The sequence below is a fragment of the Manacus candei genome, unplaced genomic scaffold (assembly GCF_025592945.1).
Source record: "Manacus candei isolate 608988 ecotype Guabito, Panama unplaced genomic scaffold, ASM2559294v1 h1tg000041l, whole genome shotgun sequence".
In the NCBI taxonomy this organism is placed as follows: Eukaryota; Metazoa; Chordata; class Aves; order Passeriformes; family Pipridae; genus Manacus; species Manacus candei.
The window spans coordinates 4092641-4669356 of NW_026138089.1; the positions used below are offsets into that span (position 1 = coordinate 4092641).

A 576716-nucleotide genomic window follows, 5' to 3' on the forward strand; every position below is an offset into this window, starting at 1 on the left:
TAACTTGTACAGAAGCAAGCTGGTTCAAATTTCCTAATTAGCAAAGAGCACGTAACATCCCCCATGCTAAGAAGTTTGCCATTTTCACGTTGTATTTTGCATTATCAGAACATGCTATGTAAATCTTTGCTGATATAAAAAAAATCTCATAAAAAACAAAGCAGAACAGTGATAATAATGATGGAATTTTTCTGGCAATTTTCATGTAAAAGATACATATAACATTTCTGAATATTAGACATTACTTTTTCCATCTGATACAGATTTAAAATGCATAGTATATACATAAATAGTAGTAGCCATCCAATCTTTAGGAGTGCTCTGTTCTATAGTCCAGTCAATATGCCATATAATTACATTGATGGATTTTGTACTGAAGATTCTGAGGGGCTAATTAGAATAAGAAGTGGAAAGATTTCATTTTAAGGAAAGGCTTCCTTTCTATTTTTACAAACACAAAGAAACATCACAAATACTCCAGAGTAAAAATCCAACACACAGAAATCACTGTGTCCTTTTGTGCTAAATAAACAACCAAAACCCCAGGAAAAATCCTCCCAATAACTGTATGCATGGCACATGCTTATGAGAATGTAATCCCTATGTTAGGATTACAGGAGAATGAAATGGGTCCACTGAACAACTTTTTCTCCAGACAGAGGTCCAACTTAAGTACTACCTTTGTCTACAGGTAATTTAAGATGTGCTGGGTCACCATTCATGCCCAGTTTGCTTGAAGTCTTGATTCAAAGCACCTAAATCGACCCTTATTCAGTAGAGTTCCAGATTGTGGAGAAATGGACTCATGAATTATTTTTAAACACTTCCAGTAGTCTCTCTTCCAGCATACCAGTGTGTCTGTTTTGCTAAAACCATGACCAATGTCTTCTCCACCCTCTTCTTGATCTTGAGGGCAGACACAGACTGAAGTTCTACTTTACATAATCACCGAAAGTCACAGTTATACTAAGTAAACTGGATTTAATTTCCTTTGATAAGACTTCATGGTTTTGGTGGCACACTAAATAACCAGGAACAACCTGCTGGCCTCATTATAGCAGATGTAATTTGTGTATGTTAATTCAGAAACTTTTTTTAAAATCTGTTGCCTACATCTGCATGAGAAGCACTATGCTAAAAGATTGTCACAAGCCATTGTAGTCATACATATAAAGTATCAAACGTCACGTTTTGAAAGTAAATATCCTGTCTTACTAAATTCCATTAAAACTCCTAAGTGCAAATTAATTTTTTGCACTGTAGCTTGGACAAGACACAGAGCCACTGAAAGGAAGAGCTCAGATCAGTAAGCAGTCACTTATGTGAGAGAGCAGGCCTCTAGAACAGAACCTCAGAGCCAGGCTTTGTGCAAAGACCAGGCTGCTCCTATTCTGTTCATGGAGAGAAATGGCAGAGTGGCCCATCAGAACTGCTCCCCTGAAACCTCTGTATGTTTCCAGGAGTGATTACAAGTTAGACTTTCAGGGCATAGTTTGTTTTACCCTTTCTTGCACTTTGTGTGACTTTTAACAGTCCCCCCAAAGGGACCAACTCACACTGGATTGACTGGAGGATTTACTCTTTCTTACCAGGATCTGTGCCTATATGCCTGGGCTGAAATGATTGAAAATGGGCAGCACAGGCCTGCCACCCCACAGAGGTGAACTTCAAGAGGTCCACTCAGCCTGTGACAGCGCTGGAGAGGTGAGTAAACTAGCCAGCAACAAATAAACACATAGGGTCTCACTACTCCTTCTATCATCTTAAGAAAGGAGTACATCTTAATTAAGTGTGAAAGGAACTGTGCAAAAATACACATCGGTGGGCAAATGCAAACATCAGTGATGAATCCAAGCAGTAGCACCTGGAACTGGGCTCAGCCCCATTCATAAAATTACCCAGGCTTTTACCTCTAGTGCCAAAAAAATGTATTTGACCTGGTCATGAACGTTTCAGTACTCCCTGCAGGCCAGTATCCATGAGCTTGTGTTCCACTTCAGTTGGTGAAGGAAGGGCCATTTCTGTAAAGGAAGTCTGGGCTGCAGCAGCTCCTACGGGGAGCACTGTACGAGGCAGAAGTTGCAGCATATTTTTCAAAAACTTCATATTTCAAATATTTAGGCTCCCAAACTGGAGCATTTTTGTTTAAATATCAGCCTATATTGAGACAAGCCTCTGACTGAACCTGATTTATAGACTAGGTAATATATCATAAGAGGACATGACAGTCAATATATAATCCTACTGGGTACAAAATATTACAGACTTAAAGAGCTTCAAAGTATGTCAGACATACTTCAATCAGCAAAATACTAACTGTTCTTCCACTGTTCATTTAAGAACAAGGATATTTCATGTATTCATTTCATTTCATGTATTCATTTCAGAAAGCAAAGCAAAATGTTTAAATTGTTCAATTCACAATCATATTCTTCCTCTAAATAATTCTGATCCAAGACCAGCTTCAACTAAATATCTTTGTTAACTATTTTTGAACAGAATGAATCCTACCAAAGGAAAACAACCCTTTGAAATAGAGAAAGCCATCAGTGAGTTACTGTACATATTACATGCATAGCATCAGAAGATAGACATCATAAAAACAACAGGTTTCACTTTTAACTGTAAACAGGTAGAATACAGGATTCTTTTCTGAGTAAAACAACACAAACATTACATATCACTTAGGAAAAATTGTGCACAGTATACTTCAGCACTCAGAAACTAAATTTCTGTTATCTTGTAGCTATTGCTGACAAATATTGCCTTTAAAAAAACTTCAGCTGAACTGAATGTGTTAAGAAACAGATGTGTGGCTTTGTTATCCTCCCACATGCTTCATTTTTAGCAGACACTGGAACTTCTCATCTACATCCTGAGGACAACATTCCTCCAGTCATTTTGGCCAGCTGAAAAGGAAAGCCACTAACCCATATTGCCACTGTCTCCCCATTAACACATGGTAAGCATTTGCTTAGCTTTTCACCATTTTGAGATCAGACTTTAGGGCTTCTTAGAATCCAGTCTGGTAGAATATCAGATTAAAAAAAAACCAAAACAAGACAGTCAAGACTACACTGACTGACAAATGATCAGAGCCCACAGAGATTTTCTGACAATTATTCAAATTATAAAGCTGGAATTTTTTTTTTCTCCCACTTTACAAATGTTTGAGGCCAAATAATTCCCTTATTTTGAGACCTAAATTAATGAAGTCTAACTTTTTCCTGTGAAACTTTACAATTTCTCCAAAATTATTACAGTTTTTAAAGAGGAAATAAAAAGGTTCTTAGTTCTATTAGATTTCTCATGACCACAGGCAGGATGTTGTACAGTTTTAAATTAAAACAGCAGCCACCAGTGAGTGTTCTTTCTGTATCATTTTAAGGGAATTATTTCAGTCTCAGTACAGGACAAGTTTTAAAAGGCAATGGATTCATTATTTCTGTGTACTTTGAGAACTGATGGAATTGTATCCAATGTTCTATCGTGCTGTCACCATCCAAAGTCCCAGTGCAACATTGGCAGCCAAAAGTGCACTACCAGCAAGCAAAATTAAAAAACCAACAAGTTCTCTGTTTTGTTTTTCTACAATGAGGGAACTCAGTGTGGCTTCCAAGAACGAATTTAATATCCACTGACCATCCAAAGCGAAGCAGGGTACAGCATTGATAACTGCCAGTGCTCCTGATAGTGAAATTAGATATCTGGTTGACTTTAGTTAAGGTTCATGAATAATATTCAAGCAAATGTAAAAAAAATATAAATATATATATATATAAAGCATATATAACCATATTATTTCTAGTATGCAGAGAGAAACATATGAGGGTTATTTTTTTTAGCTGCCATTCCGTTTCACAGAAATTATATGAGTAAAATATGAGCTTTACACCATAACATACCTGCTCAGAGAATTGCCTCTGCAGATCTTTATTTTTTTTAAGTGCTAGGTTGGCATATTTAGACAACCTGCACTCTTCACAACTTGAATAAAAACAGGAGACAGTGAAACCACACTTGATGTTGCCCATCTTCCTCCCTTGCTTTATGTGGTTTTGGAGGAAGATTACAGCTCTGACACCATGCCTGAAGTAAGAAGGTATTCTAGACCTATGACCCAAGTATGAAATCATGATTAGGAATATTTTCCAAAACACTCCCTAGTAAATGACTAGAATATAATTGGAAATCTGGCCTATCTCTCCTACTTACCTGTTAGCCAGAAAAGCTGAGTGGATTTCTGTACGTGTGTGTGCACGTGAGAATGAGGCACGGGTAGACAATTTTTATTGTTGGTAAAGGCTTCCTAACTGCAATACCCACCTTCATCTTAAATGGCCAGGCAAGAAGACATATGATTCAGAAAGCATCTGGGGCAGCGTGAACCTTGTATGTTCCCAGAAAAGGGGAGATTATGTTTATCTTTACTCTAGTTCTATGGACTACACTGAACTATACAGTTTAATTATTCTATAGTCATGTATAAACATTTCAGTTTCTAAGGTAAGAGTTCTTAGATTAGCTATATTCAAACCTACTAAGCTTTGTACATGTGTATATGTATCCTCTCGTTCATTAACAAGAATGTATAAACTGAACTATCCTGCTTTTTGAATATGCTTTGTTTTTCTGTTGAAGAAAAAATTAAAAAGAACCATACCCTGTTATTTAGTTCAGTCTAATGACACAAAAATGGTAAAACTCTGACATACCAAAGCTAGCAAGAACATCTTATTTGTCCTGCTGTAAATTCAGACTTACTTTCACCTTCTGGTCACATTTGTTAAGGCTCACCCTCAAGAGTTAAAAAAAGCACTGACGAGAAATATATTGTTAAGCGCAGCAAAGTGAGAGATTTCATTTTGAGCTTGGCACATGGACAATAATCAATGGAGAGATGAGATAAAGATGTCAAAACTCTACAGAAATATTTCAGAGCATCCTGTCTAAAATGATATCCAACTGAAATTTTGCTAGGTCACTAAATTCTGAACAATTCTCTTCTTGCCTTAAAAGAACAAACATACTTTAAAGGATACTTGCAAAACGTCTCTATCACCACAGGCAGATCGATGCTTAGAAAGTTTTGTCGTGGTACAAAACTGCTGAGACTTACTGAAATGAAAATATAAAGACACACAAAGCATGAAAAGTAATTCCAGGGTTATAACATTACGAATTTTAGCTTATAATTTTGCAGACACATCAGATGTGAAATGACCTTCTTCAAAGAGGAATAACCAGTCTAAATATGGGTTTGGTTGTTTTTTTTTTTGTTTTCACAAGAGTGCAGCCATTAAATCTTTCTTAAACATATCATAGTAAAGTCATAGTAAAGTCACTATCATAGTAAAGTCACTCCACAAAATACAATTAGTATTTCAGCAAAACTAGATCTAAAATACATATTTTCAGAGGCAACTGTACATCTATAGTCATAAAGACTCCTTTGTGTAATTTCAGTTCTTTTCAAAGAAAGATATTATAGCTACCAGACTTTTTCAACATATGCAGTACACATGTATACTGCGGGTGCACATGTGTATTTTCTCTAAAGGCCAGAAAATTCTTCTCTTGCAGTACCTGGAGAAGCTCCCCCTGACCTGAGGTTGAGCTCATGGTATACAGGAGCGGGGCAGATGGGGAGCAGAATTCTGGAGTCCCTCTGAGAAAGCCAAGGCTACGAGGTGAAGCACAGCTGTACTGCACAACACCAGTTAGCCAGTACATAAGTAGCTTATCTTCTGTGCTCAGATGATAAGTGACTCCAAGATATAACTTAATGCAACTTAAACACCCGAGACATGGAACTCGGCATCCTTCCTATAAACAGTGATGTGAAAATTGCAACGTCAAGCACAACATGATCTTGAAATACTTTGTTACTGTACACACTGTTCTTTGAAGGTGTACGTGAACCTTCAGTTTACTGTATGTCAAATGTTTCTTGAGAGGTTCTTCAAAGAAAAGTGAGGTAACTTGAGACCTGCCAGAGTACACCTTGTTAGTACAGGGATGCTCCATTCAGGTTCTCTCATAAAAAGTCTTGTTACAGTCTTTCAAAGTAAACAGCAGTCTGAGTCTGTCAGCATCAGGGATCATTTAGAAACCTTAGTTCTATGACAGCTGGAAGTAAGACACCTTTCCTATACAAGGAAAGTAGAACGGAGTCTTATCCCCAGAAGGAAGGGTTTAAGGTAAATTAAGGCAGAGAGAAAATCACCTTGAGAATAAACTTGAACAGTACCAACAATAGTCCTTCTGTCCCTAAGGAACGACTTTGGATGTGAATTTTCCCTACCTACTTGGGAAAAAGTTATAGCCATAAGAAATACCACCTCCACAGAGATATGCAAAAGCAAGAGTTCAAATCCCAAACAATACAAACATCCCTTGGGAAAGAAACAATTTAACCCACCCTTACAGAAATTTTAAAAGCATAGGCTAAGAGAAAACTGGGAACATAACATACCAAAAATGTTATTCAAACTCAGAAATGTTGCTAACTATATCTTAGTTAAGAGTAGATCAGATTTCTTCAAGTTCAATAAAGAATTCAAGGACACAGAAACAAAGGTGAGGGAAAGTAGTTCCAAAGGCACATAAGGCAGAGAACTGGTCCATTCAGTCACATAAAGACATTTTCTTCTTTTAACAGATGCCCTTGTAAATCCAGCCAGCAAGCATACTATGGGGATGGAGAGATATATATAACAAGGAGTCCCAAAAAAAGAATGGTTTGGTGTGGCAACAAGCAGAGAACTTTCCATTACCAAAACTGCCGCTGTGCTTAAAAGTCATGTTGCCTCTTCCAGCTTAAGACCAATCTTTGATTTAGAGAAAATAAATCTGTTGGACTACTGAGGAGAGAACAAAACAGACAGAAATCCAGGACACCACCCAGCTCAGAAAGTCAGAGGCATCCAAGTCAATCACAGTATCATAGAATGGTTTGGGTTGGAAGGGAGCTTAAAAGATCACCTAGTTCCAACCTCCCTGGCATAGGCAGAAACACCTTCACTAGACCAGGCTGCTGAAAGCCCCATCCAACCTGGCCTTGAATATTACCAAGGATGGGGCATCCACCACTTCAATGGGCAACCTATGTTCCAGTGCCTTCCTTCTTCCTTGTATCTAATCATTTCTAGAAGAAAACCTGTATGACAAGCCACTGATTATCAGAGATACCGCTAAGAAGTTCTTTGAAACATTCTGTATTTAGTATCAGCCACTACAGTAAAAAAAACAGCTGAACAACAAAAAAAAAAAAAAAAAAAAAAAAAAGAAAAAAAAAGAAAAAAAAAATTTTCCTTGACATCTAGTCTACACACAAATTAACTCAACTAAATGCAAGATTTTATTAAAATACTTATTTAGCCTTATTTTAAAAGTTACACTTGTTAACCAGGAAGACACTATAACCTTCTGCAGCTTGATACTGGAGGTTGCCCTGAAGCAGGTGCAGGACCTTGTAGTGGGTCTTATTGAACCTCATGAGGTTCCCATGGGTTCTCCTTCTTGAACTTGTCCAGGTCCCTCTGGATGGCTTCCCATCCTTTGGGTGTGTCAACTGCACCACTCAGCTTGACATTGTCTGCAAACCTGTTGAAGGTGTAATTAATCCTGCTGTGCGGGGCCTGCATCTCAGCCCTTGGACAGAGCTGCCCTATGGGATGTGTTCCCCTAGCTGGGAGGGCAGCTCCCCACACAGCCCTGCCCCAGCTCTGCGGTCATTCTAGGGCCATGAGGTCACAGAGCCCCACGGTGCTGCACTGGGACAAAGAAACGACTGCTCAGCCCCTTTCTTGACAGCAGCAGCAGCGACAGCAACAGCAGTAGCAGCGGGTGTGAGGGGGACCATGGTCCTTGTCCACCACCTCCTCCTCCTCATCCTCCTGACTACTCTGCATGCCAGGGCTGCTCAGGCTGCTACAGGGCAACTGCAGGAAGCAGGTCAGCTGGTGGCACCAGTGCAGCCTTTCATGGGCCAGTGAGGTCTTCTTACCAAGGAACATGGATGTTGGGTTTTTCTTCCAGTGCTTTACTGAGGGTTTTCTCTGTGTGAGCACTCTCCTGGTAAGAGAGTCTCAAGGGTCCATCTGCTCCTCCAGGGTGTTGCACATCGCCTTAAAGGAGTATTGCACTGCCAGCTCAGAGGTCGCCAGGTCCTCCTCTGCAGCTTTGGCAATCTAATGACATCAGGCTCTCACATTTTTACCTGACCCCCTTCCAGTGCTTCTGTTCACAAAGGCAGAAGACCCTAATATGCAATGGAAACATTTCTTTGTGCTTGCTCCTAGCTGATTCTCTAAAAGAGTCTCTGGAAGCTTGGCAGAAAGATGGTTTGGAGCCCTTAGAGCCTGCAGGTAGATTCTCAATGTCCCTTTCTTTGAAAGAATAATGATCAGCAATGTGTCAAGAGTTTATTAATGAGCAATTTTCCTTAAGATGCCGAGGTTGGTGGTTTGCTGAAATCTTTGCCAGTTCGAGTCCTTAAGCAAAAGCGTGAGCCCACAGGTAAGTTAGTTGGAGGAAGTAGCATTTACCTTTTAATCTTCCTTCCATGTGAAATGCAAGTTGCTCCTTCCATAGCCAATGCCAGCCACTGGCATGGCCAGGTACTTGCTGTCCTGTGGTCAGCTGGTGTCAGCCATCAGGATGGCTGTGCAGCAGGCCCTTCCCCCAGTGCCTGCTCTTGCACATCACATCAGCAGCCAAGCTAAAAAGTGTGTTGGTTTCAAGACATCTGGATCAAATTCCACAAAAGATGAAAAACGGGACTCTTGCACAAATGTGGCTCCCACTGTAGCTTCATCCCAGAGCTTGCCCTGAGTAACGAGAGGCCCAAGGCAAAACAGCAGTTCAGAGAAGGATCCCTCTCGTGAGCTGAGGTCCAGAGCAATATTCTGGCTCACACACTGGGCAGGGAACCTAGAGGGAACCTTCCCATCCTCCTGTATCCTGAGCCATGCTGAGGCTTTAACTGTCTCTGCTTTTTGGCAGTGCTGTCCAAATCTGGAGAAGAACGCAATGGAAATGCCAAAAAATCTCCTAAAACAGGCTCAGAGCACTCAGGTACTGAGCAGTCCTGCTGAGGTCCCTAAGTGAGAGGCACAGCCTGAAACCTGGGAGCGGCTGCAAGGGGTGCCCAAGCTGGAGAAAAGGCAGATGGGGGGGAGCAAGGCTCAAGTGTCTCCTGAGAGGGCCTGACTCCATCCCCTTGTGGTATGGGAGTCAGATCAGGGAGGGAGAGTTGCGGGTGGCACTGCCTGCTGCAGGGATGGTTTTTGTCCATGTCCCTCGAAAGAGTGACTGGTCAAGCAGTGATGCTCCCCCCTGTGCTCTCCTCCTGACCATCTGAGTTTCATTCGGAGGGACAACCTGTCCCAAAGGATGGGAGTGTGCCTCCAGGCACCAGCACTGGGGGGAAACAGAGAATGTCCTGGTGGTATCAAACATACTGCAAGCTTACAAGTGGTGCAGAGGATGTGCTAACATTTGAATTTCTCCTGCAGAAGTGACTGTAGCAATGACCACACGTGTTCCCAAAGCCGAGCAGCACATTGAAAGTATTTTCTGTCGTGGAGTAGGCTGTATGATAGGCATAGTGATAGTCCTGGTTGCTGTGCCAGTTGGGATACTGTTGTGTACTGCTGCAATCTGCTGGTGGTGTGATAGAAAACGGTGAGTCATCAATCCCCCCACATCCCTGCTTCCTTCAAAGGCTGCTCACAGCCACAAAGCATTTTTAGTCAGGCTGCTGTGCAGCAGTGAGTTAGTGGCTAGCCATAAAACTCTGCTGAGTTTTCTGCTGTTGTCAGAGGCTTTAACTTGCCTTTTAATTCCTGGGTCTTCTCCTGGGGAGCCTGCTTGCACTGGAGCCAGTGTTTGTTCAAACTGAGCCTGCCTGGACAAGAGTAGCCTCCATGACCAACAGGCAGAGGCAAAGCAAGGTCAGGATGAGAAAGAGTGAGAGATAATACTGCTCTAAAAAGCAAGACATGCACTGGCACTTGCTGCTGACCAGTGAACCTGTCTGGAGGAATCCCCCTACTTAGTGGTGCCTTGAGGTGCAGGTATTCACCTTGACAGCTCCACCCATGGTGGTGAGCTTTGTCAGCTCTGGGCCCTGCTGTGGAGGAGAGTCCCTGTGTCCCACCTGCAACTTAGCCACCTCCTCTCTCCACAGGCGTCTCTCTGGAGACCGGCAGGAACGTGTTGGTCTGATCTCCCGCCCAGAAAGCCTGAACAGTTTATCTGAACCTGACCCACCACTGTAGCAGCCCTAAGAAACTGGCACATCTGATCCCTGAGCTGTCCTTGTTCCCCAGCCCTTCCTCAGCTGCACTGCAGCAGCAGCAGAAACTACCCAGCCCCAGCCACAACAGGAACAGCCTCGTCCACCCCCAAGCCTGCTGGCCCAGCCCTCCGGACAGAGCTGAGGGTGGGCTCATCAGGGAAGGGGTTGGGCTGACAGAAACATGACCCACAGCTTCAGGGATTGGCTCTTTTTGTCTGAATAAAAGGAACAGAATCATCACACAAGTGTCTCGGTAGCATCAGAATATCCCGAGTTGGAAGGGACTCACAAGGATCATCAAGTCCAACTCCTGGTCCTGCACACGACCACCCAAGAATCACACCATGTGCCTGACAGTATCATCCAAATGCTTCTTGAACTCTGTCAGGCTTGGTACTGTGCCCTGAGGAGCCTGTTCCAGTGCCCAAGCACCCTCTGGGCGAAGAACCTTTACCTGATATCCAACCTAAACCTCCCCTGACACAACTTCAGTCCATTCCCTCAAGTTCTGTCACTGGTCACCACAGAGAATAGATCAGTGCCTGGCCCTCCTGTTCCACTCATGAGGAAGTTGTAGACCATGATGAGGTCTCCTCCAGGCTGAACAAGACAAGTGACCTCAGCCACTCCTCAAATGGTTTCCTCTCCGGGCCCTTCACCATCTTTGTTGCCCTCCTCTGGACACCCTCTAAGAGCTTCACATCTTTTCTATATTGTAGTGCCCAAACCTGCACACAATGTTCAAGGTGAGGCCGCCCCAGAGCAGAGCAGAGCAGGACAATCCTCTCCCTTGACCAGCTGGTGATGCTTTGCCTGATGTCCCCCAGGACACGGTTTGCCCTCCTGGCTGTCAGGGCACTGCTGACTCATATTCAACTTGCCATTGGCCAAGACACTCAGATCTCTTTCTGTGGGGCTGCTCTCCAGCCTCCCATTACCCAGTCTGTGTGTACATCCCGGTCAAGTGATATCCAAACTCGTCATGCTGAAGGCTGGTATCAGAACATCGGATCTGACCTCTTGTTCATGAGCCAAAATAGCAAAATGGCTGAGGCATCCAGTATATTCAAAGGCTTCAAAAGACACACACTCCAATATACTGTAATTTCAAAACCCTAATTGCTGCTTGACTAATGGCCACTAAGTCACCACCCTGAATCTGAAGCTGTGCCTACACTAAGAATGGATCACTAATCATCTTCTCTTGTTGTTACAACAAATTGTTGTCACCAACAGCCACTAGACATGGATCTAAACTCCAAACTTTGCTACCAAAGCAAACTCCAAACACAAAGAAACTCTTCAGGAAGTTGGTGGACTGAGCTCTAGTCACTGTAATATGAGGCAATGAATTTAGTGGTTGTAACGGATTAAACCTAATGGCAATACGCAAATTTGTCCTCCTAGGAATAACAAAAGGCTTGTCTTGAAAAAGACACTGCTGGGAAGAGGTGAACAGCAATGATCCTGGGTGAGAGAAAACACTCATTGTTTTCCCACTCTAATTAAACAATTCTTTGACCTGGAAATAACATTTCTTTTGTTGGTTAATGCTAGATGGTGTTGGCAAATATCAAGAAGAATGCACAACAGATACAATTTTAATTAGAAGTGACTGGGAGACTAGGTTGACCAAAGAGCTTTTCAAAACTTCTTCATGGGGGAAAGGGCATGTATGCTATAGAGGAGATGGACAGCATGGCATGAGATATTTCTGTGTGGTCTCCAGAAGAACTATACATGCAATTCTTTAAGTATGGGTTAAAAGCAAAGAAGGACCATCCTCAGTGGTAAGGGTGAACAAGCATGGATATACTGAGAAAACAGGCTGGACCACAAAGACCTTCATCATGGATTATGGCTGTTGTTACTGATAAACATGCCCAAAGCCAGGAAGTGGTTTTTTTTCTCTTTTTTCAAGAAGACTCAAATACAACAGAAGTAGGAGTCCAGTTCAGGGAAATTATCAGGAAGTTATCTCCTAAGTAAGTTCCATCTTCTTTTCTTGAAGGAAATCTCACAGTTTTTGATCCCTGATGGGCAACAGTAACATTAAGGGACATGATGTTTCCTCAAGTAGTGTGAATTCCAAATACGAACCTTAGTCACCAGATTCTTTCCAACCAACAAGGGCCAGAGAAAGAAGCAAAAATTTTGCAGTATCAGAAATCACATGAGGGAATAAAAACCTTCACACATAATAAAGAAGAAACAGTGCAAAGTTACATGGCAGTACTGACAGGGCCCTCCATTTCAGTCTTACATATCATCTGTCCAACACAGGGAGAGCCTCTAGAGTATAACCGCCTGCAATAAGAAAAGTTTAAAAGTCTTGAGTAATACCACATGTATTAAACTGACAGTATGAATTATATTGGACTATATTCGATACTTTTTACAGAAGGAATGCTAATTAAAAGGATTAATCAATGTGTCTGTCCCAAACAACATGCATTCCTAATCATTCCTTCTGTTTTAGTTTTGGACAAATCTCCAGTGCTTTAGGTTCATTTAGGATTATGATTCCTTCCAGAGATTTTTTTTAAATACTGGAAATAAGTGCTATATATAGCATCCAAACCAACAAAAAATATTTTTGCTAGGATATTTTAATTTGAGGAAACAAATATTTAATAGAAATAAGCTGTAGAGTCTATTTCTTCTAAGTAGCTATTATGGATACACATTTTTAAAAATACATTATCTGGAAGTTACCTTCAAATGGAAATATGAAATAACTACTGCTTCACCATAAATCAGGACTATCATGACAACATTACAAGCCTAAGTAAAAAATAATAAATGCATAACCTTAGAAGGTTATTCAAACATTACTGGCATTTCTAGAGAAAGTAAAGACATAATACACCCTAGTGCAACTCTCATGTCATGTTGCATGTTAAATGTAGCACCACTCTAAAAAGTAATGTTCCCTGCAGGCAGAAAGATCACACTAAAGAATAAGGCATTTCTCTAAAACACATTCCAATTTCAAAACTCACGCAGTAGAGGAGGAAGTTATTTTTCTTTCTTAACCATAAAGAAATGGTTACCACTAACCATACCAATGGTTAGTCACATCTGATAAAAAAAAAAAACAAACAGAAACGCACCAGACCTGTTGGCCCCAGCCAGTATTGTACAGTGCAAAACTAAGTTTGAAATATTTAGAAGCTGTTTCATTGGGATGCATGAAACTCTGTGATGGTACAGTAGATTATCTGCTGCCCAAGCCAGGATTTTAGAATTTTAGCTCAGATGTTTTTCCAAGGGGAACACAAAGCATAGGTTGCATTTTCAGCAAAGTTTGTAATAAAGTCAAGCTTTTAGCTTTCAAATTAATACATTCAATGCACAATTCCCAGGGACAATAAATCATTTTAGAATTATATTCCTACATGTGTATGCAAATGGTATTTTCACACAGTAACTTCTTAAAGTAGAACTACCTCTTTAGATGCAATAACATTCTTTTCTGACTTCTGGCCAACTGATAGGTTCAATTCTTTTGCAGAATTGTTGTTCAGCAGGAAACACTGACCAAAACTCCAGAGCTCCAACATATTGGAAAAGAGAATAACATCAATTGTTCTACAATACTGATAATTTGTATTGTTAGAGACCAAGAAAATTAATTCTATATAGTTATAAAACTCTCATCTTAAAATACGTTGCTCCACTTGGAATAGATGTCAACAAATATAGAACTGTGTGCTGATATCACACATGTGAACAATGTTTTCTTCTTAAATGGCAAGAGGCCAGAAATAAACAAAAAGACCATCTTTGGGGCTTAAATGATGGTATATTGTAAAAAAAGTTGAAATAAATACCTCTTCACACAGTATCAAGTTACCAGCACAGAAAGATAAAGACTGATAGATTAATTAAAAATACGTTATGCAAGAATGTTAATGGCTTTACACTACCAGATTTCATCACTGTTTATAAAGCTCTTTTGTACCTAATTCCAGTGTTTATTCAGAAAAGTATAGTCCCTTGCTAAGGAGATACTTCCAGATGTCTGAAGTAAAATCACCCTGAGAGGTACAGCTGACTATGAGGAACAGGTAGGTTCCTCACAGGAAGGGACAGTAGTTTAACACTTAAAACCTTTTAAAACCCATCCGAAGCTAAATTTCACCGTGTCACTCACGCTACTAAGTACGACATTCATAAGTTTGTTCATTCTTTCCATACTCTCTCCAGCAGCAGAATTACTGTTTACTTATATACCTGGCTCAAGTACATAAGCTTGCCTAAAGAAGAGCCACAGTGAATTTCAAAGTAAGGAACTAAAGTGTTATATGTTATTTAATTTAGGGCAATCAAATGAAAAAAGAATAAATCAGGAAAAGACTATGTTGTGATAATACTTGTGGCTCTGTAGTCATGGGAATCTGCCACTGATACTTGCATATTAGGTGTGATTCAAGCAGTCATGCTAATATTTCAAGCAGTCATGCTAATATTTCAAGCAAGGTGCTAGAGCAAGATGCCTACAGATTTTACAGTAGCCTCTTGAGAGGTTTGTGTGCTAGGAAAATGCAGGTATCTGATTCCTATGACTAACCTGAGTAAGATCTGTTCTAGAAATAGCCCTTTCACACTTTTCTAAAAAAACAACCATCTCATATCACATATGGTTTCTATTACCTTCATAACTCATTGCACTGTGCACATTTCATTTTAGGCCTGAGTAGTCCATGTCTCTCCACTGGCTGTAACAAGAAATGGATTCTGCATTAAACAATTTAACTGACAAGCATTCCAAGACCTTGTTCAAGCAGCCAGGCAAAGGAAACCATATTGGAGATTGTTTTTGCTAAACTGCTTCAATAAATAATACCAACCTGTGTACTGAAGATGCATGGGGTGTCCTACATATAGCATGTCAATATGGGGTGGATGCTTTACCCTGATTAGCCTTGTTTGGTTCTCCAAAGAAGGAGTCACACAAAAGCTCGGAACAAAGTCCTTCTGGCAGTCCATGTTGGTTCGACAAACTTTGCTGGCTTCAATAACTTTTCGTGCTGGCAGACAGGCATGCTGCAAAGGGCATTTGAAATGATTATGAAAGTTAAAGGTATTTACCAAGGATCAGAATAAAAGAACTAAATATTCCTTTCTAGAGAAAAGATATGGTTCACTGATATCAGCCCATGAAGAGTTGAAATCTGATTTTTTTTTTAGTTTTTTTTTTTTTCAAATCCTGAAGAACCTCTACCTGATACATATTCAACCTTTCACTCCATATTTAGGAAGAAAGGGTGTGCACATACACCAAAATCAAAGCAAAGTATTTTTAGAAAGGTACACACCTGCATAACAAAAAACGAAGGCATCTAAACATAAGTCAGTGGTTTCTAATGGATGAAGTTTGCATCAACATACTTGTGACTTACCTGTATTAGAAGTTGTAGTCCTCATTGATCTAAAATCTCGTTTGGCCGAACAAAAGCTTATGTTCAGTAAATAAAACAACAAACCTACCAGGTATGTGATAGTTAAGAAACTATTCTCAACTAAGATGAACACGGGACTTAATGCAGTGCTGTGTCCTTATAACTCCTACCTATAACCCTACCACTCTACAGTCTGAAAGATCAGATCTTTCTTACTCCCGACAGGCCGAAGACAGTACAGCAGAAGGGAACAGGAAATTGGTTTTCCCCCTCATGTCTCTCATAAAAGCTCAGTGACACTTTTCCTTTTGTTCTTAAAACACAAGCAAGGAAAGTTCTTAATCTACTGTTAACCTTAGGACAAAAAAAAAAAAAAGTGATTTCTGACTTTTTAGCTTGATCATTACACTCGCCAGAAATGCCTGAGTGTCAGACACTCGCCATTAAGCTTGATACAAGCCCTTCCTATTCCAATGACAGGGAGAGGTCATGCACACTTTCAAATAGTCTGCATAGCACTGCAAAGACTATGTAAAATAATTGTTAAAAAACTCACAGCCAGTCTAAGGACACTTGAAAGTCACAAGGTCACAGGCTTCTGGATGCTTTTATTTCTTCTCTGTTCATAAGTAGCAGCTATGAGCTTAAAAATGTCAAGGTTCAGTGGGATAGTGATTTATCAAATCTTGCTGAACTCCAGGATGTTACCACTTACTGACATATTTCAAATGAACCGCTGGAATGTGCTCAATTCTTAGTGGTTAAATACCACAGAAACACCCTGGAGTGGGAAGCTTACCATCACAGAAACTGTAAACATAGCAGATTTGGAACAGACTTACTTGAATTTCTTTGAGTATTTATCACTAGAGATCAGAAAAATAACAAACTGGTATGTGTAAAAAAGTTTACACAGTTGATACTTGTGCTCTTTTTCTTGTAAAGAGAACCAATAGAAATATTCCATCACTGTCAATATGAAACATATTTTAACAAACATCTCTGTATTTTCATAGAGTCATAGAAGGGTTTGGGTTGGAACGGACCATAAAGGTCATCTTGATCCAATCCCACTGCCATGGGCAGGGATACTTTCCATTAGACCAAGTCACTCAGAGCTCCACCCAACCTGGCCTTGAACACCTTCAGGGATGGGGCATCAATTTATTCCTCATATCTAATCTAAACCTGCCCTCTTTCAGCTTAAAGCCATTCCCCCTTGTCCTATCACTACATGCCCTTGTAAAAAGTCCCTCCCCAGCTCTCTTGTAGCCCCTTTAGACACTGGAAGGCTGTTGTATTCTCTTTTGAAGGAAGTAAGTCAAAATCCTGCTGAGAAACTTTCACATGGCAAGAAAATGAACATGGTGAAAAAGGAATCAAATAGTGGCCCTCATTTTGAGAAACTGGGCAACTTCTAGGACTTTCTCCTGCATGTTTTTTGTTTAACTTAGGAAGCAGCACTACTGACTTCAAACAAAATAACTGAACAGGTAGTCCAGTGCTTTGCTCTGCCTGTGGTGCTCAATACCTTCAAAGACTGAAGCACTAAAATAAGCCAATTTCACCTTCTTCTCAAAAGCTGTTTTTTTCTCACCAGTTCTGCATCCAGGATACTGAAAATCAGTTAGGTGTCTTTTTGCCTGAAGGAATGAGGGCTCTTAAGATTTTTTATGATTCTTCCAGAGACTCTCTGATTGATCATGGGAAAAATCATAATTAATATTTTGTGGGGTTTTAAGCTGTAAATGGGGAGAATAATATACATATATACCTTTATTACAAACTGTAGATATTTTTAAGCACATGAGCATGCTGCATAAATGTTGGTAAATATTACTAATTAATTTAAATAATTTTAGATTTACCAAAGAGAATTAGCAGTTGAAGCAACTTACCAGATGGCTGTCCAACTTATTGCTATATGAAAAGCAAATGTCTGTGAGGCTGCTGTTATTACAACATTCAACTGTGCCATCGAGTCTTCTGTAGACTAAAGAACATAGGGATAGAGCAAATAGTTGATATTATAGTAACATCCTGAAAAAAAATTAATCTCTGAATAAAGCAAAACAACCATCCTGTAGCCTTTGAGAATTATAGTAATTCACACAGCATAGCTGACATTCACTCACAACTATAAAGAAGTTTTACCACCAATGTGTGTGAATGTTACATACTGATTTTTTCATCTTAATAAATCTCCTGGAGATACTGGGCATCTACCACTGCAGGGTTTTGAGCATTGTGAGTTACAAAAACCATTTTATTCATTGCCCCCAACTTGCATCAAGGTTTGGCATAGTAGCCACTACTGTACTGATGTCACTGGTTGGCTATGGAAATGACAAGGCCCAAAATATACTCTGTAAAATGTGAAAGCCTTTACAAGATTCAAATTCTGAAGGCTTTTCAAACCTTGAGGGTTGCAGCAGTGAATAAACAATGTTTTAAACCATGATTTAACTAGTTTGGAATCTTTGCACAGATGCTCTTTAAATGAAAGCAGCCTAACTAACTGTGCAACAACTGCTTAAAAACACACACACTAAACAATGCTCACTATAAGAACCTGTATAATAGCAACTGTAGTACCTTCTTTAGGAGAGCAGTAACATGGAGCTTTATGCCTGGGGCTTACAGGTGCAAGCACTGTACCATACAAACCTTTCTTCAAGTACCCTGAGGCTAAGAAACCACATAGATTTTTGAACAGTGAATGACCATGAAATTAGTTTCCTTATAAACTACATTGAAAACACTTTAATTTCAGGAAGGTCCTTGGAGATTGTTTTCTGTCTAGCTTCATACTCAGATAGTTTACTCTCCATTTGTTTTATGATCAAGTAGATGGGGTCCATTTGCTATATACATTTTTATTGATACTCTGTATTTATGTCAAGTTGTGAACTGTCAAGGTTTTGATAAATGACAGCTGCTAGAGACCAAACAGAGTTCATTTAATTTCAGAGGAATATTTCTCACTGCTGGAGGCTTATGACTCCAAAAATGCAGACAGACTAGTCTGATTAGAAGGCAGCAGTGGGGACAAAGGGCTGCTAACACAATAAAGCAACCAAGCTTGGAAGCAATACCAAGCCTCCAGTATTAAGCCTCTAGTATTTCAATCTAAATAGGACTGGTTCAACTGCAGAATATGCAGTTTTATTACCCATTACTCTGAAATTGCATTTCAGAGAACAGCAGAACCTTATCATACATATACCTACAGTGCCTGAGAATTGGTTCTTACCAGCCCTGCCCAGCTGAAAGCATGTGCCAAAGTTGCCCTCCTCTTCAGAGACATAATCCAAACTGTCAGGTTTCTAAAAGCAGGTTCTTACCCATACTCCACTAGTTTCCAGTTTAAATATTTATCTTAGTTCCAGCTGTAAGATTATTTTCCTTACATACTAAAAAAAAAAATTACCTTTTCAGTCTCACAAAAGTACTACAATGCATCAAACAAGGGTAGTCGAGTTGCCTGACCTCCTGTTTATTTCCAGTATGATGGAAAAATGCAGTGAAAATTCTAAAGCTCTGAATAGCATCATACAGGTTTTGCTCAGCAGTAGCCCCTTACCTTTGGAATTCAGTTTCCATGGATGCTTGCATGTAAGAAAGTCTAGAGAGCTTTAGGGCATGTCATGAGACATTCAGCCAATTTAACTTGACTGTTCTTTTTTGTTCTACTTAACTTTTGTTTATTGTTCTGGTTTAGTTCAGTTCACATTTCTTTTTTTTTTTTGTTTCTCAGGGGTAAGCCCTTATAGCAACAAGCACTCTAATGTATAAATGGAAACAGACTGACTTCCAGAAGCAATATGTGCAATCCAGACAAAACTGAGTTTATGGGCAATGACACAAAACCAGTCTAGTGAGACACATCAGAAGAAGTGACCATAATAAAGCACATCATTGGGTTAAGCCATACAATTTGCAATGTCACACTGATCAAAGCTGTAAGGTAATGCGTGGAGTTTACATCTGCAAAAGATCACGGAGTGATTTTAAGTTAACGGAACTTAAAATAGAGGAGATAATTGCATTACTGATAATAACCAAGTTTTGCAATATCCTGAAAAGGCAAATTTTATTATTCAGATCATACAGGGTATTTGTACAGGATGACTGAAAAACAAGAGAAATTCTTCTGTCTACCTTGTCCTCACTTTCAGATTTCACAAAACAGCACTGGTAACTGCTTAAGATGGGATAGCAGACTTGACTCATGAGAAATCTGACTCCAACAACAAATCCTAAATCCAAAACAGTCTTTTAAACATGATAAAATTAAAATATAAATTAATTAATACATAAAATAATGAGGAGAGCACCTAAAGTCATACCTCTAGTTGGAAAGCTTAATTGCTGTAGGGTGGCTGCACTTACACAGTAGCCGACCTGTGACTTCTCTGAAATGTCTCCCAGACAGGAATTCCAGTCTTCCACATTATAAACTGGGCAGTCTTGTAGGTTAGTGACAAGGTCTCCCACAAAAAGACCTCTTGGTCCATTGGCAGGAGAATCCTGAGAAAAACAGTGAAGTCAGCCATCTTATTGTAGTTAAAACTATACAGATTAGTTTACAGTTCTACTGAATAACTACAAAATCTTTAGGTTAAGATACTATTTCCCTTGAAACAAAATTCCTGACTCCACTAGAACCGATTATTTCAATTTATGATAAAAGCATTACAAAAAATACCATTCTTTACAAATAATGACTATTTAGTGCAAAGAAGGAAAAGGAAGAAAGGGAAGAAAGGAGGACCTCCAAGTGTCCCTAAGACCTCTTCAAATTTGAGTAATTGTTTTCATACAAGTTAAAATGGTAAGAAGCCCCACAACATATTAAGTTCAAGCAACTTAAATGAATACCCTGAAACTTTCAAGAAAGTGGTGTGTACCTATACTTTAAAAGGTAATAAAGCATTATAAATGTCACTCTCTCCCTCAGTTATATCAGTTAACTCTCAGATCGAAGAAAGGCTGAATCCTTTCAGCTGTGCTGTTCAACTATGCTGTATTTGATTAAGTCAGAAAAAAAATCAGGCCTTTCCAGAATCTCAGAAGTCTATCTCTACTTTGCTTCCAGCTGACTAAACAAGGAACTCAGCTCAAAATAATCTTTAACATTAAAACCAGACAACAGTAACTAGAGTGATAATGCAGTTTCCAGTAGATTTGCTTTGTGCCAATACTGAAAAAAAGTTAACCCCCCCAGAAATAAGCTGCAAACTCATCTCAAACACCTACACAGTTTTATAGTATGCTGAATAGTCTATAATTATTCACACTATGTTCTTTTATTTACTAATATTAAAATACATGAGACTAAGAAGAAAACTTTAAGCAAAAAGTTCAATATATTTGATTCTGCAGAGTGCTGCACTGACTAAATCTGATTGTGCTAATAAGAGAGAGAGATACATTTCAGGTCACAAAGCATATAATATGAAAACAGCAAAGACCTTTTCTTACCTCTGCAACCTCAGTGACAAGTGCCCCGACACCCGTGTAATAAAAAGGGAAAAGAATGGCTGGCAGCAGAAACAAAACCAAGAAACTGGCAACACCAAGAACAAAATTATGCCACACCCCTAAAAAGAAGCAAAAAAAAGATTCTAAATAAAAACTAATAACAAAGTTGGTTTTGAAATTTTTCTACAGCCACCTTCTAATTAACTTTCCTGAAATTGTTACTGTAAGAATGGATAAAAAGTTAATTAGTGTTGAACATAGGCATAAAAAAAGAATACATACATTATTACTTTACCAACTTTCGTTTCTATGATGCCACTTTGTAAGGAAGTTTTAGACAAACCTCTGAGCCCCTGAGAATTATACTATCAGAAAAGACAGGCAAGCAGTAAGTCCACTTCTAAGGTGTCATTCTACCACAGGGAGATTTCATCATGTACCATTACTTTTCTAAGTATGCAGTGAGCAGAACACCCAGAAGAAAAACTGGGCTTCTGAATCAATTATTAAAATACAGTTTCTATCTATAGAGTTGTCTTCAATCATAAATATAAAAAAAAAAGGAATGAAATGTAGTACTTGTCACCTTCTATCACAATAAACTGCTGAATTTATGAATAATGGGCTTATTTTTTTAATAAATGCTGTTTGCCCTAGTCAGCAAGATGTCTGAAATTTAGTGGCAATTCAGGATTTGTCATGGTTATCTCCATTATTTCAATTGAAATTATTACATGTATATGTGCCAAACGAGTTTAGAAAATTATTTGAAAAAAAGGCTTCTCTGACAAGAAAATCTGGACCTAAAACCACATCAAGAAATTAAGTTGTGCAATCAGTATTTCCTGACACATTATTCTGGGGAACATATTTGCAATTGCAATCTTTATAGTATATTGTTCTCCATAGGAGGAAATGAACGACTATCATAAGACACAGTTGGTTTTCATTATCAAAGCTTTATGGTTTTCCACATTCAGTACTGTTCCAATTTTCTCACTGAGTTTGTGTTCTTGCACAAACATTTTGTATGAACAATGCAGGAACACTGCAATGTTAAAGACTTCTTATTTCCTCCTTACAGTGCTTATTACGAGGAGTTTGATTCAATTCTGTATTTACAGTGCAGTTACAGGACAGGAATTCCAAAGCACAGGAATTGAAGTAAATATATCTAAAAATATATTTAACCTATCTTTCTTGAAGCATATATAACACAGGAATGGGAACATATGGCAGACTCTTATCTCCCCTCTCTATCTCTACATCTCACCTGGTCTTCTTTTACACTTCTAATTCTGCAGAAATGAGAGACATTTTTGAAGTACTTGAAGTAAGGGTTTGTTGCCATTTCCACTAGCAGACACTCCTCAAAGTAATTTCTCTTTCTATAGTTTTTAATTGCATCTCACTGAAAGGCAATCAGATAGAGGAAATGTTTCTGCAATCAGTACTCCTTATCCCACATACACACACATATGCGCGAACAGACACACAAGTGCAACAAATCCAAAAGCAGTAAGTAAATATTTTAACTTTATTGTTTTAACCTTTTTATCTTAAAAATATTTTTTCAGTTTAACACCTTAACAAAAGATAAAAATGAAAAATGGAAACAAAATTCCTTTGCAAGAGAGTGGCTGCTACAGAGAGAAAACTGAAAAAAAACAACCTCGTATTAATAAATAAGAAAGAGGTGATGGAATTGCTAGAGTGTGACAAGGAATACTTTCAAACAGCTGGAAAACATGAGCCTTACTGCCATAAATGACAGTTAGCTGTGTGGAATACAGCAGAAAAGTCTAAAATAGAAAGGTTTTAAACTCATCCCAGGTGATCCACAGAAAAATAAACATGCTCAAAATGAGAATACCTGTAGAGGCACACTGCTCAGTATACCTTCAACTTCATCTTGCTAAAACAGCCTCATCCTCAGATACTTAATTCCTTATATTTAAAATGGGACACTTTACACAACTCTTAAACCACCTTAAAATAATTTACGAATTATTAAATTTTTAAAAGATAATTACTTAAAAAAATATTTAACTCCTGTTTAAGATGAGACAAAATGTATTAAAATTATCTTAAAAAGTAATATAAATAATTGAACTAATTGCAAGAAAGTTCTGCACAGAAGCACTTTTCCTCTAGCAGGCATGAAATGATGTTCTAAATACTACAAGTCTTGCAGGAATGCTCATTTCCTTGAAGTCATGATGCCATCTGCTGTACAACAAATATACTGCTTAATCTCCAAAGTATAGGTGGAGTATTTAGTGTTGTCCTCTACTCTAGCTCTGTTACTTGGCTGCCATACAAAAATCTGAAAGCATGTCTCTGTAAATTCAAATCTTCTGAACACTGAGAATAGGCTCATTCAAATGTTCTGACAATTAAAACAAATTAGTCGTTTACTGAGTAACACATTTTATCATTATCAAATATCCTAGTTCTGAAACATATCAATCATTAACTGTAAAAAAAGGCATGTATTAGTTATAACTAAACTGAAAACAAGCTGTTCATGCTAGCCAGTCTTGCAATGTGCTTGCTCCTTACCTTGTATTACCCTATTTCAGGTTTCCCAAGAAACATGACAAATTACTATAAGTGTTTGCTTGCCATCAAAACATGCAAACAATTATTTTCTATTACAGCTTAGCATCTAATTTTTCTAGATAATTTCTCAGGAATCTATGTAAGGAACCATTTTGAAAATCAATGTCTTTTCTTTCGGTTCTGTTCACTGAAGCTGAAAATGGAAATTGATTAATTTGATAAATTTGGCTTCATAAAAATTAGCTTATTGCAGTGAATTATTTTTGTTGATTAGAATTTTGGAATATAGATATATTAACTTACCTAACATTTGTAATTATTTACTTGATTTATGAAAGCTTGAAAACAAGTTTGCTAAAGGCTTCTGTATGTCTACACCCTATATGATGTTTTAGATACAATATTCAAGAAACAATGCTAGAAACTAAACATTAGAACAAGCTGGCTGCTAGCCTACTGTCCCCTGCAATAGAAAATCATCAGTATCAAGAACTAAACCAAGATAATAACTTCTCTATCTCCGTTTAAGTTGTTTGGGAACCACTTTTGCCTATAGGAATAATCATACAAGTGGTTCAGGCAGAATAACGCAGTCTCAGTTTGACTTTCCAGAGCAACAGGGTTCTACTTCCCAGCAGCCAGAGACTTCAAAAAACATCAAGTCAAAACTATCTGTAGGTTATTTGGAGCCATAACCTATGATTCATTTTGGACAATTGTGTTTTAACCTTTATTTCTTCCTGATGGTAACATCAAAACACAGTGACCGGTATAATAACACAACTCACAGGTCAATGAAAATCACTTACAATACTACTGAAAAATAGATTGCTCCTATTGCAGAAAATGGTACTGAATTGCTCAAGGATGTTCACCTGTGACAGCAAGTTGTGTTCTTACACCACATCTTCTGACTGAGTATTTTCCAGCTCGTGTGCTCCAAGGTTTTGTTACTTAGGCCATATGACATGCAAAAAAACCCCACACAACAAACAAACAAAAAAGACAAAAAGGTGCTTCTGCACCTGAGCTGGTGTAAGAGCTTTTTCTAATGAGAGGAAGGTCAGAAACTACATTTTTTCCCCAACCACACAACTGGAATTTGTTATGCACAACTATTCTGAATCAGATCTAGAATATAATGTTTTTCAGGACAGGAAATTGGTACTTATTTAAGACACTAGAAACAGACATCTCTAGCCCAGAAAGCAGCACAATATGGACAGTGATCAAATGATTTTCTGAAATGACAATGTAGGTTCAGAACAGAAGGATCATCTTTAGGTAAAGAGAAGCTTGGGTACTTCTTCATTCTAAACCTTAAATGCTCTATCAAAGATTCAGAAATGATGCCTGTAGAATAAGTAACAGTGCTAAGCAAAGATTTAATTAAAAAGCACAAACTATTACCTGCACAAAATATCCTTAATTGCTGGACAGGAGATATCAGTTGCAAGTGAGTTGTGAAAAGGTCAACAAATGCTCCAGGATAGACAATGAAGATAAAAATCCCAAATCCATTAAATCGTACTTGTTCTCTTAAAAAGAAGAAAAGAAAAATGTAGTGGTGTTACTGCAAATAAACAAAAGAAAAACTGAGAGATTCTACATAGCACATGTATTTTTGACAACAAAAATAATTAAAATATAATTATAAATGAAATTATTTTTCATAATACCAAAAACTGAAAGATAATTAAACTACAGAATGTTTTCTGCAGTAGTTGCCATGTTGAAGCAGCACTCATCTGTGAGTCTGGTAAAAAATAAAGGATAAGGTCAGCTTCCTTTCTCCCAGTAATACATGAAATACTTTTTTTTAAAAAACCACCTACTTTCAAGTTAAAATATATTTTAACATTTGGGGTATTTTTTTTCTTTTAAGTAAAAAAAAGGCAGCCTGTAGGAAGCAGTTTCAAAGTCATCTATGAAAAATTATCTGCAAGAAGCAATTGCTTCCCTTTTAAAGAAACATTTATAGATTTCTGGAATTTACAATTTCTTTGTTTCTCCTAAACCAAATTTAGAATAAATTGTAAACTAATAAAAATGAGGGAAATGTAATCTGAAAAAATGAAAACAATTCGAGAGGTTAAAAGGACAAATGCTAATGACCTTCCAACGCTTAATATTCTACGATTCTATGATTCTATTTAAATATATTAGTAGCTGACAATATCATACAGATAATATTTTTTTTCGCAGGTTTTACAATTGCTTTTAAGTGGAATGTTTTGGAACAAATACATTAAGTTTTTCTGAAGCTAGAAATTTCGTTAGGCATGAGACAATCATGTAACAAGACAAACCAGGCACAGATCAGCTAATACCATATCTTTACTGAGACAGTATACTGGATATAACATTTTATTTATTCACATTTATTTGCTTACTGTGTATATATAAAGAACAGAAGTACAAAAAATTTTTCAGAATGAAGTCATACACTAATTCTGTGGAGCTAACTCACCAGACTCACCCATGCTACCAATTAGTAACAGCCACTCTAACACCTATACATGATTTCATGACTTGGGTAGAAGGCACAGAGTGAAGAAGAAGATGACATTTTTTTTGGTAAAAGCCTCGACTAAGCTAAGGATCAAATATTTCAAGCTCTTGTAGTTCACTGCTAATGTTACCTTGCACTGAAGTTGCCAAAAGTTTATTAGATTTCAGGAAGGCTAAGTGACTTGCCAGAATAATGAAATTTGCCCACAGCTATTTAGTAAAGCCTAGACCCTGAGGATTTACAGTAACAGCACTATAGACCCAACTGGTCTAGGAAGAAAATAAAGTCAAGCAGAAAACAGCAGTAGCAACATTGGCTGCCAAGGTATACACTGGACAAACTAATTTCTCTCCTGGAAACAGCTGGGAAACAATTTTTTGACAAAAACATAACCCAAAATTGAATATTCAGAACGTTTGCTCTAGATCTTGAATAAAGATATCAGACATAAGCATTGTTCTTTCTATTTGAAAAGAGCTCTGTAGTTACTCCTAGCTTCTCTGCAGTCAGTCAGCAAAATGTAAGAAAATTTTGTTGTTTCTTCCTGTGGTGGGATGAGCAAGAGCAAGAGCTTCATCTTCTATGGAAAAATCCCTGTGACTATTTGGGGGAATAAAGCTGAAAGACAAACAGAGCATACGAAACACAGAGTCCCAAGCCACCCCTTTAATTGAGAACTTTTGAGGTTATAAAAAAAGGGAGTAATGGGGGAAAATGAAGTTGTTTGCTCAAGAACATCAGAGAAACAACTTAGGGCTTCATGCTCATAGGACAGATAATGATGCTGTCCAGGAGAAACAAGGAAGACACCTGAATATCAGTCCCAGTAATCACCATTCAGCCTTCTTCTGCTGGAGTGGCATTTAACAGTAATGACTAAACTTGTCAAATAAGTTTTGTGAAGTAATCATCATAGTTAAGGACATTAAAAAGACAATTTGATCAGAATTAATAAATCCCTGACATTAACGGGCAAATCACATTTGACTGAGTTATTGCTTCAACTCGTTCATATGCTACTTCACAAGCCATGTTTAAACAAACAATTTAAGATCCATTTTAAAGTATCGTGCAACAGTACATGGGTCCTCTTCAACTGCCACAGGTGCAGAAATGAAATTGCTCTGTGAAAAACAGGACCGCTTAAAAGAAGTATGATTTTAAACCCAATGCAGCACTGTATATTTGCAAAGCAGAAGTCCTTTCTCATTATCTGTAGACACTGCATTAAAACGCTATCCTTAATTGTACATCCTTCCAAACTTAAAATGTAAGGAAGCTATGAAATACAGACTGAACAGTCTCTCCAGATAAACCAAAACAGTGCTAACAGCATTCTCGGGTAACTGCTCTGGAATATTAGGCTTTGTTGATAGAGAGTAGGAGAAAAGCAATTTGTGTTTACCGAATAGCTGCCACCCCATGGCCGACTTCATGTATCACACCGCTGATGAGGATTGTAGAGAAGAAATAGGTCAGCTGGCTGACAGGCAAATTGACACCAGGCACCTGTTGATGTGGGCATGACAACAAAACAAAACACAGGAGGAAACCAAGAGGTACAAAGACGAATCCTTTTACCTCTAAAATTCCTGCTCTCAGCTTCCTCAGATCCACAACAGCACAGGGGTTGTTCTCATGCAACAGTATCACTTTGTACCTCTTTTCTCAACTTATCCAATGTATTGTAACATATATTAAATATATATCCTTTTGTTGAATGTTAAATAGCTCTCCAGGCACAAAAGCCTTCTCCCTGCTCTATTTATTCCCCACAGCCCTGACCAAATGTGTCCTACACTATATTAAGCTTGAGTTCATAAAAACGTACGCAGAATTCCACTCAAATGAAACAGGCTTGGCAATTCTGAGCTTACTAAAATTCTTAGTTCACAATTTCCCGCAGCCTGTCATGTAGCTATAGAGAAGATCCACCCCCTAAAAGAAAATAATAAAAATTGTATGGCACTTAAAACACTATGAGCTGTAAAAGTTAAAAAGTGACTGAACAGTCTCCCTTCTCTCTCCCCATACAAATTACAAGATTATCCCAAGTTTACAGGGTCAAAATAAAGGTAATTTTCACCGATTGTTTTCATCTATGTAGTTTTGGTTGTCTACATATGGCAATTTAACCTTAAAAAAACCCACTTGAAACGAGCATAGTATTTTAATTTACATAAGACAAAATATGCAGGCCCCTCATATTCTTCCTGTTGGTGGATTCCCACCACTCACCAGGTCCCTCATTGCACTAGTTACGAGACACCAGCTGCTTCCAGACAGGCTTCAGTGCAGTCACTTCTCAAAGAATTAGGAACCAACCCCTCTTTCCTGCTGATGGACCTTCATCCTGCTCAGTTCCACCTCCCCTCAGGGCCATGCTGCAGTGGCACAACAAGGCCACTCCTGCTGCTTCTCTGGGGCAGTTCTCTTGTCTGCTCCACAGCTTTTTCCACTGGAGGCAGGGTGCAGTCCACTGCAGTCACTAACAGCTGATGTGAACACAACTTGAATTGCAATCCAGTGTCACAAAAGAGATACTATAGTCAAAAATTTCTGGCCTGTTTATAGGACTCTATAAAAACCACCCCTGTGGCAACCCAAAGGGTGCAGATCCAACTGCAGATCCAGAGCAGGTTTGATTCTACCTCCATTCAGTTCTGCACATTCCACACTTACATGCATTCACCTACCCATGCAGTAGAACTCTACAATAGGCTGAAATAGCTAAAATAAATCCTTCAAAAGACTGTTTTCATTAATGTTAATAATTCCACAAATTCTGTCCAGAGTGTGATCATGACTAAGATATTTATCTTAACTGGTACGACTGTGGTACCTCACTGGATAAAGACACCTGCTCTCCATTCTTTGAGCATCCCTTGGTTGTATTGCAGCATCAGCTGCTGGCACTAAAGCATTTCCAAGTGGTGTTGCCAGTGGCCATCTGCAACGAGAGGACAGACAGCCATAGCAAGAGTTGCCATCTCAATACCACCAGGAATATGGCCTGCTAGAACACAGCACCCTGCTTTCAGACTTCACATCAAAAAAGCTATTTTCAGATTCACCTAAAACAGAAGCTACCTCTCATGAAGGGTTCTGAAACCAATAGCAGTATTTTGTAAAAAAGCATGTCATCTTATATTTTATAGTCTTCTGGAAATGCCTTTAATAAAAGAAGATCTTTTGCTAGTAACTGATCTGCCTCCTTCCTATTTGTGTCAATAGGCAACCAACATGGGGGAAGCTGAAGAAAAACAGCCCAGTTACCTATAGTTAAGTATTTTAAACAAAGTACATGACTGACCAAAAGAGAAAGGGTACAAAAATCTTAATAAAACATAAGCAGAATTGTTCCTCCCTCTCTCCATAGCCAAAGGTTAAATGGTTAAACAGATTTATGCCACAGGCTAAAGTTAAGTTAAAAAAGAAAAAGTGGTGTGTTTTGTTGTTTGTTTTTTTTTAACTAACTCATTCTCCTCCAGGCAGTCAAATACAAGTAAATAATTAAAATGAGAAGGTCATCCTCAGTTGTTCTTCACCTCTTAACAACCATAAATGAGTCACTGTTTTGTGTCAACTTATGCTAGCTCATTCCCCTTAAAAAGAATACTGAAACTCATTAAAAGCAGAATTATACAACTGTGACCATTCAGGAACAAAAGAATGAGGTAGGAAAGGAAGAGTTAAGTTAGAAGTAACTATATCCCCATACATGACATTACATTATCCCTATATAGTAAATTGTTCTCAGTGCCAGTCAATGCTCGGTTTGAATACAGTCATATTGCCACAGGCAGTCACTAAGGAATCAATTCCACATTGAATTGCAAACATTGCCCTACTTTTCTTCTTTCATTGTTTCAATTCACACCAGATTAATTCCAAAGGCTCATCTTTACTTTGGCTGTCTCTACGTTATTTTCTCCAAAGAGCAATATATCGACAAAGACCACTTTACTCTGGTGTCACAGAAGTGGATAGATTCATATAATGATTTCAGGAAATGAAGATGTAAGGGAGGCTTTTCTTACTCCAGAATGTAATAGACACACATGGTTAGGAGAGACCCCGTTGGCACGTAAATTAAAAATTTTCTGTCTCAAGTTCCACTTGTGCTCTATGGGATGCACATTCCTGTCTGTTTCTGGAAATAATTCAGGAGCAGGCTGTGGAGTGGGTGATGGCAGTGGCAGTGCCAGCAGTTGTCTCTCAGATCTCACTGCCTGTTTTTGCCAACACATTCTGCATTCGCTATATTCACCTGCATGTGTGAAACAGACCGAGCCATCCAAAGGCACCAGGTTTATGGCACATGCTAATAATAATCAGGCTTCCTGCACTCATGTAATTTTTTAAGTCTAGCTCCATGCAGTTGGTTTAACATTTACAGGACGGTCTATTATGGCGACAGAAAAATCTCAACTTCTGTTCACCGGAAAAGCTGAGTACTTAGAGTAAAATGCCTGGGCACCCCTGCTCTAAGCCATGTAGCAGAAGGCAGAGAAATCTCACAGGACCTTCCGCAGTTCTGGAAAATGACCACACATTTTGGCCAGATAACACTCCTGGGGTACAAAAGGTGGGTAGGAAGCCTTCCAGATTAAAACTGTTGTAAGGCAATGCCAGTTCTTCCATTACTGCCTTACGTAGATATAAGAAAGACAGAATGTGAAATACATTCTGTTCTAAAACCATACAATATATTGTCCAGCATCAGAAATCCTTAAAAGAATTAAATACATTGTTATTAGGCCTTTAACTAGATACTGCTGGAAACAGCACTTTAAATTTCAGATTGTAAATTAGGTCATAAGTCGTTGAACAATCAAAAAAAATGCCACCTCCTCACTAATAAATCTTTGCTTCTACCATCACAAAAGGCTCTTTGCACTTCTTCTCCACTGATGTTTTCTATTGTAGTAGATGAAACAGACTTGTCTGTTCCTGTGAACTCTACACTGCACAGCTCACAGGAGGCAAATTCTAAGCTCTGTTTTATATTCTTAGTACTATAATTTAGGGTTTTTCAAAATGACTAGCCAATTCCCACTCCTGAGAATTTTTAATATAAACTCTTCCGTGTTTGCCTTCATCTGCCCTCTGTTACTTTACCCACTCCCCATTTTTAAGGCCGATAACAAACCAGGACATTTTCATGTAGATGAACATCAAGAGTTTGGTTATTCTTGCATGGGAATATTTAAGCATCACATACCCCATTAAGAAGCTGCTTTATATCACAGTTCTCACATAAAGACCTGAGGAGAGCACACTTACCACGACCTGCAGCATACGATCGTTCTGGGCCCTCGGTGCCTCTGTGAGCATCTGTGTCAGTGTCTGCATCAGTGTCTTCCCGAGGAGAATAACAGAGCCAAACATGGCAACTATTCCAAACACCATTCCTACGCTGAACCTACAAAGAGAAGCAATTAGTTTAGCAATCCACAGCCACAAGAAGATGGGGTGTATATAGCTGCTTTATAGCACAACTTAGCACACAAAACACAGGGCAACACTTTGCTGCTACTACTATTCATGTATCAGCAATCCAGTACAAAAATATTACCTAAAAGAAACAAATAACAATAATTATATAGTAATATATAGTGTATATATATATATAACACTAATAACATACAATATTTTCCATGGTTAATAAATGTTTTACATCAGACCACATCTTGATAAATTTTCTAATATTTTTATTCTCTTCTTACACATTCTAAATTGTATTCTGCTACCCTGTAACCTGCCTTTAGCTATAATTTATAAACATAACTAACAATGTATAATTGACCAAGCTGCACCACACCATCACACATTTAGAGACCTGGACCAAATGATGGGGTAGCTTACAAAATTATAAGCTTTTTCAATACATTTTGCATCTTTCTTATAAACAGTAAGAAGTGCTAAATGGGACTCAAATCTTTTTTAAAGAACAACTAAAAGGTACAACTGCAAGATCAGATTAACATCAATTATTTAAACAACATTGTTTTTCTCATCAATTTAGTTTTCATTAAAATCAGTGTTGAAAATAATTTCAATTCATGTCACTCCATCTAGTGGCAAACTTTTATTCAGCATTATTATTTTACACTGTACCATAGCTGAAGGATGTGATAACATTTATTTTCTAACTAAAACACTTCTCCAGCAGTCCTCCTTCTTCTCACAATAGCATAGCTATTCTCTTACCATCCTTAATGAAGCTCACTGGGAATTAGTAGATTTATTTTAAGCAACATGTACTTGTAATGTTAATTAAAGAGACCAGGGAAAACACTATACTGTAATAAGTTATATGCATTACAAATTGTAATTGATACAGAACTATTTCAGACTGATTATTACAAAATCATTACATACCAGAGAAACCAAAATGAAGCAGAGCTTCTCTTTTATTACTATCTCACTGAGGGTAGCAATAAGGGAAATGAAAAGAAATTCAAACCTTACTCATTTTATATTTTCAGAGCAGATACAAAGTAATGCTAGGAAGGCAACTGAGCAATAGTTTCCTAAACCAGTTCAGGAGCACCCACACTAAACCACCCTACTTACCTACCCATTCCCAGCACTGTGCAACCTCAGCAGGGAAAGGTGAAGGCAGATAAAAGACAGAAGGTGAGCAGTGTGCTTCTGAGCAGGTATCATTACTGAATGTCTGCCCAATGATTGACTACAGGGACACAGCTGAGTACCTGGTAAACTCTAGAGACTGGGGAGAGCTCAGGGTCCAGTGATGGAAGTGATGGACAGATGAAGAACATGAGAAGCTGCTTTCAGACCTATTTCTGTATGCAGTAGTGCATGCAATAGCTGTACTCTTAAGAACTTCAAACCACAGGTTTAGAGATTTCTAGTTCTATAGCATCTCAATATGCAACCTGTATTACAATTATGTATTGCTTTAGTAGAGGAGAAAGACTTAAACTGGCACAGTACAATTATAGCAGCCACTCTAATCTGGTTTTATCATTAGCCTACTGAAATAACCATGTCTACCCATTGCATTTTTAAGGCAGAAAGGCACAGATATGGTTCAACTGTTGACTGTATTTGACAGAATAAAAAAAAATCTGGAATTTATACCATAAATACAGAAATTTGGGCTTCCATCTCCCCCAGCTGTAGAACTGGCGGTTGAACAGAGCTGTTTGCCATCGCATGTGAAAGGGAGAGATACTCAGGCCATATGTCAGCAGCCAGTCTTCATATGATGCCTTCAGAGAGCTGGATGACTGCAAAACAATGGAAAATCAGTTGGACCAAAAATTCCAGGAAGATTCTGTAACGTGACCAAGCAGTAAATGTGATCTATTAATAGAAAAACAGATGTAACCCTTCAGGTAAATGTCCTACACATTCTTTATATTTTGACCCATAGGTAGGTATGACACGTAATATGAAAAAGTTATGCCACTGTTTTGATGTCATTTGTAACAGTTCTAGGTTTGTGAGAGTGATCCAGTGTTATTTGACAAACATGATCTTATGTCATCTTTCCCAGTGTTAAATCACTTCTAGTTCTACTGTCCAGGTAGAAGGCTAAAGACTGTTGATGGTATTCTTTGAATGAGCAATTATATTCCAATCAACATTTTAAAGACTACAATAATGGAAAACACTTATTTTGTCTTCAGCTGAAAAACCTGTTTCTAATACTGGTGAGATATGGCTCAGTATTGCAGATATCCATTAGTAAGGGTAAAAATGAAGTCTACTTTCCAAACACAGAGACTCTGAAATATTTGATCATGCTAAAAAAAACCCACAAGGAATTATCAACTGGTATTGCAATGGTGATTCACTATGGTAACTTCTCAGCATTTCAATACACTTCTAGTAGTTCCAAAGATGTCTCTTGATGAGAAATGTGACCTCTAAACTATACAATTAATACTTACCTGCAGTATTAGCTGCTCTTATAAGAGCAATAGACATGTTGTTTTGCAATTGCTACTTCATACTATATGACACTTGCATTCTCAACAAACTTTAGTCACCTGCTTCATGGAAGCTACTGTCAGAAATCCTGCAGAAGGAATGCTTTACTCAGAGGTGAAAGAGGAACTCATAGCTCAGGAAAAGCACACAAGAGGCTTGAGCCTCCTGACTTTGGGCAGTTCCCAAGGCAGAAGTGTCTCTGACATAATCCAGACAAATCCTTGGAGCTGTCTGAACTGGAACATCGTTCCCAGGGTTCCCTAAAAGTAGCAGCACCTACTGAAGACATCTGGAATGTGTAGTTCACAACAGGCTTCCTTCTCCTCCCCCAAGAGGAACTTCACAAGTTTCTGGCTGTTGTGGTTCTTTAAACAAATTTAGAACTTGCCAGGTTTCTTGCTTTCCTCCTGCCCCGCCACAGTGGTGGGGGAATCAGGATCTCATTTTGCAGAACTATGTTAACAGCTTTTCTCATTTCGTCAAATTAATTAAAATTTGAACACTAAAAGTTTATTTCAAGCAACAAATTTCCTAGGATGTGAGATTCCTTTACCCAGGTCACTGTTCATGTATCACCTACTACACCATTTATCCTTTCTGCCTATATATTGCTGTGTCATTTCCTTCTTCTTCATCCTATTGATTTCAGCCACATTTTTGTTCAGCCAACTGAGGGCACCAACAGAAATTTTCATTGTAATGCTTTCCCCAATCAACACTGCTCACTCCCTGTGACACCATTACATTTAGTGTCCACAATCAGATCAGCATTTGGTAACCCAGCTTTTTAAACTTTAATGGAAGAGATCACAAAAATGATTACACTTGTACTACATAAGCCAAAGAAACAAAGAAAAAGACCTCCTTGCATAATCTACCAGATAATTAAAACAGAAATACATATGTCATTAAGTACCTCTGATATGAGAAACTCTCTTCTGGGAATTAAGAAAACACATCCTATTCGTTCACATAGAGTCCAAAAAACCCCCAAAACAATCTAAAACATTATTATAATAGAGGCAGTCAGATACATTAATTTGGAACTTGAAAATGTTTTCCTTTTATCACATGCAAACCCCACTTTTTTCCCTAGAAATGCCACAAATCCTTCCCTTTGAATTCATTCCAACAACATCACAGGCTCACTGTAGTACCAAGACATAAATAAGTATGAAGTTGTCCATGAGAAATATGGAGTCACTGACCAATGAGGAAAATGGGGGAAAAAAAAGGTGCCAAAAATTTTTGTTTCACATTTTCCTCACAAGTTGTGTAAGCAGTATTTATGATCACTAAAAGACTGCATCCCCTTGCAAAATATATTAAAAAGCTCTATGCAAACTTTTGCTCCCTCTGTGCTGATCACAGTAGGACCCCCACATTCCTCACTCAGCCTCGTGCCCTGGTGTGTTTTATTTCAAACTCTCTTTGCTTCTCCAAGTCAAGATCTAAGTGTTCTTTGTTATACTAATTTTACTATAAAAGCAATACCTTTTTTATTTATGCAAACCTTCAAAATAATGAATGTCTGCTAAATACTCCAGGAGCTCCATAAATATCTGCCAGCAAGCAGGAGTCCTTAACATTCTTCTTTGCTGACAAAATCTGTTCAAGAGCTTTGAATCATTTCAGCTTCCTGACCTTAAAAGCTGAGAGCTAACCTTGGCTCAATGTGTCTAATGCATCCTTTATTTCTCATAGCAGAAGGAGGGACAACCTTTTACCCTTCACTCATTCCTGATCCTTCAGGCAGAATGAAATATGATAATTTAGGATGTTGGGGAGAAAGAAATTAGGGATCTGTCTGATTCCCTTTTGTAGGATCCAAGCTTCAGTGAAAACTTTGCTGACAGTGCTCCAATAAGGAGCAACAAGAGGGACTTAACACTCCAAATTCAGCTTGATTTAGCATAGCTTTAGTTTGCTAACACAAATGTATCTCATAATGTAACTTTAGCAATATGATAATGTGAAATTCTTTGTGCAAAAATACATTTATACTTCCTATACTGTAGTCTTTCTAAAAGGCAGACTGCCCAATAAAATGATTGAAATCTGAACAACACCAGTAAGGGAAGAAACTGAGGAAAAGGCATTGCACATGGAACAAGTTCACAGAATAAAATAATCAACAAGATCATGCAAGGTAAAGTGCTCCTGTATTACTTTTCACTCATGCTCTGTATGCCCTTTTGCTGTAATTAAATTGTAAGTGATTTGAGGTTTAAGCACCTTTGCTACAGTTGCTATCAGCCTTGTGAGGTTGTGAATGTGGCAGATTTACAGTACCAGCAGTAAAACAAGCAACCCGGAGCTTCCTAATTATATAAATCTGGTTATTTAACCCAAATTCTATTTTGATTATGGTGCTCACAGTGAAGCTTATCACTGAGATGCCCACACATGTGATTTGCCAGCACGTTCACTAAAACCCAATAGCTTCCACACACTTCTGACTTTAAATAACCTTTGTCAACTCTTAGTTAAAAGACCAAAGTTAAAATTTACCCCCTGGACTTTCACGCTGACTATAGAATTCCAGGCATTCCCCCTTCTTTTTGCAATATAAATCAGGCACTAAGTTGGCCCCAGGTGTTTTTTTTTTTCCCCTCCCTCTACCAGAAGCTGTAACAAGAAAAACAGTGTCACTCCTTCATTACAAAAGAGAATGATTTTACGGTCTAATGTAGAAAGAAATTTTCAGAACTCTGAGATGCAAATGGTCTCAGCATCTCAGCACAACAAGTCCTACCTGAGCACAGTTCTTGCTTTATACCCTAAATTCTTCACCAGACACAAAGTTGCTGCCAAAAGAAAAGCAGCCTCCTGGCTGACCTTCCTGCTGTGAGTCAAAGCATGTTCTTCTGGCACCTGGCCAATGCCACATTTTTTTTCAAATACCTAATATAGAACTTCTGTAATAAAATTTTAAAAATCTTCAGGTAGATGACTGTATTTGTAATTGTCATTATGTACATACTGATATTTTGCAATTAACAGCTCTCATCATTTACTGAGCTACACTTGCTTTCCAATTTGCTGCAGGGGGAGCCACTTACTTTTCAAAGTTTTCTCTGCACCTAAAATTTCTTCTTCCTATACTTTACAGGAGTGACAACATGAATATTTTGTACTTTGATATCACTAGGCTCTTTCTGCCTTGGCAGAAACAGATGCAGCTCCTGGACCGTAACATTCAGAACGAGAATTCCAGATCAAACCTTTCTTTTCATTTTCCCTCATATTTAACCAGTAAACAGCCTACTTTGCAATTTCAATCATCTCTTAGAAACCATACCTCCGGAGCTTTAAAAAAACACCCCACAACACTTTATGAAACTTGTGCAATGCACAAACACATCCTAGATAAAATGAATACCGTCTTGTCGGTGTATTTTCCTTTCAAGCCTTTCCCTCCTCCCTCAGGAGGAAAAGGACAAGTCTTGTAATACTCTCTGAAGATTAAAGTTTATTTATTTTAAAGTTATTTGCATCGAGCTCTGTCTCAACTTATTTTTTTCAATAAAACTACGGACATTAAAAAAAATGATGTATTAATTTTTACATTTTTTTAGAAAAATCATTATTATAAAACACATCCTCTACACATGTAAAGCACGTACTCTGCAAAGCAAATTTCTAAATTAAGGTTGCATTTTTACTAATACATTAAACTCCAGAGAGCACACTGAAACGGCCACAGAACTGTTTAAGCAGTAGATTAAAAGCTGGGTCCTTTAACGCGGACCGAAGCCTCCGTAGCTGCCGTGGAGGCGTTTTCAACCGAGCGATGGGCGGAAGCAAAGCCCGGCCTCCCTGGGCCCGGCTTTGGAGCAAGGAGGCCCCTCGGGGGGGAAGGAAGCCCTCAGCAGCCCGGGAAAGCGCGGCAAGCCCGAGCGGGGTGGCGGGTCCTGCGCTCAGGGGAGCGGGGCCCACGGGCCGCCCGGGGGTGTCGGAAGGGGGGGAAGGCGGGCCGGGGCACGGGCCTGCCGCTACGTCCTCCCGGCCCTGCGCCCCCAACCCTCACCTTGAGCAGCGTGTCCGCCAGGTACACGGCGCACCAGCCGCCCAGCACGCACACGACCACCGGGATCGGGATCATCGCCGCGGCCGCGCCTCATGCGGGCGGCCCGCGGAACCAAAACCGCCCGGAACTTTTCTCCAGCCAGCTGCGGTGCCCGGGCGGACGTTTCCGGGTGGCGCGTCGAGTCGAGGGCAGGTGGCGGAGTGACGTCACGGCCCGGGGGAGCGCTGGGGGTCGTCAGGGCGGGGCGCGTGCGCAGTGAGGGGCGGGGCGGGACATGGGCGGGGCTTGGCGGGCTGAGGGGCGGGGCAGGGGCTGAGGGCGGGCTGAGAGTGGAGCGCTTTCACCGCCGTTTGCGGTATTTGCGTCATGTGTCTACTCCTGTAAGTGATGTCGTGCAGGAGAGTAAAAGTGATTTGCGGTGGCGAGATTAAAGCGAGTTGTGTAAGCGCTTCAGTGACGAGGGAGCAATAGGATTCCCTTTAAGCCCTGACGTTCTTCCAGAAATTTAACACTGACGTCATGGCACGGGAAGATGGTTCCATGAGGCTCGCTGTAAGACTGACTTTCAGGCATTCTGGCCACGGTGTGTCCTTACCAACCCGCTGCCAGTATCGGTTCTCCGGCTGTGCCTCGGTCGGTCCCGCCCCTCCTCCCGGGCGGGTTTTGTTGTTCCCAGAGCTGGGATGTGTTGTGAGGTCACTGAGTTTAAGAGTTAATTTCTCAGGGTTTATCTTAGTTTAAAAATTTCCACTTACAGCTTGAACACTAATAGCGAGCAATTACAAGATTTGGCAAAGGTTAAAGGAAAGTATTTATTTGCCTACGCAAACTATGCAAATTGAACTGCCCCTTCCCCCTCCCGTCCCCTTCCCTTCTCCCCGTGAAAAAAATGCGCTATGATGTCCTCGGTTTTCTCGTAAGATTCTTTAGCAATCGGGACAGCAGCAGTGGGAGACCTCTCTACAGTTTGAATCAAGAGAGCAGAGGGAGAGCCCTTCTGCAGTTTATGGATTCCAGTCCACCTTTTCCTACGTGCTTCAGATAAACTTTGTTCTTTCATTGGCTTGTGAGAAATGACTCAGAAGGTCATCTGTCTCCTGAAGAGGCTTATTCCATCCATCCTTTATCTCTGATCAGTCTGTGGGTTCACGGACCATTCTGTGAAAACCTGGGACTGTCAATAGGAGAAGGGTTCATAAAACCAACCACAGCCTTTCTTTTTTGCACAGAAAGCTTTGTAAAGTTGTGTTTGTGTTTTTAAAGGAGATGTACAAGCTCCTGTCCCTTGAATAAAAAACTGCATCAATACTTCCCCTTCCTAGAATTTAAGTGTTTTTCATGCTGTTTTTCAGCCACTTTTACAGATTTGTGAGCTCGCTCTTTGTTCCGTATATGCTGCTTCATCCTGTTCTTCCCAGAATGGGTGCTGTGAGTTTTACCTTATGCTACCAGCAGGAAGAACTTCTCAGCTTTGAACACTTTGGGTCCTTTCAGCTACCTCTCTTTTCACTGACCACATGGCACTGCTGAGGGGTACAAGGATCTGTAGCCCCGGTTAGATCAGCAAGTGAGGGGAGATAGCACTGGCCAATCTCTCATCATTGGCACTTGTGGACATAGAGGGGGAAGTGAACTGGTAATGCAGGCTGGGCTGGCTTTCACTTGTTCTCTGTTTGCTTAATTCTTTTGTCTTTCCTATCAATTCAGGGATGGTTTCCCCCCTCCCCCCCTTTAGATTTTCCATCATCCTTACATCCCTTCCCTTTGATGGGAGCTATTCGTGTTGATCGATGCCTTTGGAGAACTTTGGAAAGAATACCATTCTGACATAAAACTGGAGAATTACAGGAAGTTTATCCAACCCTGCATGCAACCAAATTTGAGTTTGTGCACTGACATATACAACTTTGAGATGTCCCCAGCATTTAAAAGGAATCATAAACAGAGTCCCAGAATAATCAGATCTGATAATGATATTTCTGCAGTGGTTCCCAATCTAGGAAGTTCAATTGCAAATAATTGAAAAATTATACAAATATGGCTTATTCTACACCTTATTAGTTGAAAACTGAAGTTGTTCCATTTACCAAAATGCATTTAATATAAATATACAGAATTTAAACTGTGGTCGTCTTTGGAAGGAATGGAGGCAAATTGTATTCAAACAGTTGAGAACACGAATACTTTTACTAATGGTGAAATAAAGCAAACTAAAATGGGCATGTTTAAATGAACAAGTTGATAAACAGGTTTTGTAATGTTATTGTATTTTTACTTATATATTCACTTAGTATACCATAAAAATACAGACTTGGATTTTACTGAGTTGTCATAGAAATTGGAAGTACAACTAAAAAGGAATAAAAATGAAAATGAAAATATAGTCTGTACTTTATTGTTCGAAAGTTTATCACAAGAAAACAAGAACAAAAATAAAAGGTTTCTAGAATACAGAAGATAGACATTCTGAGTGAACTGCCAACCCCACTGCTCTGACTTGTGTAACTTGAGCAGGTGTTTTGCCCCTGGCAGAAAGGCAGAGTTTATCCTTGTTCCCATGGAATTAAACTGTTGAAGTGTTACAGGGAGTGATTGCATTTTGAAAGTTACATTATTCAGAATTAAAGATTTCCACTTCAAAATCGTTCAGGAGGTAGTACAGGTACTGATACATGTTTTACCACGTCTTGGTTTTACTTACCATCAGATATTAAGCTAAGGTAGTGGCCAAAGCAAAATGCCATGCAGTAATCCAGTCAGTGCCCAGTACCCACGCACTGTTACAGAGCAGTGTAACTATCAGAGTTTTAGGAGTCACACCTGGGGTGTGTGTTAAGGGGAGGACATGAGTGGACCTCAAAAATATCAAAGAATGTTAGAAAATGATAAACATCGATCATCATGCAAGAGTATATAAGTCCATGCAAAAAGTTTAGACAGAAAAAAATGCTCTCATAAACATAATACTACTGAATAAATATAATTTATCAACTGAATACCAAACAGAATCTGTTAATACATTAAGATATTAATTCAGTTAGAGATTTAATATCATAGGCATCTTTTTTTAGACAAATATGTTTATCTTAAGATTAATTATCAATGTGTCTAGTATTTAATCTCTTCAACTTTGATCTATTATTAAAGTAGATATGTGAGTATTCAGACATTACCATAGCATACACATTGCAAAATAAAAGTAAAACTAGTCTTAACGACATTTTCAAAACCTCTGATGTTAGAGGACTTTGCAGGGCTTCAGGGAAATTGTACAGAATTGCAGTTTATCACAATCTCAGACCTAAAATCAGCTAAGATGTTGATTTTGATGAGGAAAGGTTGTAAATTTTGCCAGTTCAAAGACGCTACAATCAGAACATGACTTGATTGAATAAGTGTTTAAGCCTTGGGGAAACCAAATGGCTTTTCAGATATGTTCTGAGTAGTCTTCATCACTAGATTGCTGGGCACAGAGATGAGCTAAGCAGAGGAAAGGAGGGATGGAATAAAATGTGATTCTGCAAATGTTTATGTGCCAGTGTAACTTAAAACGAAGGGGTGCTCTAATGGAATATGTGAATATTTATAGAATGAGCCTTCAAGCCTAGCTGAGGATTTAAGTAGGATGCATGAAAGAAGAAATTGATGGGTAAAGATGAAATGGATGGTCCATTAAGCACTTCTGCAGGTTAGGAGATTGCTTCTGGAGGGAATAAAAAGATCAGAGTAAAGAAGAAATCGAGAAACAAGGGGAGACGTACAGAGACTGGCATACTACAGAGGTGTGTATAGCATTGGTTGTAAAGGTCTGAAGGACAAATATGTTTTCATTACCTTACTAATATTATATAAAACATCCCAGCATAGGGGACCAATTCAGATACTGGGAATTATGGAGACACATGTGTGTCATTTAAAATGAACCCAAACAAGAAAATTAAAAAAAACCCCTTTCATCCTTGCTGTGCCTAAAAAAGAAAAGAGCAGAATGTTACACAGTTTTATTGTTTTGGGGTTTTTTATGTTCCAATTACAGTACAAAAGAGTCTTGCTTTATTTAAACAGAAATGAGGTCAAAATATTCTGCGAAGGTTCAGAGTTTGTTTGCAGTATTTAACCTCGTTACCAAAAATACTTGCTGGAAAGATGGGATTTTGATTCTTAAAACAAATTAAATTTGTTCTTAAGTCACTGTTCATTGAAAATTTAAAGAAAAAGCACGTGTTCATAGAAACATGCCTTTACTACATGCCTTTACTACATTATTCTGCAACAAATAGTAGTTGTATGTGCTTTTTCACCAATTGTTTCACAGTGTTGACCTATTACAAAACAAATTACAGGTTTTTCTTAATTGCTACCAATTTGCAGCATTTACCCATCTGTCATAATTCTGGTAGGCCCATCATGATTGGAATTACACCTAAAAGAATGGCCTCCGAAGCTGTTGCACTCCAAGGAGAACTGAGTGTCAAACTTTAAAGAAAAGCAAAGGAAATGGAGAAACTTGAGAGAGATGTGTCTTGAATACTAATTCTAGAATACAGTTCCATAAGAATATTAGTTTCAGGTTTCACCCATTTTAGATGATAGTCTTGCTTGCTTATCTGTTGGGCTTGAGGAAAAACATGGAATATCTACTCCCAGACAGCTATTCAGCATTATTTCCTATGTTGGGATCACTTTATAACTTTAAAAGTCTGTCCATGAAAAAGAGTTCACCTAAACTCCAGTTAAAAAAGGGATCGATCCGTGAAGGAGAAGAGGACACAAGGAAAGCTAATGCTGCACAATTTTGCTGGTTTGTTGTGTTTGGGTTTTTTTTTAATTTAAATTACCTGTGAAGTCCCTCTGTATATGATATCTTATTTTACAGCAGAATGCAAAAATACAGAATAGTTTAAGTCTAACAGGTATTGTTTTATGCTTACTATAACCTGAAGTAAATGCACATGATAGCACTAGACCTGTCAAGTTTAAACCCCAAAACTTGTAAGGCAGCCTTGAACGCTAGGGAAAGAAATGCACTTAACCTGAGTAAGTCAAAGTGAGGTAACAGTTTGGAGGGGACAAAGTAGTCTGTAGCTCATTATTTAATGGCTGTTAAAGCCCAAAGCATTTCCATTCACAGAATCATAGAATGAGTTGGATTGGAAGGGACATTAAAGATCATTTAGTTCCTGCCCGATGGGCAGGGACACCTTTCACTAGACCAGGATGCTCAGGGCCCCTTCCAACCTGGATTGCCTATGCATATTTGGTATTTGGCTCTTCTGAGCAATTGGAATGTCTTGCACAGGATGAACTATTGAGGATGTCACTGTAACTGTCTGCCTGGACTGTACAGATGGCTGAAGCAGCTCTTGAATTGCTCCTGAATTGCTTCATCATGCAGCATAGCAGTCAGTTAAGCCAGCACTGGTTTTGTTCTGCCTCAAGGACAAGGGAGAGCAGCTTCATGATTGCATAGCCCCTCCATGCAGTAGATAAACTAATTTTAACTGGTGTCCCAGTACTACAAATCTCCTCTGCCCCTTGTCAGCCAGTGCACCTGTGAACTATCCGTGACAAAACAGCAGTTCTGCCTTACATAGATCACTTTATGTTAGGAGCCTGAGCTAAGAACATTTCCTTTCTTTCTAATAAAAATAAATAATCAGTTTATCTTTATACTTGTCAGAGTATGAAGATAATGGCCAGCATCTCACTGATGGTGGGCACAGGAAACGCAGCACAGCCTGCAGTTCTCAAAAGTCATTTCCAAGACAGATGATTTTCAAGCACCACTTTTAGCTCCAGATCTCAAGAACTGAACTGCACTTCAAAGGGACTGTGTTGCACAGCCAGAGGAGACAGAGTGAAACAGCTTAATATAGTTTCTTTTTCCAGACTTGTTATTATTCCCGTATAGAAGATGTTGCCTGTCCACAACTGTAATTCATATAGGTGTAAGCTGTGAAGATTTTAAAAACTACTTTGTATAATTTCCGAAGATAAACTGTTTATATACTTTTTGATCCTTAAGGTTTGATACTGTATCAGAAAACATCATTTCCTGATGGAACAGCTGGAGGATTTTACTGGTCTTCCTGTGCCAACACTGAATTCTTTTGGCAATTTCTCTCTGAACATCTACAATATTTGCATGGCAGGAGACCACAGATGATTGAAAAATGTTCCTGTAGCAGATATGATTCAATAAAAATAAGGTTTGACATGGATCATGTTTGACTACTGGATAGATAAATATGACTAGTAGATTTATTCATATCTTCACCGTGGAAAGCATTCATTCTTAATTGCCTTGTTTTTCACAGCATTGGAGGTATGAGAAGATAAATATTTTTTTCCTTATGACTCATGGGAACTAAGATAAGTGTCCTGATATTGATTCAAATTTTAAAAATCTTTGCACCAATGGTTTAACAATCTTCATCTTTTATTTTCTGTACAGCAGATACAAACCAAAGATAGCAACTGATCGATCTCACATGATTCAGCAGATCGGTGCAGCTGTCCTTGAGTTTGGTCATTTTTTCTCTTAAGGCGTTCATTTCTTCATAAAGTCCTTGAAATTCTGCTTCCTCCATTGCCTCATCTCCCTTGTTCTGGATGCAGCTTTCTACCACAGATGCTTCATGTCTCAACCATGTCTTTCTTTCCCGTTAATATGCCATTTAGATGAGGAATCAGCTGAATTTAGTCATTGTTCTCTTAGTTACAGATCAGATGATTGTGCTCACAGCAGGACCATAGCTGCATGTGAGCTGACTACCTGCACAACTGCAGTTTTGTTTCAAGCTTTATTACAAGAGAGAAATAAATTACTTTCTGTGGTGCTGAGTCCCCAAGTCCTCTGGTATGTCTGTACTTAGTTCTCGTGCATCTTTGGGTCAGATTGATACAACAGCAAAATTCCTCACTGCATACCAGGTAAGGTCTTAATCTGAAGTCAAGAGCTAATAGTGTGCAGCTGATGTGATCAATTGATAGGGATGGCCACCATCAAAATAAAAGTGTGGTGGAATTGAAAAAGATTGTAGACACTTGTTTGAACTATCCTGATTTGTGAAAACAATGAGTAGCCTTTCTGCTCAAAATTTTACCAATGATTTAGTCAGTTCCTATTTTGTTGAACTTGTTTGCCAAGAACAATATCAGATGATACAGTGTCATGTTTTTTGTATCTTTTCCAAACAATGCTGAATCATTATAGCAGATAGGATGTTTACAGAATTCAACATGTCATTTAAATTTCACATTCTCTTGTAAATCTGCTGCTACCCTTACTCTTTCTTATAGTGTCACCTCTGCCAGGTATACTGGTCAAAATTTACCAGGAAAAAGGAAAAAAATTCGTTGCTTGTACAACATCATCACATTACAGTTTCCGAGAACATTTTGGTAACTAAGAATTTTACACAATAGAAAGCAACAGAGAATATGGCTTTTGGGTAATAGTGGTCAAAGCTATGATGTTCTAGCATTTATATGGATTACATTCATAATGCAGGTTTCAGAACTTAATACAAAATCTTAGATGATGCTAACAACACTATTAATGTTGCTGTAACTCTGAAATTTAGAACAAGGTCACTGGCAGCCTCTAATGAGACCATCTCCTTAATACAAGGCTAATTATTTCTCTATGGAACAGCCTGTGATAATAATCATGATGCTTTTCCATGGAAAGGAAAGGGAGCATGCAGGAGTTGAATTAATATTTAGAAGCCCAGAAATGTCACAGAAACAAAATCAACTAATTCAGATATGTTTGTTTATTTCCTGTCCACTAGATAACAGCAAACATTTTTGCATGCTATTTTATGTCACTCATTATTTAAATGGCTTGATGTCACTGTTGTTGGCATAACTGTACAAATAGAAACTCAAGAGAAAGTCCTTGGTTTTTTCTTGATATTAAGAAATAAAGATTGGACAAAATGTGGAGAAACAATTAAACACTAAATAATACTTCCTCAAAAAATTTTCCTTTGACAAAATTGCTGAGGTTTGATATTGTTTCTGCAATCCATGATTCAAAATTATTTTCAATTTAAAGCAAGAATAAGAATGGACTATGATGACTGGTAAAATTGGTAGCTCCACTGTATTTTAAATTTCTGTAGTTCTGTCTAACCTCATGTGACTGGGAACCATTGCTAAAAGTCTCTGCCTTTCATCAAGCCTATGTGCCAAGTAATTGTTACATGAAGTAGACACATCTTTACTAAGGGAAAACAGCCAAAAGTACAAATAAAACCTGAGTGAGTGAGAAAATGGATGTGGGGTTTGTTTGGGTTTTTTCAGGATTCTCTGTGTTAGCCCTCCGATATATCCATCTGATAGCAGGTTTCTTGTTTTTAAATCTTAGTCAATAATTTAGGTCTGTTGAATGAAGAGAATAGTTACACTAGTTACCTACAAATTAAGTTTTCATGTTCTTCATTAAAAATATAAATGAAGATAGAGATAGGAAGAAATTAATAAAATACTTAATTTTGTGGACCCATTATTCTTAACTGTAATTTACAGAGCTAAAATTAAGACAGCAAAATATCATACTCGATAATTTAAAGCAAAACTCCAGAAATGTATTTTTTAACTTTTTACTTCAAAAAAATCTTATTTCAAGTGAGCTGAGGTTGTGACTGCTCCTGTGTTAACTTGCATTTTCAATTGTTTGCATTAAACAAAAAAATTTTTGACTATAATATAAAAAATATTTTTCTTTTGGGATACTCAGGGAATTTTTATCTGCACTCATGAGGCTTCTCCAAAAGCAAAACATTTAATAAGCATATTAAGTAGTGACAGCTTTAGAAAAACAATTCTGACATTATGCAGTGAAATATCTGTCAAGAAGTAAGATACATACACATTTCTGTTAACCATCAACTTCACTTTCAAAACTAATAAGCTGTTCCAGGAAGTGTGTTAATTAGACAAGCCTCTAGGAATGAAACAAAAGTCTGTTTTTAACTATATTGGGATATCATACTTCAAATAAATATATTGGATTTCTGTACACAAGACATAATAATTCTATGCTATGTGTGACAATGTACGTGGCCCTAACTTGCCAGATGAATCCATCCTCTGAAATGCACATATGCCTCATTATTTACTTACTAAATCATCTGCTGCATGTATTAACAGATGAATCTGCAAGTCATTAGGCTGTGCATCCCAGAGGTTATTCAAAGGTAATGGTATGCTGCAAAATAATGCTGAGTGGCTTTTTTTCCCTTCAAAATCTACTCAGATCTATATTTTCTAATATTATTGATAAAATTTGAGTTTTCTCCTTTTATCCCCACAGTTTAATACAGTTCAGGTGTGATAGTTTATGGGTGTTAGATATGTGACAGAGGTAGATTGTCTTCCTGTGTACACATCACTAAGACTGTCTATTAAATTACTTGTCACTGCTATGAAAATTTACTGAGGGAAACAGCATTGAGCTGGTATTTCTTAGGCATATTTGCAAAATTATTTTCAAATCTAAACAATGGCCTACCTTTGCTAAATTAATGACATGTGGAAGAAAGAACTGTGTATTCCAGAGCTAGTTTGTAATATAATTGTTGTAATATAAATTGAAATAAGTTCATGTACAAGACCACGTTACAAGTCATCAGCTTTATTGGCTTCCAGATGACAATATTTTTGGAAAAGAAGGGAACAGAGAGTGAGTCACAGGCTTAATGAAGCAGTCTGATTGGTCATATTCATCTTTGAGACACTTGAAATGAAAAGACTCTTTGGTCAAATAAGTTAAAGTCAAGTGAGATCCTCTCTGAAATCACTATCCCAACCACTAGTTGTTATGAGTAGTTGCCATCCTGAGGGACCTTGACAGGCCTGAAAGATGAGCCTGTGAGAACCTACTGAGGTTCAACAAGGCCAAGTGCAAAGTAGTGACCCTGGTTCAGGGCAACCCCCAGCACAAGTACAGGCTGGGTAGAGAATGGATTGAGAGCAGCCCAGAGGAGAAGGACTTGGTGGTGTTTGTGAACAAAATGCTCAATACGATGTGACAATGTGCACTTGCAGCCCAGAAGGAAACTGCATCATGAGCTACATAAAAAGAGGTGTGACCAGCAGATCAAGGGGGGTGATTCTCCCTCTCTACTCCACCCTTGTGAGACCCCACCTGAAGAACTGTGTTTAACTCTGAGGTCCCCAGCACAAGACAGATGTGGACCTGTCGGAACAAGTCTAGAGGAGAGCCACTAAGTTGGTCAGAGGGCTGGATCACGTCTTCTTTGAAGACAGATTGCGAGAGTTGGGGTTGCTCAGCCTGGAGAAGAAAAGGCTCCAGAGAGACCTTATAACACCTTCCAGTACCTAAAGGGGGCTACAGAAAAGCTGGAGAGGGACTTTTCACAAGGGCATGTAGTGATGGGACAGGGAGGAATGGCTTTAAACTGAAGGATGATAGGTTTAGATTAGATATTATGCAGAAATTCTTTGCTGTGAGGGTGGTGAAGCACTGGAATGGGTTGCCCAGAGAGTTTGTGGACTCCCTATCCCTGGAGGTGTTCAAGACCAGGCTGGATGGGGCTCTGAGTAATCTGGTATAGTGGAAGGTTCCCTTTCTATGGCCAGGGAGTTGGTCCCTCCCAGCACAAACCATTCTATGATTCTGTGATTCTATGATAAATGTCTTTGGCACTAATTTTGAAAGTTTTTGATCTTCTCCTAAAAGTGGCAAAGAGTAGCAGCAAGTGGCCAGTACAGTGTTGCCCATAATGACACTGTTCTTGTCACCATTAGTGTTGTGGGTCCGGTGGAAAACAGGTACGTCAGAGGAGTGATGGAGAGGGAAGTTCACTCTTGTGAAGATACAATGAACAGGAGTCTGCACTTCTGCGATTGGAAACATGAGGATATGCCCCACGCACAACTTGCTGTGACAGATCTCCATCAGTAGCCTTCACTGAAGACAGCCCTCCAGCCGTATGAGCATGACTGTAATAATGTTTCAGTTCCCTCATGAGCTATAGCAACTCACTCACACACACACACACACGCTCTTCCTTTACCTTTTCTTCATCCCCATGCCCAAAAGCTCAGCAGCTGGCCACTATGGCCTTGTACACTCAGAAGCCTTCCTCCCCCCCATGACTGTCCTGCGCAGAGGAAGGCTGTGCTGAGACCCCAGGGCAGCTGCTGTGCGAGTTTGCTCCCAAGGCGGCAGCAATACAGTCACGTTGGTGTGTCATTCACCTCCCCTAGACAGTTCCTCTGAGTTGAGTTCTTCATAATTACGTCTCCATAATTATTTCCTTCCCCGGTGTGGCAGCATGGAGGCACATGCTGCCCCAAATGCCCTGGGAGGAGTTATGCGTTACCTACTGCCACTGTATGCCTGGCACTTGGGAAAAGCCCAGAATGACAGGGAGAGGGAGGGCAGGAAAAGGACCCAAAGGTGTGCTCCTTCAACACCTCCTGCTTGACAGTTGAGCCCTGGTTTTACCATGGTCAAGTGTCACAGGGGACCAAGTTACAGAGTGAATCAAACTCTATATTTAGGAAGAACAACTGGAAGCTATGACAGGAATTCCCTTTTACACTTTGCTTCTCTGCTGAGTCCCACTCCAGGCTGGAGCAGCTCTGAGTGCCGTCCAGGCTGAAAGCATCGAAGCTATTTCAGACACATTAAAAGGGTCACAGTCAATACCTCAGCTGGTGGAAGAAGGTACCTCTTTCAGCATCAAAAGAAGGTGTGCATACTCACTTGACGGTTTGGAACTTTTCTTATATAAGTAAATAAGTAAGCTAATATTGAAGGGGTCAATTAAAAACTTGGAAGACCCTTATGAAAACTCTTTTATAACTGCTGTGAGTTGACTACAATAGTTGTATGTTTCTGCTTATTTTAATGTCTCGTGCAGCGTATCAGCATATTCAGAGCAGATTGCTATTGCTTCTTAGTCTGTGGGGATCTTTAAAGATTTAAAATAGAAAGTCACTTAAATACCTAGTGACTCATAAGAAGTGTAACTGTGAATAAGATTGAATACTGTATTACATAGGTAGATGGTTATTGTTTTCTCTGTGTTTGTTAGTGAAATATTACGTGGGGGTTTGGATGGTAAGAGTAGTTTCTTTCACTGTAAGCTTAACAGGTAACTATAGCAGAGATTATTATGTATGTATTACAGAAAATGTGACCACGTCTGCCTAGAGCATGTAGTAAGTTTTTGTGTAACAGGCTGAAAACTGTGAAGTGGGGGTTTCTCTTATTTCACTGTACTCACTGGGTCTCACAGTAGTGTAGTTCCTGTCAAAGCCTTTTAATAAGATAATACACTGCAGTTCTGTGTCCAAAATACCCGTAGTGCTTGATGCCGTGCGTGCGATGGGGGGAGAGGACAGCTTCCAGCTGGGGCAGGGGGAGGGCTCTTTCTGTTGTCTGTGTGTTACTGTACATCTCTTGTGTGGATTACACAAGATGGCATTATGATATCTCATCGTATTTAAAGCAAATTGAACAAGTCAGCTTATTATCTTGCTGCAGCCCTGTCAGAAATTATTTTTAGCAGAAAGACAGAAGATAGGTCCTTTGTTTTACAAAGTCTCACTTCAAAACACTGATTTATTTCACTGTAATAGTCCTGTATTTCACAAGTAGTTCTGCTCAAGTACTTTCACTGTGAAGCAAGGGAATTTGCAAGGGAAGCCTAGCATTACCCAACTCCAGACTGAACCAACGTTGCCATTGCTTTCTAAGTTTGGCTCAGCATGCAGCCCATAAAAGGTAAAAGGTAAGGTGTGGGGAGGCCAAAAAGACACCGGGGAATAGAGGCTCCATGTGTCTGCGTTTCTCTGCCTGCTTACATGTGAAATCCGCCCGTGGAAATGAGGGTGAAGTGGGATTTTTTTTCAAGTTTGCAGAGCTGATCAGAATGCCAGGAATAACTTAATACAATCAGTGCAGCACTCTTGACTCTCTCTCTGAGACACGTGGCAAAAGAACAAAGGAATTTATAAAAATTAAATAATCATTTCTGTAACAGCTGCTGTTAAAAAACATAAGGTTTATTTTCCTGTGACTGATGGTCAGTATCACTCTGTAAGGGAACTCAGGGAAGGTAGAGAAGGGGAAAGAGCCAGAGAAGTTGATCTATTTTTACTCAGTAGTTTGCTGTTGTCCTGATTTCTCTGGTGGTAATGAGGACAGCAGGATCTGGTAGGAAAATCACCTCCTCCAAAAGCAGTCCTACACAATTGTATCATGCATCCCTCTTTAGGAACCGGTGTCTGATTGCAGTAATTTTGAACGCTGACTGCTTGTGAACCCAGAGCACCTCACTGAGGAGCACTGACACTGTGCTTGTTTTAAAGCTGAGATTCAGTGCAAATCCTTCCTGTTGATCTCTAGGTGGCCCAAGAGCTGTGTAGCAATGTTTTTTGCAATGCACAGGCATTCAAGATGAAGAAATAAATCTTAGCTTGAATTCCTTTTTGACAGTGGTTGGGAATTAGATCCACTTTGGTTTAAAATGTTTTATGTCATTTTTCTGTGCTTTTGTTTCCATTTGCCATTTTGATTAGAAAGAGGAGAGGATGATAAGAAAAATTAATTAAGCTTTCTGTATTATGAGTCCTATCTTCCCAATAAACTGGGGGATTACTCAGTGTTTCTTTTGGAATACAGTCACTGGTTAACAGAACAGTTATTTCTATGCATAGTAAAGATTTTTAAAAAGGAAGGAGAGAGAGTGTAGTAAATTCTTTTGTGTTTTTGAAATCTACTCGAATTTTGTCATGAACTTTAGTGGCCAAGATTGCATCCATAAAGTGAATTCTGAAGTTTTAAAAACTACCTCTGATTTTAAGATTGTGTACGTAAAACCACAATCTAAAACTCACTGGAAGAGTGACTAAAATAAAAACAGTGCTGTTTTTATTTTGCACAGTGGGATTTTTTTCTGATTTATTAGTTCAGTCGAAGCAATTTCAACCCAAAGCCATTTATGAAGATGACACCCTCTAACTGAACACCCTATTGGCTTGGACGGCGCTCTTTGCATCTGAGAATGTGACCAGAGGGAGACCTCTAATGGCAGGTCGTTTTTACATTTAATTCTGCTCGGCATCATACACAGATTTAAAGCTGATATGAGAATATGCAATAGCAAGTCTTCCATGCTACCCCAGTGATACAATTTAAGGCTGAGATTCCAAGTTGAAGCCAACCTATCTATAATTTTTTTTGATACTGCCTCACACGACATTTATACTCTTTGGAGTAGCCAAGTCTTTGACACTTTTAATTTCTCAGTATGTTTCTACTATCTCTCCTACATCATTTATCACTATTCTCATTACTTCTCTTCCTGTCTCAGGTTAAATATAGTATGAAAAAATGATGTAATTTGGTTGTGATCAATGAGTTTTCTGATTAATTTCTCAGCTTTTAGTATTACTATCTTACTTTGTATTATAATGCTTAAATAACCAGACTTTGATGAAGGTCTAGTCCAGTTAAAATCTTAGTTCTCAGTGAAAGAATAAAAGGCTGAGATGATGTTTCAAATATTCTGCTAATAAAAGTTATTGTTTTTTACTTCGCTGTATCTCCTTTTGTTATTGTATAGTAATAGTGTAACAGTCCATATTTCTCCACCTGCATAAAAGTGTATGGAAAAATCTGTTATTTTTTATCTTATTGCTATAGAAAATTTGTGAATCTGTAGGATCTAAAACTTTGAAGACAGGCCACTTTGTGCACTAGCAATTGTCAAAAAAAACTTTTCAGTTTGACCATCTTGATAATTTTCAGTCTACAGGCATTAAAGGATTTGAGAGTCAGAAAATGGTTATGTCTGCATTTGTAAATGTTTTCTAGCAAGTTATGCTTTATTTGAAAGAAGGCTTAAGCTGAAAGTTTTAGTAATTCCCACATACATACTGTGACAGAGATGATCATACATTGTTTATCCTCAAATGCTTCCTGTAGTTCTTACTCATTTTACAATGCTGTTAAGGTTTGAGAGATTCCTTATCTCTACTCATTATTGTTTTTAATGTGAAAGAGATACCTTCATTTGTGGCTATGAAAGATTAATTGGAGAAGCTCAGGTGTTCTGTCTCCTTCTGATATTCAGAAGGAATAACTAAGCAACTTGGAAAGTGAGATGGAAACAGGAGATGGGCAGATGAAATGGATGCCTGTCAAGAGGCAGCATGGGTTAAATTCTAGCTTATCTCCCTTAGCTATCAGAATGTCAGAGCCTGTAACACTTTCCCATTTTGCTTGCAGGGATAAGCCTCTGTCTTAAAAATGTCAAAACAACCAGCGTCACATGTCAAAGCCATTCAGGTAAGAGACAGTATTTATGTTTCTAATATAATAAAATAATAACTCAACCTCCATTGCTTTGGAAACTGCATTTTTACTCAGACAAAGCACTATAGATGTGCTAACTGGGGATTATTCTGTTAAAGTAAAAAGCTTAGTAGATATGAATACAGTGGAAAAGTGTGACCTGAAGAGTATCTTTTGATCTGAGTTCATAAAAAACTGGATCAGGTAGGTTCATTGATCACTTGTGTGCATAGTCTTTCCAATGTTAGGTTATGCCTGTTGGGGGATCAGCTAAGCAAAACACAGTGATACATGTGTGTAATTGATCAGCATTATAAGTAAAAATAATTCTTGCAGCTATTAGATTTTCCACAAAGTTAATACAATGCTGGAAAAATTATAGGCTAAGAAGATGGCATAGGTACTGTACAGTTTTTCATGTCTGCATTCCTTTAGGAAAAAACCCCACAACTTCCAATATTTGTTTAAGAAGCATTTTTTTTAAAAGCTAGAGTAAAATGAGAGAAAAGTTTATCTTTTAATTTAAAAGATTCTTGTCTACCACATGCCTCTTCAAATGGTATATGCTTATAAGGATGGAATGCTTATAAGGTTGTTCCATACTTGTAAAAGAAACAGCTGGAGAACTATCCCATCATCACAAAGTAGCATCGTGAAAAATGTATTTAGCTCAAGCTGTCAATGATTCTTGTCAAAAGGCCAAAATATTTCCTGAACTGAAGAACCTTACAGAATTTTCATGTATTTTGTAAAATGCATTTCCAATGAAATTTTACAAGTTCAGGTTCCCTTACATAAGAAACACAAAATGGAATTTCTAAAGTCTGATCTGTCCTCTATTTCCTTGAGATAATATTAATTCAATGGATTGGAGTATCAAGATTAATTATCCAGTGGCTAAGCTGCATACTGAAGTTGCAAGATACCTTAAAAATGCAGATTCTCTTTATCATCATCAACTGTACTGAAACAGACATGCAAATTACTGTACTCTAATTCAGTTGAAGTTAGCAGAATTTTGCCATTTTGTCAGAATTTTGATTTCACTCAGTTCAAATTTTCATCCCTCTTCTACCCTGACTATAGAAATGTTTGTATGATTAATGAAAAAATACAAATATTTTATAGCTCAAAAGTATTTACATTTTATGTTTAAATTCCATAGGCACATACAAACATTTTTAAGGAATGAATTTGGTTTACTTTTTTCTTAAAGAAGTAGTGCTAGATTGCTTTTTCTTTTTATGATGACTTGTAAACAATGCTTCTAACTTGTTAATTTAAAAACTGCATTAAGTTTAAATACTAAGTTCAATGTTTTAAGAAACTTTAATTTTGGCAAAGGTAATTTAAATCATGAGGAAAACTACAGCACAAACTTTAAAATATAGCTATTAAACATTGTGTCAAAGGTGGCTCCAGTAGAGACACTTGCACTTGAATCGATGCCTAATACATTTTGAGCACTGTAAGAACCATGACTCAAAATGTCACATTACTTTTATACATTGTGATTCATAGATTATGATCCTTTGTTATTGTGTGCTATTATAATAGGAATGACATGCTCTGGAGAATATAAATCATGCTTCAGTGATGGAAATATAATGGCACCTTACTAACTGAAGTATTTCATGGTACTCTGGCTTCTGTCTGACTGTACGAGATTTACACAAAAATCGTCTCTTGCCAAAAGCCACTAAATAGACGTGTGAGAGCTAAAGGCAGCAACTGGTTCCCAAGTTTGGGGCAATAATGGACCAAAGTACTATTAATTCCTGGTTACATTAATTGCTGGTCTCCCCCTCTCAGTGTGTAAAAGGCTGTGTACAGCTCTGGCTGGAAATTATTCTGTCTTCAAATACCACTCTTTGTTTTCCCCAGAAGTAAGGCTGGGGGGGTTTCCTGGTTTTTCTGGTGGTTTTGGTTTTTTTTCTTGAATTCCATTAAATTTTATCTGCAGTTCCTCTCCTCCTTTTTTATTTTTTTAATTAAAAGTATTTATACTGAAGTGTCTTTCCAGCTTATTTAATCATCCACCTGGACACTAGGAGTGGCTGTGATGCTGTGAAGAACTTATCCATTACAATCCTCAACTCATGCATGGCTGCATGAGTTGTATCCTAATCTGAATACCCTGTCTCTCTTAAACAGAAAGAAGAACAACAAAAAAAAATCTCTAAATATCAGTTCAATTGATTCAAAGCAGCAATATATGTTGTATTTCATGCTTGCAGATATTTTTCCTTTGGTCTGTTCAGAAAGGCCTCAGTAGAGGACACAAGTACACATACCTACTCATTACAAAAACTGCAATGACATCCAGAATATGGTAGGCACTTTCCAAAAAAAAGGAAGAGGCAAACCCAATAGTTTTCCTAATTAGTATGGTTAAAAATAAGAATCACACCTAGAAGGTCTATCTAAAGCAATTATAATTCAGGATTTCAGGAGTTTGGAACAGAAAATTTCCTGTTTAGCTCTTTACTGGATGAGAAGCAGGCAAAGAAGAGATTCCTGAGGTTCGTATCTCCATCCCAGATGACAGGTGACAAAAGCCTTGAAATGTGTTTTGAAAACAAAACTGCAAACTTGTGCTGATTGCAGCACAACACAGTCCTTGCAGAACTACACTGGTGTACTGAATTTGGCCCACCCATTACACCGCTGTGGGACAGGACTGGCATTGGATTAACAGGGAAATTTACAGCTTAGGACCTTGGTACCTCTGGTCAGGAAGGGCTTGGAAATAAGTCACACTTTCATTTCATACTAGAAATATTTCAGTTTATAGTATGTGTTATCAGACCCAGACAGTGTTTAATTATGTCTTAAAGGATGCTCATTTTTCCAAGTTAATACGTCATAACTGCATACATCTTGCCCAAACTCCTATTTGAGTGCTCTTATTGCAGATGAAATAGTACAAACTGCTTTTGTGTGACACAGATTACTGTGAAAGTGCTGAAGCAGACCAAAGAGTGGTTTATTTAATCTAATTAGCAGCCTGGGACTTAGTGGTTCATTTTTGTTTCCTGAACCATTTTTAGTCACAGTTGGTCTGTCAGTCACAGTAGGAAATGCAAGGGCTGTGATGTGCCGGGGGAGTCTGGCTTCTGCTTTGATTGACTCCAAGGGGAAGGAATGTCCAAGTTGAGGATGAGCTCCAAAAGGAGACAGCTCTAAAAGTTTCAACTCTGCAAACTTGTATGACCATGCAAGCTGTAAAGTGCAGAGAAGTTTCACATTCCAAAAAAAGAAGCTGCCTGGAGGTACCAGAGCTTGGCGAAGGAGATGCTTGAAATTAAAAATAGCAAAGCTGGTTTTTTCTACCTGTAAATGAAATAATAGGTTGAGAACTGTGAGGCTGAAAATGCTCTGTCCCCTGGGAAGTTACAAAGTGCAGGTGAAAGGTTTCACAATATCTAAACTGATGCTCAGTGAGAAAGCTTTATGAAACAAATACCCAGTTGTCTATAAACTATATGACCCTGTAGAGTTGGCAGCCCCACTGAAATGACAGCATCACCTTGCCTAAATACGATAATGGGAAACAGGTAAGTAGAATACAGGGAAAGGTGCTTATTTCTTGGCAAGTGGATTCTTAATTCACTTGGTATTTGATTACAGCTGTCAGAACAGTTGTTGTTACTGGAAACAGTGGGCTGCTTTCCTGTGGTTGACCAACTGGGGCATGATCTGCAAGACCATGTTTTGGGCAGAAGGATGGGATTATTTATCTTCATTTAGTGCAAATCAGTCAGATGGTGAACTACAAGAACACAGCTCACTGTTAGAAGGTTCTCCATTTCTGCTCTGTAACATTACTGATTCACCCCCTGGTTTTACCAGTGGGAGTCATGATATTTTGATGACATTTCCTAGGAGCAACTTCTCTTCTGAGATCACGAGATAAGACTAGGTATAGATTGTGCATTTAGTTGATCATGCCATTTGACTTTTAAAATAATCTGGGCTGGGTCACACCAGGAAATGGATACGTTTCAGCTGCTCTTTCCTAAGCAGTGTTTCATGCCATTCTTTTCTCAAAAATCTTTACTTTTAAGGTATCTATTTATCAGTACCAATTATGTTATAGCTACTGGCTTTCTGCTCCAGACAAAAAATCAGATTGATGCAGTTATGTGAGCATCATTCTGGAGGGAGTTTGCTAAAGCTGGGGACTAATGGTCTGCCCGGTGTTGGAGCTGGTTCAACCATTTGCAGTTCGTAGCACCCTCGGTAAATTTTGTTGGTAAAATCACATTTTAAACACTCACAGCTTAAGCTGATTCAGGGCAGGCTTTACTTCCAAATTACCTATGGTTAATTGTGGTGTAAACTGGTGTCACTGGGGAAGGGAGAATGGTCCAGTGATTTGGGTGGTATTAGGATTTGGGTGATTTGCACTTAAGTGTTGCTTTTAGCACTCGCTTTCTGTTTGACCTTGACCAAATAGAAGCAGACCCAGGTGCCTAAAGACACTTTGGTGTCTACTGCTCATTTAAAGTCCAATAAAATCAGGAAGCGTTAGTCTAAAATGCAGAATTTCAAAAGCTTTCTAGGTAGCTTTGTTTTTTCATTTTCTGCCTTTAAAATGGAGATGAAAGCACTTGTCTTTCCCACAGGAGTGGTGTGATGATGCATGCATTGAAGACATAAGTGCTCAGAAACCACAAAAGTGTCTATACACTTGTCCCAATCTTTTGGAGTTTTACCATTTACCAGCTGTATATTTATTTATCAGTCACCATTATAGGCATCTCAATTTCCTTCTCACAGGCTAATATTAACATCCCAATGGGTGCATTTCGACCTGGTGCAGGCCACCCTCATAAAAGAAAAGAACTTACACCTGAAGAAGTGGACGAAGTAAGTACGAAAGGTTTTCTGACTTGGCTTTTTGGTTGTTTTTTTTTGGTTTTGTTTTTGTTTTTTTTTCCCAGAAGAATCCCTGCCATAAAATGAAAGAAAACCTTTTAATCAATCTTATATCTCTGCATACCAATCTTAGATACCACAGCTGAACTTGGACTGATCATTCATGGAAATAAATGGCCACTTGCTAAACACTTCATATATAATAGTTCTGCTTTTGGTGCCAAGGCCCCTATAGGAATTTAAACTGTTTCAAAGGTGTGTAGCTGTGCTTCAACAGCAGGATGACATCTGTTGTCAGGAAAGAGAGCTAGGATTTCACCGGAGGTATTTGTCTAGATGAGATTTGATGGGATACAGCAGGAAAAGTTATAGCAAGGCTTTGGAAGGATATGCTACTACCTGCTGCCCCACAGTGTGATTGATTGTTACAACTTAGCAATAGTGGAACAGGTTTTCAAACATGATGCTTTTTGAAATGTTTATCAACAAGGAAAAATTGAATGTGAAGACACTTGCAAGTTAAAACAGAAATTGAGAACCCATTTATCTGCATAGTGGTGAAAATACTCCATTTTAGGCTGAATTCTGTGTTTGCATGCTTATATTTTACAGGGAGTATTTAACACCGAGTTTTGAATATAAAATCCAATTTATACATTAACTGGCATTGGTTATGATTAAACACAGATATCATATTTTTTGGATGCTATTAAAGCATTTTATTTACCATTAACTTTTTTTATAAATGCAAACTAAAACCAATAGAGGAAAAAAAGGTAATGGTAGATACTCCAAACAAGGAAAAAAATCAGTTAAATGTGGGTACTTCTGCCTTCCTGGACAGTTGGCTTAATTTGGATTTATACCCCTCATCTGAGAACTGGTCCTGCTAGGCCAGAGCTGCCGATGCTCCTCAGAGGCAAGGGCAGGAAAGGCTCTGATCAACTCCGTACATCCAGGCTGTTTCTGGCAGGACTTGGGTGGGTGGACTTGCTGCCATGCAGGGAAAGCAAAGCTATTGTGGCAGGAGGGAGCCCTGTCCTCATGCAGAGCAGAGCTGGGATGGTCAGGAGGGAGGGGAAAGCCACTGCTCCCCAGGCATTCTGTGGCACTGCTGGTGATTCAGCCCCAACCAAGAAGCAGCCAGATTAGTTTTGAACCAATCATCGGCCCCATCTGACTTGGAGCAGGCACTTCAAATGGTCAGGTTTAGTTGTGTAAGAGCAAATTCTTCCTTTTCTGTCTCAAACAGACAGATTAGGGTTTTTTTCTGAATTTCACCATATTTTGATATAAATAGTACTCTGTTTACAGAGAACTTTCCTGAAGTAATCAAACCCAAGCTGACTTAGCTCTTAAGAAGATTTAAAAGAAACAAACATACAAAATGACCTTGAACACGTATTGTGGCTTTCTCCACTTGAAAGAAATGAAAGCATATTCTCTCTGAAGTAATTAAGCTGATGAAGGAGTGCATGTTATCAAGCAGAAACTAATATAGCATGTATGAATTCTGGTAGTGTTTGGGAAATAAAATAAATGACTGATGCTGATAATTAGATTTGGTTGGGTAATTGAATGTTACTTTGCTTCTCAGGTACATGAATACTATATATGAGACAGACCTTACAGAATGAAAGTTCTTGGCACAGGTTTTATAGGCAATATTCAACCAAATCAATGGTAGTAAAGACTACAGAAACAGATCTTTTAATGGGAATAGAATAAAAATACTACTACTGGACTTGTCTTTTCAGTTTTCTCATCTTGTGAAGTTTTGCAATACAGCTCATGATTTTTCAAAGCAGTTTTAGACAAATATGTCTTTTGCTAACAGTGCATAGGATTTTTCACTATTTTTAAAGGCTTGGCAAAGTAGATGAGGGGATTATGAGTCTTACTCAAAGGGACAGTGGAGTCAGATGTGAACATGTACTTTTGAAGGTCAGTGGAGCAGGCATGTTTAACGTGGAAAGAAATGGAGGGTGGGAATTTTAGAAAATAACTTCTTCAGTCAGAGCATTCATTAACTCTCGTGTATCTGAGTCACTCTTTAAAATTCCTTCCATAGAACTGGAGACCAAAGTCTAATCTCAGCTATGCATTGCACATGGAGTGGGTGATACAGGGAGGGGTGCAGTCATAGGTAGCACACACCTGAGGTTAGAGGAGAAAGCTGACAGCAACTTATGGAGCACAAAGTCTCCGAAACACAGTCAAAGCTCGTGCCATTTGTTCTACAGGAGGAAGGGAATTGAACGTGACTAGAAATGGTATTTTTAACATAGTATCTGCTATTTATAATAAGAACTAAGGGGTTGAGGGAATGGTAGTTTCCCCTGATTATTCAGATTAGCTAGTTGTGCAAGCAAACTGTGAAAGTAAACAATACAAGCTCTTGGCAACTTTGACTACTGATACAATTTTGTGCATCCTTCCAAACAGCTCTGTATCAATTTACTTATTCTCCTGCTGTGCTTTGCTACTCTTTCAGAATGTTAGACCATTAAGCTAGATGTCAGACAGTACATGTCCTCACTGGGGCTGAATTACTGGCTGGGATTTGAAATGCACGAGAAGAAACATGTATAATGATATTAGTATTATCTTGTATTAGCTAATAGTGTATTGGCTAAAATGTGAGAAAAGACAATACAAGTTTAACAAGCCAAGCAATGTAATTGTTGCTTCACTTTTCTTATATATATAGTGATGTTAAGAAAGTTCTTGAAGATCAGATAGGAAGAAAATGTCAGTTTTCTAGAATACCTTGTTTATTTGCTATTTGATGTTGCAAAAAGTCTTCTTCCTAATTAGCCTATAGTCTATTAGTCAACAGAAAAAAAGAGGCCAATAATATTTGACAGATAACTTTGGAATTTTAAAAATTAAATTAAATATTAAGAATTGACTGCTCACAGTCAATACACATTTTCAAAAAGTGTAGCTAATAAGTCTAAATAGTGATTTAACTTGAAAAGGCCAATCCCAGTAGGACATTCATAGAGTAATCAAAAAAGAAAAAAATAATTTCATCATGAAATTATTTGCAGTAAAATATAAATTAATTTCTAAGTCTACATGATTCTCCCCATATGCCAGCTTTACAAAATATGCAACAGGCTGCAACAACCTTAACTCCGTACTGGAAAGCTACTACTTCATTTTTCCATCTAAAATAGAAATTGTCTAAAATACACGCTTTACTCACCTAGAAGCAAAAGTACAACCAAGGAAGTACCGAGGGCTAAAATACTGTGGTTCATCAGGAAATTAGCTGAGTTGCTCACTATTTTGAAAGTGCTGTTATTTAACCTTTATTTTTACAGTGTCAGCAAAATAGCCATGAGGCTATTCAAACATAATTCAAACATAAAATAACAAAAACCCTCCTGGTTTTGCAACTGAGGTTAAGAAAAATTAAACTTCAACTCATGCTGAGCTTGCATGTAGCTTTTGATGTCCATAACCTATTATCTTAGATCTTTTCCAGAGCTGCAGAAGTGCATGATGGTTTTCCTCTCCAGCTATCTGGCCACTATGAAACTCCCAAAGAAATTAGATTATAAAAACATTTCTTCTGCTTCCCCCCTCCCTAAAATATGAAGGACTTGGAATTGCCTTTAATGCTCCACTCAGTTGTTTTCCACTAATAGTCTGACACTGTAAATTCTTACCCATCTACCAAAAGATCCATGTTCCTCTACACTGAGCACCCTCTATCCTTTCTAGAATGATTTTAGACAACAACCAACTAAATAACCTATCTTTTCCTCCCCACTCCCCCTCCTTTCTCCCCTCACCAGTTTTCACTGGGATTTCCTTTAGTATAAAAATATCCTTTCCTGGTTTCTCAAATAACTGATCTATGCTCATGCTCAAGAGATTGCTATTGCAGCAGTGAAGTCACTGGTATCCTTTTGTGCAGAGTGTTCCTGCTTCGACAGAGGAGGAGAAAGACAAGAAACATCTCCCAGGAGCTAGGAAACTTCCAGGTCCTGCTGTCAACTTGTCAGAGATTCAGAACATAAAGAGTGAGCTGAAGTATGTTCCCAAAGCTGAGCAGTAGCTGGAACAAGCAGGTGAGTGAAAGAGGGTTCTTTACATGGCTTTAGGAGAAGCGAGCTGATCCAGAAACCTCTTACGTAGAAAGATGGCTTTCCAATTACTTCAGTGGACCTGTAGTCACACCTCGTATTTCAATGACAAAATAGAAGAAGCCATAATCCTTGATATTCTTTGTTATTTTAAACATAGATCATATTGGAGACTATATCCAATGATCTATGTCACCTATCAACTGGCCTAACAAATAGTTTATTTAGCATATTAGGAATATTGAAGACAGCTGAAAAAATAGCATCTTGCTTCAGAAGCACAAGTTCCAGTTTTGCAAAATATATGACTTATATTTGTACAGTCTAACTACAAATAGATCTTTTACAATGCAAATAAATTTATTGCAGTGATGGACAAGTAGGTCAGCATTTTCAACCTCCTTTGGAATATTAGTTATTTGATATTCATTTATTTATATTATTCAAAATTGACATGCTAATGGCTCCATGTATTTGATCATACAAACATACCACTGTTTGTGGCACCTGAGGACTCGCTATATAGGTATATCAGGCTTGGAAATATGAGATTGGACCTTGGGGACATCTGTGCTCTTCTGAAGTAGCAGATGAACTCCAGGTAGGGATCCCCAGGCACTGCAGACAGCACCAGATACCTATGGATTGAGCCACTGATCTACAACTAGAACCACAGCTCATACTTATTTTGCTCAGTGTCTGGATGGAGTTCAGGGATGAGTGATCTCTCTCAGGTGTAAGTGCTGGGACCAGGACCCTTCAGTGTCTTCTTCAGTGGGCACAGACAGTGGGATAAAGTGCACCCTCAGCAAATTTGCAGGTGACACCAAGTGGAGCAGTGCAGTTGACACACGTGAAGGATAGAATGGCACATGGGGGGGCTGGTCAAGCTCAAGAAGTGGGCCCATGACACCTCATGAAGTTCAACAAGGCCAAGTGCAAGGTCCTGTACGTGGGTCAAAGCAACTGCCTGGAATCAATGTAGGCTGAGCACGGAACGGATTAAGAGCAGCCCTGAGGAGAAGGACTTGGGGTGTTGGATGAGAAGTTGGATATGACCTGGCAATGTGCACTTGAAGCCCAGAAAACCAACCATGTCCTGGGCTGCATCCATAGCAGTGTGGCAAGAATCTCAAGGAAGGGGATTCTCTGCTCTGGAGAGACCCCACCTGGAGTACTGCATCCAGCTCTGGGGCCTCTGCCATAGGAAGGAGTTAACCTCGTTGGATTGAGTCCAGAGGAGGGCTGCAAAGTCAATCAGAGGGATGAGTATCTCTCCAATGAAAACAGGTTGAGAGTTGGGTTGTTCAACCTGGAGAACAGAAGGCTCTGGGGAGACCTCACTGTGGCCTTTCAGTACTGAAAGGGGGCTTATAAAAAAGATGGGGACAGAGTTTTTAGTAGACCCTATTGTGATACGACAAAGGGTAATGGTTTTAAACTTAAGGGCATTAGAGTCAGACTAGATATAAGGATAACTTAGATGTAAAAAACTAGATGTTTATTACAATGAGAGTGGTGGAACACTGGACCAGGTTGCCCAGAGAGGTGGCGGATGCACCATCCCTGGAAACATTCAAGGTCAGGCTGAACAAGGCTCTGAGCAACCTGGTCTAGTGGAAGACATCCCTGCTCATTGCTGGGGGGTTGGACTAGATGATCTTCAGAGGTCTCTTCCAGCCCAAACCATTCTATAATTCTGTGATTATTTTATTTAAAAGGAAATATTCAGCACTTCAACACCGATTTCAGAATAATTTCCATTTGATTTCAAACAAGGTCCATAAGTGTCTGTTCTACATTCTGAGCCTGATAGAAATTAATAATTTCTGTCTATGAAATTATCTTTGATTTTCCTTGAAAAGCTTGAGTCAGTAAAGATGCATCAGGCAGTTACAAAGAATACTCAGATGTACAAAGAAGTTTCAATACAAAAAATCTCACCCTGGCTACAGTAAGAAAAAGAGAATTGCATCACATAGTAGTCACCTGAATTGCCAGTTTTGCATATTGACTAATAAATCCTTTCTATTGTGAAGAGAGGCAGAGGAGCTAAGCTGAGTAGAAGAACGTCATCTCCAATTTGCTGCGTGGAAACATAAATGAAGAACAGAGGAAAACAGAAAGCAGTGCAAAAGGGTTCTGGGAATGCAGAAGTGCTAAGGATCAGGAATCTTAAAAGAAATGGCATATAATCTGAGTGAATTGCTCGAATGTGCAGTGCATCATTAACTTATATTTTATGCACAGCATAAATACGCCATTTGGAAACAAGAGTGCCTAGCTGTTTCTTGCTTTTACCCTGCTGTGTCATAATGTTCCTGTTATTTTAAAGAAACAATGGAGTCTTCCTCTTCAGAAAATTTGGTAAAAGAAAAATTAATATTTTGTAAAATATAACATTGTAGTCACTGCACTAAAGCACTGCCCAGAGAAATATGAATTTTTAATGTGAGACTTTAAAGAGGTTTTTTCTGTAACAGATATTTGAACATAAATTTAACCCCATGTTTATTCTCAGATGATTGCTATTTTCAACATTTAAAACAGTTTTTTAGCAATTAGCTTACTGAGAATCCAGCAAACATTTGGGGCATGCACAGAGGTTCACTCTAAGGAGAAGATTTCTACAGGAAGGTCAGCAAACCAAAGGGCATCTTGAAAGAGGAGAGGTTATTATGATGTCATTTCTGTCTCCATCCTTCTTTTGATGTACTGTGTATCAGGTTTGGACAGTGATACAGATTTCTAGATTTTGGGTAGTGCAGTCACAGATCACATGTGAAAACTTATTTTCTTAAAGAGTTGCAGACACAGTAGTCACTGGAGCCTGGAAGTTTGGATTTGGATGCTGTGCAGAACTAAGCAGGTGAATGAGTTCTACATGAAACTGAAATGTAAATCAATCATGGGCCGCATTCAGCAGCCTTGAATGGTACTAAATCTAAGGATCATCCCCTACAAGGATATTCATCAGTTCAGGTGTTTTAGTCATGACCTTGCATAAAATGTGATAAAGTCAGTGCATTGTTTTATGACTGAACATGTCAATCCAGTGAAAATTATCTTTATTTGCAAGAAATCCACACTCACATCTGCCTGATGCTTTGCTCCAAGGAAAGGTTACAGATTATCCTTTGAATGTGATGCTCTCTAAAGAATAGTAAACAGACTGATCAATAGAATATGACTGTACAGAGTGTGTACTGATCAATGAGAGTGTTCTTTGGTTTTCACAGTTTGGAAATTAAGTCTCTCTCACATCAGTAGTATAATCTCAGATATTCACTATTGAGGGATTTCCCTTTGGTATTATTTTTATATTTCTTATGGTACTCCATAGGTTATAACTACTTGAAATGGTTAGAATAACTCCAAATACTCTGGATAATTTCCGTTATTCTATTATCCTATAATGTGATACCATAAAAAAATACCAAAAGTATACATTAACATTCAAAAATGCCAAAGCTTTTACAATTACAGCAGTTACTTCCAACTTTACCTCCTAGTATTGTCATATATCATGGGATAGTTTCAGTAAATTGCAAGTCAAATTGCAAGATGATTAATTTTTTAAAATTTTGATCCATACATTCTTGCTCAGTTTAACAGAGTGCAAAACCAGCAGCAAAAATAAGAAACCTACAAAGCAGTAGGTTGGTTCATTATTTACAAACCCATTCCTACATGATTCACACTTTAGAGTAACTTCTGTTAAGTATCTTTGGTATTGCTCTTCACCAAATTAGGGAGCATGAATAGACTTACTAAGATCATAGTTGTAAGTCTAACAGTTTGTGGGAGGGATATAATTAGTGAGATGTCAGGAAACTGGATCCCTTGAAGGTCATCGAGTGCTCCTCACTTAAGATATTCCTGTAGTCATCCCCTGATGCTGGTCTGTCATCTATAATTAACTAATTAGCATACTCTGCTTTGTCATAAAGATTTTTTTCTTCCACAGACCTGTAGCTGATGTGTTAGATTGAGCTAGTTTTAATATACAACCTGAGTTGTGATTCACTTCCCTTTTCTCCAACTACAGGTTTTTTTTTGCTGCTCCCTTCACACCTGCTCATTTCTACATGCACAGGGGTGAAGCATATGCAAAATAAAATAGTAACAAAATATCGCATGCTAAAAATATATGTCCTATTGAATAAGTAATGGTAGGAAGCATTTAATTTGTGAGAAATGGAGCCTGCTATGGCTGAGATTTTTTACTGTTTATTGTGATATCTCATGTGATAACTAGTATGGTAACTGTACTTGAAAATGGGCCTAAGCACAAACTGACATTTCACCTGAGAATATATATAAATTCAGCCAGTTACTTCTGCAACTCATGTTCATTCCTCATTCTGTAACCCTTCACATTTTGTGTCCTGAGGTGTGGGGGGCTGTGGAATAAGACTTTTTACTGTGCACCCTGAAGGGCCACAGAGTCCTTCAGAGAATGCTGGACTTTGGTCTCAGAGGACCTAAACCTTCAGCTAAAGTAGTCTGGTCTTTTCCTCCTGAGTGAGACTTTTGTACTTACTGGAGGACCTTCTTGAAAGGCAAAAAGGGAAATTTACTACCTTGAAGTTACAAAACAGTCTGTCATGGACATGTGGGCAGCACTGTGTTTTGGTTGTGTTTTGAGAAAGGGATTGTCAGGATCCCTATCACAACATTGATGAGATGATTTCCCACATGCAGCTGGTACTTGTAGATAAACTGTTGTTTTTACCTGGAAGTCTACTGAGGAAGGGTGGTTTGATTGCAGAAGTAGTTCTATTGTCAAGTACAGAAGCAAGGGAGTTGTATTTTGAGGGCTGAAGACTATACATCCAGCAAAAGCCTCCCAGAACAGCTTAGGCTTTGTATTTCTTGCAGCATTACCTCCTCTATAACATATTGGGAATTCTGCCTGGCACAAAATGAGAAAACTTATCAGTAGAGCAGCCTCTGAGATTGGTGTCACTTGGTGAAGAAAATGAGTCCCTTAGGGAATAAAGCCCTTATATCCATACACACAAAGTGTTCCTTGGTGGTGTTGTTAATTACTTACAAAAAAATTTGTCAATAACCCTGGGCTAAAAATGTGCATTATAGCTTTGTCTCCTAAGTACTGAGGATTCTAATTACAGTTTCATGCTATATACTGCTCTGAAGCCACATCTCAGTTAACAGTTATTTACCTTTCCCAGTGTCACTCTCTGACACACAGTTTAGTGATTGCCTCTTATTCCTGTGCTCATATGGACCTGAAGGATACAGTTAAACTTCTGTACAGTTATGAGCAAGGGTATTGCCTTTTTCTCCAGAAACACAACAGTGTTTGGCTGGTAGAGGAACTCTGACATGCTGTGAGCTCTTGTAAGAGCCTCAGAGTTTTAGGAAAATGTGTTCATTTGATTAAGTCTAAGCCAGACATTGTGTGAAAGGAGGGAATCCAGAGGATGCCAAGGTAGGTCAGGAGCAAACATCTCCTTAGCTGGACTGGGAACTGTGGAGTAAAGAAAGAGGCTGTGTTGCAAGAATTTCTACAGGACCCTTCTGCCAAAGTCAAAGGTTCCTTGAGGAGATCTCATCAGTGTATAAAGTACCTAAAGGCAGAGTGCAAAGAGAGCAGAACCAGGCTCTGTTCAGTGGTGCCCAGTGACGGGACATCCCTGGACCTACTCACTGTGTGGTCTTTGTTAATTTATAAGTACCTCTTGTCTTTTTCTATCCATGGTTTCCTACTATCCTGCTGACTTTGGTTCAGAACTCCCAGATTAGCAGCACTTGGTGATTTCATGGCCAGCCATCAATTTTGTCAGATCACTTCTGTTTGTAAAAATCTCCTAAGAAACTAGGTAGTTGTGGTTATATAGGATTTTTTTAACAGCATGTTTAAGATTGTTTGGTTTTCCTTCCAGGTTTTTTGCATCTACTTATGACATGCTTTCAGACTTTAAAACAGAAGAGATAGAAATTTCTTTTCAAGGAGAAAATTGGAATCTCCAAGACGTAATTTAGGAATTTAATTCAGAGGATCCTTTGGAATTCTGTTATCTCCTTGAGCAAAAATAGTTATTCATGTTCTGTTTCCCAGAGTTTCTGTGTTCAGAAGAAAAAATTTACTTGTGATGGTTTAACCCCAGCCAGCCACCAAGTACCACATAGGTACTCGTTCATTCCCCCACCCGTGTGGGGGGAAGAGAATCAAAAGTGAGAAAACTTGTGGGTTGAGATAAGGACAGAATAATAGGGAAAGCAAAAGTCATGCACATAAGCAAAAAACCCCATAGAATGAAATAATGGTGGCTGGGAAAGACAAACGCCATCACTCCAAATATCCCCCCACTTCCTTCTTCTTCCCCTCACTTTATATACTGAGCTGATGTCACATGGTCTGGAATATCCCTTTGGTCAGTTGGGGTCAGCAGTCCTGGCTGTGTCAGCTCCCAATTTCCCATTCATCTCCAACTTCCTTGCCAGAGTGGCAGTAAGAAAAGCAAAAAAGGCCTTGGCTCTGTTTAAGCACTGCTCAGCAATAGCAAAACCATCTCTATCTTATCAACACAGTTTTCAGCAGAAATCCAAAATTTAGTCCCATACCAGCCACTGTGAAGAAAATTAACTCCACACCAGCCAAAACCAGCACAATTGTCTCTAACGTGGCCTGCATCTGTCCATTGTGAGCTGGGAGTCTCTACCATTGACACAATGCTATGTTAGCCCCCAGCACATCATTCCTCAGGCCTTTGCAAGTCAAGGAGAGATTTCATTTTCATTCTCTTGTTGAATGGTGGAAATGACAAAGAAAACAGACCAGAGAGAGTCTGCTTTTTAGATGCCTAAGAAAGTTTAAGTGTATGTGTTTGGAGATGGATTTTGCTAAGGAAAGAAGAGGATGTACTCTTAAGAACAACAAATGCTTCTACATAAACTAGTTAGGAAAAGTTTTTGCTTTGTGGTTTTGAAAACTGACTAATAACTTCAAAACAAACACTGAAAAATCAAAGCAAACTACAAGAACAGATGCTTGTATTTTTTCAAAATATTTCTAAACTGTATCTTCAAGCAGAAGTTTTTAATTAATGGAGGAGACAAGCACAAAGTATTAACTCAAAGAAGTCTACTAATTTTTAGGACATGAGCATGTTACTTACTGCTCTACCCTCACCATATGCAAGAGAGTTTTCAGATATGTGGAGATGAACAGGCCTGTACACACAGACAGGAGAAATATCTTCACTGAGCCTCTCCCTTTGAAACATTAACACACTTACAGTAACAAAATACTTCCCATGCTTGCAATGTGGTCCCACAAACCTCTGCTCCCTTCTCAAGTGAGAACCGTTTCTGGAAGAAACTTCCAAGATTCTTATTTGAAAGCTGGGAATTATCATTAAAAAAAAAAAATCACTACTATTTAGTAACTGCTTCCCTGTGATCATTCTGTTGATTACATGGTCCTGAACTTTTGTTGTCAGGCCCTTTTATACAATAACCCCTATGTTCCCATCAGTGCTGTTCATCACAGATTTTTGTAAAAACTAAACTTTTCAGTCAATTCCCTCAGTTTCTGGGGTTACATCCCTCAAAAGAAACTCAGAAAGGCAAGTGGCCTCCTGAAGATACCAGGTGTGGAGGGATCAGTGAAGTGTGAAGATGGAATACAGTCAGCAGGCCTATTCTTGCTTGTCTCTGCTAGATGCGTTAGGAGTTAGTGTGAATGAACTTCAGCATCAAACTACAAGTACCACTGGAATGTGCTCCTCTTGGAATTCTCAGAACAGGATATCAGGAATCCCTAAAATTTCAGTTATTTGCTGTGTGAACAGCAAATAACAGCAGGTCCAGGTATTTAGAGAAGATCCTGTGGCTTAAGGGACATTTACCCTGAAGCACATGCATATAAACCCATGCAGAACTAATTGTAACCAGGGAACTGTCAGCATTAGGAAATGTTTGGAGAGCAGGAACGAGATCATACTCACTGTAAAGAGTTATGACTGGGATGAGAGTGATGCTGTTTCTGTGTTCCTGGGAATTCTCCCGCCAGTGTTAGGTATGCCTGGAACATTGTAATGACAGGCATCATCAGAAACCCAAAATAATAAGCAATTGCAATCATTCTAACCTTACACAGTTCAAAATGTGTTCAGCACAAAGGTTTTCAAGTGCCTACATCAGAGTGAAAAGGCTAACTGCTTTTGCATACATAAAGTGTGACTTCCCACGTTAGTAACAGCTCAGATAGTTTTATCAAATCTACATAAATTGTAGCCAATTAAGCTGACAGTATGATCCGAAATATCACAGCTCTGATGTGATAATCAAACAAATTTTCTTCTAAATTTAGTGCCTCATCATTTTGTTTTATACTTTTTATTCATTTCATTTGATAGAAGACTACCTAATTATGTTTTCACAGCCTTGTGCTCAAGAACCACATAAATTTCTGTACCTCTGTACTATGCCATCTCTTGCAGAGCTGGCTAATGTGGCACAAGCCTTGTGACTCCTGTCTGGGAGCAGGCCATCTACAAGTGTCATGAGCCCTGCTTTGTACTTAGGATTACACCTGCTTCAGCCATCAAATTGCTCCCTGTGTGCCTTGTTTTGAAAAAGTCACTCTTTTAGTGCCAAAGCTACCTCTATTTCCCACTTTTTTGCAAATTTCTTCTGAGAATAGTATAATATAATGGTAGATCTCACCATATGTAGGTAGAACTTTGTATGTAGGTGAGCTCACCATGGTAGTGATCCTGATGTCAATCACCCCATTGACAACACTACTGAGGAAATATTATGCTGCAGATGTTATTGGTTTTTGCTGTCCCTATCTGCTGCTGTTTTAACATCCTAATCCCCCTTTGATTTGCCACAGCAGTCTCAAATACACTGTATTTCCATGTACTAAGAGAACAAAGGATACAGCATAAACGAGCATTTCCTGCAGGAATATGTATTAGTTTTACTCTCAGTGTTGCTCATAATTTGTTTTTCAAATTTTATTTGCTGCAAGTTGGAGCTACTTGAAAGGAAACTCAGCTGAACTAACCTTTATTTGAACTTGGGAACAAGTACAGTGCCTGGTTTTCTCTCCTGCAATTTAGTGGTATGGCTGTATTTGTTTCTGACCACAAATGACTGAGATCCATGTACAGACATGGATTCAATAAAAGCAGAATAAAACCCTCAGTACTGGTGTTCAAAACTTACTCCCCCACTTTGGTAAAATTGATGTAATATTGCTTTTAATTTAATAATTCGGTTATTCAACTGATAAAAAAAATAAATCGAGTCCTTCAGCTTTTACCTCTCCTGGGTCTTTGTTCGTGTTTGTTGCCTTGGAGCGAACCTTGTCTTAAAATTGCTGTTACTCCCACACGGCCTTACAGAGCCTTTCAGGGCACAGAAATGTAATCTCAGAGCAAATAATAGCTGTGGCTGTCAATGCACTTAGGGGAAAAGAGGGCGATGGCTGTACTTGCCCTGCTTCCAAGCAAATGAACCCCGGGAGAAGCAGCCTGACCGGTCAGTGCCCGCTGCCCTGGCAGTGCATTTTAACAGCAGTGGTAGCAGAAACACTGCTGTGTGCAAAGGGAGAGAGCAGGGACTGGCAAAATTGCTTTTACTGAGGAAACATCAAAGAACAAAAAGCTTCCCCCAAAGCCAAACTGCTCCTTTACTGAGGGAGGGATGATGACAATAACTAGATGGTGCTATTTCAAAGCTTTCGAAGGTTCTGCCTTTATAGATGAAACCAACACAAAGTATGTACTGAAATGGAAGAAAATGCATATCCAAAGACTTGAAACCAAATATTTGAGCTGAAATAGGCAGAATACAGAGAAAAGCAAACCTCCAGTTTTTATGTGTTTGCAAATCATGCTTTTCTTGAGTGTAGTATCCTTCCCAAAGATTGTTAAAGGCAAGGATAGAGTATGTTCTCTGTTAATGAAGGATCTCAAACATTTTACTTTTTCATTTCACGATTTCTTTGGTTTTGTGGGTTTGTCTGAAAATAGTTGAATTGATCTGTCTCTTTAGGCTTTGAATGGAGGCATTTCTTTTGGGAAAAAAATGTAATCTTTCTCCCTTTTAGTTCTCAAAACAAGAAGAGGTCTCTGTGAAAACAAGAGGCATATTTTCAGTTTTTCAGTACATTTTGCTAAAGGGCAAGTGAGCTCAGATGGGTATATCATGCATGTACCTTTTTTTTGGTTTAAGCCCTTCACTAAAAAAAATAACAAATCAGGCAATGATGTAGTATTGCATCCCTTTCTGCTTTTTATATGCTTTTAAAGTTTTTATTCTGGCACAGCATAGATTTGCTATCATATATTTGAACAATTACTTCTGGGGCAGGTCAGTTCTACAGCTAAGCATTTTCTGTCCAGTTACTACAATTTAACACATAAGTAGACAATACCTGAGCCACTGCTGAGCATGTGCATGCTTCAAAGTCTATGACTAATCATGGAAACCTCAGTGAAGATGTTCCTATTCTGCTTCACAGGTGTAGAGAACAAGAGACCAAACCTGGCTGAACATCACAGCTCAGTTGACAAGCAGTAGCTTGCTGGGTCGTGTCCAAGTGTGAAGTTATTTGCAGTTTGGTTGAAATTAAAGAAAACTGTTTCTCTAAGGCAGGATGACAAATAGAGCAATCAGCTCCAACTTCTTCAATGCCTTACTTTAATAGACACCTTAGAGGTGAGTGGAGACTGGCTGTCAGAGATGCTTGTGCTGACCTGAGGCTAAAAGACTCATTTTTAGAGCTAGAGGCTGACCATCCTTCAGCAAAGTAAACGCTTTGGTACCCCACCTGCAGTGAGTTTTGGCATCTAACCATTTTCATCAAGGCAAGCCCATGGTATGACGGTTATGTGCAATAGCATTAGAGTACCTTGACCCAATGGAGCATTCCTTCACATCCCTCAGCAGTGTCTGGAATTTTATTAACAGCACAGGGATTAGATACATGTTGGAGGGAATAATGCAGGCAGCTTCAGGTAGCTGTTATGGCACTGCTGTGTTCTCGCCTGCATCAGAGAAGCACTGCATCTCTGTGTCTCCCAGTGCTTCTCTTTACCATGGAGGTGTCCTCTTGCATGATGTACCAGTGGGTACAACTGCCTGGGCTCTACCTTCTGCCAAACACCTACTGGCTGTTTGGCTTCACCATTAAAGAGGGGAGTTGAAGTGCCTCAAACCTTGAGGGCGGGCAGACAGGAGTGGAGAATAGATGGCCCACAGCCTATGGCACTACCTTCTGCTTTGATTGCTGTGTCCCAAGGGCTGGATGAAGGCCAGCATTGTCTTCCCCTTCCAGGGTGCTCTTGGTTTCTCCCAAGAGAAAATTGGTTGTAAAGAGACATACAAAGTTACAGAGAGAGGAAAATGGAGATAGGGAGAGCCCTGTCTCACCTGTAGTCCTCTGAGTCTCTGATCAGATGAGTCCCTTCAGAAACCTTCTGCCTTGCAGAAACTCATACTTCTGCCATCTTAGGAAGATGGTGCTGCATATGCTGTTAAGAACCTTTGAGCCACTTCTGCAGGCAGCATGGTGAAACTTGTGTGGAGAGCTGTTTAGATACAGCTAACAAAACCAAATTGAAAACAATTAGATTTTCTTCCCTGGGGCTTTGTCAATGTCCTAAGTAAAGCCAGGAGACATTTCCCCTCATACTGGATTTACAGTGTGAACTGTCTCCTCCAGATTCACTCCTAGGTTTTTTAAAAAACAAGTAAAAAAATTTGCAAACATGCAAGAGAAGGAATGTGCTGGTGGCCCCTCCCTTCTGCCTTGGCTCTGTGATTATCACACATACCCAGCCAGGAAGCATGAATAAAGCTGGTCAGGTCCTTCTTTGCCTGAAAAGGATTAAAACCCACAATTCTTGCTTCCCTGGAGGCTGCAGACTACCTTGGCAGGGGGGCCCTTTGTAGACTTTGAGCTAAAGCTCAGCTGCTGTGCAGAAATGAATTAAAATTATTCTGTAGACAAGTGAACCTGATGGCAATTTAGCACTGTAGAGCTCAGCTGGCAATAAGGAAACTTGCTTCCGTGTGCTTTATACTGTGGATTGTGGTGTACCATGTCTAAAGGCTAATTTGTGTAGCAACAGTTTTCTCAAGCTGTGCTTTGAAAGAAACCAGGATGGCTTTTGCTGTGTTCTTGTACAAAGTCTGATGCAATTAGGTAGGTGCTGCCGAGAAAGGTCTCTGCGGAAACCTACCAAGTTTCTGGGTGCTGCTCAGGGTTACATGCCTTCCTGGTATTCAGGTGAGCAGGGTTATCTAAACTCGGGTATTTGCAGATGAGCATGGGCACAGTTTGAGGTTATGGTGAAACTGGACCATGGTTTTGAGGATCACAGTTTTGGACTTAAGCACTTGCGTCCCATTTGCACCTTAGGCATCTAAATTGCTGGGACTCTGTCCCTGGTACTGAGCATAACCCCAATGCCACTCGGTGCCAACTATGCTCCTAAATCACTTAAGTGCATCTCAAAATCCCACCCCAAATTTGAATATTCAAATTGCACATTGTTCTTTGTTAAGACTGCATGGACCTCTGTGTCCTTCTGCAGTCAGATCCAGGATTTATGCTAATAGAACTGTGCAAGTGCTCCAAAAGGAGTTGCTACATGCATGTTCTGAGACAAGCCTTTCTGCAGAGCTGAGCAAAAGAAATCTTTTTCACAGAATCTGTAGATTGTGTTGGTGCAAATTTAACAGCAAAGTATAATTGGTCTTGGGTGCCTAGTTTTTAACAGCTGGTGATTTCTCTCACCTTTTCCTTCTATTTCTCAGTGAAAACATATTTATTTCTTTTCAGTTTGTTTGGTGAAAACACATTTTTGTGTTTTGAAACAGGGTGCCATGGGAATATTTAGTTCTCCCATATGTCTTCTACTCAATTCTAATAACTCGTTTAAAATACTTGCTTGTCACAGATTGCAAATCAAGTATTAACAGTACAATCTTGTACAGGCAATATGCTGTAACACCTTCATTTATGGTTTTGAAGAAGTCTATCTATTCCATGGGAAAAGAAGGGCTTATGTTTGAAACTCTAATAAATGACAAAATCCTATAAACACAACATACATGCATATATATGAACATATATATGTATGTATATACACATAATGTATATGGTATGTGTATATATACACACATACATATATACATATATGAACATATATATGTATGTATATACACGTATATATATATTCTGGTTGCTGATGTGAAAGAACCTCATGTGCACTGTAGCTGTATGTATCAAGTCTTAAACTACTCAACAACAGGCAGAGACAAACTACCACACTACCTGAGTAGCTTTGAAGAAGCAAGATAATGCAAGGAATTAAGCATATCCTGCATGGACCAGATGTCAGAATATACAGTTTTCTAGTACAGTCAGTTACATGTCAAGTTAAATTAGCAGCCTGCATACGATGTCTTGCCTTCATGCTTTTCCATCTCTGAAGAGATCCCTGGGTTATGTACAAGATGGCTGTCAAATTTCCCAAGCTGATTAAGACCTCTTACTTTTCCATGGCAAAGAGGCCACAAAATCAAGGACGAGAGTGTTAAATATGCAGAAGAGGCCGCAGAGAATGTGAGCTATGGAAAGACTACACTGGGTTTTGAGTTGGCAATCACTTTATTACCGCCCTTCCTTTTCCTCCATTTGCTATATTTTTTCAAGGTATTTTGCTTCATATGAAGTGCTAAGTATTTCAGGAAAAGTATTTGCAAAGTGCACAGAGACCTCTCAGTCTTGATTTGAATAGACTGAAAATAAAACAATAGCCAACTTCCACCTCATCTGTAACTATATTTGCAGGGATGTGAGCACTGTCGCAGGACCTCTCTTTTTATTGCACATGCCAGAGTCATATTGAAAGAAAACAGGTGGGTGAATAGTACCAAGATTAATCACGGTTCAATTGTGCTGTGATATTATCTGTAGGCATATCAGATGTACACTATATTTATATGGAACAACACTCACTCATACATTATGAATTCTGTTGAGAAGAAGCCATATGACCAGGAGAAAGTAGCATTTTTAGAAACCATAACTAGCACAGAGAGTCAAATGTGGGCTATTTGCAGTACAGACTGGGTAGGGTGGCAGAAGAGGCAGAATTCATGATGAATAAATTGGATATTGCTGCCCAAATAGAAACAGCTGAGATTTCTGTTTTCTTGCTTGGAAAGGAGCCCTTTCTCAGTGTCTCCAAGATCACAGAGCTTTCTACTAATGCATGAAGAGCAAAGAAATGCATCTGGGAGAGCTTAGGGAAAGGTTCAGGTTCAGCAGCATTTGGCTTGTCCCAACCCCAACACCCCCATACTGCCCACTCTTGCCCCTGTAGTGGAGCCACATGGCTCCACACCAGCCTCACAGTTGAGTAAAAATAACCTCCCCTGCGTTTGCAGCCCCATGAGAACCATTAAATGTCACTTCAGCTGACTGGGATCTCTGGACACCTCTTTACTTTTAGTTGTAGAGCAGCACAGAGCAGTGCTGGCTGCTCAGAGAGCTTTGAGCTGCCTGAGTGCCCGAGAAATCCCTGACAAAACCTGAAAGTGCAAAAATTACAGCAGAGCAACATCCCTTTGCTGAGGCTTCCAAACAAACCCAGATCCTGGCAAAGTCCTCATTAGTAGCAAAGTGGGATGATTCTCTTTGTAACTCTAATTGCAGTTCAGTTGTAAAGTGAGGACCACATGAGGTAGCAGCAGGGGAGCGTCTGCAGGACAATCCCCCTTCCCTGACTACTGTGGCAGTGGGTCGAGGGGCAGGAGATCCTCTGTACAAAAAGGATTTGTAGAAATTACACTGCCACATTTTTTCCTTTTCACTCTAACAGCAGAAACAGTTAGGCCGTGCTGCTGCCCTTCTGGGTTTCCCGGGCTACCACAGAAATGTTCTTTTTCACTTTCCCCAGCCTCTTCTCAATAGTAACATATGTCATGCAGCTTCTTCAGCTATCTGAAGTGCTAAAAATGCAAAAGACTCTTTTCTGGCAGTCATTTGTCTTGTTTTGACCACGGAGTTTGCCATTAATGCAGACTATTTTTTTTCCAAAGCAGTAGTTTTCAAATTAAATCAAGGGGTTTTTGTCAACCCTACTTATATTATGGTTCTAGTACAGAACACTGTCCAAAGGGTTAATGATGAACCTAGTTTATTTACACTGTGAATCGTTGCTAGAGTCGGGGGGGATTGGTTTTGAGATTTTATTTTATCTTTTTTTCTTCGTGGAAAAAAAGGGGGAAATAACTGTTACAGAGAGAGAAATCCCAGTCAAAACATATCAGTAAATACTGCATCGTGGCAGTAACTCTTAGGGGAAACTAGAGGGCAGGCTTCTAAAATACTTTAAGCTCTGCAAAGCTGCAGTTTGGTATCTCATCGGCTTCCCAAAGAAACATTAAGTACCTAACTCCTAGGGGGTTTGCATGTTTAATCAGCTAAACGCTTTCAAAATACTGCCCTGAGAGGGCTCAGGAAACCTGCTGCATAAAAATAATAGCCGTTGTCTTGTGTCAGCAGCCAAGCAGCTCCTATTGCAAGTCTATTGATTATTTTACCCAATATAACTGAGTTGTCATTTCCCTATTCCTCCCTTTGTCTCAAATTTTTGTGTCATGAATTGTGTCTTCTTGTGTACTAGGAATCACTGTGGGTTTAATAGGGTTTTTTTATTATTATTATTATTTTTGTTATGTGTGCGAGTAGTGCATGACATCTGCATGAGGCTTGCTTCCTCACCCCTTCATTGTGAGATATTTAAAAATACATTTGCAGGGGCAGACAAACAGTGGAAAGCAGTGAACCCTCGTCGTCAAATCACCAAAAAGAACATAAAATTAATAGAAAATTTATTTGAATTTTTTTAAAAATAATTTTTAACTTCTTATGGGCCAGTCTTTGAGTCTGGGGGAGATCAGGTTTACAGTATAATTTTTAGAGCTTGTAGTTTTCAAAGTCAATCTTGAAGGGCAGCGCTGAAGTGTTTGGCATCACACACCTGAATGAAGGTGCAGGCCAACGCAGCAGGAGGCTGAGACGAGGCAGAGGTTGTGAAACCAGTTTGGACACACCAATTTTATGTCACACTGCAGAGATGGGCCCTGCCTTCAGCTGAACCACAAAGGAGCAGGAATGGCTGGGGTTAAACCACACTATTTATGGTTTAAAAAATAGAATATTTCTCCACTGACTTGAGAAACTATCTCCAGCAAGTTCTGGTAGGAGTGTTGGGCAGGGATTAGGGTTTCCAAGTCAAGCAGACCTGAAGCTGTTGACCCTTGGAAGCCCCCAGAGTCAAAGAGCTGTCCCAGCCTCCTGGCCAGCTGCTGCAGAGCCAGTGCAGGGGCTGATAAGAAACTGGCCAGATCACCGTGTTCAATGTTCCATTTTGCATCACTGAAAGCAAAATGTTTCCATAAAAAGTTATTCTTTCAAAGCACAAAACTTTCCCAGTGGAGAAATGTTCCATCAGAAAAATGTTGGACCAGTTTGACTCTTGGCATACTCTAAGGTACAAAAGCTCATTGCATTTTAAATAAATTTCAGCAGCCTCAGCCCATGCCAGCTTTCAAGCAACATATCAAGCAAACTCGGCTTTTTCTCCCGCAATTATCCAACCTGATAATTCTCTTGTCATTTCACCCTTTTGCTTCACTGAAGGAAGAAAGGTCATGTTTGCAGCACACTAAGATGCTGTTTGCTTATGATTTCATTGCCCTGGAATTTGAAATTCATAAGCAGTCATGATATAAATACATATAGTTTTAATCCTATATTGTGTATGTACAAACAACCCCAAAAATCAATTATCTTCAGGATACACATAATCAGACTTTGTTTTATAAAACATTTTTTTTTAACATAGTCCTTTCTAAAGCCAGCATGAAATGTGCCTTTTTTTGTTTTTTTTTCTGGGACAAATGAAAGGCAACAGTCTGCCTTTCCAGGGTTTGAACTCATGGCTTTTGAAAGGCTAACCAGTCAACACCTAAGGCATCAACTTTTCTCCTCAGCCATTAAAGTTACATGAGAAACAGGAAATATTTACAATAAAAAATGAATGGCAGAACTGGCATCCTGAATACTATGTGAATTCTTAAGGATAATGAAATAAAAATCTTCAGACAATATGAGTCTGATAGGAAGTAAAAAATCAGGCAGCATGGAAGCTAAGAGTGAGTGTTTATGTGTTTGTCATTGCATATGAATTAACATACTGCACAATCTGCTTTATATTGTGTTCCCTGAATGTTATGATTTATAACAATTTATAAATAATTAATAAACAATTTATACCATCTCATATTTGCAAAATTATGTGTGGTTACAAAACTAACACAGCAATGCTGAATCATCTTTTCTACATATCAGTAAGTTTCTGAAATAGCCTATCTCACTTTAAGTATAGGGAAAGGAAAACTTTGTACCAATATCTTAATTTTTGAATATGAGTAACCACTATTAGACTTCATGCTTGGTCTTGACTGATTAATTGATGCTTATGTGGGTCATTATCAACTCAATATTATTTTAATATGTACTTTTTATCAGTTCCTCAACTTTCTTGAAAAGAAGAAAGCCATTGACTCCACAAATGTCAACTGGCAATAAAGACCAATGGCACTTTAGAAATGCCATTAGTGAGGGCACATATTTGAGGACTTCATAGGAATCAGCAGCATGCCAGATATTTCACTTTCCTCAGCTTTTGTCCTTGAAGGTCTATCATCAGCTACAAAATAAAAATTCTTAATCTTTTGCTGACCATTTTTAATTTAAAAAATACAAATAATTTTTAAACCCTTCTCTGTATGTGAAAGTCAGGCAGATACCAAGCAGTGTTGCTTAGTGTTGGGTGTGTGTCTCTGGAGAAAATGGCAGCTTGTCAGGAGTTTTAAGTGGCAGCAGCATGACAATAGCAAAAGACATGAGCATTCAGGTGTGAAATCATAGAGCCTTTCCAGCAGCAGCATTTTGCTGTGTGCTGTGTTGCATTCAGATTTGTGAGAAAGTTTTGTACATAATTTAGAGTAAAGCTTTAATATTTGATTAGAGAGCTAACTCAAATTAAGTGCCAGTGTAAAAGAAGTCCAAGGTCAGTGCCTTCCTCCAGGATCTTTTTTGTATACTAAAACAACTTGAAAATCATTGTTTGTAATTTAATTATGTAGCATGCTTATGCAATTTAGAGTTTATAAGGCATGAGGCAGCACAATCTTAAGGGTGATAGCCCACTCCTACACTGGCTTTTATTGCACTGTTTGAAGGACTACAATAAGACTGCTGAAAGATTTCAACTGGAAGAATCTTTACCCTACCATAAAAATGTCAATAAAGATAACATCATCTTTCTCCAAACTTCAGTCTCCCCGAATCAAATATTTTTATAGAAAAATAAAACCGAGGGGCCTGAATTTTCACAGAAAAGCACAAGACATCTGGGGATTTTCAATCTCCTGAGAATGTATGAAAATTTTTAAACTAAACTAGGTACTTTTGTCAAGAAGCTTTGTTTTGTTGTATTTCCAGCTTCTTGTCCACCCCAAATAATTTTCTAAGTAATTCCAAGACCCGTCGTTCAGCAGCTTCAAACCCTTGATGCTATGGGTCTGGTGCAGAATCTGGCCATTAAGATCATTACAAAATTTTATAGTCCAAGCTGTTGACTGAGGATTTGCAAGGCTGTGAGATGGCTCACGAGATGTCCTCCTTCACTGCCGGGCACAGCTCCTGGTGTTGGCTGGCCCATGCAGCTGTTTGTGGCTCTCTCTCAGCTGGGTGCCCTTCCAAGGCACATGTAAGGCTGGTGGGCTGAAGTTTCTGCTGGAGTGAATGGAGCTGCCACGAGAGCAGCAAGGTTTTGAGAAGTGCAAAATGCCTTTGGTCCCCCTGCTTTTACTGCCCTATGTGGGACACAAAAGGGTTTGACTTTTTGGAGCTACAATGTTAGTGGTGGGTTACCTCATGATCAAATGCAAAGGCTGTGACCCCCACACTCATAAGTTACTTTTGAAACAGTCCAGGAATTCTGTATTTTAGCTTTATAATAATTTGACCATGTTTAATCCAAGTTACACAGTGCAGTACCAGTCATTGTGTTCTTGTCTCTTGTACTTTAGCTGCAGACACAAATGAATTTTCTCCAAGTCATCTCTGTGGTGGGCTACCAAGTGCTGACTACAGGGAGTCTCTGCAGCAAGAGCACTCACCACCATATACATTTTCTCCTAGCTGGAAGCTTTGTTTTCGGAGACACATCCTGGCTGAGAAACCCCAGTCATGCAATTAACTCTCAGCAGGTGCATTTCATATTGCATCAATGAATGCCTCCTTACAGAGCCTTCACCACTCTCAGTACAACAAAGATGTCCCATTGTGTTAAATGTCACAGCTTTTTTTGACTTTCTTGTTTAGTAATAGATTTTTATTGCTTTTTTTTTATTTTACCAATCACTTTTCTTTTATTTCTAATAGTGCCTAGCCTGGTCCCTTCTGTATATACCTTTGTCCTGTAGACATCACAATTACCAGTCCATAAGGGGACTTTTCATTTTCACAGTGCACCTCCACCCCGGTGCATTTCTACTGGCTATTTTTCATCCTGTGCCTGCAAGCTGCTAAGTGGTTTTGGTTATCATTGGAGAAATCAATGGGATTTATAGCACCTCAAAAGAGGTAATAGGCACTTTGCAGGATCAGCGATTAGGTCTTGGCTTCCTTACTGATGAATTTGCTACAACCATAATTCCTGAAGTTTTACTGTCTGCTGTTATAGGGAATGAAAATGAAATACAACTAAACTGTCCAAGAAATTCTTTTCAAATCTCAGTGCCATAAATTTTTTGCTAATTAAGCTCTTTAAGTCTTCTGGCTTCATTAACAGATGTTAATGAAGTGTTATTTGAGTGTTCTTGTTAATATGGTCAGGACAATACCTTAAAAAGGGGACCAAGTCCTTGACTAATGCATACCGTGGAAATCAGATGCTTTTTAAGCAGAGGTGCTGTAGGTGAATGAGAATGGCTTGACATAAACTCCGAAAGCAATTTTCCGCCTATATTGATAAATTATTGCAAAGAATAATAATTACAGACACACACATAAACTTAGCAGGGCTTAGTAAAATGCTACAAAGGAAAAGCCTTTTTTTCCTTCAGAAGGCACTAATTTAAAAAGTGCTGCAGCATAGTTCTCATTAGTAGAGGTAAAAAAAACCTCTGCAGCTCCTCATCAACAACTTTAATTACAGCATAGGTATATATTGCTTAATCTTTGTTTCCTATTATGAATCACAAGTGGCCTCATACAGTCCCAAAACAACTGAAGATGGGTCTGCAAAACCTTTTTATAGGGATGACACTTTAATTTATGAGAATTTGTAAGGAAAATGTTAATGAAAAGCAGAACATTGAAATGAAAACTTGAATTTAATGTGAGGTAAGCATATGTTACAGCCACTGTGCTTCAAGACATGTAAACTGTGGAGAGAAAAGTTAAGGGTAGCTCCAGAAAGCATCACTGCAGCAGTAGTAATACCATTAACAGAAAGTATATCAGAATTTATATAGGTTTTCTTTGTAATACATTTTGAAGTGTTATGCATAATCAGTACTTAAAAATTCAGTCTCTTTATGAACTGTTTGGATAGGATAAACTTCTTCTGATGCTTTCCCACCTTTAAGAAATTGTTGATTTTTATCAGTGTCTACAGTGAATCCATAAGCTAAAAAATCCATGCTCATCAAGGTGCTACTTCATCTAAATGACAACTAGCAGCTCACCACATGATGTTTTAGGCAGCTTTCTCATCTCAGGCAAGAGATGCCCAAACAAAAGTAAAACTATGACTGGTAAAGCTAAAGAGATAAAAGTTCAGAACACATTTCCATGCTCTAGAGATTGTAGTGTTTGTAACACATGATAAATCTCAAACCTTTGAAGTAGTACTAGTCAAGAAGTAAGGATATTTGTTTACGGGAAGAAGTTCTTTATTTTTCACTGAAAATGCTGAAGTGGGAAGGGTTTTTTCACATTTGAAACTGCTACTAATTGCAACATTTTAGACTGTTAGGAGCCACATACATTAGCATTGGGGTCATCAACATCTAGGTTCCACTTACCAAAAAAAAAAAAGGCAGTATAACCTATGACAAGTATCATGACTTTCCTGACATTAGGTCTTTCAGAGAAAAAAATTTAGAATTCATATTGTTCTGAAAGATTTCAGTTCGACAGCTGTCATTTCAGAGCTACTGGGCTAAATTTTCTCTCTTTTGCAAGTTCCTTTGCTGACAAAGCTTTGTGTCAGTGCAGGTAACAAGACATTTTGACAACAGTATAACACAAGGAACGTTTTCACTTGACTGTTTTTCTGTCTTAAATGAAAGGGTCTATTGTGGTTGACTAGACATGCTGTTACACAGTACTTGGCTCGTGTGTGCATTACTGAGCTGCAAACAGTTCAAAGGGTCAAAACTGTCCTTAACTCCCCATGTCATACTATCTGAACCCAGATGTAAATTAGAGGAACAACATATGTATGAGAAAGGGAGTATAGGGCTTTCAATAATTTCTTCATTGTGAAGATAAGCAAAATTCGTTGTCAAAAGTATTATTTTTGCATTTTGGTGGAAAATATAAATATATTTTCTCTATTATTCTTTGTCAGACAATTTGAAAGAATAGAATTATGTCCTGTTTTGTTTTGAAACTCTGTGTGTATGTGTATGTGTAACCTACATCTCCATTTTCATTGCTTCCCCACATATTTCAATGGATTGTAGGTAAAGAGCAAAAAAAAAAAAAAAGGCATAGATTATTTAATCATTCCAGCATTTCACAGGGACACAGAACAGTTGAGATTGGAAGGGACCTCTGGAAGTCATCTGGTCCAGCCTCACTGCTCAATAGGGCCACCTTGTGCTGCCTGCCCAGGACCCTGCCCAGAAAATATACAGGAGAGAAAATATATTTTAAAAGACATATGATAGATGCTCAGATATATGAGAATTGTTCTTATTATCCTGACAGAAACATAACAAATGTGTTGAAATAGTTTACAGAAAACATACAAGAAAGCACAGTTTAATTTAAAGTGGGCTCTTCCATTTGGTTGACCAGTTACCGTTGCAAAGGAGTCAAGGGATGAACTCCCCTTTGCAAATTAAACCTCTCTCTGGCATCCCCTCACAGTATTAATGTGTTAACCTGGAGCACATTTGACTTCCTACTCTTCTTCTGCCATCTGTGTGCATGGTGATCCCAACGATATAAATATCAAAGTAGTTTCATGGGAGATGATCATAACAAGTGGTGCCCAATGAAGGGAAGTGAGGGCAGAGGAATTAAAGCAGATCCCTTGGCACTTCAGGTTACTGTCTCAGAAAGGTCAAGGCTTTTACCAGATGTGTAGGAGAATTAGAGTCTAAGGAGATAGTCTGGCTTTATTTCACATTGACAATTCACTGGAGCAATCAAAGAAGACATGTCCCTGGATTTACCTTTTGCCCAGGTTTTTCCTTCTGAAGATCAGTGTGTTTGTAATTCTAGGCTAATTCTGCTCCAGACTAACAGAAGTTCATGACCTCTATCCCCTTCTTACCTTACTGTAACCGATACCCTTTTCATTCCCAGTGTGCTATTTGCTAGGAATGGCCAGATGTCTTTTAAATGACATCATGGGAACAAAACTCTTTCCTGGGTCTACAAACTCCATAAGAAGTCATTACCTTCATTTCTCACTTGCGCTTTTGAAGGGGCTTTCTTTAACCCTTTTTATAAATTTTTCCAAACGGTGCAAAATTTTATTCAAGCAGCCATACCTGTCATCTGTGTGCAACTCACATGATATGTAAAGAACACTTTCAGGTGATTGGAATCTTTGGAGTTTGGATGATTTAAACCATATTTCACAACCTGGTTAATTGGTATTGTAAAGACAAGAAAAAGTTCTCCAACTGTAACCTCCCTATCTGCTCCCAGAGTGCTTCTTGCTGCCTCTTTTTAAGTGTTGCATGTATGACTGTGAGAGTGGTGAGTAAGAGATCTATAAATGGGTTCTAATGAGGAGTAAACATCATGTGGTCGTTCAGTTTGGAAGCTTGTTGAGTGGGAGGCATTTACTGAACCTTGGTGCACTTGCTACAATCACTGATCTTCTATGAAGTGCTGATGTCTGTTTTCTCCTTTGTAAAGTTATTTCTTATAAAAGAGGATGCCTTAACAGAATCTTAGCGTTAAATATATAAGGCTGGAAACTGTTGAAATAAATAAAGAAAAAATGTATTTATTGCCCAGGTGATTCGTGCCTTGTCTATTAGCACCAAATGTGGTCATTTTACTGCATTTATGAAAGGCAAAATATGGATTCATTTCATATTTCTTCTTTCAGCTAGTATGCTCTATAAGAACAGAAAACACTGACAGTTGGAATCATTGTTGCTTTTTTAAGAATAAATCTTTTATCTGCTTACTGTTAACAAGTTGGGTATATTTTCAGAGAATAAAAGTGAGATGCAGCATTAAAAACTGTGATTTTGAAAAAGAAAAAAGTGAGATTTTGCAATTCATTTATTTATTTACATTTATTTTTGAAGTTGAATAGCACATAAATTAAATAATTTCTTACATAAATGTAGCCATTGCTTTTTCCTCTGGCTAGAAACCTCAGGCATCCAGTCTTTTTTGTTCCTGAAGGTAACACTGGCATCCTACCAACTGCAATCATAGCACTTCAGATTCTCACTCAAGGAATGGAAAAGGTCTTAAGGGCTGAAAACCCCTCTAATTCCATGATTCAAAAGTGCTTCTAAGCATGTGCTTATATCCATCCTTAATCAGGACAACATTTAAGCAGTTACTCTCAAGTATATTCTTTTCTGCTTTCTTTAAAATGGCCGAGGGTTGTTTGGTATAAGATGATTGGAGTGGCAAGGGAGGCTGGTAGGTAAGAACTGCAGCAGCTGAAAGAACCAGCAGAGAACATAACTGTGAGGATTATTAATGTACCATAAGCAACCTATTTTTGAGTTTATGGACTCCCATTGATCTCTGGAGGAGCTTGCACTCTAAAAATAACCTGCTTTTGGGAGCTGGGACAGAAAGAATTGGAGCCGGCCAGTGGGAGGTCTGAGTGGGTTGGAGCATCACAGGGAGATAATAGAGGGTCCGGTGACTGCAAAGGGAGTTCAGGTAGCAATTATAAGCAACCAGAGAGTATACCTGAGAGAAAGATAATATTATTACCAGGTGTTAAAATAGCACTGCTTGCAAGCAGCATGCTTTAGACAAAATTTGAAACAGTGGGCTTGATTTTCCTCAGCCCCTGAGCACTGGGGCAACGTTTATCATCATGGCAATTTGATTTCTTCTGCATTTGGATGGCAAGTAGCAGAGTTCTAGGGAGCTATAGGTATTTTGGGTTTTTTTTTTTTTTACTCCCTCTGCTAACTAACTAGTCCTGTAGGCACATGGCCTCCTGGAAGACCAAAAGTCCTTTGGCTAGAGCTGCTATGACTGAGTTGAGGCTGGAAGAACTGGACACACATCACACAGCAGATCTTTTGAGGGGTTCAATGCCTAGTGAGAGACCTGTGTCATGGGATGGGGAAACAAGAGAGGTGCTTGCTCCACTGGCTGGGATGTGATGCCAGTTGAGACCTTTCAGCTCTGAGGTCATAAAGGTATTCAGTGATATTAATATTAATTTCACTGGGATTTGGGTGCAAAAAGTTTGGGAACTATGAGGCAACAAAGGAGGGACAAAGGAATATTTGAAGAAAGGGAGCATGTAGCTGAAAGTAATTCCAGCAGCCAGATTACTTGGATTGTTAGCAACACGGTAAGACATTGTATAACACCTTGTTGTTTTAGTTTGTAAACTCTCTGGCAGTTCCACAGCTAAGCAGGGGCAAGCAGGGACCTTGTACCTGGCCCACGAATCTTCCATGGCCCTTGTGAGTGGAGGATAGCTTCCCCTGGAACAGACAAAGGCTCTTCCCAGACTTACAGACTGCCTGAGCCTTGAGAGAACCTCTGGAGACCATTCCGTCCAACTCCCTGCTCAGGACAGAGTCTTTACTCAGAGCCATGTCCAGTTGGGTTTTTAATATCTCTAAGGGTGCAGTCTCCACAACATTTCTGGGCAACCTGTGCCAGTGTTTGACCACTCTGATGGTAAAAAAAGTTTTGTTTACTATTTAGATGAAATTCCCTGTATTTCACTTTGTGCCTGTTGTCTCCTGCCCTGTCACTGGGCACCAGTGAGCAAAGTCTGTCTCTATCTTCTTTCTACCCAAGGGCTTTGTACTCTTCTTTGCATTACTGAGATCCTTGGGGGCTTGATGTGCACAGCACAGGACAGTTGGCATTAGGAACTCAGGAAATAAGGAAAGGCTAAACTGCTTGGAGAAGATAAGCATGGAGCTCCCCTGCAGGGCAGATGCCTTATCCAGGAGGACGTCAGCAGAAAACACAGCCTTACCATCTAAAATGCTGAATCTTTTAGAAAGGTATAAAAAAAAAATAAATCATGTAATCCTAAAAACCAGAATGCGAAATTACAGCTGCCCATCATGACACAAAACTGCCCACAATGTATTTGGAGGCAGAAACTACCAGTGGCCTATTTCAGCAGAAGGATCAGAAAACACTTGTGACAACAAGGACCCCACTGTGCTCAGATGAGCCTGCTGTGCCCTGAACACTCTTTCTCCCAATCCCAGGCTTGAGCACTTGAGTTCAATTATAGCCAACAATGTTTTATCCACACACCACTTGAAAACAGCCGCCCTGTTTTATTCAGGAACAGGCACAGAACAGTTTGAAAGAGAAAGGAGAATAATCCTGAATGCTGAAGCACTTGGAGGATGTGTGTAGGCAGGCAGTAATTACATAGGACAGGATTACACGTGCATGCATATCCCAGGGAGCCATCAAACACAGCCTTAAAGTTGGATTTTGTTACCTAGGATTACCTGATTGGAAGGAAATTTCAGCTGAAACAGAAGAGTGCACTGCCTTACTGAATCTGGCTATGAGACAACCACATTGTTTGATTGCCAATGCCCACAGAGTGTGCTAGTAGCTCTACATGGGGTTTTATGACTTCTTCACTGCAGACAATGACACCCCTTCACTTTTTTTCAGGACAAGTTAATTAACTTTTGACTTCTTTATTCAAAAGTTGACAACACATTCAAGCAGTCAGTGTAAGTAATGCAAGGTTTCTGTTAATAGCACCTCTCTTCTCCAAGGAAGTGTTTCTTCTGAAAACTAAGAAATCTCAGCCTTCTGAATGTCCCTCCAGCATTTGTTCAGATGTGCAGAGCCTACACATATTCAGGAGCACAACAAAAGCTCACTTTATGTAACACATCACGAGATATAGAATTTTGTCATTTTTTTCTCTGTCCTGTGACTTTTTCCTCTATTTTCTAAGCATATGTTAAAAGTTCATGAGTTCAATAAAATTTACCAAAAATAGAGATATTCCTCCACCTCAAATACTTACATCTTAGCTGATTAAACATATATGCTGACCTTTTGAAAGTTAATTGCAAAACCTATTTTACTCAATATTGCACTGTCTGGAACCACCAATATCGACAGCAACCACTGGTATCTCTTAACTTCAAAGAGAACAGATATAGGCCCTATTCTTGGCTTCAGATTAGCTGTGACTATGCAGGAAAGAGTCACTGTAGATAGGTCAAAGGAGATTGCTGATCATTCCCCAGACAGCAGCTAAGCAGTCCCCCCATCCTGCCCTCAACCTTGCTTTAAATAAATAAATACAGTAACTCTAGTGGTATTTATGCAAACGACACATAAAATACTTTGCTACTATGTCTAGAATACTGTCCTCAGTGCAGTTCGGTCATGAGAATTAAAGTAGAAATAGGGGAGGAATGGAGCTGGGACAAAAGTAATTACAGGAACATATAAACTACCAAAAGAAGAGAGACTGAAAACCCCCAAGACTGTTCAGTTTGGACAGTAGACAAAGACTGAGCCTTACTTACCAATAAGGACTCAAATGGGCAGAAAGAGAAGGCAAGAGAAGAGGATAACCAAAGCAGTTAAAAAACCTCCCATATACATATATGCTTATCAGTGAAGAGAATTTACAGGTAAAATTTTGATTTTTATAAATTGATGCTTTAAAGGCCTGAGCTCTTAACAGAGTGATGAAGTTTCATCAGATTTGGAGAGTAGGTGGAAAAATCTATTGGATCACAAAGATTTGTATTCCCTGAGCTTGGTTGTAAACAAGTACAGTCAACGAGAGCAAAATTGCAGGTATGGGGAGTGTACTCCCCTTCACAACTTACAGGTGCTTTTCTGCATGGTCTGAAAATACACGTGAATGCTTGGATAATGATTAATTTCTGGTTTTGTGTTTGTCACACAGGTCTGACAAGTGAAATCGAATGGATTCCAAGGAACGGAAATAATTTGAAATTTTTTATATATTTGTATGAAGACTATGAACTTCCTAACTGTTCAGTATCCCATAGGAAGCATCCTCTTTGTACATTTATATCAACACTTTCTTGTTGTCCATTTTGTTTAACATAGGAAAGTACTGCTGAAATAAAACAGACCACAGCAACTAGCAATGAATGTGTATATGTACAGGAATGATTTTGACCTGAGAACAGGGAATAGTGTAACTTGAAGTTGTAACAAAAGTAGAATAAATACTTTCTAGAAATATAATACTATTTGCAATTAATTTGGTTTCTTTCTTTTTGAAAAATGTCAATGTGGACAGAGTTTTAAAATTATTTGACAAAATGCAGAATGACTGAGGAGTGTAACATCTCATTTCCTGTTGTGTACTCCTGGTTATAGAAGAGGAATCATGTATCATGTGTAATAAAGGAAATGAAAATATTAAAAGGGATGGTCTTTCTGGTGAGTTTAGCAAAATTCTTTTTTTTGTTGTAGAGCCAAAGTGTTTCTTTTTCTTGAGAATCTAAAATGCACTGATGTTCTGATACTTACGCATCACCTTTACTTTATACAATGAAAATACAAGATGGAGTTAGCTGAGAGAAAACCTGCAACATTTATTCAAATAAACAAGTCATCTAGCTTTGATGGAATATGCTCATGAATATAGGTTGAAGGATCATTATCTTGAAAAGCCCAAATACAAAGAGGACACTGGAATATTCATGTGTTATCACAGCAATTCTTACATAGAATAATTAATCCTTGACTCTTGTTTTATATGGACTGTAAATAAAAAAAGACTGTTCAATGCATATTCTATTTTTGGAAATAAGATCTTATTGTTAGAGAAATTTAATACACTGTGTCTCCTTGGTCTCTCATGTTATTTGCTGCAAAGGGATATAAGGAGCTGGTTTTTAATAATATTCTTCTAATGTTGATTGAAACTATTCTACATGCTCTGAAACTCTCTGCCTGGCTCTTGTTTATTCAAATAAAATAAAGATAATCATTCTGGTTAGAAAACAGATTTCAAGGTGAATGTTACTTACGGCATCAATTTAAGTTTTGTTGCCTCATCAGTAACACAAAAGCAAACGGATAATATTTTTGAATTTTAAGTTTTCACATATTTTCAATCTTTTGTACAGGAAATTAGAGAGGAGTTCTACTCATTGCAGCTCAATTAAAAGGACATTCTTGTATTTTTTTTACTTTGAATATGCAATACCAACACTGGTTACTCTCCTACTTCATCGTTATGTGCTCATGGTTGATTTCCCTTAATGCATTCCTTGGAGGTGAACATCCCTGAAAGACAGGTTGAAATGGAAGTGTGAAGAGATGGAATGCATCAGGAGCATCTTTCATTTATATACCAATAAGATTAACATTCAATTATTTATTCAATTAATTATTCAATCAAAAACTAACAACTTCCCCCAACACTGCATTATCAGTCACTGATATTGAACCACATTGGTCCTGCCAGCATGGAAATGATAAAAAGGAGAAAACACACAATCCCTTTATCCAAAAGCATGAGTCAAGGCCTCAGCTTTTATTATTCTTTAGTCATTTTAAAAATTATCATTTCAGAGAACAGCTGAAAGGTAAAGCCTCATTTCCCCCCTCCTTTCATAGATAGGAAACTTCATGATGTAAATCCCAGGAGATGGGGAGAGCTGGGAACACATCCCAGTCATCACATCTGAATGTGTAGGTGAAAGAAAAAAAAAAACATCCCTGACAGAGAAGTGTTCTTTTGCCAGGTTTCAACTTCTTGTTCCCAAATGGAGAGGCACCACCAGGGGCCACTGAAACATTTTAATACTGGGGAGGGACCAGGCAGAGACAAAGAATATTTTTTCTGAACTTCGTCTTTGTTTTAAATGAAAATTCAAAATATAAAATAATTTTAGACTCTCTTGAAGCTGACAGCTAATGGGGAGTGGAAATCAGTGAGAACCCTGAGTTAGATATTAGGACTATAAGAAATCCTTAATAAAACAAGAAATTAGCAATTAAGTACTAGAGAAAATGGAGGCTATGAGGGCTCTTTGTGTCTCAGCTAGCAAATTGTTTACAACTGGTCTGAACCATCATGTGATAGTGATGTTATTTTTTATTTAAGCCTTATTAAAGGGTCTGACTGTAGGGCATACACAGACCAACAAAAGATGGCCCAAGTAACTCTGCATATTACTTCTAGCATGGGAAATTCTGTCTCCCAGATGTTAGATTTTGGCACACATTTAGGGAAGGATTGAGGTCTTACAATGAAGCATGAGCACAGAAACATATAACATCAGATTATGCTAAAATCATGCATATTTCATGTGGTTACATGGCAACTTTTATCAGTTTGAGCCAAACTCACTGACAGGTGTGTACTAACACCTCAATAATGAGATGATACATGACCACCCCCAGACAGTGGAGCCCGGTGAATGGTTGTATCAAAATAAATAGTTATCACAACTGAACCAGAGAGAGAGAAACTCCCCTCCATCCCATAACCCCTAACCTGCTTAATGGGGAACCCATGAAATAAAGCTGGATTTCACCATCACCCCTGTGCTCTGGTCTCCATATGGTGCTGATGTCACAGTAAATCAAAGGGACAGTACTGTCCCTGTGTCATCAAGCACTGTGAACATAAGGTGTGTGCATATAACACACCCAGTTGTGGGTTCTTTTTGTGCTAATGCCAAAAAAGAGATTTCTTTAATCAAGAGAAACGGATCAACTGTGTGGTGGCAACATGTTCTGTTAGAAAAACAGAAATAGTTGTCATGCGGTGCCCACAGCAAAGGGTTTAGTCTGATGAGATAGCAAGATCCTAACACATTTGGGAAGAGGCTTTTAATTGTTTGCCAATGAACAAAAACACACTCTAATGATTTTTCTGATCATCCGCACAGAAATAATCCAAACACATTTAGCTCAGAGGTAAAGGTATAATAAAAATTACTGGTACCTACAAATTTCAGTGAGTTTGAATGAATTTCCATTGGTTATTCTGGTTTAATCACTTTCAATTAAAAGATTATATTGCTTCTGCATTTCTAAGACAAATAATGTCGCCTTAAAACTCTGGAGGCTTGGATTTATGCATTAACTTGAATTATAGAACTAAACTGGCAATTCTGCCTTTTCTCTGGTGGTGTAAGCTAGTAATAAAAGCAAGTAGTAAAAAAACCACAAACTAGTAAAAGTGAGGTCCTACTGTATTGCTTTACTTACCGTATGAGTAAAATATCTGCAGCTACATGCAACTGTGTTCATGCATCTGAATACCCAAAATCAAAGTCTGGAGGCACAGTTCATTGAGTTCAATGGTATCTCACCAGGACTGTGCTCAGTGCAATCACAAGGGTGATAAAGAAGGTCCTTTTATTTATCTCTTGTTTCGTGCAGTCAATAAATTATTTATGAGAAGACGTAATGAAATTCTGGCTGGTTTTTATTATAAGAAATTGATGTTGAGAGAAGAGAATCACAGAAGGCTTTCCAAGGAAAAGAGCTGTATCTTTTCTTTAGCTTCAGGGGCAAAATATTGAAACAGTTTTCTTTTGCCCTTGTGACTAAGTTTCAGTTTCTCTAATGTGTGCATATTTAATTTGAGTTTTTGCAGATTAAATAATACGCTTGGCAAAAAAAATCCTGATTTTGGTATATGAGCTGCCTAGTTCTACTGGTGCATGAATAACTAGAAAGAAAACTCCCTCTAAATCCAGCTCTTCAGTCCTCAAAAAGTACTGCAGTCCCAAGATAAAATGTTTTCTAGAGACAAAAAACTAAGGGTTGGATATAAGGTTAGTTGAACCCGGCAAAATCCAGTTTTCCTGTGTCTTCGGAAGCAGTCTGAAGCCACTAATAAAATAAGCACACCTATTCATATATTGTGCTTCCCACTATGTTACTTTGCAGTAATCTATGAGGTGAATGTTTTCAAAGACATCCTACAGAAGACTGGTGACTAACTGCAAGTGCAATAGCGAAGTGAGAATGTTCTGGCCCTGATACCAACTGTGGGTTTCATAAGCACTGGAGGATGGTAAATCTTGTCTGGTAACTAATTAAATTTGATTCTGTCTGGATGCCATGCTGTGAAAAGTGATCTAACCTTTTGCTGTATTTTTAGTGAAACTGGAATTAGATTTGTCTTTCTTACAGATGCTGCATCCATAGTAAATGTTTTTTACAGGTACTGCAATAGTTTCTATTGAGAGTAATCTTCATCTAATACAGTGGTTCATCATCTTCATTTAACACTTTCCTAGTTGATCATTTGCGGGGTTGTAATTGGTCATAACAGATCTCTCTTCTAAAAGGAGACTGACAATCCAAGCCCTGACACGAGCAGGCTGGTGAAAGGTACGTGATGGACTGAACCATGACAGACAAATGCTTAGAGAAGGCCAAAGACTTGAGGACAAACCTTAAGGCCCTTTGTATCCTTATTGTTACTGAACTTAGGAAAACCATCTTGCTCCTTGCTCCCCACCAACAGTCCTGGTGTGTGCTGAAGTGCTGATTTGGAGATGTTGGATGAGTGATGGAAGAAGCAGTGGGGTTTGAATAAATAGGGCTCTACTTCACAGTGTTGCTGGTTGCTGTCACAGTTGCTGACAAGTCTGGCCCTGGTCTGGTGGCTGTACCTAGAATTAGGAGGGTCTGGAGAATATCCAGATTTGTGCTTTCCTACAGAAACTAGTAAAGGAGCACAAATCCTTAAATGTCTTGTTGCACAGACAAGTAGCAAATGCACTCACACAAAAAAGCAAATAAAGCCCTCTGCCCTGTGAAACACATAGTGTCCTCCTCCTCCCTCTTTCCATGACAGCCATGTGTCACTGGAGCTGGGGTATGGCTTACCAGCCATCTGGCTTTCACAATGTTCTTAGCACTTCTTGCATACTTCCTGCATGCACATCCGTGTGCTCATCCTCTGTTTTTATTGCCGAAGGTTAGTGAGGATAAATGAAGGCCTCCAATGCCACTTTTTATGGCCAGTTTAGGTCTCTCAGATAATCTCATATGAGGTCACCCACCTCTTCTAAATGTCATGAGCACATGTGATCCGAAAGCCTTCACAGTCTGTCCTCATGCCTGAATGGCATCCCAGTGACTCAGGCACTATCACCTCTAAATGAGGCCACCTCTTAATTCCCTGCTTTGACTGTTTCTCCAATAAAATGCTACTGACCAAAATAAGAGCAATCAAGTAAGTGCAATGGGTAAGAGCTTCGCAGAGATTGGGGAAATAACACACAGTTGAGAAAATTCATTCGGCATCAAATTCATATAGTCCTAATACAAATGGGACATCTGGGCTCTTCCCTAGCCCTTGGGTGGAGAGGAACATCCTCTGCCTATGCCACGTGTCCAGCAAGGCAGCTGAAATCAGTCACGTTCCTGATCAAAACCCAGTGGCCAAGTCATCTGCAGATGCAGATGAAGCTGTGCTGTTTCGCACCATGTATAAAGCTCATGGATCACCAACCTCCAACTGGAAAAGAGTCCCAGCACATCATGACCTCTAGAGGAGCTTGATTAATCCCCAGGCAGGCAGGGGGAGAGGACTGGGTGTCTCTCCTTCCCTCCCCTTACTTCCATCAGGGCCCAAGCTCTGACAGCCTGGTGTCTCCTGTGATTGCCCCCATCCAACCTGCTTGGTCAAGGCTTCCTGCCCTGCTGTCCTTCAGGGAGCTCCTCACACCTATGGGGAAAAAGCCCAGGATTTCTAGTCCTTCCCCACAAATCTAGGACTGTCCCACCCCTCTGAGGGCTTCTTTATTGTGACTGTGTCTTCTGCTGTGAAATAATTCTGTCCTGTTTGAGCAGCAAGTGAACCAGCACATTGAAGAGGTGATTTTGCGTTGCAGGATGGCATGGTTATTTCAGGAAATGCACATGTATATCCATGTGGAGGCATTATTCCTCTAGAATTTGGCTCATTGTGTCCCAGCAGTCACACTGGTGTGTCTGTCAAACCTTTACCAAGGGCAGCTTCCAGCTCCTCAAGGGGGTCTCCCTCCTGCACATCTATTGGCTTGGTATGGGACAGGATGAATCAGACAGAAGAATATGACTGCTGTTAGAGTCTTGCTTATTGATTTTTTTTTGCTTACTGATATTTTACATACCTTGCTCCATCTCTTCAAGGAAAAGCAACCAAAGGAAAGTGACATTCAGAAAAGCAAATTACTAATATTCAGAACGAGAACTATTTCTTCTCTACTAATTTAATCTCAGATAGAAAGCTACCCATTTTATTTATCTTTATGTCAGGCAGAGGAGAAAAAAAAAAAAGAAAAAACCAACTCTGACATCAGCAATGGTAGAGTTAATTTCCATACTACTCCAGTCAGTTGTAAAAAAATGCATTCTTTATGGATTGATCTCAGCAGAAGTGCTCAAGTCATGACATCCCTGGGACGGCAGCTTTTTAAACACCAGTGATGTTGGGCAATGACCTTCCAAAGGCTCTTCCTGTGAAGAGAGGCAGTGCTTTAACGCAGGCACTTTGCATGCCCTTAGTCCTGTACATTTTCATATTACTGACATACTTAGTAAATTTTGCAATCAGAGTAATTATGGCGGCTCCAAAGCATCACACACTACCATGCATCCCAAGCTTTTTCCTGTTTAAGGCTTTTGTTTTTCAGCAAAGCACCTCCATTTAGAAAATCACTTGTGTGAATCACCAAGCCCTGAGGACTTTGTTCAGAAGACTTTGTGATTGAATACTTGTTAGGAGCAGAAGATCCTTGAGTACAGCCCTCAGGGAGATTCAAAACACCATTTAATTCATCTTCTTGCCTCCAAGCCTAATTCCAGGCAGATTCGTAAGGAATATACTCTTCACAGCACACTTTAATGATGATGTCATAACTGATGGCAACCTCACAATCTCCCTAGGCAACCTATCCTAGCCTTTTGTTATCTTTACTGTCAGAAACTCTTTCTCAATTTAAAGTTGTTATTATTGACCTGCATAAATGTAGTATATATCTATTCAGGAAACATACGACACTCACTAGAGCAGTCACATGAGAAAATTAGGCCAACTCTATCAATTTCCATCCCAGAGGTGAGAAAGCAAACCCTATATTTCGCAGGACATGACTGACCTACATGAAAGGGGCTCTGAAGTGGGGACCTTGGTCTGTTGTGATTTTTCTAGGTCAGATGACAAAAATAATGAGTCTTGAAAGAAAGTGAGCTGGTTCTTGCTGAACCCAAGCAAGAGCTAAAGGATCCCAGTCAGAAGAACTAGTAGTTTCCAGTCATGTGAAGCTTCACCTTCTGCACTGGAGAACAGACCAAAATCAAAACAAGGGAAAAAAGGAAGAGGATAAATGACTAAAAGTTTAAAAGTCAAACCCAAAACCACTGCACCAGGCAGAAAGTGTAGGTCAGCATACATTTTACTATCTTCATAAGCTCATCTTCAAACAGATGAGTATGCAGGTGATTGGTGTAACTAGAAATTATGCCATTCAAATGAAAAGAGGATGAAAATAATCAAGGCACAAAATTGGATTATAGCTTCCCCAACAATTCTCCTGATTTGGAATTTCAGTCATGATGAAGTGAAGGGTAGGCATAAGAAATCATGACAAAGCATTTATTGTCTGATTAGTCTTAGGAAGTTGAGATGAGACTAGTAGCTGAGTTGAAGCTTTTCTGCAGCTACAGGTACGTGTAGTTGTGTAGGGGATGTTGAAGGACTATAGCAGTTTTGGAAAACCTGAAACTTTTTTATTCTTAGTACAAACTTTTACCACTAATAACAATTAAAAGAAAATCCTTTTCTCTTAACTCCATCTATACCTTTTAAATAAGAAAGTGATTAGCATCCAACACATCAAACCCTTCCAAAAGGATAAGCAGAATGAAGGTGTCTATATTCATCACTGAACACATAAGCTTTTATAAATAACATGCTGAAATGGGCCAAGTGGAGAAGAACTTTACCCCTCCATCCTTACACATAAGTCAGATAGTGATGCCTGCTTTTATGGCGCTGTAGGCTTGTGCAGGAAGCCAAGGTTAAATAGTTTAAAGTTGAATAGCTTGGCTCCCCTTGCAGATGGCACTTGTGACCTTTGGAAAACTGTGCAAATCAGAAGCTGGTAAATATTTGTTTCTAAGAGAAACCCAAACAATTAAGAGTAAAAAGATTTATTTACTGCAGTGATTGACAGCAGTGGCCTCATGGGACCGCAGTTTCCAGCACTTTCTGAGTGCTTCTAAAGTGCCCATTGTGCACAGCACTGTCCTGAGCCAGGTCGGACAGTTTGGTATCATCTTGATAACAGAACCACTGCATTTTAGTAAGCAGGAAGGACATTCTCGTGAGGAGCAATGGCCATTAGGATTGTTTAGCTGCCTGAAGGGACCCTGCCCTCTAACTGCGCTTTTTGACTTTGGAAATGCCCTGAACACTTTTGCTTCTGATGTCTTAGCTATGCCTATTTATTCTCTTGTCTGTCTTTGTAGATGAGAATTTCAATATATGGAAAAACACAAATGGCCTACGAGAACTTAAGTTCTCTGTAGTACTTCTTTTCTGGAGGTTGTGGTATATGTTGCAATTCCAGAAACTCTAGAAATGCATATTTTCTCCATGAATTCTTTTCTGAAAATATGAGAAAGGTCAGGAGAATGCCCTACCTGCCTAGCTGAAAAAAAAAAAAAAAAAAAGACCAAACTCTATCTTTTTATCATTTAATTAAACATTTCCAGAAGGTGAGACAGTGGGAAACAATCCCACTTCTGAAGTAACCCAGGTGAAATCAGCAGTAGTGACAGTGTGGGCAGCCACATAACACTGGTGTCTGAAGACTCTGCTCCTTAAAGCACCAGTGAAAACTGTAGAATGGGAGCATCCTAGCAGAGATTTTTGCTGCCCTTCCCCATCCTTGCTCAGCAGGGCCTGCTCATCCCATAGAGACCACTGATGTAATATATACACATCAAGAGTTAGCATATTAAAAATAATGTGCTGCATATAGAAACTCACCAGACTCTCCTCTATAGCAGATAAGGGGCTCAGTTGTAAAGGGTCTGATCTTTAAAATGACCTTTATTACCACAGAAGCATTGGGAGCTGAATATACCCCGCTTTTAGGAGAGAAAGCTGTTATATAAGGCTGAAAAATTAAGGTAAAACAGCTCCCCAAGCTTCTCCATGCTAAGAAAGTTGCATTTCTGCTTCTTCCAGAGTCAGTGACAAAATTCCTATTGGCTTCAAAAAAATCAAAACCAGCCTTTGCTTCCATATAACTCTCTAAACTTTGAACTGAAAAATACTTATTAGATCACAAAACTCATTTGAAGAAAATTGCAAAATATACCTTCCTGCAGAATATCTGTCAGAGTTCTAATAGCTATTTTATATTGTCAAGGGCAAATAAACCTGCTTGGGGAAAAACAGACAGGTGATTTATATGGTGATTGCTTTCATTTTCTTTTTATAATTTCAACTTACAGCATCTTATCCATAGTCAGGAGTAGTACAAATATCAGGGTGTGCAGTTTGTTTGCACAGATTGCTTTTTATTTTACACATAAGCTAGTGTGTCTGAAGTGAGTGGATATGGCTACTTCAGTGTACCTCCTGAACTGGAGTATTTTCTTTCCAGGTAGTGTAATTTCCAACCCCAGAAATGATGCTAGAGTGCTGATGTTGGGAAGTACGTGAGAATTTACTTAAAACAATCTATCTTTTTAAAAGCTTTGGCTTAGCTGCTGTAAAGTGCTATACTAGCAGTGCATAGTGTCTCCCCATGTAGTGATGGGCTGGAAGTGTGCCTTGGGTCTAGTTTTGAAGCTAATATTTTGACTTTTTTTTTTTTTTAACCAGGGTCATAGGCATATTCATATGTTATTGTGAGCTAAAGGTGTAGGCAGAGTGATTATCTGCAGCTCTACAAATATAAACCTACTTACCTTTTAAAATCAAGTTTTCTCTGATCAGAGTTGTCATTTTCACAGTGCAAATTAAGGAAATTTTCTTTGTGGTAACTTGCTTGTTGGGTCATATTTCAGCAAAGAGGAAGACCAGAACAGGCTGAAAGGTGGGAAGCGATGGTTGCACACTCTCAAGAGTGTCAACTTTGGCCTAAACTAGTGTATTGCTGTCATTGCATGACCTCAAAAAATATTAATAATGTCATTACTTGTAATTTTAAAGAATTTGAAGCATAAATATTTTTTTTTTAATCTCCTACCCCTTTCAATGGTAGGATATCAAATTTACACCATTGTAACCATGTCTCTCATTTAACTTCAGCTCTCATTAGCATCCTTCTCTTTGACATGACCACTGTTGTGATCAGAGGAGGTTCCTCAGTATCAGCACTGCTTCCTTGAGGGGAGGAGGAGGAGGCAACTGTACTAGTTTTGTGTTTGTGAGGACTCAGGATTTTCCGGAAGAAGCGTGGCATCCTGCTGAGGCATATTCCCCACCCTCACCCCCATAGCCACTGTCTCTTTACTGCAGTAGGAGTTTTACCAGTCCTCCTGAGCGGGCATTTCTGGCTGACCTGCATTACTCGGGAGGGTGTGTGCTTGCCCCAACTGCATTGCTTGGCACCTCGGCAAGGCTGGAGTGGTGCATCTAAGGGCTGCTGACTTCTAATGTGAGACAAGTCCCATGGTTCTGCTGAGACTTAGTGCCCTTTGAGGGATGGGCCACCTGTAAGACCAATGGATAGGTAAGTCTTGCAGTATTGGGAAGGTGTTTTGGTCTTAGACGTTTCACACTTCATGTTACCTCCCAAAGGGTTTCACATGTTTCAAGTCTGTCTTGTCCTCTTTGCTTGCTTTTCTCTTCACCTGTCTACAATTTAATTTCTTTGGTGTGACAGAAGAGCTGACATAGAACAATGACTTCTCTGCTTAAGGCAAAATCCAAAGGGCCCCTGAAAACTCTGCTATGGTAGCAGGAAAATGATGCTGCACTGTCATGCCAGGTGCACACTGCCAGGGCTCAGGGCATAATCACTTCCTTCGAGAGTCACTTATGTCAATCCTTATCTTAGACAGATGAGACCAAAATAAACTTGCTGAATACAGAAGTCAGTATCTCTACATCTTTCAAGCTGGTTTGTGCATGACTTTTTCTGGGCAGGCAGACTTTTGCACTTCTGTGAGGAAGTAAATATTTGTGTTATTGCTGGCATAAGAACTCTAAAAAGGAATAAAAATGAGTACATTAGCTCTTGGAGAGTGCCCTGGAGGTAAAAGGTTTGGCTCTCTGCTATCCACAGCTTCTATACATACCCAGTTTGCATCCAGATCACCAGGGAAAGAGGGGAGATGACTGAAGCCAGGGTCTGCTAAGACTGGCCTGGAGAAGAAAACCTGGCATATACAGCCCAGAAATTTCTTTCAGGAGTGGAATTTAAAGACTATATCTGATGTTCAGGGAGATGTCTCTCTTCCTATTTGGTGAGCAAGGCCACGAGTACCTTCTGCCATATGGTCTGGTTCTGAGATCAGCCTGACAAATGATTGCTAGTCACGCACCATTTAGTAATTCGTGAAGATTAGAACGAATAAAACACATCCCATCAATGCCTTTGACGCACTCCAGCATGGTTTTATTCAGTCAGAAGTCATAAAGAAAAAAAAGCCCTCTACAAACCTGGTGCTTTGTCATCCATCCTTTATCCTTCAGCACATGCCAACTCATTCCAGCTGCACTTCACTCAGTGCTAGGCCCTGAGTGCTCTCCCACTCTCAAACCTGAGAGCCTGTGAGCAAATGAAGAAGGACCAGCAGGTGCAGATGGAATCCTTTCAGTCCCAAGGATAAGCCTGAGAGTTACAGATCATGGCAGGACTGAGTCCAAGTCATTAGGTAACATGGTGCTGCTGCTAACAATGATGACAATGACGATGACATAGTATACAGACTCTAGGAACACTTTTAGTGATCAGCTGAGTGCCGACATCAGGCTGTCATCGTCTCAAAGAGTAACAGTGCTAACAGCAGCTAATTACACTGTAACCTTTACTTTGCTAACCAACAGTCTATGTCTTAGAGAGCATTTGCTTGAATGTGAATTACAGAATTGCAGAGGATGGTAGAGCTGAATCCTAACCAGCTTATGTGTAAACCACCTTGATTTCAGAGAGATCTCATCAGTCTGCAGCTATATAGTGTCCCAATAGAGAAAAATTTGTGTTTTCTCCTCTGTGGTCCCAGAGCACCTGTTGTTCCTCACCTCTCTGTACCCCATAAAAACGAATCCTCATTCTAGTTACAAGGAAATGCATTAAAAGACCATCGAACCATGGGGACCCAGCCCCCATTTCCTTATAATTTTCTTAGACCTGAGGTGTGTATCCCAGTTATAGTGGTTTTGTACTGGAAGCATGCATCACCACAGAAAACACGTCACAGTGGACTAGGTTACCTGCAGTGGGGACAGAGCTGGGAGCTGCTGTGAGTGGGTGTATCCAACTGCAGACAAAAAGTGAAAGCCCAGCCCTCCTGCCATTAGTGGTCATACAGCCTGAAGCTGCAGCTGTTGCCACTACATGTACTTAAGCAAATAAAGTTTGGAAATTCAGTTCAACCAGCCTCAAAGTCTTTGGGAGGCAGGAGTGTTGCATGGGGGTCAGAAATCTTGCTTTTGTAGCAGGAGGGCTTCTATGCATGCAGAAGTGACCCATGAGCAGAGCCACTTCAGTTAGGGCTGCACATGTCTTTGCTGAGCAAAGGCAGCAGCCACAGGTGGCTGTGGGTGCCCCTGAGCTGGATGCAGAGTGAAGGCACTCCTGGGCAGGGGCTGCAGGTCCCTCTCTGCCCCACCAGCAGCACAGGCAGCACTGGCTGCCCAGCAAGGGAATGCCAGGGCTCAATGTAGAGCATCTCTGGTGCCACCTGGCCATCACAGGAGCAGGCGAACCCCAAGCAGCCTTCCATCCTCAGCTGTGAAGTGCTGTGAAGGCCATTAGTACATCTGCTCTGAAATGGGCTCATTAAAATACACATTCTCCTTCATTATCCTGCAGCTACAGTGCCTGACTCATCCCACTGCAGTTGCTCTGAAACAGGAATCCAAGTTAAAAACTTTTCCAACTTGTTTTTTGTTCACCAGGGAAGCTCATGTCTAATCCATTGAGAGGACAATGGAAGCTGTAACATCTGTCTTCATGGGAGGCAGATGAAAGGAAACCTGAAAAAAAGGAAGAGGAAGCAAATGAGGCACCGGCCGATTGGAAGTCTTATTTCATGTTTCACAGTTTGACACAGGACACTTTCTCGCACAGGTGTAGTTAGTGCTAGAATAACCCAGCTGGGACATGGCCACCTCCAACCCAGGTGTGCCAATCGTATTTCCTCCTTTATTCCTCTTTTCCACTGAATCACAGAAAACTGCCATGCAGCCATGGCTTAGCAGATGTGGTCTTGCAGCAGGCTTTGGCTGGGATCCCTGCTCTGACTCCTGCTCACGCTAAACCTCTCTTCTACCCAGTGGCAGATGGAGGCTTGCACTCAGATAAAGCTCTTGTTGCCAGCAGTGTCCCCACACACAGACTCCTCTGAGGTGGCACATGGATGGATACAGTGTGTTGAGGGTTTGCAGACTTGTCTGGTGGGTTGGTGGGTGCACTGCCTCACGCTGATTTCCTGCTCCCTCAGCTCACAGGGACAGTGTCCTGGTGGGCACCACTCAGACAGTGCTTAAAGCCACATGCATCCCCAGCCTCCCTCTGCCAAAATGGAAACCCCACGGCCTAAACCCACCTCGTCCAAGCTGCTAACTTTCTTTTGCTTTTATAAACAGACATGATCTCACCAGATACTGCGTTTAGCTGCAAGAAAATTCCTCCCTCTTACTGTTTTGCTCTTAAGGACTGCTTTCCTCAGCTAAACATCCTTTGCTTTAAATAGATGGGCTGACCCAAATACTATTGTGAATGATTATTCAAGGATGAAGAACAGACTCTAGTCCAAAGATTTTTCCAAGACAATTTAAATCAATACGATCTTTCTGATTGGTAGTTTCTAGAAAACCTGTATGCTACATCATCCCTATTACATTCATCATTTGTCTCACTTTTGCTATATTTGTTCATGCGGTACATTATGGAGCATCCTAAGCATTTATTCTCTTGTCCTCCAGACTCCACTAATTTCTTTTGGAACAAAATGTAGCTTAGAAATCATCCTCTGTGGATTTTTGTAATGAATATTTTACAGTAAGCCACTTATTACTAATGAGTCTAATTTTACTTGTACAACTCCTTTTATAATTTTACTCTTAAAAAAAATGTTGGGAAATTTACAATAGTAGCTGAATTGTTTATTAACTGATGGCCTACTTGCAATATTAAACTGAACACATCATTGCAATTTGGGCCATTTTTCAGCTTCGTATAAGAAAAAAATAACTGCAAACATGGAAGACAACATTTTCCACAGCACACCTCTAAATATTCTTTTTTTTTGCAGACTGCCTACTGCAGTAGAGCAATGACTTGAACAGAAAATATACTGAAAGCCTGAAGTCTAAATCTAAAGTCTAAATGATACACATGATTAAAAATATATTATCTATTCCCAACAAATCAACATCATTGAAACACTAATATTTTCCTAATTTTAAGCACCATCTAATGAGTCAAACATTAGATCTGATCTTCCAAATTGCAGCTGAGGAGAATAAGAACATGGTTTGACTGCATCCCACCTTATGCTAGATCTCTTGCTGAGATCCATAAGTTAGCTGTTTAGTCACTGTCTGCTCTCTTACTAATGGACATTAAATATTCCTCCAAAGGTGCTGAAGAGCTGAGCTGCTGCCTGAAGATAATTTGTCTGTTGACAAAGGAGGGTCTTGGCTGAGCAGGCTCCCTAGTTAGACAAGGCTCACTGCCTAAAAATGGAGCAGGGAGAAAACTCATTTTGATAATGATAATCTTTTTTTTTGTCATTCTAGAGCAGGGGACTGGAAAGGATGTGGCTTTATTTCAATTATAAGCCAAAGAAAAAAAAATCTCCAGATAAATAAACAGCTTCATAAGGATCATGATTCTCACTACTCCTATTAGCCAGCTTCCCATGAAGATGAAGCAGGTCTGAGAGGGAATAGCACAACAAATCTGCATACAATTATAGGACCTGCTTATCCGGCATTGGTATTAAATCAGTTCAGTGAAATCAGTGCTGGCAACTGACCTGTATAAATGGCAGCCCATGTATGGAATTCATTTGGAAAGCAAGTGGTGCACGACAGGTTTGGTTAACACAGCATCACTCTGGGGACAGGAAGGGACGTTCAGATTGAGCATCGCTTGGCCTCACTGAAGTGACAGAGCTTGCAGTTGGAGCTGTGCTGGCACCTCACAAGTGCCAACAAAGTCAGTGTAAGGTTGATCAATGCCTGGCCTGGCCTTGCTGAGGGAGAGGAAAAGGCACATTGCCTGGGAGTGCATCACTTGGTGGGGGAGTTAATACTGGCTGCTGCTGGCAATACCCTCAGTTGGCCAAGCCATACTTCTGACTTCTTTCTGGTACACCTGGACCTAGGGGAAGCAGGATTTAATTACGTGTACTCAGTCCCAGCTACCTTGCAATACCAGCATACACGCTCTAGCACCTCTGGCGAGCTGTTGGACATTGCTCAAGAGTAGACCAGCCTGGTTTCTGTGCATCAGATGGGTGTCCTGTGGCAAGGGTCTCTCCCTTTGGTGGGTCCCCAGCCAACTGCTCAGACAGTGGGTCACCTCTGCTGCATTGTGGGTTGGGGCACTACATCTGCTTGGGAGGTCACACAGTGAGGGAGGCTGAGGGCCTGACCTGGGCCACAGAGACCTCTCTGCTGTTCTATTTTTGGATTTTCCTCATTCCTCTTTGTGCCTCACTTCCTGGCTGTGTCACCTCCCAGCCTTCCACCTCAGAGCAGTCGTGGCAGCACAAGTGAAGGGCTGATAGAGGATAAAGTCTGTTGGTGAGGAGGAGGTGATACCAGGAGATGTGTATGCCAGAACTGCTGCTGAAACACTCCTCCAACAGCCTGTGCTGTGGGTGCAGCCCCTGTGTTCCCCTGCCTCACCTCCAGGCTCCCAGGGAAACTGCGATGGCACAGCAGCTGCCTGCTGTTTGAAAACAGCAGAGGTTTATCTGCACCTCGTGTTATTGAAATCTAGTACCTTATGGGGTTAAACTGTGGAAAGCAATATCTCTAGGAATGGGAGCATTTAAGGCCTGGTCCCTCATCAGAGGACATATGACTGCTCAGGGGTGACAGAGGTACCTGGTCTCTGGTCTCTACCTCCCAAACAGGAAAGCGTCAAACATAAGCTTGTTTGCACAGCTTTGCTAACATCTGAAATATCTTAGCATCATCCCAACTTGGACATAGGCAAAACCACTGGGAAAAAGAAACAAGCATCCATTTTCTCCTTTATTACTACTGCCCGTACATGTCATTTTGCTAGCAAAGGGGAAGATCTTTTAACAAAATCCCCATTTATGGTCTATAATGTCATTATAGAAAGTAGATTCAAGCAGGAAATCAATTTTCAGAGCTATACAGCAATGAAGAACAATGTTTTTGTAGTCATTCCTGACAAACAGAGCAGATCATGTGCAAATATCAGTCTGCTTAGCAAGACAGTTCAAGCTCACTAGAACAGTCATACAGCATGCATGATCCACATTAGGATCCAGTCAGCTCTGAAACACCCCTTGATTACAGGGGTAAGCAAGAATTTCATGACACCACATAAAGAAATATAAGCAAATACAGTAAAAAGGTTTTACCTTGAGCTTGAGCAAACGATGGTATTTTTCAGTCCTGTGGGATCCTCTTTTTCCCCCAAGTCTGCTGGCTTACGATGCAGATAACTTATCTGGCATTTATCAACCCTGGCAAAGTTTGCAAGTCCTGAGGGTGTTTGATTTGGAAAGAAAGGTGTCAGGAGGAGATTCCTGAACATCTGCACTCAGAGTTATGCAGAGGAAAAAAAGAAAAAATAAAAGCAAGCTTTAAGAGGTCAGAATGTGTAGCCTGCCCAGAGCTGCTATTCCTGGTAGAAATTAGACCCTGAAGTACCCAGGTGAAAATCAGGGATAATCCTTGTGTAAGTGTTTCTAATTGGGACAAACTGAAAGTGAGAAAGCTGAGTGAGACAGCTCCAGTCCATCCCTGGGGGTTCCGGGTTTGTTCCCAGCTGTTAACTGAGAGCACAATTATGCAAAGCCTCCTCTATAAACAGATTTTGGTTTATTATGGCTGAACTGGGGCAATCTATTTTTGTCACCACTTTGTGCGAATGTGTTACCCTTGTGATTTCCAGCCAGGTCATTCCAAGTCAGCTGCCTTGGCTGTGGCTGTCAGTGGAAGCTCCTCCGTCCGCCCGCCCAGACCTGCCCAGGGTTGGCTCCTGGGCAAGGGGGATAAGGGAATGAGCCTGTGGCTATTCTGGTAGCTGTGAGTTATGGAGGTGTCACGTGAAGCAGAGAGCCCAGAAATGCATGTCAAATCGAACCAGTGACTAATCACGGTATTTTGGTTGTCTTATTGCCTGCCGGAGAGAGATTTATGGGCTTAGAAAATGCTGCCGTAATAATCCCTGGGCACTGATTTGATCTTCAGCTGAGGCTTCCCAAGACCCTGTGGAAAGAGAATGAAAAGGGGGCTCCTGTCCTAGGGGTGACGAGGTCTAAACTGGCTGGAGCTTGAAACACAAACAAGAGGAGAAAAGCCACCACTTCCTTCTCATCTGTGTCTGCTCAGAGCCACGTGCTGGCAGCCGGAGAGGATCAATTTGATCTGCCTGTGGAGCAAGAAGGGTCGGGGGCCACAGCTGAGCAGACACGAAGGGTCATTTATTGGGATTGTCATCTAACTCCCTCATCTGTCACCTGATGGCCAGCCAAGAAAGTGCTCAGCACAACCACGGACTCTTCATCCTTGCACAAGTTGTGGAGGCGAGAACAGTAAGCATCCTACAGCTGTTATAACATTCAGCTGTTTTTTTTATAAAGGAATGCATTGAATTCACTACAAATCTACTAACTGTCCCTCTATGCCAGGCAAGAGACTGAGTTTTTTGTTTTGTTTTGTTTGTTTGTTTTTTTTTTTTAAATTTGATTGGGCTTTTCTTTAACAGCTGGAGGTCTGCTGGGCATTCAAGCAATGGCTGTTGAGTAAGGCAGCTGCTTCAATATCTAATTGAATTTTAGCTTTAATAACTCAAGGGGAAAGCATTGCATTTTCTACCATGAGCTACTTCCTGTCCTACTGTAAAGCACACTGCACTGCCGTGCTTGCCCAGTACCAGAGCCTGAGATCAGAGGGCTTTCTGTGTGATATTTTGCTGAAAGTGAAAGAAAACGAGTTCCCTGCACACAAGTCCTTGTTGGCATGCTCCAGCGACTACTTCCGAGCCATGTTCAAAAGCTATACCCAAGAGTCTAAAGCCAGTGTCATTCATCTGCAAGTTGTCTCACCTACTGGTCTCCAGCACATCCTGGATTTCATCTACACATCCTTGCTACCCCTTTCCTTTGAAAGCCTGGAGGACACTTTGGAAGCTGCAAGCTACTTGCAAGTGACGGATGCTATCAGTTTGTGCAATCAGTACTTAATCAACAATCTTGCCTTGGAAAACTGCTGCTTCTCTGCCAATGTGGCCAGGAAGTTCTATCTGCCAGATGCCTTAGCAGCAACAGAAAAATACATTATCAATAATGTCTGGAAGCTGCTGGACTTGGATTTGTCAGGACTTCTTGAGCTGAACTTCAAGTCTTTACTAGCAGTGATTCAATCACCAGATCTCCCCATGGTGAAAGAAAGCCGCCTGTTGAATCTTGTGCTGCTGTGGCTGAAGCAGGATAAATCCAGGCTGGATCATGCAAGTAGCCTTTTAGAGCACATAAGATATGGTCTCATCCCAGTGGAAGAGCTGAGAAAAACCTACACGCAGTCAGAAGTGTCCCTCTCAGCAGGTATTAAGTGCTTGATCATTAAAGCAATAAATTATCACACATCTGTATTCAAACAGCCTGTCCTGCAGGATAAGTCCACTGCGCTGAGGAACCAGAAAACTCGGATCATTCTGTTGGGGGGAGGGACAGCAAGTGAGGGGCTTGTCACTGACGTGGTGGCCTTTGATGTTTACAATCACAAGTGGCGAACTCTCACACAGCTGCAGGACAGGGTGCAGAACCACAGTGTGTGCGTGGTGGGGAACTTCCTCTATATCTTGGGTGGGGAAATAGAAAGTGGTTCCCTGGGTGACACTAAAACTGAAAAGATCTTATTGGTAACGAACAAAGTCCATCGTTATGATCCAAGATTTAACACGTGGACTCAAATCACTGGCATGCTGGAAAAGAGATGCCAGTTTTCTTGTTGTGTCTTAGGCAAGGACATCTTTGCCATTGGTGGAAGGGGTGAAGATGGATCTCTGCATTCGTCTGTGGAAGTCTATGATATCAGCAGGGACAGGTGGACGAAGGCCAGGGAATTGCCATGCAAGATACATGGCCATGCCAGTGCTGTTTGCAAGAACACTATATACATCTCTGGGGGCAAGTACTCAGCCCCAGCCAGCACAAGCAATGATGTATATTCTCTGAGCTCACTTGAAGGGCAGTGGATGAAACGAGCCCCAATGAGCATTGCTCGGTTTGGGCATCAGATGGCAACAATCAGGGAATCCATATTCACCTTTTTAGGATTATATGAACCATTCTCTGAAATAGAAAGGTACGACCCTGACCAAAACCAATGGACCCGGTTAAGACCACTGGTCTATGATCGATTTTCCTATGGCCTGGCAGTGGTAGAGGAAACGGCTCTTCTTATTGGGGGAAAGAAATGGCAAAACTCACTGGAAGTCTCCACGCAGGACGTGGTCGGCTACGACATTGACAACGATGGCTGGGAGGAGATCTGCAAAGCCCCTCTGCCTTGGTGTGGGCTGCAGTGTGCCGTGCTCCAGCTCTCCGAGACGGCTGACGAGCGGGACAGTGACAGCCAGCACAAGAAGCTGCCCAACTGCTGAACTCACAACACTGAGGAACATCCATCCCAGGAGATGAGCAAGTGGGGCGGTCCTGGAGAAGAAAACTGCAGTGGCACTGAATGGGAGAAAGTGGAATTTTTGCTTGGATGAGCCGGTGGAAACAGGCAAGAAAATCTGGCTCCAGGACAGAAAACACTGCTAGGATTTATAGAGCCAGAAGTTGATCTCACTGAGCAGGGATGTAGCAAGCAGCGTATTTAAAGGCGATCAGTGAGAATCATAATCCTTGACTTTTGAAGAGTAATACCTAGATAGAAATTAGTAGGTGTTGCAAGTCATATTTTTAATATATTAAAAAATATAATCCAACTTTTCTCTTTTCTTAATCAGAGGTAATTTTCCCAGTTGGTAAAGTGCTATTGAGCTTTTATGCTATGGTTAAGCAAAACGAAAGCGAGCTGTATAAAGACTAGAAAATTGATGCCTACAAGAATTAGTAGCCAAGGAAAAGGTATTATTTGATATGCTACATAGTAGGCAAGAATGTCTTCGCTAACCAGCAGGAAATTACTAGACAGAAAGCATGGATTTTTTGCTATGTGGACTCAGTTACAGCCGTAAGTTAAAACAGTGTTTGTTTGATAGAATGCTTTCCAGATGCTTATTTTGTGTCATTTTAAAGATGCAATCTACTGGTACCGTACCTTTCATTTGTATCCAAACCCTATGTTAGTTTAGATGGCCAGAGCTGAATAAGTATAATTATTATCAGACTCTAAGAAGCTTGTTACAAGAGTAACAAGCTGTAACTAATGCCTTGGCACTTTACTGGGTAGCAAAGGGTGTTTTATCACACCTGCTCATAATGGTGAAATTGTTCGTTGCTGTTGAACTGGTACATGAGAGAATCCTGCAGTAAAAAATGTTTACTTTCATCAAACAGTAAAAAGGGGAGGGAGGTAACTGAAGGTTTTCAGAAGTCTTTATTCAGTGTCTGCCTACATATGAATCAGCAATAGCCCTTTTTGGCCATGCTGGCAGAGTTTGAACTCGGATAACAGAGGTACATAAAGGTACGTGGAGCTGTGAAATGCAGGTAGAATGGTCAGATACCACAAAATAACTCTGGCATGGAGTAAATTGAATATTGAGTCATAAACGTTCATTTAAAAGCTAAATTTATTGTACTTCATTTTACAGTGTTCCCTTTCTAGGCTGAGAGTTAATACAATAAAAATATATATATAGAAGAACATTTAATACTCTTAAAAGAAGGCAGCACAATGAAGAGGACACATGTTCTTTGTCACTAGACTAGCTTAAAAAACTGTAATGTTTAATTTTCACCTTTAAAGCAATCAAGCTAACTTTACTAATGTAAAGTGCAGGCAGAATGGCTGTTGCATAGCAACAGATCTAAGTCTTCTGAACTGCCTTGGTTTTGACAAGGAATCAACTACACAATGTGCATATACATCCATCAGATATAAAGAGTTTTTCATATTAATATATTTACTTTTGGTCCAGTAAAACAATAGCAAGAGGATCTAAATGCTTGGAACAATAGCACAATCCATTTCAAGTCAAGCATTTTTTAAGAGAAATTTACAAAAACCTCACAAATTTAATATACAAGTCAGTACCCATGCAGTAAATAAATGTTCAGTTTATACAAACAATATTCTTCTAATAGTACAAATCTTACACTGAATCCAGAACTCTATACAAATGTTAATACATGATTTGTCAGCCATATCGACTTGAATATAGGATTACTGAAAATGGGCTACAGAAAGGCCACTCTTCTGTACAGTTGTGCAAAATCTGCAGAACATTTGCAATCCAAATGCAATAACAAGATAGGAAAAGAGAAAGGGGGAGAAGGAGGAAAAGAAAGAAAAAGAGAAAAGGGGAGAGAGAGAGAAAAAGAAGACAGAAGGAGAGGAATAAAATAAATAAAGAAAGAAGGAGAGAGAAGATAAATCTGTCCATTCTTTCCTTCATCCCTTCATGGATATAACTGCCAGGAAATAACAGAGCTCATAAAGTTTAAAGTACATTCACTGAGCTGTACAGGCAATAGCCTAAAGTTGGTTAAGAGTACAACTCGCTGTAAAAAGTATAAAGGAGGCTTTTCCTTTTCACATGAGCATTATTAGATCATGTCATGAGTCCTAGCTTATGCAGCAAAATACTGAAGAGCAGCAGAAATATTTTATCATGCTCTGATGACTTTTCAAAAACAAGCCCATAAAAAGTAAATATGTGACTTAAGAGTTCCCTCCTAGTTTTATTCCAGGCATATGCCTGACTCTAAGGAGCCATTTCCACTCATATTCACTGGGTTGTCTCCAGCAGATCTCAAATCTCATGGAAGTTTAAAACATTTTAACTGGCTTGTGAACTCAGCAGAACCCAGAGACATCCCTTCCCCTTCAAAAGCAAACCAGAGGCTTTTTCACTCCTCAGTTATTTTTCAGGTTCTATGCTCAGCTCTGCTCTCATCACACATCTTCCCTGCATACAATACAGCTAAATTTCACAGCTCAGAAAACACATAGGAGACTACTTGAAAAATCCTATTCACTTCTTTTCTATTGTGGAAATCTTCAAAGCATCTCAGATTTGGAGCATTTCATTGGGAACCTTTTCCACTGTTGCTTTTCTGGGCAAAAGAAACGCTGCTACCAAGGATGTTCACAGGCTACATTTTCCCTTTTGCAAAATCTGCACATTATACTGATACCTTCAGTGCAAAAGCATCATCAATCACAGTATCTGGACTAATTTTTTCTTTTTAAATCAACCTAATGTGATCAAAAGACAACACACAATTTTCTTTTAATTATAATACAAACCATCATCCCTTTGCACTGATGGTAAACCTCAGCAACAGGCTTTAAAAAAGCACAAGGAAATAAGACCTAACCTTTTGATACTTAAATTCACATTAGTCCTTTTCTGTCTGCTGATTTTCACCCTTTTTTGTGCTAGACAAAACTGAAAAATATACACTGCATTACACTTTTTCCCTGTTAAGAAAACTCCTAGAGTTTCTCATTAAATATAAAAATTGGTTTTCTCCCACCACCAAAATAGTACCTGCACTCCAAAAATGCAATGCAATACTGGAATTATATAATATAAAATATCATTGTAAAATGACCAATAACAAAAGCTTTAGCACGTGGAACTTCCTGCATGAAGGCCACAGTCTTCCAAAAATGCTTTTAAATCCTTTTCTTTAATAGCTAAAGATCATGTTTGTTAATTCACAGAAAGTAAACACAAGCTGAGCATTGGTAGCATATAAAATATACAAATCTTCATTAAAGAAGTGGAATTGTTGACCATTGAAGGTTTACTTCACACAGCTGAGTAACATTAAAATATAATTTACTAGAGCTCTCACATATGGATATAAAAACTACTTTATGCACTTCAGTAAAGGGCTGGAGTGTAGCAAATGGGCAAAAAGAGAGACCTTTATACATGCGTTTCTATATAAGAGTGAGTGTGCGCTAAGGAGGCTATAAGGGCATCAGCCTCAGATGAGCCATTAACAGAGTCCCTCGGGGTGTTGCTTTGATAGATGTCCATGAAGAGATCGAGGTACATTTGTTTCCATTCTTGAAAGTCTCTAGATGTCAAAGCTGGATTATCCAGAACTTTATCTATAATGGCTACTTCTCCTTCCCTGGCCTGTGAGAGAAGAGGAAAAAGTAAAGAGTTAACACAAGTGATGAGTCACTGAAAATATCAATCACATGGGTGGAAGGAGAGAATGGAGGGGTGCAAATTCAAGCCACAGAGCCCCTAAAAGCACAAGGACTATGAGCCATATGACTGCTCACAAACAGGAGCCCTTTCTACAGGGTGTCACACCTCACCCTGTGAGGCCAGGGCTTCCCTCGCCTTTTCCAGCACCCTCAGAAACAGTCCCTATTCCCCCTCCTTGCCCCTTGTCCAGCCCAAGAAAAAGCAAACCCTGTACTGTTTACTATTACCTGCTTGCATTTCTCCAGATGGGTTTCACATAACAAAGTGCCATCTGTTTGCTCTTGATCAGCATCAGAAATACTGTGTGGGATGCAGACACATGGCCCCTCTGCCTGCCAGCACACCTAAGCCTTTTTACCAGGCTTCTCATGGGGGCATCTGAGAGCTACATTGCAAAGGCTTGTGCAAGGAATCCTGTGTTAATGACAACTCATCTCCACTAAAGATCTAGGGTATGTGATGGTGTGGCTGACTGCAACTGCCTCCTACCACTGCAGAGGTAAAGAGAAGGCAGAAAAAGGTAAAATATAGCATAGCTGTTGATATCTCCTTATGCATCATTGAGGCAGGGGATGTGACTGTATCATGATCACTCTCTGGTGATTACTTTATAAGAGAGTTGACAGGCAGCTAGTATGGATCAGAGTAAGCCTCAGATATACCCATGGCCATTTCCAGTTGTTGAAAGTGGTGGAAGCTGGATTCCACAGACAAAAGCCTTGGAAGCACAGCTAACACACAGGTTTCCAGCAGTACTACTCTGCACAGGAATGTTATGGTCACCAGAAATCTCCCCGCTAACCTCCCTGCCACCCAGGTTTCACACTCCTCATTTCTGACTCATATCTTCCATGTCCATACTATGTTAAATCTTTGTGGAGAGCGTGGTAAGGGGAAATATTAAGCCCACATTGATGGGACAGATCAGAAGCAGTACGTGGAAAAGTATTTTTCATGCTTTGCAAATAGCAGTTATTTAACACTACCTGCCAGAATATTAATTTTCAGAAACGGAGGAGCAAGCTGACAATGACCAGTGGAAATGAAATCATCTCTGCTTGAACTACCATAACCTGCTTCTCACAGGTTGTGTCTGGTCCCAAACTCCCGGACTACCATCCAGATAGCTTATACTCAGCAGCAGGAGAATGGTTTTGTGTTATCACAGGGAAGAGAGCAGAGGGGTCTTTCATTAAGGGCTTAGAAGATGGGACGAGCTAGAAGCAGTTTGGAGGGCTGTCTCAGGCTACTTTTATGTAGGATAAAATTCAAGGAGAGTTCAGAACATCAGCTCCAACAGGCCAGTGCAATTGCCTGCATTCAGGAAGGAGAAATCAAAGGCACTGATAAAAAGAATAACTGATTAGGTAACAGCAGGAGCTACTGGTAGATATGACTACCTGCAGTATGGCAGAGGTGGAGCTCTGGGCTATAATGGAGCTAGAAACTCATCATGAGTTACCATGATGTCATTGCAAAACAAGAATGTGCTACTCTACATTGTTGTTCTACACAAGAAACAGTAATTATCTGTCTTTGGCCCTTGTTGCTACTGTGTTTTCGATTATTGGTGTCATGTACTTAAGAATGAGTTGTGCAAATCATGGTATAAACAAGAATGCAGACAGGTTTAGAAAATATGGCTCATGGACAGAGAATGAACAAATTGTGTTTTCTTGGTCCAAAAGAAAGAAGTTCCAGAGAAGCACAAAACCAGGCATCCACAAGGTCAAGAGGTTATGCTGGTTTTGGACTTCCCTGGAGGAAGGGGCTGGTTTTGGACTTCCCTTTCATTTCCAGGAAGCCATTGGTGTAATGTATCTCAGGTACCAATAAATACCAACAAGACAGACAATTCAGCATGGCAGCAAGCTGCTGATGCTGAACCAGAGCTTTTGTACAAGTGAGCCCGCCAGGGTGCAAAAGCACAGCCACAGTGTGAATCTCCTGTCACCCCAACGTGTCTGAGAGTATTGTGATTTTATTTCAGTCTCACAGGCTTCTAGAAGTCATGTGAAAAGCCTCTGCATCTTGACTTTTTCTGCCAGCCTACAATCCTGCAAAGACTCACATACCCAGATAATAGTGCAAGGTACCTTCAATAAGATGATTTTCAATGAGATGATACAATACAGTACAGAAAGTTAAGCATATGTAAGATTATTTTCAGAATGGGGGCCCCACAGCATGAAAATAATATTGCTTAAATGCTTCTCTAGGTGATGGAAAACTAAATTAATTAATGTTGATAAAGCCCTCTTTGATGAAAGCTGTTACAAAATGCACTGTACAATTATCTGGTGACTTAAAACATGTTAATTTAATATAGTTAACACGGTCCCTGGGGAAATGCAGCATATTGTTTGCTGAAATCTCTATCAGGACAGAATTGAATGCTGTAACAAACAAAGGAATCTGACAAGGATGAGTTGTGGTACATTTAAAATAACCATAAAAATCTTCATATCTATCATTACCACTATTTATTTAATCAATTTTACTGATTAAATACAGTGATCCTACCAGCTTACACAGAAAGCAAGCACACAGTTTTGTCCTGGAACAAGCTCATCAAATAGAAAATAATCGAGTCTTGCAAGAGATACTGCTCCTTTCCAAAAGGCTGGCTTTGCTTAACTTTAGACTTCGGCAATTACAGAGTGAGTGCATTTTGGTAAATGAAAATATTCAGGGACAAAAACAGGATTAAGGTTTTCTCCAACAATTTGGTATCAAATTCTGTTAAACTAGCTAGAGGAGAAGCTGACTGAGATTTAACCTGTGCAGAAATAAAAACTGATCCCCTCACTTCGACTGTTCTCCCAGGAATATTTTTCTCTGCTTTTTAAGCAGTGCTCCCCTGTGTCTCCCTTGTTTCTCACACCAGGTTCAGCCTGGACTCCAGCTGCACACAATAATCTCTGCTTACAATACAGCCCAATCCAACCCTGGGGTAGGATTTTTCCTCCCTCTTTTATCTCACCTTTAAAGTGCTTTTCAGAATTCGCAGCTGGTGCAGTTTTTCATTGACTACTGGATCGCTACATCTCTTTACAAAAGATTTCTTATATTCCAGCTTAGTGGAAATCCGGTGTTCTCCTAAAGGAGACAGGCTGGCCTGCTCCAAGGCTCTGTACAAATCTTGCAAGGAGTCTGCTGTTTTTTCCTCTATAGTTTCAACTGTAATGAGACAAAGGGAAAAACAAAAAAGGAGGAAAAAATAGAGAAAGGAACAAGGCATCATTAATGTGATTATACGAAGACCTATCAAACCTTCACAAAATGTTTAACAGGTTTAACTAGACCATAAGGAGAATATTTAACACCTCCTAAGTTCCAGAAAAAAGTGCTGTGACTGCTCCTTCTTGCTATTGCCTTCAGGAGAAAGGGATAAAAAATTTCAAAAATGTAAAATCTTGACCCACAGAGAATGAAGGGAAAAAAGAGAAACAGTGCAAGGTGTGGTAATATTGGAGTGACTTGCTGCCAGAAATAAGGTCTCTGGTATTGCAGTTATATAGTGCTGGTGACTTCATTATTACAAGAAAAGGAAGCCCTGGAAGCATCCTGCTAAGGAAGCTATTAGGGATCAGATCTTGTCCCAAAAATGACAATAATGGCACTCAAGATTATGCTTGTGAAGGTGGTCTTGGAATGACACGTAATTTTCCTTTCTAGAAAAGTCCACTTATTTTTGATACTCTATAGTGTTGTTCAATAGTCAGTACTGTTGTCACTTGTGGTGGTTTTTAACTCTGCTATTACCTGAAGGTTTGGCAGCAGACTAGAGACTGGATATGATTGCGTGTTCATGACCTGGCAGCATGGCAAACCAAATCAGAGCTGTTTGCACCATAGTTTGGTTTTTAAAAATGAACAATATATTTACTGTACAAAATATGCAAAAATATATAAATGTAAGAAATATTTATTTATTCTAGGTTTAAAAATATTTTTTTCTAACTAGTACGGGAAGGATTTTAAAGGAAAAATAAAAAAGAAATGCTTTGCCTCTCTAAAAGCAAAACAAAGCAAAAGCTGGGGATGAAGTGTTACTCTGATATGAGCATCTGAAATGCTTAATTTAGAAAACATCAAACCACTTTAGCTTCTCATACACTGTTTCCCCTAGAGGAAACTGTTTGATAATTCCATACAAACTTTTCAAGTGCCAGGATTAGCAGAGTGGTGACTAGGAGAAGCCAGGGCAGCCTTGGGGAGCAACCAGCCAGTGGGACAGGTAGCTCTGTCCCTGCTGCCCCTTGCATGCTGACACAAGTGCTCATGTAACAGACACTGCCTGTGCATGGCCTTCTGGTTGTTTCCAGAGCCCTTGGGATCCTCTCACCCAGTCTTGGCTTTCACACTGCTGTACGTTTTTCTGGTTCAAGGTGCCTGTGTCCTCAGGATGCTTTCATGAAAGCTCTTGTAGGAAGGTTGTTTGATTTTAGCATTGGTTTTACCCTGTGACTGACCCTGCACCGAGACACAGTCATTTCCACTGGCTGAAAGTTTAGCACATACTGAAGTACGTTTAAGTAAAGAACCTCAGTATCCTCAGGTGATTAGAGGGTTTTTTTATCGATCACCAAAAGAGAAAACAATTCGTGTTTAGAAGTAACATTTCTAGCCCACCAGGAGCTACCTGAGGCAACATCCCATTTGAGCCCATACTCTGCAGTATGGTATAGTACACTATACTTCAGGCTCAGCAAGTCTAGAAACGCAGATCTCCTCACCCCATCACAAGAAGTGTTTGCATTTGTATAGATCTTTATACAATCCAAGAATTTTGTAATCAGCAACTGATCTAGCTGTATCTCTCATCAGTTTATTAATTTGGCAGTTGTTTTTAAAGAACTCATTTTAATTTTTTTTTTTTAGAAGAGATATAGAAGTGAAGAAAAGTTGGAGAATTTTTATCGATGGAAGTGTTGTGGGCCTGTACAGATCTCCCTAAATTCTCCCATTGTGTGCTACCCTGTGGGCAAGCTGTGTTCATCACTGTCAGTGGTGGCCAGGACTGAAAGAAAAAGAGAAATGATATGCATTTGTCTTTCTTGTCAACTTCTTTCTTATTAAAACATCTAATGTGCTAAAGGGCAAAACATTCAGTAGCTGAATACTTAAAGAGTGGTTAAAATCTCCTGTGGTCTTGATTTTTATGCTTTTTTAAAAAGTCCATGCAGCACTGGATCAGAAGTTTGGGATCTCTATCAGTTCATATCGCTGAACACTGATGTGATTTGCTAAAGGGCAATGGAAGAAAACCCTCCTCAGGGAGTATTTTACATCTGTTGCTCTCTCTCTCATCTTTTGTTATGCAAGCCAAAAGAGATCTTTCCTCAGGTGCCCCTTCCCCAGCAACATTGCAAAGGTTGTACACTCAGGGGGTTAGTACAGGGGTGGCTTGCTGAAGAAGCAAGCCAGCACTGACTCCATGCTATCTGCATTCACTTTGCTAGAGTGATATGGAGCCTGGAGTGGTAACCAGCCACCACATGCAGGCTTGCCATCAAAAACTCATGGCTTCCTAAAAAGGAAAAGGAAGGAAAAAGCTCTGCACCAAAGCAAGGGACAGCATTTGAGTTCATCCTTAAGGTTCAGTAATGAATGACAAGTACCTTTAATGAATCTGGATAGCAACATGGCCCTTGTGGGTCTAAACTCCTTGCTGGGGGGCTTATCCTGCCCTCACTCCCCATGTTGCTAGCCTGGGGATCTGCATGGCTGGTGCTCCTCAGGGCTCACCTCCTGGGGCAGGCAGCCACCACTCAACATGACCTCAGAGGGACTGCGGCAGCGACATCGTCCCAGATGAGAACAGCTCTGAAACTGCACAGGAAGAGGTACAGGACTGTGGGGGCAGGACACAGGCTGAGTTAGGCAGCAGAACACTGACAGAAGGTCTTTGGAATGCATCAGAACATCCACTCAGCTGGGGCTGCCACCCCAGACCCTGTCACTGCCTGGATCACGTAGCTATGAGCGGCAAGTCAAAAAGGGAACAGGATTTGCTAAAAAGGAAACAGGAGGGAAGAAAAACAGCAGATCCCTTAAATGCCTTGCTGCTGCTGAGGCTGGAGAAGCTTTAAAGAGGGCAAGACATTGCCTTGTTCCACCCATGGTGAGGGAGAGGGCAGTGGGCATCACGCAAAACACATCTCAAGCCCTTAATATTTTCCAGAGAAACACTGAAGGTGGTGGTGCTGCTGCTCTCAAAGGCTCTCAGTAGGCGGGAATGAGATTACAAGCACATCTCCCCTCCCTCAGCCTTCTGCTAGAGCCTTTGATTGATTTCCTGTAGGTGTTGGTGAAACCCTTGGCACCATAAAGCATCTGATGTATTCTGCTAGATATAGGGCTGAGCTTAAAACATGTTTTCTTTTTTTAAATTGGTGGGTTTGTATGCAAGCCATGCTATTATAGCAGGGCTGTCTCGTTAAGGAAGAATAAGGCCTCTGTTAATGGCTTGTTTAAGTAGAAAATGTGGCCTGATAGGATTTGCAGATGACCTCAGAACAGCAGCCAACACAGCAGTTGTTTTTCACCCTCACTTGGCTGCTGAGTCACAAGTTGCATCTTTCCTGTTCCTCAGAATACACTGCTGGGTTGCTGTTTCCACACACTGCTGAAAAGAAAGGTCTCTTCTCTGAAGCAGTAATTTTGTCCCCAGTCCCACCCAAACCTGAACAACTCTAACTCTGGAGCAGAAATAAAGCTGCACAAACTCTGCAACACACAGGATCTAAATTCAGAACCATATCTCCCAAATGCAAGAATACACTGGCACTACACTTGGTAACAATGAAGCTCCTGCTGTCTTCAAGTAAATGCGAAGACATTTGCATTAAATTCAGGAGATAAAGAATACATGTAAATGTCATTATATTCCATTATTCTGCTTTCCACAGGAGAAGTTTCTGAACTTTTTGTACTTTGCCCTCACTTAGAATGCAGTAAATATTTGTATCTACTTTTACATTTTCTCAGGAGAGAGAGATGGAGATTATGGCTGAGTGGGTGAAACTCAGTGGGTTTGGGTTCTTGGCCTTCAGGAAAAACTGGTGGGATTTCTTACAGTGCGTTGTCATTTGTTGTTGAAAAGAGCATGCACTGAGCTCTGTGATGTACTAAGTGTTAGCACCTCCTGGCTCCATTTTTCCATTATTTCCCTCTTATAAACCAAGATCTTAAGAGCAACAAATAAGAGCACCAGATACTTGACAGAAAAGGGACCAGAGAGAAACAGTTAACATTGGTATTTACATGGATCAAGGGATGGCTGCTCTGTATAAAATTATGATTCAGGAAGATGGTACTGAATTAGAACCATGCAGAAGGTCACCGCTGCAACCCAGCTGGCCAACACATTGCTCTCTGGACTTAGAGAATCTCTAGGCACACAGTTCTCATAAATCTGCTCTCTATATATGGAATAACCTCTAACAATTTTCAGAGGAGGTCCTTGCGCTCCAAGCCACCAAAATCTTGCATAGTTTTCCTCTTTCAGTGAGGCACCAGAGGAGCCAGCGATTTCACCGGGGGCTATGAGCACACAGAACCGCCCATGCAAGGATAGTGCCACGCAGTTAATCATAAATTTTGTCACCTGCTCTGCTGACAAGGTCATATTTTTCAAGGATCAAAGCTTTCCATTGGGGGCCCTTTGGACTTTGCCGGTGCTTCCAGACACCTCCCAGGCTCAATCCTGTTGCCTTTAGACTTCTCACCCTGACTGGTGGACACCACTGCCACCCTGATGGCATTCTCCATTTTCCTGCTATCCTCTTTTCTGCTTGATACCTTTACAGCTTAGTGACGCACTTTCCTTCACAGCTCCTCTCACGCACGCCCACTCCTCTCCTCACAATTAGCCCTGCATTTGAACAAAAGTACCACCCTCGGCAAATCCCCAGAAAGCCAAGCTGCTGCGAAGTCTGTGACAGGGAGTGAACAAGGCATAGTCAGACTGAAATCCCCATGCTCCACTGAAATTTAAACACCCACTTTCACTCCTTTCAGTGAGCTCACTCTGTCTGGCAAACAAACCAGCTAAGCTCAGCTTTCCCAGATCTTAGAGAGGCAATTTTGTTAGACTATCTAAAGAATCACTAATTACATTAATTAACAGCTACCATGTTATTTCCCCCCTTCATATCCCAAAGATTTCCTTCCAGTTTGAGAGCTACACCTTTATGCTTCACCTTTCATGCAGGGGAGATATCTACATGAAATGTCCCAGAAACTTTCTGCAAGTGGCTGTAAATGTTCCACCAAAGCAAAGAGCATTTCAGGCCTCTGGGAAATGGTCTCAAACTAGATAAACCACTGTGCTGGAATGCACAAATATCTGTATTTTTCTTTTTTTCTTTGCCTTCTTTACCTTGATGTGTCTGTGTTGGGAACAGAGAAGTTGGTCTGCCACAAATTAACTAATAATTGATATAATCCAACAAAGCATTTTGTAATCTTCCTATGCCATAGAATGTCATCTCTGCCATAGAATGTCATCTCTGCCATGTTTAACAAAAGGGTCTGTGAAAACTTGCCTGGTTTTACTGGTAGGTGGGTAGAGCAGCAGACACGTGTCTGCTGACCCTTTGGGAAGGGGGGAGCCTCCTGCGACAAGCTTTCCATCCCAAACTCAGGATATGCCTGAGGGGGGAGGGCAGGAGATGTAACATGGACACAGAATGCAACAGCCTGGCTGGGCCTGTAAGCCCCAGGGTACAGTTAGGAGAGAGACAGAAGGAATCTCCCTATATTTAAGGTGAAAGAGTAGAAGGATGGAAGGAGAGTGGATGTGGATTTTAGCTGTGTTGCAGGGAAGGGGAGAAAAGAAATCCTCCAAAGAAGTAGTTGTTGGTTTCTCAGTGCAAGGCTCAAATCCATCTGTGCTGCTGTTCAGGTTAATCTTTAAGAGTCCAAACTATGCAAGAGGGAGACATACCCAAATGCTTATAAAGCAAGGATCCAGGAATTAGTTATTTTTTACACTATTTGGATGGCTGGTTGGCAGACAGAGCTAGGTATTTCCTTTCCCCTACCAACTACAAGCTAAAAGGAACAAAATGGTGAAATCAATGAAAGGCTTACAAGGAGGTGGTGTCTCCACAGCTGTGTGATGTGTATGAGGTCATCCCTACACAGGTATGGAGGGAGCCACAGTGACATAGAAACTCAGCTCCTGGTGGGAAAATGTTACCAGCCACATCCCTAATTACTGGGAAAAGGAAGAAGCACCACTGTGTTTAAGTTTGACATGGTACATCAGGCAGGAGGTGCAACAAAATGCAGGTCTTCATGGAAACAGCTGCTAATCATCTGCTCTGGGTACTATAGAGCAGATTTCCCTGTTAAAGTACAAATAGCAACCTGTGCCATCTACTGAGCCACATTAAAATCAAGGCCTGATTGAACATGTGATTACGCCTGTGCACATATATATTATATGTATGTCTATACATATACACGTGTATATTAATGCTTTCCACAAGCGAAGGAAAGTTTAAGCAAGCTGAATTAAAGCTGGGGGCTTCTTGTGCAGTGCTTGGTCTTTGCAATCCTTCTCTCAGGTATTGCTTCCCTTCGCCTGGCCTTTTGTGTTCGTGTACTCCTCCATCCTTTCTGGCCCTGTATATGTGAAAGTGCAGGATTTTTCCCAAAGCCTTGAGTCAAAGAAGGGAGGAGTGGTGTTTAAAACCAAGCTTTGATCCATGCATTTGGTGAAATATTAGTGGCTGGAGGATCATTAAATTTTGTATTTATTATTTTGTATTTATTTAACACATGTATTAAATCTGCATTTTACACTATCCTTTCCTCTAAAGGGGAAGTATTTTTTGATTACCAGGATAGCTGGTTTCTATTCTCCCCTATTACATAAACCTGCAGGCAAAAAAAAGATATTCCCTAGGGATGGTGTTTACTGAAAGCACCAACACAACAGAGCCCTGCAACACGCTGGAGTTTTCTACTCAAAGGTATGAGGCTGCTTCTTCTCTCACATGCATGGGCATAAATTGATTTCTTGAAATAAAGTGAACTGTGCAGGCAAGTGGAAAACTCATCTCCCACAGGACAGATATCTGAGGGTATTTTCCACTATAACCAGGTTCAATCAGAAGCAGATAGGTACCATAACCACTTTTAAAAGATCCAGCCCTAGCTTCTCTAAGGCCTGACAGATGCTAAACCTTTGCTGTGGTACCAATGCTCTAATTCTTTTTGTGAACTATTTATGACACTAGCAGTGGATCAGTACATCCCGGCGAATCTCCCTTCCACTGAAGTCACTCTTCTTGTGATGTCTGAAGGACAAGCTGCCTACACCTTGTCACAGCCTTGTGACTGCAGTGTGAGCTGGCAGGCTGAAGCATGTTCAACCTCCACCCTTCATGCTGGTCTTGCTGTCTCACACTCAGCTACCTCTCTTCAGCTTTCCATGCCACTGGAATTGTTTATTAAAAACAGCTGACACTAAACTCAACATCAGGAAAAATCCTCGATGTCTCTCCCTTGCAGACCTGCACTGTTGAGCTGGCAGTAACATTTAGCCATTTTCAGCATCCACTTAGCAATGAAGTACAGGCTAATGGGTTAATATGTTATTGAGAAGGGAAAACACAGGGAATAATTAGCTCATTCTGTTTGTGCTGCCTCTTGACAGCTCTTACACACCTCAAACGAGCATCAGGAGTAGCTCCCTCTTGGCTCCCAGCCCTGCTGTTTCATGGGGTTATATTGGTGTGCTGTGATTTCAGAGAGGGCATAAGAATGAAGCAACTCCAAAGCTTCCCAAAGTAACAGGGAATTCTGATCAATGGTAGAGCTTTTTGGCAATAGTGTTATAATTGCATCAATTTTGGTTTTGGACATGGTACTTTACTCATTAGGTTGCCTACGAAGGCACCAGTTTAACCTTTATTTGCTGACCTGATTTTAGTGACTCTTTGGGAGAATTTTACACAACGAAATAGGATATCCTGACATTTTTCTGTGCCACACATTGATGTAAGTGCTGTTTAACTTTACAACAAGCCACCAATGCTGAAGTGAAACAAACAGATCAATTACATTTTGATGGTACACTTCCCCCCAGGGCCCTGCCATTCAGAAACAATGAAAAACTTGTATTTACGAGGTAAGGCAGGAGCTGGAGCAAACTGGGTAAACTGCCATACATCTGAGGATGCTGTGACTTCTAAGCAGGATGAGGAGGTCCCTAAGTATAAAATCTCACAAGCAATATAGGGAAGCAGTTACTCTTTGGGGAAAATGTTTTGGGGTTTTTTTTGCTTTTTTTTTTCCACAAACCTAAGCTGTTACAGCACTTGAAGTTGTGAAAGGTTAAATGACAAACGATACGGACCCAGCAACATTACTCACCAGTCAGAATCAAGCCACAGTCACGCTCAACAGCAATGCCTGTCGAGGTTTATGGGACTGATACCTGAAAGTAATCCTGAATGGAAGGGGTAACACCCACCCAGAAAATGAACTCTGCTTCAGGCTACATCTGAAGTTGCTAATTTGTATGAAAATGTAGCACCATGAGTGAAGTTTTCAAAACTACTTGAATCACTTAGGAATTGCAATCCTACTTTCAATATGAAAGAAACATGGAGAATTAGTGTGGGGCACATGTGTGGGGGGCAGATTGATTTAATTGTCGTCTCAGTTACCTCTGTAACACACTGAGGTCTGTTGGGGAAGCACCTCAGGAGGCATTTCGGAAAGGGGCCTGAAATACTTCCCAAAATGTTATCCCAGAAGATATCATATTTATTCAGATATTCAGATTTATTATTGAATATATAATTGCACATGTTATGATAGCTGCACTGACTAGATTCCAGCCTAATTAATCTGCACCCTGATTTACATGTTATTTTTGTAGGGTACGACACTGCCAAATATGAAGCACTCCCTGTCAGCTGCTGAATGCCCATCACACCACCATGGTCTGTAAGCACTGCAGAGAGTTCAAAGTTTTTCAGAGCAGAAGCTCTGTGACAAGAGAACTGCAATAATACTTTGTGGCTTCTCTAGACATTATTCACGTCATCAGATGTCATAATGAACTTGTGAACACGCAGGGCACCTCAACATAAAGTGTTCTCTCAAAACCAGCGTGAGAGTGGTCACAGCAGAAAGCTTCGTTCCCCATCCATTGGGCAGAATGTGTTCACCACAAAAGAAATAAGGGAAAGGAAATGAACATCAGCCCTGACAGACAATGGTTACGCAAATGCAAGACTGAAAATTTGCTGGCTTATTTCCTTTATTAAGCCCAAAATAACACCTTTAAAAAATCCTGACTTCATGAATAGATCAAATGCCTTCATTAAAGAAACATTTACTGCCATTTTCTATACTTTATTTTAAGGCATACAGAAAAATATTTAACAAATGTGTATGCAATTAAATGCCGGGGACTGCTAATTACAGCCCTTCTGAATGCCTCTGCAAAACAAAGATACTCAATACAATACGTTAGAAAGGGTGGGGAAAAGAAAGAGAGGAAGCTGTAGACAATCTAATATGCATTAGTGCAGATATATGCTGGCCTTTGGCTACGCCCAGCAAATAAGCCATCAGTGTAACCCCAAATGGCAGCCAAAGGACATTTTAGAATCACATCTTTGCTTCTGCTTCTCTAATTCATTTCCAAAACATTTCACCTCTAACGAATTATGGACTTTAATGACAGAATGTAAAGGACTGGCTGGGGTTGCAGGCCATTCAAACAAGGCTTTAATGACATATCCTTCAGGTTGCAGAATCCTTATATACTTCGCAGTGATTTATCATCCCTGGCAGAGGCAGGTACTTCAAAGGCAACCTTATATAAAAAATAAATTCTGCCTTTGCCAAGCATTGGAAAGAGCACTAAATTAAATTTTAAAATCAATTCCTACAGACAAGAGAGTCATAAAAACTCAGTGAGTTTGTCTATCTGGCCAACAGGCAAAAATTTATGACAGTACAGTTTTGTAATCAATAATAGCAATACAGTGTATGCTTCTGATTAGAAAAAATTAAAGATGCCAAAACAACATTGCTAAATATTTAGGCTGATTTGTGACAGTCCCATTGAGCAGAAACATAAAACATGCATTTTGATGAATTTCCAACTAGTTTATGTCATACTATGCTTTTTATTTTTTCAAAAAAGAATATTAAAACTATTATAAGCTTTGTCACCTGCTACAAGGCAGAATGAAGTAATTTTATTCACTGCACATTTCCTGTTTGTGAGGCAAAAAAGCATAATTTACTTCTTTATAAAAGGGAAATATATATAACTATATATATATATAATTTTATTGGTATTAACATAATGCAATACCATACATTGAGCAAACAGAAAGAAAACATTTCAAAATACATTTTTTAAAAGTATCTCCCCGTAAGATAGTATGAAATATCAAGTAATTAGCATTAACATTATTACAATACACCCTTAGCCAAATATATTAAGGAAAATTCACATTCTAACCACAGAGATAGAGGCAAACATCAACCCATAGGGGACTCAGAACATAATGATAAATACAATATCTGAATCTACTTCGAGTGACATCCAGACAAATACTGGCCCCAAAACAGCCCTCTGGAGTCTGGGTGTTATACAGAGAATACTTTGTGCCTGCTTGGCCAGGCAGCATCACTCACATGTTTAAGTCCTAGAAGATAAAGAGGAACTGAAGAGTTTAAGTGCAGAGTCTAATAAATCTCAGCGTGAGGTATCTTCTCCGTCATCATCCAAACGAGTGCCAGTGTACCCTCTGGTAACTCATTACAAACCATTAGATAAATGCAAGTCTCCAAAAGGTCTTTACATACCTCCACTTGACAGAATACACTTAGTTTAGCATGACACAGTAAGGTGACTTCCTTCACTAATGTGAAGCACGCTTAAATGACATGACTCTGTCTGGTTGGCCTGAATGGGTTCACTGGAGTTCAGTACAAGCAACAGGATTTTACAGTTACCATGGCTGAATCCCTCTTTAATTCCTTGAGGTGTGCAGAACAAAACTGAGTGACATCAAAGCCCTTCCCCTGCCAAGACCCTCTTCCCCTTCCGTTCTCCCGTGCGGGGGGCAGTATTTTCTGCAAATGTGCTCCATGTAGACTGGATCTGACTTTGTGCCTAGTCCCAGTGTGGAAAGGGTGCATTCTTCAAAAGACTGGCCATGCCCTTTGACACCTTCCTGGAGGCCTCATATTCAGGCATGTGGTTGTCTATGCTTTAACAGGTCTGTTCTGTTATAAACATCAGAGTTATTCAGGAAGAACTGACTTTCTGAACGGAGGCCATTAGGTTTCTTGCAAGAGGCTGAAGTTGAATCTCCGTCGTGCCAATTCTCTAATGATAAGTTTATCAACCCTTGAGTCCAATCGGTTCAGTGCCAAGAGATGTGGATCCCATTTGACATGGAGAGGTGCTATCAACTCTCGCAGTGTATTAGCCTAATATGATAAAGCAGTGATACAATATGTTGAAAGATCTGTGATGTGCCATTATTTCCATATCATATTAGTAAATTAGAAATACTACCATGCAAACGAGCAAATAGCAAATCTGGCATACAGTAGCAGCACTACAGAGCCTTTCTAATCTGCATGCAGCTATGCTCATGAGGACAGAGACATGGCACTGTTCTGCTATTACACCTCACTCCATTAAAATATCCATCCCTGATGCAAAAGAGGTATTTAGGGCAGAAAGTTATATAATCGCTTTTTGTAGATATGCTTTAAAAAAGAAAAAAGAAAATAACATAACAAAGACCAATTAAAAAACCCCAAAACAAACAACCCACAAATAAAACAAGAGAACAATACATCCTAACCAACTTGGGTTGGTTTTATCCATGTCGAAGACACATTAGCTCATTTGGAAGCACTGGGAGGGGGTCACTTGAATGAGGAGAATGGAAGCAAAGAATGTGCCCCAAATCCACCAAATGTTCTACAAACACAGAAAAATATCCTGGTGGTAACTTATGCGTGAGCTATAAAAAGAGGTGGCACAACACAATCTGGCTCCTTTCGTTCTCCTAGCTGACAGTCCAGCGTTGTGCAACGTTGGGTGGAGGATAAGATACAGAGCTAGGAGATCATGTGATTTTGCAACCACACTGACATTACATACTTCCATAAGCTAGGGCTTGAGAACTCGAGAATCTTTGTGGACCTGTGTTAGCAAAGAAAAGAGAAAGAGAGAGGTGGAATAAACAGCATACAGCTAAGTTGTTTACTTAGAGTTTCTGTATGGATATGCAGTCTCTGCACACAGGCAATTTCAAAAGCCAGGTTGCTCTCAGTTCATTCCCTATTCTATTGTCTACCACACTAAATTGTAATACAAAAATGAAACTCCATGGATCTTGAAATCCATTGCCATTTTAGTTCCCAGATATGAAAAGCTGGGGGATGTTCTGTTGTTATAAAAAAAACACTTTGGGAAAGAGTTCAACTGTGCATAATGTAAAGATGTACAAATTCAATCCAATTTAACTGGTGAGACTTGTTCAACCTTTGTTAAAAAGAATTTTTTTCCAAAAGGCAAGATGAAAAGGAAGGAAAATATGAAGCATTGCCATTTGTATACTTGAGCATATCACAAAAGGTCTAGCAAGCAGAAAAGAAATGTCTCAGTGACAGAAAGCACAAGGTAGAAAGAATCCCAGATGGAAACGTTGGTGCCATTTACTCCACCCACGGCAGCAATTGGAAAATGAGTTTCCAGAGAGGCAGAGGGTGAGCAATGCTATATGGAACTCAAAGCGAGTTCAGCCTCTCCTCTCTTGCTGAGATTTCCTGGGACTCTGCATGTCAACAAGGAGAGGAGGAAGAAGAAGGGTGAGGAAAACAGTTTATATAACTAAATTCTAAATACAGCAGTCAAGAGAAACTTTTACATAACCTATTGTTTAAAATAAAAAACATTTGATTCCACAACCAAAATGAAAAAAACAAACCCAACCCCCAAAACCAAAACCCAACCTCCAAAAAAACAAAAGGCCAAACCAGCACATTTCAGGACTCATGGGACTGAGGAAAGGGAGACTTTGCAGAGTACAAAAGGGAATGTTTTTCACATTTCATACTGTATTATACAAAGAACAGTCATAGCATTGAAAATATGAGTCTTGGATTTGCTTGGAAAAAGGCACTAAGTGAAAGAGGATACTACTGCCTCATGGGTATGAATTTTGCAGCTTTAGGAGATCCTATCATCTCATGGCTGTTGTTCATATAACTTTATCTCTAAAAATTCAGAAAGTTTGGTTTCAAAGGTCAGGTTTTGGCAAAAGAAACTTCCCTTTTTGTGAAACAAGGTGGCTATGAAATAAAAGAAGATTACTAAGTTAAGGCAAGGGCACTACCTAGCAGATGTCTATACTCTTCTACACGCCCTGCTGAGGTTGGCTGGGACACGTCCTCTGTGTCTGTGGAAGAACTGTGCTGCCTTCAACAGATGGTGGGACAGAACTTGTTTTATGTACCTAAATTTTGCATGAGGAGAGTATTTCTGAAAAAAACTGCTAGTAAGACACTTTTGTAAAGACTATTTAGTAATATAGCTAAGGCCTGATGATACAGGCCTATCATCAAACATTGGTAATTTTTTACTGTCCCAGTTTGGATTAGTCACTGTCCATGAACAACCTTTCATTAGGACCTCTTAAGATAAGTGGTAGCATACACTGTCCTATTTATCTGAAGGTGAATATAATTATCAAGCACTAGGGAGGCTTTTCCAAAGAGATCTTCGCTATCACTTACTGATAGTAACTAAGAGTTTAGAAATTCTGCTTTTTGTAGCAAAATTATTTTTCCTTATCCTTATAAACCCCACATTTTCCTTCTGTATCACTAGTATTAGCAAAATGATTTATGTAAAAAATCTCCAGCATATGGTTTTGTTTCTAGATAAGGTGATTTTTTTTTTAATTTGTTTTAAAGGAGAACAAATACAAATAACAAAGAACAGTAACGTGCTTTTGGATGAATACTTATTGACACTACAACTTATGAAACTCATGAGACTTGCAAACATTTTGAAAAATAAACCGACTGCCATTCACATACAAAAATGAACACGACCCTGTGAATACAGTAAAGTGAAATTCTGCATTTATCAACCAAATCATGTTTGTATTATGAGAAGAGTTTTACAGCAAATGATTTCCCCAGAGTGGTTACAGAAACAAAAGTGCCTGCTGTAAATCTCTGCCTATTTCTTCAGCTGATGTGGTCATGGAAGATGGGAGGAATCTTATGTCTGAGCAAACCTGTAGCAGTAAGGTACTTTACCCGTCTAAAGTGGTGAAGACAGAATGCATCAGGGCTGGGACCAACCTACCAAGCAGGAGCAAAGGCAGCTTTACAGGCCTTTCCAGGCATGCCACCAAGTGTCAAAAGTAAAGGGGAGGAGAAAGTCCTCACCTGAGAGAAATGTTTGAGGGTCACAATAAGTAAGGTCTCAAAATGGCTCTCACACAAGAAGTCCTATATAAGCAAAGGGACACAGAATATGATACAACTAATTCTTTTTCTCTTCGAGACCTATTTATCAAGAATAACGGCACACCACCAGTCACTGTTGAGAAGGTAACACGTTAAGGTTTTCACTTTGATGTGTTTTTTAATAAAATGCATAGCATTTTACTGCTGCCATTTAAGAGTACACTTTCTTATGAATGTTCACATTATATATTTTGCCTAAACAGAGTACAAGGCATCTGGCATGTTTATGATAACTTTACTTTTTAAAGAAGGGTTAGGTTGAAACTTTGGAAATAGGTACTTAAGTTTTAGAAAATGAAATTTCAGGCTTCCCATCTAGAGTGGCAATCAGTAAAACGTTAACTGCCTTTTGAAGATCTATCCTTTCCTTCACTTGTATCCTATTCTGTGTACATATTTCTACATCTGTCTATATATTCATGAGAGTAAAACTTTGACTACTATCTAGTTCAATAATGAAGCATATCTAGTTATGTGTATTCCCCTACACGTAAATACTATGTGTGAGTAATCAGGCTCTGAACAAGAATGAATGCAAACAACAGTGGGAAAAAGAAAACCTTCCCCATGTATCACAAACTGCTACCTGGCTGCTTCTGTTAGAAGCCCATTGGCAGATACATCTTCCTCCTTACCAAGGAAATGGTTCAATGCTATTTGACACAGAGTTCTTGGGAGGAATGCTGGCAGATCTGCAAACTGTCTATTGCTCAATGGTGGGAAGCTCCTACCATTTCCAGGACTGCTCAGGTCTGGGACAGATGCCATGCAGAGAGGAAAAGGAGCTGATACAGAGGGTTTTGATGACACATCCAGTACAGCCCCCTGACACTATACTTCAAAGCAGCACCTCTTCCTGTAAGAAGTCCATTAGGTGTGGAAGCAGTAGCAGGAGTCACTCAGTACTCCTCTGGAGACTGAGTCTCCGCACTAAAGGGCACTAAATCAAACTGATAATACTGATAATATGCTGTCTACAAATAGCAAGTTTCAGCTTTTCCAACATCACAGTATATGCTTTCGTGTCCCTCCTGTCCCCATTGAGGAACACCAAGAGCACAAATGTTATACGAGAAGGCATCACGGTGAGGATGGGGGACAGAGAGGACAGATGGTGGTGTCAGCCCATGCATAACCTCCAGCTTCTGCTCCTCTGCAAGTGCTGCACTCGGCCCCAGGAGAACAAGGCAGGGGGAATTACAGGGCTCTGATCGGCAGGCATTTTTCCTTCCACTTACCACAGGATTTCTAAATCACAAACGTATCCTGGCTCTCCTATGCACTTCACGTAATTGAATTTTTATACACATTCAGAGGGTGCAAGACGTAATCGGGACCTCAACGTCCCACTGGGCAATTTATAAATTCTGAAAATGATATTAAAATTTCTGCATGTTGGCATTCTAATTGCTGGATTACATGGAGACTTAAGTTACATAAGCCTATAGGACAGGCCTCACCCAGGAGAACTCTGTCACGTTCAAAAGAGAAGCACATAAAGCATCTATATAATGGTGAGCTTCCTTTCAATCCAGTTCTTAGTACTGCTCTCTGTACTGCCAAGGGCAGCATAAAGGGTATCCAGAGGCTCTAAGGAAATCACTGTCACCACAACTGGTGATTGTTGTATGCAAGGGAATCCTGCTTTACAAAGTGTGTGTGGTGAATGAATGGAAACACCTTGTGATGCTGTGGGAAGGGCTACCTATAAAAACAGCCACCCTTTGAAACTGCCAGGTAAGAGTGCCCTTCCCTCACCCTAAGCCAAAGGATGCTTGTCCTGAGGGGGGTAGATAGGATTACTGGTGGTGCAAAGGGGTTTTCCTGCAAGGACTGTGTGGTCCAGGACCAATCAAGACTTCTCCTCTATAAACAAGGGGGATGTAACAGAGATCTGTATAATTATGAGCACATACTTGCAGAGAAAAGTTGATTATTGCCTCTTCAAGTAACAGAAACATTTGAAAGTTTGTGTGGCAAATTCAAAACTAACTAGAAGAGATGCTTGTCTCTTCAGCATTAAAATGTGCAACTACTTCTTGCCACATGATAGAGCTCAAAGTACACCTGAGTTAAAAATTGATAAAGCTACAAGCAAGGCACCTTTAACTCTCCCCTAGAAATATGGTTTTAGGCACAGTTCATGGCAGGCTAACTGGGTTAGCTGGAATGTGGAGCTCATGGCTCTTTAGGGCAATCATTTGTGCTTGCAGGCGATTTTTTAAAACTGAAATAACTCAGAGTCTGAGATCTGATACAGAACTACACAAATCAATGTTTTGGACAATCCTTACTAAGGATTGGAATGGAAATACTGTGCAGAATGGAAATACTAGGTTGCAAAATGCAGTAGTAAAATAACAAGCTCAGTGAATTTTTAATTTTGCAAGGATTTGTTGTTTTCAGAAGTAAATATCCCTCTTAAAGAAGGTGTGTATCTGATGGCAATAAGCTTACTAATTTTCCTGTGTAATGCCAGGACATGTTATCAGTACAACCAGCTATTCTGAAGAGGCTTTACAGCATTAGATTTGTCACTGATGCTTTTGTAATTTGCAGTGACTGCATATACATTCATCTTTCTCAATATTTTTTATTCCAGGAATATAGGTAAAGAGGTTATGGAGAAATCATCCTGCTACAACAAAATGGAATTAGGCTGTAAATTTATCTTCATTTATGTAATGTTTTTCATAACTAGGGGAAAAGAAGAATAGAAAACAACATTGCTTCTGAAAAGTAGACCCAACAAAAATAACTTCAAAATACATGAAGATCATACTACCTTTTATAGTGCCCTTGATTTTATGTGATATCTTAAAGACTTTACTGTGGTTACAGAGTAACTATGAAGTTCAATGTATATGATATAACACATCTATTCAACAACTCAATGGAAAAAGAAGAATTTCTCAATTTAAGTTTCTTACGAAAAGTGCATGGTCAGCTTAAGCTGAAGGTTTTGTGAGAGAATGTTAATAGTTAAGTTTAATAGACTTAAAAAAATTGTGGAGGCACCAAGGTGCTATGCTTAAGTCAGGCTTTGAGGCCAATAACAGACAAATTCTGCAAGGGGGCCTTTTATCATGGTAATTGTTGTCCCTTACTCAACTCTGCTCAGTTGTAAAACTTCCTCCCCCCCTCCTTGGGAAGGTCTGATGGGGCATAACTGGCTTAACTGCGCTGACATGAGAGGCAGCTGTCATGTCTTTGAAGGGGTCATAAACTATCAAAGACCCCCAAAGCACCCCCAGACTCATTTTCTGAGGCCTTCCACCAGAGGACTGAAAGTTCCCCCCACCCAGGGGAGGTACCAGGCATTCCCACTTGGCTCGAACATATATTAACCCATTGGACTTTGTGTTTGGTGGGGTTTCTTCCCCCACCCCCTACAGATCAAGACCATCACTTCGACCAACGATGCAACAATCAAATCTTGTCGTAGATCCCATGGGTGGTGATTATGAATCTTTCTACTCTTATCCATTCTTTCTTTTCCTTCCTTTCTTTTCCCTTACACATTTTCTTAAGTGCTTTCTTATTGCCATATTACTATAGATAATAGTAACTAAAAAAGCTACATACTGGCTTTCCATTGCAACCAAACTGTTCTAAAATAAACCCTACAGATATATAATTACAAACACCAATCCTTCAGTGTCTTTCACTCTAATCCGCCCCAAGGGATCTATTAACAACAACTTGAGTTACTCTCATCTTCAGAGGCGGGTTGCAACCAGTTTTTAAAACAACTCCTTAGCAGTTGTGTGAAGAAACCTTGAGGGGATTTCAGAACTGGAAATCCACAGTTACATATCTAAGAGCAGAGAACAATCTCCCCTGCTCAGCCTGGAACTACCACAACCAGTTTCCCTTGGTAGAAGGAAATAGATATTAATAAAATCCAGCAGAAACAGAGATGAAGATCTGGCTATATACTTTTGGTCATTAATAACAGTGCCAGCTATGGCAACCACTAAAGATGAGCAACAGCCCTATGAATTTGTCTTTTAAAACATCTACTCCATTTCCATATGGTACAACTGAGTAAGTAATCTGAAGAAAAAGTCTCACCAGTGGGCTCTGATAGTACTTTTAGAACCTGTGAGCTAAGGGGACATTATGAGAGGGGTTTATTTGTCAAAAGTAACTGTCACCTCAGCAGAGATATTATAGGGTTTTCAACTTAATCATGAGGTTATGCCAGATTCTCCTCCTTGGAGGACAACTTGGATTAAGGAAATGTTTTAGTGCACAGGCATGGTCTGCCAGAATGTGGCCCCAGCATAAAATCCATCCGCTTGGCTCACCTGTGCATCTTACCAAGTTGCATAAATCTGTGAAATAAAGTCAAAGGCAGCATGTGTGCATTTACAGTAGGTTATACTGTAAGAGAAATGTGACACTGTAAAAACAAAATACTTTTAAAACAGTTTTTCTAACTGGAGAAAGATTTATAACACCATAATCCTCATCTGTGGCACAGACCATTAAATGCCGATGGGATTTTCCTTTGAAAAACCAATGACAACTTAATGAAACTCGTTCCACAGCTTATCCTCACCATTACAGACTTATGTCCTGTTTCTCGTCTTCTGCCTTTTGCTTCCATCTCACCTCACTCAATTTTGAAATCTCTTCCCCAGCTACCCTGATGTTCCTTGTTCCCAACAAACACTACAGATCACAGACTGCAGAAAGTGTTTCCTTTGTTTTTCACAGGTAAATTAAACCTCCACCACCTTGGGGGTGTGTTCTCCTTTGTTCATTGGGTTACTCTCAGCAACCTCCTACTCCCCATCATCCCAGGGAGCAGTGATGCTGAGAAATGCACACAGTCTTCGGGCAGCCTTGGCGGAAAAGCCAAATCTATGTAGAATATAAAATCTCACTCCTCCATGCCTGTTTTCCTCCAAGAAGGAACAACAAGTGTCCCAAGCGCTGGCTGTTCAGAGCCATTCGGTCATGCCCTCATCCTCCCACATTCAACCTCCACTAAATTTCAGAAATAATGAAATCCATAAAGACCCAAGTGCTATTTTCAAAACTGAAGAGCCTAATTTTTACTTCGAGTGACTTTTACTCTCACTATAAATCTCATAATCCTGTTTAGCAACAACATGAACCACCTTAGGAAATTGGTCTTTTGGGATGGGAGAGGCCAAGAAGAAGGTGGCTGACATTTTTGAGTTTCATTAACTGTAAAAGCCATTTCCAAAGTGTGAGTCTCCAAGCCAATCATTTTTTAACTTTATGAAACCCCTGAAACTTCCTTCCTCTCTGTAGCAATAGTTCAGTATTAATTGTACCAAAAATTTCAACCATCCTTTAAACAAGTATTCCCAGGAAAACACACATCCCCTTTTCCTCTTCTTCTACTATGAAAACATTTTAGACATATTTTATAGACTGTACAAGAATTTCATAAAATGAAATTTCTCAAATTCTAAGAGTGTGCATAGATATAAGGATAGCCTGTTTATGCTGTAAGATTCATGATAGCTGCTATATGGTGTTCCTATCTGCAGGCAGAATTTGTGAATTGGAAGTTAAAAAGTAAAATGAGCAGAGAACTTGGAAACTGTCAATTTATTAATGCATAATGCACTAATGTCTAAAGGGTATTTTCTGTTTGTTGGGTTTTTATTTTTTTTTTATTTCTCAATCTCACTATTTCATAAGCCATTGTCAAAATTCAGAGATTTAAATTTTCAATGTGATGGTATATAAAATTTATAGTATGGTTAAATTAGTCTAGTTCACTAATAAATATTTCTAGCCCCTGTAAAAATCATATGAAACTTTTGAGGCTACATTAAGAAATAGGACATTAAATACCTATATCATACAGTACACAGGAGAAGGTAAACATAGTCCTCAGTGGCAAAACAATGTAAAAGAATTAATAATTTAGTCTTGGAGAGTTTTAGCTTGGAGTGTAAAATTTAAATGGGATTTTCCCCAGGCACTTTACACAGCCATAAATAAATAAATATAAATACTCTCTTCTGCCTTCTAAAGAGGCAGAAACTAGCAACTCTAGTTGTCTCTAAAGCCATTACAATACATTTTCTAGTTAGAAATATAAATGTTTTACTGTAAAATTATGTACATTATGTACATGTACTTAGCTTGATAAAAAAAGGAAATGTCTTGAATTTTTTTTTTTAATTAAAAGTTGAATATAAATGGCAGAGCACATTCTAGCAGGGAGGAAAGAAACAAGAATTCTCAGAATAATCATCTTCAAACTTTTTATAGATTAAATATGATTCTTATGTCAGATTTCAAGTGTATACATTATTACAGTAAAAAAAAATAAATCACATTAATGCCAAATGCAGAAGCTATTGAAACACTGTTATGTGAATTATAAAACAGATTTTGCTGTTTTTACTGTAGGAAGACACTCTCTAATTCCCAAAGTCTCCTATTCACCAGCTCTCAAGGATTCCATAAAGACCACTTTGCACGGATAGGAAACGCCACATGAGCTGCAAGGAGCCCACTGACAGGGACCTCTGGCATCCCCAGGCCCAGCTGGGCCTTACAGTGCCACTGCCTGATCTCTGTCTGTCCCTGAATTTACAATGAGCAGAAAGCAACTAAGTGAGCTTTTCTTAATATTGCCTCCTCCTTGAGACCTGTAAATCATCACATGATTAAAGGAACCTTTCAAAATCTGGCCGAAAGAGGGTATAAATTGAAGGTTTTTTGGCAGCCTCTCTCCTCACTCTCTGATGGTGATAATTCAAATACTTTTAAACAAATCAGTGGTGATATTTTATATTCCAAAAGCCCAAAATTTATCCCTCTGGAATCCAGGAGAGAAGAAATAATTAGCTAATATTATTTTATGCCAGCAGTACTCAAAATGTGGAGCCAGAAAGCAAAAATCCTACTTAAAACGCAGCCATTTTCTTCAAGTAAATACAACAAGATCCTGCAGAGAACTTGTTTCATGCTTTGTTCATAAAATCGTGGTATTTAATAGCATCACAGCAGTACAACGATGTTGGAGCGTTAACCATCATCAACAGGTTCCAAAACTCGCAAATGTGGCCCATTAAAAGGAGACAAAAAAATATTTATCTTCTAGCTTTTGAACAACAATTTTCAAAAACAAAGCTAGGAATCTATTTTATTAATAATGAATAAGAACAGAGATCCTCGCAAAACTGCCTGATTACTGGGCTTTTTTATTTGTTTGTTTATTAATAAAGAACTGTATTATCACATTTGTTTCGTAACAACTGACAATGCTTGATGTTGAAAAACAACAGATCTTGCAAATAAAACTCACATGGTTATTAGAAACTCTGAGTGTTAAGCACTTTTCCATCAGGGACTGATGGAACCCCAACTGACAAAAGAATGAGCCTTCAGCTCCCCATCTACCTCCAGGTAACATTTCTTGGCTATTTAGATGCAGAATGGATGTGAGACAGGGGACAATCTTTTCCTTCTAGTAGTTCAGCTCCCAGAAGTGAGTGATATTAGCCACCTCCCATATCCAAGGTGTCCCCTGAAAGCAAAAGCCAAGCCCAGATGGAGGAGACACCAAAGGCTCGCTGTTAACCGGGAAGGCTGCACTATGTCTCCTGCATCCAGAAACAGTCCCAGATGGCACTAATAGCCTGAACGGTGGAAGAGAATAAACTTATTAAAATTCACAAACACCAGAGTGCCAGGAAACATTTCCTAGACTGCTGGAGGACAGTCTCAGAAGTTCGAATGATTTGGAGGGACGAAATCCCTTGCCAAGTTTCATATAACAATATGGTAAATGCTATGCTAACAGGCACAGATCTTGGCATACACCAAGTTAGTCTACAGGGTTTTGTTTTTTTTTTTTTTTTGTCTAGTCAGGCTGTTAGTTTTACAAAATGTCATATTTATTTGTTTGTTGGTTGGGTTTAGCCCAATTAATTTGACATTTTAATTCACCTGAGGTTTTTATTAACATAAGCTACTTGATGTGGATATGTAAAAGGTGAAGGAATAATCAGAACAACCGCGATTAGAAAACACAACAATTAAGCAGAAAAGCATCTGGGATACTGTACAGCCCAAAGTGAAATATGAAGTACAGTATAGTTGCCAAACAGATACTTATCACAGTATAGAGCATAAAACAGCCAGGGCAAAGCAACCTTTCTGGTCTCAGTCAAGTGTGCTGCACCCAGCTTGGACTCTGCCATCGCAGAAGAGGTGCAAGTCAGCTGGAACACCCAGGAAAGAGGAGCCAGAGGCCTAGCAAATGCTATCAGTGAAAAAAACTAAACCAACCTTCATAAAAACCTTTCAGCTTAAAAGAAGAGCTGCTGTAATAAAGCAGTCTGTTTTCTGCGCCATAATGGAATGGAAATCCTGGGCTTAAATTGCAGTGGGAACAATTCAATATCCGTTAGGAGAAAAAAATTCCCATGAGAACAAAAAGGAAAAGCACTGTCTGGATGGAATGAAGAATGCCCACCACTGGGGATTTTTATGGGCAGGTAGGTATAGTAGCTCCAGATTTAGAGGGCAGAGCTATAATAAATAATCTTTCAATTCACTTCCAGTTCACTGGCTCCAAGACACACACAGCACAGTTACAGCTTCACCAGACTCTTTGGAGGGACAAAGATTTTAACATATATATATTGCCTTCCTGCAGTGGAAAGGTTTAAGAAACCAGTAAGGACATTAAGATTCCAAAATGGAATCGCTGACAGCCAAACCATTTTAGCTGTCAAGGACTATCTGAGGAAGTTGCATAGGGCTGGCAGGTTCGATACACTACCTACACAGGATGTGTGACCCTCTGGAGCAGCAGCTAGTCACCAAAAGGAAAGTTAGCCAGAAAAACAGGCTAGGATGTTCTTTACAAAAAATTGTCCTGCAACAATTTTTTATTTCACAGGCCTCCATGACAATCTTAATTTTAAATATCAAAATTCTGAAGATTTTTTAAAAAAATAGATCAAACCAAACAAAACAGCTTTGTAACATATTTGGCTTTTCCTGAGTCTTTTGTCCAGCAAAAAAAAAATTCTAGCAGGATGCTGACTGTTTGCATTGAGGTCTTTAATATCCCATCCTGCTTCCCATGATGAAGAGTAATTTAACTTAAATAATGCATGTTTACTTCGTGACTCTCCAGATGTTCACCAAGGTAGTAGTTTGATAAAACTACATCCCTCCCATGTCCTTCCAAGCACTACTGACTCAAGTTCATCCCTGTTTTAATGGTTGTCTTGAAAGACCATGAGAGCCACACATACCAGATGGTACCACCTGGAGATGTAATAAATATAATCTGGAAAGACTTTGGTCCTCCTCTGTTCTCCTAATCCTACTGATACTGTGCCATATTCTTCTGATTTAATTACAACTGATTATAGAAAGGGTTTATTTTTTTTTAGCTTTGGAAAAAAAAGTAGAAAATTTAAAATTATACATTTTGAAAGAACATTCTCATGTACGTGACAGGTGGTTAACTTTTTTATTGTAGGCTTCTGTTTCCTTTGCATTTAGAAACTTGCAGATTAGGCTAAGTCCTTGCTGCATCTCAATGAGGAACTATCTCAGTTCTGCAAAAAATCCAGTGAAAAAACTCTTCTCAGGGAAAAATTCCAATTAAATCACAGTGGTCAAATCTAAGAGTGTCTTTAAAACAATTTTCAGTGAGTTTCAGTGAGAAGGTTTATGTAAATTCTTAGAAACAATGCAAGTTTTTCATGTTTGAAATCAAAATGAATGTGAGTTTAAATTCCAGGACAGGAAAACTCTCTTTTCAATGGAAAACTATGTGTTAATTTAAAAAAAAAAAGAAGTTGGATTTTCCTTTTCATACATAAAATAATTTCAAAAAAGCTACATATAATTATTTAAGAATGAAAGCACATTTAGAATCAAGGGGATGGAATCTGCAAGCACAAAAACGGCCTTTTTATATTCCTACCGAGATGTGTCAGGCCAGCAACCTGGGAAGCAATAGCATATCCTTCAGTATGGTAAACAGAGAGCCCTGCAGGGCTTAGACTGTCTTTCCTCTATTGCTTGTGAAGTAGTCTGCCATTTATGAGTTGCCTTTTCCCACAGACAGAATCTCTGCAGCCAGACTCAGACAGGGGAGCAGCAGAGACAGAGTTTGCTTACACTTAGAAATGGAAAAATTGAAGGTAAACCACTTCAGTTACATAACACCTAAAGAGAGAATTAATGCAGAACATACCCCCCCCCCCCGAAATATATTCTCACATCTATAGATTCCTTGCTTCGCCACCTAACCCAAAGGGATCTCTGGTAGGGCAGTACCACAGCTCCATTGACAGTCCCCAACTTAGTAACTGAATTGAAGAAACTTTGCAGGAAAAATAATTTAGGAAAATGGCCATGTAAGAAATTCTCTTGTGCATGTCTTTTGCTTATAAAAAGACAATTTAATCCATATATTTCAGGAAAAAGCAAATGACCTTTGTTGGCAATGACACACAGAGCTATTAAAACCAAAAGAAAAGCAGGAATTCACCTCTCTTTTGCATTTTTAGTAGCATGGGTAATGGAAATCAAATAAAATTTTATATATGGCAACAATATATTTGCGGGTGAAATACATTCATATGAATAAACACTAACAAGCACAAAATTAAACTACTCTTATGACAGCCCATATTGCTTTCTGAATTGCTACTTAGTAAATGATTCAATATTTGGCTTTTGAACACTGCAGGCAATTTTTTCCCCTCAAACTGAAAAATTTAAAATCAGGAAACAGAGGCTTTGTATCCCATCATTTTTATGTAGAATGCAAACTCACTTCTCTAATAGGGTTGCTTTTGCATAGGAGAATTGGAAAAGCTTTATTTAATAAATTTTAAATTTTAATTAAAGAACCTGCTCAGAAAGAAATATACCTACTCCCAATACTTGTTTACCTAAGTTAGCCTTCCTATCAGTAATTTTAATAATATAATAAGTAGTCTAAAAGACATTTTTATTCACACAACTGAACATACACCATATATGGCAGTTAGAAGACAACTAAGCAACTCTTACTTCGGATGACAATTTTCCCAAATATGCAATTGGTTCTGGAACCTTATAGAAATTCCTATCAGGTAAAAATGAATCTTAAAATTTAACAAGAATAAAGAAGTTTAGCCTGACATATCACCTAAATTACCAACAATGATGTTTCCCACATTAATTTTCAAATTTAACAGCTCTCATAGGATCTCAGTGGATCTTATGACAAAAGAAGCCCTAAATACTTAAGTTAAAAACACATAAAATAGAATATGTGAATAAACACCATCCCACTAGACATTCTGCATGTAAAGCATTTGCTTTGAAGAGCAGACCAGGTGATATGGTAGCCACTGTCTTGCCCTGCTTTTCCATGAGACACTGATAAAAATTTCATTGTAAATATATAAACTATCCAAAGCAGTGCAGGCTAGCCATTTACACTATAAATCAACAGGCTTAAGATCGTATTTTTGAACATAACTCAGCAGCATTTTTATGTAAGCAATTACATAAGCATTCTGAGTTAACAGCAAAGCTGGAGCCTCAGAGGCAGTGGGAGGGCAGGAGGGATGGAGACTTCCTCCTAGCAGACAAGGCACAAAATGCTGATGGTCCTCAGCCTACAGGAGTGCAAATGCCCAGCCAGGTGCCACAGGAAGGCTCAAATGGGAATCAGGAATGAAAAATCAGATTCCAAAAACAAAGCTTAGAAAAAGCAGACCTGTGTCTGAGAACGCACGGGCTGTGTCGCCCAGGATGTCAGGCAAAAAAACCCCTGGCAAACGCTCTCCGTTGTACAGGACTGATAGTGGAGGCAATAATTTAGAATGACACTGTCCTTAGTTCCCAGAAGGTGCTGCAATTTGTGCTATTCATCAGCCTCATATGGAATACTTCTAATGTGAAATATTATCTGTAATTTCTCATAGCTCTGCTTATTTAAGATGTTACTGGGCAATCACATCTTTACTAACCTGAATAATTACAAAGGGGAAGATACGGTATCTTAATGGTTTCTCCCTTGCCTCTCAGTGTGGTTAAAACTAGGTGGTCAGATGACAGGACACCACTAATGGTATCCTCTCTGAAATGGAAATAGGCTGTTAGAAAAGCAAACAGCCCTATTAATTTCAGTCACACATCCTCATCAACTCCAGTGCACACAGTCCAGGCACTCTGCGTTATTCGTCCTGACTCCCACATTTCACTGTTGCCTAAACCCTGCTTAAGTGAAGACACCTTACCCAAAATGCAGAGAAGCAAAACCTAGAAGTGGTACACAGGGTACCACTTCATAATATAGTGTTTAATTGGCAAACATTGATCTTTCTGAGAGTTACCATTTGCACTGCCCTCTCATTAAGAAGAGGCAAGCCTCCCTGGACCTGCATTTCAGAATCTGAAATACCTGACCTTATTCAGAGTATATTTTTTACTAGCACTGACTCCTTGTAGGCAAATGCCACCTAGGATGTCGCATGGATACACCTTTTTGGGCACAGTGCATGATACTCATTGCTAGTCACAGGACTCCTTAAACTCCTGTGTCCTACTTTGTGAAAGCACTACCACCTTGAATTTCATTTCTGCAACTGGGAGGTGGGATGGGAGAAAGTGTTCTCATTTTCTGTTATTCTCTTGCTGGCTTGTAATTTTTCTACAGGGGAAAAAAAGAAAAAAAAACCTCTCAGGCTTGGTACCTCAGCACAGTCACTTGATACTTCTTTCAGTGACTAGCCCTCCCTGACATCAAGGTGAACTTTCCTGAAACCCTTCACAGGTACTGGACATCTCCCTGAGTTGCGAAATGCCGACATTAGTTCCTGCTCTGGCCTTTGACAAGTGTTTTCAGTAGTTTAAGGTTAGAAGCCAAATTTCAGAGACTGGATCATGAGGCTATTGTGTTCCTTGGGGACAGCACTCACAAGCCTATGTGGGACTAAACATGGGATGCCAGGAGATGTTGCAAACCTGAACAAGGGCTTGTGGTGATGGAGCAAAATGCCAGGGAAATGCCAGCCTACAGAAACACTGTGAAATCTTTTCAAGGTGACACACGTCACATGTGGAAGATTGTAACGTCTTGTAAACACTCTGGAGGGTGAAATCAATGCAGCAAACAAGTGCCTCCCAGCCTTTAATTGCCCCTGAAGGGCAGCCATTGATGTATTGAAATTTATTTAAGCCTTTGTTATAGTTGTCCACCCTATATAGAAGATACTCTGAAATTGCAGTGATGGGGTAGCAACAGAAAAAATCTTAAACACATGTCAAGAGGAATTACAGTACTTAAGAGTGCAGGAAAAGGACTGAAAACTTGCAGAAACAAGAGAACAAAGAGGCAAGGAACAAAGCAGAAGGAAATGGAGTTTAGCAGTGGGAAGACAGTCTAAGTAATTTCTTCAAACTCAAACATAGACATCAACGCTTTTCTATCCATATTCCTGAATAAATTTTATGGAGCCAGCACAGTGGAAAGCTCCTTTGCACATTGTTGCAGGTCCCAGGTGTGAGTTCCCTGGAAAATGTGCCAATATTCCTCTGGTCAACCCCACAGCACATGGAGCCAGCAGCAGAGCTCCTGTACCAGCACTCTTTGGGCAGATGACAGCACCAGAGACTCCCACAGATGCTGCTGTTGTTCAAGGACTTTTTTAGGGAGTATGGAAAAAAGGTGCAGGTTTTTCTGCAGCTAAGTTGGAGGGATCTACAGTCAGTTACACTGTGTAGAGAGCGAGTTACCTACTTCTCTTAAATGCTGAACCCTTAGTAATTCGTGTTACTGTCCCACAAACCAAAGAAGTCTTTGAAAATTAAGGAACCACCATAAAAAAAAATTAAAAAAAAAAAGAAGGTAAAAAATGAGGTAAGCTTTCCTGGAGCAAAAGCTGGAAATAGTCTCCGAAGAAGATCTTAGAAGCGTTCTTTAGCATTAAGTGGTGAAATCTGTTGAAGTGCACAGAGGGCAGACAGTGCTGGGGCCAGAGGGGAAGGGAGTGACAATGCCATGATGCACACCTGTCTCCTTCTATTACCTTTCACCAGCAGAAAACAAACCTGAAAAGGCCCAACCTGTCCTTCCTAACTGAGTCGCAGACATGCAATGCAGTGTGCCACAGCCTTTGACCTGCCCTGCCTGTGCAGGCTGCCTCTGAACAACACAGCAAGAGGGATGTTTGGTGCCACAGGTCTGAATGTTGTTTGCCATTTGCATAACCATCAGGAGCAAACACACGGACAAACTCAAATATCCCACAGGAGAATCCTCTTGGATTACAAAGCAAGAGACCAATGCAGGACGGTGTCAATATGGAACATCTAAATGGTTTACACAAAAGTCATTAGGGAAATAAAACAATCCATTGAAGATTAGCAGTGCATTGTTAATATGATACAACAAGACAAAAGGAAGTAACTGAACACGCAACAAAGTCAGGTCCTGACTGACAAACAGAGGAAAGGACAACCCGTATTTTCAATTTAGCATATGTATCCAGGCATTGCAGCAGAGTTGATACACAGAACTATTTGCAGTGTCAGTAAAGTCTTGCAATATCTGTTTAAGGCATAAAGCAGCGATTGACTGAGAGATGTTTAGTTGCAAATCATCGTAGCTTTGGAAAGTCAACAGAACTATGTTAAATTATAGCAGCTGGGGGCAGCATTTGAAAGAAAGGTGGAGCTCCTGGTTTGTAGTGCAGTTATTTGAAAACAATTTTGCAAAAGAAGTTGGAAGAAACAGGACCACATTTTGCTATTTGATTTAAACTCAGGTGGTTCTAAAAGTGAGAATGTAAGAACAGAAAGCTAAGAAAACAAACTTTTGGCAATAACATTTAACTTGTACAGCAACAACTGCAAAGGAGCTGCATTCTTGTACTGCATAAAAAGCAACAGGAATGATTAAGCTTTAAAACACATACATGTACACACAAGAACACATATAATCATCCAAATACCCAGAACTATGTCAGGATCACAAATGTGTAAGGCAAATAAATATATTTAAAAGGTTCTGATATCACATGAGAGAACATTCAAGGTGAGATTAAAACATTTCTAAGAGAGAGGATTGCCTTTCTCCAGCCAGTTGCAATGTTTCATTTTCCCAGAGCAATGGAGGTGAAGGAGGCAGTGAGGTAGCACACACAAGGACACCCATCCTATCAGCACCTTAGCAGATGTAAGCAAATCTTTCAGCTCAGAAACTAAATTTTGCACTTAAGAACACCACTTGCATGAAACCCCTCCAGCTTTTTACTGGTAAGGGTACTGGAAAATTCAGCGTTGCAAACAGAACATTGCAGCCATAGCGACAAGCAATTCAACACTTAAACTTTTCAACAGACTGAACAGTATTTTACTTCTAGTTTTATAATTTCATGGTCAGTAATTCATCATGAGCACTTCACTTGTCCAGCTGGTCATTAACGTCTTAAAAATAATCTGTTAAAGCTTCAACCAAGAAAACCTCCTCACTCAAAGAAAAAAGTACGTGTATATAGGGAGTCCACTTCAAAAATTAAACTTTTTCTCTTTTTTTGGAAATTGGTATAGAAAGATGGAGAAGAGCCCAAGTTCTGGTCCATTAAATCAAACACTAGACCTTTACTAGTAAGGTAAGACCAAAAGCATTGTAATTCAGATTTAAAACACCTAACAACTTAGACTCTGCAACAGTATCTGTAAGTAATGCCCAAACAGCACAGCAAAGACCATGGAAAGTCTCCTTGACCCTTTCTGTTTTCTGTAAGAATTTTTTAAAGAAATATTTTTATATTGCTATCAGTAAAAACTCATTTGAAAACAAAAATTGAAGACTAAAAATAGGATAAAACATTCTGCATGGCTGATGAAATTTAACCCTGTTAATTAGACAGCTTCATTTCACAGTCAATAAGAGTCTAATATTACCCTAATAAATGCATAGGTTTTTTGGAAAGTGTCATGAATGAACACAACTGAAATAGTGCCTTTTTAAACTTTTGTTTGCATCAAATTTAATATCTGCAAAAGAAATCACTAGAGATGTTTAGAACATAATGACTAAAGCATAAGGGCAATGGAAAACTGCTGATGTTTCCCAAGTAGACTAAATATGAATTTTAATGCCCAACAATGGTGCTAACTTTAATGAATTAACTTAGGTAGGCAGTTAATTATCCAAAGCATTTATTACCCTTTCCTATCTCTTTACCATTTTTATCCTCCTTTACTGCAGTAAAAAAGCTGAATTTGAAGGAACAGATAGCAGAGACCCTTTGAGAGCTTCAGGAGTCATCCTGCCTTCCTTGCCACTTCAGGTAACTTAATTGCAGTGTAACTCCACAATTCATGGATGCAGACTTCATTGACTGACCCTGCAACTTGGGTGTGAACTCAACTTTGCCAGCAGCACATGCTGAGAAGCTCCATAAACGACAGCAAAGGACAGAGCATGGAACAGACACAGAAATGTGTTTACACATTTAGGAGGGGCAGGGACCTTCTCTAATCCCTGTTTATTTGGATTATTTTTGACAAGTAGCACTAATCTCTATGAAGTTTATGTGTCATGTAAGTGACAGTTACTCAGTGTTATGATTTTTTTTTTAAGCCTCACCGGTCACATAATTATCTCTGTTATTTTTGTTTGTTTGAAATGTTTTTTGAACTTCTCTCTTTATAAATCACAAGGTGAGGAACTGGGGAAAATACCCTCTCTTTTCCAACTTCTTATAGATTCTGGGATGTCTTGTGACCTGACTACCTGGATAGATGTTTAAGAGGCATCTGGATCTGGTGCTGGGTGATATGGTTTAGGGGTTACAGTGGTAGTGCTAGGTTCATGGTTGGACTTGATGATCTTAAAGGTCTCTTCCAACCTTGATGATACTATGATACTGTGTAATCACAGCCTGACCCTGCACTCCAGGATTTACCAAGTGGTTTTTACAGCCTGGATGGGGGTTGGCTGGAAACCTTACTAAGTGTGTACTGAAACACATGAGTGTCAGTGTGGGAGGATACTGTGCAAGTGGAAGCATGAAGAAAGAATGGAAGTAAAATCCATTTATAACTAAGAATTACTAGTAGAAGGTGATTGGAGACCAGCCTATGGGCAAGTGTCTAGTGAACATGAGGGGTCACGCAGCACCCTGATTATTAAGCTTTATACATGAGGCAGATCAAAGAGGTGTGCGACAAAGAGGACCTGGTAAAACATGGGGGTTGTTGAAAGAGCACTGGGGTTTTTTGATAGGAAAAAGGACAACCAATCTCTATGTTACATGAACAGGACACTTGAAAAGCCACAGAAATATCCCATACTTACTTTTATCTTCCTGGTTTTCTTCTGCTGCTTTGCCTTCCTCTTCCTCCTCCTCCTCAACCTCCTTCTGCTGTGCTTCTTTGTGGTGGTCGGCAGCATCAACTGAAAGGCTCTGGCAGCAGTGGTTGAAGCCGCTATCCCGAGGCAGAGTGAAACTTCGGGGCTTTCCCCCATTCCCATTCAGCACTTGCATCCGCTCACCCTCCACCAAGGGGAAGGGGCCGTAGTGGTCTTGCAGGTGGCACTTCTGGGTGGGCAAGGTCGACTGCCGCCGGTGCTCGGGGGAGACCACGGTCGCCTCGGAGAACACCGAGTCCTCCAGGGGCAGCGTCTGCAGGTAGTGGAGTCCTGAGCTCGTCAGCGGCGTCTCTATGAGGTCCTGCCAGGAGCGCCGCTGGCTCGCCGTCTTGCGCACCGGGGAGTCGGTGGCACTCCCCGCCACCTCCGGGCGAAACTCCTCGTGCGACGACTGTGACTGGGAGGTCTCCGTGGATGAGAGTCGGCTGTGTTTTGGCTCCACGTAAGGGCTTGTGCAGCTCATCTACAAGGTCAGCAAAGGAGCAATCTTCAGATCAGTGCAGACCAGGACCTACTGCTAACAATATTACCTTGCTTTTCCTTATCACTGATGGCACTCAGTTCAGTAACAAAGGCACAAACTCACCTAATTAACCTGCCCTGATCCTAACTTCAGTGCATGCCCACATCTATACATGTCACACCTATAGGTCAAATACTGATGCTTATTCATAATAATTATCTTTACTCTGTCCATTAATCTGTAGAATAAGCGGAAAATTATTTGCAGAAAACTTTGCAGAATATGGCACTATGGAAGATATAGAAGACATGTGCCTGGTTCATTAAAAATCTTGAAAATACCTGTTGTTATTGCATCTTGTTAAAAATTTCTTTGGAATTATGTTTGCAGTGCTTCAGCGCCATGATTCAAAGAGCTATAATTTTGTAAGATAAAGTATTGTATTCAATTTAAACATCATGAATGCTCTCTTTCCCCTGCCTTCCCCGTTTTTCATTTCAAAAATTATATTCAAGTTAAGATACATTAGTTAACACTGAGTATACAGACATGAAAATTAAAATTGCCAGTGCAGAATAAGTTAGAGGTCTGTAATCTAGTTTTATATCAGCAACTGCTTCAAGAAAAAGAAAAAAACAAATCCATTTTCGTTCCAATTTATAGAGAAACCTACTTTTTTTGCAATAACAAAACTAGCATCGCTGTTTGCAATACAAGACAGAACATTTTTATGTTGGCATTTGTCTGGAAATGCAAGTGCAATTTGTTACTGTAAAGTTTCACAGCTCAACTGCTGGAGCCTTAGAGAAGAGTCTGTGTTGTTGCTGAGGTAATAACATTTTCTCAGGAAAGTCAACAAGTGGGTGGTAAGAGATTGCATGGATGAGTAGGTGTCCATCATGAATGAAGAACAGGAAGAAAGAGTTCTGTGACTTAACCTATTCTGTACAGCAAGTGGGATCATAAATCCAAGTTCTCTACAAACCAGTGAAAAGAGCAGTGATGGCCATTGAAGTTAGCAATATGTGTCACTTAACAAATGCCTCAAGTCAAGCACTGACTCAAAAAATATACTAACAAGTGCCATAAGGGGCACAAGCACTTACTCTTAGGCTGGGGAGTAGGTAAAAGTGGCACTTTGGTTGACATTCCTATAGACAGTTGCAGGTGACTTACCGAAGGTGGTCGTGGGTACGTGTCATATGGGGGTGGTGGGCTGTCTTGTTTCGGTGTTGATGGAGTGTCAGCTTCCTCCTTGTCACTCTCACTCCAATAATCTACAAGTTATATATGGATCAGATCAAAAACTACCAACACATTTTGATGTATTCGTATATCAGAAACTTGCTTTCACAAAAGTAACTGGAAATTCCTTCACTGGTATTATCAAGAGTGAAATACTAGTGAATGCTGAAGCCCTAAATGTTAGTTGCTGTGATTTGGAATTGTCTTAATATAAAGAGGGAAAATTCCAAACATTATGGGGTATACTAAGTCTAATGTCCCATTAAAGAGATATTAAACGACAACCTGCAAATGAGCCACAAATTTAACTCTTGTACACACCTTATATAAATACAACAGGCATACAGAATACTCTTAATATAAGTATCAGATATTCAAAAATTTATACAGCCACAAAAATAATTATGATTGGACATGTATTGCCTGAAAAATACTGGAAGTATTTTTCAAACGGAAAAGATGAAAAACATAGCTTTGCTCAACTCTCATTGGCTGCAAATAACATTAACAAATGTAATTAACACCAACTGGCAAATTAGAAAAGTATGAATAATTAATGCTATTTTTCTACCCATTTTCTCCATTGTATTCTACTAGTTACAAAACTTTTTCAATTCAATTTCTAATAACAAAACCCTCCATTTAAGATAAGACATAAAAACTTTATATCATATATTTGCTTCATAAAACACCTGCTGCCCTCTTATCCATGCAAGAACATTACGGTGGTATGGTAAGGAAAAATATAATAATGACATTTAAGAACAGAGCTCCAAAACATGGATGAGAAAGCATAAAGGACGCAGATCTTGTAGGCTAAATTTAACGGGCTATAAAGTTTCATTTTAGAGGAAATCAAATCTTGGCCAAGCTTATTTCAAAGGGGAAAACACATGGAACAATATACTACATGGGAATCTATATTTATTCTGTTACAAATATTTTTGAGGCAGAATGGCATCTAACTAAAAGGACACTGGACGTTAATATTCCTTATCTAAGAAAACTACTTAAGTGCTGACTCAGCTAAAGATGGGTAAGGTAACATTTAACACTTTTACACGTTGTAAGACTTATGCAAACATCTCTGTTGTAATGTTTTTTCAGACTCTATTACCTTTCGGTATTTGGTAAATCATTGTATGACAGGACACTTTAGCTCAGACTACTCACAAACTTATCTCAGACAATTTTTACTTTGCCTGGTAAGTGTTCAATGAACTGCATGACTTACTACTTCATAAATGATCCAAATGAAAAATCCAAGCAGACACAACATACAGTTTTGACTTTAATGATTTTTTGTTACAATTATGATTATTGTGTTGTATGATTAATTATCTACCGTATCTAATCTTATTCAAGAGTTAAAATGAAAACTTACCTTTAAATGACACCATCTCGAAACAGCTGTCCCTAAATTTTTGTATATTTTTATATTGTAGTAATGGTGGGGACAGCCTTATTTATGTATTTAATCTTTCCATGCAGTAGCAGTTCTGCTTTTAACTCCGAGACTTTTGATTTGCTTCCTGCAAGCTTATAGTTGATTCTTTTTAAAGGGTACAATAAATAAGTTGCATAAATAAAGTTTTCATGACTACCAAATAAAAAAATCCAAACAGTTATGTCTCTAGACATCTGCAAATAATTAATTTTTGGTGAAGGAAAGACTAAGTCAATGAAAAGTCTTTTTCCAAATAAATCATAGTTTTAAGAAAACTTATTTTCAGCAACTTAAGATGCCTGAAAATATTGGCATATAGATATGTTTGCTCCTATTACAGCACAGCCTAACAGTGCAATGTGTGGTGAGAAACCTGTCAGAATTGCATTTCTGCAGGCTTGGAGTTCAACTGTTTATTCTGAAAGTAAAATCTAGCAGTCTCAGTGCAGGTTCCAATTTTGGCTAAAAATATGAAGGTGTTCTTGCTGTCAAATCCACACACAAGAAAACACTGTACAATCACACCTTTGCATACCTTATCTCAGACAGGGAATTCTGCTGGCAACCTACAGCTTGTATAGAAAATTTCTGCAGTTACAGGGGTCAACTTGCAGATAAAATGTATGAAAATAGCCTCTCACCAACTTTTAAAAATGTTCTGCTTTTGGCAACTGACTCAGAGTCTATCTAAAACATGTATGATGCTATGAAAGAGTTGCTGTATCTCTCTCTGCAGATTTTGTCCAATTCAGTCATGGATAAGGCTCTGTGTATCAGGTATATCTTGAGAGTTTTCTCAATGACTAATAGACTGCATATATTATATATAAACTAACACTGACCTGCCATTTCCTGATGAAATATATTCTATTTATATAAGCAAGGTTTTTTTTCCTCTGATTTATACGACTGGAAAGTCTATAACTTTTCCATCCAAGGAAGTCCCTTGCTGTATTGCTAACATTCATTGTATTTAATATGGAAAGTTGATGGTATTTTTATAAAACTGTTCTGTACAGAATGTAACATTTTATTCAGCACTACACCCACAATTCAGTGATTCGTGCATCTCTGAAGCACTTGAAATATATTTGTGCACTTTAGATTCAGAACCATTCAACTGTTAATTGAAACATATTTGACAACTACTGTTGAATTGTTTCAGAGGTATTATAAAGGTTTGCTGCAAAGGGCTGAACTGAACAGAAATAAAAGACCTTTTGTCAAATCAAATACGTAGATGACAATTGGTACAGTCACTGAATACAGAAAATTTCAGCTTCACAGTTTCTATAATTGCAAAAATGCTTGAAGTGATAGAGAGGTTTTACTTTGCTAACTTGATACCTCTGCTAATTAGGGACACTACTGAGCTGTATAATAGCCCTCGTGCTGGGAGCCAAGGAAAATCACCAGAGGCATTAAAACAGTGTATGGCAGTGAGAGGGGAATGTGATACTGACTCCCACACTAAATACAAACTAAGCAACACTAAGAGGATATAGTTCTACCTAACTGTATATAACAAATCAACATGAGTGAATGGTGTTAGAGTGGTAATAAAGATCTCCATCAGCGCCTGGGATGTAATTTCCATAGTCAGTGGGGTTTCACTGATTATCTTCAATAGTGAGATATTTTAGTAATAGGCTACATGAGGCTTGAATGCACATGATCTCATGTCTAGGAACTGGATCATCTGCTATTTTATCACTCAGTGATTTCTTAGTAGCAAAAATATTTCTCCAAATTCATCTGGATTTTGAAAGGTATATCATGTGTGCAATTGTGCACTTGGACAGCGTTAGCATAATATACACCTTTTCCCTTACTGTCCCACATGGTATTGTAATTCTAGTGCCAACCTACTGTCAATAGAAGTTTGAATTTGGCTTTGGATGCCAACACAGAGGATTTCCTAGAAGACTCCAAGATTCAGAGTTTGTTCGCAGCCTCTTCAAGCAGTGACAGATGGTATACACTTCCCTCCAAACAGGTTGCTGTAGTGCTGCCTAGGAAGTATGGATTCTCAAACTGATTTTTAAGTCTGGTGAGGCATTGAGAACATGACTGGAGAACAGTGAGCATGCTGCTGCTATACTGGGCTGTGTGAATGCAGAGGGCCTGGTGTTAAAAATGAAATGATGTGCCAAGGACCACACCAGACTAAAACAGGGTGTGGGCAACACTCCCAGAATAAGCAGTGGCACTTACTAGATGACATGATTAGAAATGAGGCAAAAGAAGATACAACCTAGTTATGTGTGAGAGTGACAGAGCGCCCAAAAACCTTCCCATGCACAATATCACCTCCAAATTACATCAGTATGCTGTAAGCCACAGCTCCTCAACACCAGGCTGATCCCTCTGGGATTCTCTGTGGTGAGGGTGATCAGGCTATGAATCAAGGTAGACATAATTTTCTGATGCTGTTTTTTAATCTCCTACTGCTATAGAATACCCCACCTTCCTGATATTTCTACCTGGCTGCAAAGTCACTCTTGCTTCTGAACAGGGAAAGGAGTTTTTTGGACAGTGTCTCCCAGGAAAATGGCACTTCAACAACACATAGAGACAGACCATCCACACCTTTCTCTTCAGGAAGATGAACATGGTATCAGGTCAGATGGTCAGACCTAAGGCTGCTGTCACATAAGTTGGTATAGAACCACAACCACACACCATGTAACAAATTTTGAAGCTTAGTGATAGCCTTTTGAATGCAACTCTCCCTGGAAAATGGCTAGAAATATAGCCTGTGTAAAGAAAAGACTATAGTAAATGCACTAAGTGCACTGCGATTGCAGGTCTGAGCTATAAGTTTTTTGGGCCAAAACCCAGAACCTTTTAAATGAAGACCTCAGAGTCACAGAACTAAAAAGTGAGGTTTTGACTCAGTGGGCAGCAGGCAGACAGGCACCTGGATAAGGTCTGGATCATCACAACTGCTGCGATTTTCTGGTGCCTGCTGCTGGGTGCACATGTTACAAAAAAGCATGTATTCAAAAGCTATCTGTTTACCAAAGGAGCTAGTTGGATCCACACTTCTGTGGATGTCACTGGTAATTCTAAGAAACAACCTCCTCAACACAATCGGATTGACCCTTTCTTTTTGCTGTCTGCCAACAGGAATTTTCATGCAATGACTTAAAGCAAAGCAACTCATTATTTTATACATGCTGTTTTTTTAACTCATGAAATATTAGGCACCAAAAATAAAGAGATGTAACATGTTGTAAGCCTGCAACTCCAAATGAAATCCAAACAGGGCTGTACCATACACTACAATAGAGCAACATCAGCAGAAATCACAGAATTTAAGTGGCCTTAAAATTAAAGTCTTCAGGGGAAATCCCGTTATATCAACAGATTTTAGAAGAATGGTTTTGTTCATGAGACCAATTTCATGCACTCCTGCCCTCTGTGAATTCAAACACCAAATACAATGTTTAATTTTTTTTTTTTAGCTTGCAGATTCTTAAGTTTCTTCTGATAAGGGACACAGATTCTTTGGTACCACATACAGGAGCTTACTGCCAGTATATCCGCTGCTTTTAACTACCTTCTGCAGCCTTCTCAGAAATAATCCAGTGTCTGTGGATCAGAATCTGAAGGAGCTAATCTAAACCCCTGAAAGAGAAGGAATTCTGTAAAGCAACAGCAGTGATACCCACACATGAATTGCTTTCAGAAGTTGAGAACGAGGCCTAATACACAGCAAGGAAAAGAGAACATATGAACTTGTGTTAAGAGCTGTCAGAGGAAACCAAAATAACAACACATTACCTTGCTCTTGTTTGATCCTCTCTCTTTCTGCATAGCCAGCAGCAAGCATGTTAATTCTGTTTAGCCATCTGAAATAATATTAAAAGAAGCAGTGATACCAATACAGCCTCTAAATTTTTTGGGTGCATTTCTATCAAAAACAAAGCTAGGAACATCTGAAGGAGATGCTATTTTTCATATTAGACAAGTGTTCTCTTTGATACTCTTATTCAGGGAGTCTCCAAAGATCTATGATTTTGCTATTGAACAAAATGTTTTCACAGCAAGTATTTTATTTCAAACGGAAAACCATGTATGAAGTCAAACATCTGTAAAATAAAGGTTTTGGAGATAATCAAAGAGCTGTTAAGACTGCTGCTCACAGATATGCCATCACACAAATACTCCTGTTGTTCCGATTTCTTAAGAATAAAAACCAGTTTTCAGAGATTTAAGCAACATTTTAAGGCCAGAACTGGCACCTTGGCAGAGGAATCAAGCAGAAACCAGCATTAAAAAAAACAGGTTCACTCCCAAGCAGACAGTGTGGTTAAATTATGCCATTGTGTGTTTTAGAGCTTACCTACAGTGCCATATACAAAGAGAAGGAGGCATATCAGAATTCACTTTTGTGTTTGTGTCAGAGAAGCAGAGGGAGAAAGATAGTTGCTTCAATGCAATTCACATCTAAGGCTTTCATCTCAAAATAGACTTGAAAAATTGCTTCCATAAACTGCACGAATTTAAAAAAATAAAAAACCCAACACAAAACCAAACAAACACACACACCCTCCAAAAACCCAAACCAAAAAACAAATGAGCTATTGCTGTTCTCCTCTAGCAGGGCTGTCACTGTCAAGCATACACTCTACTGTCTATAGCAGGGCAGTTTCAACCTGTATTCTTCCCCCATGGGGCTCTCAGTGTATTCATTAGCCAAATGCTTACAATGAATCAGGTCGTTCATCAACGAGGCTTTAAACCACCATGGCAATCTCCTGCGGTTGTCCATTCCATGGTAAACCTGGAATTACTTGCTCCAGTCATCCCATAGTCAGGACTTGACAGGCCTGGTTTGCCAACCTACTGGCTTGCAATTTAACTGCTAGGGTATACAGAAAGACAACTCCAGTCAGGTTTGCGTTTTCTTCAGGAATGTGAAACCCCTGTTTGAGAAAACCGTGCCTGATGGGTTTCATTTGCCTACTGCATGCACAGAAACAGGTTGTTTATCTCAGCAAAGGATACACATTTGTAATGACTCCTGCATGCTAGTCTTCAAGACATTGCAGTGCAGGGTAAGCAGGCATCAGATCATAAAATATAGTCACTGTCCTAGAAATTAACTCTTGTCATTATGGAGTAATAGAATTATAGAATGTTTTAGGTTGGAAGGACCTTAAAGATCTTCTAACTCCCCTGCCATAGGCGGGGACACTTTCTATCAGCTGTCACTGTCCTTCCACAAACAGTGACCACATATATGATCTGTAAACCATGTCAATGGTCCATAAAGTGTTGGACAATGGGAAGAAAGCTAGAGATTTACTCCTAAAGTGATTGCAGAATACTTAATGTTACCACACAATCAAAACTTTTACCAGAAGAATAGGGAAGCTGAAGAAGAGACTTAAAATTTAAATTATAATTCTTAGAAGTGCCATACGGTTATAAAAACAAGTGGCACATAGGAACACAAGTCCAACAAACCATGTCTCAGACAATGATTTCACACCTTCCCAGCAGAAAGATGACCCATTACCAAGCTATCTTTTAGGCTCACATTCCTGATATGTGAAGACTTCCTTTGGGGAATAAAGCTCAGCTGTCTTGACAGTTCTGCCAGCCTAAGTCAGAGGCACTGAGACAGGAACCTCACCCAAAGCACTCCAGCCCCATGCTGCTGAAGGACCAGAAAAGCCATAGACTTGTCTGTGTCCAAAGGGTAAAGCAGCACAAGAACACAAGCATCTGCTCTATCAAATGGTACAGCAGGCAGCGGAGATGCCCTTTGCTTTCCTCCTGCCTATTCTGGATTTCATGTTCCCAAGTTCAGCTCCTGGCTTACCTCCCCACCTGGACAGCCAGCAGGGAACAGCCACCTACTGAACCCCATTGAGTAGGGCTGCTGGGCACAAAGTATTAGATGATACATCTATAAAGGTTCTCCTCTTGGAAAACTTCATTCTGTCCTAAATATGAGATAGCATTTCCTGGTAAGTGCGCGTGCTAGTGAGGCAACCAATTAAATTAACAAACACTTAACTGACAGTCAATGGATACTGCTCAGAGCTATGAGATATGATTCTTTCTAGAAAAATGTTGTTTCCCGAAAAGTATAATCTAATGAGAACCCAGGAAATGTGTACCATTCTCTCATGTTGATACAGAGAGAGAGAAGAGACTTATCTTCGCAGTTCATGATCTGTGTCAAGGTTTGGAATATGACTGGCAGTGCCTGTGGGGTGAACAAAAAGGTACTGACATGTTTGTAAACTGTTAACAACCACAGCTTTTGAGTAGTTTGCCAGTCTAGAAACAAAAACAAGGTATTGACCTCTTCTGCGTATTTTTTGATATGTGGCTGCTAAAGTTTCTTCAGATATGGTTAGAGAATTAATATGATTTTAATAAAGTATGGCTAGAGTTATGGTTCATTGAAGTTAGAATTTTATGAGAAATCCAACACACTGAGGTTGTATCAAAAGGGAAATTCTCGCAGAATGGAAGAGGAGTAAAACATGCCTGCATTACAATGCACTGGGGACAAAAGTTCCAAGCACACAGTTAGACAAATATTTCTTTCTTTCAAAGTCCTAGGACATGGGAAGATTTATACCTTTCTTCCCTCTAATATGTGTGTCCTGGTATCCACTGTAACCTTTGGAGGACAAGAGGCCAAGAAAATATTGCTTCGTTACAGCAAATGCAGCTTTAATTTTCTTTAAGACCTGTTTGCTAGGTATGAGAATAAATAGAGTGGCACTGGTAGCTGCAGCAGTCATCTAGGTTTTCTTTTATTTTTTTTTTTAATAATAGCACATTAATTTCTTGTCACTTTTTAATTAAAACAATTTTATGATACCTAGAACAAGATTAAAAAAAACCCTGTCTTTCTGTAGATCTGCAATTTCTGCAAAGAAGGATGCACAGTACTGGAACTCTCATAGACTGGTAGGAAACATTTTCCTATCTAATCTCATGCTGCAGGTAGATGCAATGCTTTTAGTCACAGCAGGGTGTCAAAGTTGTCCTCAAGGATATAGGATGAACTTGCTGTATGGGAATATGGATACTTTAGAGTGTCTGTAAGTATCTGCCTGCAGTTCAACCAGAATGAAGAGAATCCCAGTGAATTTCCAAGCAAGACGTTTACATGACTATACAGTTACACAAGCAAAACAGTTCTTCTTCTCACCCAGACTAAGCATGCTATATGGGTAAAAAGAACACTTTTGCTGGTGTGACCATATAGATAAAAGGATCTTCAAACACCACAGCAACATAGTTCAGTGGTCACAGCTCTCCAGACTCCTTACCAGCACAATGGTGTGGCACAGTCATAAAAGTAGTAAGAAAATTTGACTAATGACAGTTACCTGAGATTAAAATACCCATTTTATGTGAGTAGATACACACAAACAAAAACTTCACAGTCTGCAAACATTTTTTTATAAAAACAACTAAATAATTTTATAAAAAGGATGAGGGAATTGAGCCATTTTGAACTTTCAGTCAGACTATGTATCAGTAGTTTTCTTTTGTTGTTTCTTCTGCTTCAAGTATGAACAGAACTGAAATGACTGCCTGATACATAATTAGAATGTATGTCAGAAAGTTGACCAAAAAAAAGAACAGAAAATGATCAAGAGTCTTAATTTAACTTGATAACTTGACTCTGTGTTTTACTTCATCTAGGCTACAAAATGCTTTTAGACAGGAAGTATTTTCTTATCACTGGATTTGAAAGATTATTTTTCAGTCACTCTTTTTGCAATCTATTGAGTTGATTCAATGTTTATGAAAGCAAACTACTTTTTCTAATATATTAAACAAAGAGAAAAAATAAAATTCTTTGGTGAGACTGATGGCAACTCAGATGTAAGAATTTCCATAGGCCTTGACAGAGTTGTTTTAAATTTACATGTGTATAACTCAGATCAAATCTTGTCAAGCTTATTCCAAATGAATTAAGAAGCACTTACTTCAAAATATGATAAAAAACTATTTGTGCTGGGAAGTTAAAAATCTCTTAATTCTTGAATTTTAGACTGTGCAATATATTTTTAAAGAATTGTTGCACATTTGCTGCTGCTTTCTGATTACTGAACAGTTACATAGATCGTTATCCTTAGCATGAAGGTGCTTTGTCATACTGACTGAGCACCTGCTGATAGAAGTGATTTAGCTACTGCTGTAGTTCAGGATATACCATATAGACCATGCCATTTTTCTGTTTGGTGTGCAGCAAATTGCATTTTAAGTGACTGGCTTGACAGAATTATCAAGCAAAGGCAAGCCTAAAATTCCACAAACAAATGAAAAGGTTTTAAGTCTTCTCACTGAGGACAAATTTTTGAAGTGAGCCTCAGTAATGCACAAACTTCTGAAAAAATGTTAACAGAGAGCCATTCCTAAACAAAAGTAAGCATAGTATAGTATCAGCTTGCTTTTCTAGCCAAATATTATCAGTAACAAACTGGCAGTACCCTGAAGGTGCTCTGCCAGGTAGGTGAATCTAGTACACACAGGAGAGACTAAAGCATGATTGTAGCACTTACTAATGGTTTTATGGGTTCAGTTCTATCTCCTTTTTCCTCTGTTTTAAAAACAATTCTGGTCGGCGAGGATATCCACAGACATTATGTAAGATAGAACAATTCTCAGGTTGCAATAATAGATTTTTGTTTGTGTTCTCTGTCATATGATGAAAATGGTGTATTATTTTGAACTGAATTAATTTCAGTTTATGTTGTGAAAATAAATTAAATAACCCCTCAAATATTTGTATAGACATGGGATCCATGTTTTAATTTACCATTCAAATAAATTAAGAGGAATTGTGTTTATTTTGTGCTGAAGTCTCAATCATGTTTCTGAAAAATTGCAAAAATGGTCTAAAATAGATAGAGTAAAAGTCAATACTCAAAGAACTAAGAGTCAAGTCCTTGTTCTTTTTTGAGATGTTGGAATTTTCCACACCAAATTCACTTCAACATGTAGGTTAAATTCATGGCAGTAGCGAGAATCTGCAAAATTCATTCCTTGTAATCCCTCTCTCATTTTTCAAGACTGGCAGAAGAAAAAGCAGTGACCACTTTAAAGCTTTTTCTAACTTCTTATTCCCTCCAGGGCAAGAAACAGAAGGATTCCCAGAGCAAGTATCACATCTGTTTGGGAGTATGTTCGGAAGCGGAGTTGGAGATATCTCACATTGGCAGGTGCTACAGAGCCAAAACAAGAAACCCGGAATTCTGAAATTGCCTTTCGAGTTGTTTCACATACTGCATTTATTTCTTTTTAGAAACAGGGAATCTTCAAACATTTGTTTCAAGAAAAGGTAATTTTTGCATGAATCAAATATTTAACCAGTCAGAAGCCAGTCAGTAATAATGGTACTCTGCACTCATTAGCTATTAAACATAACTTTTTAGAATAACACATACTTTATTATCACTGTGTTATTACTAGCTTCAAGAAGTGTCACATTTAAGGAATGTGCCCTTGAACTTTGCTAGATTTCCTTACCTGTTCATATCATCTAGATGTTCAGCAGCAAAATAAAAACTTTTGATCTTAGGATGGCAGGCTTTGAATGCACTGTAGAGGAAAAACATAGTTATAAAAATGTAATGGCACAACTCTTTTTTTTTTTAAGATGTAAGACAGCATGGTCACAAAGGAATGAGATGAGCTTATATTTCCTGAGTTGTTGCATGCCCCCAAACAGTACGAACATACAACTTTTAGGATTGTGCCAGATTTCACCAAGTAAAGTGCTCTTCAACTACCCTGTTCTAAATAATTCCTGATTCATATGTGCATAAATAATTGTTTCACCATCACCTGCAGTGTACTATATTTGGATAAAGTTAACCAGTTAAAGATAAAATTTTATGTATCAGGTAATTTTGCTGATATACATATAGCTGTCAATTTTTTCTGAACAGAAAACTGACAGAACAATTAATTCAATACAACAGAAAAATTCTCAGTCCTGGTGATTTCTCACATCCCAATGACTTTGATATTACCTTTAGCTCTAATGACTGCATTTCCAACAGGAAAATGTGATGTGCTGATTGACTTCTGAAAAGCTGTCATAAATCAACAGTGTGTTCATGAGGTCATTCTAAGCAATGGGCAATTACATCTCATCTTTTCTTTCCACTAAAGTAATCACCATGACGGGTTGAGAGAATTACTGCATTTCATACATAATATGAAATAAATTACTAGAAAGAATCTTTTATCTGTGATAGATAAAGAGTTATGGTGAAGTACTTGAAGAACCAGAAAATGCATTTAAAATTATTAATAATTTACAGTACAGAAGAATAATTTTTCTGGAGGTGTTTCTTAAAATAAGTACAAAAAATTTAACAGTCCCAAAGAAGATAAGGAAAACTGCAAACATGATACATGAAGAACATCATCACCATTTTCCTGAGACACAGTGAGTTTTATACATATATATATATATATATATATATATATATATATATATATATATATAAAGATATATAAAGATATATATAAGGTAATAAAATAGTTCTCACTCTCTAATCCACTATGTCTCAGGAAAATGGTCATTATGTTCTTCATGTGCATCATGCTTGCGATTTTCAATATATATGTCTGTGTGTGTGTACACAGATGTACACACATGCATGTTTTGGAAAGCAGGCATATGAATTTTTTATCAAGGAAAGCTACTGCTAGAGAAGGTAACATAAAATTGAGACTAAAGGAATTCCTCTAACACGTTACAGCATGACACAATGTTATGCAAGTCAAAGCAGATGTACAGTGACATCTGCTCAGTTTAGAAAGACATCATCAAGTAACCGAGACCCAAAATTGACTTCTTAAGACTGTTACAGCATCTGTCGTCTGGACTCTTAGAGGTTTTTTTTATCTTTATATGCCACCCAAGCAAAGAGTCTTAATAGCTGCATTTCACATGCTACTATCCAGTAGATACTAAGTCAAGTAAAACAAAACCAAAACAATTTAAGCAGGGTGCAATTCTGAGAGTTGACTTTATGCTGTTGCCCCAACAAAAATTAAAAATGAAGCACTTCAGCCATGTAGCCCAAGGACACAGGACAATTAAGCCCAAACTGATATATTTTTTTTTTTAAATGCAGTTTTCATTTTCTGCTCTTTGAGACCATCATGAAGAGTAGAGTTCATCCTGAAGAGATACACAAACAAACTGATAAAAGGTCACTGCCTTCTATAGAACTCTATGTCCTTCAAGTCATACTACTTTACATTTGCAAACACTGTTTTTTACAAATTTCAGCAATTCCAAAACCTTGTTAAACTTAAAAGAACTCTACAAATCACTAGAAGGCAAGGCAAAAAATTTTTGAACAATAATGACTCTAAAAATATCTCTGTAGCAGTATGCACCTGTCATATTGCTACATATGCTTGAATTTGCATTTAAATAATAAATGGATTTGTGCAATGGCACAAATCTAGATAGCAGCATAAACTGGTGAGAAGAAACATTCTTTAACACCTTTAGGTCATATATCAAAAATACAAAAATTGCTGTCATTCTCTTTTTAACTCTGCCTCAGGACTGATATACTGTGTCAGCAAACTTTGAGATGATGCTAACTAACTTGGAGTTACATTAAATATTGATGCTTGGCCATAACTTGGGGACTTTTTTATCTCCATGGTCTCTGTATTATGTTTAAAGCTTCTTATCAAGTGTAACGGTATCACACAAACCTCTCCAACTCCCAGCAAACAAATTAAAAAACCCAACCCCTAACAGAAAGGAAAAAATGAAGAAAGGAAAACTAGGAAAAAAAAGAAGAAAGGGAAACTAGGAAAATAAAGGGACAGAAGCAGCTAGGCAGTCTTCTTGCTCATATTTCATTTTGGTCTAGTCAAGTACTGTGATTCATGATGAAGCAAAAAAATAGCCTTCTTTGGGCAAGATGGCACACACCCACAAAAATTAATTTTCTTTTCCTGTATGAGCTTATTCTGTGATTCAACCCCATGATCATTGTAATGAAGTCCATTATGTCACTGTTTTAAGAGAAAACCTTGTCCTTTGTCCCACTTTTTTTATTGTATTATTGCATTATTTTTGAGCGTGCTTACTATTTCTTGCGGCATTCACTGGCTCTGTCAATTTTAAATTCAGGTAGACTGATGAATCCTTCTGCTTTTTCATCCTGCAAAGATAGTCCCAGATATTACTGTAGCTAAACTGTCAGAAAAAAACCCACCACGCTGAAAACTTAGAAATATTTTCACTTGCCTGCTTCTTACATAAGGAACACTAATGCTCTGCTCTGGCAAACCTCCCACAGAAGTCACTGGGACTTTTGCCAAAGTAGTAAGACAGATCCCTTGCTGTAAAATACAATTTTAAATACCCAGTTTTCTCAAAAAATTTCACAGCTGAACCAACATTAGAAAATATACAAAATGACCAAATGTATTCAGTCAATTAGTTATTGTAATTAGTTAATTTTGGGGGAAGATGGACTAATTAGTAAGGAGAAATGCAGTCTACTGTAAGAAATAGGGAAAAAAGCAGTTTCAATGTGTGCTGTTTGCCATCTTCATAAGATATCACAGCTAGGAGGCATGATATCTCTTCAGCTACTTTCATCTCTCTACAACGCTCAGAATACATCTGACCTTCCTCCTCTCTCCTCTAAAGACTTACACAGTTTATTTTATCAGATATTCCATCTCCCTTGGCTTTTCACAGTTTGAAAGCATTATTTATTTTAAGCTACTATTACATCAATAACATAGTCTCTCTTATTAACAGCTCATAACTTTGCATGCAAAATTAATACAGGATCATAGAAGTGAAGCTGCAGAAAATACAAATGTATGTTAAGGAATTCCACAGAATTACATCTTTTTCTAAGAATTCAGATTGTTATTCATACTACATATGCAGTCCATATGATTATATGCCTTCTTGAAAATAAATAAATAAAAGACATAAATCAGCATATAAAACTGGAGCTGGAGTTGTTGTGTGGAAAGTATAAGGTTGTAACAGGTTCAGCATTAGCAGGTATTTTCAAATCCAAAGGACACTGTTTAGAATAATCTTGCTATTTCATTTTTGAATGGTTGCCTAAGGAAACAATTTTGGCACAGAGCACTGTTGTCTTGTCTGTCCATCCACCATTGAGGAACCCCCTGCCAGCCTTTGAATCTGTTGGTGATTACAGGCACTGCTGAGGGGGCTGAGGTCTCAAAAATGACTAAGTCTCAGAAAGTCCCAGGGAAGCTTGGGACAGGGTGGGAGACAGAGGTGCTCAGACCACTGCCCTCTGCACAGGAAAATATAGCACAACTCAGAGGTTCCATATGCTCCTTGGCCACAGCTGTTGAGCACTCATTGTGGTTGTAGGCACCAATTACCGCCCTGATGAAGACCTTCTAGTAGCCAAGGGAGGAAGGATGGAGTTAGGAGTTAAAGTTACTGATCTGAAGCTGGGACTAAGATAAAAATGGCATGAATCTGTGGGAAAACAGGCTTCAGTAACTCTTTTCATGGAACAACTTGCTTTCTGTTTACTCAGGGAAAAATTAGGGATTACAATATTTTGAAAAGGTTATGTACAAATGCAGTGATTAAAAGAACAAGTCCAGGACAGAGTGCATCCACATCTTGGCAATGATTTTATCTCAGCATATTTTCTGCTGAGATTAATAGGATTTAAAATCAAGGTTTCCTAACTCACTGGCAAAAAGCTTTGTTGCTAAAGCTGATATAAACAAATGTGTACCAATGCAGAATATGTTGCAGAATCAAACCTGTACATAATTCAGCTGGGCTGCAACCATGCTTTTAAGTTTAGCATATATAAGCACTGAAATCACATAAAGAGCTACAAAGAAGGAACAACAGGAGAACACAACTGAGAAAACAGAAGTATCTTCCCTAATTGCCACAGGTTTGGGTGGTTTCACTAGCACAGATAAACAAGGAACACCAGGCAGCACAACATCAAAGTTTACACTTCCATGACTAAAGCTTGAATGACAGGACTAAATAACTACCTTTTTCCCTTTCAAGACTTTGGGGCTAGATTTATTCTAAACTGCTGTCAGCAGGATACAGGAAACTGTTATTTTTCCATGTAGTAAAACGTAAATTGGAAGGACCAAATATCTCCAGACCTTAATGGTAATTTTGTCAGGCAGTTAATATTAATTTCACTATGATTATTTGAACAAAGGTATTAACATATAAGCACTCAAAGCATCAGTTACTCACTAAATCATGACAACAGCACTAAACAGAGTATTTGTTGAGACAATGAGCACAGATACTTTACCTCTTCATTGATATACCAATATAGAGATGTATCCTTCAGGACAAACCAGTACTTTTTCCATTTCTGGGAGAAATAACTCTTGGCATCTTTCTTTTTCCAAAGCCAGCCTTCACAGTCCCCTCGACCAAGATCTTTACATGAGATCCGTCTTTTGCTTTTACCAGGAATAGGAGCTGAAAATGACAACAAGTTGATGTGAAAGCATTTGACTTGTCCACTAAATCAATGACAGCTAGTTAGAAGACACCATATATTTAAGAAAATTATGTAAAAATTTCAACTAAATTTGCCATTAATAAATTATTACAAACATTCTATTTTGACCACAAAGCTTATGCAAGTCACCATAATTTAAAAACCAAGGCAAATAAAAGAAAAACATGTTCAGCATCTCAGAACTTATATTCTATATATTCTATGGATAAGATCAAAAAAAAAAAAAAAGACAACACAGAAAGAGAAGACACTACAGAGAAAAGAAAGGTAAGATATTTAAAAATAAGAAAAAGATTAATATTTCACATCAGTCAAAGCACTCAACATATAAATTCATGTACTTTCCCTAGCAGTTGCCAAATACAACGATTTAAGTACTTCATAGGTGTTCCAAAACCTCTCTTTGCAGCCTCTTTTGAAACTAAACAGTTCCTAAGGCCTTTGTACTTCTACAACAAAGGAAGAAAATTTACTATGATATAAATTACCTGACAGCGTAGGTAATGAGCAAGTGCTGCACTGAGGCATTACATGCACACAGCTGGAAAAACCAACCCTGGCCCCAAAGAGGCTTGAGTGAGTCTGAGTATTCAAAAGCAAGATAAAACCAGATACATAAAGGTAGAGGAGCATTAGGAAACTATGAGACATCAGTAATGGACTAATACATTCTCAACATGATCAAATGAACTGAACATTTGACTGGAGATAAGTTCGAGTTCCTCAGATACTGCAATACCTTAACATTAATGTTGGCAATTCCCTCCCTACCAGTACATGAAAACAAATTTATTTTTTACCTTTGTTCTTCTTTTTACTTTTCTGCTGTAGAGAAGACTGTTGAAATGTCTACAAGGAAATCAAAACAGAGGAAATGAAAATACAAGATTTATATTCAACCACATCCTTATAATAAAAGAAATGTAAGGTGGGGTCATGAAGTCATCATCAGGTAACACCAAAAGACTTCTAGGCCTAAGAAAAAAGGTAATTTTAGTTCACCTGTTTATAAGGTTGTAAAGCAAAAGCACACTGTGAAACATCTTAAAATAGACCACAAATTAATTTGCTAAAACAACTGAAGTTTCTCTCTAAAATTGTTTCTCTTCTCTTGTTCTGCTAATAAAAAAGGAATGACTCCCTTCGGTTACTATGATAGTGAAAATACGCAGCCCACACATTTCTAATACATCATCTAATTAAAGTATTCTTGACATATATATGCAAATATGCAAATTAACCCAGTGCCTAATGCAGGTGTGAAGGCACTTATACAATGGTCATTAGACCATCAGACAATTTTCTCAGAAACAGGTTGAGTATTTTGAAGGACACCAGCAAACTTTTGCTAAATCACAACTAGGAAAAAGTCTCCCAAATAAAAACTCTGAACTAAAACTTCATTTTTACCAGGTTTTAAGTGGAAGTACTTCCCTCCAGTTGATCCACTCTCATGAACTAACCTATTGCCTTGACAGTGAGACAGGATGGAAATTACTCCTTTACTTAAGATCCTAGCTTTTTAATAATAGCAATACATATTAACACATTTCATGGCCATTCTGTTTAGAAACTTTGACTCAGATAATCATAATCCCTAGTGAATTAAAAAAGTAATTCTGTAATTAATCACACCAGAATTTAAAGATATGATTTCACTTGTTTTGAATTTTAGTTTTCTATCAAGATAGACAAACGTATTATTGCTAAAACTAAGAAAAGGTCACATTACAGTGTCTTGAGCATTAAAACTTCCTATTTCAGATTACCAGGAATTAATAAAAAAAATCAAAACTTTTGTGCCACTTGGTAAAAACAAATTAAAGCAAAAGCACTGACAGCCCTGAGATCCCAAATCCTGTTCTTAGCAGATAAGACAACCCCCCACCCCAGTTTACAAGACTCCCTTTTCAAGTCAAAGAGTTGCTTTGGTTTTGGACGTGGCACTTAGTGCCACGGTTCAGTTGACATGGTGGTGTTTGGTCAAAGGTTGGACTTGATGATCCTGGAGTTTTTTTGCAACCTTAATAATTCTATTCTGTTTTAATTTTCTCCTCTCTACTTCCTGCACACCTGAGCTCACTGCAGAAGACTGGGGCTCAGCTTCGAAGGGATGTTTTGTCTCAGAGCTGAGAGATTCTCAAGAAGCAAATACTAACATGTCCATGGGGAAAATTACCAGCAATGCCATAGTTAAGTGTAATTAAAAAAATTATCTGACTTGCCTGATGTGCTGATTCCTTGGATACCATATGTGAAGAAAGCTACTCAACTATACTGCCACCTCAGAGGGTCAAAATAGGACTCCACTGGGAAGAAAAAAGGACCCCACTTGTTTTCATTCCCTGGCTCTTGTCCTTCTTCTGCTACCAGTATCAATCAGATCAGCACCAGCTCTCAGGAAGCCGAGACAGCAACACAATCCCAACTTACATCACATGAAACATTTCAACCTGTGCAGTACTAAGAGAGATCTCATCACCCAGGAATAACAGAGTGGCTGGGCAGATGTGTAAATAACTTCCTCTTAGACACTTTAAAAATCTTGACTAATTCAAAGCGGCTGAAAAAACACACACATATACAAATCCAAAACTTTATTGCTTCTCAGTTCATGACCCAGACAAGTTCTTTCTGCTGCTTGACTTTTCTGCACTAATATTTTAAAAGTGTCAAAACAGAAAAGGAAAACCTTGGTTTTCTTAAAAGTGATTCTGAAAGCAGGTGAGAGCAATATGAAAAGCCTTCTCTTTAAATATTTTGTCCTTAAATTGAGCCTGCAAATGTGAGCTCACACCTCTTAACCTCTGAGTCAGTTTTTGGGAAGAAAGGGTAATGAAGGGGTATCGGTTTTTAACAGGAAGAAGTATGTAATTTAAATGTCTAGCCATTTTTCCATACATTATGTCACATTGCAAAATAGAAAGGTTTTATTGAATTCAGTTATTATTCTAAATTAGCTCATTGAATTAAATTATAATCAAGGATAAAATCTACAACAGAGTGAAGTTCTTGGGAACTATTCAACTGCAGTGATTTTAACTAACACTTTAGATTGTTTTACATAGACTTCAGGCTTCATGTCAATTCATCCTTTGCAAAAAACAGCACCATCTTGTTTTTTAACCCTGAAGATGTATATGTAATATAAAATATGTTGTTTATAATCAGAGAATGACAAAGGAGGTCATGTCCTTCCTCCTGATCAGAGCAAGGGCTTGCTTTGAAGCCAACACTGGATCATGTTCTTCAGGGTCATCTCTAGCCTAGACACAACTATCTGCAACGAGGTAGACTCCACAGCTTCTTTATGCGACCTGTCCTGATGTTGGCCACCATAATGTTACCCTTTTAACCTTAATTCTGTGATGTGGCAAACATGAAAATAATATAAATACTTCTTTATAATGCCACAAACCCTAAAACTATGGATTCACACCAAAGCCAGAAATGTACTTGTACTAATGCAAGTTTCCTGCAAGATACTGTTTAATGACTCGCCCACAAAGCCAGATTCAATACATGTTCAGTGCATTTTGATTCTGATACATCTTGAGCTTTGAGCAACTACTTTCACATGCATCTTGTCCAAGTTCTCAAGAATTCATCTCTTCTACTAATTCTGAGAACAAGCACGAAATGAAATAGAAAGCAGCATTCTATATTGAAGAAAGTTGTTAGTAACTCAAAGGAATAAGTAAAATGGAAACAAGACTGCCACTGAAAAGATGAAATAGATAAATGCCTTAAGATGTGGAAATTTTCACTCCTGAGGAAAATTTGAAATTTTTTTAGTCATATTCTGAATTACATGCTTTCCAGTCACCCAAAATACAATTAGAAAAACTTTCCATTATCCAAAAGCAAGGTGTCACTTAATATTTAACATATAAAAAAATTCATTTGAATGCTCTGAATCTCAGTTTTTTCAATGGAATGATTTTCTCCTGTAATATGTGATCTTTTAGTTTGTTGTATTTAATTATATACCAAAACTAAACCCTCTGACAAATCATGTCTAAGTAGAATATCAAAGAAACATTTTATGTGTATATATGTCTGCCTTTGCTATCAGTAGCCTCCAAAGCACATGTATTTCCAGAGGAATAAAACACCATTTTTACAAAGATTTTTCCTATGTTTTTGTTTTTTGGTTGGTTGTTTTGTTTTTTTTTTAACAAGGGTGCTAACCTACCTCTAGTCCTACCTTTCTGAGGGCTTAGCTGCACATTCCATCAGCCAATGGAGATTTCAATGTGCATGGAGGAGCCATAACAGTTCCTCTCTTCCTGCAACTGTTCACTACCAAATTTGGCTTTGTGTGTTATGTTTACCCTAACACTCTTCAAAATGCTTGACAGAGTTCTGAAAGTCCATCAGAAGACTGAACAGCTGGAAACAGAAATCTCCCTCGGGGCATGCCTTTTAGGATTGTAGCACAGTAACACAGCTACACAGTAAAATAGTTGCAGGTGGAGGCTCACCCTAACCAAAGAGATCACCAATGACCTATAAATTGTATTTAATCCTTTAGCAAGAAAATAATCCCATATAGATGATATAATCAACACTATCTGTGTGCATCCAATCAGTATCAGCATATTTGTATGTAAAACACAAAACTGTCAAGAAATGAGACTCCCAGGTTTTTGTCTCATTCTCAGAGTTATCCAAGTTTCTGTCTGATTTCAGCTCTTGGGATAAAGTATTTATTTTTGGTTAGTACCATGCCTTCTCTATATTTTCTCAGAAGGGAAACAAGATTCAAAGTTAGTAATTAACATTCAGAAGGCTGAAAATAAATTTATTATTAACTCAGTAATAATTTGATAGCTCTCTATTTGGAAAAATGTATTTAAATAAAAGTGTGAGATAATTTGTTTCAAATCATTTATTTGTAACATGCCAAATAGAAAACTTAATAAACTGGTCTTTCAATACTAATATTAAATTGAAGTGAAACTGCTATCAGGAGAGAAGAATATTTGATAAAACTGTTATGATGAAAGTTAGAAAATTTTTATTAAAGTTGATGCCTCATATAAAAGTAGAAGACAAATAGATTGAAACTACTGATTTTTTGAGAAGACTGGTTGTTTTGCCGAACTTCAAGAGTCTGAGGAGGAAGTCTAAAGATTTCCGGTTAAATTGTTCCTTAGAGCTTCTTTAAGATCTAATATAACTTCCAGATGTGACCAACAGAACATTACATTCATGTTCAAAAAATACATACATTCTAATAGTTACATAAACTCATTCATGGTTACAGTATTTGTAGGTCTACCCAAAAAAGACCACAACTGAAGGTTCTCTGAAGATCTAGATTGGCCATAGCAATTAGCACTAAACTGGAGACCTCCTAAAATTCTCCTTCTCCAAGGAGAAATGCTTTTTTGTTTCTTCACTTTTCTTCAGAGATTTTTTGCTTGCTCATTTTAAAAAAGCTGCAGGAGAGAATCAGGTTATGGAAATAATAATCTCCAATTCTTTTACCCGAATCTCAGTTCAGTCTGATTGAAAAGGAAAATGGCAGGTATCTTTATAGTTTTATTTAGAGTTCAAGTCAAATCCAATTTTTCTCAAGCTGCAAGTTTAGACACTAAGGAACTATTTACAGTCAGGCAGTTCCCCTCTGTCACTGTGAGACAACTTTCTCTAGTTTCAGCAGGGTAGCTTGTAACACTTCTGATTACTGGAACTTTCTGCTACAGATGGAAAAGATAGTATCTGGAAAAAAAAAAAGAAAGTAAGTTGGTGCTGCCAATTATTTGATTGATCTCTCACTTTGAGAGAGAGTTCTCAATACTTGGAGAACACTGGCAACATTGTGTTTTCATGGTTTTGATATCCCAGATACACATTTCTCTGCATTTCGTGTGTTGAGATCCAAAATTTCAGAGCTAAAAGAAGAGTGAAAAGGGGGAAAATGCAAACCTGTTTGTATTACAGTGTCACACTATACATCAGTATTAATATCTCATACGCAAGGGTACTTGCAACAGATGATATCACCAAATTCTTTTTTTTACCACCTTGTTTAGTCTCCATTAAGAGATGGAGACACAGAGTCCACACAGCGCATCAGCAAGGCAGTTTTCGGAACAAGGGCTGAAGCTGGACCACACAGGACTTCACTGGCGTGGGAGTGAAGAGACGAGGCATGACTTGATGCTCTGAAGGAATCAGTTACCAAGCTAATGGTCAAATCAAGTATCTAAAGGTGAAATTACATTCAAAAGGGAACCTACAAAAAAGTGGGATAACAAAAGACTATGTTCTAAGTTATGATCATACTTAGAAAGGCAAATAACTCACTGCCTTGGTTTGTGCATTGACTGGAGTCCACAGACTGCTAACACTTAATATCTGCAAAAAAATCTCAGGTGTGGTATATCTGACTTGTCAGCATATTTCAGGAGATACTCCTGTTCTTGTAACCAAGAACTCTTAGATTATTCCAAATTCTATTCTATTCTACTTTTATCTTCTTTCATTTTGCTAAATAATTGTTCTCTTTTTTTTTTTTTTTTTTTTTTTTTAATTTACGTCCGGATTTTGAACTTCTCATACACTCAATGTTCTCTGATTCATCTTTGGCTACAACTACTTAGTTGCCAAAAAATGTTACCAGTTGGTACTAAGTCATTAATAAAGTATTTTTAATATGCTGCAAGAGCTTTTGTTTATGCAACCTTTCTAAAAGTGGGGCTTCGCTCTGGATAGGTAAAATGCAAATGCAGCAAATGATCTATGTGAGAGAAAATCTAATACAAAATTGTAGCAGTGAATTTATGAAAGCAAATCCAGAACTATTTCTACACTAGTAATGATGACAAAAGTCATCATATACAAGTAATTCATAAATCCATAGTGAGTTGGAATGAAAAGAGATTTACCAACAAAGTATGCCACAGTTGATTAACAATGCCCTGAAACCTTCAGCCTTGCCTCCCCAAAGGAAAATTTATTGAATTAAATCTTGATCTCTTGGTGCTTTGGTAACAGATACTTGTGCTTTCCTTGCACAGCTCTCTCTGTTGTGAGCACACTCTATAGTAAAACTACCATACCTGGATTTAAAAGGACAGCATTCACTAAGATTCTAAGACATCTAATACTAAAACACAGTATGAACATTACATATGAACAAACTCCTAAAAGTGAGGTTCTGTACTACATACAAAGAGTATCAACAAGTAAGGTAGAATCATTATATTAAATACCCAGTGGATATTTCACGTCTAAATGGTGGGTGCCTCAGACACAGAGAAGCACAGATCACTGGTTCTGTCAAATGGGTTGTGAGAGGTACCAATATATTAAGCCACTAGAAGAGTGGATCCCAGAATTCATGGCTTGGTATGTTATCCTACACACCATATTCCTACTCCTCCCTTCATTTTGTTTTTTCAGAGACCCAAAAAGGTGTTTCAGTTCTAAGACCAAATGAACATATATTTGAGAAAGTTGGCAAAGCAATAGTTTTCTTGGTAGCATTCAAAAAGTCCACTATGAAAGGCTTCTAGGAAGTACTAGATCTACAGTACATGGCTATGCCATGTCATTCATGGTCACAGTCCTAACTGGATCCCTGTATTTTTGGATCTCTGACCATGAATTCCCAACACATGCATTTTGTTAATGACTACAAGGATAAAGAAACAGTATGTGCCTTAAGAAGAGTTAAATATGTGCCTTAAGAGTACGTTACTGTAATAAAAACGTAGCCTAAGACCTTGAGGCTGCCAGCTTTCTAGCTGCCTCTGTGGCAGGCAATGGCTACGTAAGCTGTGCAGGATGCTCTCCTTATTACATAATCTACTGATCAAGGGCTGATAATATCAAAGATGTCTATTCTTTTCATACAACTGTTCCTATAGCTGCTTAATCAAGAAGAATATGCTAGCTAAGGACAGAATTGATTGTCTGAAATGTGATAGCAAGCACAGCTTTTCTGCTCAGGGATTCTTATTCATTCTCCCATCCCTAAATGTTTTCTTATCCTTTGGGAGGACTCTGTGGCAAATGTTACATTAGCTGGATGCAAATCAACACTTGCACAAGGTAGTGCAAATTGTTTGTGGAAAGTTGTTAGCATAATGAATGCAAAAATAAAATAGTTTTTCAAATCTTCAGGCTATGGTGAGAAAATAATATACAGTGGTGCTGCTTTCCATCAGCAGAGAAAGATTTTCCTTAGCCATTAAGACACAGGACTCTAAGTGAAATACTGAAGCAGTAAAACTTCTGGACAACATCGAATTTAAATGAGGGTTCTCATATTCCCCCACTGTCTTTTCAACTGACATAACAAGGACTGCAGCACTGTCATAGCTGTCTGAAGCAAATGAGAATAAAAAGTTAAACTAGACAAGTGTTGTTCATTAGAATAATTTATTCTGAGATCATTCTTTTGCTCTACATCTACTTTGAAACATGTAATTTTGGGACCACCCACACTACTTTTATTGACAGTAAGTAATCTAGGAGAGAAAGGGAGGATTCAAAAAACAGTATGCATTCTTTAATGGCGAAAGTCCAAGATACATCAGTTCTCCAACACTGTGTATGTTTCAAGTGCATCCATTTAAAGAGTAAAAAGAAACTAAATTATCACCTGTTACAGAACAGTATTTAACCCTTTATTTTGATTTCTACCCAGAGCAGTTTCCAGTTTAATCTCTTACTAAGGAGAATGGACCAGTCAGAAAAACCACAAAACAACTGAGGCAGGAAGGCACCTCTGGAGATCATCTCATCCAACCTTGTTGCTCAAAGCAGACTCAAGCAGGTTGTTCAGGGCTGTTGGGTTTTTAATATCCCCAAAGATGGAGACTCCACAGATTCCATGAGCAACCTGTTCCAGTTAAACCACCTTCACAGTAAAAGTATTTTTTTCTTAAGTTTTCAATTTATGTCCATGGTCTTTTGTCCCTTCACAGTGTCACTGAGACATGTCACCTCATAAGCACTCCAGAAGCCTTGTGCATTCCTTGTGCCCTGCTGCATTGCCCTCTAGCAGGAATCAGTCAAACAAACCCCTTTCAAACTATGCAATTTCCTCCAGGAAAAATACAGTTTTGCTTAGGCAATTTCTATCTTATTCAAAGGAAAGGTAGGCTTTCCTCTGTATGCTTATCTAAACTTTTAAAAAATAAGACTATCCAAGCAGATTTAAGAAACTTATTCTTGATTACATTGGATTAGAGAGGTGGTCTGTGGCACAGCATGGAGCCAACCATGGATCTTCTCAGAAGAAAACTAACTACCATAAAACAGAAGTTAACACCAGGACATTAACAAAATCTTGCATCAAGCCCACAGTCTTTCTAGAGGAAAAATTGTTAGCATAAAATAAAGGTCCCATGCCCCCTTGCAACACATAGGTGCTTGCTTATGGTGAAAAGAGTACATACACCTCCTTCTGCAGGAGCAGTTAGCAACACTTCTGATTGTGTCCCACAGCAATATTTTTTGTCTTTTATATTTTTTTGTCTGATTGTGCAAAGAGAAAAGTGAAGGGGATGTAGGTGCTCTGTAATGAATAAGGGCACAATTGAGAAAACAGATTTCTGCTGTAAGGAAGATACACTCTTGCAAGTTATTCTCTGTTAGCACTTGGGTATAATATGCTTTCAGTGAAAGAAACAGAAAACTTATTCTGGCTTTGAATTGAGGGGAAGTTTCCACAGGGAAACTAGGGAAAAAGCATTTGTACATAAGCCATAACACACTCTGTTAAAATTCATACCAAACTCTTCCATTGCATCTATGAATTAAGGTAGAAAAAGAACAGTTCATTCCAGGATAAAAGTCACATTACTTGCTGCAATTCAGTAAAACTTCCTCCAGGCACAAGATGAAACAGCACTTCTCAGAAGGTGGGGAAAGATAACATTAAGTCTCTAATTTTGAGCCGGTTATGGTGACCTTATGAGTACAAACCAGCTTACAAAATTAGTTTTACACTACATTCTAAGTCAGAATTCTGTAGTGTTGGAAAAACTATCTACTTGGGATAATCTGAAAGCAAAGGGGTATACCTGAGAAATAGACAAAAAGTAGTTATCACTATATGAAAAATACAAGGCTTCTTTTTCCTCCCCAGCACAGCAGAAGAGATGGATTGGCTGACTCAGAGATCAGGCACTAAGCAACAAGCACTTCTTTCCAGTACAATAGAAACACCTAATAAAACAGCTTCTGTTCAGGAGCCACACTGCTGCAAAGAGCCATTTTCCTCCCAGGTGAAACTCTACAATATCCCACATTGTGAGTTAGCAACAGGCTCAAGGAGCCACCACTGCATAAGTGGGGCAGAGACTCCTGTGGAGTCAAACCCACTACTTCAAAAAAAAAATCACTTGTTCAGAAACAACAGAGCTGCCTGTAAAGGCATTTTGGTAAAATGGCACTCTGAAATGGGCATCTGTGCTCCAATAATTCAAACAACACTTTCACCACTCAGTAAAGTCTTTTAGAATGCCAAATTTCACAACACATGCCAGCCAGTGTCCTTGGTTGAAAGGTTTTATGGTCCTGGTACCTCCCTTCCCCTTATGCAGACAGGAATACAGAGAGGAGCCAGCTGAGATGTCAGGACCTAGATGGAAATTCTCATAGATGTGACATTCCCATCATGTTGCAGTGATAACTCACGCTGAGTCCCCTCTGCACAATACCTGACATGCACTTCCCTGCTACAATATGCTGCACTTAATCTCTTCTTTTTCAAAGGGGAGTAACTGAGGGACTAAACCACTTATTCTACATTAAAAAAATGTGTCTCAACTGTGCTACTGTGATTGTACCAGCTGCAGATAATGCAGCTTACTGATGTACAAACAATGTTAATAACTACAAAGGTAACAGTCCTCTATCAGGTAATAAAGGCAGGATACAATCAGGAATGGTTCTATGAAAAAGAAAAAAATACAGAATGGGGATGTGAAAGGAAATTCAAAATGTTCTGAGCTGAGAGATTTATTAGTGTATAGATCTACATCTCTAGACCATGTAAAATTATATTTTCAGACCATTATATTCTATGCAGTAAGGAATAAATCTAGACTGGCAGAGCTGGACTAGATGACCTTAACAGTGACTCATTTTTAAAGAATTCCCCAGTTTTGTCACGGAAAGAAATTATAACAAGCAATTTTTTTTCCTCATGGTCACAATGCATAATAAGGTAATAGAGAAAGTTTAAAACAAAAGTTTTCCACAAAAGACTCCAACTGTGCTTCATGATGGTCCATAAACCAATCTTACCTCATCTCTAGAGCATTTTGTTTTGCTGCAATAATTAACTCTGGATTTTAGTAAAGATCACAGTGTATATAGAAATAGATGTAAAATCTCCCATATTCAATGCCTTCAAATTTCATTTAGGCAACCACTTCCCCAATAAGAGAAAGTTTACAGTATTAACTACTTCTTTTAAAGAGAAGGAATGCAGATGTGAAAATATTCTCTCATCTCTGAAAGGAATAATATACATTAAGAACAATGCAGATATTATTCCATATAATTAAAAGAACTTAGCACTCCCTCCTGAGGAGATTAAGTATTAATGTTTCACAGAATATATGCTTAAACAGAACTCATATATAAAAGCTGCATATGCACACCTACTCTCTTCACTCTTGAGTTCAAAGGACTGAGAGTCTAGAACTGGCAGAACAGATGTGAGATTATTGAGTCACATTCACAAGATGATTTTAGCTAAGCAGCAATCATGCAGCAGAAACTATGCCTTAAATCCAAGCAAGTTGCTATCATTTCAGCTATTGCCAAAATATCTGTTTTATTGTTCATCTCCAACTTTTTTGCCATAAGGACAGCCAAGCAGTGCAGCAGGCTGGCTGAGAGCTCATGCAGTCTCCATCTCAGGAGGTTTTTAACATCCAACTGGGTAAAGCCCTGAGAAGCCCTGTCTGACCTCAGAGTTGGTCTTGCTCTGAGCCAAAGACTAGACTACAGACCCTCCTGAGGTCCCTCCCAGCCTGAATTATCCTATTATCATATGCACTCTCTGCTGGTTTCTGAGGCATTTGTATTTTTTCTTCTATAGCAAAATCATTAGATGCCTTTCTCTTGCTGGCATTTTTCCTCCCCTCAGTCCACCATTTTACTTGGAATTATGACAACTGGCTATCCATTCACCTTTTATTGGTCCCATCATTAGCAACAGCAATTCATACCATGTTTGAATGTGGAGTTTAATACATATCTGAATAGGATTAAGTGATTTAAGTGATTTTTGGACTAGACCAAGGAGGTCTCTCTATTAGTCTATGTTGATTGCACTAGTCCAAAAATAATACAATGCCATCTTCTTTTAGCAAGGAATTTCTATGCTGTTTCTCTCTTGCCTCTTCTATCACAAATGTAGAAGAATTATTTTGAACCACATTTTTACCAAACTCAAATGGAATATCTAAAACTACCCTTAAGCACATCAATCTTATGGCAATCCCAATCATTTCCAAATGTCACAAGTAAGGCATATTTTGCTTATTGGTTAACTGTTTGACCATTTGGTTTGTAGATGAAGTTCTCACACAGATTTTAACAACACAAATACTGTTTTTATCATTTGTTTTATGTTTTTTACATAGTAAAGTGCTGTATTCAAATGATGGGAAATATACGGCATTATTTAGGTGATTTCTTTTGAGAGTGAAGAACCACTGACAAAGAGCTGGAACCACTATTCCAACTTAATAATGGGAGAGATGCTGCTCTTCTGTCTGAATCAGAACATGTGCAAATGTGTAGACATTCAAACCTGCCCATGGCCAATTAGGCAACTGTGGCTGTGAGATATGATGGTGTTTCAGACCATGATGGCAACAGGTAAGAATTTTCCATTATGTTTATTACTCATATCCTTCTTCCCCTTACTCGATTTTCAATTGTTCTTTCTAAATGTCTGTAAGAGCAAAAGGCTGTCTATACCTGAACTATACTACATTAGGCTGACGAGAAATCAATACAAGCTCATGATGCCTTCATAGAAAAATTGCACATTCTTCTCTGCATTGCATTATATGAAACATATTACTAGTACTTTTGCCTCTGAATAGACTTAGAATCTTTTAAAAGAACTCCAAATCAGATTATTCTATAAATTCATAAGCCTCTTCAACTCTGTTTCTACTGCAGTGCAGAGTTCCCTCCATTTCCACACTGGTGCATCTAGTGATCAACACAGCTTTATCTCCTCATTACATGCTCACTGATGGGAAAATGAGCAAGGAGCTGAAGCTGTAGAACAGGCCAAAGTGTTCTCCTACATTCCCCTACGGCTATAAAAACGGAGATATGACCAGTGTAACCTGCAGATGAAAGGGATGCTCCAGTCACCTCCAGAGAGGGACGTCACACTGTTTAGATTTTACCAGCCAAACTACTCTGGACCTTCAGAAATATACAAGTACTTGAAGAGAAGCTTGGGCACCACAGCAGTTCAGAGTATTGGACTTTTCTGCTGAGGCATCCAGGTGCCTACTTGGAGTCCAGTCTGAGAGAGTTATTTTGGTAAAATCATGAAAAATGATGGTTTTCTCATTTGTGAAATTTCAACAGCTCATGTGCTACTTTCGGTTAAGGTTTGTGTTTTCTGACTTTTACAGTGGAAGCTAGAGCATGCACCATTATATTTTGACTGTAAAGGCCTAACTTACAACAAAGCAGTAGAGAAACTAGTTTTAAAATGCTTTCTTACTGTGGTATTAGATAGACTGAAATATTTCACAATTATTTCCAAAACTCTATATGATGTTAATTTAATTTCTGGAAAATTATTTGAAATCCAGGGCAGTTTCATAGCTGAGAATATAAAAATGCCAATGTTTTGAACTGTAACAAAAGTATAACTTTTCTACATCAAATACTTCCTATGTTTTCAAGGAGTTTAAAATTTCCTTTGCTGATGATTGATGCATATAAGTCTGTAATCTACCTGCAAGCTTCAGTATAAGTTTAATACTTATATTTAAATGGAGATGAAAGACCATAGCAAAGAAGTAACACTAATTCAAATGTTAAAAAAATTATGAAAATATATATGGAAAATATTTTGCACTGTGCACTTAGGTTAAACTGGACTTTGATATCAACTGCTAGATTTTTATCCTATAACAATTACATGTCTAACTATAGACTATTGTGAAAACAGGGAGGAGAAAAAGAAAAAGGGAGCCTTGTTATTTAAAACTTGTTATTTAAATAGTTGGACTTCAAACATTTTTAAGAAGAAAATGTACCGACTCCATCTGTTGTAATGGTACAATGACATTCTAGATTTCAGACACCTACTTAAAATCTGTGCAATTGATATTTAATTTTTTTCCTACAAACTCTTTTTTTTTAATTTACCAATATCATAACAAAAAAAATTACCAAACAGAAATTCTTTAAATACTATCATGTTTACAATTATAGTAAATTGTTAGTTTTTCAGTGGGGTAATTTTTGCTTGTTTTTTTTCTGTAAATAATTCTCCAGTATATAGTGTTTTTTTAGATGCCATATCTATATAGAAGGTTTTTGCAAAAAATTGATGGGTAGCTTCTGTACAAGTTTATTAGGAAACTAATATGCATATGTTCTGCACTTTCTTAAATGCTAGTTATTGAGTACTAGAATTAAAAGGTTTTAAACTACATGTGTATTCGAGTCAAGTATTTTCATTAAAAATCTGTGCAGTTTATGTTTAAGTACTTCCACTTTTTACTTCCTTTCAGCCTTTCTGCAGAGAGGAACAGGAGAAGAAAGGAAAAATCAACCACTTGACTTAGACTTCCAACTTTTCAAAATCAGGAGTTTTTGGTAAATTCTTCTCTATATTGACAACACCTGAATACGTTGTATTGAACTTTTAAAAAGCATTTTCCCTTATTTTTTCTGGAGGAGTTTGTAGGAGGCAAGAAATATCTGGAAACATGCATGATTTAAGTAGAAGCTAATTTATGTAAAAGTTATTATCTCCCCTCCAATTTATCTCATAAGCTAAAAGATGATTTTTGCAATAGGTCCATAAACAAATCTTCTTCACTTACAGCATTCTCAACAAGATCACTGTTGCAACCAACTTAACTTTGCATGCCCAGACTAATGCAGCCCCACCAGCTCTGCTGAGGAAACTCCCCGAGCTGAAGTGGTACAGCAAACTCAGGGGACTGGCAGAGAGAGACAACTGAAATTGTAGCCTTGGTCAAACCCCTCACCTTTGTTGCCTCAGTGTCCTCACTGGCAGTGTAGGAAAGTGGCTCTCTGTGGGTGCTCAAAGCAGCAAGTACTGCCATTGATCATGTGAGTTAACAGTTGCCTGGCTGCATTTCAACCACATGGACAGTTACACATGCTAAAGAGGAAAACAATAAGTTTCCCAAACGTGCACTAATTTAATTCAATGTGCAGCACAAAACCTCCATCTGGTTTTATTGTATTTCTCCTTTATTAAAAGTAAAACTGGAACATTAGAGATAGTGCAAGTGTACCTATCTACACATGTAAATTCATCAAAATCCCAAAGGTGCATAACCTTGATTTCTCTTCTCCACTGAACCCCCTGTTTCATATGTAAGAACTTGAAATGTTACATCTTGCTACTAAACTTACCTGATTTTCAAATGCAATTAAAATGACCAAGAAAAGTCCTGTAATTAATTAAACGATTTTAAATAGGCTGGTTATTACATCAAATTGAGAAGCTGTTATTTTTCTGTCACTTTTCCTATGACAAGCAAGTCATTAGATATTGCTAAATACACATGAACAAGGGAGCATACACTGAAAAAGGCAAAGGGATAATAGGAGGCAGGAAGAGAGAAGAAATAAGGTAAATAATACAAGTTTATTGGCGTAGGTTTCAGCCTATTGTATATAGTAGGGAGTTATACAAGAAAAAGTAATCATACTACTAGATACAATGGGCTATAACCTTTTCTTCATGTAGCAATGCTGTTTCTAGATTAAAGGAAAGTTGTATTGATCCAGTTAGGAGCAGATTATTATTAACCTGATGTGGAACTTCTTTTGACCCATGACACTATTTCTCTCTCCTAAATAACTAGAATATTTTCCTTCAACAAAAACACAAAGCACAACACACTAAGGAAATTCCTATATAGAATAACATAATGAACTTAAGAAACTACAATCATATGGCAGAGCTTTCATCTCTTGTGCCCCAAAGGTTCAAGACAATTTTAACTGTGCTGTTTTCTATCTACGGTAATAGATCACATTGAACACCTGTTTGACACTAGATTAGCAACAGCTCCAACAGTTTTCCTTGGCTTAATAAAAACCTTAACACTCTATGTTGGTTTCTTTTGCAATATCAAGGAAGAAAAATAGAATGCATAACCAACAACTTGGCTACAAGTCAATATAACACTGGAAACACTTTCCAGAATGGGGAAAAAACCCCAAAGCAGTGAAGAAAATTTGTATGTGAGGATTCAAAAATACCAAATGTGGATACAAGAGATGTTTACTTCACAGGCACAACACAAATTAGTTTTTCTGCTGCTATGGTCTCAGCCATCACATCAGTTACGTTCAGTGCACACAAGTAAACGCTGTTCAGTTTTCGAGGCCGTCACTGAAATGTACCCTTGACCACATGGTTTTTGATTGCAATGACACGCCAATGATATAAACAAAGCTGTTAAAACCAGTGATTTTATGCAAGTTTAGCATCGTGAGAGTTAGAAAAATGCTAGACTGCCACATTCTTGTGATCACTTTAGAATACAAAAATTTGAATCTGCTGGCATTTCACAGAATAACTTTTAGCAAATAAACAGCAACCAGGCACTTCTACATTACCATGGTAATTTTTTAACACCATCCACTTTCTTTACAGCACAAAACCATACCATTTCCGTTGAATTTAATTCAGCAGTGCAGTTTTTTGATCAATGATTTTTCTTTTCTATAGAGCCATGTATAAAAGCAGTAGGAGTTGAAGTCAGCATAATTGTAAAAGCTGCTTTTCTGCAGAAAACCTTCACAGTAAAAAGGTAATCAACCTGCTCACATCAATGGCTGAAAAATTCAAAAGGAAAGAGGCCTGGAATTCTAAGGGGAATTCATCGTTAACCATTGGGAATCATCTTTAGTCCAAAATTATTTATCATTTATATCAAAGGACTCAAAATAAAATGAAAACATCATTGAATAGAGGTAATACAGAATCAAAGACCAGTGAATGACATGAGACCTGAACGCTGAGTGAGCAGCATGGCTTCTATTCCAGGAGGCTCAGAAAAAAGTGAAAAGAAAATACAAGAAAACAAAAGAAAACATTAAATGTCCATGTTTTCTATTTCACAGAATATGTATATTAAAAGGATAATTTCAGAAGAACAGTTTTGGTAATTCTGTTCCACAGAAGACCCCATATTCCTGGAGCTTCAATACTCCATGTTATGGACTTGGGAATCACGGTGGCCCGATTTGAGGGTTCAGAGCTCTTACTCTCATATATTTCATACTTAGGGTTGCTTTAGAGACATAGATAATTCAGTAAGCATATCCAAGAAGTCATATGTTTCAACATGACCAACCATACACAATGTTATATACTTAAGAAGAAAAAATGTAAGATATAAATAATTAGATTGGGAACACCAGTTTTGCAAATGAGTGATTTGAAAAAGTGTCACTACAGGAAAAAATAAAACTAAACCCAAGTAATAAACACACACCCGCTCCAAGGCTATGCTTAAAATAGGTAAACAGTCCTTTAAATATTTTAACAGAGAGGTAGTGAACAGAAAGAGAAAGGTTATATTATCTTTCTATCCAGCTCCTGGAAACTGATGTTCTGTTCTGGCATACATACTTTAGGAAGGATTCTTAGGATACTTTAGGATTAAATATAAGGATTTGAAAGAATTATGAGAATGAGGAAAGGATATGAACACACAGTCTCTGATGAAAACCCCAAGATGCTCATTCTGTTTCTTTTAAGCAAGAGAAGGCTAAAAACTTATTTGATTATAACCTGTAAATTCCTATACTGGGAGACAAAATTTGGTAATGCTGTAATAGGGCAGACACTTTTTAGTGATCTTTAAGATGCAATTTGCAAGTTGAGCATAATGTTATGTTTTCATTGTCTTATTTGCTATCTATAGTTTAATAAAATTGTACTGTAAAGAGATATGAGCTCCTTGTGTTTTATCTGTACTTCACCATTCTTTATCTGCTCACTGCACTGTCTTTTTGAGATTTTAAAAAAGTTCTGTTCGATTTATTACAAAACCTTTGGCTCTGCTCTGTGGCAAAGACATATAGCCCCATGTGCAAACCAGATTAGGGTTTCATAAGCCAGAATGCTTGGATGTCATCACCACAAAAAGGAAACTGTATTGTACTGCATGATAGCAGCCAACTTCCAGTGATAGCATCAGCAATATTCAGCTACAGAGGGCTGTAAATGCTTTGTGAAGGGCTCCTTCCCATTTCCCCTGGGACAAATCAATGGCCCAAGTTTCCTCTTTCTGTTTACTTCATGCATTTTGCTTCAAAGGCAGCTAGCAGATCAATACTGATTTGTATTCTAACAGACGAATAATCTTTATTTATTTATATAAATGAATAAGCTCCTATTAAATTTTCAAAAAGATGCTGAAGATTTAATGGCATTATAGAGAGAGCCAGCTTTTAATGGTAATGATGCACAAGAAGAATTAGCAGTCACTGGTGGAATTTGTGGTGTTAGCAGTTCAAGTGTTTTGTGGATGGATATCCAAAGTACATGAAAAGTGCTGCTTCTCAATTATAAGTTTTCTGTTGCTCATTAACTTCTACACCAGAATTTTGAAGAATCTTCCAGTTCCTGTGTAAATCATTTATCTTTGTGTATAATTTGGAAATTAAACGTAATAGATAATAGAGGAAACAAGAGCAAAACCAAAGATGGCACCTTAAAAAGAAGTTTTTCTTGCTGCATAGTGTCAAGAATTTATCATATACTAAGAAAAGTCACTGAGAGATGAGAATTCTCTTAAAGCATGGAAAGTGTCGCAAATTGACTACGTTGTTCTTGATAGGGTAGAAAGTCCTTCCTTATACAAATAATTTTTCTATTTTTCTCTGTAAATATTTGATTTCACTCACTCTTGCACTGATTAGATTCCTTCTAGGAAAGACTGCAGACATTATGAAGAGGACAGTTTGGGGACACTTGCAGTATCCTCAGCTCTGTGTATTAGGGAAAATACATATCAATCTCTCTTTGCAAATGGAAATCTCCCCACTATCAGCTTTCCAACTCAGAAAAAGAGCGTAGAACTAAAGTTGGAAATACGAATGTAAGGAAAAAAAAAAGTTTGTTGTCTTACCTAAATTACTACAGAAAATAAAGAAAGGAAAGAACAATTCTTGAATCTGGAGACCTGATTTAATTAAAGTGCACCACAAGCACTTACTTTTAATACTAAATGAATATTCGTTGACATTTATCAGACTTACACACTGCAGCATACAGTTTTAGAAGCCAGTGGACCAAGCATTCAGATGGTATCAAAAGATGTAAAGGCTCCATTAGTCTCAATTAATCTACACCAATTATACTGCAAGAATCAGCAGTGATGTTTTACAATATGAGGCCAAGTTGTAAGCTGTCTGAAAGGTTCAGAGAAGCTCAACCCGCTAGTTTTTCAGAGCAGACTTCCTGACAAGCCCACATTGCCATCTCCTTTGGACACTAGGTATCTAAATTACATACTCTTTGTTAATACATGAAGATAATGTCAATTATTTCTATTGTTTTGCTGTACAGTTACTGTGTATGTATTCCTCTACATTGGCATCTTTTACTGAGATCTAAAACATAAATAATTCTATGGGGTGAATATGTTATCATATCTAAAATATATTGTGATCTTCGAACTCCTTTTTTCTGACACATTTAAAAACTAGCAAGTTACTGCAATTTTACTTTTACATCCTATTAATAAGAGTCCCTCCTTTTACATTTATAATTGCATTATTGAGGGCTATTTGTTAAAAACATTTATATTCATAAGGGCTCCCCTTACCTCAAATGAAAACCCAGAGGTTTTCCTGCCAATATCAGGCCTTTCAAGTACCTGTAGTAAAGGGGTTGTCTGACAACACTTAGCATGTTGCAGGGACAGTGATGCTGGAAAGAAGGTTTCTAGGTAGTCTGGAAAGTGCTGCTTCTTCCCTTTCCATCAGTAACAAGTAAGTCAAGGCAGAGATACCACACTGCATTTTAAATATGGTATCTTGTAGATCAAGGAGATAAAACATCAGTGTCCATCCCACATTTTAAAAGCAAAATAAAGAATTCTAAAATACTTCTTTGAGATGTAGTCATTGTCTGAAGAATAGGAATCAGTGCAACAGCAACAGTCCAAGAAAGGTTTCAACACCAGTATAAAACCAAGGCAGCCTCTTACCATGAGCACAGACAAATGGTTTTTGTTAATGTTATTTTTACTCACGTGGTACAAAGCAGTTTCTGGTCCAGGTGTGCCCATGACTTCTTGTCTCAGTGAGTCCATTTGTAAACTAGGCAAAAGTGAGTAGTGACTTGGACTACTACTCTTGTCTCCCTTCTTTTTGGACTTTTTCCCAGTATCCTTTTTGCTATTCCTTTGAAACATGTAGTCTTCTTGACCTATTTTCTCATTGCTCATATAACGAAGTAATGAATTTTCTGTTGAAAGAAAAGTAATGCAAAAGATCATTGTGAACTGTTGTATGCTTGTTAATCCTGCTTCTAAAACATACAGTATTCTTGCTAAGATCTACTGTCAATTTTAATTCTTCAAGACTAATTCATTAACAAAACACATTTGCTTCTTTGGTTCAGATAGAATAAGAAATTAAACTTTTGATAGGGCAAATTCGTGAATCTTACAGTTTTCTGATATACTTGACAATAAAGGGAACAGAACATAAGAGAAACCCTACATCAATAAATTTTTTCTTCGAGTGCTAAAAAAATGAGCAATAATAGACTTATGATAATTTTTTTTGCTATTTTTAGCAGGAGTCCTAATGAATACAAATGTCACTGGTGCCATACACTTAAAAGTAATTTGCTCTGAACACTCATTGGAAATCATTCGCCATATCATACACACTTTCCTGAATACCCTGAAGCATCTACCAGTTTGCAGTTGAGAGACATCCTGACCCAGAAGCAATGTTTGTGAATTTAGGAAACATCAGCAGATTCCCCTCTCACAAAATTGCCTGGTCTTTCTTGCATTAATGTGAACTAGTATGCACAACCTCCTGTGGCAAGAGGTGCCTTAGCTTCAACCCAGACTGCACGAGAAGCCTGCTCATTTTCTTTTTAACCAGCATTCGTCAGAGACATTTGATCTCTTGGGTCTTGTTTCAGATTAAACAGTGACAAACCTACTTCCTTACTTCATTCCACACAAGACTTTATAAATGTTTATTATATCCTGCCTAAATTCCCCCAACTGATGATGGCCAGCCTATTTAATTGACCCTGGTTTGGAAGTAACTTCAGGTATCTGATTAATTTTTGTTGTCTCCTAAACCTTCTTTAATTCTACTGAATTTTTCTTAAGAGATTAAAGAGGCTGGAACTGCACACATTCACCCTGTAAGCAACAACTGACACAGCAGCATAAGAATTTGTCTAAATCTGTCTTGTATTCTTCTCCTAATAATTCCTAAGTGTTTCCTTTTTTGATCCCTACTGAACATTTAGTTCATATTTTACCAGAAAGATCTATCATTACTGTAACATCTTGTTCCTGGGTGATAGTAACCATCTCAGAGGTCATAATTTTGTATGTGGAGTTATGTATCCAAGCCTCACAACCCAAAATTTGGAAGAACTTAAACCTCTATGATTTTGAGGTGAATCCCATGCTGCTCTAGAATGTTTTCCATCCAAAAAGAACTCAGGAAGGCAGAGAAATATGACATATAAAATTCTCATTTATGCATAAAAAAGATTTAGCAGTAATAATCACACATTTGTCCTCTAGTATTATAAAATTAAGGACACTTCCAAAATGGACAGGATAGTGCAGCTGAATCAATGAAATGCCAATATGAAGCTCAGATAAACTGCCTGGCTTTGCAGTCATGACTTTCTTTTGCCTGGCTAAACAACTTCCTCAATTCTAAAATACGTGCTGCAAAAAATTAGGTATATGTGATAGAGAAAACCCCAAAACAGGTCCACAAAAATATATAGCTAAGCAAGCAGCAAATTGAGGTTGAAATATATAACTTAAAGCAAGATAAAATCCATAATGCCTTGTATAAAAGGTGTGTTCAAATCACTTACCTCTCCTAGTATCTCTTTTTATTTTATTGGGATCTTCATAATCCCCCACCCAGTTATATTCTACTGGCATAGAAATAGGCCTTAGCTTCCCTGGAAAGAGAGAAAAAAATTGAGATCACACACCATAAGGCAGCATTAAACTAACATTCTTTAGAAGAAAGAACAAATTACGTGCTAAGCTGCTATTCTACAGTGTCGGTTATGAAAGAGGATGCAGTGTTGCCCCTGAACAAGAGGTTAAGATAGGAGTTCTGTTTTCTTTAACAGAAAAAAAAGCAGCTAAGTATTTGATGGATTTTTTTTTTTTTAAGTTTAGAAAATAAACCCAGTGTCCTACAAAATCTTCATCGGACTGATGTCTGACACTGACAAACGCAATCAAATTTTCACTGAACAATATCTATTTATTATTCTGGAAGCTCCTGGCACACACATGGGAGAACTGTTTTAAAGCATATGTGAATTGTTGGTAACAGAAATGTGTGCATATCACTAAAGTACCTTCACAAACAGCACATTTACTGGTAGGCTTAAAAGATCCATCAGTGACCGAGTAAGAAAGGAAGTAGAAAACCTCTGCATGTTATTTCTTTTGTAGCATTTCATCCACAGAAAGCAAAATACATTATTATTGCCAAATTCACTTTGACTTTAACCAGTAGAAGACAGAAAAGCTGAAAACTATCCTGTCTTTTAAATTTGATTGTAAGCTGCCAAATTGGTTTAAAACAATGCTGTAAACTATGATTCCTGCTTAAGGATTGCACAAATATAGTTGGAAACCAGTGAAAATGTGCTATGAAACTTAGTGAGGTTACTTGGAGTGGTCTGAATTCTCTAGAAAGTTAAACAAAACACAGAGTAGCATACAGCACAATATCTGTAAGACTGAAAACAAAATGTTTTCCCAACAAGGTCAGCCTCCATTCTTCTTTAAATCAATCTACCAGTCACAAAAGCAAAAACTGGGTAAATAATTTGATTTTAAAAGTAGCAAAGCTACAAGTAGAAACTTCAGAAGTCTTGAAAATTGTTTTAGTAGAGAAACCCTACATAAAGGTCTTATTCCACATTTTTGAGGTTAAACCCACGATACATTGAAAAAGAAAGACCTGTTTATAATGAAAACAAATATTCAAATGTTTATCTCCCTACAGATGTATTGTGTCCATGGAAAACATGCCAATACCATTCAGGCAGCATAATGGTAAAAGTTTTTATTATCTTTTTTGAAAAAAATTGACAAAAAAGCTGTATGCTCTGTAAAAACCACAGGATCAGGTCACAAACACATCACTGTTCAGGAATATAATGTATATTTTAAACTTTTTATTTATCATTCATTTTACTATTTATGGACACATATTTAAGTCTGATTGAAGCCAATGAGATTTAGCACACACAGTTATGAAGTCATTTCCTGAGTAGGGATATATTCAGCTTATGTTTACTTGATCAGAAGTAGCTTTGAACAGTTTCTTTTTCTAGAAATAAAACTTTATTTTCTTTGTAAGGTTTAACCCACAATATTTTCTTGATAGATACTGCACACTTAACAAAATACAAAAGTTACAAAATTATGTAGAGTCTGATGGTTATCAAAAGTAACACAACAAATTTTATACAAAACCTTCACCTGATTTTGTATCTGGCATTAAAACTGCGATGATCAAATTTGTTTCTTTCCTTAAGTTTCATTTACCTGTTACCTCTCCTAGTCACCCTCTTTTTAACTCCCATGAATTCCCTAAATCTCTTTTCCCTGCTGACTACACTCAGGAAATTTCTTCCTTGGGATATGAACAGAAGCTTTCCAAGGCCAACTAGCAAATTTATACAAAGCCAGTAAGAGCATAAAAGAGAAGTCTCTTTGTTAACATTGTCAAAAAAAGTCAAAATATTCCAAAAAAGAAATTATAGAGGGCCTTATTAACCTCTCATGAAAGAGGACTGAGAAGTTATTTTTTAAAAAAAATTGTCACCATCACATAACTAATGATCAGTACATCTTAAAAACAATTTCGCTAGGCCTTGGAACTCTCTTTGACCTTCTTTAATGGATCACCATAAGCCAGAAGAGAGTTATTGCCATTTTCCGGATTTCTGTGAAAACCTAAGGTCATGCCTAACCACAAACCTTATGATAACAAATGCCATATGTGGGAAACTTTAGAATTTAATGCTATAATGTTTTTAGAATATTTTTAGAAAACACATTTAAATGAAATAGACTTGATGGTGTGAATTCATTAAAAAAGAAGTGAGATCAAACATGAAAAGTTGTATAACAAATGTGTTAAATAATGATTGACTTTCAGTGCAGTCTTTGATCCATGTCTTTATAACCCTTTCTGCTAACAGAAAAAAAAAGGCTAAAAAAGCTATCCTATAACAAAATAATAGATTTAAAAGTCCTTGAAGAAGAAATGCGGGTTTTTTTCACTTTCAACCGCCAGTATTAAAATTTAATGTCTGGAACAGAGAGTACATCTCTGGTAATGGAACTGACTGTATTCACCAATTGTATTATCTGAAATACTGGAGCAATAAAATTGATACATTCATTTCAAAAACTCAGTAGTTATTTTGCACACAATGGGCATTGTTAGAAAACACCTGAAAACACTTTGAAATCAAAAGGATACTGAAGATTTTGCAGCAGGATCATGTAGTTGTGTAGAAAAGGTGCATTTTATGAAAATGCAACCTTTAATGTTGTGCAAGCACATTGCTCCAGGTCCTGAGGATACTTTACACAGCTCAAGCTCAATTTATATCAAGGTTCCCAGGTGATTTTGAAGCTTGGCTGCATGATGTACTAAATCTATGCTTCCTCATAAGTTACATCAATTTTCTTCACAAAGCTACATGATGACAGGATTACTATAACAACTCCAAAATACAGCTTGTGCTCAGTTTAAAAATTGAGGAAACATAGCAAGTAGGGTGAAAAAATATTCAAGTGTGTGCTCAGCTAACACCATAGCAGTGAAAATACTTTTTTTTAAACATGATATTTCCTCTTCATTTTCTTCTATAGCCTAATAACTCCATGCCTGTCCAATTTTTTACTTGGCAAAAAAACCCCCAATTCTCCCAGTCCAAAGCTGAAACAAGTTACAATAGGTAAGGGAAGAGTTCCAACAGGTTCAAAGGGAAAATAACTGGGAGTACAAGGGTTTGAGCATCGAAACTCTCACCAGAAATCGTTTCTGAATTTTCATCCCAAATAAGCCAAAAATCCAAGATGTGGAAGTAGCATGAATACATGTGCATGTTTACATGCAAAATTCTTCCTTAAGCAACCTATAATCTCAAATAAAGAGGAATTGTTATATATAATTGTCATCACTTCCCATATAGGAAGTTACAGGACTAAAGAAAAATTAAAAAGTTTTAGAGAGCAGTGCAGCATGAAAGCAGCATGTCATCTCTTGGTAAACCTGAAGTGGTTGTGATCATTATTATATCTGGGAAAATATTTCCAACAATGAATTACTAAACTTATACAAGCCTTGCTGTTATACTGAGAGAACAATTTCATCCTGTATTTTTAGTAAAAAAATATGGGCTTCTGTTAGTTGCTTTTTTCTATAAAATGATACTGAAACATAATCTGGAAAATTAAGTTGATAACACAATTATATAATTTATATTCAGAAAAACCACTGATATAAAACTGGACTTGCTCTCCCTAACATGTTAAGTATTTTTTTTCCCCCTTAACAGAATAAAGCTCTTAGACTGAAATTGGACTAAAGTAGTTTAGAATTTTTAGCAAAATCAATGGCCGCCAGAAATATTTTCATGGTTAAAAACAAAAGCAGATGCACGAAAATCCTAAAATCAATGAAAGGTGATTATCTTTATTAGATCAATGCCATACCATATGTCGGTGTGCTCTCTCTCCTTCCAGGACCACTTGTTCTTCCTTTCTCATATTCATAGCAGTATAAAACTGCATCTTCTTCAACCACATTAAAGCGTTTCCGATACTCCTGGTCAAGAAATGAGTTTGGAGATTCGGATCCGGTATGAACCGGTTTGCCCACTATATGTCTGCCAACATCGTCACAGGGTAGATTTCCCTTTTCATCCCTTTATTAAAAAGACAGGGCTTTAGTATATTGAGATAAAACATTGATGTTTTTAAACTGCAAATATTTCAATAAACATGGGCCTATATCAGTATTTCATGCATCAAAACAGATGATGACATCCACCCACATCAGGATCACACCTCATATATGCATATGTATGCCTGTATATGCCAGTTACCTCACACATCTCTGCTTATTCAATTCTTTTACAGACTTATTCATCTCATTGGTTTATCTTGAAAAGAATTATAGGAAATAAAATTGATGTGCAGCTACTCTTTTTTATTTCTTGTTATTTTTGCCCTTGTGATTTAGGGCAGAGGAATAATGTTTACCTTACTTTTCCAGATTTGCATTTTTAAATACATCATATACTTTTAAGACATGGTTATATGGAGCACCAGCAAACTCAATCTGATTCCTTACAAATTAACCTCAGATCAAGAAGAACCACGTGCAGATGATGTACAGACATCTGACATAGTCTTGCACAATCCATCCAGGTCTAGAAGTTGTACAGGTACATCCATGCAGTACCAAATATGGTGTGTAACACCTGCTCATAAGCTGCTATCCCAGGACAGTGCTCACTTTGGAGTTTGTGTCAGATCCTCAAGATAATAATTTTTGCTTTCCTGCACCCCTGCCCCACTCTTTGAAAATGCAAACCACTCAAAGGCATCAATCAAGAGAGCAAGTGGTACTGGGTTAGGAGTCCTCTCTTGTACTAGGTGAACCAGGGCTCATTTAGTAAACCTGCTGGTAGAATTGTGCCTGGAGAGGGTTGCAAAAGACCTAATCAGACAGTTATTCCTGGGCAGCCAAATGCATGGGAGACATTCAAGAGAGAAGCTGGGGCCATATGCCTTTTGCTGGAGTCCTTCTGTCCCTGCTTTGGCAGGTTGCTTTCCCAGAGCAGGGTTGGTGTTGGCTCAGTGAGGGGGGATGGTGCAGCCTCAGCAGGGCTGTGGAGTCACCTCTGATCACAGAAAGACTTTCTGTGCTGACAGTGCAGGGGGACTCCAGCACTGGAGTAACACAATGGAGACTGATACAAAACAGCCAGATGCTAATCAGTGCTGCAACCCTCATCAGGGGCTGGCATGAGGAAAGCAGCGCAGCCCGAGCTGGAGGGATCTTTACTGTGAGCACGGAGTTAAGTGCAGAGCCACCGGGCAAACACCCTTTGCCACAGCCCTCTGGAGATGAAGGCTGCAGTTCTCATCCCCAAAGGCATTTCACAAATTTGAGCAGGCACTGACTTACAACCAACGCTTCTAAGCAACTACCACATGGAAATTGCTGGTCCCTTTTTGTCATGCCATCCGGGTGCAGTTTATGTCAGCAGTTGTGCTGTCTGTGGGTATCATCACTAAGGTGGTCTGGTTTTGGATTTTACAATTTCTGTAAAAATGTCAAGTCTTTTACTCTATTCCAGTAAGAAAAGGAGGGTTTGTTTGTTTTGTTTTTTTCTTTTGGAATGGCAACAACAAACTGAGAAACACATGCTGAACAGTTTGATAATACCCGAAATAAAGACATGATTTAATATAGTTAATCATGGACAAAAAACCTGATGTAATGAAAAAACAAATTATGCAGAAACACTGTACACTATGTGACAGGTGAAATAAAGTATAGTCCATTAGGATTACGGTGATAAAAAAATTCAAATGTACAAAGCTTAATCTCTCCATAAGATTACAGCTTGTGCTAATATGTATTATAAGATTTAATAGGAATTGGTCCAAACTACTGCATTATCATAATGATTTCAGAGATGTTATTAATAAATAATGAAAATACATTTTGAAGATCTCAATTTCTAGAGTAGAACTCAAAAACTGATGAGTACTGAATGATCACTAAAAATACTTCAATAAAGAGGATGCATTTCTTATCAAATAAAAGTATTTTTGTGATGGTAAACATGATCAGAAGAGCATTACAAAGGCACTGCTTCTTTTAAGATGGTATAGTTTCAGGAGCAACAAGTCTTCACCATATAGCTACTGCATTCAAAAAGAAATAAACCTAAGACTGTGTTTCGGGGGCTTTTTTCCCCAGCTTTTTTGTTAATGGATTAGAATTAAATACTTGGTTCTTTACCCTCAATTTTCTGAAAACCATGTCTTTAAAACATTTACATAAGCATAATAAAATATTATTATGAGGGAGATAAAATATAAATTCAATTTCTGTAAACAATTCAAATGCCATGACTGACTGTGTTTTTATTTAATTAAAAGACAAAAAAATAGTGAATGCATTATGTTTGTCTATCTCACTCTAAGACAAACATTAAACTAATTACATCAGCAAGTTCAACTGTGTTATACATGTCACATTTGAAATAAAATGGCCTTTTTTTTTCCCCCAAGAAATAGTAACCAAGCCAGGTACAGATGAGGCAGGGATGTGGAAGGAACATGGGACACAAGGCTTCACTAAAGGTTTGTGACATCACCATGAAGTGCAAAGTCACTCTTTTGCCCTGGAAGGTTTTTCATATCTCTGAAGAGTAAGAATTTATCATAGAATCACAAATTTTGCTCCCCACTAAGCAATTTAATATGCCTTATACCTCACTCTTGGATGACTCCCTGGAAAATCTTGCCAGTATCAGGTCATACCTCTCACTAATTGGCTAGAAGAGTTACTGATAGGAAAGTCTAAGAAAAACTCAGCTACGAGAAACTCGGGTACAAGAAAGGACATGCTGCCCTTACAGACTTCCCAAGAACTAAAAGACTAAACTAATAGACTAACTAAAAGAAAAGCAAGAAGTAAGTTAAAAATACATTGACCAGACATGTGATAGCCTCTGTGTAAGAATACAGAAGCTTTAAAAATTCTGATTCCTCTTAAATACATTCCTAGACTTTTGGGTAGCTACTTCTGTATTATTTGTAGACCATAATTCTCTCAAAATTTTAGGAAAGCAGCATCTGTGTACATTATACAATTACACTGCATCATTTGAGGTCACGTAAAGGTAGGTTGATGAATCTGCAAGAAAGATCTGCTGCTTTTCTGGCTCAGAAAGCCCAGAGACCCGGAAGAGATGACAATGCCTGTTCCAGGTGGCAGGTCAGAGTAGCAGGTACATTTACAGGGAACAGCACAGTCACTGCACAATCTAGCAGAGTGGCCACACCAAAACACAGTCCTGAAATTTGCTGTAATGCTATCTAATCAAATATATCTAAAAAAGAAAACATTATGGCAGGACTAATAATTTCTGTTGTTGAAGTTGAAAGATACGAACTTCTTTTCTGGTTACAGATTCAGGGTCTCAGGTAACTTTTGCTCTTCTGAAAGAGGACAAGACTGTTACAGTCAATTGATTACCCCATATTTGATAAAATAGGGTACTAAGCCCTCTTTTCTAAAGGCTACTGTTGGTTTTGCAGACAATACACTGATTCAGAACATTGTGGGTCTGATTCAACATATCTACCCTTCATAATCAGTTCACCTGCAAAATACAGCCTATTCTGCAGGGCAGGCTGATAAATGGGTAGGAATGAAATGGTCAGTTACCTCAAAAATATCTTTTACATTGAATTGTACCCTGAAATGATATTTTTTACCTTGGAACATAAGGTTCTGTGGGAGGAGGGGGTATGTAGAGATCCTGAAGGGCAGAGCTGTCTCTTTTTGTAGGTGTGCTGATAGTACTGGATGGCGTAGCAACACTGCTTGTAGGACTTCTAGGAATAAGAGGCTGGTTCAAAAGAGAAAGAGAAATAATCAAGATTATCCTTACATATTATACATTTTTATTTGAAAAAGCCATAAACAGACTATAGTTCAGAAAGCTAAAGAAATAGTTTTGTGTGCTCTTAAACTGACTAAAAAACACTCATGCTAAGGAGACAGATCTATGAATGCTTATGCATTGTGCTTATAAAATTGACTCCTCTGATTACATCTTTTTCCCTTCAGCATAGCAAGATTATTGCCACTGCTCATAAAAATGGTGATCAGTAGAGCTACTGCTGAAATCGTAACGACTAAATAACATACAGAATCCAGTTAATTCCTTAATTAAACTAACATTGTAAAGAAAAAGTCTACTTTACAGTAAAAGGTGCGTAAGTAGGCATTAAATTAAATGTCAAGTCCCCCCATCTGTTCTACAGCTTAAGAATTAACTGTAAAAGCTTCAGTTTATGCCTGCAGATGCTGTTAAATCAGGTACTGCATCCTCAGAACACGCAGAATCAATGGGAGATTATTATTATTCATTATTCCCCTGGGCATTCTCCTCACAAAATAACATTTAGTCACAGGTAAATAAATTGTACCCTCCTTGCAGAATAATCATGCATTCTAGCTATCATTCCAGTCCAAACAGGATCGTTCCTTAATCACATCTCTCCCTCTATCTCATGAATTAGGCACACCTTTTTCTTCCTTAGTTTAACTAACTTTATTAAATCACTGTTTAATAACTTTATTAAATAGCAAGATTTTCTAACAGTCTCTACATAGATACAGAAAAATTAAATGAGAAGAAAACTTTGTTTGCTGCAGTCTACTTAATAACATGTCTACCTAATAAGGAAAGCCTTATGTGGCTTGGTTTGTAAGACACCTAAACTCAAACAAAAGCAAAAGCAAAACAGCAAAACAGCAAGTACAAGAGTATTGTTGTATACCTTAAAATTAATCTAATATTAAAAAATGCTGAGTTTTGCTTAGAAAGAGTTTTTTCCTGCTATATCTTTGGAATTTAACTCCTTGAAAAAAGAAGTGCTGGGATTGAAGAGTGTTCACTATACCTCTAATTTCTGACCTTAGTAACTACTGGAGAATACAAACATTTCATGTTGTATTGACGGCAGAGAAGCTCTAAATGTTGACTGAATGGGTGCATAGAAAGATCCTTCTGCCAGTACTATTAACAATATTTCATAACAGACCAAAAGGGCGTTCCTGTGCAGAATAACCAATTCTCATTTTCTAGATACTAATCTTGACACCATAGTATTATGCCTATAGTGCAGAATCCCCCAAAAGTTTAACAGCAGAAACTTCCTCAAAAAGTTGGCCTTTCATAAACTAGCGATAAGCCATTCAAACTTATGCTTATCAAGTGAAGTCCCCACCATTGTGTTACTTTTTTAAAATCTGTACATAGGAACAATGAATATCACTTAGGAAACCCCATGCTTTAGCCAGTTATTGCCTTGTTTTGGGAACAGAGCTGTGTTAGATGTTATTTATCTCAAATATAATAAAATGTATGCTTAAAATTGACTTATTAAAACTTTGAAAGTCCACCTTTAAAGCAACAGCTACAAACTGACAAAAGTTTTCTCTTTTTGAATGTTCAAAAACTGCATCCTATAAACAATGTTACTGCTTAATTCTTTCCTTGCTCATTAGAGTTAATGTGAGTATTCTATAGCCAGGCCAAGGAAAGACTACCAGTATTTACAGGAAGAGAGAAAGAAAGACACACACACAAAATCAGACAGGTAAAAGACTTTACAACCACTAAAAACAAGACAAAAGTCTGCAAAAGTAAGAATAAAGCTGGTGGTAAAACAGGGTAAAAAAACCCCAAACTCAACCCATAAAAAACACCCTGAACCCCCCCCCCCCAACTTTCAGAGAAACAAAAACCTTATCTTTTAATTTTCATCTGTGACAACGTAGCCATAGATGTTTTTGAACCACTCACTAATACAACACTAGTTATTTCCTTTTTGATACCTTGCACTTCTATGACAAGCACACCTTGCTGAGTAGCTTGTCTAATTAATTTTCATTGTAAACCAACAGAATTTTGCAACTTAGATCCTGTTTACACTTGTTAAGCCCAAGCTGTTTGCTCATGGCTTATACCAGCAGGAGCACTTGGAGGAAGACAGCCTGAGTAGGGGTTTGCTGTTCTCTAATTACAGGAGGAAGACAACCCTTTACTTTACTTGCGTGAATAGGTAGATAAGAGGAAAGGGAGCCCCAGAAACTAGACTGGTGGCACTCAATATGAGTTTATGTCATGTAAGGAAAGTCATGCTCAAGCATAAGAGTGATCTGGATGTACAAGGGGTTGATGTGCCTGTGGCAGTCCTGACAAGCTGCCAGAGGGCTAGAGGACACAGGTAAAGAATTTCCCTTATGTTACAGCCTGGAATACCTGGCTGCAATTATTTAAATACTACTGATACTGAGTTAATTTCTGAAAAAAAAAAAAAAATTGCTAAAGTCTGAGGATTCTTTTTGGTGTAATACACAGCCCCAACACACAGCTCAGTTTGTCCTCCAGACTATTTGCTGGTTGATGCTGGAAATTAGTTCAGGTTTGTAAATCTTTGAAAAATGCCTATTTTAGTTTATTTTTTTGGCACAGGAAAGTAGTTAAAACAGTGAATGCAATAGGAAGAAATGGTATTCAGTCTAACACAGAAAACCACAAGCTATCTAGTTTACTGAAGGTAACTGTTCCCATGTCAGACACTTTCAGAGGTGAAAATACAGTGTAATTGGTGAAAGTCTGAATGGATGTGGTACCTCCCAGGACGGCAAGGTGGGTACATCTTCCCAGGGCACCTGGAGCTCCCAAGGGTATAGAAATTATAATACAGTCTAGTACAAGTGGAAGCACAATCCTGTAGGATTGTCTCAAAACATTCTCGTATCTTTTCCAAATTTCTTTTGTATTGCCAAACTCAACTGTCTGCTTATTTCCACAGAAACAGAAAAGCTGTTTAATTAGAAGAAAAAGGGAAATCCAAATTTAAAAATTTCTCACCACTTCTAAAATAAAAAAGTAGTTATCAAGACTTCACCAGTAAAGCAACAGCTCAGTAAGAATTTCTACATGGTAAAAGCATTTAAATGGTCTCTCCTGGTAGTAGTTCAACACACTGAGAGCACTGTTGTACCTACCACCTTGTGCTGTAGGAGTTCAGCTTTCATTTTTATAAGGAATTAAAAGTCTTCAGACCCCCTTGATTGAAAAGAAAGCCTTCAGACCATGGCCTGCGTGTATGGTGCATCTACCTCACATTTTGCATTGAAATTTAGAGACCTCAACCGTTCAAGTCAAGTCAATCTGGTCATCTGCAAGTAAATCAGCTCATGTAGCTCTCCAGTTCAATGGCAGCCACTCAGTGAACCATATGCAGCACATTGAACAGGAAAACCACATGGAACTCCATTCAAGTATTTCTCAATTGGATGCATTGGAGATCAGTGATATCCCTGAGTTAATTAACTTCCAAGGAGTAGAGATTTTCCTGTTGCAGTTCCTTTTGACAGGTTGGTCAGGGCAAGGGGGATTGCTGATACAGCAATAAAACTAAAAAGTTTTCAAGTCCAAAGAGTTAAATACTTGACCCATGGGAATAGCCTGGCAGGAAAAGTTTAGAATTTACATATTAAAATTTGGAGTAACCTAAAAAATGTTCCACAAATGACCCTGCATCAATGTTAACCCACAATGACAGACACAAAATCCATATTTCAATACATTTTGGAGTACTATTTCTTAAACGTTTTGAATGCACCATCCTCCCTCCGGATCATTAGTCTGCATGGAGCCTTTCTGCATGGAGCCTTTCCCAAACGGTCAGTTGGCCAGGGAAGAGGCAACCAACCATCTTTACTTACAGCACATCAGTTTCTCTAATGCAGGGAAATAGGAGGTCCCTGTAAGTACTGACTGATAGCACACAGACATCCAAGTCCCCTCTCCCCTCGCAGCTGTTCTGTCCCTGGTTAGCTCTGCCATGCACTCCCCACCTCCCTCTTGCTGCTGGGACCTATTACTGCTTTTCCCATCCCCAATCCTGAAGGAACTGAGAGGGTGTCCCCAGTGAGTCAGCATAATATTTTTGCTTTTTCTCTCTAAACAATGAATGTAATTAATATTTAATATACACTATCTAAAATTCTTTTAATGTTTTTAAAACTCTTTGAACCTTTCATTAACTCCCTTGGAACCAGCAATATATAGTTTGAGAAACATTGCTCCAGAAAAAAGGCATACAACTTTTCCAAATACAAGCAAAACCAATACAAAATTTTAAATTCTATTATCTTTATACAGTATTTGCATCAGTAAATAGATTTTACTGCCAATATATTTTTCATATTGGATCAAGGTTATGACAATTCATTGAACAAAATGTTTCCAACAAAATAAACTTTTCATAAGAACAACCATGATGTGAAGTAATGCAATACTGTAACGAATTCAGTCAGAATCCATTTTAACAGTGCTGCAAAGAATGCCCAGTTCCCATGTAGCTGAAAGACAAACAAGTAACTTAAAAGCAAACAATATTTTATTCAAATTTAATTATTAAAAAGTGTAGGATCATTAATTCTAATCATAAATGACGATGATAGCATTGTCTCTAGATGAATGAAGGAGGCAATATAATCAAGTAAGGAAATACACTAAATATTTCAAACAAATACTTTCGATACTTTCAAACAAAGGAGTGTTGTTATTGGTGCTGTTGCTTCTTAAGAGGCTGAAAAGCTGGATATACCATAGTGGAAATATGATGCATATCTAATCCAAAAAAACCTGTTAAAAAAACTACAGATACTGAGTTGCTGGTGATTTTGTAATGGTACAATTTAATCAAATACAAAACAGTACAGTGAACTATTTGGATATACAAAAGGTGACATTTAAATAGGCTTGGTGAAGGAGGGGTCAGAAGGTTTTTTTTCTCAGTCAATACACAAGATGTGGTTGGCAGCTTGACCTGCCCCAATCTCATTGAGATGAGGAAGAGCCTTTTTGGTGGGTGTAGTCCAAATTAACCACAGCATGGCACATGTTGTTCTAGCACTCCTTTGCTGTATTATAAAGAAAATGGATGAAGAGTCTTCCACACTGTAGTAAAGTCCACTTTCTTTTTGACTAATTAACAAAGCATTTTCCAGAAGGCAGAGGACTTTGCAGCTAGGCTCTTGCCAGAGTGATGATAGCGACTCACATAAAATTCCATATGCTCCGAGAATCTTCTCTGTTGAGCTTTCCACCCTTGTTCAAGCAGCACTTCGGGGAGCCTCCCTTTGAAACCTCCCCAGAATAACACAAAGTGGAAAGGAGAAATAAAACAGACAATCTAGAGTAGAGAACATTTATTTAAGTTAGGTTTTGAACCAGACAAAAATTTGGAGAGTTCAAAGATAAAGTCACCTCTATGTAAAGTAAGAAAAATAAAAAAAAATTAAAGGTTAAAGTTAATTGGTTTGTTCACCACATTCAGCCCAGTCAGAAATACTGAAATATCATTCTGGGTTCTCACACAACTGCTCAGAGTATTAAGAAAAGTAACTGAAAGGCAAATTTAGTAAGGTTTGTCTTGCAGGCATTACATCTTAAAATTCATGGTACAATACCATATTAATGAATACATTCAATTGCAAAAGGCAACCACTAAATTCCCCAAGGCCACAGCTGCCTTATTCAAACATTATAAAAGCAGTAGCGACAAACGCAGGCTGAAAAATCCCTTGACTTCACAAATTTGGATATGATTCCAAATGTATCATGAGAGAACCTTGATTATCAGTTAGAGGTTGGATACTGATAGATATTAAAACAGACAGTCAACTGACTGAAAAGAGAAAAAAAAAAAACAACCAAACAGCATTTTCTTTAATCAGGACACAAGAGGGGGTAAAAGAAAAAAAAAGTTTTTTATTTCTGTAGTGATTGACCCTAGAGCTGGAATTAATGCCCTTATAAATACAAACTTATTATGTAATGATGCATGGTATAGCCATAGGCTAATTGTATTATTTGACTGTACATCAAGCCACTCAATATCAGTTTCAGGACTGCTACACAAGATGCATAATTCTTCTTCTTTCTTTTCCCTAATCTTTCATATTTATTCTAAGGATATTTGTGAAAAGAATGAATATACCACATTTCTGCCAAAAAGAAAAAAAAACAACAAAAAGAATTAATCAATAATAATGTAGCCTGCACTTAACTCCTAATTCATGGCAACACTGTGATGTGAAGGCAGAGCTATTAAAAGTAAACAACTGAATATTCTAAGAAGTATTTATGCCAATTAAAAAGCACTTAATATCTGAATGGTCTGAAAGTGTTTTCCAGACATGGAGACCACAAATGTTCGTTTGGCTTGTGGCTAATCTAGATCACTAACAGCGGACAGAAAGCTCTTAAAAAATTTCACTATCGGAGTTTATAATTTAGCTACCAGGGTGCCCTGTCACTTACACATAAAACTGCTTGATCCACTGGTAGTACCTGCATATTGCCTGAACTGGAAGACTCATCTAGCACTTTCCCAGCTTACAGGCATATTTAGTATCTCTCCATTAAGTCTAGTTTGTCATGTAGCTGCAAATGGCAAATTTCATGTTCTCATACACAATTACTGACTAAACAAGCAGAATGCAATTTACCAGTAAAGCCTCAACATTATTTACTTTAAGCTAAAATTAAGTTTTGAAGGTTCTCAATTAAAACATTACAATGTACATTTCAATGTAAATGAGTTTCCTAATTTAATTCACTGAAATATTTACCTTCTACATCCACGACATCAGCTGTTAAATATATTCATTGGTGGGATGCATACAAAACCTCAAGTCTCTGCTTCTGTGTCAGCCTCCTTACATTAGGGCAAACTTCCACCTTCCCACCTTATTCATTGCAATATGATTAGGATGTGACACCACATTTTTTCTGTGTTCAAGCTATTTGCAGAACCAAAAAAACCACAGCAGTCATTTTGCTGCTCTTATTTCCCACTTTATCAGAATTTCATCCCCATATCTCCTTCTACAATCTTTTGAATATTTTGGTCATATTTTGCACTTTAACAGAATTATTACTGAATCATAATTTCCTTATAGCTTGTGTCTGCTGAATTGTACATATGGTTCAATTAACTTAACTCTGGGATGACAGCACAGTTGTAATGATCTCAATTATTGTAAGACATCCTGATATGGGAAAATGATTTGTCATAACCTCCCCTGCTTGCAAAGGTGATGTAAGTACTGCTTTCCCTTATGGTTTTTTGCTATTTGCTGTCACTTTCCCCCTCTTCTCTCACATTACCTCCCCAGCTCCTAACAAAGGATAGCCCCTTTACATGAATCAGGAATATAAGAAATTTCACACCAGTCAGAGGGTCAAATTGCAATTGCCATACTTACAGTTTTTCCGAAGACTTTTTTTTCCAGAAAATTTGCTAAATAAATATAACTTGTTCATATTTTTACAGCTACAAAATTATACTGCACCCAATGCTTTTGCTGCTTGTTATTGATATAACGTATGGTACCAATTTCACACTTAGGCTACATTTAAACTTTAACATCAGCTGACTTTAACATCTGTTCAACTCTGATCTCCATAAATCAACACAAATTTCCACATTATGCAGCTTCTGAAGTTTGTCTGCACTTCACCCTGGAGCTTTGTCCACACTCCGCCTACTTAAGAAAACTATTGTTTCTCACGCTAAAATCGTAAATTGTAACAGACACACATATGCCCACTGCACACATAAGTGCTGAATGAGGCTCTGGCCTTTTCCTGGTGTCACGTTTGATAAAATCAGAATAATATCATGTTACCAGAATTATATCTGTAATGTTTAACAGTATCTCTATTTGTATTCACATTAGCCTTGAAAATATTAATATTCTTTATGCTATCAGCAAAAAAAAAATCTCCACACCAAACCCAATACTCCCATTGCCCCCCTACTCCCCAAGTCTGTAAGATTATAGAAGAACACTATCTAGGGTCAGTGTCATCCAATACAGATAAACTACATTCAAGTTTGCTGTCCAGACTCCCTTTACCATCAAATGCATAGAAAAGAGGCATGTGCTGGGTCAAATTCACTGTATCTAAGGTAGATCAGTTTAAAATAGGCCAAGATGAATGAACCAGTAACGGTTCGTATAAGTCTGCTGGTCAAAGGGAGAAAAAATGAGAAACTTAAATGATATGTAGATGTGCATACAGTAGATATCAAAAGCCAAATCCATTGAGTAACACCCTAGTACCTGTCAGAAACTTCTCTTGTGGGGACTTCAGCACAATTATTCTAGTGGCAAATGATAAAGTCAAGCAAAAAGGAGTATTTAGGAGAATGGTCCAAATCACACAAAGAAATACCAAACTCACCCAAACAGGATTTAGATTGAAAGCACTGGACCCCATTTAAGGCAATGATGTGCATTTTACATTTGTATTTATATTCTCGCTACAGCTATGATAAAAGTGCAGCCTTCAAGTATGGACATGCATGCACTCACAACATGCACACAGATTTGCAATTTTATGTTCAGACGCTAATAAGATATTTCTGGTTGAAAGTTTTTGTCATATGTCTAGTCAGTTTTTTACATCTGAAAGATCAAGACATCTTAGTTATTTAAAAACTTACTCAGTTTTAAAGACTATGATGCATTTAACCATTATAAAATATATATATATGCATATATATATATATATATATATACACATATCTGAAAAAAGTTCTTCAAAGTATTAGTTCTTTCTAAGTATCTCTTAATATTTTAAATGGCAAAGACCACAGCTAATGGCAGTGGCATTTTCATATCTCATTTTCCGTTTGTCCAAACTTTGCAGAAGTCTTTTATCTTTGAAATGTACTTAATTTTTAATTAGAGTTTTTACTGTGATAATAAAAAGTCCCAAAGAAAATAAATTGCTAAACATTATTCTATCTGAATTGAATTGAAAAACAGATTACTTGTTGGTTCCATCTGTTGGTTACATGACTTCATCAGTCTGAACATAACTTTTATTTCCTAGAGTAATCCATCACAGTGACATTTTATCCTAGAGGTAAACATGAAAGCTTTAATGAAACCATTTCATTGTTTTCAGTATATTGCAGGCTTACTAATATTAGGTGCCCAGCCGATATCCTATGCTAACACCTCCTTATGTGCAAGGCAACTTTGACACAAATACAACTTTATTTACATGAGAAAAATTGATGGTCAAGTGCTTTATTGAATACAATCACCTTATAAATTTTCCTGCAACTTCATGAGTGATCAAACTGAGAACTCAAACAGTTTTTTCCCCTCTTTTTTTGAGGTTATATTGTACTGAGATCTTCACAGGAAACCAAACTAAAATTTATCCATTTGTAAAGCATGCTTGTTTTCCCTTGGCTAGAAAAATTATCGGAGGCTACTTTTCTGCACTGTAGAACACTGGGATGATTACTTCTTAACTTTGAAAAGTTCTAACAGGTTTAATTTCAATTAAGCCTATGAGAACAAACTTCAGAGAAATAATTTCAGAAACAATTCTTCAAAGTATACAAGAGTAAATCCATATGCTGCTGAGGATGAAGCACAATAAAGCATCATTGAGATAATCTATAGTTAAAATGATGGTGTATGACTTATGATTAAGCTTCATTACCTGCAGAGCAAGGGGCTTCCATCTCATATTTTTCAGTAAAGCTGGTGCTGAGGTAAGCATGCTCTGAGGTCGCTTTTTCAAAGTTAAGATAACACCACTCGGATCCTCTCGTAGTGCATTCACCAAATTTTTCAACTGCCACCCCACCTGGTAACCAGTAAAATCATTACAATAAAATTGAGGTACAGTATTCAATATGTAATGTTCCCTTTTTAAATAAGATTACTAAAATAACATTATAGGAGTGTATATATATATTAAAGGAAATTAACTCTAGAAATGTCAAAATTTAATTACTGCATAAAAATCATGTAAACTAAAATAATTATTATAATGCATTACCATGTATATGCATCATTTCAGGTTTTAGAATTAATAAACTACTGTTACTTCACTGCAAATGCACAATTAAATCTCAAGGTGTTTTCAAACTTATCTCTGGTACACAGACTTTAGAAACTAGAAAGTTAAAAAGCCCTGGTTTCTGCATTGACAGTTCATTTCAAAACTGAGCATTTGGTACTTCATGGTTACTATTTAAAGTCCACTAACCACATGTAGTCATACACTACTACTCCTAGCAGTTTATGCAAGCACAAAACAGTTCAAGAAAATCTTCTACTCTTCACACTGCTATAAAAATAAAGTCAGAAACAAAAGGCCTTTTTTAAAATAGTACTTCTTTCATGATTCAGAAACAAATACAGTAAATCAATGACAGAAATGTAGTCCAGTCACTACTTGATGTGGTCCAGCCTAAAGTAAAATTTTCCTAATTTAATTACGGCATTTTGAAATGTTCTAAAATTAAAAACTTGACTAACATGGAAAGTAACAACTCCTTGTTTATAAATGCAGGATAGAACTTTCTGAATAATCTACTTTGCATTTTTGAAAAAAGTACTTCAAATATTAAAACATTACAACTGACAATGACAAGTGTTAAGTCTGAATAATGCCTGATTACTAGGTATCTATTGTGAAATGCTTTAAGGTGTTAAACCCCTGCTTTTTCAAGTTTGGCACTTAGATTGGCAATACATGGAATACATCCCTTGAAAATCTTGGCCTGTAGAGTCAGAAGGTGATTATTTCTGTAAACTTGACATCTTTTCTACCTTTTTTTCTCTCTCTCCCCCCTAAACAAACAACTAAATTTTACTGATGTATAAAGGATCACATTTATAAATATTTTTCCCCTTTCACAATCTGTACAAGAACAACATTAATAACAAAATTACCCAACTGAGAAAAAAAAAAAATCTAGACCTCTGAAGTGATAAGGTAACTTAACCTTAAAAAGGTTGTTTTGTGTCATGTCAATACATTTGAAAAAGTTAAATAGGCAATGTGAACAAAGAGAGTGCAGATGGTCCTTATCATTGCTATAGTGCAATGACACAAATATATATTTGTTACCTATGCTTAAGCAAGATAATTACAAGTAGGTTGTTGCTACTTATTCCCTACTACACAGAACCTCACTTTGTTTGTTTAATATCACTTATTTTAAGAACTGGTACTGCCATATGAACATGACACTTAAGCCAACTCTAATGCTTACCAACCACCTGGAATCACAGATATTGCTCAAACCTCATCACTCTTTCCTCAGCTCCTGTGCACCTACCTGTCCTGTTTTCACCAGAGCAAAGTTCATTATATTCAGAATGTACTTCTACAGTAATATTATAGTATGTAAAGAAAATGGGTATTGACAACATGCATCATTAGAGAATATTTTTCAGTATCTACAGAAGACTTCCAAGTATGCTAAAATTATTATTTTCAGTCCAATGTACTAAGCATATGGCTATCACACTTTGAATAAAATGAAATATTAGTGCAATCAACTCCAGTTCAATTCCTACATCCTGGTGAGGTCTCCACTGTGTTTCTACAGTATTTAAATGAAATGTCTCTGAGTCCAAGCTTTGTGTCTGAACATCATGATTTAATTGAAAAAATACCTTGCTATTTACAACACTGTTTTCTTACTTTTAGACTTCCACCACTGCTCGGAAGCAATACATTCCCCACAGTTACATAATGTCACTGAGGACATATGCAAGGTTTCACTTGATACCGAAAAGAAGGAATACAGTTTATGTAATGTATCTCTGTACATAAGCTACTGCACACTGTAATTCCCTAATGTAACAACTGAAGACAGATTTCTGGAGAAGAATCCGTCTGCTGAATAAAACAGCACAAAGAGCCTTGAGGTCTCTGATTTGGCCTCAATTAAGGAGTCAGGATGTAAAATACTTCCAATTTAAATTGGTAGGATGCTGCATGTTTCTCACTGAAACAACCAGAGGAATATAAATACAATTGGGCTTTTTTTTGTTATGCTAGCATTTTAAAAATTATTTTAAATGTACTTTCCATACTTTGCAGAGATAAACTGTATCTTGTATTTGAAATATGCCTTACCTTGCAATAAATGGGAGATTATCTGGTCTATGAGAGTTACGGGGATTAAAGAAAAAAAAATCACTTCAAAGCACTAAATCTGACGTATTTAATTTAGCAGCTCATGAATAAAAACAATTTAACTTAACTTTGCACAGGGAAATTCTGAGTTTACTATAAATTTCAAATTAAGTTCATCTTCAGCTTTTACTTAGTTCCCTGAGAGTTTTCTGCCTATTCAGACAGGTCTTGAAGGCTTATCATTTCAATAGAAATTACTAAATTGGCCTAAGAGGAAAAAGTCACATTAGAAGCAGTCAACAATAGATTGAAGAAAATCAATATCCACATAGGAGGTATGCTTTTCAGTTCCAACACAGTTCAATTCCTATTGAAATTCATATTGACACAGACAAAACAGAAGTAATTTTATTTGAGGGGGTCTAGGTTGAAAAGAGGAAAAGGTAGTGACTATATGTGGAACTGAAAACTGTTTTTCAGAAATTCACTTTAGTGATATGTAATCTACACTTCCTTTTAAGTGCAATTTGATTTTACATACCGCAAAAAGGGACAGTAATAAGAAAGTTTCATTACTGGTTTGCCAATTCAATAAATATGTAAAAGGACTGTATTAAGAGACAACTTTATTTAAAATAACCTGAGCAATTAATTTCGAAAAGAGTGCACTATGCTGACCAAGTACCCGTTTTTAAAGACCAAGGAAGTTACTGTTGTTTGCTTTAAAATCAATTTGCATTGTTAAACCAGTGCCATCTAGAAGCAGCAGTCAGAAGAGGTGTCTTTGGTGGCAGCCTAAGCCCAGCATTGGGTTTTGCTGCCCAGTGCCTGGATCACTGCTCGTTGTCAGTGCAGCTCTCGGTCAAGCACAGGGAGGGACAAGGGCACAGAGGGCGGCCCACGGGTGCCCTGAGGGGTTGTGCTGAGCTGGTTTTGCCAAGGAGGCTACAGCACCTTGGCTGGAGTAGTTTACTGCCACAGAAAGGAGGGATGGAAGGGGTAGCCCACATCTGTGTCATCCAAGGACCGACAGCCCAAGGCCAGATAAACAGGGCTGCCAGGGGTGGCATGGGCAGGGACACCACCATCCCAAAGGGGAGGGTAATACCCTGTGAGAAGAGAAACAAGCCTGTAGACAGGGTGCCTACAGCATCAGGCCACCTCCAAATTTCTCATTCATCTACCACTACATGCCCAGAGATTGTGGCCATGCTGGGAAGCCTCACCACAGTGCTCCAGAGATACTCAAGGCCACCCAGGTTGCCTCAGCAGGACAAGACGGTCATACAGGAACCCTGTGCAGCTGCACCCAGATCTGACACATCCTACTCATCTTCCCTGCCAAGCACCCATTACCCAAAATCACAGAAAGCTTTAGCAGAGGGTGCTATCAGAGGTCTCCCATCCACCACCCAGGAAAAGAAGAGGCCTCTGAGCAAGTTAAGATATATTTTACAAGACCCCAATGTTTCTTTGGCTTAGGCAAGCACATCTGGATGATAATATTACAACAGCTTGAATTTAAACTTTTATTTTGAATTCCTATTCTAAATTGCCAAGAACTGTAACATTTTAAATAATTAAAAGTTGTTCTTAAGTAATTACTTTCTTCCCCAGACAAATCTATTCCCCCCTTTATGACAAGATTAGAAAACTGGTAGTAATCTTCCCTTTTTCTGAATGAAGCATGACCATTCATTGAATCTTTTTTTCACACAGCCACACTCATGGCAGTATTCCCAAACTCCTGTGCTCATTCTTGAGTGCTGCTGTATGTTATCATCCAGAGAGGAGCTCTGTAAAATATTAACATGCAAACAGCTCAAATACAATTGGATGGACCTAAACCAAGTATCTTTAGGATGCTACAAAATAACCTACAGCCTGAAAAATCTTGGACTTGTATCCCCAAAGAAACTATGGAACAGCTGCATCACTTAAAAGCAGTGTGAAAATCTGATACACATTGAAATGACATCATGCAGAGGGTGGAATAACAGTCAAATGGTAAACAGAACAGAGTCCATAGTTTTACAGGAGTATTCCTGTTCAACAGGTCATCAGACTCTCATGAAAATTAATGAAAGTTTTCTGCTTCCATGAAAAGAAAACTGCTATTTTTTCTCCTGTTACTGTAATTTTTTCCTGACTTGTAGATTTGTAGAAGGGAAAAGTAGTAACATCTTTACACTTTTAAAGAAAAAAAAATATATTCCTGCTAAATATAACCTGCAAAGCTATGTGCTATTTTCTACCTAAAGAAATATGCAAAATCCACTCTAGTGTTTAATTTAAAAAAGTTAGTGGATTTGAGAGATAGTAAAAATTCCAATTCTTTCAATGTTGCCTGTAATTAGTTGCATGCATCCAGAGTGCTTTGACTTATCAACCTTTTCAAGCTTCAAGTTTTTACTCATTTTTCAGCTAAAAAAACATGAACAATTTCTAGGAGGGAAAGTGTATTCACCTTAAGAAATGGGTGTTTTTTAAAGAACTTCCATATCTAACACCATCTTGCATTTCATAAAAAAAATTAGTGCATAAGAAAAAATAACACAACACTACACTTCAAATAACTATCAAACATAGCACATTTTTAAGCACATCAGAATCTGACAAGAAATTTAACAGCATCGTGCTGTTAAATTAACAGATTGATTTCCACGAACACTGGCCAGAAATGAGGATGGTCAGCTGGCAGCACCATGAAACAAATATGTTAGTAGCAAGCATCTTCTTCCCTTCCCCAGGCTGCAGATGCCTGAAAAGGTGAAAAATTAATGGATAGACATAGGTCTCCTGTTTCCAGAAAATATTACTGTGTGAGGAAATCACAAAAGGATGTTTACAACATGGACTATCACAGAGATGAAAGTTGTATCTGTATGTGGTAGGGGAAGCAGTGTCAGGAGAGCAGTAGATGCCTTTTCAGGGATTTATCCATGGTCTTAAGGTAGCACAATAATATCATCCACACTTGCATAATGGTTTTCTCACAGAGAGGTTAATAATATTGTGATTGCATAGGCTGCGATTCTAATTAAAGAGTATCTTGGCTATATTATTTAAATAAATGCAATTTTAATTCAATGCTAAAGTTAGTTCTGTGTATCCTTAAAATGTCACTGATTGCACCGCACTGTATCGTTGTCCAAAGTCACAACACAGTTTATATGTAAAGTACATTGAAGAAAATCTCATATTTTACTTGAAAAATGTCTGATGTTTCACTAAAACTTTTGTTTATTGCTATCAAACTATGAAATAACTGATTTTTGTATTCATTTTTGGCTACATAAACTAAAGATCACAATTAAGAGACCATCCCAAGAGTAAACTAAGTTAGGATCCAAACTGAGAGTTGAGTGCAGAAATTACTGCCTTTCATTAAGGTGCCCTAAACACATTTCCCTCTCAGAAAACGTACCTGATTCAGAGCATAACTTCTGACTGATTTTACTAGATTGCACCTTTTAGTTATTTGCACAGCTCAGTACCACCATAATTCAACAAATTTCACAATGTTAGTAACACGACTACAGAGTACCTCGGTAAAGGAGACAAGTATCTGTATTGTCCAATGGGGAACTGAAATTTGATTTGTCCAGGAACTCAGAATCCATTCTGTACAGGAGCTTGGACACTATTTAATAACAACGCTCACCATTCACTTTGTACTGACAGAATCAAACTTCAGCTCAGAGCTAATTTATTGTTTTGCTTTTGAGTCATCATCAGTAACATCCTAGAACAAATAAATGAGCATATTTGTTGAAACTCCAAAGACTCCAACTTTATGGGTTTGATTATATCCTATTTTACAGACATAAAGATCAATTATTAGGTACCATTTTTGAGGAAAAAGTGTCTCATTTCCCTATATCAAGGTGTGGCCCTAAAAAACGGGGTTGATTTCATTTCACTCGGTTTTGGAGTGCCTCTGAAACTCGAAGCATTCTCCTTAACTGAGGTACCTGCAGTGACTGCCTGTCTCCAGCATGGTGTCTATAAGGCATCTCTGTCTTCAACCAGGAGTACAGATAACCAGAAAAGACAGGTACTGGCAATTTGGAAGGTCTTCATTCAACCTTCCATCCACTTGCAGAAAAAGGGATCTCAGCATTATTTATCCTCAGAGGGACTAAACTCAAGTCTTTCAAATGCTAGGTAGGTGTTTCAAGCATCAAGATGTGCATAATTTCAGGCTAAAGGTCTTCCCTGAAGGCACAGCACTGTGCTGATGGCACTAGGCAAGTACAAACCCCAGTCGTACAACAGACAAGAAACCACTAGGTCCTTGCATGTGGGTCAGGGATATGAGGGTTCTGGTCCCAATTCTCAGTGACCACTTTTCTGTAATATAAATGCATAACAAATTACACACCTACAGCAGAGAACAGGGTCTGAGAGCCACATCGTGATGAGCAAGCCCTACCCCTTCTTCAGCAAGGGCACAGACATTAAACTGCTATGAACAAAGGTGCTGCCACCAGAGTCCTCACTTGGCCTCATTATCAGGAGCTTTCAGAGAATCTATGGAGAGCCTGGGTGCCTATTAATTTGAGCAGGGCTCCTAGCGAGGGACACTCTTCCACGGCCAAAGAAGAGACATTTGAGCACCCTTGGGTGGCCACAGATGAGTGCTAAGAAAACTCAAGCGCTGATAAATGTCTAAGGAGGCACAGAGAGTTGGTCATACAAGCTGAAGGCTCAGGTGGGATTTAGGCTGACTGGACTGCACCTTGGTTTCTCATAGATTAAGTTGCACTATGGATGTAGGTGACCCCACCCTTCCTTAGGGTAGAGGAACAGCCAAGTTCTCCATATTTCACATGGTATAAAGAAGGTGCTCCTCAGGAGCGACCCTGCAGTATTAACCCACCACACAATGGGAATTTGAGCCATGTGTGTGTGCATTGCATAGTCTCATATTTAGATTCCCCAAACGCTTGTCCTGGAATTAAAATAATAAATATATGTAGACATGCATGCATACACACATACATAAATAATTTTATTTCAGATTAGATTTACATTGTCACAACTTAGTATTTTAGAATGATTCCAGTGAGTCAGTAATTCCAACAGTCCCTCTAACCTCCCTCTTTTTAGTGTATAAATAAACTACTTGAGATCCCCAGCTGCCCTGCAGCTAAACAGTGCTGCTACCCTTGAAACAGATGTTTCTTGAGACTGGATTCAGATAGTGAAAAGAAATTAACATGTGCACAAAGAAATTATAAAAAAAAAAATCCTTAAGGTCACTAATGACAAAGCAAACTGAAAAAAAAAATCCAAATCCAAAAAAAGCCTTTAATTGAGCTACAAACTTACGTTGCATCACTTAGCTAAAGGAAGAACAGGGATAGGAAGCTAAAAGAAATTGTCATAATAGAGGAGTAATTATTAAATCGTGAGAAATCTTTTCTTTTTGTTCCATTTTCCTGCTATTAAAATAATCAGCCATAAACTATGTACTGCATTCAAGCCACTGAGTTGTTTTAAGCCAGTAATTAGGTTTTTTCAAGTACAAATTTACAAATCCAGAGTACATCTACTCAAACAATAGAATTTCCCTGCTTTATTTTTTCCTCCCACATAACACAGCATTAATTTGCTTTTCTTACTGTTTTGATCTATTTTTACAACAACTATCACCGTCTTACACTTCCTCACAATTACCTCTTAATTTCGTCACAATAAGACATGGGATTATGCAACAGAAGATCAAGTTGGAACCTGAAGATCAGCTGTGTCATTTACACAGCTGTTACCTGCACAAAGCACAGGGGTGTTCAAAATTCTTCCATCCTAACTCATACGTGGTCCTGGGTGTGCACAACTGCGTTATCAATTGTGTTGATTTGCTTTGAAGAAACCTTTAATCTCTTTCTATACAGTGTACTTCAATTTTCAGCAACCTCGGTTAAAAGGAAATTACTAGCAGCAGAATAATATCTGCCTTCCTTCCAAATACACGTATTTGCACTAACAGCAGGCCTTTTAACCTGTTCATATGAGACAAATGGAGTACCATAATCTGTATTCTGTTCTACAGACATAAACAATGTTAACAATAGAAAACTCCAATTCTACTTATTATCTGCTACCTGGGCATAGAAAATATGCTCTAATCATATATTCTGAAATAATCATTTTAACTGCAGAATTTATAGTACTCTCACCAAGAACATACTGTTAACATTTTAATTTAAATTGCCAGCAAATACAATTTGTGCCAAGATTAATAGTCAGTAACAATTACTATAAGAATTTGAAAATTATTTTTATCAGGAATACATGTAAACATATTTTGACAACATATTGCCTTTCAATATTTCTGTTGAAAATATTAATACCATTTACATCACTGCTTAGAGGACTTTTTTTTCTACAAAAACACTACCAGGTGGGTAAAAAAAGGCAAAACAGAAAATAACTCTAAAAAAATAAATTAAAATGCAAAATGTATCATCTCCCAGTATGTTCTGTGCAGAAAGATGAGTTTAACAACTAGGTCACAGGAATGCTCCACAGAGTACTGCAGCAGTTTTTAGCAGATACATCCTCAGGAGTATAGTCCTAAGTATAGTTTGTATCAGAATACTTGATTTGGCTGTAGACTCAATAATGTGGTTATCACCAGCAGTGACACTATGAAGGCCCACCAATGCCATTTACAGAAAAAGTCAGTTGATATCTGCAGTGGAATTCTTACTACAATTACACTGCCTTCAAAAGATACATTGGTGCCTTGAAGTCAGCCCAGGTGTGTATTCCCAAACTGCAGCTGTACAGAACAGTCTGTATCATCAATTACAAAAGAACTTTTTATTTCCCCAAAGAAAAATAACCTAAGAACTCAATAGTCTGCTGAATGTTATTTATAAATGTTCATACAATCACATGAGTAAACTACCAGGGCTCAGTGACAGTAGAGTTGTCCATTCTGGGGTACAGCCAGGACAGAAAAAAAATAAAATCTCACTTTGAGTAAGTTGTAGGGCACGGCAAATGCCATCAGGTGAGCAAGACCAAAATCTAGTGTATAGCCAAAGAACCTACACCTCAGTCATATGAAATGATGGGTATCTTCTATTGCAGCAATTTCTTCTTGAAAGGACTTCCTGAAAGGAATTGTACAGCAACCCAAACTTCTCAGTGTTTGGCTGCTACACAGCTCCACCAATCCCACAGAGGAGGTTCACCATGCCCAGCATATGTTCTTCAAGTACTGTAGTGCACCAGAACTGCAGCAGAGCGTTGGGATCAGGTGCTCTGGAGCACAGATCAAAGAGCACATTGAACATGGGATGTCAGTGCCCAGGTCACAGGACCAGACGTGCCACTCACAAAGCCAGAGGCAGTGAGGAGCAGTTTCCACAACCATTTGTGACTTACGAGTGATCCTGCCAGTGTTCCCTTTCTATTTTGGGGCACGGTCAACCAGGTTTAATGCTTTCAGCTAGGACAAGTAGGTTGACTTGAAATTAAAGTAGAAAAGTTCATATAGTTTAGCTCATCTAGGGCACAGGTAGCTGCTGGAAGGCAGCACAGAGTGGTTTTCTGCTGCAACTGAACTAATTCCACTGGAGTGACACAGATTAAGTGTGAGAATTTAATGTGGAATGAACAAAGGAAAATTATATAAAATTTGGCAGAAACATGAAGCAGCATGGGCTGGCCAAGCTTATGCTGCTCTAACACAGAGGCAACAATGACTTGTTTGTTAACTATTCTGTCCTGCCAGAGACAGAAGTGCAATTGGATGCCCACACTGACACAGCACATTATTTACATAAAATTGAGCCTGTGCTTATCAAAGTGGTGTGTGTTTCAGACAACTCTGGACAAGCTCCAGGGATTAATGGAAAACAGATTCCATGGACAAGAGTATTCAGCATTTGTTCCCCTGGGGAAAAAAAGGTCATGTTTCCTCACATATTTCTTTTCTGCAGTATCACACTTCCCTGACATATGGGATATAAAATAATATACTTGTGTTTATCTGCACATCTATGTAAAAAAGATAACATAAATAACACCATATAATCTCAACACAAATTCCATGTTAAAGGGAATTGCAAGTTGACAAAAATATTTTTCCTTTTGAGGGGATCATGACAATTTAATTTCTTTATCAGTATTATACAATACTTATGGAGATTGTAAAAAAAGGATAAGGAGTTATACCGAAATTTTGAGAGGGTATTTGGGGGACAGACTACATTTGCAAAAAAGTATGGACCTCATATCCTGACAAACTACAGAGTTCAGGACAGAGCCCTAGAGGACTAGGTTACTTCCATAAAGACTTCCATTAACATTTCTGGATAGACCAAGAAATCTTTTAGATGTAAATCCCACTCACCTTTAAAATTAAATATTCGTGTTCACATTTACCAAACCATTATAAACAAAGGACACTCAAGGATTCAGAAAGGATTAAAAGCATGATTTGGGAGCTGTTACTCTATCTCCTCTTCCATAAAAGCACATGCATGACACCAACAGAAGAAAGCTGAGCAAAAAGCTTATTTCTTTTGAACTTTTATGATTTTGCTGCACTGTTTTGTTGTTCAAGTCAAGCATCATAAGAAAATAAAAATACTGTTTTAAATAAAAGATGTGGTTAGTGGAAGTTGTAAAAGATGTCAAACATTTAATGTCAAAAGCTTGGACTGACACTGCTGTTCCCTCCCTTATTCTGTTCCAGTCCATTTGTCCACTGAGTCGCTTTAGAAATACCATCTCCCTCAAAGTCAAACTAATAAGGCCTTAAATGAAATACCTGTGTTCACAAAAATCTAGCTGGATCAGAACTAGTCTGCTAAACAGTGCAGAAAAAAAAAAATGAATAAACTGAAATATTTACATCATTTTTCTGCTTATAGGTATTTGGGTTTGGCTCTCCCCCCCCCCCAAATAAGAAGATATCTACTGCAAACTCCATTTTGGATGCATACACTCCAGAGATTCATATGCACCCCAAGTTCAGTATTTCCTATGAACTGGAATTTACCAGCTCCCAACAAACCCTAAGATATTCTGTGGAAGTCAAACTCTCCTCACTAATTGTACAGTGATCTTAAAAATCTGTTCCTTACTTTTTCTAAGGAAGGATTAGGTTAGGATAAGTATCTAGAGAGGTATCATACCCTTCTTTAAGTGTATACCCTTCCAGTAAAGCAAAGTATGATCTTGTAAATGTATCTGTCGTGTTTCAGAGGCATTTCAGCAAAACGTTTTTGTAGTGTAAATACAAAAAGAGTTCCTGCAACTCAATTCTCTGGACTTGGCTTGGCGTGCTGGAGCTTCCACAGTAAGAAACTTGCTGTATAAAAGCGAGGTATTATCTACTACAATACTTCAAAAAATCCAATTTCAATGGTAACTTATAGGTGTTAAATACATTAAACAAACCAGCTTCAGATCAGCAACAGATCAGTAACTGACCATATTCAACTATTATTTCCATCACTGATATGTACATTAGTTCTGAAGAGTTTTAGCCAACAAACACAAGTTTTGGGAATCCACAAGTCTATCAGTTGTCATATCAAACTTGTATTCAATCCATATTTATTCAAAGTATACGCAATGTGCCAAATATGCCTCCAAAATAAAGAAACTATTACACAAAATCAGCCTGTTAATCAAGAATCCTACACTACTGTGAGTCTATATCTCCCTGTTTTCTGCTTGGAGTATTTTCTCTACTGTTTTATCACTGCTACAACCAGAAAGACTACTGGAGACAGTAATAATTCATATAGACAATAATACAGTTTCCTGCACTTTCAGTTGGTTAAAAGAATGACTATCTTGAGGCAAAATATACTCTTGAACTATATATGGATAGAAACACGAGTACTGCACAGTCCAAATTGTGAAATACCCGAATGAGGTGGGTGGTTTTGGTTCTTTGTTTACATTGAAATATTTTAGATGGGCTTTTAGAGAAGACTAAGGATGGAATTTTCAGGAAAGTTTAGGAGAAGACTCTGTCTAAATCCTTTACATTTTAATGGAGGAGTCACAGAATCATAGTACGTTTTAAGTTGAGAGAGGCCTTAAAGAGCATCTAGTGTCAATCCCTCTGCCATGGGCAGGGACACCTTCCACTAGACCAGGTTGCTCAAAGCCCTATTTAAGCTGTCCTTGAACATTTCCCAGGGATGGAGCATCCATAGCTTCTCTGGACAACCTATTCCAATGCCTCACAAGCCTTACAGCAAAGAATTTCTTCCTAACATCTAAACTAAACCTATCCTCTTCCAGTTTAAAGCCATTCTCCCTTGGCCTATCATGACAGCCTTTGTCAAAAGTCCCTCTCCAGCTTTCCTGTAACCCCTTTTTGGTACTGGAAGGTCTGTAATGTCTCCCTGGATCCTCTTCTTCTCCAGGCTGAACAGCCCCAACCCTCTCAGCCTGCCCTCACAGAAGAGGTGCTCCAGCCCTCTGATCATATTCATGGTCTCCTCTGGACTTGCTCCTACAGGTCCACATCCTTCTCATGTTGGGAGGAGTCATGACCCTCAGTTACAGAGCCATTTAAGAAAATATCTGTCCTGTAAGGCACAACTGACACAGGAGATCCACATAGATATTTAACCTTGAGAAACCACTATTTAAAGGACAATTTTCTGAATACTAGGTTTTCACTGACTTTAAGCATAATTAAATTATTTTTTTATTTTCAACATTCAGAAGATATTTATATTCTAGACATCCTGCCAGTAACAAGTGGAATAATCCTGTTATGGATGTTTTCCATCAAATAGCAAATGATCAGAGTAATCACTCGAAATTCCTTGATTTCACTGTCAAATGAAATACTACAAATATTAGGCATCACTACAAGCAAACAGAGGATGTCAATAGACAACTTAGAACTATTTGACACCCAGTATTAGGACACATATAATGAAAATCAATAAAAATCACTGAACTATTCTACTTTGTCATGATGCTTATTCGAAAGCCAGTGGGCCTTCTGAAAAAGCAGCTTTTTCATAGTTATTAAAATGTGATTCTTGCATAAAGTGTTATCTAATAAGTTGGATTTTTAAAATAATTTCACGGAACTTCTCTTCCCTATATTTATATTCATTCTTTTAAATATAAAGTACCAAAAGACAGGTATTAACTTCAATTTGACAAACAAAATACACTGAAATAACTGAAGAAAATAAAGGAAAAAAAAAAGGTTTTAGCTCTAAAATAAATTTAAGATTTTTTTGGTTTTATACTTTGATTCTTCATTTAGAAGACATCACCTTAATAACAGTTACACATGAATAATACTTCCCTACAGTTTGAGAGTTTGGTATTTGAAAAATTTAGTCAGTTATTTCTATAGTCAATACAAGTGTATAAGTATGATGAGTTACATATGATACATATTGATATGTATGTCCTGTATTTTCAACTAGGGAGCAGTATATCAAGTGTGGAAAAAAAAATCAATACACAGTAAAAACAAAATGTAGTATCTTCAGAATTATTTATCTCCTAAGTAAGAACCACAGCAAGGAATAACACCTCTTCCCAGAAAAACAGATTCCTAGAACTGGACATTAAATTCCTCATGACAGGGGCCAGAATACAAAAGGAGTGACTTAGACTCTTGTCAAATTCCGCAGTATCTATAGAAAAAATGAAATATTTGAGTTCTATAAATTGAAGAGTGAATTAAGTGTACCTTTGCAAAGGTACATGGGAGATGCTAACACAGTACTGAAATTCACCCTGACCTGCTTAAATTTATCAAATTACATTGCATGGCTCAAAAGATAGCTTCTCATCAGTTAAGGTCCACATATGTATAGTATATTTGATATCAAATTTAGCTGGAGGGTATACTGAAATATTACACTAATTTGTGCAGAGGAGCTCACATGATGTACAATGGCTTAAGGGCAGAAGTGGAACCTCACGCAAAATGACAAAAAACACTTTTAACAAATGACTGCATTAATAACAGTAGTATAGGATATTTTTTTGTCTGTTAAAATGCTTGCAAGAACACATGTAACTAATACCATATATTGACTTTCACTACACTCAAGAACCTTTATACTTTGGAAAAAGAATAGTTGCTTTCTGTACTAACGGTCTGTTCTTTTCTCTTACCAAACCTTACCTTAGAAAAGGTAAATTCATTTTAAGAGTTCACCAATCCTAAATAAAATCACCAGGAACTAACAAGTATCTGTTCCCATAAAGAGCAATTTGCATGGTATTATTCTTTTCTTGCCTATCATATATGAAAGATTTGTTTCATTTTAACTTTCCAAGTTAAAAAATCTGTCTTCAAATTAAATTAATCACCCTAGTCATCCCTACGAGAATTTCACATGCCTGTGTTTTCAAAAATCACATTCTACACATTCCAGTGGGTTTGGAAAGTAGTAAGTTTTCCAGCTTTCAGGAAGTATTCTTGACCTTAAACCCACAACGGCACATTTCCAACTCCCTGCATCCCTTTGACATCAAACTTCTATTATACTAAACCAAACTGTTTATTAACAGATCACTGGTAAGCAGAAAACACCCTAACATACCTCCCAGGCCACAGCTATTTAGCCTAATTTGACACCTCCTGTAATACTCAGATGATTTGGGCTTAGTTTAAGACTTCAGAACTATGTGGTTTCAAAAGAGAAAAGGAAAATTGAGATGTTAGAATAAAAAATGATTTATAAAAACACATTTTTCTACACATTTCTTCTGTACACATGCTAATGTGCCATGACACCTCTATCTCCAATTGACACAGAACATAGTTATACATACCACAGTTTGGTGGTTAACTTGAATCACTTCATCCCCAGCATGGATTTTCTTGCACCGATCTGCAGGTGACTGAATTTAAAATAAAAGAGATGATCAAGAATACAGTTCTTACCAGTCATCATCTCTCTTTCAGCAGTATGATTTCTAAGCTATGTAAACCAGGTTAGATTGATAACGACATTCTACTGTGAAATAGAGAATTAAAGAAATATTTAATAAATCAATTATTTTTGTTGAAGAAAAATGATCTGTACTATTCTACACAATAAAATCGAATGTTAAGAAAGGTATGAATATATATACGATAACCAAGTCCTAAGGATTTCTTTTTAATTCCATTCTGACAAAAGGATGCTTTAATCTGCCTGACATCTCTTAAACCTTGAAAGGTAATCTTTGGTTGAATTTTGAGTCTATCAAGAATACCTGGCAATTCCTCATAAACAAATTTTGTAGTATTGCCTTTTTATTCTACAACATTTCAATATGTTGCAGAGAACTTCAGTAAATTACTGATCTGCAAAAAGTACACAAGGAGAGAAGATTAGGTTACATATCACCTAGGAAGATTGCGTAAGTTAATGGCAACTTTGGTTTTGGATGACTATTAGGGTGAAAGAAATGCAAGCATAATAAAAATCCTACAAAGATCACACTTTTAAAAAAGCAAAGTAGTTCTGTTCTTTGCTTTTGCCTCAAAAAACCCCTTAATAACAACAAAAATAAAAACCAAATCGGAAACCCCTCCCACCCTCCTCCATAAGGTAAAATCCCCACACATTTTCCCATCTTCTGTCTTTATAGTAGACCAACTGTTTCCTGAGAGAAATACCTCTACGTTTAAAGGAAAATAAATTCCTTCAGCTTTTGATAGTCACAATACTTTAATTTTTCTCTCCATACTGCTGCCACCAGTCTAGCAAGGTACTTAAAGTCCACAGTAGAAGGTGAGACTGACAGTTTGAAAAAAAAACCAAAACAACAAAACATGTTCAGGAGTAGATTTCCAAAAAGCTGCTGCAAGTTTTACATAAAGGAACGAAATGAAATTCATTTTCAGGTGAGATAACAGGTCATCTAGAGAAAATGCTCCAGGCCTGAAAGGTGGACTGTTTGTAGTAACCTATATCCCCATTCAAAGCATGTGTCCCATAGCTATACCATGACTTTCCAGTACAATTGCACATAATTCATGGCTTAAGTTAAGGACTGTATTTAAAGAGAAGATATCCAAGAGAAATGAGAGGCTGAAAGAAGGGTCACTCATGACTCAGTCCTAGGAGACATTGCACAGAACATCCTAAATCAAATTGGGCTGGTAAAAGTGTAATTGTACTTACATAAGGAACAGCAGCCTTGACTTTTTGGCACTACTTAAGCATTAAAGGTGTTGGCCGAGTGACTTGGGGAAAAATTTTAACACTGGTGATTATGTTCTAATAATCTGTCTTCTGCCTGGCATTTCACTAATCACAGTTACTCATTCATACCTCTAAAATCTTTACAATCCTCCAATGTAATACAGCTCTTTTAGCTCAGATGTAGTTTCACCTAAGACTTTCAAAATACAAATGCAAGTGAATCTTGTGTCATTACCTTTGAACTCTGCGAGACTTTATTATGACACAAACTTTCCTTTTTATTGTCTGCAGCACTTGCAGCTTAAATCTTGACAAAACAGGTATTTGTCTTGGCATTTTGCCAAGCCATTAAAATACAGTCTGAGAATCTTCAAACTGAAAAGGTCTATGTTTAAAAAGCCTGATTGCAATTATGCCTCAAACACACTGCAAGGTGAGGTAAAAATAATTTATAAAGAAGTGCCAAGGCTGTGGTTTCATGAAGGAGTTCCAAGTCCTGCTCCTTAACGCTTTTTCCTCCCCAGTAAAGAATGGATTTTGCTGTAAAATAGTATCTTTTATTATAACTATCTAAGGAAAACAGAGGAGAATTGATAAGGTATTTCTTTTTTAAATGTGAATACTGATCCTCAAGCACAAGATCCACTCAAGAAGTCCTACTGGGAGGAACAAAGTGTGTCACATCACAACTGTATCTTCATTAGCTGATAATTTGGTTCAACAGGGAGCTGAACAAGAGATGGAAGTATCTGTCACTGAGGGTTACACATCAATACCTAAAGCTATTCAGAATCTGCTTAGAATTTTTTCTTCAGAATAGACTTAATTTTGTCCTTTAGGCTAAATGTTTTCTTTGTCCTATTTCCCCAGTATAGCCACACTGTCTGAAAGTCCAGTTTAGACGCCCTGGAGCACATCTGCTGCATGCCCAGAGACTTTGCTGTTATTTCTTCTAAAAGGTCTCTCTTCTCTGAGATAAGGGTGCCACACAAACCCAACCAGTGCACAGGAAAGGGGGACACTGGAAGCACACCCTTCAAAGCTACATTCCTGCTGGAGATGCACCGCATGTTATTTCTTTAGAAAAATACTCTTTTCTATTGGAAAACCAAAGGACAAAATGGTTTTATTTGAAGGATACATTTGATTCATGAATTAAAATAATCTCTCCAACATGGTCTGAAAGGGCTACCCAACAAGAAACCTAAAATCTCTTTCTGGACCAATACACACTTTAGATTTGTTACTTCCAAAAAAAAAAAAAAAAAGACAGAAGACATGAACTGGAAAGCTCATGCTAATGCTAATGCTAATGCTACAGGACCACCAGAGAGAAGCAGTGACCTGTGAGGAAACACTGCTCTCTCACAGTTCAAGTTTCAGAGCTCAGCTGCTTTGATCTGCAGGGCTGATGTGTTGGGAGAGATGACTCCTGATGCTGAACAGCAAGATCCAAACTATAATGGGCTTTGCAGCTGGACATCAAACATCTCAAATGGCAAACAGAAAAAGCACAACTGTGGTTACAAAACTACTATCTCACATTTACATTACCATGCTACTGTGTTTAACACGAAGACATTGTGCTTTTCTGGGATCTTTCAGACAAAAAAGTCTGCCGGTGTCTCACTTGGAAGAGCAGAGTCAGAAAGAAAAGGGACAGAAAATTTTTTTCAAATGGAAGAGATTTTGGATTTTTATTGTTTCCTAGAAGTTAAACTGTATTGCAAGCAGTAAACATGTCAAGATCAGCAGGTCAGCTCATATGTGCACTATCATGATCTTGCTCTGGCCATGCTGCTTAGATGTTTCTCCTCCCATCTATCTGAATCAAAACTTTATGTGTGTGTGTGTGTTAAAGGAAGCAGCTAGTGACTGTGTTTTTAAAAGCAGGAGACATCCTGCTTTCTCTAAAGCACTACTCATTTTCACAAATGCTTTAACATACAAAGGCTTTTTCCCTTGACAACAGAGTGCAGTTTCTTGGTCGACTGAGAGCACCTCCAGGGTGTCACAGTGAGTGAAAGAGTCAGTAAAAACAGCAGAAAAGTCATCATGACTGAAGCTTCCTGACATAGCTTTAAATTATATTCATGAATCACAAAAGATAAGAGTTTTGAGGGAATGCATTAAGATTTTATTTTTATCTTTGCCCCTGGGAAATTAAATCCATTAGTAAGTCATGAAGAGAAATTGTTCCTTTTTTAATCCAAGAGAAATTCAACTGTAAAAACCATTCTCTTTATTTCATATATTTTCTAGATTAAGCTCAACTATGGTTCTGTTGGGTTTGTTTAGTTTTGCTAATCTCACTGATGATGCCTCTAGCTGTAGGCCTGACTCTCCAGAATTTTGATTTAAAGGATGATTTTTTTAAAATTTTCCTTATTTTAAGACAGGTGGTATTTACACGAGTTCTACAGCAGAATATCTATATATATTGGTTATAACCCATGGATATTCTGCCCACAGCAGCAGCAGAAAACAGAAAGGAAAAAGGCTATCAGATTGCAGCTCCTATGAGAGGAAGAAAACAATTTTCCTATTTTATTGAGATATTAACAGAACCTCACAGCAGATCAGATGCAGCAGCTGTAAATACCAGGTAGGTATTTTGCATTTCCCACAGGATGACACACTAGCAGGATAAAACAAACATTTCTGACAGCTTCATTTCAAGAAAATGTCATCAAAATCTTTGAAAGAGATCGCCTAAATCATTATGGAACAGTTTGGTGTTGTTTAGCATTGTTCTGTATTAATTGAAGATCATGGATAGAAGCCTTTCCCCCCAAAATTATCGTTTTACTCACTTCCTAACAGACAGTCAGTTCTCTGAATATGGTGTACAAGGAAAGGAGGTTGTATTTCAAAGGCTTTTGAAAAGTAGTCTATTATGTTTTACTTGATCTTTAATGCCTTTAGTGAGAATTAGTACACTGGTAATAAGTGTTCCTTTCTACAGGCATTACTCAGAAGTTCATGCAGAAATATATGGTTATTTGTCAATGTAAGGGGATGTCCATTCTCATGCATTCATTTATTACAAAATGATGGAAAATATAAAAGCTGTTTGTCTAATTCTGCAGCAAACTCCAGCATAACAGCCTACACATAATATAGACATTTATCTTTTATTCACAGAGCAAAATAACTCCAAGGTAGCTGCTTCCTGTCTTGATCAACTGCAGCATTTTAGGTAAGAACAAATCAAAATTGCTTCCCCTGGTCCTTAACTGGGAACAACTCTTTCAATTCTGTGTTAAACAAGCACAAGCATCTCTGCTGTCCAACATGCCATTGGTCCCCAACAGCCAACTAGCACACGTTTGCAAGCAAAATGTAGTCTATAGCAAAGGGAAAGCATTAACCACAGGTAAGGTCAAAAAGGTTTCCAGGCCTGAACATACAGTATTAACAATACTTACATTTTCTGTTGTTCCAGTAATTACATGGAGACCATCATATGTTGACTTAATGTACATACCCTAAGAAAAAGACATCATGGGAAAGAATTTTTAAAGTGTTTCACAAACCATCACCATCCAAACAAAATTTGCATATCTCTAAAAGAATCTGTCTTTTCTTTTTGCTTTCTTTAAGATTTGTGGATTTTAATACATGCCATGAGGAATTTGTCTCTAATAGGAGAGTGCTTTTTGATACACTTCAAGAGGAACCGCCAAATTATTTTGGCCCTAATTAGCAATAGGAAACTAAAACTTTTGCCACAGTTGTGTCCATATATACTTCCCAGTTTTTTCAATACACTCCTTCAACTACAAATATAACAACACCTGATTACAAAAATCCCCAAAATTACAAATTGCCTTAGTATGACCAATACTTCCATTTTGCTTTGAAAACTAGATTAGGTTTTAAAAGATCTGGAGTCTACAGTAGGCAACACTACAAATGTAACTTTCAAACTGCAAACGACCGCTCAGAATTGTGCCTGCAAAATGGCTGCAAGATTTTCTCACAGCCCCACTCATCTCAGCGGACAGTTCAGCTATAAAACTCAATGATGCAAACTTAAACATCAACTTTGTTAGCTATCCCAATTCTTTCAAAAAATATGAAGAAGGAGGGATAGCTTATGAACAGACAGAAGTTCCTGCATGGGTAGTTTAAGATAGTGTCTCAAATATGCTTTTTCATCAAGCCTTAATTCAAACATTTTAACAGCATCCACTATGATACCGAGAGAAGGAAAAAGTAGACATAATTGACAGACACTGAGCATTCAACAACTTCTGAGGAATCTCCTTTCCCCCAACCACTTCATGAAAGCAGGTAAGCATCCTCTCCGTAGACTTTTTCTCCTTTTAATCACAGTGCCACAAAGAAATCTGTTCCTACCTGAGGAACAGAGTGCACTTACTAGTGAATAAGTATGGTAAAGAGGCAAAGAGGACGTATCAGATTGGACTAATCTGATTTGGGACTAGAACTCACAGACATTTTGGTAGCAGAAACAAGGGAGTACACCTCACTTAACAAAGTGGATAATATCCCCAGTAAAAAAAGCAGGGACTTTAGTTTCTCAGGATAGGGGGCTCAAAAGTAAACTCGAATTCTGTTCTGCACAATTACATGGGGGTAATGGCATCAAACCCAGTTGTCATGTTGAGCTGCCACAGCTCACAGGTAACAAATCAAGAATCTGATCATCTAGGTAACAAATCAAGCTCATTACTACACAGTCAGAAACCCCTAACATCATCCTTAAACTTCCAGTGTCTCTATGTACCTTCAGTAATTTGTCCATCGGTTGGCTCCATCATGCAGTTTCCACTTAATTATCTCAAATATAGAATGGTTTTTTCATACATTTATCCTCACAACACCCCTGTGAGGTAGGGAAACACTAAGATACACACATCTTACAGAAAGTGTAAGGAGCCACAAAAGAGGCTGAGATATTTGGTACCTGTTATTCAGCACACATACCTGCCCTCAAACCACCAACAATCAGGGCCTAAATCCCTCTCAGGATCCAGATCTAAGTGACTGGGCCATACACCCTGCAACATGGCAAAAGCTAAAATCACAGTGACCATGGTGACAGGAACACTGAGTCAGGTCCCCACAGAGAGCAATTTCTGAAGAAATTAGTGAGTTACTGCTTTTAACTTTAAACATCAGGGTGAAAGCTGAGGATACAATCTCACACTCAATGGCTATGCAGTGTTTAGTTTTGTGCAAAGCATTATTCCAAAGGATAGTAACGTCATCCAAGTGTGCTATCACAGTGAAGTGCAATTCACACCCAATCTAGTCTTTTCCACAAATGTAAAAGACTTTGAGAAAAGAAAAGAGGAAAAAGAACTTTTGCAGAATGCTCTTTAAAGGCTAAGATCAAGACTGCACACATTAAGAGGTAAGAGAGAAGTTGAAAAAACCCCCATCTCAGATTGTATTTTGTGCACATGTGTAAAATTAATAAATGTTACATTAGTATCATGTCACATTAATTTTGCAAGAGCAAGAATTAATAATTCTTGTTATAGAGCAGCTTTTAAATGAGGAGAGGTAACATTCTGCAACAGAAAACTGAGCCCCTTTTAGCCACGTTCCTCCACTCCTCCTTTTAAGTGAACAATATATGGGAAATGGTACAGAGAAGAGAATGTTTCTGGCTTCAATTGTTTTATCTGGAATGGAAATAAGAATACCCAAGGCATTTACAAGTTTCCCCCTCTCTGCCTCCTTGTGGCTGCACAATATCAACAGTACTTTTAGCAATCGAGAATACAGGGGAGACCAGTGTGCGCTGTTCATCTGTACTGAAACATTGTTAGATATGCATCTTAGGTATTCAAAGTTAATGCCATGGTCCCTAAGAATTTACAAGAATCAGTTACATCAAATGGAAGGAAAGGTAATTCGGTTTATATGACTAAAATAACCATAAACTAACCAACCTAATAATCAGGAATAAATGTATGTCTGGATTAAAGAACAGGTAAACCATGCTTAATTACATGCGAGATTATTCTGATCAGTTATGGGTAGAACTCTAATTTCAAACCAAACATTATATTTTATCTTTGTGATTCAGTTAAGGGTTAGAAAAGAGACCTTGTGACTTTTTCTTTTTTTTTTTCCTTTCTTTGTTTTTGACTTTTTTTTTATAACAGTGAAAACAGAATATGATATACTTCTAAAATATTTTATGCAATGCTGGATAGAAACGAAAAGATACTAATTCCATTTTATCACACACGTTTTTACTTTCACTGTGACACTATTTTAATGGAGCCCTCAAAAGATGCACGTGCCTCTTTAACCCCAAACAGCTCACACAATCCTATTCATAATTATTTCCCAGCTTCTCCAGTATTTCAAACAAAAAAAAAATTCAGGAGAAATACTAGGAATAGTAGTACATTGGATTCCAGGAAAGGGAGTCAGCAGTGCACCTTTAATCAGTTTCCATATCCTGTTGTATCTACGACTTGTATTTTATTAGTGATTTTTTTAGATGACAGGTGTCTTTTGTGTTTGCTTCAACAGGTAAAAAGGAACTCTTACCAATCACTCTCATGTTCTGGTGGATTTACCTTTGCATATCTGAATCTAGTAAGCTTGAACACACAGCACGGTACCTTACCTGACTGGGATTAAAGTGATTATATGAACATGAAAAAATTGAAGTTCAAGATTAACCGTTGCTACAGTTCTCTGATATTCTGCCCTATAATAAAATAAAGATAAAATAGGAAGTGACTGTTGCAGAAAAACTACTCAAGGAAAACCTGGCTTCCTGCTTTTTGTCTTAATACTCACTGTTTTCAATCTAACAGCAATATTTTTAAGTTTGTTTCACGGGAAAAGATACTACCTAAGCTAGTCAGTTTTGTCTCTTTGTAGAACATCAGCAGAGTAAAAACACACAAAATTAAATTCTGCTCACTAATACAGAGGAAACAACTCAGAAGCCCTCAAATTAAAAAAAAAAAAAGGGAAAAAAAAGGAAAAAAGAGAGGATCACACATGGGAGCAGGCTGGTGATTGCAAAGCTGACCACATAGTCCATTTTATGGTTTTTTTAAATAACTTTCTACCCTGAAAACTCTTTTCACCCTTACAGCCCGCAGTGGTTATGCAGTATCTTTTCCCCCAGCAACACTCACTGGAGAACACATGAATGCATCCAGTCACCTGGGAAAGACACCAGGGATGGGGGTGGGGGGGAAAGGGGAAAGAAAACCAGAACACCAATCCCAAAACAGACCCATAACATTGCTTTACCCAGTACACAAGAGGTTCCCCACATCACAACAACATTTTCTGCTTGACAGGTTTACTTGCTTGACAAGTTATTTAGTCATAGATGGTAGCTAGTTTTAATATCTATAAGACATGGTAAACCCTGCAACACATTTACACATTCCTTCTGCATTCAGGTATTGGTCTGACAATTTACATTTACCTCTGACAAATACTTACGTTTCCACAAGAAAAGATCAAACACAGTGAAGGAACTATTTGTGCTTATTAAAACATTCTGATAGTGCTCCAATCTTTTTTAAGTTGTAAAAACTTCAACCATTTTCTTAATTCCATCGTATATTTACCATGAGTTCCAAACTTTTAATTTCCTTCTCTTCTTCTTTCCTTTTTCTCTCCCAGATTTACTTTAGCTTCTTAGCTATGGAATTTGAGACATGTTAGATATTCTGTTTATGATAGGTGACAAAAAAATCTTCCTAGTTAGCAGTCATCCTTGTCTTTTTCCTTCTGCTTGAAGCCTTTCCGTCCTTATAGAACATTTTATTTAGTGCTTGGTAGAGCCAGCACAGAACTGTCATGCAGGTCAAAAATCTACAGGAAAGTTGATCATATTTCCACCTCCATAATTGCACAAATCCTGGAAGAAGGTCCAGAAGTTATCCAGCTTCACATTCATCCAAGTGCTTGTGATGTGCAGAGAATATTCTCACTTCCAAGCTCCACCATAAATTCTTACTGACACACTTAGCACTCAATAGGGCAGTACTGATATGCATTCACTGTATCTTAATTGAAAGATGTTAGTTTAAAAAAACAAAGAAACAAAAGCCCAACAACCCAAAAGCATATAAAGCACCAAGAACAATGTGACAAAGGTGATCTGTTAACAAGATTGGCACTGATACAAAGAGAAAGGTTATGATATTCACCCTTCTCATGCAAACAGACCTTCCTTGGTGCCTGCTCTGAAGAGCTCACAATCTACAGGAGACGGCACAATGCAGAGGCAACAGAATAGTGGAATATGGGCAAGGATGAAGGGAAAAAATATGACTGTGTCAAAATAGCATTGTATCCTTCTAAGGCTTGTATACTGCATGACTGCTATCAGCCTTTTCAGAAAAAAATACATATAATTATTTTTATGACAATGACACAATAATCCTCAGTCAGCATCAAGACCCTGTTGAGTTGGTTCACAAACACAGTAAAAGAAAAAACCCTGCCTGAAGAGCTTCCAGTTTAAACAGACAAGACAGACACAGGGTGTAAAACAGAGGCACAAAGAAGGAAAGAGATTCTCTCATCAACTACCCAGCAGGAACAGCCCCATGAAACATATTCTTATTTACAAAAAAACCGTTCAACATTTTTCAGTCAGTAATGGTTAACATCAACCGACACAAAGACTTAAATGAGGGGAAAACACCACAACAAAATAGTCACAAAGACAGAAAGAAAAAAAATTACAGTTCAGATATAAATGGACAGAACTCATAAAAAGGTGATCAAGAGAAAGGGGAAGAAGATTTCCTAATTACAGTAGAAGATAGGATTTCAAAAGGTTGACTGCAGTGAAGTGGTATAAGAGCTAAAATTACAGGAGTAAGGGCAGGGAAAAGAGGGAGGGGAGAATCCATGAAAAGCTGATATCCTGAAGGACAACTTCGAAATGCATTCAGAGATAAAAAAGAAAGCTGGAAGAGGAAGGGAAAACAAATTGCAGACTAAAATAAAGGATGGGGCAATATTTACTCATCCAAGTGTTTGGGATTGTTCTCATATTTTAGTAGTGATTTTCCAAAAGAAAGAAAATTAATTTAGTGTACAATTGCTCTAAATACCTTGGTATACCAGATTTGTCAAAAAAATAAATCAAACCAAAACCCAGCAACAACCGACCCACAAACCAAAATATTCTCCAAAAGTACAAAGTCCAGACAACTTTAAAATCATGCAGCAAAGAGTACAGTTCTTCAAGAAGATTCAAGAAAATGGAATGAGAATAAGTTTGGGCAGAAGCTACAAAAGCTCGTTCTTTAGGCAAAAAAATGTTTAACGGTAGTCTGATCACCTTCTACTCTACCTTCAAAAATTATGGGAAGAGATATTATGAGACGTAAAGTCATGCAGCTAGAATTGTTATCAGTGTTGGCTTTTTCCATGCAGTGGGTGTTGGATTACTTGAGCAAACAAAAGATCAATGGTCATCTCTTGAAAAACAAACACATGATGGCTGCACTGAGAGCCTTTACAAGCACCTGATTAAGAATGCAGAGTTCTTGCAATAAAATTCAATGAGTTACTTATCAGGAGGCCTATAGAGCCCTTGAATAACATAAAATAGCTTTATAACCCAGAGATACTATGAAACATTTTCCAGAATTTGACAGATTTTGTTCACAAGCCCACGCGAACTTCTTGGTTGAGTTGATCTTAGTAATTTAAATCCCTTCAGACTTCAAGATCCTAGAACAATCTGAACCATTTTCCAGAAGCTAGTATAAATGGCAAGAACTTCTTACTCATTTCTCCCTGTTCACTGAACTCTCTGCATACTTCAGTCAGCTTTACAAAATACATCCCTGGTGGCCCAGCTGCATGAGAAACCAAACTAGCCTGGGTAATCAAACTATTTTCAAGCTTTAAAACAGGAAAGGCTAAAATGCCCTATTCCTTTCCATATATTCAACTGATTTTTAAAAAATCACTTTCTCATCCTGGATGGTGGGTTTGATTAACTGCGTACTTCTTACCAGCCCTTCACTTGGCTTGATGTTTGTAAGCTGGATCACTTCGAGATGGGCAGACTGAGAAACCAGTGGGTCAGAAGAGAGCGAGATTATGTGATCACAGACTCCAGAGAGAGTTTTACACTGGTAAAGAAAAAAGAAAAGAAAATGTCACAATAAGCACTGCAAACTATTTGCGCATCAACATACAATTTAAACCATCACGTTTTGCAAGTATGTACAAGGCAGACAAAAATAAGGAGGAGAGGAAAAGGCCTCAGTGAGCAGTGCAATACAAAATACATTTTCTGTGATGACCTCGAACTAACACAGCGCCAGAACAGGAAAGAATAAGAGGCAAATGCTTTTGCATCTGAGTAGAGAGAAATAGGGACTGTGCCAGCTGCTCTCACGCATTCTCTGTGCTGAGCTCCAACCTTCACCCTGCCCACACCTTTTGCAAAGACAGTAAGTGCCCCAAACCCCACTAATTTCCATTGAATATGCAGAAGTTCAGCACAGATGAAAATCAGGCTCTTAATGATGCCAGGTAACTCCCATTAACTCTGAAGTTTATTCTACACTAATAAAACATGCTAATTGTCTTTGGACTGGATTTCTCATGTTCTGCAGCTGCCAAGCATGATTTACTATTGCAGATATGAAGATTACAACAAATCACCACTACCCGATGGGATAACTCTTATACCAGTTATCGCTGGCAGCCTCTTTGCAGCAAGACAGAAAAAGTTTCTAAAAAGGCCAGGACTGTCAAATTGGTACTGTTTATCTCCTGATCTCTCACTCCCTGAAAACCCTCTTCTCATGAGGAAGAAAAGCTGTGAGCTTTTCCTATCTTTCTCTCATATTTTTGTAAGAAAGTGATCTTTGAGATTTTCAAAGTTTTCCATGAAGTCCTCTTTCAGCAACTTTAAATAAATTCCCTGTTTAGATTTCCAGATACAATTTTGTCAGCAAATTCAGGGATTAGAACATTCTTCTGGTCCCAAAACTGCAGGTCTCTCCAAAATCAATTAAGAACCAGCTTAACTGCTCTCAAATTCAAAAGATGAAACCTAATCAGTCTCCTCAAAAGACTGAAACACAACTGCACACAACTGCTGCACCAGCCAACCACCAGACTGCATAGTACAGTTCTTACAGTAAAAAATATCTACTACAATGTTATAGAAAAATAATATAAAACTGGATATAGCCTCCTTGTCAAATCACTATTATAATTCCAAATGACAATCTACAAATATCTTATGTAAATAAAGTAAATAAAAAAATTTAAGTTATAAAAGAAAAAAAGAATAAATCCAAGTACAGTGAAATATTAATCCTTTTACATACGAGGATACTGTGATTTTCTCCTCTTCAAATTATTTACAAACAGTTAAAAGTTTAGATTTGTATATAGATCACTTGTTTTGTTGAGAAATAATGTTTCAGGGTGGAAAAAACAAATCAGAATCAAATGAAAAATATAATAAAATTTTTATTACCAATACGACCTTCTTCCAGAAAAAATATTACTTTCAAGCATAGCCACACACACCGCCCCTTCTGCTTTGTCATGATGCACAATCATTACTGAATAAAGGAAGCCAAGAAATATATAAAATGAGGTCAAGAATATTTTGTGTTTTACCTGAAATAGGAAGAAGTGAAAAAGTGAACTTTATGGAAATTTGGGGTTCTTTTAATGGCTTTTGGATACACAAAAATTGTGTTGAGCTGACATTTTTAAAATATAAAAACTATATAAAATTCCATAATAAAAATTAAAACTTAGATTTCTGTTTGTTTGGTTTTTTTCAACACAGTATTGGTATGTTATTTGTATTTTCATACCTCTTGTAATTGCACTGACAATTATTGAAAAATTGTTTAAAAAAATTACAGAGCACTCAGTTCTCCATATGCAAAGTGAAGAGACCTACATTATAAATTCCTCTCTGCAGACAAAAACAGATATAACTTTAGACTTGTATTCACCACCTATTCTTCCTATTAATTTCCTCTAAAACTACTAAATTTATGGAGTTCTTAGCAGTTTCAGAGAAACTTTTGCTTGCAGTGAACTATTTTTTTTCTCCTATTTTTCAACTGTTGCATTTCAGAGAGATGCCAAAATGGACAGAAAAGGAGCGTTCCTACCACCCAACACAAGGTATGTCAGTCACAGACATGGCTCCTCATTAAAAGAAAAGTCCTCAGCTGCTTTGACAGAGGATGGGGAAAGGTGAGGAGCTGGGCAAGTCTAGGATGTGGCACAGAACAGAAGCCTAAGCTGAGCTGCTCCCTGGAGCAGCTGCTCTCCCTCTGCCTCTCCATAAGAGGGGTACAGCATACACTACACAGCAAGTCTGTGGAGATCAGCATTCCAATACTGTTATATTGGTTGCAATTCTAAAACAAGGTGGTGTGAATGTTCCCCAAGAGGAGCTCTGGGAATACTGGATGTCAAAATCACGAAGTTGCTAGGATAAAAAAATCTCCCATATGCTTCAACGCATTTCTAAAAAATTATTGTCTTTTGAGTCTTGCAGCTTCCTTAGATATTCACACTGCAGTCCAACAGTAGGTTATCATACCCATTCTAAGCAGAATAAATGGGCCACAACAAAGTCTCTAGAAAAGACTTAATGACTACAGGATGCACTTTCAGATTAAGGCTTGAAATTCTATGACCTTTCCAAAATGTAAATGCTCATTCAACATGTGAGGATGTATACACAACTACCTTCCTAGAAATTATATGTAGAGCAAAACTGCTGCATTACTAGAAAATATTTTCCACTTCATGAGCGCCCAGAACTCACCACAGTGAAGACAAAAGTTTAAGACAGATAACTTCTAAAGCTTGTTTAAATGCTATCAGGTTTATTATCGTGTATGAGTATCAAAGGTGACTGGGAACAGCAAAAGAAAACAGAAGGTACAAAAAAAAAAAAGAAAACTAACTAAAGTTCTTGAATTACTTCTCTCAATTTCTGACCAACAGAATTAGCTATATTTCTTCTAACAGAGCTCTAGTGGGCCCGAGTGATTCAGTAAGACAACATGCCATAACTAACTGCACCCGTAAAGAGAGCTGCTCAAGAAACAGCCACTCTGGACAATGAGACCTAATCACAGAATCATCTGCTTAGTAATTATGGAATAGTTCTGTCCAGTAAATTCATTTAATTGAAAAATGTTTTCTTTGTGTGTCCTTTCCTTTGGAGGGACACACAAATCCTGTAGGAGGATTATGAATTTAAGATTCACTGCTATTGCACAGCAAATTGGCATATTCACTTTGCCTGGACTTCCAAGGAATGACTAACTAATTTGATTTTAATTAAACTGATCTTTTAATTTCAGAACACTAAGCATTTTATTTGAGTTTTCTTGTTCTGGCATAGTTTCAAGACTTTGGGAACAAAAAGTAATTTTTTTAAACTAGGAGCCTGGGTTCTGCCCAACCATCCAAAACTTGCAGTTGCTATGATAAAAAAACAATGCCTTTAGCTTCTTCTGAAAGTATGAGAAGCTTGCTTCTGTTGCATACTTACCGAATTTTACAAGTTTCCCTATAAACTATTGGACACTTAAATATTTTTGGTTAAATATTTCTTGGTTAAAGAGTTGAACTGTAAGCAGGATCAAGAATCTATTGGGCTTATGTTAAAAGCAGACATTGTCATGAACTTTGAGTTTGTCCAGAGCCAGGACAGCAAGAAGCCCACTCTTACACAGCAGATATTCCCTCCCCCCTGTAAAGAGAGGGTACACAGGTTCTCACTGGAAACACATCCAGAGGCTGACACAGGCAAAATAATGCATTTTTCTTCACCTTTACTCTCAGGAACATCTCGTTCACAGTTTGTGGGGTTTTGTTTGAGGTTTTTTTTGGAGGGATGTGTATGTCTGTCAAGGATGGGAGAAGGAGGAAGTGGGAAATTCAGGCCCAGGAATATATCAGAGCTTGGATGGCTCTGGGACATTTTCATAGGGTACAGCTGTGTCAGTTTACACCAGCTTTTAACTAGAGGCTCTGAATGCAGTTACCATCCAGTGCCTTGCCTGTGCCTAGCACAGAAGCAATGTCAATTTAACAGAGACAATATGCTATTGCACTTCGAAAGTTCCCACATAAACCATCTGTGACTTCCCTATGCTTCTCTTCCTATATAGTTCCTACCAAGGCTCATCAGGTTCATCCCATATTCACTCAAGCAAAAACCCTGCCTAAATTTAAAGTTATGTTCTATGTAACTTTACTTCTAGCTAGACTAAATTTTCCCTAAACACCCCAGACTTCACTGGAGCTTTCATCTCAGCACATGTAAATCCAATTTGAGAAATTATATAGGTGAGATAAATCCAGGGGGTTTAATATTAATTTTTTAAATGATTAATTATATTAAAAATAAGTTATTTTATTTTATGGAAAAAAATGGACTGATATAATACTTTGCATGTAGGCTACTCAATTAATTTGAATAGAAGAAATGCTACTCATTTTGTTCCGAAAAATTTATGAACACATAATTATTCAGGACAAGCTGTATCATAGAAGTGTATTTTAGTGCCAGTAAAATCAGATGGTAGTACTATCTTCTCACCTTTTCTCTTTAATGGTAGAGTACCTTTGGATGCTTTCTAAAACTACACTTCTGTTTATGAAAACATTGTTAATGAGTTTAGGTTCCTTTATCTTTTGTAACTGCTGACTGCCTGCTGCAGTGCAGTGTTAGTTACAGTAAGAGGCCACAGGAAGCTGAGGACCCACTAGCTCTCACAAAAATCAGCAGGCATTAAAAATCCCCAGCCTTCCTCAAGCTGCACTCAGCTTCCAGTGTGCAAGGTAGCTGAACAAAGGGAAAGAATTTGTCCACACTAGAAAAAACGCAAGTTACAAATTATTAACTGAGAGAAATCAACAGATTATTACATTTTCTCCTTTTGTGCACAGTCCCTGTTCTCACTATAAGCCTTCTAGCAACAACTTCAGTTCTCTTTTGCAGTAACTCTCTATTCAAGTGACACACTTGTAATTGCAGATTGAAGCTACACCACAGTCTTTATGTGCAAAGTTAAATGATTCAAAGGAGCACAAAAATATCACCACACAGCACCTAGTTGTTTGGTAGAAATTCAAAGGGAAATATTATCTTTTCCCCAGTAGGAAAGTACTTTATGCCCTACAGCATTACCTGCAGGTAATACTTAGTTTCTATCTGTATTTTTGGATCATAGGGTACCAATTTCTAACAGCTTTTCTATAATTATTCCTTCTTTCAGCAAGAGGGATGAGGACCTAAAGGTGACTAAATTAGATTTCTATCTGTTCCAATTCTCTGTGGCTACTTCAATATGTCCTGGGAAAACATCTGTCTTCTGCAGCAGAGTGCAAGTACCTAAGGACATGGTCTTCCCCCAAACTCTCTATCTGTTTGATTCAGGCAGCTCTACGGTCACTAAGTGTTTCTGATCAAGCAAACAGACTTGTTTGTCCCTGTCCTTAATTTTACCCAGGCTAGTGACCAAGCTTAAATCTATCTTGCCAAGTATTTCAATACTGAAGCATCCTGGCTGAAACACATTCCCAGGGCAACAACAGCACCAGCCTCCCTCACCAAGTTCCTCACCTATGTCATTTGAATGAGGGAAAGGATATCCATAAATATATGGATGTTCAAGGCTAAAAGTAAGCAAAAACATCCGGGCACTGTTAACTTTAATTTGTTTGGGAAAAAAAAAGAAGCAGCTCTGCTAGTTACAGCTGTTTGAGAAAATGAAGTCTAATCAGAATGCTTAATCCAAACCAAATAATTATTAATAAAGTAATTTTAGTCCAAAACATTGTTTGTATTGTATGGAATACATCAATAACTCCAGCAATATTAAAACCAAGTGGGCCTGAACTGGTATTTTTACATATGTGAAGTTTAAACTGTGAACTACATCTTATTTTGGATGTAAAAGGAGAGGCTTCTATTAGAATGAAGCTTGCTTGGTTTAATTTGCAAGGTATAGACTCCTGAGAAAAAGAAGGTGGTTAGTTTTTCATTTTTCTTTTTTTCTTTTATAAGACTGTAAAAATGATACCTTTGACAATGTATTTTTAGTCCTTTATAGTTCTATAACAAATATTCAAATATAGTGGGCAGGAGCAAATTACTGTCACTGTGGTTTCAACAAGGCTGTTACCAAAAGAACATTCTGATCCATTGCTTGTTCTTTTCTCTTTCAACTTAGTAATTCTTTTTAAGTTTAAATAGCTCATTTGTTTTTCAAAAAACTTCTTAATATTAGCTTCACTCTGCAGATTCACTTTCTACCATTTCCCAACTCAATAAAACTGCATTTTCATTTTGCAGGAAATGCAGTCCAATTTTAAAAGAGTGAAATTCCTTAGGAAAACGTTCTCTTTTTTTATGGAATTAAACTAAAATACTTAAAAGAAAGACTATTAAAATTTTTCAGTTAAAACTTATTATTAATCTGACCAGAGCCTGGTTTCTATAATTAGTCCTTCTCGCTTTGCGCTCCCTTTAATACTTTATTGCTTCATATGGATTAATCTGTACTGGATATTTCCATCACATACAGCCTTGAACAGCTGGATGGAATCAATTCTTCAAATATTTTAAAGCTCCATTTACACTTTTGCAATGATTAACTTATAATTCCCCAAATAAGCAGAACTGACAACCTTTTAAGCTGAGCAGGTTTACAAACATTTTACCATCTAAAGCTAAATCAATACAAAGATTCTAAATATAAACTAGCAAGAGCAGACTAATTTTCAGTTTTGAAGTAAATACTACACCTGTGGCTTATCCCTTCATATTTAGGCTCAGTGTATTTTAAAACCTGTTCTTCTAAAATTAATATTTTCTATAGCCATCTACTTCTGTTGGTATTATTTTGTGGTGCAATTTACTTTCTGGTTATATCAAAAAATTATTATTATTATTTAACTATTTATTTATTACATTGCTTACTGAGCAAAATCTAATCTGAAAAAAACATACAGAGAAATAAAGTGGCAGAACACTTGGAGAAACCAAGTGTTTCTGTGAATAAAGTCACAGGGAAAAAACCAAAACTTTAAGAAATATAGTTGTCTTTAAAATAATTGTTTCAACACTCCTTTAATCCTGGGGCAAAAAATTGTAGAAGAGACATTTTTTCCCCAGACACATTTTGGAACTCCATTTAGAAGAAATAAACAAGTTTAAGTAAGTAATTTCTTCTTAAAACTTTGTAATTCTTCAATTAGACCTTTTTCCTTTAGATACATTCTATGTGTTTACTTGAATAACAGAGATTAGTTTAATACTTAACCTAATACTGTGAGTGGCAATCAAAACGCTTTTCTAAAAAACTCGAAATTGCTTGGAACAAACAAAAATATTTCTTTCTGGAATATAAGCTGAAGCTATAGAGGTTCATCTCCACAGAACACCATTTCTTAAAATATCTCAGTGATACCCAGAGAGCTAACATGGGAATACATGAATTGACGTTAAAACATACCATCTGTGCACAAGGTGATTCAGCAATCTCCACATGAACACCCACACTGCCACTTCTGAAGGAAAGAGGGCATTCATCTGCTTTTCAAAAGAAACTACTGCCTTTAGAATATGAACACCTGAACTATTTTCTGGCCCTACCTAATTAAAGCAAACCAATCAGTCATTTATTTGAGGATCTTGCTTTTGGCAAGGGATGTTGCCTACTTCACCATGCTTTAGAGGAAGATATGAAGACTCAAGTAAACCTTGGAGGTTTCCACGTTTGCACTTCAATACTGGAAGAATGGTCTCACAACCCCCTCTGTGCCCACTGCATCTTCTTGCTCTCCAACTTGGAACTCAGTAGGCTCGCTCCAGGGGAAACAGGGCAGCATTCCCACAGGAGATGTGTGCTTACAGAGCTCCAGCCCTTAACCACAGCACAACAGGCCAAAATAACACTTCTCACCATGTGAACAATGAAGATGTTCAACCCAGAACACAAGTTCAACATAAAGTAAACCACTGGACCACAAACAGGTAATGTGGACAAAAATCTACTACTTTGATCCAGCAGTCTGCTCCTATCCTCTTTTTTAATCTACTGTTAGATTGCTCCCCCCAGATTGTCTAATGGGTTAAACCCACAACACATTTTTCTGTCTTCCAAGGAGAGAGGTTAGAGGGAATTGTGACTGCTTTCAATTCCAATTTATCATCAACCTTTTCAGCTGCATGTGTAAAATACTACCTTTCAAATTTGAAATATGATGTCAAATCCTATCTTTTACTTATTTAGTCATAGATTTACCTCTTTCACCAATTGCTTATGGTCAGCTTTCAGTTTCCTCAAAATTGTCTGTTGAAGCCTGTATTAACTCTAAACACTGCCTTAACACTGCTGATTTGTAAAATTTATATACTGTATATAGCAGATATCAGAACTCTCATCTCTTATAGCAGACAACAAACATGTTTTGAAAACCAGGCTATATATAATGATTTCAAACTTATAACACTTTAACCTCTGCCAAGATTATGCAATTAAAAACCTCCTTACTTATATACTTGTAGAGATTGGCCTAGCATAGATGAGATCAATAAATTTGCTAATTTATTGTGTCCCACAGCTGAAAACATGTCAGTGAAACTTAAAAATACAAGGAGACTTATCATTTCCACATCACTGTGAAACCAAAGTATCAAAAGCTTATAGAACCCAGCCTGTCAAGCCTTTGATATGGAAGCAATAGGAAAAAAAAGGGAAAAAAAGTACTGCAAAATTTACTGGGAAGTTCACCTTTTAAAATAAAGAAATGCAGGATTTTCTTCCTTAAGATCTATAATAAGACCAGTATAATATGAAAATGTGAAATATAGTGAATAAATTAAGCCAACTCATTATTCACTCCGAGAGATATCATCTTCATTTCTAACTTTTAGAAACAAGATCTGGGTTAATTTAATACTCACTAAAGCTCAGCCACAACATGAAACAGAAATTAATATCTAAAACTTAGGCACACTTTTCAGACAAACCCTTGCAAAGTTCCTGGCTCTCATATGACAGGTTTGTAACATCATGACCTATCCACAAGTAGTTCTATACATTCAGTTGGTCATATTCAGACTAGTTCATTATCACACTGGCACTGCATACAAAAAGCACGAACCACACAGCTCTAAAATTCTATGTGGTCTATACAAATACATTTTTTAACAGAAATCCAAACACTACTTACCACATGAAGAATTTTATTCTCTGTTTCATATACTGTGCAATCCTGAAAAAAGTAAAGCAGAAAAGGTAGGTTAAGTTGGTCCAATCATTCCTCCTTCCTTGATTTATCATTAAAAAGAATTCAACTGAATTGAAAAGTCCTTAGGATGAAATGAAATATTTCAGACTTGGACAGAATGAAAAGATTCATGTAACCAAAGTGTGAAGCCACCACAGAAAGGCAATACTGGTAAATGTTTATAACTACTCCCTAGTTCTTGTTGCTTCCTTCCTTGAGACAGATAATGCTCTTTCTCCACTTTACATCCTTTTGCCACATACCTGCTAGTCCCATGTATACCTAACAAGTGCCTTCAACCAGTCACCCCTGACCATGGACAAAAATTACCTGCTTGTAGTGGTAACACTGAAAAACAGAAATACCAGCAATAGTCTTAAATGACTAAGAAAGGAAACTAAGATGAACAATTCTTGCTGAGCTGAACTGACATGTTTGCATATGTTGATTGTTTATAACATAGCACGACATGGGAGGGAGAAGAAACACCAAATAAAACACACAGGTAACTTGAGGCAGACTCTCTTGTTTCACACAGCCTGCTGGGGACTTCATGTACATTCTCGTCACCTTATGCAGCGTTTGAGGCAGGTTCTATAGGCAAGACTAACAAAAAGGAGTCTGGGACTGTGAAAGTTTTTCTGACAGGCCAAAATCTCAGTGGATATAAAGAAATGGAGTTAGCAAGGCAGAGAGTACATGAAAGGCAACCAACATTGGTGAAAGAACCACTCTTTTTTAAGAGTAACTTTACAGTAATTAGTGCAAACTCTGTTTAGAACAGATGCTTTATGTCCTATCTAATAAACCACATGAAAAATGGGACGAAGTTTTCATGTTTAAAGTCTCGTTTTAAAATCAGTTTATCATGCTAGAAAAAGAACTTTTTTTATATGCAACTGTTTTAAAAAGAATGAACTTTTAATCCATGAAACACTTCCAGTGTTACTCAGGTAAGAAAAGCCAATGTGTTCTTAAGCTTTATATAAAGCAACCCATGCAGAAGTAGCAAGTTGATCAGGGAGCATTTTCCTAATAACAGCTGTTGGCATTCAGGAAACATTTGCTAGTAAGTATAGCCAGAAAGAAAACCTAACACATTTAATTATATGCAGACATCAATGAAGTATTCGCAATCTTAGTAGCAAAACACACATTTCATTGTTATATGTGGGAGGGCATGTAACATTTTCAATCTGGATATATCTATTTTCTGCATGGTTTCTTATGAATCATTTTGCAAAAATAGGAAGAGATTGCAACATTTATATTGAAGAACAAAAAAAAAGTGCTTTTAAGCAGACATAATTATTTCATTGTTAATAAGAAGAATTTACTATAAGTTTAAACATTCAGCTTAGAGAGGATACTGTCTGAGACTAAAGGAAGAAGGATTCTGGGTTCTCAAATACTCTATATGTTTATTACAAACAAGAAAACAGTGAATAACAGAGAAATACTGCTAAATCCTTGAAATTAATCTCTTCCATGATCATGAAGGAAGCTATATATGCTTATTTTCAGCAAACCAGGAGTATATATGTATATATATGTATAAAATATTCAAATATTTCTGAATCCACAAAAAACAGTAAAACAAGTGGAAAACTTCTCAGGCATCCAGTCTGTGAACAGATTCACCCTTAACTTCTCAATATATAATTCCCTACAAATTCAGGGTCTGGGAAGAGGAACTGCTAAATGAGTTCATCACATAGCAGACAGCAGACTGTTGATATTACATCTTCATATTCAGGTAAGAGAAAAATTAACAGTTCTGTAAACCACAAAAGATAGAAAAACTGGAGGAGAGCGAATGCAATGTTTCAGTAAAAAAACCACAAACAATTCCAAAATATATTTTTTTCCATACATGATTGATATCCAACTAAACATAATTTAAGCATGAACTCGGGGAAACATGCAGGAATGTAAAGAGCCATGGACCAGAGCAGCCCTGAAGTTTAGGATTCAAAGAAACCTAGGAAAAGGTCACCAAGCTGATCCCTGCAGCTCGTTTCCCTGCAGCCATCCCTAGAGATGAGGGCTGAGGCTGCTTCTGAACAGCCCCAAGAGCAAAAGCCACAAGTCCCTTTCTGTCATAGGCAACAGCTCATTTCCCTTTGGCTGCCTTGTGCTTTATCTTTAAGCAAGTGCTGAAGATAACTGTGCCCACCCTCTGCAAACATCCCTTAGGTGGCATGATAAGCTGAATGCAAATTACTGGGGGCCTTTACCATTTACAGTTATTACTTTTTCATACCCATTTTAATTCAACTAAAAAAGCTTAAAGCACTTGAGAACTATAAAAAGTCTCTAATTATGCAATTAGAAATAATTTTTTATTCTTAGTAGCATACCACCCACACCTGGAGAATGCCTCTTCTTTCCATACAAGCCTATATCTTACTCCTGAAAGATTTTCTTAAATATCTGTTTAACTACAGTATCAAAACATTGCAATTAAGGTAAGAAACAGATCATATGCAAGTTTAACATTAACTTTTTTCTACTTCAGAAAAGCAAGAACACACATAAAAATCTGCAACCAAGTTTTACTCCTACACAAGATAAAAATTTGCTATTCACTTAGTTAAACAATACTGTGATTATCTCTGAACTGAAATACACAGTTACAGCAAATACAAGATATATTACTTTTACCTGTTTATTCTCTGAACTTTACTATATACATTCACTCCCATACTATAACTGAAGCTAGGGTATATGATCTTCTTCTAACCAAACCAAATAAAGCTTCAGCTGAAACCGTATAATGTTATTTTCTAAATGTGGATTATTTTCTAGAAGATTAATGACACAGATTGTTAATAAAGCAACAAAAGAAGTGTTAATTTACATTTCCTGAAGACAGTCAAATAGTGGCCATAAGTAGTTTGAGAGAGAAAAATGGGACAGTGTCATCCACAAAAAGAGGGACATAAAAGGGAAACATGAGAGAACAAGTTTATTACTAATATCAGATTTTCATAGTCACTCTCTCCAGCTCTGCCTCATGCATAAAGAATGGCAAAAGTGACCTTTGTGGAGACAGCTGGAACTAGGCTAATATCCCAAAAAAAGGGAAACATGAGGTCCAAAACTGGAAATACAAAGAAAAGCAGTAAGGGAGAAAAATAAGAAGAGCAAGAACAAACCACACAAATCAGGAAGAGGATTCTTCTGCATTTTCAATCCCGGTATAGTTTTAAAATCTAATTTTAAGACTACCAGGCAAGGTAGCAAGATCTACACTACACTGCAGCTGAGAGGCATCACTTATTTCTTCCAGAAGCTCTGACCTTCATAACCACAATTCTGCACTATTTCTACAAAAAAAATTGTGAGTTTTATCTGCACAGATCCTACCATAATGTCATAAGAAATAATTACTAAGTACATTTAAATTAAACCCATCGAATTAGACAGCACTGGCTTGTGGCAACGCTGTAAAATGTACACGTATCACTGTGGCCTACCCCAGACATTGCTAGAACAAACCACATGAGAAAAAACATACATAAAATACAAATATTTGTGGACTTTTTTTCAAAAGCAGGGTTTATGATGGTATATTTTTCCATTTTCTTTTAGTTCTACCCTCACTATTATTATCTTCTTTTTCAACATTTGTCTTCGTATGTCGCAGAAGTGGGGAATGGAGTCAGCTAATTACACTAGCACTTTTCCTATCCTTTGTTTTCTTTGCACTCAAGTCAATTAAATCTTAACTCAAAATCTGAAGTACTGAGATACAGAAGATCTGCCAACTCATCCTACTGCTCACATATCCCATAGGTAAAAAAATGTTCATGCAGTTCTCTAGCACTGTAACTATGGGATAACTATTCAACAGAAAACACTTCTATTTTTGCATACATATGATCTGGTGTACAAGTTCAAGTTGGCAACCTGTCAAATTACCTATTGCAATTACCTATCAAACACACCTCTCAGGATACTTGCAGGCTATACTCTCAAAACATACCATCATTATTACCACTACTACTACTATTATTATTATTATTCATGGGTTTGCCACATATTCTAGGCAGCTGCTGCACTGCACTCTTGGCAGTCTTTAAGTTCCTGTCAACTCCATAATTTAACTTCAGAATAAAATTATGCTAGTTAAAAAAATAAAATACATACATACAAATAGTTAATGGATAAAAAATTGAGAGAAATGCATAAATATGTGCATTATTTCTTTCAGCAACATTTCAGCATTTCTACTAATCCTTAGATCAAAATGCTCAAGAGACAGCATGGACTTCTTTCACTGTAATTTGTTGTTCAGCAGAATGCTTTAGGTGCTCATGTATATGTAATCTATTTTTTCTTACAAGGCAAGGCAATTTCTTAGGCAGAACTGATACAGAAGCAGGTTATATGATTTTCAGCAACAAACCCCAAATCTCCCAATTCTCAGGTAACATGTTAGCCAAAAACTGTCCTTTATAAATTCATATGATAGTGGCATTGCCCAGAAGCAGGTTGTGTGATGGAGTAAACTGGAGCAACTTGTAAAGAACAAGAGCTTGCCATGAGATTATTCATTCTCCAGGCAGCTTTCAAGTCACTTCTGGTGGAACTTCTTCCCTGGTTTTTTCATTTATTTTCCTCTGCAGTCCAACTGAACTTAGATGAAGGCAATTGACATGTATGTATTTGTGTATATTGCACTGTTTTTTTTCTAGCATTTTTCAGATAAAAATGTAGGCAATTGTGTTAGGAACACCATTTTAAAAGTGGTAGTAAAATCACCCGGGAAATGCATCTTTCATGAGCAACTCCACTCATCTTCCATGTCTAGTTTCAAGAGGGCACCAGCTAGATTTTATGTACTGCTTAAAAACAGATGTCTGATAGAATTGCTGTCACCATTGTTTTTGAAGTCATGCAAAATGTTCTAGACTATGTAACTCCAGTACTCTATTTGTAAAAAAATAATGAATTACATGATTGCTAAAAGAGGGTTCAGACTCTCACGCACTGCCAAATCTTTGGCATAAAAATCTCTCTCGAGTAATGTAGCCATTGGTTGGAATTAAACCAAGCTATTCTTTAAATCCCTTTGCTTCTCAAATTGATTAAAACTGTAACTGAATCCTTTAATAGCAGTATAAGTCAAATGGATGATCTGTCACTCTTGCTACTTAGCAACAATAAAAAATAATTAACTTGAGAATGCTCAGACATAACTCCCAGCCCCTTCAGACTCGGTACCACACCATGAAAAATAAGTTGTTCTGGCTTCAAGGAGCCTACTTTGAGCCTGTTCAAGTGTCACTAGCTCTAGGGAACTTATGCCATTGGCTCTAGAAAGGCTCATTTGGTTTGAATTCTGCCCAATTCAGCACTAGCAAGAGAGCCACAAGACTGAGGTTTGCTGGAATTGTCACTGAGAGTTCTCACAGAAGTTCTCAAAAACAATGATGACAAAGTCTAAAGCTTTGCCAACACATGAAGAAGGCAATAGTCTTATAACTTCCAGTATACGCTGATTTATTATTACCCTTCATTGCTTTTCTTGGACCAAGCCACTGGTACAAGGGTAAGACAGGTTGAGTTCATTTAGTGTTTCACTAAAATTAGAAAATACATAGAAAATACATCTAATACAGCTGATGGCAGGAAAAAACAATTGCAGCTTTAAAATAATAAACTTGATTGATATCGTAGAATGGTTTGGGTTGGAAGGGATCTTAAAGATCATCTAGTCCCAATACCACTGCCATGAGCAGGGCTGTCACCCACCAGGCCAGGTTGCTCAAAGCTCCATCCAAGCTGGCCTTGAACACTTGCAAGGATAGGGCATCCACAACTCCTCTGGGCAACCTGTTCCAGTGCCTCATGACCCACACAGTGAAAAATTTTTTCCTTATATGTAATCTAAACCTGCTCTCTTTCAGCTTAAAACTATTACCCCTTGTCCTATCCCCACATGCTGTCTTCAGCTCTCTCATAGTTCCCTTTAGGTACTGAAAGGCAGCTATAAGGTCTCCCTGGAGCCTTCTCTTCTCCAGGCTGAACAACCCCAACTCACTCACTTCTCTCATAGGAGAGGTGTTCCAGTCTTCTGATCATCTTCGTGGACTTGCTCCACCAGGTCCACATCCTTCTTACATGGGAGCCCAAGCGTTGGATGCAGCCCTGCAGGTGGGGTCTCATGAGAGGGGCGAATCACCTCCCTCGATCTGCTGGTCACACTGCTTTTGAAGCAGGCCAGGATATGGTTGGCTATGACAAAATGCTGTGTTCTATATTTCATGATGATTAAAAAACTGATGGACACCATGGAACCGTGCTCAGACTGTGATTTACAAGTATGTCTGGGTAATCACTGCAATAGTAGAACACAAATTGGCAAAATATACAGCTCTGTTCAATCCCCTCCCCTCCAACTCCCTTTACAAAACCAAAAAACTCTTAAATACTCCAAAAGCTACAGGAGTTGGCAAGCAGGTAATGTTCTCTTCTGGCAACATGCAAAGAAATAAGAGCATGACACAGTCAGAGGCTTCCTGAGGTGTTTTACCACATCTTAGATTTTGAGAGGTCTAGCAGGTCTTTGGATACAAAAGGTATGGCTTTGGGGACACTGACAATTACACGTTTGGAACAGAGGGAGGGAGAAAGGAAATACTTTTTTCCTGTCTTTTACCTAAAATGCAATAGCAAGCTCCTCTAAGCCATACAACACCCAGTGCTTCCACAGACAATCCTTGGCTACTGCCATACAAAATTAATTTTTAAAATTACACAGATGTTGTTACTACACTGTATTTCTAAGTAACCATCCCAAAATATGCTCTTTCCACGACTTTCTTTCCACTGAGCTGCTCCAAAAGTCTCCCATCATGGCTGTTCTGACTGCCACAGTCCCAGGGAGCTCTATCCTCAGCTCTCCCCTTTTCCGCAACCTCTTCCCTGTTGCTCAGCAGCCTCCTAAAATCATGCTGCTTTAATTATCATCTCTGTACAGATGAGTCACAGATCTCTCATCCCTTCTGTTCACATTCACAGTTCAGAATCTCCTTCTGGATGTTTGCCACCAGCCCTAACACAGTGTGCTGGAAAGCTGAAATCACGTTTGTTCCCAAACGCTCCCTGTTCTCTCTTTCTTTCCCAGTCTCTGTCAACAGCTCCACCACCTTATGTCCCACAAGCTCACAACCTGGGTGCCATTTTCAACTCCTCTTCACTTCCCACACAAATCCTGTCGATTTTATTCCCATTGCCGTTCAGAAATATTTGCTTTCTTTCTCACACCACAGTTATTCAATCCCTGCAGTTCCTTGCCACTGGGTCTAGGGCATCCTCACTCTATTATTATTCCCTTCCCCTCCACACTGAAGCCAGAACTCACCTCTACCTGCAGAACCCACTCTGTCCTCCCCCATCAGAAACATGCATAAGGACTGACAGGGATGGGAGAAGCAGAATGGTGAGCACACATCTTTTAACAAAGTAAGGGGAGAGGAAAAAAAATCTCTATTGGAAAAATACAATGCAAGCTACTAAATAAATGCTACAGAAAAGAACATTTCTTATGCAACCTACATAAATGTTTCTAAAAGTCTAGAGCCTTTCCCTGAAAATGTAATAAACCTGAGGTACTCTAAGTTCATAACCTTTGTGTACAAACTAATAGCAATTACCCTGCCTACTGAGTACAAAGAATTGCTTTAATTTTATTTAAACAATCTGTGTGGAGTGGCACCTATCACCATAGTAACAGAATACTTCATGTAGAAATTTAATACAACTTACATAAATCACACACAGATCAATCAACCACTGGGCAAAATTGCTCTCTGGATTAAGAGAGATGCAATGGGTACACTAAGCTCTTTTATTCTATCTTTCTGAAGTCATTTTTCATTTCCAATTATTTCTACCCTTCCTCCTATAAAAGGCATCATCTTGCTTTCCCTAAGGATCTGGTCACATATTAATTCTTACTTTGCATATAGAGAGTTACACTTCTTCCTTGTTTCTAAAATGAGCCAGTATACCATTAGGTCAGAAACTACAGCCAGTATTTTAGCACTGACTAAAATCACACTGATAGTTGCTCATATATCCCTCTGGAATTTAAGTGCTTACATGGTCTAAATTGAATTTCAGCTGTTCAGGTGATTTCTCTACTTGGTGACATTCTCAGCAGGTACAAATAAAATCCACAGAAGCTATCAACAGATGAGAGATTGAAATTGAGGCAAAAATGGTCCATCTGAAGGAGAAAAAACAGTCGAAACACGCTTTTTTCCACACCTCTACATAAGCATTGTGCATTTAAACCTGTTATCTTTTATTACTGATATGTAAAATAGAGCTTGTAGCATGATGTTGTGCAGTTCTTAAGTTTTCAATGTCACTTCCAAGACAATTTAGAGGTAAATAACTTCTTAATTTTTCAATTCTGCTATTCCTCTAGTACTGCCATGAGAAAGAATTCTGGTTTATAAAACACAACTACAGCAAAATATTTCATGTTTCATATTTAGCCTAGGTAGCTATTTTGCCAACAGAGGAAATGAAATTAATTGAACTTGAAAAAAGTAATGATATTTAGGTAAGTGGCATTTCAGGCTCAATCATAACTTGAATGTTTCATAATGGACCGTCTGAAATGGTTTATGTATTTTTAATGGACTTAAGCAAATAAACACACACATGTTCCTGAAATAAAGACAGACACAACACTTTTTCATGCCTAAGGCTTTTACAGTCACTTAGCAACACATGGTTTCTGTACTTCACTACACTGAAGTCGAATCTTGCTTCACTGCACCTGGTTACAGAGATCATACTGCCTCTGGGAAGGGAAATCAGTTTCCAAACTAAAAGAAATGCAGAGTCTTAGTCTTCAAATCTACTGATATGACCAACATAATCTTAATAGATCATCATTAGTCATTCAATTTGCCATTTACAAAGAATTACATAGCAAGCATTGCATATCCTCTCTTTGACTCTATTCAAATGGCAACTGTGATGCCACTCAGCGCACACTGACACAGTGCCCACAACAATCCGTCTAAGAAAAAAAGCTTTTATTTAAAGGAAACATATGAGATATGAAAACACATTTTCCCCTCTGTCTACACTTCATCTCAGTTTCCACCAACTTTCTGCTACTTTCTGCAAGTGCTTCCATGAGTGCATGAGTTAACTCAACAGTCCCTGACTCTTTCACTGTCACCTTGACCCAGTCAGGATCATTTTCTTGGAAAAATTTAACAGCTGCATTGGTTTACCACCATATGCCCCATCAAAAAGACTAGTCCTTTTTTCACAAATTATTCTGCTTTGTGTTTCATTTTCCCCCATGTTCAGAGACTGTCAATCATTAATCTGGAAGAAAAACAACCAAAAAAAAAAGAACTCCAAACAAGGCAACACCAACCCATTTTTTGCTTTCTGGTGGCTCAGCTTCCTACATACTCAGCATTCTTTTGAGTATTTCAGTGGTTTTTTTGTTTTTTTCTTTCCATCCACTAGGTAAAAAAACTACTTTCTCTAAGAATGGAAGAGAAAATACAGCTAACAAATTCACAGGGCTTTACAGGGTGGTAGTTTCACAAGTTTGGGAAAAAAAATTCCACATCTCTTTACAGCATATATATCAATGACAACTAATGAGTCATCAAATTAGTAGTCCCAATAGACTATTACTGACATTTTAATCTTCAAGATATTCCACGCCTAATTCCATTTCAAAAAGCACTTCAAAACTTAAATCAAAGGACAATATATCTATAAGTAAGCCATTTCAAGGGGAAAAAAAAGAAGTATAATAAAAGAGCAGAAAGAAACTACCAGAATCATAAAAAGGCATCAATGCTAAGTACCTTAGGCACTTTTTACATTACATTAAATTACAGCTGAAATTTTCTGTAAAATTGTGCTATAGATAAATAAGCTACTCTACAATGAAAAAGAGAAAAACATTACTAAAGAGCATAAATTGAAACAACTTTGATGTAGCTTCTTGTAAACAAAAAACAGCCTCATATTTCCCACAATCCTTTAATTTCTATTTTAGCTTATACATTATACATTGACTTTTAAAAGTCAACTGCAAGAAAACAACTGCACAGAACATGTATCCAGTAACACCACAACTTCTGAGGACTGCTTTGAACCTTATGCAACAGAAAATCTTGCATAAGAGCAGCACTTGAAGGATACAAGGTGAGTCTGAATTTCTGTCAGCATTATTGACAATGAGCTATAACACTCTCATATGAACATCCTTTTGATGTCATGTATATAGGTAGATATTGCCTAGTTATTGTTTTCAAGGGGAGCTTTTGGTTCTAACTTTCCCCCACATCTATTTAGCTATCCACTCATACACTTACCCCCTACTTGTGCACTTATCTAAAATGGGGGCATTTTTGTATAAACAGTGTATTATGTATACATATACTTTAAACTTCAAGAATGTGGCCTCCTCATCATGAACTATTTTTATTTAAAAAAGAGAAGAGGGAGGGGAATATTACCACAGTAGGTTAACAAAGATTTTCCTGCAAGCATTTGATAATAGAGTTAGGGTGGAAGGAATAATGTTGAAAATTCAAATAAAAGTCTTGAAAATTTAATATATAGCTGTTTACAGCAAATACATGTTGCTTTGAAAATATAAACAAGCTGGAAGCGCAAAGCAGCTTTAATGAGGAACCAATAAAAGAGTCACATCACTAAACTATTAAAACCAGTTTATTAGCTAAAGATACCTGAGGTAATCAGCTACTTGGTATGACTTGAAATTTAAAAACTTTAAGCTATATTTAGCAAGTCTTTAAAGTCCTTAATAACTAGGACTTAAAACAAAAGTGATGAATTGTGATCGAAAACATTATAGGAGAGATACTTTGTAAAAATAGTACTAAGGATATTATTCTTCTTCATTCATATATTTGACATTGTCTTTACCAAATGAATAGAACCATTTTATAATACTACATTTGGATTCAGAGTCAGAGCAGGGGAGCTAAGAAAGTAAATTTCCATTTTATCCTTTTAACTGGAAAACAAGCCTGAACGTAATGTTTCTCAGTGAGATTTAATATTTGAAAGATTCCTCACTTAAAGTTACAGACATTTGATTACAAAAACTGCAGTGGTACGCAAAAATAGTGCATTACTTAAGAAATAACTTGTGATGTTTTACAATAGCTTTTATCTGAAAAACAGTAATGGCTAAAAGCCCAACAAAGAACACCCCCCTGGCATGGGAAGTGCGTCCACTGGGGCAAGGAGTATATTGACACTTTTTTTTTTTGTATCTCAAATGTCTTTAAATGGGGAATAAGTTCCAAATCCCTCAGCTGATGCAGTGCACAGGGCACTTCTGTACGTGCTCCATATCAGAGTTTTTAGCTCCAAATCCCAGGTGGCTATAATGTCCAGACAAAGTATCTGCGGATGGTTGTCTTGGTCTTTCTTTGCTATTTTCCCTCCTGGACACCACCTCCCAAACTGCATCACTAAAGTTGTCACCCCACATCATTCAAAATCTGAGTTTACCTCCAAATGTTGCTGTGAGACAGCTGATGTCAGAAGTGTGCTCTGTGACAACAATGCAAGACAGATCCATGTTAGCCAAGTGACTACCCTCCATCTCCACCCCTGTTACAGAGAATTACTTCCACCACACAGTCCCTCTTTAAAATGGTATTTAGGCAGAGAACTAAATGCAGTGAAGCTTCTATAGAGGAGTATTTACATGCCTACAGCCATGCTTCTGCTGGAGCACATTGCTAAGTAAATCCCACAAGACATTAAAGCTGCAAGACAAACATTAGTGGTTTTAAAACTAAATAAACACAGCAAATCATTGTGAAAGCTGATTAAGGAAAGTAAAAAACATGTGATGAGGGCTACTAATGATCACTATTAAAAAGCAATAAAAGAAACAGGGTGTTCAGCAGCAAAGATTTCTTTAAATGTCTGGTAACTTACAAAGTCAATATAAAATTAGACTTTTCAGATATTCACAAGATTTCCAGGGTTTCAATTCTAAAGAAGAAAGCTTCTTAAGTGAAACTTTAATGAATTCCTAAGGAATAAAAGCATTGAGAATGATAGTAAAAGCTACCTACAGATGGCCTAAGAAAGCAAGATATTTTCTGTTCCTTACCTTATCTGTGTAGCTACTGCTACCTTTCTAAAACAAAACCAGCACACTTAAAATGACCAGTTCCCGGCACTCTCTGAAGCTAAAAAACCCAACTAACTAAGTCAATAGCAAGACTTCATGAACACCATCAAGACAAGAGCATCTCACATTCTTCCTGATGTGTATTTGTGACTGAAACAATCCTGTTGGCACAAATCTAAATTCATGAATGAATCAAAGGCGAACAAATCACAACCCAAAACAATCTCACTCCCCCAACCTGTTCACCCATAGTCCTTTAACATTTATCTTGTATCATCAAGAAAGAACAGGCCTTTTTTATTCATTGCAGAGGAAACAGACAGAACAGATAATGCTCAGCCTTTGATTCCTATAGAGAGGCAGATAGTGTAGGAGAGAAAGGCACAGTGCAAGGAAATGGTGGCAAAAATCATAATAGTCTCATGAATTTGTTTGTCTTTTTTTTCCTCCAGTGTTCTACTGCAAGGGAAGAGTTGATTATAAAAATGAGCAAGAATGCAAGCCCTGAATTAAATAAACCATCAGCAAGGATGATGGTATCAAGAGTGAAAACCTGTAGGAAGAGGCTATGAAATAATATCCTAAAATCCTAAGGAGGAGAAAAAAATCCCTAAGCCAAAATAAAGCAGCTGCATAGAAGCAGATGATTAGTGAAAATGCAAAGCAGGCTACAGTAACTTGCAGTGCTCTGAAGGACCTGCTTCCACTGCACACTGGCCTATCAGGTCCTGGGCAATGTGCAACACACATAGACAACTGGATGGTTAAAACAAAGTATGTGTCTTCCTGCATTTTATTCCAGAGTTGTCCCTAATAAATTATTATAACTCGAACTTTGCTAATTATTTAAAGGTAAAAGCAAAAATAATCAATAGATTTTCTTAGACTTCATACTTATAAGTGGGATGTAATTCTGTAATTTTTTCTTAGTTATCCATTTAGCGCTGATAATAGGGGGGGACACGACTCAATATCACTAAATTCTATGAAGAAACACTGATATTACAATTAGCTACAAAAGGTGAAAAATAAATCAAGCAAGCCACCATAATTTTAGCACTTTTTACCCTCCATCTTGATTAAAGAATCATTTTTTGACTTTTGGTTAATAAATCTAAACATTAGCTGTAACTTAAACAACACAAAAAAATCCTGATGGAACTCAGTTACTGGAGTTCTATTTTTAAATAGTACTAATGTTATAAAAATTCAGAGCTAATAAAATGTGGAGATTGTATTTTTTTATAAACCTTTGACCATTATAAAAAGCTGCTATCTGCTGTTAAAAAAAAAATGCAACATTACCTTCTAGGTCTTTCACCAAAAAAAATTTATAAATTATTTTAATTTAACTCCTTTTAATACAAAAGGAGAAAGATTCCGAGACAGAAAAAAACACTTGTTGAGGTGATACTGAAAGATTGAATTTACAGTCTTAAGAAAGCACAATGAGGATTTTCGGTGTGCTCGATGGTCACAGAGAAAAAAAGCTCAGCTAAGACATTTGAAATGCAACATTGGAATGCAATTGTTTTAAGTAGAGATCAAACCACATGTGTTTGGGACTACTAATGGAATTTTTCATTATCATTCTTCTGACTACAGCCCAATTTGATTTCAGAGCATGCTTAAATTTAGACACATAAATGCTCCTTTTGACTTCAAACTGTAGATTCAAGAACTGCTTCCTGATTGGGGAGTTATGTTGTTCTTGGAGAACGTAAAACTGCTGTTCTCCAAAAGTATTAAATAATAACATTTACTCTCATTCACACTGAAAAATATACATAGAGAAATATTTAACTACACCATAGTGAATTAGTAGTATCAAGGATAGGGATGAATTTTTAAGAAAATAAATCGATATTGAGTTATTTCCTGTGAAATACCGCAGCAGTTGTTATTTTACCCACCTCCTCACTAATCGTGGACACATGAAAAGGGACAGGTGGTTCTTTCCCTGAATTAAAAACTAGACAGTGATTCACAGCTACTTCTGTGAAAAATGACCAGTTTGGACAAGTGGATGGGATGCCCTCCATGACTATTTCTCCTACCCTATCGATCCCTTCTCACAACTCAACAATGGCACAACAGGCCACAGGCCAACAGACACAAAACAGACGTCATGCCAAAGGCAGCCAAGAAGTTGAAGGCCTGGGCTCTTCTCCCACAGCCAGCAGTGCTGGCACTTCCATCCCTGTTTGAGGCTGGCTGATGGGAGGAGCCCAGTGGGGAGCACAGGGCGGCCAAAGGATGGACTGGCAGCATTGCCCCTCCCCCCTGGGGCCTGGAAAGCAAACGGGCATCCTCACACTGTGTGGTCAATGGGGAGGGAAAAGCTCATGCTCCATTTCCAATCAAAACCCACATACAGAATTGAGGGTGAAAATAAAATAAATCTAAATATGAGAAATTTGCATTTCCCAGGCTTGAACACACAGGACTAGTAATACTGCTTCTCTTGAACTCAGCTGGGAGGCAAACACAACTAATCATCAGTGTTGCACTCATTTATGAAAGGGTTAGAGAAAAAAGCATTTCTTTTAGGAAAGGGAGAGTATCATCATACAAAGTCACGCCAACAGGCCAGAGAAGAAGTTTAGTTTTTTGTAGTTTGGACTGATGCTTCTGAAAACCAGAAAAAGTCTCAGTCCTCCTACCTAACCCACTCTCTCCTTTTTCTCCACTCTATCTTCTCAAGTACAAACAATCCCTCGAATTTCTGCTTGGCAGCAAAGAGATTTTTCATTTCAGCAGAACAACACACAGATAGAGACAGACCTAAACCAGGGTGGGGTGGGGAAGGTTCTCAGGATTCCACTCCCAAATGAAGCCCACTAAGCAAGAACTTCTCATTATCTACTTCTGGATTTCTTAAAGGCAGTATGTACAAAAATGTATTCAAAATATTCTACCTCCTTGGGAACGGAACATGTGTCATCCTAACAGGTGTCTAGATGATATGAACTGTATGAAAAAGTAGATTACTAAAGTCCAATATACACAGACCTTTTGAACCAGACAGCTAATTAAAATTAAAGACAAAATATAAGAAATTAAATATACAAACTATAAAGTGGATTTCTCAAATTTATAGTGAGTATATTAGACTAGAGAACCCAAGATGAATCTTACTATTGAGATATGGAGAGGTATATACATAGCACAACTCAAACTAGTATTATAAAACCAGGAAACAGAATTTTTAGGAAGCTTTTACTAAGTGCTAGTATTCCCTTAATTTGGTTAGACAATGATCTGGAAAGTGTAAAACAAAATTACATCAAGAAAGTAATAGCCAGTTACAATTGAGGAAAAAATAAATTGCTAAGCAAATTGTCTCATACCTGTTGTACTATTGTTGTTAGTTCCAGACAGAGCTGTATTACATTATTTCTTGTTACTGAGTAATCTGTGACAGCAGCAAAAGGTGATCTAAAAAAAAAAAAAGAAAAAAAAGTTGAATAGTACTAGCATATATCCACTTGCAGTTTCTAAATTCCTCTTTAAGAATTCCATTTATAGAAACATTTTTTCTGACACTTAACTTCTGGACTGCCTTTACTCCCCCAGAAAAAGCCCAGCTTGTCTTCAGCATTTGTTTGGGAATACCCTTACAAAGGCAACCAGAAGCACTACTTCCTCTTGTGATATCAATGGTGTCCAGATGTGAATCAGATCAGAAAAGCTTTTGGCTGATTCACTCGGATTCTTGGGATTTGATCTAATATCTGGTGAAAGTAGTGGAGGGACTCAGAATAAGTAAAATCTTTATCTAAAGGGGGGAATAGCATTTAGAGCCAGAGATGCATCAATGCTCAGAAGCAGCTGCAAAGCCTAAACTGGAAGCACAACCAAACAAGTCCACACACTATGCTACAGTCAGAACTGTTTAGCGAAATACACAGTGTAATCTAACATTTACAGACATTACCTATGTATATCCTATACCTTAAAACTTTATATTAGAATGTTTAAAATGCTTGCCTACCTGGAAGCTTGCTTGCTTTCTAGAAGAACTGCTAAAATGTATTTAGTTAGTGAAGCTGGCAGTCATCTGATTTCTGTATTACAAGTCTCTCTTAATCTATAAACTCAACTTGGACTATATTCTAAATTCAAGAAGCCAAACACTAGTCAGGACTGGTATTTTCTCTAAGAGGAGTCAAGACCTTGACATCATCAGTGTTGCAGATGAGGTTTTAATGGACATTAATAACATCACAAAGATGGCATTTCTCCCTAATATACCTGCTTCCAACATTTAAAACAAACAAACAAAAAGGTGGTAAAGAACCACAAGGATTGTAATGCCTGAATAAACTAACAATAGATCATGCAAATGTGCCAAGATCTCAAAACAATACTTTAAGTGTGGCTGCCTTTAAATTAAGCTGGGTGACTAATCCCTTTCCCAATTGCCTTCTTTTATCACTTCACACATATTTCTATATACCTTAAAGAGTTTTACATATTACGATTTCCTTATTTAAGCCTAAAGACAAGCTTTCAGTACAAAGAACTCTGCTATAAGAAAGTCCAAATGATAACTGTAAATATAGTTCTACTGGTTCTAGTAGGTTTCTAAATTTCTTTTCCATAAACACAATTAGTGAAATTTTAGTGCAGGCAGATTTGGAACTGTCCATTAATAACCCACGTGAACTCGCCTGTCTGTGCTGGTTTCGTTTAGTGCTCTCTTTCTTCTCCAGGGCTTGCAATCCAGCCCTGAGGGTTCATAAGACAGAATTAACTCTGAGGTGCATACTCAAGTCTGGCAGCTTTAATTTGATGTAATACATCACACAATGACATACACTTTCTGCCTGTATTTTCTAGAGAGAAAAGCAGTATAAATAAAAGTACAGAAATTGGAAGCTAGGCAGAGTATAAGAAACACAAAATAAACAGGAGACTGAGGACTTGGTAGACAGCATGTGGGTAGGTTCCAAAAGGTGCCTTATGAAAGTTAGTGGACACAGATATACAATCACAATTCAGAGTCCAACTTTTCTGCAGTGTATGGCAACCACTACAGCAAGTCAACCCACAGACACACACATAGATTACTTCTGAAGTTCAGGAGACATATGAGCATAAAAAGTGGGATGAGGATAAATATGAGGATAAAAAGTGACTGAACTGCTTGGTTATGAATCATAATTGAGTTGACAAAGTGTTTGGGTAAAGATCTCAGACACATGGTGTGATTCTTGAGGTGTCCTGTGCAGGACCAGGAGCTGAACTTAATGATCATAATGGGTTCCTTCCAACTCAGCATATTCAATGATTCTATGATGTGCTAAAAACATTAGTCAAGATGCACAAAAACATTGATATTTTTCCTTACAAAATGGTAACTGTTGAGGTTCTGATATCTACCTGAAACCCTGATTTTAAAAGGTCATGTTCATTTAGGAACTCACTTTTATTGAAGATTAATGGAATCAAGCCAGCAAATGGTATTATTTTACTTAAAGTATGAGGGTTAATACAATTTGATCTTGAAATTACACAACCGAAATCTATTTGACATTTCAAGGCCTCCAGCATTTCTCTAAACAAAATCACATGGTAGGCTTTGGCTTCTAATACCGCATCATCTTCCTTCATACTTCTGTAATTTAGTTTGGTTTCACGGTTCATGAGGAAAATAATGGCATTTTTACCATCATTGCTCTTAGTGAAGATCATTCGAAATGCCCCAAATCAACTCTGCTGACATTAAGGAACAGGCAAAGGGACTGAGACATTATTCATTTTTGTTACATTGAAGTTAACACAGTGAAGACTTGCAACAGGATGTGAAGCAGACAGCAAGGGTGTCAGCAGGAGGGAGAAGACTACTAAAAATCAGTAACAAACGTAATATCTTGAAAAGTGCTTAACAGCTTGGAAAGATAAGGAGACAGGTTCATGTTTTATAAACTTTACTCCTGCAGAAAATCTAAGGGATCCTCCAGTTGCCTCCTCTGTAGGTCTCTGTAGGGGCCCCCTGGTGCTCTAGTGGTTAGGATGCAGCGCTCTCACCACCGCGGCCCAGGTTCGATTCCTGGTCAGGGAACCCCTCCGGGCAGATGGAGCTCGTCAGCCCTGTAAGGCCATCCATCTAAGAGAAGGTCACTCTAAACAAACCTACGTCCTGAGGACCTCGCTGACACCGTCCAAGCTCGCTCGGCCCCAGCAGATGAACCTCAGGATTAAAGGGTGGGCTCAGTTCAGCACACACTGTGTCTCATCTAAAAAATCCACTGCGCAGGCTCCAAGGGTAAAGACCTTTCCCAAATCTTCGTTCGCGAAGACTGGTCATGATGATGAGGTCTCTGTAGCTTATAACCAACTCCCTCACATCAGTTTCTGCAGATGCCTCTCTGGGGTACTGATGCAAACAGGACCAGTAAAATGGCAATTCACTTTTCCTCCCCCTTCCCACTTCAGACTTCCCTGGAGGTAATCTGTACGCACAACCACACAGCCACTACTGCATAAGCAGCTGGAGAAATGGTAGGGGCCTCTCTAAATATTAACCTCCAAAGGAAATATATTTTGGTATTTACATCCCAAGCCTCAACTTCAACAGTAGAAATTCAGCAAGACTTAGTATAACAACGTGCCAGCAGTTTCAATCAAAATATCAACGAAAACTCCATTGTAGGATCACTGACTGGATTTCATATGAGGTACAGTGTAAAACACCAATCTGACAAAAAACCTCTATATTGGTAATATATCCACTGATTGTAATTTTAATACAGCACAGTATTATTGACTGTGAACAGATGAATCAACTTGTATAAATGCAAATAAAGCCTACATACACCATAACTTCAGTTGGTTGCTAAAACACTTTCCTCCTCGAGGCACATACTAAGATTAAGGAATTCCCTGTCCAATTAGACCACTTCTCTCTACTTAAAAAAAATTATTTCCTTGGCTTGGTAGACCCATTTTATCAGTTTCCAATTTTTATTCTGTTCTTTCAAAGCCACGTCTTTCACAGTCCCTTGGACCTTCAGTTCTCAGGTACCTCCTACAGCTCCAGTGAAGAAAATTCTCTGAGGAAAAAAAAGCAATTTTCAACATGTGTACTGTCCAAGTCATAGAATCATAGAATCAGCCTGGTTGGAAGGGACCTCCGAGATCATCAAGTCCAACTCTTGATGCAGCACCACCATGGTTACCAGACCATGGCACTAAGAGCCACATCCAGTCTCATCTTAAAAACCACCAGGGACCATGAATCCACCGCTTCCCTGGGCAGCCCATTCCAATGCCTGATTACCCTCTCTGTAAAGAATTTCTTCCTAATATCCAATCTAAACCTCCCCTGGCAGAGCTTAAGACCATGCCCTCTTGTCTTATTGATAGCTGCCAGGGAGAAAAGACCAACCTCCACCTGGCTACAACCTCCTTTCAGGTAGTTGTAGAGAGCTCCTAAAGTTAAACAAGAACTAAAGAACTGCCTTGCACTGGGGCCACATGCTGCCACACTTCCTGCTGTGACATTGACCTCAGTGTCTCATTGTCTCTCTCAGTCATTTCCATTTGCAGAACCTTTTTTACTCAGTTTCTCCTGTGATTTGTTTGTTCTTCCTTCAAAACCAATTCTCTTTCTTTGCAACACGCATATGAAAACACCTTTGTAGCCCCACAGCACACCTACCTGACCACATGCCCTTTCCATTCATTGCCACTTCCAGACCTCTGCTGGTCTCCCCTTTTCATTCTTTGTCTACCCCTTCTATACCTGATATCGTAAGGAAAAGAGATTTATACAATCACATCAATGCTTCTGCAAACACATGCAGGGTGTTTTTGCCCTTAGTCTCACCTTTCCTCCCTCATTCCGTTTTCCAACTTTTGAAGCCATTAGTCATTTTCAAACCACTTTCACAAATGGGTGGGTAATAAGTTTCAAGGATAATTAAGTTCATGTATGTTTTGTGATCGTGCATGCACCTGGAAAAGTGGGAACCTTTACATTTTTCCACTGTGCAAACCCACACTGTGAGTCTTTACCTTAGGACACCACAGTAAGATGAAGAGCTTCTAAACACCTCATTCACAGGGGAAAAATGATCTTACTTTTTTTTTTTTTTAAACATTAAAATAAATCAACTTCAAGACCTTAGTCTATAGGACGCAAGGTTTTTCTAAGACAAGGTATGCCAGACTTACTGGTTCTTTTCACATTTTTTTTAAGTCAGTCTTTGACATAAATAATAACACCTCTGAAAAGTGATTTTCTTTATACATTCGGTAACACACATTTGGTGTGTGTACACTTTTATGAATTGAGACCTTATTAACATCTTTAGCAGTATCAGCATCTTTCAGAATGAAAAATAAAATTATATTATCTAACAGTAATTAATTAAGCCACCCTGAAGGATTGGTAAAAAAACCAGCCACATTAATGTAGTACAGATAATTCCCTCACAGCCCTAAGAAATAATACAATTCAACAGCTATTAATACTCACAGCTACTGATTGCACATGAAGGAATATCCTTCAGAAACAATTAAAAATTTGTGAAGGAGATACAGACACTCGGCATTTCTATATTATCAATATCTTTGGCCACATATGCATTAGCCTCCTCATCTGTCTTCTTCATATAAAATTCACTCAGGGGAACATGATACATAAAAATATCTATTTCACTTTACAAAGTTTGGACAAATACTGACTGTTGTTAGTAAAAGCATTGCCCAAAATATAAGTTAATCATATTTCACCACTAGTTGTAGTACTAAGGTATTTTATAACGACAGACTTTGTGAGGGGTTTAAAAACAATCCCATACTTATTTTAGCATCCTACCAAGGGAAAACATCCTCAGAGCCTTTTGATTACACATAATAGTAGAAAATCTTTTAAAGAGAGAGGCAACCAAAGCAGTAATATAACTCAGTCTTCAAAGGTAACATATTAAGCTCAAATAAAAATCTGAATGTACAATACTGTTGTATATATATTGTGCCAAATCCATCTGTGATTCATAGTTTTAGGCTTTCATGAAACAAAGATTTTATTTGTCTTTCTAATGCAGCTGCTTTATGTAGAATCAGGGAAGAATGCAGTAAAATTCACAGCGGATAAAGGAATTCTTTAAATGAGTGCTCTATTAAACATTTACAGCTGTTCCAGGAGCACAATACAGTTAAGTACCATAGCATTCTTAGGCAGCACTTACTGACAGGTTTGGCATACCATTCAAACCAGCATAAAGGAAAATGTATAAAGGAAACAAGCAGGTTTAAGACCAAAAACCAATCGACAGAAAGTGCATTATTTGTGTGGTGAGTAAAGAATCACTGAACTCTTTTGTTTTTGCTGAACTCTTTTGTTTCTTTTCGCTTGGGTTTTCATTTGTTTACCCCCACCATCTTATGTTCAAGCCAGATTTACCCTGTCAGGACAAGTAATAACCAAGCACAGTTAACGGACTGTATGAAGTCTGTTATAAAGGAGACTCTAAACCAGTAATACTTTCTTTGTAAGTAAGAAGTTATGGGCTTGCAAACAATGTTCCTTTTCACTTAAAACTACAAAATAGCCACACCGTAAACATCACCAAGGCTCATTCACCAAAAACAATGAGGCAAAGAAATTCAGCTGAACACATTTTACTTATAGTGGAAGAAAACATATGCATTGACCATGTCACCATGGTAAAAAGAGGGAGATCCATTTTGGAGTGGGGAACGTGTTCTGCTACCACAATGCTTTCATACAAAGCAGCCTTAGAGGGAGCACTGAAGCCGAACACCTAGAATTGTTCAGTCATAAACAAAGAGTGTTTACATCATTGCAGGCTACACTTCTCTGATGCATCAGAGCTCACAGCTTAAGGCTTGGAGGCCCTGTTCTGCTGTCAACCACTGAAGCATTCAAATGTCCTTAACTTCAGGCACAGATTTTAGCCTTGCTTTATAGGATTTATGTATACACATAAGTGCTTCACAGAATACTAGTACATTTAAGCCCACACCAAAATGATTTGCCCACCTGGGGTTTAGAATTAAAGGATTACACCCCGCCCCACCCCAATCTGTGAATGGCCCTAAAAGCAGACCCAGATTTGCTAGAAAGGCCTTTTACTCTGAAATTTTTCATTTTGTTACTTCTGTCAGCAATTTTACCCTATATTTTACATAACCAACAATTTCTATTTACAGTTGGGTTTTTTGTTCATCTTCTTGTTCCATTCTGTCCAAGTATCATGTATCTAGACAGCAGCAGTAAATTAATCAGACTGATGCACATTTGTCAGCCTGCCTGCTAGCTTTTCTCTGGCCATAGCACTGAAAGACTTGAATACAAAATCTATCTCCACAAGATCTTTGCTCCTATTTCTTAGACTTCAGTGTAATCTGCAGGCACAGCTTAAGTTTTCTATTTCCTAATGGAGGATAGTGTGAAAAACAAGGGCTACAGGAGAGTTTCTGTGAAAGACATATTGAATCACTGCCCACACAGATGGCTGAGTCAAACAGTACACTAAAAAAATCCAGTGGTCCCTGACAAATCCTATTTCATGACCATTAAAAGCTGTGACACAACAACAGACGCAAAATGTTGTAGCAGTTATCTCATGGGAAGTAGATTATATTTTCTTAAATTCTTAAGAGAAAAATAAACTACAACCTTATCTTAGCTGTCTTTAATGAAGACTCAAATAAAGCCCTAAAAGTAACCAACCCTTCCTCACTCCTATTCACTAGATATGTGTTTGTAGTTTAGACAGATATTGTTCCTATTGCTAAGCTCCAAAACATTCTTCTTGATACTGCACAAGATACATGCTATGAGGAGTTCTTGCTTTGGATAATGTGGCCCAAACACTCCAGAGCAGACAGGAACAGGAAGCCCAGATGCACAACTAAGAATTTTTTTTCTTGCTTAGGGCAGTCTGCAGGAAATACAGATTTCCAGGGATTTTGGTTGGCAAAGACAATCAAAGTGTGGTGGAGGTGAATGAAAAGAACACATCAAACCAAGAACAACCTCGAAGATTACATCAGCAGAAGCCTGTGCTGACAGAGCAAGGAAAGAAACAGGAAGAGACAGAGCTAATGCAGCTGCCACCAAACGTCACCCCAGTTCAGGTTTGCTCAGGATCCTTCCTCTTCCACAAAAAGCATTATAGTTCTTCCTAGTCAAGACTACAGTAATGAGCTTTACCTGCAAGAAGCAACACTTTTACAAAGTGATTTTCAGATGAATTGTGACTGTGTACTACTCTAAGAACAAAACCTTACCTGGGATTAACAGAAATAAATAAGTCTAATTTCAATTCCAATTAAATGTGCGGATACTACTAGGCATACTAGTGTACAGAAAAAAAATACTTTTATGAGGCTGGAAATAGCTTTACGTCACAAAGTTGCGACATGTTCATGTTGTGAATTCAGAGTACTGAACTCAAAAGAGTAATCCTACTTTAATTACACATTTTTTAAAAATTCCTCCCCAGGATGGAGTGTATCAGCCCTAAAAAAGGTAGGAGAATTTCCAGGAACCTGACACATCAGAGAAAAAGGAGGATTAAGAAAGGTGGCATATATTACTATTCCATAGAATACAACTTGTATGAATTACAGGAGTAAAGACTGAAAAGAATACCAATTATTTAGCTGTAAATCTAGAAGACCTGATTGACAGAATATATTATATTCTAATTCCTGAGAAGTATTACTGGAGATATATTGATGCCAAGTTGCTTTGAACATCAGGTAAGTAGTTTGTTGCTATAGCCTCCAGTGTGGCTTTCCATCAGCCTAAGAGCTACGTTAATATCAAGTAGAAACACATCATACTTTCACAAAAGACTCACAGTTTTTCAAGAAACTATCAATCTTGTCAGGAAATTCACTTGGAAGAATTTTAAGATTAGGGAAAGCGTATAAAACAAAACATTATTAAGCTGCGAAGAGCATAGGTTTTGCATGCTGAGAAAATAACAGGAAGTTAAAATTAGTCTACAAAGTTTAAGAACATAATCTATCAGTGTGATGACAGCTTCTTTACAGGACATTATTGGAGAGCTGTTTCATGCTCCTCAAAATCATCAGCCAACCTCTTTCGAAAATAGCTAGAATTCTCTACTAAGTTTTCCAGCTCCTAAATGAAACAAAACCAGAAGACTTTTAAAGCCTGGCAGTAAAAGCTACCCTAATTTTCAGTAAAATTCAGTTTCTGACATACATCTGGAAGTAGGACTGCTCCAGGCAGAAACCTGGAACAAAGAGTGTCCTTGGACTGGCCCTGAAAGAGCCACAGTGAAAGTGTGCAAATCACTCAGCAAATCACGACTCCCACAGTCCTTTCAATAATTGTGCCTGGCCTAACAAAGTCCATTTAGATTGTAAGTTTCCCACAGAAACATCATAAAAAGAGAACTCACTAGAGAGACAAGTGAAGCACAGCCTGTATGGAGTCATCACTATTCCCGACACATAAAAAACACATCATTGCATTTCTATGCAAGTTGGAGCTGCTGCGGGGGCCCCCAGTGGTCTAGCGGTTAGGATGCGGCGCTCTCACCGCCACAGCCTGGGTTCGATTCCCGGTCAGGGAACCCCTCCAGGCAGATGGAGCTCGTCAGCCCTGTAAGGCCATCCATCTAAGAGAAGGTCACTCTAACCAAACCTACGTCCTGAGGACCTCGCTGACACCGTCCGAGCTCGCTCAGCCCCAGCAGATGAACCTCAGGATTAAAGGGTGGGCTCAGATCAGCGCACACTGTGTCTCACCTAAAAAATCCACTGCGCAGGCTCCAAGGGCAATGACCTTTCCCAAATCTTCGTTTGCGAAGACTGACCATGATGTGATGTGGAGCTGCTGCAAGATGCTTTTTCCAGACATGACCTCAAAAACCACTGCATAGGGGCAGCCTAGTAGGGCTGTTACAATGGGGTGGACAACCCTAAGAGCCATTTCATTCCTCCTAATGGTTTGCTCCACCTTCTCAAACCCCAGAGATGGAACTGGTACTAGAAACCAACCGGAAAACTAAGATTTGCGGTCCAGATTTAATAGTAACAGTGAAAAATAAAAGTAAATCCATGTTCCTTACTTTAAATAATTATTTTTTTTAGATCTTTCTATCTCCCCCTAGTGACCCCAATACCTTTTTAGAAGGTGTATAATAAGAAGAATCATTTTGATCTCCATATGTTCCCACTTCCTGAGAAAAATGCAGTCGTTGGCCTGCCTTCATTCTAACTTGAGGACTTCACAAAGAAGAAAGAGCAAACCTTACCAATATACCCAGATGCTCATAAATCAGAAGAGTCTTAAAAAATGTTTCAGAAAACATTTGTTAGAACCAGGTGTTAAAACTACAAAGATCTTCAAAAGGAATTTCCTAGAAATCTGAAGCCTTATTTGGACACTAAAGACAGCATTGCTAAAAGCAGGCTACCACCAGGATTGCCCTCATTTTTAACTTCTTGGAACTCCTGGGTCTGATCAGCTATCATTTCAACTAAATGTAAAAGTACATGCAGTGCACAAACGTACAGTGACAGAACCTCAACTTTGTAACTAACAGTCTTTAATCACGGCCACAGTTCTAGTGAGACAAGATAAGGTTATTTCTAAACAAAAAGAAGTGGCAAAAACTAATCTATCTATGCAAAAGAACACGTTCTTCTACTGTTCTTTCTGTTTTAAAGCCCAGATATGCTGTTCTCTGCCAAAAATTATTTTTCAGGGAGAAAAAGTGAAGCCTATGGGTATTCCAATTAATAACAAGTTAGAGACAGAGTTAAAAATATACTCCCATTTTTTCAAGATTCAATACTAGACTGTTTCCATGAGATTGCATTAGTTCTCTGCAAATTTAATGTTAAATATCTAAGCAGAAATGTAGGAGCAATCTTTGGGTACTCTGGGTTTGAAACTTGGGGAAAGGTTAGAAAGGGAGTAGAAAAGAAGGAGCAAGGGTAGCTGCAATCTCCTGAACAAAACAAAGAGCTTGTAGTTCAGCTTAAGAAATGGAAAAGACTCATGCCTCACCTAAACCATTCATATGGAAATCATTTATGGGACAGAAGCCAGTTTTCCTCAGGAAAATGAAACACAAAACACACAGCAGTAAAACTAAATAATTCTGTTGGATTTTTAAAGTTACACAAAGCTCACGCTCTGAACAAAAATTCAGCTGTTGGTTACAATATAAGATACACCTTTAAATCAAGACAAACATTTTAATTTTGCTGCTGAAAGTTCATTGTGATGCATTTTATAAAGACATACAGATGAACTAATTTCAACCACTTCAGGAGTTTCAATGATCATCTTCAATACTTCCATATTACTCTTGTTATAATTAGAAAAACATCACTACAAATGTAGCAAAGGGGAGCACTTAAGTCCTGATCTCAAATACTTCCTAGGTAACAGAGGTAAAAGTATAAGACAGTTCCTATTGCCTCTACAGTTTCAGAGGTATCTCACTGCCATTTAAAAAACCTAAAACACAACATGCATGTTTTTACACACATACACTCTGAAACTATATATTGACACCTATGTGATAAAAAGTATGATTACAGTTTTGTGAACTTGATAGTATCAGAGCAATGAATCTGAGTTATGTGTGTCAAAGGGTTGTTCTATATTAATAAAAAATACATATATAACCTAAATATGTCATCCTGTTGATTTATTGTATTTCCAGATATGTGCAGGGTTATAGGGCATTTGGAGCTTTGTACTGAACTGCTATCTGAACTGCATGCTGACATAACAAAAAAAATTGGTACAAACATCTCCTCAGAATATGTAAATGAATTCTGCTTCCATTTAATGTCTACATTACATTTTGTAAAGAAGCTGGGGTTTGTGCATGTGTGTGATCTGGTTACCTGTGACACATTTGGGAGTTTTTACCTGTCCAACCAAGCCAGCAGACTTTTAGCAGCTCCAATCAGATCCACTACTGATGTCAGAAAATCATTCGGTAATTTGCGACTGGTCCTTCCATCATAGTGACCACTCCTCCTCCTCCCAGTGATGAAGTTCTGCAGATTTTTGGCAGATGCATTCAGTTTGTGAGAAAGGGTTTTTAGATTTTCTGTTTCCAAACCATAGTTCTGCATTAAAAAAAAAAAAAAAGACCAAAAAAAAAAGTTAGCTTTACAGATGTAGAAGTACAGAAGGGAGTACCAAGAACACCAAGACTGCTCTTCTACATCAAAACTTAACCATTCCTAATAATTAAGGTAGAAATACACCCACTCAGTAGTTTTCAAATGTATAGCATGTTCTGTTTCTGAAGTGCATAAAAACAGAACAAAAGAAGAGCAAAATTATGAGTGATCTTTTAGCTCGTTTTAAGTGCACTGAGAAAAACATCTCAAAAAAGAAGAAAAAAAGCTAGTCTGGAAGATTGTTTCTCAAAGCAGTGCATCAGTCTCAGTAAAACACAGAATCATAGAACAGTTTGGGTTGAAAAGGACCTTAAAGATCATCTAGTTCCACCCCCATTCTATGGGTAGGGACACCTTTCACTAGACCAGGTTGCTCAGAGCCCCATCTAACTTGACCTTGATCAGATGGTTTGCTCAGTAGATACGATGGTTAGGGATCAGTCCCCATATCCTTACTTAGAATAATTCCTAGGATCACACTTGGCATGAGGGCTTGCAACTAGCAAAAGCATGTAGTGTGGACACAGTGTGACACTAAATTGTTTTTGTTGGTTTCAGAGATGGAAGTACATTCAGTACCTCATTTTTATTCTTTCTGTCACTAAAGGACCATCAGAATCACAGACCAGAGAACACAACACTGCCCTGCTCAACCTCTATGTTGCCCATTTAAAGTCAAATTCTAAACTTTGTTTCCATTTAAGAGACAATTTCTTAAAGTTAAATTAAGTTCCTCAGCTGTGCAGCAGAGACATAATTATCCAGAAATATTAACAAATAGTACTTGGAAATCCTTCAAAAGTACAAATGTTACCAAACAGCACCAGAGAATACCCTGATTTAATGTTCAATTACAATATAATATAGTAGGATTCGTGATTTGTTATTTCTATAATAGATTTGTTTTCCTCACTCATGCAAAGAGTAATACAGTTATTACAAAAGAGGTCTTATTTTGCCTTTGGAAAGGAATAAGCAATTGCACAGACTTGAGCTTAGTATTACTCTAGAGAATTATGGAATTCTGAAGGTGCTCCTCACTTTTACCACATCACAGGGTGATAACATGGGGTGCTGACAACTTGTTCAGTTGACAATGTAAAAGGTTACTTACTATGGAAGATGGACCATTTCCTACCACAAATAATGATGAATTAGGATGCCCAAAGCTCCTCAGACGCACACAGAAAAATCTACTTCTGAATGACACTCCCTGTTCTCCCCAGCTCTCCTCCTATGCCCCCAGTTTGGTCTCCATACTAATCTGTCCACAAGAAGAGATGGGAGAAGAGATAAACTTGCCAATGCTAATTTAAGACCGCTGAAGCTTACTCACCTCTTTTCTATAAGAATTGGGCAGGTGGTGAGGTGGTGATTGTTTACAGTAGTTGTCAGGCTCCTAATCCAAACCATCTACTAAATGAATTTAATCCTCTTTAATGACACAGGCTGCAGGAACATTATACAGAAGCTAGTCTTGGTGAGGCCCCAGCCCTCCCACAACATCCACTCCCAAGCCAATGAGAGATCATCACAGCAGGGAGACACTACAGTACAGGGCTTGTCTGCCATCTCCCAGCCAGCTCCTTGTGCCTGTAAACCAAACACACTTTGTGAGGGAGCTGCTAAAACAACCACCATCTTTTGGAAGCAGAGGATGCACTGTGGAATTCAGCCTAAGGGAGCAGTGACCACACACTAAGGTGCTTTAAAAACCACTACTGGAACTTCTGTGAACATCCCTGTTTTGAGCAAGGAAGGCTTTGCAGGCATGTTTCTCAACTGCACAGTCTCTGCACAGGCACTGTCCTCTTCTACCACACTTGGTTCCCAATTAGACAAATTGTATGTTTGGGCAGCAACATTTCTACCATGTAAATATTCAAGAGCAATTATACAACAGATAAAATTAGGTTATAAATAAAAAATTACAAGATGAAAACAATTAATTGGGATTGAAAAGTAAAACATACTTTATTATGCAGCTAAATGGCTCATAACTAATAACTTATTAAATCAGTCTGAAGTAAAGGGATAAACATCAGATAAAAATAAGTCTGTTTTCTTCTGCAGTTTTCTGTGGTTGCTCTGGCTGAGGGAGCCTGAAGGAGACAGAGGAGTGGGTATGAGTAAGTTTGAAAAAAATAGCAGATTTGTCCTTACTTCATTCTGCTTCTTGAGTATCTAGCTCATTTTGGCAAAATTAATGGGGGAAGAAACAAATAAAAGATATCCTGGACGAATGATAAGTTGCCAAAAATGTCTTGCAGATCAGGTAAACCAAAACCCCACCACAAGTGAGCCCCACCCCACGCAACATGACACTCACATCCTTCGAAGTGAAGTGGTAAGACCACAAACTGCAGGCTGGACACAGGGCTTCTATGGGGCTGCCTTCTGTCCAACACACTGAAATGCTGAATTTCTTAATTCAGGGGGATGTTTCTAAGAAGCTGAGTGCGATTATACAAATATAAAACCAAGGCAGGGGTGTGCATGGGGAAGGAAACGGGTGAGCCCAAGCCCCTGCTTGCCTCGCCAGACACACCCCACATAGGGCCCATGGCTGGGGGAGGCACAGGCTGGATCACAATGCTCCTCAATAACCCCAAATTATTTAACTGTGTCTTTTGCCATCCCCCACTTTGTCACCTTGTGTGTACCTCATCTGCTCAGACAGGTGGGTGCTGGTTCCCAGCCTGCGCTGGAGTGACATGTCCACCCCAGCGGGAGCCTTGGCAGGCAGCATGCACACAGACCTCCAGTCCCACCAGAAAGTAAAGCACCAGCAAAACAGAAAACCTGCAATATTGAACACTGCAGACCAAGCAAAGCAACATTCAAATTATTTTATACATGAGGAAAACAGGCTGCCTTCATGTATAGGCTTCTTTAGAAAATCAGCTCCTACAAAAGCTTAGTGGTTTCTTGTTATCACCTAAGTGATGGCCACTCATAGCCACACTCTTTTTCATATTGTTTTTTCACCATCAGATACGAGGAAAGGAAGAGGCAGTGTTAAGACACAAAGCCTATTTTCACATATATTCATCAAATGTGTATGTGTGTGTTCTTTAACATAAAAATGCAGCCTAAGCTACATATAAAATTTAGTCTTACATAAGGATGGCACTGACGTTGGTAAAGCGTCCACCTGTAATATGAGACAGAGAAAGCCAGAGATTGAAAATACAGAGATAAATTTCAGGCAGAATATATTTTGGGGCAGCTGTGTTTATTGAAGCCTTCTAGTAAAAGGATCCTAAAACATCAGCCAAGCTAACAAAATCCCCACTTTGTTTATCACTAATATTTCTGGCCCACATTAAAAGAGTCACATGTTGTGAAAAAAGACTGCTTAAATAAAAACTGCCAAGTGTAATAATACTTTATATGTGATAATATACTATTAACAATATGGTTTTCTTAGAAATGCACTGCATTTATTTTCAAGTACCGTAAGAAGATAATTGCAGGCAAAGGAGACAGTTCTTCGTTTTCCCGTAGTCTGCATTTAGCCAGCACTAACACAAGTTATGCTTTCATTAACCAAAATAAATTCACAGTCACTGAAAGAATCACAAAGAAATCTCTGCATGCTTGTAGAGATTATGAGAAGGGATGCAAGTCTACACATCCGCTTTCTCAACGAGAGGCCAAAGGGCAAGAGTTTTTTCAGACACCCTGCCTCAACAGAAATGGCTCTAATGCAGTCTCTTCTGGCAATCATAAAACAAGAACTTGATGAATCTAAGCTACACAGAGTAATAGCTTGTCAGCAGGTGTTCCAACTAAAGGTGGTGGGAGCTATTAATAGACATCTTACCTGCTAATTACTTTTCTGTGGCTTCACATGACAGTGTGAGTGATGAATTGTAGCTCTTTTCTTCACATGCTGACAAGCAGCAGCTCTAATCACCACTGATGAGTTTTGCTCAGTTTTTTTGTGAGAAGAGTCAGCCTAGTCCCCCTGCCAGCCCATCTTTGCATCAGCACCACATGGGTAGGAAGAGAGTTTAGTAATCCCATGGGGAAGTAAAGCAAAATTAGCTTTACTTGGATTAGCTTGATGAATGTTCATTAATTGTTTTCCCTGCTTCCCTCAATGAAAATAAAAGAAATTAATAACAATAAAAGAATCAGACCTCATTTCATCTCTTTTCCATGTTAAATTCACTTGACTTGCTGGTGTGGAAGTGTGTCTGACACTGTCAGCAAAGCTTAAAAAGTAAAGTGTTCCTAACTCATACAGCGCTAACTATCTCTGCTGGCTCAGACAGAGTGTCTAGAAGCTGTCAAGACCTTTAGTTTTAGGGTATTTTTATACTGCCCATTGCAAGAGCAAAGACGTCTCAGTTAACAAAAAAGGCCAAGCTCAGATCTAAACACACTGCAAAATGCAATACAGACATAGTCACAGTCCCATTAACAAATCCAGAAATCCCCTAGAAGTCTCTATCACAACTTTTATGCAACAATGAATACCTACATGTCATCAAGCACATACATCACATCAAGTTCAGTGATACTGTTTGGCTCCTACAAACACTCAAGACAGAGAAATGAGTATGTGGTCCCACTGTCTACCTCCCTAAATCACTATTTCTTCTCCTCAGCCCAGAAAGCTGTGAAACCAGTGGAGAAAAAGGCATGCAGTGACCAGTGCTAACTCTTACTGAAGAGACACAAGATGGGAACTGAAAATCCTACTGCTAACACTGGTGCTTGGAGGCAGAAAGAAAATAAAAACAGCATCTTCACAGGCAGGCAGAGCAGATAGCAGTGCTCACATCAATTAATTTCTACTGCCTGTATAAATTGGAGAAGGTAAAGGTTATTTTTTGTTTGGTAAATGTCTGTCATCACACACACAAACACTGTATTTTAAAGAAGGAAAAAAATGGCAACCTTTTAAGAAGACAAATTTTATAGTCTAGATGGCTGTATTGAGTAATAAATTATGTGTAAAAAAGTGCAACTTCTCAATTATATTTGATATCTCTCAGTAACATGGATAACTATCACAAAGATGTAATAATAATTTTTCTTTCTTATGCAATAAAAAGGCTTTTTCCACTTATTCACAGGCTGAACACAGGAGTTTTAGGCAAGAATATCACATGGCCACTAAGAAATTTACCTAAAATCACCTCAGGTTAGTTTAATTCTGCTCCTCACTATTTTTCAATGCTTTCATCTTTCATATTTATTTCTTGAGTATCATTTCTTTGCTTTTAACCAAACAGCCTGGAAACAGTAAAGTTCACGGAATCCTCATTTCTCAGGAAGCCTAAGGAAAATTCTAAAGGAATAATCAAACCAGCATCACATGATACCACAGCACATGGCAGCCACTTCAAAACCACACCTTAAAATTTGTGGCGGACAAAAATTCATCAAGAAAAGTTCCAAACTTCATCTCCAAAGTTGTTTTTAAAAATGAAAAAAGAAGCATTTGAGCCTCATTCTCCAAAACATTTGGCTGAACACATCCCACAAACTGAGGCAGATAGCTTACCAGCTTAAAGCTGCTAGCAACTGATATCACAGCTTGTCATATGGAAGGTGCCTTATGTAACTTTATACCTCATCAGATCTGCCTACAACATATATTTCTAACGGCCCTTCTTCCAGCGTCACAAAATGCCAGTACTAAGGTTATCTCTCCTTCAAATAGCACTGACATATGGGGTAATTTAGAAGTGCACAACACATGATCCTAACACATTTGTTTCATAAACACAGAATAAGTAGATAAGAACAAAAACCCAGATAGCTCAAGTATCATTTACTGCAATTATTAAACATACACTGATTAAAAGGCAAAGGGTTTCAAAGAGTATAAATATTTGTCCTAAATGTTTACAGTCAGAAAAAAAACCTCAGGTGCATGATACTTATAGCCCTGCAGAACCTTGGAAAGCTTCACAATCATCATCATTAACCCCTTTCTTGAAAAATGCCCTTCTTTTTCTACAGCACAATCAAGCAACACATCAAAAAGCCAAGCCCTGGTCACGCTTTGTAGCACTAATAGAGCAATTATATAAACTATTCTTCTTACTCTTATTCAATCAACAGACTCTGAAACACCAAGTGCTCATTACTTTTTTGTTTTTCTACTTTCTCATGTAATTTTGTCCTTAGTCAGTCAAGTGCTCTTACTTCTCCACAATTGAAACTACTAGTTACATATTCAGTTATATGCATTTCACAAAGTCTTAAACAGCTAACCAGCAGTTTAAAATATTTCTTTAAAAAAAGGAATTAAGTAATTGTTATGAACACACTACTTCTTTAAAACATTTTACAATGTAACAGCTCTTTTCCTTCAGTCTGCTTTTAACTAGGGGGTTAGATTTTTATAAAGGCTCCCTTCCAACCCAAACCATGCTATAAGTCTGATGACTTATCAGTCTGAGACTGATGAGAGGCAGGATGTTCACCCTTTGCATACAGACAGATTCACTGTCTTTGGCAAACCACAGGGTTTACTGCATTTCGACGTAAAAGATCTGCTAACGCATTTTTAATGTGATCTATATGAGCTATCAGAAACCCTTTAATTCCTTAGCTTTATTGATAGAAACCCTTTAATTCCTTAGCTTTATTGATCTGGTCATGGACTTCAATGTTTTCCTTCTCTGCAGTTAAGCCAGCTCAGGCTGAAGACAGGAAGGCATATGATATATAAGCAGAACTTTAACTTGCAAAGGGCAGCAGTGAAAAGGGTAAGTAATTTTTCTGCTATGAGCAGGCAGAATATTAACACTAAATCCAAACTCCAGTACATACAAATCTCCATTCTGAAATCAAGTCTTTCTCATTTAGCACTATGATGATTAAGTCTAATAGTCACTGTTACTGACAAAAGTAGTTTTCAGACCTGACTAGTGATAAGTGCAAAGGAAAAGATTTCTGTGTGAGAAATGGCAGGAAGATGAAATTAAGATAAAAGGCATAATTCTTAAGAGAAATCAAATCATTCATGGGTAAAGTAGGTCTATTTTTTACATTCATTTGCATATAAATGTTTTGTGTTAGTGGTAAATTATAAGTAATTTCATGCCGTTAGTGCACACCAATGTTTTCTCTGCCAAATAATAATGCTATTTCATCTGCTGCAATCTTCTAGCTTTACAGATTCAAATATACAGTGTATAATAAATTCCTGTACAGCCATAGCAGATTTAAATAACTAGCATGAAACTAGTACTGAAACCAGTATGCTGTATAAAGCAAAAAAACTGTTTTACTTTATTGTTTAACCAAACTCTATTCTACACAAATGCAGACTCCCTGAAGAAGTATTTTGCAAATTCACAGGGACTTATGAAGTTCTTTGCTTATGGAAAACTTCAAAGCATCCAAAAATTATTTGTGAAGTTTTTGAAATATTTTTATCTTTCCAGAACAAAATATCTTCCATTTTTAAGCTTTCTGTTTAAAAAATATTTGAATATGTTCAGAATTAAATGAATCTAATTTAATCTTCATGTAAACGAAATGAACAAGGTATTTTGGAGAAGCAAATAAAAAAAAAAGAATCCTCATGCATCAAGGCATTGTGGTGATATGTTAGATAAACTAGATCATTTTCTTAGAGATTAAAGAAGCAATGTTTGCCTGTGCAGTCTTCAGTCTTTGTATTCTCCAAGCAGTGAGGCAAAGCACAGTAGCACAGTGTTGTCAGGGAAAAATATGATACCAAGTAAACATAAAATTTAGAGTCTGGACACTCAGCAAAATATGGCCATACCCAGTTATGATAAATAAAAATCCATCTCCTGACAAACAGATGATAGAAAAATAATTATGCGCATTTCTCTGCTTTCTGCAGCCCCGTGAGGTACAGTAGCAGATACAAGACCTCCAGATTCACTCCAAACCTGAACATTGATATATAGTGATCTGATGGCATTATCTAAGTAATCCGTTCTTCATTATGCATTTCTCTTTTTGTAAGCATCATCCCCATCTTTCCTTAATTTACGTTCTGTTGGCATTGTTCATTCACATCCAGTTTTTAAAGCAACCGTCAAGGAAACAAGGCTCATCACATTTTATTTGTGGATGAAGGTCTGCTACACTGTTGTTTGTTTACTGATGAAATGTAAAGCAGTCTTAGACCAGCTTCACTGCCACACACATACTGAAAAGGATCATGCTGAAGCTAAAATCTAAATGGTAATTGTAAGAACTGATGAACAACTGTATGTTTTATAACCTGGGAGTAGTCTGAAGAGAAAATACTGTGGTACCTAACCCAGTACACTTTTTCCTGTATCTCTAGAGCTGAACATGCAGTTTCTTAGTTTACCATTCTCAACTAGTTTTGAGATGTTAATTGTTTTGGGGGATTTTGTGAGTATGAATTAAAATGGACGTCCACATGAAGGACAAATCTACCTGTTGATGCCACCAGTGCAATCTCAGCTGCATGTTCCAGTTTAAACAGAAAGGGAAGAACAAGAGACATGTCTTGTGAGAAATAAAATAACTGTGTGGGCATATATCCATCATGGTGTTTCTCACTGACTGAAAACCACGCAACAAACTCTTAGCAGCAACAAAATACCATCACAGACCTCACTACTTCTTTCTTTTAAGCACGAAGAACATTTCATTTATCTTGCCCTTTCTGACATGTGGATTTCATAAAACACAAAGCTGCACTAAGGCATGATAACCTATTGAACATGCTCCCAACTTCAGAGAGAGGTGGGAGACAGGAGAGAGGAAAGAGACAGACCCCATTAATTAGATTCAGCATGTTCAGCTTCAGTGAGGTTACGTGGTATGCACACCCCCACCATTATCAGCAAGCATGACCTGTAACAGCAGTAGCAGCTGGGCAAAAACATTATTCCCCCTTCTCCGAAGCACCACAGGAAAAGAACACCTGTGAATCTCACCCCCTGAATGCTTGCTCTCCTGTCAAGAGCACAGTATGGCAGGCTGGCAGCCAAGAGAGACTCTACTAAAGATGGATAGCACAGGCCACCACTTGTCCTCTGTTCAGCTAACGAACACTGGAGGATCCATTTGTTGCAAGTGCTCATGACAGGAGGGGAATAGTGTGAGAGACCACAGCCACCCACCCACCTTCTGTCAAAACCCAGTAAAGAACATCCTTTAAATAGTGCTATCAATCATAACTGGTTCTCAGCAATTATTGTGGCAAACAGTTTGTCTGTTTAGCACTGTTCAGTAGCCTCCATCTGGGTTAAGGAGGTCCCATGCTCTCTCCAAACCAGTCAGATATGCTTGTTCAGGCTCTCCACTTTCCCCCAGGAAGAAAATGTTGCCCCGTGAACTACAGACATGTGACATAAGGCATCTGGTTTGCCACTTGCCATGTCCACAGCTGACAGGGCAGAAAACACAAGTAGAAGTTTACCCTTGAAAAATGCTGGGAAGGGGGTCAGGAATAAACCCCATCAGCTATCAACATTGTAGAAGCTTTCCTAAGTGAGAGTAACTCTGCACTGGTAAGTCTCCACTGCAGAGTGGGAACATAGATGAATAGTGGGAGGTGGTTCTGTCCACTCAGTTGTCCTTGATGCCAAAAATCATTTAGGTGGTCACTCTCTAACTCAGAGAGAATGGGGAGGAGAAGCAGAAGTAACAATCCTTTAGTTTTTTAATAATTACTTTCACATCAATCAGGGATTATGCTTGCAAGGCAAAATTAACTTTACTTTTCTACCCCCTCATCTCCAGCATCCAAACAGATGTAAACTCACTTGGATCATACATTTGTAACTCATGCTAAATTCTGTCATGAAACCTCTGTCAAACTCCAGTGAAACAGAAAAAAAAATAATCAGATCATTAAAAAAGCCATAGCATAGTGGCTACCTGCACTAGAAGTTACCCTAGACTGGAGAGTCACAGGCTTAATATTCTCCTGAACAATTACTCTAATCTAACATTAGAGTCAAATCGGAAGAATAGGTAAGCCCTAACCAGGACAGATACTTACTGATGCAATAAAAAAAAAAAAGCCCATAAGTATAAGACCAGTACAGCCAAAAGGATTGCCTCTGAATTAAATTTTCTAAGAGGTTTATCTGATTGGTGAACAATAAATTCAAATTAAGTCCCCTAAAATCAATATCACAATCACATTTTGTATCCCCGAGGAGCCATCAGGAGCCAATTGTGAGACTGCAAAAACCTCAGCTTAAATTAGAAGATGTGATCTGAACACATGCTATTGTGTTTCAGTGATCAAGTTTTCTTTAAGACAAACTCAGAAAAACAGAAAACACTATATGTGCAACAAGGACCAGGAAGGAGAGACTTGCTGGATGCATTAAGGATGCAGTGTTAGCCTTTGCTACAAATTCCTTATTTTATATTCAGCTTAGTTCCATACACTTTTGCCTAAGATAAGGGAGCTACAAAGACAAGTCTTGTTTGTTTGTTTAAAGATAACATCTGTAATTACATACCAAGGAAAAAAGAAATTTCAGCTAATAAACAAGAGGGGTTTTTTTCTGTAAAAACACTTTATTATTCAAAGAACCACAATCTGTCTGTCTTGTGTGACTGGGAAAAATGGTCATCAGTGTTCACCCTAACTAATGCTTTATCCATCTCAGTTAATTAAAGTATTTATTAAGTTTATTAAAGTTTTCTGTTGCATTGTCTGATGAGAAAAGTACTATGTGAATAACTCTCTTTATGTTCCCTTCTATACCAGTAGCATTTTTTATAAGATTGAAACTTCTTCATTATTTAAAAAACAAATTAATGAGTTAATTTATTGCACTGAACCACATTGCAACGTTATTAGAAACACTACTCTAAAGAGAATCAAGTTTAAAGTCAAATGTCTTCCCTTATGAAAAAGTTTTCCCCCTTTTTTTATTTTATTTTTGGATTTTTTATTTTTTTTTCACTCTCTCCTTTCATTACCCCTCACATCTATCTTCCAAAGATGCAATAACAGGGTATTCAGAAAAGCTGCTCCATATGGAGAACCCACAAGCCTTTCTGAAGAGCCTTTTATCCTACCATCTTTGATTGCCTCTACCCAGATTCGGCTTTCTAAAAGCTCCTTCTGAGGCTTGAAAAAGTAGTGTGCATTAAAAATCCACAAAACACCACTTCAGGCAGTCAAGTACTTCTTAACAGGGCTGTTCACAATCCTTCCTACAGCAGAGAATCCAGACAGTGTGCCCAATTTATCACTAATCTTTACAGGCACATACTAGAAGTTCATAAGAACAGAGAAGTCAGCACCACACCTCTCACCAAGCAGATAATCCCAGTTATGCATGACATGACCTGACTGAAAAGACCATTACCAAAATCCCTCTGTATGCTCCATCAAAAATTTATGTATTATTTACACATAAGCTAATTATTTCAGTATTTAATACTTTCTACTGTGAAATACAAGCAGCTATGTTTCACCAAGCTCAAATAATCATCTAAAACATAATTTGCATGAAAGGATCAGTGAAAAATGACATGGTTAATATCAGAACATTTTTTTTGTAAAGGGCAACCAGCACTCAATTACTTCATTCACTGTTTTACATTCCAAATCAAACCCAGATTAGTTTGTTTGTGATTTCAGATAAACTTTCATTCTAGAAAGACATATATGAAAGCCTTAAATCTCTAATGCCAATTTATTTAACAAATATCATCCTATCAATAGATTTTGCTCTTTATCTTGCACTGGTTTAAAATGCTAAACTTGTTTGTCCATTACATGTCAGGAGTTTCTTGAACTACTTAGACAGTCTTTAGGACTAGCAATTTGAGTAGCAAAATGTGAATATGCAAACACCATTCACTCCTCCCCACTTTGCCCCAAGAAGTTTACCAGTGCGCAGAGCAAGTCTACTGCTTCCAAGATGAGCTCCTGATGGCCAATTCGTGTGACTCCAAGATCTTCCAGTTCTTGATGAGTAATTCGTAGCAGCTGGTCGCCACTAATCTTTTCCCTCTCAAAGTTCTTTATATATTGCTGTAGACAATCATCAAGACCTGCAACAAAAGGACAGAAGAAGAGAAGACAAAACTTAGCAACATTTTGTACTGCCACAGGAACTAAAAATAGGCTGGAACCAAAAATCAAGCCAACAGAGGATACTTGTCCTATCTTCAAGAGAAATATTTTAACATTTCAAAAAATTTTATGTTGCCCAGAAATCATAAGATTTGGAAAGCAATGACAGCTATAGTTTTTTCACCTGTGGACAATACTCCTGAACCCCAAACAAAGCCCTGAATTCTTGTAGTGTACTGTGCTATGAATGTCAATCTGGCAGCCCCTAATAATAAGTATGTTAGCAACACCTCCATCACATCTGGAAGGGGAGAGGAGAAGAGGCAACAATGGAAGGGAGGAAGACATGTATCCTACCCAGTGCAGCGTATCAACACATGTTATTGATTATTACAGCACTGTAGAAGACTGAAAACCATGGAAAACTTCTGTGCAAGAGACAAATTTTAACGGAATAATGAAAGTGTGACTATGCTTAATGCCATACATCCAGGATTGGCTAGCTGTCAGCACCACTTAACCTCCCTTCTAACATAGCTCTGCCATGGTAGGTCACATGATAAGGAAAGGCTGCTGGAGATGCCCTCAGCTGGGAACCCAGCTCTTCATAGGACACTTGACTACAGTTCCCCATGTGGTGAAACACAAAAATGGCAGCGCCACATCACAGCCCCTCCCCTACTCCAAAAGCACTGCTAAGCCATCTGAAGTTCACAGAACATGCCAGCCCCTAAAACAAGCTGCAGAGAGCTCTAGAGAACATGAAAGGTGGCAGCATTGCAAATGCATAAACTGGACCCCAACTACAGTAGCAGATCCAACTCAATGTACCTCAGTTCAGAACCTGTACAGAGTCACAGGACACAAATGCTTACTGAGCATGAAAAGCCACTTAAATCAAGACCTGGGTGCACTCCTCAGAACAGAGCAATCAGGGAGCAGAAACAAGCCCATTGCGCCAAAAAATATTGTAGAAGGCCAAGCAACACATCTTCTTTGCTCAGGACATGGCCAAGTGCAGGGTTGTACAGAACCACGTCCTGCTTTGAGGCCCATGTGTATTCCAGCTATTCAGTTTGATTAACAGTCTAAGGACATGTAGCTGACTACACGTTTTAGCCTGGAGCAAAGAGCACTGCAGAATGTGAGATAATCCATCACGCATCTCTTCCCCATCAATCTTTGCCTAAGACAGCTAGACCAGTACAGGGAGGCTCTGCAGCTTCCCTGTATCAAAGGGATAAGTTAGACTCTTGAGTATTTGATGGTCGATTTAACATTTGTGTCTGAATACCTTCTGATGGATCAACAAGACTGTTACCGAGTAACAGGACTTGACAAAACCCTGAATATGTTAATTTAGCTGATTCCTGAGAGATATCACCTTCCTGATGGTCAAATAATCCCTAACATTGAAAAGACATCTGCACATTAGGCTGCAAGGAACCAAGAACATTCTCACTTGCTTATCAAAACATCTGAAAAATCTGAAGATACACGGAGGATAAAAGATTGATTTGACTGCTGAGCCTCAGTTATAAAAGCCCCAATTTATAGCATAAAGCTTCTCTGAAACTGGTTTTGTTGCATTTTTGGTTCTCATTCATGCCATTTAGGGTGTAGCCACACCTCAAAAGAGACTCACATGAGGAACATGTTGGTGCTGCAGGCAGGGATGTCCCAGTACCAGGCAAGCCTGTTGTTCCTGGCTCAGCCCTGGGACAAGAGTCAACCACACTCTGTCCCTGATACAATACACCAGCACAAGATTCACATGGCTTTAACCTCTAGAATTCACACACCAAAAATAAACCACACACAAATATGCTGTAAAACAAACACTCCAGGCTCAAGAGACAGGAGAAAGTCCTCAATTCCGGCAGACTTTTAGAATCTGTCACCTGACTTTCTGCCTCCAAAACAAAGCCACTTAAAGGTCTAAGTTAATCAAGCATTCACAGCTATGCCTTCCCTTCATTTCCCTTTCTAATCAAATAGTTGCTCAAATCATTCTTCAGGAAGGAAATCCTACAGGCTGAAAGTTGAGCCATCAGGGAAGAAGACCAGCCTCGCTGAACAGAGAACTTTCATTGGAACTCAGGAAAAAAAGGAAGTTTATAACCTTTGGAAGAAGAGGCAGGAAACTCAGGAGGACTACAGGGATATCATGAGGCTATGCAGGGAGAAAATCAGAAGAGCCAAAGCCCAACTAGAGCTTAATTTGGCTAGCATCATAAAAGAAAAAAAATGTTTCTATAAATACATTAGCAACCAAAGAAGAGTTAAGGACAATCTTCAGCCTTTATTGGATGTGGGGGGAAACAAGTGGCAAAGGATGAAGAAAAGGCTAAGGTACTTTATGTCTTCTTTGCCTCAGTCTTGAATAACAAAACCAGTTGATCTCCAGGTACCCAGACCCCTGAGCTAGAAAATAGGCATGGGGAGTAGAATGAAGCCCCCATAATCCAAGGGGAAATGGTCAGTGACCTGCTACACCACTTAAACACACATAAGGCTGTGGGGCTGCATGGGATCCACTCAAGGGTACTGAGGGAGCTGGTGGAAGTGCTCACCAAGCCATCATTTACCAGCAGTCCTGGCTAACCAGAGAGATCCCAGTTGACTAGAGGTCAGCAAATGTGACCCTGATCGGCAGGAAGGGCCATAAGGAGGATCTGGGTAACTACAGGCCTGTCATCCTGAGCTCTGTGCAGGGAAGGTCATGGAGCAGCTCATCTTGAGTGCTATCACATGGCACATACAGGACAACTGGAGGATCAGGCCCAGCCAGCATGGGTTTAGGAAAGGCAGGTCCTGCTTGACCAACCTGATGTCCTGTAACAGCGTGACCCACTGAGTAGATGCCCTTGACACCATTTCCCATAACATTCTCCTGGAAAAACTGGCTGTTCATGGCTTGAATGGGTGCATTCTCTGCTGTGTAAAAATACTGGCTGAATGGCTGGGCCCTTGGTGAGATTCGTGATGAATGGAGTTACATTCAGCTGGTGGTCGGTCACAAGTGTTCCCCAGGGCTCAGTGTTGGGGCCAGTCATGTTTAAAATCCTTACTGATGATCTGGATGAGGGGGATCGAGGGCACCCTCAGTCACTTTGCAGATGACTCCAAGCTGGGTGAGAGTTGATCTGCTGAAGGGAAGGAAAGCTCTAAAGAAGGATACGGACAGGATGGATTGATGGGCCGAGGTCAATTGTATGAGGTTCAACATGAGCCAGTGTGCATACCCAGGTGGCCAAGAAGGCCAGTGGCATCCTAGCCTGTATAAGAAACAGTGTGGCCAGCAGATTGACCCCTGTACTTGGTGTTGGTGAGGTAACACCTCAAATCCTGTGTTCAGTTATGGCTCCTCTTTCCAAGAAAAGCATTGAAGTGCTGGAGTGTGTCCAGAGAAGGGCAACAGAGCTGACGAAGGGTCTAGAGCACAAATCTTATGAAGAACAGCTGAGGGAGCTGGGGTTGTTTAGCCTGGAGAAAAGGAGGCTGGGGTAACATTCTTGCTCCCTACAACTACCTCAAAGGAGGTTGTAGTGAGATGGGAGCTGGTCTCTTTTCCCAAGTAAAAAGTGGCAGTATGAGAGGAAATGGCCTCAAAGTTGTGCCAGAGGAGGTTCAGATTGAATATTAGGAAAAATTTCTTCATGGAAGGGGTTGTAAAGCACTGGAACAAGCTGCCCAGGGAAGTAATGAAGTCACCATCCCTGGAGGTATTTTAAAGATGTGCAGATATAGCACTTAGGGACATGGTGTAGTGGTGGCCTTGGCAGGGCTGAGTTAATGGTTGGACTTGATGATTCTAAAGGTCTTTTCCAACCTAAATGGTCCCATGATATTAATAGAGCACAAAAATTGGTGATCCACGACTGCTCACGCACGACTTCTTGCCACATAGTGTGCACACTCAGTGTGATGCAGAGGGAAAAGATCTTAATTTATCTCTTTTTTTCAGACAACATTGCTTCAGAACATCAAAGATCATGAGTCCGGAATATTCCCAAGGCATTTCAACGCAAGTCCTCAATTCATCTGAATGCTGCCATCTCTCTCTTCCATGCTAGGTAATGCTCATCATTACTAGCAAAGAGACAAGCAGAAATCATAATCAGGTATTCACCTCTGCCTAACATCAGAAAGTACGGCCATTTCCCAAGTCACAGTGCTGTAGGAACTCATTCAGACATTTAAATTTAGGTTGCAAAAGGAAATAATTTTTGTCAAATCTTCTTGAATCCCCTTTACTTGTTCACACACACAAGATACCATTATATTGAATTATCTGATGTGAATTATCTGCCTTTTTAATTTATCCATATTTGTACATAATTTCTCCCAAAGCCCTTCTCAGTCCAAGTTTTCCATCTGATATATTAATTGCATAAACTCTTTTACAAGCACAGTCCCATGTATAATGGCATTTATTTTTTGAAAGAAATCAATATTCTTGACAACACATATTTCACCTTAAAAAATGTACTAAAAAAACGCCATAGATGTGCTTTTGCTAAATGACTAAAAATGAGGGCAGTAAGTACTTCTCATATTCCTGAACTTAAGTCCCACACTGATTACACAGACTGCTGAATGAGAATAACATTAAAATAATCGTCATCAGGTATCAAAAAAAATGAATTACCAGCTAAGACACTAGGAAAACACATATCCAGAATAGGACATGACAGATGCACTTAACAAACAGTTACTGACATATAATTCTAAATAAAGGCATTACTCTTCCTTCTCCTGCTATCTATGTATTTTTGTCATTCAGATGTAATCTAGAAGGATGCACGCAGTTCCTACAGAGTAAGAGAAAAGTTTAAGACAACAAAAATATTACTGACAATTGCTTGACTCACCAATTTCATAAAAACTACAACCAGGAAAGAACAAAATAATTTAACCACACGTTGCATGACATTTTCAGAATAACTTGCCACAAATACTTCTCCTTATTCCCTAAACATTCTTTTAAAGTAATTTATTTCCATCATTTTGTTTCTAAATTAAAGAGCAGCAATTTTTTTTGTGAACAAAACTGTGCACGGGTAAGAATTCTTATTATTGATGATGATGATAATAGTAATAATAATAATAATAATGCAAAATGGCTGCCAACATTCCTCATCCACACCTTTTGTCCCCAGAGCCTCAGCACAAAGTTCTGTTTGCCAACAGCTGGCCATACATTGCTGCCTTCAAATCAAAAGGAGAGAGCTGCAGGGAACAGGCATTCCCAGCTGATGACGCCATTGAACTTGGACAGGACAAGATGTACCAAAAACACCAGGTGCCTGGAGTGGAAGCTAAAGGAAAAGAAAAATTTCTTAAGAGCAACTCCAGCATCCCCCTGACCTCAATGTAGTAAGGAATTTTTCTAGCTAACAAGTTCTGCTCTGCTTCTACCCCCCAGATTCCATCATATGAGAGGATGTCACCCAACCCACGTACCACAGGAATCCCAGCAAATAACTCAGGTTGATGCACTACTCCCTGTTCCTGGCCATGGGTGAGATTAAGGTTGTCAAGCACCCAGCAGTACTGGACGTTTCAAGGACAGTGACCAAAGACCAAAAGTCAGGTTCGTGATTATGTTCCGGATGTGTAAGGCCCCACAGGACACCAAACAGGTTTTGTGATGTCAATACACAAGCAATAGTTTTGTATTCAACAACTCTGTTTCTCATCCAAAATAACTGCAAGATTTTTTGAGTATATATAAAGGCACAGATGTTCTAGTAATAAGAGAGTTAAAGCATGATGATAGTCCTCTTCCTTTTAAATCTACTCTTTAAAGGCAATCATATAGCATAACTTTTTTTTTTTCTTGAAAGATTCCTGGTCTTGAATTCCAGAAACAACACAGACCTCCAGGGATGTTAACTACTCAAGAAGGACTTCCCTGCCCCACATGCTTTCCACCTGAGCTTATCAGCCATGGAGTCTGGCAATGCTGTCCAGATCCCATTATACACTCATTACCTGGTGATGAGTGTTTAATTTGAGAGGCCTACAAGAGCATTTAGGATGTTGCATTTGATTTGGGCCTACAAGAGCACTTAAGATGTTAATACATTGCCCATCTTTGTCAGCTGGCATATCCCTGAGGTGTTATGTACACAGATGGACTACTCTGTGCATTAACAGAAAAGGACCAGCTCTCTACATTAAGTCTAAAGCAAGCTCTACCTCACCTGTGGGAATAAACAAATAAAAACCAGCAAACAAGAAAGCTCCTCCAAAAGAAACTGTGCAGAGGAGTCAATGCTTTCAACATTAAAAAAAAAATGCTTTTTTAGAAAAGTTTTGCTTGCAAGTAGAACATATGGGAGCTGTTTTTTTCCCCCTACTCTGTCACTGAGTTCTACCTTGTATGGGCCTAGTCATTGTTCATCGAATCCCTAACAATTTTTAATGGTTCACAGATGCAAAATTGGACAGATTTCTGTGTAATTAATTCCTTTTATTACAACAGCACCATAGAAACTGATCAGGAAATGTTTAATTTCATTTTTTTAATTCATATGAATTTCTGGAACAAGACTGTAAGATCCAGTATGACCCTCCAGGGAAATCTTCCATGTCTGCAATCTCCTAACTAATAACACAATGGCACACTTCATGATCACTCTGAGGTATTGTCTTACTTTAATGTGTGTAACAGGTTATCTTTTGAAACACAATAACCAACAAACTGCCCTGTAATTCAATGTCAGAACAGGTTATGTACATCTGTGGTAATTCAAACTCAAATGAGCATCTCCATTAAATATATCCTGAGGTTCTGATTCCACAGTCTGCTCCTCCTCTGCAAGCAGTTCAACCTTTTCTCCTACCTCTAAGAGACTAAAAGTTATTAAATCAGACTTTTTATATGGCTAGATCTGAATTGAAATCATCTGCTCAGACACACATGAGAAGACACAGTTCTAAAAAGCCAACTAGGTATAATATCCTTCCCCAAATTGGTGGCAAAAGAATTTTTCTTTAAGATTGGAAAACTACAGTGAAAATAAAAGACCTTGTGTCCTTATTAGCCATCTTTTCAGTTTGTGGTTAAGGAAAAGGTGATGAACATTACAGGTTTAACTATCATACCTGAAACTTTGACAAGGGAGTATTTTTTCTACTCCCCTGGTATATCAGAATTGGGATGCAAACTGACAACTTCCCTTGGCAATTCCTTGTTCTGTAAACCAAGCATTTACTGAAAAGCAATAGCATGAAAGGCACAGAGCTTTCAAAAAAAAACCCAAACAAAGACAGGTCTGAGGCTTTTTTTTTCTTTAATTATAAAGCCAACAAATTCCTCTTTCAATCTGAACAAAGAGTACCTGAACTCTATCAGTTTTTACACCTTAACAAATACAAATTCAACCTGTAGCACAGCATTTAACAAGTCATAAAAAAAAAGTAAACTAGAGTTTAATACAAACTGGGCATTTATGCAGCACTATTCAATGCCCTTTCAGATTGTAAAGTATTATTTGCAACACTTTTACCTAAACTAGCATGATGGAAGGGACCTCTAAAATCACTGTGGTTTTCCCTCTCTTCACTATAAAATACGCATTAAATTTAAGCCAACTCTTCTTAAGGACTGACCACCTTTGAAACTGCACATCAGTTACTTACTGATCAGTATGTTTCAAACTTAAATGTTCAGCTGAATTCCTGATGACTTCAAACAATTTGCTATGACATATGCATTTGCACCTAGGCTTTATTAATCCAGGGTTGGTAGGCTACTGGCCTATTCATTTCAATTATACAAAAATACAAGGTGTACTTATGTCAAAGAGCAAGACAACCAAGGAGAAAACTACTCCCTCTCTTCTACCTCAACCAGAGAGCTGCTCCGGGGCGTAGACACTGCAGGCAGTCCACAGAGGGCAGTTCTCCCCACTCACATTTTCTCCCTGGAACCAGAGCACGAGAGGCAAGACTAGGAAAGGCCATGTTTCCCTGCAATCAGTACACAGGAGGTGGGCATATGTCCCTCAGTCTTAATGTCACCACAGAAACTGTGAGCAAGCCAAGCCAGCCGCTTCCCCACCTGAGAAGCAAAGATAATTCTCCTCTGCCCACGTAAGGGATGCTCATGTAAGGCATGCTCAGTGCTCCAGGGTCTTCAGCACCTCCCGGGCTTCATATGTGACAAACAGATGTCACAGTTATCAGTGCCAAAAGATGGTGCAAAGAACGGAATCTTTCAAGTGCTGTAGATGGCAAATGCCTACTGAGGACAGGACAGCCGTGAAAAAGATACACCCCCTCCCAGAGGAGCACTGCAGGTAGGATTTCAATAAACCACCAGAAGCAGCTTTCATTACAGATTGAGAAAACATTACAATATATTTAAAACTGGAAAAAAATCCAACACATTTATTGCAGGCAGATTTACAAATGGGTACAGGATTAATGAAAAAAAGAATTGCCAAATGCCCGGATTACAGCAGTATTTGCAAAAGAGCTGGACAGTCACTCTGTGCACTGTTTATGTGCAGTTTCAGGTGAAAGCCCTCCAACTGCAAAACATATTTGTCCCTCATTCTACAGAATTATTCTGGCTCTTACTCCCTCTCCACATCTCTCTGACTACAGTAGAGCAAAAGAAAATTCCAAAAGCATTAAAAACAAATGTTAAAAATTACTGAGAAGATCCTAATAATTAGTCCCTCAATTATAACATGCATACTCATAGAATATAGTATGAGATTACGTTTGATTACACACATATTAGGGTAGATGTATCTTTTACTAGAAACCTTCAACAGTTCATAGTCAAAACATCAGCTGAGAGGTACTGCTAACGAAAAACTACTATTTTAGACAAGGAAAGAGAAACACAGCACATTAAAAAACCCACTTTATATCCACTGTGTATATACTACTACATTCAGAAAAGTGTTTAAAGTTTGTAAAATGAAAAACTCAAAAGAGAGAAGATGTGAACATGAGAAGCAGCAACATAACTTAAAATCAGCCTCTCCCAAAGGTATTACAAATGTCAGGACTGTGTTTACAAGGTCAGAGGTACTGTGTACAGCCATGAGGTAAATAAGGAAGGTGCCATACCAGGCTCCTGAAGAGATACAAAAAGTGAGGAATTGAAATAGAATATTTAGACCTTGTATATTGCTCTGTTCTTTTTAAGGTTCTTGCCAGAGGTTGGTCAAAGGAAAAACCACAAGTGAATGAGGAGATGGCATTATGCCAGGTGAGAATCTGGTAGTCAAAGAGCGTATTTGTGACAGCAATGGATCAAAACAGAAGTTTGAGATTAAATACATACTGTCTCAAGCCACTATGAATTTTGCAATTAAAAATTAAATCCTGCTCAAGGAATATAACTCTGAAGAGTCTGCTGTTTCTGTGCTTACAGAAACACTCTCTTTTTGTGACTCTGGACTCTTATTAGACCTGGATATATTAATTGCATGACCATGTTGGCAATACATGGCTATTCTGTCCATCAGCAAATTGCAGAAACATCACAACTCTGTGGATCATACATGGCTCATCAAAAGCTCTTCTTTACAAAGAATTTTACACTGATGAAATTTTCAAAGGGTTTCGTTGAAAAAAAGAAAATTGAATTTTAAAAAGAGGACAGAAAGACCAAAAGTGTACATGTAGACTAATTACAAATATGATTTAAAGATACACAAGACCGAATGGGGTGCAGTGTCCAATAGGGCATATATTCAATAAAATCAGTTAGACTACTTATAATCAGTGCTTATTATGGCAAGTTAGACTTGTTAATTACAAGAATAATATCCAGAGTATTCTGTTTAGTTGTTGATAAATGTAATTACTCATATTTCTCTGGGTGCTTTTTGCTTCTGTTATGCCCATCTGTACAGCAAAGCCAAATCTTTACGTGAGCACATACAAGTTTTGCAAAGTATTTAAAATCTTAAAACATGGATAACACTGCAACAACCAATGTCAAGCTCTATTTCTATGAATTTCAAGGATTTGTATCCCTGATTATCAATATTGTTCTCAACGTAAGAGGTTATAATTATTGTTATATTTAGGACTCTTATTATTGGATTACAACAAACACATTGTTCAACTACAGCTGTGGTCTTTGCACATGAGAAATGCTGAAGTGTGCTGAAAAGTTAGTGTACCTGATAATGGCAGCAGAAATCTCTTTAATAGTGGAAGGGAAAGAAGCCAAACAACCCTCAGCATCATTAAGTATCAGGAATCCCTCAAATGAAGCAAATCAAAGGAACACATCCATTTACTCCTGATAAACACAACACTCAACTGCAGGGGCCTACGACAGCCCCAATGGCGACAGGATGAGAAACTGTCCATTCGATGTATAAAATGACAGATGTTAAGCTCCGGGTTAGAAGTTCAGCCAATATGGGAGGCATCTTGAGATAAACAGGAAATATCTGAGCCAAAACCAGAAGTTCTTCAATATGTTGTCCAAGCATTATAAAGATTATAGGACCATAAACACCAAATGAAACACTCCCCCAAAATGCCAAGAGGAAAAGCCATCACTGTCTCGATTTTTTCCTACATAAATCTATGCCCTTATGATTTTTGCAGCAGCTTTGAGGAGAGGAACATGCCATCAAAGCTTTACAGAAAGCAAGAGGCAAAAGTGGCACTGTCACTTTACATGTAATAATACATTATTATCATACATAAGAAGCCAGCCAGTCTAGTCTTATTCAGAGCCCCGTAATACTGTACAAAGTAACGTACAAGGAGACATGGCCCTGACCCAAGAAGTTCTATAAACTTCTCTTTCTCCATGAAATTCAAGATGGCTAGCTAATAAAGGCAAATCCCTCAACAGCTACTTTTATTTCTACTCTTTTTCACCATGCAGTTTTCATACTCTTACAATCATTCTTCCCATTCTTCACATGTACTCCATTTTGCAGAGTACCTCAGGAAAGGGAAGTCTTCTTGGGTTCATTTGATGTTTAACTTTTTCCTCAAAGTACCATATTTCTGCTCCAATTATCACAAGTAAACTAGAACACATTGCAACTATCTTAGCATATAGGCATTTTTCAAACAGCATTATAAAATTAGGGATCTAAATAGCATTAACTAACGTTTATTTGATTTGTGTTTTAACAGATTTTTTTGTTTGTTTTTTAAAATTTAAAATGTTACCATTTTTCTCCTCTAAAATGTTTCCTTGTACAACAGCTGTCTGCTGTAGGAATTTGAAGTTTCCTAAAAATCTGTAACCACACATCAGACTATAAGGAGTAACTTTATTACTAATTGGATCCCCCTACAATACAAAGCAACATATGAATCAGCTCAACAAAAAGTTTTTCTCAGCAGTGTCCTTCGACTTCAGAGTTTCTAGAGGTTTATCTTTGTACTAGCACAAAACAACTTTACAAGATAAAAACACAGCTTCTCACCAAACATACAATATTCTGGTGCCTGTAAACAAAGAGGCTACACCGCTGGTTTACATAGGAAAAACAACTGTCCATCTGACAACAGCGTGTGGTTTTATTACTCCTTCAACACATCTCTCATGCAAACACTGAGCACTAATGACATTAAAACAGGCTGAAGTGAGTACCACCAGGTTCAAGCACACTACCAGTGTAGCAGTGCCAGAGCTGGAAAGGGCTGGCAAGGGTACAGTCCACCCAAAGCAAACCAGCCCTCCATCTGTCCCAGCCCTGGGCTACAGCTACACATCTCCAACTGCAACTGTGCTAATGTGCAGGACCTGCCCCCTAAACAATTTTCCACCACACAGCAATGACAAGCTATCAAATTCCCAAATATGACTGTAAGTATTGAAACGCAACCACCATATTCCCTAAGGATGGGAGGCTTTGTCTAAATAGGTGTGGTATTGGCTTCTTAAACAATTTTGAAGGGGCTAAGGCTGAAAGACTCCCTCAGGACTTAATTTATGAAAGTCTTAATTTTCCATAGCTTTTCACCATGTCCCATGATTATTTGCAGCTGTGTTTCACACCATATGAATATAGGAAGTGCAAAGCCATCAAATGTGCAAGCATTCAGCAGGCAGGACAGGAGGGAAGTTTCCTTCCAACTCTGAGTGAACTCCCTCCCATTCATTATTCCTTCTCGCAACGCCCATGCAATTCCCAGGCTTGAAGCTCTCTTCAGCAGGAGTTTGCACAATTCAGCACAGTGTGAGACTTAGGATGGTTTTAGAGTTGTGGGCAGAAAAAGCTGTGCATCCCCCTCCACATGACAAAGAAACATCTGTAACTTAAAACCACTGGTCAAATACTTTGATATGTGTAGGAGTGTCTTGAAGAAGAAAGGGAAAGCTATACTTCTAATATTCATCATTTCCAGCACTTCACATACAATACTGCAGTAACCATTCCAAACCTCTGCAAAATACAAATGAATCGTATATTAAAGGGAAAAAGCAAGTACAATGTCAGACAGTCAGAAGTTTATGTAAGCCAAGCACACCCCTGACATTAACCAAGTAAGTAAATAAGTACTGGTTGTTCTTTCAGATGCCTTCCCATGTTTGCATTTTTACAGCGTGCTCTGGAGCAGTCACATTAAACACGCAGTTGTTGTTACACGAAGGGTCCTCCTCCTCTTCCTCCCTCACATGGGCTAATATATGCTATTACACAAAATAGTCAAATAACCCCTCCAACAGTCTTTATTATAGTTCTTCACCACGAAAACCAGTTTTGTTGCCAAGAATTTATTATGCCAGAAGGCATCCTTTTGGCACAAGCTGGAACACTGTGTCCCTGAAAAAATAACGCAACAGTTGTTAAAGCTTTCCTTTACCACTGTACTTTACAATGTCTCCAATACGCTGGAGAAATCTGTTAATGGTTCAGATAAAGCTTCAAGATTTATTTGGTGATGTCCTCACACAGGGTCTGTGGATTTGATGCAGCCCAGAAGCATTGTTTGTTAAAAGCAGGGCAATTCATTTTGCAACAGGAAAAATTCTGCAGTTTTGTTACGCTTAGATTGAACCTCTCTCTGGAGCAACAAGGAACAAGATGCTAGGCTTGGTTGGGAGTGCTTATATAATAACTTCATCCATGCTTCCAATTACTCTTCCTTCCCTTACATTTAATTTTCCTTTTAATACCAGTAAAATCATCCAGTGTTCACTGGCTCTATCTGCCTCCTCTCAGGAAGGATTTCAGAATTAAGAGAGAACCCTAATGACATCAACCATAATTGGACAGAATATGTTCAAATTACTTTACAAACAGTCCTACAAGTACAGCTTTATTACATTCCAATATGCACAGATCCAGACTATGTTAAGAAGTCAAAACATTTTGGTTTTAAGCTTCTCGGCTAACACAATCTGCTTCAAACTATAGCCAAAGTAGAAAGCTTTATATAAGAGTATATGTAAGGATAACTTTACATGCCTGCTCTTCCCTTCTTTTCCTCTCACTCATTAAAAGAGAGGAACACACTTTGTAATGTAAAATCTACAATATGAACTGCAAATCTGTAAAGTAGGAGTACAAACCATACAACTGAATGACGGCAAAATATATTTTTTTGGGTTTTATTTTCTTTGGCAATATACTTTTCAAAATAATGTTGTCAGTTTTGCCTAAGTTGTAAATACATAAAAATTAAAAAAACAAAATCTGTTGAAGTGACAATCTAAGTTACACTTTAGTTAGTTTCCCATTTTACATAATCACTCTCTCATACAATTTATCATTATGAGCAAAAAGCAGTAACTAGGAATAAGACCCTTCAAAGACTGCATTAATCTACAGCGACACGTTAGTCTCTCAAGTCTTGTCAACGTTATATCTCCAGGAAAGAGAAATGAACGTTCACATGGAAAGTAAAGCGTGCACATGACACACAAAAATAATAACAACTTGTTTTTAACTATTAACTGCATGGTACTAAATTAATGGTATGAAACCTGTCCCTTAAGTTCTTTCCCAAAGACAAGATTAGTTACTTCATTGAATATTAATATTACACACTAGATACATTTGTGCATAATGATGCCATTTAATGTTATTAACGTTTTATAGTGCACACATACGCACACATTTGCTTCAATCAATTCAAACACCTAATGCTGGGAAACCCAGTTACTTGCCACAAAGTCCTTTGATCTCATTAAAAACAAACTTTCTGAAACTGAGTGAGACTTAAAGAGTGGGGTTTTTTGGAAAAACAGAGGACATCTCTATTTCCAAGCTCCTGCTCTAAGGTATGAAACACATCATTTCCACCACCATTTCCAAATGCCAACCAAATGCCAGCCATGTATTTATCAGCTGTATTCTGATCTTGCACTGCATCACATGCATCCTAGTGCTTATTTATTATTTCAGTCCTCTGTTAAGAAACAGTAATACCTTAAAACTCCTAGTTCCTTTAGAATCTCTTTCCTAACCTGAACTATTTCAGAAACAACTGGGCTTTTAATAATTAAGCATGCATAAAGTTAAGCCCTGGTAAAGAGGAAATGACAATTCTAATGCCTATATATATAAGGTGCAATTCTCCTTCCCCTGACAGGTTCTGCTCTGATGAAGCCCCTTCAGAGCTGGTTCTTTGCATAATGGCCAGTTTCACAACTGTAATAAGGAGATAAGTGGAAAATTGAAAAATATCTGAAGCTTTAATATTAATAGCTCAGCATCAAAATTTCCACAAGTTCTTGATATATTTTGAAAATAAAAATATAGGACATGCAGATTTCTGGGACAGTACTTTTCAACAAGCAAACAAACCCTAAATTTTAGGGTGAAAACTATAAGCAGAAGGAGATTCTGGAGACTTTTGACTGGAGTGGTTTTGCAACATACTGCTCCATCACCTCAGGCAGTCTTTCCTGCAGCCAAATAATAGGACTCCTCCCTGAAGACCACTGCCTTCTACTCAGTTGTCCTGTTTTCAGCTCAACCTGCAGTTTTCCCATCTGCAGCCCACTGGACTAAACAGGTAGTATGCTTTCTGCACGGCAACAAGAAATTAGATGGCAACATCTGAGCACCAGTGATGCAATCCTTAATAAATAAAAAATTGTAACACTGCTTAAAATACCCTGGCATGATACTCTGCCTGTAAGGCTATATGGCCAACTTGTGGTTACCATCAGATAAGAAAAGCTTAATTACAGGCAAGATTTTTGCAAGAACCACAATCACCATCTTCAGCAGATGGGTATGGAGATTTTGTTAGGATTCCTGTTTGGAGAACCCATCTTACCACCAAGCTAGAGGCTGCACAAAGACCAGGTAAGTTTTACCTATATCAGCATCATTTCCATTTATTCCTTTCCCAGGAATACTACCAGCAAAAATTTCCCTCAGTGCATCTGTTAGTTCACCAGCCCAACCCACTCCCTCTCTTCTTTATCTCCTCCTCATACTCTTTGCACCTGAACAGGAATGGGAAAAACATTTTATTCTAGCATCCATTTTTCATCCTTCTCTCTCTGCATAGCTCCAAAGTCAGCATCTCCTGCAGCACGCAGCTTTCCTAAGTGGCAGCAGACTGACAAGAGCCTCAAAGATTCAGCTGCTGCACGAGAGCTGCTGCTAACATCAGCAAAGCCACCAGAAAGGGCGTTACTAGTGTCACCCCACTGCTGTTACTTGGAAAATCTGTGACTAGCACCAGAGGTATCAAAGACATCTTTCAAATACCAAGCTAGCAACGTGTTGTGCTAGAACCGGAAAGAAAGTTTTTTTTGTTCTACATAAAAATTCAAACTCTGAGCAGCCTGTAGGGATCTTCCCTCCTTAACAGCAGAACTGCACCTCCACCATTTGCAGAGAATTATATAAGCCGGTCTTTGTCAGACAGAGCAGTGCTTTGACCTCCAAGCATTCAACAGGGGATCCTGTTAATGAAATATTTTTAACCCACATCATTCAGGTAGGGAACAATTCACTAAAGTGACTCACAAAGTCTGAGCACCACATTGGGTGGTTGGGCCCATCTTCTCTGACACAACTTGACACTCCAGTCATATGTTAAGCTCTGAAGCATCTGTTCCATAATAAACTGCTATATGCTTGCCAAGAACCTAAGCACTGTGGTTTTGGATGAGTATTGCTAAGTTGCAACCATAATTTAATACTCATCTGACATTGATGGTGACCCAACATTTAATGGAGCTTAATGCTCTTCTGATGCCACTGATTAAATTACTGCTCAGTAGTCCAGTTTCATAATCTACAATATGCAAGGAAGCAAGACAGATATACAGGCACTGTCTCCTCTCACATCAGTGAATCAGTTTAATGGCAGGCAAAAGTTCCCTAATTGAAGTTATAGGTAAGTACACTACAGCGCATCATTTGTCAATACAGAATGTTTTTCAGATGCTTTAAGGTAATTATATTATTATGAAAAAGCAAAGCATGAATTATTCCCAAGCACAAGGGGAAAATATGGGTAAAAACTTGACCCAGCATGTGCAATGACTTCATAACGTCCTGAGCACTGTCCAGGAAACTCAGTCCTCTGGCCAACAGGAGTTTCTATTCATTTTCTCCCCACTAGGTTGTTTAACAGTTTGGTCACCGCTTAGACACAGCTGTGCAAACAATCTTTCAGTGTTTGGCCTGATGCTATTGAATTCCATCCCAAACTGTCTCTCCTCTTCTTTCTGCACATAGGATGAGGAAGGCTAATTTGGACACAGAGGATTAGAGGCTTTCACAGCCCAACTTAAATCATTAGATCCTTAAATTTTTGAAATAACTTTACCAAGTAAATTAGCAAGTTTAATGTATACATAAGACAGTTGGTAGCAACAGTACTTTCTAAATCCTCTCAAAGTCTATTCCCATCTTGAGAAAAAAACCACTCTGTGAATGCCTAGATATTTCAAAACAATTAGAAGCAATTAAACAAACACAATGAGAAAAAAAAGTTTTAAAAATGCCTTGTATGAGAACAACTAGAAAAAGTTTATGAGGCTACAGGCATAAAAAACAACAAAAGGTTTTTTTAGCTTCCCAGAAAGTAAACGTTTCATCCCAGATAAAACAGAGGAACCACATCAGTACACAAGCACTTTCACAGGACTATTCATTATTACATTATTTTCATAGCCACTGGTAACCCAAAAACATGCCACCCTCAATAAAGTAACTAAGGAACAACTATGTGCAAATTGAATGCTACCACAAATTAAAGCAGGAGAAATAAAAAAGTCAAAGTCAGAAAATCCCCAGGGTAAGCTCTCCAAGGTATATGTACCACAGCTACACTGTATTTCTCAAATATGGCCCTCATTTCTGAGACGATCCACAATTTTAACTTCAAGCCTGTGAATACTACCAAAACTAGAGCAGATCACACTAATGTTTTATGTAAGCATGCTTGCACATCTTCTCAGGTGATGAAGCTTTAGTTCTAGCAGAAAGTTGTGGAACTAGTCATGTCCTTTCAGCTGTCAGCAGGAAGAGAATAAATAATTTCATTGATATTATGGAAGGTATAAACATCAGACTAAGTATGTCCTTTACAGTCTCTCTCAGAAAGTAACATTATTAACTTAGAATATTGTGGGAAATCTCAAAAGCATCAGCACTTGCAGATACTTTTTTAAAAGCTTTCTCATAACACACACAGTATTAGACTGTGCTACTGTATAGAATATATTCCAAAATTAATTCTGATACAATTTTATACAACCATAGGGCCTACTGCCTTCTTCCTTCATTTTAGCTTTAATACTCACAAAATAACTCAATTCTAACTTTTTATGAATTAGGTCTTCAAGATTTTCCATGTTATGCATGAGAAAAAAAAAATCAGCAAATGTTTTGAACATTCAGTAGCTGATCAAATTTCAAAGATTTAATCTCTGCATAGAATCTCAAAACCTAATATACTGTCCACAGGAAGAAGCTTTCCAGCCCAAATCTGCACTGAAATCTCAAGAATCAGGGTCCCAGATGTCTCCTTGTGAGGTGCTTGTAACATTTTAGGGTTTCTGAGACCTTCAGACATTTTGCCAAAGATAAAAAGAGTTTTAGGACTCTACAAGCTGCAAAGTACATACAATCCTTCCCTTTTGCAAAGAAACATCTTCTGTATTGTCAAGCCCACAAAATATTTAATTCTAGTAATTACTGACCTTTTTTTGTTTGCATCTTACCTTTCAATTTCACCATCCACACTGTTTACCACCAAAGTTACACTTCAGCCAGATCTGTAAAGAAGTTGTTTTTCCTGTATGAAAGAAGCTAAGCTCCAGAGAGAAGGAGATTTTCTTCTATAAACCCAGTCCTCATCACTCAGCATCCTCTAAATGCCAACAGGAAAATTTACCCCATTGGCATGCAGGAAAAACATAACAAGGGATTGTTTTTTGTGGTCAGGTTTTCACAGAAAACTTTATTATTCCATATTTACAGGAAAAAAAAGTCTATTTTTCCTCCATCTCAATTCTTCCCAAGACCTTTGACTGTGGGAGTCATCACCTGCAGTCCACTGCCTTTCTCCACAGGGGGCTGAGGCAAGGAGAAAGAAGTATGTCCCAGTCCAGTGCCAACTCGGTACAAGCAGAAACAACACCCACAAATCACCTCTCTCTCTCCTCCCCAAATTCCCTGTACAAACACCGCTATTCCTCCCCTGTTCATGCCTTAAAGTGCACATACTTTGAGTCCCTCACTGCAAAGGGACTGCAAAAGACTCCTCCTGACATGGCTTGGGGCAGGTCTTGCCCATCTAGAAGAGCAAAAAGAAGGATAAGGGTTGATTAGTAAAGTTTCACTGGTATTTTCCATGGCATTCCCTTCAGAGCTCCCTGGAACACACTATTAAAAATGGGTGTTTATTTTTAATCTTTCACATATTCTGTACTTCTAGAATACAAGTGGTTACATGAAAATTATTTTGATTAAATTCTGATTTTGGGCAAGGGAACAGATCTTGATTTAAGAAAAATGTCCTACAATTATGCACCCCCGAAGGAATGAGCTATTTTATTTTACTGTTATTTCAAACCTTTTGAATATCAGGCTGAAAACATGGTAAAAGACTGTGCTTCAGTACTTGAGGATTTCTGAGGCTTATAAATTTTACTTTAATCTATAATTGAGAGAGCTGCTTTTCAAACTTAGTCAGAAGTCTATTCCAAATAGGTTTTTTAATAGCTAACTAGCACTAGGGAAGAAAAAAGCAATTCCATGAGTGTGTCACCGTTAGCAGACCCAATGTTGTATCACGCTTATATTTCATTAAATAGCAGACCTTTAGAAGATGAGAAATCAGTAGTTTCAATCACAAGTAAAAGTTCTACCTTCGCAACATACACTAAAAATGCCCAAACATTTAGAGGGAGTAAAAGGGCATCTTCCAGGCTTCTACATGACATTAGAATTATTATGTTACTATTTCAAGAGTTTAAAAACGTTATTTCAGGGAGAAGAATATGTAGTTTCCTTAGGCCAGTAATCTCAATGTTTGAAATTGCTGCATCCCAAGTAAAACTGTTAAAGTACAATTTTCACTTAATTACAATTTTTTTAGAAGCATTGCACTAGTGACTACTGCTAACAAGAAAAGACATGGTGATTAAACGTTTCATGTCCTTTAATAGCTATACTGAAGTGTTAATGAGTGTTCAAAACATGACAGAACTGTCAATTGTTACAGAGCTTCTCACTGCACAGTAGAGCGCTGAATAAACTTGACTCTTTTGCTTTGCTTTAATCAGAACCAGAACATCGCAGACCTGGTAGTTTAAGTGCTGGTGACACAGAGTTACTCTTTATAGGACTGTCTTCCACCCGTCTTTCCAGGTGTCTCTGCTCATGCCTACCCACTGACAAGGCTTTCTCATTTCCCCCTGGTCTGCCCAGTCCACACTTTTGTACAAGGGTAGCCACCAATTTCAAAAACCTACCTCTAATTAAAACCACAATTTTAACACCACCACCATCCTACCCGTGCCTTCTACAGATTAACCAACCCGCAAGAAATTTCTTTGTTAACTGTGAGACTTTACTGCGCCCTTTCTTTGGATGCAGGCCTGTCTCATGTGCCAAGCAAGTCCACCCCCCGTGAGCACAACAACAACCCGTGAATGCTACAGGGAGGCACAGGGCCATGGCAAGAGATGCCCCCACCTCAGCCCACTGGTGGCTCCACACCAGAGCCACCACCAGCAGTGACCCTGCTACACACACCTTGCTCGCACAGCAGCAGCTCGGTGCCCACACCAGTAACCGCCAAAGCCAGAGCCAGGAAGACCTTCTTTTAATCCCTCTACCAAGAGTATAAAAGCATCTCCACCTGCTCTTCCCTGCAATCTGCCTTTGGCCTATGGTAAATGCCATAAGCATTTGTCATCATAATTTACCATTAGGAAATATAACAAGAAAATTGGTGTGTAGTTTATGCAAGACATGTCACATTAGTTATTTTAGTTTTCTGTAATTTCTATGTCATGCTGCTTTTCCTACCAGTCTTGATCTCTTAATATCATCCTTTCTTTCATGCAAACTCAGAAACAGAAATGGCTTAGTCTCAAACTGTAAGATAACGTAATTTCAATTTTTCCTTCAGAAAGTCCATAAATACCCATTAAAATGTTGCTTTAAAAGCCATCCCAAATACTGGTGCAAATAAAAGCTAGAACTTACCAGAACGTCATCATTTACTATCACTACTAATAATGAGTACTCTTGAGGACCTCAACTGATATTTTGAGCATCTTTTAACATATGAACATACTGTACAGACTCACCAAATGATCTGGTACACATCTCTTTATGGCACTTCTAAAAATCCTTGAAGTCCTATTATGACCAGACTCACAACTGGTGACTTACTGGGCAGTGTGTACTGAAGCCCTACCTGCCTTTGGCATAAATAGGATGCAGATTCACCCCACAGTCACTTAAACAGCATGCACCAGCGTTTTGTCAAAGCTCTGAAATTTCTCATAGAGCTTCCAGGTACATCAACAGTTTTGATGATATATTTGTTTATTTTTCACCAGTACTGTCCTAGTTAGGACAGCTGAGATCAATTCATCATGGTGGGTGTAACCCAAAACTGTATTCTATAGCCTTCCATGTCATTTCCCAGAAACTAGACTATTGTTGTCAATAGACTATTCGCACCCTCTGCCCATAGAGCCTGACTCCTCAGGCTATAAAGTAGGTGTTAAGAGGCCTGTGAGATAGGAGGATGTTTCTGTCCTCACACCCTTTGTGGAACTCCCCGCCCTGAGGGGAGCACTGAACATTCCTGCCTGAACTGGAGGATATATAATCTTGGAGTTTTGGAACATTTTTCAACCCACTCGTGGGATCCAGAGGACGGCTGCATCTCATCGCTCTCAACCAGACTTAGACCACCACTGGACTGCAATCACTAGTTCTGGCCAGACTGCAGCAGCTCTCCCACCAGCAGGTTCTTCCCCTCTCCCTTTACTTTGGACTCAAACAGGGCCCAAGGAACACCACTTTGTTCAGGCCCCAGGGTACTGGGTTATACATTTGGGTTTTTGTGGGTTGAGACCAATTGTTTGTTTGTATTATTGTACTTACTGTATTATTTTAATAAATTGTTATTCTGACTTATAATCTCTCCTTTGAGTTGGGTTCATTCCCCCTGCTGGTTAACTTTTAAACCAGCACAAGTACAAATTTGTTTTCCAGTATCTCACTTAACAATGTAACAAAAATATGTGCTGTGCAAGATCAAAGCAGACCTATAGGTTATACCAGGCAGGAATTTTACACCAAAGGATTTCCTACTGCTCAAAGTCATTTAATCAGATAATCTATATAAACCAAAAACATTGCAGTCCTTTTTTTCTTTTTCTGTCTATTCAAACACTGCCCCTCTCTTTTTATGCATGACAAGCTAGGTTATACAGGGCCTACATTTTACATTCAGTTGGATTCCAGCACCAGGCCTCTCCCAAAACATCACATTATGAATGATAAGCACTCTCTCCTCCCCTATATTAAGTCAGAGTAACGGTGAACCAGATGGCAAATTGCAACAGCTTCTACTGCTCAACCAGAAGTGTGAGCAAGTATCATTGGGTTATCAGATCTCTCCTTCCAAATAACATATGCAATTATTCACTTCACCTTGTCTGGGGCCATTCAGGCTGTAACATCCTCTTACTTAGGGTGCCTACTTAAGCCTTTCCAATCCTTTCCTTTTGTGGCAGGTGGAGGGGTTGGTCTTTTTAAGATTCTTGTATTTGCAAAAAGAATCCAACTTGTTCAGTCAACAAGATGCTGAATAGAAACATCATTTGTGAAATTTTAAGCTACTAATAATGACTTTTTTTCCTTTTGAATGTGCTACAGAATCTGCAGCAACATGACCACCAAAGAGTTTGTTAAGTGACTGCTTAACATCTGGGACAACAGTTAATGGGGTTGTTAATCCTCAGTCCACCCCACAGCTTTTAGCACAAGAAAAAGATAGGAGGAAAAGCATGGTTTGTTTAGAAGGTGGCTTCACCTTAACAGCTGATGCAGCTTCTCAGGAGGGTGAAGTTCCTCAGACCTCCAGGTCTCAAATCAGGAGTGACAGGCAGCACAGCAGCATTCAAGTCCCACCTGTGCACACTCGGATTCGTATGGAAGAAATCAAAGCATTGCAATGAGGAAGCATTGCACTGGAAAAACATACAAGGCCTCAAATAATTTGAAGGATATCAACCAATACTGAGTGCCTAAGAAAGAATAGACAATTCTGCCTCTTTGGTAAAAAAGGTATTTTTTGTTTCTTTTAAAAAGGTTACTAGAAAACGCTTACGGTGTTGTAACAAGTTCTTTATTTAAAGCTTTAACTTCATTCCCAAGCTTTATGTATCAAAGGTCACTCAGCTTAGTCTCACTGTAAGGCAAAGGCATTCACACACACAGAACAAACTGTATCTTATGAAGCTGAAGAAGATTGAAAATGTTTTCTGTGTTAAGGATTAACAATTGTATTTGCCGATATATAAAATGCCTTAATGCCTCATTATTTCTAAGTTATACAAGTCCAAGACAGCAGCATCCTACAAAACCAACATCACCAAAAATGAATCTGCCAAAGTGCAAACAGTTTCTGCCTAGCAAACAGGATACACAACAAGTAATATAACAGAGTGGTTTTAATTAGCTGGGCACATAAAGCTGTTACAAGACAAATTTCTTTCATTAAAAAAGGCAGACAGTCAGTTAGAGATGCTTCAGTGCGCTTAAACCAAAGATGACATAAGGCACTGAACCCTCTCCCTCCCCTGTAATGAGGAGGAGCCAGAGGTCTTGGGACAGAGTGAGTGATGAGCAGCCCCTTCTTCTGCTACTGCAGTAGTGGTTAGTCTCCAGGAATGCCGACAATACCAGGGGTCTAGGAGCACAGGGGAAAGAAATCAGCAGCATAAAGAACCATTTTCTGTTATTTTGTTCAGACACTTGGGATAAGAATTTCTCACAAAATGAAAGGTAGGGTATTTAAGGCCCTCCAGTATTGAGCACAAATATTTTGTGCGTTAGGCAAAACCAGTAGTGTGGTACCCACAGTAAGATGCTGTTACTTAGCATAACAGCCACTTAGTTTCAACATCAGATGCTACATGTTTTTGCTACTTTGTAAGCATCTTTGTATTACTAAATAGGAGGAATTTTGTTCATTTCATGTTTGGTTTTGTTTTTCTTTTATTAATCTTAGTGAAACACCTGCTCATTAGCAAAAACCATTTCTCTTTCCCAGGGTTACATCTCATACCACATGGTTCCTGAGTCAAGCGCTTATTTTATGCATGCAATTCCAAAAATTTTAATAATAAAACTTTTAAAAAATGAAAAAAAAAGAATTTAATGTAAAACAAAAGTGACTAAGAATATGTGTGTATGCATAGTACACCTCTTTTCTCCTCTCCACTTAAATTACTCTGCTTTCCACATTTGCATTCCAACATACTGTTCCCTTTTCCCCCCTTGTTCTGGGCTGAAGGTGCACCCCAAAGAAGGGCTACACCAGCTCCTCCTTCTCCCACAAGTGCCAGGGGCCACATCAGAAAAAAAATCACTAAAAAACCCACTGCACGTATTATTAACAGAGAAGTTTGTCTGCCCAGGCCCACAGAGAGACTCATGCTCCTAAAGACAGAAATTAGATGCCTGATTTTAAGATCAGTTATCAAAATCTTTTGGGGCATGACTGTGAGCAGTTTTGTCTGATCAAATTAGAATGGAAACAGAGCCATCCTTGTCTCCAAATCCTGTTCTTGCCAATGCTACCCTGGGCACACCAGCCCCATGCAAACACACACCAGCCAGGATGCTCAAGGCATTTAAGAGCACAGGCAACCTTATGTTCCAAGCCCTTGCTCCCAGGAATATTGAAAGATTCTGGATAAAATGAAGAACCAAATATAGACAGTCCTGAAAGCAAAGTTGAGAATCCAAGACTCCTCCTTGCAGATAAATGGGGATTCACTGGACAGCAGTTTCTTATTTTTAATGTGGTTTTGTGAACAGAGATTACAAGATATTGCACGAGTGTTGGATTTTTCCCCTCCGGTTCAAAACAAGTCATTGTTCTGGGATGGGAAACTAGTTTCTGAAAAGACAAACATCCTTTCTTGTTTGTTTCATTAAACTGGTAAAAAAAATTTAATTCAAATGGATCCACTGGAGAAAAACAATTGATATTTATGTACTGTTGCCACTTTGCACTCATTACAGGGACTAATGTTTTGCAAGACACATCTTTAAACCTTACTAAGCTTATTATTTACTATCTCCTGACAAGCATGACTTCATTTCATGAACTGGCACATGTCCCATTGTGAGAATCTAATCTTTAATAACATATCCTAATTACATATGCACATTTAATGCTAAAAAAATAGCTAAAATCCAAAAATGAAATAAAACCCACTCATTTGACTAAACAAAGCAATTGGATTAGAGTGCACAGAGCAAACTTAAACAAAGTCACATTTGCCACAGCAAAAAAGTCATTAAGGGAAGGGGAAAAAAAGTGTAAAAAAACCTCAAAACCAAACAGGCAGACAACTCTTTATAGCTGACTGTATCTGACCTCTCTGAACTCCCAGCTAGTTTACTTCTGATCTGCCACATGATAATAACTTTAAAAGAAGCACATTTAAGAACTCATCAAAAGTTGAAGTCAATTGTTCTTAGGGTACTTAATTATAAACAAGAATGGTGTGTTCTTCAACAGAAGCTACAAGGATTTAGTATTCTCAACACTGACGGCAGAATTTTACCATTAAACTATTTGATTTATCATTTTGTGCTGTTCCACAGTGACAAAAAAATTCCTAAAATAGTGAGCCTTAAACAAACAAAAAATGATCTCCTGAGATTTAAATACCAAATCATGCTACCACAAAGCTATTTCTATTTATTTGCCCACTTCTGAATTACTGTGGTCTGGAAGCCATTTTCCTTCTAAGTAGTAGAGTTGTAACATTTGACATTACCGAGATGCTTTGAACTCAAAAACTTTGAGCTACAACATGACCTGCTATAACACTTTCAAAGATTCTATCAAAAGAAAAGTAAATTAGATAAATTTGTAATTTTAGAAACAATTTTACCATTGATTGAAACTGAATCCTAACACACATCAATCTTTTCCTTCAGAGGTCTCATTGTAATTCCTTCTTGAAGTGAATTTTGATTTAGCAAGATTTATCAAAACCATATTCTGCAGGAAACTCCCTATAGTGTTTGAGAGTACTAAATAAGAGGGTAAGGGCTTAAAACTTACACTGTTAATTCTTAGGGTAAATACAAGACAATTACCTTGTAAGAGGTAGACCACATTGCTGAACATCAACAAAGCGAGGAAATCTAATGAAACGATAATATTACAATTCCTAGATGTTATTTAATTCTGCCTGTAGTTGAATTAAGTTCATATACATTCATTTGAAGTGTTATGAACATGTTCATTTTTCCTTTGGATCTAAACTGTCACTATTCCCACCACTGCCTACAATATATCGTCAACTGAAAAACAAATGTTTTGTAAAGTAAAGGTCTTTTAAATATTTTTTTTAATAAGGAACTGGGCAGCAAAGTTTGTATTCAACTTTACCTTCTTTTGAACTAGAAAATTTGCTCAGATCTGAAGAGGTGAAAAACATACAGGACACAGTATTTTGCACTCAAGCTTCTGTCCCACAGTCACAGCATTCAGGTGCCCAGGCAGCAACCTACAGCACATCACTGCACCCTGCTTTGTCAGGAAGACACGTGAAACCCTACAATCTGGTAACACCACCAGAGGCAGACACTAATTGCCCAGTCTGTTCAGGTTTACTCATTCATAACTCATTAGCATTAGTTTCCTCCAGTTCATAATTGGATAGCTCAGCAAGGCTTACAGTGAGCTGAGGGACAACACACAGGATGGAAGAGAGAAACAAGATGATGCCCAAATAAGTAACAGAAAAGGAACTTATTGTCCAAGACAGATTAAGCAAAGGGTCGATGAGCTCCTTGTAAATTAACTTCATAAACTTTTAATAACTGAAAATAACCTTTAGTCTTCTGCAACAAATTTAACCTTTTGTTCATCTAATGAGTCCTACATAGCCCATGGGGTAAGTGATTTTTGACTTGTTTTTCCAAAGACCTTGGGTTGATAAAGTGTTAAGACCATTTTGAAATACTGATGTTTCCGTGAGGGAGATGGTGAAAGAGGCTGGTGTCAGACTCTTTTTGGTGGTGCTCAGTGATAGGATGAGGAGCAATGGCCATAAACTAAAACACAAGAAGTTCCACCTCAACATGAGGAAGAACTTCTTCACATAGAGGGTGGCAGAGCACTGGAACAGGTTGCCCAGGGAGGCCGTGGAATTTCCCTCTCTGGAGACATTCAAAACCCACCTGGACATGTTCCTGTGCCACCTGCTCTAGGGGATCCTGCCTTGGCAGTGGGGTTGGACTGGATGTTCTCCAGAGGTTCCTTCCAAGCCTAACAATTCTGTGATTCTGTGAGATAACTAGCACTCCTCATTAGCACTGCCATGACTCTTCAGCTGTATTACTCAAGTCAGGGTAGTTATCAAAAACATTAAATCCTTTATTAAAAAAAAAAAAAAAAAAAAAAAAAGGAAAAACAACAAAAGAGAACCAACTCCCCCCTCTCAAAAAAACCAAAACCACACACACACGCCCCAACAAACCACACAAGAAAACATGGTAATCTTAGGAATACAGACGTTTCATGATGCATATGCACCATTATATTTTCTACAGTACAAATAGTAGCTTTATCATAACTCATGCAGGCATTCAAATGTTCTGTCAGTTGTGAAATTTGCTAAAGCAAACATTTAAAACATTCCTTTGAAGGCTACAAACTACCCAGTCCTTTTAAAAAATTAGTTTATTTGCTCTCAGGGAGTTCTGTCATAGACCTAACTGTCTTATTTTTCTAATGATAAACTATCCTCTTCCCTTCAAACGTTCAGATTGACACTTACATGGAAATTTTTTATGTGCAATGATTACACTTCCAGGCTGAACCTCTGTTTCTCAAATCCACATGCAGAGCATGACAAATTATTCACACCACACTGTGCTCTTGGACTCAGTTATCAGGACTCCAGAAATAGGCTTTTGACCACCGACTGCATTAAATAGCTAAGATCCAGGTAGTTTAAAACATACAATAAAATAATGGCTAAAGTAACAAAAACTACACCTGCTTTTGAAGTCCAGTACCCAATACTGAAATTACTGATTGCTGGTATTTTCAAGAGGACTCATGGGGTAAAAACAATCAAGACTATATCAAAAAACGTAAATAGAAATTTAAGAAACGTTAAGCCTCCACATTCTAGGTTAAACTAACAGATGGTTTTATTTGAAAATATTGAAGACCACAATATTTGAAAAGGGCAATTAGCACCCCTCTGAAAAGCAGTAATGACCATTTCATCACCCTGCACTTACAGAAAGTTTTGGAAATAAGTAGAAGTGGACTACCAAAATAAAAAACCACTAACACATTTCTTTTGCAATTTTTTCATATTAGCTCTAATAAAACAAAGTCTACTGAAAAAAGCCATACTTGACTCTGAAATGAAATGGAGGCAAAGGGTACGCAGTTCTATCCATGATGATAAAGCAACAATAAACAAGACATGCAGATGTCAGTCAATGCTGAAACCTCAAGAAGGTGCTTTTTGGATATTTCACCAGGAAGTCTCCAGTCACACTTCACTCAGACAAAGTAAGAAGAAAATTGTTACTTGTTTAGTGTTTAAAAGGTGTACACAAAGCAGGGCAAGTGCAGATTCACAACAGTTGACTGTACACATCTCAAGTTGTTTTTTTAGAGAGCAACTTCTACTTTGTGTTCAACAGATCCTTCCACCAATATGACTCGAAAATCCTTAACAAAAAAAGGACAGGAACAACACTGCACCTTGCAAATCAAAATATCAGCTGTGTGAAAGCAACCAACAAAACTACGAAGCAATTAAAGAAAGGCAGGCATATGTCAGTAACAGATATCAACAAGGGCAATCCGGTTACAAAGATTTTAATTATTAACAGGAAACTTAATTAGGGTGCTAGAGCTAAGTCTGATGAAGAATGCCAGTGAGCCTTCAGCAACCACACCCGGTCAAGATTTCAGGTTGACATCTCACTGAAAAGTCTCTTGTCTTTCCCATGAAGGGTTTCAACGTTGACTCAGGGGGAAGAATGCCATCTACTGAATTACTCAGACAACACTGGCACATCCCACCTATATTTGCCTGGTCTCAATATGCAGAGAAAGATTTTCTTCACCTTCTTATTGACATGAAGATTATCAGGAGAGAAGGGAAATAAAGAAGGAAGGGAGGCCAGGGAAACAGTATCTATTTTAAAATAGGTCATTTATAGCTGTAACTATTGGCAACTGGTGGATTTGGCTAAACTAAAAATAAATTCCACACTTTAACAGAAACAGTAATATTATAAACTTCTTTACGGTTGACAATCATCCCTGTGGGAGGCAAGAGCCCTTTAGAGGTGACTGAGCTCAGCTGCATACATGGGTATGCTCATACTTTCAAATACAAGAGGACTAAGGAGGAAGTCCCAGCATTATCCCAGCTCAGGCACAACCTTAGCTCCCAACTCAACACTCTTCTAGACCATTTTGGCCAGCTCACACAGGAAGGCTTCACTCCACCAGTGGTGCTAGACAATGTGGTGCAGGCATTGCAGCACAGCATTCACAAAGTACAATTCAGCATTACCAAATAAAGACCCCGTTCCACTTCAATCTATGGATGCTTGATGCTGATGCAAGTCCTAAGCCATCTATTTTAAAAGCTACTTGAACCTTCATTTCAAAGGCTCAATTAATATTTACCAGTTTTTTTTCCCTCTTCTTCACACAACAGAAAAGGTATAATACAAAAGTACAGCACTTTGCATTTGACTATATTAAAATAATACACTTCAGCTGAATATAGTTTAATTAAGGCCTACTCTGGTACACTCCTGTATTAATTAACAGTTTACTTGGAAATTCCCACCATATGGTACTGTAGCAGATGTTAATCATGTAAGGCCAAACACTTTGAAATTACTGTTGTAGGTACTTCATCTGAGGTACCAAAAGCTCTAAATTTCTACTTAAAGGATAAACTGGAAATGCCAAGCACCCAACATGATCACATCCACAGCTATTATCTCAAAGATAATATTATTTGGCAGATAAGCAGCACAAAATGGGCTAGATTTTTAAGCCTCCAGTGCACTAAAATGACTTGCTATAGACAATACACAACTCCCTTTGCAAAAGAAAAATGCCTGCATTGGAAACCTCAAGGAAAAATGTTTCCTCTATTACCTATCTAACCCCCACAGACAGCAAAAGAAAACTGTGTATATGAGTAGACACTCATTCAGCATTCCAGATCTTCAGTGCACCAGACTAGTGGATGTGTCTTCCAGACCTTCATATCCTTTAACTTCAGGAAAGGAGCATTATGAGGAACAGCAGATGCTTTCTCTCGTACAGCCAGCTATTTTAAATTTAAGAGCAAATATTCTGCTAGGTCCAACAGTCCCACAACAAGAAATTAAAAGTTCCTTGATAGTGCCACAAGCAGGTTCATATGGTAGATGATTTCTTCTGCATTTTGACTGTAATATGAGCCTAATATTTGGCTCCAAATTTTCAACTGGAAAAAAACAAATTCATCTCTGTTTCCTTAATTCATCTTTTTGGAGAAAGCACATGTGTTTGAAAAGCTGGGAGAGACCAATGGAGAAAAAATGTGGTTATTTCAGGATTTCCCAACATAGCCCTTACAGACTGGATTTTTTATAAGGTATTTGGGAACCCTTATCCTACAGTATTTGTCTTGATAATCATTCAGCTTCTAAACTGAAGGTTTAAAGTATTCATTAAGTAAATTATTTAAGCAATAACTGTGATAGAAGCACAGTTTTGTTTTATTTGGAGCTAGAAATCTGAAGTTGTTATTCTGCTGAAGGTGTCTGCTATAGGTGATCCTCAATACAGTTACAATTTAATGAGGATATAGTAACTTCTTGAAAAAAAAAAAAAAAACAAAACAAACAAACCAGCAATTACATAGAATGGAAACCCTGAGGAATGAGCTCTCTCTTTCTCCTGGTTGCAAACCTTTGAATACAAGCCTTTATACAGAGAAATTTCTCAGGAAACATTTTTTCCCTATTACTCTGGAAACTGGTAACAAATATTAGTACTTGACTCTGGGAAATACAGTACAATCAAATGCTACCGTAACTTTACTGAGGTTAAATGCCTATCTACACTTCTAAGGATCAGATAGAAAGGCTGGACCATTTGCCAGTTTGGGTTTTAGAATAAAACTGCCTGGTTTATTATTGCTGTAGTGCTAAAAGACAACTACTTGCAAAGATTCTAAAAATACATCTGTATATATATTTCAAACCTCTCATCTGAAAAGCGAGCTGGTTTATATTGCTGTCTTGCAAAACTGTTGATACCCATACACCAGAAAAGGCATTTGTAAATTGCTTGGTTTAATACTGCAGTGTGCAAATAAATCTGAATAAGATCAAAATACAGAGCTTTGCCGAACTGTTGCAAAAAACCACTTGAGAAAACATATTGTGAGGCCATATTTAAACCAACAGATGTTTCAGAAACAGAACAATATGTTCACACAAAATAAAGGTGTAAACGGGCAGTGCTAAAAGAGCTTCACGACTAAGCACATCAATTTCAGTAGCAACTGAGATCACCTCATCTAGGAAAGCTCCCTCCTAAAAAGAACATAAATTTAGAAATGAATTCTCATGTTATGTTTAAAATTTGGCTGCATGAAGTATTTGCAGAGTGGCTGCTTATGTAACATCGCCTTTGCTATGGCAACACCCGGCTGTTAGGCTTTGACACATCCCAGTTGCAAATGCAGTTTCATTTTGTGCTGATAAACAATGGCAGGAGAGGTTTTCTAATCACAAACTGAGATGCTCTAAAACACATCACCGTGACTGATGTGGTGGCCACCGACACTGCTAAAACTCCAGATGTCGGAAGGGCAAGCAAAAAGTGAGACCCACGGGGAAAATAAACAAACTACAGAGAGAGATCTCCCAACACCACTTTTGATACAGTTTTAAAACTGCAGTCCTTAGAACTAAAGTTTGGAATAGCCCTCTTTGTACAAACTCCCTTCTCCAAAAAGTCGCCCAATTTGTCTTACTGAAAGCTTTGTTACTTTCTTACAAAGAAAAAAGTGTTTTAATGCTGACAAATTGTAGAACACCTGATCTATTCAACATATGGCACTTAGAAATGACTATTCAAGTTGATGACTATTCTGAAGCTCATCAGTCACCTACACACACTTGACAAGAAATGAAAGTTTCAGAATCCAAGCGTTTTTCATACTCTTAAATATCCAGCTTTTGTTTCCCTGAGACAGCTCAGCCTTTTCTGTATTATTTCTAATAGTCGCAATTTTTAAGGGCCCTGCCAAAATCAATATGAAGAGAAGTAGCAAAAAAAGAACCTTTAACTCAATAGACTATTAGGAAAAAAAAAAAAAAAAAAGATGGACAAAATTGAAATCCCTAAATGAGGCACATACATATGTGGAAGCACTCACCCTCTCTACCATAATGTAGGTGCTCACAGGCCTTTGTAGCACTGTAGTCCATCCTACACTCCAGAAAAAGCTCCCTTCTAACCTCAGTCCATATCAGTCTTCTTCAGAGAAAGCCAAGGCCAAAAATCAGGTAGGTTTGATAGTAACCCTGAATACAGGAGTCGCTCTTACTGTTTTTAAGACCTAAACCCATTTGCTAGATCCCAACGCTGCGAGAGAAATTGTGACTTCACTGATGAGCTTCCCCATTGCTAACTAATGGTTCAGGAGCTGTGGCAGAACCTGGGTGCTGCTACAGCAGTCCTAGGGCTCTGCACATGCACAAACAGGAGTAAAAGGATCCCCATGGTAACATTTTTTTTTTTTAAATCATTATTAAGTATTGGAGTATTTAGTTTCAGAGCATTCCCACAGTGTCTTGCTTTTTCTTGATGAATAACACATAATTCCCACTAGACCAAGTGGAGCACAGTTGTTGGCAGCGCACAATGACTCTTTGCAAACTCACATGCTACTGAAAATGGACATGAACTTCAGCACATGAAGAGCAGAGAGGAACTCAGTTCTCAAACCCATGCAGTATTCTATCATCCAAATGGGGAGCTTTTGCATTCTTCTTTCACTTTGCTAGCACATTCATGTTTCTCCTTCTCTTCCCCTAGTCCTTCTAAATATTTACATCCTTCTAAATGCTGGTAGAGTAGATTTTATAAAGGCAAAAAAACCCCACTTCTTAGCATTAGAAGCCTTTAAGAGCAGCTCTATGCCTCAGATGTCAGCTTCTTGAGTATGACTACCATTACAACTGTTTAAGCTGTATGAGCTTAGTATAAGTTCTATGAGCTGTCATTCAGCAAACAAAAAATAAATATTTAAGCTTTGTTACATAAAATAATATCGATTTTTTTTCAGGTAAATTGCCTTTTGGAACAGATTCTGCCACTGAGAAATTGATACTGAATTAAAACTAGAATATTGTTAAAAGCAGCAAGTCCTTCTCAAAATACAGCCATTATAAATAACCTCGCACCAAAGAAGTTAAATTAGAAGACTCAGTTAAAAACATCCTAATGTTTGGTAAGTAATTGCATGTCTTTGAGTCTTCTCAGAGCCTCAGAAATCTAAAACACATCTGACATGTTCCCTTCCTGAGTCAGTGAAAGCCATGATGTTCGACGAAGCTTGCCTATGACACGTGGCAGTGGAATCCACACATGTCCTCCAAAGGGGAGGCAGAGGAGGTGATTGACACATTTTCAGCTCACTGATCTATACAGGACCTTTAAAATTAGTACTAAATGTATGAAAATAATACATGGTTTGAATCAATTTAAATATTCATTTTATCCTCCACATACGATATTTTATCCCAGAGAGATGAGCTAATCCTGCTCTTTTTCCAGCTCTATGGCAGTTAATCTTCTGTCTGTGGGTTCACAAACTCATATACTGACATTGGCTCCACTCACTTTGTCCTTTTCATTTGCCAAGTTTAACTGGTTCTTTGGTCCTCAACTCATCGCACACATATTCACAGTTCAAATTTAGGTAGTTGCTTATTTGCATAACCAATTCCAGGTACAACTCCGTATCTCAGCAGCATTGGAGGTAGGCCATTAAAAGGGTCCACAGACCAACTGTATATATCAAGGAATTAAAAACTGAGAAGATGCTGGAGAAACTGCATTTATTCCATGAATACCCATAGTCTTGAGACTGTTCTTTATTCAGCCATCCAGCCCAGAGCCTGGCACTTTCATCTAACCCTTCTGAGTGGAAATATTTTGCCTGTCTTCATTTCTCACATGTTGTAATATTAGGCCCAATGCTTTATCACTACTCTGAACAAAATGCCACTGAGGTAATGGCTCTTTTGACTAAATAAAGAATTCCAGACGGGGCCTTTTATTGCAAATGTTCAGGTCATACCAACAAGACCATCACAAAAACACTGAGAGCAATAAAATCTAAAGTGTTTCATTTCCTTACTTTCAGATAACTGTAAACAATGTTAAACGGTAGGATTTTCCTTTTTCAGGAAAGATTTTGCTTTGAACATTGAAATCTATTTTGAAGAATGCTCTTTACAGAGCTGCTCCAAGCAGGCATATGACATAGCAGGACACTTATTTCAAGGAAGAGGTTAAAACCAAGTTCAACATTTATAATTCTGTTTAATAACCTCAGTAAGTCAGCAAAATATTCTTGCATCTTGAAGTTAAATGTAATTTATGCAAAGCAGGCTTGACTGCCCCTAATGCAAAGACCTCTAATGCAGTATCTCCAAAGTTCTCATGACAGAGACACATTCATGTCTTACTCATCAAGCTGTCTAGGGTACCTCTTAAAACACAAATAAACTATTTTTTAGACTTTCAGAAACATAATTTGCTGGAGACAATGCATTTAAAGCAGCAGAAGAACATCTTTTCATGCAGATTTCAATAGCAATGTTTGCAAATGATAAGTGAGAAAAACAAAGTTGTTGCAGCAAGGACCACCTGCCCTTATTCACTACCACCCTTACTCCAAACTCAGCAATGTGTGACCTGCCCACAGCTGCTAGTCATTTTAATTCCAGGCTCAAGTTCTGAAACTAGAGTGGCTATCTAAGTGGTTTTCATCCAATAGTGCTAGTAAGAGACAGGTGCTTTACCTCTTTGCACAACCTAAATGAAGATTCATCTACACAGAATACCAAATGAAGAAATGAAAGCTTGAAGCAACATATATGTGTTCGCCCAGTAAAAGTGAAAGTACCCCAGACAAACAATTGAGCACTCACACCAAAATAAAGAGGTTAAACACTAAAAAGCAACCTTCGTAATCCAGAAAGAAAGCACAATTATAATAACTGCTTTTTTTTTTGTAAAAGTTCACATGATTATTTTTAAAAGATCTACAGGTCTAAGTGTTAGTCACACGTTTCTAACCACAAACCCTTATCTAGCCATACAATTTTTAATATTATCATTTAGTCAGTCTGTTCTTTTAAAATTACTGATTTTATATTGATGTAATACAAAAGCAGAGTATGTAATGCACTTCACCTGTCATTTATAAAAAGTATTTAATGTATTACATCTTTGAAGTGTTTAAAAAATGCATTATCTGCAAATTCATTACTTTTTATGCATTCCCAAAACATGGGGAATGTATCTCAGACATTGATTAGAAAAAAGTTCTACACAGTCTTTTTTTTTTCTTTTTCCATGGGGAAAAATGTTGGAAGCTAAATAGCTGTAAAAAAAACGTTTTGAAGTTGAAAAGGGTTTGCTTTTAAAACTGACCATCTATAGCTCCTTCAAGTTTTTTATTAATATTTACTAATTTCTTAGGATATGAAGCATCACATCATTCTTTATTATTATTATTATTCTGTGGATTGAGAATGCTTCAGAAACAGCAAACTTATGTATGTTGAATACAATTGTAACATAACAGCTATAAATGCCAGGATCAAATAACTGAAAACATATGCTATATGCCTGAAATTTTAAGGATGATGAAACTGTCATATTAGTAGCACGCAGCATGTTATAAAGAACTCCCACAATGTAGCAGTTGTTCAAAAGTTGTACCCATCCGGTCATTCTATCTTTATAAAAAGATATATAATACTAGATGGTGATTTATTCAAAACACAGCTGCAGCCTAACTTAAAGGTAATAATAATAATAAAAAAAAATCACCCCCCCAAAAAAGATCATCTTAAATTACAGCGTTAAAGCCATGTCGGTGCACGCAGAATAAAAGAACAGCATTTCCAGAAAGTCCAAATTTTATTCTTATCAGACTTTATTTGGGGGGAGGACAGGTGAGAGAGTGGGAGAAGCGGAGCAGCGGTAGAATCATGCTCAGCCGAGCGGACTCTTCCGTGCTCCCTTCAATCAGAATTCTCGAAATGTCGCCCCCAGGATGGGGACGGGGATGGGGACCCCCCGAAGCGCGGTGCCCCGGCCGGAGGGGGCTCTGGGCGCCCTTCTCCCGGCAAGGCGGTTCCATGGCAGCGGGGGCGGAGGGGGCGGGAGCCCCGGCATCCCCGAGGGCGCAGACCGACCCTTCGGCCCCACCGTCTGTGGAGCCCCCCCGCCCTTCCCCATCGCGGGGAGAGCCTGCAGCCGCATCCCTCCCGTGTCCCCTCCGCTGTCCCCCCGCACTGGCGAGCGCCGCGCGTTCGGCTGAACTTTCATTTGCGAGTCATTTCGCGCCGCACCCGGCGGGATCAGCCGGACACGCTCCTCGCGTCCCCCGCCGCTGCGGGGGCGGCTCCATCGCCACACCGGGGTCGCCGCGCGGGTGCACACCGGGCTCCCCCGGGCACGGCATCGCCCCTGGCCCCCTCCCCGGCTTCATGGGCCGCCCAGGGTCGCCGGCCGCCCCACGGGGAGGGGGAGAGCGCGATCCCCGGCCCCCTCGCCCCAACCCCGGCCGCCCCCCGCCTCCCTTTCCAAGCCCAGCCAAAGCGGGGGGGGAGCCAGCGGTGCCGGGAGGCGGGATCCCGGCGCGGGGGAAGCCGCGGAGCTCCCCGCACCTGCGGGGTGGGGGTTGGGGGGTGATGGGAGAGGGCACCGCGCAGCCCCGGCGCCGCTCCTCACCTTTCATCCAGTCGACGACCTGGCTCGGCGACCACTTACTGACGGGCTCCATGATGAGGGCCATGGGCGGCTCGGGGGCGCGGGGCTCGGGCGGCCGCCGCTCTCCGGGCTCGGGGCGAGGTTTGTGCGGGGCGGAGGGACCGCGCTGCCCGGGACCCCGGCGGCGGCGGGAGGAGACAGCCGCTATATCCCCGGTTGCCTCCGCTCCGCTCGCTCGCTCGCCGCCTCTGTGCCTCTCTGGGGATTTCAGTTCATGTTGCCGGCTCGGCGGGGAGGGGGAGGAGGAGGAGGAGGAGGAAGGGGGAGGAGAGGGCGGCACGCTCCGACGCCTCCCGCCCCCGCGGACCCGCGGGCAGCGGCGGCGGCTGCCGGCCCCGCCGAGAGGTCGGTCCCCGGCGGAGCGGCGAGCGGGGCGCTGGGTCCGAGCTGCCGGCTCCGGTGCCCGGCGGCTGCCGCGCCGGTGTCTTTTTCTCCTGGCGGAAATGACGAGGCGGCTCCTGCCACCCGAAAATATCTCCAAGTGAAATGGGAAGCGACACCCGACGGCCGCCCGGGGCGGGGGAGCGGGGGGAGCGGGGATGACTCGCAAGGTGCCGCGGCCGGCGGGAGGGGGGTCTGGGCGGCGGCAGCGCCGAGCACCTGCTCCCGGCGGGCCGGGGCAGCGGGGGTGCCTGCGGGGGAGCGCAGCCAGCGGCACCGAGCTGGCGCTTGGGGTGTGGGTTTGTTGGATTTCATTTTCCCTGGAAAAAAAGCATCGCTGCGTGGGCAGTGAAAGTAATTTTTTTTCTTTCTCTTTGGAGAGAAGCTCGGCTGTAAAACGGCGATGACGGACGGTGTCGCCGGGCTCCCCGAGGGAGCCATGCTGGTGGGCACCGCTGGGGTGGCGGCCGGGGTCTGCGGGGAGGGAGAGGAGAGAAGATGCGCTTTGAGAGAAACTGCACCTTGTTTTGCCCGCCTCACGCCGAGGGTGCGGTAACAGGGCAAACTGGAGTGGAGTCAACCAGCAGAATGGAGGTAGGACTTAGGCAACGTCAGTACGGAGAGAGCAGGTGCTCCTCTGCCCTACCTGTCCCGTGAGTTGCACCACCAAGGTATGGTGGCTGCAGATGTGAAAATCCACCATCCCTGCAGCTGAAGCTGTTCATCTTCTCATTGTCTCCCCAGGCTGCATCATCCTGGAGGCTAACTCAAGAAGGCAATTCTCACAGGCTCACTGTGCCACAGTGTCTTTTTGTAGGAGCCCTTCTCAAGCACAGAAAGATTCCTCCTAGGATGGCTGTGGCACTCTTTTCAGGCACCCTTCCTAGGAGCCTCTGCTCTCAGGAGGTGGCATCTTCCCCCTGGAACTCCATGCGGTAGATAAATAGTGCTAAAGGGTGTGTTTCTGCTAGTTAGTTGGCCAGTGCACAGCCTTGCCTGCATTTGCATTCATGCTGCTTCTCCTGCCGAGGCTGAGGCAACGACCATCGAGATTTTCCTTCTGATGGTGTTGACTGCTGAACGCCAGCTGCTGACACTGACATTTAATATCTGTATGTGAGGGAAAAAGAGGATTCCCTCACCCCTGAAGTGGTAAGAGCAAAGGAATCAGTTCCTTTGCATGGTACGGGCAGTGAGAAGCTCTCCCACTTCGATGTGTGAGGCTGAAGTAGTAGTGATGAGGGCCAGTAAGGCATACATAGGGTTGGTAACATCTGTCCCTGGAGACCCAGGAAGACTCCCCCTACCATGTTAGGTAGACTTGACCCTCACTTTAAAGGCTGTACTTATCTTTGAGCAGAATCTTCCTTTTACTGAAAACTGGGCCTTACACATTGTAATTTTCCTTGAATTTGGAAATTCAAGACTCATGTCTCCTGTGCCACATTTCTACCAACACACTCAGGAGGCCATCTGCTTCTAAAGAGGTTGTGTTACCTAAAACTACCAAAAAAATAAACCTCACTTGTGAATTAAAGCTGACTTTTTCCTTGTGAAAGATTTGAAAGGTATGCAGAATCCTTACATACTGGGTTATTGTTGAAAGAGCATGTCACAATTTTAATTAGAAACCAGTAGTTTGAAAGATTTAGAAGTGTAAATACCCAAAATCAGACTGAAGTTTGGCATATAATTTATAGCAGCATTGTGTAATTCTCATTGTGCTGAAAAGGGCTTCATAGGTGAGGAGAGGGGAAGTTAGTTTTCAGTACATGTGTATGAAGTCCTATAGTTCATAATTATGCATACAGCTGTAGCTTGCCAAGGTAATTTGTAACTAAAGCAAGTTTTTCAGTAAAGCATAACCCAGTGACCCAGTGCTGTCCCCATGGTTAGCATCTATTACTTTTAAAGCCCCTTTATAGTGGTTTTATCAAATTATGGAATGGTAAAAGGGAGTTTGCTCCTCCACTTCAGTAAACAGATGAAGTGCTGAGCAGGGGATCTAATTACCTTTATTGTTCTCATAGAGCATAACCATCTCATAAATACTGGGATAAATCCCACTGTTTTACTCAGATCTTGTTTCAGTCTCACTGAATAACATTGGCTTGGCTACGGTAGAGAGGACTTGGCTCTTTATGAGTGACGATAATGTTATCCAGCCACAGTGTTTAACTTGATGACCTATTACAGCAATGAATTCTATAGTCAGGACATGTGTTACATAAAAGTATTTTTTTTTAATTTGTTCTAAATTTATTGCTGCCTGGTTTTATTATTGTTCTCTCTTTCTAGGATAAGAAGTCAAAAGGAGAGCTAAATGACTTTTTATGCTGACCTTCTTAAACTATTGTCTCAACCAAAATGCCTTAACCAAAGTTTTTTGGCTGTTTTCATCTTTTAGTTTAGTGGCCTTCATTTTGCTGTCACACTTGTATGAGTCAGGCCTTTTATGTAAAGCGTATGGGACAGGCTTCTGCAGAGACGCTGAACTACAGAATTATGTATTAACTCATCTTTTAGAGTGACTCTGATCACTATAGCGCATTGAAAATTACTGTGTTTAATAATATATCTAAATATACATATTGTTGTTTGGAAAGTCTCAATTTATTAAGTGGTAAATGTAAAAGTAAGTACACGGTAAAATTCAATATTGAAAGGAAAATAAAAAGAACAGGATTGAGTTTGCAACTGAAGTGCAAGACAGAAGCCAACAGTATAGATCATATATCTGCTTAAATATCCATTCTCTGAGCATCCACGGATATGGATGGACAACTCCAGCAAATAAATTTGAGCATACACACCTCCCGGATCAGCACCTCAGACTGCATGCTCAGAGAAGATACTGCTTTTCTGTCATGGTACATTGTCAAAAAAAACCCTCCCTGGAGTTCAACTGGGAGTCATAGCTGCTACAGCAATACAGATGGAAAATAAGATTAGTAAATCATTCAAGTCAGTCTAATAATGTGCTTTTTGTGTCTATTTGATCAATAGGACAACTTCTGAAGTAGAGCACTGCTCATCCTGAACAAAAGTGGCAGTTAGATCCAGGTTCTAACACTGGGAGGTTGAATGGGCATTTGCTTTATGTGTATGAAGCCAGACTCTACAGTAAGTACCAGTGATGAGTTACAAGTATGACTGTGGGTTCCCCAGAAACTTCACGGACTTTTTGCCAGGATCTCTAGAAAACATACAAGATGCTTAGAAATGACAGCTTGAAATCCTGCCCTGAAGTTAGGAAAAGGAATTTAGCTCTCAAAAGATGTTGTTTCTGGTGCTGGATATTAAAGCCGATTCTTTGGATGGAAGGGAGATGAAAACAAGTGGAGGCAAATTAACAGGAACTAAAACTGAAATCTAATAAAAACAATTGGAGTAAAAAAAAAGAATCAACAAGCAAACAAAGTGAAAAAAGCTAATACTTTCTTCAAGTTAATAAAACTCGTTTGTCTTTTGATAGCAAATAAACTCTTGATTTTTACAAAGGAGGCTCTATTTGATAAGAATTGAGCTTTTCCATTGGTATTAGCTCACACTACAAATATCTGCTTTGGATGCCATATCTGCATTACTAGAGTATTTTATTCCACAGCCTGTGGCAACATATAAAACAAGTTGCTGCTCTCCTTGAGTTAAGACACTCGTTCGTCCCTTTTCTGATAGGGCTGCCATCTGTCCTCTGTTCCTCAGAGCCTTTTTGCCTTCAGAGTGGTGTCTGAGCTGATGCCTCATCAGTGCAAGGATTGCTGTCCCTGCCAGGGCTAGCGTCTTCCAAGGGAAAGGGGGAATAACGCGGAGTGGGAGGGAAATAACAAATCACCTTGATGCCAGGGGGCCATGGGCTAGCAAAGGAGGAAGAGGAAGGTTCATGATCAGAGGTGCAGTAAGGTAGTAAGCCCCTGGAGAGGGTAGAGACTGGTCAGATTAGGAAAGTTCAGAGGAGCAAAGGGGCTTAGATGGAATCGGAGACCCAAGCTGATTTAGACTGGGGGCCGGTCCCTGGCACTGGAGCAGTGGGGAGGTGTGAAGGCCTGGGGGTGGGATGGGAAGAAGCTCCCTCCCAGCTGAGAAGAGCAGGCCTGTGCCTTGTGGGGGTTGTGTGGCCCACCACCCCACTGGCAGCTGGCCACTACTCGCTTCGTGTCCATGGGCAACCTCTGCCCATGCAACAGAGGCCAGAAAGGCAATAACCCTCCATCGACTTAAGGCCTACATTGCTGTTCCCTCATTTCTCACCATTTACCTTCAACCTCCTTGAAAGCACAAGTCTTTTAAAGCAGTGTTTCAAATGCAAATATTCTGCTCCTAAAGTATATGCCTTACATCCCCAATAGTTTATTTTGACATAAATGGGGGTGGGGGGTGTTGTGCAATTGATATTGTTTTGTATAATCAGAAATAGAAATCATAATCTCCCAAAGATGTTTAATAATTTAAAGTATTCAGAACTCAATTAAGGCTATTAAGAGATTAGAAGTTAGATTAAAGGTGGCTAATTGGTAAAAATTCAAGGACTTCAAACACCTTTTGTAATACAAAGGCTCTTAAAAAATGAACAGGCTGAGAATTTCCTCAGGAAATTCCTATCATTTTAATGAGGTTTCTTCATTTAAAACAAAAAATAATAAACCACTCCATACACAGTTTGAGTCCCACTGCTTCTCTCAGACAGTGGACTCAAACAATTGCCTGCTGAGACCTCCTCCTTCCCCAGGTTTTGGGGGACATGCAAAGGTTTAATAAGTTTTGACAATCAGAAGGGACCACCCCAACCATCTGACATGTTCTCCTGCATTGATGACTGCCAAAGAATTTCTTCCAACCTCTTGCATGGTGGTGGGAATTATCTTTTTGATCATATTGTATCTGATTGTATCTGTTTCTCTGATCATATTGTATCATAGTGTATCAGCTCAAATTGTATCTGTTTCTCAGTTCCTTCAATAGGGAGTCAAGTGGCAGGTTCCTTTTACTACTGAAAATAAGAATCCCTGGCAATGTGGTGGGCTCTTGTCTTTCTGCATCTCATGGTTTCTCCCATCTGAGGGTCTGGGTGAAGCTTCACAGCAACGGGAAAGAGTGATGCTGCCACGAGGAAGGTGCGAGCCAGTGGCAGAGGGATAATGGGTATGTCCAGGCATTTGCAGAGGGCTTTCCAGGAGCATTAGCCACCCTGTTGGAGGTGTGTGGGGAGCTGCCATCTCAAAAGAACAGTTTTCTGTTCCTTCACAAAAATAAATACACAGGTGGTATTATGTGGGCCTTCTCATTTTCTTTTTGTCAGGCACAAGTTCAAGGAGGCTGTTTGTTTGTTCAGCTATCGTGCTAGGCTAGGGCTGCATCTATGCTACTGCAACACAAATGCCCTGCTCAAAACAATGAGAAACCCAAGGGAAGTGTGCTTCTGTGCTAAAATTATTAGAAAAAGATTATAAAAGAAAACAGCTACTAATTATTAACATCAGGTTCCCACTCATTATTAGCATCACAAATGTAAAATGGCTGCCAACAAGACTCAGCTTGGAAATCTCATTAGAAAGAAATGTCACAGTTTATTCCTGGTTATAAATGCTGTTTTACTACCTTTGGAATGGTTGGCTGGTTTGGCTAAATGCAATGGGTGGCTCCCCTTGAGGTGCATATTTTTACTGATGAATTCATATTAGCAGAAGAATAATAAATATCTGATCATTTTCTAAGCAATCCTGAAAATATTTAATATTACCAAAGAATGTAGTCATCTAAATTGCACACTGGAGTACAAAAGAAAAAGAATAATGATATGGTAATATAAAAAGGGCAGAACCATAATGAGGAGGACATTTGTCAGTATATGCAGAAAAGCACAATCTGTCTCCCTGGTAATTTGGTAGAGTACAGAAAGTATTACATGCCATATTACAAGTATTACATTTTATTTCTGACTTCAGGAATCATTGCCATATGTTCAAAGTCAGACATGACCTCTTAAATATAGCATGTTCTTTGTTCGTGCTGTGCGGGCTTCATCCTGCTTGGACAGTATTTACTGTGAATAAATTAGAGAGAGTATAAATCTTCCAGTGCCAGAAGACTTCATACAAGCCAGCTTTTGTGGATGAAGTGGACAAGAGTAATTTGGCTCCTATTGACCCAGGAAACTTAACGGGTTTGCTTTATTTCTCATATCGAATAACTTGCTCTAAAAACTACTGTTATGTAAATAGTCCCAAATTTCAAGAAGTATTTATTACTTTCAAACATATTTTACACCAAAAGGAAAAAGAAATATTTTCAAATATTCCTGCTGTAAAGCAACCTATTGATGTTACAATTGAATATGCCCTGATGTGCCCCAATATTGCTATGACTAGAAGTTATTTGAGATTTCATACTTTTACATGAAGCTTCATGTTTACAGCTTGAAAAATTTGTGACCTAAGGTTCTCTCCCATAAATTATCCTTCCTGGACTCCAAATTCTTCCTGGAGCAGTGTTTGGACTGTGCATAGACCTAAAGGTCTATCCATATGATGTCACGTTGAAATCAAAGCGAATTTGGGGAGTCTAATGGCCAGGGTTTGGACTTTTCTATACCATCACCTCCATAATGTTCTTTTTTGTACTGCTATTTACAGTCAGACCTGGTTAAGGCATAAGAAACAATAAGGTAAAGGAATATTATTATTATTATGAAAGGGAAGTATGAGGAATGTTTCTACAAACTTTTCTAGTATTAAAGAATTGTAATAATGAAAGAAAAGTATTAGTATAGAAAGGAATGATGGGTCAAGGTGAAAAGGTGGCATTATGAAAGGAGTGACAGGGAATATACTACAGGAAACAATGCAATAATCAGAAGAAAATATTACAAGAAATTGTGAAAAACAAAGAGTGAGAGAGGCAATGAAAGCAAATATACATATGGATCAATCTGTAGGTACAGTTTGAATTAAGGATGGGGAAGAGTGAGAAAGAGTGAAGTCAGGTGATATGTCAGAGTATTGAAATTGAGAGGAAATTAATAAGAAAATTTGAATATATTGTCATGAAAGCCAAGAGATCCAAAACATTGGCAGGTTTTACAAGAGAAAGATTTTAAATAGGCAGGTAGATTGGACAGGGTGGATTTGAAATACCTAAAGTGACTCAGCAGGAATTCAGCCACAGAGAAGGAGTCAAAACAACTTTAATTAATCAGAGAAGAAAGCAAGCTTCTCCCAAAACAAGTCCAGATCAAGTGCTCAACAAAACCTTTTTTGTTGTTATTTTTTTTGTTCCTTGGTGTACTAGAGCTAATGAACTGAGCTCTGCTGAATTAAATGTGCTTAACTCATTCTCTAGCCCTAGTCTCAGCTATTACAGACTGGCTTATGTTCATAGCATTAAATAGCCTTTATCTCCAAAACCAGGTGGCTGTACCCAGTCTGCATATTTTGAATGGTTCCTGGCCATGCTGACACCCAAACAGTGCTTGGGATTTGTTTGGAAGTTGTTAGCTGTGCTGGGCAACCTTTGAGCAGTTTGGTAACACAAGCATTCCCATGCCTGGAAATATTCCAAGACCTTGATAGGTTTACTCCTAGGGACTTAAGGATGAAGCCTACATCCATACACAGGCTCTGGCATGGCTTTCCATGTCTAGGTTCATGCTCTGCTATACTCTATCTTGAATGTCAACATCAGGCTAGAACAGGCAGCATCCAGCAGGAGAAGCCAGGGCTGGACAGGATGCTGGACAGACTCCAGCTGGTCTATCAATCCCTATACTTTGGCAACCAACAATCAAGGATGTCCTGCAGGTGTTTAAATCTCAAAGGAGAACCCTGGGGTTCTCTGGAGGTGACCTGGGGATATAATCTAAGCACTGTCTCAAAACAGTTTAAAATCAACTGGAAGTATCACAACAGCTCACTTTCCCACAACATACCCCTCCACACCTGTGCTTGGAAAAGGAGTAGAATGAGGACAAATAGGCAATAGCACACTACAGATAAAGCCATTTTCTCTCATTTCTTAGTTCCCTCTGTCTTCACAGCCTCAAAGTCCTCCAAGAAAGTTGGCCATCCTCCTACCCAGACAGTGCTGCTCCAGCCCTCCAGCATGAGTGCTGCTCCAGTCCTGAGATCTCCTGAAGCTTTTGTTTCTGTGATTATCAAAGGATGAGCAGTGGGAAGTCAGAAGATAGGAGTCACAGGTTGAAAACTTTGGCAAAGCTCTCAATCGTTGCTTGAATAATTGCTCAGCAGGAACGCATACCATGGTCTCAGCTCAGGTTCCTCTAACCATCCCAATTTTAAAAACTCTATTAATCCCAATGACAGCTGGGCATCACACCTGTCTAATCTAATCTTCCAAGACATTTCCATTATGCTCTTCTCTGTAGTATTCTGAGTGTTTTAGAGAATTAAATGTCTACTACATAATCTAATTAATATTGATCTTTGGTTCTCTTCTTGCTCAACATGGGCAGGAGGAAATAGCACATAATTCATCTAGTTTAACTACTGTTATTTAAGTTATTACAATGGGGAAGCAATGACAGGGAGGACTCTTGCATTTTAGCCAGAGAGCATTGATAATTTTGATTCTTCCAGTCTCTTGAAGGAGTGAGTTCCAGAGAGAACTCTCCTCTCGTGATGTTGAACAACATGGAGAATACTGCACTAGCATACCCAGATTTGTTCAAGTCGCTTTTCAGCAGCAGATCTGTAGCATAGATGCATGTTAATGTTTGCACTAATGCTGCATATGTGTTTGCATACCCAAAATGGAACTGCATCCAATTTAAGACCTGCCTTGCATCTGTGCACAGGTTTGTATGAGAGTTTGCATAATGCATTACACTGATATGAATTTCTATTGTGCAAATGTGGCCATATGGCTTTTGAGAAATAAGTCATCTTGCAAATAATCTGGAATGAGTCTGTTGGGACTGATGAAGGTCAGGTCAGAATCTGAAGGCATCACAATGATTTATTTGTACACTTTCCCTTTCTTTGCAGGTCAGCTTCTGCCTCTTTAACCAGCGTAAATTTTACATTTTTCTCTCCAGAACTGAGGTTACTTCTCAGTTGACTGGATTGCATCTCTCCACTCTGGAAGTCAGCAATGTTCTGAACCAAGTCAGCATATGGCAGCCATGGATTGAGTCTCCTACAATCCCCAAATGAAAAATACTGTACTGTCACTCGTGACTAATGGAAAACGAATAGCAATGAAAAGTCCATGATGATTCCACAGCTAAAAACCCTCCCAAAACCCCTAGGTTAAGGCAACATTTTGGGACCATGTGCAGTCTACTTACAGAAGCTCTATGGCCACCTGATCTGATCATTTGGCACGGGTGGCACGATGTGCCAGACAGTGATGCTGGGAGGGACAAAAGCCTTTGTAGTCCTTGCTTTTCCTCTAAAACCCTCTTGTTTTATATCCACCCACTACATGTCACCTTCACACTGGAGGTACTTAGACCCAGCCTGCAGCTGTAGCAGGCGAGCAGCTACACTTGGGTGTCAAACCAAGAAGAGAAAAGCTGCTTGTGTAATTTCACGGGCCAAGTCTATAGAGAAGGAAGCAAAAGTGCTTCTCCAGCCTTCAGAGATAATTTTAGGATGGCTTGGGTGGTCATTATGGCCTGAACGACAAGAAGCATCTTTGTTTTCATGAAAGAGGCCTAGCAGCTAGCAGCAGCAGTATTTGCTAAGCAAGATCATGAAATGTGCATGATACCAAAAGTATGGGCTTTGCTCATAGTTCATATGGAAAGGAAATGTACTCCCTGCTGGCAGTGCTAGCAGTGAATCTAAGATGAACCAATCTAAGATTGGTATTTGGAAAATTACCAATCACCTGGTTTTTTCCTTTCAGTCCAGGAGAGAAAAAGTAACAGCCCAACACAGGAAAGTGCTGAGCAGGTTTTACATCTGACATGTCCTGCACTCTACAGCAAGTTCCCATTACCATCTCTGGTACATACAGGTTAAATTAGTCACAAATGTATAAAGCAACATGGATGAATCTCGTTTTCCATGGCGCCTGTCTTATTGTTAGTGCAAGAAATCTTATAGCTGCCAATTATCATGGAGAAAGTCAATGGGTTACACAGTGATCATTTACTGGAGCAGGAAATGAGTCAGTACCTGAAAGATAAAACCTTACTGTTTAATATGCATGTATTTGAAGGATATAAAAATCTTAGGAATGAATTTTATTTGGGGCACTTTATGTGGGCTTGCATACTGTACTGGAAATACAATTACTATGCAAGTGTACACAGTAACCTTGGGATGAATTTGAGGTATAGGTGGTGGCATCATTCTTGGTTTGAGATCATGAAAATTATTTTGACCCACTAATCCAATGTTACTGTGAGAAGCTAGAGTTGATGTCACCTTTTAACTTGGAGAGAGTTTTTCAAACAACATGCAATAAAATGTATTTTCTGGATTTATTTTTTTTCAGCACAGTCATATGTATAAATTCAAGGCATTGGATATGATTAAGTAGTTCTGATCTCTGTAACCATTATCTGACATCTGCTCAGCCCTGTGTTAACCACTTAGACAGGTCTCTTTTGTTCATCCTACCTCATACGTGTCACCTTTGAGATGAAGAACTGAAGAGATAATTGGATGAAATCAGTGGAGAGCGGGGCTGAGTGCCTCCCCACCACAGACTGTGATATAGCTGCCAGTTCAAAGGAGTAGGCAAGTTCCCTCCGCATCACCCTCCTGCTCTTGTTTTCTAAGAGGTCCTTTTCCTCTGCACTGTTAATCTCTCTGACCAGCAATGCAGGCCTGCTTCCAAAGCCTTTTGTGTTAGCACTCGTTCTAGTGGGTCTAATTTTCCTCTGGTTAAACCCAATTAACTCCAGAATAACTCCATTAACTTCACCAAACAAGTGACTATTAAGTGTATGGAAGAGAGAATTCAGTGTATAGCACTGCTTTCCCCAGAACACCCTTGCACGTGAGGAGAGAGCAGGAACCTTGTTGTTCATCATTGCCTATTAATGTGGAGTGTCTGGAGGTTTGTTTTAGTCTCTTCTTTGTGACAAGTGAGTCAAAGAGAAGAGTAATGGGGTTTTCTCATGTTTTGGAAAGTTGTTTCATTTTTCAATTTTGTTACTTTGTCATCATGACCTTTCTGCCCAGAAAAAGATATATAGTACTAGGATAAATTGTTCTGCTCTTTTTCTCCTAAAAGTCAATTAGTTTTTTTCGTCATAATGCCTCAGAAGTCTCTGTCAGTCACATAAGCTCTTTCTAAAGTAACAACTGCAACAGGAAAACACATATCCAAACACTGCCCAAATGCAGTCATGCAACCACAAGACTGCATATTATTCTTTTATCTTGTTTCCAGAGAATAAAGAAAGGAAAGACAACACTTATGGTGAGAAAACACTGGAGTTTTTCAAAAGTTAGTTTGCCACTGATAATAATCCAGTGTGTGCACTGCTCGCACTTTGAATAAAGCTTAAAAATATCTCAAACTACTTACCCTTAATATATGAAAAGTCAAGTGTGTTATAATTGGTAGTCAAGTGACTACTTAGAGGAGCTCAAAGCATCAGAGAAATTATGTCAGACTGTAAAAAAGGATTGTGTACATTTACACCCAATTCAAGCCACTCATGGTAGTACAGAAGTGTTAAAAATTGCATGAAATTAGCATTTGTCAATCATATATTCAACAGGAATTTCATACTGGGAGAAGGTTAATTTTTTTAAATGCTATGTTGGGGAAGTATTGACCAGTAAATTAACGTTCCCATACTCCAGAAGTGTTTTTTCTTAAATACATACCCAAATTTATGCAACAAATCTTTTAATGTGAAATTTGAATGCGGATGATGTATTGTTTATGTTTCTGCCACAGAATGGAGTAGGCCAACTCATTTAATTGTTTCCAGTCTTTATTGCTTCATGGTGTTTGTATGGGTAATTCCATTAATTCACACCAGCTCTCGAGAAGCGCATCAATATCTTGAGCAAGCTGAAGTTTTCCTGCACACACACACATGCACCTACTTGGGATTAGCCTTTTAAAAGCTTTTTCACTCCATTTGTCCTGGTGCTTGACATAACCACCTGTCACTGCCTTCATATTTATATAGCATCTCTCAGTCAGGGGTTTCAAGCAGTATGTGTATCAATACAAGAAAATGTGCAATATTCCTCTGAAATATTTATAATCCTCTTCTTGTGGAGGTGGAAAATATGACACACAAAGGGTGAGAAACCTGTGGGGCATGCACAGCTCGAAGACCCAGAGTCCTGGCTCCCAGCCTCGTAACCTCAAGGCTCTTTTTTCCTTTGGGGCATTTCAGAAAGAAAGCCCATGACTCCTAGAGATGTTCCCGAAGGACTGTCCCACAGCACTCCTGAGATCTGGTACAATGAGAAACCCAACAAAACACTGGCATCTGCAGGAGAATACCCCAATGTACTGGTGGACAGACAGGGTAAGAGAGGGGGAGAGGCTGGTGCCACTGGCATGCTCAGGGCAGAAAGGCTCTGAAGGGCAGGATTTGGGACCCACCGCCCACCAGGCAGCCCTCCACCACTGCCCCACTCTTTGATGCTTGGATCCATGTGGAATCCAGGCTGGCTACAGCAGCAGGGAATGCTACACTGGAGCAGCCAGACCTTCACTGGCGTCTTGCAGGAGGCCTTTGCAACCCACCCCTCCTGTGTGGGGGGCTGTGAACTGTCCAGCCATATCACTGACTGACTGACTGGTGTCTGTAGCTGTGTTCTCTCTGCAGCCTGGCTGCTCCATGGGCCTGCTGCCCCCACAATGGCTCTTGTGCTGTAAGGGGAACCAGGAGTCAGGAGGGAGGTGCATAGCATTGTCTCTACTCAGGGTGAAATTCAGATGTAGACACTTAGGGCCCCCCTAACGTTTTGGTTCCGTCGAAGATTAAGTGTATGCATTTGACCAATATCAGTTAAAGTATGCAGCAGGTACACATTAGGTAGCTGGTAAGTATGTTTTCAAGTAGTCTTAGGTTTTGTGAGTTTTCCAGATCCACAGAAATGTAAAGAAGTCTAAAAATACCGAAGTAAGATATGCAACATTTTTGAACTCCCAAGTCCTTACTTTTTTTAAATGTTTGATCTCATGGGAAGTATTTTTAACTCTTGATACTCTGTCTCAGCTGCCTCCTCTTTTCTATGTTTTTGCCTTCTCTCACAAGCTCTTGGTTATAAAATGCTCCAAAAGTGGGTGCTTGCTTTCTTGAATAAGTTCTCTGCATATTTGTGTTTCCTTAGAAGTTGAATTTGAGGTCACCAACAAAATCTTGGCAGAGTTTAAGATGTTTTACGTGTTAATGTTAAATAATCTAAACTTACTACAAGATACAAGGTTTACTATTAAAATTTAGGGGATTATTTAGCAAAAGTGAAGCCACTCAGTGCTTTTATTGGCATAATTCTAGTATTCTATAATTCTTCGTGGAATTCTAATATTCTAAAATTTTCTCAATATAATTCTAGAACTTCCAAAAAAATCAGATTTTCTCATCAAAGATCTATTTTCACAGGGAACCTAAAGTCCAGTTACAGAGTTATGAAGATATATTATAGCAACAGTATCCATGGAGCTTTGACTTTTTCATCCAAAGTAGGCAGTTTTGGATTTTTTCCCCTCTAGGTTACACAGTAAATGTAAAACTTCCTTAAAAACAATGAAAATAAGAGGCTGTCCATCAACCAGAGTCATATAGAGGTATAGATTTTATCATTCACCTCTAAATTTTTTACTGAGCAATCACTCATAGATACTCTGAAATCACTGCTGTACGATTTGGCTGCTGACATCCAGAATGGACAGGCATCACTGGTGATGACACTGAATATTGTCTCTACCCCTGCTGTTCTCACCTGCAACCACATAATCTCACAGTGGGGCATCAGCCTCACCGCCAACCCTTCCACTGCCTCCATGTCTCAAAGCCCAGGTGTCTGTAAACAGGGTCAGCAGTGGTGGTTGGGATCAGTCAGGGCAGGCAGGCAGTGATGGCCTGAGCTGAGCCACAGAGTGGATGCCTGCATAAACAGCTACTAGTAATAGCCTTTGAACAGGCTGCTCCTGGGCAATTCAAATTAACATCTATATAGGAAGAAGGAGGATGACTGGCTATGGCCTTGGAAGTGGTTTGTGTGATGCCAGCGCACTCCTGCCATAAGTGGGGAACCTTGGCTGATGTCAGTCTGCACCAAAATAGGTCAAGGCAGGATTGCCTTTGTGCTCCACAGAACAAGACCTGCAACGAGTGAATTATTTACTAGTGATGCACACCTTCTGAATATTCTTGCCCTATTTAGGAGCACACAAATGAAATATTTGTTATGAGAGTTTTGTCCTCATCTTGTACATCAAATACATGCCAGACAGTTTGGGCAATAGGTTCGTACCTCACCTATGAATCAGTTTGTGTTTCTTGCTGTTCTGTTTGTTTTTTTTTTCTTTTTACTTCCCATATTTTTAATTGATAAGAAATACAATGCAATGCAAAACATTAAAATTAAATCAGAGAGAGTATATCAAGAAGTATTTCTCCCCTGAATGTTGAAGGACATTTTGCAGGTAAGGTGCAACAGAACAACTTGTAGCTTGTCTTCTTGAGGAGTTTGGTAGAGATGAGGACCAGAAGGCATCACTCTTACTAAGGCTTGACAGCAACTTTAGTCTACCATGGTCTTTTGGGATGTATATTGCCATTACTGCATATTTTTCATATAAGAGAAAGAAGTGGGTTCAGTGCCCTTGGGACAAATTCAGAAAAAGTGCATAGTAGAGGGCTGGATTTCTTTGGACATTTTCAATTGGATCCTTTTCTGTCTTTGGGAGTTCAGCTTATTAAAACACATGCAAATGTGGGGGAAAATGCCCATTAGAAGGGCTCCACATGGCTGAAGTGCAGCTGGTGTGGAGCAGACTGCTATGCCTGCTTGCATACTTTGTAAGTAGGAGCAATAATTTCTTTTAATGGCAAGTTTGGGTGTGGAGACTTGGAAAAGTTATGGATAATTGAGTGGTGAAGTTAACAAGCATAAGTTCAAGCACATTAAACTCCTGGGACATGTGTTTTCACTCAAAATAAAGAGGCTGGTGTTTGCAGCAATTTAAACAGAATTAAGCTACAGAAAATGAAAGCAATTTTATTCCTGCATAAGAGCACCCATATGGTGTTTATCAACCTGCAGGTTAGGCATTCTTACATTCCACCTTCATATGGTTAACTCTCCTGTATGCCTTCATAATAGGCATGGTCTATGACTTTTCAGTTAGTTCAGGAAGCCTAAAGTATGCTACTTTTACAAATACTATTACTTTTTTGTAAATTAATATGAAACCCATCACTAGCTGTAATTGCAATAAAATTGTTGTAATAGTTGCTTAACAAATACACAAGATTAATACTTCTGCTTTCAGAGCAAAAAAAGTGCCATAGTATGCCAGGACTAGCTCTCCAACAGAAATGAACTTTTCTTTGTTGGTGAATTAGTAATTTTTTTCTTCCCAGACTGTACTTCATCAGGTACATCCATCCTGTCAAATAATAACTCCCCAGTTCCTTTCCAGTTTCTGTCCTCTAATCATCCATGTTAGTCCAGTCTCAGTCTCATTTGGCATGAACCTACTAGATCTCCCCCAGCCAAAAACTGTGCATACAAACAAAAAGTGTACATACTTCTGAGGACACTTGGCTTCAGGGCACCCTCCAAGATGTCTGTGTGGGACAGGATTTATCTGCCTCTGCCTCATACAGTGTCTCTCAGCAGACAGTGGAGGGCATTGGTGTGTTCAGCACAGAGGGAGACCTTTGGAGCTGGGGTTAGGTCCAACACACTATACACATTTTGTATTTTTCTTTGGACTAACTCTAATGTTAGGAATTCATTAAATATGTTCCTGTGTGCCAAATGCCATGCTCTCTACCCCCCCTTCTCTCTTTTCTATTTAGACACCAACTTCTGCTTTCATTTCATCTCATTGAAGGTACATCTACAGTCTTGTGTCTATCACAGTTGAAGTGAATTTCTCAATTGCCCCAGTCTACTGTGCTATGACTCTTGTTGGAGTCAGGTCTGTGAGCACAAAAACTGGATTCCTTTAGACAAAAATATACCAGAAGACAAGATCTAGTGGCACAACTAATGGCCTCCAGCTCCAGGTGAGTTTGAAAACCAGGGACCAGATCAGAGATGCTTGGAGCTAATGAAACTTATAAATGCCTATGTCCACTTCCAGATATAAACTTTGGATTTGGTACCAGGTATTGCACCTTTTGAAATCCTTAACTTCTTGCTACTGTCAAGTCATTTTGTAGGCATGACTGGACACCAAGAGAAATCGTGTGGCCCCAAGGTGCACATGGTGCTTTGATTTGCAGTGTCTGCATTTGGTCACACTGCAATCCAAGGGCTAGCCTTGATTACATTGGTTTTAAAGGACAGCAACAGCAAGGAAGGAAAAAATGCACATTCAGGAAACAGAAAAACAGAACTAAAATACTACCTGTGTGTCTGCCTGTGTTTATATGCACATGTGTGTGAGCAATCTGGTTGAGTGAAAGGTGTCCCTGCCCATGACAGGGGGATTGGAACTAGATGATCTTTAAGGTCCCTTCCAACCCAATCCATTCTAGGATTCTGTGGTTCTATGATTCTATGATTCTATATGTGTGTGCATGTGCCCACTGGGATCACCTGCTCCACCTGGCTGCCGGCCGTACCTGGGGAGCCACAGCAGCCTCTCCTCTGTCAGTCTGCTGCCTGCAGCAGCTCTTAATGTTGCTCACTGCCTTCCCCTTGTGCACAAACACAGCCTGCATATATTTTCCTCCATTTAGTACTACACTGGCCTTTCTGCTGGCAGGAGGGTGGGAGCCATAATCTCTTCCAAGGCTGATGCAGTTGGTGTGGAGTGGATAGGCTGTCAAAAGTGCCAGCATCCTTCCCTGCAGGACCAAACGTGTCATCCCTGAGGTTTTCCATCTGGCAGGGAAGCAGCAGTCCTGAGGTTACTCCAGAGTTCTGCTCCCCTGTCTTGAATTACTTCATAAAATGAGCTTTCCAATCAGAGATTATGTTTTCCTCTATGTTAAGCTTACTGTTGCATTTAAAGATGATTTTAAAGCATTTAGCTCAGTGATGGGCATCATCCTGTGTCTAATGCAACAGATTCATAGTATATTTGTCAAAAATGAATGAGTGTTATGCTAATAAAATGTTATTAGAACAACTGTTTGCAAAGGTTTGAGTCTCTTATATGCTTATCATAGTACAGTTAATTAGGTTTTTTTAGATTATGAAAGCATTCATATGTTCATTTAAAAACAAAAAGGCAAGTAAAAAAAAGAAATTAAAATAATGATTTAAAATTCTAATTAATCATAGGGATCTGTTTTCCACTGAATGGCTCAGATGCTGGCATGGGGGGGTTTTATATTAGATGTGAAATGGTTATAACATAATTTATAGCTTTTAAAGAATTTAATTTCTTATAATTATCACAAAAAAGGTTTTAAAAAATTGAAAATTTTCACAGAAAATTGGAAGTTTGTAATGAAAAATCACTCAGACCTTAAGTCCATTATCTGACTTCAGCACTTGCTCTATAAAATTTGAAACTTAACAGATACAAAATGCAAAACAGTTCAATTCAAAACAAGCTTTTGAGTCACGCACAGCACATGATACTGTTCTATGGCCCCCTCATTAGACACAGGCAAGAAGTGACAAATATTTTGTGCCTCCACTACAGACTCTGAGAGAGATGCACCTTGCTTAACCTGAAGTAAGCAAACTTCTAGACATCTCAGCCTGAGCTGGTCACCTTCAAAGCCTGTTTAAGAGAAGTAGGCACTTCTAGAGGACAATTTATCTTAAAGATCTGTCTTAGAGGAAGCCCTCTGGAAATAATGGTGTCTGTCAGCAGACTGTAAAATGATCCAATAGTGAATAACTCAGACCCAGACATTTAATTTCTCAGAAAATCTAAGCTTGAGTAGATGAGTTCCATACTCTGTGAGAACAAACACAGAGGCTAATGTGACAAAGCAACAGAAGCAATGCTGGGCATGTGTGTGCTTGAGAAGAAGTCAGAAGAGCACTGCATGAAGCCACATATTTTGGGCATCTAAAATCACCAGTTATCTCAAGGGCAAGAAAAGAACTTTCCTTGGGTGTACGAAGAGTACCTAGTTTGAAGAGATCATCCATACTCTTGGTTTATAGACTTAATCTTTACATGATATAACTTGACTGAAATAGGCCAGCAATACACTAGCAATCTTCCTGATGTATTTCATATGGGAACTAAAATATTATGCTTATGGTCAACATTAGAAAGTGTCTGCATATATGTATACTCATGTGTACACATTTTAACCTGAAACTTAATTCAAAGTTGCTACTGCATATCACACAATCTAAAGGAAATTAATGAAAGATGTATAGGTATGCATACATACACAGCTGATTTTTTTTTTGCTGTGGTACAGCTCTTCCAGTCATTCCAGTTAGTCATAACTCTAATAATGTTATTTCATTTTTCTTAACCACAGGTGCATGTGGTATGTTCCTCTTGGTTGGTTTTCTGTTTGTTTGTTTTTGTTGGTTGGGGCTTTTGTTGTTTGGGTTGGTTTTGGTTGTTTTTTTTTCTTTTACATGTATAATCTGCTTTGTAGCATCAGCTGATCTAATGCACCTATATGTATCTTTGAACCACAGCTGGAAAATCCCACAGACAGAATATTGTTGTTGCCATAATATATTCATGAGCTGTGTCCATGTTTTCACTTCCAGCAGTGCACAGGGGATGGTAGTGATGTCCCAACAGTGGACTCAAACTAGAGCAGATGGCTGTGATCCATTCTAATCTCCTCCTGAACTTCTTTGAGTAAAGAATTTGGTTTTGGGTGAAATTCCCTTGGGTGAAACATTGAGTAGGAATGAGTGGCAGAATTCTCACTGACTTCAGATGAAGCAAGATTTCACCCCTAGAATAACTTATTATCGTGCCAGACCTCAGGTTTTCAAGGAAGCCATATGCCCTAGAACCAGAGCCTGAAATCAGGGCTCTGTCTTTCCCACAACCAAAAGGCAAAAACAGCTTACACCACCTGAAAATCTGATCTCTTTATGTCCTGTCAGTTTTGGCAAATGCCATTGAATCATCAACTGATGCCAGTTTTAAGTTAATAGTTTTGAGAGTGTTTAGTCTTTCATATTAAACTAACTAGGAAGAGACTCCATTTCAGTACTGCTAACAGGTAACATTTTTCTGACTTAAATCTAGTGAAGTTAGTTATTACACCCAATATCATGTTTTATGGGCAGAGTGGAAACAACATATATGAAGACAGGAATTTGTTTTTAGTATAATTGAAACCCTAGCAGTCTAATCCAAGAGTCATTATTACTCCAGATGCAACTATTACAGAAAAAACAAGACTGTGTCTATGCAGAAAAAGTTTCAGTTGTAGTAATAATAATAATACAGCTAAAACTGTGACATGCAAACTCCTTAGTTTCTACCCCTTCTCCTGGTGTAATGCTTCCTCTGCCCCAGCTCCTCTGGGTCTGAGTGCTGCTGCTTTTGCACGGGTGTTGGAGTCAGCAGGGTTATGAGTAGTTGTTGGCATCCATAGTCCTTCACCAGCAGGGATTTGATGTTCATATTGATGGTTTCCTCTTCCTCACTCTAGGATCTATTTAGGTTCATTTTTGAATGTTAGCTAACAAGCTCTTACACCTTTACTCTTTCTTAATTGGTCTAAGCTCCACATGAGATCCAATTTTGCTAAATACAGAGGCATACATATACTAGAGACTATTTCTTTGTTTTACTTGCTTCCCCTAAAACCAGTTTTCTCCAGCTTCAGGTCTGCATTTCTTTATCTGACACCGGTGAGTTGTTTATAGCTCTAGGATCTCCAGAGACAAACCTATCTCCTATCACCCAGTGCTGGTACTGCCCCACACCACACCCCCACCTGCACATCCCAGAGCCATCACTGTCTCACCAGGAGGGTATTTCTCCTACTGCATCACTACTGTGCAGTCACAAAACTACAGCAGCACCATACAGCAATAAGCAAAATAAATCAAAATAGCCACAGGCCCCTCGTCAGAAGGAAAACTGCAGTTACAGCCAAAGCAAGTTTAAGTGAAGCTGTGGGCAGGTCAGGCAGAGCAAGCTGGACAGGCTTCATCACTGAGGTTTAGCAAAACCAACACAAAACCCATGGTCAGATAGTGACCACAGCAATCCTGTGTTGCAGGTCTGTGTGGGCATGCAGTTTGAGTTCTGCTGTTGAAGCAGGTTGCTAGCTCACTATACTGAATGAAGTACATGAAAATGAAATTTATGAAAGAAATTAATTTCTAGCACATCTTGGAAAGAAAATTTTTTAGCATTACAGAAGCAAGGAGAAAGTTCTCCAGTGTCCTCATAAATCTCAATAGAGGTGGGATGTTCATATCAAATTTATGGAAAGGTGTTGAGGATAGTTGTAGGAAGGATTTCATTTCTATAAGGAGAGGAGTTAAGACTGAAATATCCCCTCTAATATTTGTTCACTAATCTTCCAAAGTTTTCATGCAGAAAATTTCTTCAAAGCATCTTTTTGCTTGATGGACCATAGCTATATTTATTTCTGTATGCTAGATACTGTAGATACAGATGATGTTAAAAAGACAAACTCTGTATTTGTGTGGCTTTTCTTTTCTCAGGCTTCTTTTGCTTGCACCTTCAGACTTCTCCCTGAAGAATTACTTTGTTATTTATGCTGCTCCATTCACCAAGAATAAATCTGTATTTTTAAACTGATCTAAAACTGACTGAGGTCGTAAAATACTTCACACTGATTTGTGTTTGTGGCAGAGGCAGTTCTCCATGCTTTTTAATGTATGCCTAACAGAGGCCTTTTACATGATTAAAAATCTTATTTAAGGAGTGGGGACACAGAGTCCATTTCTTCTGCTGCTGAGGATGCTCATCTTGAGCATGCAGAGTTCATTAGGTTAGTGGGGGGGGGGGAACTCTATCAATTCGTGTTTGGTTTTGGGCTTTTTGCTTCCTCTGAAGCTGAGGCAGGAGAAAGGGAGGGGTTTTCAGCATAAACGCTTCAGCACTCACCTGGGGGCAAGACCTCACTTCCCCTTCAGCATGAGGCCAGATTAAATCCCCGCCATAAATCACTTCGGACCCAGGATCCCAGATATGTCTGACTTCAGGCCTTGGAGTTTTGGCCAGAATACAGAGTGGCATGGATCTCCCTTCAGGTAGGAGCCATGAACTTAATCAACCTGAACAGGTGTGAGCCTGGATAGGTGCCCCAACTTGCAGCACTCACTGACTGAGCTGCTCTGCAGGTACAGACAGATGTGATGTTATGAGTGATATGGTACCCCCCCCCCCCCCTTGCCAAGAGGTGCTGGGGAAAAAGCCCAGTGGCGGGTACCCCCCTGACTGGACCATGGGTGTCCAGGAGCTTCAGGACCATACTACTACTCTTAAGTGTTTAACTTAATCTTATATCAGGTCCCTGAAGTCTTCGGTGGCTGTAATTGTGAAGTGTGGTAATTCAGTGACTGCTAAGTTAGAAAGCTAAAATTGTTAAAAGTGTTAGCTGAAAGGCCTGACTTCTAAAATAAGAATATTTCAAAAAGATTGTAGTTCCAGTGCTTTGTGGGGAAATACCTCTTCTATAAAGATCAGGAGAATATTTTTTATAGTGCCTGATATTTTTATGTTGAAATAATGGTAAATAATTATGTTCCCTTATTCTGCCCACCTCACCACCCCAGATGAAAATGGGAGTGAAAAGTAGGACTCTTTGCATAAATAGGAGCAATATTTTAAATCTTCAGATATGTTATTTTTCTATCATTAACAAGAAGAATATACTAAAAACATAAAATAGCAGTTAACTCTTTTTCTGTTAAGAAGTTAATTTTTTTCAGGTGGGAAGCAAGGAAAATTCTCCCTCTCCTCTTTTTATTTTGATTTTTTAACTTACTCCAGTGACAGGAAAGACAGAGTGTGAGAAAAAGAAAAAAATAACAAAGAGATTTGCAGAATGAAACATTGACTGGACCTTTTTGTTAATGTCAAAATTTTGCTTAAATATAATAAATATTTTAAAATTTTTATTTATTTGAACTCTCAAGTTTTTATAACTTCTACAAAACAAACTGCTTAAAGTTTTTGTATTTAAATATTCACATCAGAAACTTTACTCTTCTAAAAATGGCCAGATTTTATAGTACCCACATTTCCCAATATTTCCAGATGAAACTATGCATATTGTTGCCACTTTTTGAATACTGACCTTTTTGAAAACTATCTTAAACTAAACACTAGCAACATTTGAATATATTTTTAATGTCATATTGACTAAACATGAGAACAAGCATTTCAACAAGAGAATGAATGTCTGAGTGTGTCTCGTGAGGGCAAAGTGCATAACAAATTTTTGGTAGAAACACCTAGCAGAACACCCTTTTAGTAATTAAATAAAAGGGTACTGTAGGAATGGCCCTAAATTTTAAAATGGGGAAAACATTTTAAGAAGAAACTCTTGTATATATCAAGCCTCACTAGGTTTAGATGTTTGTCATATCTCCCACAGCCATGTATTTTTTTATCTGTCTCCTTTTCATTCTTTTTCCGCCATCCTCCTGCCCCTACCCATCAGATTTCAGATTGTCAGAGATACTTTATGAGAAAGTAAAGTTGCTGCTGGTTACTACAAGGCACACTGCTACCTTACCTATCCATATTATGATGGGGTTTACCCCTGTGGACAAAATATAAACTGATCCATGCATAGCAGATCTGGGAAATTTGTGGTTATCCAGCCCATTTGTATGTATTTGTGGAAGGAAAAATAATCAAAGCAGTAGAGTCTTTTTTTTTTCTTTAATGTTCTTTTGCTTGTTGGACTGCTTATTTTCCACATACATTATTTATTTGACTTTGGTGTATTTTGAGAGAAACCAACTCTCATAAAACTTTTAGATTGAGAATTTTCTAACCTGTTGTGGTAAGCATTAAGCTTCTTGGATTCTTACAATTAATTATCATCATTCATGTTACCTACAGAAAAACCACATAGGCTTTATTTGCCCTTTTCATCTTTTACAGGTTAACTGAATATTTAAGGAGTTCCCTGAAATGAATATTGTAGAACAGGAAGGCCAAAAAGCCCATCATCAGAGCCACTCAGGTCACTTCGCTTAATGACTAACAAAGAATACAGTCTGAAAAATATTTTATACTACAGTGTGATTTGGTTCTCATGCAAACATGTAATTACAGAAATGACCCAGATTGTTTATCCCTGGGAACATCTGTTCTGGTTTTCTGGAGTTGTTTAGTTTGGCAACTTACTATCAAAAACAATTTGTACCCGGTATATTGACCTGACCAATATGATAATTAGGCTGGACATTCTGGATGAAGTATTTTAATACCTTATTAAAAATGTTGTACCACATGCATTTTGCATATTCCACCTTAAATATTCACTCATACAGTCAGATTTTTTAAAGACAATAAGGAATTAATTCATAAACTTATGAATAAGCTACCCCTTTTTGGTCACCCATTATGAACATTTCAACTCAGTGCGTAATATCATAATATGTATATAATAATGGATCTCTGTAAATAAATATGTATTTACCTTATAGCCAAGTTGGATTGCTGCTTCTGCACTTCGAGTATTTTTCCTCTGTCAGACTTCATATCATCAAGCTCCCTCTTATTGATTTCTTCACTTTGTTTTTTATTTACTCAGTCACTTGGAATAGGAAAACCTGGTAAATTGGAGAGAAACGTTAATGTTATTTTGACATGTTGTTGGTACTTTTTGTTCACGCAAGGTCATTTTCTAGTCTCTGTGAGACATAAAGAACAATAAACAAACCTGTTTACTAAAGACACAGTCTTTACCTTAACAACACTGAAATATGATTGACTCTTACTAAAATAAGATTACATTTATTTATCCTACATTAAACAGCGTGACCTTTTCAGTACCACTTTACATGTCGCAGATTTGCTAAAAAAGACCCCATGGTGTGATTAATGAACTGTTCCACTCATGGTAATGAAATCTCCTAAGACAGTCAGTAACTGCCCCTTCCCAGATACCCCAAAAAAGCCAAATTTGCCTTACTGTTCGCAAATTTGGGGATAACGTAATACAGTGTTTCCATTTTTTCAGCCTGATGTGGTCCCTCCCCCAGAGCCTCCACTTGTAGTTCACTTTAATATAGTCCCAGGGAGGAGACTGTCAGAAGAAACAGAAACCTCCAAAACAAACTATAGAATGCTGCTGCAGGTACAGCACACCGAGGGGCACATTTGTGTATGCACCTATCAAAGAGGCTAAAGAAGCTCATTTTGAATAGTCTCGCCCAGGATGGGCTCTCCTTCACTGAGGATATGGTTGCAAATGGGTGACAGTGCAGTTCCAGTCTCGTGAGTCTGCTCAGCATCTCCTGCTGCTCAGCACCTCTTGCAGATTCAGGGTCTGCTGCTCCTCAGTCCTTCAAATGTAACACTAAATATAAGGAGTGGTTTTGGCCCAGAGGAAGGCAATGCTGAAAGACCTGTTTTTAGCAGAAGCTGGATTTCACATCTTTCCAAAGTTGTAATGTTATTGGCATAGACTTGTATTAAACTATTCTGTCACGGCGTGATTCTAATTCCGAGATGCCCAATTTCATCAGTTAAATGTACAAAGAACTTTAGGATTATTTGTGAGGAAAAGTTATGAATTTTATGCTACTGTTCAGTACATGACTGTCTAGATAGTTTTGCCCTTTCCAAATCAATTCTCAATTTTTTTATCACAGAAGGCTTTCATTGCTAGGTAACATGCAACACACCTGTGTTCTCTTATCTCCTCTTGTTGCTTCCTATTTAGACTTGCATTTCATTCCCAAAGTGCAGCTGCATTGTCTGTCAACTTCAAATAACAATTTTCTTTCATTCCTACCTGACTTAATTTAAACAATTTAATTTTGGTTAAGCTCTCATCTTCAGAACTTGAAAGACATGAATGTGCAACACCTGGCACAAAGTCTTGTGTGGAAGCACAGGACAGGGAGTGGTAGCAACTCTCTTGCAATAGAAATGAGCAGAGGTTATGGCCTCAATCTGGGAAAACACTTTAATATGCACCTGTTGTAAAGCCCAAGAAATATTAACATATAGAACTTTGAGCACATGCATAGGTACACTGCTGGATTGCTGCCCCTGTTTCTTAAGAATAGACTGCGTACTTTACATTCTGATACTTATTCATGTTGTAAGACACTGACACAAAGTATTTTTAATTTGTGCAACCCAAGAAGCAATTCAGAAGTTATAGAATCATTGAATGGTTTCAGCTGGAAGGGACCTTAAAGAGCATCCAGCTCCAACTGCCCTGCTGTGGGCTGTGGGCAGGGACACCTTCCACTAGATCAGGTTGTTCAAAGCCCCCTTCAACCTGGCCTTGAATGCTTCCAGGGATGAGGCATCCACAGAGTCTCTGGGCAACCTGTTCCAGTGCCTCACCACCCTCACAGTAAAGAATTTTTTCCTTATATCTAACTTAAACCTACCCTCTTTCAGTAAACCATTCCCCCTTGTCCTATCCCTACATGTCCTTGGGAACAGTCCCTCTCCAGATTTCCTGTAAGCCCCCTTTAGGTATTGGAAGGCTGCTACAAAGTCTCCTGGAGCCTTCTCTTCTCCAGGATGAACAACTCCAACTCTTTCAGCCTGCCTTTATAGGAGAGGTGCTCCAGCCCTCTGCTCATCTTTGTGTCTTCTTCTGTGGGCATGTATTATTTTTATACATTTTTAAAAAGAGAAAAAAAGGTTAAGACTAGATATTTATCTACCTATTTTGAAACTACAGTTTGACAATCTGTATTCTTGTCTCAGGAAAATGTGGAAAACAAACTCCTTAATAAACCTTTTTATTCTTTGCTAAAACAGTAAGCAAACCTTTGCAGTCTATGGCTTTTACTTGCTGGTACAGAGTGTTCTATTCACCCACTCATTAAAGAAAAATAAACCTCTGTATGAAATAGTGGAAAATATTTTTCCTGCAAAATACGCAGGCATTTCTTTGAAGTACAAAGAGGTAGCTGTGATTACCAGACAGAATTACATTTGCTTGATCAAATAGTTAACAAAAAGGTACAGAGGAATCCAAAGGAGAGAGCGTTCAAAAACAGTGGGAAGAAAATTAGTGGTGATTTGCAAAAGACTAACAGGACACATTTTTCAGTAGTTCCTTTTCTATCTGGACACGGGGAACATATCTGGATTTTCAGATGTACATGTGCAGTACTGTGCAAATGTGTGTGTCACAGCTTAATCAGGGAACCTCTGGAGGAAGTATAGCCTCTTATCAGGATGCCCTTTTTGAAACACTTAATATGGAAAATAAAGAAAAGTACAATTGAAGTGTTAAAGTAACATAGCACTTTGGGGTCTCATTCATCAAAACTGTGCTGTGCGTGCATTTGTTATCTATTTATTCAGACAAAAATAGTATATCCCTGTGATTCTATGTAAATACAATGAGTGTGATTTGGTTCATTGCAGAATACAATATGCATCTAATATAGCATATTATTGGAGAAATTTCTTCAAGGTACCAGGAAACCAAAGGACATGAACAAAATTACAGACACCAACATGTACATGTACATTTATATGTACATGTACATTTATATCTCTCAGTAGATGTAAGTTACAAAAAGATCCATTCATGTAATTAGTTAATATACAGAAAATTATGTTACCAGAACACGCCAACATTTCTACAGTGTCTAATATGCTGCTTTAACAATACAAAATGTTATCTTTCAGTTCCCTTCTCTTGTAATCTTACTGTATTTTAATGAAGGATCCAAAAGCTAGGGACTGTATATAGGCTCTTACTTCATGTGTGAATCAAGTTTGTAAGATCTTGGCTGGATTTGAAGCAAGAAATCTAATTATTTTCTTTACCAACAGATGTTTCTGTGGTTGCTTGCAGGTTTTTTTAGTACTTCTGAAGGCACAGAATATTGATGGATAGCCCCTTAGGCTCCTCCTAAGTGGAGGAGCTGTGGTCAGCGTGGAAAGAAATGATCCTTTGAGGAATGACTCGTCTAGAAACAACATTTAAGACAGATGAAATAAATCATCCTCTGAATGTGTCTCTTTCTTCATTGACTTCAGAGAGATAGGCTTGAGCTGGGCACCTGGCTGACACAGCCAGCCAGTGTTGGACAAGGTGGATCCCATCTCACAGGCAAGTGTTATAAGGTGCTCTGCAGCCAGAAGGTGCTGAGGCATCAGCAGGTAAATCCTCTTCACAGCCTTGCAACTGGCCCTGATGTCCTGTCCTCTGACACCAGGGAGAGAGGATTGCCAGGTGTTTGGTGACTGCAGGCCCTTGGAACAATAAGTCATGTGTTTATGTAATAAAAGTGCTGATCTTCAAGTACTATATAATCACAAGTAATTAAGAACAACAGTAATAATTCAGGGATCACTAAAAATGTAGCATTGAATTTCTAGCTAGCTCTGCTCAGCACAAATCTCAAGACATTTTAAATAGTCAGGTATTTAAAATACCATGCAATTCATGGTAAGCGCAATTAGGCTGAGTTCTCTGGCCCAATTTCAGTGTAAGCAATTACTTGTACCTAACTGTGGTGGGGGGAAACAGTTTTTCCCCCTGCAGCTATAAAATGGTAAAACCCCAGGGGATGGTGACCCTGGAAGTTTTGAGATTTTACCCAGTGAGCGCTTCTGCAAAATATAAACATATCGCAAGCAGAACGGAAGAGAAGGTAGTTGTAGTTGTTGTTCAAGAAGTAGCCATGTTGTGAAGCCACGAGGAGAAGCAGCAGCAGCCCAAAGTTTCCCTGATGGGGTATAGTGCTTTCTGCCTCCTGCCTCACATTGCTGCATTGGACAGGTGACTGCATTAAGTTTCCCCTGGGACATTGTACAACCCAGATCAAGGGCTCCCTCACACACCAGGCCACAGGCATGGCCACACCAGCCTGCCTGGGGGTACCTGGGGAGATCAGAGTGAGGACACAGTGCAAAGGTGTGGTGCAGTCACAGGAAAGGTTTCCTCTAACGAAAGTCTCTTTGCAGTAATTTATCCCAAGGTGAAAGAGTAAGGGGACATTACGTGCAAAACACAGTGGAACAATCATCCTTTCTCTTCAGAGAGGCTCGTGCTGGAGATGGCAAAAGGGTCTAACTCCTACACAGAGACAGTGTTGTATAGAGTAATCTTAACAGCTATCATTTTGGTTTAAAGTGTAGTCAAATAGCATTGGAGAAATGTCAAGGCTGCTTTGACGAAAATACTGATTTAGATGCTATTTTCTCCTTAGCTGGGTTGTGGGTGTTTGGCATCTTTGAGTATTGCTTATTGACTCTCTATCAGACATGCTAGGTTTTGACACCTACTATGACTCAAAGAAATTTTAATCACATATACTGGAACTTATATTCTCATAGGTTTTGCCCTTAGCACGAGATAGAAAATAAAATTAGTTGAAGATGAATATAGTTGAAAATAAAATCAACTGAAGGCATATATTTGCTAGAAACCAATCATCATATTCCTACACCACATGGTGGTAAAATCCAGTCACTTTGATTTTCCAAATTTCTTGAGAAAAGTGTTCAAGTTCATGCTGAGAAGTTGATGATATTATCATATGCCACAAAGCATTAGTGGTTGCTACTTTTGTAATATTTTGCATACTTTTAAACTAAAATAGAGTTGTTCAACACAGAAAAATAATGGACTGCTACCTTTTGAAAACAAAAAAGTAACTGCTTACATAAATATTATTTCTATCACCAAAATTCTAACTTACGTTTCAGTGAGATACTTCAGTTTCAGTTAAAATCCTGTTAATGTTATTTGTCTGAATCAGTACAAAATGTCATTTGCAGCTGGAGACTACTGGGTTCTTACCTTCTTTCCCTCTCTTGCAACATGGGCTGACAAAAACTCTTCTTGGGGAAACTGTTGTGAGAGGGACAGGTAGGGCAGGGAGTTTCTCATTTATGCTATGCTTTCACAGAAACTTGGACATCTTTTAGAACATGAACCTGCAAACCTCACGCATTTGGAAGAAAAATGGTTCTGTGATGGTTGGTGTACAGTCTTCCCCTGCAGCTGTCTGAAACTCCTTCCTGTGTGATGGGGATGACACTTGCCTTCTCTGAAGTACTACTGCTCCCCATCTGTCAGCTGATGATGATGATCGTTCCCTACTCTGAAAGGATACTGTAAAACAATCACATTTACAAGAAAATGTCAATCTGTGCAAGCTTATTGATAAATTATTATTAAATATTAAATATTAACATGTTGAAAAGGAGTGAGAAAGGAAGATTGCCGCTTCAATTTTATCCTGTGCAATACCGACTCTGTCTGATATTGCTTCTAGCACACCTGCAAGGCTCTGAGAAAAACATTTGAGCTATGCCCTCTGGAATAGATCCTTTGAGACCAAAAAGCCAGTGAAAAAACACTATACTCAGAGTTAAAATCCTAAAAATATTTGTGGTATCCTATCTTCTCATCAAAAGTTGCAGGAAACCCTGAGGAAATGACAACATGAGGAAGGGCTTAGAGATGATGGGGATGAGATATATGTGTGTGTGTGTATGCACAGTCCTTTAAAATCTGGTGATTATATAAATATACAGACATAGAGATATATAGATATAGAAATATAAAGATGTAGAGATATTATCTGATGCCACTAAAACTATTAAAATGGCAAAAGAGGAATTGGCTGAAGCTGAGCTTTCACGTGAGCTGAAGTTTCAGGTGATGCTGGTCAGAAGGAGATGTCTTTGAGGAGCAAAGATTTTTTCCCAGATTCTGCCAAGGACATCCTGCCTTCATTTGGCCAACAGGTGCTATACCATGGGTTTCTGTCTGGTTCCAAATAGTGAGTGGGTGATGAGGCTGAACAACTTTAAAAAAATGTCTTCTCGAATCTCCTCTTTGCTGGTAATCTTAACAAGCACTTGGTCATGGCTTTTGTATCCTCCATGCTGGCACAGAGTACTTTCCTGAAGCCAAAGCTGATGCACAGGCTGTGAGCCTGGCTGGCTGCTCTCCTGTGGCTGCTGTGAGCTCCTCAGCCTGGCTGCAGTCTTGGCCAGCATCCAGCACCAGGAAGACTCCTTGCCTTCAGTTTTTAAATCAGTTAATGAGTGTATCAATCCTCAGCTATGCCAAAATTTGTGATGGCAGCTCTGAGCCTGGGGGATGGTGGGGGTGAGAGGACAAGAGAAGTAATGTAGGAAAAGCCCCAGCCTTGTGGATGAGCATTTGCTGCTGGAGCAGTGCCTCAGCACCGGGAGCTGAGCCTGATGTCAGGAAGCTGTCCTCCAAAAGAAAGCCTCTACTCCAGCTGTACTGCTAACAAACAAAAAGCCCCACTTAGTCCTCCTATCCTTTCAATTCTCTCAGGATGAAACAGAGAAAAATCACCAAAGTAGCTCTCTCAGGCAGGGATCTGACTTTATAACACACATGAGACTCTCTAAAGTCCACCAGGGAATTTGCTGATGCTGTTGATTTTGTATGAACAACTTTCAGATGTCATAGTGGTGACAGAAGAAAGCTCTGAGAGAGAAGAAATCCATGGCTACCTTTAAAAGACAATAAAGTGAAAAGGACTAATTTACAGAGAGTTGAATAAATATAAGCTAACTAGGACCAACTTTATTCCAGAAACATCAATTTATTTTCCATAGCCACAACCTTGACTGTTAACAGCAGCACCTTGAGGGATAAATCACTGTGTTACACACACAGATCCACTCCACACCCCTCCCGTGGGAATATTAGGAAACACTGATTATGTTAGCTGTAGCATTTTATGAAATTCATTCAGGAAATGGGTTAAGAAACCCACGCTCTTTCCTAGGAAATATTTAAGCTATCAATTTGCTGGGCTGTAAATGGAAAGTAATCCTGTGAGGAGCAAGTCAGAGTGACAGTCAGTGGGTCTGCTGTCTCCACCACTGACACAGGACCCTGTAGCTGACATCTGGAACCATCCCAGAGCCAACACTGAGATAAATATTCAATGTTTGCCTTCTCCTTCCATTTCTTGTTCTGCTTTTACCAGGCTGTTTGCTTCCTTGTTGACCCATCTGACATTCCTGCTAAATCAGACAGCTGTCCTTGGAAGGACAAGAGAAAGAAAACAAAAAAAAAGGCGAGGCCGAAGCTGTGATACAGAGTTTAGTGTACCAAGCATTGCCAAAATAAAGCCTGCACTCAGCAAAAGCTTTGTCTCATAGTACTGCCAGTCCCATACTTCAAGACCTGACTTCCCTGTGTCAGGACAGGTATTTTAGCATTTTGCTTCAAAAATAGCTTCTCAACCTCAGATTAATTTAGAGTGGGATCACCCTACTCTAGATGCATTGTCAGGCAATATAGAAACAATAGAAAGGCTTCTTCACCAAATTCTTCCCTGCAGACATGGTAAGTCAGAGCCCCAGCAACCTTCACTTGATGGCAAATCCCAGGGAATAAGAAACAGCTTATAGAAGAGCGATGTTAAGTTTGACGTGTCCCTGAGGACTGGTCTTAGTGATAAATTCAGGGCAAAGTGAAGACAACCTAGACTTACCAATGCTTTTGCAGGGATTTGCAGTCCTGTTCTTCCCAGTGGCTCCTGTGTTCATCTCTATCATGAACCACATTGGGCTATTTTCAGCTCTGAACAAGGAGGGAACAGGGCCCTGTGGGCTGCCAGCAAGGTGGCCATGGCTCACGTGCTGCTGCTCTCATGGGCATAAGAACCAAGGCTAGCTGGGAATGCTGGATCACGTGGGGTATATATGCTCCTTCTGCTCAATACCCACCCACCAGAACCAGCACAACCTACCTTATCAGGGCTCTTGTTTCCAAATGAATTCAAGACCTTGGAAAAAATAACAACTGTCCTGTTCCTGTTAGCGCCACAACCCCACATTTTCAACCATTTGGATTCACTTGCCATCTCACCTATACATTTTTGTTTTCCACTAGCTTTGACCCGAAATAGCAAAGCCTGCCTGTACAGAGGGCTTCCTTGGTCTTACGCTGGGAATTTGGAGATTAAAGCACATCCAGTTCAGACATGGCATAAAGTAAGCTACAGATGCAGACTACAGCAAGGCGTTACATATGGCAAAATGGTTTTTTCAATTCATGTGGTACTCCCACCTGTGATCCCAACCCTGCCCAAATCCCTTAGTGTGGCAAAACAGGACCTCTGCTCCACTTGGCTCTGACGGGGAGGGGGTAAATGCTCCAGGAGCCATGGAACTGTCATGCCATGAACCATCACGACAATTGCCTAGTCATCTCAAGGTGCTGACAGGGTTGGCAGCCCTTACTAAATCGACTAGAAGGGCACTTGAAGGTGGTCTGACAGGAAACTGTGGATACCAGAGAAGCTTGTGTCATTCCTAATGGTGTTCTTAGAGAAAATATAACTCTTCCTATGAGGCAGGATTCATCAAATACATTTGAAATCTACATATTTTTGGAAGAGTACATAGAATCACATGCATCAACTGGAGGGGTATGAGAAAGTATATTTTTCTTTGTGTCATCCATAATAAGTGATTTTATTATCACTTATTGAAGTATTGTTATATCTTCTTGGCAAATAACTCTGCTGGTTTCAGCTGCTTGATAGATTTCATTCATCCTACCTGTCATAGTGTTACAGCTTTTTGCTCTCCCTTAGTACTGTGGTAGTACATGTAACACAACCTGATTTGTACATCAGAGGTTAATATTCCCGTTGCAGTTTAATTTGCATTGCAGAGGTTTATTCAAGGAAGCTGATTTCCATGTCTTTATAGAGGAAATTAATGGGAAAAATCATAACAAATTGTCAAATTACGGTTCTGAATATGAAGAATCAAAAGTTAAAGATGCATAAGAAGCAACACTATGGTAATTTCAATGAGCAGAGTGCTACCTCCTAAACTGCAATTCTGACATACCAGCCAAAGGATTTGTGTGGGTGCATTCTAGCTGTATATTGTGCCCAAGATACAGTAATAATTTCACTCTTTAAGCATCCTAGACTGACACAGGATAACTTTTTAAAAAATACTTCAAATATGGAGGGTTTTACTAACCCTTCAGAAGATATGAAATGTAGTTTCATAAAAGCCTGTTTAAAACATAAGAAACAAGTATCACTTGCTGGAAGCTTGGTTTATGTTCCTGAATGAAATACTTACAAAGCCAGTGGTTCTGTTATTTATACATTGTGTCACAAGATAATTTTCTCTTTTCCATGAAAGAAGAAACAGCATGATTGTTTCTTTTATCTTTTCTTCAGCGGTATTGAATGTTGTCACAGGAAGGATGAGTTACATCATTGGACTCTATGGTAATTAATTCACTGAGTTTCAGTGTTGCTCTACACAGTGAAAACAGGCATGGTCGTGCCAAATATGCAAAATAAAAATATTAAGTGAATCCCACATTCTTCTTCAGTGTGGCTATCAATGTATTGATTGTGTGTGTTGTTAAATTCTGCAGCTCACCTTGTTGTTTCCTCCCTGTATCTGGAATTTTGCATCTGTTATATAACAGACTAAAGGTATCCTCTCTCTTGCTGAACCTTCATAAGCATCACATAAATGCCTACATTTCACAACGATGACATAACTTATCTTTATACTCCACATATGGATGTCAGAAAATACCCTCCACATAAATGACTACAATGTTTCCATAGAAACTAATGTATTTCAGGCAGAGAAATGAAATGAGACTTAAAAAATTTATTAAAAAAAAAAGAAAGCAAAAGGTTAAAAAAATAAAGGACACCAAATCTTCTCATGTTTTTGCCAAAATCCTCAGAACATGTTCAATCCATCCCTTTATGAAGTATCTTTTAGAAACCATAATTGGTTTACAGTAATGACATTGTCCTGGACAACTTGACTATTAGCTTATATATTTTGCTTTGTTATCTGTGGCTCCAGTAATGTAATCTGGACAGTGGTTTGTTTCCTGGCATCTTTACAGATGAGCACAGTGCAGAGGTGCCTGTGAGATGCCCGTGTGCCCCACACGTGCCTTGGAGAGCCCGGCATAGCTTCCTCCAGAGGGTTAAACCTCACCCTTCAGACTATGGGTGGTTGGTTGCTAAAGAGAAAAGCAGAATCAGCTGAGGAGGAGGCACTGCTACAGCCTTTACTTAATGAATTTTATTGGAAAAATGTGAGAGGCAGAGCAGGCACCACCTCTCTGGTCTCCCAGAGCAATTTCTGTGCTTGGAGCTGTGACAACAGGACCAAACAGGAACATTTTCTAACTGAGCTGTGATGATCCTGGAGCTTGGATGGCAGCATCCCAGTGGCCACATGGTTTCTGGCACTGACAGTATATCCCATCCATTACCATGTTTGCTGACCACTGTTTCAGGATGGGTTTTGGTGCTTATCCTGGGTTGGAAATATTTCATGGTGATAAAAAAGAGGCTTCTGACTTGTTGGCACCAGGTTGACTGCTCCTTGGCAACCTCATGCTGGCTGTCTCAGCTCCCAGTTGAGCTGAATCAGCACTGCTGGTGGGGCTACTGCTGCTTCCTCTGAATTTATAAGACTGAAAAAATGTATAGGCAAGTCTGAAAGGGTTAATGCTGCAGAACAGGAGAAATAGTGAGCGACGTTCTTCTGTATTCATTTTCTTTGAGGGATAGGGAATGTTTTGTTTTGCCTGGCATGCCATAGAAACAGGTTTCCCAACTCTACTTCAAGTCTGATACAGACAAAAGACAGATGTTGCTATACATTTTTCAGTAATTTTCATATCCAAATCTCTTGGTACTCACTCTATTACTCCTGCATAATTCAGGTTGCTTACAGTGGTTTGATGTTCTCTTTGAATTTCTTCTTGTTTGTTTGCCCTCCCCTTTGCCAGCGACTAACATGACAATACTTTACCACTAGTGTGGGGACTGCTACGCCCACGCATCAGCACCACGTTCCCAGGGCTTTTCTGCAGTTCCCAGCCCTGGTGAGGAAGCTCTAATTCTTCTGGGTCTTCAGTGAGGCATGCTGGACTCTCCAAACAGCAACTTTCACAACAAAACCTAATCAAAGGTCTCAGTGTACTGTTATCAGTTGTTTTTTTCCAGGCTATCACCCATTAAGGATGAGGGGTTTGCATCATTTTATAAGTGATACCAGAGCTTAGAAGTGTGTGTCTGAGGTGTTTTGGGGAAGGAAAAGTAATTACATAGTTATGAGGTGACTAAGTCTCTAAGAGTTTGGGATAGTGGACTATAGAAACTTTTGTGAATTAGTCATCTCTAAACTATCCCAGGTTCACCACAAGCAAAACCAGTTTTTACTTGTCAGCTGACAAGTGCAGCTCATATTCTAACACAGTACAAACTACAAGAGTCACAGCTACCACCCTTTCTTGGTGGGCTCAGCAGTGAGAGACTTGAGACAGAGACAGAATTATTGTCTTGTTTTGGCAGTGACCATTCCAGGAAAAACATGCATGAATTTGTAGCAAAAAGCCAACAGCCAGTTACATGAGGGCTGGATGCATCCATAAAAGACATAGGCACTGAAGCATGTAATTTTAGAAGCTCTGTTGTCTCTACTGTCTTCTGATCCCTATTTCAGGTGCCAAGATTCTCAGCACCTTAGCAGCAAGCCCTCTGGATGCACTTAGGATGCTCTGCTCCATGGAGGGAACAAGGGTGCCACAGAGAGATTTCTGCTTTCAAGCTAAGGGCGGTATTGCAGCATCAGCCCTGATCTGTCTTATCCCTCCCATGGGACCAGTCTAAGGCATAAATAAAAATTAAAAAATCTCATCCTCCAAGTCAATCTTCACATTGACACAAATCTTTTCTTGCCTTAACTTTACATCCTTAAGCTCTGATCATACTAGAGAGAACTGCCCCCGCAACAGCAGTTCCAGCTGTAGGATGTGTCTGAGCAATACCAGTTATCTCCTAGTTATCTACCTCAGCAGCAGCCTTTGTGAGCCTGATCTAGCAAAAGGTTTCACTCCATATTGACTTAAAGTATATTCTATTCTTTCTTGACTTCAGCAGAATTACTTACATGTTTGTAGGTATGTGCAAGCTTAAGCACTTTGTTAGGTTAAATCTCTTTTTGCAAGCAGTGGATACTATTAAATAAAAGCAGAGTAGAAAATGCTTGCTGTGGTCTATTTAGCAGTGGGAGTCAGAAAAGGCTCTAAGAGTGAGTAATATATAACAGCAAGATATAGCTCGAACTGACAAAAGAGATGTTAATGCTTGGATCCTTCTGCTCATTGGGACCCATTTTAAACATGTGAAGTCTGGATTGTCAGAAACTGAAAGTCAACAACCCTTTAAAAATTGGGCTTATCCCAGGGATTCAAATGGAGCATCTTTAATATCCAGATTATTCTGCAAATTTTTGTATCCTCTCCTTGAACAGTGCTGTAGATAGCAATTCCATCCAACCTGTCTGCATTGCTCCCTGAAACATTATTAAACTTGCACTCAAATAAAAGTTCTTGTCTCCATTAGCTGCTTTTGGCAGGAGCTCTCAAGCACATATACAAGAAGGCTTCAGAAATACTGGCTGCTGATATAGAATCATAGATTCATACTGGCTGAATCATAGAATCATAATGTGGTTTGGTTTGCAAGGGATCTTAAAGATCATCTAGTTGGGGGTTGGAATTACATGATCTTTAAGGCCCCTTTAAGCCAAACGACTCTATGATTCTATAACCAACACTAAAAACTATCCTAGCATTCACTGTTGCAAATGAATATACACATATCAAGAAAAAACAGAGAAGAAGTGGTGGGATTAATAGCTAGGGCAGAACAGAGATTCTTCAGGAAGAGCATCTGTGCCCAATGAATCTCAGATCTATCAGCAAAGCTGATAAGATAAAATGCTTGCCCTGTATTTAGTTAAATCTCCCAGCTCCTAATAAACACAAAAAATGTACAAAGGTGTGTTTCAGTGGCAAAACATGATTGTATTAGAACTATTTATCAATATTGTTACTGCAGTAGGAGAGTAGTTTATATTATCCACAGATAACAGCTGACTGAAATTGGCAGATTGGATACTACTGTTGACAAACAGACTAATTCTACCATTTTACTTACAGTGCATACTTAGAAGCCCTCAGCAATATGCTTTGTATTACAGAGGTTGCAGAGCCGAGCTTTTGGTACTGAGACGTTTCAGGCATTTTTCTGCTAGTTTAGAGGAAGATTTTGGTGGCTATATTCATGCTGAGTAGCAGCACAGTTATGTTTGGTCTCAGCAAGGATAATATGCTAACTTGGGTGGTAAGGTATCTCATCTAAGCCTCTTCTTATGACAAGACACAGTGTTATCCACAAAGAGTAATGAACCTGCTTTCATGAACAACAGTAGATGTCTGCTGGTGATTCATACTATATAAACATGCTCTTTGGTTGCTGAGGTCTTCATCCTAGTTCCTTGCTTATGTACAGTCATATTATAATTATGTCTCTCTTCTGCAGTATATGAACTTGTTAACGGCTGTCTACATCCTTCAGTTGGGATGAACTCCCTTTATGTGATTTCCCTGTAAGCATCCATTTTTCCCTTCTCTCTTGGCTGCCTTACTCATGTCCATCTGCTAACGTGGCAGGATGCTGCTTTGAGATTGGATCGTTGCTTCAGCAGAGATTCTGGGAAAAGCATGGGTTATTCAAGTAACCTGTTTAACACCATCTCGTAAGTGAAAAGCTCTTCCCCTGTGCCATCTCCGAGGAATTTACAACCTGTCTCTTTTATGCTGTCTTCATACTGCAGAACCATCATGCTGTTCTTCCAACAGCCAGTGTTGTCTGGGCCAGATGGCCTTTTTTGTTTCCCAGCTGGAAGACACCTGGCCAGTGTGTACAAAGCCCTTGTTGCCATATTTCTGTAGTTGCTGAAAAGTCAGAAGAATGGCTTTGAGGTGGTTGCTGTTCTGAAAACTTTATGTCTGAGTTAATACACCATTAATTTGTCTTAAGTTCCAAGGCAGCAAGCTGAAAGTGACTTGGATTTGGCAGATTTTTCCAGGAAGGTGACTTTCCTGCATAAAAAGTAGGCAGTTCATAACCAGAAGAATATATTTATTCACAGAAAAGAAGGTAAAAATGAATGAGGTCAAAAGACCTTTTGGTAACTAATCTCTTGTTACTCACTGGACCGCAAAAATCACTTGAGCTGGACCAGAGTTTGCATTTCTCTTATGTCAATATCATTCTGGGGATGGCTGGTAATACTTTTGGACCAAACTGAACAACAGAACCAGAAGTGCCCATTTACTCCAAGAAAGCAAACATCTTTATTTCTAAAACCTGCCTTAAAAGTAGCGATGTGTTACAGTGCTTATTCTCATGACACTAAAGAAAAATACTCACACTTGTGAAACTTCGTTAAAATGGCTCTTTGAAGTACAAAGCATAGGCTAAGAAAGAATGTTTGTGCACAGAAAAGTCATAATATATTAGTGTACTCAGTTAAATATCCAAGATTAGAAAATGCACTTTCTTTTTTCACCAAAAAAGGCAACATTTCAATAGAAGAAAATCAACAACTCTTGTTAGTTGCCAAAAGGCTAACTGTCTGTGCTAAAATTCATTGACACAGCTTGCAATAAATGGACTGTTTGCTACACAAACAGCTAATTGGGGTGTTTGATGATGACCCCTTTAATTCTTTAACAGTGACCAAAGAGGCACTAGACTGTGAGAAGTTAGTTTCCTGTACACTTAGATGTTAGAAGGAAGCAAGAAGAAAAAAAATCCCTATAGGGAAGAAACTGGAGTGTTGAAACATTTTTAGTATAACTCATACGTATGGCTGCATAAAAATTCCCTCTCATTTCTCAGTTCAGATTATGATGAACTATTTGAAATCCCTCTTCAGCTGGGAAGCACTTCCCTGTGCCATGCAGGAGAGGTGTGTTCAGAGCCCCTGAAGTTAATCAATATGATACAGTGGGACAGAGAAACCAGCTCAGTGCTTAAGATTTATTTCTCGTGAGCAGAGCTGCTATTTCTGGAGCTTGTTCAGTTCACGTTAGCTATGCATGGTCTTACCTATGTTATCTGTGTTACCTGCTGCACAGTACAACTATACCTTGAGGGAGAACACACCTGAAGTGCTGCATCCAGCTCTGTAGCCCTCAGCACAGGAAAGACATGGACCTGTTGGAGCAGGTCCAGAGGAGGACACAAAGGTTATCAGAGGGCTGGAGCACCACTCTTATGATGACAGGCTAAGAGAGTTGTGGTTATTCAGTCTGGAGAAGAGAAGGCTTTGGGGAGATTTTCTAACAGCCTCCCAGTACTTAAAGGGGGCTTATAAGAAAAATGGGGACAGAGTTTTTAGCAAGACCTATTGTGATTGAACAAGAGGGTTTTTTATGGTTTAAAGCTAAAAGAGGTCAGATTCAAACTAGGTGTTGGGAAGAAACTTTAATGATGAGGATGATTAGGCAATGGAACACATTCCACAGAGAGGTTGTAGCACCCTATCACTGGAAGGGATCAGAGTCAGGTTACATGGTGCTTTGAGAAACCTGATCTAGTTGAAGATGTCCCTGCTTATTGCAGGTGGGTGGGATTAGATGACCCTTGAAGGTCCTTTCCAACTCAAACTATTCAATGATTCCATGAAATAAATCAATTCCAAGGCAAAAAAAAAATCCCACTATCTTTGCTATGCCACTTTTTCACCACTGCTGAGTCTCGGAGTGGCCATGTTCAGGAAAGTTTGTTGAAAGAGGAATCACTGCCCTGCCTAAGGAAAGAAGTTGCAGTTAAATGGAGCTGGAGAAAAGACATGAACATAGCTGAAGATTAGTGGGTAGAGGAGAACAGTGTAAGTGTTCCCAGGATTGCCTGGAATCTTGATTGCCGGTGAATAAATCTCAACAGAGCTAACAGTTGCAGGGAAGCTCAGAGAGTTGGTCTAAGGTATGAAATGAGGCATAAAAAAGGAAGTTGTCCAAATTGTCATCTCTGTGCTGCTTTCTTATCACCAGTTCTGACACAAATATCATCGAAGAAAGATTTATGGTGTGCATTCATTTTAGTTATTTGGATAATTGGATGCTAAACATACACAAAGCTCATCTTTCAGATATTTAAAGTCCTTCCAAATCAGGTAGTAGCTCTTTTGGAGCTTTCAGTAGCCTGCCCAAACATGCAATTCTCCTCCTTCAGTGGTGGATATCAAATACTTTAGCCTCAGTCCACAGTTGAACTGCTCCTGGGAAAACTACGTGTTCATTTAATTTCTTTGAGGTGGTTTATTAAGGTTTATATGTTCAGGCTTAAAGTGAAGATCAAAGTTATATCCCCATCATAAAACTTATTAGCATCTTCTACAAACAGACAGTTGGTTTGGTCACAACCTGTCCAGCCCAGATTACAATCAGCCGCACAATCAGCAGTAGTTTCCCTGCCCTTGCTGTCCCAGATCAGCATCATTTTGGTCTGGACAGAGCCTTGAATTATGCTGAGCTTTCTGTCACTCAGGGATGCAAATACCTGCCCTCAGGAAGCATAAGCCCATCCACATGAGGTGGTGCTGCCCTGCATGAGGGGAAACAACATCATGGCAAGCTATGTAATGCACAGACTGAAGCAAATCTTGTGATGATAGCAGAAGGGAATGGGTCAAGATAAAGAACAAGACCTTGTTAACAAGGCTAATAAATGAGATCACACCATGTTGTCCTGGGGAACAAGCAAGGGGAATGGCAGAGAGAGCCCATATGGACGAGACAGTTGATCTGAGTGGAATAAAGAACTGCACTACTGGTGAGCATCTGAAAAGGTCAGCAGAAAGGCTTGGTCTCATTGTACCTTTGAGAAGAACACGACTTTAAGAGCTCAGTCCAAAGAGATGCTGTACTCTGGATCCAACCTTTCATGTCATCCTTCCCTGCGTGTTTCCCCTTGCAATTAAACTGCAGAGGGCTTTTTACTAACTCAGCATTGTTTGACCAGCACAGGAGAGCTGGAGCTCAGCAGTTCCCTTTGTCCTGTGGTGCTCATGTAGGTACACCCACTCCAAGGGGAGCATTTTAGAAATGCAGCAGGTAACAAATGACCTTGTATTATCATCCAATCAGCTCTAAGACAAACAAGGATCCCAGGGCAGATGTCTTGTCTAAAACGAAGCTCCTTGGATCAGGCAGTTATATTGTCTCCATGGGAAAGTCATGATTGCTTTGACAAAATACGGATTCAGAGAAGAGAGGGAAAATAATCACCCTTCTCTCATTATCCGTCATATTTCTTTCATCTTTTTCCCCATTAGCTTACTGAATCATTTCAAATGTGCCCTTGTTTCTTTGCCCCTGGCTCTTCCTTTTCTGTCTCCAAATCATCTTTCAGGCATTTAAAAGCTTTTCCTCCTCCTCTCTTATTTTATCATCAATTAGATTTTTTTTCTCTGAGAAATCTAAGTGCAAGAGTCCCAGCAGGAGACATCTGGCACAGCTTTATTGGTGGTACTGGATCTCTGCCGATTTCTTCCAGACAAGGAACTGGCTCAGAGATTTTAGAAGTGCCTGCATTGCTGATGTTGTCACTTTACAGGGCCCTTGCTGTGCAAACTGATATCTTCAGATGCTAGTTCATGCAGAAGGTACTGACAATCCAAAGAGGCAAGGCAGGAAGGTGACAAAGCTGTAGGTGTCTGCATGCAGGTTTCTGGTCCAGTAGAATCAGGAGATAGAACTTCCTAGATCTCACTCTACTGATTTTCAGCCTTCCTCAAAATGCCTCATGGTGCCTGCAAGGGGTTTGCTTTCTGCCTTCAGCTGCAAACTGGAGTTCAGTCCCACCACACTTGTTGCTCTGCACTGGGTGAAAACTCTTGACCCACATATTAATCATGAGAATCAACACATGAAGTCATAGTCAGAAGCAAGTGAGTTATCTACAAGGAGCAATGCAAATTTATGGAATAAATTCTCTCCACTTTTCTGTTTGCTCTTTGTCCTCCACTGTCTCCTCATAGTCCTCTAGAAGATGGGATTTCTCTCAAATGTATTCATTTTGAAGATTTCTTTCCTTGGAGATCAGCTAGAGAAATATCTTTGGAATATGCACAATTTGTTATTCATAAGTCACGCTCTGTTGCTTAGTCATATCCCTGCTTCTCTATTCCCAGCTGGAAACATTGTATAACATCTGTGCTCTGCATAAGGGCGATACAGGGACAGGCTTCACATGTACATGTACATCTGTACATATACACATATGTATGTGTGTGTATTATCAATTATTCATAGAGATAAATCAGTCTTAATCATATAATTCCTTCTTCCAGCACTAAGTTTCTCAAATCTGTGGGGACACTATTGCAGACTGAAAGATTTGGGAATGTGAACCTGCACAAGGTAGTCCAAACCACTATGGCATTATTTTTGTTCTCCTGGCAGAATAAACAAAGCAAATGCATCTACTGGGTCCGGTGTTGAGAATCAGCATGTGGTGCAAGAAACATCTAACTCCTGCCTTGCAACAGTCTTGTGGCCTCCTGTTCACTCCACAGCCCCACCAGGGCACCCCAAGGACTTCTGCTACCCATCTCAACAGACTAGAGTCAAATGAGACTAAAAGTGTAGCTTGAAGTTACTGCAATTTTGAGGGAGCCGTGGCAGCTACATGAACAGAACAAATAGAGAGAGGCAGAAAGTATACAGCACCTGGCTACAGCTCACAGACCAAATTGTAAAATTACTTTCCTTTTTAAAATAAAAGAAACATTACTGCCAACATGTCCTTATATGTCAGCCATGTCCAGGCCACATCGCTCACCCAGATAATTAAGTCGGAGCACAGTTCATTAAGAAGGTAGAATTGCTTCCTTTTCTATGGCTGAGACAGCCATAGAACCCAGGTGAGAACACCACAATTTCCCATGCACAAGGGGAAAAGTAAAAACACATGAAAAAAGAAACTAAGAATAGAAATAAATAAGCTGGAAAGTAGGGCTTCTGCCTTGTAAGTCAGATTGAATGGCTTTTACCATGCCTGCTTGCGTACATGCTGTAACACAGTGCCCCCTACAATTCAGCACATATTTATTTCAGAATTAGCTGTGTGCAAGTGACACCAAAGCAAGCCCATCATTTGCCAGAACACCTGGTTTCTCCCCCCAGGTTTCAGATCCAAAAGCTGAGATCTAACAAGTTTTTCATGGTGTGATTGCAGACTTGTAAATTGGAGGCAGCCAATTTCATTTTGCTCACAAGCTTTAAGAAATGTAAATCTGGGTCTCTGAAATATTCTAATTACTTCTCCCCTGATGGATCCTTGTGGCTTGAATAACACTAAAATTGCATGACATTCCACCCTCAGAAAATACATAATTCATATCTGCAATCCAGCATCTGTATAAGCTCTCTTCAACTTCAGGGAGAGCATTAATTTCAGAATGAGGGAATCCCTTATTTCTTTGTAGGGGTAAAAATGTAAATTTCCGTATCAACTGCAATTTCCATGTTATTCATCCACAAGGAAGAAAAGACTGTGCTGGTGGTATGTGCTGCACCAACCTGGTGGTTCATGCATTGAAATATGTTCTGCTTGATCAATGTCATGTTGGCACCTCAGACTGATTGTGTCACCTTTGTTGTCACCAAAATTGACACGGTGGCACTGAGACAGGTGACTGCAGCAGGGAGGCAGCTCACTAGGTGTCTGCTGAGTGAGTGACTTGGGTGCCAGAACAGCAATGGCATTTTACATTGGTTGATGGAGAATAAGAGGACATTCCCAGTTGCCACACTTTGATCCATACAAATGAAGAGATGTTTCTCAATTGCTTTGGTTTCAATTAACAACCAGCTTCCAGGTTAGAAGCAGAGATAACTCTGGGGCCTGCACCAGAGACTGAATTTTCTGGCAGACAAAAATGTGGAGTTTTCCGTAAATGAACAAAAGGAACCTTGGAATTAGGCAGAATGCTCTAGTAACGGGTGTGAAGTTTGCATGAGATGGAGACGTGATAAAAATGTATTTGTTCATATCACTTCTGTGCAGCATCCTTACTTCAACTGTGTATTTATTGTGTTCCTTTGAAATGTAGCTGCTTTGTAAGTATAATTAAGAGCGGGTGCCCTGCACTTTGCAAACATGGGGATGCTGCCATGGCAACAGCAGAGAAATGCAGGGAAGCAGCTCTCTCTGATTAATGTAATTACATAGCAAGCATGTATAATGCCTTTAACTACAGTTTACTTTTCCATGAAGGAGGCATATAATGGATATTATAAGTTCTATGTGTGCATTCCAGAAAGGCTCTTTGCATGTGTTGCAAGTTCATCACTTTTAGCAGATTGTGCATATCATGAGGGACCTACCATTGCATGGCAATTAGGAAGGTAGTGAGGGATCAGGGATTTTAACTCCTCTCGGGCTCAAAGTGAGGTTGTTCTCTGCTTGGTTTATTTCTGTTACATTTCAGGGTTATATTTCAAAGTCAGGCTTTGTAGATACAGTTGATTTTACTGCTTTAGGGTTAGAAGATTCAAGTTCTTATATATGTGTCCAACTTTATTGAAGTTTAGAGTCCTGCTCAGGTTAAAAGAGAATTTTCAGGTAAGTGAAATTCCCCGTATACCTAACTATACAGTGATGTCAAGCCTCAGGAAAACTGGTGTGCACAGGCAGCTCCACTGAGTAACTAATTGCCACAAGCATTAATCCTGCTCCTGCATTCCTCAAACATTAACCCTTGATGCCCTCTTCTTTCTTGGGAAGCATTTTCTCCATGGAGGGAACAAAGGGATGAAACCTGAGTGCCCCAGGAAGTTACTCAGTAAAGCAGGTGGTGACCAGCCATCTGCCTCCCTGTGTTTAAATGGCTGGTTTGGTACCATTTCAGACAGCTCAGTCAGAAGCCTTCAATAAGGGAATGTAAAGGGATTTTATGGGAAGGGAAAGCATAATTTTTCCTTCCAGGGCACTCCTTGGACCTGAAAATACATGTGACATAGTGGGGATTGTGGGAAGCTACACAAAACATAGCTAACACTATAGGAAAAATGGAACAAATCTTTATGACCAAGGATCCTTTCAAGAGGCCGAGAGGCAGAAAAGCTTGGCATGGCTCTTGCCAGTTATGTCTGTCTCACAAGAGATAAGAGTGCCCTCTTGGAACCTGAGATCATCAGGATGGTGCTACTGCCACTGTGAAACTCTGCATATGTATTACAGCATGAATTTTTTGGAAACCAAGAAGCAGCTTACAAATCATAGGTAATATTTTCACAGATATAAAGAGAGAGCAAAATGGAAATCTTGGGACCCAGAGAACAAACTTCTGTGGACTGAAAAAGTTATATCAGGTTGAGGTGCAGCAGCCCAGGGAGGTGTTCCCCCAGGAGTTGTATCATCTATTACAAAAGGCCTGTGCATTTACAATATCAGTTCTGTCTGTTAGCACCAAGGCATTGAAAATTACTTTTTTGTGGTAACTACATGTGCTTTTGCTTTAAGTATTGTCATTTAAAAGCCTGTCAATACAAATTATTTTTATTACATTCTTAGGCTACCTTTACTAAAACTAGACAGCCAGATCCTTTGCAGGCATGATTCAAAAGCAATCAGTGCATTTGTGGTGACTTCCACTAGCTGAAGATTTTATTCTGGGTGTTCTTCTGAAAACGGAGGTACCAGATTTGGGCTAATCTGTAGCTGATCTGTATTGGGTATGGGATGAATGGGAGGCAAAAAGCACTGTGGGACACGCTCCACAGCTAATCACTTTGATCATCTGCACACATTTCTCAGCACAGAAATTCATATTAGAAGCTGGCTCTGGGGTGCATTACAAACATCTCAAGGTCCTGTCCCCTCCCAGCTCCTTGCCTGATTCTTCTTTGACCATAGGTATTGTCATTTGTGTAAGTCTTCCCACACCACTCTTTAATCAGGCAAGCCTGGCACTTTGTTTCGTGGGAGGAGTGGTCGATACTCCAGAGGGCTGTGCAGCTTTTCAGAAGGACCTCCACAGGTTGGAGAGATGGGCAGAGATGAACTGTCTGAAATTCAACAAAGGCAAATGCAGAGTCCTGCACCTGGGGAAGAATAACCCCAGGCACCAGCACAGGCTGGGAGCTGATCTGCTGGAAAGCAGCTCTGTGAAGAAGGACCTGGGGGTCCTTCGGGGTAACAAGCTGTCCATGAGCCAGCAGTGGTGCCCTTGTGGCCAAGAAGGACAATGGTATCCTGGGGTGCACCAGGAAGAGCGGTGCCAGCAGGTCAAAGGAGGTGATCCTGCCCCTCCACTCAGCCCTGTGAGGCCACATCTGGAGTGCTGTGTCCAGTTCTGGGCTCCTCAGTACAGGCATGGAGCTCCTGGAGTGAGCCAGTGAAGGGTTATGAAGATGATTTGCAAACTGGAGCATCTCTTTTATGAGGAAAGGCTGAGGAAGTTGGGCCTTTTCAGCCTCAAAAAGAGACAGATGAGAGGGGACCTCATCTATGTCTATAAGTATCTGAAGGAAGAGTGTCAAGAGGATGGAGCCAGGATCTTCTTGGTGATGCCAAGCAATAGGACAAAAGGTAGTGGGCGGAAACTGATGCACAGAAGTTTCACCCGAATATGAGGAAGGAATTCTTTACTGTGTGGGTGACAGTGCATTGGAACAGATTGCCCAGTGAGGTTGTGAAGTCTGCCCTGGAGATGCTCAAAAAACATTTGACACAATCCTGAGTAAAATGCTACAGGAGTTCCTGCTAGAGTGGGGAGGTTGGACTAGACGATATTCAGTGGCCCCTTCTGACCTTACCCATTCTGTGTGATTCTGTGATTCTGGGTTGTGAAGATTGATATGAGTTCACTGACTTTGCCAAGACAGAGAATTTGTTGGAAAACTAAGTTTTGACAGCATGTTTTTCTGGATGAATGTGTGTTGGTTTTGCTTGGTTTCATGCAGTTCTTTTGTTTTTGTTTGTTTGGGTTTTTTTTATTTTTTTAATGTTGAAGATCTTCACTAATCGAATTTGAAAAAAATATTTCATGTTTTCATTTTAAATTGTGATTAAATTCTCTTGAAATAATTTTTTCTTACTTTGTCTCACACTGGAGGAAGAGAGAACAAAAGTAAATTAAAAGCAAAAAGTCAACTTACATCTAGTTATTTCAATTAGACTAAAATTAGAAAATTAAGTATTAAAAATGGCTCTGAAACTTTAATCCATTTTAAAAGAAATGGAAACCTTTAAACTAAAACTTATTTGCATAACAAGCTTGCCTTTTATTACTGCTGCTATTTACCTGTGCATTTTCCACTTGTTCATTATAATCTCTCTTAAATGGACAGTTCAGTGTAGCCTCCCATTAAGAACCCTTTTATATGTAGACAAAACCCAAGAACCGATCAGGAATTTACTTCTGTGAAAGCTCAGCAGTGTTCTTAATTGCTGAGTACTAGAGCTTCTAATGTCTGGGAGCAGAAGGACTTTCCTGAAAATTGAAGAGAATGCTGACTTGTGAGCTTGCATGTCTCAGAATGACTCAGAGCCAGACTCCTGACTAAGAGAATTTCATTGTTCATTCCACAGAATATTGTTAAATTACAAATTAGCAAAAGCACTATTCTGTACTCTCAGGCTGACATACGAATATGCATTATTCATTGCATTCTCATTATTTCCTTTTCCTTCATAAACCAGGAAATGAAAGACTAAGGAATTCAGCAAGAGGTGAGCTTAAACTATTGTTGCAATCAGTTTTAGCCATATGTTCATTTTTATGTATTTAACCCCCACTGTTCCTCTTTTCATTCTCCCTTTTTCCACTCTGTATTATCATCTGTTTCATCTATGTCTACAGCCCAAACCAGCCCAAACACACTTTGTGAAGCACAGACTATTTTTAACTTGCTTGTTTTTCAGTGGAGTGTTTAGAGCAATGGAAGACTAAACTCTTACTGCGGCCTCCAGTTATTACAGTAATACAATTTTGAAGAATACCTGAATCTCTTTTATCAAGAATTGTCATCACTCTCTTTCAGTCCTGAATCAGATTTTAACACTTAGAGACAACATTATATGGTTTTGTCTTTTTTTTTGTTGTTGTTTAAAGAGTTTATATTGCAGCTTTCTGATTTTTGACTTTTGCATGCACATGAACAATAATCCGTTGGAGTTCTCCCCCTTTTACTCCTTCTAGTAAAGGAGTTCTCCAGTTATTAATCTTCTGCATCACAGGAACTTTCTTAATTTTCGTTTTGCATCTCATAGTAACTGAATAGTGAAACAAGTGTAAGGCAAGTATAAGAAACTAGATTTTGAAAGAGGTTTTTTAAAGTGATACTTTCTTGCCTTCTCAAAAGCCCCAAAGGAATAAGTGACTGAACATGCAACAAATACCTACAATTTACCTGGCAATACAGACCAGGTAATTGGGATCAGGGCTATATGACAGCATGTATTTTGCTTTGAAGGCTATACACACAGTTAATATTCTTCATGACATACTGTGGAAAGTGTTTGAGTGCAAACTCCAAGTCAACGAAAATTAAAAGCAAGTTATACTTTTTCGTCTTTGGATATCATCTTTAATAAGGTTTGTTTGCCTACTGAACTAATAGTTGAGCTCAAAACTACACAGTAAAATTATAAATTCTCTCTCCAAGGGTTGCTTTTACAACTCAGTTTGTAGCAGCTCTGAAAATGAAGAGTTAAACTTCTGAAAAACCTCCCAGAGATTAAATTTAAAGACCCCACACAATTAAACAAGACCAAAATAGACACCATACATTGATGATTGGCTCACATACACTGGAACTGGTCAAAGAAGACAACCTTTGACTTGCAAACAGGTTTTCTCTACCAGTCAAAGGAAAAAGGAGTAGGTCATGTTTAAATTGCTGGGCTTCAGTGCCACAGTGTTCTCTGAACACACCATCCTGGGGGACACCAGTGTGTAAAGGGCAGACTGGAGTGGAGCAAACACCTTTCAACTTAGGATGTATCCAGGATGCAATCAGCACTGAGGTTCACAAGTCTAAAAAGTGACTATGAGAATTTTTACAGTAGGATGATATCTTACCCATAAAAATAAAACTCTTGGTCATATGATTGGCTTGGCTGAAAAGCAACATCTTGCAGATTGTTTATACCTTCTGAGCATCAGCAAAATTCTGAGGCTGATGTATGGAAACCAATAGCATAGTCACCACTGATTTCAGTGGCAAAAGCTGAACTTCAGACCTTTACCCTCTTTTTTTACTACTTTTTTGAATATTTCCACTGACAAAATCTGTAAAATTTCAGGGATGTCATGAACTCATAAAATGTCTGTATGGTTTAATCTACTAGATCAGTGGATTTCATTGTACAAATAGGATAAGAAACTTCAATTTATTTCACATATCAATAAAGATATATTAACTTTGTCTTCATGACTTTCAATGCAAAGTAACACATGCTCACATTCTCAGATTTCCTTGCTGGTTCTTGATCACTTGTTTTCCAAACATTCATGTGTTAAAAATTACATTACCTGTGCATTGTTGACACGAAATTACTAGACAAAAGCACAATATTTCAGGGTATAAGGGAAGCCTTCTAGCATGCTTCACTGGGAAGAATAAACACCAGCCCTTCTTGAAATCCATCTGTATCCTGTATTCAACATCTTCAGCATATTCTTAATCAGAAAATAGCAGTCATGTGGAGGATAACTTTCCTCCATGAAGCAAATGAACTGTTGATTAAAGAGGTTAATGTTGGTGAGTAGGCTGCAAGAACTGCCTGATTTATTAAACTGAAACAAATGACCTCATGAGCATGTCACTGAAAAGATGTGTTCATGTGAAGACTTAGATTTGCATGAATTTATTTTCTGATTGGAATTGATTAGCCAAAGTGAATTAGTTTGAGGGCACTTGTTTGCATCTGTTCACTTCAAATATTTATTTATTTTCTAATTAAGAAAAGGAAATCCTTTAATTAGTAATTTTATAAACAACAAGATATCTTTTCTTTTTCAAATACTTCACATCCATAAATCTGAGTTTCATGTCAGTGGCACAGATGAGGCTGGGGAAGGATGGGTCCCAGGAGACTATTTTTCCTGTGAACTTTCTCAGCTTGCCCTTGGCCCAACCCTTGATGCCTGATAGGGCTCTGTAGTGAAGGACAGGAAATTAGGGTAATGTTAAATTGCAGAATGCCGTGTCATGTGGAGGCACCTGGGCTAACACCATGTGAGTATCTAGAATTCAGGCTAACACTCCAATACTCTGTAGAAGAGCATATTCTGTGGACACAGCCTGGAAGCACAGGTAGGTATAAGCATGTTTAGGTATCTGCTAAGGTAAAACCTAACACGATATATCTGCACAAGATGTTGGGAGGGGAAACATTTGGGACAGCTGCCCTGACTGACTGTGGGGGTATCCCACACCATGTGATGTCATGCTCAGCATATGATCTGGGAGAAGAAGAAAGGGGGATGTTCAAAATTATGGCATTTGTCTTCACAAGTAACTGTCACATGACAGAGCCCAGTTTTCCTGGAAATGGCTGAACACTTGCCTGCCCATGGGAAGTGGTGTATGAATTTCCTGTTCCAGTTTGCTTGTGTGTGCAGCTTTTGCTTTATCTGTTAAACTGTCTTTATCTCAATCCATGAGTTTTCTCACTTTTACACCTCCTATTTTCTTCCCCACCTTGCTGAAAGGGTGAGTGAGTGTCTGTGTGGGTTAACCCCAGTGGCTTAGTTGCCAGCTGGGGTTAAACCACAAGAGTTGGAAAAACCTATTTGTACTGTAACTTCCAAGAGGCAGAGCGTTTTGGAAGTGCTGCCCAGCAAACATAAGGTGTGGCTGTCCAGAGCAAAGAGAGGTTTGTGTGCTGAGCACTGGCTGATGTCGGTATTCAGGGCACTGTCCCTCTGAGCTCCACCCTTTGTGCTCGACTTCACTCCTGTAAATTGAAAAAGCTCTGTAGCACCAGGTCAGCTATGGTAAAGTTTTGCATCTCATTGGAGCTATGTGTAATTTCGGATTTTTTTTCACTTTTTCTCTAAATGCTCCCATTTTATTTGGAATGCCAAAGATAGTTGTTGGAGTGGATTTATCTAACTTCCTGTCAAATCAGTGTTTATTCACAGAAATGTCTTTTGTTGGTGTGTCACAGAAAGTTACATAACATAGTTCACTGTGGAAATTTAGCTAATCTGATTTAGCATGAAATGCTCGCCAAATTTGCAAGCCCTGGGACTTCTTGTTAGACAGTGGGTTTCAAGACCTTGTTTTACTTTTGGGGGGCTTAGACTGTTAACGAGATAAAGAGTTTGTCTTCTGAATTCTGCCTATTGCCTACCATGGAAAAAATCGAAGGGGCTTAATGTCTATTTATTCAGAAACATCCAAAGCTAAAATTCAGTTAGGAAATGGACTTCAGGGATGATGTGGATGACAGTTTCTGGAACTTAACTCTGATATCAGTAAATATGTGCCAATGAAGTCAGCCTATTTCCTTTGCTCAAAACAGAAAATCAATAAAAGGGTTTTCCTATTTCCTCAATAGAGGAAAGAAGAAGAAGTTAAATTAGGGCATACTACCAGCAGCATGAAGAAAGGGGATTCCTTATTTTGATTTTACACTTATTTAATAGTTGTGTTGAGTGGTAGATGTGAGACAAATAGAAGAAAGTAACTGCATACCAAAATAAATAAAAGGTGTTAGAGTAGCATATTTATGCATGTGCACTAAGCTTTGACCCTTTGTTCTGACAGTCAGAATTTAGCAAAACCTCCAGTGTGTTTTTAAGTGGAAATATAAAATAGGTGGTTTGGTAACAAAATCCTTCAATCTGGCATCTGTTATAATAGGTGGAAACTGGAGATACCTGCATGCAATTATAACTGATACTGCACTTGCCCCAACTTAATGAGAAATTATTAATCAGTTTTGTATATATTAGATTCTTCTGGGTGGATGTGTAAGAAAGCTGGAGCCTGGCACATGGGAACCTTTCAGTGCTTTCCTGGACTGCCTTTATTCAGAAACGAGAGTGTTACAGCTTACTGAACTGCTTAAACTGAAAGCATGTTTATCTTATGAATTATTTGTTTCACAGTGGCAGTTAAAGGATTACGTGACTATCTGAGTCTCACTTGTGGCAGGAATGGAACAGAGACTTAAAGGAAGATGGTTCATGTCTTGAAGAGCTGTTACAATAAATTCAGATGACAGGGCCCAGAGAGTGTGGAGAGAGGGAGGAATAGCATCCCAGCAACATGGCGTGTTTCAGTCTCCCTAAGAGCCCCTCAGCAGCTGAGCCAGAGAAGCACCACACCATGTTTGGCCCTTGATCTGGAACTCTGTGTGCCAAGATTAAACCTTTTCCACAAAATGCTCTAATGGTGCTACCTGCCTGCTGTCGAGAGGACTGGAGAATGCCCTGGGATGGTACCCAAAAGCAGCTGAAGCTTAGTTGTCATTGTACCTAAGTCTGTGCTTATAAATGTACATATACTTTTAATTATAAATCAGGGAGCTGGCAAAACTTTACATGGCTTTTAGAGATTTAATAATATCACACTGATTAATTTAAATTCAACAAAATGGAGCGATGTTTGGTCCTTTTTCAAACAGTGGGAATTTTGTGACTGATTATCATGGAACTCAGGTTTCATCTTTTCAGGTTTTGCAAAGTGGAAGAAGGATGTCCTGCTGCCTTTGCCACACAAGAATGTTATGTTTGTATATGAAATGTTCAATTACCTGACCAGTAAAAAAAGCTGAGTGTTCACGTGTTTGGTTAAATCAAAACTACTTTCAAGAAATTCTGTCCGTTATTGAAAATTGGAATTCTTTTCTACAGGTATGCAGTCCCTAGTCATCTAGTCTATCATCTTTTTATTTGTTTTCTTTAAAAGTTGCAGCTAATAGTTAGTGAATATGAAAAATCCATCTGGTCACAGCCTTGAATTTTATTAGAGCATAAAAGTAGGCTTAACAGCAATTACACATTTTGCTTTTAACTTTGGTATCCGAGTGTGCCTCATGCTTCTTAAATTGATTTTTTCATCTACTTATGATCCTATCTTCATATTTCTGACTTTGTAGCTACTTTGGTCATTTGTTCTGTCAAACTTCATTCTTCTGTTTATGCCAACCCTGGTCTCAGCAAAGCAGAATTTCTGATCATCTGTGAGTCAATCTCAACTCTAGGTACTCTCACAGAGCTCTGTGTCAGTGGGTGTTTTCCAGAGATATATGGAAGAGCTGGGCCTTCAAATTTTGGGCTGATCTCTTTTGACTATATTTGCCTGTAATTAGGGTCATATGATGTGATTGACTTTAAGGGACACTGCCTTGAGTGTCCTTCGGGAGAACTCTTATACTAACAGGCAATTCTACTTTTAACCATCCGTATTTCTCTCCGGACAAAAGTTTTTAATAAAGTCACTTATCTTTTCTGTCTCAGTAACAGACAAAATAAATTTTATCTTTTTACTCTTCTGGTTGCCTTCTTTCTCACTCCTCTTAATGTCAAGAGGACTTTTAAGAGGAAGGAAAAAGGAAAAAAAACCCCAAGAAACAACAAAAGAAAACCTCAGTAATGGAGAAACATTTAATGGTTCAACTAACAGAAGGAAGTCTCAGTGGAAGAGAAAAATGTGGGTTGATATTAACATAATCATGGCTGTCAAAAGTGCACTTCTGGAAAATGAAAAATCTTCTTATGTGCAAAGGTTGATAAAATAAAAATAAATTATCCTTGCACCAAAACATTTCTTTCAATCTTTTATTTCCTTGCTTTTGCCTTTGATGTTGTCTGTATTTTAATAGTAATTTGCCTAGGGTTTTGGTTTATTTCCTGGGTTCAGTGCAAATCCTGTTGGGCACGCTTAAAGAATATCACCATTCTGCAGCCAGTTGTATCTGATCCAGAGCCTGAAATGGTTATTCATGCCTTTGTTACCTCAAGATTAGACTACTTAAACTCCTTGCTGGTTGGTTTCCCTGATAATGCCTTCTATGAACTCCTGCTGTTACAAAATATGTCTGTTGAAGTGATCCACTGACTGCAAAGTCACCGCAGGAACTATTGATTAACTGCTCCATTTATTAAATTTAGATTATTCCATGAACCTGCAAAAAGCATGAATTGCCTCAGCATACCATGTCCCTAAAAATTTGAATTTGTCAGTAGAGGGGTTTTGCCTGCTTCAGCAATACCTTCATCTAAGAATTGTCTCTGTGGTCTTCAGTGGGACACTACAGACTAAGGTCAGCAATAAGAAATATGGTAGATCTGGCCTATAATGAGGTAAATCTGTCAGATGTCACAGAGTTAGCTTTCATGAGTTACATAAAGCATTAATTTTAATAGTGTTTTATACTCACTCCAGCTGTTGCAGGTGGCCTTTAACTACTTGCTACAATACAACAGAATGAATTCTTACTTTCAGCATTCAGTGTAGATTTCATTAGCACCTTTACTAACACAAAATGGAACAAACCAGCACAGATTTTAACATAGATGCTTTTCTAATTTACAAACCACATACATAAGAATCTGTAAAAAAACCCTTAAATTCATAGAGCTTCTAGTTCTGCATTATGTGTATGTGTGCTCATGAGAAACAGAGAAGCAGAGGAAGAAAGAAGTGCAAGGGAGGCAAGCACTGAGACATAGACTCAGAACTACAGATTGAACACTTAAGTGTCATCCAGGCTTAAGCCTGTTGGAAATACAAATCTACATTCTGACCTGAACAAATGCCTAGTGAATTGGATGTTGTAGATATGATGAGAGGGGGAAAAAAATCCCAATGTCAACTTTTATTTAACATCTTCTGTTATGGTTACAGGACATTCTGACACTGTCTCACTTGAAACTGCTTACCCTCCACCATATCACAGCATCCATTCTCGCCCTGACCTACTGCACTGGCAGCTCCATCTTTCATGGGCTGAAATCTGCTCTCTCTACTCACTGTATGAGCATCTGCAAGTTGCCCTCTGATCTGTTATCCAAGCATGAAACTGCACAAATAACCTATTTTTTTAAGGCACAACATACAAAAGGAGCGTAAAACTTTCAGATAAGTCTTTTGGACAGTGCCTGTGGAACCATGCTTTCCCAGTTTACCATAATCAGAGAGATCCTCTCTTAACACAGAAAGAATAGTGGGAAAGCATCCCTTGTAGCAAAAATTAGCAATGCCATCCTATATGCTCATTAAGTGCTTTTAAATTGTGTATCAAGCTGTGTTGCATTGATTGCATAAATGAAGGTAAAATCAAACCCATTTTAAACTTTTACATCTTTAGAATTTACTTGTATAGTATTGCCAGGGTATAAATGCTTTCATGTGATGTGCTTCATGCACATGTATGAAAAATTAAAGAAGGCCGAATAATTTCATTGAAACCACACAGTCCACTACTCTCTCCATAGTGAATGCAGCAGAGCAAAAGTCTGAATGAGTAACAGAGATTTATAATGTGCCCTGGAGGTCAAAACTCTCCAGCTTTGACAGAACAATGAAGGGATCAAATTCCAGTGGAAGTTGGCCTCCCCTGAGCTCTTCTGGCCTCTGGTCTCCCTGGCCATACAATGCAAGGGATTATTCACAAAAATACCTCAGTCATTCTCAAGGGGTTTTTTGTGGTTTACAGAGAAAAAAGCCCAGAACCCAACCATGTGGGAGTACACTTGCTAAATCAACACTTCCATTTCACTCAAAACCAGGTGGGCAGCAAAAGTCCGAAAAGCAATCATTATTCTCTCCATTATTGTGTCAAATTATTAAAAAATAAAAAAGAAAAGAGAAAGAAAGACGAGCAAACAGGCAGCTGGACTTTCTGTAAAGGGTGCATTTAAATGTCAGCGATGACTCTGAGGAAAAGTGGTGAATTAGGATGTCATAAATGACTGTACTGAGGAAGTACTGCTGAAGATGGGATATGGGTCTGATTGTAAAAGCATCTTCTAGCTGACAGTACCAAGTGCGACTTGTGATGAGTGGAAGGTCTGCAGATCCAAAACTAGATCCAGACTGGGCAACTTCTTGGACAGATGTTTGTTATTCCATTTATTCTTGACATGTTATTTCTATCATGAATGAAATATATCTTAGCACGTGTTCTTGTCATATACCTATCCTCCTGCCAAGGTATAATGTTACAATACAAAAAAATTGCAAAAATAGAAGTACCAGGAATTACAAACTTAAGAAGTTCTCACTTGAGATCTAACCTTAACTAGGAAAAGAGGTAACAGAGAGATTATCTTTTCTGTGCATCTGTAAAATAGGATACTAGTACCAGCATCTTTACAATAGTTTGGATCAAGCTTCTTTTTTTACCTCCTTTAAGAAAGGCCTTAAGTTACTGTGGCAAAAAGCAATGGCTGAGTGACCTCATCCATTCCAGTTAAGACAATAAAATCTCATTTCTCAGTCAGCAATGTCAAAAGGCTGACTGAAAAAAAAAGCATTTTATACTTACCCTTTCACATCATCTGCAAGGGTTGTGTTTGAAGTTATCCAGGCTAACAGAAGCCAGCTGAAGTTCTTCAAATCGTTTTGTTAGTAATCCAATGTTGAAGGTGGAGAGATTAATTTAGTAAGAAAAAAAGGCAATTGACGTGGCCCAAACCCATGCCAAACATAAACATAAGAAGTGTGACCTCAAATAGACAAAAATTAGTGTTTGGTAAGCAAAGTCTTATCAGTAAACAAAGTCAGGAGTCAAAAATCTTGTCCAAATACTGTTCCTGTGACTTGTCAAAAAAAAAAAAAAAAGAACCACACAAAAAACCAAATAAAAAACCCCTAACTCTGCCTTAGTGTTTAGTAATATCTGATCCTATAGAAGTATGCATAGCATTTAAACAGTAGCATCATGACCACTCATGAGGATTTGATATTTCATCCTTGGTCTACTACATCATACTTGTGTAAATTAACACAGAGGAGATTACATTCTGAAGCTATTGACAGTGTATTAGGCAGTTAAGCTGATTCATTTTGTCTTGTTCAGAAACCAGAGCAATATGCCTTATTTCCTGTCTGAGAAAGTCAGCAGAGAGGACTGTGTCATCCACACATTCTGGATTCCCAAGAAAAATAGCCATTCTCAAGCTAATGTCATCTGCAAATATATCTTTCCCCCTTAGCAATCAACCAAAAAGGATAGTGTTGAAAAAATAGTAATGTGGTGCACTGTGGCTGCAGAAACAAGAGGAAACCATGCTGTGAGCCCTCCTTCAACTCAAATAAAACTTCCCGTCCTACTGAAGAGTTTTCTGGCAGTACCAGCCTTCCTGGGATATTGGCAGTCACTGGGGGCAGCCAGCACTTGGTGAGTGCACTGCATGAAAGGACTGAGGGAAGACAATGCAAAGTATTGTGCACGGCCTATTAATTCTTGCCAATCTCCTCAAACAAAAGTTAACTCAAGGCAGAGGTCTGGCTGACAGCTGAACATGAGTCAAAAGCCTCACTAGGCATCTTGGACTTTGTCACGGACTGTGCTATAAATTCACTGAGAGAAACTTGCTCTTCTCTAGCAACATCTTTGGGATTTTTGTACATAGTACGACTTCCTTCCTGCTTACTTAAAATCTGGTGTCTGGTGTAGATTGAGAGTCGCTAAATTTATCTGAAACTTAAGACATTTAGTTCTCCTATGCATTTACTGTATAGGTAGAGATTTTGGAAACATGAGTATTTCTAGATTTTAATTTGACCTGTATTTTTATTTAATATAGGCACAAATCTAACGAGATGAAACAGAGTTTGAAAATTGCATTTAAAGCAAAACATTTATTTGAGGGCTGTTTAGGGTACCTTGAAAGTATCTCTTTGGCTGACATGTAGCCCACATGCACTGACACTAAGAACAAACAAAACAGAGAGAAGAGTCAGCTATTGCTTTACGTCTCCTAAGGGGAAAACAATTAAAAAGTAAGGGGTCTAACAGCACATAGATCAAGGAGGGTATTTAAAAACATTTAGGTACTGACTGAGTAAAATGCAATACTGAATTTATGGAGAAAGAATGTTTTTAAGATGAGCATAGGCCCTTTCTGGAAACACCATCTTAAGCGGCCAACAGAGTCAGGACACATACACTAGAAATGAAGTCAGTGAAATCATGCTGGAAATGAATGACTGCAATGAGTAAGTGAGAGCTAAGTTCACTTAATGAATAAGTGAAAATGAGTAATTGTAAATGAGACAAACTGAGGTAGGTTATTGGATTAGTGATCTTGAGTTAAGGCTGTTATATAACACTGCCCTTAATTCCCTCTGACGATATGCATTGGGTAAGTCAGAAAGCAAGTATGTTAGAAAATGCTTTCAGCTTTACAGAAGATAGAATATACTCCTATTGAACCATATATCCCATTGTTACATACAGAAGTGCTCTGCTGATGTATATGATATCTTTAAAGTAGATTTAAACACAGATTTTACTTCTCTAACCATCCCTTACTATTATGCTTATTCTATTTTCAATAAAGAAATAAAATACTTCATACAGAGATTTTTTTATTTTTTAAAATTATTTGGGGACTGTAGACATTTCAAAAGAGGTAGAGAAAACAGCGGGATCTTCTCTTAATCCAGAATATTAGCATTTGTCAAAGATGAGTCTGCTTTTCTTGGCAGCAAATGCAGCATTAGTTTTGAGTAAACTGGAAGTAATTTAAGAGAACATTATGAAAATCTCTTTTATTAAACTTCATGGTAATGTAAAAGGGAAGTCCAACTGACTTTATAAAACTTCCTGGAAAGATTGTTTTCTGATACCTAGGCACTTAAGTGCGTAGGGAAGATATATCCAGGCACATGTGAGAGACAACACTCAAAGGAGACAGAAGCCGTAAAAAATGCCAAAATAGATTGGAAATGACCTTTCAGATAACTGAGTCCAACCATAAACCAAGCACTTCCAAGTCTACCATGAAACCATTTTCATGAGTGCCATACCTACACATCTTTTAAATACCTTCAAGGATGGTGACTCAACCACTTACCTGGGCAACCTGTTCCAGTGCTTGACAATCCTTTCAGTGAAGAAATATTTCCTAATATCCAATCTAAACAACCCCTTACACAACTTGAGGCCATTTCCTTTCATCCTATTCCTTGTTATTTGGGAGAAGAGACTCACCCTCATCTCACTACAACCTCCTTTAAGATAGTTGTAGAGAGTGATAAGGACCCGCCTCAGCCTCCTGTTCTCCAGGCTAAACAATCCCAGCTCCTCAGCAGCTCCTCATCAGATCTGTGCTCCAGATCCTTCACTGTTGCCCTTCTCTGGACTCACTCCAGCACCTTGATATCTTTCTTGGAGTCCGAAGCCCAAAACTGGACAAAGGATTTGAGGTGTGGCCTCACCAGTGCCAAGTACAGGGGACAATCACTGCCCTGGTCCTGCTGGCCACACTATTTCTGATACAGCCCAGGATGCCATTGGCCTTCTTGACCACCTAGGCACACTGGTGGTTCTTGTTCAGCCAGTTGACAACCAGCACCTCCAGGTCCTTTTCCGCTGAGACACTTTCCAGCCACTCTTCTCAAAGCCTGGAGTGTTACATGGGGTTGCTGTGACCCAAGTGCACTTGATCCCCATGTCTGGATTGTTGATAATGATATTAAACAGGACTGGCCCCAATATCATTTAATATGGCCTGTTTAATATCCAATGATGTATTGATAATGATATTAAACAGGACTGGAGTCCTGGGGAACACCAGTGGTGCCAGCTCGATTTACCTCCATTTACCACCACTCTCTGGGCCTGGCCATCCAGCCAGTTTTGTACTTAGCGAATAGTACACTCATGCAAGCCATGAGCAGCCAGTTTTTCCAGGAGAATATTGCATGAAATGGTGTCAAAGGCTTTGCTGAAGTGTAGGTAAAAAACACCTTTAGTTCCAGAATATACTGAGGTAATTTCCATGGTAATAAGCAGAGTTACATTGCGGGGTTCATATCTCTTGATCACCAGCTACATACATAAAATTGGAACTCTACCCAGCTCCTGGTCTGTCCAGGCTTGATTTTTGCAGAAAGGAAGGTGCAAAGAAGACGAGCAGGTGTGCAGAGGGTAGAAAGAGGACCAGCACGATCCTGAGTCTCTGCCCTCTTTGTTGCCTGCACAGAGTTTCAATCTGTGCTGTGCCCTGGGGATCTGGAAGCACCCAGGGTTTCCCAAGTCAAGTCACAAACTAAACCTAATCTGCCAGAAAGAAAAAGATGCCCACAAAGCTGTCTCTGGGAATTCTGGCTTTTTTGTGCTTTGTGTATACACAGGAGAGACGTGCTTTGGGCTGAGACAAAAAGGTTGCTGGCCTGCCTGCAGGGCTCCAACTGTACTTAGTAACAGGGGGCTGAGTCTTAAAAAGTCCACATGAATGTGAGACAGGTTAGGCGACATTTTTCTGAGCTAATAAGAAAATCCCCAGCATAAAACATCCTTGTGTACAGCTGAAGGCCTGTGTTACATGGGGAGGGGGAAGAGGGTGCTTTTTATTAAGGAGATGAGAAAACTGGGTTTATCAGCTTGCAACAGTAGTACGTAGAGGCAGCAACAAATGGGGTTGCAAATGGCAATTTGTGTCAAACATCGTTGACTGTAACAGCAATATTCTAGTACAGAAGTCTTACTACGTGTGCCTTGTCTCCCTAGCAGTGAAATAATACTTTTGGTGAAGTTTAGTTTAGAATATAAACTACATGGTGCTATGTCTGCCTCGTTTTGCAGCTCTTACCTGGTCTACAAAAGGGAGTATGCAGATATATCAAAGACTTTTTCTGACAAGTCATTAGTTTTTCTTGTTTGAGGCATGACAGCTAACTCTGACTCAGAGCATTGCACTAAATGTCATGGCTTTAATGCCTAGGACCTAAGGAAAAGAAATTTTGTTGATAGATTGCTCCAGGTTTTGCTTCCATAAATCCACTTATCTACAGTCAGTTTCAATGGTGAAGGTTTTTGACTCATGCTGCATCCTGGGCAGTACTGAAACACAGAGTCCCAGGGAAAATCAGTCATCATCAGGAAGTATGTGATGCAAAGAAAGGTGGGATTTTATTATTGTTGGTTTGGTGCTTTTTGCAGGTGGAACATGGCCATAGCAGAGAGTATGAAAGCAGTTTCACATAGTCGATATTCAAAGAAGCAAGACCACCTGTGATGAATCTGTTGACTTTGCTGTGTTGGAAGAATTTGCCTATGTGCTGTTTAATTTTTAAGTTAAATTTGAATCAGGCTGTAGGGGATATATGTAGCAGCATTGGCATTGGCATTGTCACAAAACAAACATTTTGTTTTAGTAAAAGAGCATCTTGCTTTGCTTCATCTTCTGCAATAATCTACTGCTCGATCCTGTTGCCTTTGAAGCCAATGGGAAAAACACATGCTGGTCTCTGTGGAAATAAAACTGCATCTCCTGTTTCTAGTATACTGGCCACATTAAGCTGTTCCTGACACTACTTCTGAAAGTTTTATTGGTTTGTATGAAAAATAAACTCCTTTTTTCCCCACCTAGACATCTTCTTTAACATAGTCACTTAAATACCCAAATGTGCAAATGAGTAGACCTGAAAAATTCCAAAGAATTACATCTGTATACGCTTCTTGGTGTTAAACTGGTTGTTGAATTTTGCAAATATTTTTTCTTTTAGTTTATTGATGTCAAAATATTAGGTTTTGCCAAGTTGCATATTATTATCATTACTATTATTATTATGAAAGAAGAAGAAGAATTGAGTGCCGAATTAAAAAAAAAAACAACAAACACAACACCCAAAAAAACCCCAACCAAAAAAACTCCCACACAATCACTTTAAAGACTTCTTTGATTTTGCACCATTTCATTTCTTAGTTCAAAAAATGAGGACCACCTCATGGTTACAATCCTGGACCAAGACTTAGATTACGCCTTTAACTTTTTTACACTGTTCTTATGCAGGTTTGATCATTCCACATAGTGACTCAATTTTTTCTGCATTATGAAGTGAAAAAAATAAGTTCTTTTTTTCACCCTATCTAACTCTCAGAAAAAGGCTGTTACTTGCCATTTATCTGTACACCATATAGCACAGTGAGGCCCCTATTTTTGTTGGAATTTAGTAAACAATTTAGCATTAATGTTTGAATCTGAAACAAAACTATTCCTGATGTTTTTATTGTTCTGTGTCTTGCATAATTGTCTCCTTCCTAGAAAACATTAAAGAGCTCATCCAGATTTCCAAGAGAATATTCAAGCATAATAGCTGCTGACATTTACTTGAATATGGTAATAATTTACTCCTTATACAACAGCTATGAACCATATTTTCCAGGGTACAGAAAGGGAAGATTCATCATTTATCTCATCTTTACAACTGGAGGAAACAGAAGATGCAACAGGGCTTGATGATAAAACACTGAAGGACACTGCAGGGCTAAAGTAATATAGTGCTTTTTTTGTGGATTCATTGCCATCATCAAAGACTTTCATATGCCATTATGGTTTAATGATTCACAATATAATTTGCAGAAACACCTGAGTAGCTTTATTCTCACTATAGATTTTTCTTCCTTTAAATGCCCAAAACTACCTGACAAGCCTGGTTCCTGACAGGTCACTTACTGTGTTATCTAAAGTGCCTTTTCCAGATCCAGCTCAGCAGTTCTATCTAGAAAAGTGGTAAAGACACATATAAGTGAAATACCTCTTTTTGGGTCCAAGCAGGTAAGCTTCAAATACATTTCCATGTATTCAGTCCACTGTCACTGAAATTACGGGACCAGCAAAAGACTTCTAACATGCAACCTGCCTTTCAGAGTACCAGATACAGTGAACCAACTTAATACATTTTGTACTCCACTATGGTTATTAGGATGACAGTATATCACTGATCTGCACATCTAACATATAACTACTATAACCACTGTATAACCACTATAACCACTAGCCTAAAACAAGCATTTAACTGTACGTTCAGCCAACTCACCTTGCCTTGCCTTTTATTCTTCTCTTTTTCCTTCTCTCTAGAAAGAAGATGTGATTCTGAACTCCCATCTAAGTGATCCAGTGTTCCTCCACACATAGGAATACATGATCCAACCAGTGCCACAGATCAGCAATCACAAGCATCATTCTGATTCAGTTTAATAAAAAGAGGGGCAAGAGTTACTATGAGGTAGTTACTATGGGAGATTTTCCACTAATATCAAACTGTGGATCAAAATCCATGTGCTTTAGTCACTGTCGAGCACAAAATCTAGAATTTGAGCTATCCTGTATCTGATGCTCTCAGTTGTGCTATTTTCTATTGATGGTATAATGGTCAAAAGAAGGCTTGGAAGTGCTTTTTAGTGCCTTTGAAACATAAAATGTAATTTGAAAATGAATTATTGTAAACTCACATTGTAATGGTAGAGGGTTTTTGAACTAATATTTGAGTTTAAGCTCTCCAATCTTCTACTTACGGTGTTGATGAGTGTATGTTCAATATTTTTTTCCCTTAAGGTTTTAACCAAAGAAGCCTAGAGCTAAGAACCTAAATGATTCCCTGTTTGGCTTATTGGAGTTTCAAGACACTGCCAAGTGCTCCCAAAGTCATTCTATGGCTCATTATCATGTCAATGTATAGCTTACTAATTAATGACCTTAGAGTGACTGAGATCTAATTATATTCAAAATACTTGTAGCTTTTTTTTCCTTTTGAACATGAGGACATTATCAAATTGATTTTCTTTACAGGATTTATTTTTTTAGTTAGTGTTAAATAAACTCAATTCTTCTAGACAGAGCATTCCAAGATGTAGAATCCCTTAGCCAAAAATTTGTACTTCATAGTTGAATGTATTTACTAGTGGGCTATGTTTTCTGTTGTGCTTGCTACAACTGATACTATTTGTATGTACAACAGCTCTTTTTGTGACATGGTTCAGCTCAGAAGATTTTAATTTGATACTTCAGAGCACCAAGCTGGTTTGTTTAAATAAAGATAAGGACAACATGAAGTGTGTGTGGCATACCAATCCTTTTAAAACTGCTCTGCAGAGAAGATGCCTTTGAATATTTAAGATACAGTTTCAAAAAAAGTGATTGCTTGAAAGTTGTGCATTAAATCCTACTTTAAAAATTACTCCAATCTCCATTGAATGCTCTGCTTCTTATTTAGGAAATCTGAAAAGGTTTTCAAGGCTAGGTACTTGGTTTACAGAACCAACCCCATTCCATTTGTTTTGCAGTATGTACCCACCACTTCATTCAGTGATATACCTACTTATACACATAACTTTTGCTAAAATGTTGGTATCTGTCAGTATTTTCATGGATGGAAAGAACTGCAGTTTTAATTATCCATCCTCCTATAAATTGTTTACATGGAACCTTTTCTTGACTTCTCTGAAGTACAAATACTTTGAAGACACAGAGTGAATAAGCCATTTCATACCTCTGTGGCCATTGGAGGGGTAGGTTAGAGCATTTCTCATGCCCAGACATCTGATCTGATAAATCTGAGGGTGAGAGAAGACTTTTGCTTTGTCAAAGAAAAAATTCTTCTTCACTTCAAACTACTTGAGAGAGATTACTAGTATCCTGTGGCACCAATGAGTAGTTGATAGAAACCCAAAAGGACCCATATACCTTTTATGAAAAGGAGGAAAAGAAGATTTTTGTAACAAGAAGGAGACATTCAACTTCTCCACATGATACTGACTATGGGAGAAGCACTCTGTGGAAATGAGCAATTTGGGGTGCAATTGGACATCAGCAATGTGTTCACAAAATATGTGATCTTGGCAATGGCTGTGCAAAAGCTACTGTTCAAAACAATTATGTTTAGGTTTCGCAGGACGGTTCAGAAACCTTGGTGATGATAACAAATTGATTTCACATGTTCCAATTTCCAAGGAGCAAGCAATTCTGAAAAAACCCTTTTGATTTCTCTCACTTTAGTCAGATTGCCCACACTATGGCAGGCTATATATATACACAGATATTTTACATGCATATGGTTGTGTTGCTCATGGGGCTTCTCCTGGTACAACGCTGTTCAAGTGTGCAAGCTGCTTAGAAAAAACACAAAAACAGAGCAGGTAATGGCAAAAATATATATGCATGTATCTGTCCCTCTGGTGAGGCCCATTTCAGAAACATCCCTTTGTGCCTTCCATGTACAGGAAGACTGTGATGCAGCATGGCAGAGAGTCACCAATCTAGTTCCAAAGTTCCCAGAATCTTATAATGACTCCTTTGTCTTAAAATTATGGTCCTGTTGACCCTCCTGATACCTCTGAAGACAAATGTAGGCTGCTGCTCCCACATTAAGTTGCTTATATTATTTTATTTTGTGTTTATTGTCATTGTTCTTAGTTCTTCGTATCAGAACAGCATTTTGCTATTCACAAGACCAAGGATCTCCTTGTTGAGTGAGATTATTTTGTTTACATTTGCCTTATCACTCTTTTGCTCCCTTTTGTATGGAGTGTCCTAAAGATTTTTGTTGGACACCTCAACGATTTACTTGCATTAGGCACATACCCCCCTTCAAGGGGACCTCTGGTATCCTAGAAATTTTGCAGAGGTTTTGATCAGCTGATAGAAGTATTCACCATATATCACCCCTCCCGACAATGTCAGATATTTCTAACATGTTTTGTCTTGCGTAACTCTGTCATGAAAATTTAATAATTCTTTTTATTTAGAGAAGTGAAGAAATATTTTGGGCAAGTCATGAAAATTTGAAATGGAATATCTTTCTTACTGACAGAATTGATATTTTGCCCTATAAAATAGTCAGTAACTTCAATAAGATTCAAATATTATGATTTTTAAGGAAATCGGGAATAATAACAATGATTTACTAATGCTACTATGTATTGTAGCAGCAACCAAAAGTTATTTGACAGTTTTGAATTACTGGAGGGTATAGTTATCTTTGAGAAATACTCTTAAATTTAATTCTTTTCAAAATTACTATTATTTAGCACCACATATAACATTTCTCTGTTGGTAAACATGACATACTATCCAGATCATAGACTTCTAATGTCTATTAGATTTCACAATAGTTATTATCTCTGAACACATAAAATGTAAAAGCTAATTCCCACCCAGAATTTATCCACCTCTCTTTCAATGTGACTTTAAGCACTTTTTGTCCCTCCCTTGTGGATCCATGAACATCATGAACATTCCCTCCCATCCTTCATCTTGCTGGGCTAAATGCACACATGCCTCTAATCTCTGCTTACATATCTCTCCAAAGAAGAGAGATGTTCTCTCTGAAAGCTTTCTGTGGCACCTTCATTCAGAAGTATTTTCCTGTGGTAGAGACTGTACTGTTTGACACAAGATTCTCCTGTTTTTTTAGTATTTATTTACAAAAACGGGAAAGATGGATATCTGTTTGCTATAGTGCATTGTTTTACTGACTATCTGGTAAGTTTTTCCATTAGTTTATATGAGGGTAAGAATCCCTTCAATCATATTCCACACAGTGTGTTTTGTGTGTAACCTCCTGTGTGCCTTACACCTTCTTATACACAGCTGGTGAGGAATGCCACAGCTTTTATTAAAAACCATAAGAACATGTCCAAACAATGCAAATGAACCAGAAGATCTTCCATGTGTAAGTCCTTTAATAATGTCCCGAAGGTAGAGGAAACCGACTTCTGAAATTTATCTCTATATTGCAGCTTTTCCCTCCAATCTAGTGGATACTTGACCTTCTAAATTGGACCTGATAAATCTAAATCTAGATCCCCCCTTTTTTTAGGGGAAATAAAAATAAACCAACACAATGGTTTTTATTCTCCATCTTACACACAGAGAGGATAGCAAATTTCTACCTCTATGACTAGCAGAAATCCTTGATGCTTTGTATATTAGCAGCCCAAGGACAAAGAGATCACTAATGGTGGGTTTTTTTCCATATTTGACTATAGCAACAGCTGTTTTCAGCTACAGGATATTTCTACTATCAAAGAGAGGAGTAAATCAAATTGGGCACTCATATTTATAACACACTTTTTCCTGTGGAGTTCTGCGCATACTTCCTTTGAAGTATTTTCCACACTTCTGATAGATTTTTCAGTACATTTTGATATGACGGGAGAGCTGACAGGATATGGAGAGTTTCAGGGTTTAAAACCTGACCAAATGCCCACAGAAGTCTGCAGGAGTCTTTCCATTGCCTTCTGTGGGGTCAAAATCTGTTCTTTAATAAACTTCCCTGATGAAACCTGGGATTTGCATACTCTCTGGTTGTGAGTACATTTGGTTCTTTTTCCTTTCATTTCTCTCTCACATTTTGTCAGCTAGACTTCCTCTCAGCCACCTCCTCATTTTTTCTTCTTTTATGATGTGAAAGAACTCCTGTGTTGGAAACCCAGATCTCTCAGGTTCATACCAAAGGTCAACCAACTCGTTTCGAGGCAAAAGCACGCGATGGTGCCTTCAAGAAGAAATGGATAAAAACTGCTGCAGAGGTGAGGACATGCAGAACTAGTAAAGTAAACAGATTAATTCTAAATTAAGTTATGCATGTGATCCAGCCGGTTTAATAATCAAACCAAAGAAACATGTCAGAAACTTCTTAAATACAGCACAGGAAGACTCTGTGGTCGAGACTCCATCATAAGTAGTTTTCCAGAGTAGGCAGAGTCTGAAGGGCAAGAACTTGAAGAAACTTCCCTTCTTGGATGCGTCCCTTGGTTGTCTCTGCTCCTGTCTCAGTTCTGCCCTGCCTGCCCAGGTCGGGGTGGGGGGGCAGCAGCCCTTGATGTGAGGATGCTGAGCTCTGGGAGGGCTCCTAAGCAGCCATCCCTGAGAAGAATTGACCTGAGAATGATCTGGCAGAAACTTTCCAACTTCATACCTGAGGGGAAAAAGAAAAAAAAAATTACTTTTTTTTAGTTTTTAATTGCAATGAGTCTGATGCACTTGTGTGTGCATGTATATAGGCATGTATTTTTGTAGACAGCTATCCCTTTGTTTTTCTTCCTTCCTTCCATTCTTTCTTTCTTTCCTTCTTTTTCTCTCTCTTTCTCTCTTTTTTTCTATCTTTCTTTCTTTCTCTCTTCCTTCCTTCCTTCCTTCCTTCCTTCTTTCCTTCCTTCCTTCTTCTCTTTCTTTCTTTCTCGTTAAAGGTTCTGGATATTTGGGTTTCTTTCCATTGTTCTAAAAATCAAAACAAGTAAAAAGTGATGAAAGCTCTTCCTCTTTCCTTGTACCAATAGTTTTTAATAGATTAAAAACTGTGAAGAAAAAAAAAGAAGAAACTGGAAAATAAAAAGGTGGGAATGATTTCAGTTTTAAAAATGCAAAGTCAGAAGACATAACTAAACAAGATAGGAAAGACCTTTTATAGGAAGGATGTTCAATAGTCTTAGGAAATTCACAGTCTTGATTTTAGGGCAGAAAGTATTATTATCAGTAAAATATTCTAAAATTGCACAACATTTCCAGTTTTACTGTGAACATAGACATGTCCTGAATATATAATATCATGGTAGTAGAGGATTTGCAGGCATTCATTTGGTAAGGTCTATTTGCAGTTTTCTACTTTTGGTAACATGTTGTCCTAAAATTCATATAAAACTTTTATGTCATTTTGTGTATCACTTTATCACTCATGTATTAGTTATGATGATAAATGAGTGAAACACTGATACCCCTGGTAGTTGTAAGAAACATTCAGGACAAAAGTATGAAGCAATTAAGCTTGTTTTTTCTTGAAGTTAGATAGTGGAAACAACAGGAACCAGCAGCAAATCACAAATTTATTCCATGCCTGAGCAAAACTCCAATCTTTATGTGAGGGGAAACTGTGCTGCATATTGTTCTACCAGGGAGACATGTGGCTTGCAGAAAAATGTAGTGAGCGCTATACGAAGTCATCCTTCCAGATATTCAAAAGCTTCCTGGGCAACAAGGTGACCCTTCTTGACTAGATGTGGTTGGACCAAATGATCTCTAGATATCCCTTCTTATCTCAGTTGTTCTGTGATTCTGTGAATGTCTACAAGAAAAACAAAAGAGCAGTAGGCACTGCTCACAAAGCAGGTACTAGAGCAGAACACTTCTGTCTTTTTGCTAGGAGTACTACCAGAACCCACAGTAGTAGCTCTGAAGGGCTGGGAATGCTCCACTTCAACCACAATAAAATAAAGCACAGGATCAAGACAAAGAACTTGCTTAGACCTCCATCTGTCACTTTCTGCACAACCTTGTAAGTTTTAAATTTTTTTGTCCTCCACTTTCCTCATCTCTGATAAGTGATGTCCAGCTTCAGAAATGTTTTAAAATCCATAGCTGAAAAATACTACTACTGCTATACTTGTTATTAGTCCTTATGCAGTATATCCAACAGCTGTCCTAGGCCAATCAGTAAACTCTGCAACAAAGGAGAGAGTTAGACAAACCATGAGAAAATTGTTCTCTATGGCAGAAGAGTCTTTATGGCTTTGTGAAGGGAACTTGTGCTGCACAAACCTGTCAAACATCTTAGGAGAAATCAGTGGCTGTGAGAGAGGTATAATCTTGCCAAGATACTTCTTGGTATTTTTAAAGAGTTTTTGGCAAGGTTCCTCAACAAAGTTCCTAAGAAGCTAATGTGACATTTATGAATAACTGATTAGAATTTAAAGAAGGATAGGAGTAATGCTCAGACTTATAGTGGTCAAGGTCACAGGTGGGATGACCGTGTGATATGCAGTAAGATTAGTGCTTTTCATATCATCCTGAGAGATCTGAAAGTATGGGCACCTGGTGAATTGAACAATGTTTACTGGTGTTATAAAATTAAGAGTGATAATAAAAACTAAATCTGATTGGTAAGAATTAAAAGGAGACTTCACTGGCGAGCAAAAAAATGTTTAGTAAAATTCTTAGTTGATGAAAGTGATATACTAAGAAAAATAACTTCACTTGAATAATTATGAACTTTAAATGAGCAATTACAAGCCCACAGGTAGATGAAGGAATCACTGTGGTCAGCTTGATGAAAACATCAACTTGATAGACAGGAGGGGTCAAAACAAAATAGAACATTAGGGAAAAAGCAATTGAAGGGAAAAGCTAGAAATTATGTCCCTTTGTGCCTCCAATAGCACCCACATCTTCAAAGATGTGTAATTTACATCCTCCTAGCTATAACCAGGTATAGTAGAAGTGGTGTTCACATTTCACAAGCGGTGGATAACACTCTTTTTTTGGGGCAGGATGTCATTCTGTGGATTTACTACAGTAAAAGGATTCCCTAGAGCAGTCAGAGGTGATGACAGGAAAAAACCCTCAACTAAAACCCAAACAAAAAACTCCACAATACAAAAGACTCTTCTGTTTGAGAGGATTTATATAGAAGAGGAGGAGGTTATAACTATGCATATTTCTGTGAATGAAATGGAGATGGTGAAAAGCAAATGATTATGAAGTATTTCTCACAGAACAAGAACTGAAATCATCAGACCACAGCTTTGAAACAAATCAAAACATTTCTCTCATGTATACACTCCCCACAGTGCCTAATTAAACTTCAAAACTCATTCTGTCTCTAACAGTGGCACAGTGGAGGCCTGTCACTAGTGGTGTCCAACAAGGTTCAATATTGTGCCCAGTATTCTTTAACACATTCATCAATGACTTGGATGAAAGGACAGATGCCTCCTCAGCAAGTTTACTGGTGACACAAAGCTTTGAGGAGTGGCCAATACCCCAGAGGGCTGTGCAGCCCTTCAGAAGGACCTCGATAGATTGGAGAGGTGCAGTAGGAAGAGTAGTGCCAGCAGGTCAAGGGAGGTGATCCTGCCCCTCTACTCATCCCTGGTGAGGCTGCATCTGGAGTGCTGTGTCCAGTTCTGGGCTCCTCAGTACAAGAGAGACATGGAGCTCCTGGAGCAGGTCCAGCAGAAGCTGTGAAGTCTCCTTCACTGGAGGTATTCAAGAATCATCTGGATGCAGTTCTGTGTAATGTGCTGTAGGATGGCCCTGCTAGAGCAGAGAGGTTGGACCAGATGATCCGCTGCGGTCCCTTCCAGCCTTACCAATTTTGTGATTCTCACAGGATCATGGAGCCTCCAGAACAGAGAATATCCATTGCTAAATATTAAGAGCACTGGCTCAAATACATCCTCTAGTACTGAAATCCTGAAGACACTAATTGTAAGAATCTGAAGCACTATTTCCCATTCTCTTATGTTTCTCCCTCATATCACATAACAGTCTCAGTCAAAAAAAAAGGGAAAACCTTTGGCCAAAGCTTTGACATCTTGTATTTTGTACAAAACCTTGGCAGTCCTTAGGTATTCTTTTCTAGATAAACAACCAGACCCTGTACCCAGGTTAGCTATGAGGCTGTTTCCAAGATGTGTGAGCTTTTTATACAGAAAAAATATTTTTCAGTACCTCACGAACAAACATGAACTCCATGCTCCCAGCTATCCAGAAAGACCTCAGACAGCTACTAAAGCCACCTGAAAGACAGTAAAGCTGTAGAATCACAGAACAAAGGAACTCCACTTCCGTGTTTTTTTAACATAAGAAAACAATCTTGCCTTAGGGAACACTGTTGAGTGAGTCCAAGGGCTTCACAGGCTTACAAAACCGGACACTTACTGGGACTCGTGCCTCCAGGCAGATTTCTTTTTCACTGCTTGGTTTCAGGAAAGCAACCAGATATTTTCTGTTAGGAGAAACTTTGCTTAACAGCTTTAAAGATATGTATTGTTATTATTTCAAAAATAATACTGCTACAGCAAGTGTCGTGAGAATGGAAAATACCCTCGGCAAGAGCAGCTGCAGTAAACCCAGAAACTAAACAGATAAATTGTTCTTTTTGATGTGTTTAGGTGTAAAAATTGCGTACACATTAGCCAAATCATTAAAAAATAAGCTATGCACTAGTTGGCATCTCATGGATGAATTTCATCACGAATCTAAACTCTCAAAGAAAAAATTTTCGCCTTTATTCCATCTACTGAGTGCTCTCATGAGTGGAGGTGAAGAAAAATATGCAGTTAACAGGGTATTTAGATAACTTCATTATTCCATTTCCTCACCTTCTCCCAGATTCTGACTTTTAGTAATTTCTGCTGAATCAAGTGATGCAGAAGGCTTGCAAACGACTCAGCTTCATGGCTGTTAATGGGTTATGGCCACTACTGTACTAGAGGTTTTCATAATGCTGCATGATTGATTATCCTGACCAGGTCAGACTGCTTGTATGGGATCAGAGACACGTAAAAAGAGCAAAGTTGAGCTATTGGTGCATGAACTGTCTTGAAGAGAGGGAATTGAGTTTGTGGTGCTAGAGTAAAACTCTGTATTTTATGGAGTGTTTAAAAGCTTTCCTTTTCTAGTAAAGCCTTTTACAGAATACCACAACTTGGAGAGGGGAAGAGAGGGGGGAGCAGCAGCTTCTGTATTAGTATAGGCTGAGATGAGATTCAAATTTGATTGCTGTTGTATCACATTCACATAAGGTAGTCACAAATGTCATAAGCATGCAAGACCCTACTTGTGTGAAGAGCAATGTAGTCATTACTGATTCCTTTTGGGCAAAAGTTACAGACAAAAGGTTCAACGTCATATAAAAAAATCACTAAATGGTATCAACGAGCTTTCCAATACACTGTCCATATAATATTTCTTGGCTTTTTGACTTCAGCAGTATCTGACAAATTCTGAGCTTCTTAGTCATTTTATTGCCTCTGTTCATAAAAAGACAAGAAAGAGAAAACCTATTCAGATATTTTTTCTTTGCTGCCTTTCACCTAAAATGCCTTTTCACTTTCAATTTAGTTCCTGGGGGAATGCTGACTCTTTAGTGCCGAAAGACTGTAGTTTTGGTCACAGTACTATATGGTCTTCAGAATTTAAAAACCATCTTTGCAAATTTAATTTGAATTAAATTAATAGATGTGAAATATTTTTATGACACTTTTGTGATCTGCTTAGTAATTCATTACAGAAATTGGTTACAAGGAAAACAATGTCCTGAAAAGCTACATACAAACAGTGTTTCCAACTTCGTGATTTACCCTTCCTCTCCTACTCTTAAGAAAATGCAAAGGTTCGTGGGAAAAGCTCATTAAAATTTCTAAAATGGATAGTCAGTAAATCATACAATACTGATACTTCAAAAAGGAATGTTTTTATACTTTTATTTTACATAGTGTTCCATCTTCAGCTTTCCTGTACAGACATTTTGCTCAGACAGGCCCAGAAGAACAGAAATGAAGACAAGAAACAGTACACCTCCTCCAGGTCCTTTCCTCTCCCCACTGGGCTTGTCCAGGATCAGCACAGCCCCATCCAGCCATCTCTGCCACCTGCTCAGCCATCATTTCAGTATCTGTGGAAGCACCAAGCTTCCAGTGCACCAGTTGTACTACCAGGGCAGCCGCGTCGCTGTGTAGACACAACCTTCATTGCCCAGGTTCCTCTGAGCAATTAATATTTTTTTGTCAAAGCCCAGACAGCCCCCTGTATCTTATCCATTCATATAAGGATACCCACTTGCAATGCTAATGACTAGTTTGTAGAAGGGAAAATGGAGAACATTGCAGTCCTGTTTGGCTGCTTGCCACTTAAGAATTTGTTTTATTATCTATACCCCTTCCATTTATTTTATTTTTCCCTAAAGTGGGTTTGGATAAAGACACGCTGGAAATGAAAAGATTTCATAGACTCATCAAATGGTTTGGGTTGGAAGGAACGTCAAAGAATATCCAGTTCCAACCCCCTGTCACAGGCAGGGACACCGTCCATTAGACCAGGTTGCTCAAAGCCCCATCCAACTTGGCCTTAAACAGTTACAGGAATCCATATTTTCTATGGCAAACCTGTTCCAGTGCCTGACCATACTCACAGCAAAGAATTTTTTCCTTATATCCAACCTAAGCTTGGCCTCTTCCAGTTTGCTCTTTGTACTGTTGCAGGGACAGCTGCCTTGTGAATTTTATTATTTACTGGAAAAAAAATATGATCTGTAACTGGAAAAAATAAGCCTTGTGGGAAATATTGATAGAGCCCAGTCTAACTTTGAAGACTGGTCACAGGGAAAGAAGAGAGAAAGAGAGAGAGAAAGAGAGAAAGAAAGAAAGAGAGAAAGAAAGAAAGAAAGAAAGAAAAAGAGAAAAAGAAAATTCATATTGGTGGAGATATTTCTACACAAATCTAAAAGAAATTAAAAGAGGCTTCAGACTTGGACTGTTGTATTCGGCCTCATAACTCTAATTTTTATATGAAAGTGGCAAAATTTTTCAGCTGTTCTTTACATTAAAATGGATTGAGTAAGTTTCAGATACCTGCGAATTACTGATAGGCAATATACCATATTTTGATATTTTCTCAGAAATACTATCTTTTATAACAAGTAAATAAATGATGCTCCTATTTCTTACAGTAGGAAAACAGAACTTCCGAACTAAGCCAAGTGCAATGCTCTTTCCCTGTATCCCAGACAAAAGTCAGGTAAAATACAAGTTTGAAGCTGTAAATTCAACATGCTTTTGCTCTGGGACATAGTATTTTCATTTACCTTCTAGAATAACTCACAGCTCCCAGTTCTGTCAATTTCTTCCAGCCCAGGCTGGACTTTGGTGAAGAACCAGCATCCTGTCACAACCTGATACTTGACTGCCACCAGAAAGGAAACAAATGCAGTAATAATACAATTTATCTGCCCTTTTCACCCATTGTTTCCTCTGTTATTTTGTCATCATTTCTATTTCTACAAAAAATACATAACTTGGTGTCACTAGAGCAGCGTTTTTCCCCCTGTGGTCCATTAGCTGGTAATACTCCATATAACCGGGAAAACCCCAAATCAACACACATACAGATATGCCTAAAATTTGGTTGTCATTCACTAGCAGCAGATGAAAGCGACTTCATCTTTTACTATTAATTTTTTTCCTGTTCTACCAGTGAACATAAAACATCTTGGCACCCTTGCCCTGTCCTATTAAATGACAAGGTTTTCTCCTAGAAAGGAAGTCTTTCAAACAGAATAAGCTGAAATTACTTATAAATACAATAATAAATGATAGCCCTAAGTATAAAAAGTTTATCATCCAAATTTAAGCACCTATTTTCCCCACCACTTGACATCTTCCAACGTAATGGACCATCCATGGTTCCTTTTCTCTCACACATACAGCAGATAATTTGTTTTACTGTTCCACCTTTTCTAGAGACTATTAAGGAAATCAAAGCAAAAGCTTTGCAGTACATCAAACCCTTAAACTGCAGCAGTTACAGTGGAAGAGACAGGCATAGGAATCAATATGCTTTTCACTTATGTAAGCATTTTAACGTACTGTGAAAATTAGCTCGTTTGGAGATTTTATGTTGCCATTTACATCGGTATGTTGCAACTCCAGAAAGAAAACCAAGAATAGACCAAGCTCTAAATTGTAGAGCATGGCACCATTAAACATTTATCTACTGCTGCAACTACATTACACCTTTCCATTATGCAAAAGGTGGGTTGAGTCACAATAAAATTGAATGAAGTCTGACTGTTCTGGTTGTGATGTCTAATGCTGCCCACTTGCCTCAGCACTGGACTTAGAGAAATCTTAATTTATTTAATGAAACCTTGGAAAATCCTCACCTGTGATCAAATTTCTGTCCTCCAAAAGCCCTAAAAGCCATATATTTATGGAGCATTCAACGAAGGGAATTTGTACATTATGTTAAAAAGCAGTCTTATTTGCTTTTGTTCTTCATCCTGTCACTTCTGTGCCTGTGAAGATTTACAGATGTATATTAAAATGAGAAAGTTAAAACATGCTGTACTGTCTCTCCTGGTTGGAGAAATGTTCTGATTCCCACTTTAGCCAAGAATATGTAATTTGATCTCTCCAAGGGAAACCCAGAAGCCACTCAGCCATTCATCAGCAGAGATGGTCCATAACCCTGTGTCACGTGCCTTGTCTCAGAAGCACTTTGCCAGATGATTTTGTGAACTCTGTTCTCTGAACTGCAAGGAATAATTAACAGTTCATCAAGATGTGAAAGGAATATGGCATAAAAGATTACCTCTGTCACAAGTCATGTATCAGTATCCAGTGGCCATTAAAACATTTTTAAATAACATTTACACTGAAACTGAATGGCTGAAAGTATGGGAAAGCACCATGGTGACACTGACCCCTCAGTATCATTTTCTAATGGGATGTAGGCATGTTTATACCTGAATCTCTTTGGACTCAGAAAGCAAGCCCCAACTTCAGACTGGAAAGGAGAAACACAGCAATGTCTTGGAATATTTTAGCTAATGCTCCCAAGAGGCTTGGAGAACTACTGTAAAAAGAAAACTAACCTCTCTGTTGCACTGATGGAAGTACACAGTCATCTGGGGCAGAAGCAATGGGGCACATGGAAGAAATCAGGCTTTTGCAGGGAAGTTTACAGCACTGCGGTCTTGTTTGTTCTTACGCTCAAGACCATGCTGCTGTCAGTCAGTGACACAAGAAATGTCCTAACAACAGGCATCAGGAATATCCGTAGTCCCCAGCTGTGCTGTGGAAAGGTTATCTATTGATCATTGTCAACTGATGTAGGAGTGTGGGGAAAATGAAGTCTAAAAGGGACATTTTGTTTTAACGACTTATTTATGAGGTAGTGCTTGCTGTTGCAGTAAGGTAAACATTAAAAGCAATAACAAAATTAAACTCTCAGATCCTGAAAGGTTTTTCTGAGTTATTCTGTGTCCATGAGCAGATGACTTCTTTTATTCTCAGTCACTTGGACAGCATGTTTTTACAGGCACAAGAAATGTGTGGATACAAGCTAGGGGAAATAGATTAACTATTCCCAGATCTGGTACTTGAAACTTTGTTTATTTAGTTTGGATGCTGTGGCATGTAATTACTTGCTTTTAAGATGGGACACAGTGTCCAATATGAAAGTACCAGAGAAAAGTTAAAGATGCTTCTGTTGGTTAAACAGTTTAAAAATGCACTTAAGGATATATTAAAGAAGTCAGAACACTTCGATATTTGCTAAAGGATTTTTTTACGTTGCTTATCTTTCGTAAATGCAGCAAAAGCACATTATGATCCCACATTAACTGTTACCTGTGCAAGGTTTAAGTAAAATAATTTACTTGTGCCAAGTGTTTTCTTGTCTGCAAATATTGGACTAATGAAAAACTTTCGTTATAGTGCAGTGAAATCATTGAATGGATTAATCATGCACTTGCTCCATTTTCAGAATGGATTAAGTATGAACTGTACTGGAAGCAATATTGAAATTCATGAAATACATACTGTAACTGTGTGAAAGGCTTGAGGAGCAGTTCAGAAACCTATTTGTCCAAAAAGTTATAAGCTAGAAGCTGGAAATTTGAAATCTTGGCAATTCAGTAGCATCCCCCTCTTGAAGGCTTCAGCATTGGTGGTACTTGCTAGTGCACCCTTACTTTAAAATCATGTGATTTCTATGGGAACTCCATGGAGTCTGTACACAAAGTAGCACATATTGACTGAAAATGCTAAGTACTGCTTCAAGAATTGCTTTTTTTTTTTTGGAAAAAATGGGTATTTAACTTTAAACAGTTAATAAAACTGTTAATAGAAGTGACAATGCAAAGAAACGAACTCTTGTTTATTGAGGGAGGAAAAGGGAGACACTTCACATGCTTTTAAAGTCAACACAGGGATTTCTAGGTGATTACTTTTCTGACACACACATACAACAATTGGAAGAAAACAGTCACTCTGGTGACAGCTAGAAGAGCTTTAGTTCTCTTAACTAAAGTGCTCCAGAAAAATAGATGACTGAAAGACTGGATCTACATCAGCCAGCATCTGTGTTTTGTTAATAATACTGATATTTTCATAGCTGTGTGCTATATGCAGCTTGCAGTCACCAGGTGGTTTCCCCTTCTGTACACCATACTTGGAAGACTGCTAGTGGTTTTGGTATTTTTGCTGACAGAGGTCTAAAGCTACTATGACAAATGGCTGCCCTCTTCAATGGTTATTCAGTATTACTGAGTGTATAAACCCTTTCTCTAGTCTGCCATGTACTGAGTGTTGCCTTTTGCAGAGAAGAACAACTTCACTATTTACTCATAGAGCCACTTTCTGCCTTTTAAATATTTTACTAAAAGAGAAAATGTTTTTTAAAGGTATATGGGATGTACATTTACTTCTTAGAGAGAATATTCCCTAATGAACTTTCCTTAGAGGTTTTGCCTTTTTTTAGTGGCTGTAGTAAGTCACTGCCTTATCTGAGTATTTCTTGGCACTTTTAAACCACAGTTGACTTCACTGAGCAGCTGAGTTTGACTTATGAATAGTAATTAAAAAGAAAAATATTCAATTCCACTTGAGCTACAACTGACAAGATATATACGATGATTTAATTTATGTGATTGCCACTTTGAATTCCCATTTGGTGCAGACTTTCTGCAGCACAGACATGCAGCCAGCAAACTGAAGAGCCACTCACCTTTTCTGTCCCATTCCTGGCCTACATTCACAGGTGTGAGATTCACCACGGGTCTCTGCCACGGTTTCTCCGGTCAGCGCTGGTCTGCTGCTGCTTTCAGTATCTCTTGCTGCTGCTCACGGTGGAGAAACTCCTTCAGCTCTCAGCTACAGAACCTGGCCCAGTTTAACACTGTTCCAAGTTCCTGCAGCCCCCCTGCCAGGGGCTGGGGGGGGCCCGGAGGCCCCAAGGGGCTCCGAGCCCCTTCCTTGTGGCTTTCACAACATGGCTACTTCTTCTACAACAACCTACAACTACCTTCTCTTCCGTTCTGCTTGTGATATGTTTATATTTTGCAGAAGTGCTCTTTGGGTAAAACCTCAAAACTTCAAGGGTCACCACCCCCTGGGATTTTACCAATGGAGACAAAAGAAATGATAAACTTCTTGTAATCTAGAAATGTTCTAGGCAAAGTAGGCTTGGGGAGCATATAACTTGTAATCTGCAGCTTTAGGCAAGAAGTAATTTATACTACTAGCCAAACTGTAATTGTTATCGGAGAAAACAGTTTAATAAAAGGCCAGACAATAATGACTTTTCAAAGTCAGTAAGTTATGAAATTAAAATAGGGTTGGTCACACATTGCATACTTCTGTCATTGAAGGCAAACGAAATGGCAGTGCTGGCAGCTTTGGTATGAAAGAGTTTCCTATTAACACAGATTTAATACTCTGACCAATGCACTATGTCAGTGGGGTAAAAACTTCTGTTGAATATCCAAGATATTCTTTGGGATACACTTAGGGTCTATAGCTTCATAGGCTTTGGGTTGCTGATCTCTGAAGGACATGTCCAAGGACTCCATAACTGATGTAAATCCATCTTTTATTGCAGGACTGTACTGATTCAAATAAGCTGGAACAGAAAATGGGGACCATAACACTGATGGGATGAAAACAGTTTGCCTAAACAATGGCAACCCTGAAAGCCCACCTCCTATAGCAGAGAAGATGAAGAACTCCACAGACTCACTTGCCTGATCTCCTCTCTGATCTTTGCAGACATAAGATTTCATCTGCCCTGTGTCTGTTTGTACAACACGTGTCATTTGATCAAAGAATGCTGCTAGACAGCTGTCGCTTAAGTTGATAGAGGTATCAAGATATAGTCCTGGAGATCTGGACAGAAAACTTCAGGCATCATCAGAATCTGGTTGGATACAGAGAACTTAGATTTATCTAGCCACATTATTGATGATTTCCTTGTTTTCAGCACTGGCATGTAAACTCTTCTTATTAAACCACTGTACCACATGGCATAAAAGTTAAAAAAAAAAAGCATATCAGAAATGTAACTGGCAGAATTACTGAAAGATGTGATACACTTGTGGGAACAGGGGTTGGATTTTTAATTCTACATGAAAAGGAGAATTGTTGGCAAGTAAATGAGGTTTATGCATATGAAGCTGGAAACTTCTCTTTAAAATGGAATAGTTTAATGACTCCCTGTATTTGGTGTCGGTGGCAAGATTTTGGCAGCAGGGGGACTGCAGCTGTGGCCTCTATGGGGGGAGGTCAGGTACTGCCCTGTGCCAGACACAGAGAGTTCCTGCAGACTCTGCAACAAACTAGTAAGTAATATATCTGCCATTATCTCCACCCTGGAGCTTTTAATTCTTTTTTTTCTCTCCCTGTCCTGTTAAGGAATGAGAGGGATTGAGCAGCTGGGTGGGTAACTGGCAGCCAGCCAGGCTCAGCCCACTGGTATCAAGGTGAAGTGATAAATATTGCAAAAGTAAGGTATATCCTTATTCTGGTTAGTACTTATATAACAGTGTAGGGAAACACCATCGAAGTGCTGTAGTGTCTGACCTCTCTTCCTTCCCCAGGGCCCATTCCTCTCCCTCTTACTCCTCTCAGCAGCAGCTTTCCCTGTGAGTGTTTTATTTTCAGTTTTCTCTCAGAAGTTGATAGGAGTTGTACAGAGACAATATCAAACACAACCCAGCATGGCAAGCCCCAAAACAATATTGCTTGCTCACCATATGAATGCTGTCCTGTCAATTTGAAGCTGGCTCTTTAGGCTCTTCAGTCTGCTGGGCTGTGCTATCACAGCCACTGCTGGCAGTCTTTTCCCAGAACCACTACAATCCCAGGATCAATTACTGCAAGGCAGAAATCCTGCATAAAGCTATTTTCTGAATTGAGGAGTGGGGGAGATCTATTGCCATTTTTATATCAGACCAATGAGACCAAGGAATGGAGAAAGCCAACAAATTTGTGAGAGGCATCATGGCTGGCTTTATCCAACCATCCAGCCATTCCTCAGCCTTCCTCAGCAGGCACAAATCACTACCAGCCACCAAGGCTGATGAAACTATAGATTTCACATTGCAAAAAGCAACATGGAACAATGTAGCTAAACACTTCACGTCACTAAAATGGCTGTAAATGAGTAACATGAGCATCCTGTCTTTCAAGCATCTCCAGAATCTTCTGCTTTGTTTGCTGTGGATTTAGCAGCCACAGCAGGTTTCACGATAACCTATTAAAACAGGTGAATGCTGAACAAGTTAAAATCCATCCTTGGAAGGGAATGATAGTTACGGCCAGGGGGTTAGTGTTGCCAGGCCTGACAGCCAGGTTAATCTGCCTGCCCTCCTGGCCAGCTGAATGGACAGGCTGCTATAGCATTGCATCAGGCAGAGCCAGCAACAGAGCAATAGCGATTCAACCCCCACTGTAGATCAAACCAGTTTTCCACTATGGGACCCCCTGATGGCCACCAGGTTCTGCACACCCACCAACTAACCAGTAAGAACCTTGTTGCAAATAACAGCCAAATGATTCTTAGGCAACTGTACTTTGCTGTGATCCCATTTCATCTCTACAAAGATGGTCTCTAAGACACAAGAATTTGTGTGTATATAATTTGTGGGTATATAATAGGGTGGGGTTTTTTCATAAATATATAACTATTTTTGTTTTCAGAAAGACATAAGTAGTTCCTGAATTTACAAGTCCTCATTAAAAAGTCAATTTCCTGGCAAGATACAAGTTTATTTTAATATCTCCTTCTATATTCAGAACAAGATTCAAACCAAGATAGAAGATGCTAAAAGTGGTTGTCTAAAATGATGCCATTTATTCCCTATTAGGCACTCGAATAGTTGCTTTAATTTTCTAAAGCATTAAATACCTATCAGCTCAAATAAAGCAAATATCATCAACTTTGTTGCTAAACTGCCAGTTTTGAAAAAGAGATGTCTCCAGAAGTATCTGACTATAGACTTAGAAGTCTGTCTCCAAACACACGTATTTTTCAGTCCATACTTTTTTAATGGGAGATAATTATGGATGTGTTGGCTGCAGTTAAATGAGAAGATTGTATGCTTAGTAAGGAAGCAAAAAAAAAAAAAGGTGTCTTAAACTCTCAAACTAACACATTTAGACTGCTATATGAGACAATTTTTAAGTGTACATAGATACAACTACTATATGAGACTGTTACATAATATCTCTTGTATGAGACTTACATGAGACTGTTACATGAGACTAAATACTGAATTAAAGAGTTACTAGCAACAATAAAATTCCAAGGACCCTACTATATCCACAAAACTAATTATCTTATGGAAGTATCTGTTTTCTTTACAAAGACTTCCTCAGCAACTATGGTTTTAAATAACTTCCTTTCCCCCCTCAGTGATTAAAAAGCATCACTAACTGTATAAAACATACCTTTTAACTGTAATTATTTGAACATTGAACCAATCTCATTCCTGACTCGCCCAGTAATTTCTGTCCCATGGAAAAAAAATAACAACATATATCTGTGTCATGTCCCTTACTGTCTCCAGGGATGTGAGCAAGGACTTGGACTTCAACAGACTGATAGGGTCTTCATGCTGAATTTAGAAAGTAGGGCCTCATGAACATCAAATTAATAATTTTATTGTCATGAAAATAATGATTAGAATTTAAGTTGCTATGGAAACCCTGGCTCTAATTTTTCTGAGTTTGGAAGAACTAAATTGAAGGCACGTTGAAACATGGGGAAAAGGGTATGTCCAAAAAGAAGGAAAAAATCACATGGGAACAATACATAATTCCAGTGGGCTGGAGGAAATTATTTAAAGTTGTTAGACAGCAGAAGTGAAATTTGTGGAGGACATAAAACTCCCTGTATTTGGCCAGTGCACAAGTACGAACATGATGCTACAGTGCTCCCTCACTGGTCCCTTTTTGTAAGGCTGTTGTGCCATGACAACCCTTCAGACATATCTGGATCTTGCCATGCTGCCATGTAAGAAAGGACATTGCAAAACAGCAATACAACCAAAGCATGTTCTGGTTCCTTTCTATAGAGGGAAACAGGTTGATCTGCCTGAAGTGGAACCCCAGCAGAAAGGTTTCTGATGGAGCTGTACACGTGGAGTGGCCGGTGTCCAGCAGGGTCCAGAGGCTCTGTGGGCTCAATTTTCTGTTGTAGTGCTGCTACAATTTTCTTCCTGTGCATATTGTTTGCTTGAGAGATGAGTGAGACACATCTCTTGACTTCAAGCTTTCCTTCCAAAGGAAGGAAAGTTACTGCATTCATTAACAAGTTATGGGAACTTGGCCTCTTTGCAATGTCACATTTGTGTGAAGCCAAGCATTGACTCCAAATGGAGGAAGAGGTATATGTGGGAGTGCACATGTGTGCACATCCACTTTGTACAATCTTAGAAACCTCTTTTCCTTAAGTGTCTGCTTAAGTCTGATTAGCTGCCCATTAACTTCTTCGTCATTATTCCTGCAAAACATAAGTCTCTCCTTGCACTGACTACCCTTGCTTGTGATTACATTTGCTCAGACTCATTAAGATTCCTGTTGCAAAAATGAATTTAATTTTGTTACATCCTGGAAGTACCATCTAATCTCTGATCTCACTGCTGCTGCATTTTGAGACCATGGCAGTCCTCTGCAGCAGTGTTTGACTTACTACTTTCTGAGAATTTAATTACAGAATCACAGATTCACAAAATATGCTGAATTGGAAGGGAACCACAACGATCATCAAGTCCAACTCTTAGATCTGCACAGGATCATCCCCAAAAGTCACACCATGTGCCTGAGAGTATCATCCAAACTCTTCTTGAACTCTGTCAGGCTTGGTGCTGTGACCACTTCCCTGGGGAGCCTGTTCTAGTGCCCAACCAACCTTCTTCTAATATCCAATCTAAACCTCCCCTGACAAAACTTCAGGAATTATCACACTATTTACCACCATCTTTGCTTGAGATGACCGAAATAATCAAAACGTGGAATAACTGAGTATTTTTGTTTACCTGTCTCTCTGCCCATGGAGGATTTCATGGGACTATGTAGTACCTCCAGTAATGGCAGTTATACAATGGGGAATGATGATGGTCGGGTCAGGTGGCAACAATGTCATAGTGATCTGAACTAAGACCCACCTACTGCCCTGCACTAGGGCTGTGAAACCTCTTGGGAGAAAGAAAAAGCGGGATAACTGCAAGGTGGCTTGTTCTCTTTCAGATCAAGTTGCCTTGCCCCTCATCCACATATTCTTAACTTGCATCACCAAAACATGTGTGTTCGGTCCTCTAAAACACCTACCACATTTATCAACAAAGTATCAGTAAGTTGGAGCATGATGCTCCTAAGGGCCACGGCAGACCTCGATGATCAGGACAGTATCTACATTCGATACCGTACTGATGGAAGCCTTTTCAACCTCAGGCGACTGAAGGCCCACACCAAGGCCTTAAACCATCTTGTCTGGGAGCTGCTTTATGCTGATGACGCCGCCCTTGTTGCCCACACAGAAGCGGCTCTGCAGCATTTAACATCCTGCTTTGCGGATGCTGCTGAGCTCTTTGGGCTGGAAGTCAGCTTAAAGAAGACAGAAGTTCTCTAGCAACCTGCACCTCAGGAAGTCTTCCATCATCCCCACGTCACCATTGGCCAATCAGAGCTTAAATCAGTCCAACAGTTTAATTACCTAAGTAGCCTCATCTCCTCAGATGGTAAGATCGACGGAGAGATAGACAACAGGTTAGCAAAGGCATATAGTGCTTTTGGAAAACTCCACAAAAGAGTTTGGCGTAATAAACACTTGAAGAAAAGCACCAAGATCAGTGTTTACAAAGCCATAGTGTTGTCTACTCTCTTATATGGTTCCGAGTCATGGGTCGTCTGCCGCCACCACCTGCGTCTCCTAGAACGCTTCCATCAACGCTGCCTCCGAACAAGCCTAAACATCCACTGGTCAGATTATGTGACCAATACATCTGTTCTAGAACAAGCAGCAGTCACAAGCATTGAGGTCATGTTGCTGAGAACACAGCTGTGTTGGGCAGGGCACATCTCAAGGATGAAAGATCAGCGCCTCCTTAAGATCCTGCTTTATGGTGAACTTGTCACCGGCTGCCGCAACAGAAGAGCCCTGAAGAGGAGATACAAGGACTCCTTGAAACAACATCTCAGCCTTGGCCATATTGATCACCATAACTGGTCTACTCTGGCCTGCAATTCGGAGGTCTAGAGACACACCATCTATAACACTGCCATTTCCTTTGAGAACACAGGCAGGATCACTCTCGAGGAGAAAAGACAACGCAGAAAAAATTGCGTCTTGCTGAATATACCACTAAGGAGTCTTTCTGCTGTGCCTTTTGCAATCGGATATGTCTATCTCGTATTGGCCTCATAAGCCACCAGCGTGCTTGTAACAAACGTGGATAGAGCCTTCCTAAATCTTCATTCGTGAAGCCTAGCCATGATCAGTAAGTAATATGACATGGGTAAGGGTTATCTGACCTTGATTAAATGTTCAACATGAATCATGGGAATGATATTTTACTTGCATTATTTATAGGAGGGGATATTGCAAGACATGGCCTTGCTACTTACTATTTCTTCATTCTCTGATGGACATTACATACTGTGTACACATCCAGTAATAGTCAATGCACCAGCGCTCAGAAATGAAAAGCTCACATTAGGGGAAAGTTTGGGAATGGGGCTTTTGAAAGAGTGATTTATTTTGGCACTGAAACACAAAATAAAAAAAGAGAAGAGCAAGGCTTCAAGGCAAAAGAGAGAGTGTGTGTTTATGACCTAGTTACTATGAGGTACCTTTCTCTTCTGCTAAGTGCACTGATTTCTTGGTCACACTCTTGTTGTGTAAATAGGGCATCTGAAGATAGACTATTCCTCTTCTCAGGTTCAAGCTGGTTTTCACAAAGTCAAGGAAAAGAAAGAAAATGCAATTCACATCTAGGCAGTCTATGAGTTTGCATGTTTAGATTTTCCCTGCTCTCCACAAAAGAAGCTCTTGTACGCCTCTAAGTTTAATAGGATATGGGGACACAAAATTCAGGGCAGTAATTCTCATGGATTGTAGCTTTCTTTTATGTGTTGATATCTGCTTTTTAAAAGCATATAAATGTGGGAGCCCTAGTATTTCTTATGTCTGGAAGGCAAAGGATTCTTAGCTACTGTTGACACTTTTATATACAAAGCAGCAACCTGGAGAAAGATGTCTCCTTTATGAAATTCAGCTTTATCAAAGCAGACAGCTGTCAGCTTCTTACCCGCAGTACACATGAGGAGCCATGACCCAGCCCCCTCACACTGCACCAGGGATTATTCCAGCATTGCTGGCTGGCCTCGATCCTTCCATCCCACGAAGCAGAGACATGAGGGGCAGATGGCCAAGACCCCTCTGCTGCTTCTTAATGCACAGGCAACCTTTTCAGGGTGGGGACTGTGCCCCATCCTAGCCTTGTGGGTCCCTTGCCAACCTTGGCTCCACTGCTCAGAGGCCTTTGCACCTTAGAGACATTGAGGGTGCAAGGGTCTGTCAGCACCCTCAGGACAGGGCTCAGCCTCCTGCTCATCCTGGGCCTCTCCACAGGCAAGAGCTCATTAATTGTGGTTCTTTGGCTTCTGCTCATGAGAAAGGGGGCCAAGGGTGACTATACCAGCCCCCCCGGAGGTGTCCTGGTCCCCTGTCCTCCCAAGCATGGAAACACACGTCTGCTTGTCTTCCCCATGAACACCAAGGGTTGCAAGGATAGCACTCTCCCACTGCTTAGGGTCAGCAGGCACAATTCAAACACCACAACCGCAATGTGCACTGGGCACTGGCTTGATAAAACAAGAGAGACTCATGAGACAGCAGTTTCACTTCCCTGTGCTTTGCTGCTGCCTCTTCTCATGATATTTAAAGAGCATTATGGGATTCTCTGCACTTAATAACTGCTCCCTCAGAAGGATTTGGTTGCTGAATACAAATAAGAAGCTATGTTATTAGGTTTCGTGCATTTTGATACATTTTATTACATTTCCTTTTTTTTTTTTTAAGAGAAAGGAGAATTCAAGCAGGGAGGAAATGCTTTCTCTGCAGTCTTGTTGCCAACCTCATATCTTGCAGACTCTCAGAATAATGCTTGCCCCTCAAGATGTGTGGATGATTTTAAATTGCAAAGAGTTATATTTCATAAATGTACTAATATTCAAGGAAGCCTGTAACCATAATCTCCAATTATCTTAGGTTGAAAAGGCAGGTGCCTAGGCAGATTCTGGCTGCTCAGATGTTGGTAGCATTTAATTCCTGCTTACAGCTGGGGTGTAAGCAGAAAGCTGTCACTCTTTTACCTCACTCTTACCTGATAGCCTCTCTCCACTCAAACTCCTTGCTCCTTCAGCTTCACCTCTACCTAATCTCCTAATCTTGCTCCTTATCCCATGCCACCTTTCCTCTATCACTTGCACGGAGGCTTTTCTTACCTTGCCCTCATCATCTCCTTTGCATCCTGCTGTGTTCCTAGTAGACTCCATCTCATATCTCACTTTTTTTGACTTATTTCATCTGTGCTCTGCACTCTCAGGACTCACTGCCACTCTCCTGTTCTTGCTCACCATTCTGACTTACCCCTACTATTACCACACCTGCCCTTCTGCCCCAGTTGCTAGTCTGCTGCTACCCCCTCTCTCTTCCTTGCCTCACTGCTTTCCACTTCTTTTCTGACTGATCCATGGTTTGAGGAAAACACTACCATGGCAGGGTAATTGGTGAAGAAGCAAGCATAGGTTTCTGCTGCAGAGTATCTGCCTGTGTAGCACATATAATACATCTCAGGCGTGGGTGCTTCATATCCATCAGTACATCTGCAGTCTGAAATTAGAAATCTGAAATCTTAATTGTATGCTCAGTAATGGGACCAAAATGTTGCCATGGTGAAATAACAAGAGGAAGGATAAATGATAAGACATTGAAAAATGAGATTTCAGCACAGCATCATGTCCCACATGAAAAAAAGCTCAGTCTACCCCTGTACTGTAGTGTCTCTCATTTTGACCAGAATAAAGGAGATTTTGTTCCCATGTCATCAAATTAGCTTCAGCTGTTGGGTCTGAGGTGTTCCAGAATAGGAGGTTCTGCAGTGTTTTTCACCAATCTGCAGAGCTTTGTGCCCCTGTGATGATATGTTTTATCTGTACTCCATGCTCAGCCCTCCTCCTGACAGCGTGCCGGTGAAAAGCACAGTGCTGACAGCTACTGTAGGGGCTGGCAGCTGTATCCAGCCCAAATTGCTCTTCATGTCTGCTGGGGCTGAGACTGAAAGCAGTGGGCTGAAATTACTGAAAGTTTTCACTGTTCCTGAGGAAAACATCTACAACATTAGAGTTGGTGAAGCAGAGCAGTTAATTGCTGGGGGATCCCATAGAGACCCCATGGTGGGAGGGTTTTGGGAAGAGGTCAGACTAACATCTCTCAGAACAGATTTTGATAGAGATCCTGCCCCGAGGCAGAGGATGATCTGGATGACCTACCAGGCCCTGACCGGACTATTTTCTGTGAATCTGCTTAAGGGTTTTCTCGTGGCCATTTCTGTGGCTCCACAAAATGTCAAGGAGTTTCCTTCTACTTATCTTTACTTAACTCTCCATCCTCCTTTAAAAGCACATGCATTATAATGTGATTAGGTATGTTTTTAGAAGTGCTTAGATTTAATGGCAAAATATTTATTTATAACTCTTAAAGCTCACTTAGTTTAATATCTGTATTCTTTCTATTTTATCTAATCAAGAAGCTGGACATTTTCTGATGTCCCTCTCACAAAGCTGGATTTTACATAGAATCTCAGAAATGCATTAATTTCACTATAACTTCTTTAAATTTTTAATGTTCTTGTCAGATTATCTGCCTGATAGCTTAATTACTCTTTCACTCTTCCCAACAGGCTGCAACAGAGTACAACTTCTGATTATTTCCTGACCTTTCCTTACTTTTTTTTCTAATTCATTCCAGTTACACGGGGAAGTTTTCTTTTTTCTGAAACTTTTCTTCACATGCAAATGGACTTTTCCAGTTATTTTTTTTCCTTCTGATTATATGCTACAAGTATCTTTTTTTTCTTCTTTCTAGAAGGAAGGCAGAGTTTTTAAGCCCTTGCTCAAAAGCTATTACAGTGTCTTTTCTGCAGAAGCCCTATTGAACTGTCCTCTACAGAGAGTCAGAGACCCTGGTGTTTGTGGATATACACAGTATGCAAACATGTTAGCTACAGAAATTAGAAAGATGTTTGCCCTTGCAATATGGTCCTTGCCATAGCAGACTGGATCCCCTCATTGAGCCATAAGGTCCTTAAGGGTCAGGCAAGTGTATCAGGTACATCACTCGTATCAGGGATGGGAGAAAGGCTATAAAGGTGTGATAAATAAGGCACACCCTGACTCCATCCCATCCTGCATGTTACCAGCCTGATACCTGCAGAAAAAGTAAACTGAGTCACAAACAGTGGCCAAAAAAGTATCTCCCTTTCTGCACCAAGGTCAGGGCTGTGCTGCTGCCGGTACACTTGTGTCACACCTGTGTCACAACAGAGTATCAGCCCAAGTGCAGTGCTGCAGAAATGTCACTCCTGGAACATATCTTTGCATAGCAGGATATTGAGTGTGGCAGCCACAGGCTTCACCGCTCTGTTTTCTTTGTGGTATTTCTGGTGCTGCAAAGGTGAGTTGTGATTTTCTTGGACTAGTTTGTTGGCACCAGTCATTTTTGTTCCCTTGTTGTCCTTCCAAAGGGCTGCCAGGGCTAGGACACCTCCAGCTGTGGGGTCAGCATTGCCAAACCTTTTGGGCTGCTGCCTCCCTTGTGGTCCCCATGGCATGGTGCAGCCTAGCTGGGGCTGGCACTCACACCCTCACACACAAGACATTTGCACATGGATGTCTGAAGCAAGCATACTCTTAAAGTGTCCTTCTGTAAAGTCCTTTTAGAGGATAATAATATGGTAGGAAAAAGCTAGGAGGGTCCACGAGGACAAACGATGTCACACAGGTCTAATTTCTTTCCTTGATGGGGTATGTCATGGTTTGAGAGCCCCAAAATCCAATTCTCGAGTCCTAGCCCCCCTCAGACATCTCAACCCAGTGTGAGATGGCTTTTCCAGACACCACACGAGACTCAGAATGGGGGGAAGGGATTATATATTACAATGACTGTACAAATAAATACTACAATACATTATATACAATCTTAGCTATCTCTACCATGACATAAGTATTTACAATGGATCAAATCTCTTCTCCCCTCCAAATAAAAGTCCTGGAGGGAAGAAGGAAAGATCCTTTCCACTTTCAGAGCAGCATTCTCTTCAGAGTAGCAATATCTCTCTCTCTCTTCCATGCAGCAGCTGTAGCTGGATCTCTGCCAGCACACACGAGGGGGTATCCGAGCCCTCTCGACCACTCGTCTTCAAGCGAGGGTCTTCTCTTCCGTGGGCTACGTTCACCCAGACAAGGTCGTCTCACCACGGTCATATCAACGAAGCTCAGGGGTCTTCATGACGGTCCGTATTTTCAGGGGATTCAAGTCCCTTTGCAGAGCTCTGTGCTCTGTCTCAAGCAGCAGGGGGGCCAAGGTCACCCCCTCCACATTCCTTCTGAGCTTTATAGCTCCTTTCTGCAGTGTTGAAGCACTCTAAGACTCTTTCAAGTAAGAGTTCATCATCCTCCTCCTTTCTAGGAGGGGTCTCCAAGGAGTTTGGGGGTTTTTGGTTTTCAGTTCTTACCCAAACTTTGTCTCCGTAGAGCTTAGTTTTGCTCTCTCTGCTGCTGGCTCTCTTTCTCTTGGACAACTCTGTGTCTTCTTGCTCGGCTGCATGTTCGTTTGCTGCTTCTTCAGTTCTTATCTCTTTCTGGCTCTGTCACTTTCTCCATCCACTGCTGTTCTACGCCGCTTTTCAGTACCTCTTGCTGCGGCTCACAGTGGAGAAACATCCCCCGGCTCAGCTACAGACACTTAGCCCAGTCTTACACTGTTCCAAGTCCCTGGGCACCCCCAGCCCCCAGTGGAGCTGCTGCTGCTTCTCCTTGTGGCTCTACAACATGGCAACTTCTTCTACAACAACTACAACTACCTTTCTTCTCTTCTGTTCTGCTTGTGATATGTTTATATTTTGCAGAAGCGCTCATTGGGTAAAACCTCAAGGGTCACCACCCCCTGGGGTTTTACCATTTTATAGCCTCAGGGGGAAAATTGGTTTTTCCCACCACCACAGGTAACAGACCAAACTAAGGCACAGATGTGGTATTGAAGTTGTTAAAGCTTCTTGACCATTTTGCACAATGTTTTCATAAGAATATTGGAAAATACAGTACAGATAATAATGGTTTAAAATGGATACAGGACTAGTTGAAAAGCCTTCCTGAAAGAGATGTTATAGATGTTCCACTGTCAATATGGGAGGGCATTTCCAGTGGGGTCAGTCCCAAATATGAGCCTGTGAAATATTTTCAGTGACGATCTGCATGCTAAAATAGACTGTATGCTTATAAAAGCTGAGCATGCTACCAAGCTAACAGGGGTTGTAAGCATCTCAAAGGACAGGATCAGAATTCAAAATGATCTTGATAAATTGAAGGACCTAAAATCAATAAGATGAAATTCAATAAAGACAAGTGCAAAGTGATACACTTAGCAAGGAGAAATCAAATGCACAAATACAAAATGAGGAATAACTGGTGAAGCAGCAACTCTGCCAGAAAAGGTCCTGGCGGCATTGTATATAATGAGCTGAATATAAATTAGCAACATGATCCTTAAAAATGGCTGATGACATTCCCAGATGTATTAATATATAAGTTATTGCAGGAAGTAGTTGCTTTCATTTATTTATTTACTTGATACTGGTTAGGTCAGTGATGAACCACTGAGTGGTTGCTATCTGCTCTGGATAGCAAATTTAGCAAAAGAGCAAAACAGCCTAGAAGTCAGAAACAGTGAAGTCTAAAGAACAGCAGAATGTAACCTATGAAGCAAGAGAGAAAAAAATCTATCGTTTTTAGTGAGAACACAGACCATTTTCAAATATATTAAAAAAGCCCTTTTGCAAAAACCACAATAAAATTCATTGTTTTGCCAATTGAAGGAGACAGAAAAAGTTGCTGTTGGTTTAATTTTGCAGAAAGAGAGAATCAAATCTGATATTAATAGAAATGAAGGTACAACAGTTCAGCACTGTTTTGTAGAATATCCTCATTTGGGTAGGTGGTATTGAAGGAAGCTTTTAAGACTGATTGCAGAATTAACTTCTAGTGTTGGCCTAGGTATACCTATCTTCACAGTAGGAAAATTAATTGAATAATATGTCTTTTGTTCTTTAACACAATATGAGGCAGCACTATAGAACTCCATTTTCAAATCTTGCTTTAGTAGTTGTCTTGCTCAGCTATTAATTTCAACAAAAACCCCTGAAGATGGAGGATGGACTGAAAGCGCCCTTTTTAGAGTCACGTTGATAAGATGCTGACATAAGGGTCAATTACTTTCTGAGCACACATTGCAGTACTAGACAAACAGAATAAAACCATAATTCCTAACCCACTGGACCTACAATTTGAGAGACCAAATGAATACAGGTCTGTAGAGGTGCAGAAGGACTTCAGGAGATAATATGAATCAGCATTGCAGTGGTACAAGCATGAGAGCAGCATACTTGTCACTTTTTGTAGGTGTTGCAGCCAAGGAAAATGTTGTAGCAGGATGTGAAGGGAAATAACAAAGTACTTTTGCAGGGTAGTCTTTTCCAAGAACTAGATTAGGGGAAAAAAAGTAAAATATTTGTTTGAAAATGTGAAAGACTGGTGAGAGGTTGGTATTTGGGCCAAAGAAGAGTGTTTACTTTTATAGAGGATGAGTCGCACAGAAGGAGACCCTGAGAAGAAAGCAGTTGTTGGTACACTGGAGGGTTAGCGTGGGTTTACAAAGACAAGGTTGCTTTTGTTAATGTGACAGGTTGGTAAATTCAAACATACAGCATGATTCTGAATGGATGAGAGTTAGAAAGACTGCTTTATATTGTGGTGCTTGGTGACAGCTTAGACCCAGGACAAGAATTTCAGTTGCATGGTTGGATAAGAAAGGCTATATCTTTGACACATTGTGTGGAAGAATCTCACATAGTCTTGATGTGAGAACTGAGAGAGAGTTCAGGTAACGCCCAGGTAATCTGAATAAGTGACAGGCCAAATGGAATTGCCAAAAGTAAAGAGAGAGCAGCAATGGAGAGGACTTAGGAAGAGAGCTAAGAAATTTTCTTTTAAAATACTGAACTTGGATTGGCAGTGGAAAATCCCAAACTGGATGCCAGGAAGACAGGCCAGATCTGGGACAGAGAATCACACATGTAGGCCATATGCCCTGACCTCTCTAATATACAAACCTTTCTGCTCATCCACACAACCAAGACAATTCTTCATCTGCAGGAACATTTCTGAAGAGTATGATGCACACAGAAAATGCAGAAGGATCCCCTACCTAGAACCTGGAGGGAACATAAAACAATTCCCTGGAGAGTAGAGAGAAATTGTAATAGGCATGAGAGAGGAAAGATTCAAAGGAGACAGTTGAAATGAAGGAAGGTATATGACATATTAACTTAGCTACAACTCAGTACTATTTCTTAGAAGGGACAAGAGGGAGACAGCCCTCTTCCCAGAAACTGAAGCCTTAACCTGCTGGGACCATGAATTTCTTGTCATCCAAACTGAATAAGTGCATTTCAAATTCTCTTTTCAAGGCTGGGGGAGGCTTTATAAATCTTTCAAGTGGCCATCTGTTACTGAATGCTATCATTTTCCCACATCTTACCCGGGTCTGTACATAGCCTCTTTCATATTTAACCGGTGCATAAACTCTGTAATGCATTTCTGGTGCTCCTCAACTCATGACAAATAATGTTTGCCTAGAGATGACAACTTCTATACTCTCCAGGACCACTTCACTAAACAAAACCATGGCCTAGCACCAAGCACACCCCTCTGGTGCAGATGTTGGGTGAGCTCTGGGACATGAGCTGTATGCAAAGTCCCTCAGCAAGGCTTTGTGCTACCACCTGAGCAAATGTCCACATTGCTCAGCAGTCAAGGCACCTTGGCTCTATGTAACACTCTGTGATCAGGTGGAATAACAAGAAGACACTCACCCAGAGAGCTCCTTATCTAAGAAGGAAAGATGCTGATAAGGGAAGAGGATTGGCTGTGACAAAACGCCCAGCGAATTTAAGCACAGGTTGCTTGGGTTATGTGACTTTTTTTTAACTGCCTTTATTATTTTCAGAGTGCTACTTAACATTTCCTGGGGAAAAGACTAATATTTACTATCTGAAGTGTTATGAAATTATCCTGATTATATGGCTTGAGCAATGAAATTGTACAGTGGGTAATATTTATTCTCTCAGAGAGACCTGGAATTCATCTGTAGAATAACCATTCTCTTTGTCCATTATTGACAGACTGCTGTTATTCCTAATCATTTTTAAGTTTATATGATTTCTTGATTGAAAATCTACTTTTTTATTTCTTTTGGCAATCTCTTCCAATGATTAATGAAAAAGTTTGACTGTAGCAAGAGGACACTTAGAACAGGAAGATGAGCTGAGTCATGGGGCTGAGCACAGCCTTTTTCCCTCTGTCGTGCATTCCACAAGGCCTCCCAGCATCACCAGCCCTGGCTCTGCTCCACAGAGAACTCAGCATAGCGACTGCCTACATGCAGATAGAAATCTTACAAGGTCTCTCCTTTTCAGACTGGTGCTACTACTTTTAGAATTCACTATACGCTTTAAATTTTTTTTAAAATTGATCTAGCAATTTATACAAAAATGCTGCTATGAATTTTTATAAATTGATGTCCAAGTCATGAAATGAGATGACTACCAGAAAGGAAATGAAGAACTGCCTGTTCCAGCTTGAGAGTCTCTTTTCTAGGTGTAATTTTCTCTATTTCGTTACTTATCATTTGAAGATCATAAAATATCTTTTCATGACCCTTCTGTAATGTGCTCTGTTACACTGAATTTAAGAATTGAGATTACAAATATAGAAAAAGGAGAAAGAAAGACACTCAGTTTCAGCTCCAGTGAACAGGCTTTATGTCCTCTCGCTTCTTGCTGCTTTTATACACCAGTCTAGCTCCAATGACACTGGAGATTTATATCTACAGCCATCGCAGAAGAATTGGCCCATGCACTGAAGGAGATGAATACTCCAGAAACAATGGATAAATAGTTCAAAACCTCACCACCATTTATTTCTCCACAGCTGTAGAAGATTTTCATTCCTGTCAAGAACAAAATGCATGGAAATATATCCAATATATATTCAAGAAATATCAGTCAATATTTGCAACTTCTCGGAAGTTTCAGAGGAAACTGAAAGAAAAGCTTTATGTTCTCAGTCCTGGAAAAATATCACCAGAGCTTTAAACAGAGAATTAGACTGCCTTCCTCCTTATGTTTTGGGCTCAATCTAATTTAATAGTTTTCCATCAGTGTTTGTCTCAGGGGAAAATGTGCACAAGCCCATCCTTTTTCCAAGCAACTGTTGCATCCCTGGGAAACAAACAAACACAGACCCACTCTGTATCACAGCAGCCAGTGCAGCAGCCCTCTCAGCAAATGCTCCTTGCCCTGTGGGGACTTCCGCACCTAAAAGATTCAGGCTTGCTAAATTTTTCCCATTTCTCACTCTGTGGATTCATCCTAGATCCCAGGTGTAAACAGGTGTAAAAGGGTGAAAAGCAGAAGGAGGCAAAGCCATCACAGTAGGACCGAAACCTCATAAAAAATGTCTGCAGTGACCTTGGCACACATAAGAAGGGACAAGGCCTGCCGGTGCAGGATCCTGCACGGGACACCTCTCCTTGTGGAAATGGCAGATCCCCAGAGAAGTCAGGAAGGCACACCAGCCCCAACATCTGTGGGCTGGTTTGCACCTTGCTGGGCTGCCCAATGGGTGCTGCCTGTCACCAGACATGCTGCCACAAGCACAGCAGTTAGGGGCCTCCAAGTGCTCTTTTACTCCTCATCTCAGATAGGAGCGAGACAGAACAAGTAAAATGTGAACAAAATAAGGTAATTAGGTGAAATTTGTTAATTGCAATGTTGGATTACTAAGATAAATGTCATTAATTGTCTGTACTAGCAGAAAATTAGAGTTATGGCCCTTTAGTCATTTTACACATGATTCCAAAAAATACACTTATGCTCATTCTGTAGTTTCTGAAAAACCTTTGAGGTGTAAGTTTTATTTGGTTTTCCTATTAGTCAAATTTCCAGGATGCATACTAACAATCTACCTAGCCTGTTTTTACCACAGTTACAAAATTCTCAACACCATTTTCAAAAATTCAATTTTTATAGGCAGGAATTTGTAAGACCTTTAATGTTATTCAATTTTTAAGTTAATATGTGGCACTATATGACAAGCATTAATGACACAAACATCAGTAAGATGTTAAGTGCTAAGGCAACGCTGACTCCGAAAAAATTAAAATTTTAAAGATAAAAATGAGACAAAGAAAAATTCGTCAGGGGAAGTCAGAATGCTGTTGTGTGGGATGTTGCTTGTACAAAAACATAGCTGCATATTGTTCATATAAAAGGGAGATAGAGCTTGCACTGGCACATGTACGTATACCCTAGATAATGCCAACAGTATTTTGCAATGTACTCTTTCTCTTACTACAATATCTGAGCATCATCAAATTGCATAAACCTCAACAATTCACATAAAAAGGGGTATTTAGGATGATTCTCATCATTAGTAAAGGAGATTGCCATTATCTTTTTCTCTACGTGGAGCACAGATTTTATGCGTATATTTTTAACACTTTTTCTCTGTTCATAAATGCACAATTCTTGAAGCATAAACTTCCATCCAGAATTTGTTCCAGAACCCATTGAGCAAGAACACAAGCACAGAAAGTAAAATCAAAGAACTTGATTGTTACCCTGGCACGCTTCTAGCCTGCTCCCAGCCTCCTGTTGCCATGGCTATCTGAAGCTGCAAGTGCTGCTGCAGTGCTTTGCATCTCCTGAGTGTCTTCAGATGGATAAAAATTAAGTCATAATCTTTCTGTATTGAAAATAGGTAAAAAATAGGGTTAGAACTTAAGGAGAGTGGGTAACTCCAATTCATAAATACACACTTTTCTGGCCTTGATCCCAGGAGGGGGGAGGTAAACCACAGGGCCAACTTTTCTTGTTCAGATCCAGTGGAAAACACGGATATAGCTTGTCGGATTTTCTTCAGTGACAAATCCAAGATATAAACCCTTAATGTACTGTATGGATTTACCTTCACTTTTAACTGAAATTTAGCCCTGATGGATTTGCATCTAGGCTCTTCTTGATCTGTGGGGCTACAGCCTCAAAACGTGAAAGGAGATTAATGGGCACAAAAGGAAGACCCAAAACTTCCCCCAGGCTATAGAGTGACTTTTGGACAGAAAGGAAAACAACCTTCATTTCAACAGGACAGCAGGGAGAGAATACCAGACTTACTTTCAGGGGGCAATGCACCCGAATTTCTGACTTCATCTCAGGGACTTGACTGCCAGAGTCAAATGTCATCCAGGGGCTGGCAGGGCTCTCCTTTTGTGCCACTGACAACTCTGGCTACACTGTCTCTGGGCTACCTCTCTGTATGGGAAGGGCAACAGCTGCTTCTTTGCTGAGACTCTTCTCTCCCCACACCTCCCTGAGCCAGGACAAGGGGAGCATTTGTGGCAGTACAACAAAAAAAAGCACCTTATGCAGCCTGGGTGAGCTGAGTTGCCTCAAACAAATCATCATGCTTAATGTGAGCTGAACAGGGAAAGGGGCTCTCTGTAATCCAGTTCAGATGACAAATGGTTAGCTATCAAAAGTGAGCAAACAAAGAAATTTAAGTGAAAAACAAAACAAGCCACCCTTTTAGCAGTGTGTTTTGCTTTGGGCATTCCAGAGCTTGTCACCTGTTCTGGGAAGAGGTTCCAGGTGTTTTTTAGAAATATTTACCTCTTATTTGTAAATGGTTGGTATATAATTGTGAGATTTATGGAAGTGCTTATTTCTCTTAACAGAAATATCTAACCTGTGAGCATTAACTTCTGAGCTGGATGGACTTCTTCATGGTCTATGAGGAGTGATAGAGATGCTGCAGGTCTCATCTCTCTCATCCAAAGGTAGAGGATCTGAAATACATTGCATGGATCCTGCAGCAGAATTTTTCCACTGACTCTAATGGGAGACCTAGGCAGTGAGGTCAGATTAGTGGCCTACAATGTAGACATCTCTGTTTGTACAGATCAGTCCTCCATCAAGAGGAGGACTGCTGACCTTTTTCCTGTTACAACAAATTTAATTCCTCTATCCCATCTCTCTCTTGACAAACAAAGCAGCTTGTCAAAGGAAAGGTTGAGCTAGAAGGTAAAAACACAGGTGGAAATTACTTTGGTACAAGGATTAATTTGACTGCAAGATAGTGGCATAAAATTACTCCTTGCAGCATTGTACTAAACACAGTATTTTTCATACAATTCTGAAATATGCTACTGATTTTGCTGATGACTACCATAGATCATGGCTGGATTTTCCATTTCATAATCATGACTCCTTGACTTTTTTACATTCTGCCATTGCTCAGATATTAATGCAACCTTAGTGACAAGTGTTCAGTAGCCCAGATGAGATGCCAGAGGTTAGTAATGACTTTTGAACAAACACTGCTGAAGTGGCAGCGCATACTTGAAAAGGCACAATTTCTCCCAGCAGTACAATATTGTATTTTAACTTTGTATGCAGAGAGCCTGTGGGTGTCTTTTTATTTGTCAACAGCATGCAGCAGAGCACTGCTATTTTGCACTCTGGTGGGAAAGTGTTACTTCAACCTAATTGACTCTTTTTTTCTGCATGGAAGTTATTTACCTAGAAATACTACAGTAGAGGGCTAAATTGTTTTCAAAAAAATCCAATTACTTGGGATCTTTTACAGGATGAAGGCACTGCATTGTGGCAGTAGCTACCCTCTATTGTTAAGGCTAAAATGATGCTGTACTGAACAAACTCTCCTTAGGCTCTTACTTTCTCCTGGTTGTTGCATTTGTACGGAAAGACAGGAGGGCTCTTCACCAAAAGACAAGGAAAGAGAATGTTATTCAGAACTGGTCCATTTATCTGTATTTGTATTATGTTCCAATCAGACAAATTGAGGAATGAAAACTACACAAGTAATGAATTTCTTTTGAATAAATTGAGTTTATTTTGTGTGTTGTCTTGACATTTAAAAGCTAAGCTGGAAGGCTGAGTCTGTGATACCTTTACTATAATTCATTCTGCTTTTAGAAGTCCATAGGAGAACAGATCAGGTACTACATGTTCATAGAAAAGAAAAAAAACAGCACTTAGCTCTAAACCAGGGGCAGGAGGGGAAAGGGGGGGTAGGGGAAAAAAGGATGGAAAAATTTCATAGACAAATCAGATTCATGTCAATTTTCATAAATATGGTGATATAATTCATCAATTATTTTATTTGTAAACAAGTAGAAAATACCAAGGAGATAAACAACAGTCAGCATGGGTATGTGAGGAACAGATTACAAACTTCTCTTCCAAGGTAGCATGACAGGTTTTGTGGTTAGAAGAAAAACATACAGGATTTACATTTTGACTTTCACTGCCCTTTTGACTCTACCAGATGATGGTTTTGTAACCAAGACTGGGGAACATGGAGATGATGAAACCACAATAGGCAACAAAACAGGTTGGAAAACAATAATGTAGAAATAGCTGCTGGCAGCTCATGTGAAACCAGAGGAAGTTTGGAGGGGGGTTTAGCAATGTCCTGCCTGGAGTCTGCACAGAATTTATGTGCAGGAAGAGGGACAAAAACGTCCCAGTTATGGACCTTGAAGTCACTGGGGAGCTCAGAGGAGGTGCTGAACAGAAGTACAGGAGCGTTGTGTGTGGGATGGTGGTGCAGCACAGGAGCATCAAGAGTAAGGCACGGCAATAAACACACCAGTTATGCCAATGCCCATGATACGACATTCAACAGGGGTACTATGCCCAGAAAGCTCCATGCTACAGGACAAATGTAGAAAACCACAGCCTGTGACTGCAAGGCAGAAAACAGCCAGGAGACTCTCAGAGGTGTATTACAAAGCAAAATCTGCTCTATTGGTTCTTTGCGCTCTGTAAGTACATATTGCTAAATGAAAGGAAGCCAAAGAGGAGACCTGTATGTTGAATCTCTGCTCCTCCATTTTTCTGCATGGCTTTTCCCAAAGGTCACCAGATAGCTCTTGCTGAGGCACCATCCAAGCACAGTTTGAGTGAGAGGTCACTCAGACCTCCCTCAAGATTCAGCAGTGTTGTGACTATGTCCATCTTGGCTCTCTGCCAGAGTCCTCTTTCAGGAGTCCTGCTACAACCTTTGCACTCTCAGGTGCCTCTCCCAGCTGTCCAAAAGAAATGCCACATGTGGCTCTCTGTCCTGCAATATGGAAACCACTGTGGTGGATCACACCACAGCTTTCACAGTATCCTAGAGACTCTAGACTGGGAAAATGTACAAAAACGGCACAGGAATGCCACTGGGGCCTCGCAGATGATTCTGATTACACCACTGAGAGCCAAGGGCTGCATCAGCCAATCGGCTCAACCTTAAGCAGCCAGTTCCACAACCCATGGAAGTGACCAGTGATCAATACCAGGCTCTCTTGCGTTTAGCAGTGTGACCACAGTCTGTCACTCTCAAAGTTGTCTTCACAGAAGTACGACTAATTCAGAAGATTCATTTGTATCTCCCGAATGTAAATCCCCCCAAAATAACAGTCTTATTAGGATATACATTAGGATATTTATAATGACTTCCTAATTTACTATACAAGATCTGAAGACACTTGTTTTTTTAATTCTTATCTACAATGTAGACTTATTAGTTCATATTTATGATGTGATGGATACATTTTTTAAAAATAGTTTTCTCTCCCTAAAACTTTTTCATAATTTATTTCATACACTAATATACCTTAGACATGGCTAAACAAATGAAGTTCATGCACTTTCACAGTCCCAATCTGAAAATCATAAGTATTTGGAAGACATTATAATGTATGGTGGAGAAACCTGTGTCCTTTCTAGCAATCATTTCTAACTGAGGCATCAGTGAAGATTACTTTGTTGTTAACAGCAGCTACTCCAGCAAACAACCAAGACTGTTTTCAAGTTGTAAGTAGCAAACAATCATATCCTTCTGAAAATTTTCTGATGTTTTTTAATTAACAAGAGAAATGCAGCTAATAACTCCCTCTTTTTTTTACATTGGTAATACATCATTAGCAACAAATTAATGTTGCTTCCAAGTACTTTAAGTTTATGTAGAAATACAAAAATTCTGGTGTTTTGTGAAAATGATGAGGTGTTAGAAATATTTTTCCTCATAAATATGAAAAGTAGAGTTTTCATGAACAGTTGTGGAAAAAGAAGGAATATTTCAAAGAAAGAAGAGTGGAAGGTAGACTTCCTGATAGACTTGCTTGAAATACCTGCTCGAGATTATCAGGATATCAGCTCTCTTCAGTGAAAATTCTATCCTCAAACTACAAAAATTTCGTCATAACAGATACATATCTGGAAAGGTTTTAATTTCAACAAACATACATTCATACATTGAGGACTAATGGCCATAAACTAAAACACAAGTTCCACCGCAACAGGAGAAAGAACTTCTTTACATTGAGGGTGGCAGAGCTCTGGAACAGGTTGCCCACGAAGGAATTGGTATCTCCCTCTCTGGAGATATTCAAAACTCATCTGGGCACGTTCCTGTGTAACCTACTCTAGGTGACCCTGCTTTGGCAGCGGGGTTGGATTAAATGATGTCCGTTCCAACCCTAACTGTTCTGTGATTCTGTGATTTTTAAGAAAGGAAATTAAGCAGCATTCCTAACTCTTTCTAGGGCCGGGACACCTACACAAAGCAGTCATTAATTTATAGCACATTCTATTTTGAAAATAGTTATAATTCACATTGCAATAATGTACATTACTTTCTCTTTGGTGCTTAATTACAATTTTCCTTCCTAATTACAACTTCTTTGAAAGTTCTTACAGTGTCTTTAAAAGTCCATACAGTGCACTTCCTTTCATTTTGGCCCATAAATGACATTATTTTGAGTTCATTTTAGGACCATACTCTTTGCTTACCATATGGCACTATTTTGGGCTAAATGAGCTCCTGACCTAACTCCATTGACCTCTTTGTACTTACTCAAGAAATGTCCATGAGGCCTCTTCTGGTATTATCAGCTATTTGTATGATTGTATAAAATAATGAGTATAAATGCAACTAAATTTTTCCCTGGTGCTTATATAATGTGGGCTTCCCCTCCAGCTTTCTATCACATTAATTCCCATGGGCTGATCCCCCTGTGTTAACAATCCAAACTATGAGCCGGGAATCCTCCAGCTGCTCATCCCATGAGATGATGACGACAGGAGCAGATGTGTCTCCTTTTTTGGGCTCTTTGTAACCTGATGATTTTCTTTCCTCTCATTCCGTAAGGAGCAGACAGCCCTTTTTAATTGCTTTATACCCTTAAGAATCTGTGCTCCCAGGCTGTGTGAAGGTCAATGCAGAAGACAGAGAGTACTAATGCATTCATGAGGGGAGCACTCTTCTTCTGGGCAGAGTGCTGGTCCCATGAGAAGGCCAGCAGGATGTTTATGTGCGTCTCTCCAGTTCACAGTGTACTGGATCCCAATGAATATCTCACAGCACAGTGGGCCATGCCATGTGTCTTCTTGGGCCGAGGACAATCCTCAACCCTGTGAGTGTAAACATTGCTTGCTTGGTAGGTAGCTGGGAGAATTGTTTGTCCATTATCATTGCCTTAGGCAATATTTGTGACGAGATCTTTGCCTTTTTGTGGGCACAATGCTGTGCCACCCTCCAGGTGAACTGAGTCCCTTGGCAAAGCACTCAGGCATCTAAACAGAGCTGACCAAAATGGGTTTAGTGGCTTTTGAAGGATCTATTTTATATTCAAAACAAGGCAAATTCACCAAAATGAAAGTGTTTCGTAGGACTGCTATAAATTCCACTCATTACTTTTGTAATGGCAACTATGCAAACACTTGAAGCTAGGGAATAGCTGTTTAAGAGACACAGTAAATAAGCAACAATTTTAAATTCTCTGCTTTATTTTGAATAAAGTCAAATTTAGTTGCAGATCTACACATCTAGGCATATACCTGCATTATCATAAAAGCATAGGATCATAGAGAACATTTTGTGCATTTTTATCTGTGTCTTTTATTGAAAGATGGATACAAGTGAAATCAACAAGGAATGAAACAGATATTTTATTTCAGTTGGTCTTTGATATTGAATAAGCTAAAATCACCACCTCTTTCAATATTAATATGGTGCCTGAGCTCACAGTGTGTTACCAGGAGTGTGCTTAGGAGTCCTACAAGTAGCCATCTCTAGCTAATTGGCTAATGCTAGGATGGGGTTCTGCTTGTGCTAAAAGCATAGACATGTTACATTTATTTATAAGTATCACCCTGGTAATACAACTTAGAGAGTTCGTAAGCTTTTGCCTCCACCTGCATCTCTTCAGGTGGGCACATGCTCCTTTTCTCAGTCAGGTATGTCTTGACAGAGCCATTTATCCATCTCAGTGACACAGGCCAAGAAAGAAGTTTAAATACACCCATTATGGTGCAGGATGAGTAACAGAACATAGTTTATGCTTCATTTGTCAGTCACATTTCTGGAAATCTAGTCTGTTCCAGAAAGTTAGACATGAATCCAGCTGCAGCAGGTGGAGCCTCATTTTACGTGCCAGCAACTGGTACCCCAAGAACAATTTAGTAGGCCTAAATGCCATCATACAGAAGTGTCACATAAGTTCTTCTGCATTGCTAACAAATGTTCACCTTTTGCTCAAAGTGATTCCACTGAATTGCCATCAGTGAGGAACTAAAGCTAACTTTCCCCCAAGGGATAATGATTGCTTCATAAAAAAAAGTGTGAAACCCCGAAATAAAAATATTAGACGATATACTCTCTTACTGCAAAATACATAAAAAGGAATTACTCCTCAAAGTAATATTATCTCATCTCTGCATATATCTATTTCACCTGGAGGAGGTGTTTCCCTCTTTTAGGCTCTATTATTCAAATTTCATGTGGAATTGAGCCAGTTTTCTTCCAAGTCCTTTTTTAACAGAAGCATTTTCTGTGGCCTTTTATGGCTAGTCATGTGCCCTCAGGGTTGCAAGAATATCTACTGCATTTTTTAAAGGAAATTAGAATAATGCTACATTTGAGATTAAAAAAAGAGAGAAAGAAAAGATAAGAAGAAACTAGGAACATCAGACTGATGGTGGAAATAGGTCCAGCATGTTAAATGAAAACACATTTTTTTGCAAGACAATCAAGTTAAGGGACAACACCTTGTTGAAGACCATAGACCTTCTGTCAGCCAACAATTTAATCTTCGGCAGCCTGTGGCACCTGCCACCAAGGGAACTATCACGCATATGTATGCTTCATGTTTTCTGATCCTTCCTTCTTTTATATTTAAGCCTCTTCTTCACATGAAACAAATTCGATGCTTGTGGCTGGTTACGGAAATGTGAAGGGCAAAGGCTGATGACCAAATATCTCTTTTTATGCAAGTGTCCTACGTAATGAGAAGCAGAGCATGAGAGATACATATTTGTATGAAAAGTTCTTACATAATTGGTTTTTAAACTATTTTCCAAACATATTTTCTGAGACACCAGTTGGTCCTAAAAAGCCCTCTCCAACATGTGGTCTGGCATATTCTCACTCTAAGTGATAGTTACTGTTCATCATTTTTGGTGTAGCGTGACTGGTAGACAAAAGTTGGCAACTTTAGAGATTTGGAGAAAGACAAGCTTTTAAACATTTCTTTAAATAAGGTATATTAGATAAAAGTTGCTATGGTGTTGAGATGTAAAAGCGTACCTCCCTCCTGTACATCTTTGTTTTCATGTGACGAAGCGGCCTAGCAGAGATATTGAAGTAGGAGGGGACCCACAGCTTTTGGATTTCTCCTACCAGCTCCACTACCAGCCACCTGGGAAAATCACTCTCATACTGCTCGTGCAGTAATTTCAGTTAGCTGTCTTCTAAAATGATCCAAGGTAAATAGAGCCCCACTTTTTTTTCCCCCATGGACAATATATGCATGAAGGATGTGTATCAAAACTGTGAATATTGCAATACAATCTGGATTTGGATTAATATGTTATACAACAAACAATTCATCAGTAATTCGAGCACTCTAACAAAGTGCTGTAAATTTCTTTTCCCAAGAGAAGTTGACAGTTGACAGAATCTGGGATGGAAGAGTGGAAGAGAGGGGATCTCCACCATCAACATTGCAAGAGGAGGACCAGCACATTTTTTTCTTGGTTGCACACATTTTCACAACAGCAAATTTTCATTGGTTACTGGACTTCAGCTTTTCCAATTCAATTCTCAAACCACAATTTATTCACTGTGTGCTTGCAGGAACTCTTTTGGATTTACATAAACTTGTGCTTATTGTTATCCGAGTTTTAGAGTTTCTCTGCTATTCTGTTACTTGAGGGTAATTTTACCTACAGTTTTGTACTAAAATAATCTAGCCAACTTGAAACAGAGATTTTTAAACTAACATCTACAACTGCTCTCTACTTAGGTTCTCAAATCCCTTGCACTGCATGAATCTTCTGTACCAACAGCTGCACTTAGTTATGCTTTTCTCATCAGTGAGCTATGGACATACAAATTTGCCATTTCCCTGTTCTCCTTACAAGTCTAATTTATAAACATGAAATATTCCCATAATCTGTAACTGTTTCCAAAAGGTACCTGTTCACATACAGCTAATACCACAGATTGCAAGCAGCTATCAGAATATGAAAACAAAGCAAAAAACCATTTAGCATATACTTTGCATCTCTAGCCCATCACTCCCTCTCCACCTTCTTGCTACCCATCCAACTACTCAAATAGGGAAATTCAATATATGACTTCACAGATTTTAAATTGAAAATATTTTTCCTGAGGAAGGGAACATTCTGTATTTCATAGCATAAGCAAAGTGCAAAAACATTTGGACTGGAATATTTGATGAAATCTCTCTATAAACATTCCTGTAAAAGTTTTATTGCTTAAGGACAACAACTTTTAATGTCCTTTCTCTGAATATTTCTCTTTAGTTGTAGGTGTAATTTTTTTTTAAGGAGATATTCCACATAATTTCAAATTTGCTTCGTATATTTCCTTCAAAGTGATTTTACATAAAAACTGTATTATACAATCACAGAATCTCTGAATTGCAGAATGGTTGAGGTTGTAAGGTACCTCTGAAGATCATCTGGTCCAATCCCCCTGATCAAGCAGGATCACCCACAATCAGTTTCCCAGGACCATGGCCAGATGACTTTTGAGTATCTCCAAGGATGGAGACCCCACAACCTCCCTGGACAGGCAGGGTTTGGTCAGTGAAAAAGTGTTTCCTGCTGTGCAGACAGAGCCTCCTGTGTTTTAGTCTGTGTCCATTGCCTCTGGTCCTGCCTGAGGACACCACTGAAAAGAGCCTGGCTCCATCCTCTTTGTAGCCTCCCTCCAGGCACTTTACACATATTGATGAGATACCCCCTGAGCCTTCTGTGGGCTAAACTCAGCTCTCAGCCCTTTATTATAGGAGAAATGCACCAGTCCCTTCGTAATTTTGTGTCCCTTCACAAGATGTTCTCCAGTATGTCCATGTCTCTTTTGTACTGGGAAGCCCAGATCTGGACACAGCATTCCAGTGCTGAGCAGAGTGGAAGGATCACCTCCATCAACCTGCAGGGAACACTTTGCTTAACACAGCACAGATCATTGCTGTTGACCAGAATGCTACAAAGACATATTTAGTAGGTGGTGCTGACATCTCTTTGATACTTCATCAAATTTGATACCACAGTTTCCTAGTCATACGTTCTTTTCCCCTTGAGTGCTGTTGACTATAATTTTGCATACAGAAGTGAAGTGACACAGCAATCGCTTAGGAGTTTTGTGAGCAAAAATCACAAGTACATGTAAATGAGATGTAGAATTGAGCTGCCTTCATACAATACAGAATAAGGTGCGACAATCCATTCAAAGAAAAAAACTATACCAACTGCGGCTCAGATTTTAAGGAAACAGTCATTTTATAAAACTGTATTTGGCTTTAAGTCTCAAACATAGAGTAAGACTCTAACTGAAAAAAAAAATAAAGTCATATAAGATATTCTGCTGTACCCTTGGGATCCCAAATGGGAAATGACAGACAAGGTCCTGAATATACCAGGTGATCACCAATGATTATGATACACTGAGGTAACCCATCAACAAAGAGTGAGATTCGATCTCAGAGTCAAATACACATGGTATTTCCAGTAGAAACAGGAAAATAACAAGACTGTTCTAAAAGGTAGAGATCTCTCCTAAGAGGTCATACCGAATTCTGGCTAGCTGAGCCCAAGAAAAAGTTGCAGAGATCTAACACTGCAAGTATGTTCAGGAGTATGGAAAGTCAGGAGCATACAACAGAAAAACTTTATTTATGTCAGCAAAATGAAAGTGGAAAGGACATGTAACTGCTGTTTATAAATAAGTATGACAGAAGAGAGAGGGGGTCTGCAGGAATGAAAAAAAAACCACAAACACACACACAAAAAAATCAGGTTTGAGAGTAATTTTTGAGTATTGGCACAAGAACAAATTGCTGGAAATCAGAAATAGGATTCTAATGACAAAGGTATTGGAGCAATCTGCCAGCGATTGCAAAAGAACTGCTTCTGTTTCTGTATGTAACCTCTCGTGCATTAAAGGCTCTCCATAAGAGCAAATGACCCAGGAAGTCTCTTCCAGGTCTGTAATACCATGGCTACACCTCAATTCCAGAACTGCCCTGGATGAGTAACTGCACACAGGCTGAAATAGCTCATGAAGTGCTAGATGAGATATATCTGTAGCAATACAGTTTCTTCCTAAGTTGGTAGCAGTTCCATTCTTAGCATGAACAGATTTTTATTTCTAGGCTGCAAGTGTTTCAACTAACTGGATAGCTGCTAACTATCTCTAAGTGCCAGCAGCAGCTCAGTTTAACCAGAGTGAGCAAATGGGCGTCAGTACTAGCAGCCAGTAATCCCAGCCAATTCCCACTGTCTTTCCTTGGAGACAAGCAGTTGCCAACAAAAAGGGGTGAACAGTCACGAGCCAAAAGCAGGTTACACTTCCAGAATGCTTGAGAAGTGCCACTCTGGAAAGATGAATTGAAACAAGATGCTAATTAACTTATCCTCACCACTGGAATGCTCAGTGACATAAACCCCATACCTGACACCCCAAGCAAACTGCAGAGAGAAATCAGCTTTCCTCTCTCATCAGCTTGTACAGCAGAAGAATTACTTCAGAGGCTTTCAGCATATTTGTGTTTCAGCTTGCAGCACTGATAACAGCTTTGACCCTGACATTGCTTAAATCAAGATGAGCAAGAAATGAAGAACTTCTTCCTTTGCTCAGTTCCCTTATAAGTTATGGTTACATTTTCAAACACTCCACTCAAAGATACAGCAATAAATGGTGACCTATGTGACAGACATGCTATGCCAATACTTTTTCTCCTCTTATTTGGCAGCACTTTGTAAAGGCAGTCATTTTTTGACATTTTTTATGTTCTTCACATACTACACAATGGCTGATTTCACTGTCAAGCTACATCTAGACTGGCATATATCTGTGTATGGTTTAACCATAGGTTTATTGAAGCGATCATGGTCATTATCTCTTCTTTTCCTTGAATGTGTATCATCTCACACAGAGCTCTACTATTATCCCTGACATGAGCATATCTGAGCAGGGTCATTTTAAAGACTAATTCAAAATATCACATAATATTTCATCTAATAGCACAAAACTGATTTGCAATTTTGTAGAAAAGTTATTTGCACTGTTATATAGCATGGTTAATAGCTGAGGTCCATAACGACTGCAATCAAGACATTCTATCATATTTTATATCTGGCTGCCTTTTAATGATAGGCTTCTTCTGTGCTACATATGCCCTTTTACATGAATTATCTCTTCATTTCTATTGAGTTAATTCACCCTATCTCTGTTGTTACAGCTACTAGTGGATCTTTCACATGTTTAATATAGGGTGGCATAATTTTTCCAAACACTAAATTTCCTTTATTTCCATAAATGTGAAATTCTTGATTATGTATTTTCTGTACATTAAACTAAAGTAAATAAATGAGATTTGACAAGATGGAGATGACAGTCTTAAGCCATGCCATCTGTGAACAGTGGGATTTGTTTACAGTTTCATTTCTCACTCCTAATCCTGCTGTGTCCCAGCATGTAAAGATCTGTTAAGGAACAGTGCCATCACCTAAAACGTGTTGGATACCCTAGAGTGGCCAGCTGAACTGGACAGAGGGCTTTTGCAGTATTTAAAAAACTACAGTTAATTTACAAGCTCTCAGAGAGACCAGAATTGGAACTGCCACAGATTGCATTGATTCTGCATCCTTTAAATGTGACAGCAACATCAAATGAAGAGTGGTATAATTTTTGTTTCAAAATTCAAAACTTAAGAAGAACTCAAAACTGATGGCAGTCCTTTAATAAAAAGGGGCTCAGGTTTGACTTCAGCTTATATTCTTCCTCGTAAAGGAAGAAGAGTTTGTGCATAAGAAGGAAGAGCACACGGAAGAAAAAAGAGACAATGACGCATGAGGTAGAGGTGAAGCCCAGGCTCAAGAGTTGATTCCTGTTGCTGGACAAATGAGTTGATTTCTATATGTATGACAGAGGTGATAATGTCTCCTAAAGTGGAGACAACTTTTTAAAGGAGGTGTTCTCCTTCTCTTCTTAAATACATGAAGCTTAGCAACAAAGGGCCATGGCTATCAGGCAACTATCAGCAAGACAAGAGGGTATGGTCTCCAAGTTGTGCCAGGGGAGGATTAGGTTAGATATTAGAAAGAATTTCTTTACAGAGAGGGTGGTCAGACATTGGAATGGGCTGCCCAGGGAAGCAGTGGATCCTCCGTCCCTGGAGATTTTTAAAAAGAGACTGGATGTGGCACTTAGTGCCATGGTCTGGTAACCGCAGTGGTAGTGGATCAAGGGTTGGACTTGATGATCTCTGAGGTCCCTTCCAACCCAGCTGATTCTATGATTCTATTCTATGACTTTGGTGGAGGCACCTACACTCTCCTAGAAGGAGATAGCATTTGCATGGAATTTGCTTTGAAAAGAAGTCATATACTAATAGCTTTAGTCCTGTCATTCTGCTCTTTTCTGAGCTATACTAACGCTCTGAATTTTCTTTGAGTCCTTGGAAAGCCTCTCATTTAGCTATTTAATTTATATAATGCATATGATCTTGGCAGTTGGATGCTTTGCAGGAAAGAAAAAATTTAACATTACATAAGCCACCCACAACAGGTAACAGAAGCTAAATTACTGCTGTTGATGCTGTTGAAAACCTTGACAGTCAAATTAACTAAACAAAAAACAAATCCATCAAAAGCTAAATACAGCACATCCAATTTGCTTTATACTCTCCAAGTCGCAAAACTTGGTTGGATCCAAGCGACAAACTGGAAAATCCTTCTGCTGGAAAAAGCCCTACCCTGGTTTTGCTTGCATATATGACCAGGCTGTCTGGTGGAGATGCCTCAGTGCCAGGTAGCAGGGATAAGAAATACAGACCTGCTTCACAGTTTTCTTGGCTATTTGTTTTTGAACAGTGTAAGCATTTTCCTTCTCTGGAATGTGAGAGTAATGTAGGTACCACCCATTTCAAGGAAGAAGTGGATAAGGTTCAATGCCCCCAGGAAAACGGACACAAGGGAGTCATGAGCCTGCACTATGTCAAGCTGCTGTTCCACTCATCCCAGGCAAGATGAGTGCCCTCCCTTAATCTGTTTCACATGGACCACATGGCTCCACAGTTCCTGAATAATGGTTTTATGTGATTAGAAAAACCTCTGGGATGTAAGGGATATTCAGCTCTCGCCTATGTGCAGAGAACAGTATATTAACTGATTTAACTAGGCTTACCTTCAGAACTCTTTAGCAAAACAAAATCTTGCTTTGAGAGGCAATGTGATCCTATGAATTAGCGCTGAGACGAGAAGTAATTTGTTCAACAGACTGTTGCTGAAATGTCATATGTACTCGGACGACACTGGGAAAATCATGAGCTTCAGCAAGATGCAACTTGCCACCCCACCTCAAACACTTCCCCCTCCCAATTAGTCAGCCATGCAGCTGGCCTGATCCTCAGGGGTGTTGAGCACCTGCAATTCATTCTGACTTCCACATCTAAAAAACAAATTCCGTGGGAGGTGTGAATGACTATTATCTTTGAAAATCAAGCTATTTGGGTAAAAAGGTAGCAATTTCATGCTCTTTTTTTTTTTTTTTTTTAAGGTTCTGGCTGCATTATGCTTTGGTTTTCTCATTTCAGAGATCATAACAGTTTTACCAGCTTCATAAAAGCATAGTGTTTGTTACTTAGGAAAACACTAAATAAATGTTGAAGGTTATTAAGTTCTCATTGCTTCTGCAAGGAACATGTTTCTGACAGCTGCTGGCTCCAGAAGGCACTGGACAAGTTTGGCTTCACAGGCTGTTCTGAGGACAAAGACTCCCAGCCTGCAACCAGTTACCAATTTCATCTGGCAGAACTGCACTGTGGCCCAAAGGCTGTACATCACTACCCCAGGCAAAGATCTGCCTCTGAAGCATTCAAGTTCCTATGTGCACTAAACCCAAATAACATAGGCAGTGATCACAGAATCTCACAAGTCCAGCAGTAATTCCATAAATAATTCAGTTTAGGAGTTAAGTCTCCATGACAGGCGTGCAGTTGAAATGTAAGAATATTATGAATACAGATATCTAACATTTTTTGTGTGTGTGAATATTGCAAAAGTAGTATAGTCATGATAGTCTAAGAGCAGAAGTAAATCAAAGTTTGTGGGGAAAAGCAAAATGTTTCATTAGACCAGTGTGCTAAAGCTGGAATCAACAAAGTTATTGGACACACAGCCCCTCTTGAGGTCTGAAATAGAAACAGCAGCTGTGAAAGCTGAAATTAACCCATCAGGCTGCCTGAAACAAACAAAAAAATAATAAGTACCCGTGGAGACAAAAAGCTTATTAAATATTCTGGACAAGAGTGAGAAATATATTTATCCCTCTTCAAGATTAGAGTGGTTAGCTTGGGGTGGAATGTGTCAAACAAGGACAGGTCTCAAAAGAGGCTTTAATCTCTTATTATTTGTAAGAGAGATGATTTCTAGTACCTGTTAACCTGTTTCAGTGTTTCATTGTGTCACTGTGTGAATAACACCAAAAATTTCAGAGATCCTGTGTTTGCACTGAGAGAATTATCCCCCATTGGAAGATGGAAGTTTCTGTCCATCATAAAAGAGTTTTGAATAATCAAAGTGATCTCCATAAGTAATCTTTGCAGAGTAAATGAGGTGAGGTTTGAAAACCTGAACAGTGATTGATTTTCTTCAGGTAAGCATATTTATCTGTGAGTGTCTTACCACAACTGGTAAAACATAGTTTGATATTCATCACATTATCTAAGGTGATTTTTAAGAGAGTTTGATGGAGCGACAATTGTTATTGAATTTGATAAAAATCAGTGAGGAAATCCATGTTTTTCAGGGCAAATGATAAAGCTTTCACTTAAATATATAAAATAGAGTACAGCCTTAGTGAAAAAAAAATTAATCTCTTTTATTTCCCTCTACATTTTCCCTATTCCTTTTTTGTTGGTTTTTTTTGAGGTAGATCATAATAAATTCAAAATGTTATAGAATTATCTTCATGCTTATACTGTCCCAATTTTTGAAGACAATTGACTTAAATGAATCTGCATGGAGTAAGGATGAACTAGATGACTTTTGATTTGCATGGGTTGGAGCATAAAAGGTTGATATTCTTCTTGGAGTTATACTGAGGACAAAGCAGGATGCTTTTAGAGAGAGGAACATGGTAGACAGGCTAGGGACATTCCCAGTTGGTGTGACAGTACTGTAGTAGGGAGTTATGGTCATTAACTGCTTCATTGGGGAGAAAATATTTCATTTTCTGTACAGTCTTGCTTTACTTCATTAGCCGTAGTGGCATCTAGTTGCATGTTTGCACTACTTGTGATTTAGGACAGACATTCTTTTTGAGAGAGGGAAAAATTGTGATGACTGGTTTGTTATTTCTCTTCTGGTTCTTTTCCTTAATAGAGCAGTCCAAGAGAGATTTTGTCTTGAGGCTTCAAACCCAACATGTTTCCTCATCTTCTTCCTGAAATTTGCTATAGGAGAAGGGGTACCAGACTCAACTTCTGGCTTGTTAGAGAAGTATGAAGGAAAGTCAGCAAAGTAACTCTAATTCCCCATACACAAGCATTTAATCTGGTTGTCCCTCTTAGGAAGACATTTTGGCTTTCAGAGCTAACAGCTCACCTTAGGTAAGCAGAGTCTTCATTGACTGAAAATGTTTGAATGGTTTTTTATCAGGTAGAGGCTGGGGCAGCTGCCGTTGTGTTAGTCATGGTTATTTTTATAGCATTTTGGAGTCTTGCAAAATGGTTAGGGAAACTTCAGAAGCATTTCATTTTAGCCTGCTTCATGTTTTAGTTCATCATTTTGGAGTGGTTAGATGAAGGAAATAATTTTCCAGGTTTTTCTAGCATTCTCATACATACTCCTACAGTGAATTTGGAAGGGTGAATCTTAGTCAAATTGTTACTGATGGTCATGTTCTCAAGGAGGCTACTATGCTCCTGGAATAACCTCGTCAAGTAGAAGAAAATTTTTTGAACTAACAATTTATCACCCATCCCTCTGCTAAGACACTGTCTCTATTTCACAGATACCAGCTGCCTTTTCTGTTTGGTAATCTAACTTGTTAATATAAAGAAATTAAGCACAGAGTAGTTGCCCTGTACATGCATTTATCTTTGAAGTTTGCAGCTTTCATTTCAGATGTGCACAAGGCTTTGCATTCCTGAAAGGTATCTATTTTCTCCATCCACAGTAATTGGGCCAATAAAAAAAAATATTACCTCTGTCTACAAACCCTGCTTTGCCCTAAGCCACCACAGCTCCTGCTTGAAATGCAGTGGCACACTTTCAGGTTCACAGCTAAGGCAGAAGGTCAAAAGGATTATAAACAATTAAAAACATCTTAATCCCCATTAAATAGTGGTGAATCACTGAGGAAGGTCCAGGGCAGATCAAAAGCTGTTGCAAGGAGACAAGCTGATAGAGGGAACCTCTGTGGGAACACCGAGAGGCTGCTGGTCTTTCCAAGGTCCCCAGGTAGACAGCACCTTAAAAATGGACATGATAAATTTTGGGTTTAAAGAGGTATTTTCTTACCAGTAGTGATTTTTCTCTGAAAAAAAAATACTTTAAAGGGACCACGTACTCAATGCATTATTCACTACCCTTGCCCTTAGAGGGAATGGCACTTCACTATGGGACCTGCTGTCAAGCATGCAGAAGACCCACAGTTAACAGGTAAAACCTACAGGCCAGGAATGACAGCTTCCAGGTCATGCCTGCATGTGGGAAAGCACACAGCCAGAGTCTTAGTCAGAAAGTAGATAAAACCTACAAGGAAGAGGAGGAGAAAACTATTTACAAGATAGGACTGCTGAGGGATACTTTTAATATGTCAGCTATGATAACACCTATGAATTAGGCATCTAGAAGTGTCAAATAACTGATGTGTTTATGCATTATAGAAACATCCAGAACTCTCTTACTCAGGAGAAAACAAATGCTAGGGCTTTGGCAGTACTGTTGCCTTGATCTGCCATCCCACAAACTAGGCAAAAATCTTCTGAAACCCTCAAGGTTGGATCGTTTCTCCATTGCACAATCCCCTTTTTAAGTTTCCTTAGAGTACTTGATAACTAGCTACTACCAGACAAAAGAAGTTAAGAGTATCTGGCCTGTGGTTTCCTTAGGAAAACAAATCTTCCAGTCTCCAGAATCTATGATTGCCTGAAAGAAATGAGAATGTAATGCCTTTGAAATGGTTAGCAAATGAAGTGAGGAAAACCATTGTTTCAAATTGATCTTTAGCCTGTAATTCTGCCATGGGTAGATATAAAAGAACATCTTTTATTCTGCCTATGGCTATCATAAAATCAAATTATTTTTGTGTTGTCCAAGCTTTGTTTCAAATAAAGTAATAAAGGAAGAATTGATGCAGCTGAGGAAGAATTTGTGCATCTTTTCTTTTCCAAACTCCTGGATGAATCATAATCACACATGTCTGAGTAATCAATTTCACTAGTACATTGCCCGAACTCCCCAGCTGTAACTACGACAACGCAGTTACAGATTGATGTCTTTAGAAAAAGAAAAGAACTTAATTCACCCATCTCCTTTACACCCTCTTAAGAGTAGTTAGGTGTCTTTCAAGCAAAGTACTAGTAGACAACTTTCTAGCACTGGAATGACCCCTAAAAAGTAAGCATGAGACCACAGGAGCAAGCTGCGTGTTCTCTCTCCACCTTATTGTTTTGTAATAATTCTATAATTAAGAAATTCCATCAAAAAGTATGTGTTACATTGTAATTAAAGACAGCACTGCAGCATAAATACAAACATACATATATTCACATATATGTGTGTAGATGAGTGAATAGTACATATACGTGCACATAAGATATCCAATTCTGCCGGCAAAGGATCCCTTAATTCTGGCATTACATCAGGTCTGGATGACCTGAGCAACAGGTGATGCGAGAGGACAGCATGGACATGACAGACAGAACATTTAACTCTGCTGCTGACTCCACTATCACTTTCTACTGTGATCTTGGGTCACGTCACCACTGTCCTGGCAAATGCACCTCTAAAATAGGGGTGACACATATTGGGTCTCTTTGAGCTCATATCAACCACCTGCGTCACTTTGACCATGGAGGGAGTCGCTCTTCTTCCAGAGTGTGCCCAGTGTCCATTGTTAATCTGGAGAGATGTTTAGGCATGACTGGTAAATAACGCAGACCAAAAACAGGAAACAGAAAATGAGGCAGTAAGATACTCAGTTTTGAATTAAAAAAGGGGAAAAACACTAGAGGACTTAGTTTGCTTCCGTATACAAATAAGTCTAGAAAATATGAGAAAGTTCTATAACAGACTGAACATTTGAAAGCATACTACTTGTGTTTATTGGTTTCTGTGATTTGCTGGAAGTGATCCGTAGCTGCTGAGGATAGTTAACGGCTGTTACTTAACATCTTCTGCCAGACAGAGAATTAGTCGTGGGACCCAAGCTAATACAGGCACTAAACAGACCTGATTCTTTGTGACTGGCATTTGTGCTCTCCTGAATTCATCATTAAGCAGTCACTTAACCATGTATCTCAAGTCAAACACTGAAATCACATTAAAGGTATCATGCAGAAAGCTGATTAATTGCTTACCAGTACCAAACTGACATTTTGCTACAGCAACAAATGATTTTACACATTGCTATCAGGAGAATTTCAAAGTGATACGATTAGTAACCAATTAATTTTTTCCTTTTCCTGTTTCTCTTGAGTATAAATTTATTACTGTGACAACTAACAGCCACCAATGTTTTCTATTACATGCTGAAAGAATTTTGGTATAACAATCGTTACTTCCAACAAAGAAACCCTTCCCTAAAGAGTTTAGCTTCTTCCTTCTTCTGTAAATTACAGTTGAAATGAAAACTCTACTGTATGTCCAAACTTTTTTATTGTTATACTGACCAGTCACAATCTTTTCTGATGTCATATTTTGTCAGTCCAGAATGAATTTAATGGCTCCCATGAATTCTTCTGGAGAACGTGAATTTGCCTTGGGGAAGGAAAAAATTTATTTTACTGGCAACAGTTTAAGCCAAAAGACATAACTAGATAACCAATAGAATTTAACAATTTCTCTTTTAACTGCAGTTATATCTTCCTTTTAGTCCTGAAGAGGCATGGAGAGAGGTCATCAACTTAGCATGGGAAGAGGAAGGAATGCAGTGCATGTTTGCATGTGAGAGTTTACATTCCCATCTTTGTATGCCTCCCTCTGTCAAAAGTGCCTGTACCAGAACAGAACAGGGCAAATTGAACTACAGCAGAATTCATCTCTGGTATTGTCTTCTATTAATACATACGTCAGGTAATCATTTTCACAGCAAGAATACAGTTTTCAGAAATGAAAGAAAGGAACCTATTTTTTTCACTTAGGAAGTCCTCTTATTTACTATACTTGCTTTTTCCTTCTTTTTTTTTTTTTTTTTTTAATGGGGGGAAAACCTTTTTTTTAAAAAAAACTCTATACAGCATGGTCCAAAGCCCATAAAAAACAGGTAACATTATTAACTGCTTAGGATGATTTTGTGTCCAGATTATACTTTAAATGCTGAATTTTACTCTAAAATTTTGCCTTCCATACACCTTTTCTATAACAGATACACCACATAGATAAAGAGAAGATAAAAAAAATTAAAAAGCAGAATAGCAACCTATTTTAGAAATAGAGATTTCATGTTAGATACACAATATATCATTCTCATTATCACCATTATTCATAAGATGACTCACATCAACAGCTGATGTCTGTTTATTTTAAATCTTTTTCCATTTATTGTTTTCTACAGAATCAGAGGTGATAAGGTGACAATATGTCTGCTTTTTTATATACATTGATTATAAAAGGAAAATAGAATTTCCCTCATTTCCATGAGCAAGTAAGCATAAAATGCTTGTCTATGTTTTTTGTTTCTTATGCACTAAAGCATCTGCATAGGGTCATGAGCATCACCATTTATTCAAGCACACTGATACATGGGTGTTTCCAGAAGAACTCACATTAAGCTTATGGTAAATTATAGACATACATTTCTGGGTATGCTGACTAGAACATTAGGCACCTATTGTCAAAGAAGTATGAACAAAAATTTGACCAAACCATACCAGGCATAGCCTTTTATTGGTTGTACTTCAGAACTTACTTCTATACATTGGGAGGATTTGTGGTTGTTTGTTCCTCAGTTCATATTACAACAGTTCAAGATTTATTCAGCTAATAGCATTGTGTCAGAAAGAGAAAAATTACTATGGTTTGTTCATCTTTTATTCAGATGTGATCTGTGATTTTTTTAAATTAAATTATAAGCAGTCATTTTATGCATCTGATGCGTTGCCATAGATCAAAAATTTTCATATAGAACTGAAACCTTGCATGTGCACTCTCTCTGTTGAAGGAGGTCATAAGGGAGGTCATAAGGGAGGTCTGGCTCAGGTGGAAGAGATTATTTTTCTGTTACTTCCCACAGACAGAAACTCAAATGTTAAGTTCCAGCTTCTTACATACATTTTGAACATTTTGAACATTTTACCTAGAAGCCACATCTGTTCTCTGCATGTGATGGGTTTGATTACATTTCTGTGTTTGGTTTTTTATTTTGCTAATGCAGTGTCAATCTGGCAATACAATCCATCTTGTAAGAAGCTGGTACTGTATTATGAGTTTTCCCTGAAAATGAGAAAGAGGTAAAGCATGCAGGAAGCTTTTGTTTGGTAATTATCTGAATGACTAATTAATGTTACAAGGAAACAGAAGTCCTAGTTGAGTACAGACAGCTCCATCTTCAACGTGGCCGCTTTTCAGAAAGCCAGTTATTGATTTCCCTTGTGCACTGTAAAGCAAGCAAAAACTTGAGGTTCTGGACACTACCCTGAGAGCTGGACACTAAAAAAACCCTCTGCTAGCATGCACTGGCTAAATACATTATGGGATCTACATCTTGGAATGTTCATTTACATTCAGATTTGAAAAGGAGCAGGTAGAAAGGAATGTGATGATGAAAGATGGTGAAATGAAGTTCGTAACATTTTTTTAATTCCTGTTGAAAGTGTATATATGGACACGTAACAGGGCTCTCGTGCTGCAGGGCAACCATACTAAACGATCTGAGCCCTAGCTAAGGATTAAAACAGACAGCTATCAAAGTCAGCGAGTTACTACCGAGTTAGTCATAGCTTAGTCCAGTCATCAGACAGACATGATAGAAGATGAATCTACACAAGTCCTAAAGTAAGATGGAAAACTGGTGGTTCACTATTTAATTAAAAGTATTTGGTGCTTATTTTCAGAACCAGTTTGAAAGCTCTATGTGGGACAGGGAAATTATCTATGTCATAAGAATATCTTACTTTTGAAATCAAATTGTTCCATACTTAAAAGCTACAGCCTGAAAGCTATTAACATCCCATTATTCAGACAGCTATTTTCTGTGGTTGCCAGTCTCCCCTCTTCTTCTCCATCTCCCACCATGAGCACAGATGAGACCTCAGCACAAACATTCAAGTGAGGCACAACACTTGGGTGGTGGCTCAGCCTCTCAGGAGTCTTTCAGAAAACAGAGAACTAACTATTCAGTAGTTTTGCAGGACAGAGTTTAGGCTCAATCTAGCTTTTGGACTCTATTCTCGTACATTTTCATGCTTTTATATACTCATGCATACACACATTTTTTTCACACTGTACAATAATAAAAATATGTTACTTCTCTGTGGAAATGCAAAGGTAAAATGTGAAAGAGAAGATTGTTTGAAGGTTTTGAATTCCTTAATACATTTAGTTCTGGGTTTTGTAGGGGTTAAGAATGAACCTCTGCAATCAGATGAAAAATTCACAGCAAAACTCAGTGTTTCAAGACAGCAGGTATATATAAATGCAGGGAAACTGCAAATGCTGGTATGAACTGCATTTATATCGCAACTCTTGTCAGAGGGATTCAATTGCTGTATCTTAGGTGCTTGCTCCTTATGAGATAGCTTGCTGAATTTAAAGGCAAGACCCATATCCTTCCTCTTTTCTCCAGTGCTGTAATTTGAGCCTACTCCACCTGTGAGCTCTCTCTTTCCAGTTTTTATTAACTACCCACTCGGTATATCAAGACTCCCTGCCAGTACCTTCAGGATAACATTAATTTAGGAAATCCATGCCTAAAGTTCTAGCATTTTCTAAAATACCAGCTATTATACGTCTTCTGAACACACAACACAACACTACAAGTCTGAAGTGATTGTGGACTTCTAGAGAATGGCATTCATGCATCCATCATCATCTTAAACCATGTTTCGCACCTCAGTGTAAAAAAAAAAAATTCACATGTTCATCTTTTCAAACTGAGTTGAACAGTTTGGTACAACCTAAGTAGAAGGTCAAAGGTTTATCCTTTCAGTAAAGCAAAGCACAAATGTACTTCCTAACTTTATTGTGAAATTGAAGTCTACCATAAGCCTCAAGTTTATGCTAGGCCTATATTTTCACGTCAACTTTTTCTTGCCGATAGTCAGCTTGAAGTCACAAACTCTCACAGCATCAGTTTTACCAAAACCACTTCCCCCAACATGTGAAGATTTCGTTTATTCAGTGAGTGATTTCAGAAAGAACTGGAGCTAAACCACAAAGAGTTCATAACAATTTATAAGTAACTATGTAAGTGTTCATAATACGGCAGTTCAGAAAATTGGTGATGAAACAGCAAGAACTTAGTTCCATATAGGCATCTAGTTGTTATTTGATGACTGTAATGAGCTACAGCCACCTGGGACCACTACCTACAACAATATCATGACTAAATGTAGCTATTTTATGTATTTCTCTGTCCTAGCTATAACATGAGAAATGGCTTCTCAGAAGTTTTCTGAGACAGATTTTCTGTAGTCTATGGTATTTTCTATAGTTGTGGTGTGGGTTTTGGGACAGGGAGAGTCCAGCATGAAAAAACAACAATAGAGTCAGAGGTTATATGTTTGAGAACTGATTTAGTTATATGTTCTCTCAAGTCAAAAGAGGATGGAGGAGTAAGTCATTGCTAGATAGGATGGTAACTGTGGTGTATCAGCTACCTAGTTTACAGGCAATTTTGGCTGGGAAACACCGTTATTTTCTCTTCCATTACTCCACTTCTATCCTCCTTGCTCTTGGCTAGATGCAACCTATAAAATGGATCTTCTTTCCCTATCTGGCATGGCATTACAAATATATGACTCCGTCAACAAATATGCAGATAAAAAGGAAAAGAATCTGTGCACTTTTGTGAAAAGCCTCTCCATGTAAACTGCTTCCTTTTCTTTGAGTTGCCACTGACTGCCTCCAGCACTGATTAATCTGATTACTCATAGCAGTTTGATGTTACATTTTCGATGGCACTCCTTTCTCATCATTGAGACCAAGACTTGCCCACGTTTAATGAGGAGACAATTTGAATTGCACAGCCTTGTGAGGATGTACTCAGCCCCAGTTTGATTCCCTGCTTGAATTCCCAGAGCTGGGAACTAGAACTTAAAAGAAAAAGAAGCAAATATAGGCGTCATTTATATATATATATATATATAAATCCTATTCTGTGTAAGTTCTTTTCCTGCTCTTATCAACATCAGAACAAAGCATATTCCAGTCTGATTAAAATTAAAAAATTATACCCATCACATGTGGTTCCATTTTCCTCCCAAGGTAGACAATATACTTTGAGTTCCACTCTATTAGTTTTTTAGTTACTTCCCAGGAAATTAACTTCAGCCCTTTCTGAGAAAGAAATGAGGGGAGAATACACTGTGTTGCTGTGCCAGAATATTATGGTGATGGGGTTTTTCTGACTTTTGCCTGACATGCCTACATGCCTTTGGAAAAGGACTGCACCTGACAACAGCGGATCAGATGTTTCCACAGCTGACATCCTCTTCTTCCTCCAAATCTCTGTTAGCAATTAGACCTCATCTCCTTAGATACTGGACTAGTTTGAATTTTACCTCTTAGCCACTTGCACATTGCTCACTGATATCTGACATACAACTGGACTGTGAGCCATGCTCAAGCAGAACCCGGCTTACTGGCATGTTGAAACTGATGCCCATTTAGTATCAGCTGCACATATTTGAATTAAAACCATTATCTATAAAGTGCTGCTTTCCTGAGCAGCCTTTTCACGTTTGTTACAACTGTGTTAACACCAACTGCATTGTTGCAGAAACCTTCTGGGTCTCAGTCTTTCCTCAGGTAACATCTGTCACTGATAGAGAAGCTTTGCACCTACGGCACTGACGGATGTGTAGAAAGAAAAAGCTCAGTAGAAGTGAAGCTTCACAGTCAAGAGACATATCTCAGTGAAACAATACCTGTAGCAGTTTTCCTTGATTACAAAATTGCTTTTGCAATACCCTTTTTATTTTTAGTGGCAGTCTATCTTTTGTAAGAATAGGATGTACTACCACTTGCTATGTTCATTGAACTTAATTCAAATACTGAAACACACAGCTCCTTATCTGGAAAACTACCAGGTATAATAGCTAATGCTTGCAAAACTTATTCAGATATTCAAGTTTTTAATAATATTATGTTAACAAGAATAACCTAAAATAGATCACTTCTTAATTTTAGATCTAGCATGAAAACTAAAGAAAAAATTCGCATCTATATGTCAGTGTCAGTAAACATTTGACTCAGCTAATACTTCAAGCTTTCTTGTGTTCAAGTTCAAATAGAGTTCTGATTGCCTTCAAAAATTCTGGACCCACCAGAAACAGCATATATATCCAGTCTACATCTCCTCATTTTCTAATGTGAATACATTAACTTGTCCAGCATGATTTCTGTCTGTATCTTTCTCTGTGTACTGTTAAATAAGGTCTGAATTATATTAAAACCTAAACATGTACTTAAAGAGTTGAAAGCTTGGCTTCTCATCTTCTTTTTAAATGTATCATAGCTACACAATATAAATAAAGAAAGTAAGAAAATAGAAGAAAAACACTTTTTTTTTTTAATTAAGTAATATGGGGAAGATTTACTAGTTATTTGCAAACCTGAAATTTCCCCTTTCACTCAGCTTCCCACTATAATATTCTGATGGACATAACAAAAGAACTTGTATTGAAAAAAATAGGATTTTTAGGTGTGAAATGTTCTTTGCATAGAAATTCTGATTAATCTTCTGCCTTTCACTACCTCAGACTTTCTCCTCCAAGTAATCGATATTTTTCTAAGAGTCTTTATTATCATGGCTGCAGGGAAATCACCATTATATTTGTTTGCTATATGCAAATAATTATTGCAAATAATAACTTCTGGTTTTCAGGCATAGTATTCCAAAACAAAATTGGAATTTCCTCCTTTTTTTCAGTCAGTGTCTTTCAGTAGCATGCAAGTGAAGTGATCTGCTCTGTTATGATGGAGTGCTGTCCTTACCTACCCTTGCTCCTCTCTCCTCCTCTCTCCTCATCTTCTGTAGCTGAGAGTCATTTCAGGCTCTGTAACTTCTAGAATCACCCAAATCACTGAATTTTTTCCTTCTGTTTCTAAGAAACATGCAGGTGTTCGGTTAATCTATTATTTAAACATTTAAAAACCCAAGACTTTTCAACAGTGGAACAGCTTCACCTAAGGGCAAAGTTTCAAGTTTAAGGCATTTTCCTTTCAGATAGTGACTTATCTTTTTACAGAAGGAAAAAAAAAAGGCAAGAAATAAAATAAAAAGAAAGAAAGATCTTCTTGTTTGGCTGGAGTCCCAGAAAAAAAGATTTTGAGATACATGACTCATACACATTGCAACAGAAGCTCTGAATGTTGCAAGTGCTAAAAGTACAAATACTTAAATTACGCGCAACCTGAAGCACCACTCAAATTGGAAATAGGGAGATCTGGTCTTCTTGGAAAAGCTGATGGAGACAAAAATTGATGTTTCTTTGATTATGACAAATATAATCTTGAAAGGCTACATCAGCAAAAGAAGAGTTTTGCTAAGGTTTTAGAGTATGTAACTGATCCTGCAACTACAGATCAGACCATATTGACTGTAGCTTCACCTAGAATACAGGAATGTGATAAGTGCACCAGGTGCTACTAGAAACTTGTTGAGAGGCAGTGGATTTTTTAGGATACTTCTGAGATAGTTCAAAAATATTTAGTCAAAACAGATTGCCAAATGCTTACTCTAGAGATACGCTTCCTAGAGAGTCTTTAAACTCCTTTAAACCCAAAAGACCATTGGTTTCTTCTAGAGGAAAAAAGTTTTAAAACCCCCAATGTTCATCTTTTGTACAAGATTATATAACAGCTGGAAACAGTGAAGGTGAATCAGTTACTTCTGTTTTTCCCTACTTAATGTTTGCCTCTCTCTGGAAAGTGTAGGAGTAAGAGTGGGGGTGAAGCATTCAAAATGCTTCAGTCCTTTGCAGACCACTTTTTACATATTAATTTGAGAAATATTGCCCTAAAGGCCGAGACAGGTGGCAAGGCCTTGCACAGGCTGGCATGAAAACCTGGCCTGTGTATTTTCTAGCTCATTTTCTGCTCTTAGTTGTGGTGATGGTTGTGAGCAGGTATGGTTACCCTGCAGGAACCTCTCAGGGCCTGACTGACTCATCACTCTGCTCGGCATGACTGCTGGTGTACGCTACGTTGGAGCAACTCACCTCCAGCTGCTATCAAAAGCCCCCAGCAAACAAAGAAAGAAAGAAATGGTGACAACATTTCTGACAAAACTGCTGTCCATATTTGTGCTGCATTATTAGACAATTAATGCTTTTGTGTGCAGCAGAAATCAGTGGGAACTATTTGTACGTGATTTGTCATGTAACAGTGATGCTCAAGAAATCAAGAGAATGTTCTGTTCATAGACTGTTGTCGTTAAAGATCATAAACTGATCAGATGTTTGCCTTCAGTGAAAAAAAATGTAAAAACCAAACCCTGCTGCCAAAGAACCTACAAGTAAAGCCAAAAAGCTTACACTCTTTTGAGCTGAAGAAGAGTTTGGCAACTGTTCAAAATGGAAAATATTTTGTTTAAATGCCCACCCAAAATAAAGATCCCATGGTTATCTTTGCAATACATATTTAATTCCTTGACGAGAAGGTGGTGTGCATTTAACTCAATGCACAGTGGCTTAGCTATGTATTCTCCATTCAGCATTTTAATTACTTCCATAGTGCCAAACATGTATCCAGCTCCAGAGATTGCAGCAGATTACAAATGACTTCAGGTCAAGCTCCATGTCAATAAGGCCTAAATATATAGGACTTCTTCAGAGTAATCTAAAAGGACATACAAAAGGAGTTAAAGAGTGGCAAATCTGAGTCCTTCAGCAAAGATTAAGCCTCCCAACAGAGAAGCTGAGGAACAGGACAGTTTGGATAAGCAGTCCCAAATCCCTATGGCATATGTTGCTGAATGCTGTTTGAGCATGATTTAGTGTATTCTTATTAAAACACTTCAGACTGTTTGCATTTTTATTGACTAATTTGTTTTAATCTGTAGTAATTTCAACCATGTTCTAATCTGTCAACTTCATCATATATTTGTGAACACTCTCTGCTCAAGTGGCTCTGCTATGGAGCTGAAGTGTAGACAGTCTTGTTGATAGGCTCTTGAAATCAGTTTAATTATTAAATTCTCTTCAAACATTCCTTACTTCACAACAGTTAATGTAACCAACACCATGAACCTAATTTTCCTTCAATGCAATGTAGAAATTAAAATCTACTTGTGCAAAAGGTACAGGGATTTCTGCCTCAGAGCCACAAAAGGCAAAATAAAGTGTGATTGGGGTATGCAGTATGTTTTAGGCAGGTATGCTTTAGTAAAGGGCATCAGAGGCAAAATTGTCTTAAATATAAGAGCAAGAGTTCCTCCTATTTTCATGAGATTTAACGTGGCTCGAAGTCTAGCCTAAAAGGCAGCACCACATACCACTTGAGGAGTCAGCTTCCGAAACACCCCAGTTAAGAGAGAGCCCATTAACAAATCCATGTTTTTCCTCCACCAGAAGAAAGCTAAGTGAGCAGTGGTAGATGCGAGGAACAGGAGAGAAGAAACTGATGACTTCCCAGCTTGTCTTCCAGTCAGCAATGCTGGTTGTTTCAGCTAAACCAGTACAGCAAATCAGCAAAGCTCCCAGAACAAGAGTGCTTGATCATTGCCTGTACTCTGAACCTCTGTGCCACCACTGACTTTTGTCCAAAATTCAGAGCAGCCTTAGCCTGGCACTGCATCCCTTCACCATCAACTAAGCAGCATGTGCAGCAACAGTGGTGAGATAAAGTGGTACGGGCTTGTGCCTGGGCTGGCATCCAGCAGAGGGATGCCACAGAGCCCCAGGATGTGTTCCCGGTAAAGGGTAAGCCTGGACACTGTCTGTGTCATTGCATCTGCATTGCTACTGTTGCTTATGTTACCTACATTCACTCAGAGAAGCCAGTTAGCTTATGCTGCCATTCTATGCACAAATGTTGGATGCACCTTAGAAACAATCTCTGGATATTTTTGATGTGCCCATCACTACCATATCCATACAGTCATAAAATTGTGCAGAAATTGAAGAACTCCTGATGCAGGAGTGAGAAATAGTTTGATTTTTTCCTGATTTGATAAGGTAGACTTATCCTAGGGAACAACAATGTGGATAATAGGAATTCCATTGCAGTAATCTTTTACGGGGGAAAGGAGACCACAATTAGGCATTGGAAGATTTTACAAAGGACTGTATGGCATTTTTCACACTCAAAATCTGCAACCTATTAGAGGATGCCTTTCATGCTTTAGCTCGACTTTGTGTTACCTGACCCGACAAAGGACTGCATGGTTGTGTTCTGCAGCTGTGTTATTTGAGAGTTCATACAGCTGAATCCTGATTATTATAGTCTCTTTCCCAAAAATTATTAATCTGTTCTCAACACTTCAGTGCATAACACATAAATTGCTTGAGTTCAAGAATTCTATTATTTCACTGGAGTTTATGGTGATAAAGGTAAAAAACCTACAGTACAGAAAGTTGTTATTCAGCAGACTGTCCTGAATAAGAAGGTAATGCAACTCTCATTCTTTGAATATCAGCCAAAAATTGGAAATCTTGGTGATGCTTTCAATTTGAAAAACTGGATATGTCCAGAGAAGGTGACACTTTTTCTGAGAAGAGTTTCTGGGAAGTAAAAGGGATTTAAATGGAAAAAACTTGGAGGACTTGCAAACAGCCACACCATGTGGCTCTGTCTCTCAAGCTCTTACACCCCCACACACTTTCGATGCACATAATTGCATTTTCCAAAAGACTAGTAATTTTCAGCACTCAGTTTCAAATGTATGCCAATGTTTTTTTGTCTTTAGGTGTAAGTAGATTTTTTTGTTTTGAGGCAGAGAAGACATGGAGTGTTATGTTTCTGCATGTAACACCCATACAGCTTTAGATTTTGTCAAAAGGCCAAACGTTTAGTAAATGTGGGTGTTTAACCATCTGGAAGAGAAGTCTGTCTGTCTTTAACTATGCAGTTACAATCTAGTGGGGCTCCAGTTTGACCACTCTCACTGTAATATCTCAGTGCACCTAGTTAGAAATAACTAAATATTTATCATGGCCTAACTCTTCCTTTCCTGTTACTGAGAAGAATATATATTTTGTTATAGGTAGTTGAGCTTTTTTATTTCTGATGTGTGTGTAAAAGGGGAGGATATCACAGAAATGTCCTTTGTATTAATCATTTCTATGTTTAAAAACATTTTTTTATGAGAATCTGTATGTTAGATCTATATACTCAATAAGAATATATAGACTAGACCTGCTCCAGGACAAATCATGTTCCATACACATGCTTCCTTCCTGCTGATCCACAAAATGTTTGCCAAAAAGTCAGAGAAATCAAATAGCAAGAAAATTATTGTAGAACATTTGTAGTTTAAAAACTCTTCCTTTTAAAAATGGTATTTATGTATTTATGAGTCTCCTCGAAGTTTCTACTAAATTTTGCGCCCTTCACAGGATATAGGACCCATTGATTTTACCACTTTTAGCAGAAGTTCTAAAAAGACATTTCTGCTAGACCTTTGGTGCAGACGCAGCTTTTGCCATTCAATTGGGATAAAATCTAGAATAGATATGATCCACCAAGCCACAAAGAAGCCCAAAGAATAGTCTGGATGGTCTGCAGCACACTCACTATATTCTCACCAAGTATCCAAGAACACTCAATGAAAAATTTGGCTTTTTACAACGTCCCCAACCAGTATGTATAGCACAGTTGCAACATGCATCTTTTTATAAGTCATTTATGGCATACTATTCTCAATTCCCTGCCAGACTAAATTTTAGAAAGAGGAAGGTTTTACTTCATCTTTTCCCCCTCCAAAAAATTATAGCCAGTCATTAGGAAATACATTAGGAAGTGTATTTATGGAAGTTGTGAGTTTACCAGACAATTCCACATTATTTTCAATAATATTCTGATAGGTAAGTTCAGGTTCCATACTTCCCTTCACATGAAGTACAATTACTTTCACTGAGATAAATAGCTGTTAATATGAAATATATGCTGTTCATTATACCTCATATACATAAATACACAGACTAGAGTTAAATTTGATTCTGAATTATTTAATTCCAAAGCCTAAATACGTACAAACAATATTCAAAATATATGTAACAGATATTTAGCTGCTGAAAATCAGCACAAATGCCAAATTATCAGATTAGGAGTAAGAGTATACCCCAGCAACAGGACACTTTACCTGAGTTAATGCTGCCTGTATCTCAGCAGAACTCATTAGCCTTGATGGAGTTCTCAGCTAACACAGTTACACAGCAGCTGGTACCCCAGCTAATTTGTTTAGAGCTGGTTTGGGTAACTCTGCACCACACATACTCTTTCAATATAGACTTACCATAAAAGGAACATTTCAATTCAATTTATGAGGAAAACTCCATGGCTTGTGCATCCAAAATGCCAGATTATCTCATTAGAAGAGTCTTTCATAAAGAAAGGTTTAAAGTTCTGCAAAGACAAGGAGAATACTTTAAAATCACTTTGTACTATAAGTTTGGGAGAGGTTTTGGGTGATGCCATCATTGGACTCTTTATTTTTGGGCTCTCCAGTACAAGAGAGACAAGGACATACTGCAGAGAATCCAGTGAAGGGCCACAAAGATGATTAAGGGATTGGAGCACCTCTCATATGGGAGCAGCTAAGAGGGTTGGAGCAGTTCAACCTGTAGACGAGAAGGCTCACGAGGATCTCATACATGCAAAGAGGATGGGGAAAGTCTCTTCTCAGTAGTGTCCAGTGGCAGAACAACAGGTAATGGGTACAAACTGAAACACAGGAGATTCCCTCTAAACATCAGGAAACCCTTTTATTACTGCAAGGGTTGCTGCCTAAACATGGTCTTGGACAACCTAGGTAGTGCTGCTCGAACGGGATCTTGGATCAGATGACCTCCAGAGATCCCTTTAAATCTCCACTGTTCTGTGATTCTGTAATACCAGATGAGATGAGAATACACAGCCCAGGAGGGATATACCATATCACTGATATATCACTGATATATCCCAGTTGAAGTTGTTTCCCATGTCACAAAGGAATGTGGGAAGAATACAGACAGATTCACATATCTCAATCTCCAAAATTCTTCGGTAGTTCTCCTTCTAGGTGAAGAATCTTCTCCTTAGGTGAAGAATCTAGAAAAAAAGAGAACAGAAAGTCTTGAAAGGAGAGAAGCCAAATATTCGCAGAGTTTGGTTCAGTAGGATTACCTTTCAATCTTCCCACTCGTTAAGCTCTGTCTCAAAACTCTACCTTTCTGCACTAGGTATTGAAGATTAAAAAAATGCATTTGTTCTCTCTTAGAACCCATAAACAAAGCACTGAAGTAGGCATTATCTTCTTTTCCAAATACTTTCCACTCTATTGCATGATTTTGAAAGATTAGATTGTTTCTTCCCTTTGCTTTCTTGTTCATCTAAATTATAGGGGTAACACTCCTGACTGTACTGCAATTGGGATTTGCTGACAAAAAATACTACGTGGACTCCGTCCTCATATATATTTCAAACACAAGGCACTTTACTGGCACCATGTACATACATCATGTATAATAGTCTTACTGCTTGTACTAATCACGTTTTTTAATTATCCCCTGGATGCAGAAACACCTGAAGCACATGTGGACACAGTCTTTGTGCTCTTTCCTGTCCCTCTACAGTAGAGGTAGACAGTGAAAAGTAGTGATGAAAATTGCCTTGAAGACTTATTTTCTAGAAATTTGGGTAAGAGAATGAATTTGACTGCTGTGGTCTGTGTGAGATGCCTTTTAGACCTCTGAAACAGAATTCTGCCCTGACTCATTACTGTAATAAGTACCTGTAGTTTCCTGCAATTGTTGCTGATGTTCTTTATCACAGTTACATGGCTGCAAACAGGTCTCTACTAAGTCATAATCGGGCACTAATTTGTCTGCTGTGGCTGCAGGAGACACATTTCTGGTCATGTAATAGGGAAGTTGCTATGACATTGCTAGATCTCCTTCTCTCTTATTCCCTGGCAACACCATGGCATGTCTCCATCTTCTTCAAGGAGCCTTGTTCAAATTTCAAAGCAAAGCAGATTTTAAAAATAAGTCTCATGTATCTGGCTTTGCAACTGCTTCATTGTGCCTTTTCAACGTATGAGAAAATCATTCTTTTCCATAAGTGGAGCATGTTCAATTTTGCCTCTTACAGCACCTTCTGGTTTCACTCTGTCATACATGCTAACTTTCACAGCCTGACAATAGCAAAGTAAAGAAAAATCATTATTCAGCAATTCAAGATCTCTACAAGTAAGAACACTCCTGTGAACTTGGTACACTGTATGGTTGAATCTGACCCATGCTTCTTAAACCATAAGCCATCTGTTCTTGAGCCATCTGGATTTGCTTTGATTCCTGATGGGCAGATAGCATTGCTGAAGGGAACCATGTGTTAAAACAGAGAAAAATAAATGTCACCAGTGTGGAACTTTAAACAGACAGATTAAATTCAAGACACTGGAGGCTTCAAAGTTTCTGCTTTTTCTGTATAATGAGGGTTTTCTATTATTTTTCAAAGACATATCTTTTTACAATAAAAAACCCCACCTTACATGAAGTGTTCCTTTAAACAATTTACTATAACAGTCAGACATTTTCCAGCACAACACTATGACCATCTATCTTTATTATGGCAAAAACTGTCAAGGGAAACACATCAGTAGCCCTTTGATCTTTTATCATGTCACTAGTAAGGAAGAAGTTTATAGTGAATTGATGTTGGTCTTTCTGTGAATTGAATGTTCTTCCCTACCATTCATTCAGTAAAAACGGGTTTGATTTTTACTCTAGAGGAATGTACACATTAGTTAATCAAGCTCAAAATGGCACCCAAACCTCAAAACCACTGAGATCTGTGACCTTTGAAATGTGAACACAGCATCTGTAAGACAAGCACATCTTTAAACACAGTTTCCATGTGTGGCTATTTTAGAGGCTACACGAGCCACACACTTCACCACCAGGGCTTTGCAGCAAAGTCCAAAAGATTCTCAGGGTCATTTCACAGTAGTCTTTGATTCAACAACAAAAAACTACTCAGCCATCATTGTCTGTGAAAAAAAATAATGTTATATTTTCATTTGGATATGCCCAGCATATTATACTATACATATAGCATCCCAAGCAATGTCAAGGAGAAGGGCTACAAAGCTTCACACCTATAGCCAGATATTTGTAGCCACACATAGCCAGGTATTTGACCGTCACATCCAGCCATTGCAGGTGAATGCTTCCTTGAAATACCTGAGTGTCCCTTTGACAAAGGAGTGCCTCGTGAGCCATGCACCATGAACAACTAACTGAATGCAAAGAGACACTGATACGACTTTAAAGTGAGAACAGCCACTTCTGTTTCATAAATCACACATTTGAAATGACAGAAATAGTTAAAAGGCAGGGTTTGGGTGGTAAACAGAGAACGTACTAAGTTGCAGTGTCCTGGTTTGGCTTCCCCAGAATTTGTCTCTGTCCTCATGCCATGTAATGTTTTTATTGATGACTCAGTATGAAAGTGTTACTGATAAAGCTTGTGGGTGTACAGATACCAGAGGAATTTCAGATGAAGCAGGGAATAGATCATGTACAAGAAGCTGGTAAAAAAAAGGTGAAGGTAAAATCTGTGCAACTTAAAATGGTTTAAAGTAGAAACAGGGCAAGAAACCAGATGTCATCCTTATAGGATAGAAAACTAAGTCTTAGAAAATGATAATTCTGAAATCAATTTGCAAGCCATAGTGCATAATCTGTTGCATATAAGATACAGTTAAATATTGTAGCCAAGAGGGATAACATACTGGGGAAGTTCTATCATCTACATAATTGGTCCTAGGATACAGTCCAGTGACAATATTCATATTTTGACAAGGAATCGGACTAGAACCATGATAAATATAAAAGGATTGGAAAACAAATCCTAAAATGAATGATTCGAAGACCTGAATTGATTAAGCTTATCAAAAAAGGACTATGAGCTGAGCTGAATGCAGTCAAAGCATCCATAAGGGAAACCAAGCTGATGATAGAGGGCCATCTGAACCAACAGACAAAGATTTGGAAAGATAGTACAGCTGGAAGCTGAGACTCAAACCATTCAGGTAAAAAATATCAGATGCATATTATTAACATTATTATTAACTCAAGTTGGGTAGTTGTTTTTTTTTCAAAAGATGTGAACAAATTCGTCTGACAAAGTCCCGCATCCTTCCTGTGTAAAGGACGCCATGGCTGATCGCATTGTTCCATTCTGGCTATAGATTACTAGTGGTAAAGGAGGAATAAAGCATCTTATGAAAAATATTCAGTCAAAATTCTTCCCTGCTCCACTGGAAGAGTAAAACGCCAATGAGTAGATGGAATATGATTTGTACATTAAAGCGGGGTTTGTCTTTCCTAACTGAATTGGCAGAAGATAGCCTAAATTAGCTGGTTCCTCCACTTTTCTCTATTGTCATTTGAAAAAAGATGACTGTCCCCAGAAGACTATTCATCCCATCTATCTCTTTCCTTGATTATAGAATAAGCATAGAAAACCAGATAACCAAGGTCGTCCCACCATAAAGGCAAAGGAACAATAGGTCACATGTGAATGATTGTTATTTCTTGATAAATTTAATTATACAAAACTGTATTGCATGAAATCATTCATAAGGGCTAAATCATTCATAAATCACAAATTCACAAATCATTCATAAAGGCCAAAGTATTGAAATAAGCTAAAAAATATTTTTCATAGACTGAGAATTTGGGGGTTGGACTATATGACCTCTGGAGGTCCCTTCCAAACCTAATGGTTCTGCGATTCTGTGACCATTAGTCATTATTCTGTCATTTTATAATCTCTTCTTTATTTTATCTTCATGTCATCAAACCCTGCTGAAGCAGTGTCCACAGGACTTTGATACCACTCAAAATTTCATTAGGAAAAAAAGTGTTTAAAAGATGTCATTAGTCTAGTTCAATCACAAGAACAATAGCAATGTTCATTGTTATGGCAATAACAATCGTTGCTCACATCCTGTAACTTCACCTACATAAGTGGTTTTATACCCTTTCAGCCTGTGTGTCAAGCCTTCGAGTGAGATCAACTGGCAAAATTTTGCTGAGATCACTGCTATTTCATGCAAGATCATAGGATGATGAATACAATAATAAACTAGCTAATAAATAAAGTTTCAAGTTTGCATATTTAATTTATAATTGTTTATATAATCATATTTTTAACAAAAATGCTTTCTCCAATCAAAATTCCATCAAATATGTACGATGTTCATTCAGTACGAAATGTCAGTAGGATATTTCCATCTATTTTCATTTTTAGTAGTGTTGAGCAAAGGCCAAAGCCCCAAATCTGAAGGAATTTTGACTCAGCCCTGAATATACTGTGTAACATTTGTAGAACATGAATTAAATGGTCATGGGCTAGGAGCCAGACTTGCAGAAGTTTTCAGCTTCAAAGTGGAGGCTAATGGGACTAATCAGCTGTAATACATGTATCGTTAATAGTGCGCAAGCTATTTTGAGCAATACACAAGCTGACACAGAACCAGATCTGCCCTTATTATTACTCTTACTGCTGTTCCCAATTCCTACCATCCCCACTACCATGTTATCCTATAAAAATAGTTTGTAAATCTCTGCTTTAAATTCTTTAGGCCGTATTTGATACAAACAGTCTGGGTGTGGGAAGTAAATGCTCTCCTCCTTCATGGACAAGCACAGTCTTGTCCAGAAGTGGTCATCAATCAGGGATACCCCAACTGCACTGGAATGCACACTGATGCTCACAGCCCCAAAAGACCACTAAAACTAATGAGGATAGCTGAAATTCCCCAAACTACAAAACATTTCCAGGCTCCACAGGTTTCCTTCTGCAGAAGAGATCATCAGGGAGCTGCATCTGATGATTTTCCTTCTGACTTGCATCAACAGAGCAGTTCAAGTCAGCCACAAAGTAGCATTTGGCACCAGATCCAATCACTCAGCCCTCTAACGAAGTTCAGATCTAAATCCCAGTTACATTGCCCAGGCTCATTTTTACCTTTAAAATCATGTTCTAGTTAAATGAGCCCTTTCTACAAACTTAAGAAGGGAAATGTAATATAGAAGAGTGGAAAGTATTATTTTAAGGTTGATTAATTGTGTATGCACCATGCTGAACGCCACTTCCAGAAGCAAGGGATGCACAGTGTTACCAAATGATTATTTAATGACTCATAATCCCTGTGCATGAGATGTCACTCCTGAGGAATTAGTTTTAAATGGGGTAGTGATGTCTACTCAAGATGTGGAGCCTGATGTCAAAACACCATAATAGCTACATTTTTGCATCAGCCAGCATCGAATTTCAGCCATTTGTGGCTGAAATCACTAATGCATGGACTGATCCATGACTGCAGAGTAAGAAAAATGATTTACAAAAAGCTTTTGGTGCCAAATGGTATACTTCAATAAATTAAACTTTGAACCAAAATATTTATATTCCTGCTTTTGGATATCCCATTCAATTTAGCGCTTGCCAATTGAGTTGGCCAGTTGCCCTCCTGTAATTGTTATCCAGCCGCTATCTACATGTAAAACACATGCAGTATCTCACGGCAGGGCATTGTTCACAGATTTAGCAGAAGCATGAACAAATGGAAGAGATCCAGAGGCAGCAAATTTTGTATGCCTGATTTGCAGGATTCAGCATTTCATCTGCCTTCAAGAACTCAGTCTGTAAAAGACTACTTAATGCAAACTTCTAGAGAAAAAAAGAAAATTACAAAACAATGAATAGAATTGTTTCTTCTAAGAGAAGCAGCCATTATACTCCTTTGTTGGTATTTACTAAATAAGAATTTTGAGGCATTAATAATGGGTCCATATATGGTCTTTATAAACTGCATTTCATTGCCCTGATTTAGGAAAGTACTCAAGAATACATGAATGGATGTACTGGGTTGGATAAAAAGTCCAGCTAGACCCAGCAACATCTTTCTGACAGATACTGAGTTCCCAACAAATGTATTCCAGTGAACTTAAGCATGGGTTTATAATAAACACTGCTAAACAGAGAGGGCGTGAGATACTGAATTAGAGCCTACTTCTGAGATTATAAATATGTGGCCTATCATTATACTGCCGTGGAAAACCAAAATAATCATAGATTAATGTATAGAAGTTTCAATATCTGCCTTGCATAGATTTAGCAATCTTGATCTAAAGTGGCAGTCAATGGACAAAGGAAAAAGCCTCAGAAATACAATCATTGGTCTCCTAATTTCATCCCACAGTTTCTTTAAGTAACATATTGCACATACCTCTTTCATGTGGATCATTGCTATGGCATGGGCTTTTCACTATCTCTTTTGTAATTGGACTTACCATTAGTACAATAAATGTTAGTGATTGTGTTATTGCATTATCATTCATAAAGGCAGGTGGAGGACTGCCCAAAGCCATAAGCAATCAAAATGAATCAATTCATGAACACTGACAAACTCTGCCTTATTTCTAATGGTATACGGTGGGGTTGGGAGCAGTGGCTATCACGGCTTTAATTCTAGAATTTGGGTCAAACATGGACACATGCCACATCTGAGCACCTAGAGAAGCAGCACGATCTTTCAAAATGCTGAGCTGCCCTCAGTCCTGCTGACTTTACTGATCACTGAAGAAATTGTTTGGAACTAATAAGACTTGAGACCACAGGCACATGCTGTCATAGGTTCAGATAGATGGAGATCAGACAGCTCTTTCCGTTTGTTATCTTTTACAGCTGCTAATTAGACAGGCCATTTTGGATAAATGTGTGATGTGTTCATCACTCAGCATCTAATGGACTACGTGGGATGTAGATTTTAAGCGGTTTGTAACAAACTGCTTTAAAGACGTATCCTCAGTTGTTCAGATTAAAGAACCAAATATAAAAGAGGTATTTAGGCAAAATGACGTGCAGTATCTTCACTCATTCTTTCAGGATATCAAATCCAGGAGGAGTGCATCATGAAAAACAAAATAGAGACCTAAGCATGTTACAGTGAGCGGGGAAAAATACCTAAAAAATTAAAGGGAAACCAGGATTCAGACAAAAATCCAATCAGGAGTTCTATGAAAATCTGCCCATCTCCTGATAGAGGATACATGTTTGTATGTTGATATGATGTGCTTTTGTGAGACTTTGATGCTAGCTGAAAATAATAGTGTGAGCTGAGGTGCTTTAGAGGCCCATTTCAGGAGACTTCCAAAAGTGTTGGGGACTCCCTTCCTATTAGATAGTGACCTACTGGTTGAACCATTCAGCTGGTATACATGAAACAGAGGTCCGATTAGTCTTCAGCTTAAGGGCATTCAAATACACAGTTCCTGTAGAGTAAATCCAGACAGAAATCAACTTTGAGCGTTTCTCTAAAGATGTGCATTCAAGAATGCAAGATTCATTAAACCAGGAGACCAAGAGTGAGTCTAACCCCGTAGCTGAATGTACCATGAGCAGCAGGGACCATAATCTGCACCTCCCACTCACTGGGTGTTCATGCTCTGAAACTAGTAGGCAGCTAGACTTTACCCCTGGGACATGAGTTTTGCATGGTGTATGACATGGTGACAACCTTGAATTATTTTTAGGGGAGTCACAAGATTAGGTCGCTCAAAGGTCACTCAAAGGACTCAGATTGGAGGTCCCATCTGGAACTGACATGTAAGTCAGTGGATAAGGTGCATTGTCTGGAGCAGAACTGCAGGTTCTTCTGAGGCTAAAAGCTCTCTGAAGCTTAAAGTGATTTAGTCCATTTGTTTTTGAATTATGTCCTTGACTTAGGCACCTAAATTCCACCTAAATTGTTCAGAAATGGTTTTTTTTTTTGGACCTCACCCTATGTTCCCATATATCCAGCCAGGAATCAAGAGTAAAAATGGTGCTGTTTGAGAGAGCAGGGTTTAATCAAAATGAAAGAAAAGCAGAAGGATCCCATTAAGCAATATTTAACCTGCTTTTAGTGGTTTTGCCATACAAATTTGTTATAAGAAAATACCCAATCCTCAGTACATTGAAACCATTGCTTAGTGCATCAACTCTTTGCTGTACAAGTTATAGTCTCAGTTCTTCAGTGCAGTTCAATGTCTGACAGCGACAAGAAACAGGATCACCTTTTTCTTAATGTTAGTCAGTTGGAGTATCTAGGTCATTCACATCTATCTCATTGGATTAGAAGCTTACCACTCACTATATGAGAAAGAATTCAGTTGGCATCATTATTCCAAATATCCTGCATGTGTTTCATTGTTTCCTCACTGCTCACAAAAAGGATTCTCAGAATAAAAGCTTGGCTGACCAGTGAACAGGTTTCACAGCTGACATCTGAATATTAACTCTGTGCCTTAAAAGCAAAGTATCAGAAAGGTAGTCCTTCCTTTAACCCTTTAGATTTGTATTGTGAAAGATGGGCCTCGTAATAACAAGTTGCTCTTGGTTGATAATCTTGCATGTGCTTTTAGGATGTTGAAATACACATCAGTTTAACTAGAAGGAGCCAAAGGGCAAAATTCAACTTCAGAAACAATAATAATAGTAATAATAACAACAACAATAATAATAATTACAACCAGATTGTGCATAGAGTTTTCCATCCATAAATCACAAACACATTACATATTATTAAAGCCATTTTAGAGATGAAACAACAAAGAGAGATGACTTGCCTGAGGTGACCAAACAAGTTATAGAATTCAGTCACTTTTGCTGACATCTAACACCAGCATTTGCAATCTGGCTTTGCACGTGAGGTCACTAGGTGCTCTGTATTCTGGACCTGAACACTAAGCTGGTTCTATGGGCATGGTATCCTGGAAAGAAGTATAGGTATCTAGGGAAATGTGCCTGTGTGAGAGAAAAGGGAGACTGAAAATAAACAGTGATTTTTTTTATTCAGAAACATACACTATGACATGGAGGAAGAAAAGAATAAATAACTGAGAATCTAAGTATATATTTTCCAGAATGAAAAAATGTGGAAAAGAAGAAAAAAAAATCTAGAAAAGAATATAAACCCATACAGATTTCAGAAGGAAGAAGTGGAAAGAGAAAATGAAAGACAAAGAGCAACAAGAGGAGAAATGACGGAACTTTCTTTGCGAAAAAAAGCAGGACCATTCGCATTGGCAGGAGCTGAGCCATCCAGGGGCACAAAAGTGAGAGGAACCTGATAGAGAGTCTTGGTCAGCTGCAACTTCAGATAGTCACCTGGGAGCCTCCCATCTATCAGTTGCTCTAACATACTAACCAGCCATGTGTTACTCCACAGCATGGGCCCTAGGGTGTTCAGCAGCACCTCAGTTTGCTCAGATGGATGATGATGGGGGTAGTCACTGGGGAGCAAAGGCACTCATTGGGATTCCCAGTCCAGAGATAGCTGGGAAGACTTCTCAGAAGGTAACTGGTGCTGGAAACAGATTCCTTCATTATAATCTAAGGAAGCAGTAAATTGGCTAGAAGGGAGCCAATTTGAGTTTTCCTTCAAATATTTACACACTATTCTGAAAAGACAAAACCCAAGGGTCAAGCATTATTTCAGCTGTTTAAGGCCCTGGGGAAATGGAGTCAGCTTGGATTTTACTTGCCAGTTATAGGGCTGAGAAAGTAAATGGCATGTGGCACATAGGCCTGGGAATATACTTACTAAACTTATAAAGGTTTCAAAAAATACAGACCAGGTTAAAATCTATCCCAAGCAGAAGGAAACAGTCATTTCCAAGGAGGATGCCTGTGGATGAGTAGAATGAAATAAATTTCCTTGACTGACTTGTCTTTTGAGTGACAAACAGATAAAAAGTTTCACCTGTGAATGGCTGGCAGAGGTCAGCAACTGCTGCAACACAGATTACACTAATTAAGATACCAGTGCACTGTATAAATTTCAATAATCACAAAATTATTGAATTTTAAAATACCCAAATTTTCCCATATTCATTGATTCCCAATAAGAAGTTTTCCCAGGCTTCTTCAGAAAAAAGAAATAAACCAACTTGAGCTGCAGATGACATTAAAATAGTATTTGGTGAATACCAGGCACAAAATTTCTGCCAAGTGACAGTGCTCTTTGTGTGGCTCCAAGAGGTTGGAAGAGAGAAACCGTGGTTTTGTCAAATGCTTTCATCACAAAATTCTGGGCACATACATGCATTTTACACAGCACAACACATCTAATACTCCTTTCAGTTTCTAGTTAGTTTTCCCTCTTTAAATTTTTTTCTTAAATAACATGAAAATTAAATGTCAACATTTTCCGTAATTCAAGAGTAAGACTGTTCTAAATATTCAAAAGTTAGAGCATTTGCACAAAAGCATATGTGCACATGAGCCCAAAACACTGAAAAGCTTCTGAGAAGGTTTGATTTTACATCTAATGAGTCACTGGAAGTTTAAGATTCTAATCTACATGAATATGATTCTGAAGCTGAGATTTCCTCAAAACACAGAATTTCAATGCTCCCATAGAAGTCAATGAACATTTTACTAGTCTAATATATACGTAGATGTTAGAACATGGAATAAGAATTAACGTTTGGAAGTATCTGTCAGATACTTTCATGAAACTGTCAATCACAGAAAAATGATAATCCAAGTATTTCCTGGAACAGACCAAAAGAAAGGCCATAAATAATTCATCCTTAGCATCCTACATACTATTTTTGAGTACTTGAGACAGTATTTCACCATAAATATATACTAGGGCATGAACTGAAGGCTTTGCAAGTCTCATATTAAAAATGAAAATAGAATTGTCCTTATTACAATTTGGGCCATTCTTCTATTTATAATAATTCTGGTCTATAAAGAAGCTCCAAATTACAGTCTGGTCTGATTTTGGATCAGCCTGGAAAAATCCTTTCTCCATGGTAATCACCTTCTTTTCAGATTGGATCTGCTTCAGAAAGCTCTCAATGGACAAACCAGGGAGCCTGTGTTCATCCCATAAGTGAGGATCCAGACTCCTTCCTTAGGCATTGCCAGGATTCTGAAGGCAACTTCTGCTGCTTCATTGTCAGTCCATTCATTCAGTAGATTACTTAGTGCAGAGGTCCCTATTTCTCATATATATGTTGGCCTCCTCTTGTTTCCAGGACTGAATACAAGAATCACACCACCCTTTAAGACAAAAATTACTTATTTATGTACTCTCTTTGGTGGTAGGTAAGCAATCTTAGAATTACACAAGAAAGTTAAGAACAGGGTTTTTTTCTTCTTTTCAGTCTTCCAGGGAGGTCTGATCCACCCTCTGATCTGAATTTGGCTCAAAATGGGGTTTGAAATTTCCTTAAGTCACTTTTGCAGAGGCAGCACACAACTGAAAGCACAAATTCTTATCTCAACAGATGGATTAGTGTAGAAGTGATCTGTAGTCTTGTGATGTTGACTGTCAAATAAATGGATCAAGAACACCTGTTATTGCCTGCACTGTGAATTCCTCAGCTTGAAAGAATAGAAGTTACTGGAGGAGGATTTGTCTATAATTTGCTTAACTAAGAAAAGATTTTTCCATAGTGGTCAGTGCTCCCCAACTACCTTACCATGAGCAGTAACTGTTTTCTTAGGGGTGTCTCTTGCCAGGTCACATGGAAGATCCGAATACTTGACACAGAAATCTGCTATGGCCTGCTTACATCCTGTGTGTGCTTAGTCTGAGCATTCATTGCTACCTGTTATTTTTTTCCAACCACTAGCTTATTTAGCAAAATCATTTTTCAAGGAAACATTAGCATAACAAAATGTTCCTTTGCACATTGTGGATAATTGTCCTCTATCTATTAGTAATTCTTTCTTCAATTTGTTCCAGGATTGTTTCTTCAGGTTGTTTTGCTGTAATGCTTACTAGCATCAATCAAGGTGCAGTACAATGCAAAACTTTCCACAGCTCCTGAAATGATTTAAAACTATTCAGATGCTTGCCACTGAATACTTTACATGTTATCCTTTCCTTGTCATCCTTACGACTCACAACTTCTGCTAATTAGAATGTAAGGCTTTATTTTTTTAATATGTCTGTACCTCATCCAACATCACCAGATGTCAAACTTCATGGTACTTTGCAACACAAGTGGGTTGTTGACAAGGTAAGCCAGTGCTGTTGTCTCAGTGCCCTTGTTTGTGGTAGATTTGTATGGAGAAAGGCTGATGTACAACAAAGGTTCAAGGCCACAGCCCTGGAAAGAGTAAACACATACAAATTATTTCTTTTCATGAAAGTATTCAGTATTAATGTGATAGAACTGCCTCTTGTATGTGTGTGTGTGTGTCTATACATAACTTATTGTCTCCCTAATGCAATAGTTAATGAATGTATATGTTTTGCCACTGAAATCATTCTCTATATGTGCCTTGCACTCTTCTCAAAGTCCAAATCAGAAAGTCTTCATATCCTTCAGCTGAAATGGTCTTCTCAGGAGAGTGTACAGATGGACTTGTACAAGCGTAAAATTGCATGAACTGGTTTCTTGAATAGGTACAGTGGGTGGCACCCAAACTGTAGTTCTAGAACAAACTCAGAGAAACTACTTTTCCCTGCTCAAATGTCTCTGCAAAAGAATATTTTAATGTTTAGCAAGAAACGCTGACAGGAAATACACAAGATACTTACACCAGCTCCAAAAGAGGACAAAATGCTTTTCATTTGCTTGTTTAATAAAAGAAACTCAAGTAAAACTAAAATTTCCAAATAACTTCACATTCATGCGAATCACTGGAAATCAGTTCCATGCCAAAAAGTGGGAGAAATGGCATTTAAATCTTAGATGATATGTCAGACTTAGACACAGAAGTAGAACAGTTCATCTCTTTTTCTACAAAGGGTGCTCTTCAACTGTTTTAGCAGCAATATGACTAAGACCAGGAATCTCACAGCCAACCAATTCATCACTATTTTGCTTGTGAATAATTTTTCATCAAATAAAATTAAATATTTCTACACATAATCAATTTACTTAACTTCATTAGTGTTGCTTGTCTAATTATTTTTAATGAAGTAAGTAACAAGGCACTGAGGAATATGTAAGTAATAAATTAAAGATGCAAACCATTGTAGATCATCTGTTAAATGAACGTGTTTTCATCACTGGAACATATATAAAGTAGACACAATTAAAGGGTGTTCTAGTTTTATCTCTTACCCATGGACTGTATATCAATCCTTTGACTGTTTTCTTTCTATCATTCTAATAACTTTGCAAATTCCTGAACATCTGACATTATACTATCTGTTACTACTATTGTGAAATATCCTGTTGTAGATGATCTATTTGAATAAGCTTCTTTTGTAAAGACAAATTTCCCATGGTGGAATTTCAGTTGACAAGTGTCAACATCCATTAAAGGAACTAAAGCAAAAGTGCTCCTTTCATTGATATTCCAATCCAACCACTCATTGACTAAATCCTTAAATTTCATTACAACTTAAAATATGGTGTACTTTAATCCTGTTTTTTCCACTTTAGCTTGGGATGAGTGATAAGTGAAATCTTGGATCTCCTCAACTAACTGGGCATTTCGCTAAGGATCTTAGTGGATCCAACCCAGTATCTTTCCATGAATGTGGATAGCATCAAAAGTGTTGTAAACAAAATAAACAAATGTAATTTTACACTGGTTTGCATTAAGACAATTTTTCCTTTATTTTATATTTGTAGTGTTTGATAGATACGAATGTCTAGTTATTGTCATTATAGCTAAAAATAATCTGCATTTGCTGTGGTGATATAGCATGTCTTTGTTAGACCCTGTAGACAAAAATAGAACAAAGTCAGTTTGTACAACAGAGAATTGAAAATCAACACTCTTTCAAGACAGAAAGAGAGATAACGAGAAAAGGGATGGCATCGTGGCAGGAAGATGGGAGGCGGGCTTCATTCACGTAAGCTGTCATATGAACAGAACAGAATAAAACTGTGGAGGCAAGTTCTCCTAAAATGGAAGCTGAGTAGAATGTAACTATCTTAAAAAATTACGATATACCATGGTAGCTTTTGTACAGATACAGGAAAGCATCTGGCTTCTTCCTAGAACTGCAGGCAGCCTTCAGAAACTCCTTCAGACATATGGGTTCTTCATATGCTGTCCCACTGTAATGTTTCCCAAAGAACCTTGGTGACTAACCTCTTTATTTCTCCTGCTGTCTGGCCTCAAAAATCATGCAAAGGGAACCACAAGTAAGTCCAAGAGAAGCAGAAGGAACTTCAGAATCATCATGGATTTTCTTGGTCCTCTAGTAACCCTTCTACTCTGCACCTGAGTTTGTTGCTCTTCCGTCATGTTCCACAAGTACAGATGGCAGGTCACTTCCACTTTGAACTGCTAAGTAGCACAGCATGTCTCTTGAAAAACCTCATGCAGGAATGTAGCCATTTCATTAACAGAATCATAGAGTGTTAAGGGTTGGAAGGGACCTTAAAGATCATACAATCCCAATCTCACGTGCCATGGACAGGGACACTTCCCACTAGACCAGGTTGCTCAAAGCCTTATCCAACCTGGCTTTGAACACTGCCAGGATTGGGACAACCACAACCTACCTGGGCAACCTGTTCCAGTGTCTCACCACCCTCACAGTAAAGAATTTCTTCCTAATATCTAACCTGAATTTCCCCTCTTTCAATTTGTACCCCTTATTCATTGTCCTATTACTACAGTTCCTGACAAAGAGCCCCTCTCTGGCTTCTCTGTAGGCACCCTTCAGATACTGGAGGGTTGCTATGAGGTGTCCACATAACCTTCACTTCTCCAAGCTGAATAACCCCAATTTTCTCAACCTGTCTTCGTAGGAGAGGTGCTCCAGCCCCCTGATCAACTTTGTTGCCCTCCTCTGGACTTGCTCCAACAGTTCCAGAAACTTCTTATTTGGGGGCACATGAACTGTACACAGTACTCCAGGTGGGGTCTCACAAGAGCAGAGTAGAGGGGGAGAATCACCTCCTTCAACCTGCTGGCCATGCTCCTTTGGATGCAGCCTAGGACACAGTTGACTTTCGGGGGTGTGAGCACACACTGCTGGCTCATGTTGAGTTTTCATCGTCCCCAAGTCCTTCTCCTCAGGGCTGCTCTCAGTCACTCCTCTGCCCAACGTGTAGGTGTGCCTGGGATTGCTGCAACCCAGGTGTAGGACCTTGCACTTCATGAGGTTTGCATCAGGCCACCTCTCAATAGTGTCAATGTCCCTCTGGATGGCATCCCTTCCCTCTACTGTGTCAACTGCAACACACAGCTTGGTGTCATCAGTGAACTTGCCACAGTGCACTGGATTCCACTGTCCATGTTGCCAACAAAAATTTTGAACAGTATCAGCCCCAATACCAACCCCGGAGGGACACCACTCATCACTGGCTCCATCACACATTCATCAAAGCTGATCCTGTTATCAGAGGACAACATGAAGTCAGGCACCATCCCCATACACAGATCCATGAAAGTCCTATTACAGAATCATAACTTTGGAAATGTCAACCCTAACAGCTATATCTGAGCAAAGATGAGCAGAGGACCAACAGAAGGACCTTGAGAGTCAAGCCAAGGACAGAAAAACTAACAAATATTTGCAGCAGGAACAAATACCTCAGATACAGAGAAACACACTTGATAGATACTTAATGTGAAGGGTTATTGATGCAGAACATCACTGTGCCTCCCTAGAGTCACCTAAAGATTAAGAGGCTAAAAGTGATGCCTCACGCAAATGAGAAATGTTTTTGCCAAGGAAGCAGACATCCTTTCTTTGCTAGATAAAACTTAGTGGATTTTGTGATCAATGGGAAGCAGTTCAATACTTGCTGCCACACTTTTAGGAGATCCAGTTTACATAATACACAATTACACCTGAGATACTGTACAGGTGTAACCTCTGGGTGTACTGAAATAGCAGAGAGATCCTACACCTTCTCTTCAGTTGTGTTTGTCTTAGTATAATTACGGAGCATTCAAAATCTTCTCCTGCAGCTGGAAACAGTCAATAAAATTGCATGTCTTTTATCTAATTTTAAGATTATTTCTAACCAGCCAAAATTCTCCAAGACAGAAGTAGCCGTAAATTTCAGGTTTGCAACAACCTCTGACTCAGTCTCTTAACACAACTACAATATGGGTAAGAAAGCATTACAGCTTTCTGGTGCTGACAATTTCAGTTTTATATCCTAACTTAAAGACATACAGAAGTATGAACTTGTCCTGAAAGTTCTTCTAACAAACATTTCCTGTGCAATACAGCTCTTCCAGGCAGATTTTCTCTCCTTTCTGATTTCTGAATAGCTCTTCTTTGATGGCGACCTTAGCCTTACTCAATACAGGGGGATTGCTTGTTAGTTGGTTTGTTTGTTTTTCATTATTTTCTATTCCAGAATAGTGGTAGCAAAAAACCTCATGCTGTTTCAGACCTCTTTCCTTTGCCTCCCAGCTTGAACACAAACATTCGAAAACAAATAATTTGTCTCTCAAAAGGACAACGGAGCTGGTGAAGGGTCTGAAGCACAAGTCTTATGAGCGGCTGAAGGAACTGGAGTTGTTTAGTCGGGAGAAAAGGAGTGGGACCTCATTGCTCTCTACAATTACCTGAAAGGAGGTTGTAGTGAGGTGGTGGTCAGTCTATTCCACCATGTCTCATTAAGGAAATGTCCTTAAGGTGTACCAGGGAAGCTTCAGATTAGATATCAGAAAAAATTTCCACTGAAAGAGTGGTCTGACACTGGAATAAGTTCCCCAGGGAGATGGTGCAGTAACCATCTCTGGAAGTGTTCAAGAGGCATTTGGCCTCTTGAAGAGGCACTTGGATGTGGCACTTGAGGATATGGTATAGGGGTGACTATACTGGTGCTGGGCTGATGGTTGGACTAGATCATCTTGAAGGTCTCTTTCAAAAATTATGATTCTTTGATTCTGTGTGTGATTTGTCACAGGATAACATTCTCATAAAGTTCAGTTGGGGGGTCTTTTTGGTGCACTCTTAGACTGTTGCAACAGTAACACAGAATCAATTGCGCTTGTCAGAGTTCATACTGAAACTAAAATGAAAATATTGAAAGGTCAAGACAAAGCTTTACAGCTGTTCACAAACAGAGCTTCCAGAGAAGTTAGACAAGCCTAGTCTTACCATCAGTAAGCTTGCTCATAATCTTTGTACTGGGAATTTTTTTAAAGATACACCAAATGACATCTAGAGAAATCCACTTTGCAAATATTTTACCACCTGTAAAGGAAAAAAATAGACAGCCTGAGCCAAACAGGGATGGAAACTCCAACCAGCCCTCCTAGGCAGTGGCTGCGAGTCTGTAGATCAAGGATCCTTGAGGGTTTAGAAATTTCATCTAAAAGAGTAGTAAGGAGTTACTTAAAGTAAGTTTCCGTCTGTAATGCAACAATCTACAAATGCTCCTGTTCCCATGAATTTATAATTCCCTGTTATTGTCTAGAAACTACTCAGATCCTATGATGACTGGTGGTAACATAAAACCATGGGCAAATTTAGTAGAGTTAAAACACCAAGCTGCAAATAGTAAATCCCATCATTACAGAAGCAGTTGGTTCTTTGAGAATGTACCTTATCCACAGGTATATTTGATACATATTTTGGAAGGAAGTTGATCAGTCTGTATTTGTCATCAGCTGTTGGAGAAATCAGCTATCTTTCATATATTGTTTCTAAAGTAATCCATAACCCAGCAAACAACCCAGCACCACATATGGCTGGTGTTTGGACCACTAATTTAGCTGTGAATTATTACAAATACTGTCTCTGTGGATAATGAAGAACAAATTTAGTCTTTGGATTCCTCAGCTGCATATGAACAACAGGATAACTGTACTAATATTTACATCTGCCTGGGTATGTGTTAGGGACATAAAATCTGCACTGCCACAACTGCAAGGAAAACATCTGCTATTACAGTAATTCAAATAATAAATGACTATATGCTTTATTGTTAAAGCTATAAAAAATCTGCATCTTCTAATGATAACTTAAAATACAAAAATGCATTTTAGAAAGCAATGTAAATTGTAAGATGTTGCTATAAAACACTGAGTGCCATTTCCTGGGAACCTTAAATCTTCATGCCTCAATGAAAATGCCTCATGATCATGTCACAAAAGTACCTAGGATTCTCACCTCACCAAGGTTTAGATAACAGTTGAGGATCTGCCTTCCTTATGCCCCTTTAAAATGTTATACCGTGGAGTTAGTTCTTTTTTAACTGCCTGTGATCATGATTAGAGAGGAGAAACACTGGCCTCAGATAAGCAGCCAGTTTGACTTTAGCTTCAGACATCCTTGAAGCTCTCCAGCTTTCCTGAAGCTCTCCAGCATTGAAACTGCCTTGTACTCCAACTCCATTAACACCTCCATGAAATGCTCCCACTTAAACTGAGGTTCCTAGAAGAGGAGGCTCTGCACCCTCATTGCATTTCATTAATGAAGCCCATGAGTTCATGGACAGCAAAAAAAACCACTGCTAGCTTGTTCCTAGCCTCACTTTACCTTCAGCTGGTGCAAACTCACCCTGTTCAAATTCACTACCTTGAACAGTAGTTACTGAGGAGACACAGTGCTGGGACAGTGCCACACATCTCCAGACATTTCTACATACCTATGGAGGAGAGGAATGCATTCTACACAGAGATTTTGAGGAAGTCCACAGACCACAGAACATCCGAACGTTTATCATCTTAAGCTTATAGAAATTGCAATCTCTGTCTAACACAGAGAACTAGTTATAAAAAAAGTCTGATGATTACTTTGATTTAGATTCTACTTGACACTTAACCACAACTCCCTGTACATAACATCATACAAGCAGATTCTTCACTCAAGCAAAGTCCAGCAGGGGAGTATGTAATTAGATCTCAGCTGAAATTAAGATGAGTAAGCCAGTCTAATACTGCTAATACACCATTGCCTCATGATTTAACTAATCCCAATTAGAAAAAGGAAACAAAACACAAAACAAACAAACAAATAAACAAACAAAAAAATCCCATGTAATTTTGCAGTAAAATACACTTGAAAATAAACCCACAGAAAATATCATCCTGTACTACACACACAGGCATAATATTTTCTAGCTTATCTTTGACATAGACTTCATTTTCTGCACACAGGTCTTTTTATGTTTTAAATTATATCTCCTGCTGGTGGAATTCTGGATAGTCTGTATCCAGAGATATTTTCCAATAGGAAAAGAGATATTTTCCAATAGGAGATATCAAAATATTATAGTCATATTTTTAGAATCTTCACCATTTCCATTCAGCATTCCCTGTGCCATGTACCTGGACCAAGCATTCTCTATTTTCAGTCATTTCTGCTGCAAGACAGCAGACATCTTGATATCCTTCACAACTAGAGTTGATATCCTTTACAGCAGAGTCCATGTGTCATCAGATACCCTATGGCGTTGTATTCGGCCGTAGATATTTGATCATGACTGGGCTTGCAGGTCTATCATGTAACAAGCAGACCGTGTACTGCCGTCAGGAGATGCAGGGTCAATCCTGCCTCACCCCAGCATCACAGACCATTACATCACTCTCTTCATTTTGGCTTTGCTTGCTATCCTCAGAAGGCTGCATGGGTTTGTGTGTAGGAAAAAATGAGAGAATGTGCAGAAAACCTTGACGAATTTCCCTGCTATTTCTAGAAGGCATCACAGTGAAACTGCAATCTTCCCCACGCAGAAATAGGTTCTGGTTCCCTACTGGCAGGATGAACATGTTCCAGCTGAATCCCCATGAAGAACAGTTGCTAAGAAGCAGCACTAAATAATACCTAGCTTGTCTTTTATCATTATATTTATCAGAAATGTAACAAAAAGTGTGTTTCATAACACAGTATCTAACAAGATGGCTTGTGCAATATCAACATGCAAGGGCCAGGCTCCCTGTCAAAGCTTTATTCAGATGTTAGACTGTCTTGATTAATCCTTCCTAATCTTATCATCAGCTGCCATTGTGTCAAGATATGTCAGCCTTACAGATGAAGAGATATCTTAAGGAAATGATGCCTTGCAAGGAGTAATGCTGAATTTGGATTTAGTAGGAAGATAAGGACTTATTTTTTGTTGAAGAACCATCTTACACAACTGGTACTAGTTCCCCAATACACTCTTTGTTTTTCACAGCTGCTCAGGAACCCTTTTTTCTCTTTAAGGTGTTTTACCTGAGATGTGTCACCTAAATTGTGCTTCAAGATAAAACAACAGAAAGCCTGACAGAGAGATGCAGCAGAGGAAAATGACTTGCTGCTGAATCTCCTGAGGTCAGGGAACTGACTGTGAATGAAGTACAAGCTTGGATTTGAAAGTGTACCCTCTTAGACTTACAATATACTGTCTGGGACAAACCTTAGCTAAACTTGATCTACAACTGACTTACACTGCAAGGATTGGTATGCTAGTGTTATTGCTTGCTGTTGATGCTGATTGTCATGGTACTCACAGTTTTAATCATACCAGTTCTGAAAATAGGGAAAATTTCAAATAATTGGTGCAAGCTGATTGCTAGTTGTTAAAACAGTTCTCCCAGAGAACTGTGGGAAGATTGTTTTCATTCTGCTTTGGAGAGCTATTGCTGAGCAATCATTAATTTGAAAGTATAGCTAAATAAATATTAACAATAGAATTAGTAGCGTAAAATCATGGAACCAACCCCACCAACTTTGCCAGAACCTGCATTAAAAATCACACCAAAGAGGAAGGACTTTGTTTTTCTGTAAATGAATTTTATATCACCAGGAAGATGAAGGATCTTGAGGATCTTTGGTGTATAGATGCTCAGAATTATCAAATGTCCATGTCAACTATACTGTCACATTCCTATTATCATAGAAAACTAGGAAAACCCAGGTTAAAGATTAGTCCTATAATACTTTCTCTACTTATTTAATGAAACATTTCAAACCATCATTTATTCCATTTCCTCATGTTTCATTTACCGAAACAGCTAAAAATCAGTACAATCCTTCTATGAACTCTACACCTCTTTACAGAAAAGTAGTACATGGCATTTTGCTTCTCCTAAATTGCCTTTTTCTCCATTAAGTGTTTTAGCTATTAGATGTTTAGTTCCATAAGACTAAAAAACTTTGTTCAAGAAATCCTCTAAACTCTTTTGTATCTCTGTGCAAAAAGAAGCAGATGGTTATTCCCTGTCAGCTCTCCAGGTGCAATAGGTGAATCACTGTCAATCTCAGAGTTGTTTAGGCACATCAATATGTGATCATCTCTGCTACTAAGTCTTGTCTCTTATGTTACCATAATGGTCTGACATATCCAAGCTGCGTGATTCCACCAGGGATCTCAGAAGAAAATAATCTCTCATCAGATGCTTCATAATTCACAGGGTCATGTATGAATATCAAAGGAAATACAGAAACATTTAGCCAGTTTGGGCTTGTTGTTATTTTCTTACTCAAAACATTAAAAGGATGACAAAATGCAAAAGTCAAACCTTTCAATTTCAACCCACTGTTTTTAATTTTGGAGACAAACTTGGGTGTAGTCCTACTTTTCACTGAACTAGTTCACATAAATTTGGAACTGAATAAAGAGGTAAATTTCATTAGGTAGGTATACAGTATTTTGATAAAGAAGTAGACAATGGCATAAAGAACAAATCTCAGCGAGTTAGAAAACACCAGAGTAGTAATTTAGAAATACATATAATGCAAAGGGGGACCAAGTGAAGAAGGTATTTATACCGTATAAATATATGAAAAACAAAACAAAGAAAAACCTCAAAAAATGTTTCTTTTCTCTCATAGTAGACCATCATTACCTAAATTTCCTTAATATGACTTTCCTGACAAATTTAAAATGTTCTCTGATTTGAAAGCTACTAGTTCATATGACTGTCTGAAAACAGAGAGTTTTCTTGCAACAAGAAAATAGCAATATTGTCTACTGTATGCCTCTATATATACTCTTTCAGCTGCTTTCTGTCTAACAATTAATCATAAGCTTTAATTGTTATCAAGCTCAGAACCACTACAGGTAGTCTTCAGCACACAAGACTGACGGAAGCCATGATAGGAAATTCAATTAGATATCAGATAATTTGTTCCAAGATAATTTGCTTACTGTTACTTGCTCAGAATCCTGAAGTATTTTGGTAAAGATCTTAAATGTTACAGACTTTTTCTGCACGTATCACAAATCTGATTATCTCCTTCTCTCCCCTTTGTACAGACAGAGTCTCTCTTGCAAGTCCCAAGCATATGGAAATCATGAGTCAGACCTTAGCCATTAAATTATGAGTTTGGATGGAGGAAAGAAACTGCAGCATTTTAAAAGAGTAAGAAGAGATTTTTATCTTGTTTCTGATAAGATCTCTTTTATAATGTTTTATCTAGTTAACAACTAGATAAAACAAATGTTTTCTTTCCCGTTTAGTGTCAGAATTATTTGGGAAAAAAATAAAGAAGTTATATAATGCAGTCAAAGCTGCAAAGAACTAAAGGATACCAAGACCTGCAAGGCCCATAGGCTCACACCAACAGCTGTCAAATAGGGGAAGGACAAAAGGAGAGATTTATACTGCAGTCCTGTCATTATATTGTTGAGCCTAAACATTATCAAAAGGAACCTCCCTAATTACCCTGAAATGGGTTGCAGCGCAGCTAAACGCAGATAGAAATAAATAACAATAATAACAGCAACAACAAAGCTAAACAGGCTGTAAACCTCCATAATTGGATTCATAAATCTGAATGTTTTAGAAGGCTAGAGCTGGGGCTAATGCAGCTTGACCCAGAGTGATTGTTGATGCTGCACCAGTTATAAGACTCCTGCCGGAAAGCAGTGAGGGGGAAAATAAATAAATAAATCAATTAGGCTCTCAGGAGCGCTTTAGGAATCACCCTTTCAGTTTGCCATAGTTATCATTCAGCCTGCAACATCTCAGTGCTAGCTGGCTGGAGATAGCAATCTAATCTTTAAACTGCAGCAAGCTGGGAAAGCAGCACCCCAGCTTCTGGAATAGGGGAAATACTTCACAGACAGCGGAGAGCTGATAACTGCTGATATCAAACAAGCTTATTTCATCCCCTCCACTCTACCCTCCCAGCAGCCACACCCTGTACAGCAACATGACAGCAGTCCTCAGCAATGATCTGAGACAACTGCAGTTTACAACACCATGACCAGCCTGAGGCTCGATCCTGTGAAGCACCAGCAAGACTCCCACCCTCACCAGCCTCTGCTGCCATCCTGCTCCCTGAGAGATGTCTCCAGCAGTAATAAAGTTTGCCTTGGGAAGGGCTGGCATTGTGTGCAGAGCACTTTCTACACAGCAATCACATCCTGCTCTATTTACATTCATGTTGTTCTTACTTGAATTATTTTTAGGGGATGTAATACACCCCACTGCTGTTAAATGTACCATCAGGGCATAACCTTTCTGCAAGTTATACTGCTCTCTAATAGCAGCTACTGACACAAATTAGCACATTATGTGGTCTCTACAAATAACAACAACAATAATAATGATAGCATCTTGATGGCTTATTAACATACAGTTATGTAGCAGCTTGTACAATATTCATGTAGCACCTTTGAATAATCACCCAAACTCATAGGCTATTGGCCAAACAAAAGGAGACCTTACACTGTCGAGCTACAGAAATTTAAAAAAGGCACTGAAAAACATCATCTCTGTCAAATTACAACAAGGAGGTGAAAATTAGTCCGGCTCTCAACATTTCTCAGCTTTAGACCTGTTTCTTCATGACGGCTCAACTATCTTTCAAAGGCCTAAGCTGGAACCACCCCTGACAATACCTGTGTACAGGTCTCTGAGCATCTCTGGATGGTTTTGCTCTGCTTCTTACAGCCATAACACTGGAAAACAAACACTAGTTTCCAGTTGGTGACAACATGATCTGAACAGTGCCTGTGTCATACCTCCACATAATTCCTTAAATTTCCAATAAAACTTTTGTGATATGTAGATTATAGTTTATGGTATAGAGAAAAGTTGGCTTTGTAAACACTGTGGTACAATCCCACTAATGCCCTTAGCCTGTGAAGAGTTTTCAACCTGAATACAAGACCAGAAAGAGGTAAAACGCCATTTTCCTCCTCATCCCTCAATATTTAACGTTTCTATTTAATCTGATCAGAGTATATTTTATAGATCAAAATAAACTTTCTAAGCCCTAGGACAAATTTATTTTACTCATACTTCCATAGCAAAGCTCCCCGAAATGCTAGGAATTGTTCAATAGTTCATCGCAGAAGCTTCTCCAGAGAAGAGGAAGGACACTTTTTTACCCATTTCCTGTCTCAACCTCTAATGCAAAGTTAATTTCTAGTATTTTCTAAGAGCATTAAATAGCATTTCCAAATACTGATAGCATTCATAGTGAGTTCCACAATACTTTGGTATTTGTTGGTTGGAGATGCTTTTTTCCTATGCTCTGAATGTGATCTATCACCCTCATACTTTCTATATTCATTTCCTACACAATGCCCCAAAAAAATGATTTCCAGGGTTACCATTTTTGTTTCCTTAATGCAACTATCACCTCATTAAAGTACTGTATTAATTTACATTAATTTGTATACCAAAGCTGGGTTTAGGGGTTTTTAAACTCTCACTTGGAAAGATCTCAAATTTTAATGCATTGAAGTTCTGAGTTACCTCCAGGATAGTGATTTTTTTTATCAGTCACTGTTACGTCAGTTTTGCTTTTGCCTTTGTTTATACCTGGAAATTCTTCATACATCAAACTTTAGCACAAGTACTCTAAACTCCAGAGACGGAGACAATACAAAATGCAAATCAGTCATGACTTTGGGAATCATGCAAAACATGCATCTGATGAATAAAATGCCTCATACTCAGACTCAAAATTTTCTCCAACTTATGTGTTACGCACTAATCAACTCCTGCAGAACTAGTATCTATTACTGAATCAATCAGTACTGCAGAAAACAGGATGACAAACACCACCCTAGGTCACCAGTGTCAGCTTTTAGAAAGTTCTTTGGAAATATTTTAACAATAAGCTACAGTTTCTACCTTTGGTTGCATCTGTCTCAGGTTCACAAATATGTTAGATAGCTCTCATCAAATAAGAGGTACCTGTAGATGTTTCTTCACAGATATGTCAGATGCAAATGCTGCCAGTAGAAACAAAAGAATCTCTACACTAAATTTTACTAGAAATATGGTGTGCCTTTGTTATATGAGCAATATGCCAGTATGCCAAAGATGGTGTCACACAAACGGTTGTGGGTAACAGTAGAGCTCATTCTGACACATGGGGAGAAGACCCATTCTTAGTCTCCATGGAAATGTTTACGTCTACAAATAATTTATAAAGGAGAGGATTTTGTACAATGAAAGTTGGTTTATTTGCTTTCATAAGTGAAGTCTCAGAGGGCCTGGGTTTAGAAATGCTAGGCAGTACTGAGAGTTTCACCAAAAATTAAAAGCAGATGATGTGCAGTCAGTTTTGCTCTACAAAACATTTCTGTGTGTACATAAAATTTGGTTACTTTATTTTCTAAACATCTTTTTTAATTTCACAGGCAGAGACTTCTGACCCCTTCATCTACAACAAGCATGGCAATATCTCATCATTATCCTTACTCTATCGCAAAACTGTCTGGTATATGAAGAGGCAAAGAAGAAAAGTTCCCTGCGTTAAGGAGATGATCAGAGCAAATATTTTAAAAAAGAAAGAAGACTCCTAGGATCATGGTTTCCTACTAAAATTCCTGCCTCTCTAACAGGATTTGAAACAGTTCCTCTGCTTTGTACAGGCAGTCCTAGATCCTGCAATGCTATATCACTCAAAATGGTGGATTGTAACTAGATCATAAGCTTGCATGTCTCCTTTATGGTATTTCACTAGCCAGGTGAAACTATCAGACCTCTGTGTTGAGTGTGAGATGTATTTAGCAAGGCCAACAAGGGCATGCAAAGATGAGTATGTGAAAGACTCCCAAGTCAGGCAGAGATCTGAGCAGGACCTATGTAGATCATCTCCTAAAAGTGAGTTTCCCAAACAGTTTTTTATCCATAAACAGCCTCAAAGCCACTATCTCAGAGTACAAATGAAGGTTTATAATTCAGTCTTTCTCTGCTTATAGGACTAGTTTCAGCAAATGCAGTGACTCTCTGAGGTGGCCCAAGCACTGCACAGTCCCTTGGTCACTAGCAAGCTTCCTTTCTGTTATTACTGAGGTCTGACTGCTCGTTATATCTCTCCACTGTTCTGGCCTCCCTGCAGGAGCCCAGACCTGGGCTCTGGTCCTCTTGGTCCCACAGCCCTTCTCACTACTTTCTAGGTAGTTCTATAGAAAGCTAATAATCTAATTTAATCATTAAAAATTAGAATGAAAAACTATGAAGAAATAAATTAAGTGCACTGGCTATCACAAATCCATATTCCACACAGAATCACACAAAGAGAATATTTCTCTTCAAAGGACTCCTGGAAAGATAAGGAAAACACATCTGGTTTCACTCAGACACTCACTCTCAATGTGGAGTCAACACCTCCACCTGAAAACAGTTGGGGGTAGCAAATCAAAAAGAGAAAACTACTGCCCAATGATTACTAATGCATGATGACAAGATAGTGTTATCATGGTTTCTGCTTTATCCTTCATCATAGTCTGCCTTTTAACTTGCCTCTGTTCTTCTGTGAGCAGTAGTCAAGCTTAGTGTCTTTATCTTACCACACTCAAGACAGAAAAAATGCATTCCTGTAGTAAAGTCATCACTTGGGGTTAGTATAAGATACAGTGAGCAACAGAAATCAGTTAGATTTTCTACCAAATAATAGAGATCAGTTAAATATTTCCATCAAATAACCCTGTCTTTCTTAGGGAACCTTCTGTTAAACATATATAGCAACTGTAATTGCTCAGGAGGGATGAACAGACTCACTTTTTTTCTTTTTCTTTTTTCCCGACCTTTTTTGTCACAGTACTCTCAAGATCATTTAAAGTACCAGGAAAATTAAATTATGAGTTTTATTTAGAACAATAAATACCTTACACTGAACCATTAATCATGCAAAAAAAAAATAAAATTGAATGTTTGTATTTATCTGTCTGACTTTTACATGTACCATGTATCCTCTGGAAGCCATGAAGCTGTCAATCTATTATTTATGGAAACAAGAGCCCAGAAATAGGTGCACATGGTTTCAGACAAACCTAGTGGCCTCTGCAAACACTCATTTCCTCCCTCATTCTGTTTAAAGCCTATCTATTCTTGAAAAATAGATGACTATTGCACTGAATACCCCACAATGATTCAAAACTATGATTTTCCAAAGGTCAGGAAAGTAATACGTTGGCTATAACTCAGAGAAAGTACTAATGTTGATCTTAAACCACTGTATTTCATGCAAAGCACCAGTATTTCCTCTAAGAATTGTCAGTCTTTCCAAAAAGATCATAATACTCAAGTTATACCAATTTTCATTTAACCCTTTTATTTATTTAATTTTGTAAACTAGGAATTGCAGAGGGTTTCTGAATTTCCTTGGCTCTCAGAAGAGATGAGAGAATAGTTTGCACAGGTAGCTCTTCCATGCATTCCCACTTCTTTTTTTGATTGCAGAGATACCGGTATGTGAAGTGTGTGGTTTCTTCCAAAATGCATTTATCATAAGCTACCTATCAGCCAACAGTGCTTCTACAAGCCATACCTATCTGCTGGATGTTGCCTGTAAGATTACTCCATTTTTGGCCACAAATTATTAAGTTTGGGTCCAATATTGCCCATGTGTGGCACATGCACTGCCCATGTGTGGTAGTGCATGACTTCATAGCCTGGAGCTCAGTTCAGGTAAGATACATCCTGCTCCTGGGCAGGCTCCTGCAGATCCATTGTGTCCCACTCAGGCATGAAGAAAGGAGGAATAGCTCTTTCAGGGGAGAGACAATTCAAGATATGAACTAATAGTTTTGAGACATGATTCCTGAGATCAGCCAATTCTGACCCAAAATGTGTTATCTCATGCTTAGCAGAGCCAGGGCCATGAAACAAAACACGGTAGTGTATAGCCTTATATTTAGACAAGAGTGTGACAGCACCTTGCAAGTTCCTGTCTCTTCTGGCCACAGAAGGAACAACCTAGACGAGGAAAAATCGTTGTATGAAAAATTTTCTAGACCCTGTATTTGCACTGGCCTGAAATTAATTTACAAACCTTGCAGGTATCTCTCAAAAAAAGAAAGAAAATCTGACTTGCCTCGTTGGCAGCAAGGAAGCTGAACCTAACAGAGGTGAGCCCACAAACCAACACAAGCCGTAAGACCACAAACAAGCAGAACCAGACCCCGCCCACCCGACTCCTGATAACAGCCTGTGCAAAGTGCTTCAGCAAGAAGTATGAGAATAGAGTGACTTCCTCGACATCCTTCTACTAGCTCAGGGTGCAGTTATAAGGCAGATTTAGACAATATAAATCAGAACATCACCCTCCTCCCCAACAACAGTCCTGCACACCTCTTCATCCAGGCACCGGCACATACCAACAAAAGAGATGACAGAAAAGTATCCCTACTATCCATTACTAAGATAGTAATGGTCCTATATTTCAGAGACCTCAAACAGCTCATGACAGCATCAAGTGTGTGCTGATGCCAATAGAAGAGGGTTGTGGGGCAGGGGCAAGTGGACATCTGGCTTTGGATGGGGCAAGAGGACAACAGTGTTAGTCAATGAAGTTATACTGTTGTGGGACTGTGGCCACAACTTCCAACTGACATATTTCCATACACTTGTTTTGCATTCAGTTTGGACCCATCTGTATTTTTAGCCCCTACAAATACCAGGGAGTTCCAAAACTAATCCTGCCCTGGAAAAAGTACATGTCTGAAACCTGCTACCCAATGACGTCTGTTCTCTCAGCCCACTCACTTGCTACCTGAAGCATATCAGGCTGTTTAATGTCTCTTTGTATAGGATCTGCTCTATACCTGAACAATCCTTACCACGTTATGTATGTAACACATTGTATATATATATATGTCAAAAGAGAGATCTCTAATGTTTTTATGATTATATTATACTTTTTTATAAATGCAAAGAATGATACTCAGACCTCCACAAATGTACTCACGATGTAGCTGAATCATGCTTATTCACACTTTCATAAAAGGCAAAACAGTAAACATCACCTTATTTTTCCCCTCAATAGTCTTAATGTTCTGCCTGCCTTTTTTAGAGCCATGCTAAGCACTGAGCCAACATTTTTAGAGAACTATCTCAAGTCACTCTGGGCTCTCTGTCTTGCATGGTAATGTGGTGCTGCTTTCGATCTCCTCACTGTGAGGGTATAGACACTATAGGGTTTCCTGTGTGCTTTACTTTGCATTTGTAGATCCAGAATATGAATTTCATGTTATATTGTCATCTGTATGTTCAAATATAGATGAGTATACATATATGCATATTATACATGCACATACACATACTTTAATTACATCAAGTATAACTATTTATTAGTATATTTAACAGTGAATACCTCAGCACAGATGCCTTCTCCCTTGTGAAATATGAGTGTTTATTCCTACTCTACATTTCTTACCTTTTGAAAAGTTATTAATATGCAGAGGACCTTCTCTCCAACATACCACAACTTGATTTCTTTAACAGCCTTCAGCAATGGACCTTGTAGTAAAGTTTTTTTGCAGAGTATCAGCTGGATCACTTCTTCTGTATATTCAGTGATGATCAAACAATTCTAATAGATTTGAAAGATAGTAATTCCCTTTCAAAAGCTGTGTCAGTTATCCCTCCTTATATTGTTCTTATCATTTTGCCTATTAGTCCTAGTATGCCTTCTAACAGTTCACACACCATCAAATTTACAGATTGTCTCAATTCCCTAGTCCACTTTAATCCTTTTTAAAAGTTAAACTTATATTTGCCATTTCACTCTCATCTAGTACCATAACTGATTTAATCAATAGACTACACAGCGTAGCTGAAAGCTTCCATTTTCATATTTATGTTCCCTTAGGGCTCCCAAATAAATAGCACCCAGTTCTGGTAATTTGTTTGCATTCACTCCATCTATGTCTTCTAAATTTTATTCTTTTGACACCTTCATTTGAGAAAGTTCTGTTTCGAACTCCAATCTATGTAATACAAAGCCCTCTGGTTTCAATGTCTTCTTGGTGGTGACGTTCACTGAAAAGAATTGGTTTAATTTTTCTGCATTTTTGCCCTGTGAGAACTGCTATTAAACCAGGATTGTCTATTGGCCCCACAGTCTTTCTGTCAGGTTTTCTAATATGTTTGACAAATAAGTATATTTTTAATTTTTATGTCTTTAGAAAATTGTTCCCCAAAGTCTTTTTTCCCCCTGCCTTATTAATTTTACATTTAACTTGTTTATGTTCTTTTTCCATTTGAATGTGGTGTTCATTTTAGGCCTCTTAAGTCCTAGTAATCCCCCTTACTTTAACTTTGAAGACTTACTTGGAGTTCTTTTCCAAGTTTTCTTTTTCCATAAATAGAACACATTTATTCTGACATTCCAGTATATTATATTTAAGCAATCTCCATGTTATGCCACAAATATTTTCTTTTCTTTTGGCAATTCTTTTTAATTTCTTGGAAGCAGCTGCTTGATTTTTATGTAGTTCTGCAGGGAAAGGGCTAAATCTGAGCCTGTTGTGATAATTATTGTATCCCAGGTATTTAGCAGTAATATTCCGTCTCAGTCACGGATCAGAATAATTCAAGACTTGTTTCTCCTGATGTTGTTCCAATGACTGCTTTAAGAAGTAGGCATTTTCAGGGTCAAAAAACTTTTCTCTGCACCGTACAACTCATCATGACATTCATCCTTCCCTCCTGGGGCTACATGAGAAGAATCATTCCTGTCAGTGTGATCTCTGCCATCTCCGTGATGATGTCTTTGTCACTGTCACAAAATCTGGCAAAATTCAGAGGATAATTTCAATCCGTAGAGACTTTGTGTAACTTCTCAATGGACATAACTTGTTTACCTTATTTGATTATGAGTAGTCTATGGCCAGGACTAAAACCACATCTTTCAACATTTTTTCTTTAATCAGCATGTTTCTGTTTATATTCATTTCTGTCCCTACCAATTTGCATGTCAAACAACAGCACACAGATGAATAATCAGCAGTGCGAATTTCATGTTCAGCTGAAGGGGTTCTCTGCCAGAAAGTGGGATTTCAGAAGGAGAGATCTTTACCAATCTTGTGGTTACTCCCTCAGAAATGCCCCTGAATGATTCTGTGTCGATAGAACACTTGCAAAACAATGAAGCAGAACTTTCACAGTGTGATCTTCAGCCATCATCTTAGTGCTGGTTTGAGGTCCTAGTCCTGCAGGCTGAAGGACCATGGGGGTCAGACATCTGACATGATGCTTTTTAGTGTAAAGCTTAGTCCTTTCTTTAGTCCACAGTACAGCCAGAAGTGCCTGACCTTACTCTGTGCTGCTTTTATACCTCACTCTATCCAAGGCAGCTCTGCTGTGTCAGCCACTGGGCTCCTCTAAAATACAGAGACCTCAGTACTTAGGAAGGAAGGGAGGAAGTTTGGTTGCTTTTTCAGATTTTAAAAGAAGCTCAAAGTTGGGAGTCTTTTCACTGCAAGAGTTAGCTTGTAATTTCCTGCAGGATAGCACACAGAGAGCTAATCCCAAGAAAGGCACTACCACTAGCTGCATCAGGCACAAAGATTTCTGAAGGGATTGCACACAACTTTCTCTGCTGCAATAAACCGAGACACAACCTTTTCTTTTCCAAGAGAGAACTGGGGGGGAAATTGACTGTCTGTTTTATTGTATGGGGAAGGGGGAATAACAGCAAACCAACATTTCACTTGCAGCACTACCACAGTCCACAGCCACACAATCTAATAGGCTGCACTAACTTGAGGCAAGATCAGTCTGGGTGACCCAGGTTAACAGCTCAATGCAGAAGTGCTAACACATTAAAGTTAAGGCATTTTCCCTTCATATGGAATTTGAGTTAAAAATGGAGCTAACATCACAGAGAAAATAAGCCCTGGGCCATTTTCCTACGAAACAATGAAAAATATGAAAAACAACTTCAAATGGTTATTTTATTCTAGCACCTGCATAGCCATGCTATGCACTCAATGTTGCTGATTAATTAATGAAGTCTATCTGATGATGTCTCCCTGTGAAGGATGTACAATCTATATTTCAAATTACTTTTGAAAATTTAATCATCAGAAAGTAGAATTTGCTCATTAGTTAGTAATAATATATTAAGTTCCTCTGTCTGTCCCCAGATCAGATGGATAAAGCCTAATTAATTAAAGCCATGCCACAAAATATGTGTAGTCCCACTGGTGGCACAAAAAGTAGCAAAGGAAGCTATAAATACTGGATGTTAAATGTGCAGCAATGTGTTAATGGAGTACTGGAACAGATTGCCCAGGGAGGTTGTGGATTACCCCTCACTGGAGATATTCAAGAATGGTCTGGACACAATCCTGTTCCATGTGCTCTAGGCTGATCCTGAACCCATTTTGTGATTCTGTGACAGCCCATCACTAAAACAGATACTTTATACAAAATTATAAGAAATTACTTCAAAATATGCAGTCTAAATACACATGTTCCTTCCTCATCCTAGCTCCAACATGAAATTTCTCAGTGATAGGTTTTTTCTAGAGCAATATGGTGCTCAAGCCTTTAAAAGCTTTGAAAGAGATATTTCTGATCTCACCCTACAACTGATGAAGGCAATTTTTACTGACTAATAGAAAAATCTCATGAAAAGTACGACATATTCTTCATTGCCCACAAATATCTGTGGATTATCCTAACTGGAATCATCCCTCTGACTGTAGCAGTCACCATCTGCCTGGCAAATGTGCAAAGCACTTTCTCAGGAATAGGCTGTGGCATTTAGCCACAAACAGCAACAAGCATCATAGTTACAGCGTCCTGCAGGAGGGAATAGAAGTGCCCTTCTCACCTGGAGTTGATGTCTGTGTCCTTGACTTTTACAGGAGGAGGAAATCAAGCCTGCCTTATGGAAGTGGCAAGCTTGTTGAAAACAGGGCACTGCCATCTCAGTGACTTGCTCCTAGGAAGCACAGGCTTTGCAACCCAGAATGTAGTCTCTGCTCTGCTTCTAGAAGAGTGAAAGCTAACCATGATTCAAGTTAATGAAGGTGAATTAAAACCTGTGCAGAATATAGATGCTTTACATAATTCAATCACCATGTCATAAAACACATTTACATATATTTACTTAAAATTCCTCAACATAATTTCTGTTAGTAGCACAGAAAGAACATAATTTCTGATATTTCTACTTTTTTAGATACTTGAAAGCAACCAAATTTAATTTCACTTTACAGCAATTCATATTTGGCAACCTTACAGGGCAGCATAATAAATTCAGATCATCATAGAAAATATATCTAAATTCTAACAGGAACCAATAGCATTTATGTGAATAGTTACAGTACATAAACCAGAAAATTAAAAGACATTTTTTTCCAATGTGTTTTATTCTGTTACTTGAATACTAATTTCTATAGAATGTAAGGAGGCTACTGATACTAAACTTACTTACTTCACAGCCCAATATAATGTATGCTAGTCAAAAGATAACAATTCTTACATTTTTTTTCTTGTATTCACTCCATGCCTTGTTCCTCTTCGAAAAACACAGCATACGTGTTTCTTCTTCATTTATGCTCTTCACACATTTCTGTGAGCCATACCTGTCACTGAGGGCAGAATACCTTTCCTTCCCAACCACAGTATGGGATTTTTAATCATTGCTGATTTTCATTTTCATTCTTCTCCCCGACACTAAACATGTGTCCCTTAATTTGCATATTAAAATCAATGTCACAGTTAATCACTAGGTGTTTAATGAACTCATATTTGTTGATATGGGTATTTTTCTGTCTCCTGATTGCTGTGCAACATAAATGATCTTGTAAACCCCCCATTTGCTCCTCATAGCATATCCCCTTCCTGAAGAGCAATTTAACTGCATTTTAAGAAAGCAGGTTCCAGAAGATTGATTTCCAGAGGAAGACAGAATGTGCGTCTAAAACACATCTATAGGAGTAGGTGGATGTGAGTCAAGTCGTGACAGAGTTCTCCCTGATTCCCATACAGTTCTGTGTCTTCACATTTCAAGGTCAAAGCCAGCTGCATGCTGACTAATCTTCTCCCAGAGTTCAGTAATGATTATTCATTTTTGATTCTTCATAATAATAATTTTTAACAAAGAGGTTGCTCTCCTACCCCTTGGCTCTGAATGCCAAAATAAATTTACTGAACACAGCAAGAATACAATCAAGTCCAGAAGAAACTTCAAATTCAGAGGTCTCAAAAAATCTTCAGTCACATGTTCACTAGTGCTCCTTCATTAAAATTTCTTCTTTTGGAAATGCATAGTGATTTTGAAACACCTCTCTTAACCAGTTCAGTTATCACCTTTTCTTATTTTTCTGTGAAAATTCATGTCTAGCATTTTTGTTCTTCATCATAAAATATTTGCCAGTTTTTCATTTGTGTGAAGTTATATACTTACATAAAAATTTTTTTCTAAAATACTTCTAAAACCTTTTATAATAAAAATTATAATATCCAAAATTATGAGAGAGACATCAATTTTGACCTCTTTTACTGATTAGCCTTATATACTGTCAGGTAAGGGGCATACAGCTCACTCTCAGAACTACCCACACACATTTTCTGCTAAGGTGAATTGATTTCAAATGTAGGATAGAGATGGTATCTGCAGGTATTTTGGCCAACACTTCCACCTCTTTGGAAATGCTACTTACAATTCCTACATTTTCTAATAGACTACTGCTTACTAACCAAGTACTTGTTTTTCTCTCCATGCCCAGTATTCAAAATAATTACTTCTCTATTTTGTGATTTTGCTGTTTAGATCTTAAATGGTGTCTCTTTTTCACTTTCTAGTTGATTAAAAGAGCTGGTTCTAAGTAATGCTACATACATAGAACCACAGAATTGTTAGAAGGGACCTCTGGAGACCATCTAGTCCAACATCCTATCAGATCTTTTACTGTCCCTTCTTTTGCTGATTCTCTGGGCTGGAATCCTGGTATTTTAAGCTGCCCTTGTAACAAGACTTGCACACACCTCTCCTGACTGCTTTCTGAACTCATCAGTGTACTGTTAGAGGGCCAAATACAGAAAGCATCAACTTGCTCTCTAACAGCATGCATGCAATACTCCAAATGCAAAGACTTTTTACTCACAGAACTGGGTTGCGTGAGAACAAGTTCTGCTTGCCAGGATGAGTTCTGTAGCTTCACTTGATCTCCCTGTAACTACCTTTTCCAGCAAGTGAGCTTTCCTCTGCTCACTCCTGCCATAGCACAATCTACTCCCACTCTCTTGCCTGCCCATTAAAAACAGAAAGGTAAAAAATAATTGCTTTTACAAAAGACCTACCTGAATATGCCATATAACATAAAAAATTATTAAAATATCCATTTCTTTTAATAAAATATCTTTCAAAAGTGCTTACCACAATCACCCCATCTTATCTGGCATGGCCTATTGTCAGTATTCATACTGTTACTGGTCTAATTTATATATTAAATTTCGTAAAGCAGAAATTTTTCTTCTTATTACATTTGTCTGCTATGCCATGGGCTACCTTGTGCTTGGCTTATACCAGCACCCAAAGACATGGGGATAAAAGGTTGGTCTGCTGTCGTGCATCTCCAAATTCTGCATGAAACTATTTTCTTTGGTGTTTTCTTTAGCAGCTCCTAACTAAAAGGAGAGACCTGGCCAGTTACCATATGGCTGAGGGGAATACTTGATGCCTTTTAATAAGATATCAGCATTTTCAGTCTTTCTTCATGTAATCAGATAATTTTGTGAGGTATCAGCAAAAGTGATGCCACCAGAAGAGCTGACAGTAAGTCCTTTCAGTCCCGCAAAGATTGAACTATTTTTCAGCATTTTCAAAGTGCCAAGGATTGCAAAGCTATTATATTTACATAATGCTTTCATAAAAATGAGAACTAAGTAAAAAATACAGCCACGATTTAAAATAACGAAGCAAAATAGCAGATAAACTGTTTTATCTCACATGCAACATGGGCCACATGCTCACCAGTGTGGGTTTCCTTATTGCTTCCACTGTAACTGTGCTGACTGTTGTGCAGGGATGTGGTGTGAGCAGGCAAGCTCATAAGAGTTTTATCAAGCAGCTGTGGAATCCTGCTTGATTGCACAGAGGACACAGGTGTTGAAGATTCCAGAAGGTTCTTAAATCACGGTTTCCCAAAACTGACTGGAAGAATTCCCTCACCTATCTCAGGGGTCACAGTCCCATCATCCCGTGGCAGGCTGTAGAGCTTGGCTGACCAAGCAGGCTTGACGTCATTCCTGCTGGCCTCAGCATTTTGATGGGTACCTGACTGTCCATTGCCCTGAGAGGCAGGAAATACAGGAATTTCTACAATTACTCTTTCAATTCTCCCTATGTGGAGGTTCGCCTTGCAATGAAATCTTATGGGGGAGAGGAGTGGGTTTTCTTTCTTTTTTTTCATTTTTTTTTTTTTTTTAATATTCCTGATTATTTCCAAAGTAAATAATAAATCAATACTTCTCTTGGAACTGAAAATCCTTTCTCAGTCAGTTCTATTTTTAAATTCTTATATGACTTTCAAAAATGTCATTTATATTCCCAGGCCAGTAATTTGCTTATGAAAACTACCTGAAGTCGAGAGAATCCACCCAGCTAGCCACTTCTCTGACACTGGCAAATTAATGTACCAGAACACATGAAAGAAGAAAACGTGGCAGAGCAATACTTTTTCCCTCCTATTTCTGTGCTTGCTAAAGCACTTGAAGTAAAACATCTATTAATCTTTAAAAACATTGAATTTAATTACCCTGACTAATGTTATCTTGTACCAAATGTTACAGATATGTTTTCCTGCATACAGTACAAAATGTTCTTCTAATTTTAAATTTGTGTAACTAAATTCTAGTCCTCTGAGCAATTTCTTAGCTAATTTCCACTGTCAATTGGCACAAAAGCAGCTTCTCTGCAGTGATCCAATCACTTAATTCACTTTTCTTCACCCAAACAAATGTACGAAATGCAGGAGTTTAATGTTTCTCTTTGAAAGTCCAACAGAATAAACTGTATTGGCTCCCATGAGATCATTACAAGTTTTATTAGAAACTTCACAAAATGTGCTCTTCCTCACTAACAGTCCTGGATCTGACTTGCCTTATATTGTCAGGTGATCTAGATTGGCTGGGAAAGGACTGCAGAATACAACACTTGTGTTCTGACAAGGTGTTGCAAGGTTGAGCTGTAGGCAACTTCAGCTCTTGCATAGGGTAATAGGTTGTAAAAGGTGAAAATAGATCATCATTGGTCCTACATTGCCTCTAGCAGACCTCCAGAAAGCCAGGCTGGCTGCTGGTTTGAGTGGTAAATACTGGGTGACGACTAATCCTGAAGAGGTGCTTTTTGCAAAGACATCGTCCTTCAGAAAGAGCAGCGTCCACCTTGACCCTTCCTATTCCTCTTTCAACAGTGGCAAAGTGAACCCAGTCTCACAGGCACTCTCCTCTTCCCTCACCCTATTGCACAAAAGTGCAAATTAAGCTGGACTGCAAAGCAGAAACAGCAACCCTTTCCTGACAGAAAAAGGTGAAAAAAATGTTTTCTACTATTTAAGCTCTTGAGCAAAAAGAAGAACCAAAAATACAGACATGCGCACACACACCCCCCCATAACATTTTAATTTGAAGCCCATTCAAACCCTGTGGTTACAGAATGGGGGGGGGAGGGGAAAGGATAAAAACATAAATCAGTTTGCAGAGCTAAGCCGAATATGTGAAACTTTTATGAAGCAGAGATATAGGCAAAGTGGAAGGGATAAAAATTGTTGTTACTGTGCATAATCTTGGCCCTATGATACCATGTCCAGCTGGGATTCTGAGGCTGTCCTATAGAGGGCCGACACATTTTCTCCTCAAAGAACATGAAAGTCCTTTTCATCCAGTAGTGAGATATGTAATGCAAAATGTTAATGAAGTCCCTGGTTCATTAAACTTATCTTTGATCCAGTCTGAGTTATGATTATTCTGTAACAATTATTCCAAACCCGAAAACAGAAACAAAGTTAAATATTGTTGTTAGATCCCTCTCCCTGCTAAGAAGTGATTATTCAATATCTGCTGGGCACTTACCCCGTTCCTAACACACATCCATTAGGGGTTTTTTCAGGAATAAGCTTCTTTGCCCGCACAGTGAAGTTATGTAATTTTATAGTATTTCTATCTTCCATTTAACATTTGTTTCTTTCTAAGGTATTCAATGGACCATTTTTAACTCCAGGTCAAAATTGTTGATTATGGCTTACACACACACTGAAAGTAATACTAAACCTTGGCTCAGCATTGGTGGATTCAGACATAAAAACAGCTTGAAAAAAGAGTCACAGAAAAGGGAGAAGATTCTTTTTCTCAAAAATGCCACAGTAATCTGCCAAGAACTATTATAGGAACAAATAAACCAAACAGAAAATAAAAACAGTTATAAATGGTAGAAAATATTAAAATTCAAACTTACTCATGTAAAATGCATGACAGCCACAAAGGGAGAGGGAAAGCACTCGTCAGACTGGAGACGAATCACTTCATGTATGAATGAGAAATATTTGTTCAAGCAGCAAATCTCTCATCACAACAATATGCTGTTTCCAGGAACGTACAATAGAACAAAGTACAGACAAGGATGCAGAGAAGAGCAACACCACTCGAGGCAGAAACAGCATCTGGACAAGAAAACAGTATATAGACCAGAAGTCTCCAGTGTGGAAGAACAAAATCAAAGGAGGATGAAGTAAAAGTCTACAAAATCATAACTTGGAAACTAGGAGCATTGAATAAAATTTTCAGAGATCCGAGAAAAAGGAGGTAGTTTTTTGAATGATTGTATTTTAACTTCAGAACTCATTGTGCTTGGGTATTGTGTACAGGAAAGTTTACATAACTTCAATAAACTTTTAGACTTGTTTGTGGATGGAAAAAAAATGCACAAAAGGCTGCTAGGCATGAAAAGACTGTCTCAAGAAGTGCCTCAGCCATGGGTCAGCAGACACACCTGGGGGAAACATGCCTGAGTTGTGTTCTTTCTCTGTTTTCTATTGGTTGCTCCTAGATACAGAGTACTTGGCTAGGTGGGCCTCTGGTCTGAATCCTTCAATGATTTCATGCACTTCACAGTTCAAAGAACTAAATGCTTACCTTCCTGCCTGTTGTTCAGACCTAAATACTCAGCTCTTATTTTCTACAGGTTTTATCATTGTTTAACTGTCAAAATACTGGATTAACACCATTTCCACATTATCTTGATAAAAAATGCATATTCAGTATTGTGTTTTATCAAGGGAAAGACCTAGTTGCAGAACTCAATAGCTGGCTTTTAAAAATTTAAATCCACTGGTGGAATGAGTAAGATCCCAGGATTTCTAAAAATACATTTAGCTTCTTTAGTGGATTAGCATCTGAAGGATTTTCACATGAGGAGACAGATTTCAGAGATTAATTAACTGGTGTGCAGGAAAGAGAGAAGATGGTAAGCACCAACCATAGTTAGGATAAGAGAGAGGCAGACAAGAGTGAGAAATGCTGCCCCATTACCACAGCCATGGCAAGGATTTTGGAGGCCATAAGCACACTCCCCAACCACACAGCAAGAAACTGTGTCCAAAAAGAGGCTTCACATCCCTTGCTCAGTGAGCGAGGCCAGTCAGACACATAGCAATGTCACAGAAAAACACTGCACAACAACAAACCAACTGCATGGGTATGGTAACTTAATGTGGAATTAGTGGATTTTTGCAGCATCCAGGCACCCTGAGCATCTCAGCATCCAAGCAGTAGATGACCAAAGTTGGGCTTGGGGGAAAAAATGTGACGTTCCATACGCTTTTCACGTAGGAAAATGTCATATGTTAGTCCTACTTCATAAGACACTTGGTAATAAGACACTGGCTGCTGCTGGGGGTCCTCTACTGAAGCCCCTGCCTTACCTGTACTGTTGTCAGACACATACACACACACAGGGTACCATCATTACAATGTCTCTGTCAAGCAATTGTGGTGGAGAGTCTGATTGCAGCCTGAACAAATAACCAAGGAGAAAAATAACGTAAAAAACCTTCTGACCCTGCACAGAGACCTGTTAGGTTATGACAGTCCAGTTCTCTTCTGAAAGTATTAGAAGGGGAGCCAAAAGAAGATAAAAACTGAAAATAACTAGAAGAATCTGAAACCTGAAAAGGGCAGAATTAGAGAAAATCTGAAATCTGGCACTTACTGAAGTTAGAAGATTGAATAATAACAACATAAATATGGAAAAATAAAATTAATAATGGAGAGCAAAGTCGGCATTAAAAGTATTGAGCAGAAGAGAAGGATGAAAGTGATCTATCACTCTTTCCTGACCCAAAAGACAGCACAAAATTATTATACCAGACATCTTAAAATAATTTGCTTCTCACTATTACATCCTTGCTTCTTTTCACATTTACATGAAAATATAAATATATTTCGGTATAAAGCCATGGTTTAAATGACACTAACTTCCTTCCTATTAGCATTTTCCACCGTTGGTATCAATCACTTGCAGATGATCCATTACCAGCTTCTGAGATGAAATGTAGTGTCTCAGTACTGCCAGGCACGCACCGTGCTATGGGATAGTAACCGATTAGACCTTAAAATATACATTAGAAAAGCCCAGCATAATTTTCAGAAGCAACTATCAGTCTCTAATGTATGAAAGGATCCAGTTAGCAACTTCAAAGTTACATTTTGATGTAAGCATTTTCTGCCTCTACGGGAAGTTCACTTTTATTTTGATAATTTTGCTAAGAGCCTTTTGCAAACTGCATAAAACTTGCTGAGATTTCAGTTCCCATTAGCTGCCACAAGCTAGCCAAAATGTTTTTCCCTCTCTGGTGAAAATGAGGTTGTACATAGCTACATTCACATTTTTCATCAAGATCCTGATGGTAAGCAAATGTGCCATAGGGGTCATTGAGTTTTATCTCATGGCTTTGTCCCACACCTCAGGCGTTCTTAGTCTTCTGCCACACCATGGGACCAGAGCAAGCCACGCTTGAGCCCACTCCTGCCATTCCTCATGTGTCAGATGGATGCTCCTCCTTCGGTGCTCAGGGACCCTAACAGGTGTGTGTGTGCACAGCCACACACAGAGTCGCAGAATTATAGAATATGCTGAGTTGGAAGGGACCCACAAGGATCAACAAGTCCAGCTCCTGGCCCTGCACAGGACCATCCCCAAGGGTCTCACCATGTGCCTGAGAGTATTGTCCAAAAGCTCCTTGAACTCCATCAGGCTTGTTGCTGTGACCACTTCCCTGGGGAGCCTATTCCAGTGCCCAACCACCCTATGGGTGAGGAACCTTTTTCTAATATCCAACCTAAACCTCCCCTGACGCAACTTCAGGCCATTCCCTCAGGTTCTGTCACTGGTCCCTCACACACACAGGCAGGGTCACCTTTGTAAGAGCCAACAGCAACACACGCTCAGTTTGCAATAAATATGTGGACAGCATGTGGAGCGGCCTTTTCTGACAGAGGCATAAGCTGAAAACAACTGCCAACTGGTTTATTCAATTATTAAATTAACTAAATAAAAACTAGCCTTAAATTTTGATAAGAATAATCCCAGAAACAGTGAGCCAAAACATTAATGACTTGTTGCTAACCAACCCACCTGACCTCTCTCACACTTTATGTAAAAACTTCCTTTGCCCTCTAGTTTAGGCTTCATACTATGTATGGGTTTCATCACAACAACATATTTCTTATTTTTTAAACAAAACATTGGAAACTGAAAGAAAAACCTGAGGAAGCTTTTCAAGAATTCAGAAGCATTCTGTAGTGCTGTCTTTATTCTTAAAGTGCCTACACAGAACAAAAATAATGTGCTTTAAATTACTGCATGAATGAAAGGAGTGTCTCCACTTACAAAAATAAATAGCAGTTGCAGTACTTTTGGCCTTTAAGTTTGGAGAAATCAGAGACTTTGTATTTCTAAAGAAATCAATCTTTCTCTTCATTGTTGGGCACAATCATACAAAATTATACCCTCAGCACAGGGCCAACTTACAGTAAGACTTCACTGTAATTTATTAATACAATCTGCCAAGCTGTTGAGGTGGGGTAGGCTGTCCTAAACAAACAAACAGAAGTTGGTTATAGTATGACCACACTCCTTTTCTCATAGGAACAACCCATGATATGTAAGCTGACAGCAGGGCCTTGTAAAACTACTCAGTCAGTTTTGTCATCAAGAGACAGCTCTTAGGAAGTGGAATTGCTGGTGGTCAGTTGAAAGGGTCATGAAGGTGATTTTCATCATTGGGCTGGTCATTACAGAGAGATTATTAAGAGAACCCAGCCCCCAAAAACTACCAAGGTTTTTGATTGCTGCAAGACATCAACCTGCCCCAGTGACTCTGCCCTGTCCTGATGCAATTTTACTAGATGAGCTTGAGGGGCTTTAACTCTCCCCCATCAGCACTCTTTAGAGAGCAGGATACAAAAGCTGTCATTGCCCACAGCTGCCCCACCTCCTCCCAACCGCAGCTGGCCACATCCATGCTTGTCCCACATACCCAGCTGCTACCATTAATGCAATTTCAATTCCTATTGCTATTTAAGTCTAAGATCGAAGGGTAAAGTCTAATGCAGGCAAGAATTAACAATCTTACAACCTACTGTAAGCAAATAATGAGTCTCTGAACTAATTTTTCTACTTGGTGGGGTGAGGGGGGTGTTGTTTAACATACCCAAGTATCTATGTTCCCATTTCTTCTGTAGGAAAGAATTTGAGTAGCGTGCCATGGAACAGGCAGGGAACTTGAGGTATGTCATGCAAATTTATGCAGAGCTGACTTAAAAGAATAGAAGCAGAATTTCTATATATATATGGATGCCAATTACGCCACATGATTCCATTTTTATTTCCTCTTGTGTGTCACTTTCCCTTCAGTTGCCTGCTTATCATTTCACACAAGCACATATGGGGGACCACACCTTCCAGTTGCACAAATAAAACAAAACAAAATAGCTATTTTTAAGAATCCATCGACAAGTATTCATTCAAAAACTGTTCAGAGCGCTCATCTGAGGTTGCTAGGTGACAAACTATGTAGTCACCTATCTCCTTATTAGCAAAAGAATTTAGCAAGAAGTTAAGAGTAAAGGATGTAACTGACTCAAGTACTGTCCACATGAAGGGCTGTTAACTTGCTCATACTTCTGTGAAACTTTATCCTCCTCAGCTGCAGGGAAGTACAAGTGTCAATTAGACAGAAGCTTCATCACACTTCTGAAAATGTTTTTTCATTATTCTGATTTGGAGTCTAAATATTTGGTTGTAAGTGACACCGCTTAAATGAGACGTCAGTTAATAAGTTGTAGTTGCAAATGCTTTTTTCTTTTTTTCTTTTTTTTCTTTTTTTTTTTCTTTTTACTTTTGACAAATTCATTCTTGTTGCCAATACCCTGATCATGAAAACATGAATGAATGCAAATGCTTATAAGACTGGTAACTTGCAGGAAGGCAGCAGTGCTGTGTGTCACAGATCTATATGTAAGGCAGTCACATCGCTGCTAGAGAAACCCCTTAAAAGAGTGCACTGCTATACAGTAGATTTTACTGGACATTAAACCACCTTAAACTTTGTGATAAATGCCCTAGACATTTCACAACCTTGTAGTATCCACACAGCTTGGTGTTTAATGTCCTAAATTATCTTGATAGCTAGAAAACAGTCACAGGTGTTTTACTAGGCTTTTATGAAGTTTGCTTCCAAGGCTGCAAGGTGCTACTACAAAAACACAGATGGTCTGAGGATGGCTCACTTAATAAGTAAAAAGGACAGGCAAGATAATGAGCACATGGTAATGGAATTGTACAGCAGAACAATCATCATTCATCCAAAACTCCCATTGCACCCAGTGCAGAGTGAAATTACACAGTTAACTCCTCAATACTGAGCCTGTCACCTCAGCTGCTTTCCTTTTTCACAGTGCGCCGAGGCGTTGTACAAGGTGCAGTGCAGCATTTATTTACCTTTCTTCTGGGTCTGTGTGGTGCTAAATCCTTACTAATACCAAGGAACACAGTGTGCAGTACATGATACTGTACACAGGCAAACTGGGTACACTCACACTAAAGACATTTGTTTCTGGAGTAAAAACAACTTGAAAAAGAACAAGTCACATACTGCCCAGGCCATTGCTTTGCGTGTAAGGACCCCCTTGTACAAATTCAAGGACAGGTTTGGTGTGTTTGTTTCCAAATGACTGCAGGTCAGATGCTGTTAGGTGCACCAGGCAGGAGAGGGGAAAGGGACAACAGCTTTTCTTGCTCTCTCTGGACTGCAAGTAATGGTTGCCTCAACTTTTGGGGGTAACTGGCACCTTAAGGACAGTGGGAGTGAAAAGGACGTTGGCCTCCATTCCATTCACCAAGAAGGCACCACTGTATCAACATCAGTCTGTAATTAAGTGTGTGCTTCTATGTACCCTAGGGCTACATTTAGAGGCACTCTTCAAGTGTCGTTATTGGAAAGTGACTCATGAGAAACAACATAAAAAATTAAAATCTAAATATTGGTCACCCTTTTCTCTCACCTCACCCACTTCCTAAAAGTAGGATTTTAAAGTCTTGTATGTAGTTACTCTGTGGATCATGCTTCCAATCCTTCCACCTACTCCACATAGTTTGACTTGAGCTCTTTTACAAGCTCTATCTTAATAAATGTATTCATAAAATTATTCATCTTCTTCCCTGCTCTGCTCCTCCTCTTTACCTGCAGATTTTTGTGACAGCACTCCTTCATTTCTCTGTTAAAGTCATGTCATTCAGAACTGCAAATAATTGATTGTTTGAGTCTTCTAAAATTAAACTGTGTTAGGTTAGGTTTGGCTCAGATGGATTTGGTTTGGTTTTGTTTCCAGAAACCTCCCAGATTCCATGTCTCCTAATAGAGAATATTATTGGTCCCAGTGCATAGCCTGGCTGAATCAGAAAACTCAGCACAGAAAACCAAGCAAGCAAGATGTCAAAATTCTCAGCCTGAAAGAAAAACAGCAGCACCAACCATTGATTTTCATGTGTCACATCTTCCTGCTTACTGACATATTCTGATTAAAGGCTTACAAGTATAAACCCAGAATGACTTCATTGACTCTGGCAGAATAACTTCAAATTTACACAGCTGAAATCAAGATCTCAGTCCAACTCTCATTTTGTAGAAAACAGTTCAATATATAGCTTTCCCTAGATAGAAGTAGAATTTATGAGCGCAAAACCAGAAAACAAACAAAAATAATCCCAGGAAGTAAAACACTTTGAGGCCTGTATCCACTCCTGTAGAGTTCTTTTTCATAGCATCAGGGATGAATTTGTCCCTTCTTGTTGGCTGCAGCAACTCATGGTGTTATTTTACATCGCTACATTTCTTTTTTTGTTTTCTTTCATGCCAACAAGACCATGAGTAGGCGTCATATAAGATAAATCTCACTAATTTTAAAAAAGAAAAGCTAGTGAACAGGAGGTGATAAATGCTGTGCTGCCTACTCAGGTTCTGTCACATAAGATGTCACTTCTTTATTTTAATTATATTTTCTGCCAACTCACAAAAGCTAGCAATTTGTACTGCATGTGATCCTACCTTTTGCTATGGAATGTTTCTGCATAGCCAATTGCAAAAAGCATCTACTTGTTTCTGTCCAAGTTTTTTCCCATATTCACTTTTATGGCTGCTTCCTGATGTTCTATAGAAACTGTCTCTTCAGGAAGTGTTAAAACATAAATAACAGCTTGTTCATTGCAAAATGACTCAGACTGCATAGAGAATTAATTTTTCCAAGCATTAATAAAATACATAGGAAGCCTAAAAAATCATCTGCATTTTATATACAGTTTTGCTACTGCACACTCACAGCTAGCTAGTTCTGATAAAAAATTCTACTGGATTAAAAAATTGAAAGCTAAGGAACTCTGAGATCTAGAATGTACTAACAGTAAATCCTTATCTGTTTGCATGGCAGGTAAGAATTCTTGTCATCCTAGAGGGTGAATTAAAATGAGCTTCTAGCAACACCAGGTGTTTGATCGACTGCTGACATTGGCAGATGCTTTGAGCAGAAGAGCTACCTGGGCTGATCAATGCATGTAGCTGGACCAGCATCACGTGTAGATGGGCCACAGACAGTGGAATAAAATCCCAAATTTCACCAAAATAACATTCACTTTGCAAATAGGAATTTAAAAAAAAAAAAAAACCACTTGCTAAACTAAATGAATCCAAAGCCTGAGGAGCATAAACCAGGACTCAAGTGCAAGAGCTGTGTCCTAGAGGAGTTGTGAACACAGGGTTCACACCAGGTTTAGTACTCCCGTGAGTGAAGGAGATGGAACAGTGGCTTTGATCAACTTTATTTGAAGTAACACTTCTCAACTATTACTTTCAGAAATAGAAGGAGAAGCAATGAAAGAAATTTTTTGTTATAACCATACTAAACTGGAAATCATAACCAGGAATGAGAGAATGGATTGTGGGATGGAACCTACTCTAAGAGTAGAAAAAATAAGAACAGCACAGGAAGATCAGATAGCTTAATCACAACATGGGAGGCAATCATGTAGCTGAATTGTGCTGCAGACAACTTCAGATCAAAGCTTCAACTAAACCCAAATCCGTCAGATGACAGCCTGAATGCAAAATTATATTTCTGAAGTAATCAATATTGTGACTTTTGTACTACAATTGTCCCGTTAGGTCAGTAGTAATTCTGATCATGTTCAACCTTGAACAAAGGAAGAATATATCTGCCTTTTCATTTGGCCATTTATATTTCATTAATCACAATATCCTTATTATGCAGAAAATTAGATTCAATTAGAGATTGAACATAAAATTGAATTACATTTCAAGTAAAAATATAGATTCCCTAATAGTTTATCCTTGCCAAATGAAACAATCAGCAATTCAATGGTCTCTTCTCTGTGATGGGCTTTCTATGGACCCTTTGTTCAAGGATAAGTGAAGTTCTCCACCTCTTAAGTGCCAGGAGCGCCTCTCCAGAGAAATACTGATCAATTCTAAACCCAGCTCTGCCTAGCAGGGAAGCTTAGGGTGTTCCAAACCACAACTTTACTTGGCTTCCTGGTTTCATCTCTATTGCTAGATCCAACATAGTACTACTTGCACACCTGCAGAGACAAGTATAACTTAGGCAAAAATTACTGAGAAACCTCAGCATTTTCTTGGTTGACACATCAAGCCTCTGCATGGGGAGGGAGCATCTGCTTTACCTTACTATAGAGCCAGTCCTTTCTTCTTCCTTTAGGAGAAAAAGTTTATTGGAACATCACTTACCTCACAGGACTCTTTAATAAATGTTTGCTTAAATTTAGAACAGACATTCTTATGTTCTTCTTTACACTTGTATATTTTAAAATTATAAATATATCACCCATATTATCTATGTGAAATCTATATTTATTGACAGTATAGCATGTAGGCACTAAATCATTATTTTCAAAAATCATTTTTATTTCCCTGAAGAAAACTTCTTTTTTTGCTATGGATTTATACTAATTATAAATAAATCTTCTTGGCCTGTAAGTTCTCTGTTTGCATGAGACAAACACTGGGTCTGTGCATAACTGTGGGCTGTTTTGCAGATATACCTTCTCACCAGAGGGGATCTGGTTTCTCTGTCCCCCAGGAATCTTGCATTTGGGAGAATACAGAGCCTTGATTTTCCCCATCTCTGCTTGGATTTGGAGGCCTTTTCTTAGCTCTTTGGCTCTTTGGCTCACTGCAAGGCAAGCCTGGTGGGGAGATTTTCATGACTTTATAGATCTTGTGCTCACAGCTCTACATTATAATGCTGAACATGGCAGTGGTGGGTTAAATGGTTGGAGGTCATGATCTTAGAGGTCTTTTCCAACCTTAATTCACAGAATAATGATTCTATTATTCTTTGCTATGAATGGCCTTCACGCAGTTCACTTTGCCACAATATTCTGTAAAACTGTATATCACAGGGAATATTCTATGCACATCTTACCCAAAACAAAACCCCCCATTCCTTTTGGTTCTCTATAGGGATTCTTCCAAAGTAATGCCATGAATGACAGGTTTGCTATCAAAGAGCTTTGAGTACCCTTCATCAGTTTAAGTGGTTTATACATACTTTAACTGTACATAACTCTCATCTGCAATAAGTGCTCATTAAATTAACATGTCAGCATTGTGTGCAATGCAAATATAATCTTTATTTGGGGATTTGTAGAAGCTTCAGGAAGTCAATGTGAAGTTGAATCATATTTACTTTTATGTGCTGGGAAACCACCACAATATTGGGAATGAACCAAGAGTTTCACAGTATGTCAGAAAGTCTTCATGACGTACATGTTGTCTCAAGTGGTTTGCTACACTTACTCAGTACGTGACTCTGACATGTCTCACTCCTCTCAAAAGCATTTGTAGGGTATAAAATATATCTATACTTTCTATACTCTATACCTTCCAGAAGCCTTCATCAGAGCAAGTCCTTTTATATAGAAGTATTAATTTCTTTTCACCTTGAAAAACCTGACTTTGGGAGACAGCTCTTCTGCAAGTCAAATGCTGGTTGCATTGCTGCTCTCAGGAGCCCAGTTTGGAAGCTCAGGCACTTCCAACAGCATTCCAGCAGTAGCACAGAGTGCAGGGCAGTTATGAATCCTTTCTGAGCGTATACTCCAGCTCCTGACTTATTCCGTGCTCCAAGTTTCCTCTGCTCCACTACTAACAGGATACGAGCCAGGTCAACAGCTCTGATTTGAAAGTCTGGAGCTACAGTAACATGTAAGCCACCTGTAATGCCAATAGTGAGTGTGCAACAATTACTCGGTATGACAGGGCATCAAAATGGCACCTTTCAACTCGGGATCTTAACAGCAGCAATTCAGCGATTCATGAGCAGCTCAGTCATCTCACCAGGGCCCTCTGGGGGCAAAGTGGTGAAGAACAGCAGACAAATTAGGTGGTATTGCTGCTATGTAAAGGCAAACCTATTCTACTTACTAATTAAAAGCCTTGGGCTCCTTGTCTACATGCATGGCTTCATACACAGGATCTGAACAGTTCCACACATTGAGATGATGTTACTGTCTCTCCTTTTTTTTTTTTTTTTTTTTTTTTTAAAGTTTTCAATCAAACAAAATGACCACAGTCACAGAATATGTTCAAAGGAGAGGTTGGCCAGAAAAGGGCCAAATCCTGGAACATCCATGCCCTTCCTCTCCAATGACAAAACTACAAAACTTAAAGGAAGCAAAAGGAAGATCTGACCCAGGAAGATCTGACCCAGCACCCAAAATGGAAACACATTGCTGCCAGGTGTATAACTACATGCATGCTCTAGGCCAGATCTTGTCCTATGCAGAGATGAGATTGATGGCCTCATGACTCACTTTTCTTGAAATCCCTTCTAACACAGATGAAGCCTAGCAGGAAAGACACAACACTGCTTGGTATACAGGATTTTATTGTCACCATGAGAAAAAAGTCCATTTCCTGCTCACCAGTAGCCATCAGGACCACTATTAGCTATACAGTGTGCACCTTGAAGAAACAAGGCTTGTGGCTGGTGTATTATCCTATTTTATTCTCTTCAACAGTCCAGTGTTAATGAGGACTCTAACTGGCAAGTGAAAAAAATTCTTACATCAAATATTCTCCTACCTTTGTATAGCAAGACTGTTGCCCCTCTTCAGTGCTGCCTGCCTATCTTGTTTGTCTGAGCTAAAACTAGATGAGCAAATAGGGTTCTGCTGAACTGTAACATCTTTAGGACAGAAGAGAAGAGACAGTAAAGTGCCTAGCACAAGAACTGCTCAGAAGTCAGCACTGCCATACGGTGGAAAATTATCTCTCTTTTTGCATTCTGAGTAAGAAAAATTAAATCAAAATGTTAACGTTGCCCTAGGAAGATATATATTTTTAATCAGCCCATTTAATTTCAAATAAATGGATCTATTTTTTCAAAAGATAGAAATATTTTTGTGATTTCCATGTCTCTGTTCTGTAAAATAAATATTTTTACTATACAACTCTTTAAATGAGTTTGCAATAATATAGCAATATTGAAAGAGAACAAGAATATTGAATAAGAACACTGAATATGTTGATATCTTAATTAGTATTCATTATAGAAATGAGTCATTCTCAGTGATGTGGCAACTGCTACTTGGTTTACTTATTAACAGGTGGTACAGCAGCCAGTGGAATACACACTTGGAATTCATAATTCATAGCTGGAAATTTTCTATTAACTTCTCTTGGATTTGTAGTGCAAAAATACAATATAATTCTTAAAAATTAAGCAGGTAAGGCATTTTAATTTTAATTGAAATTACCAAGGCAGTCAACACACTTCAGTGAACACTCTTGATTCTGTAAGATTTTTTTTTCCAACAGAAATTATGTACAATATTATTACATGTTGTATCTAACTTAGATAATGTTTAATTTACATGTTTAAAGTGTGAGGAGTAAACTCCCACAGAATTTCTCTAGCATCTAGAAAACAAGGCCCTTTTTCTGTACCAGGATATCTCAAAAAACATTACTTGCAAATGAGACAAATACCCACTCTTTTTGAAGATAATGAGCAAGACTTGAACTGTTTCTTGAGGCAGATTTCCCAGCTGTTCTGAAACACCTAGTTAGGGAACAAATCAGATGACTGCAGAAGTATATAGATATTTGGACATTTATACATACCAGACTTTGGAGTCAATAACATTCACATTGTTCAGTGTTTCACTGTTCTCATTTCTCTGTCTGTTCCTCTTACTTTCTATCTATTTAACATCCTTATAAGCTGTGGACTTTTAGCACATACCCATGAAATTTTTCCAAGACTGCTTCTTGTGTTTCTTTCTCCTTCTGTTTTACTTATCTGCTAATAAATTCTGTTATTGATAAAAGGAAAGTTAAACAGATTGAAATTTACTACATGGAGTCAGATTCTCTTTGATGTAATTACATTTCATGGCCCAACTGAAAACACTTTTTCTAATAAAAATACTGATAAAATTGTATTTAAAGAAGTCACTGCAAGCACTACTTATGAGCAGACTATCAGTGTAGAGCTGGGTTTGTTAAGTTATCTAAATGTAGGGAAACAATAGGAATTTTCCACTGAATTTTCTGGTAACTGGTAGAAAGTAACTAAAGGTGGTCCAATTCCTATTTCCAACTTTTTTTCAGAGAGATTTATATCTAATTCTTTTTCTAATGATCCATCTAGGGTTTCTCAGTTCCTTTTCTGTCTGTCATTTCTAAAGTTCTTTAGCAAGAAAATTTTCAAAAATCACATTTTCTGTTTATGATGAGAGTCTTCCTTTTAAAAGAAACATGTCAGTAGTTTGCAGGGGAATTAGGACTTGGAGACTATGGTCCTGTACCTGGTTCTTCCTGCTGCTCCCTGGATGAATTTACACAAGTCACAGCATGCCCTTGTTACCTTAGCTACCCCTTTTTGTCCTCTCATACTAAACTGTGCTGTCATTGTGGCAAGGACTGTGACACACAATCCACTCCTATGGTGCCTCACACAATGGGAACTTGATCACAGCTGGGGTCTATAGACACACAGTGAGGGAACACAAGGAACAAAAGAGACCTCAAGTATGGGGGGGAGCAGCAGAGCAAACTGCCCCCACATTCTTGGATAACTTATTATCATTTGCTACTGAAAATACAATAGAAACTGTATTGGAAAAGCATCAGAGCATCTTTATTCCAAACAGTACTTTCTAAGCACGCATCCCTGTCTGATATACTAAGAAGTTTCTGGCCACATCTGCAAGGAGTTAACTGAGAAGGAAATGAAGAAGAGCAAGTTCTGAAATTGTATGAAAGAACCCCTTTCCTCCAGATCTTATGCCAAGGACACAAAGAGGAATATCTGAAAACTAATGATTAGATGGCCAATGGTTAGAGGTGATGGTTGTACATAATGGTTGGACTCGATGATCTTAGAGGTGTTTTTGAACTGCAACAGTTCTATGATTCTGTGTTAATATTTCACTCACCTCGACAAAGTCACCTGCCAGTGCCAATGCAAGCTGGAAAAGAGCTCTTGACAAATGTTATGGGGGCCCTTGCACAGGACTCCTGCTGTTCAAGTGATCTTCCTTCATGGAGGAAGATGTACAAAAATAAGCATGCAACACATTGGCAGCAAGGAAAAAGGAACCATAGGACCATGATGACATCATCAATAGCAGTAAGGAAAGAGCTGCTTTTCTAGGAAATATGAGGTAATGTTGTACCTGTGGATCATGTGAAACCTTTCAAGATACAGAAGGTCTCTTAGTGTACATCTGGTCCTGTTTATGGAACAAAGACACTCCTAGCTTGCAGCATGTCTGAAATATCATGAGTACAAAGTCTTTTCCTTCTAACTTATATTTAAATTATTGTTTAAACTCATTGGAAGCTGTTCAGTCTACACAGATCACAAAGTCCATTTCAACTGAAGTGAGAGGACTGATGTGACAAGTATAGAGCCATTAACACCACCAATAACATGTCTCTTTATATTATTTGAATGGTCTTTTGACACATTTAGATAATTTATGTACTGGATGTCATATATATGAAGTAAGTAAACCCTCTATTGCAATTATCTTTCTCCATCACACTAAAAAAAAAAGTTTAAGGGCTGTGTAATGAAACAGATTTGGAAATAATCTTTCCTTTGTCACTCTTTCCATTATTAGAAATGTTTCAAGTCCCATATGGTTTTCTTTCTGCAAGTGAATCACCTCTGCCATTTCTAAGTGCTGTAAAGTATGAGGAGAAGAATAGCAATACCATAACATAGACACATTTTACCAAAAACAGTTAACCAGCTTTTCTGACATGAACCCAAGATTCACGTGCAGCAAAGTACATGTGCTTCAGCATTTCTATTTCTGCACAAAACTATAGCAGTTGTGCACCCACGAGTATTTTAGCTTCATGAACCACAGGAGGCTTACTTTTATAATTATAGACTCACATGTCCTAATGTGAATGCATTTTCCACCAAAGCCAAATCTTTTGTTATAATTTGGCTGCAGAAACCACAATAATATTTTTATGAGCTAAAAGTGAAGGTTTTTCTCAGAAATCCACTATTGTTTTTTTAAATTTCCTACATTTTACACTGGTATATGATATAAAGCAAATGCTAAAAAGCATGGAACAGTGCATCGGTGCTTCACATATCAGTGTTTCACTGCAACTAAGCTACTCATACTACAGCTTTCCTAGCTAAAAGAATCATCTAAACCTAAGAAAATACAAACAACTTTGCCTACAGATAAGGCTTCTAATTTTATTTGCCATATATATGGAAAAGCAGCCCAGCAACCCTGATAGTCACTGAATTTAGGGCCTTGCTTGTGACGCAGTGAACACAGACAACTTCATTTCACACCTTTAGATAATTGCAGTGCACTTAAAATATTTTTAAAACACTTCTGTATGTGTAACTGTTGGTAAACATATTTTTGTTGAGAGGTCCCCCTTACATTGCAAAGTAACAGCAAATTGTTTTCATTTAACTGACAGCAAGATGTCAGTGGCTTTAAATACACAATGGAAGATCTCCAATAACAAGACCTTTTAAAATAGGCTTTAGCAATCTGGAAAGAACAAACTGAATCTGTCAGCATGCAAGCCTGTACTGCTCCAACTGTATGCAGTCCTATCTTAATATTCAGCTAGAATTCAGGTTGCAAAGAGGGGATGTACATCCCATCTGTGAAAGAAGAAGCCTCCCAGATGCCTGGCCTTTCTTTTCTTCCCCATGGTGGAAGGGAAAAGGCTCCTCTATATGTATTGAGCCTGGCATGCAGCCTGGCAGAGGTACTACTGCCTGCATTTCCTCATGAGAAGATATGGGGGTTAAAAGTCCATTTCTTCTGAGAGCATGCACACTATGTCCTCCCCACAAGGGTTTCTCTCTGCTGTGTATACATATGCTCTCTCCAGTACAATTCTCTCTGAAGATAGTGCCTAAATAAGCAATGATAACTTTGAGAGCTCCCTTTTCACAAAACAAATACACATTTTTTTTCTGATGGAGAAGATAAATTTAATGGTTTTTCAGATGTGAAAATGGAGTTGAGTTTGTCAACACCAAAAAACAGATCTCCCACCTATTGCACTTCTCTTTCCCTTGCTGTCCAAATTAAATTCCCACCCATTACCACAAAGAAGGGAAGACGCAGTTAAAAGAGAGACATGAAACAGCACCTGAGCCTCCCCAGTGATGGTTCTAACTCTTTGTCAACCAAGAAGTCCTTCCCTCTCACAAGGGTCAGAGACGTTTCCTGGCCACAGCCCCTTTGCATTTCAGGGCAAAGCCACCAAGAACATCAGTTTCTCCTTCTCTAACACCCTCCTCCACACAACCCTCCTGCCCAAGTTTCCCTGCCAAGGAGGAGCAAGGACCCCGCTCACCAGGTCAGGCTGCTGATCTGGACAGCATAAGCCCCAGCACTGGTCATGCCAGCACAGATCCCCACTGAGCCACTACTGCCTGCTGTTCTCCTCTGAGCGGTGGCATGCTCCCTTTTTCAACATAACTTGGTTTTAAGGTTGTCTGTTCTATGCTGACCAGTGAACCCAAATGGCGTAAGGTACAAACCAGTTAGAAGAGCTGCTCTGATTCACAGGGACTAGTTACAATTACTAGTGACAATTACACAACATGTAAAGGCTCAAGAATTGTAATGTAAAAAGAGGTATTGGAGGAGATCTGAAAGATAACAGATATATCCATAGGTAGCAATAACATTTTGGATATTTTAATTTTGCGGTTTTTTACAGATTAAAAAAGTTAGGCAGTTCCTTGCTGAATCAGAATAAACTAATTAAAATGTAATGGGAGCAATGACAGGAAGTTAATATATTGGAATCTCTGTTTTGGAAATGCAACCTTTGAGAGTATCACCTAAAATATCTCTCATGAATTTGAGTAACTGTGCAAAAACAGCTAAAAAACAAAGCCTGACTTAGTCACCAAACCTCAGCTTTTCAGCAGCCAGGAAAAAGCTTCTCTAAATTAAAATTTTGTGTACATTCCAGTGAAAGTTAGACACCCATGTGCCAGTATGTGTGCAAGAGGAGATGACAGCAGTAAAGATAACATCAAATCAGCAGCACTGTGAACCTTCCTAAACACTAATAGTAGTTCTGTCACAGTTATACCAGGTGGAATAGGACTAATGCAGCCTCTGGCTGAATAATCCTGGGAGTCCTGCAGAAGGAAGAAGCACTACCAGGCATGCAGAGGCAGAAATGAATGCGGAGGTGAGAGCTGTACACCCATGAGGGGCAGGCACTGTGGTGGGTGATAATTTCAGCTGACTCAGAGATATTCATCCAGGCAGCCCCAAAATCATTCTGTTTCCTTCTTTCTTTGACACTGGGAATGCAGGTGGCCCCATTCACTTATAGGATGTGTTTTCACAGTAATGTTCGATGTTAGGGTGGCAGGGAATTGACTTTACTCAGGTACAATACCCTAATGTGATTCCTTCCTAAAATATTAACGTCAGAAAGAGGGGTTAGAAAGCAGAGTCAGCAACATGATTTCGGGTAAGCACACAGACATCCGGCTTTAAAAAACCTTAGGAAAAAAGTCCCAAAACCAACCAGCTTTTCTCTCCCTAGAGCAATATTGCACACACACAAGCATTGCTTTAAACTCTGTCACTACTTACCATCTCATCCACACCACTAGTGCTATCCAACACTTTCCCTCTGAAATAAACTCCAGTATTTTTCCACTTCAAAAAATAAGCTAAGGAAGGGAACTCCAGTTTCACAGTGTTGTTATAGAAACAAACTTTCTTCACAATGCCCCTTCCACACTCTAGATCCAACTACTGTTCCAAACTATAGAATAAAAATAATAATAAAATCCCCAGAAGTTTAGTGTTCAACAGCCACCTCATTCTCAGGTGTTTTGTTTTTATCATTTCCATCAGACTCTGAGGAGAAAGCACTAAGCACTGGATTTGTAAAATATCCCTAAGTTGTTTCTCTACCAGTAACAAAAGATTTGCTATTGATCCAATTTTTTTATGGATTGCTAACTTACAGGCTGGTTTAATAGGATGAACAGAATGTAACACACAGTGGTGACAGGGCTTCGTTTGCCTGTGACAGCTTGCACCAACTGAAATCTTAAGTTGTGTATTATGGTGTTATTTATGTTCTCTTAAGTGACAATTAGTCTGCCTAGAAATGGAACAGGAACATGTTAACAATCCTTTCTCTCAGAGAAGAGATAAAGGCAATCCACAAACTAATGAGAATGCTATACTAAAGCATGTGATGGTCAGATCTGGGAAGCTGCTTAGTAAGTTCAAATGCTATCAGGGAAAGATAGGGGCCTGGAAACTAGGCAAGATGGGCAAATGGGCTGTGGCATTTGGACAGGGAGGAGGGAGAACAGGAACTGTAGTGCTCTGAATAGATCTTCAGCAGCAATATTAAGGAAACAGTCTCTGGGACACAGGAAAAAAAAATTAAGAGATGAGATTGAAGACAGCAGAAGTAGCACAGCATGGGACATCATGTAATTGCAAGACCTTCTAAGCAAAGTCCTGTTCTCCTTCAAAGAAAAGGTAATTTTGTTCTGCTGCCCTGTATTTAGAACTTCTATATGGTGTAACAGCAATTTTGTTAATAAAAAGCATCAAAGGCATTTCAATTACCCACTCCCTTACTCTCCTGATGCAGGATGAATGTATCAGGTACAGAGAAAATGGCTCCTCCAAAAATGCACTCACCAAGGAAGCAGAACAAGGCCACATTCACTACTGGGTTGCCACACAACTATTTCCAATCATCAATATTTTTCTGAACTGATATTTTATCTGAAGAACATATTTTTGCCATCATCTATACAAGTGCTCCTTGGCCTGGCAATAATAATGCAGATACAAAAGTAGTTTTACAGGTATTCCCACTAATCCATGATTTCACACAGCAGTATTAATTCTGGTTTTAGTAAAGGGGGAGCTCCTGAATCCTGACCCTGAAAGGGGATAATCTCATGTAAGGAAAATAGTTACTTGCAGGAAAGTAATGTTTACTTACCAATACCAAATAAATGTGCTTTCTTTCATTATCCTACATTGTTCTTTCTCACTAGAATCAAGGAAAGACGTATGTAGAACATTCATTATATTCAAGGACTGGTAATTAGTTGGTATCTTTATCCAAGCTTAAAGGAAAAAACGTGTTTGATAGCATCTGGGGAAAAAATTGAAATGCTTCTAAAAAGCCAAGATTTCCTGGTGTTCTACTACTGAATGTATTCATGCTCCTTAAAATAGATATGAACCTCAGTTTTGGTTGGTGTCCATATCTCCCAGTCATTAGACAGTACTGTGAGAAGCCTGAATTACGTGTAGACATAGAGAGAGTTTTAAAAGCCTATCCAAAAAGATGTGTAATTTTGCTGCAGTTTTGATTCAGATATCAAGATTGACAAGATCCAGACATGCTTGAGATCACATGAATAGAGTAGCTTGAAAATAATTATCAAGACCAGTACCTTTTGATAAGTGCACACTTGTGTGTTTTAAGAAAAAAGAGAATTGTATATCAAAAGAGAAAGAATCAAAAAAGAGAAGTCACTGATTTCAATAAACTTTGCATCAAGTTTTGATGTTTAGTTTTGATGATCATCTTTACATAAATTGAAGCCTACCTTACTCCATCGTTTTACTAGATGTGGTGGAATTAGCACAGATGTATTTCATATTCTGAATAAGTTCTGAAATTTAGCTGCTGTTTGAGGTCTCCCACAAATCCTGACCTTTTTTCGTCTTACTAGCTTTCTTCTCAAATTTGAAAGTGCCTTCAAAAAGACTAGTTCAGCTTACCACGTCAGTAAGAGGGACCACATGCTATGCCAGAATCCAAGTTATACTCGCTTTGAACTTTAAACCTGTACCTATGATGAGTCTTATCACAGACAACCTTCTAGTAATCAATTGCCTTTGCTTATTTTCAGTTTAACTATCTTTTCTTATTGCCAGTGTATTAATTTAAGACGGTCCTAGAAAGAGTTACCTTTAAAATGCAAATGAAAAATTTACTCTCCCTGGGGTTCTGGAGATTATCATACATGTAGATTACTGTGCTGATAGAAATTTAAATTTTGTATGGATTTAAATGCAACAGACTTGAAGTTCATTGAATAAAAGTAGTTTATCACTGTTCAAGTAAATAAGAATTAATTTCTACTACATTATATAGGAAAAAAAAGAGAATGAAAGATAAAAAGATACACTCAGATGTGTGGTAGGTGCAATATATTGAAGGTTTGATAGTGTCAGTGCATGTTAGTGCAAAACATTTGGCATAGCCAAGAAAACTGAGTGTAGGAATCCCAGGACATTAAAATTTCAAATTTCATATTTTTGTTAAGGGAGGTCTTTATTAAGAAAACGAAAAACAGCTTATGGAGGTAGACCAAAACATTATAGCCACAGTTTACAGAATGTTCTCTTTACTGACAAACATCTGCAAGAGCAGAATTACCCTGAGTTATGCACAAAGCACAGAGCCACAGTGTGTCCATCTGTTATTCTAATACATCTGGGGGCTGATTAATCTCACCAAATACAAAAAGGTTGTAATGTTGCATCCATATTGTTCATATTCCTCTAGCTGCTGCCAGGACCTTCATCACAACAGTTTCCCATGGCTACAGCATAGTTTCCCAGCAAATCAAACTAGAGGAGCAGACACAGCTCTTCTGGTTTTTGGTATTAACATACAAAGTCAACAGGATTCCATTATCACAGATGATTTGTTCACTGTTTGTGTAGAACTTGTTCCTGTGAACAAAATAGCAGTTTACTAGCATCTTGAGAAGACGTGAGTGCACAATAAAGAAGAAACAGTCCAGTATGATAATTTGCTGATCTCATCACTTGTTGGAAAAGAAGAAACTATTTAAAGAAATAAAAAAAGAGTTTGTGGATGAGGAACCATAAAAAAAAGCAAGATGAGCTTCTCTTTGATAGTGTATTATGTCTTTAAAGTTAGCTATCATGGCTAGTTGACTCTATTATCAACAATTACCTTTTTTAGAACTTAGTAAAACCCTAAGAAAAAAAAATAATCAGACCTCACGCTTGGTCTAACGATAGGAAGCCAGATGGAAAAGAGCTATGATAACATAGCTCATAATTTCATTACAAAGAACAAACCCTCTGTTGAATGTCTGTGCTCCTTAGTCAAATGGACTTATGAGTCAAACGAGTTCAGGAACAGCCACTGAATGTCATCAAACCTTTCCCTTCCAGTTCTCAGAGACAGTCAGATCGTTTTTCAACGTCTCTTAAAATAAATCTTTTATCTCTCAGGAAAGTTCTTGGCAGTAATTTGGGCTGATGATAAACAAACCTCCACTAACTGCATTTAAAGACAGAAGAAATGTCTTCGCATACTAAATTAGATATGCTTAAATGGGATGAAGGAACAAAGCAATAAAAACATGACTACACTACTTCATTCTTACAAATGAGTTCCAAAACACAGTTTCTTTGTATGCAGAAGCTTCTTGACCTTCTATATAGAAACTAGTAGGTGAGTCAATTTTTAATTATTTATGAAAACCTCATCAACAGTTTTCCAGAAGAAACCATGCTTGGACTGAATATATCCAACTTGAGAAGAAACACTGCAAATCTAATTTTTCCTTGTCACCTCATTACACTCACACACAGAATGGCAATAACCAGCACTCAGCCTTCTCAATCCACCTGGAAAGAATTAATTTATCTGCTGCTCTGTGGAGTTATTACTGGCAAAGGAAACACCAATGACAAAACAGTCTTTAAGAGCCCTTAAATACACAAAAGCCTTCATAGTAGAAGGAGAAAAGTAATGGACCACATGAAGAAATTCAGTTTACCTACAGGCTTGTTTGAATTCTCACCAGTGTGAAGTATTCATAGTCATAAACATAGATTTTACTGAGATGTTTGACTTTCTATGAACTTGCTGAATTTCTAAAGAGAAGGGAAGCTGACACTACATATGGCAAATGGAGCTGTAAATTCAGTATAACCTTGTTTTCATAGCTAAAGAAAAATAAACACTAATTTTTTTCACTTGAGCAAACAATTATGAGAACAAGACAGGCAAGTTTTACGGTGACATAAATCAACAAAGGGTAGCCCCAAGTAAAATACAAGTTGTGAGTCCTAATTTTCTTCCTGTGCACAGGTATTTGGAGAAACTGAAGGAACAGTCAGATGAGACTCAGTGAGCACACTATTGCCCCCTTCAGACCAATTTATACCATATTTTATTTTAGTCTTACTTGTTGCAATCAAGAAACCTACGAAGTTTAATGAACTTTGGCCTCTAGCCTATCACAAATAAAGTCTAGTTGAGATCTTGCATCCCAGTTTCAAACACTGCATTCCACTAAGCAACATATTACCTGGAGACAAAGCCGTCATGATCAAACAGGGACAGACTTGATCAGTCTTAGCCTTTAGTATCATTCTAGGAACCATGATAATACAGCTTAGCTTACAGTCCATCCACAGCTATTGGCAAAATTTTAATAGAAAAAATTTGTACTAGCTTCCACTTCACAAAGTCTATCTGTATTTTGCAACATGACTGCTTAAAACATTGTAGGAGTTTCATTCCCAACCTAACCTAGCACAGGGGAGCAAATGGCCAACCCAAGATGAAAACGTATAACTGAGAAAGAGAAAACTTTTTCTGTAGGAATCAGAGGACAATATTCAGCAGATGAACGGGGACCTCTTCTTATCACCGCAGATGTCAGTTTTAACACAAACTGAGCACAAAAAATGACCAAGAGCATCAGAGAAGCCACTTGGGATAAAAGAAGTCATGCTCGTCTCTTTGTCAGCATACTTCTTTTACATTCACTGCTGACCTATTCTGCAGTAACCCCCTTGCACTTGCGCCATTGCTCTGGGATCTAACTTGATGCAGAAAAGCAGAAAGGTCACAGGTTTCTGACACTTCTTTTGTACCTTTTCTTTGTATACAGTACCTAAATTCCATATGTTTGAAATCAAGATTCAAATAGGTTGTGTGATTTATAGATACACAAAATTCAAGTCATAATCTGGCCCTCGAACACTATTAAGTGGTCTTTGAAGCAGAGCTCCTTTATATAAGATATTTAAAATTGAACGAGACATATCACTGAAGACAGTATTGTGTCCTGATCAGGTTGGGGAAGAAGGAAGAAAGAAAAATGAATGTCCCAGTTAGCAAGAATGCATAATGTTTCGCAGTTACAAATAAATTTGGCATTTCATGAACAAAAGGAAGATATTCAGAAGGGAATTGTGGGGAGGTAAAGATTCCAGTAGTGCCCCAGCAGAGAGAAGGTAGTGGCTGTCACACAAATTGCATGAAGGGCACATAATACTCCAGTGAATTACAGTGTAATGTGTTTTGTTTCTGCTCGGCACATTTCATGTGCCCTTCATGAAAACAAAAGGAGAACTGCTCAGTCCACCCCTGGAAGCCAATGAAAACAGGCGAAAGTTGAATCCTGTCATCCGTGTAGAGATGCATTACAACACGACAAGCATCCACAAGCAATAAATTTGTAATGCAAAAAGGAATCATAATTCAAGGTCTGCCCCAACATATTTCAGGTTAGAGCTTGAAACTGTCAGAAAGCCAGTGGTTCAAAATTTCTCAATGCAGAAAAAAAAAGCCAATTTTGAAAAGGAGTCATAGGCATAGACAAGGCTGAGATGATGTGCTGCTCAGTGGTAAGAAGCACCTTTCACCTTAGTTTGAGATTTAATGAGTGCAAGAAAAGGGATCTGTGAATGAAAATAGAAAGAATGAATAAAGGTTACTTGTGACAATCCTCTCAGGTTAAAGCCCTTTTCAAAGATGAAGTAGTGTGGTGTTGAACAAAACATTCTGGGCTGAAAGACAGGCGAAATATTGTCTATGATTTGTTGTGCAAGCATCATGCACAACTCTGCACTCTCTTTTGATCCATGAAGAGCTCACCTGAAGTGAAATGACTCGCAAAAGAAAATCAGAGATTTTTGTCTTGGTAACTTTCATTCTGTCTTGGTTGTTTTGAATTATTGTTATATCCTTTGTGCAGTACCATAATACAGTGAACCTTGCCACTGAATGTTACCAAGTCACAGTTTTATAACATCATATTTCAATAAAACCATTTTTGCCGATGCCTTTGACAGTAGTTCTTTAAATTGTCTATTCACAGTAAATTGACATAGTCAGCAGGATCTTAAATTAGGATTCACAACCGAAACCCCTACAAAGATGTTCTTAGAATCTTTTCCTCAGAAAGGATGAATTTTAGGTATCAGAGCTTCATCGTAGTCCTATGTGTTTATCTTGGTTTTCTGTTACTTGAAAGATGTGTAAGCAATGGACATTTTTTGTTCATCACTTCAGGAGCTCTTTACAGAATAATTAAATTATGAGTATGTATAATAATATATGATCAATATTATGAAATATTATCTGAACTAAAAATGTGATACTTTCTAAAACCAGTAATCATTCTAAAGAAGACACTTTTTATGAGTCTTCAATTTCATTGGAAATACCTCAGTGACCATTCTGTTAGGGCAATGCTTAATTGGAGATTGGAGGGACTTGTTTCTAGTCTACTTTTATATGTATGTTTCTATTATACTTTTATTTTTCCTGCTCTAATTTCTGATCAGAACAAATTTTAATGGTTTTACAAAATGTCAAAGAACTTTTTCTTTTGTGCTTTATGCCTTTCCTGACAATAGTGTTTTCATTTGGATAAGAAGGGCAATTATGGAACTGTTACCAAGTTACCAAGACAGAATCTTCGTGCACTGTAGTATAGGGTTATGCATTATAGCAGTCACCTGCCAAAGATCTGGAGTTGGTAAGAGGTTGGTGTAGGCCTTGAGGAGCAACCTTGAGAGGTGTCCCAGTCCAAGGGGAGATCACTGCCATGCAGCCAGGATGCTTAGCAGGGAGAGTTCAAAGGTGGCTCCCTTAGGTTGTCATATTTATGGGATAAAGTGGGTGACTCATAGTCAAATTACATGCCATGGGAAAGGCATGACACTCCTTGAACCCACAACTTTCTTTGTTCCTTGATAAATGAGTCTTGGGAGAGACTATCCATGTGTTAATGACACAATCCATGTTCCAAACTCATGTGCACTGATGTTCCCTGGGCCATCCTGCCCCTTTGTGGGTTTCCAGAGAACAGACTGGAACAAGAGGAGGTTTTGGCCCATTTAGGGCTCAGGCCTTTACCTCCTTTGGAGAGTGAACCAAATTACTGCTAGTTTGGTTAAGGAGTCAAGTTCATCCACCACACTTTCTAGGCTTATTCTTCCAATATATTCCAGACCAGGCACAAACCTCTCCCTCCTGAAGTCATTAAGAGTTTTATAATTAAATTCAGTCATGCAAGAACTTTAATGAAATTATATAGGAAGGAACATTTCCTAATTTTTATTTGATTTCTTAACTATTCAATGTGCCATCTGAAATAAGTTACCCAACTTCTGATAAAAAGGAAGATTTCATAAGACTTATTTTATCACCATTTTGCTGACAATGGAAGAAGCAAAAAAGAGACCATTTAACTCTCTCAGATACCAGAGTGATACAGATTGTAAAGTACTAAAAACCTAGGAGTATGTGTGGGGGGGGTAGGCAAGATTGGGTGTCCTAGTTAGAACAACTGGGACCGATTCATCACTAGATAGGTATAGCCCAAAACTGTGTATTCTATGGCCCTCCATGCCATTTCCCAGAAACTGTTGTCAAGGTGGGGGTGGGGCTGCCTGTGGGGGGATGTTCCTGTCCTCATACCCTTTTATGGAATTCCCCACTCTGGGCATCCTCATACCCTCTTATGGAATTCCCCACTCTGAGGGAAGGATTGACCATTCCTTTTATGGAATTCCCCGCTCTGAGGGAAGGATTGACCATTCCTGCCTGAACTGGAGAATTTATATTCCTGGAGTTTCAGAACTTTTCCACCTCTCGTGGGATCCAGAGGAAGCTCACCACTCTCAGCCAGACTGAGACCACAACCCTCAACTGGACTGCAATCACCACTTTTGACCAGACTGCAGCAGCTCTCCCACCAGCAGGTTCTTCCCCTCTCCCTTTACTTTGGACTCAAGGGGGGGCCAAGGAACACCACTTTGTTCATGCCCCAGGGTGCTGGGTTATACATTTGGGTTTTGTGGGTTAAAACCAATTGTTTGTTTGTATAATTGTACTTACTGTATTATTTTAATAAATTGTTATTCTGACTTATAATCTCTCCTTTGAGTTGAGTTCATTTCCCCTGCTGGTTAACTCTTAAACCAGCACACCGGGTTACACTAAGGAAGTTAAATGTTGAATGCTCATAAAAGTAATTTTTTGAGAAAAAAGCTGTTATTTTTTCACAAAAACTTTTTCTCGTAGATTATGAAAATGTCTTTTTCCTAAGAACTCATGTAAAATATAGCTGCATTTGAACTTGGGGAAATATATTATATCTGTTGAAAACAATTATAACTACATTCAGAAACAATAATGCTCCTGTCCACTGCTATAACAAGATATTCTCATGGCTCCAGAGTTATTGGTGAACATGTAATTATTGAACCAGTGTATATTTTAATACATACATTAATAACTTCTTACTACAAACCTTTTTACCCACAGCAAGCAAAATGTTTTGTCCATGCTAGATAAGATCATCTTATCTTCCTTTTGCCCCAGCCCACTGTTTCATTATCTGTAGAGAGCAGTGACAGAGGGCCAGATCTGCTCTACTGGTACAAGAATCCTCTTCTTTCTTTTCTGATTTTCCTTTCACCATCCTCCTTTCTCCCTAATGCCCCTCTCCTTTGTTTTGTTTTCTAAGGGTTCATAGATCCTCAGGAAGATCCAAAAGCACAACTGATGGTACAAAAACGTAAAACAACCCTCCATCCCTGATCCCAGATCCCTGATCCCAGAGAGCTTGCAATACAGCAGACCTACAAAGGGCTCACTTCAAAGAGGGCCAGCCACCACAAAGGAGCCAGTCTGCTGCCTCCTGCCTTGAGAAGAAGATTGAGACCAAGCAGGAAATGACCTGGCAAAGCCACAAACCTGAGCAGAGATGAGGAACTGTGAAGGTGCTCCTTCATATACATCTTACATCATATGCCTGGCCAAGGGAACTCCAGCCCTTTTTTCAGCCCTGGTAAAACTGTACCCACAGGAAGACAGGAATAGCAGCACACACAGTTGTTCAGCAAATGGTACCAAGAAACCAAAATAGCAATGCAAGGCAACTGGGAAGGTTGTCTCCTTCAAAAAAAAAAACAAGACTCCTTTTGAAGGATATTCTTGGGTGGTGAAGAATGTTTTTGCCAACAGATTTCTGGCAGCCTTCAAAGCTAGAGTATGGAAGTAGGGCATGGGCTGAATCACTCTTGTGTCCCAGTAACTCTCTACAGCTATAGGAGGCCCCTGGGCAATGGGCAGCTGGATCTAACACACAACAGATTCAGTCTTCACTATTCCCTCATAATCAGAAGAACCTGACTAAACCACCATTTATCCTTTCATTCCTTAGCCTGTCTATTATTGTCCCCATATAGGCACATCCTTTTTTACCTTTGAAATTATTCTTTTTCCTGCCACCCTTTGCCCACGTTTTTTTCAACAATTAAAAACCTTATTAAATCATTACTATTTAAAAAAAATATTGACAAAACTTCCCTGGAAAAGGCCCATTTAAGCAATAATAATATTATGAAACTACATGCTTTATATGCTACTAATGCACACTGTGAGTGGACTGAAACCTCCAAGCTAGTAATGAATGTGCTTGTCTGTTGGAGTTAAGTATCAATTGCATATAAAATATGTCAAAATGTCCCATATAAATTTTATTGTTTTGCTTTAAACTTTAATTTTTTTAAGCCTTTTAAAAAGCATAATTTCTATCTCACTGGGTCTTTCTGCTTCTTTAATGTGATGTACATTACCTTTCCATCAGCCAAAAGTGTAAAAGCAAATTGTGGAGAGAAGTCTTCTACAAACTGCCATCCTCTGCACATCCACCAGAGACTTTCCCCCACAGGAATGGGAAACTCAATATGGTGGCACCACAGGCCTTCATGGAGTACCTCAGGTCAGTCAGATGAATGAAACCAGTTTTATTCCTGCTCTTGAAAAAAAGCTTGTGCTATGCCTGTGGAACTGGAAAGTGTGCAAGAGCACTAAAAGGTCACTGTTAATTGTGCACAAATAAATACATTTTTTCCTGCTCTGATACAGTATAAAGCACAAAACATTACATTACATGTGACAGAAAAATAAATTGTAAAGAGACAAGTAAAGCAGTGTGAAGAGAAAGAAAACCATTCCACAACAATCAAGCCATTTAGACAGATAAATTTTCTTTTCATTATTGATTTAGCTGGCTAAGGTCTTTAATCTTTGATTTCTTGATCCAGAGCTTGTGACTTAGTCTAGGGCATAAAGCAGGATCTAGGAAGATCCAGAATTAGAACCTCTGTTACACATTAGCATGGTTGAGTATCAGGATATAATAACAAAAAGGGAAAGAGGATGATCCCGTGACTGAAGTACAAGACTAGGAGTGAAAAATATTGAAATTTCACAGCTCTAATGCTAACTAAATGATGTGGTTTTAGGCAGAGAATATAGTCTCCATGTTTCTACTTTAACCTTTATGAAAAGATGGTAATATATTTCCTCTCTCTTTAGAATTATACATACAGTTTTAGCCACCTAAGGGCTCCATCTGGTCTATAATGTGCTAGTGTTAACATCTAAGCTACTCAGAAAGGCAGGGTGTGAACGAACATCATTTAACACAGGTTGGTCCTTGTAAACAGTTTATTGTTTTGCTGCATAAACTGAGATGTAATTTCTTCCTGTTAATATCCTTGGCTAAATGGATACAGAGTGACTCTCACAAAGTAAGGGAGTGATAGACCCTCTCTCTAACCCACTGAATATTTACTCACATATTTCATGAATAATGAAATTAAGTAAACTCTAGGAAGTGAGGGAATACCATGTCAATGTATCTAATATCAGGCTGATAATGGAGACAAAAAGCACTCTGCTTTCCACATCAATTTTAACCAAAACAGCACTTGAAAACTAAATCTAAGAAGCAGGGAAGGGAAGACAAAGGGGGAAGGGAAAGAAAAATTTCAGGATTGGAGGGATGTAAGAGTAGTTGAATTTTGGAGGAGGAGAGGAGGCAGAGTAAAACACAGGATTCAATGAAATCTGTATTTGCTGTTATGATACTACAACTGAAGACTGGAACACTGATGAGCCAAGAAGTTGCTGAACCACTTTTAAAAAACTGTCTGTTTTCCAGAAGTGATTAGACTTAATTGCCTTTTCCATACCCAGTTTTTATCTTTTCCAGTTACCAACTGAAAAGTTACATTATGAAGGACAACAAAGTCCCTGCTATAGTCCCATTCAAGTCAGCTTTTTAAAGAATACACAGCTACCTAAAGGAACTCAGAAACACTGTAGTGATCCTACGTTGGGACTGCTTCACCCCTCCACTGGCAAGTGTTGTACAACGAAAAAGGAAAGAGGAGAAAGAAATACATTCAAATGCACATCTTTGGGTTTAGCATGTATTTTCACTATCTGTTTGCAATAGCCACTTTTTGTCTCCCATCTTGAATTTTGATTGTAAGTTCTCCATGGCAGGAACCATTTTAATTCCCTTCCTAGCACAATGGTGGACTCTTCACGATGGTTCTAGTTCAAGAGCTACAGTATATGTAAACAATAAACAGAATTTTTAGTATTTTAAGGATTTTTAGGATTTAAGACTGGTCATTATAATCACATTCATGTTCAGAACTATCATTATTTATTTGTAGATGCTTCTTCCTCCATGCTACTTGGCATAAAGCCTTCACAGCAGTGTCATGAAAGCCCTGGCATTGCATAGCAAGTCACCTCTTCTGGGAAAGATGTATGAGGAAGACGAAGGATCAAGCAGGTGATTAACTTTCCAGCAGCTAGATTAAACCCACAGAGAGCCTACTGCCACTGATACAACTGCACAAGGCCTCCTGGCAGTGTTAAAGAGTTTCAAGTCTCAGTCTAGTCTTAGGCTCAAACTTGGCATCTCCAGAGGGAAATCAGAACGTGGACAGATGGGAAGAGAGGTGAGACAGAGCCAAGAGTCCAGAGAGAGGGGAGCTGTCAGTCAGGAAACAAAACCCTGGTTTAACTACATAAAAAGAATCCTATAATGTTTCCATCTGCCTTCCTCCCTATTTTGTAATTTTTCCACATTAATCATTTCACCCAATACAGAGCAACGCTGTACCTCAGAGCTGAAGCCTGAGGTGTTGAGTGCTCCAGTGGCAAACCAAAGAAAAGAGTCAGGGGTGTTGGTGACTTGGGCATTGCTTAGCAACAGTGGAAAGATCACAGCCTAATTCAGTCACTCTCCCCTGAAAAAAACAAACAAAAAAACCAAACAAACAAACCAACAAACAAACCAGAAAAAAACGAACACCCAAGCCACAAAGAAAACAAACACCCACATAACAAAAAGTCCACTTCTGGTGTTTACCCCTTTGCCCTAGTGTTCTGCTCCTTCTAATTCCATGTGTTTTGGTTTGCTCCTTGACTTGTTCTGAAGTGAGCTTACTGGACCTCTCCAAGTTTCAGTCTAGTGCTGGTTCATTCCGGCTAGAGGCCACTCTGTCTGGACAGTATGCATAATATTTTTTAGCACAACCTATCAGAGTATTTAAGGCAATTTGAACAGGGAGAAAAAATTCTTATGTCTTAAGACCATCTAGCCATTGTATGCTGTCCAGAAGAAAATCCAGACGTGCCTGGTGCTCTGAAAAGGGGCCTGGCTGGTCCTAGAAAATACCTGCCAAAAGCAATGTGGGTGCAGTCCTTTCTACCTCCCTGTTTTTAGCAGTACAGATACAGCTACTGGCACATATGTTAAGTTCCTGCTATCAGTTGTCATCTGGAGGAACATCCCACTCCACTGACAGAGGGAGTTTAAGTAGACCAGTCTCCTAATTTAATCATCTGAATGAATTGCCTAAAGAGGAACACTGTGAATACTTCCTCTGTGTGACTAAACTGATGGTTTTGTTCCAGTTAAAATGAACATGAGAAATCCAGACAGGATTTTGCACTGGGATACAACCAGGACACTACCCACAAGAACAGCTGAAAAAAACATGATGTAGAATTACGGTATCATTTCTTTATGTTGGACATCATTAACTGTAAACTTCATGCAGCATTTTCCACTGTAGGATCTAAAAGTGTTTACAAAACAAACCTTTGAACACTTTATGGCTGAAGATAATATTATTGTACCTAGTGCATGGCAGGTGAAAGATCACAAAACACATTTCAAGCTACACTGAGAGTGAGTCCTAATACTCTTGATTTCCAAACATACTGTTTGGGTATGAAGCCCATTTCCTCTCTGATGAGCAAAACCAGTGTGAAATGTGAAACATAATACATGATTTTGTAATTATCAAAATATTCATGGGTAAATGAAGAGCCTTTAACACACAGTATTTAGTAGGAAAAACAAACATCCTGGTAAATTCAGATATTTTAAGCATCATAGCTTGGCTTAATGAAGGTTATGTTAGGAGAACATGTCTAACAAATTTCAACAGTCACTTTGGCAGTTCTGAAAATATTTCTGAAGAACCAATTATTTTTATTTGGTTTCGTTTGTTTGTTTAAAAATCCTCTGAACCCCGTGGAATGGCACTAATCCTTTTAGCAGTGACTAGACAAAGCATTCAGTTTGAGATAGAGCTGGAAAAAAGAAACAAAACAACACCCTATTCACTGAATGTAACAGCAAATATAGTTTATGTTTTACCACAGAGAGATTTGTCAGCGTCCTGACTTCACAAGTGTCACTGTTAGACCAAATCATTATGATCACCTATCTCAAGAGTTTCCTGGAGTAGAGAGTAAGGAGGGCTAAGCAGAGGCAAGGCACTGGAAGAAAATTAGGGCACAACACAATCATGAGAACATGACATTTTGGAAAGATCCAAATCTGGTAGGCAGTCATCAGAACCGGAAGAAGGTATAGCTTTATGTAGCTTCACGGAAGGACAGGAATAAAACTCTGAAGCAAAAACTAAAAGGAAAAGGGAGATTTCAGCTGAGTGCAAGTACTCTGAAACAGATGGTTCTTGCAAAGAGAGGCAAGACTAGGAAAAAAGAGGATGAGCAGATGTTATCGATGCTTCATCAGAATGATTGCTAGTACTAAATTCTTCACCAAAACTAGGTTTGATGGGAAATATTACATCATCACCAAGGGAAGGTATGCGTCATTACCAAAGCACACTCACATGTCTAGACATGCGCTTGGATAGCCAGAGACAAAGACAAATTTGGAAGTCAGATGGAATGCAGAGGAGTCAAAATAAATGAAGCAGAACCAGCCATATGAAAGCAGATGGTTCGAGATGCTGCTGGACAGAACTGACTCCTGCCTCAATGTCATTGAAAGAGTACTGCCAGGGGGATGCAGAAAGGGTCTAATTAGAACACTTCCCTGCAAGCAGATTTGTTGACCTTTCTGATGCTTCATTTCCAGTGAGAACAGTAAGTCTTCAACACATGGTTGGGATTCACTATAAGTTTTCAAGAAAAGGAGACATTTTAGTCCACTTCATTTCAAACTGTCCCACACACACTGAAATCTTAATTCTGCCAGGGCCTAGACACCAAGAATTCTCTCCTTCTTCATTTCATTTTTCAGAGTTCTTCTCTCCTCAGCTTCCTCCTTTCCAAAGGCCCAACTGCTCTGAAAGCTTTAGTGACTGATTCAGCACTGAATTAGCTACCATTGAAAGTTCAACTGTGAACACATGCAGTGTTCTTGAAGTGACAAACACAAGTGGGACTGTCAGAAACTGTCATGGCTGGAACTCCCCTACTCTTTTTAAGCTTAATGAGCTGCACTATTCCAAAGGAATTACTGACTGAACTCCCTGACCTCCATCTATTACCCTCCTTCTGGCCATGAAGAACAGCAGCTGAATCATACACTGACTTTCAGTCCACTAAACTCTGTAAGAAGAAAACCCCTATAAGTAGAATCAGCCTCCTTTGTCTGGTTTGAGTTTGGTCACAACCATGAGCATGGCAAAGCATATACCTTGTAATTCCAGTTCTCTGTAACAAGTCTGTTTTCTCTGTACTGTGGACTCAATTGGTTAAAGCAGAAAGTATCTTTTATTCTTCAATTAGTTAGTTCCTGAAAGTAACACACTTCTCATATTATTCTTTTGTAATTAGGGAAAAATTTCAATATGACTCCAAAAGGTACACAACAGTTTCCACCCATGCCAGAATTTTTTCACTACCATTTCATTTGTTGTTAATTTGAATCCTGCTCATAGAGGGAAAGAATTACTAGGGCCCTTGGGAAATAACAGCTACAGGCATTGGCTGGTTTTTTTTTAGGCTCTAACAGGATTCACTTCTTTATTCTCAGAGCCTGATCTCCAGCATGTGTTACCCACAGCAGCTATCCTGCCAAACATCTCTGCTGCAGGATCAGGACATCACCTTGTGACTAAGCATTATTCAGACCTTGCCTCCAAATGCCCACTACTCTGTAGCAGAAGGATCTGCAAAGAACAAGGCAGCAGCCTGTGACAGAGGAAAGCAGACACAAGTGACTGGTAAAGGTAGGTGAGTATAGCAGAGGACCACATACATCTTTGTGCATGCTGTTAGCAGTCGTATCACTATGTCAGTTGAACTGATTGAATCAAATAAATTGATTTTTTAAGAGACAAATTACTATTTGAATAGCTATTACTCACAATAGGCTTCAAAGCAGACCAATGCTCAATACTCACTGTGGATAAATGTGGGTTAAAAAGTCCTCTCAGACTCTGCTTGTAGTAGGGCTGGAACATCAACACTTGCCTCTCCAGGACCAAATTGCTCCTAGACAGTTTCTCAGTCTTGTGAGATATTTGTAAGGACTGTAATGTTCTCTTGCTTGAAAACATCAGAAACAGAGTAAATTATTAAAAATACTTACAGAGGTGTTTTAGCCCAGATGAAGGCAATGGGAGTTTCACAGTGGCCTTCACATAAGGGCACAATTTCATTCATTTTCTTTTCGTTCTTTATTTAGACAGGGAGAGGGAAGAGGAAAATAACAGTCAGCTAAGAAACCTGAATCATTCAAATATATAGGGCTGTCTGTCTCTACTATAGGGAACCTTGGTTCTTGTAGTCTGCTTATAGGAAGAGTTTTTCTGTTTGAAATTAATCACAGGAAAGCTTCCTCAGATGTGTTACTTAGGCTGTAAGAGAGTAGAAATTATGTTGAACTTCTGCACATTTTTTCAATGCCTTTGCTTTAGACACAAGTGATTGGTATGAAATTTACTTTGGATAATAAACACACATTAAGAAAGAGCAGCCTAAGCAAAGAGTTTTAAGAAAGGAAAATGCAGCAACTGTGAGAAAACAAGTTACACATCCACCCAGATGATCTCCCTTCCTTTCCACACATGCACACAGAAAAAACATAACTCACAAAAATGTAGCACTTCCATGAGAGTACAAATCGGTCTCTAAAGAAAACTGTAGGAGGGTGTAGGAGAACGAAGTCAATAATTATTTGGACTTCTAAATTAAGAAATGAAAATAAAAGTGAAGAGAAGGTGGCTTCCTAACTCTCTTACACTCTACTATCCAATAGGAAAAAGGAGAAATTCCCAAATGTTACCTAATGGTTTCTATTTTTATCTAAGTCTAAGAAGAGTCTTTAATTCTGTAAGGGCGGGCATAGGACTCATCTCTTCATCTCTCCCCAGTTGTGTCCCTCTGAGACTTTGCATATTAATGTTCATGAGACTGTTTAACTCATTGTTTGAGAGAAGAGCATGAAAAATTGCAGTATAGCTATTTTTAAACATTTTCTTAATATTCTAATGTTAAGATTCTTTATAACTTGTAATGTTTGGGAAGATCATCATCCATTATGTTAGATTTAGACAGCCTTCCTCTGTTTTCCCCTGTAGCAGCACTACCTAAGAGCAAACTAAACAGCTTTTCAAAAGAAACATTAATTTTTAAGTTTCTTCATATAACATGTAAATGAAATTCCTCAAGTATGTCTGAGCATCTCTGAATTCAGAGCCACAGTAAAGGTTCATAGTACTGACAGCAGGGTCATCAGCTACAAAGACCTTTGCAAACAAACAAGTGTGCTAGACAACAAATAAAATGGGATTTTGCTCTGATATGTAAGACTCTCCCATCTCTGTTCTTATATGGGAAGCATTAAGATTTTCTTGGCTTGAAGCACCAAACCTAGAGTTGACATAACCAGAGCTCTGGAAATTCTCCCTGGAAAGTCACAAAGGGGTGAAAGGTAAAACCAACTTTTAAACTGGATGAGAAAAGTCTGAGTAAAGGCAGAAATCTAGAAATGTAAAAAAAAAATAAAAATAAAAAATTAAAAGATATAATATGGTACACTACCTGAATGACAAACTTATTTAGCACAACACTGACAGAAGTACATCCATTAAAGCAGTTGGATTTTATAAAGTAACTGATAATAAGGTGACCTGGCTTATACTATGGAATGGCATAAAGTCAAAAGAAAAGGTTTAACCTTTCAGCATAGATCACTTATACTTCATGTTAAAAAAAAGGTGAGGAGAGACAGATCTAATAGATATATTATCAGTTGAGAAGTCAGATGACTCATTCAGGAGCTAGCTACACAGATCTTCATCAGGAAAGAGGAACAAATTTCATGGGTTTTTTTCGTTTGGCTTTTCTTTTATTTAAATGAAAGGAGAAAGTCATGCAAGGACAGGACTTTGCTTATGAGTTTCAGCTTACTTAATATGTACTGGGAAAGCTTTCAAGGCTGAAGCAGAAATAGTCCCAAGTGTCAGAATACTGAGTAGGAGGCAAGTGGCAATTTAGAGCTAAAATAACCCATTTTTTAGACACAATAAGCAACCTTCATTGGGGTTCTGAAAAAGAGCTATTGTTAAATACTGACTTTTAGTGAGTTGGTAGAAGTCTGGCTCTTTATCTGAAAGTACAGCATTAGAGGGCCATACTGGAGGCCACTAGTCTCCCTGACTTAAACGGAATTGATTTTAAACGATTGGGACTTGTAGTTTTCTCAGAAGAGACAGAGAATATAGAATATAGACATGTTCTTCTGTTACAATAATAATTATTTCAGAAATACAAGAGGATATGAATTCAAGGCCAAAACTGCAGTTTTTCCACTTGAATTTTTACAGAAACTGTTAACATCCCATCTAAGTATGGTCATATTTACTTGCACTTTGAGTCTCCAGGGTGGACAGACTCAGATCATTTTGCATTTCTACAAGATCTGAATGGCAGATTTCAGAATGTCACATTTTATCACAATAAATGTCAGACACAAGCCACATTTTTGGTCAATTAGGCCTGTTCTCCCTGCCTGTCAGGAAAGCTGGGTAAGAAGACAGAAGGGAAATGGTGTTGTTCCAACATTTATTAAACAGCAGAATTGACCATCATTATTCAGGGTCAGACAGTAAACAGGGGCTGATTAAGGCATCTTGGCATTCTGTATTCTATACCATTGGATGCCTAAGACTAAGATATAGAGGCTGATTCACAATTCTTGCTCTGTTAAAAATTAGAAAAGATCGATCATTATTGCAATCCTGACTGGAAAAGGGTCAGAATCAAAAACCAGACAAGAACACAGGAGAAAGCTTGGGAATTGAGCCTCTGCCTCAGAGCTCTGTCCCTTGCAAACCCAGTTGTTAACACCCTCCAGTATCCATCAAATGGCAGCAACACCCCACTCAGAACCACTGAAATCCCATTTCCCATTCCACAATGCCTCTCTTTAACAGTTGCTCCAGAACCTTACACCATTAATGGTTAGAACCTTTTTCCATCTCAATTTATTCAGGACCAGTTTTGTGCCCATTTGTTATTGTGCCAAACCATCCTCTAGATTAAATCTTTTATTATCTTTGGCACTATGACATTGCCAGTTGCAGCCATAAGTAGAATCATCCTGTAGAAAATCCCAGTTGACATCCTTAAATCACCATCCTCAGCAAGAGAGCAGTAGGTACCACTCCAGCATCTGCTGTGGGCTTCCTATTTCCTCTAACATTTGATGCTGCCTCCCCAGAGCATCACCAGGGCAATATCATGTTTCCATGCTGTGAAACTTTTGGTGTTCTTCTTTCAAACACTAAGGTCTTTGAGGTTGGCTTGCTTATATTCTTTTTCCATAAGTACAGAAATAGAATGTTTGGATCCATCACCTCCTCTAGTTTCCACATATTTTGTGCTATCTCTTTATTCCAAACTGACATTCTGTCCTGAGCATCAGAGGACACAGGAATATAGGGTAAAGCAGGGTAAGAGGAACTTTTAGGTCAAACCACAAAATATTATGGGATTCATTAGGCTGAAATTATGTAGCATAGGGTTCTCAGCTTAAGGTGCGAAATCTTACCATTTTAATTGATTATGAAATCACTGAATAGTTTTGCACACTACACTACAAATTTTGCATATGAACTAAAAAATTATGCAAAGAGTAACAAATTGTATTTATTTAACAAAAACAGCATAGTGCTCTCTTAGGATTAAGAGCCCACAAGCAAGTTTATGGGGATAGGTCAGCTGTCTTCAAGCATGTAATAACAGTAAACAGCTTAAAAGATGGAAAGTGAAGCTTATAGGGAGAGGTAGATGCTCTGCTGAGGTTCTGAGCCCTGCAGAATCTCTTCCTGTCACTTATCCTTCCCATCATTCACCCATGGTCATGTCTACCCCTCTAGCTAAGACTGTGAACACAAGACTGCTGGTCACCCATGATTTTGTCTTTGCCAGGAACTTGGAAAAAAGCTTCCTCAAGATCTCCCACTCCAGACTTTTGAAGCTAACAAAATTGTGCAGAAGAAACCCACTGAACTTGCTCTTGAAGAATATGTGAAAAAACAGAAGACAAAGGAAAGCATGAAAAAAACCATACCTGTGGTTTTACACAGCCCAGATCCTGCAGAGTGCCATCGGGCTGTGCAGGACCTTTCCAACAGCTCCTTCCTACTGCTGGTACTTCAGGGAGAGAGTGGAAGGCCTGGGCAGAGAAAGGGCAGGGGCTGTTAGGGAGACCAATAAAAAATGAGCTGTCTTAACCCAGTTTTGACATCATAAAGGATACCTGACAGTCATCAGGTACTGTGTACAATTTCAAATACTCTGATTTGGACTGAGCTTTCCCATCAGCCACGGTATGTGTATTGCAAATGGCTTAGTTGTGTGCTAAATGTAGGTAGAAATCAATAATGATTAATAACAATAATCAAGTAATAGAAATATTAATGGCATGGATGGGGATGAAGAGGAAAGTTTTTATACATTTGAATTTTAGGAAAGAAAAGATAAATAATATTATCCTTAAAAGCTGTTATTATTGTGATATCTGGAAGCCCCAAGCATGAGCCAAGATTGCTTTGTGCAGGTCACCATAAAATTACTTTAAAATTTACTCTAAAAGAAGTCACGTTCCTTTTTTTTTTCTACCTTTCTGCTACTGGTCACGGACAGTGTTAGGATACTACAGGCAATGGTAAAATAGCCTAATCCACCACAGCAAATCCTATATTTCCATCTCACAAAGTTCATTACCTAAAGTTTATATTGAGAGGAAAAGCTTTCTGCCTTTAAAATTTGACGATGGATAAGCAATAAACAGAAATACCATTTACTCTCTCAAAATTAAAAACACTAAGCTGCTTAAACCTCTTATACTTTTGCAGGATCTGCACAAGTGTGCCCAAATATCACATGTGTTCTGGATGTAATGTGTGACATATTTTGCAATGAGCTGCACTAACCCACATGATATAGCACCAGAAGACATATTCAGGTTAAAGCTGAGAGAGAGCAATACAACAAGAAGCCTTGCAAGTAACCCCCTTACCATGCAAATTTCCATAATTCTGTCAGTGAATCTGGAAGCTGAATCTTTCTTTTTCACATGACCAACCACTGCACTAGCAATGCTGTAAACCTGCTTCAGTTTTCTCTTGACACAGATGACTAATCACAGGGAAAAATCTAAAATCAAAAAGACCCGAGGGAGGGAAATAAGGTTAGTTTGGTTTACTAGATGAGCAAGAGGAAACAGACAAGCAGAAAAAGCTAAAGGAGAATTAATGGCAGGAGAAATTCAAGCCATTCAGAAAAGCCTGCTGTTTTACTGAAAGAGTGCCAGAGCCTTGGGGATTCCTGGTATTCAGCAGAGATGATGCAATCTGTAAATGTAAGTCAACTTTTTTCCCCCACTAATCACACACCCCATTAAAAAATAGCTCGAGGGAAAAGCCCTGGCAGAAAATTAGATTGTAGGTAGCAATTTTCTGTGGTCCTTTCTGAACAATTGGCATAAATCCTACTCTCCTTCAAAGGAATGGCTACCCTTACACCAAATCAGAAGTCGTGGAAATGATAGTTCAATGCTGCAGGAGGTGACAGCTCAGTGGAGAATGATAAGAGGACTAATGACTGCCAGAAATGGCTCACAAAGTGTCACTGTTCCTTCTCCAACCTGCCACTCTGCATTCAGATTTGTATGGTCCTTAACACAAAAATAGAACCACTGAAAAGTTTTCCAAGTAGTGCCTCTCCTTGTTATAAACTATACAAAGAGGTCTTTTCCACTATGCAGTCACTCCTCCTCTCTCACAGCTAGGCTTTGAAATACATTTTCCTTCTGGGAGAATAAATGATACAAACCATTTGCAACCGAACAGCATGGAGTTGAACAGTTTCTCAGCCTCCTTTAACCTGAGAAATCACTGCCCATCATGTGCCACTGCAACTCACTGTATTGTTGCAATTGTTCCTTTATAACCAAGTAAAAATAAGAGCAAACTTTGAGTGCTCATTCAGTCTTTTTTTTTTTTTTATCACTGCTTTGAAAAGAAATTAACATTTATGTTAAGAGAAGAAAGCAAGGCCAGTCATTTCAGGGACCACAGTCTATGTCTCAAGGAGCATCTTTGGATCACGAGGTAGGAAGCATTGGTGGAGCAAAGCCTAAAAGCTACTTCTAAACCAGTAGAACAGCCTGGTGGAAGTACTACTCCCACAGAGACATGGAGATTCTTTATGACCACAGCTAGACTGCTGTTGCTAGTCTATCTTAATTACAGCTAGCTTGACTGTCTCTCCAATGCAAACACACTGACAGAGACCATCAACACTGTTTCTTCCCACTAACACCAGTGGGAGATGCACAATCATAAAGTCAGATCAGGTAAAGGTCAGAGCACACAAACCCTCTAGCATGCTAGCCCAAAGGAAAAAGTTATGCTTGAGTTGGAACTGCTACCTGTAAAAATCAACCATCTATTAGCTCAGAGGCTGTCTCTGCCCATCTTCTTCAACTACACACACACATTTACATATTTATTGAGAGGGAACTTTCCTCATCAGTACACCTGCCCAGCCTGGCATCAATAACTCTGACTGAAGTCCTAAGTAACAGTTTGTCATCTCTACTAACACACATGCTCAGTTCAGATGACATACCCTCTTTAATCAAGTCCTGGCACTGTCTTCACTCATTCCTGCATAAAATTGAGATAAGGAATGAAAACCCATTGTAAGTAAGGATACAGCAACCTTTGCTAAAGTTTGCTCTGTGATGCTTAATAGTTAAGAACTTTGGATTGTCTTTGAGTGAAAGGAACCTGGCTAGTTCATATTTTTGTTTCACATGGAGACACAAAAGATATTTTCCCTGAGGAATTTTCTAGCATAGAAAAGGAATATCAGAGTTTAATTTAATATTTTCACGTATAATTTAGTGGCATGAGGTCCCTCTCCCACAGGAGAAGCCCCTGCTGTTGCCTACACTGCCACAGTCATCTGCCTCCTTCCCATTCCACGACTCTTGACACTTTCTCCAGCCGCTTATAAGCCCTATCACCAACATCCAGCAGTCAGAGGAGGGTCCAAGGAAGAGGAAAGCAAGGTCATGACTGTAAGCAATTGGAAGAGAAGCTAAAAGGCCAAAAAGAAAGACACTGCCTTCAACAAGTAATAAAGTCTGTAGAGAGATGGGAGAAGAAGAGTGATACAGAAGAGGTGGTAGGGGTATATCCTCATTATCCAACTCTCTCACTGCAGAGTGGAAGCAAATACAGCAATGTGAAATGGCAGATATAATGTTTGGCAGTCACAGTTTCATCACCACCTGCAACACACGTTACCACACATGTATGGGATCTTCAGCCCCTGCATTCTCCTGGCACATGAACTGCTCCCAGAGCCACGAGCCTGGGAAATTCCAGTTATCCATTTGTTCAAGATCCAGGCAGATTCAAAAACCTCAGAACTATACAGAATTCCCTTCTAAATTCATCAGAAGTTCATTGAACTGGAATTGCTCTGAAACACATTCTGCTTTGCAAAGGAAGAATTTTTATTCTTGACAAAATTCTCCAGCTTTAGCAGTTTTCTTACGTGGTAATGTCTGTTTTCAGACAAATATCAAGAATAGTGAGCAGTTTATTTTCCTCTGAGAAACACATGCTCACTTCAATTCTCTTCCACCTTCCCTGATGAGGTTTTTACTTTAAAACTGTTAAAGCAGATGACAGGTCCTGAAGTTGCCTAAGTGACCTTTTCCATTGTGTTAGTTTAAATAAACTACAGCAAATTAGCAGAAAATCAGCTGTGCATTTTTTTACTTCCCTAAGTGTGGATCAGCTGGGGATATTGCTTCCTGTATTGTAACTTCCACATTAAAGACTATTTAGCTATATGAGAAGTAATTTTTGTTGGCAGTAGTTTTCCTCACAATTTTTATTTTAGACATTATTAAAGCTTAAGGCAATGCAATTACTATTTAATAATTATGGTTAGAACTAGCAGCACGTCTGTTTGGTTTGAATAGGTTGACTCTGCTTCAGAAAGGCTAGACATGCATTTTATAAACATCTTTGACATCACAGAAAACATCAGATGACTAAAAAAGAGACCGTAAAGTTGTGTGATCACACAAGTTTAGCAGTCCCGAGCTCCCTCTTCATGGCTACCAGGGAGAATATATGAAATGTGAACCAAACATGCAGGGTGTAAAACACTTCAAAAACATAAGAAAACTAAGCAGTATTTCTCATTTATAATTGCTTTGATTTTTCCGGTTCATCAGAGAGACTAGTGAAGGGGAAATTTCACACTTTAGTGGTTTTCCTCCTGTGAATACAATAAGGACTTTCTGTTTTTGAGGCATTGGTGAGGCAGTTCAGGAATCTTCTGGGTTTTTGATGCCAGATCCTCCTCTGACATAAAGAGGAACTAATGGCTGCAATCACCTTGCCTGCAGCAGCATCAATGTTTTTAAAATACAAGCCTCTGGATTTTTTAAGGATCACTGCATTTCTATTTGCAAGGAAGCAACTTATTAACAAGGATAGGGACTGCAGGAGTGGATTGATCTTTCCCATAACTGAAACATTCTTTGCAGTACATTTCATTTCAAATTCATATTAGGAAAAACAATTACTGACACTCACATGATAGAATTGATTAATTTCCTGTCCCCTCTGGCTAAAACTTTACATCACAAAAGACTGCATAGCATCACACCACCAGCAAGTAAGAAGAGTATTTATTTACTTAGTCGCTAGAAAATACAATTTGTATGCAATTTCAGTGAGGACTACATCTGTTTCCCTTTTTCTCTTCTGTTCAAAAGCTAATGAGTGAACCATTCTTCCTAATTCTGATATATGATGGGATCTTTCCCAGGATCTAGACTTTCTGCATCACTTCAAGTCTTCAGAATCCTGAAACTGTCAAAGGACAGAGCACTTATTCAGGCCCTACTGAAGGACTCTCTGTCCTCAGATCATCCTACCTGACTTTGGTAACTGCGATGAGAGTTAGCTGCCCAAACTTCTTTTATATTCAGTAAAAGAGACGGGCACCTCCAAAGGAGTAGTTCACTTGAGCTCATCAAACCTGGCTGTTTCTCAACATCAATGCAAAGGAAATCTAAACTAGTCTGTATTACTAGACAAAGGTCTGCTTCTCAGTTTTTAGGGGCTGCTCACATGCTTTGGTTTTCTCACGGTGGGAATAGGACTGACCTCACATTGGCCCAATTCTATTATTTATCTCATACTTTGTTTGCCATGCAAAGGAAGACCAGGTAAAAAGTGGGAAGAAATGGGACATCATGTTACATTCCAAGAGGTTCCCAGCACAATCCTTGGGGAGCACTTCCCTCACTAAAAGAAATGCCTCCAGTGCCATCCACACAACAAATGCACTTTCACTCAGCTCCTTCATCTTTTCATTTTCTTTCCGTCATGGCATAATATATTCCTCATAAGACAAATATATTCTGTACTGGAAAAGAGAGATTGGATTGGCTATATTCACCTGTTTGAAGATACAAGCACTGGAGGTTTCAACCAGGGTGGAAGATAGCTCTGGACTTACATCCTAAAGCTTCGTTTAAACCCACAACACCAACTGTGAATGGTATCTCATGCGGTCACAGCTGTGACAGCAGCTCCAGGGGACAATCCCAAGTTCCACTCCAGAAAGCTTAGTGAGGTGTGGTCACTATTACAAAGGTCAGCACAGTATTAACTCACAACTTCCCCTTCTTGGGAATCTGCTGTCAAGAATCACTGGTATTCTGGAAGAAGCAGGGCTTGCTTAAGTTAATGTTAGCTCAGGTATGTCTTCACAAACTGTGTACACAGTGAAGACTACAGTGCACACAGTTCATAGGCAGAACATCCTTTATTCTTTCTCTTTGTTCAAAGACAATGCAAAACCAGCTGGATCCTTGAAGCAGACTGTGTTTTAAGTCTGCTCCACGTTTGAAGCAAAAAAACCAGACTATTACTCAAGTTGATTGTTATGAGTGCTGAGATGCTCTTAACAAAATGAGCTCCTTAAAACCATATAAAAAGTAGTGGGAAAAATGCCCTGGGAAATGGTTAAAGACATGTTAACTTCCCATAGGCAGAGTTTTAGGAACACTGAACTGATTTTTTTCGAGCATAGAATCCTTTCCAAGATACTCTGAGGACAGTTCCAAAAAAACAGTTTTCAAGACAACATATTTAAGTTTAAATGGAGCTCAATTAAACTAAATGGGACTTATACAGATAATGATCTGCACACACTATTCCAGGGACTCCACAGTTAATTTCTAGACTGTGCCCATAATGAAAGAAAGAATGTATATTGACAGCTACTAAGAAGCTTTGCAAATAACTGTTATGAAATAACACAGGGGGAAGAAAGCGCATTTGGCAGATTTTTTTAATCCAAAATTCAGAACTGTTTTTTTCAGTTAACAGAACTGGGCCAGTGGAAGAAGCAAAGGGCACATAGAATGCAGCTGTGGTCAGGGGCAGGTTTATGCAATGACCCTACACTCTATCTGGCATTTTCAGCAAACATCAGTTTTTTGAGGTCTTTCCACCTTTTTATCCTCCATCCTTGTTTTAAATCCTTCTTCTCTTGCAATCATAGAACCAACTGGGTTGGAAAAGACCTCAGAGATCATCAAGTATATATTTTAATGTATTTTAATACCGTATTTTAATGGGTTTCTAAAACTTTATTATTTATAATTTCTATAATAAAAAAAGCACGAACACAACTATTTTTAAATACATTCACATAAAACACTTCTCAAAGGAATAAGGCCAAACTATACATCCAATAAGTCAATCAATATTCTGCTGCAGAGTCTTTATAATTACTTTTATTTTCTGTGCTGTAAAAGAGCCACATTGTGCTTTATGGTCATCATTAATTATTAAGATGGTTTCCTGCACTAGTGTGAATCCATATATAGCACCTGCTATTGGTCTTTTCAGGTCAGAGCCTTTCCCACTGACTTGTATCTGTCTCGTGCCTATCCGTCTAAGCCCTCCAACCTTCCCCTGGGATTGCAGTCAAATGCTATACAGTGTTTTCCTGGCTCACTGTTCAATCTGTCTGCAAAGTCCTTGAGTCTTTTGCAACCAACATCAACCTGTCTACACTTTATAAAGAAATGCCAGGGAGTTTCATGTTTATGAATGTTTATGAATGAAAACACCTTGGTCTTCTTCCAGTTATACAAGGATAGTTGTTGGCACAGAAGTTTTAATACAACAAAACTACAAGACATACAAAATTTGTCACCAGTCTGTAGCACTGGGTGCTCCACAAACAGGTATTTGTAAGCATGTTTTAGCTGATTACCAGCAATAGTGCTGAGTGGTCTGAGGCTATAATTTATTGAGTTCTCAACATCCAAGACGTACAAAAATCAAAGTTGAAAATCCTCCCAAAATGAGCAGTCCTTCATTTTGGGTGCTTCCAAAATATCGATCACTTTCTGAACAGGAGTGGAAGTAATTTGGTGTGTGGTGATGCTTAGTATTTTAAATATAAACTCACACCTTTTGTTCTCGCTACAGAAATTACCTTTATGTTTGATTTTATTGTTTTAAGTATTTTCTTTTTACAGCTGCTGCCTGGCCTCCTCTTGTCTACAATGAGAGGAACAGCCTCTATTTTTTAGCATCTGGGGGTTTTTCATATCTAGATGGCTGCTTCTTATTCCTATTGACTTGGCCATGATTCTTCATAACAGTAAATGCAGGAGGAGGTCTACAGCATTTTGGTATGTACTTATGATTTTCTCAGTGCTCAGTGCTACCTATCTTTAAGTGTTCAACTCATGTAACAGAGAATTTCTGAGGATTCGGCAATAATTAAGAGACAGTTTTAGCAAGCACTACTTCCATTATTTCACATTATTATTTTCGGGGGCATCTGTCCATATTAGACTGTAGCTCTCCTTTTTTTGCAGCTGTGCCCCTCGTTCCAGCTAAAGACAGGCCGGATATCCTGGTAAGACATGAATTAGGGAGGGAATTACTTCTTTGGTACATGATATCCCTTGAACATCTAAACCTGCATCATTTGCCCATATCCCTTTCTGACTCAACAGATTTTTATCCCAAAGGAAGAATTTCTGAAAAAACAATAAGCTATAAAAAGCAGGGCTCATTGTAGAATTACAGTTTCATTAGCCACCTCCACCATTCTGCAATTAACATGTCCACAATTCCCCACTGGGCTGAAACATAAGAAGCACTTAAGAGTACCTAGCAACAGTACACAACAGGTTAGGACAGAGCATGGAGAACAATAGCTACAAGAGGAACTCAAGTAGTTGGTAAATAATTATCTCATTTACATTTTAGGTCACAATACTGGGTTTCGCACTTCCACTCTTATGCAAAGCTCCATAAAGTCTTTCAGCACCCTAATAAGCTAATAAGCCTGTTGTTAGGTTTTATACTTCATAATGGACATCCTGAACATTGTGAGAGCTGAAACCACTGCAAATAAGGAGGAAGATGACAAAACAACATATTCACTTTCTCTTTCTCTCTCTCTCTCATTTTTTCTTTTTTTGTCTTTTTTTTTAATTATTATTGGTAGTTTTAATTTAGTTAGACTTTTTGTTTGCTGTGTTTCCACTTAGGTTACAACAGCTTCAGCAATTCTAAACTCCCCAGAGCCCCAGTACTTGAGCTGACTGCCTGTAATAGTTACGGGAAAAGACCTGCTAAATATTACGTTTTTCCTCTGTGTATGCTAGAGGCTTGGATATAACTACATGGAGGAAATTCCTATGTATAGCCAGGTAAATTAAAGAGAGAATATTAAAAAAGATGAACCACTCATGTAATGATTTAAATAAGAGCATAGTATGAACCACAACCTGTAGCAAGCACAATGTACCAACTGGTTTCATGTGTTGTTTTGTAAGACAGCTTACTTTGACTTTCTTATTCTCTAATGGGCACTGAAAAAAATTAAGTCTAGTTCACCATAATTGTCAGAGATATTTTAACCTACTTATCATTTTTATTAGCCTTTTGATACTAATCCATTAAGTCTTTCCAGCAATATTATCAAATTTCTAATAACATTACATAAAGATACATAAAAAACTCTGTGGAATACAAATTTGAAGTCATTTCCTGTCCCTATTCAGGAAAAGTCATCACCTGAAAATTCACTCCAGGTCTGAGATTTTCAGTGCTCAGGAGTATGCATATTTCAAAAACTCAGCACATGCATATTTCAAAAGCTCAGAACAGTCAGACCCTATGAAAATGAGGGCTGAAATATAAAACCAATCAGCTTAAATCCCATGACACTGCAATCAAACACAAGAAGTATTCATAGGGTCAAATCTTTACAAAAACTGTTAAACAGCCTTTAGATTATCGTTCCTAAGTCACAGTGACAAAACTTGTCAAGTTAATGTGTTTAGGATATGGAACAGATATTGTTTACTTGGTTATCTTATTTCAGTTCCCATTAATTTGCTCTGAATAACAAACTCAGTGTGTCAGTTTAAAGCTACAAGAGGCTCAGGAGTTTCTTCCATTCTAAAACACTACAGTTTGTAAAATTCTCTCTATACTGAAAACAAGGAATATAAACTTCTCAAGCAGAGCTGCTTATTTTTATATATGAGCATATTGTGACACTAATTTCTGTTTCCAACCAGCAGCTGCTACTGTCTCAGCATGTGAAAGGATAAGAAAATTGCTGGTTTTTTCATCTGCAACTTGCTGGTTATATTATCAGAGATTAGATTCTGAGAAATGTTCCTATTTGTGCTCCATCATTACTGAGTAAGTGGGGTAGTGATAGCAAAAAGTTAGAGATTTTGACTTCTCTGGCTACAGTGATCACAAAGCTAAAACATTAACTATAGTTATACTAATCCTACCTAATGGGCCACATTCCCATCATATCCCCAGGGCCCTCATAATCTTCAGTGTACTGATCATGACAGTATCTCTGGGAAAAGGGGAAGAATGAGTAACCATTGTGCACAAACATGTGCAACTTCAACCCAAAAAAGTCACACTTTTCTTAAACTGATTATCAGTTTTGAATTCCTTGAGAGTTTTTTTTACCCACTTGAGAGATCCAAAAGTATGCCTGTTTTGGGAGAGTAGTAAGTGCCATTCCCTTGAAAGCTGGTATAGCCCAGCTCATGACTGGCATAAATGACATTGTCCAAAACAAGTCTATGGGAAAGCCATCTCCTAAAGCTCAAGCAAGACACCTACCTACCAGATTCTCATTGCCCTCCACCTTGCTCTGTGATTTCTTTGGAGTGGCTATGGTGTCTGGAACTGAGGAATACACCTCAATTTAAATGTAAGTGAAAGAATGAATTCTGGAAATGTTTACTGTGCATGTAGCAGTACATCATTTGAACACAGTTTCCATGGTTCTCCTTCTCATCCTTCCTTTCAATCATTTTTACTACCAAATTACTAGCATGAGTCAAGTTAAGGTCACATTGAAATTGCAGCTGGTTGCCTTGTCTTTTCTCTGTGTATAATCCTTATAAATTCCAAATATGCCAACATACAAGAGCATGACAAGAATTTATTAAAAAATACAATTAGTCAGAGAAAGGGCATCACCTGTTTTCTTTATTATAAAATGCCATCAGCTGTATATGCTAAGCCCCAATATGAAATAATTTCTTCAGATATTTAAAGGCCATGTATTACTTACTGTACACAGCCACTATACTGCCCTTGCATATTTAAATTTATTTTTTTAGCAAGAGTCTTTGGAATGAAACAATCATTTTCCAGTCAATATTATTCCTTTTTTATAAGATGCTTAAATTATCCATGGTTCTTCTGCTCTTCTTATCAAATGAATATATCTCCATCTATACAGGAGATGCCAAAACCCAGGTGGCTTATCTAAAGTGCAGCTCTTTGCAGATGAACTGTCACCTAGACTGTGGCTCAAGGAACTTGAAACTTCTAGAATATATTTAGGAAAAAGTACAGGATTCCCTCCTGATCAGTGTGTCATCCATAAACTCACTTGGATATAATCTCCAGAGACTGACAATGTGAGACACCATTCTCACCTAAAAGCCATACCACACAACTACAGGGAAATGTTAATCTGTAATAGTTTGAGTTAAAGTGAGAAAAACTACAAATATAATTTTTCTGCCTTGTCACACCACTGATGAATGCTGATGCTTTCAATGCAGTCAAAGGTTTTCTTCATGTTTTTCAGGGTCTTCTTTTGGGTGAAAAGTCATACAGACAGTACTCAGAAGTTCTAACCATTGCCACCTAAACTCTGCTTTCATGGTTCAAAGTATGTAGAGCTTGGCTAAAAACTACACTTATTTTATAAATAAATATATTTTGCTTTGGCTTAGCTAACACCACCTTCACTATATATTTCCTTCTTACGGGTGTTACTCGGCAGCACACGGCAATCTGTGCCAATGATCTCCACTCTCTGAAACCAACTTCAGATAGATTTCTCAAAGGTCATGGATAACTGATGTGAAATTGTTATCTGCCTTTGTCTGGCTGCCACAAACAACTGTGCCATACAATCTCAGCTGTAAATTAATCAAGGTCCATCTTAAGACAGGGCAAGTCGTTGTTACTCTTAGCATCAGTGGCACCTGTTCCTCTGCTCTCTGAAAGGAACTTTGAAAGCACAGAAGGATTCATAAGTGTATAGCTATATACTCCACTTATGTTGGACAAGGATACCTGTTGCATTACTTGGAAAGATGGCATCTGGATTGTGAAGGAAAGAGAAGAAAAGATGTACAGCTGATGTAGGAGACAATGTTAAAAAATATCTGGTTTCCTGTTGCGTTTTTTCTCCTTTTTTTACTGCTGTAGGAAAAGTAATCTATCTCATTCCCTTTGTCTGCATCACCCTGGATATTACGTCTTATCCCAACTTAGTAGGAGAGCTCCAAGGGAAGGGACTATTTGCGTCAGCCTTGTTTTGCTAAGAAAGATTCTTTGAAGAAAGGTTATTGAACAGGTGTTTGGTATGTTTGCTATCAAAGGTAGGGACTTAAACCTTTACAGAAAGTACAACATTCTCCTTTCTTCCCCTGCAGTTTTCCACATCTCCAGCTTGTCAACTGCACTCACATTACCAATTTAATTGAATCAATATAGTTCACTGTCTGTGAGTAGTTTTTGAGAGCAGGAGATCAATTTGTTAATGGAAAAAAAGCTAAGGCATTTGGGGAGGTATTGTGCTTTTAGAGAAGAATGGGATTGTTTTCTAAGACATAATAGGAGATTTCTGAAAAACAGTTTATGAGATCAATACTTTTGGTTGTCTATAAAAGGTATGTTCGCAACTCATAGACAAGGCCATCAACATTGTGTGGACTGTGGTGGTTGACATCCTTTAGGAAAAATATTTATTTTTAACACAAATGACCTCATCATATAGAACACAGACAAAATAAACACTCAAAAATAGAATTAAAAAAATTTTTTTCCACAGTGTAAAAGAGTGGAGTCCATAGCACCCATGATTCTCCTTCTTACTTCAAAATTTGAGACTGTGTAAGGTTTATTCAGATCTTCTGAAAGAGAGATTAGACCTGATTAGACAAATAGTCTTACTTCGTAAAATTACAAGATATTTAAAAGACAGTCCTCTTGTTTTTTGCAAGACAAATAACCTCACTCTCTTCCCTATCCAGTACTGTTAAAATGCAAAATGCACTTGACTAAATCACTTCAGATGTCATACAAAGGGGGAACTGACTATGTCTAAGTAATTCTGTAAAAGTTGGACCATTTTTATTTAAATATAACTCCACTCGCATTAAGAATAAAACTGTGCTTCTCTGAATCATGACATTTAAACTCTGACACTGAAAACTAATTTGAGAAAACATTTACTTTTCAAAAATGTATTTTTGAAGCTGAAAATATTCTTAGAAGTTCATCACATGTAAAAGCACTACAATGGCAAACATTACTTGTCATAAATTCCTAATATTTTAATCTGCCAATACAAAGAGTCACATCATTTATATAAATTTTGGTACCATTTGGCAAGTAGAAATCTAAAAGTTAATACTGGAATTGAATGAAGTACAATTATGTTTGAAAAGGAACATCAATTGATTCAGCACTAATAAATACAGAAAGCTGGAAGAAACTCTAGCCATGAGACTCCACCACTTCACTTACCCAACTGGAAGTCTGCTATCATCACTCCATCTAATACAACACCTTCTGGGTTTCTTAGTTCAGAAAAGTAAAATAGTTTCAACTTCACTTTTTAAATTTCATTGGACACTAGTGGAGGGCAGTTTGGAACTGAGGATATTAAATGAATTGTCATTTGCAGCAGAGGCATATTTTTCAGAAATATTCTTTTGTCATTAAGACAATCACTCTCCCTTTTCTAGTCTTCTATTGTATATTCTAGGTGATTTTTAGGACTTAATCTACCCATGATAAACAAAATTTTGCTGTTTGAAGTTACTGCAGGACACTGTTTTACCAGTCCCAAATGATGAACTATAGGGATGTGGGGAAGGACCAGATGTACTTGTCATTCAAGTAATTGAATACATGCTTTGTAGTTCACAGTCTACATATTTTGTTTACATTCCCCAACCTAAATATCAAGTCAGATATATCAGTAATTATATTAATTATCTAGCTAACGCTTAAAAACATGTTCTTATAGAACATGAGAATATGAACAAGACACATTCCAGGACTTCTGTTGGATGAGAGACTGACGAAGTCAAGGGTCACCATATAGCAAGACCTCCAGTGACCTGCATTGCTCCTAATTGCAACTGTCAGTTCAGTGAAACAAAAACCACCAAGTGTCACACATGGAAGAATACAGGGCAGTGAGCAGTGCTTAGACTTTTGGCTGAAAGGCAAAATTACTAAGAGTTGCAGCAGGATATGAGGTGGGAAGCTTATGGCTGTCAGAAGAGAGAGGAAGGACAAAGTGAGAGACTGCCTTTCTTTCCTGCAAAGCCCCATCAGTCAGTTCCTTCACAAAAAAAGGTGTGGGCAATAACTACCCATCATTTCCTAGGTTTGTGCTGAAACCATCCTATGGGACTGAATCAGAAAGCATTATTTTCCTATGATAACTGAATTTTTTTAAAATGTAATTGCAGTGTGAAAAACAAACAGCAAATAAAATTATAATAAAAGAGAGTGAACTTTCTACACAAACATCAGGTTTGGGAGTACCTAAATACTTACTAACTCCAGAGAAGTCATTAAGTAGCATCAGATGGTAGACAACCTACACTTTCTGAAGAGCCTAAGAAAACTAAAGACCTCATTCCCCTCACATTTTTGTAGGATCAGTGTACATTCCACTAGTATCCATTGCCTCTTTGTAGGCCTCCACTAAAGAAATTGTCTCTTTAACACAGGTGCAAAGTAGTTTGAGTCAGTTCGCAAAGATGCTGAAAAATCTTTAAACTCACATAAATCTATTAAATTTCACAGACACCTGTTTCCAAGCAGCATTTATCCTTTTGCATTTTCACCAAAGACATGTTATTCCTTCTCCACCCGGACACCTAGAAAATTCCATGTTACACGTAACACAGCTGTTGTTAAGGCTAAATTTGAACTAAATTACACTCTTTCTAGGCAACTTCAACATACTTGCCAGAGTCTACTACATAAATGAATAGAACAAAACCAATATAACCATCAGTCCATTAGTGAATCCAAACACCAGGAGACTTGAGCAATTCTGAATAGGGACAGGAATGACCATAGATAATAGAGAATAAGGCAAAAATGAATTCATGAAGACTGAGGATTCTGAGTCAGAGGCCAAGGTACTTTCTTTTGCAATTTTCTCTATAACCATAAAACATTATTTTAAGTTGAGACTTCAGCACTCCAGAGCTCAGCTATAAATTACTTTTAATTGTTTTATTTTCAAGTTTTAAAGCTTTTCCCTTCATGTCTGTCTTTGCTAAATAAATAAAAATATACTCTGAACAATGCCTTAGGAACTTGTTTGTTCAAAACCCCACAACTTTTCCTCTTAAACATGCAACGTCCAACAAACTAAGACTTCTTTAAATTCTGTGTGACTGATTTTCAAAGACCGGGCAAAACCCAATCACCCATTCTAATTTAAAGAATATGAAGGGATTTGATCAGGGTCAAAATTACACACCAATCTAGCACTGCTTACGGTAAGATACTTATCAATATAAGTAGGTAGTTATAGATCAGATATAGATATGTAGATATAGATCAGAGCTATGCCTAGAAAAATATGAAGAAGAAGCTGGTACATTACATTAACTGTAGTTTGTCATTTATTATTATGCCCTTTTTAATTACTTCCCTATCAGATATGAACTTGTCTCCGTATCATTTGAAAATCTGGATGGAAAATAATATATCTGACTAGTCTTGCTTTATATTTATCACAAAAAATCTAGAATCTAGAAAATTCTCAGTCTGAAGAGCTATTGTAGTCTTTAAATATTTCCATATATCCAGTCACATTTAAATATGGACCATCCATATGGACTTACCTGAAGCAAGGTTTATGGTGGGGACAGGAGGAGCCTGTAAAATGTTTCTATCCTTTTCCTGCTGACTACTTTAGTTTATTGTTCAGATAGGATTAACTATTGTAGTATTTATGTTTTAGAAATGGCACACAGAAAAGCTCTGCTTTTATGTAAAATTAGCTTACTTAGTAATAGAAAATACAAGTTAAAAGCAGCCTATGTGTGAAGCACTGATAGCCACTATGCAGCCAGTCAGCACTACTTTGAAGTTCTCTGGTAGGAATTTCTCATAGATATACCAGACTTTAAAAAATGCCTTATGTCATTCAAAGTGTCATTCATTCCTTATTAAAAGCCAGACGGTGCACAACCTTAATGCAGCTATACAAATAGGAGAAAAAACTTGGTGCAAATCTGAGAAAAGAATGGGAGAACCAGCACTGATTAGAATTGCTCTGATAACCCTCAAAGCTTTTTGTACACACAATACCAAAACAAATACGTCAGCTGAACAATGACTCTTTGAAGGTGAACTTTTTCTCAACTAGTTGCTCTATTCTTCAGGTCAGATGAAGACAACCACAGGCATGTGGTGTGTATCCTGGTTTTTGTTAAGTAAAATGAAGGCAAGGGAAATCTTTACCTTCAGCTCTAGCTGGAGCAGTTCAAGAACATTACAACCTGGTGGAAAAAAAAAAAAAAAGGAAATGCAGCATGAAGATTTTCATTTTGCAAAACCAAATATATTGGCCATGAAATCTCCAATAATCTCCCACCCCCATTCACATGCACTTCAAGTTAAGGTTTGGGTTTTTTTCTCTGAATGTCATTTTAAGGATAGGCTGCCAAGCCCATCTGTCCCCTCACTTGCAGTTAATTTATGTTTGCATGAGGTTTCCACATGCTGTTCAATTTTCTGGTAGAGAACAGTTTGTTTCCTTTCTTCAATAAGTTTCCTTTCTCAGAATATGCTGCCCTCCCACCATTAGGGGAGCTGCAACCCTCACACAAACATATGGGTGATCTGTATTTCTGAAAAATCACCAAAATGAATACTCAATACAATTCAAAAGTCATGTCTAGCATAATTCAAGTGGGCATCTTAAAATAGAAACATGCAAAGTCAGAGGGCAGTTTTGGACTATGTTCTTCCATGACACTATTAATGAAGTTTTGCCAACTGCCTAATGAATTCCATCCCCACAATTTGCCAACAACAGCACCCCTACATATGATCTGAAAACAATGCCTCAACCCCTAAAAAGCTAGGTAACAGATACAGCCACTCTTATATCTGTGATGACACTGCCAACCACAAGAGGGCAAGACCTCAGCCCTCCAAATACTGTCTCAATTCGTACTTCTGCATAACTTTAGCTTTAATAACTCTGGTTTTAAAACTTTCTACTACAACAAAATTAAGATTTTCTTTTTTAACTGAAAAAATAAAAGCAGATTAATTTTGCATTTCTACTATCAAAAGAGGTGAGCTGTAGCTTTCTAAAACACAGGAGCAATAAATCAGATGTTATCATACATGAAAGCCACTCTAAGTCCTGTAGAGGAAAAGGAATGACTCTCTATTAGAAACAGCAACAGCTGAAAAACATCCTTTAAAATAAGAGCTGGAATTAATTTTTGCTATAAGATTTTGTAATATATCCTCATGGTCTTCAGTGGAATATGCTGCTGTATTCTCAGTATAAGAAATACCTAATAATTGTAAATTACTAGATTATCCCAATTCATTTACTTTGAGCAGATTGATTAATAATCTATTCTGTATATGGGGGACAACTCAGTAACAGAATTTCAGAAAATAATTCAAGTCTATTATTTTCTGCTCCACTCCTTTTCTTCTTTTATGATTTTTCCTTCCCCTCCTCCCATTTATCTATTGCTATTATAGAATAATAGGCACAGTAGAGTTTTATTATATGAAAGCTGTGTATGTCAGGTTTCAACACAGAAGGAATTCCTACAGACAAACTACTGTATATTCAAGATTTAAATTTCCAGTATGCAAAAGGAGAGATCATACTCTTCCCTACTGAGGGGAGCACAGGATGGTTTCTTTCTTAAACTGGAAAAATGTTTACCCAAATACATGTTTCAAAGTGCAATTAGAAGACAAATAAAATGAGAATACAGTGATAGATCAAAACTAGAACTTGTTTGCATTGCCATTTACATTTTGGGTTGGAAGAAGTATGAATTAAGGATGACTAATAAATTCAGATTTATACTCTTTCTATATAAAAAGGGGGTTATTTATATTTGACATAATTAGAAGAGGAGCTGAGTATCTTCAGGTCCTTCAGATTTCAACTAAAGATGAAATATTCACTATTCTCTATATCCATAAACAGTAGCTGAACCAATGTTTTAGCAAATTGACAGAAAATAAAACATCTCATCAAATTCTACTTCTCCTTATAGTACCACATTTTCCAATGGAAAGTGGATGAGTGTAAAAATCAGACTGAAAATCACAGACCTTGAGAAACAAGTAATCTACAGCTTATATGATTAGAATTTTAACAAAATTTTAAAATACTAAATATCGTTAATTGTGTTTTCCAAACCAACAAAGCTAACATGAAAAAAGAAATGTGTTAACATTGCAGAGTATTTCACCTTTGACTCCAAGTAACAGTGAAGTTTGTCTACCTTTAAAGTAGTTTCACTTAGTCATCTTTTCCCCTTCAGTTCCTGGAGTTTAAATTCAGAGATTATACTTACTATCTCCAAATGAAAACTATTTGTCCTTCACTGCACATAAGGTGACACTTTGTTCTGATGAGGATCAGTGCTTCCTTGACAGATTCTTTACAGAAATTCTTTTTCTTTTTTTACTTTGTTTTGTTTTGAAAGACATCATCGAATTTGATCGCTATTTAATGACATTAAAGATCTTGTCTAGTTTTAGGATAAAAGCTCTCTCTTCATCCTTCAATACCTGGCTTCTTGGAGGGAAGGAACATGGCAGCTCTCACTAACAAAAGCAACAGTGCAGTTCCACATCAGGTGGTGTGGAGGAGAGGCAATACCCTGTGCAGCAGAGTGATGGGATATTAACCTGGTTTTAGCTATGAAGCTTACAGACGTTGTCATTTGGGTTGTCTTTGGGCTGTAAGTATACGGGGTTAGGGGTACATACATCCCCCTTCTTGGGCACAATAATATCCATGGAAAGCACATAACTTAAATAAATGTTCGAAACCTCAAGTGGATTTCAGGTCTACTGTTTAAGGTGGACTGATATCTCGTGCAGTGTAAATGTGCCAAACCTCCTGTTTCCAAGTTAGCCAAATATATCTTCGACCCATGACATGGGCACAAATGCAGTATCAGACACAAAACTAGCTACTGGCAAATTAGTAGACATATACTAGGTGTGTTAAGGTGTGAATTCACACACTGATGTGACCAGAATTAGGTGTTTGTATCTGAAGGAATAATCTAATCTCCTTTGATCCTATGGAGAGAGGAATTTCTGGAACACAATTCCCTTCAGCCCAAGACGGATATGTAATACACACCAACATGAACCCTGCTTTCAAACTATCTGTGCTTTTGGACTGACTACAGACAGCTTAGAGTGATCTAGTTCAGGGGAAAGTTTAATGTATAAATGTCTAGGATTAGGTAAAATGAATCTCACACAACTTGACGTCTGAAAGATAATCTGAAACATGTACTTGTCTTTGTTTATTTATAAAGATACAAAGTCAAAGAAAAAATTCAATCACAAAACTCATGCTCAGGAGAATTTTATCCACTCTAATGAATTCAGATTACTCTCCATTTTTGGTAGTACTTAGGATACTAAATAATCATAATTTACTAGAAGACATGTGCATGGGTCACACTGGCACTTTTTGTGGTAACATAATTGCACACAAGGATGATGTCAGTAGAGAAGATGTGTTCAAAAACTCTTTGAAAAGATACCATTCCACAAACATTTTTTAAAGCTTTCTGTGGAACTTTCTGACACACATCTTAGCCTAAACCTGAGGACCTATAACCCAGAAGATCCTATTCTCAGAGAAGTTGCAAACTACTGTAGACAGTGTGAAAGTCTCTATCACCTTTGATCACTGTGAGTGCCAGCAATGTCAACAGACACTTCTGCCTGGATTAGGGGTAATACGTATGGCTCTGACAAATAGAGGTACCATTTCAACTTTACCTTTAGCAATACTATGATGCTGTTTCTTTTTTTGTTCACAGTAGGGGCACAGCAGAGAAAATATCTCTAATGGGAGCCAGGGACCTTCAACCAAGCTCTCTTGTTACCACAAGCCCTTCAGGGAGCATCTAACTGATACCTGCTGATTCATTCTGACAGATGCTATCAAGTCACTGCACATTTTCAAGGACAGTGTTGCAGGGGTAGCTTTAGGCAAGCAGGAGTCACAAAGAGTCCAATGTTCAGTGGAGCCAGGATGAGTCATTGTCTCTTAAGTAATTCATTCTTGAATACTCTCATAGGTCCCTTTCCTAGCCTATATATGTATGTGTACATCCACCTCACCAGACCATCTTGGCAGGTATTATGCTGCTCTTCGTGTGACCCAGTGACCCCATCCCCACTCGTGCTGCAGAAAGTCAATCATCCTCTTTGATAATAGGTCAAGTATTAAGTAAACATAACAATATCATTTCTTCCTAAAGGCTACAGCACAGGCAGTGTCTCTCCAGGGACAGAAAAGATTGTAAGAAAAGCCAAAAGGAACTTTTAACTCTAAGAACAAAACTGGAGTATAACTATTCACTTTTCACTACTATGCTGTAGCTAAAAGCTACAGCATTCTTGAATACTAAGAACAGAAAGCCTTTTTCTTAAGAGTAGCACAGAAAGAGAATGCAAGTGCTCTGTCAATGATTGTGGAATGACATAGGTAGCAACAGCTACTACACCCCATCTCTTGTGGATTAAGCACATAAAAATAAGCATAAATATATAGCTCTGGTTAATGGTGTATAATGAATTTTAACCACCACATCTCATTTCCTTTGCTTTTCCTCATGGCACTCATTTCCTCCTTCTTTCCCTGTTTATGAAAGAGAAATGTCTGTACCCATAGTCAGGACTTATTCAGAGATCCTGTTCTATCACCTGTTTCACAGACAATAATACTGCAAAAAACCCCTCACCACAGTTTCTCATGTACCCAAAAAATACACTGAATCCCCAAGAGCTGGGCAAAGTGTGGATAAAACAGGTGTGCTCAAGGTATTACAACATGTGGACTAAGGCTCACCAGAATTAATCAGGCTGGTTTAGTCAAAGCTTAGTCCAAAACATCAGTTCATAAACCACAGAAATACGCTGTAGCCCCTGCTGTGACAGTCAAGAAGTGTAGACAGAGCTGGGTAATACTTCTTGCACTAAGCTTTACAACAGCTCTAGAGCAGCATCCCAGCTATGGCAACACAGGGCATGACTTGGCTCACCTGGCAGCTCTCTGGCACAGTTAGACAATTAACAGTGCCTGAGCCACCTTGTTCAAAACCACAAGTGGGTTTTTACTACATTCCCACTCACAGCTCTGCCTGCAGAACATCTGTAGCATTAAAGCTTTGTCACACCAAAGGAGTGGGGGAATCCTGTGACATTTAGACAATGAGCAAAACCATAAAGAATACATAGTAAGTAATAATCCTACACTAGCTGGGGAGATGCTCTCAGGTACATATTATGATGTGACATCATTTTTTATGGCTGAATTATTTTTATGCCTGATTCAATAAAAAATAATTCTGTGATGTCCTCTTCCACAACTGAATTACCATTACATGGGTATTCTGTGAAAAATGGAAACATATTTTAAACAAATTTTCAATACTTATAAAACTACCAAAATAGTGCAGTTTCCAATCCAAATATGTTACTCTGTAACACAGCCCTGGACCTGATTAGCAAAACCTTGAACGTTTTTTCATTGCTAATCTGAAAGGTAATATATTTTAACTAAATTATCTACCTATACATATTACAAGTTATTAGTTGTCAATTAGATAAACTGGCAATACAGATAACTATATGTTTCAAGTATCAGACCTGTACTTTGACATGCATTTACAGACTAATTAGCACTTCTGGCAAGTTTCTAGAAATAGAGCATTCAAAGCACTAGTAACAAAGTAGTTTTGATCCAGTTCTTTCTCTCACTCTTCTTTTATCCTGTAACTTTTATTCTCCACATATTTATGTTTTGCCTTAATGGGGAGTATTTAGCTCTCAGAAATACATATATTGTTCCTTACGGAGATTTCCACAAATAATTTTTTTCGTATCTTGAAAACAAAGCAAAATAATCCAAAGTTTTCTCATCTCCATGAATTTGTTTTTTAAACATAACAATTCATCCTGTTCCACGGGCCTGAACTGTAAAGAGCAGAACTATTTGGTGGCCTTGTTGAAAATGGATTATTTCAATAGACATATGGAAGTGTCATCAGGAAAGGGTTTGGACCCAGTGCTGACCAAGAGAGAGCAAGTAGTGAAATGTAAGAAACATTCCTCCATGGTCCTGGCTCCAAACCAAAATGCAAAATCAGAATTCTGTTCTCACACAGTACTCTGAAGGTTTTGGTCATGCACTACTTACAACATGCATTGGAGTGAAAACAAAACTTAAAACCTTGAAAGTCACTAAGAGCGAATTCTTGCCCTCTGGACAGCTCTATGGCAAAGATAAGTTCTCTTTCTAGGAGGCCAGCAACAAAGGACAGAATTTTTACTCAAAATTGAGCACATATAAGAATGTTTTTTGGTCTGTTTTCATAAATTCTAGAGAAAAGCTTTTAGAGGTGTCCATGCAGAGATGAGCAGAAGGAATGCTGTCCTCTGAAATCTTAAATGATAGTTTTTTGTGACTTCTGCTGGTGAAAATCCTAACAGTCAGTGGTATCTCAAGACCTACTACAACACAGAGAAAAGAGGAACTGGGGGTCTACAATACATGGGAATTTACTGATGTCTGTGGTGTCTGCTTGTTTTTTATATATACACGTGTGAGAATGACTGACATGTTAAAAAATGAGAAAACAATTACTAAGGGAACAGTTCTTAACAATTACACCCCTCCTCCCAATAGTGTGGGCTTCACCAACAGCTTTTGGGTTTGAAGTTTCTTAATGAAGTTATCTTAATATAAGAATTTATGGTTTTCATATTTAATTTGGCATGACCTATCTACTTGAGGGACTATTAAGTCAGTGTTGGAATGAAACATAAAACCACATAAAACTACAAAGCTTACTAGCAAAGCTTCCTTCAGCCATGAAAGGCGTCTTAACTGTTTAATATTCTGTGCTCTTTATTAAGACCATAGAGAGTTTTATAGTGAGATACAAGATAAATAAAGACTCATAATATACACCTAAGTCACATAAGAGAGAGAGGGTTTCCAAGAGAGAACTTTTCTAGCTGGGGCATACAGAACTTCAACAAGGCCAGCTGTTTTGTGCTCTTTTCTACAGTGAATGCCCATTGCACTGAAATGCCTTTCAGAGGGATAGCACAAGACAAATCACACAATTTTAATTAAATAAGATGCTTGTCACAAAATCCTGTCGACTGTACAGTAATTCAGGGCATCCCTAGCATGGGTTTGCACAGAAAAAAATAAGTTCTTAGCATTCACTCTTATCTTACTATGTCCTGAGCAAATATTCCATGAAGGCAAGCCAAGGATTTTACCAACCAGAAATTGCAAAGGAAAAGTGCAAGTTAAACTTTCTGTTAAAATGTCAGTGTTTGCTAAGTTTTCGTGTAGCTTTTGTAATGTCTTCTAGAGGGCTGATAAGGGAGAAAATTGGGGAAAAAAAGATAAGTTTAAATCTACTATGCTTCACAGAAAACTCCTTTAGGAATTCAGCTGCCTGTTCAAGAACACACTATGCCAGAAAGAGTGAGCACAAATTCCAGCTTAAGTTCACTCTTGGGCTTCTGCTGTCATGAGCAGCAGCATCACCGTTTGTTTGCTATTTCTTGCACTGTACCAATAGGGGTCAGAAAAAAATCTCATGAAGCTTCCACTTCTAACTTCAAAGTGTCCTTCTAGTGCCAGTTCCCAGAAGACATTTTCTCTTCTGTTTTCGGAATGGGACTGTGGAACACCCCTCACTTACAGCACACTCTGCACACCACGCATGAAGCTGCAGTTTCACCAGATTACAGACAAGAGCTTTCCAATAGTACTCAAAAATCAGGAAGTGCCAGAGCACACAGGTGAATACCCTCTATCCTTTCCTTCATCACTCACTGACAGCCAGCACTCTGGACTCTGAGGAGAAAGAAATACATGTCTTCAGCCCAAATAAGAGCAAGCTTCATGTCTAAAGTACAGTCAACGCAGCAACATCTCTATGTCAAAAGCTACTATACATTTGATACTATGTTAGATTACCTTACACGATATTAAATGGGGATTTTGTGATCCCTTATCTAATATAACAAAACTTCCATTTAAGGCCACCTTAAAACAAACTATGGCTCCCTGTTAGATTTATCACCCTTCCCAACACAATTCAGTTCTCAATTACTCTTTCCTTAGACTCTAAACCCCTAACTGAAAAGGCCCCAGAGGGGAAACCAGTACAATAGATAAGTGAATTTTATGAAATTACTCACTTTTCCCTTACTTTAATTAAAAAACTTGTTAATAACCTATTACTAATCAGCACAGAAGTGCCTACACCACTAATTAAAACAGGAAAACTGCACTCCTTTGCAAGTTCATAGCTTCACATTACTTTTGTAGGATATCTTTATCACCTGTATTTTAATCTGAGAATTTAGGTCTGCCCTTTGTGACCGCAGCACATACAGGCAAGTATTTTTTTTTTTTTTTGCAAGGCACTGTAAATATATATGTTCCAGGAATCTTAAAGTTAAACTGAAAAAAATGCTATTTTATAGAATTAAATAACAACTGCTGTCCTATGAGTCTACCCCTCCTCAGTGCACTGTTTGATGCAACATAAATATTTCATTTCCTGTCTACTGATAGAGTTTGCAAGCTTGAAATTCCTTTAGCAATGTCTGTAGGTGTGTGTGTGCATTTGTTGGTTTACCATCTTTGTGGTGTTTATAATATGTAATTTATGCTGCAATATTCAAGCATTTTCTCTAGCTACAAATGTTTTCTGAAAGAAGGAAGAAACAGTGAGTTTTGAAAGAGAAAATCTCTCTGATTAGCATCAGAGATGAGCTATAAACTGTCATCTTTGAGACCTCTCAAATAAAAGATTGCTTTTAGAATAGAGGGTACAAGTTGACTTAAATACAAGTGAGACCACAAAGTTTCCCTCTAACTCATATGTGTAAATCAGAGGCACTAATGCATGGTCATGAGAGAATTCTGAAAATCTTGTATAAATACTCCCCAGAATAGATGTCCATATGTTTTCAGCCATATAGTCCCTCCCTTTCACCCTCTGCTAGGATACACAATCGTGCACACTAGCTGAGAATGCTGGTCAGACCTTGGGTTAAAAAAATTAAAAATGGACTTGATGATCTTAAAGGTCTCTTCCAACTTCGATGATTTTATGAGTCTATGAAATTGCTTAAAGGACACTTAAAGAAATGCTAATATGTCCATTCCAAGTCTTGGTGGGCTCCTAACAGCAGGCTGGACCTTAAAGATATAGCCAAACACCAAGATACTAATTTTAACATATTAAAATTGAATCTGTTAGGAAAATAGAAGTGTGGTAATACTACACTTAAGGTTTCTCCAACCAACAGCAAGAACAGTCTGCTTCTAATCCAATCCTGTTGATTTCAGGAAAAGTTTAGTTAGGTCAAAATCAGGTGCTGATATGTTTAATAATTTTGAATGGAATCCTGACATTTTGTAACTCTATGTCTGCTGAGAGTGCTGGGAGGACTTACTGGGAAATGGGAAAGCTAGGACGCTAGTGCCTGAGGGGAAAACAAGATTTATTCCTCATGGAGAGGACAAGTTGAGGATATACAGAAGAAGAACCTCCATGCATAATCTTAACTTCAGTAAAAGATCTTGAGTAACTCTACCTGACTACTTCCACTCATTTACTTAAAACTCTCCCTGGCACACATCCTGGTCTCTAATCATCTCACCTCATGAAATTCACATTTAAAATCTTCAATAATTCAGCTGTTCAATTAGTCAGACAATCAATTATTCAGCTATTGATCTGCCCCACAAGAAAAATAAAACTTTAATGTTGGACAGTTTAACTTTCACAAGCAGAAGAACCTGTGTTGTTGATTACAACTTATCAAGTTGATCTCTGCCCAGGCACAATTCTCTGGGGGAAAAACAAAAAGGTCTATTTTTTTTTTTCCCATTGCAGTTCTGAGATTAGCTGTGCTATAGTTCCAGAAAATAAGAAATATCTGAAAGTTTCCAGCTTCTCATCATCACGAGTAGCATTACAGGTGATGCTTATCTACCTCACTTCTTGCTTAGGAAATGATTAGGACTGAGATGATGTTTTGGTCTGGACATAATTAAACACTCTTCTAAAAGTTATAATGGAATTTTTAAACCCCAGTTGCATTGTTTTGCTCCTTGCTTTTCCTGTTCTAGATGCAATTTCTTCATAAGGGAGCCTTCCAGAAGCTTTTTCTTTCCTCTTATAAGCTCCTTATTTCTGATCTACATCTTTCTTTTTAAACTCCTTATTTCTGATCTACATCTTTCTTTTTAAGCCCTCCTCCTCCTCCCTTTCCCAGTGATCACTATGCTGAAAGACCATCTCTTTCAATCTCCTTTCACAAGAACAATGCTGAGCCCTCTAGATTTGTACAAGGACTGTGCTTCCTTCAAAACCATTCCTACAATTTCTACCGTTAGTCACTGGTGTCTTAAAGCATTGGGACAATGTTAAACAACTTGGCCAACCAGGTTCATTCAGGGGCACAGAACTTATTTCTGCAGGTACTCCAACTTCCATGCTGCTTGAATCCTGCCACCACCAGTTTCATAACATCCTGTCAGCTCAAAAAGGGAAAGTACAACCAGTCAGTCACGGATACATCAGCAAAGCATTACATGGTATTTCTTAAATCAAACCTGTTTTCTACTGTCACAGTCTCTAGCTTTTTTATTTTATTCCATTTCAGGGAGGGAGAGACAAAAGGAAGGGAGGGAATGAAGGGCAAAAGGGAAGGGGGGAAGGGAGGGAGGGAGGGAGGGAGGAAAGAAGGGGAAACCGGGAGTGAGAACAAAGGAGAGTTTTTTACACACTTTCTAGAAATGAAGACAGTTATTTTCAAAACATTGTCTGATGAACCACAGGTATCATAGAATTGGTATTTTTATGAGAGTAAAAGTAGCAAAGAAAAGTGAGCAGAAAGCGAGTCAAGGTCTCAACCAGCAATACCCTTGCACAGGGATAGTCACCTCATACAGGTGCTAAACTAATCCAAAAGGGGCAAGGTGCCTGCATCTCCTCCAAGAGCTCTCAGCAGAGGTATGTGGTTCTTACCACATTTACCAATGCTCATCAGTTGAGCCCACACTACTTTGACCTTTACTGGTTCCATCACAGGCTGATGAAAAGTCTGAGAAAGAGTTACTTTAGGGAAGGGGGAGAGGGGAGAGTTCATGCAACACATGTACAGTACATGTATAGCACACAAGCACATATACCTGTAAGGGATTTTAGCTTCATCATAAGGTGTTTTTCCCAACTGAAGTTATAGGAAATATGGCAGCCATTGCTTTGTAAGATTGTAGCGAAGTACCACTTACTGCACAATACTGACATGCTAGTAAATGCATCCATCTTGAAAATGAGCTTTCAATGCAGGGAAGCATTTCTGATCAATAATCTGTAGCTTGTGATAATTTTAAATTGCAACACAGTTCCTAGCCCAACCTCAAGAATCCAAACAATGGCACTTAAACCAAAAGAAAAAAGCAAAACTTGTCTGATTTTTCATTTAATGTGTACGAAATTTATGTAAGTTTGTGCAGATAAATATTTTTCTAAGAAAGCACAAATATGCAAATAAGAAATCAACTTCATTCAAATTATTGGAAAATATTAATTGAAGAGGAAAAAATCAGTAACTTTACATTAATGTCGATGTCAATTTACTTGAATCACAAAATTGTCAAAGATAGTTTAATAGTTACTTTATATAGGTATTTAATAATTGACATACCCTGAGGAATAATTGCAGGCTATATTAAGATGACAGGAGTTTAAATTCATAAAGCTGAGAGTGCATGCCATAAAGTGCCAAAGACACATTGAAAGAGTCCCAATTTCCTTTGCACCTCTTCTTACCCCCACATTTCTCCTCCCAACCAAGTACCTTCAATCTAAATCAGTCTGAATGTTTTGGCCAATGGATAAATTTGACAGGAAAAAGCACTTACAAAGGATCCACAGAATAGGGCAATAGCAGTGTTATCCAGTAAGCTGCTGGAAGCTTCCCCCATGTCTGACAGAACCAATGCCAGACGGCTCCAAGATAGACCTGACACTGGTGGCATCACCTCTGGGATAACTGAGTTAAGAAAGGGAAAAATGTTCCTGCACAGCAGCAATTGCAGCCACAGAAGAGAGGAGTGAGAATACAAGAGCCACAGTGTGGAAAGAGGGGGCAGAGGCGCTTCAGGTACCAAAGCAGATTCTCCTGCACCCCATGGTGAAGGGAGTTGAGGAAGGCTGTGTCCCTGCAACCCAAGGTCCACACTGGAGCAGGTTTGCTGGCAGGACTCGTGACCCTGTGAGGGATCCACACTGAAGCAGTCTGTTCCTGAAGGACTGCACCACGCAGAAGGGAGCCACACTGGGGCAGTTTTTGAAGAACTGCAGCCCACGGGAAGGACTAGTGTTGGAGAAGTTCACAGAGGACTGTTTTCTGTGGGAGAGACCCCATGGTGGAGCAGGGGAAGAGTGTGAGGAGTCCTTTCCCTGAGGAGGAAGGAGCAGCAGAGACAACATATGATGAACTGACCACAGCCCTGAGTCCCCATCCCCCTAAACCACTGTGGGGGAGGAGGCAGAGAAACTGAGAGTAAAGTTGAGCCCAATAAATAGGGAGAGGTGGAGGAAAGGTGTTTTTGACATTTGTTTTTTATTTTCTCACTACCTTACCCTGATTTTATTGCTAATAAATTCAATAATTATCTTCCCCAAATTGAGTCTGTTTTGTCCAGAACAGCAACTAGTGAATGTCCCTAACTCACAAGCCTTTCAATATATTTTCTCTCTCCTGTCCCGCTAAGGGGAGTGATAGAGCAGCTATGGTGGGCACCTGGTATTGAGACAGGATCAATCCACCACACTGGAGCTGGACCAGTTCACTCCATCAGTGCTATTTCCACTTTGAGATACAGAAGACAAAGCATAAATACAGAAATATTTGAGAACTCTTAGAAAAACAAGTTCTATCTGATGCAAAATTTCCTCTCTTCTCTCCTTCCCTTCCCTTCCCTTCCCTTCCCTTCCCTTCCCTTCCCTTCCCTTCCCTTCCCTTCTTCCCTTCCCTTCCCTTCCCTTCCCTTCCCTTCCCTTCCCTTCCCTTCCCTTCCCTTCCCTTCCCTTCCCTTCCCTTCCCTTCCCTTCCCTTCCCTTCCCTTCCCTTCCCTTCCCTTCCCTTCCCTTCCCTTCCCTTCCCTTCCCTTCCCTTCCCTTCCCTTCCCTTCCCAAACCTTCCCTTCCCAAACCTTCCCTTCCCTTCCCTTCCCAAACCTTCCCAAACCTTCCCAAACCTTCCCTTCCCTTCCCTTCCCTTCCCTTCCCTTCCCTTCCCTTCCCTTCCCTTCCCTTCCCTTCCCTTCCCTTCCCTTCCCTTCCCTTCCCTTCCCTTCCCAAACCTTCCCTTCCCAAACCTTCCCTTCCCAAACCTTCCCTTCCCTTCCCTTCCCTTCCCTTCCCTTCCCTTCCCTTCCCTTCCCTTCCCTTCCCTTCCCTTCCCTTCCCTTCCCTTCCCTTCCCTTCCCTTCCCTTCCCTTCCCTTCCCTTCCCTTCCCTTCCCTTCCCTTCCCTTCCCTTCCCTTCCCTTCCCTTCCCTTCCCTTCCCTTCCCTTCCCTTCCCTTCCCTTCCCTTCCCTTCCCTTCCCTTCCCTTCCCTTCCCAAACCTTCCCTTCCCTTCCCTTCCCTTCCCTTCCCTTCCCTTCCCTTCCCTTCCTTCTTCCCTTCCCTTCCCTTCCCTTCCCTTCCCTTCCCAAACCTTCCCTTCCCTTCCCTTCCCTTCCCTTCCCTTCCCTTCCCTTCCCTTCCCTTCCCTTCCCTTCCCTTCCCTTCCCAAACCTTCCCTTCCCAAACCTTCCCTTCCCTTCCCTTCCCTTCCCTTCCCTTCCCTTCCCTTCCCTTCCCTTCCCTTCCCTTCCCTTCCCAAACCTTCCCTTCCCTTCCCTTCCCTTCCCTTCCCTTCCCAAACCTTCCCTTCCCAAACCTTCCCTTCCCTTCCCTTCCCTTCCCTTCCCTTCCCTTCCCTTCCCTTCCCTTCCCTTCCCTTCCCAAACCTTCCCTTCCCTTCCCAAACCTTCCCTTCCCTTCCCAAACCTTCCCTTCCCAAACCTTCCCTTCCCTTCCCTTCCCTTCCCTTCCCTTCCCTTCCCTTCCCTTCCCTTCCCTTCCCTTCCCTTCCCTTCCCTTCCCTTCCCTTCCCTTCCCTTCCCTTCCCAAACCTTCCCTTCCCAAACCTTCCCTTCCCAAACCTTCCCTTCCCAAACCTTCCCTTCCCTTCCCTTCCCAAACCTTCCCTTCCCTTCCCTTCCCTTCCCTTCCCTTCCCTTCCCAAACCTTCCCTTCCCAAACCTTCCCTTCCCTTCCCTTCCCTTCCCAAACCTTCCCTTCCCTTCCCTTCCCTTCCCTTCCCTTCCCTTCCCTTCCCTTCCCTTCCCAAACCTTCCCTTCCCTTCCCTTCCCTTCCCAAACCTTCCCTTCCCTTCCCTTCCCTTCCCTTCCCTTCCCTTCCCTTCCCTTCCCTTCCCTTCCCTTCCCAAACCTTCCCTTCCCTTCCCAAACCTTCCCTTCCCTTCCCTTCCCAAACCTTCCCTTCCCTTCCCTTCCCTTCCCAAACCTTCCCTTCCCAAACCTTCCCTTCCCAAACCTTCCCTTCCCAAACCTTCCCAAACCTTCCCAAACCTTCCCAAACCTTCCCAAACCTTCCCTTCCCTTCCCAAACCTTCCCTTCCCTTCCCTTCCCTTCCCTTCCCTTCCCTTCCCTTCCCAAACCTTCCCTTCCCAAACCTTCCCTTCCCTTCCCTTCCCTTCCCAAACCTTCCCTTCCCTTCCCTTCCCTTCCCTTCCCTTCCCTTCCCTTCCCTTCCCTTCCCTTCCCTTCCCTTCCCTTCCCTTCCCTTCCCTTCCCTTCCCTTCCCTTCCCTTCCCTTCCCTTCCCTTCCCAAACCTTCCCTTCCCTTCCCTTCCCTTCCCTTCCCTTCCCTTCCCTTCCCTTCCCTTCCCTTCCCAAACCTTCCCTTCCCTTCCCTTCCCTTCCCAAACCTTCCCTTCCCAAACCTTCCCTTCCCTTCCCAAACCTTCCCTTCCCAAACCTTCCCTTCCCTTCCCTTCCCTTCCCAAACCTTCCCTTCCCTTCCCTTCCCTTCCCAAACCTTCCCTTCCCTTCCCAAACCTTCCCTTCCCAAACCTTCCCTTCCCAAACCTTCCCTTCCCTTCCCTTCCCTTCCCTTCTCTTCCCTTCCCTTCCCTTCCCTTCCCTTCCCTTCCCTTCCCTTCCCTCTTCTCCACTCTCCTCCCCTCCCCTCCCCTCCCCTCTCCTCCCCTCTCCTCTCCTCCCCTCCCCTTTTTTCTTTTGCTTTGCTTTTTCTTATTTCCTTGTCCTTTGAGGAAGACCAAGGTTTGCATTTTAAATTAAACACTCCAAACAAAATTGCCATAATTCTAAATACTGTAGTGCACTACTGAATTCAGAGTACATGGTATAGCTCAGCAACTACCTGACATTTTCATCTCTATGACTTCCAAGTGGGGCTGATACACACCTTTATTTTTTGGCCTTATACTTTAGAGGCGTATTTAGCCCTGAAATATATCAATCTGCAAATAAAGCAAGATTTTTCCCCCAGAAGTTCAACAGACTGACTATATTGTAACCATACTCTGACTGTACTGCTAATAATCATAATTTCTCATGCTATGAGATACAAGTAGGAGTAGTTTGCAAACAGTTCCTAGTTGCAGGGTAGGAAATAATTCAATCAAAAATCAGTATAATTGGATTATTTGTCCCAACACTGCAAACAATATTTTTTTTCTATACAGATCCCTGTATACGGCATTCTCTACAAATGGTGATTTCTGTATTTTCATGTCACTGTTAAAAGACGGAGATCCCTGAGCTACTTTGATTAATATACATCAGAAAACAGAGTGGGTGGAGAGTGCTTTGGGTCAAAAAAAGCCCTCCTTAATTCATGTCTGTTTCTGCAAAGTTTGAAACAAGAAATTTATTTCCTCAAGCCTCCAAGTGAACCAGACATCAGAGAGAGTATTCCCTCCTGGGAAACTGCTACTAAACCCAGGCGTTGAGAGTACATCTGTATCTGCTGAATTCAAAAACCAATGTTCTTCATGTTATCTTTGAAGTTTATCTAAAGGCCCAATGGATATAAATATAAGCAATCCTTATAAAGGCTTTCCCCAAAATTTCACCATACCTACCCCAGGCAACCGACACTTTTGCACACAGGGACTCTCAAAATATTTTATTCATGTCTAAGTATACACGAAAACTGTAAGAAGTATACACTGACAAGTAAAGAAGCAGATTAACCCTGCAGACCTTGAGGGGAGTAAAAAAAGGTCTGTTTTCTTAAGCCACTGCTTCCTCAGTCAGTTTAATATCTTCCTCCCACACTAGGTCTATTTTTGTTTTAATTCTTTCCTGTGGCACAGTCTGAAGTGCCTTCTACTGTGTGCTTGGCAGCCATTCTTTCACTGTCCAGCTGCTTTCTCTTGCCATTAACACTGGGATGCCTTTTCTATCAATGGATAAAATTTACAAGCATATTTCAAGCAAAATTACATAGTCTTCCTGCTCAACAGGAACAGTATTGAATTATGATTTCCAGAGGACTATCTTTCACAAACAATGTATGCAGTTTCTCATTTCCTCTTGGCAAGAATGGTATATCTAATCTCTGCTAGTTGCTTCCTGTAGACACAATTCTAAATAATAATTAACACCAAAAAAAATTAATTAAGATGCTGATTATTTTAGGCAAATCCTTCTCAGTTTAAACTATCCATTGGGAAATAACCTGACACACAGTGCAGAAGTAGAACCTTAATGTTTTCTCCTTCCACTGAATGCAGTAGGATTTTGTAGATGTTCAATTCATCGCTATATGAAGCCAGACAGAGGTAAAAGTGCTTGGAACAATTACCTGTTAGATCAACTTTGAAAATTACACCTAAGCTATCCTTCAAAAACAGTTCACTTCTTAACCTAGAAGTGGGTAAGTTAAATGTCCTGACAAGACTTAGAGCTGTCCAACGTGAGCAATACGAATATAGAGAGACCTTTCTCAAGTATTTATTTCAGCAATATCCAGCTTGGTCTCAAGCTGAATAATTCAGACTCAGAATAAACATGAGTAAATGTGTCAGACATTAAAGGACCACAGAAGAAGCTGATAAATCAGTATATCAATACTACCTAGATTAGTGGCATCTAGTGGATTAGGCACCTGAAAAAAAGTCAGGATATTGAAGTCCTATTACTGGCTCTGGCTATGACCTGCTAGATGATACCTGAAGAGTATAGCATTCTTATGCTTATCCCTCCATCTATATCCCCCAGACTTTGTAGAGTGCTGTCAGTGCACAGTTCTGTTTAAAAATATCACATTTTCACATGCATACCCCCCAAGCTACCTGCGAAAAATTAAAAATTTACCAGCACAGATTGCAAGTTTGTATAATTGATATAAAGGTTACCCAAAAGACCACCCTTCCTCCCATCTTCTCACTCCTAAGTCCCCATAGCCTTCTTCCACTTCCCAATACATGCCCCATCTCTGTCTCTCATTTCCTTAAGAGATGCATTTCCAAGCACTACTTCTTTATAAGGGTGCAAACTGAACACATGAAAATAAGTGTGATTGTGTTTCTGTTTTTCATGAAGACATAAACCATGGAATGTGGAGCCAACAGGATTCTATTCCGTATTAAGAGCAGGAACATATGAAATGTGGTTCAAGTGGTTAATAATTCTCCACACAAGATGAGACAAAGAGATTATCCCAGTGCTGCCTTCCTGCACAGGGATTGTACACTGGAATACACCTTTCAGGGCTGCTCCAACCTAAAACAATGGTGATACCACATTGACTTCCAGTTGATTTATAACTTATATATATATACATATATATATACATATATATATATATATATATATTCCCCACTTGCCACCTAACTCCTGTAACACAAAGTAAAAGAGGATTAAATTCAGCCCAGCCTCTTCTCTTTTAATGACTGATCTGAACAGAAATGTCAAGACCTGGGCAGTGTGTGAGCTGGAGTAGGTTTGTCTAGACAAATGTACACAGACTATTAGGCTCAAGCTAAACATTAAATTAATATTATATTGGTTGGATAACAAGAAGCTGATTACTTTCTTTTCGTGGGAATCACTGAGAGGTTTAAGACCTCATTTTTGACAGGCATCTTTTTTAAGACTACTATTTATGAGGAGGTGGGTTGCTACATACCAATTACTTATTTTTACGAAAAAAATTGCACTTGATTTTGTAAAAGGGAAAAAAAAGACCAATTCATTTAATACTAAGAAATCCAATAAATTTCTCAATGTTTATTGATTTCTAGACCCAGTCTATTTTCACAACTTTGACCTTCAAACTCTTGCAGATGTTTGCTATATGGTGAGACATTGGGCTTACCAACAACACACATCATGAGTTTAAAAAATACCATATACAATAATAGCCAAAAATTTCACAGAATTAAAAATGGCAAAAGCAAAAATCTCTTAATTTCTTAACAATAACTTTCTATATTGATTAACAGTGACTGAAGACAATAAGTCCCATAAGACACTAGAGGAACCTTGGCATTAATGTTAGTGAAATTACAAGCAAGCCTGTAATTATTTCTATATTTAGATTCTTATGTTACAAGCCAGTGGATATAATGAAATGCCATGTTCAGTGACTTCAGTTCCATTTGACATCCATATACTTGGAAAGCACTTGTATCTTTTGTTTTTCCTTTATGGCCTCATTCAAATGCAGCAATTACTAAGAATCTGAAGGTACAGACCAACCACAACACATGAAACAAGTTGTTGTAAACAGAAACAATCCTCAATCTGAAAGATCTATGGTTAATACCATCTAAAGCACTCCAAACACTCAGCTTTTATGAATTCATTTAATAAAAGTGTCACTGCAATACAGAGTGGGCTACCTCTGATTCATTCTAATCATATGAAAGTCACGCACTTTGTTCTCACATATGGTTAGCAGCCTACAGTAATTGTTCCAGTCCTCAGTGATCAGTTTATTTTACACTTTTTGGCATAAAAATACATAAATCCATTAGACCAATTCCAGACCACCAATTTTGGAATCTTTCAAACCACATGGTTGATGATTTGAGGCAGGATGTGACCAAGCCAGCACTGCAAACATTAAAAAACTTACAATTAGGGAAACAGTCACCTGGAAGGGGAGCATCATTTTGTCTTGCCTTCTCCTGCTTTACATTCCAAATTTTCTTAGTGTCCAACTATCTTCAAATACCAGCATAACAAGAACTCTCATCCTGCACAGCCTTTCAGAGCCAGTACATACTAACAGGTTTTGCAGATAAGGAAATATATTACAGAATTTTATACTTCCAGTTTTGTGACAGGACAGTCTCAGATGATTATCTGTATAAGTCTCTAGCTGACTGGCCTTCATAAAAAAAACTAAAGAACCCAGCATTGTTCAATTTAAAAAAGGTTATTTCGTCTTGGGAAGAGGTGTTTTCTGGTTCCACATTGACACAAGCATGTTCTGACTGAAGACACTGGACAACAACTAAAATAATTAACATTTTTAAAGTCAGTGAGATTAGATACAAAAGAGTTTAAAAATTTTGAGGAAAAATTACAGGAACACCATCTCAGAGTAGATTCTCCAACAAAATTAACCCCCAACAAAGAGAGAACAAGTACAGACCACATCTTTGTATTCCAGCATTCACTGAATCACAGACTGGCTAAGGACGTAGGTGAACTCTGGAAAGTGTCCAGTCCATTCCTCTGCTCAAAGCAGGGTCAGCTACAGGTGGTTGTTCAGGGCCATGTCCAGTCAGGTTATGAGTAACTTCAAGAGCAGATACTCTACAACCTCTCTGGACTATTCATGCCAGTATTTGACCAACTCACAGTAAAAAGATTTTTTTCTATGTTTCCATGCAATTATATATTTCAGTTTGTGCCTATTGCCTCTCAGTCTGCTATTGGGAAGAGTCTGGCTCCATGTTCTTTACTCACCCTCATCAGGTATTTAGACACGTTAGGTATGGTGACATTTGCCCTGAGCCTTCACTTCACCATGCCCAGCAGTCACAGCTCTCTCAGCCTCTCCTTGTATGACAGATGGCCCAATTTCTTACTCATCTTTGTGGTCTTTTGTTGTGACTCTCTTGTATTGGGGAGATAATGCAACCTAGGGCTGATACTGCTCTGTGCCAGTACAGCCCAGAATGCTATTGCCCCTCTTTGCTGCAAGGGCACACTGCTGCCTCATGTTCAACTTCCTGACTACATCAAATCAACTGTAGGACTATTGCCTTTATTGCCAGATGGGATTGTTCCTTTCCAGATACAAGACTCAGTATTTCTGGACCTTCATGAGTTCCTATGATTCTATTTCTCTGGCCCATCTTGATCCCTTTGAATAGTAGCCCTGCCCTCAATGTATTTGCCTCTCCCCCCACATCGGTGTCACTAGCAAACTGCTGACAAGTGTTTCTGTCCTGTCATCCAGGTCATCAACGGAGATATGGTTCAGGATGGGTCCCAGTAACACATCCTTAAGGGGAATTACCAGTTGGTGTCCTCCAGGTGGACTTTGCATCACTAAACATGACTCTTCAAGCCCAGTAGTCCAGTCAATTCCTACTCACCCTATTGCCCACTTATGCAGCCCATATCTCACTAATCTGATACAGAGACTGTATCAAAGGTTTTGCTGAAGTCAAACCCTACAAAATCCACTGCCCTCCCCTACACTGTAGTGACAGGTTCATCATCATAGAAGGCAATCAATTTGGACAGATGATTTGCTCTTTGTAAAGCCATGTTGGCTGCTCCCAACCACCTTTTTGTCCTTGCTCCATAACTTTTCCAGGGCTGAGGAAAGGAGGGAGAGAGAGGGGGCTTTGATTGGGGATTTTTTTTGCAAAAGGCCTTTGAGGACATTAGCAAAAATGTTTCCCAGGCTTGAAATATGTTCTCACTGGCCAATGAAGTCAGTGCCAGCTGCTGTTCTCCCTGGCAATGGGTGTTGCTGCCCACAGTCTGTCCCATTTTAAGCCAGCTCTCTCCTTGCACCTCACTGCCTCTCTCTGCCCAGGCACAAAAAAGCCCTGTATATGTTTCTCTTTTGCACAGAAACCAACTACCTAATCACCTCTTCCCCTCTTCTGATCCTGATCAATATTCTCTCTTCAAGTTATCAGGTAGTTCTTTTTTGTGTTCCAACAGATATACATTAAAGGCAAACTATTTTCTCTAAATTTCTCCTTCATTTTAAAGTTTGTTGTTTCTGTTTCAGGGTTGGAACAACCAATTTTTCCCATGCATATCAGTTTATGTGATAAAAGGTAATACCTTTACCTTGCCTACGGAATTAACATGGTCATTTCCACTCCATTGTTCACTCCGTGCACTACCCTTTCCTTCCACTTAGGAGATACACTGTTTAGGACAACAGTGCTACTTCATGTTTCTTCACTGCCTGGAACAATTGGAATCTTTTGTTGTTTTTTATGTATCACACTAAAAATAATTTCTAATAAAAATAGTAATTATTAGAGTTTATTCAGATTATTGGAAAAAGAGGCTAAATGGGCTAGCAATATAGAAATTATAAAGACAATGACCTGGTACCTCTATGTCAATTAGTGCACTATCATCACAGGCAAAGCAGTAAAGAGACTGATTTAGAATACATCCACAATATAATGGTAATCACTGTTTTATGGAAAATAGGTCTTAAATGTTGATGGGACTATGTATTTGGTTAATTTGTGTTTCAGTTAATGATATGTATGTTAATAAAACTTCTTTGAAATGTTGTGATGAACACTTTAATTGTGTCACATAATGAAGGAATAATAATAGCACAATGGATACTCACACTAAACAAATTGAGAATTGGTTGATGGGCGGGTCTCAACAACAACTATAAATGTCAGGCCACTGTGCTGTGACCATCTTTTTGCCAAGACTGGCAGGGACTACTGAACTGACCATGAGTCCTCATGCAAGTTCATGTCTTCATGAATAACCCAGAAGAGGTCCAACACTTGCAGACAACAAAGAGGCAACAGAGTGCAAGTTAATTGTGGTAACAGATCAGATTTATCTGAGTGGCTTTGGTGAAATAATTTCATTTACGTAACATCAATTTTAATACAGCCAAATACAAGTGAAAAAGAACATATGCCAAAGCACATAATGGATGGAGGACTCTAGTTTCAAATTTAGAATGATGCTGGGGATCATGGTTAAATTACTGATTGAACTAAAGATCCAAATGCAATGCTGTGACAAATGTCCACGTCCACATTGCAAGTGAAGAATTGGAAGTGCCTTAGGAAAAACTGCAAGAACGACACATGTTCATAAAATATGTGACTATGACTAAGCGCCTTAATCTATTCAAGAGAATGTTTAATTAGTCCCCTCGATCGGAGTATAGAGACACCACTGTCAGGAAGACACTTCTCACAGAAAGCTCAGCACAACGAATATGAGAGAGAAATCTGGACTAGGAACAAAGCATGCCATTGCAACTAAAAGGGCAAAAAATTTCTGAGGAGAGGTTCCAAGAAATGCATGCCACTACCCACTTTATGTAAATTAAGACGATATTTTTCTATACAATATGTCATTAAATAAAAGAAAGACAGCCTTGATGCTGGATTTGCATGAGGTTTTGCATCCTGGATCATAGAGGAGTCCAAGGTACATAGAATCATAGAATCAGCCAAGTTGGAAAGGACCTCTGAGGTTGTCAAGTCCAAGCCTTGATCCACTACCATGATCCCTTCTGTCCTTCAATACCTGTGAATCTGAAGTCACACTTGAGGTCTTTGGCAGAACAAGCATTTTACCACAGTCCAAAAATTTATCCCCAGACCAATTTTTCTTCTGAGTCAAGAAACTATATGGTGTCTTCTGTTCACAGGATGTGAACTGTTTTGGCAGATGTCATGCTTTTACCTTTGTTTTCTTCTGTTAAAATTTAGCCAACAGTGAAGTATCTGGGAGCAGATTCAGCACAGTCATTAACCTTGCATGCACCCTGATCCCGTCTGGCTGCTGCAAGCAGTTCGTACAAGTCACACTCAGGTGTGACTCTGGCATTAGCATAACTGCCTTTATTGTCAGAACTTGATACTATACTTATCTCAGCTCTTGGTCTATTTTCCTATTTTCTAAAGTGATGTCTAGCTGTGAAACATAAACAGCCCGTAGAGTTTTAATCGGTCAATGACATTTACAGTTGTAGCTCTCTTTAGCCTTATTACTGAAAACAGATTCTAATACAGCATATTCCAGGCCAATACTCCAGTCTGCTTCTTGCTTATAATTGGCAATGCCAGGTACCCATAACAATTCTGCTGCTACTGATACAACTCAATTGTTATCTTACATATTCTTTCACCAGTCAAGTTGGTGCAATTATTTTCCTTTTGCACCCATAAGTAGCATGAATATCACGATATGCTAGACAGTCATTTCTCATGTGCTCTGTAAAAATAGTGGAATTTTTCAGTTCCACGATGCACAACCATTATTATTCCATAAAAATAACAGCTCCTGGGTATTCCTGATTAATATTTTCTGTATGAAGGTAGAGTGGTTGCACAACCATCAATTCCAAAGAACTTTTATAATTACAAGTGTAGCCCCTATCTTCTTGCTTTATTGTCTAGTCTGTCCACTGGTACATTAGGACAGCTGAGATTGACTAGCAACCAACATCATTATTCACTTGTAATATTACTGCCAGTAAAATGGCATGGCTTGTGGAACTGCCAAGTACCAACCATCCAGCAGAGCTGAACATTGCAATTATTCATCTAGTGAGCAATTTTTCCCACTTATTGTGGGCAATATTTCTTCAAACAATTTAAAAAATTTTACACAGGAAATTGCAGGTTAGGATGTGAAATGACTGGGCTATATTCTTCTACTTTGTATGTTTTCTTCCTGTCTCAATTCACATGTACTGTATTACCTACCTTACCCTAACACCCTAACATCATGTCTTAGTGTTCATTGTTTTTCCCATGTTCTGCACTGAGTGCTGGAACTGGAATCAATCTTGGAAGCTGCATGCAACAGCATTAACTTCTTTAAACAAGAAAGGGATCTGGAGTGTCATTTATTACCATGATAAACAGACTTTCAGCCACAGAGCTGAGCCATCTTTTACTGTTTCTTTCAGTCTCTTTCTAGGGGATAGAATGTTTTATAGTTGATTGTTCAAGTAGAAATCAAGACAGCACAGTCTTCATGTAGAGTATGACTAGCCATTTAAGATTCTAATATATGCTCAGTTCTGTACCAGTGGAGGACAAATCCTTGTCTCTAACATAACTGTAAAAAATTTTAAGCTGTTTGGGAACCAGGTAATTCCAGGCATAATAACGAAATAATTCTTAAACTGTCTGAATCTGGGTAACTCCAGGCAGATAACTAGAGAGCAGTATGATGAATACATCATCTCATGTTAAGCTTCTATGTACTGTCAGTGTAAAAATAATCATTCTAAACTTACTTCTCACACCAAGGCTATTTTAGGAAGCTCTATGAAAATTCAGAGACTGCCAAAATCTTTCCCAGTAAGTCCAGTTTCAATGCAACCAGGGCAAACTTTGAGCAACCAGATTTGCTTCCTTAGCAGAAATTTTTTATATCCACGGCATGAGTAAGTGCAATCCTCTCTTGAAATGCATTCCCATCATCCACAATTATGTCCTTGAGTCAGAGAACTGCAAGTACGGTACATTCTGCTGTTTCTTTTGCTGCACCCATGCTGTTTATTCTCCCACCACAAAAGTTTTCAAGAGCACCAAGCTGTTGTTATGACTCATAGTAAACACCAACGCAAAGCAAGCAGACCAATGTTCTTCTTCCCTGATTTCACTAACACACATTCAATTAGAAGGAATAAGGAAAAAAAAAAAAGAGAGAGAAAAAGAAGAAAATAACAAAGATTCAGTTCTTATAAGCTTGTAAATTCATAGTGAGAAAAGAGAAGGCTGGAGAGGACTAGACAAGAGACGAACAAAAATACCATAGCAATTCAACACATGGTGAGGAGGTGGAGTGGGATAACACTGCAGAAATGAATGCTTATGACTCTTGCATCGTCGCCCCCAAAATAATCAGCCAAGAGAGATAATTACCGGGTTTAGCTTAAGTATATATGTGTGTGTATATGCAGAAAGGAACAGAATGAAAGGGACTGATTAAAACCTCCATCTCAGATGAGGGATAGGTTCAATCTATTACTTAGCAGCGAAAGATAAGCTCCAGGTGAGATCAAATGCAAAATTTGAGTTGCAAGATTTCTGACAGCACTTAGCAAAATTAATTGAGAGGGTATAGTACAGATACAACTCTAAATCTGGTTACAAAAATCCTCAAATAGGACTTCAGAATGTAAAAGTTTAAGAAGTTCGTTGAAATACAGCCTTCAGCCAATTTATGAGCTTTACATAGTGGAGTTTTAGTTGGAGAATGCTGGTGGGTTCTACCTGAGAAGTGAGGACAAAGATCCAGAATTCTCCACAAGACCAATCCACACCTGCTACTGCAGCTACTCCTTCATGGAGCATGTTACACTATATGGATGACAAAATCTGTGGCAATAACACATCCTCATCACCTTTGACAGTCAGTCTATCTTTTTTTCTGAATCTGTATTTAAGAATGTAATTTGAGGTTCTCGTGTTGGGCTTGAACTTTGAACCATTTTGTCAAACTGAACACTTTTGCACTTTCAACATGCAAGGTAGTGAAAAATAAAATGCAAACTAAATTAAATAGCCTTGCTACATATAAAAACTACTCAGTTTGTTCTCTGACTTAATATCATAAGCTGTTTTGAGGGAAAAAAAAAGGAAAAAAACCAAAAAAAAAAAAAAAAAAAAAACCCAAACAAAAAACCAGAGATGAAGCTAAAGGAAGGCTGGCAAATGTGCTCTGTAAACAAAACAAAATACATAAATTCCCTCAAAAGGTTTATTATTTTCAGAGTGAACATTGCTAATTTTAAATAAAGCAGTGAGATGATACAGCTATGCAAACAGTATTTTTTGTTATGTTTGAAACAATTTCAAAGCCATTATTATCTCTATTGTTCAGGTAAAGGTCAACAGTCAGGTAATGCTGAAATATTCACCACCACATTTGTCCTTAAGTAAATTCAGGTTGAAGATTATTTTTAGAATGAAAGTTCCTTCAAGGAATGTGAAAAAAGGTATCAGTAACTTTTGGGGGTTTAACTAAATACGGAAGCCCATATCATGCTCTATTTTGATAGTAAGTTTTTATTTGGGGATTTTTTAGAAATTACTGCTATTCATATTAAAATTCGCTCTTAAATCTCCAAGTTGACATGATGATTCATTTCCTGAGTGGGCCAACACCCCTTCTAAAGTCAACAAGATCCCCAGTTGTATACTAATTTAGACAGGTCCTTTATATGGAATAGGAAAATAAGAAGTGATCTTGCCTATACTGCCACAAAAACATTGAGGTGCTGAATAAAGAATTCCTAGAATTCACAGAGTCACAGAATGGGTAAAGTTGGAAGGAACCACTGGAAATCATCTAGTCCAACCTCTCTGATCAAGCAGGGTCCCCTGGACTATGTGGGAGGATTGTGTCCAGCTGAATTTTGAATACCTGCACAAGCAAATTCAGTCAGCCAGTTACTGATCAGCTGGTAAATTTACATTCTGGTTTTCTATTGCTCAAATTCAACCTCGATACTCCATTTCTGTAGTAGAAATTTTAATTTGGGAGAATTCAGAAACTATATTTGGTAATGCAAATTATTATTCCAAAGAACAAGATGTAAGATTTAGTTCACTGCCCTGGAAACACATTTGAAAATTTCTGTGTTCAGAATATCAAGATTAGGGAATAAATTCTATTTAATTATGTTTACAATTCCATGTTTGAAACGCTTATCCTTTCTGTAAAGAATTTTGGATTTACCATTTTCTTCTCTGTGAAAAAGACATTGAAAAAAAAACTCCTTTGCAAATGTTCCCATCAGCGCAATAACTTTCTTCTTAGTACAGTTGCAATCAATACCAAGGCTTTTCTGCAACAGATTTAGGGACTCAAAACAGCAGTAGGTGGACCACATGCAACTACTAAAAATGTTACTCTTAATTAACATTTGATAGGAAGTACTGAGCTACGCAGCAGGAATAACTATAACCACAGAGGAGAATGGAAAAATTATGGACAACTTCCTCTAGCTTCAGGAAAGCATCAGGAGAAGTTTCAAATGGAGAGGAAATGAAAATAGAAGAATCATAAAAATTACTCATAAATAGTCCTGTACAGAAAGACTAAGATTAAAAAAATCTTGCCATGGGCCTTAGGGGAGCCATCTACCACCGATTTTGGGATCGTGACCTTGAAGAATGCTAAGAGTTCCTGTGTAGAACAAAGAAGTTTTAAGGTAGCCATGGGAGCTATCATCAGTCAAGACTGACTTCATTTCAGAGTGAGTGTTTTTGCAGAATTCAGATAATTTTGATCCAGGATTAATCAGTTTTAATGTATTTCCACTTATTACCATATCTGTGCCATTACTTTGTCACCAAAATGTGAGTGTGAGAAAGTTCCAGAGCTTACAAGGTGCTACAAGCAGAGAAGGGACTCAGCAAAGAACTGAGTGCTTGCACAAGCAAAGAGGTTATTGGGAGAAGCAGAGGAGATGATGCTCCAGACTCTAAAGCAACAGCAAAGAAACTTTCCACAGATCAGAGAGGACTTTGTAAAACTTGCTGAAGCCCGGGTAGCTTCTGAGCTGTCTGAAACCAGAAGGAAACAACAATCCAACTGCAATGACACAGTGGCAGAAGGAGATTTAATTATGGACCTTTATTCCATCTCTAGTTGGCTTCAGCTTTCATTATTTCAGGAAAAAAATACTAACTATACTAACTACAATGTATATTCTCATAAAATCTGACATTCTCTTTAATTTAAAATCTTGGGGAACTTTGAAAGTTCAGTGTAAGAAAAAGTTTTAAGCAAATCCACCTCAAAGTTCCAGAAAACTGGTCAACTTCTCCAGTTACACCAGACATGGCCCTACCAAAAGGCTTGGAGAATTTGAGTTCCTTCAATAGCACTGCCTATGGTGCTGCACAACCACACAGTTGTTCAACCACACCTGCACAACCACACACCTGCTCCACCAGCCATTTAGATCAGGACAGAGCCTTGTTAAACACCAGTCAGGAAACATTAGTGGGAGGGCACAACCTACAGTAACTGTATAGAATTTCTGTCAGGGGAAAATGTCCTAGGCAGATATTCTTTCCTGTCATATCACTCAAAGAAAAAGAAACCACTATTTCTGACACTTTCACAGTCAGCAATGCTATGAGTAGCTGTAGCAGCATCTTCTGGAAAGAAGAAAATTAGATAAAAGGGAGCTAGCAAGAAAAAAGTTTAGAATCATACAGTGGCTAACTTGATTTAATCAATTGCCTTACCAGGCTAAGAAAGAGATCTGGCACGTGGCCTGCACTGCAGAGACTGCAGTGGCATGCATCCAATTATATAAATCTGGCATCTAAGTTTTTCTCCGCTCTGCTCCTAATCTCGCAGCTAAATTTGTAATACCGGATGATCCCTCTTTTCTCATCTCATATACAGGCACAAGTGAGGGATGGGCTCTACTGCACAGTTGAATGAGCTGGAACTGCTTTGAGAATGCAGGAAGGCATGCCTTTTGAAAATATTTGGCTGTTAACCAGAGGTTAAAATCTCTCTGCAGCTAATGTCATTACAAGCCAGGGGTATTTCAGAGAAGAAAACATAAGCATCTCCCAATACCCTTCTAACAATAAATTATGACCCAAGAGAAAATTAAAAAAAAAAAAAAAAACAAAAAAACAGAGAAGGGAAGAGACTGGAAAGCAAATAGATGTAACTGGTGTCAACTATGAAAATTAACTCCAGTGCCTATAAAATAGGTAGAAACCAAACACACTGATGGTCTCACATTACCCTAAGTTTTTCTCAATGCCTTTTTCTGTTGCTATTTTGGCAGCTTTTGATATACACACATATGAGCTGCTTAGCTAAAAGAAGGCAGAGAAGGGCATTATTCTCTGGTTGCTGGCTCCTTTAGATGGCTGTGCCATTTGCACTTCACACAAGAAACAGTTTGACAAAGCCCTGCATGCAGTCAAGTCCCACATACTTGTCTCTATGCAGTGTCACAAATGTGCAGGCCTCTCTTCAGTGCTGGCTGGCTTCTGGCAGTGCCTACACAAGACAGCACATGAATGCTATTAAAAGACACATGTATTATTCAGTGGGACACTGCCCAAACTTCATCCACTAAACTGAGCAAAAGGAGTGCAGAAAATGCACAGGTCAGTCAATAGCATTTTCAGGAGTGCTCATATGCAGAGGGAACCATGCAGTGCAGCTTAGTGTTTGAATAACCCTGTACATAAGTGAGAAAGAGACCCATGTAATATACCATGCATTTTTGGTACTTCTGTAATTGGGTGGCCCACTTAGAATGGGTCCTATGAACCCTAATCTTTCACTCTTACTTTTTTCCCCTCAGTTATTTTTTACTTTCTTTCTCTGAGCCTCAGATTCAGACACCACCAAACAAATCAGATGGTAAGCTAGAGAACCTGGATACTAATTTTCAGCAAATGGCCCTGCAAATACCAGGTAAGGTTTTCAGAGTCTTCTTATAGTCCAGTATGTAACTCTGCCAAGAGCAAAAAAAACAAGTGAGCAGGTTCTTACCACACTTTGCAGTGTAGAACTGAGCAGAGTTGGGCATCTTCGCATAGTCTGTCCTCTATACTGGCAACTGTGCAGGCCACAGCACGGAGTGAGCAAAATACTGTGGGAACATCCAGCTGTACCCTCATCCTACCCCTCAGTTTCAGTATTTATGGGAAAATAACAAAAGATTGGCAAGGAGGATTCTAAATACACTCATGTAACTTGCAGCTGGGGTGTCAAAAACACATATATTGTACTAACTGTTGTTTGGCCTTGTGTGTTGGACAAGGAGAACATCCGTGTTTAGATAACATAGACCTGTGACAGACTTAGAGGCATCCCACAGAACATGCTGGAGATTCCTGCCCTAGTGTGGAAAAGAACAAAGCACAGTGGTAAACTACACCTGCGGGAATCAGGAACAGCAGGTTTTGTGATCCTCTGGCATGGACAGAGCTCCAGTGCCTGCATCCCCATCTGTGTGCCTCTGACAAGGTGCTGTTTTGGGGATCCCCTCATTACGGAGGTTACAAAACTTACTTTAATCTTTGCATTTCATTTGTGGTTTTTTGTTTGTTCCTTTGTGCTGCCTGTGCCAGCTCACACAGTCTTTCAGTTTGCTGTAGGTTTGAGCTGTTTCACAAGTCTTGAAGTTGACATATCCTTCACAAGTCACATGTTGGGGACTGCTACTCTATAGGGCCCTGTTACTCTGTAGGGAACTGGAAGGCAAAAAGACATAGGAACTAGCCAGTCCTGTGTCTGAAGTAGGAATCACAAACCTTGTCTTAGTACTCCATCTCACTCAACAAATAATTAACCCATACTGCTTTCCAAGAAAATCAGTGTTTGTGCACAGTCATTTCCAAATATTTGTTGTATATATAGCATATATTTTTTAAACTACCAAAACATAGGTAAAGTGATTTGTTCCATCTTTTTACTGAAAGCCAGACTACTCCAAAATACATTTTTTAAAAGTCAATTGCAAGATGATTTTCAAAGCATAGGTCTGTGCAGTTCTCCACAGTCCTTTGAGCTATGTCTTCTTCAGTCTCAATCTGTTAAACTCAGTATCAGCACTCATAAACATTGTTTTCAATCTATTTATTTCTTCATCTGTTTGCTCCCTTTGACACTGCTGAGTGTTGGCTATCAGCCAGCTATTACAATCCTACTGTGTTCAGAACAAAACTGGTGAAAGGGTTTCATTATTGCATTCCCCAAAGCAGTTCCTTCTGCTTCTAGTCTTCTACAAACTTAGTTATATTAACACTGTTATGAAAGACAGTGTCCAGATGGACAGTACCGGAAAAACCACATCCTTGTTTTCAACAACACATGCCTTAGGTCATCACCTGTCTTCCTCCCTATATCAGGAAACATTATTACATTTCTTAGAAAAAGTCTATGGGGTATGGCATGTGGAATTTTTCCCATATTTTATAAGCAGAGAATTACATCAAATCACAAAATGGTTTCCAAAATAAAGGTGTTTCATACTGTGAGTTAATACCAGTGGGATGAAGAAGTCTGCTGTATGTATGTCAAAGCTCTAGATTTCTTCAGACTCGTACTCAGCAGCTCTCATTCCACAACTGTTTAGACAGGAATCTCTAGTGTTTATTACTTGCCATAAGTTCAATATTGTTGGTTTTTTTCCTTAGGAAAGATATTAGTTTCAAGAGGAAAATATGAAAACTTCTTGCTAATTTTCTCTGGATCTTGAAATGAAGGATAAAAAATGGAATTGAAACAAGAGATTGGTAACATTCAAAAATATAATGAGAGGGCCATCTTCATATTCATGGAGGAAATTCCTTTTGCCCAGTATTCTGTTCACTCTATGCCTTTTGGCATCCCTGCCTTTTTTTCAGGATAAGCTACTATAGTTTAAACACATGAAACAGTGAAAGAAACAGTGAAATAGGTCTGATACTTGGCTGACATGATTCCACTGGGTTTTCCCAGTGGAGAAGAGTAAGACTAATAAAATGACAGTACAGGTAAAAAAAAAGAAAAAGAAGTCGAGTTTAAATCAGTTGCTAAAAGAATCTGTCTCCAGATTTCTGGCAGCTGGGAACAGGGGATCTCTACTCTCATCTGCCAGCTAAAGTGCTGCATTTTCTGTTTAATAGTGTCCTCTAGTGACAAGGAAAGACTTTTCAATCAGGAGGTGAACATCTTTCAACACTTAAAAATGAGGTGGAAAAAGATCTTGAAATTACGAGTCAATTGATTAATTATCTCATTGCCATGAAAGGACTTTAGCATTAATGTTTACACCTGCTATGCTGCAGGTAAAAAGATGCCTTCATCTTGCAGCTGCTTCTGAAATCCCAAATGCAAATTGTCATTTGAGTTTAGGGCATAGCACTGTAAGTCAGGCTCACCCAAATGGGATGAAAGGAGCATCCTGCAGCTGCATACATTTGTTGAATTCTAAGACTACTATCTCTACCATGGTACAAAAAGTGTTTCTGATTCTGTCAGAGAAAGTAAGAACTGATACTGCATTGTAGCTAAATTCTTGCATCTTTCCTCTAGGCCTTTAGGCCTAGAGAAAGGTGGGTATCCTCTAAACTCCACAGTCAATACTATAACTCACAATAAACACTGCCAGCTGAGAAGTCTTATAAGTAGTCTTACAAAATTTATTTTAAGCAACAGTATTAATAATTTTATCGTTTAGCCATAACAGCTAGCTTTTTCTTTTTTTTTTTTTTCCTTTTGCTAATACCTTTATTTTTTGAACTGTCATGAGAGGAATAAGCTAAAACACCAAAAAGTAATGCAGATTGTCATGTGGAGTTTTTATATACAGATGAAAATATAAATCATTAATCTGGCTTTACTGAGGTCTATATTGGTAAGTCTGGCCACCATTTTTTGTCTCATATCCTTTTACTGATAGTATTCAAGCACATGGAATAGTGTGTAGATATTAATCATTTTAAAGCAGTTATTTTCTAGCCAGTTTTATATGAAACAGATGAAATTGTGGAAATTAGAGCTAATTAAACTGTAACACTTATTTAAATTCCCTCCCTTCTGATACTGCTCAGGCTGCTCTGAAAGACTCATTTCATACTCTTAATTCCCTTTCAGTGCTGTGTCACAAAAAAAACCTTTATTTCTTAAAGTGAAAATTCTCACCCTCCTTGCCAAGCTAGTTGACATTTCAAAGATTTTTAATACTAAACCAGGAAAAGATAGTTCCCAGTTTTCCCTCTTTTAACTAACCTGGTTAACCATTTCCAGGTCTGCTGAAAAACTATGGAAAACCAGTAGAAATGTCACTAATGCTATTATAAAACTCAGCATTCTTTGACAAGGACAACCTGGCCACACTCCACCACTGAGAAGACAGATAGATGGACAGACAGATGTAGATATCAACAGGGTGCCTGCTGCAAAGTCAGACCCATCAGTGGTGATGTTACTGTAAATCAGCAACAAGAAACCCCTAAGACTCAATTTGTGAGCATTAGTGGGCCGGTATTCTTTTATTATCAGTGCTGGACATACAGGAGGATTGCTCCCTTAACCCTGTGTGTGTCCCATTCTTGGCTCAGCATAGCTAATATTTACTTATAATGTTACATATTCAGCAAATGTCTTACATATTAACTACTTCCCTTATAAAGTTCATACATATCTTAATTAGTTCTAAGAAGCTCTTCGGAAGTCCTTATTTGGTCAGTAGGAGTCTAATTATTGCTCTTATTTTTACATTGTAAAGGCTGGTGTAAAATTACTGAACAATGGAGAATTATTGCTCTGAGTGATATGAATTCCTTGCTAGTTTTTCCAGTCAGGGACAGCAGCATCTCAAGTGCAACATCATCGGTGGCAGAACTCACCTCCCCTGGACCAGCTTTGAGACCCCACCTCATGTCTCAAAGTGGCAGGGTAAATACACACCAAGTCCCATTTGGCACACAGCTGGTGTCAGCTGGAAAACTCAACACCAAGCACTTGCAAGTCCAGTTGCAGCAAAACACATATCAAAGCAGCTCCAGATGAATCAAAGCCCTGTTGAGATGGGCAGCTCTGCCAGGGATCCTTCCACAGGATCATCCCCACCCTGAATCTACTGCAGTTTTACTTGAGCACCCAGGCCAACGTGCAAGAACTGCTTTCCACTTCCTTGGAAATGGAAATACATATCCCAAACTGAAACCAGTCCTGACACGCGGAAACACTCAAAGACGACACAAAGTTCTTGTCCGGAACTGTAGCGATAGGACAAGGAGTAACGGGCACAAACTGAAAGAGGGGAAACTTAGGTTAGATATTAAGAAGAAATTCTTTACTGTGAGGGTGGTGTGGCACTGGAAGAGGTTGCCCAGGAAAGTTGTGAACGCCCCAACCCCGGTAGTGTTCGAGGCCAGGTTGGATAAGGCCTTGAACAACCCCATCCAGTGGGAGGTGTCCCTGCACATGGCAGGGGCTGTTGGGACTAGACGGTATTCAAGGTCCCTTCCAACTCTTAACGTTCTATGATTCTATGAAAGTTGGGGCTTCCCGGTGCTGTCCTCATTTCCACGCTGTATGCCTTGAACTTTGACTTTCTCGAACTTGTGCAGAGGCTTTTTGCTCCCCTCACCCTCGCACCCTGTGGGGAAACAAAAGGCGCAAACGGCAGCCCCGGTGCGCGGCCAGGCCCGGCAGCGCCACCTGCCGCCCGCCACGGGCAGCGCCGCCGCAGCGGGCGAGCTGAGGGCGGGACGGCGGCGTGAGGGCGGGCGGCGTGAGGGCGGGCGGCGTCGGGGAGGCCGCGGGGAAGCCCGAGGGAAAGCCCGAGGGAAAGCCCGAGGGAAAGCCCGAGGGAAAGCCCGCGCCCCCTCCCCGCTGCCTGTGCGGGAAGGTGGCAAACGCCGTCATCGTTCCCAGCTCCGCGGCCCCCCGAGCGCCCTGCCCTGCCGAGGGGCTGGTCAGGCAGAGGGCGGCCGGGCGCCTCTCGTCGGCAGTGCAGCCGCTCCGCACCAGGACAGCCCGTATCTCCAGCGCCCGCTTCTCACACTGTTGCTGCCCCACACCTTTCCCTGCTTCTTTTTTTCCACTCCCCTGTCGGTGGCCAGAACGTGCGGGAAGATGAGCAGGGAGTGATGTGGAGAGCGATGGGATAGAAACAAGCAGCTACAGGGACATCTGCACAAGTGATCGTGTGTGCAAGGGAGTTGTGTCAGCAGGAGACAGAGATTGTCAGTCCCACGGGGTAGAAGGCAAGGGCGGACGGGGAAGAGAAAAGCCCACAGTCGTTCCTCTTCTATGTCCTGTTTCCTTTCATAGATGAAATTTTTCCAAACCCTTATCAACCTCAAACTCTTCTAACCCCCCACAGTTCTTCTCTAACATCCTAACCCCCAAATCTTATTTTAGAGAGAATCTCCTCCTAGAGAATGTTCTCATTCCACCACAACACTGACCTGATTTTCCAGGTCCCCTTTTCAGTTCCACATAGTTCCCTCATATATTTTCCATCAGAGGCCAGCTTGGTGTGGCTTCTCACTCCTTAACTGAGTTCTCCACAGGCAGCGTTGCACGAAAGATAGAAACATAATCTTGGCAAAGTTCTTTCTAAACTTAAGGGACTTGGAATTTTCCAGTGCTGTCATTTAAGGACTCACAGTTCTGAGGTGGGAGCGTATGTACCTTTTGCCTGACCTTACTGTCTCTGGAAGTCAAAGTGATGGTGTTTCCTGTGCCTGTTATTTCATACATATCATCTTACATGTGTGTACAGGTAGTTTCCCCTGCTCAAAGCAGTCCATTCATAAAATTCAGCCTTTCATCCTGTTTTGCTGTGTGCTTTTCATACCTGAGATGGACTGATCCTATGGCATGACTCTAAGTCTCTTGAGTCTCTGTTCATGACTTCCACATCTTTCCCAAGTAATACAAGGTCTAGTGTTGAACTGGCCCTGTTCAGGTCATACTGGGTTGTTGGGTTTTGGTTTTTTTCAACAGCCCTATTTGCAACAACAGTCAGGAGACAATGAAAGAACAGCTAAAAGAGAAGTGAAACTAAAGTTATAAAAGGAAATTAAGTGCACCATTTGGTATAGACATACCATGTTTTGTAACCTCTAGATACACTAAACTCCCAAACAAACTGTTGATGCTATGTGCATGACAGTACCTGTTTTTCTTGCATTCCTCCTTGGCATTTCATTGAACCAGCCTGAATTTTTCCACAACTCCTCCATCTTCTTCTATTTATGCACTTACAGTAGCCTCCCATGCAAAGGAGATTCATTTGCATAACAGTCAGGTAAAGACTGATAAACTCAGAGAATCTGGAAGAAGCCATACAGAAGTCCCCTTCAACTCCAAGAAGAAATCCAGCAACTGCCACACACAGCAGGTTTTTAACAGCATGTCTCACTGCTCTGCTAGGTAGACATGCACTCAGCAGCATGTAAAGAGGAGATGCCTTTCTGTTTGCATCCACTCAGTGCAAGTGAGCGCTAGACACTCATTCTTGCTTGACTTTTACTTTACATTAATAACGCTGTCTACAGATAATGCAAAGATGAGATTCAGAATGTCTAAGATTTGCTACTATTTCCATTTGAAATGTGGTTACACAATAAAGGATTCAAGATTAATCTGCTTGAAATGCTAGAGATGTTAAGTGACAAGAAGCTGGG

At 38.8% G+C, this 576716-nt stretch overlaps 4 protein-coding genes and 2 long non-coding RNA genes across 15 annotated transcripts; 3 read left to right on the forward strand and 3 right to left on the reverse strand.

Annotated features, from left to right (window-relative positions):
- Positions 1 to 841: 841 nt before the first annotated feature.
- MBTPS2 (membrane bound transcription factor peptidase, site 2) lies at positions 842 to 38521 on the reverse strand. 3 transcript variants are annotated; one of them, XM_051794884.1, is made up of 12 exons: positions 38262 to 38521; positions 33377 to 33525; positions 31553 to 31691; positions 27672 to 27775; positions 25165 to 25292; positions 21193 to 21311; positions 20058 to 20238; positions 17607 to 17701; positions 15157 to 15352; positions 5043 to 5118; positions 3643 to 3707; positions 842 to 2021 (listed from the first exon to the last, which is right to left on the reverse strand). In XM_051794884.1, the coding sequence occupies exons 1-12, from the start codon at positions 38334 to 38336 to the stop codon at positions 1942 to 1944; spliced, it is 1407 nt and encodes a 468-aa protein (XP_051650844.1). In that variant the 5' UTR covers positions 38337 to 38521; the 3' UTR covers positions 842 to 1941. The 3 variants fall into 3 exon arrangements, 2 of the variants coding, with proteins under 2 accessions (XP_051650844.1, XP_051650843.1); XR_007905798.1 differs by lacking the exon at positions 842 to 2021 and adding an exon at positions 14960 to 15024 and having other exon boundaries at positions 3656 to 3707; positions 38262 to 38495; XM_051794883.1 differs by having other exon boundaries at positions 842 to 3707; positions 38262 to 38516.
- An 11337-nt stretch (positions 38522 to 49858) lies between these two features.
- On the forward strand, positions 49859 to 91104 carry SMPX (small muscle protein X-linked). Of its 2 annotated transcripts, XM_051794901.1 has the most exons (6): positions 49859 to 49990; positions 52214 to 52339; positions 53536 to 53595; positions 58384 to 58473; positions 62411 to 62564; positions 90032 to 91104. In XM_051794901.1, the coding sequence occupies exons 3-5, from the start codon at positions 53557 to 53559 to the stop codon at positions 62549 to 62551; spliced, it is 270 nt and encodes an 89-aa protein (XP_051650861.1). In that variant the 5' UTR covers positions 49859 to 49990; positions 52214 to 52339; positions 53536 to 53556; the 3' UTR covers positions 62552 to 62564; positions 90032 to 91104. The 2 variants fall into 2 exon arrangements, with proteins under 2 accessions (XP_051650861.1, XP_051650860.1); XM_051794900.1 differs by lacking the exon at positions 52214 to 52339.
- A 10090-nt stretch (positions 91105 to 101194) lies between these two features.
- On the reverse strand, positions 101195 to 107300 carry LOC127474315 (uncharacterized). Of its 2 annotated transcripts, XR_007905804.1 has the most exons (4): positions 106873 to 107300; positions 101741 to 103279; positions 101377 to 101443; positions 101195 to 101240 (listed from the first exon to the last, which is right to left on the reverse strand). It is a non-coding gene; the product is annotated as an uncharacterized LOC127474315 (long non-coding RNA). The 2 variants fall into 2 exon arrangements; XR_007905803.1 differs by lacking the exons at positions 101195 to 101240; positions 101377 to 101443 and having other exon boundaries at positions 101671 to 103279.
- A 150-nt stretch (positions 107301 to 107450) lies between these two features.
- On the forward strand, positions 107451 to 136091 carry KLHL34 (kelch like family member 34). The gene is made up of 2 exons (XM_051794882.1): positions 107451 to 111157; positions 136058 to 136091. Exon 1 carries the CDS (start codon positions 108336 to 108338, stop codon positions 110121 to 110123), a length of 1788 nt encoding a protein of 595 aa, XP_051650842.1. The 5' UTR covers positions 107451 to 108335; the 3' UTR covers positions 110124 to 111157; positions 136058 to 136091.
- On the reverse strand, positions 113443 to 318585 carry CNKSR2 (connector enhancer of kinase suppressor of Ras 2). 6 transcript variants are annotated; one of them, XM_051794853.1, is made up of 22 exons: positions 318358 to 318585; positions 281443 to 281606; positions 269341 to 269543; positions 257786 to 257873; positions 242201 to 242242; positions 232966 to 233085; positions 226399 to 226458; positions 221610 to 221678; positions 206376 to 206522; positions 196531 to 196664; positions 192724 to 192935; positions 188838 to 188927; positions 187003 to 187217; positions 167311 to 167359; positions 166295 to 166467; positions 164085 to 164158; positions 161484 to 161555; positions 155757 to 155824; positions 150455 to 150555; positions 148741 to 149278; positions 116848 to 117044; positions 113443 to 113786 (listed from the first exon to the last, which is right to left on the reverse strand). In XM_051794853.1, exons 1-22 carry the CDS (start codon positions 318419 to 318421, stop codon positions 113571 to 113573), a joined length of 3096 nt encoding a protein of 1031 aa, XP_051650813.1. In that variant the 5' UTR covers positions 318422 to 318585; the 3' UTR covers positions 113443 to 113570. The 6 variants fall into 6 exon arrangements, with proteins under 6 accessions (XP_051650813.1, XP_051650814.1, XP_051650815.1 ...); XM_051794854.1 differs by lacking the exon at positions 221610 to 221678; XM_051794855.1 differs by lacking the exon at positions 206376 to 206522.
- Positions 318586 to 318808: 223 nt separating this feature from the next.
- LOC127474316 (uncharacterized) lies at positions 318809 to 323906 on the forward strand. Its single transcript, XR_007905805.1, has 3 exons — positions 318809 to 319371; positions 319522 to 321900; positions 323728 to 323906. It is a non-coding gene; the product is annotated as an uncharacterized LOC127474316 (long non-coding RNA).
- Positions 323907 to 576716: the final 252810 nt, after the last annotated feature.

What these genes read in the sequence shown, in the direction of transcription:
- MBTPS2 (XM_051794883.1), bottom strand. Translation starts at nt 38,336, where the DNA reads ATGATCCCGATCCCGGTGGTCGTGTGCGTGCTGGGCGGCTGGTGCGCC. An exon ending in CATGGGGTGGCAGCTATTCG is followed by an intron (nt 25,293 to 27,671) that starts GTAAACACAAAT and finishes CTTCTTTTTAAG; the next exon opens with AGAACAAGTACGATTTAATG. An exon ending in ATTAAGCTTTCCAACTAGAG is followed by an intron (nt 17,702 to 20,057) that starts GTATGACTTTAG and finishes TATGTTCTTTAG; the next exon opens with TCTACAGAAGACTCGATGGC.
- SMPX (XM_051794901.1), top strand. Translation starts at nt 53,557, where the DNA reads ATGTCAAAACAACCAGCGTCACATGTCAAAGCCATTCAG. An exon ending in CACATGTCAAAGCCATTCAG is followed by an intron (nt 53,596 to 58,383) that starts GTAAGAGACAGT and finishes TCCTTCTCACAG; the next exon opens with GCTAATATTAACATCCCAAT. An exon ending in CACCTGAAGAAGTGGACGAA is followed by an intron (nt 58,474 to 62,410) that starts GTAAGTACGAAA and finishes CCTTTTGTGCAG; the next exon opens with AGTGTTCCTGCTTCGACAGA.
- KLHL34 (XM_051794882.1), top strand. Translation starts at nt 108,336, where the DNA reads ATGAGCTACTTCCTGTCCTACTGTAAAGCACACTGCACTGCCGTGCTT.
- CNKSR2 (XM_051794853.1), bottom strand. Translation starts at nt 318,421, where the DNA reads ATGGCCCTCATCATGGAGCCCGTCAGTAAGTGGTCGCCGAGCCAGGTC. An exon ending in TAGACTTGCTCTGCGCACTG is followed by an intron (nt 269,544 to 281,442) that starts GTAAACTTCTTG and finishes TTTTTAATGCAG; the next exon opens with AACTATGGTTTGGAAACAGA. An exon ending in CAGAAACTGCTTTGTACCAC is followed by an intron (nt 167,360 to 187,002) that starts GTGAGTAAAAAT and finishes ATTTCCTTGTAG; the next exon opens with ACATTTCAACAGTCTTCTCT.